Source organism: Rhinoderma darwinii, chromosome 2, assembly GCF_050947455.1.
Source record: "Rhinoderma darwinii isolate aRhiDar2 chromosome 2, aRhiDar2.hap1, whole genome shotgun sequence".
NCBI classification, from domain to species: Eukaryota; Metazoa; Chordata; class Amphibia; order Anura; family Rhinodermatidae; genus Rhinoderma; species Rhinoderma darwinii.
The window spans coordinates 403,695,983-404,272,698 of NC_134688.1; the positions used below are offsets into that span (position 1 = coordinate 403,695,983).

The window sequence follows — 576,716 nt, forward strand, 5'->3', positions numbered from 1 at the left end:
GGTATCCCCGTGCACGGGAGAAGTGGCAGAATGTGAACGGAGATTAATTTTGACCGTGGTCTATACCGTGTGTGAAAAATGCTGGTATAAACTGACGCATTTGCTAAAAAATTGCTCATTTTATTTTGTTCCATCTTATTCAAGAAACTTTCAGAAGAAAACTGGACTGTCTAAAAATATGATAAACCCCTTGAAGAAAACCTTGTGGGGTCTGCTTGCGTGAATGAAGTCATTTATGGGGTGATTCTAATCTTTCAGCAGCATTAGGCCCCCCAGAAAACAGTATGCGGCTATAAAATCAAATGCAAAATTCCTGGACCGAAAAGGCCAAAAAGCCTCCTTTTATGCCAAGCCCTGGCACATGCCCGCACAGTGAATAAGGCACACATATTTGGTATCCCCATGCACGGGAGAAGTGGAAGAACGTGAAAGGAGATGAATTTTGGCCGTGGTCCATACCGTGTGTGAAAAATACTAGCCTAAACTGACGCATTTGCTAAAAAAGTGCTGATTTTATTTTGTTCCATCTTATTCAAGAAACTTTCAGAAGAAAACTGGACTTGCTAAAAATATGATAAACCCCTTGAAGGAAACCTTGTGGGGTCTACTTGTGTGAACGAAGTCATTTATGGGGTGTTTCCAATGTTTCAGCAGCATTAGGCCCCCCAGAAAACAGTATGCGGCTATAAAATCAAATGCAAAATTCCTGGACCGAAAAGGCCAAAAAGCCTCTTTTTATGCCAAGCCCTGGCACATGCCCATGAATAAAGCACACATATTTGGTATCCCCATGCACGGGAGAAGAGGAAGAATGTGAAATGCGATGAATTTTGTCCGTGGTCCATTTTGTGTGTGAAAAAGCTAGCATAAACTGACGCATTTGTTAAAAAAAAAAGCTAATTTTATTTTGTTCCATCTTATTCAAGAAACTTTCAGAAGAAAACTGGACTGTCTAAAAATATGATAAACCCCTTGAAGGAAACCTTGTGGGGTCTACTTGTGTGAATGAAGTCATTTATAGGGTGTTTCTAATGTTTCAGCAGCGTTACGCCCCCCAGAAAACAGTATGCGGCTCTAAAATCAAATGCAGAATTCCTGGACCAAAAAGCCTCCTTTTATGCCAAGCCCTGGCACATGCCCGCACAGTGAATAAGGCACACATATTTGGTATCCCCATGCACGGGAGAAGTGGAAGAATGTGAAAGGAGATGAATTTTGACCGTGGTCTATACCGTGTGTGAAAAATGCTAGCCTAAACTGACGCATTTGCTAAAAAAGTGCTGATTTTATTTTGTTCCATCTTATTCAAGAAACTTTCAGAAGAAAACTGGACTTGCTAAAAATATGATAAACCCCTTGAAGGAAACCTTGTGGGGTCTACTTGTGTGAATGAAGTCATTTATGGGGTGTTTCTAATGTTTCAGCAGCATTAGGCCCCCCAGAAAACAGTATGCGGCTCTAAAATCAAATGCAAAATTCCTGGACCGAAAAGGCCAAAAAGCCTCCTTTTATGCCAAGCCCTGGCACATGCCCGCACAGCGAATAAGGCACACATATTTGGTATCCCCATGCACGGGAGAAGTGGAAGAATGTGAAAGGAGATGAATTTTGTCCGTGGTCTATACCGTGTGTGAAAAATACTAGCCTAAACTGACGCATTTGCTAAAAAAGTGCTGATTTTATTTTGTTCCATCTTATTCAAGAAACTTTCAGAAGAAAACTGGACTTGCTAAAAATATGATAAACCCCTTGAAGGAAACCTTGTGGGGTCTACTTGTGTGAATGAAGTCATTTATGGGGTGTTTCTAATGTTTCAGCAGCATTAGGCCCCCCAGAAAACAGTATACGGCTATAAAATCAAATGCAAAATTCCTGGACCGAAAAGGCCAAAAAGCCTCCTTTTATGCCAAGCCCTGGCACATGCCCGCACAGTGAATAAGGCTCACATATTTGGTATCCCCATGCACGGGAGAAGTGGAAGAATGTGAAAGGAGATTAATTTTGGCCGTGGTTCATACCGTGTGTGAAAAATGCTAGCATAAACTGGCGCAATTGCTAAATTCTTGCATTTTTTTCCAATTTTGCCCACTTTAGAGAAAAAAAAAAAAATTATATATACTGACAAATGCCACTAAAACAAAGCCCTATCTGTCCTTTAAAAAGAGTGTAAAATTCAAAGATGAACTTTATTCACCTGCTGAGTTATAGTCATCTAAAGAAGCGCATAGCAAAATTGTGAAATTTGCTCTGGTCATTTAGCTGTAAAACAGCCTAGTCCTTAACCGGTTAAGACAGCACATCGTGAACAACGCAGTGTCACTATGCGCTGACTAAATGAATGGAGAGAAGTGCATGACGCTGATTGGTCAGCGTCATACACTCCTCTGTACAACGCCCACTTGGCCTAAAGTAAAAACACGCCCACTTGGGCATTAAGAAACAAATTAGCATAAAGCTAAAATCGCTCCTATGGTGGTAAAAATAGACCGTTTTTTTAAATAAAAAGCACTGCTGTCACCTACATTACAGCGCCCATCTCCTTATGTAGGAGATAGGGCATTTATAATGTGGTGACAGTGCCTCTCTAAGCAAAAGAAAAACAACTTTTGCCTTTAATTTAACTGTGTGACTGGTGCCTTCTATATCCAATCAGGGGAAGGGGGAAGTATCTGATTAAAACACTAGAGCCTGGTACAGAATTTGATGGGAGTGCAGGAGCTGGGGGGCCACAGCTTCATCTTTATGGTAGGTGGGCAGCCCTGCATTTAAAGATATTTGTATAGAGGGATTGAGGGATTTGGGTATATTTACAGCTGGCTGATTTTTTTGTCTATATTCACATGCCATTTTTATAAAAAAATGTTATGCAATTTTCATCAAATGACATGTGTGAATGCAGACTTATTAATTAATTACTTACCCTGTGTCCCCCAAATTAATGAATAAAAGTAATACAAATATATAATTCAATGTCTCTTTCTCTCTTTAACCCCTTCCCTCTTTAGCCACTTTTGACCTTCCTGACAGAGCCTCATTTTACAAATTTGACTTGTTTCACTTAATGTGGAAATAACTTCGGCATGCTTTTACCTATCCAAGCGATTCTGAGATTGTTTTCTCGTGACACATTGGACTTTATGTTACTGGCAAAATTTGCTCGATACATTAAGTATTTAAATGTGAAAAACATCAAAATTTAGTGAAAAACTGCAAAAATTTGCATTTTTCTAAATTTAATTATATCTGCTTGTAAGACAGGTAGTTATACCACACAAAATAGTCACAAATTAATATCCCCCATATATCTACATTAGATTGACATCATTTTTTGAACATCCTTTTATATTTCTATGACGTTACAAGGCTTGGAACTTTAGCAGCAATTTCTCACATTTTCAAGAAAATTTCAAAAGGCTATTTTTACAGGGGCCAGTTCAGTTGTGAAGTGGCTTTTAGGACCTTATATATTAGAAACCTCCAAAAAGTCACCCCATTTTAAAAACTTCACCCCTCAAAGTATTCAAAACAGCATTTAGAAAGTTTCTTAACCCTTTAGACATTTCACAGGAATTAAACCAAAGTAGAGGTGACATTTACAAATTTAATTTTCTGTTGTTGCAGAAATTCATTTTTAATCAATTTTTTTTGTAACACAAAGTTTTACCAGAGAAACGCAACTCAATATTTATTGCCCAGGTTCTGCAGTTTTAGGAAATATCCCACAAGTGGTCCTAGTGTGCTAATGTACTGAGCAAAGGAGTACCTAGAGCATTTTGGGCCTCCTTTTTATTAGAATATATTTTAGGCCCCATGTCGGGTTTGAAGTACTCTTGCGGTGCCAAAACAGTGGAAATCCCCAAAAAGTACCCCATTTGGGAAACTTAAGCCCTTAAGGAAATTATCTAGGGGTACAGTGAGCATTTTGACCCTATAGGTTTATTGCAAAAATTATTGGAAGTAGGCCGTAAAAATGGAAATCTACATTCTTTCAAAAAAAATGTAGGATTAGCAAATTTTTTCTAATTTCCACAAGGACTAAAGGAGAAAAAGCACCACGAAATTTGTAAATCAATTTCTCCCGAGTAAAACAATACCCCATATTTGGTAATAAACGGCTGTTTGGACATACGGCAGGGCATAGAAGGGATAGACCGCCATTTGACTTTTGGAGCTCAAATTTAGCAGGAATGTTTTTTGGAGGCCATGTTGCATTTGCAAAGCCCCTAAGGGACCAAAACAGTGGATACCCCCCACAAGTGGCCCCATTTTGGAAACTACACCCCTTGAGGAAATTATCTAGGGGTATAGTTAGCATTTTGACGCTGCAGGTTTATTGCAGAAATTATTGGAGGTAGGCCGTGAAAATGGAAATCTACATTCTTTCAAAGAAAATGTAGATTTAGCTAATTTTTTCTCATTTCCACAAGGACTAAAGGAGAAAAAGCACTGCAAAATTTGTAAAGCAATTTCTCCCGAGTAAAACAGTACCCCATATGTTGTAATAAACAGCTGTTTGGACACACGGCAGGGCTTAGAAGGGAAAGAGCGCCATTTGGCTTTTGGAGCTCAAATTTAGTAGGAATGGTTTGCAGAGGCCATATCACATTTGCAGAGCCCCTGAGGGGACAACACAATGAAAACGCCCAAAAAGTGACTCAATTTAGGAAACTACACCCCTTGAGGAATTCATCTAGGGGTGTAGTGATCATTTTGACCCCACAGGTGTTTCATAGAAAATAAAAACAATCCTTTTTCTTCAATAAGACGTAGCTGTAGCTCAACATTTTTAATTTTCTCAACAAATAAAGGAAAAAATAACCCCAATATTTGTAAAACAACTTCTCTGAAGTACGGAAATACCCCATATGTGGTCATAAACTGCTTTTTGGGCACATGGCAAGGAACAGAAGAGAAGGAGTGGCATTTGGCTTTTGGAGCACAGATTTGCTGGATTGGTTTCTTGACACCATGTCGCTTTTGCAAAGCCCCTAAGGTACCTGGTACAGTGGAAACTACCAACAAGGGACTCCATTTGTGATACTACACCCCTTGAGGAATTAATCTAGGAGTGTAGTTTTGACCCCACAGCTGTTTCATAGATTTTATTTGAATTGGGCATGCGACTTTTTGATCACTTTTTATCCTATATTTTGAGAGGCAAGGTGACCAAAAAACAGCAATTCTGGCATAGTTTTTTGTAGGGTTTTTTTTATACAGCGTTCACCATGCATAAATTAAGTGTTACTTTTATTCTGCGGATCAGTACGATTTCGGCGATACCTAATTTATAGCACTTTTTTATGTTTTACAACTTTTTGCACAATAAAATTACTTTGAGAACCATAACTTTTTTAATTTTTTGTCGATGGAACTTTATGAGGGCTTGTTTGTTTGCGAGACGATCTTTAGTTTTTATAGGCACCATTTTTGGATATATGCAACTTTTTGATCACTTTTTATTTCAATTTTTGTAGGGTAAAGTGACCAAAAAACAGAGGTTCTGGCATTATTTTTTAAATTATTTTTTTTTACACCGTTCACCGTGTGGAATGAATAAAATAATATTTTTATAGTTTAGGCCGTTACGGCCGCGGCAATACCAAATATGTATGTTTTTTTTTTTTTTCAATAATAAAGGACTTGATTATGAAAAAAAGGCGATTGTGTTTTAATTTATTACTTAAAACTCTTATTATATTTTTTCCAACTATTTTTTTACATTTTTTTCACTTTTTTTTACACTTTACTTTAGTCCCACTAGGGGACTTGAAGGTCCAACTGTCAGATTATTTTTTTCTAATACATTGCACTACCTACGTAGTGCAATGTATTAGATCTGTCAGTCATTCACTGACAGCAAGCCGATTAGGCTTCGCCTCCGAGATGTCAAACAGGAGGCCATTGTTAGGTCTCCTGGTGTCATAATAGCAGTCGGCAGTCGTGCGATTTCAGGGCACAGCTGGCGATCTGCTGGCAACCACAAAGATGCAGCGATCGCATCCGATCGCTGCATCTGAGGGGTTAATGGCAGGGATCGGAGCTAGCTCCGGTTCCTGCCGTTACAGGTGGATGTCAGCTGTAACATACAGCTGATATCCACCGCTGATGACGCCGGCTCATCTCCTGAGCCGGCGCCATCTTGCCGGCGGCTACGGAAGCCTTTCAGGCCCCGCCTCCGGACGGGCAGAACCGTCTCCGGACGGGGACTGGAAGTTTTCCATGCTAGGCACACCGGGAGGCCAGTATTAGGCCTCCAGTTGCCATTGCAGCCACCAACACCCCAGGTATTTCATTGCTGGGCTGTCGATGAGCTGCAAACACCTTAAATACAGTGATCGCTTTTGACGGCTGCATTTATAGGGTTAATAGCGGAGATCTAAGCTAACTTAGGTCCCCGCCATTACAGCAGGATGTCAGCTCTCAAATACAGCTGACATCCGGGGATGATTGCACCGACTCAGCTTCTGAGACGGTGCCATGCATTTGTTGTAAGTATACTACATTTTGCGGGAAGCACTGGCTTTCCATGTCATATACTTACAACAAATGTCGGGAAGGGGTTAAAAAGACAGATACATAAATAGTTATATTTATCAATAAATTAATTACAGTTAATTAAATATAGTAGCATACAAATTTATAATTTTTTCAGCAGACCCTTTAAGTTCAATAAACTGTGAGGTGGGGTCTCCATGGATCAGACTTGTTCACATCACCGTTGCGGGGTTCACCCGACGGAAACCTCAGACGGAACCCCGGAACGGAAGCGAACGGTGATGTGAACAGGCCCTAACACAAAAGTTTTGTATTTTTTTAAGCTGGTTCACAAAAAAAAAAAAAATTCCAAATTCTACTGGACCAATTGCCTATTTAGAGACAGGCAGCAGCTCCAGGAGCGGCATCATAAGGGTAGGAACACACTAGGCGGATATGCTGAGTAAAACTACACAGCTTATCCGCCCCGGTAGCCGCAGGAAATTCTGCCAGCAAAACCGCACCAAATAGTGGCGCAGGTTTCGTGAGGCATGTCCGCTGCGGGAATCCTGCAGGGAATAAAAAGTTTAGACTTGCCCCGGACGTAGTTTAGGTGACGCATCTCTCTCTTCTGAACGTAGCCCCGCCTCCTGGGATGACGCTGTAGACCATGTGACCACTGCAGCAGTCACATGGGTTGAAACGTCATGACAGGAGGCCGAGCTGCGCTAAGAATAGAGGATCACGTCGCCTAAACTACGGCCGGGGTAAGTCTAAACTTTTTTATCAATTTAAAAAAGTGCCTTTTTTTTTTTTCTCTTTTGTGATTTTTGCGGCAGAACCGCAGCATTTCCGCAACAGAGGAGCAGCGATTCCACAGAATACATTGACATGCTGCGGCTTAAAAAGCCACACCGCAGGACAATTTTTTTTGCAGCGTGTGGGTGAGATTTGTTCAAACCTCATCCACTCTGCTGCGACTGTGATACGCTGCGGATTTTCCGCAATAAAATGTGTTGCATAAAATCCGCAGTGTTCATGCCTAGTGTGTTCCTACCCTAAGGCCGGATTTACACAAGCGTGTGCTTTTTGAGCGCGCAAAAAACGTGGCATTTTGCGCATGCAAAAGGTCCATAACAGCTCCGTGTGTCAGCAGCGTATGATGCGTGGCTGCGTGATTTTCGCGCAGCCGCCATCATTATGACACTCTGTTTGTAGCACGTGGTGCTTTTCTGTTTTCATTTATAGTTTATACGGCTGCGGAAGTGCTGGCCGTGATTTTCACGCACCCATTGACTTCAATGGGTGCGTGATGCGCGAACAATGCACAAATATAGGACATGTCGTGAGTTTTACGCAGCGGACACACGCTACGTGAAAATCACTGACAGTCTGCACGGCCCCTTAGAGTAACATAGGTCCGTGCGAGGCACGTGAAAATCCCGCGCGTTGCACGGACGTATTACACGTTCGTCTGAATAAGCCCTGACAATAAGGCCCAGTTCACAGAGTTTTTGACTCGGACACTGCGTCAGAATCAGCACCAAACAACTTCCAAAACCGCCTCCCATTGATTTAATCTGAAATCAATGGGAGCCAGTCGCGGAAAAAATAAAAAGCAGCACGTCCTTTCTTGCCGCGGTTCCGCCTCTGACCTCCCATCGAAATCAATGGGAGGCAGAAAATGAATTTTTCGCTGCGTTTTTTTGTCTGCTGTCCTCAATCGCCGCGGGCAAATAACGCAGCAAAAAAACGCGGCAATATAGTGTGGGCAGGTCAAAATCTGAATTTTGAGGCAGATTTTTTTTTTGCCTGCAAAATACTCTGTGTGAACAGGGCCATACATAAACAGCACTTTGAGATACTTTACTCACTGTGTCAGAAGAGCTGCTCCCACTCCAGTCCTCTTCAGGCGATGTCTTCCAGGAGATGTCTTCGGTCCAGACGTCCAGTCCTTCACCTCCAGCCAGGCTCCAGGTAAGTTGTGTCCGCGGCTGCGCATACTTCGTTCGCGAGTGCGCGCTCGGACGTTCGCGGGTGCGCGCGGGCTATCGCGGGTGCACGCTTCCGGGTGCGCGCTTCCGCGGGTGCTTGCGCGTGCTTTCGCGGGTGCGTGCGCGGGCATGCGCGGTTGCGCGCTCGCGGATGCTCGCGAGTGCGCACACGCGGGAGTTTCCTTGTGCGCGCGGGAGTTTCCTTGTTCGCGCGATCGGTAGCAGGTGTTAACTGCAAATGATCACATTTTCAAGCACCTAGCTCCAATCTGCGGCCTGTGGGCGGCGTATAAACGCCAGATTGAAAGAAAAGTTTTTTTTAGCCACATGAAATCTCAAAAATCGGATCAAGTGGTGGGGGATTCTTGTGCAATGCCTTCTGATTAGTCGACATGCCAGTTATCGCCACTTGTCGCCGACTGAGAGGGACAGAATCCTTGAACTGAGAGACCTTGGTTTATCACTTCAGCAGAACTCTACGCGCCTAGGCCGAGATGTCAGCACTATTCAACGTTGCGTGTCCCGGAGGTTGGGAGGACAACAACGAACGGGAGTGACAGCAAGAGGTGCACGGAAGCAAACCTCTTCACGGACAGATTGTCTGATTGGAAGAATGGCGCATAGTGACCCATTATGTATTGCATGTGAAATTGGACGTCACATCCCATGCCTAGTGCGCCAACCAGTGTGGACACAAACCATCAGAAGGCATTTGCACGAGATTGAGCTACGAGCTAGACGTCCAGCTACAAGTGTTCCATTGACCACATGTCACCGCTCTCAAAGGCTATCATGGTGCACAGCAAGGCGACAGTATTCCGGGAGCACGCAGAGTTCCTAAGGGTCTCTAAAACCAACCCATAGGCAGTCCATGTGTGAACAACCAGGGTCCTGCACATAGCATTGAGTAAGAGCCCTGAAGATGAGTCACCTCGCGATGCTGGTCTTCTCTTTGAAATGCTGTGCTCGTGTCTGAACTTCAGACACACCCACTGACTTAGTTGGCTTAGTTATCAATTATGTTAAAATGACCAGAAAACAGCTGGTTCCCTATATTTTTTTTTTTAATTAAGCAAAAATTTGCAGGGGTCATATTTTGAAGCCTTTGCCTTGGGCGCCAAAAGAGCTTGTCCCATCCCTTTTCCTGTGGATATTTTGGCACATATTGTGACACAAATCCTAAATCTATACATATATACAACTTAATTTGTGCTCCGAGCTTGAAGAAAAATCCTGTTTGGTCACTCACTTGGCTATGTTTTGGCTGTTCAGCTCATTGTCCTGACCAGTCCTTATTGTATCAATGTTGATATTGTTTTTATGTTATGTTGCAGTAGTGTATGCTCCTTAAAGGGAATATCTACCCCTGATCACTATTGTGTTCTGATTAATTTCTTAATATGTCTTTATAGCAGTTGGAACTCAGATTTTTTGATACAGAGCTCCAATCTCCTTGCATAGACATAGAGTTAAATATTAAATTTCTGACATCTTTTAGCTACCTCTAGGGGGAGCTTACTTACTATTTATTTATTAAATTCAGTAATAAAATAATATGCAGTTAGCTCATTAACTCCCTCTAGTGGTGGCATCAGACATTAAGAAAAACAGAGCTCCTACCATTACAATGATTTATTAAGAAATAAATCAGCCCAAAATTTGGATCTAAAAATCATATGGTGTCAAAAGGTAGACATTCACACGTTAAAGGCGTTACCCCAAGATTATCATTTATCACCTATTCACAGGATAGGTGATAAATATTTGATCGCTGGATGCCCCATCGCTGGGACCCTCAACGATCACTAGATCAGGGGTCCCGTTCCCCCCTTTCGCTCCTTCTCACTGTACTGTCCCAGTGTAGAGAAATTTAAATAGAGTGGCGGCCGAGCATGCGCAGTACTGCCCCATTTAGAGTTGATGGAGACAGTGTTTCTGTCAGCCGCATAGATGCTGAACAGAGCAGCAAGGCAGATGCTCAACTACTGCTCCATTAGAGCTCCTCCTTACTGCGGTGGGGGAGGGCTCACGATCCCCGTTCTAGTGATCAGTGAGGGTCCCAGCAGTGGGGCGTCTCGCGATCAAACATGCCCCAGTGGTCCCCCGTAGGTCTTTAGTGATTTGCAGGAGCTGTCACTTGATTCCATGACACGTCATCGCTGCAGGAAGATAAACTAAGACTGGTGGGGACCTCCAGAGCATCCACGCTGGAGCGGCAGTATTGTTTGTTTTTTTATTTTATAACATATACCGGACAACCCCTTTAAAGGATTAATAACTGATCATTACCGTAAGCCCCTGTTACACAGGCCAATGATCGGGCAAGTGTTCATCGGCTGATCGCATAGTTTTTGCAGCCTAAAATATTATCGTTGTTGGCAGCACATCTCCCTGTGTAAACAGGGAGATGTGCTGCAAACATGATAGAAATGTATGGAGACGAGCGATCGTAGTCCCCATACATATCTCCTTCTGAAAGGAGAAAACGAGCGCCGATCACGTCAGGCCGTGTAATAGGACCCTCAGCTCAAGGCATAGTTAAGGGCCTGTTCACATCAGCGTTGCCCTTCTGTTGAGGGGTTCCATCAACTGCGCTATTTGTTTCCGTCAAAAACTAAATGGAACACTGTCACAATGGTGACAAACGGAAACTTTTAGCAACATTTCCGTCACCATTGCTTAGGTTTCCATTTGCCTTCCGTTGAGGGGTTAACCTCACGGAAACCTCCGACGGAACCCCTCAACCAAAGGGCAATGGTGATGTGAACATGGCCTTAGGAAGATACAAAAATTTTCTTATTTGTATGCACAAACAAGTCATTAGTTGTTCAAGCAGCAGCCAAAGGTTAAGTGCCACTGTGTTACTCAGTTACAGATTTACTAAAGGTAGAGGCCAAATTCCCTCCTACATGTCACCTTTGTTCTGCAATAAACAATACTCACAACACTCATTGCCCTACAAAGGTTTTTTCCAATATTCAAAAACCACACCTTCCATTTTTAAACAAACAGTTTTGACAAATAACATTAAAAAGCTACTGATCCTCACCCACTGGCTATATAAATAGAGAAAAAAGCCCATAAAGTTCAAGGTTCTTCAGAATCCACTGATAAGGTGGATGTGTGAACAAAGAAAAGAAAAACATATACTATGTATGACGCAACCTGGCACAGTTGCTTGGGAACACAGAAGAGTACATGGAGATTTTTCATAGGCCTGTGTATTCCAGGGCACAATTTTGGTATCAGCCTGCTCCATACAAACCAATGTTACAATATATGTATTTTTACTTTTGGGTGTGAATACAGACGTATACCTTTGGCATAAAGCAAAAACGTCATGTGAATAACGCCTGAATTTTGAAAATAATGTCAAAGCAGACTTTTATTTTTTTAATTCATAATGTATAGAGTTCCTAGTTTGTGTATTTTGCCAAATTAGTCAAAGAATGATTACTGGATGTGGAGCGACTTACAAAGTCCTAGTGATATAGTACATGTCACGTGAGGCCTGGTGGGTTATTATTTAGTCATAACTTAGAATTAGTACTCCATGGAAACTTTAAAGAAAAGTTAGCTATTTGTAAAGGACTGGTGGTGTAGCTTGAATGTACAATGCTTAAAGAGGCTCTGTCACCACATTATAAGTGCTACATAATCTGATCGGCGCTGTAATGTAGATAACAACAGTAGTTTTTATTTTGAAAAACGATCATTTTTGAGCAAGTTATGAGCAATTTTAGATTTATGCTAATTCGTTTCTTAATAGACAACTGGGCGTTGTACAGAGAAGTGTATGACGCTGACCAATCAGTGACCAATGAGTGTCATACACTTCTCATTGTTCCAGCCCATTGTAAGGGGGGATTCACACGAGCGTGTATTCGGTCCGTGCGGGCCGCGTGGTTTTCACGCGGCACGCATGGACCAATACAAGTCTATGGGGCAGTACAGACAGTCCGTGCTTTTTGCGCAGCGTTTGTCTGCTGCGCAAAAAGCGCGACAGGTTCAATAACTCTGCGTATTTCGCGCATCACACACCCATTGAAGTCAAGGGGTGCGTGAAAACCACGCAGGTTGCACGGAAGCACTTCCGTGCGAACCGAATGAAACAGCGCACCAGCTGTCAAAAGGATGAATGTAAACAGAAAAGCACCACGTGCTTTTCTGTTTCCGAACATCCAAACGGAGTGTCTTTGCGATGAGCGAAGCCGGACAAGCGAACCGAACTTCACCGGGTTCGGCCGAACTCGTTTTGGCCGAACCCGGCAAAAAAATTATCGGTACGCGACGTCAGGAGATAGTCACTGTCCATGGTGCTGAAAGAGTTAAACTGTTTCAGCACCATGGACAGTGACTACCGATCCCAATAAACATGAACCTGTAAAAAAAAACGAAGTTCTGACTTACCGATAACTCCCGGCGTCTTCCTCCAGTCTGACCTCCCGGGATGACAATTCAGTCCAAGTGACAGCTCCAGCCAATCACAGGCCAAGCACAGGCTGCAGCGGTCACATGGACTGGCGCGTCATCCAGGGAGGTGGGGCCCGATGTCGAGAGGCGCGTCACCAAGGACGCGTCACCAAGGACACGTCACCAAGGCAACGGCCGGGAAGTTCTCGGTAAGTACGAACTTTTTCTTTTTTTTCAACAGGTTTTTCGATATTGTGTTCGGCATTCACTGTCGAGGGTGCTGAAAGAGTTAGCTCTTTCAGCACCTTGGACAGTGACGGGCGTCGACTAGCCTCATCTCTATGATGGCGGCTGCGCGAAAATCACGCAGCCGCGCATCATACACGGATGACACACGCAGCTGTCAAATGTTTTTTGCGCGCGCAAAACGCTGCGTTGTTTGCGCGCGCAAAAACGCAACGTTCGTCTGTATCTGCCCTTACAGTGTGATTGTGCAGTGAAAGAAGTGTATGTATAATTCCCAGTGTGTTCCAATTCACTCTTAGGATATGTTCACACGACAGCGTCCGTAACGGTTGAAATTACGGGGATGTTTCCGCTTGAAAACATCCCCGTAATTATGGACGTAATTGGCGCTGCTATTCATTGGAGTCAATGAGTAACGGCTCCAATTACTCCCAAAGAAGTGACAGGTCACTTCTTTGACGCGGGCGTCTATTTACGCGCCGTCATTTGATAGCGGCGCGTAAATATACACCTCGTGTGAACAGACAAACGTCTGCCCATTGCTTTCAATGGGCAGATGTTTGTCAACGCTATTGAGGCGCTATTTTCGGACGTAATTCGGGGCAAAAACGCCCGAATTACGTCCATAATTAGTGCGTGTGAACATACCCTAAGGGTATCTTCACACGGGCGTAAACGCCCCGAAAATGGTTAAAAATGCGGGGGTTGAACGCCTACAAACATCTGCCCATTGATTTCAATGGGAAAATCTGCGTTCCGTTCCCGTGTAAAAAACGCCTCATAAAAAGAAGTGCATGTCACTTCTTCAGCCATTTTTGGAGTCGTTTTTCATTGACTAAATAGAAAAACAGCTCCAAAAACGGGCGTAAAAAACGCAGCAAAAAATGCAAGTTGCTAAAAAAACATCTGAAAATAAGGGGCTGTTTACCCTTAAAAACGGCTCCATATTTTCAGCCATTTTTTGTTAAGTGTGTGAACATAGACGTATATAATGCATGACGGCTCAGAACTGACTTCAGCTGGCTGTTTTTGGTGTGGAAATGTCACACACTGTCTGCATGAGAATTAGGTTATGTTCACACGGCAGCGTCCATAACGGCTGAAATTACAGGGATGTTTTCAGGAGGAAACATCCCCGTAATTTCAGCCGTAACGGCATGTGCAGGCGCTTGAATGCCGCGTCCATTACGGACGTAATTGGCGCTGCTTTTCATTGGAGTCAATGAATAACGGCTCCAATTACGCCCAAAGAAGAATATACGCCTCGTGTGAACAGACAAACGTCAGCCCATTGCTTTCAGAGGGCAGATGTTTGTCAACGCTATCGAGGCGCATTTTTCGGACGTAATTCGGGGCAAAAACGCCCGAATTACGTCCGTAATTAGTGCGTGTGAACATACACTTAGGGTATGTTCACACGCAGTGTTTTCAGACGTAATTCTGGCATTTTACACTTCGAATTACGCCTGAAAAAAACGGCTCCATTGCACCTACAAACATCTGCCCATTGTTTGCAATGGGAATTACTGTGTTCTGTTCCCACAAGACTTAATCTTATGCGTCACTGTCAAAATACGGCGCTTAAAAAGACGCCCGCGAAAAAGTCACTTCTTGGGACGTTTTTGGAGGCGTTTTTCATTGACTCCATTGAAAAACAGCTCCAAAACCGGCCGTAAAATACACCGCGAAAAACGGGAGTTGCTACAAAAACGTCTGAAAATCAGGAGCTGTTTTCTCCTGAAAACAGCTCTGTATTTTCAGACGTTTTTGGTCACTGCGTGTGAACATACCCTAAGGGTATGTTCACACGCCCTATTTATGGACGTAATTTGGGCGTTTTACGCCTCGAATTACGTCTGAAAATACGGCTCCAAACCGCCGGCAAACATCTGCCCATTGAAATCAATGGGGTTACAATGTTCTGTGCACACAGGCTTTTTTTTACGCGCCACTGTCAAAAGACGGCGCGTAAAAAGACTCCCGCGTCAAAGAAGTGCATGTCACTTCTTGAGACGTAATTGGAGCCGTTTTTCATTGACTGCATTGAAAAACAGCTCCAATTACGTCCGTAATTGACTCCGCGAAAAACGCGAGTACGAGCAATTACGTCTGAAATTTATAAAGTACAGTGAAGTTTACCGCTCAGACGGCACTGGTAACAGTCCAATATCATTCAGTATAGACACTCTCTCCCAGAAAAATGCAGTGGACAGTCCGCAATCCAATGAGGGTGTGGATGGTAATTCTTATCCTTGTAGTTCCACCAAGCTCCTTATCGTCTCCCTCCACATTCAAAGAACTCCTGGTAGGAAAAGGATCTTATGTCTCTAATAGATGGAAAAAGGAAGACACATAGTGCAACACCCTCTGAAAAAGATTGCTCCACGCCAAGTTTAATCCATACTCACAGAAGTAACAAGAAATAAAAGCATTAAGGTAAGTAAAAATCTTAAAAATTCCTAGGCGGCACGCCAAACACTCTCGCCCGACCCTGGGTTTCGCCCTTCCGGCTTCCCAGAGGAAGCCGGAAGGGCGAAACCCAGGGTCGGGCGAGAGTGTTTGGCGTGCCGCCTAGGAATTTTTAAGATTTTTACTTACCTTGATGCTTTTATTTCTTGTTACTTCTGTGAGTATGGATTAAACTTGGCGTGGAGCAATCTTTTTCAGAGGGTGTTGCACTATGTGTCTTCCTTTTTCCATCTATTAGAGACATAAGATCCTTTTCCTACCAGGAGTTCTTTGAATGTGGAGGGAGACGATAAGGAGCTTGGTGGAACTACAAGGATAAGAATTACCATCCACACCCTCATTGGATTGCGGACTGTCCACTGCATTTTTCTGGGAGAGAGTGTCTATACTGAATGATATTGGACTGTTACCAGTGCCGTCTGAGCGGTAAACTTCACTGTACTTTATATATGCTATTTAGGGTATTTGTTGGATCATACCCAATTTAGTTTTGCCTGCTCCGGTCTGAGAGAGATTTTGTGGGTATTTGAGCCAAGAGAAACCACCATTATATTTACGTCTGAAATTTAGGAGCTGTTTTCGCCTGAAAACAGCTTTGTAATTTCAGGAGTATTGGACGCTGCCGTGTGAACATACCCTAACAGCTCCACCATTTTCAGCCAATGACACAAGCAGATAAGAAAAGTTCTGCACCAATTTTTGGAAATGACCCCCTGAGTGTTTTATGCAATAGAACATTAATATAAATTAGAGAGAACATTCTGTGGCACCAAGGCATTACTTGACGTGGAGGCTTTTCAGGCATACTCACCAAATTATACATTAACCAGTAACGTATTAGTAATGCAATAGCTTTTCCGTCTCAATTATGGCTAAAGCCTATTAAGATGATGTTGGTTACATGTATCACTAAGCTTTCCACTAGAATTATAATTAAAAAGGCAGTTTAGTAAAGTTAGTCCATTGTAAGCAGAAAGGTAACTATGGTGGTGCGTCTGTTCACACGTGTCGGATTTGCCTATGGACAGTCCAACATGTATTAATCATAGGATCCACAGCAGAAATCCACGGCTGACACTCGGATTTCTGCCGCAAATCCGCATTCACTGGGTCTAATCCGCCGGCTTTTCGATGCGGAATCTGCGGGAATAAGTAGCTCTACGGTGTTATTTTTTTTTTGTGCGTCTCGGCTAAACATCGTGCAATTTTTATTTTGCTGAATGTGAACGGGGTAACAAAAACCCCATTTGCACGCATTAAATGTGGATTGACATCGCATTTGACATGGATTTTGGTGCCGAGTCCGTACCGAAATCTGTGTCAAATCCTGAACTTGTGATCGGGGCCTTTAAATTCCAGACAGCACGTATATTGTACAAAGGTTTGTTCCTGTACAATAAAATAATTTTAAGGGAACAATTGCACCATCCAACATCTTATATTAGTTTATATGGTGATGAGGCTCTGGGTTTCCTGTTCCAGGTTTCCTCCTTTGCAGGAGGTTTTATTGTTTTCTTGTATGTGGCTCAGGTTCAGTTTGTCCATAAACAAACATAACTCAGGGCTGCATTATATGCAAACTAACAGACTGTCTCCTACTGTGTCTACTAATGTGACGTTCAATAGAGATTAAAATCTCCCTTTAAGGCGAAATTCACACGAACGTGTGTGTTTTGCACGCGCAAAAAACACAGCGTTTTTTGCGTGTTGCAGTTCCGTGTGTCATCAGTGTTTGGTGCGTGGCTGCGTGATTTTCGCGCATATGCCATCCTTATGAAACGCGGTTTTGAGGTTTAGAAAAAGAAATGAAGGAGGTGGTTTTATTTTTTCTTCATTTCTTGATCTACTGTTGCGCGAATCACGCGCACCACACGGAAGTGCATCCATGTAATGCGCGTGATTCTAACGCACCCATTGACTTCAATGGGTGCGTGATGCTCAAAAAATGCTCAAGTATAGGAGATGCAGTGAGTTTCACGCAGCAGACACGCGCTGCGTGAAAAACACGGAATGTCTGAATGTCCCCATTGCCTTAGGCCCCATGCACACGACAGCAAAAAACCTCAGTTTTTGCGGACCGCAATTGCGGTCCGCAAAAACGGAGCCATTCACTTTCATTGAACACTGACACCTTTCCGTAGCACTACGGAAGGGTGTCAGTGCCGTGGAAATGTTCCGGCAATTATGGAACATGTCCGTTCTTTCGCATTTTGCGGGCCGTGCTCCCATACTTTGTATGGGAGCACGGCCCGAAAATGCGGCTGTCAGTCAGCGGCCGGCCGTGCCCGCAATCGCGGGCCGTGATTGCGGGCACGGTCGTGTGCATGGGGCCTTAGCAACACATGTATTTGCGGATAGCTATCCGTATTTGCAGACGCACCTCCGTAGCCATCCGCAATTTTGTCTTCCATCATAGACTTCTATGGAAGAGTCCTTGCCACAATTGCGGACCAAGAACGGACATGCTCCATACTTCCCGACACAGTTCTGCGGAACGGACACTCATCCACAGCGATACGGAAAGGTGTCCACGTTCAATGGAAGTGAATGGGTCAGTTTTTGGGGACTGCAATTGCGGTCCGCAAAAACTGAGTTTTTTTTACGGTCGTGTTCATGGGGCCTTACATAGGTCCATGCGACGCGTGTGTGATTTAGACATAGGGTATGTTCACATAGTGCAGTTTTTTTAAGCAGCTTTTAAAGCCACAACCAGGAGTGAATTCAACAAAAGAGGAAAGTTAGGATTTTTTCTATATTCTCCCTTCCCTTTTTACGATCCACTCTTGTTGTGGCTTAAAAACTGCATTAGAAAAAACTGCAACAAGACTGCACTGTGTGAATAAGGTTTTACAAATCCAGTAGATAGCTGAAAATGATCAACATCACAGTCTTCCCTGTAGTCACTTCTAAGGTCGTAACCTGTTGCACCATCACATAGTCATTGCTCTTGTCACAGGGAAGGCCTGATGCCTACGAACCTATTGGTTTTGTGGCTAGGAAAACCATGGTCCATTGTGGTCCATTTGATCGCAAAAAACCTTTGCCGTGCATCCGTGTGTCATCAGGATTCACGGATGCACAACAAAAAAAATTATTTCAACCGCCACATGTTTTTGCGGTCCGGATCTGTGGCCCCAGCATGGATCTGTGAAAGCCACGGTCGTCTTCATGGGGCCATAGAAATTAATGGCTCCGCAATTTATCTGCTATTATTTTGAAACCAATGGTAATGCAAACGCAACCCATAAACGGAAACCGAACGCTGATGTAAATACACCCTAAGGCCTTATTCACACGAACGTGTAATACGTCAGTGTGACAGCCGTTAAAACAACGGCTGTCACACGGACTTATGCAATTCAATGGGGCCATTCAGACATTCAGTTTTTTTTCATGCAGCGTGTTTCCGTTGCGTGAAACTCCCTGCATGTCCTATTCTTGTGCGTTTTTAGCGCATCACGCACTCATTGAAGTCTATGGGTGCGTGAAAATCACAGACAGCACACGGACGCACATCCGTGTGCTGTCTGTGATTCACACACCAGTTCATAAGAAATGAAGAGAGAAAAAAAAAAAAAGAAATGTGCACAAAAAGACATCAACAACTGATGCCACACGGAACACACACGGAACTGCAACGCATGACAAATGTGTCTGTTTTTTGCGGAAGCCTTAGTTTTGTGTTAATTTACCAAATATAACTCTGTAGTCCAGAGTCCTGATTTTTTTTTGGTGCCAAATCTCAGTGACAAGATGGAGATGTCTGTAGAAAGCGGATGTCCCCAAACCACTATAAGAGCATGGGCAGACGTGGCGTGTTTCTGCCGCCACTGTCCGCATCAATGGCGCACATAATCTGCGTTTCCGCAGATTCTGTTGCGGCTTTGCCTAAAATGGGCAGGAAATTTATGCGGATTAGCCGTTGCGTCTTCAGGTGAAAGTACTTCCCTTCTCTCTATCAGTGCAGGATAGAGAGAAGGGACAGCCCTTTCCCTAGTAAAAGTAAAATAAATTCATACTTACCCGGCCGTTGTCTTGGTGACGCGTCCCTCTTTCGACATCCAGCTCGACCTCCCTGGATGACGCGGCAGTCCATGTGACCGCTGCAGCCTGTGATTGGCTGCAGCCGTCACTTGGACTGAAACGTCATCCCGGGAGGCCGGACTAGAGGAAGAAGCAGGGAGTTCTCGGTAAGTATAAACTTTTTTTTTTACACGTTGATCTATATTGTGATCGGTAGTCACTGTCCAGGGTGCTGAAACAGTTCCTGCCGATCGCTTAACTCTTTCAGCACCCTGGACAGTGACTATCTCTTGACGTCGCTTAGCAACGCTCCCGTAATTACGGGTGCACACACGTAGTCACCCGTAATTACGGGAGCCCCATTGACTTCTATGGGCCTGCCCATGCCGTATTAACGGCCCGTGATTACGGGCGTTTTTACGTTAGTGTGCAAGGGGCCTCAGTTTAGCTATAGACCTAGAAATACATAGGTCCAGCTAGAATGAAGAAATATCATGTTCTTAAAACCAATACGCTACACAACACACATAACATCTGCGGATTTCATTGCGGAATTTTGAATCTCCATTGAAGTCAATGGAGAAATTCCGCAATGAGTCCGTAACAAGTCCGCTACACGTCCGCAACAGCCAGTGTATGCTGCGGTCACCAAATTCCGCACCGCAGCCTATGGTCCGCAGCAGAGTTTTCCGCAACATGTGCACGAACCTAACTAAAAAGGTGTGGAAACCAATGGAGAAAATGTCCGCAGCGGAATTCCAGAGCAATTCCGCCACGTCTGGCCATGCCCTAAAGATAGACTGGTAAAGAAGATAATTTTCCTACATGTAGTATAATAGTGCTTACTTTTACATAATATTTTTCCTGTATCTACATCTCATAGGCATAGAAGATATATCTTAATAAGTCAAGGCATTCTGAGTGGGCAGCAGTATACCCGAGTGAATTTTCAGTACATACTATTAATTCCCCATTTATAGTGTGTTAGTGTTTTTCTTCATTTAATCTTTCTATATTTACATATATTTTAGTTTATTCTTTACTTTTTCTTTTTTTTATGCCTGTTGTTTTATATTTTTTAGTAGCCACATTCATTTGTGCTATTAGGAATATAATACAAATATTCAAGATTTGTAAATAAAGTTTTCCACAATTATACGTATATCTCCTTTTTAGTGCTTCATTTTTTGGTAGTGTCCTTTAAAGGGCTACATAATAAAGTGAATTCGATTTACATGGGATGAAACATGATTTAAAATAGTAAATTTCCTATTTGACTGCATTTCTCTCCTTACCAGTGGAGGGGATTTTGTTAGGAAAGTGTTGTCCTGGTACAATTTGTACAAAAATGTAAAGTAATGACACGGCACTCACACTTCGAAGATCAATTCAGCTCTTTATTCAAAATTGGGGCAGGTAAAAAGCGAGACATGCACATGACAGTTGGCTTACGGCCGTTTCGCATCCTCTAGATACTTTTTCAAGGCCTTGAGAAAGCGTCTGGAAAACGCGAAACGGACATAGGCCGACTGTCACGTGCATGTCTCCCTTTTCTACCTGCCCCATCTTCAAATAATTTTGTATATTTGGAGTTGACACTTTGCCCGCATAGGACACCGCCTTGTTAATCATCTGGAGTGCCACAGAGCCCATCAGTGGAGTATATAACAAAGTGAAGTAGTGCCAACCTGAACTTTCTTTGGTTCTGGTACAATTTGTGCGGCCTCGCTTCCAGGTAGTACTGTACTCCCTTCCTAGTCGCCAAATATTAGGGCCATTTCTTGAAATCCAGGAAGACATAGCATTGAACCGAGTTTCAAATGATCACCAACCATCTAAAATTTGAAAGACCCGTTAATACTGGCCAATGTGTGAATGCAGAGAAAGACCAACAATTTACAATAAGGCTGGGTTCACAGTCCCTCTCTGCAGGACAACTGTCCCGTACTGTAATCATGTTTTCAGTACGGGACAGTAGTTCCACGGAGAGGCAGGGACTCCTAGCATCGTACATAACTATGATGCTAGGAGCCCGGCTCCCTGCACTGAGTTCGGTCCTAGACTTCCGGCCGAAATACGTCCGTCCATTACGGACGTTAATGTGCTCGTGTGAACCCAGCCTTAAATTACTAACGCTTATTGCTGATTATTGAGCGTTATTGGGGGTACGATATGTAAATGGCGCACATAGGAACATTTCTAAGTACAATTATTGCTTATGCAACAATGATGCTCTGCACCGGGCCAGGAGGAAATTCATATATTTGTGCAGATGCTACTGATGTATTTAGCTCACAGAGCATTGTCTAAATTGGATACATTTGTATCCACTTCTCAACTTTGAACAGGACAAGGAATGTACAGATATTCAGCCTGAGCATCACCAAGAATGTTCTCATTCACTAACAGCAAACAAAAATCTTGAAAATGCTGAAGAACTAAAACACAATGAATATTAGAAAATTTGTAGAAGCTTTTCACTTATACAGTGATTAAGCATTATTTGCCAAAAATAGGAAAACCACTTTAATAAATCAGTTTATTTGATGAGGCGTATCTCAGAATATAGAAGTAATCTTATGCTGCCCCCAACTGAACCAATTTTCGGTTTAGAAATATAATTGATTTTATTGTTATGTAATTCTGAGTTCTATTTTGTGTTTTGACATGTACTACAACCACTCGTGAGGCTCAGGCATCAACTTGTTCTGGCTGGTGAGGCCTCTGTGGAGAAAGGTGTAGAAATCCTGGAGTAGACGCATGACTGATACTATTGTATCGGTGTCACAATAATAATTTACAATCTTTTTACTGCTGTTGAAATATGCCACGCATCGATTCTGAAGGTCTGATAAGTTACCTATTTACCTTTTCACCCATGTAATGATATCCTGTAGTTAAATTTCATGTCCTGATTGGGACTACTGCTCCATTGCTCTTTTGTAGTGCTACAGGCATAGAAATGTTTACAGTAAGGACGACTGCTATATTACACCATATGACTGATTCCCACAGAAAAGGCATTGGATTATGTGTCATGTCCCAAAGGCATGATTCAGTTTCAGTAGATCAAGGTCCGGGAGACTGGGGTTTTCCTGGTTACGTTGCTCTATTGTGTAGTATTGTGTTATATTTACAGTAATTTCTCCCATGCCAGATACCCCCTATTATTGCTTATTTAACCTATTATTGCTTATTTGTCACACTTAAAGAGACTCTGTCACCACATTATAAGTGTCCTATCTCCTATATAAGGAGATCGGCGCTGTAATGTAGGTGACAGTAATGCTTTTTATTTAAAAAAACGATCTTTTTTCACAACGTTAGGAGCGATTTTGGTTTATGCTAATGAGCTTTCTTAATGCCCAAGTGGGCGTACTTTTACTTTCGACCAAGTGGGCGTTGTACAGAGGAGTGCATGACGCTGACCAATCGGCATCATGCACTCCTCTCCATTCATTTACACTGCACTAGCGATATAGTAATATCACTATGTGCAGCCTCATACACAAACCCTAACATTACTACAGTGTCCTGATAATGAATACACATGAAATCCAGCCTGGACGTCATGTGTACTCAGAATCCTGACACTTCTGAATATTTTTTTGTGAGATTCCGGCAAGTGAAAACAAATCTCGTTTAGCTCCGTGATCTCGCGAGATTTGGTTTCACTTGCCGGAATCTCACAAAAAAAGAGTCAGAAGTGTCAGGATTCTGAGTACACATGACGTCCAGGCTGGATGGTCATGTGTATTCATTATCAGGACACTGTAGTAATGTTAGGGTTTGTGTATGAGGCTGCACATAGCGATATATCTATATCGCTAGTGCAGTGTAAATTAATGGAGAGGAGTGCATGATGCCGATTGGTCAGCGTCATGCACTCCTCTGTACAACGCCCACTTGGTCGAAAGTAAAAGTACGCCCACTTGGGCATTAAGAAAGCTCATTAGCATAAACCAAAATCGTTCCTAACGTTGTGAAAAAAGATCGTTTTTTAAATAAAAAGCATTACTGTCATCTACATTACAGCGCCCATCTCCTTATATAGGAGATAGGGCACTTATAATGTGGTGACAGAGTCTCTTTAATGGTTTGTAACATTTAAGCAGCTTTTTTTTTGGGAAAGAAGGTTTTGGTATGTTAAATTTCAACATGCACGATCCTTTTGTTTGTAAGGAGATAAGCCACTGCCAGAGTCGTCTGATAGCAGCTTTCTCCCTATTGAGAATACATGCACGCCCGGCCGAGTCAAGCGTGCATGTCTATGGGCGGTTGGGGGAATAGCTGTCGGCCAAATGAGCATTCGGCCAATATCTAAATATTCGGCCAATATGTGGATAATAAAAAAGTAAATATCCCCTTAAATATAATAACTGGTTTCACTACTTGCAGAAGCAGTAATTGCAACCAAACACTTACTATAATTTGATATCTATATTTGTCTTACACATAACTGTTGAGGAATTTTAACCCTAAACATACATATTCTTGATGAAGTTGGCGGTGCCATTAAATACTTAGCTAATTTACTTAATTAAATTACTGCTTGTCTTTAATTTTGGGATAGATTTTATATTGCAATCCCAACTGTGTCCTAAGAAAGACTGAAACTTGTACCCAATGCCAAATGTTTTAAAGGCAGTGTCCCAAATGGACTGTGGTCTTCTAGTTTGCACCACAGTCGATTCATCAATGTTTTCCACCACTTTTCTGAATTCTTTTACTCCCCAACAGGAATGCACCTTGTTGGAGGACATGGCATACATTACACTGCCATTCCGACTGGTGATCCTGTATTCAGGGACACTAGTGTTAGAAAAGCTTCCCTATTATAAATATTTCATATGTCTGTCTTATAGTTTTTAATTATTTTATTACTTTAATAGTACTTCGTTTTGTAGGCATGTTTTTCTATATAAAATATACCAGAGAAGGACATATGAATGGATATAATAGTCCATTTTTGTGTGGGGGCGGGGATAAGCAAAAAGAACTGGACTAACATTTATACCTGAAAAGTGTTTTCTCCTATTCTCCTGTCACCAGCATTTCACCTATTAAACCAGCAAAACCCGGTGGAAGTGGGTGAAAAATTATTTTTATGTAACCTATCATTATCTTCTAAGCAGGCTCTGTAGCTTTAGTATTCGGTTTTTTAGTGTTCCCACACCATAATCTAAAGACCATAAAAGAGTCATATCTTAGTTCGAAAAGAGTCATATCTTCATTCCTCAAGCCTTTCAGAGTTAACCCCGCCTCCTTACTTTTGATTGACAGCTCCGCACCTCCACCCAGCACACACGAAATACCGCGCTTGCGCATCGATGTCCTATTCTGGTGCGTGCGCACAACAGGACACCATAGCGGCGCATGCACAGTAACTAGATTTGAGGCCCGGACGAAGCAGGGAAGGGTGTCGGACCATACATGACGGGCGCATGCGTGCTATCTCAGACAAGATTTCGGTATTCAGGGCGGGCCAGTTCTCGGCAGCGGGCAGGCATGAGAAGAGGAACGAATGAGACTAATGAATTATTAACATTAAAGGCGTGAAATGTTTGCAGTCCGTTATTTACAGTCGGAGGAGGAGTTTAGGAGAGGGGATAATGGCAATGAACTTTTGACAGCAGCGGCCAGCACGGGGTGAGTAGAGTTCAATAGGTGAAATGCTGGTGACATGTTCCCTTTAAGCTCATATTAATCTTGTTTCAGAAAATACATTGAAGTCTTTTTACCTGTATGAACTACTGCACAGCAATGTGCAAAGTCCATGCCAGTTGGGTCAGCTCTTGCGTACAATTGTGCAGTTTTTATGTCCTATTATACATTCACCCTATAGTTTGTCAAGTTACCTCAAATGTGGACACATGATATCATAAAATGTAATTAGATCTGTGAGATTATATTTCCGTAGCTTGGTCAATGTCCTTTGTTCTCCCTCATAGTCCAAGGGGGAATGGAAACAAAAAGGTCTGTGTGTCACATAAAGCCAAACAAGGAGTACAGGAGCATATTTTATTTAAAAGTTGAACTTAAAACAAAAAGTCGTTTCACAATAAGATATACAAGGAAACGGTGATCCAATCTTCAACAGGTTACAATCTAAGCACTTACAAAAATGTATTAAATTCTAGTTTTTCCCGGTATTAGGTACAATTTATTCAGCTCCTGTATGAATAAATACAGTGGGGAGGTGTGATATGTCACACGGTGCTGGAGTTGAGCAACAGTCTGCTTCTTAGTATAATTAGTCATTTTTATTAATCCTTTCAGTGCCAAAACACAGGGCAATTTTGGTGTTGTGTTTTTGTTTCTAGCCAAAAACAGAGATGGAACCTAAAGGGAGGAGAAGTATAATAAAAGTTTTATACTTTTCCTTTAAATTGGATTCAATTCCAGTTTTATCTAAAAAAAATACTCATTAATAAAAAAGAAATAAAAAAGCACCAGCACAGCCTTATATGCATGTTGAAAAAACAATGCAGTAAAATGAGATATAAGTAAACCATTCTGCATTCAGGTGCAGACTATCTTTATTTTTCTGCCGCCACATATGAAGTGCTAGTTTAGGAGACCAGACTTTTATAACTTTCTTCCTACTATACACATGCACAACACTGAAATAAAAACACAATTTATGAAATGTTATCAAAACTGTTTTAATATTTACTAGAAGAGCAAAGATACATAAATAGGCAAAGCTCTGTACTGTATAAAGTTGCATGTTGGCGCATGTTTTTTTTAACTTAGCAACTTTGTAGCAGAGCATTGTTCACATCAAACTGTAGTACATTTCATTACATTATCAGTGAATTTACGTTTCTTTTCCATGTTTCCTGGGGTCATCACCTGCGGATCTCATATTTTATAGGTTTATTTTAAGTGTACATATTTGTTTACTACTCATAAGAATTTTAATGTTTTTCCATATATATATATATATTTGATAATATTTATTGTTGTATTGTTTGTGGGTGTGCATTAAGTATTGTGTGACACTATTTATATTCCTGGATGCTGTACATAAATTGTGGCCAATTTTTGCACCCCATTAAAACAGTGGTGCCCATTTGGTCCCTTATAATACATCACCCTTTAATTCGTTGGAATATTTGAATCTAATCTTTCTAGGTTTATAGTAGGTTTTGTGTCCTGTGCTGATAATACAAAGTAAATATAGGGTTAGTAAGGGTCCTCTAACACAGACTGACGTGGGCCGTGTAAACTCATTAATCGGCGCTTGTTTGCTCCTTTCATAAGGAGCTATGTATGGGGATGAGCGTTCGTTACTACGATTGCTCGTCCCCATACATTTCTATCATGTCGGCAGCGTGTCTCCCTGTTTTCATAGAGAGATGTGAGGTCGACAATGATAATATCGTCGGCTGCATAAATGATACAATCAGCCAATGAATGAGCGTTGAACGGATAAAAGAGCGACCTGTTTAGGGCAATGTTCAGGAATGAGCATTCTGTGAACACCGTTTACCTGATAATTGGCCTGTGTAAAAGGGCCTTAAGACGTGTACACATATCAGTCTGTCCATATCAAAAGAACAAAGGGGAAATGCAAATATATGAAATCCCTTTTGTTAACCAAATCCTACATTCAAATGATGTTAGTCGGCTTCCCCCTTACACCCCATTGGAACTTCCTAGTGCAGGTCTATTACAGTAGGGCATTGTCGACTTGTTAATTAATGTAACTTAATATAATAATTAGATGACCCTGCTCTTTTTTTGAGTAGCCAGTGATTCGCATGACTGCAGGTCACTCTGGCAGTGCCAATGCCTCATTTAGTGAAAGAGAATGCTTTATATGTTATATATTAACAAGAATCTTATTTATCTACCAAACTTAACTTCTATTTAATTCAGAAAGACTAAGCTGTAGAAAAACTTCCTGGGAAAAAAAAGAAAATAGAGTCAATTAACGACAGGCACGCTCATTCACACAATAAACAGTAACTAGAAGGGAATTAGAAACAAGATGAAAAGGGTCAAATTCCAGCCGAGCATTAATGTTTTAGAGAGTCTAAGGAGGAGGGAGGAGAAGGAAGTGGACAAAGGACAAGAGGAACCTGAAGCCAAGAAGTATTCACCGATAGTATCAGTAAAGTATTACATTTTTAATGAGATGCTTCTGTCAAACTTTGAAATTGTGCATCGGACCCATAATACTTCTAAAGAAGAAAGCTACAAGACTATATACTCAGCCCTACAACATGCATTTTCCATAAGCGTCTATTGTTCTCCTTTTCAAAAGCCCTTGAGATTTGTAACCACGTCTACATGTATTCTATGGCAAATTATAGATTTCTAACATTAGTGAATGTCAGCATGCAGAGGCTTGGTTTATTACCAGTTTAACTATGTACGAGATATAAAAATGATAGAAATTATATGTGCGGTTGGATAAATAAGATGCATTTTTATGGTATAAATCCCAAGCTGTTTAATAGAAATAATATCTATATATATATAACAAATAAAAAAAAACTATATACATTTTCTTCACTGACTATAAGACAAATACTTTCTCTGTCTACAGTTAACTAAGAAGCTGATGATAGTATGAGCAGGTGAGTTTTCCAGCTGACCCTGCAGCTGTAGCCCATTGACTTTCAGTATATAAAAAATGCATTAAGTAAATACAACAAGCATCTTAGTATAGAAAGCGTTACATGACATAGGCCACCTCATATCTGCCAGGAAAGAATGCCCCTCCCAGTTCAAGAATAATCTGCCAATGCCACGACAATGGAGAACGACCATTCATGGACCTTGTATATTCACGTACATGCACACAAATACAGTTAGAGCCAATGCTGTCTATAATAAACATATATGTTATATAAAACACTACAGCTTACAGAAGAAGCTTTGTACATTTTGGACTCAGTCAGTGATATTTAGTTTCATCGCCTGTGTATGTCAGTAGTCCATCTGCTCACATGATACATGAACGTTTTTGAGTCATTGGAAGAGTTGTTTTCCATTTAAACATAGTCTTTTCGATCATATCCAGGATTTGTGGACCTGGCTGCTGAATAAGCCACTCTTGACGCAGGGTATTTCTCCTGTTTCGGTGGGCAAGTGCAGCAAAGCATGGCACCTCCAAGCATTAGAAGGGCTGAAGCTGCCCACCCTATGTACATGGAGGCTCCCAACTCCCTCTTTTGAGCATCCACAACTAGAGGGTTATAAAAATCACGAATAATTGTATTTGCTGACCAGGAGACAGGGATGATAGTCATGAGTCCTGAGAGAATAAAGATAACCCCAGATACAATCATGATCTTGGCCTTTGCTGACTCATCTTGGACACAGTTGGTGCACTTGGCTCCAATGATGGAGATGAGGACTCCAAGTATAGCTATGACGATGGAGATGACAATCAAGGCTCGAGCAGCTTGTAGATCTTGAGGAAGGGCAAGCAGAGAGTCATAGACTTTACATTGCATTTGCCCCGTGCTCTGCACTACACAATTCATCCACAGTCCTTCCCAGATAATCTGGGCAACCACAATGCTGCTGCCGATGAAGGCAGTCACTTTCCACATAGGAAGAGCACAGCAAACAACAGCACCAAGCCAGCCGATAATGGACAGGGCAACACCTAGGATCTCAAGTCCCATAGACATGATGGCAGCCGAGAAGTTTCAAGTTTGAGGCAAAATAATTTTTCGGAGTGTGAGCACAAATTACTTTCTACACTCCTTTGGAAAAAGTTCCCTCTTACTTATTTCCCCTTTTGTTCAGATTAGCACTCACCGCCGAATAGGGTTCCGTAAAGGAAATAATTTTCTCTTGTTGAATGAGTTCCCTCTGTTTACTTCTTTCCAGTTCAGAGCTCTTTAGCTGTTGCTCCTACAATCTTTTAGTCTTCTTGAAGGATACGCCTTGGTATTGTTCAGTACCTCCTGGTGCTCTCTCTTGATCTGTCCCTGGCTGACTGTTCTCTCTGGACTACTGCCCAGGTTAGTCCAAATAAAATATCCTTGCGATAACAGATGGTAATTTTTGTACTTGTGCCTTCAGACTTGCTGTCTGATACTGGCTAGTGTGTAACGGATCCTTGCACCTGTCCTTTATATCTGCATCAGGTGCAAGTGATGTCACATCACTCAAAAGGAGGAGGGAGTCTTAAAGGAACACTCACACAATAAATAACATGAATCAGTTGCTAGTAACATATTTTTTTCTACATAGAATATATAAAAGGGTATAGAAATAACCCCACAAGTAAAACATTAAACTGATTGAATTTAAACCGTCTTCCTAAAATAGGACAAAAACTAAACAACCATTACACAAGTTTAGATTTGACCTGAAGCAACACACACAAATGATGTGTTGATTTTTGTTTATGTTAGTATAGACGCACTTACATGTACCTGTATTCATCAGCAGGGAACTTTTTTTTTTAAACATTAGATTTTCATTGTAAACAAAGTTTTGTGTGATTATACAGTACATGTCATATATATATATATATAAAAAGAAAATGAATATATGAAAGAATACAAGAGATAAATAAAATGGAATCCATATTTCTTTCGGTATGGACATTTAGGCTGCATGTAGCATAGCAATTACAGTCACATATGAGTGAAGTATAGAAGTACAAATAAGAAAAATTAAAAACAAAACAAAATATAACAAGAACTTGTGTTCCCTGGTATGACCAGGGGAACTTTAAACTTTAATGGAACCTGTAACTTTTTTAAATTAGTTTCCTAGCCTGAAATACTTTTTTTTCCAGTGTAATTACATAGTAAATGAATGCTTGACATGATATTTAAATGCTTTGACTTTCATATGACAACAAGATACAGATGAATGCTGTCATTGTTCTAAGCATCTTTTAAGAGACTATTGAAGGCTTATGGAATTTCACTTGTTTCATATTGTCTTGTGACTCAAACGTGTGGACCGTAAAAAAAAGTCTGTTCTCGCAAATTCAGCAACCATTTACCTAAAACCTTAGATAAGAGCAATTCATTATTTTAAGATTATCTAAAATCAGGGCTAGCACCAGCACGGGTCGAGCAGATGCCAAGGCCCATTGCAGGAGCGATGGCCCACTGATGTCTGTACGGCACTTACATCCTGTGTAGTTTCTCATATACAAAGTAGAAATTACACAGAAAGGCAATGAGAACATTCACTTCTCTCTTCTACGACATGTATCTGTCATTTGTGGAGGGGCCATCCAGTCACTCTCTTCTCAGTAGGTGCCAGGAGGACATCTCTATATATTTCATTATTTCTCATCCTCTCCTTATATCAATAAGGATTCACCTCTGCTGGGTCTCAAACTGGAGACCTGATGAATGGGAGGCAGATACACTAGCAGTGACCACAGGCTGCACTGTTATCTATGAGAGGATTTTCTCTGACTAAATACCTCAATAGTATTATTATCCATAGGAATAACGTACTGACATATAGAAACAAATAGAGATATACTACCGTGTTTCCCCGATAGTAAGACACCCCCGATTGTAAGACGTATCGGGGGTTTCAGGGGGGTCGGCTAATATAAGCCGTACCCCGAAAGTAAGACATATGTCTTACTTTCGGGGAAACACGGGGGGTATTGCCGCCTCCTGCCCACTTCCGCGCCGCCCCCCTCTCCATACGTCACCGCGCCGTCCCCTGCACTTGTCAATGCCGCCTTAACACCGAAGGACGGATATATCCGTCCTCAGCAGCTGCTAGTTCGCGCAGGAGGACGGATATATCCGTCCTGTGATGGCGCGGGTACTGAGACTGTACCCACGCGATCAGCGGCAGGAGCACGGCTGTTATACACAGCCTGGCTCCTGCTGCAACTGCCGGAATCGAAGCGCGCGCCGATTCCGGCAGTTTAACCCATTAAATGCCGCTGTCAATAGTGACAGCGGCATTTAATGTGTTTGACAGAGGGGGGAGCTCCCTCTGTCACCCGATCGGCGCCCCCGCAAACAAATCGCGGGTCGCCGTCGGGTTTCCATGACAGCCGGGGGTCTAACAAAGACCCCCAGGTCTGCCTTCAGCATCTGCCTGTTAGGCGATGCCGGAGGCATGACCTAATAGGTTGCCTGTCAGTTTTACACTGACAGGCAATAATGCTTCGGTATACTAAGTATACCAAAGCATTATATATGCGATCGGCACATCGCATAGTGAAGTCCCCTGGTGGGACAAAAAAAAAAAATGTAAAACAGTTAAATAAAGTTTGTGAAAAAAAAAATAAAAAAAAAATTTGACAATTTTTTCCCAATATAAGACATACCCCGAAAGTAAGACATAGTCGGGCTTTTGGGGATAAAAAGAAAGTAAGACACTGTCTTACTTTCGGGGAAACACGGTAGTACATTACAGAAAGAAAAAAAACATGTAAAGTAAAATGGCTTTTAAAATTTTTAAAATATTTTTCCAGTAAGCTAAGCATTTCTAAATAACGGCGCCAAAAAAGTAAAATCATTAAATTTTTTGTGATACAGTTTAACCCCTCATAAAAACATAACCTCATACAGTTATGTCGACATAAAAGTTATGGCTATTGAAATGTAGGAAAGCAAAAAAAAAGATCTTTCTGCGACCTGAACACATACAGCACCCAAATGTCCAACAGTTACAAATTACTGCCTCCCTCCCTTTTTCGTTTTGTTGTTTTTTCTCAAGGGTTTTCTACTGTAACTTTTGTATTTGCAGCAAAACTGTATTGGCAAAAAAACAAAACTAAAACGATTTTTAAATACAATGTTGGGGTAAGTTCACACGTAGCCTAAACACTGCAGATTTTCCGCAACGTATTTTGTTGTGGAAAATCTGCAGCATAAGGCCTTATTCACACGGACGTGTCAGTTTTGCGCGCACAATAAACGCTGCGTTTTGCGTGTGAAAAGCTCCGTGTGGCATCAGCATATGGGGCGTGGCTGCGTGATTTTCGCGCAGCCGGCATCATTATGACACTCTGTTTTTATGTTTACAAACAGAAAAGCACGAGGTGCTTTTCTGTTTTCATTCATTCTTTTTACTACTGTAGCGCGCAACACGCGCGGCACCCGGAAGTGCTTCCGTGTGCCGAGCACCATTTGCACGCACCCATTTACTTCAACTGGTGCGTGCTGCGCGTAACACGGGCAAATATAGGACATGTCGTGAGTTTTACGCAGCGCACATACGCTGCGTGAAATCCACTGACAATCTGAACGGCCCCATTCACTTACATAGGTCCGTGCAACGCGCGTGAAAATCACGCGCGTAGCACGGACGTATAACATATTTGTGTGAATAAGGCTTTTTAACAAATCTCATCTACAGGCTGCATAAATGATAAACTGAAAAAATTCTCAGAAATTGACCTGTGATGCAGCTTTTTAATCCGCAGCATGTGAATTGTATTTGCATAATCGCTCCTTTTTTGTTGCGGGTTATCCCCATTGAATTCAATGGGCGGTAAAGCCCACTACAAATAGCAGATGTCGCAATTTTTGCGGCAGAAAAGCTGCAAAAAATCGCAACTCAGAAAAAGAAAATATATTATACTTTTTCATTCAGGCTGGCCTCCTGGGATGATGTTTCATCCCATGTGACCGTGGTAGCCAATTACATGCTGCAGCTGTCACATGAGATGAAACGTCATCCCAGGAGGCTGGCCTGCAGGACGTAGGAAATATTGTTTTTTTTATGTGCAGTTTTCCAGCACGGACATTCCGGCTGCTAAACTGCACCACAATGCGGTGCGGTTTTTCGGCCATAATTTCCTGCAGCGCCCAGGGCGGATACGCTGTGTGCTTTTACGCAGTGTATCCGCCATGTGTGAACATAGCCTTAGGGTATAATCACATGCGGCAGATTTCTGCAACTGTCCTACTCATCTAAATGGGTCTTGCAGAAATCCATGCACCTGCTGCAGAAACAACGTCATTCATTTGTATCAAATGTATTTTCTGAATTAATTTGCCTATAACAAATATTTTGCATGTGTATGTAGCATTATGGTATGTTCACACGTCATGTTTTTCGTTGCTTTTATTGCCATTCTTTTGTAATCATAACAGTAAAATATATTCATGTAATTTTTCAAATTTAAACATGCTTGCAAAAGAAGCCATGTATGAACATAGCCTTAGTGCCACTGGGGCAGTGGCAGATCATCATTAGGGTGGTTCGAACGGCCACCCGAGGCTCAAGGCTCCCAGGGGGCCCATTGCTGCTCGAACCGCACATGACCGCATGGGCCCCCTCATGCCCGGTGGCGTCGCTAGCACTGGAGGGGCCCTCAGGATTCAGATACAAATTAATACTATAAGCTGCAGGCCACGTTAGGCCTGCAGCCTATAAGGCGCTGGGAAGACTCCCTGTGTAGGCCGGCGTGATGATGTCATTGCATCACGCTGATCTGTGCATGCTCCCCGCCCGGAGGATGTGCATCGCTCAGTTCGTCGCGGGAACAGGCAAGGTAAGTACAATATATTTTATTTTATTTGTTTTTTTTGAGGGTTGTACGGTGTAGCACTATATACAAGGGGGAAGCGCTGTGTGGCAATATATACAGTACAAGGGGGGCTCTGTGTAGCACTATATACAAGGGGGGAGCGCTGTGTAGCACTATGTACAAGGGGGGAGCGCTTTGTGACACTATACAAGGGTGGAGAGTGCTGTGTAGCACTATATACAAGGAGAGGAAGCTCTCTGTGGCACTATATGCAAGGGGTGGTCCGCTGTGTATCACTATATACAAGGGGGTAAAGCGCTGTGTAGCACTATATACAAAGGGGGGAAGCACTGTGTAGCACTATATACAAGCGGGGGAAAGCACTGTGTAGCACTATATACAAGGGGGGAGCGCTCTGGGGCACTCTATGCAAAGGCAGGGGGGGCTGTGTAGCTCTATGTACGAGGGGGAAGTGCTTTGTGGCACTATATACAAGGGGAGGGAAACACTGTAGCACTATATACAAGGGAGGGGAGCGCTGTGCAGCACTATATACAAGGGGCGGGGAAGCGCTGTGTATCACTATATACAAGGGGGAAGTGCTGTGTAGCACTATTTACAAGGGGGAAGCGCTGTGTGGCACTATATACAAGGGGGGAAGCGCTATGTAGCACTATAAACAAGGGGGAAGTGCTATGTTGCACTAAATACAAGGGGGAGCGCTGTGTGACACTATATACAAGGGGGGGTGGCGATGCGGGGCACTATATACAAGGGAGGAAAACGCTGTGTAGCACTGTTTACAAGGGGGCAAAGCGCTGTGTGACACTATATACAGGGGGGAAGCGCTGTGTAGCACTATATACAAGGGGGGAAGTATTGTTTTTCACTATACACAAGGGGGGAGCACTGTGTGACATTATCTATACAAGGGGGGAAGTGCGGAAGGTAAAACCCTCAACAATAGCAATTGTTGCAATTTATGTGACAGAAAAGCTGCGATCTCGCTGCAAAATCGCAACTCGCAAAAGAAAAAAAAAAGCTTTTTTTTGTTTAAAATGAAAAAAAAAAAAAAGGTTTATACTTACCACACGGGCATTGTCATAGCGACGCTTTTTTTGTTCTCCGCACAGGCCAAACTGCACGGACAACAGGGGGACGCGCCGCTATGACAACGGAGAACAGGGTAAGTATATACTCTTTTTTTCTTTCTCAACCACTGTTTTCTGCAGCAGACATTCAGCCCGAAAAACTGCACCACTATTTGGTGCAGTTTTTCTGGTGGAATTCCCGGCGGGTTCTAGGACTGATTCGCTGTGTACTTTTATGTAGCGTATCTCCCCTGTGTGAACATGGCCTAGCTTATAAAGTCTACATTGGACAGACTTTGCAGTTTATCAAACTGCGCCTTAATGAACATCGATCAGCTATTAGAACATTTGAGCAGAAAATGAAGGCAAACGTGAAGGAAGCGAAGAAAGTGCTATCTAAACACGATGATAAACGACAAAAAAAGTTTGCAAAGACCATAATCGCCGGGTATTTTTTTTAAAATGGGCAATAAAGTATCTGATCTGAGATGGTTAATATTATGAGTAGAAGGAAGTAATGATGAACAAATAAGAACGCGATTACTTCAAAGAGGGGTGAACTGTATTTTTACACTCGACTCTTGGAGTCCTAAAGGGTTAAATGAAAACTGCAGTTTCAATGTGTACTTATAGATTCATGCCCTGTGAACCGCATGGTAACATCCGGTACTGGACCGAACTTTGGTGGAAAGATGGAGGTACATTGTTCATTAATTGTTTAATAGAATGTCGCAATATGACTCTTAGAAAAATGGAACTATATTGAATAACCATTCCGATCTGCTCATCTTTCCCAATGGTGTATTTTAAACTTTGTATTTCAAATATGTTTTGAATTAATGAAATTATAGGTTCTGTTATATTGAAGGATATATTATCAGGTGATGGGATACACAACGCATGCTTGAGAAAGGGGCTGGTCCTCCAAATTGTCACTTTGGAGTTTCAAATATTTGTTTCCCTCCAGCAACGTCTCTCAGTTTGAATTATGGACTATGTTAGACAAAGGTGATACAAACCACTCCTGTGAATATTATAGGCCATGTTATCTATGTACTGGCAAGTTTTGCAAAAACTTTGCATTCATTTATCCTATGATTGCTATTGAGGGAGGAGAGACAATCACCTGCGCATATTACTAAGGGAATGGTGCCTATAAGGGGCATGGCCAGACATGGCGTATTTTTGCCGACACTGTCCGCATCAATGCCGCACATAATCTGCGTTGCAGATTCTGTTGTGGCTTGGCCTAAAATGAGCAGTAAATTGATGCGGATTAGCCGTTGCGTTTTCAGGTGAAGAGTACTTCCTGCTGTCTTTTCAAATATTTCATCTCAGTCTGGCTATAGACCTGGAAACACATAGGTCCAGCCAGAATGAAGAAATATCATGTTCGTAAAACCAATACGCAACGCAACACACATAACATCTGCGGATTTCATTGCGGAATTTTGAATCTCCATTGAAGTCAATGGAGAAATTCTGCAATAAGTCCGCAATAAGTCCGCTACACGTCCACAACAGCCAGTGTATACTGCGGACACCAAATTCCGCACCGCAGCCTATGGTCCGCAGCGGAGTTTTCCGCAACGTGTGCACGAACCTAACTAAAAAGGTGTGGAAACCAATGGAGAAAATGTCAGCTGCGGATTTCCGCAGCGGACTGGCCGCAGCGGAATTCCAGAGCAATTCCGCCACGTCTGGCCATGCCCTAAAGCTTCTGATTTGCATTACTATTTGGTCCCATCTGCAGGCAGCATGTAAGGGTAAGGCCACACGGAGCGGCACTGATACGATCACGACGCGGCCAACAACTGCGCTGGCACTATGTTGGGCGCGGCTGTCAAATACCTTGTTAAGGGGTATTCCGGTTACAACAAGTTACCCCCTGTCCGTAGGGTAAGGGGTAACTTGCTGATCGGTAGGTTTTTGACAGCTCGGACCCCCACCGTTTACGAGTTTACATAGCCCGAACCCCAAGTTTGAACCGAGCGGCAGGTCGCTCATGCGCATGTCTATTCATTCTCTATGGGAGCGCCGGAGATAGTCGAGTGCAGTGTTCGGCTTTTTCCGGCGCTGCCATAGCGAATGAATGGAGCGGCAGTGCGCATGAGCGACCTCCCACTCAGTTCAAACTTGGGGTTCGGGCTCCCCGTTGTCGTAAACGGAGGGGGTCCGAGCTGTCAGACACCTACCGATCAGCAAGTTACCCCTTACCCTACGGATAGGGGGTAACTTGTTTTAACCTGCAAAATCGTGCGGCCATAAAGGGTGTATTAATTCATGGCTGCACCATTTTGCAGATAAAGGGACGTTTTACCCGTATTAACGTGCGGCCACTAACAGGCTATTTGACAGCCGCACCGAACATGGTGCCGGCGCAGTTGTTGTCCGCGTTGCGACCGTGTCAGGGTTGCTCCATGTGGCCTTACCCTTATAGAGCAGGAGTGGATGAGAAGATTGATATATAGTTGTGTGAGAAAAGGTTCAGGGTAATCTGTCATTTATTGCTCTAAATCCCTTCTCACTGTGGGCTAAAGGGTCTAGTGGGTGGTCTCCTGGACTCTTCAGCCCACAGTGAGCAGAGATTAAAATCAATAAAATGACAGATTATCCTGAATCTTTTCCCCCAAAACGATATATCAATGTGCTCAGCTACTCCTGCTCTATAACATAAGGCCTGCAGATTGGACAGCTTGTTCTACTTGACATGTTCCCTTTAAACTCCTCAATCCTACGGGTAGCATTGTCAAAATTTGTTGATCTTGCCTGGCCATCTGCTTGTCCCAAGATGTAAAATGTCTATATTGAAGATGCAGTGTACCATAAATAAACTGTAGCAGAAACACCTACTGCCATTCTTTTTTTCATAGAAGTATTACTTTTTCATCCTCCAGACATTCCATTGCTCTTGTTTGCCATTTCCTTTCTTTATTTGTATTTTTGAATTTATTTGATATTACTCACTTTTCATCCAGATCCTCCTTACATACGGGGGCTGCTGGCATTTTTCACAACTAAGGAGATAACTGTTTTAGAAGTTCATGATACCTGGTCATTTAAGGTAAAGCTGTGTCCACGTGTATTTTATTTCCTTGCACATATTGTAGATTTATTTGTTAGCTGGCAACCTGGATAATATCATGATGTGAAACCGGTATGGCAACCAATACCAGTAGAATATATGTCATATTGCAGAATTTTAACTACTGTAATGTTTTATTACCTGGTGATATAAACCACACATGCACTTCAACACACTTACACGTTAAATCATTTCTTTGGGTCGGTATTCCAGTTCTAGGAAATAAATGTAATTGTTTGTATGATAAAAAGTTATGCAATTTTCCAATATACTTTCTGTATTAATCCCTCAAGGATTTCAAGATCTCTGTTTGCAGCCATTCAATAGGAACATACACTGGTTACTTTCAGTGGATAACAATCTGTCCTGGTCACGTGATGGACATATAGTTGCATGGCCCCGTTACCCTGATGGCTGATATCAGGGGAAAGAAGAATCAGACATGTTGGATCTCAACATGCCGAATCATATGTTTTTGCAGGAGATTTGCCGCCTCTAAAGGTGTCTATTAGTGGTTTATTCTCCTCTCCCCACTATATACACATACATGCTCTGCCGAGCATGTATGCGTATAGTATAGTCGGGAGGGATAGCTGTCATCCGACAGCTATCTTAAGTGTATGGACAACTTAAGAACACAGAGCTCTGTAAGGCTTCGTTCACATCTGCGTCCTCCGTTCCGTCGTTCCGTCTGAGCTTTCTGTAGGAATGGAGCCCTTACTGACACAAACGTAGGTTTCCGTTTCCATCACCATTGATTTCAATGGTGACGGATCCGGTGCCAATGGTTTCAGTTTGTCTCCATTGTGCAAGGGTTCCGTCGTTTTGACCAGATGAATACGGTATTCATCCGGTTCCATCAAGTCCAACCTATAATCCTACAGTGTTGATCAAGAAGAAGGCAAAAAACCCTGTGAGGCAGTTGCCAATTCCCTCATATTAGGGGGAAGAATTCTTTCCCGACTTCAAATATGTCAATCAGAATACATTTCTGGATCAATTACTCATCTCCTAAAAATCTAGTACATACAACTAGTGATATTCAGAAATCTTTGCAAATATGATTTATTGAGACATGTCAGAAGATGGTATCAGGTGGAAGTCAGTGCCTTCAATCGCTAGATCAAAGGGGCTGATGTTGGAGTTTCCGCGTTTTTTGTGGGTCTGAAAATTTTTATGACAGACTTGGGTTTACAAGGATGTGAAATAAAGGGGCATGGCGCGTGAAGAAGAATAGCAGCCCCTTTGATCTAGTGATCAATGGGGTCCCAGGAAAAAGATCGCCACCAATGACATCTCCTGACATGTCATGCCAACATGCTTCTAAACAGGGCTTTACTTTCAGTGACATAAAGTATGTAATAATTATAGTTTTTTTTAATGTATGTCTTGTCTGTAAGATTGTGACAGTAAAGTTATTTCCTTTTTTTCCTTTGAAATTTCTCTTGTAGAACTAGTTATATTTGAGAAACTTTGGAAATACTCTAATGGGTATTAGGGCAAAGTGTTGAAGGCTGTTTATGTAAGATACGACCTGTGTAGTTCTGATAATCAGGTGACATTTTATCTCATTCAGATAAAACTTGCTGTATTACTGGCACATACTAGTTTTTTTGTTCTGTTTCCATGTCAGTAAGTTTTGTAGCCTGCAGAATGCAACAGTGATCACAGCACAAAACTACATAAGTAGAGGTTGACTCACACCAACAGTATACGCAACACCAGTTTCAATTACAACGGATGTCCGTGTGTGACAAAGAAAGGAGAGTGATGCAGACATTGGGGTTATTTCTTGCATTAAAGAGGACCTGTCACTAGGTCATATAAGTTGACTTGGTTTACTGACCTGAAAAGCACTGCCTCCATGATTCCAGCGCTATTTTTTTCTGGGCCCTTCCATTCCAGAGATATGGCCCACTGTTGTGTTGGCTCTCTATATGTTAATTTGAATCAGTTAGCCAATGCGGTAGAGCTAGTTTCCTTGATTCTGATTCTGACCAATCATGTCGAGGCAGCTTGAGGTTAATTCAATCCCTGTTGGATAACTGCAGCAAATTAGTATATAGGGAGCCGACACAATAGCGCCATATCTCTGAAACGGAGGGGGGGGGGGGGGGAGGGTCCAGGAAAAAAAGAAAAACAGCGCTATAATCAGGGAGACAATCACTATTCAGGTCAGCAGTAGACCAGGTCAACTATTATGACCTAGTGACAGATTCTCTTTAATGGCAAAAAAATAATCCTTGTTTTATTAAATAAATAGCACTAAAGCATAATAATAATAATAATAATAATTATAATTGCTGGTAAATGAGGCTTTCTAGAGTGATCAGAGGTAATTATAGAATTCCGTAAATCAAATATGAAAAATGCTGAAAAATAATATCACATGCAGTTCATATTACAGTTTAAGGCCCCCTGCACATGGCCGTAGCCGTAATCCTGGTCCATCATTACGGCTACAGACGGCCGCGGATAGTCGTCTGCATTTGCGAGCCATGCTCCCATTATAAAGTATGGGAGCACGCTCTGTAAAATAAAAAACTAGGACATGTCCAATTTTTTACTAAAGCTTTCTATGGCCCGGTTCCTTTCTGTAAATATACGGGAAGGTGTCTGTCGGCCATAGAAATGAATGGGTCCGTAATTACAGATAAATTCTACGGTTGTGTGCATGGGGCCTAATGTAGCATTATTCTATACATCTACATCCTTTAGCAACGTTTCCGTCATCATTGATATCAATGGTGATGCAAACGGAAGCTTAGGTTTCCGTTTGCCTTTCCATTGAGTGGTCAACCTGACGGAAACCTCAGACGGAACCCCTCAACGGAAGAGCAACGGTGATGTGAACAGGCACTAAGATGTCTTAAAGGATTTATCTGTGTGGCACTATATACAAGGGGAGGGGTGTGTGGCACTATATACAAGGGGGTCTGTGTGGCCCTATATATAAGGGGGGCTGTGTGCCACTATTTTCAAGGGGGGGCTGTGGCACTATATACAAGGGGGGCTGTGTGGCTCTATTTATAAGAGGGGGAGGGCTGTGTGGCGCTATCTACAGGGGTCTGTGTGTGGCGCTATCTACAGGGGTCTGTGTGGTGCTATCTACATGGGGGCTGTGTGGCGCTATATACAAGGGGGCTGTGTGGCACTATCTATAGGGGGTGTGCGTGATGCTATCCACAGGGGGGAATGTGGCGCTATCTATAGGGGGTGTGTGTTGTGCTATCTACAGGGGCTGTGTGTGGCGCTATCTACAGGGACTGTGTGTGGAGCTATCTACAGGGGGCACTGTGTATGTGATGCTTTACTTTACGTTTACTTTACAATTATATTCAGGGGCACAGTGTTTGGTACTATCTACAGGGGCTGTGTGTGACGCTATCTACAGGGGCTGTGTTTGGCACAATCTACAGGGGCTGTGTGTGGCGCTATCTACAGGGGCTGTGTGTGGCGCTATCTACAGGGGCTGTGTGTGGCGCTATCTATAGGAGCTGTGTGTGGCGCTATCTACAGGGCTGTGTGTGGAGCTATCTACAGGGGGCACTGTGTATGTGATGCTTTAATTTACATTTACTATACAATTATATTCAGGGGCACAGTGTTTGGTACTATTTTATTCAGAGGCGCAGTGTATGGTGCTATTATATTTAGGGGCGCAGTGTGTGACACCATGATAATTGTATCTTCGTTTATAGGTGTGGAAATGTTGGAGAAGTGAGGAGCCGAAGACATCTGAGTGGCAAATTCTGCGGAAATGGGTCATGGCCTGGAGAAGTCGTCATGAGGTCTGGCCCAGATGGAGAATAAAGGAGAAAAAAAACCTACTAGAATCTGAGAAGTCGTCACCTGTGAGTCACTGGATTGATAGGGAATCTGTCACCTCTCCTGACATGTTTATTATGGAAAATCCTTGTATTTCACAAAAAGTCTTTGTGCAGTCCAGGACTGATAGACAAATGTGTGTTACCATTCCCCTTGTCAGGGGGATGTGTCCCTGCACAGTGTGATACTGTCAGCGATGGTTAGGGACAAAGTCCTGTGACATGGGTGACATTTGTTAATGCTTGCACAAAAAGGTAATGTTAACAATAGTTATGGCGTGGCCGGGCGGCGGTGGAGAAGGGGGGCCCAAGTTTGGGTAATAGTATGTAGGGACACAATCCTTTGACAAGGTGAATCATAACACCCATTTGTTAATGCTTGCACAAAAATGTAGTGATAGCAATAGTTAGAGAAGGGGGGCCAAGTTTGGGTTACAGCCCAGGGCTGTACTTAATTCTTAATGGTCTACTTAATTCGCCACTGGTCTCGTTGGTCTCGCACTTGTTTTCACGGCCCATATCGGGCCGTGTAATAAGACCTTTAGCCACTGCCAGATACCTCTGGCAGCAGCTTATCTCCTTACAAACAAAAGGATCAGACATGTTGAAATTTAAGGCTACATTCACAAGAGCGTGTCCGATTTGCATGCGCAAAAAACGGACTGTATTTTAGGTCCGTGAGCCTTCAGTGTGCGTTACATGTGGCATCAGTGTGCTTATCCTCGAGGATAAGCCCAGTGTGATTATCCTCGGCAAGCACTTTTAAAAATTTTATTTCTCTGCATTTCTTTAGCAACTGATGCGTGAAACACGGACAGCACGCGGATGTCGTCCGTGTGATGTCCGTGTTTTTCACGCACCCATAGACTTCAATGGGTGACAAGGTCTGCAAAAACGGACCAATATAGGATATGCAGTTAGATTAACGCAACGGATACACGCTGCATAAAACATCACGCATGTCTGAATAGCCCTATTAACTTGCATGGGTCCATGTGCTGTCCGTTATTTCAACGGACAGCACACGGATGCGGAACACGCTTCTCTGAATGAGCCCTAATAGCCCGATCCTTATCTCCCCCGAATCTGCCTTTGCGGGTGAGTCGAGACATTGTTATTCACAGATGCTCGGCCAGTCCTGCCGAAATCTGTGTGTTTGGCCAACATTTATCTAATGTGTAAGGCCACCTTAACACCCAGTTGTCAATTTATTTATATAAGAAAGAATAACAGAGGAACGATACAATGCAGAGTTCTAAGTAAAGATGCGCTAGCATTATTTCATGGGAAATATAAGAATTGACTAAAAAAAACATGTCAGGGGAGCTAACAGGTTTTCATTAATAACTTAGATCTTGTTAGAAACAGTTTCTATATTGAAGAAGTCTAAAGGTACTTTTCACCGGCCAATATGGGCCCTGAAAATGAGTGCCGATCAACGATACAGCTCGTTGATTGGCGCTCGTTTGCTCCTTTCATAAGGTGCAGTGATTGGTTATGTATGAGGACGAGCAATCGTTACTACGATCGCTCGTCCCCATGCATTTGCATCATTTCGTTAGCACATAGTTTACATAGGGAGATGTGCTGCCGACAATGATAAAATTTATTGCTGCATAAAAGATGCAATCAGCCGATGAACGAGCGTTTCCCCGTTCATCGGCTGATCGTTGCCCTGTTTACACAGGGCAATGATCGGGAAAGAGCATTCATATGATCGCTCGTTTGCCTGATAATTGGCCTTAAGGCTGTCCTGACACAGAAGGCCAAGATCACACACACTGTCTTGTTGCCGTTTTTGGCTCAGTTTTGTTCAGCCAAAGCCAGATGTGGATCCAAAAGGAAGGAAAGTTATAAAGAACAGACTGATGCAACTCCATTCCTTTGTGTCCACTTCTGTGTTTGGCTCAAAAAACTGAGCCAAGAAGTGCCACACTAACTGCATCAAAACTGTGTGTGATTCTCCTCTATGAGGCTCCATGCACATGACCGTAAAAAATCTCCGTAATTGTGGACCGTAATACGGTCCACAATTACAAACCCATTCAGTTCTATTTGCCGCAGACACCTTTCCGTATTGCTATGGATAGGTGTCAGTGCCGTTGAACTGTACCGAAGAAGATAGAACATGCCATTCACTCCTCCTGGAGCGAAATCTCCGGCCAAAGCATTGCCGATGCCCTGGCCGTGGATTCCACTCATAGACGGAGCCCCTGACTTCACTGTCCATATAAGGGCTGTGACGTCAGTCCAGGGCACCTCCTGCCGCGGAATCCCTGGCCAAAGCATTGCCGATGCTCTGGCCTCGGATTCCACTCATAGACGGAGCCCCTGACATCACTGTCCATATATGGACAGTGATGTCAGGAGCAGAGCAGGAGTCCCAGGCAGAGTGCTAGTAGAGCTTTGCTCCGGGACTCTGGCTGGGGAAGCCCCTGACATCACTGTCCAGCTAGTAGCGCTCTGTCCGGGACTCCTGCTCTGTAATTCAGGGTCACTGTGGCACTATCTACAGGGGGGCCATATGGCACTATCTACAGCAGGCATTGTGGAATTATCTACAGGGAGCAGTGTGTGGCAATATCTACAGAGAGCACTGTGTGTCAATATATACAGGGGGCAGTGTGGAGCACCATCTACAAGAGGCACTGAGTATGGCACTATCTACGCTGGTTTTTACGCTACCAGTAGTGGTTAGCACATATCGCCTAGTCCTAGTGATAAAGTCAGACATCACCTGCTAGTAAACAACCAGAGACATACTGGCCACCATAGTAGTTGCCAGCCGAACTAGTGCAGACATTTTTGTTTGTATATTTGTATACAGAAATTCTGGAAAACCACGCCCCTACCAGATAAGCCACGCCCATACAACACACCCACCAAAGACACCACACCCTAAGTGTCCCTGGAATAAAAAGTATTGGCAACTATGCATGATTACGGGCACAACCGTGTGCATGAGGCCTAAATATGTGCCATTTAGTAACTTCCAGAATACCCCTTACAGTGGGATATTGTTGGTTAAAACTGAGGTGACATGAATGTGAACACTACCAACAACACTGCAGCAACCAAAGCCAGGTAGCTGCTGCCAAAGTTAATAAAACATTATCTTAAATATTTGTAGCTTGATAACCTATTGGGAAATTTGTCCAGTATCACAGAGAGCACGGCCTGGAATGACCAAACAATCATTGCAGATATTTTGCAATGTATGCTCTTTAACAACTAGCGTCCATTAAGGCTTACTTTTCACAATATTCAGAAATCCAGATTCCTTGCTAAAATGACATAAGGAGCCAGTCATTTAAATATATGATGTCAAAACATTTTTCCTGATTGTCCTGGGGCCATGGGCAGAGCTACAGCTTCCGAGTCACAGGCAGGTAAACTTTAATGTCAAGCAAGTTCAGTCTTCCATGACAGTTTCCTTTTACCAAAGTCTGTTCATATTTGTCTATAGAATATCACGCACAGAACATTCTTTCACTGGAGCTATAAGTAAAGAGGGACGTAACACAACTGATTTTAAAAAGCTTTTGTAACTGAAACCTTTTCCGCTTGCACATTAGAAAATCTACACTGGTAAAATCGCACTTCAGACAATTTTTTTTTCTTAAAGGAGTTGTCCAATTTTTATTTCATTTTTTACTAAGGCCTGATTTACACGAGCGTGTGCGTTTTGCGCGCTCAAAAAATGCAGTGTTTTGCGAGCGCAAAAGGTACTTAACAGCTCCGTGTGTCACCCTCGTATGATGTGTGGCTGCGTGATTTTCACGCAGCCGCCATCATTATGACACTGTTTGTATGTTTGTAAACAGAAAAGCACGTGGTGCTTTTCTGTTTTCATTCATAGTTTTTACTGCTGTTGTGCGAATCACGCTCGTCACACGGAAGTGCTTCCGTGTGCTGCGCGTGATTTTCACGCACCCATTGACTTCAATGGGTGCGTGATGCGCGAACAACGCACAAATATAGGACGTGTGGTGAGTTTTACGCAGAGGAAACACGCTGCGTGAAACTCACGGACAGTCTGCACGGCCCCATAGACTAGCATAGGTCCGTGCGAGGCGTGTGAAAATCACGTGCGTTGCACGAACTTATTACACGTTCGTCTAAGTAAGCCCTTATTTATAGAATAGGAAATCATACAGTTTTCTTATATACATGTATTAGAAATTCTGCTCAGATACATTTCTTATAGAGCATGAGGCCCCTGTCACAGTAGGATGGTATAGCCCACAGATTACACACACACACACACACACACACACACACACACACACACATCCATGGGCTAAGTGAATAGGAGTACTAGTGGAATAATGATAAACAACAACTTCACCGTGCCTGTATTTATAAAATGGCTGCCTGTCTATATGAGATGTTGTTAATAAAGTTACATAAAAAAACACACGTAACAAAGAGGAGACAGGGAGGAGAATGTAAGAGCTGCTCCTCACAGACACTGACAGACATGACGATAAGATGTTGCTGTATGTGGAAATACTTTATAACTTCTGCTCCTCAATAACCTATTATTCACCTATTATATACCTGGACAGTGTTACCTGAATGCCAGTGGTCACATGATGTGGGTCACATGACTGCTGCCATCTTTAGTCCATTCAGTTATACTATGGGTGCATTACTGTGGACTAATCTGTGGACTATACCATTTTTTTCTTTTTTTAGACAGAGGCAACTGCACTGATATAAGATATGTATGTAAGCAGAATTTTAAATACATGTCTATTAGAAATCTGTATTATTTCCTATTATGTAAATCAATTAATAGAAAAAACATAAAGTGGACAACCCCTTTAAACAGTGATAACGCAATGTAAAAAACATTGTGAATAAATCTTAACAGCATCACACACACACACACACACACACACACACACACACACACACACACACACACACTGCAGTACAGTTCTATAAAATAAATAAATGTAAAAAAATGGGGTTGAACTCAGCAAGGATCAAGAGGCACATCTCCAGCCCAGGGTGGTCACTGACGTTGGTCTTAGCGGCCAACGACTATCCAGGACGGGAATTTATAGGTGTGTAGGCAGGACTATTGGGCTCTGCTGCAGACTAGAGTGGTTGACAACAGGCGTGCCCCAGCTCAATATGTTTCGTGATCAATTAGATCCCAACTTTTCTTTGTTATTGGTTAAAAAAAGGGTGGCGTGTGCCATACATTTTGATGACAATTTTTGGCATATGCAGTTGTCTGTGTTTATTAATGGGCATAGGGGTTTAACATGTGCACACCGTATTAATACGTACATAAAGATACACAATTTAGTCCTGTTTCCGGTGGACCTGCTGCCTCTCTGGTAGCAGATATCAGAAGTATATGTGTATGTTTGTTGCAGAAGTTTTTGTGACTGAAAAATCCATTTCATTCATCCGAATAATGTTGTTTCTGCAGCAGGTACATGGATTTCTGCAAGTTCCATTCAGATGAATGGGACAGTCTAGGTCTCCACAAGAGGGTGGCTACCTGGCATTGTCATCTGCCAGCCGCATACCTGTTGCTAAGGTGTGGCTTGAATATATTCGGCTGCTGCTTAGATATCAGCGTGGCTAAAAATTACTCATTAGAGAGTTTAAAAGAAGAACAAATACAGTGAAACCACTTTATTACTATACCTCTTTGAAAAGACCTATATACTGCATATAACCTATATAACTATTCTATGTATAGTGGTCTTCTTCTTTGAGACAACCACCCACCTAGAAGACTGTTTCACTACAATTGTAAGTGGTCTTACCAAAAAGGTTTCACTGTGATTAGATGGATACTCTTTTTAATGACCATGATCAAAAAAAGTGATCTACTACCTCTTGATGTCGTCCCTCATCACACCATTGTCATCCTTTGTTAACATATTTGTTTCTTGCATTAGTATATGTTGTATCATTCATACTTTTGTATTTACTTTGTATATACTTTTGTATTTATGGCTAACAATAGTGACTTTCATTTTATGACTAATGCTAGTACAGTAATGCAAGCGCAACGTAATTTCCCCCTGACCAAATATGTCCAGGCTGACAATATAGAAACGAATGGAAGCGGCGTAGCTCCTGCTTGGGGAGAGGGTGTGGAGGGATGACGCTACTGTCATGTGACACAGGTAGCGAGCAGATGAGAGAGGAAAGAATGCGACACCTGAGACTAGGGAGTGACAGAGAGATCATTGTGTCATCCTGTGTGTTTATGTGAAACAGAGCAATGGGGGAGGGGAGAAACTGCAACAAATCCAATGGAGAGAGATTACGTTAAGGGAGAAAGCAAAGTATACAAACAATGTCATGAAGTGAAGATACTGATACCTATTCACCCTAAAGGGGGTTTTACACAGGATGATTATCGGGCAGACAAGCGTTCATAGAACGCTCGTTGCCGATAATTGCCCTGTGTAAACAGGGGAACGTTCAACAGATGAACGAGCAAACGCTCCATCATCTGCTGGTCGTATCGTTTTAAAAAAGTGAAATATTATCGTTTTCAGCAGCACATCTCCCTGTGTAAATAGGAAGATACGCTGCCGACATGATAATAATGGATGGGAACGAGCGATCGGAATAACGACCGCTCGTCCCCATCCATAGCTCCGTGTGACAGGAGCAAACAAGTGCCGATCAATGATGTCTCGTTAATCGGCCGGTGTAAAAGGGCCTTAACTTAGTAATGGAAAAGGTTTTATCCTTTGAATATCCGTTCTCTATGAAAGAATTATTTAAGAAAAATGTCAATGTAAAAAGAGAAACTATTTTTAAAGTTTATTTAAGATACAATTGAACCCATGGTTGGTAAACTAGATCATTGATTCATCTCCCATGTTGATAACGTATGAGAGCTTATGGCATCCAATTTTCAGTTCAGCAAATGTTTCAGTAGTATTTTTGCACAAACTGATAACTTGTGATAGCTTATAACAGGCAGTTTCAGACTGGAGTTTCTTGGGCCCATCAGAGGAGATGATTCTGAGGGCCCACCCTCTATCTATAAAGAACATGTACATGTCCACTTTTCATTTCATCATAGTCCTTGTTGTTATCAATGTACACACATGCCATCAATAAGGTCTAATAGGTAATTTGGTAATCATTCCATAAGAAATAGATCCAGCAGCAAGTGACTGGCTCCAAAGAGCTCCAAATGGGGTTGTCTTATGCTGGACCTTTAATGCCCATTATTGTGTAGAGACTGGGCCCACCGGAGGATCTTTTGGTTCTTTGGTGGGCCAGTCCAACCCTAACCATAGGTCAACTATTGTTATATGCTATAGCCTGGGTAGGCAACCAGTAGATCAAGATCTACTGGTAGATCTTTGAAAGGTCATGAGTAGGTCAATGATGCCTTAGTTCAACAATTAGGGCACTTCAGAGCACAAGTTTTGGAGTAAAGCAGCATTGTTCTTACCATAGTACCGGGAACCTCTGCTTTTGCTTGTTACCATACTGACTGATTCATTCTTTCCTCCTCTACTCAAAATAATTTGTTCTTCTGGGGGAATATGCTGTTTCTGCACCATTTAAAAAAAAAAAATATTTTGTAGACTAAAGGGGGTTTTACAATGGGCGATTATCGGGCAGACGAGTGTTCATATAACGCTCGTTGCCCATAATTGCTTTGTGTAAAAAGGGCAGCGATCATCAAATGAACGAGCAAACGCTCGACCATCTGCTGGTTGTATCGTTTTAAAAAAGTAAAAGATTATCGATGCCAGCAGCACATCTCCCTGTGTAAACAGGGAGACGCGCTGCCCACATGATCATAATGTATGTGGACGAGCGATCGTCCCCATCCATAGCTCCGTGTGACAGGAGCAAACGAGCGCCGATCAACGATGTCTCGTTGATGGGCGCTCGCTGCATCAGCCGAGTGTCAGCCGGTTTAAAAGGGCCTTTACAATGTGATTGTAACATGTATGCTTGTGAAAAATCAAAATTATTATGTAATATGCACCTGGTAAAAGAACAGTAAAAAAAAAGACAATTATATCACAGTAGATCTTAAATAACTTCTGTATTATTACAGGTAGAAACCTCACCAAGGTTGCCTACACCTGTTCTATTTTAGTAAATACAGGTGGGTCTCAGCTTAAAAGGGTATTCACATCTAACACATTTATTCCATATCTACAGGATATGCCATAAATGTCTGATAGATACAGTCCGAGCTCCTGGACCTGCACCTATCTTGAGAACAGAGGTCCCTCGTCCCGCCGGGTGGGGTGGCCATTGGATGCTGCATCCAGACGGAGACTAAGTGGAGAGGTTGCCTTATGGGACTCTTCTGTTAACCCTCTACAACCACTTGTCTTATCTTTCAGGAGAGTCATAGAGTGAAGAACCCTGGCGGAAGCTTCAGTGGAAACCTGGGCAAAAGATGACCCCTAACATTTGGGTAGGAGACTCAAGGATTGGTTCCTTGACTTGCCGAACTTTCTCGTCATAGGAAATTGTTTATGCAATTTAAGCATTTAACTAATATCTTCAGATAAGTGCACCAAAGGTAGACCCACACGAACATGAATTTGTTAACATGACTGAATTACTAGGAATTATTAGGAATCTGGTTAAGTCATGTACGAGGTTTATGCTTTAGTAGATCATATTTGACATTCATATTTTCAGAGTCATAAACGGCAATTTGCTTGTGTTCTGTATTGCCCTCTTTAGACTAAATATGATACTGCAACATTCTTCTTTACATTCGGTTAGAGATGAGTAAAGCTCTGAAAATGCGCTTGTTTTGGTGAATCTGAGCGCACCCCACCAATCCAAACTTCTGACATGTCTCTATGACATGTCAGAAGCTACACTTAGGAACTTAGAAACGAAATGGAGTTTTCTGCCTTTAAACTGTTATGAAATGTCAGTTATTTCAGGATCTCTACAGGAAGAAAAACCCCTGGTGACTGACCTTTTTGTTGCAAGAAGGGGTCTATATTTTGGAATCCTTCTCATTCTTGTCTAGTTGTTCAATGGAGTAATGCAATGGAGAAACCAATGGGCATAGCTTGCATGCACAGTTCTCACACACGCTTACATTTGTAGATGGGGAACATTCAATTTATTCCCCACACAAGTATTAAAAAAAGTATTTACACAGTGAGCCCAACACACCACTAATGCGCACACCTGTGGTATACAAACGCTTAGATTTGTTGTTCACCAGAGAATGTAGCTTTTGTCCACAAAGGAATAAGAGATCAATATAATTTTCCTATTTATTTTTTTATTGAAAGCCCGAGCCGTGCTTTCTCTCACCCAGGTGCATTAAAAGTGCGGGAGGCCCACACAAAAAGTGCACAAGGATGCGGTCTATCACAGCCCTTCTCTTAAAAGAGAGAGGCCCCACATAAACATTCCCCGACCCTCCAAACCATCGGCCTAGAGGATCGAGGATCAATGATTCCCCCTCGCCGGTTTGCAGGGGAAAATGAGGGAGGCCGGTTTGCAGGGGAAAATGGAGCAAGATGGCCACATATAATTTCCCTATGCTCCACCCAACCTTACACCCATATCTACATTCAAGACATTCCTACAGCACAACATAAGGAGACTGCTACTGGCTGTTCATTACACTGGTCTTGCTGACTAAACCTCTCAACCACCCAAATTTCACAGTGAATCGAGATTGGCAAAAGAGTTCACTCTACATACAGTGCACCAGGGCATATTAATGTCATAAAATGCTTTTTCATGTCTATTGACTGGATTCCTATAACAAAAATCGTTTTTATGATGCCTTAAAGTGAACCCACAATATATTTTCAAAGAAATCAGCAGCATAAATTATTTGGACAGTGTAACACATATAAAGCAAGAAATACAGGATATAGACAGATGAACATTAGGAGTTAAAAAAGCAACAAACCAGTGTGTGTTGTAGTTTTCCAGTTAGCCAATGACTTCTACATTAAAACAACATTTATGACAATGAAATAACATTTACAATGGCAAGTAATAAATACACCATGTAGAGGTCAAGATGTAGGGGCAAAAGTAAAGTAAAACATTTTGTAAGAAAATGACTGGAATTTCTTACACACACTGAATACACTAAGAAAATAACTTAAAGGGTTCCTAAGTTTTTTTTATTAATAAAACAAGGTAGTCTGGAAATAAAAAATAAAAAAAAACATTTGATATTTGCTTTGCACTATGCACAAATTCATTGTGTTTTTCACATTATGCATTTTGTTGTATACCAACATTTGAACATCTATGTAATATTTCTCCTTCTTGGCGATACTTTTTCCATCTGTGCAGATTCATTTTTTAAACTTATATTGTATGTCATTTTTTAGAAGTAATGAAATAAAAATTTGTATTTTATATCTGACTTATAGACTCAGTGTTCTCTATTTTTGGTACTATATATAATGAGTATAGTCATGTTAACTTAGGGAATAATATTGCAAAATGGTATGCCTTGTGGATAGGTTGTAATACATATATATTCCGATCAGCCATAACATTAAAATCACCTGCCTAATACTACAAGGCTATGCTGCCCTATTTGCAGTAAGCTGTGATGCATTGTGAATTGTGACATCTTTCTGTCATAGCTAGCATTAAGTTTTTCAGCAATTTGTGTAAGGCCTTGTGCACACTTCCGACAGTGTTTTCACGGCCGTTTTTGACGGATACGTGTGCCCGCTTTACCGGCCGTGTGCACTTCCGTGTGAACTCCGTGTTTCCGTTTCTGAGCGCCGAGCATGGTACTGTACAGGGTGCTGAAAAAGTTCATGGGCTGCACTGATCGGCGGTAACTCTTTCAGCACCCTGGACAGTACCATGCTCAGCGCTCGGAAAATAAAATTTTAATGAAATAAAAAAAAAAATAAGTTCATACTTACTTTCCTCCTGTCCAGCCTCCAGCGATGACATTTCATCCATGTCACCGCTAAAGCCAATCACAGGCTGTAGTGGCGGTCACGCTCGTCAGGATGATGTCAGAAGGCCGGCCTCCAGGGATGACGCTTCATCCCACGTGACCGCCTCTGCAGCCAATCACAGGCTGCAGCGGCCTCTGCATCCAATCACAGGCTGCAGCGGCCTCTGCAGCCAATCATAGGCTGCTGCGTTAGAAAGGAAGGTCAGACTGGAGGAAGAAGAGGGACTCATCACCAAGACAACGACCGGGTATGTATGAACTGCTTTTTATTTTATTTTTAATCAGCAGCCTCTTTTCTCTGTCAGTGATTGATAGAGACAAGTGGCTGCCGATTAGTGTAATATTTCTGTAATGTATTTCTGCCCGGCCGTTGCTAGGCAACGGCTCCATCACACACGGACGGCACACGGATGCCTTCCGTGTGCCTTCAGTTTTTTTGACGACCCCATTGACTTGCATGGGCCTCACGGTCACCGAATCTCGGACCAAAGTAGGACATGCTCTACTTTGGATTGGAACGAAGCAACGGGACCGTCAAAAAACTGAAGTGTGCATGGCCCCATTGAAATGAATGGGTCAGGGTGCTAGCCGTCAGAAAAACGGCTAGCACCCTGAAGAAAAAGACTGAAGTGGGCATGAGGCCTTACAGTGGCTCTTTTGTGGGATAGGACGAGACGGACTAGTCTTCGCTCCCCACAGGTATCAATGAGCCTTGGGTGCCTCTGACCCTTTAGCTAGTTCACCGGTTGTTATCCCTTGCACCACTTTTGGTAGTTACTGACCACTGCATACTGGGAACACCCCACAAGACCTGCCGTTTTGGAGATGCTCTGACCCAGTTATCTAGCTATTACAATTTGGAACTTATCAAAGTCGCTCAGATCCTTAGGCTATGTTCACACGGAGTATTTTGGGGGAGGAATATCTGCCTCAAAGTTCCAAACGGAATTTTGAGGCAGATATTCCTCCCCCAAAATACTCCGTGTGAACAGCAATTATCGCGCCGTTTTTCGCCCGCGGCCATTGAGCGCCGCGGGCATAAAACACGCTTTCTCCTGCCTCCCATTGAAGTCAATGGGAGGTCGGAGGCGGAAGCGCCCGAAGATAGGGCATGTCGCTTCTTTTTCCCGCGAGGCAGTTTTACTGCTCGCGGGAAAAAGACGCCGACGCCTCCCATTGAAATCAATGGGAGGCGTTCTCGGGCCGTTTCTGCCGAGTTTTGCGACGCGGTTTCCGCGTCAAAAAACTCGGCAAAAGACCCCGTGTGAACATAGCCTAACACTTGCTCATTTTTCCTACTTCCATCACATCAACTTAAAGAACTGACTGTTCACTTACTGCCTAATATATCCCACCACTTGACAGGCACTATTGTAATGTGATAATCAACGTTATTCATGACAGTGGCTTTATTGTTATGGCAGAACAGTGTGTATATATATATATATATATATATATATATATATATATACACACACTACCGTTCAAAAGTTTGGGGTCACCCAGACAATTTTGTGTTTTCCATGAAAACTCACACTTATATTTATCAAACGAGTTGCAAAATGACTAGAAAATATAGTCAAGACATTGACAAGGTTAGAAATAATGATTTTTATTTTAAATAATAATTTTCTCCTTCAAACTTTGCTTTCGTCAAAGAATGCTCCATTTGCAGCAATTACAGCATTGCAGACCTTCGGCATTCTAGCTGTTAATTTGCTTAGGTAATCGGGAGAAATTTCACCCCATGCTTCCAGAAGCACCTCCCACAAGTTGGATTGGCTTGATGGGCACTTCTTGCGTACCATACGGTCAAGCTGCTCCCACAACAGCTCTATGGGGTTGAGATCTGGTGACTGCGCTGGCCACTCCATTACAGATAGAATACCAGCTGCCTGCTTCTTCCCTAAATAGTTATTGTATAATTTGGAGGTGTTCTTTGGGTCATTGTCCTGTTGTAGGATGAAATTGGCTCCAATCAAGCACTGTCCACAGGGTATGGCATGGCGTTGCAAAATGGAGTGATAGCCTTCCTTATTCAAAATCCCTTTTACCTTGTACAAATCTCCCACTTTACCAGCACCAAAGCAACCCCAGACCATCACATTACCTCCACCATGCTTGACAGATGGCGTCAGGCACTCTTCCAGCATCTTTTCAGTTGTTCTGCGTCTCACAAATGTTCTTCTGTGTGATCCAAACACCTCAAACTTCGATTTGTCTGTCCATAATACTTTTTTCCAATCTTCCTGTAATGACCGGGGGGTAGGGAAACGGACAAGTGAGCCCTAATCTACCCGCCACTCTGTCCCTGCCTACTTGCAACGACCCGCCCTAGGTGACGGGGTACAACTGGGCGGCGGTCCCTGCACTCAGTAAGTGCACGACAAACACGACAAACATACAAGGGAATACAAGCAAGGGAAAGTGGCAGTTGCCCACGGCAACACCGTGAGCAACCAGAGTGGTGAACGAGCCGAGTCAAGCAAGGAGTGTGCGAGGTACCAAACGAAGAGCAGAAGAGTAGTCAGTAAGCCAGGGTCTGTATGGAGCAGGAACAAAATAGAAGGAGCTTTAGCTGGGCCAGGAAACCACACGAAAAAGAATAACAAGCAAGGAGGAACAGGAAATGCAGGTATAAATAGACAGAGGGCGGGAGCTAGCTGAGTCTGGCCAGGCTGCGATAGGCTCTCCCACTCCTAAGCCTGCCAGCCTGAGTGGTGGAAGCTGGAGTCAGTCTCAGGGATGTAGATTCAGGTGCTGACTGATTAATTAAGGGAGTTAACCCCGAAGCTGTGCCTGGCAGATCCTTTACACTTCCACTATCCAATGTCTGTGTGCTTTTGCCCATATTAATCTTTTCCTTTTATTAGCCAGTCTCAGATATGGCTTTTTCTTTGCCACTCTGCCCTGAAGGCCAGCATCCTGGAGTCGCATCTTCACTGTAGACGTTGACACTGGCGTTTTGCGGGTACTATTTAATAAAGCTGCCAGTTGAGGACCTGTGAGGCGTCTATTTCTCAAACTAGAGACTCTAATGTACTTGTCTTGTTGCTCAGTTGTGCAGCGGGGCCTCCCACTTCTCTTTCTACTCTGGTTAGAGCCTGTGTGTGCTGTCCTCTGAAGGGAGTAGTATACACCGTTGTAGGAAATCTTCAGTTTTTTGGCAATATACACCTATGTAGATATTGCATTAAAAACCAGACGTTTGCAGCTAGAATAGTCATTTAGCACATTAACAATGTATAGAGTGTATTTCTGATTAATTTAATGTTATCTTCATTTAAAAAAACTGTGCTTTTCTTTCAAAAATAAGGAAATTTCTAAGTGACCCTAAACTTTTGAACGGTAGTGTATATATTTATATATATTATTTTTTTTCCCAGGATGTAACCACAGTAACCAAAAAGAAAAAGATCCAGTAGATTATTTCCTTTCTTGAGATAATTGTAATTATAGCTTTGCACTTTATGTAGTGGTTACATTATGCTATCATTTAAGTCATTGTGTATCGTCTTATGTTGTGCACAAAGGATCTGTTGTCTGCCTTATAGAAGCCAATTATTTCAGATACACATTTTGTACGGAGGTTTCTAAACATGTAACTTCCTTGAGTAGTAGTTTCCTTAAATTTCCAATGTATGTAACCAGTGTGAATGACGTACGTACCTTTATATTATAATTTAGGGGTATTCCATCCTTGATATCATCTAGAAATTGTGACAAATCATTGTTTAGTCATTCTAGTTGTGATTGTCCTGTTATATAGAGACTATTATTATTTAGATTTTAAATTCCATTTTGTCACATATGGACACCTGGCATAGCTAAAAAGGGTATTACAATCTTAGGCCCTGTTTACACTGAGTTTTTTTGCACGCAGAAAATTCTGCCTGGAAATATCAGCTCCATTTTTTGGTTTTGCACCACACGCTCTTTTTGGCACAATTTTTGACGCAGTGTTTTTCCGCGGTTTTTTTTAGGCTTTTTTTTTTCCTATTTCTTCCACAGACAGAGGGAATAACTGCGAGCTTTTTTTTTGCCAAAAAACGCGTCGTAAAACGCCTCTAGACAGGGCATGTCACTTCTTTTTCCCAATTGACTTTTATTTAATTTTTTTTTCAATTGTTCCGATACAGCTTCTATGATCAACTTAGATGCAATTGTTTATTGTTTTTATTGTGATCCTGTGTGTTAGAGACATACAGGACCCCTTCTCAGCCGAGCCGTCAGTTCAGCTGAACTGACGTAATCAGCTGATAGCGAGCGCTACAGCTTCTATGTATAGAGCATACATAGAAACTGTATCGTAAAAACTAAAAGTCAATTGAAAAAACATTTCTTATCACATAAAACTCACATTTACTTAAAAATAAAATGCCTACAAAGGTGTACATAGCTTTTAAGACCTTACAGCACAAACATATCTCCTGACCCTAGAAACAGCAGATTTTTTCTCTCTCATAGATTTCTATAAACCAAACTTATTCACAAGGTCAAATAGTACAGTGAGTTATTTGGTAGCCTGCCAGGTGTGTTCTTACAGCAAATGGCACAGTCTCGTACTGAACAAAAATCCCATTGTAAACTTTCTAAGGTAATGCTTGCAGAAGAATATTATCTTGTGTTCAGGTAACTGGCAAGAAAGGCTTCTTTACAAATGTGCTGACCCTTAGGGCTTATACGTCCGTGCAACGCGCGTGATTTTCACGCACGTCGCACGGACCTATGTTAGTCAATGGGGCCTTTCAGACAGTCCGTGATTTTCACGCAGCATGTGTCCGCTGCGTAAAACTCACGACATGTCCTATATTCGTGCGTTTCTCGCGCATCACGCACCCATTGAAGGCAATGACTTCCGTGTGACGCGCGTGATTCGCGCAACAGCAGTAAAAAGTATGAATGAAAACAGAAAAGCACCACGTGCTTTTCTGTTTACAAACATACAAACAGAGTGTCATAATGGCAGCCGCGCATCATATGGTGATGACACACGGAGCTGTTAAGTGCCTTTTGCGCGCGCAAAACGCACACGCTCGTGTGAATCCGGCCTTAGGAAGAAAAAGGGGCTACAACCATATTTTCAGCTTATAGACATAGCATTGACATAGGTTACGAGCCGAGACCGCCAATTGTTCCCAAAAAAGAGGGACTCTCCATTTTACTTATTTTTTGTCGTTCACCTTTGTCTTCACATTATTTATATTTATATATATTTATAAAAATGTTTATTCTTAAGGTTTGATGCACGTATAAAAACACTACTGAACAATATCAGACATGGGAAGTCCAAAAACTATAAGGCTGGGTTCACACGACCGGGTCACGCCCGAGCCCGAGTGTCGGCCGGTAAAATCGGCAATTTTGCCCGGCCTGGAATGCATAAAGTTTTGCATCCAGATCTGGACAGTGACATCAGCGGCAACTCCTGAAGGGGAATTCCCATGTGTTTGGGGATTCCGCTTCAGGAGTTTCCCCTCATGTCACTGCCCAGATATGGACAGAGATATCAAGCGCTCTGTCCAGGAGCGGAATCCCCGAAAACACGGGGATTCCGCTCCTTCAAGGAGCTAAAGTGGGGCTAGCACATAGCAGAGCGGGGAGATACCTCCCTGCTCTGCTATAGTGGCGTCGCTACAGTAGTAGCAGCCACAGCAGCAGCAGCTGCTAGCGGCGCCATGGAAGGTGTTGCCGGGCCAGGGCGCTTTTAAAACAAGCAGGGGAAGGGAGCCAGCGCAGCGCTCCCTTCCACCTGCTTTACACCCCGGCCCTGCCACACAGTGTACAGCGTACAGCCATTCGTCCGAATGGCATAAACTCGTCCTCCTCACATGCACTCTGCACTGTGAGGAGGAGGAGATAGAGCGCAAGCGACGGAAAACCCGGCCATCACTCGGAACACATTCCGGTGATGGCCGTGTATTACCCGGCCCCATAGACTTCTATGGGAGCCGGGCGGCCGGGTACCCGGCCGAAAATAGAGCATGTCCCATTTTTTGACGGCCGAAGTCACTTTTTGCTGCAATTACAGATGCACATCTCTTGGGGTATTTCTCTATTAGTTCAGCACATCTAGACACTGGGATTTTTGCCCATTCTTCCTGCCAAAAATGCTCCAACTACTTCAAGCTAGATGGTTTGCATTGGTGCACAGCAGTCTTCATGTCATGCCAAAGATTCTCAATTGGATTGAAGTCTGGGCTGTGACAAGGCCATTCCAAGACATTTAAATGTTTCCCCTTAAACCCATCCAGTGTAGCTTTAGCAGTATGTTTAAGGTCATTGTCCTGCTGGAAGGTGAACCTCCGTCCCAGTCTCAAATCTCAGGCAGACCGAAAAAGGTTTTCCTCAAGAATTGCCCTGTGTTTACTACCATCCATCTTTCATTCAATCCTGACCAGTTTTCTAGTCCCTGTCGATGAAATGCGTCCCCACAGCATGATGATACCACAACCATGCTTCACTGTGGGAATGATGTTCTTGGGGTGATGGGAAGTGTTGGGTTTGCACTACACATAGTAAGTTGCATGATGGGCAAAATGTTTAATTTTAGTTCCAGACACTTTTGCTTCCGTAAAAAAAACGGAAACCTAGCGGAACGCAGGCAAACGGAATCCAACTGAAACAAAGGAATTACCATTGAAATCAATAGTAATTCAAACGGAAGCAATGCTTTCCATTTGGATTTTCAGTCATCTCTTCCTTTGATGGAGGAGACCTAAACAGGAGAAAACGGTAGTGTGAACTTAGCGTCATCTGACTAGAGTACCTTCTTCCATGTGTTCGAGGAGTCTGCCACATGCTGTTCGGCAAACTCACAATGTATTTTCTTATATTTTTCGTTAAGCAATGGCTTTTTTTCTGCCCACTTTTCGATAAAGACCCACTTTGTGGACTGTACGGTTATAGTAGTCCCGCAGACAGATGCTTCCTGTGGATCTTTGGAGCTCCTTAAGTGTTATCGTTGGTGTCTTTGTTAAATCTCTGATTAATGCCTTCCTTGCCTACTTTATAAGTTTTGGTGGGAGGCATTTTCTGTCAGGGTTTGTAGTTCTATATTTTTTCCATGTTGTTATAATGGATTTATGGTGTTCCGTGGGATGTTCAAAGTTTGGGATATTTTTTAGAACCCAACCCTGATCTATACATCTCCACAACTTTGTCTCTGACCTGTTTGGAGAGCTCCTTGGTCTTCATGTTGCTTGCTTAGTGGTGGTGTAGACTTTCAGAACAGGTGTATTTATACTGACATCATGTGACAGATCATGTGACACTTTGATTGCACACAGGGGGACTTTATTCAACTAATTATGTGACTTCTGAAGTTAATTGGTTTGACCAGACTTTATTTAGGGGTTTCATAGAAAATGGGATGACCCATATATATTATCTGAATAATGGACCACATTTATTAATAATGGCATAATTGACAACCCTCTATTTTTAATAATAGATTTCACTATTTGCAACCAACTTATCTAAATGGTGCAGCTGACCAGCTGACCACTTTGTCAATCTTGGACTGACCACTTTGTCAATCTCGGACTGACCACGTTATCAATCTCGTACTGACCACGTTATCAATCTCGGACTGACCACGTTATCAATCTCGGACTGACCACGTTATCAATCTCGGACTGACCACGTTATCAATCTCGGACTGACCACTTTATCAATCTCGGACTGACCACGTTATCAATCTCGGACTGACCACGTTATCAATCTCGGACTGACCACTTTATCAATCTTGGACTGACCACTTTATCAATCTCGGACTGACCACTTTATCAATCTCGGACTGACCACTTTAATAATCTTTTTTTAAGCATTTACCTGTCTAATTGTCCCCCATTATAAAGTAAAAGGAACATGCCATTAAAAAATGCTCATAAAGTTCAGGAAGTCAAATAAAAAAAAACCTTCGGAACAACATTGTACAAAATGTACATTGAAAACTCTGTAACTTATTCGACAATAACCAGTACAAAGGGTTTTACCAGCATATAATAAAACATCATTGTATAAAAATCTCCTGTCCTGTACACATGCAATTGTCAGTGAGTCCACTACAGGAACGTCTGCAGACATTGTCGACGTCACTGTCCTATAACCAAGCTTGTCACGATATAGCCATATAAGGTGTGCAGAACAGCATGCCAGGAATAGGTCTTGCGATTGGTCCTTTTATAAACAAACAAGTATCTTCATTGGTTCATTTCAAAAGGAAACATTATGTAAATCTGACCACGTAGATAGCAGCACAGCAGTAACACCTGCTCTCAGCCGGTGCAGACTTTCCTGTTCTGCGAGGTACATGAAGTGCGTGTCAGCACAACTGTAAACCTAAGCCTAAAGCTTCCCTTATTAACCCTCCCAGTAAAAATACCTAGCACTAGAGGTGCAGTGGAAAAAAAACCACATTTCAAGGTGTTCTATAAAACAGAAACACATAATCATTCCCCAGGTGTCACCTACACCGAGTCATTCCCACAGCTCGGGATCATCAAAGTTCATGTAAGAAATGAGGGGGATTATATATGACTCATTATGACTTGTTATGTTTTGGTGTAGGACTTCCTTTTCTGCTCATCAAAGCTTCCAGTCTGTACAGCAGGGGGTGACAGGGATGAACCCGAGTATTCTTTACTGTCTATATACAGTATAACAAATTATTGTTGTTCTCAACTTTAAATATGGATGATCAAATGTGTAGGGGCAAACGGTGGATTTTGTCAAGGAAGAGGGTTCACAAATATGTATACACCAGTGCTAGCAACATTCAGTGCCCCTCTAACATTGTAAGCCACATTCAGGGCCCTCATAACATTGCCCTGCCACAGTAAGTACCATTAAAACATTACCAGCCACAGTCAGAGACTTCAACACATTGCTAACTATAGGCAGTGTCTTCATCAGTTTGCTAGCCATTGTTTATGCCCATGTGACATTGCAAGAAACATTTTTACTTACAATACCATTGCCAGTCTGTGGCACTCTTCTCCGCTATGTACACTTTTGAAATAGTTAAAAAAAAAAAAGTCTATCAGTGTGTTTGGTGCATCTTTCTAAATACTTTTTATGAAAAAATATTTTTACTTTTTGAGAAACAACTGCTTTGTATCCTGTATAGAGAGCAGCTGTATCTACGCTGAAACGTGTATCCGTCTGGTCAGCGGGACTGACGGGTTCAGTGTCAGCGGTCTCTGACGCGCTGGATCGAGCTGTTACTGATGACATCTAAGTTCATAACTTAGATGTGATCGATAACAGGTGGATACCCGAAATTGACCTGCGGTGCGTATTTTTCGTACCCATCGTGTCAATTCCTGCTGCGGAAAGTGGACTGAATTGCTGCGTTTTTCTGAGGAGATGTCACGATCTCCTAGCATTGAGAAAAACGCAGCAAAATCCGCACTATTTTCTGCAGTAAAAACACTGGAAATGGTGCGTTTTTCCGCAGCGGAATTTCTGCTACTTTCAACGGAATTGTTGCAGAAATTTTCTGCAGCAATTCCGTTATGTGTGGACAAGCCCTAATAATTTCACTGATCGCTTCTGCAGGCATTGTGTCTTTGGACAAACAGACAATGTTGAATTCACCACTGTTCTCCTATTTCAAGACACTAAGTCACTGAATAAAATGGAGATTTTTGTAGTGCTCTGTGGGAGACTACTAGTTCAAACAGGTTATGTTGTATGGCACCCTCTTCTCTCTCCACGATAGATAACTGACTGGATATCTGGCTGAGGAAAACAGCAAACGCAAATTGCAACTTTTGGGCCCTTTATCTTCTCGTGATCCCAATCTTACACAGTTCCAGATAATTGTTTACATGTCGGTTTGATCTGGACATTGCCACATTTTTTTTCTAGGATGGAAACAATTTTTTAAAAAGTGCTCTGATTATAGTAAATAATAAAATTGAAGTCCTGCTATTCCCCATAATGGAGTTTCCTGTTCCAATGATTGTTTGGGTATGTGCACACGACCTCTTTTCAGACGTAATGGAGTCGCTTTACGCCTCAAATTACGCCTGAAAAAGCGCCCCTAATATGCCTACAAACATCTGCCCATTGCTTTCAATGGGAATTACGATGTTCTGTTCCCAGGAGCCTTTATTTTACGCTTCGTGGTCAAAAAACGGAGCGCAAAAAGACGCTCCGTAAAAAGAAGTAGCATGTCACTTCTTGAGGCGTTTTTTGGAGCTGATTTTCCATTGCATACTATGAAAAACGCCTCAAAAAACATCTGAAAAGAAGCCTCAAAAGAAACTCCAAATTTCATTCTCAGCTTCAAAAACGCCTGAAAATCAGAGGCTGTTTTCTCTGAAATCAGCTCCGTATTTTTCAGACGTTTTTTGTTAAGCGTGTGAACATACCCTTTGTGTTATGATTAACAGTGATTACATTGGAAACATTTTTAGCAGGTTGGATAATGCCCACTTGCACCATTATGACTACGATCAGACACTTTTGGTAAGATCACATTGGAGATGGACAGCATTTTGGCTCAGTGGATAAACTTGTTAGGGCTTATTCACACAAATGGGTGTCAAATCAGCTGTGAAAAACGGCCGTTTTTCATGGCCGATTTGCATCCGTGCAGGACTTGATTTCACAGATCCCTCATAGACCTGAGCCGTTTACATGTATCGTTAAAAAAAAACTAACGGTCGTGTGAGTAGCCCCATAGAAGTACATTGATTTTAATAGAGCCGTGCGACAGTTGTTAGAAAAACGGCCTTCACACGGCTAATTATCTCATCCGTGTGAATAAACTTTTAGTGTGCAAGCATTAGGGTACTGGTCTCAAATGCAGCCAGCAGAATTTTTTCCCCAGTTATGATCTCAAAAGGAAAGAGAAGCAGCCTGAACCAATGATGTAGCTGGAGACGGACTGTAGCTAAACAGTAGTCACATATCACAGCTCTGCTGTAATGGAGATGACCTAAATACTGACTTACATATAATTTTTGAGATCAGAACTGGACATCCATTTTAATTGTATAACAACTTACTAAAGAATTCCTTTATCCACAATACTAAGTTGTAAAGAAATGTATAAATTCTGCAATTATTGAATCACCATTAATAAGGATAATAATGTGGTGGAATGAACATGTCCAATATTGGTCAGCATCATATAATCTTCTTAACAGTCTTTACTCATGGACTCTGATGATTGTAATTCATGACAGATGTCACACTGTGGAATTCAGTGCTTGCTGAATGAATGCATGATGCTCTAATGTCTCATGCACACGACTGTTGCACTCGGGCCGTTTTTGACAGCATCCGAGAGGTACCCGATAGTCTTCATGGACTCATTCACTTTAGCGGGTGAATCGGGTCCGTGAAAAATGGTCAGAGTTTCCGATCCGAGGAAAGATAGAACATGTCCTATCCAGTGGCGGATTAAGTAGACTATGGGCCCTGGGCTGTTACCCAAACTTGGGCCCCCCTTCTCCCCCGCCGAGCCGTAACACTACCTTTTTGTGCAAGCATTAACAAATGGGTGTTACGATTCGCCTTGTCAAAGGGCTGTGTCCCTACATACTGACAGTCTCCAACCATCGCTGACAGTATCACACTGTGCAGGGACACATCCTCCTAACAAGGGGAATGGTAACACGCATTTGTCTATCAGTCCTGGACTGCACAAAGACTTTTAGTGAAACACAAGGATTTCCTATAATAAACATGTCAGGAGAGGTGACAGATTCTCTATAAATCTAGTGACTCACATGTAACGACTCCTCAGATTCTGGTAACTTTTTTCCTCTTTTCTTCTCCATCCGGTCCAGACTTCATGACGACTTCTCCCGGCCATGACCCATTTCTGCAGAATTTGCCACTTAGATGTCTTCTGTTGCTCACTTTTCCTACACCTATAAACGAAAACAAAATGATCATGGTGCCACAGACTGTGTCTCTAACTATAATAGCACCAAACACTGCGCCCCTGAATATAATTGTGTCAAACACTGTATAGTAAAGCACCACGTGCACAAAGGCCCCTGTATATAGCGTCACACACATCCCCCTGTATATAGCGTCACACACACATCCCCCTGTATATAGCGTCGCACACACATCCCCCTGTATATAGCGTCACACACATCCCCCTGTATATAGCGTCACACACATCCCCCTGTATATAGCGTCACACACACACACACACAGCCCCTGTATATAGCATCACACACAGCCCCTGTATATAGCATCACACACACAGCCCCTGTATATAGCATCACACACACAGCCCCTGTATATAGCATCACACACACACAGCCCCTGTATATAGCATCACACACACAGCCCCTGTATATAGCATCACACACACAGCCCCTGTATATTGCATCACACACACAGCCCCTGTATATAGCATCACACACACAGCCCCTGTATATAGCATCACACACACAGCCCCTGTATATAGCATCACACACACAGCCCCTGTATATAGCATCACACACACAGCCCCTGTATATAGCATCACACACACAGCCCCTGTATATAGCATCACACACACACACAGCCCCTGTCTATAGCATCACACACACAGCCCCTGTATATAGCATCACACACACAGCCCCTGTATAGCACACAGCCCCTGTATATAGCATCACACACACAGCCCCTGTATATAGCATCACACACACAGCCCCTGTATATAGCATCACACACACAGCCCCTGTATATATCATCACACACACACACAGCCCCTGTATATAGCATCACACACACAGCCCCTGTATATAGCATCACACACACAGCCCCTGTATATAGCATCACACACAGCCCCTGTATATAGCATCACACACACAGCCCCTGTATATAGCATCACACACACAGCCCCTGTATATAGCATCACACACACAGCCCCTGTATATAGCATCACACACACAGCCCCTGTATATAGCATCACACACACAGCCCCTGTATATAGCATCACACACACAGCCCCTGTATATAGCATCACACACACAGCCCCTGTATATAGCATCACACACACAGCCCCTGTATATAGCGTCACACACACATCCCCCTGTATATAGCGTCGCACACACATCCCCCTGTATATAGCGTCACACACATCCCCCTGTATATAGCGTCACACACATCCCCCTGTATATAGCGTCACACACACACACACAGCCCCTGTATATAGCATCACACACAGCCCCTGTATATAGCATCACACACACAGCCCCTGTATATAGCATCACACACACAGCCCCTGTATATAGCATCACACACACACAGCCCCTGTATATAGCATCACACACACAGCCCCTGTATATAGCATCACACACACAGCCCCTGTATATTGCATCACACACACAGCCCCTGTATATAGCATCACACACACAGCCCCTGTATATAGCATCACACACACAGCCCCTGTATATAGCATCACACACACAGCCCCTGTATATAGCATCACACACACAGCCCCTGTATATAGCATCACACACACAGCCCCTGTATATAGCATCACACACACACACACACAGCCCCTGTCTATAGCATCACACACACAGCCCCTGTATATAGCATCACACACACAGCCCCTGTATAGCACACAGCCCCTGTATATAGCATCACACACACAGCCCCTGTATATAGCATCACACACACAGCCCCTGTATATAGCATCACACACACAGCCCCTGTATATATCATCACACACACACACAGCCCCTGTATATAGCATCACACACACAGCCCCTGTATATAGCATCACACACACAGCCCCTGTATATAGCATCACACACAGCCCCTGTATATAGCATCACACACACAGCCCCTGTATATAGCATCACACACACAGCCCCTGTATATAGCATCACACACACACACAGCCCCTGTCTATAGCATCACACACACAGCCCCTGTATATAGCATCACACACACAGCCCCTGTATAGCACACAGCCCCTGTATATAGCATCACACACACAGCCCCTGTATATAGCATCACACACACAGCCCCTGTATATAGCATCACACACACAGCCCCTGTATATATCATCACACACACACACAGCCCCTGTATATAGCATCACACACACAGCCCCTGTATATAGCATCACACACACAGCCCCTGTATATAGCATCACACACAGCCCCTGTATATAGCATCACACACACAGCCCCTGTATATAGCATCACACACACAGCCCCTGTATATAGCATCACACACACAGCCCCTGTATATAGCATCACACACACAGCCCCTGTATATAGCATCACACACACAGCCCCTGTATATAGCGTCACACACACATCCCCCTGTATATAGCGTCGCACACACATCCCCCTGTATATAGCGTCACACACATCCCCCTGTATATAGCGTCACACACATCCCCCTGTATATAGCGTCACACACACACACACAGCCCCTGTATATAGCATCACACACAGCCCCTGTATATAGCATCACACACACAGCCCCTGTATATAGCATCACACACACAGCCCCTGTATATAGCATCACACACACACAGCCCCTGTATATAGCATCACACACACAGCCCCTGTATATAGCATCACACACACAGCCCCTGTATATTGCATCACACACACAGCCCCTGTATATAGCATCACACACACAGCCCCTGTATATAGCATCACACACACAGCCCCTGTATATAGCATCACACACACAGCCCCTGTATATAGCATCACACACACAGCCCCTGTATATAGCATCACACACACAGCCCCTGTATATAGCATCACACACACACACACACACACAGCCCCTGTCTATAGCATCACACACACAGCCCCTGTATATAGCATCACACACACAGCCCCTGTATAGCACACAGCCCCTGTATATAGCATCACACACACAGCCCCTGTATATAGCATCACACACACAGCCCCTGTATATAGCATCACACACACAGCCCCTGTATATAGCATCACACACAGCCCCTGTATATAGCATCACACACACAGCCCCTGTATATAGCATCACACACAGCCCCTGTATATAGCATCACACACACAGCCCCTGTATATAGCATCACACACACAGCCCCTGTATATAGCATCACACACACACAGCCCCTGTATATAGCATCACACACACAGCCCCTGTATATAGCATCACACACACAGCCCCTGTATATAGCATCACACACACACACAGCCCCTGTATATAGCATCACACACACAGCCCCTGTATATAGCATCACACACACAGCCCCTGTATATAGCATCACACACAGCCCCTGTATATAGCATCACACACACAGCCCCTGTATATAGCATCACACACACAGCCCCTGTATATAGCATCACACACACAGCCCCTGTATATAGCATCACACACACAGCCCCTGTATATAGCATCACACACACAGCCCCTGTATATAGCATCACACACACAGCCCCTGTATATAGCATCACACACACACAGCCCCTGTATATAGCATCACACACACAGCCCCTGTATATAGCATCACACACACAGCCCCTGTATATAGCATCACACACACAGCCCCTGTATATAGCATCACACACACAGCCCCTGTATATAGCATCACACACACACAGCCCCTGTATATAGCATCACACACACAGCCCCTGTATATAGCATCACACACACAGCCCCTGTATATAGCATCACACACACAGCCCCTGTATATAGCATCACACACACAGCCCACACACACAGCCCCTGTATATAGCATCACACACACACAGCCCCTGTAGATAGCATCACACACACACAGCCCCTGTAGATAGCATCACACACACACAGCCCCTGTAGATAGCATCACACACAGCAGTGATGAAGGGAGGGAGTGAGTTATGGAAGAATGAAGGGAGGGAGGGAAGAACAGATGGAGTGAGTGAGTGAGTGAGTGAGTGAGTGAGTGAGTGAGTGATGAAGGGATGGGGGTTTGGAAATGCACTCACCAGCCTGGAGCGCTGTGTAAAAACTTGACTGGTGGGCGGGCCTTCTTCCCTGCAGATATTCTGCTCCTTCACTGTGATAGACGGACCTGATTGGTGGGTGGGGGTCACATGGGCACGACGTCATCAAAGGTCCTTTAGCCTTCAATTCGGAGCACATTTATGTAGAGGTAACGTTCACTATCCCGGCTAAGCCCGCCCCGAATTGTTCTGCCTGCACCTTCTCTCTGCAGTGACAGTTAGCGCTGCATAGTTTTTACGATTATGTGCAGTTCGGGAATCAATGGGCCCCCTGAGTGCCTCGGGCCCCGGGCGACCGCCCGAAACGCCCATATGATGATCCGCCATTGGTCCTATCTTTTATCGGATCACTGACGGGACTCAGACGGCACACACGGTCGTGTGCATGAGGCGTTATGGGGTGTCATAGCATTTGAACAGTGTTGAACTAGAATACGAAGAGTAAATTAACAAATCCAGTCTCATTACAAATGTAAAATGACATTGTATCTATACTGTAAATATTCTTAGGCCCAGGGGCGTAGCTAAAGGCTCATGGGCCCCGATGCAAGAATTCTTACTGGGCCCCCCCCCCGCAAACTTCTCATGGCGGACGGTCCGCAGCTTTCAGCTGCATCGCTGGGTCTCTTAAGTGACCCAACAATGCAGCACTAGCAGCCGGGGGCGTCACTATGGCTGGGTTCACACACCCTATTTACGGACGTAATACGGGCGTTTTAGCATTGAATTACGTCCGAAAATGCGGCTCAAAAGCGTTGGCAAACATCTGCCCATTCATTTGAATGGGTCTTACGATGTTCTGTGCCGACAGTCATTTTTTTTTACGCGCCGCTGTCAAAAGGCGGCGCGTAAAAAAGACGCCCGCGTCAAAGAAGTGCCTGTCACTTCTTCAGACATAAATGGAGCCATTTTCCATGGACTCCATAGAAAAACAGCTCCAATTACGTCCGGAATGGACGCAGCGAAAGACGCCTGCACATGCCATTACGGCTGAAATTACAGTGCTGTTTTCTCCTGAAAACAGCACCGTAATTTCAGCCGTAACAGACGCTGCCGTGTGAACATACCCTCAGGGCTTAAAATGTCAGGGAAATAGCCCCAATACATATGTGTCCGCCCAAAAAAATGTGTGTATAGGAGACAGCATAGCATTTCTATAACACTACGACCCTATAAACTATGGATAGCAGTGGCGTAACTACCGCCGTAGCAGCAGTAGCGGCTGCTACGGGGCCCGCGGCATGAGGGGGCCCGTGTCGCCCGCCGGCACGGGCCCCCACCATGGCCGGAGGCTCCGCTAGCAGCCGCTATGGCTGCTACAGCGGGACGCCACTGAACACTACGGCAGAGCAGGGAGGTATCTCCCCGCTCTGCCATTAACTGGTTCCCGACCGCCGGCTGTATTTTTACGGCCAGCGGTCAGGGTCCTTAAAACCCGAGCCATAGACTTTCTACGGCTCGGGTTTTAACTTGCTGCCCGCGCGATCTGGCAGCTGAATGTCGGGTCTCCGGCTGTCAGTGACTGCCGGTGACCCTGAGGAGAGGATAGAAGCAGCTTTCGCTGCTTCTGTCTTCTCCGATCACTTGTACACAGCGCTGAATGCGCGCTGTGTACAGGAATAGAGACAGCAGCAGCGGCGCTGTCTCTATTCCTCCCGGTGATCATGTGACTGGTCACATGATCGCCGGGTGCCGTTAGTGGCAGACTGTTGCTGGGTCTTACTAGACCCAGCACAGCCCTATTAGTGACAATCGTCACTATGAGAGGGCTGATTTCCCCTGTAACTGGGGCTGCTGTGCAGCTCCAGTTACAGTGAAAAAACATGGTGTAAAAGAAAGAAAAAAAATATATAAAGTTCCCCAAAGGTCTTCTTTGACCTTTGGGGGACAGACCATAGTAATAAAAAAATAGTAAAGTAAAGTGCAAAAAAATTTAAATAATAAATACACATAAAATACCCACCCCAAAAAAAAAACGTTCCCCCCCCCCGCCAATCATTGTTGTACCGCTAGCGCTGACCCAATTACCCTAATATAGACATGTAATATATAAAAATTTACGGTAGACAATGACTATCACAAATAAAAGGTCTATTTTAGGGTAAAACTATGTTATTACCAAAAAAAAATAGCTGAAACGTAAAAAAGCTTATTTTTTTACTATTATTTTCAAACTTTATGAATAAAAATTCTAAAATAGCAAAAAAGGTGTGTATAAAAACGATAAAAAATGAAACCTGCATTGTCTACGGAAAAAACGTCGCAAAAATCACGTCGTTAGCCCAACAAATAAAAAAGTTATAGCCATTTAACTAACACGTGCTAAAAATGGCTAAACGGTGTCTGGTCCTGAAGGCGCAAAATAGAGCAAAAGACATGTATCCCCTCTCCACAGGACACGTATCCCCTCTCCACAGGACACGTATCCCCTCTCCACAGGACACGTATCCCCTCTCCACAGGACACGTATCCCCTCTCCACAGGACACGTATCCCCTCTCCACAGGACACGTATCCCCTCTCCACAGGACACGTATCCTCTCCACAGGACACGTATCCCCTCTCCACAGGACACGTATCCCCTCTCCACAGGACACGTATCCCCTCTCCACAGGACACGTATCCCCTCTCCACAGGATATACACAGGACAGGGGATACATGTGTGATCACTGGCATTGATAGGGAGAACGGGGGACTGAAAGTCCCCTGAAGTTCTCCATCACAAACCTCTGACTTCCGGGGTCTGTGTCGGCAGCTCCGTAGAAATGAATGGAGCGCCGGTCGTGCTTGTGCGCATGCGTGACCAGCGCTCCTTTGATTTTTATTGAGCTGCGCAGACGCCGGAAGTCAGAGGTTTGTCATGGAGAAGTTCAGGGGACTGTAGGACACACTGTAGGTCGCATTTTTTTGGGAGGGGGGACGCTGTATGGCGTTCCCTACAGGGGGGGAACGCTGTATGGCGTTCCCAACAGGGGGGGGGTGGCTGTATGGCGTTCCCTACAGGGGGGGCTGTATGGCGTTCTCTACAGGGGGGGGCTGTATGGCGTTCCCTACAGGGGGGGCTGTATGGCGTTCTCTACAGGGGGGTGCTGTATGGCGTTCTCTGCAGGGGGGCTGTATGGCGTTATCTACAGGGGGGCTGTATGGCGTTATCTACAGGGGGCTGTATGGCGTTATCTACAGGGGGCTGTATGGCGTTATCTACAGGGGGGCTGTATGGCGTTCTCTACAGGGGGATGTATGGCGCTATCTACAAAGGGGGGCTGTATGGCGTTATCTACAGGGGGGGGGCTGTAAAAAAGGCACTATCTACAAGGGGGGGGGGGGTTGTGTGACACCCAGGGGAGGGGGGGCCCCACTCAAAAGTTTGCTATGGGGCCCAGTCTTTCCTAGTTACGCCCCTGATGGATAGGATTAGATACCGTGGCTCAGCAGACAGTATCACACATGATAGGATTAGATACAGTGGCTCAGATGGCAGTATCACACATGATAGGATTAGATACAGTGGCTCAGCAGACAGTACCACACATGATAGGATTAGATAAAGGGCCCAGCAGACAGTATCACACATGACAGGATTAGATACAGTGGCTCAGAAGGCAGTATCACACATGATAGGATTAGATACAGTGGCTCAGCAGACAGTACCACACATGATAGGATTAGATAAAGGGCCCAGCAGACATTATCACACATGATAGGATTAGATACAGTGGCTCAGAAGGCAGTATCACACATGATAGGATTAGATACAGTGGCTCAGCAGACAGTACCACACATGATAGGATTAGATAAAGGGCCCAGCAGACAGTATCACATATGATAGGATTAGATACAGTGGCTCAGCAGACAGTATCACACATGATAGGATTAGATACAGTGGCTCAGAAGGCAGTATCACACATGATAGGATTAGATACAGTGGCCCAGCAGACAGTATCACACATGATAGGATAAGATACAGTGGCTGAGCAGACAGTATCACACATGATAGGATTAGATACACAGCTCAGCAGACAGTATCACACATGATAGGATTAGATACAGTGGCTCAGCAGACAGTACCACACATGATAGGATTAGATACAGTGGCTCAGAAGGCAGTATCACACATGATAGGATTAGATACAGTGTCTCAGCAGACAGTATCACACATGATAGGATTAGATACACAGCTCAGCAGACAGTATCACACATGATTGGATTAGATACACAGCTCAGCAGACAGTATCACACATGATTGGATTAGATACAGGGCCCAGCTCGCTGACATTGCGGCTCCAGCGCTGGACCTAGGACAGGTAAGAATAATAATTTTGCTTCTTTATGTATTACTGATTATTTTTGTGTGTTTGTGTTTTTTTACAGGTTCGGTTGTTGGACTTCGGATACGAGGACTTCAATGACGACGTTTTTTTTATTCTCAATAAGATAGTTAATGAGGGTTGTGTTTTTTTATTTCAATAAAATATTTTTTCTGTGTGCTTGTATCTTTTTAAACGTTATTATCACCGCCTTAGTAATGGCCGCTGGCTGATTGACAACCTCCATTACTAAGGCGAAGCTTAATGTTAGCCGGTGCAGAGGCTACACTAACCCCCATTATTACCCCGGTACCCACCGCCACCAGGGGTACTGGGAAGAGCCGGGTACGGACCAGTACCCGACCATCTGTAGTGACGGGCATGCACCGGGGTGGCCGCAGGCTGGTAGTATTAGGCTGGGGAAGGCCAAAAACAGTGGCCCTTCCCACCCTGGTAATGCTGCCTGCTGCTGCTGTGTTGCATCTGCCTGGTTATGAAAATTGGGGGGGACCCCACATCGTTCTTTCCTTTTTTTTTTTTTTTAAATGACGTAGGGTCCCCCCCATTTTTCATAACCAGCCAGATACAATAAAGCAGCAGCAGCCTAGCATCACCAGGGTAGGAAGGGCCACTGTTTTTGGCCTTTCCCCTCCTGATAATACCAGCCTGCGGCCACCCCAGTGGCCGACCATCACTACAGATGGTCAGGTACTGGATCGTACCCGGCTCTTCCCAGCACCCCTGGTGGCGGTGGGTACCGGGGTAATAAAGGGGGTTAGTGTTCGCCTCTGCATCGGTTAACACTAAGCCCCGCCTTAGCAATGGATGCTGTCAATCAGCTGGCGGCCATTACTAAGGCGGTAGTAATATAGTTTAAAAAAAACCACAAAGACATAGAAAAAATATTTTATTGAAATAAAAAAAAAAAACACACAGCCCTCATTAACCATTTTATTGATAATAAAAAAAAAGCTGTCATCGAAGTAGTCCTGGAATCCGACGTAGTCCAATGACCGAACCTGTAAGAAAACACACAAAAAATTATTAGTAACACGTGTGTAATAATTTTAAACAGTGCATTTTGAGTTTTTTACTTCTAAAAAAAAATCTGTTATCATTAGGAGATTTGTTCAATAAAATTCGCATTATACTCCAACATTTGCATAATAATTTGGAATGCGGTGTATATGGACAGTGATGTCAGGGGAAACCCCAGAGCCGGAGTCCCACTAACTGGTATAGGCTCTGCTCCGAAACTCTGGGGAAGCCCCTGACATCACTGTCCATATATGGGGAAACTCAAGGGCCAGCATCCTGGGCAGAGCGCTCTGCTCCTGACATCACTGTCTATATAGGGACAATGAGGTCAGGGGAAACGCCAGAGTCCCAGAGCAGAGCGCTAGTATAAGCTCTGCTTCAGAACTCTGGGGAAGCCCCTGACATGATGTCAGGGACATGCCCAGAGCTGGAGTCCTGGAGCAGAGCCACTTCTAGCCCTCTGCCTGGGACTCCAGCTCTGCTCCTGACATCACTGTCCATATATGTAGTGCATGAGTGATGTCAGGGGCAACCCCAGGGTCGGAGACCCGGGCAGAGTGCTAGTAGTACATATACAATCTAGTATATATATATATATATATATATATATATATATATATATATATATATATATATATATATATAAAAGATTGTATATAGTGCATATATGGACAGTGATGTCAGGGGAAATGCCGGAGTCCCAGAGCAGAGTGCTAGTATAGGCTCAGCTCCGAAACTCCGGGAAAGCCCCTAACATTACTGTCCATATATAGATAGTGATGTTAGGGGCTTGCCCAGAGCCGTTGTCCCAGGTGGAGCGCCTTTATTTCATCCAAAATGAAAAGCAAGGCATTGTAGGAAACCATAGACTTTTGCCAAGATTGCTCTCATGGCTCCTGAAGGACATCTTTGGAGAATTTGCAAACTGATTCTCAAAATGGAATGATTCTAACAATACTGTTATACAGTATTAGGGAATTGTTAATAATGCAGTTCCCTTAAAGAGTCTTTACTACCATAGATATTTATTTTCACAGGATATTGCTAGACCTGGTGAGCCAGCCTCTGCATCCAGATGGAGATGTGCAAGGCTGTCTCTATTCAAGTGCATGGGAGCTACAGAAACAGCTGAGGTGGGACCCCCACCTATCAGATATTTATTGCAGATTCTGTGGATGTATGCCATAATATCAATGGTGAAACCATTTTAAATTGACTTCAAACTGTAACTATGATTTAATAGAAACTGATAGAAGATAAAAAAGGATGTGTGTTCATGTTTTGTAATCCAGAAAAGTACTCTTGCTAAAATTTGGGACCAAGATTGAGAACCACTACTTAGTTCTGTAACATTTCCCTGCTTGTATGATTCAACTGCAGTGTATTCATATAATGGGTAATGTAATATTTCATAAACTTTTCCTCTTCTCTGACAGCCTTTCATCAGACTTCAAGCTGTTTTATCGTAGCCTCTAGTCTGGAGTCCAGTCAAAAATGAAAAAAAAAAACAAAAACTACAAGCTGTGGTAAACACAGCAGTCGCTCCCTTTTCAAGTGGGAACATTCTGATACGAACCTGAATTCCTCTGACATCCCTGATGTATAATCTGATCACTCCTGCTTGTAAAGGGGGGTGAATAGTATATTACTATTGGTATGGAATTGTTATTCAGTTAAGCCATACTTAGTTTTAAGCAGTAGAGCTTTAGAGCAAAAAGCGCCAGATTTTTAAAGAGACACACTCCTTTTAAAAAAGCGCATCGTTGGCAGTTCTAAAGACATAGTTTGAAATCGATGCCGGCTCAGAGCAGAAGTAGATTTGCACTATAATTTATGCCAAATAATAGTAAATCTGTCAAACTGACGATGGCCCCACCCCTCTGCCTGACCCCACCCACATTCCTAAACACTTTAAAAAAGGGAAAGGAGTGAATAGTTTAAAACTTTTGAGCAAATATGATGTGCATCAATATTTATGACGTTTTTTTTAGTCAGAGAACTGGCGTAAATGGTTTTTTAAACATATACATTGAGAGGCATTTTGACAGTTTTGAAACCTGCAGCATGCCTTGTTTGTGTCTTTTTTGGGGCCTGTTTTTCGCTGTTGACTTTTGTGGAAACTGCAACCGCAATGAAAACTACCTGCAGCGGTACTTAAATACGGTTTTCCATAGAAAAATTTTAAGAACCTTTTCCTGGAACATTTAGTTTTCTAGTCTGCAAACACAATCATCGCAAAATCGAGGTAAAAAAAACAACAAATTTTTGTTTTTGCTGTGCAGAAATGTCACAGAGCTCTGCCGTACTAGTATCATTGTTTGCACATACCCATAGTGTTGCCACTTGCCATGATTAAGTTGGGCACAGTGCAGCTTCCAGGACTGTTAGCTGTTCACACACTTCGCAAAAAACATCTGAAAATACGGAGCTGTTTTCAAGGGAAAACAGCTCCTGATTTTCCGATTTTTTTTTAGCAACTCGCGTTTTTTACGGCCGTTTTTGGAGCTGTTTTTCTATAGAGTCAATGAAAAACGTCTCAAAAAACGTCTCAAGAAGTGACATGCACTTCTTTTTCGCAGGCATTTTTTTACGCGGCATCGGAACAGAACGCTGTATTTCCCATTGAAATCAACCGTTTACGGCCTGAAAAACGGCAGAAAATAAGTCGTGTGCACATACCCTAACTTGTATATGTCAGAAATAAAACCCTTCCTCTTATTGGGAAATTCCACCTGATGCATTCAAATGCCTGTCCATGTAGAGATTTGGCATTAAAGGAAATAAAAGGCAACAATGTGAAACATTTACTCAGACTGGCATGAATGCTAGCATGGGAATTAACAGAACAGCATGCTCAATATTCCACAACAGGTGCACGCCTTTTGAGAAATGGTTTATACTGCTGTAGAACACTGGTATTATTTAACCCCACTTCCTGATTCAGATGTGTCAGTGACAGTGGGCCTTCATATATAAGATGTTTGCCATGCTTTGGTAGTTTTGAACCAAAAGGTCCTTTACATAGTTCTTATTATAATTTGGAACTCCATATTGAATAAGTATAAGCGATAAGCGGCCAGTGCAGCGAGCGCCGATTAACGAGACATCATTGATCGGCACTCGCTTGCTCCTGTCACTCGGAGCTATGTATGGGGACGAGTGGTCGTTACTCCGATCGCTGGTCCCCATCCATTATTATCATGTTGGCAGCGCATCTCCCTGTTTACACAGGAAGTTGTGCTGCCGACAATGATAATCTTTAACTTTTTTTTTTAATCATTGAAATTTTTATTGAGCTTTTTCACCACATTACATAGGAAAAATACCTCCAAGCTTCAGCACCCAAGGTTCTCAACATGAGAAGTCCTACAAAGGAGTGCACAAAACAACATAACAGAAAATCAACTAAACAGAAAACAAAAAAAATTAAAATTAAAAAAAAGACATTCATATACATACTGTGACTCTGTTCAGACATATTCATGACTTATTTATAATATTTTGAGCTTTTCCATGAATCCCACGCCGCCACCTTAGTACGAGGTGTGTTAAAGTAATAGAGGAAGGACGTTTCATGTCTACAATCTATGTTAACTCTTCTAATTACCTCTAATATGGATGGAGGGACGGAAGACTTCCACAATTTAGCTATTGACATTCTTGCAGCTATGAGAATATGTTGAGAAATCAGTCGGACTTGGTGAGGTATATCTTCCAACCCCATGTCCAAAACGGCCAATTCTGGGGACCCTAAGATAAGTATACCTGAGATCTCAGAGATCAGTTCAAACACTTCTTTCCATAGAGAGCTAATAGAAGAACAGGTCCACCACATATGTAATGTGGAGCCTTTGTTTCCGCACCCTCTCCAACACATATTAGAGCTGCCCCCTCCAAAGTGGGAGAATCTGGAAGGCGTTAAGTACCACCTAAGATGTATTTTTTTAACTAACTCCATATGATTTATGCATCTAGAATGCTTGGAGATCCAATTAGCAGCTTTAATCCATTGTTCTGAGGAGAATGAAGTACCCAACTCTCCTTCCCATTTTAGCATATAAGGGTCTTTTCAATGGCAGGGTTTTCCGAAAGGCCTCACATTTAGTTATGATTTACTGCTTCAATCTTTTACTTTTTTAAAACGATACGACCAGCAGATGATCGAGCGTTTGCTCGTTCATCTGCCGATTGTTCCCCTGTTTATGCAGGGCAATTATCGGCAACGAGCGTTAAATGAATTCTCGTCTGCCTGATAATCATCCTGTGTAAAACCCCCTTAACAGTCCCGCTCTAGAACCCATGCTGGGAGAGCTTTATTCTCCTTAGGCCTTATTCACACGAGCGTTTAAACGTCCGTGGGACGGCCGTTGAAACAGCGTCCGTCCCACGGACGTATGTAATTCAATGTGGCCGCTCACACAGCCGTTGTTTTAACAGACCGTGTGAAGGGTCCGTGCGAAAATAGGACATGTCCGTTCTTTTCGCGCTTCACACATCCCTCCATAGACTCTCAACTATGGGGGATGCGTGACATCGTGTCCCACAGCGCTGAGCACGGATGCACCTCGGACGTGAAAAACTGCAGTTTTTCATGTCCGAGATGTGCAGCGCTCGTGTAAATAAGGCCTTAACTGCCGAGGGGGAAGGGAAGTGACAACTGCTCTGAGTGCAAAGAACTGGAGGAATTGTGTCTCTTTTAGGCTAGGATCAAGCCACGTTTGTGCCCAATGTCAGATGTATACTTTTAAAGTTATGTTTATATTTTTAATCTTTCTGATGCATCCATTGTACAGTGTGAAAATAAAAGCAACATGTTTGGATCCTCCTGCTATTTACCTTAATTTAAAAAAAGTACAATTTTTTTGTAGCATAAAACATATGCTCCATATACCTGATATATCATGTAGTGCACAAACATGGTCTAAATCAGGGGTCTCAAACTCGGCCGGGTAAGTGGGCCGCATATAGAAAAAATGGGAAGTTGACGGGCCGCATTACTTTCAAATTTGATACAATACAAAATTATTGTTAATCAATTAGTTATTTGAACTACTATAACACTATATTACTAGAATAATAATACTACATTACTATAATAATAGCGCTAGGTTTAAAATTTGAGATATTTCTCCACGTGCTTATTTCAACAATCCAGCTTTCCAGTTTAAGTGTCGCTAAATGCAGTCCGGCGGCTCAGTTAGCACACATGTCAAGATTGGGCAGCCCCTTTTTGGATAGTGCCGCAGTGCCCTCTGTGGATGCTGCCGCAGTGTCCTCTGTTGATGCTGCCGCAGTGCCCTCTGTGGATAATGCAACACATCCCTAGATAAGGCCACAGTGCCCTCTGTAGATAAGGCCACAGTGCTCTCTGTAGATAATGCAACACACCCCTAGATAATGCCAGTGTCCTCTTCAGATACTGTCACACACCCACTTGTAGATAACGCCACAGTGCCCTCTGTAGAGGCTGCCACAGTGCCCTCTGTAGAGGCTGCCACAGTGCCCTCTGTAGAGGCTGCCAAAGTGCCCTCTGTAGAGGCTGCCCCAGTGCCCTCTGTAGAGGCTGCCCCAGTGCCCTCTGTAGAGGCTGCCCCAGTGCCCTCTGTAGAGGCTGCCCCAGTGCCCTCTGTAGAGGCTGCCCCAGTGATGTCAGAGGCTTCCCCAGAGTCCCGGAGCAGAGCCGATACTAGCGCTCTGCCCAGGACTCCGCTCTGGGGAAGACCCTGACACACTGTCAACATATGGGCAGCGATGTCAGGGAATTCCACAGAGTCCCGGAGCAGAGCCTGTACTAGCGCTCTGCCCGGGACTCCGGCTCTGGGGAAGCCCCAGACATCGCTGTTCATATGTGGACAGCGATGTCAGGGAATTCCACAGAGTCCCGGAGCAGAGCCGACACCAGCGCTCTGCTCGGGACTCCGGCTCTGGGGAAGACCCAGGCCCCCAGACATCGCTGTTCATACGTGGACAGCAATGTCAGGGAATTCCACAGAGTCCTCCTGCTATTTACCTTAATTTAAAAAAAGTACTATTTTTTTGTAGCATAAAACATATGCTCCATATACCTGATATATCATGTAGTGCACAAACATGGTCTAAATCAGGGGTCTCAAACTCGGCCGGGTAAGTGGGCCGCATATAGAAAAAATGGGAAGTTGACGGGCCGCATTACTTTCAAATTTGATACAATACAAAATTATTGTTAATCAATTAGTTATTTGAACTACTATAACACTATATTACTAGAATAATAATACTACATTACTATAATAATAGCGCTAGGTTTAAAATTTGAGATATTTCTCCACGTGCTTATTTCAACAATCCAGCTTTCCAGTTTAAGTGTCGCTAAATGCAGTCCGGCGGCTCAGTTAGCACACATGTCAAGATTGGGCAGCCCCTTTTTGGATAGTGCCGCAGTGCCCTCTGTGGATGCTGCCGCAGTGCCCTCTGTGGATGCTGCCGCAGTGCCCTCTGTGGATAATGCAACACATCCCTAGATAAGGCCACAGTGCCCTCTGTAGATAAGGCCACAGTGCTCTCTGTAGATAATGCAACACACCCCTAGATAATGCCAGTGTCCTCTTCAGATACTGTCACACACCCACTTGTAGATAACGCCACAGTGCCCTCTGTAGAGGCTGCCACAGTGCCCTCTGTAGAGGCTGCCACAGTGCCCTCTGTAGAGGCTGCCACAGTGCCCTCTGTAGAGGCTGCCAAAGTGCCCTCTGTAGAGGCTGCCCCAGTGCCCTCTGTAGAGGCTGCCCCAGTGCCCTCTGTAGAGGCTGCCCCAGTGCCCTCTGTAGAGGCTGCCCCAGTGCCCTCTGTAGAGGCTGCCCCAGTGATGTCAGAGGCTTCCCCAGAGTCCCGGAGCAGAGCCGATACTAGCGCTCTGCCCGGGATTCCGCTCTGGGGAAGACCCTGACACACTGTCCACATATGGGCAGCGATGTCAGGGAATTCCACAGAGTCCCGGAGCAGAGCCTGTACTAGCGCTCTGCCCGGGACTCCGGCTCTGGGGAAGCCCCAGACATCGCTGTTCATATGTGGACAGCGATGTCAGGGAATTCCACAGAGTCCCGGAGCAGAGCTGACACCAGCGCTCTGCTCGGGACTCCGGCTCTGGGGAAGACCCAGGCCCCCAGACATCGCTGTTCATACGTGGACAGCAATGTCAGGGAATTCCACAGAGTCCTCCTGCTATTTACCTTAATTTAAAAAAAGTACTATTTTTTTGTAGCATAAAACATATGCTCCATATACCTGATATATCATGTAGTGCACAAACATGGTCTAAATCAGGGGTCTCAAACTCGGCCGGGTAAGTGGGCCGCATATAGAAAAAATGGGAAGTTGACGGGCCGCATTACTTTCAAATTTGATACAATACAAAATTATTGTTAATCAATTAGTTATTTGAACTACTATAACACTATATTACTAGAATAATAATACTACATTACTATAATAATAGCGCTAGGTTTAAAATTTGAGATATTTCTCCACGTGCTTATTTCAACAATCCAGCTTTCCAGTTTAAGTGTCGCTAAATGCAGTCCGGCGGCTCAGTTAGCACACATGTCAAGATTGGGCAGCCCCTTTTTGGATAGTGCCGCAGTGCCCTCTGTGGATGCTGCCGCAGTGTCCTCTGGGGATGCTGCCGCAGTGCCCTCTGTGGATAATGCAACACATCCCTAGATAAGGCCACAGTGCCCTCTGTAGATAAGGCCACAGTGCTCTCTGTAGATAATGCAACACACCCCTAGATAATGCCAGTGTCCTCTTCAGATACTGTCACACACCCACTTGTAGATAACGCCACAGTGCCCTCTGTAGAGGCTGCCACAGTGCCCTCTGTAGAGGCTGCCACAGTGCCCTCTGTAGAGGCTGCCACAGTGCCCTCTGTAGAGGCTGCCAAAGTGCCCTCTGTAGAGGCTGCCAAAGTGCCCTCTGTAGAGGCTGCCCCAGTGCCCTCTGTAGAGGCTGCCCCAGTGCCCTCTGAAGAGGCTGCCCAAGTGCCCTCTGTAGAGGCTGCCCCAGTGCCCTCTGTAGAGGCTGCCCCAGTGATGTCAGAGGCTTCCCCAGAGTCCCGGAGCAGAGCCGATAATAGCGCTCTGCCCGGGACTCCGCTCTGGGGAAGACCCTGACACACTGTCCATATATGGGCAGCGATGTCAGGGAATTCCACAGAGTCCCGGAGCAGAGCCAATACTAGCGCTCTGCCCGGGACTCCGCTCTGGGGAAGACCCTGACACACTGTCCACATATGGGCAGCGATGTCAGGGAATTCCACAGAGTCCCGGAGCAGAGCCTGTACTAGCGCTCTGCCCGGGACTCCGGCTCTGGGGAAGCCCCAGACATCGCTGTTCATATGTGGACAGCGAAGTCAGGGAATTCCACAGAGTCCCGGAGCAGAGCCGACACCAGCGCTCTGCTCGGGACTCCGGCTCTGGGGAAGACCCAGGCCCCCAGACATCGCTGTTCATACGTGGACAGCAATGTCAGGGAATTCCACAGAGTCCAGGAGCAGAGCCGACACCAGCGCTCTGCTCCGCTCTGGGCAAGACCCTGACACACTGTCCATATATGGGCAGCGATGTCAGGGAATTCCACAGAGTCCCGGAGCAGAGCCGACACCAGCGCTCTGCTCAGGACTCCGGCTCTGGGGAAGCCCCAGACATCGCTGTTCATATGTGGACAGCGATGTCAGGGAATTCCACAGAGTCCAGGAGCAGAGCCGACACCAGCGCTCTGCTCCGCTCTGGGCAAGACCCTGACACACTGTCCATATATGGGCAGCGATGTCAGGGAATTCCACAGAGTCCCGGAGCAGAGCCGACACCAGCGCTCTGCTCGGGACTCCGGCTCTGGGGAAGCCCCAGACATCGCTGTTTATATGTGGACAGCGATGTCAGGGAATTCCAGAGTCTCGGACTGTAGCATCGAAATCAGTTTATTGCTAGATTATGCAGAGTGAATTTCATATGCGGCTTTCTTTGTTATAAGTATAGCTACAGATAGTTATTACTGAGGTAGAACAATATGATACAACGTGATCAGAGGAATCAAAGTGAAGATTGACTAGATGACAGCATTACATACAAAACAGATATGTAAAATCAAAACACAGTAAAAGAAGGGAGTGGCTGCAAATTCTTAGAACAAATAGTCCTCACATTTATGCAGAAGCCTTATGATAATAACTCTTATTCTGTCAGCGGAAAATGATCACTCCCAAATGCCGTCATTATCTGCTTTCTACAGTATTGGGGAAAATAATTATATTTACCCCTTAGGGTGGGGAAGTCTACATCTTATACAAAAACAGCTGCTAATATTGTTCACATTATGTATGTACATATTCCTGGAGGTTTTCAGAACTGGAGATATATATCGATCAGACATAATATTAAAAACACTGACAGGGAAGTGAATAACATTAATTATCTTGTTACAGTGGCGCCTGTCAAGGGGTAGGATATAGAGTAGTGAACAATTATTTCTTAAAGTTTCTTTTTGGAAGCAGGAAATATGGTCAAGTGTAAGGATTTGAGCGACTTTGACAAGGGCTAGATGACTGGGTCAGAGCATCTTCAAAACGGCAGATATTTTTGGGTGTTCCCAGTATGCAGTTATAAGTACCTACCAAAAAGTGGTCCATGGAATGACAACTGGTGAACCGTCAACAGACTCATGGGTGACCAAGGCTCAGTGATGCTCGTGGGGATTAAAGGCTAGCCTGTCTGGTCCCAAACCAAAGAAGAGCTACTGAAGTACAAATTGCTGAAAAAGTTAATGTTAGCTATTATATTTGCTTACTGCAAATAGGGGTGCGGCTAATTGTGCCTTCAATGGGCACGTAAGCATCAGAACTGGACCATTGAGCAATGAAAAAAAATGGCCTGTTCTGATGAATCACGGTTTCTTTTATATCGTATAGAGGGCCTGTTTACTTGGGGAGGAGATGACAACAGGATGCACTACAGGAAGAAGACAAACTGGCGGAAAGATTGTGATGATCTGGGCAATGTTCTGCTGGGAAACCTTGCGTTTTGTCATTCACGTGGATGTTACTTTGACATGTACCACCTATATAAACATTGTTGCAGACCAAGCACGCCCCTTCATGGCAACAATATTCCCTAATAGCCTCTTTCAGCAGGATGACGCCTACTGCCACGCTGTGAAAATTGTTCAGGAATGGTTTGAGAAACATGACAAGGAGTTCCAAGGTGTTGACATGGCCTCCAAATTCCCCTGATCTTAACTTGTTCCCGACCGCTGGCTGTGTTTTTACGGCCAGCGGTCAGGGTCCATAAAACCCGAGCCATAGACTTTTTACGGCTCGGGTTTTAACTTGCTGCCCGAGCGATCGGGCAGCAAGTTAACCCTGAGGAGAGGATAGAAGCAGCTTTCATTGCTTCTGTCTTCTCTGATCTCTTTTACACAGCGCTCGATGAACGCTATGTATAGGAATAGAGGCAGCGGCCGCGCCGCTGTCTCTATTCCTCCTGGTGTTCATGTGACAAACTGCTGCTGGGTCTTACTAGACCCAGCACAGCCCTATTAGTGACAATCGTCACTATGAGAGGGCTGATTTCCCCTGTAACTGGGGCTGCTGTCCAGCTCCAGTTACAGTGGAAAAGCATGGTGTAAAAGAAAAGAAAAAAATATATATAAAGTTCCCAAAGGTCTTTTTTGACCTTTGAGGGACAGACCATAGTAATAAAAAAATAGTAAAGTAAAGTGCAACATTTTTTTAATAATAAATACACATAAAATACCCACGCCCAAAAAAAAACGTCCCCCCTCCCGCCAATCATTGTTGTAACGCTAGCGCTGACACAATTACCCTAATATAGACATGTAATATATTACAATTTACGGGAAAAACAATGACGATCACAAATAAAAGGTCTATTTTAGGGTAAAACTATGTTATTACCAAAAAAAAATAGCTGAAACGTAAAAAAGGTTATTTTTTTACTATTATTTTCAAACTTTATGAATAAAAATTCTAAAATAGCAAAAAGGATGTGTATAAAAACGATAAAACAAGACACCTGCATTGTCTACGGAAAAAACATCGCAAAAATCACGTCGTTAGCCCAACAAATAAAAAAGTTATAGCCATTTAACTAACAAGTTCTAAAAAGGGCTAAACAGTGTTTGGTCCTGAAGGCTCAAAATAGCCCGGTCCTGAACTGGTTAATATAATAAAACATCTGTGGGATGTGCTGAAAAAACAAGTCCAATTCATAGAGGCCCTGCTTCTCAATTTACAGAACATAAAGGATCTGCTTCTAATGTCTTGATGTCAGATACCACAGGGCACCTTTAGACACCTTGACAGGTCAGAGATGTTTGGTGGCCCGAAGAGTACCAACACAATATAAGGCCGGTGGTTTTTATGTTATGGCTGATTGGTGTATAGGATAAAGCAGTGATAATAGGAACATACATGTTCCTGGACTTTCTTCCAGTAATTCCATTGAAGAAGACTATAGCCTGGAATAGCTGCTTATAGGGAACAATACATTGTATTTAATAATAGAACATGGAGACAAAATGGAAATTTTGTTTAGTTAAAGCCAGTTTCCCAATGATGTCTTTGTCTTAAACGTACTTTAGGTCTCCTTAACACACACAACGACATTGAAAACTCAAGTAAACGCTGCATGTGAATCCATCCCTAGAGAACCATCACAGGATCTTCTGGTAACTTTACTGTCCAGTCAACAATGGTTAAGTAGATGGCAGTAAAAGCAGAGGCATTTCCAGGTTCTAAAAGAAAGAATCAGGAAGAATTTCATGCATTTCAATGGTCATTCAAATGGTAATGAAGGTGGCACAGCATTGTCAAAAACACTTTCCTTACAATAATAAGATCAAAAATCAAGGGGTTCTTGGGAACAAGGTCAATAAGGGCGAAATAAGGGCCCATTCGCACAAACGTGAATCTGGTACGTGTGCTGTGCATCGAAATCATGCACAGCACACGGACCCATTGATTTCAATGGGGCTATTCACACATGCAGGAGTTTTTACGCAGCAAGAGTCAATTGCGTGAAACTCACTACATGTCCTACATTGGTGCGTTTTCACGCACCTACACGCCCATTGAAGTCAATGGGTGCGTGAAAACCATGCACCGCATACGGATGCACATCCGTTTGCGGTGCGTGATTTGCCCATCAACTCCATTAAAAAAAAAAAAAAAAAGTGCTTTGGGAGTGCGTGAAAAATACATGCCACTCACAAAGCACACTGATGCATAACGCAACACACACGGACCAGATTTACGCAACACACACGAACCAGATTTACGCAGTATACAAAATTAGGCTCCATTCACATATTTTTTTCAAGCACGTCAAAGATATATGCCAGTAGCTTTTCCCGAAGTGTATACTGACGTTCTCATAGGCCCCATGCACCTTGCTTATGCCGAAAGAGTGTCCTTTTGGCATACGCTGGGCTGTTATGTATCAACATAGCTTTTTTCCACAAAACAAACACATAAAGCACTGTATATGTCAAAACGTTTTATTCAAAACACATATAAAGACAGTAAGGGAGTCCGACTAATTGCGACATCACACCCTCTGAACCAGGGCAGTTTTTGCTCTGTTGGCTCTTCGTGCAGGGCCATCTGGGCCCACCTGCAGCCAGCTGGCCTTTCCAGGTAGCTGTTGGCTACCTAAAGCAACCTTTATGACTAACCAGATCCACTGACAAGCAAATCCTGGGGAATGCCTGGGTGGCCCTTGAACCACCGTCTCTGAGTGGGTGTAGTATTTTAATCAGTTAAATATTCAAAAAGCAAACTTTTTTCTGAGGGATAGGAGTGTCGGAATGCCATTGTCTTGCTCTCAGGTATATTAAACTCCTACATCTAACCCCCCTATTAAAATTTGTTACCTGACTTCCCACTTTTCCTCTAACCAATCCCCCTTTTATTTTTCCCTGCTGAAGGAGTCCACAAGGTAAGAAAAGGTAAACCCATCAGAATTAGCGACCATTATGTTTTCCGTTTTTTATCGGTTAAAAATAGAAACATGACGCTAGTGCTGGTGGGAGGTTGCAGCAAACTTTTTAACAGGCAGGTATTAAGTTGGCAACAGTGCGTGCAATAGAGAGAGGTTTATTTACATGTAGCATATCCAAGGACAAGGAATACATACATAGATCCCTATGTACATATTGCTCAGTCAGACACACTGTATGCAAACAAACCAGTAGATCAGCAGTTGGTGGAGTGAATAGAAACCAAGTCTATATTAAATTATTAAATTTACCTCATTTGCCTAGGTCTAGAGATTCCCTTTAAATGCAACTCATATTTATTTTATCTTTTGAAAAATGCTGTATTCACACAGATTTCTCAATAATGTTATGAAATGCATCATTTTACACGATGGCTAAAATGGTGCAAATTGTGACAAATTGATCAAAATTGTGCACGTGGTATAATAAATTTGGGCAAAGTCGCTAGACGCTTACTTTGCTTGCGCCACCTCTTGGCTGGTTTACCTTAACCTTTTTAACAAGAAAATGTTGCAAAACATTAATAAATTTGGCGCATTTTACAACTTTTACCCATGCCATATTTTATTTTTTTAAAACATTAGTTTCTTACTCACTATTATTTCTAAACACTTTTTGTAACTATTGACTTATAAAGTAATAACTTTTGGTACCATATTGTTGAACAAAAACATTCACTAATTGTTTGACAAATATCAGTAGGAAGAATAAAGATAAAACTTTCCCGTATACTAAAAAAAAAGTTCAACTGATCATTCCTTATGTAGGGATGCCTCCACGCAATAATGAAAGATTACTTCTCTAAGAATAATTTGAGTGAAGGTGATGTGGGATGAACCCATGTTTGAAGCATGATAGGAAATTCTGCTGCAGCAATTCCTGTTAGTATTTTTAAACAAACCCTAGAGCCCTGTTGAATCCCCGTGTCTAACCAAAATTCGGTGTCACGTGGGACATAGGCAGTAAGATAAGTGGTGTAAATTAAATAATACGAACTCAGAACTGCATAATAACTAGGCAATCCTATAAGCAACGTTAGCGGTCTGTCTCAGGTGTGTCGCATCTCCAGCAGTTTGAAGATTCATATAGTCCCATATAATGTCCTCCATTAGGTGTTATGTAAGAAGGATGGAAGATTTTTAAGGTCATTTCCCTGAAACTGGCCCGAAGGGAGACATGTGGAAGAATAGGCGAGTACCTTAAGGATATGGGAGCGTGTAAAGCTAGTGTGACTGAGTTGCTATTTTGCTAGAGAAGTAGTAGTGTTTGGGTAGTTTAGAGGAGAATTGAATCATTTAGAATGAAAGGATATTTGGTGTCCTGTGTCATTTGGTCAAATGTACGGATTCCAATGAGAATTTGTAAGATTGGAGAGGAATAGACACACATAGCTTTTGGCTTGTAAAAAAGAAGATGGATAAATGAATATATTTGATCTGTAGTTCAGACAAAGTGAGAATATTATTTTTCTAAGGTAGATAACAACCCTTCAATGGAATAGATACCATAGAAGTCATGATGAGCATGACCGCCCTGGAAATGTGGACTATGTAAAAAAGTCATATAGGTGAGTATGAGGGAAAGGGCCTTAGCTGTTCCTTTAGTATTGACCATGCTTTCCAAGTCGATATAAGCAAGGGTTCAAGGTTAGATGTCTAAAGTTCTGGGCATTGACATTGGTTTAGAGGTGTTTCCGTGTATACATAGGTATTATGTAGCCAGGCTCTCACCACTCTCACCAAGGCAGCAAGATTACACTTATACATTTTTCGTAAGTTTATGCCACAATTTAATTTAGTCTGTTGCAGAATGTGAAATGCAATGCAGGGCCCCCCCTTCCATTATGCATCTATAAAGGCGTCTGTTAATTTGTTTTATTTCTGTTATAACTGCTGGTCTAAGATAAATTTGTAAGGACTGTAGTATATAAAGATTGTTGGGGAATTATGTAATTTAATGAGTTCAGCCCGTCCAAAAATATTATAGTGTGTAGTATTTCTATTTAATGATTGTGCGCTTTAGGGTTTCAATGTACGATGCAATGTTGTCGTGATATCGTTTCGTTGGATCCCTGGATAGTTGAATCCCCAGATACTTGAGAGATGTCTTACGCCACTGGAAAGAAAATTGCAATGTCCATGGTTCAATGGAAAAACTCGATAGGCATCCAACATATGTCAGTTTGTGTAGAAGAGATTGTCTTAAATTCTAAAACCATGAGTAGGATATCACTGGCAAAAGCCAATAATCTCAGTTCCCTTTGTCCTGACCTGATTCCCATAAAATATGTGGCGTGGGGCAAGTGATATAAAAGAGGTTCAGGCAGAGGTTGAAAAGGAGAGGAAAAAGTGGGCAACCTTCACGTTTTCTGTGGAAAATATCTAGATGGGGAGTATTTTTACCGTTGACAGTGATCGTTGTGTGCATGTCTGTGTTTAGTAACGTGATACAGTTTTGGAACGCCGGACCAAAACAATGTAGATAATTGGAAGGGCCAACAGACTGTTTTAAACGTCTTTTACGCATCAAGATAGGAATAGGTTTTGATGGATTCAATCCCAACAGGGTAGCTGATATGGCACTTCTAATATCTTTACTTGCATGTCGCCCTTAGGTAAACTCAGCCTGAGAAGGATTAGGTATGTGAGGTAAGATAGATTGTAGTTGGTTGATAATATTTTTAGGAGTAAAACTGGGCGATATGATTATGGAAGGTTGGGATTTCTGTTTGGTTTGGGTAGTAATATAACCCTAGATTCAGGCATCTGTGAGAATGCCATCATAGTAAGTAGTATTATAGAGGGTGGTTAATGTGGGTATAATCTCAGGGGCCAAGATTTTGTAATATTCTGCATTAAGCCATCTGGTCCTGGAGTTTTAAGGATGTGGGTCTTAGACCTAAGCTTGTCCTTGGTTATTGGAGCATCTAAGAAAGTATGTTGGTCACTTGTAAAGGAATGCATAGACAGAGAAGATAAAAAGGAATAAACTTTGTTCATGTTAGTAGGCTCAGCCTTATATAGGTCTTTGTAATAGGTACAGTGAAGGAAATAAGTATTTGATCCCTTGCTGATTTTGTAAGTTTGCCCACTGTCAAAGACATGAACAGTCTAGAATTTTTAGGCTAGGTTAGTTTTACCAGTGAGAGATAGATTTTATTAAAAAAAAAAAAAAAAAAAATCACATAGTCAAAATTATATATATTTATTTGCATGGAAGTTCTAAAAGGTTTGCCTTGGGAGGCCAAGAGACTGCCAGCCCTGTTACCCCACTGATAGAATTTTTTTTGTATTAATCTCGTCCACCAGTGGGCTTGACCCTGCAAGAAAGAGTCTAATAAATGCTTAGCATCTTTATATGACTGTAGTGTCTGACTAGTCAGAGATGTAGCATGAGCACATTGTGCCTTTAGCAAAGAAGAGTGTAGTTTGTGAAACTGTTTCTTAGCCTTTCGCATGTGGGAAATAAATGTAATAATTTGGCCTCTCATTACTGCTTTGAACATAGCCAAAATAAGGGAAATATTGTCCAAGTGGGAAATATCGTGATTGAGCTAAATAGGTAGGGAATTTTCAGATAACCGATTTGGTTTGGATGGATAAGGTATCTTATTGGGGCATGGTCAGACACTGTTAGCAGGTGCATGGAAATGTCTCTAAGGTATTCCATCAAGCAAGTCGGAGATTTAAGTTGACCCCTAAAAACAAGTAATGAGCTGAAGAATGAAAACCATATTCCTTAGCATTGCCATTTAATGTGTGCCATATGCATCACAAAGGGAAAACTGATCCATCATGTGCAATACTGCACGTGAGGCCTGGGAATGCCGTAAGTCTGATGTGGATCTATTGGTTTGTGGTTCCGTCACTGTGCTATAGTCTCCCTCAACAATTAGATGTTGGGTTTTATGAGCGAGAAGGGATTCCGCCAGTTTGGTGTAAAAGTTAGTATTGGGGTGGTTTGGAACATGTGTTAAATATGGTATAGGGAATATTGTTTATAACCAGTCTGACAACTTGTGTCTGTCACCATTTTTTGAATCCCATAAGGGAGACCTCTTTGAAATAATGCTCCTTGATTTAGTTGTGACTGTATAACATGGGGCGTTATATATGGACTGTGAGGACCTTTCCCAGTGTGTCTCCTGTAGATGTTTGATGTCTAGTTTAAATAATTTAAGATATTGTAGGTAATTTTTGTCTTTACTGGTGTGTTAAGACCTGCTACATTCCATGACAATTTATTTTTATGTGGTGTACTTGTCAGGAGTAAAATCAATGTTTTTGCTAATCTGATCGTAGGTAGATAATGAAATTGTGGTGAAGAACTTGGATGTTGTTGAACATCCCACCATGTCCCAGTCAGCAGGGAAGCATCCCATATGTCGGCCACAACTTTCTGAAAGTACACCCACGTGCTATAGTACAAATGAGCAGACATAAAGTATAACATTTTGAAAAACAAACCACATTGCATTACTTTGGAATCTTGATAAAACATTAAATTGAAACATTCTGTGCTAATATTTAATCATAAGCAGTTTTCATTCAATCAATGGGTCCCCTCCACTGTTGAGTAGTGGGTAAGCTCCATGATAATTTACGTACGATTTTCTGTTGTTGCAAATTTGAAAATGTCTTCTGGCCATTGTAGGGTCATCAAACAGGAGGGTTCTACCGCCATGATAAACTCGCAGTTTAGCTGGCTACTGGAGCTTAAATCTGGAGAAATCCACGACCCACAAAGACCTTGTGCTTCTGAGTCACCAGAGCTAGAAAATACTAGAATAAGGGAATCCTTTGTCCATTTACCAGCAGTTACTAGTGGCTTCTATAAGCTCTTAGGATTTTTTCTTTGATGGTCCAGTTCAAATACATGGCAATATCAGGACTGGGGTATTAATGTGATGAGCTCTCTTAAAGAGAACCTTTCACCTGCCCATACATGTGCAGCAGAGTGCAGCATGTAATGGGCAGGGCTTTCACAAACCCTCTCTAACGTAAAATTATATTTCTAACTTCCTCCGTTATTTACATATCGGTACCGTTATATTTGGCGCATGCGTAAGGGTGCGCGTGTACGCTCTCTCTAGAACCACCAGTCTGTGTGTGCTCTCGCGGGAGGAAACACAGCGCAAGCCGCCCTGACACTGTCCATAGCTGATTGGACAGTGTCAGAGCGAAGAGATCATGCCCCCTTACCATTTAGTTAGATAGAAATGCCCCATTGACAATTTAGGGGCTTATTTACATATCGGGGGCGCCAAATATAACGGCACCGATATCTAAATAACGGAGGAGGGTAGATTTTTTTTTTTAAAGTGCCCCAGGGTTTGTGCAGCCCTGCCCATTACATGCTGCACTCAGCTGCACATATATGGGCAGGTGAAGGGTTCTCTTAAAGTATAAGAGGATTGTTAAGGATATCCAGTTGAATGGCTTTTGGGAGGCTATTAGCAAGAAAAGTAATAAGAGCATCTGCCATCACAGATTCTGGTACTGTTTCTACAATCTTAATTTTCATAATCTTCTAGTTTTTCACTTATTGAGGTTTCCTTCACCGGTATTTGGTCAAATAAATGTATAAAATGACGTTTCTAGAGATTGAGGTTTCGCAGGAATTGACCCATGTCTCCAGTTTGGTGATCTTCTGTGCTTTTGCTGTTATTTGTGCTAATGCTGTGTTTATATATGTATGGAGCAGCTCCAGCCTCCTATTGAATAGAAGTAGAAAAACTCTGAACACCTCCTATGCCAATGTGGCCGCTTGATTGTTATCAGTCTCTGTAGAGGCAGGTAGGTTGGCAATGGATTACAGGTTTGCCAGGGTGTTTTGTCGTTGGATTTCATCATATTTTGTGAATGAGAATTGAAGAGCTTGTGAACCTGTGATGATCTTGACTTTTATTGTGGGTTAGTACTAATAAGATATTTTTCCATGTCCCAGTGTTTGGATTTTTGGAAAGAGCTGCTGTTAGTGTGCAGATAAGGTGGGAGCTTCCCTGTCTGGTGTTCGATCATAAAGAACATAGGGGACGTGTGTACATTAATCAAGGGGAAGAAACTAACCTTGACCTTGGAATCACATGATTAATGTTTCAGTAGACATATAGAGTTCACTGCAGTGTTTTACATTCGATAGTGTGCACCGGCTGGGTCCCGTCCATGATCCTTGGAAAGATGGGATATGTTCTATCTTTCCACGGATCTGAGAATCGGGTCAGTTTTCACGGACTTGATTCACCCGCTAAAGTGAATGGGTCTGTGAATACTATCGGGTGCCACTCGGATTCCGTGAAAAACGGCCCGAGTGGCTCTCGGTCGCTTGCAACTGCACTAAGACTGTAGGTAAATGTTAAAGGGGTTTTCCCATTAAGAACATTTATGATATATCCACAGGATATGTCATAAATGTCAGATAGATGCAGGTCCCACCTCTATCTCTAAAACTGGGCCCCCTAATCCCTGTTCTAGCTTTTTGCGCTCATGCTGACTCCCAGCCACTTTCACTTCCTGATTACATGATCAGGAGTTACGGAAACAGCGTAGCATGCGAGCTACATTGTTTCCATAACTACTATTTAGTTCTATGGGAGTTACGCTGTTTCCGTAACTCCTGACCATGTAATCAGTAAATGGCCGGGAGGCAGCGTGAGCACAAAAAGCTGGAGCGGGGTTTAGGGAGCCCCGTTCTAGAGATAGGTGCGGGTCCCAGATGTGGGACCCGCATCAATCTGACATTTATAACATATCCTGTGGATATGTCATAAATGTCCTTCATGGGAAAACCACTTTAAGTCTTTGTACCGGTCAAGGGATTAAAAAAATATCAGAATGAATCAATCCGCAATTGTTGTGCTGTGCAGTCAAGTATAAAGGGACACCCAAATATTAAAGTGGAAGAAGCAGTCCTGAAAATATATGTAAAGCCCTTTGCACCTCACGTTTCTGACGTTCGTATAGCGTGTATGTTAGTAATGCTCCAAATACACGTCAAACATGTCCATGGGGCTTCATTAGCCCCACGGAGGCCAAAAGAGTGTCCTTTTGGCCTTCGTCAGTCTGGCACATGTCAGTATACCATTTTTTCAAAGAATGGAATAGCGTAGTCCCGTTAAAAACATGTATACCGCGCGGTAAACGTTTTTTTTTAACATGGGAGCCTATGAGTCATATATGCCTCTGTATGACATACGTGACAGCTATACGTTTAACATATACTTCATAGGATTTTCAATAGCATAATATGTTCATTTAACGGATACGATTAAAGTCTGTGGTAACGTATACATTAAATGGATGCGTAATACTGGCATACCTCACCTATAGACTATAACTGATACGTCATGAACTCTCATGACCCCAGTTATCCATTAAAATATATGATGACAGATGCCACAGTTACATCAAACGTAGGCTAAAAGCGTGATGTGAACACAGTCTAACTCGAAATTGAAGATGAAAAGGGGTCTTTGTCTGTGAATTCCCCCTCCTATTGTTAATTGTAGAAGCATTGTGCAGTCTAATGCATATAAGTATGTGTAAATAAAGCTGATGAGATATCCCTGAATGAACAGGTTATCTGTAATTAAAGTTGTATCATTCACTTATTTGAAGGTTTTGGATACTCTGCGCTCTCTGAAGGCTGGTGCAGACGTTTACTTTTTGGGGGAGGGCTGCTCTCCACTGTTGGTCATTGAAAGGTTTGGCAGGGCTGATCCACTGTGATAGTAGTGAAAGAAGATTGTGTCCCTGGTTCTTTGATGATCAGAATGGTCCCCGCAAGTGCAGAGTGGTGGGAGGCTTTGATCACATTCCTGCGGCTTGTTGTTGGCAGCTCTAGAGGGGGATATAACAGGCTGGGGCAGGCTAGCAGTAATGTCGGCTGCTAGTGACCAGACTCCCATCGCAGTAGGAGCCCTGACTTTCCTAGCTCTCCAATTCTCAAATGGGCCCCCACATGTGTGAGGCCAAGGAGAACAGCAGCTTTAGTCCCCATACCTAGCCATCAGCTGCGTGAGCTAGAAAGGTGGTGTAGGCCGCAGCCAGAGCAGGCTGGTGTCAGTGTCAGCCGTGAGTGGTCAGGCTCCCGGGGCAGTACAAATTTGGGCTTCACGTAGATAGTATCGAGCCAATGATGTTCCCTGGTCATGTGGGCAGCCTGTATGCACATGAGTGCTAAGATTTTAGGCTGATTGTCGGTCGCCCAGCTGTAAGAAGCGGCCATTTCTAATGGCCTGCCCTCAAAAGTCCCCCGAGTGACCTTTTTTAGTGCGCAACTAGACATGCGTGAACGAGGCCTAAAGCAACATTTGCTAAAAGATGATACTGTAACTAATATTTTCTAAAGTTGAATAGAAAAGGCTTGGGCTAGACAGAAACTTCTGCTCTACCATGCTCTATGTTAGAGGATCGTCTTCTTTCAGTTGCAGAACGTGACTTTCATTCAACAGAATGTTAATTTCACATTACTTGTCATGTCTACACATGACTTACAGTGAATGGTGCGATGGTGTCATCTGTCTCACAAAAGATAAAGCCACCTGTAATTTTCAACAGCAGAGGCACTGCAGCCACGTTGGTTTGCACACAGTGGGCCATAAACTTATACTAGCATGCAGTCAAGCGGTACACCGGTATGTAATTCAAAGTGCCAGATTATATATTGAGTAAAAGGGTAAATTGCCCAGGGGCCTTCACCACCTATTTCCCCCCAGCCACTCTCAGCCACGATACAGTCTAGTCTGAAAAGATTAAAAGTGTACCTCTAACAATATATTATTCAGCTTTTATTATTAAGAGATCCGTACACGGTTGCCTTCACTGCTAATAACACGAAATCCAGATTTTTATTGCCAAGGGGAAGGAGGGAAAAGAGTGATAAGCAGCTGCCAGAATCCTCTCGCTCCATTTATCTTGCAGTTGAACAAAGAATTGAGATTGTTGTCCATCATTCCGGACTGGGTTTCAAACATGGGGGGGGGGGGGGGGGGTTGTCATTCATACACATTGTATTATTGTCAGATACTGTTGACTCCACAAATCTTGATCCGGCCCTGGTAAGTCCCCAACATGGCTCGTATCTATTGTGGAGTACATTGCTATACCTGCTAGAGTTCACAGCCACCTTTCCAAACAGAAAAGTTTCAGTATAGCTTTGTAAAACGTTCACTATTTAAGATAAATGGGATTTTTTGCTCTGTCACCAGATTATAAGTGCCCTATCTCCTACATAATGTGATCGGCGCTGTAATGTAGATAGCAACAGTGATTTTTATTTTGAAAAACGATAATTTTTGAGCAAGTTATGAGCAATTTTAGATTTATGCTAATTAGTTTCTTAATAGACAACTGGGCATGTTTTTACTTTTTACCAACTGGGCGTTGTACTGAGGAGTGTATGACGCTGACCAATCAGTGACCAATCAGCGTCCTACACTTCTCATTGTTCCAGCCCATTGTTAGAGTGATTGTGCAATGAAAGAACCTGGGCTGCAACAATGAGAAGTGTATGACGCTGATTGGTCACTGATTGGTCAGCATCATATACTCCTCTATACAACGCCCAGTTGGTAAAAAGTAAAAACACGCCCAGTTGGTCATTAAGAAAGTAATTCGCATAAATCTAAAATTGTTCATAACGTGCTAAAAATGATCGTTTTTCAAAATAAAAACTACAGTACTGTTGTTATCTACATTACAGCGCCGATCAGATTATGTAGGAGATAGGGCACTTATAATCTGGTGACAGAGATTCTTTAAAGATGTCCGATGGTGTAAGACGGCATGTAAGGTTGTAGGTATGTGAAAAATTAATGAGGGGGGTTGTGTGAAAAAAATGCAACACTATGAGCACAATGCGGGATATGTATCAATGCAATTACGTACATTTTCTGGTATAATTGCGCTGAGAAGAATGGCTTTAGCAAGAATGCCAACAACTCCACTTCAAATGTTCTGCTTTGAAGGGCCTGCCAGGAGCCATAAGGAGGGCCCCAAAGAACACTTTTGTTTGGTTTTGGAGGAGTGTAATGGAGAGAAGGCAGGAATGAGTGCAAGATGTCACAGGCTTCATGTGCAAAATAGAGGGAGAATAACGTTTTAGGACTGGCGGGGGAAGCAAGGTAGGGCAGAGCCAAGGGAGTTCATAAGAATCAGCATAGGAACTAACCACATATTACCCTATTTCACCTACAAAGAGAAGCAATCACAACCCACCCAGCCCTTGGTGTTTCTTATATTACTTGACACAAGACGGATATTTACAGAGTGTTCAGCAGATCCCTAGTCAGGTGGATCTTGGCAGTCATGCAGGATGTTGGGGTTTAAAAAAAGCGCCACAGGGGAGGCAGTGGAGGTACAGTTAGCATAGCATTCTCCTCTGATTGGGCAGTTGAGGCAGGCAAAAGGTGGGCAAAGCCAGAGGCAAGTATGGTCCGTGCAGCTTGTGGGGTGCCGCGTTCAGTCATGTCACCCAACTGCGTCCCAAATCCTGTGTGTTTATTCTATGTGGGATTGTGGCAAAATCTAGGACACACATGTGCACACCTTATCCTGAAATTCTCTTGAACTTGCACCTGCAAGTGTCAGTCATGTACCTATTTAATTGGTATAAATAAATTATATATTACTTTAATAAACCAAAATAAAATGACAGATATTCTAGAAAAATAATTTATAAAATGGTGTACATAAGATCACACTCTTTCCTGTGTCCTTTTATAGATGTAACACAATGGTACATGAGTCTCATTGTGTTATGTTGCTTTTCAAAAACTAATAGTAGTAGTAGTAGTAGTAGTAGTAGTAGTACTAGTAGTAGAAGTAGAAGTAGTGGTAGGATCTAGTAGGATCACAGCTCGAGCCACGTTCTAAATGAAAACTTGGATACCCTCATTCTGTGTATATATGCTCAGTTTAATGCCTGGTTGTTAGTACTTTGAAGATCAATATAACTTCTTATAGTGCTGATTTCATACAGTAAATGAAAATATATTTTTAGAAGATACTACACCGATAGGTGGTTTTGGGAATACATAGCATGTTACATACACGATTAGTCACAACATGTTCTATGTGACCCGTATGAGGTAACACATTTAGCTTTTTTTGAGCTTTATTACCTTATTTCCTGTGATTAATACATACTCTGTCCACAGACTTTCTATTTCCATGTTCGGTAATAGATATGATACTAAGAAACTGTCTTGGTCCTGGTGACACATACAGTCCAACACTTTTTGCCGAGAAGATGGGGGAGGTGAAGGGTGGGTGAAACCACTCATTGTTGTGACAAACACAGAATCCAGCTCAACTGGTTTCATGGCTCCTGATGAGTTTCTGTGAGATGGAGAACTGGATAAATGCAGACAAACTCCTCCCATGGGTGTCAGGGATATATCTACCCAACTTTGATCACACCTCACACTAACACTCCTTATCAGCCAAGATACAGCATCCTCTTCAATCTACAGCTCAGCAAGGAAAGAACAAGCGATGGCTTCCATGGGTCTTCAAGTCCTGGGCATTGCTCTTGCCCTCATAGGCTGGTTGGGCAGTGTGGTCTGCTGTGCTCTCCCCATGTGGAGAGTAACTGCCTTCATCGGTAATAGCATTGTGGTGGCTCAAATCATTTGGGAAGGACTATGGATGAACTGTGTGGTGCAAAGTACTGGCCAGATGCAATGCAAGGTATACGACTCTATGCTTGCCCTGCCCCAGGATCTCCAGGCAGCCAGAGCCCTGATTGTCATAGCCATAGTTGTGGCTATCCTCGGAATTATGTTGTCCATTATTGGAGGCAAGTGCACCAACTGCATTGAAGATGAGTCCCCAAAAGCCAAGATCATGATCGTCAGTGGAATTGTCTTCCTCCTAGCTGGAATCCTTACTTTGATCCCTGTCTCCTGGTCTGCAAACAACATCATCAGGGACTTCTACAACCCACTGGTCGTGGAGGCACAGAAGAGGGAGCTTGGAGCATCTCTGTACATTGGATGGGCATCAGCTGCCTTGCTTATCCTAGGTGGTGCCATGCTGTGCTGCAACTGTCCACCAAGGGATCAGAAACCCTACTCTGCCAAATATTCAGCTGCACGATCTGGACCAGCAAGCAACTATGTTTAATGAGTTATTACTAAGGACTAAAGGACATTGAACATTCATCCATCTTTTTTTTTCTTTCCCTGAAATATGGACACAGACTGTAGCTGCTTGGGTCATCCCAGAGAGTTCTGTCATGATTTTGGTCGTTTCTTCACTCTCAAATATGCTACAAATGCACAAGCCCATCAAAGAAACTCCTTATTGCCTCGCCCAGCAGAGGGCGCTATCACTCGCTAATCGGTTACTAAAAGAAGAGAGCAGTGAACTTTAACTTGGGTTGAGTTGCGCAACTGGGGTTTTAGGTGGGAAAGTGTTAATAGATCTGTACAAATATTGGGCTACATAGGTGCATGCAGGCTGTGTACTATACTTACCCTGTGGTCAGTAATATGCATTGCAAAAATCCAAGCCAGAAAGGCCAAGAACAGTGCAAAATCTGTGTGTCTTGTCAAGAAGAGGGAACTCAGGGAGTAGAAAATGTTCAGGTGAAATCTGTCAAGTCAAAAGAGAGAGGGGGTAGAAAATATGGGACCTACTTGAGATTTATGTTATAGTGATTTATACTTGTGAGCTCAAATGGACGTTGTAATATTTCAGTATTTCATGTTGCAAAACTATCTGTGTACTTCGCTGAAATGCAACTCCTAGTAGTGGCCTTCCCCGAAAGGAGTTGTAGTTCAGAGAGACACCTGTGCTTTTCTGCCAAATCAAAATGTGAGATGTACAGTAGAAACCAAATTTAAGAAGACATATACCACAATTGGTCTGTACATTACCTATAGTATAATATATTGATATTGATTCCTCTCTCATTCCTGTTCAGATTAAAAGTGATCAAAATTTACTGCGTGTGCACAATTTCCCTATACCTGTGCTTTTTCCACAACACCGCCTCATGTCAGTGAAGAAATATAAATGTATATTGTTGTTTTTTTAACCTGTTATTTTTATATGTTTTCATAAATGTTTATGCTATTTAGATTTTAAAAACTGTTTCTAAAATAAAAAAATATAAGTCTTAACCAAACTTGTACAAATTAATTTACTCATTTAAAATGTTAGGCAGTGCAATGCAAGTGTGCTTGGAAGTGTACATGGTACATGGTGGAGAGGTGTCTGCATTTGTGTAACAGTATTTGTATGAGATGTCTGCCTTTTTTTACTTCAAGGTTATGCAAGGTCATGAGACAGAGGCTATGCTATGAGGGCAAAGAGAAATCTCTCTATTTCCCCTGCGGTGACGCTGCTGTTATATTCCCCCACAGATTACATCAGCGGGACACCCTATGTTCAGCTTATCATTGGAGGACTCTTCTAACAAAAAGGGATTGTCCAAAGCGGGCAACCCCTTTAACCAATCTATGTGTTTGTATGTATGCAAAAATGGTGATTTACAATGCTGAAGGCTGTGTATAATGATATCTCAGCTCAGGACTATGACATAACATAACCTGTACCAAAATGAGAACAGAACCTGAATTTTTTTTTCCTACATGCGCAAATTCCTTTATTATATTTTAGTACGCCATAATATAAAAGTTTTTCTTTTATTTTATACTCCTGGAATATATATCAATTTCATCTATCAATTGTGCTACAAGTGTCAATATAAGGCCATAAAATCGCAAGTGCTATACAATTGGATGAATAACTTAACACCTCTTGCACACAAACGAGTTCGGGCCGTGAAAAACGGTCCGTGTGTCAGATGGATTTCCTGGCCTGACCGCTGTACAGGTGAACGGGACTCCTGGTATCCTAGCCATTTATGATGCTTAGGAGTCTTCACGGAACTGCTGTCTCGTACTGAACAAAATGATACAGTACGGAACAGCAGTTCCGTGGGGAGGCAGAGACTCCTAGCATCATAAATGTCTATGATGGCAGAAGTTCTGTTCATCTGTGCCGCGGTCGGGCTGGGAAATCCGGCAGACATACAGACCGTTTTTCACGGCCCGAACTCGGTTGTTTGCAAGAGGTGTCCGGCTCTGTTCACATCCCTACATTCTGAGTATTCATGGGGAAAACTCCCAGTCGCATACATTTAACATATCCATAGACCGATATTCACCCGGCATATGTAAAAAATGTGTCATAATGGTATACGTTGGGCAGGAATGCTTCAACATACTTCGTTTATTTTGTGGTATTGAATAGCATAGTAAACTATTTTTATTTCATACAAAGGTATACAGTAAAAAAATGTATACCATGTGGTATCCTATGGAATCTTATGAGGTATCAATAGGATCCTATGGGCAACGTATCCCACTGGATGCCTATATAGGATTCAGCCTTTCGTCGAAGCTGTACAAGAGATCCTCCCAACATATACCTCCGACATAGGGCTCTGATGTAATGGGAACAGAGCCTCATAGGAGTTTATGACATTAGATAAAAGGTCTGCAATTTTTTTTCTCCAGAAACAGCCCTATTCTTATCAATAGTCTGTATCTGGTATTACAGCGCAGCTCAGCACCATTCAAGTGAATGGATAGGAGCTGCAATATCATAGACATCCCATGGACAAGCGTGGCACAATTTTATAGTAAATTCAGCATTGTATGCACTGATTACTTTATCTACCGCCACTATGCACTTTCTCTAATGCACTATGAAGCAAAACATCTGCATATAGTGTTTAAGTGTAGGCAGAGTAGATAAGGTTAGAGGCTCTGTAAGTGATCAAGGGATGACGTGGGGTGAGCGCCCCATTGTGTGTGGGGGGGACTCATATGTCTTGCAATGTGCGATAATCATACGTAATTGCATGATTCTTTGTCATTTGAATGAAACAAGCTAGTTGGAAATTGACATAACCTATCAGTAATATAGCAATCTAAAGTAATGAAATCAAGTTATTCAGTGGCAGCACTTGCGGATTTTGGTGCAGAATTTCACATAGCATTGAAGTCTATGATGAAATTCCGCATTCAAAATCCGCAATACATACAGAAAAAGATGCGGAAAGTTTTGTTCTTACCCAATGAAACTAATGGTATAAATTTCCGCAGTGAATTTTTCCGCTACAAAATAGATGCTACATGTGACTACACCATTCTAGAAATCACCTGTCATCAGATATACGTCTTGCTCTTCTTGTGGGGGGAGGGGTTACCTCATTTACACTTTTAAATGTATGAAGGTATGGAAATGTTCCTAAATGAGAAGCCTACTGATGCAATCTTTGCCCTGGGCCTACCAATGTGTTAAGGTATGTACACAGTATTTCACAGTTCAGACATTCTGAGCAATTCCTAATATATCTTTGTTATATTTTTCTAAGACGAGGGTCACACACACAGTTATGATGCTGTTTTTGTGGCAGTTTTTGGTTTCGTTTTTTGAGCCAAATACAGAAGTGGACACAAAAAAAAGGAAATGCATCATTCTCTTCTTTATACTTTTCCTTCCTTTTGGATCCACTTTTGGCTTTGGTTTTAAAAAACGGAGCCAAAATCTTACACAAAAACTGCATCAAAACAGTGTGTATGTGATCCTGGCCTAATAGATCTAGATACCCTAGAATGTAAAATTGAGGACTATACAAATCCTTTGCCAGGGCTCAAAACCAAGAGCTATGTGTATCTAGGCCTGGTATCAGTAGTAGATTAAGTTATTGTTTGTTGCAATAATAATGACTAATACAGAGTGGATATTGAATTAAGGGTGTAGACATACTGAATCATAGGAATTATCAATGTATTACTGGAAGTAAATACTGATTATCAAAAATTATCTACAACTGTATATAATATATAATCAGAGCATATACTGTGGGCAGATTATGTAGATACAAACATGGACAACACATAAACTTACAACTAATAAGCTAAATACACACGCACTAACATCACGTGTGTCTACATTGGTTTGATTCGAGAAATTAAACAGAAGCTTTACAATACGGTTCTTGTTTTATGTTCTGTTGCTAATTTACGCTCCTTATTGATTTTGTTTACACAAAACATTTTGTTTTTGATTGAGCGGATATATGGAGCACCATTCACTTTTCGCCATACAAAGATATTGCCAGTGATACCAAATAATTAAAGGGGTATTCCCATCTCAGACATTTATGGCATTTCTATAGAATATCCCATAAATGTTTGATATATGTGGGTCTCGGCTTTGGGACCTGCACTTATCTCAGGATTAGGTATCCTCCGCTCTTGCCTGGTGAGCTGACTGGAATCGGTGCAAAGCTGGTCGGGTTCTAGACACAGCCTATTTCTTTAACTCCCATAGCAGTGAATGGGAGTTCTGGAAACAGCATAGCACAGCGAACTATGCTGTTTTCAGATCTTGGGAGTTATGGAAACATTATAGATTGCTGTTCTATGCAGTTTCCATAACTCCCATTCACTTCTATGGGAGTTACAGAAACATTGTTGCTCATCTCGGCTGTTTCTGTAGTAGCCACTATGCCAACGACCGCCTTACCAGGCGGGGACAGGGTTAGGAGATCCCTGATCTTGAGATAGGTGTGGGTCCCAAAGCTTATGGATATTCCATAAATTCCTGAGATGGGAATAACTCAGTCGCAAATTCCATACATGTGCTGTCGCGTTCACAGACAAGCTCTTAGATAGCTATCTCCCCGGATTTCCCCATAAGGCCAGGATCACACACACGCAGTTGTGATACAGAAGAGGTCATACTGCTGCCTAAAAGAAAGTAAGGGGAGGGCTCCATAACAGGTATAGAAGGGAGTAGGGTTAATAGAATAGTGCTGGGTTCACAGAGCTGTCAAGATGGTGGTGTAGGGGGTGGCTGTTGTTGGTTGAGATGTGGGGAGGAGTAAGGAGGAGGGACTTTACAGACGTTTGCCTTCCCGCTGTTTTTCTCATTGCGGTGGAAGCAGAGGGAAGAGCAACATCAAGTTAAGAATCAGTTCCCGCCCTCCTGCCCCTTTTTTATTGTGTTTTTTTATTTTGTATCAGGTGGTCGGTCGCTAGTGCTCCCTGGAGTGTGTTTGGTTTAGGTGGGGTGACTCCTGTGCGGTTGTTGGTCGTATGTTTTTCCGGTGTCATGGCAGCTGGCGGGTGTTGTCCTTGAAGTTGGTCTGTACAAAATGTTGGGGGGGTCGCATCAGGGGTATGTGTCCTCCAAAAAGGAATAATAGTTGGAAGACTTTTTAGGGTGTTATCCCTTTGAAGTGGGTTTCTGTTCAGAGCCATCTGCAGAGGTGAGCGGTGCCTCTGAGCCGGGTGACAGCTGGAGGTAAAAAGGTGGTGGCTCAATTAAACAAAAAAATAACTTCAAGGACTTCCCCTGTCTAAGGCCCCATGCACACGTCCAAAAAAAATCACTGTAATTGCGGACCATATTATGGTCCGCAATTACGGACTCATTCAGTTCTATTGGCCGTGGACACCTTACTGTTTTGCTACGGATAGGTGTCCGCGCCATAGAACTGTGCTGGGAATTATGGAGCATGTCCTATTTTTCATATTTTATGGGCCGTGCTCCCATACTTTGTATGGGAGAACGAGCCGAGAAAGCTGGCTGCGGCCTGCGACCATCGGTGGTCGGCCGTGCCCCCAGTCACGGACCATGATTAAGGACACGGCCGTGTGCATGTAGCCTTAGTTTATGTTACTCATGTTAATTTACGTCTGTTATTTATTATTTATGTTTATTGATGTACTGAACCAGATAGGGTCAGATGAATTTTTGGGAGGAATTCTATTGTGGAGAATTCCCTATGTTTTATATAAATGTTTTGGATAAACTTAGATTTTTCATGATATTTAAATAAATAAACGGCTGCTGTGGCCATTAGGATCCAACCTTGTTTCCTGTGTGTGTTTTCTTGGAATTGAGGCCCCATGCACATAGACGTATTTTTGCGGCCGCAAATCACCCGCAAATCTGCGGGTGAATTGCGGCCCCATTCATTTCAATAGTTTCCATGATCCGTGCATGGCCCAGGAGCCTGGACCGCAAAAAGATCTTATGTCTTATTACGGCCGTGTTTTGCAGTCCAGGCTCATAGAAATTAATGCACGCGGCCATGTGCATGGCCCGCGATTTGCGGGCGGCTCGCGGATGACACTCTGCGGCCATCCGAGCCGCAAAACATGGCTGTGCACACCACTAGGGTTGTGTGCTTGAGGCCTAAGGGGTTAGTAATTAGGTAGGTGGGACATCAACACACGACTCTAATTAATCAGGTCAAGATTTAGGGCGGGTTCACACATAGCGGAATTTCACTTAAATTCCGCTGCGGACACTCCGCAGCGTTAATCCGCAGCGGAGCCGTTTCTCCATTGACTTTCACTTTAATTTAGCAGTGTTCGTTTACACGATGCGTACAATTCCGCTGCGGAGCATAGGCTGCGGAGCGGAATTTGGTGTCCGCAGCATGCTCTGTCTGTTGCGGAGCAGTGGCGGACTCATGGCGGAATTTCTCCATTGACTTCAATGGAGATTCAAAGTTCCGCAATGAAGTCCGCAGCTGTCATGCACATGTCATGTGTGCTGCGGATGCGTCTTGCTTTTTTAACTTGACATTTCTTCATTCTGGCTGGACCTATGTATTTCTAGGTCTACAGCCAGACTGAGGAAGTCAATGGGGCTCCCGTAATGACGGGAGCGTTGCTAGGAGACGTCAGTAAATAGTCACTGTCCAGGGTGCTGAAAGAGTTAAGCGATCGGCAGTAACTGTTTCTGCACCCGGGACAGTGACTACCGATCTCAATATACATGTATCTGTAAAAAAACATATAAGTTCATACTTACCGAGAACTCCCTGGGTCTGTCTCCAGTCCGGCCTCCCAGGATGACGATTCAGTGTAAGTGACGGCTGCAGCCAATCACAGGCCAAGCACAGGCTGCAGCGGTCACATGGACTGGCGCGTCATCCAGGGAGGTCGGGCTGGATGCCGAAAGAGGGACGCGTCACCAAGACAACGGCCGGTAAGTATGAAAGTCGTTTACTTTCACTAGGGAAAGTGCTGTCCCTTCTCTCTATCCTGCACTGATAGGGAGAAGGGAAGCACTTTTCCCGCAGTCCGCAGCAGCTAGTCCGCATCAATGTACTGCACATTTTGTGCAGATCCGCAGCAGAATCTGCAACGCAGATTCTGTGCGGCATGGATGCGGACAGTTGCGGAGGAATTCCGCCATGTGTGGTCATGCCCTTAGGGAGAAGTGGATCCAAAAGCCAGAAGTGGATCCAAAAGAATGTAAAGGTATGAAGAAAAGACTGATGCATCTCCTATCTTTTGTGTACACTCCTGTGTTTGGCTCAAAATACAGCATCAAAACTGTGTGTGTGATCTTGGCCTAAGGGTCAGTTCACACGTCGCGTAAATACTGCTGATTTTCTGCAACGGAATTAGTTGCGGAAAATCCACAGCAAATACAGTAGCAGCAAAGTGGATCAGATTGAACAAATCTCATCCACACGCTGTGTAAATACTGAGCGGAAAAATGCTCAGAAATGGACCTGTGGTATTTGCGTAAACGCTGCTTATTTGTTGCAGGTTTTTCCCATTGAATTCAATGGGGAGGTAAAAACCGCAACAAATAAAAGTTGTTGCGCTTTTTGCGGCGGATTCGGAGTGATTCCACTGCAAAAAACGCAACTCAGAATTTTATTTAAAATCTTATACTTACCGGGCAGTCTGTGTTTCTTCCTCCAGGCCGGCTTCCAGGTATGACGTTTCATCCCATGTAACCACTGCAGCCAATCACAGGCTGTAGCAGCGGTCACATGGGATGAAACGTCATCCCAGGAGGCCGGCCTGGATGACATCAGAGGGCCGGCCTCATATGATGATGCTTCATCTCATGTGTCCGCCGTTGCAGCCAATCACAGGTTGCAGCTGTCTCCTGGGATGAAACATCATCCCAGGAGGCCGACCTGCTAGCAGGCTGGCTAAGTGCTGCACTTTTCCGCAGCGGATATTCAGTGCGAAAAACAGCACCAAGTTTGGTGCGGTTTTTCGGTCGGAATTCCCTGTGGCGCACAGGGCAGATGCGCTTCGTGCTTTTACGCAGCGTATCCGCCCCGTGTGAACTCCACCTAAGCTCTTATTCAGATGAACGGGACCTATATAGTCTATGGGGCACTGCAGACAGTTGCGTGATTTTTCCGCAGCGTGAGTCCGCTGCGAAAAAGTCACGACATGTCCGTTCTGTGGGCGTATTTCGCGCATCACGCACCCATTGAAGTCAATGGGTGTGTGAAAATCATGCATGCCACACGGAAGCACTTCCGTGGGACAAGCGTGATTCGCGCAACAGCTGTGAAAAGGATGAATGAAAACAGAAAAGCACCATGTGCTTTTCTGTTTACAAACATCCAAACGGAGTGTCATAATGATGGCGGCTGCGCGAAAAGCACGCAGCCACGCATCATACGGGGCTTACACACAGAGCTGTCAAGTGCCTTTTGCACGCGCAAAACGGCGCGTTTTTTGCGCGTGCAAAACGCACACGCTCGTGTGAATCCGGCCTAAGGCTGTAGTCACATCCAGCAGATTATGTTGCAGAAATTTGTATGACTGAAAATCAGTTCTATTCATCTGAATGGGGTTGTTTCTACAGCAGGTGCACTGACTTCAGCAAGTTCCATTCAGATAAATGGAACTGATTTTCAGTCACAGAAATTTTGATTAACAAAATCTTCCATGCATGACTGTACCCTAAAGATGCATGCCAAACTTTCCTGGAGCCACTTATCTACAGAGGGAACTTAGTGTCTGGTATGTTAGGGTAAAGTCACAAGTGACAGAATTTGTGAACATTTTGCAGAATCCACACCAAAAGTACAGGGATTTGCCAGAAAAAATAAAATATATTATTTTTCTAAAACCTACTCACATGGAGCGACAGTCAGTATCAGAAATATTGAGCATGCCCTATCAATAGCAGATTTCCTTGAGAAGTTCTTGCAAATATGACCATTTTTTCAAATCAAAAGCTTCTATTATGTTTACAAATAATGTAAACAAGAAATCGTAAAAAAGTAAAAATATAAATGTACATTATAAGAGACAACAATAAGGCACACAATGGTAGGTGGGGTGATATACACTACCATTCAAATTTTGGGGTCACCCAGACAATTTTGTGTTTTCCGTGAAAACTCACACTTATATTTATCAAATGAGTTGCAAAATGACTAGAAAATATAGTCAAGACATTGACAAGGTTAGAAATAATGATTTTTATTTGAAATAATAATTTTTCTCCTTCAAACTTTGCTTTCGTCAAAGAATGCTCCATTTGCAGCAATTACAGCATTGCAGACCTTTGGCATTCTGGCTGTTCATTTGCTGAGGTAATCGGGAGAAATTTTACCCCATGCTTCCAGAAGCCCCTCCCACAAGTTGTATTGGCTTGATGGGGACTTCTTGCGCACCATACGGTCAAGCTGCTCCCACAACTGCTCTATGGGGTTGAGATCTGGTGACTGCGCTGGCCACTCCATTACAGATAGAATACCAGCTGCCTGCTTCTTCCCTAAATAGTTCTTGCATAATTTGGAGGTGTGCTTTGGGTCATTGTCCTGTTGTAGGATGAAATTGGCTCCAATCAAGCGCTGTCCACAGGGTATGGCATGGCGTTGCAAAATGGAGTGATAGCCTTCCTTATTCAAAATCCCTTTTACCTTGTACAAATCTCCCACTTTACCAGAACCAAAGCAACCCCAGACCATCAGATGGACCTGACCATCAGATGGCGTCAGGTACTCTTCCAGCATCTTTTCAGTTGTTCTGCGTCTCACAAATGTTCTTCTGTGTGATCCAAACACCTCAAACTTCGATTTGTCTGTCCATAACACTTTTTTTCCAATCTTCCTCTGTCCAATGTCTGTGTGTTTTTGCCCATATTAATCTTTTCCTTTTATTAGCCAGTCTCAGATATGGCTTTTTCTTTGCCACTCTGCCCTGAAGGCCAGCATTCCGGAGTCGCCTCTTCACTGTAGACGTTGACACTGACATTTTGCGGGTACTATTTAATGAAGCTGCATGTTGAGGACCTGTGAGGCGTCTATTTCTCAAACTACAGACTCTAATGTACTTGTCTTGTTGCTCAGTTGTTCAGCGGGGCCTCCCACTTCTCTTTCTACTCTGGTTAGAGCCTGTTTGTGCTGTGCTCTGAAGGAAGTAGTACACACCGTTGTAGGAAATCTTCAGTTTCTTGGCAATTTCTCGCATGGAATAGCCTTAATTTCTAAGAACAAGAATAGACTGTCGAGTTTCACATGAAAGCTCTCTTTTTCTAGCCGTTTTGAGAGTTTAATCAAACCCACAAATGTAATGCTCCAGATTCTCAACTAGCTCAAAGGAAGGTCAGTTTTATAGCTCCTCTAAACAGCAAAACAGTTTACATAATTGCACAAGGGGTTTCAAGTGTTTTCTAATCATCCATTAGCCTTCTAACACAGTTAGCAAGCACAATGTACCATTAGAACACTAGAGTGATGGTTGCTGGAAATGGGCCTCTATACACCTATGTAGATATTGCATTACAAACCAGAAGTTTGCAGCTAGAATAGTCATTTAGCACATTAACAATGTATAGAGTGTATTTCTGATTAATTTAATGTTATCTTCATTGAAAAAAACTGTGCTTTTCTTTCAAAAATAAGGAAATTTCTAAGTGACCCTAAACTTCTGAACGGTAGTGTATGTACTATGGTTATAGGTGGCGGATACGCTGCAGATTTTCCATCTAGATTTGCTGGTGGATAATCCACAGCGTATTACAGTAGCAGCAAAGTGGATGAGATTTTAACAAGTCTCGTCCACACGGTGCGGAAAAGTTCCACACGAAAATTCACCTGCAGTGCAGATTTTTTAATCTGTAGCACGTCAATTACTGCTGCGGAATGGTTGCGGACTTGAATAGGATTTTCCTTATTCAGTTCACTGGAGAAGCCAGAATTCACAACAAATGCTAATTGTTGCAGATTTGCAAAATACGCAAGTCTAAAAAAACAAAGAAAAACCATTTTCCACATACTCACCTCCCGTGGCGCTTCTGTAGAAATGTGTCCCTGGTCCCCTGACTGGTCTCTGTACAGCCGGCCTCTTGTGATGACGTTACATGTGACAATCTATGACACTCATGTGACAGTCACATTTTCTGAAACCTCATCACAGGAGTCCGCTGCACAGAGACTAGCCGGGGGACAAGATGATATGTTGCTACGGGGCTGCCAGGAGAGGTGAGTATAGTCTTTATTTTTCTGTCAGCTGTTTTCTTCCGCTGACAGATTTCCTAGTAAATTCTGGGTCAGATTTGCTGCAGAATTTTCCACAGCAAATCCGAGTCCAGGAGGGACGATGCCACAGTTAGCCTTGTATGCTTGCAAGATATTGTTTGGGCACTACAATTCAACATGCCCAGGTTGTTCTCATACACATTAGATGGAAATCTATTATCTAAAGTGTGTGTGGTCAGATTTAAATAGTTACATAGTTTTTATATAGTGGTTTTACACGTAGTAATTATTTTAAAGATTCAATGTCCACAGAGTTGAGTTTACCGTTTCGTGTCTCTTAAAAATCTTCAAATGCTTTCCAAATTATTGATCTCAGCCAGAGGTAATATTTAATGTTAATGTTATAAACATACAATCCAACGAAAATCCAGAAAACGCACAAACATAGTAATGCAATTGCTTAACAGGCAATTCCTCTCAAACCTGGCTCCAATGCAATTGCCCATTTTTAACAGCAACAAGAATATCCAGGTCGGGTCCACTTAATAATAAAAAAATGTTTGGATCTTATCATCAGCATATAATATTTAGGATTTCTACTATATCAGAGATTCCTTTCCGGCCACTTCTTCCAATGCGGCTTCAGCAGGGCGTTTCCTGCCCCGTTTTTTCCCCCGTGTAATTTCCTGTCATCTTTCCCTACACTAGTAGTCAGAACTATCGATAATTCTCCCCCTGTGTGACCCTAATCCGTTCCTACGCATCTCATCTTGCTGATAAAGACTCGTCAGGCTTCATTAATTTAGCATTAGATTGTCAGTCAGGCTCTAGTCCGCTTGTTGCTGGACATATCCGTTTCAGAGTCGGGGACTACCTGTATGGCGCTACATTTCCGTTGTCCCACAGGTGGACTTAAAAACATAGCCTAGCCGCCCTTGGCTATGCCATATGCCAAATCTATTGCCATAACGATACATACAACAGTTGCTGGCTCAAAGCTTATAAGCCATACAGTTAACAGTTCGGAGGACCCTGGTTTCTCCCCCACTGCCATTACGGCCAGTTCTAATATCCTTTCTAACATACCACCAGGTTTCTTTTGACCCTCCCTATACTTCTTTTGGGAGTGCTTCATACAATTTGGGCTTTATCAGGGGCTAATTCCCTCCTTTCTATTAATAGAGAAGCTCGCCTAAGAATCCCCATTGTCAAAGGTTGCTATTATTCTCATTCCTTCAGGGTCCTGTTCATTCTTTTTTTTATTGTCAATAAGAAGGAACAGTTGGCCCCAAGTGCATTTTGATATGCAAGTCTTAAAGTCTTGTCGGAGTAACCCCTGCTGAGAAACCTGTCCCTCAGATCCTTTGCTTGTATCTCATATTCTCCTTTACAGGAAAAATTCTTCCCTAAACGAAGGTGTTGCCTCCTCGGGATATCTTTCTTTTAAGGAAACAGGTCGTTACTTTCCCATCTGTGTAGTGAGTTTGTTGCCTTTGTTTTTCTGAAGATTGTAGTTTGTAGGGACCCCCCTCCTTTCTTAGTTAGGACATCAAGGAAAGCCTAATGTAATTTATGTTTAACCAATTCACTAGCTGCACAAGCTCCTCCATGATCCCATTCCAAATTGCAAAGATATTGTGAAAGAAACTTGCGTAGACCTATTTTATCCACCAATTCCATACTTTCGTCTGTGAACACATATATGTTGTCTCCCACCAGTCCAGGAGTAGGTTTGCCTAAGTGAGGCCACAAGAGCACCCCATTGCAGTAACCCTGAGCTGGTGGTACAGTCTCCCATCAAAAAGGAGGTAATTTTTCATCAGAAAGGATTCAAGTACATTTAGTGTGAACTCATAATTGGTTTTGAAGTGGCACCCCATTGTTTGCAGAAAGAAGTTTACCTCAAACCGTATGTGTAATGTATCGAGGAGTATAAGGCCATTATTTAAATGTTGCATAAGTAGGCTACTACGACTTCCTCCAGTCTCCGTAGGAGGTCCATTGTGTCTCTTCTATATGACGACAAACCAGTGTCTTAAGATTTCATCTACACATATTCCTACATTTTGGGACAGTGAATCAATGCCTGACATAATAGGATGTTCCTTAAGAGGAGTTATCCCTTTGTAGACCTTTGGGAGACAGTAGAATGTCGAATTTTGTGGATATTTCTGTAGAAGAACTGATATTCTTTCTTATCAATGAATCTTAATGATATGGCTTCCTTAAAAATCACATCTAATTCCTTTATCTATACTGCAGTGGGATTGGTCTCCAGCACTTCATAGCATTTCGGATCCTATAGGAGAGTGAGACACATCTTCCTGTAAGGGTATGTGCACACACACTAATTACGTCCGTAATTGACGGACGTATTTCGGCCGCAAGTACTGGACCGAACACAGTGCAGGGAGCCGGGCTCCTAGCATCATACTTATGTACGATGCTAGGAGTCCCTGCCTCGCTGCAGGACAACTGTCACGTACTGTAATCATGTTTTCAGTACGGGACAGTAGTTCCACGGAGAGGCAGGGACTCCTAGCATCGTACATAAGTATGATGCTAGGAGCCCGGCTCCCTGCACTGTGTTCGGTCCGGGACTTGCGGCCGAAATACGTTCCGTCCATTACGGACGTAATTAGTGTGTGTGCACATACCCTAACTCTCAGAGTCTAGGAGTACTATGCCCCCATCCTTGTGTGCATGAGCCATAATAAAAAAAACTTTGAAAATACATGAATGCAACAGTCTTTAAATGTTGATAACAGAGGTTGGACTCATTATTTGTCCAATTGGGCACAGTGTGAGGGCTCAGGGCATTAGGGTTCCCACAGACCACCACCCATAAACTGTACCATATATTTTTCAAATTCTGGCCACATGCAGCCACCACTATTTGGCGTTTACTGCATACATAGTACATAATAAAATAACTAGGAGCGAAGTGTCAATCGGACCAAGAAAGAGACTGGTTATGATAAGTATATCAAGCGCTTTTGATAACCGCAATAATACAAATTGAGATTTTCTAGCATGTTTGAGAATGTCCTTGCACTTGAGCAATTCTGTAATATTGGGGTCAAAGAAAAGGAGATTGTCATGACTAAAGGTCCTATTACAACGGCCATTTTGGCCGGTGCAACGAGCGCTGATCAACAAGACAGCTCGTTGATCGGCACTCGTTTGCTCCTGTCACAAGGAGCTATGTATGAGGACGAGCAGTCGTTACTCCGATCGCTCATCCCCATACATTACACAGGAAGATTTCCTGCGTCAGCGATAATATTTCAATTTTTTAAAACGATACGATCAGCAGATGAACGAGCGTTTGCTCGTTCATCTGCTGATCGCTGCCCTGTTTACACAGGGCAATTATCGGGAATGAACGTTCTATGAATGCTTGTCTGCCCGATAATTGCCCAGTGTAAAACCCCCTTTAGAGCTACACGCTTGAAACATGTAGGCCAGTTTTTATTCCTGGATTGCTGTAACTATTTTAAGATGGCAAAATAAAACTTCAGATTTTACAACTGAGGAGTTGCTGGACTTTGCCCTATTCACAAATAAAGGGAAATATCTAGACAATCACAGGTGTCATCCAGATATCTCACCATATTTGGCCTTTTTTAGGTAAGAGTTAACTGTTTAGCCCATTTTTTTTGTAGTACTAGAAGATGGCAATATGCACAGACCAACAGAAATCATGGTCCATCATTTTTTGCCATGATATATGAAGCCCATGCACATCCAGGATTTTGACTGGTTTGGCCGATGTTCATGTGAAAATATTGTGTGGACCTCACCTAACAGATATATGCTGAAAAGGTGGTCGGTCATGTTGTAAGTTTTTGGCTTTTCATCTTCTGTAATGTTATGTGTATGACATTGTTGTCCGAGCTTGTCTGATCATTTGTTATGGCTTGTTTTCTGGGGGGGGGGGGGGGAGAATGTTATTATGAACAATCATAGCATATAACTGACTGGCCAAGTACTTTCTATCAATCACATGCATGATCAGTGCGGAGGAAGAAGGTGAGTTATTGTTGGAGACAAAGTATTAACTCCTCTACTACTGTTGACCACCTAGGAAGCGTGCCTTAACCCCTTTACTTCTCCAGACCACCAGGGAAGTTGATATCAACAACTCCACTACCCTAGACCACCCGGTAGCAGGCGTTATACTCTCCACTAGCCTAAACCACCAGGGAGGCTATCATTACCCAAGACCACCAGGGAAGCGGGCATTAAAGCTTTCACTACTCTAGACCACCAGGAATGTTAGTATTAACTCCTTCACACATAGGGCTTTCCTATTATTTAAAATTGGAGATTATATATTTTTTAGGGTTTAGGGAAAAAATTCTGTTGCAGAAATACAGCGTATTTCCCATACGGATTATACAGCAGATTTCTGCTAAAATCCGTGGTGGAAAATCTCTGCTATGTCTAGATGTACATTCACTCACTGACCGATACGGGAATAGATATAGTAAAATTAACCTTTTATTAATATGCATTATAATCTCTCTTCACTAAACTGTATTAATATAGACGACACAATAATTGCGGAAAGCAGACCCCTGCACCCTGGTGGTGTATACTGAGTCTTTGAAGAGAGTAGAGAGGGTTCAGGAAATCATCTATATTGCCTGTAGAGGAGATTAATCCTTTCACCGACTAGTAAAGAAAGAAAAACTATAGAGGACTCCTATCCCTCCATTCTTTCACCCACAGACTCATTTGCATTTACACTTCACTAGGCTAAAGGCGATTGTCATTTCTTATCAGGGGTCAGTTAGACAACATTAGCATCTGGTAGAAAGTTGCGTACATGACACTGATGTCAACTGATGGGTGCAGAGATTGAGGTCACACCCCTGCCCTGAAACCTGGGGGGACCCAAATGGTCTCTGCCCCATATGTAGAGACCAGTGCTATATATAATGCATGATACGTTGGGGGCCCTGTTACAGATTTTTCATTAGGGCCCAGGAGCCTCACATTACGCCTCTGGCTAACGTATATATTTAGCGAGATGCGTACATAATAATGCCTGAGCACCAGACCAAAGTGTGTTTGTGTCAAGCAGCATGTATAATACTGGTACATGTGATTTCGGAGTGCAAGTACGATAAAGGGCTTTTTTTTTTTTTTGACTGTTTTCGTTTTTTGATTATTTTTTTTCCCATTTCAGTTAAAAATGTACTCTTTGTTTATTAATTAATACGTTTTTTACTATTTGGACACAGTTTAGTAGGGAACACATGATATTTGTGTTCCTTGTTGTCCCCATATACAGATCACTGATAACAGATAACAGTGATCTAATGGTAATCTATATACAGAAACATGCAGATTACAATTTTTCTACATACCTCCAATCCCCCCCCCCTCCGCACGTGGAAGATCTGTACCCACCTCAATGCATAAGAAGCAGTTTCTGCACGATGGCACAATACACAATTCAAAAATATAACACCAATAATAAAATAAATAAATACACAAGACAGAAAGTGTGGATAAAAAAGGCTGCGATGCTTTATTAAGGAATACCAATAATAATAATAATAATAATAATAAATTCTCAAAAATATAAAATAACCATAAATATTTAAAACCAATAAAATATATCACATATAACAATAAATCAGACTTAATAAACCCGTCCTGGGAGACAAAAACCCCACTAATAAAATTTTGCAACAAAAGTATGAGTATATTTAAACAGGGAGGGAGGGGCGCTGGTCCTCAGGACAAGCTGCTACTGTCACTGGACCCACTGAAATGGGCTATTTTTAAATACAAATTTTCCTGCCGCTGAGGCCTGGTGGCCAATCAGGAAACAATTCCAGGTGCTGGGCAGAATATCAGAAGATTCTAGAAGCTGTTTTTTCCGCTACAGAGAGTAATTAACCAATCCAAAAAGGAATTCAGGTGCTGGGCAGGGGAGCAGAAAAATCTGGAATCCAAGGTAAGTACCACTGCAACAGAAAAAGGAGAGGGAGGAGAATATACCAAAAAACATAGCCAGAAATAACCTTAAAAAATGTAACAAAAATATTTTTTTTATGTGTCCGTGCCATCATGTGTCCCCCAAGCATTACTGCTCTAGGGGGCCCCTAGCATTCTGGCACACAGTGCTCAAGATGAGCGCTCTTCTTAGAGGTTCTTAGTCACAGTGAACTGATTATTTCAGTTCCCTGTCACAGAACAGGATCGGGCTGCCAGTGTGACTACCCGATCCTGCCAATAGTACTGCAAGCCGGAGAGCCCAGTACCATCAAAGGGATAATGCAAATTAATGGGCTAATGGCACACGAAAAGGAAATAGTCTGTTAATTTATGTGGGGCAGACAGCAAGAGGCTAAGGGTGTGTTCACATCAGCATTGAGCTTCAGAAACAGAAAGCCAAACGGAAACCATAGCTGCCGTTTGCATTACCATTGATTTCAATGGTAACCTTCCGTAGCAATTGGTTTTCATTTTTTTCCGTTCAATAAAGTTTCCATTTTTTTCGCAGAAACAATAGAGCAGTCGACTATGCTATTGTTTCCGTGAAAAAATGGACACCTTACAGAACGGAAACAAATGGAAACCAAATGCAATGGAAGCATTACAATTGAAATCAATGGTAATGCAAAAGGAATCTATGGTTTCGGTATGGCTTTCTGTTCATCAGTTTCTCTGACGGAAAGCTCCAACAAAACCAATGTACCCAAACCCAAGGCTGATGTAAACAGGCCCTAAGGTAATTCCTACAAAAATATTGCGGTTTATGTGAAACTACTGCAGAAACACAGTGTTTTTGCCAGCGTTTTGCATAACGGCAGCAGTTATTTTGCCATACTTTAACATTTTTCATCATTATCTGCAACATCAGGTATACTTGAGTGATTGTTTTGTATGTTTGCATAGACTTGTTGCTAAAGTGAGGGCTAAATCATTCCTGTGTATAAAATATTTAAAGGGTTGAATGTATTCCGTCATTGCTTTTATAAATGCAGTAATTGTTGCTCACAAATAAAAACGAGAAAAACTTGTTCCATCCCTGTTCCTGCCCTCACAGTCATAGATTCATTATATAATCTGTTTTTAAGTGAACCCAAAAAAATTATCTGCCAAGCTTGTGCATGGCTAGTTCTTACAAAAGTGTAATACGAAGAAACACGGCACCAAACAAACTTTAGTATGAGGGTATGTTCACACGGCTTATTTTCGGATGTTTTTTGAGTCGTAAACGGACGAAAAACTGACGAAAAATCTGAAGCAGAACGCCTCCAAACATCTGCCCATTGATTTCAATGGGAAAAATGGCGTTCTGTTCCGACATGGGCGTTTTTTTACACAACCGTTTTGAAAAACGGCCGTGTTAAAAAACGCCCGCGAAAGAGAAGTGGATGTCACTTCTTGAGCCGTTTTTGGAGCCGTTTTTCATTGACTCTATAGAAACACAGCTCCAAAAACGGCCGTAAAAAGCTCAAAACCCGAGTTTGAATAAAAAACAGCTGAAAATCAGGAGCTGTTTTCCCTTGAAAACCGCTCCGTATTTTCAGACGTTTTTTACTAAGCGTGTGAACATACCCTTATACTCCATCAGCACAGGGATTTTTGTCTTATTTTTATCAGATCTGTGTCAGTGTATCCTGAATGTATAATAATGACCGCATATAATGCTGTACGTTATGTATTCGGGTATTGGAGGATGATTTTTTTCAATAGCGGTCACATGAATTCTGACGTGTTTGGGTCTTATATTAATCGTGCCATACATTCTATGTTTTCTTCCTTTTGTATTTTAACGCGCATGCGCTGCATCTTGACCGCCCTCCCACTCACCCCTCCCTCCACTCTCGTGGTGGGGCGGCCATCTTGTCTGCGTTTCAGTGCGCTCCTTGGGCTAGTATGCACGCACTGGCAGCGTGCTTATGACTGGTGCCTCCTGAGCAGCTGACTGTGCTCCCACACGCCCACCCCTCCCTCATAGAGGGACGGGCTAGTGTGATTGTGGTTAGCTGCACCTGGGTTTTGTTCTGTTGAGTAAACTCACAGATCCACACCCTCTTGTTTCTACATGATGATACTTAGGAGGAATCTGCCAATGGGTTTATATCGTGTAGGACTTTGAAGGTAATTTGTTGCTTATGTTACCAGCTGTATGCTTTAGCCGCTCATTGGTGGGCTGTGCTTTATATACCCACACATTTGTGCTCTTTGGTATAGCCCCTGAAGAAGCTACGTGCAAAACACGTGTTGTGGTTGATCCCTCATAGCTCTCGTCTCAATTCCTCTTTAAAGTGCTGCTAAACGTTTGACATGTCATAGTGACATGTCAGAAGTTTGGATGGGTGGGGGTCAGAGCACTGAGACCCCCACCAATCGCTAGAACGAAGCAGCTGAAGCGCTTTCCGGAAAAAGCCGAACAGACACAAAGCGGCTGAGCGCTCACACGAGCGCTTCAGCTGCTCGGTTCTAGCGATTGATGGGGGTCTCAGTGCTCGGACCCCCACCAATCCAAACTTCTGACATGTCACTATGACATGTCAGAAGTTTCTCAAACGTTTAGCTACACTTTAAATTGTAGTTTTTTGCTGTCTGTTTATTTATTATACTATTTTGTCTTGGATGGATTCTATCCATATTCACTGTATGATTTATGTACCAGTTTCTGCATGCACTATTTGCACTTTATTATAGAGGCTGTGGGACCCGACCTATGTGGGGATCATTTTTCTATGGGTAATGTTACTGCCAATATACTTGTTTTTAACGATTTTGTCTTTCAATAAAATATTGTCTATTTTTTGCTGTGTGATTTCTTATATAGGTGTTCATATTCGTATGTCACACGGTTCACTTGGGTTGCTATATGCATGTATTAGCCCAACTATCTTACTAGACTTTGTAGGTTTTACAGGATTTTGCTACCTTTATATAACAGTTAAAACAGTGGTGTATCTATGTCATTGAAGGCCAATCCACGGATACTGAACACAGTAGGAATCCTGTTGGACTTGTAAAGTAAGGCCCCGTTTATATTTTTGGTCGTGTGCATGAAGCCTTATAACACCCAATCAGATTTCTGATTTAAAATGAACATTCACCGCCTTGCTTTGTATGAAAAAATACCCCAAAAATTGGAAGCTTTCCCACAGACAATAAAGCACTATCACATTACATCACCATGTTAAAGTAGTTATGTGGGGACTGAAAATTATTAGTAGTGAACTCACTGCAGTATGCGAGTACACTGCTAATATACATTCTGGTCCCCCGTCATGATGAGCATGATTTTTTTAATAGATTTTTATAGCACTGGCGGGAGACCGGAAGTCTAGTTGCACAGTCTAAATTCATGACAACATGATTTGTCGTCATGTGATTGGCCTCGCTGTACGCTATGTAGCAGTAGTACAGCGATTACATAGCCTACGGCGTGGTCCGTCACATGACAACGAGTCGTGTGCCACTAGACTTCCGGTCTCCCGTCAGCACTTTAAAAATCAATTAAAATCTCATAATCAACTCGATGGGGGACCGGAATGTATATTAGCATTGTACTCACATACTGCAGTGAGTACATTTCTAATACTTTTAGGTCCCCACATATCCCCTTTAATGTTAGAGTAAAAGTTTATAATGCGTTTGCCTACACAACATTTAATTAATAGTTAGAATCAGATTTCCTAATCTGAAGGACAAAAAAAAAAATTTTTCTTTCAAATCCAATGACATTCACTAAAACAAGTTTTTCACCTTCTTTATTTTTAGCTTTCTCTTTGGTCAATGAACAGCAATTCAATAAAGCAGCTGACGATGAGGATCATAGCTGCGTCATGGTTTCTTATCTGATCTAAAAAATTCCAGATGGGCTGGGAACATTGATCTGTATGTGGGCTGATGGTCCTCATACAGATCGAAGTAAAAAATTGATCTAAGGCCTCATTTACACGAGCGTATTATACGCGCGTGCGACGCGCGTGCTTTTCACGCGTGTCGTACGCACCTATAATAGTCTATGGGGCTGTTTAGACGATGCGTGAATTTTGCGCTGCGTGAGTGCGTTGCGTAAAACTCACGACATGTTCTATATTCTTGCGTTTTTCACGCAACACGCACCCATTGACTTCAATGGGTGCGTGAAAACAACGCATGCCACCCTGACGGTCCTGCGTTGCATGCGCGAAAATCACGCAAGAGCTGTCAAACTCCTGAATGTAAACAGAAAAGCACCACGTGCTTTTCTGGTTACAAACATCCAAACGGAGTGTCAAATTCGAGATGAGCGCACCGAACTTCACCGGGTTCGGCCAAACTCGTTTTGACCGAAACCGGTAAAAAATGTTCGGGTACGCGACGTCAGGAGACAGTCACTGTCCACGGTGCTGAAAGCGTTAAACTGGTTCAGCACCATGGACAGTGACTTCCGCTCCGAAAATCCATGAACCTGTAAAAAAAAAAAGACGTTCTGACTTACCGATAACTCCGGTCCGACCTCCCGGGATGACAGTTCAGTCAAAGAGACAGCTGCAGCCAATCACAGGCCAAGCACAGGCTGCAGCCAATCACAGGCCAAGCACAGGCTGCAGCCAATCACAGGCTGCAGCGGTCTCATGGCCTGCGGCGTCATCCTGGGAGGTGGGGCCGGATGACAAGAGAGGGACGCGTCACCAAGGCAACGGCCGGGAGACCGGACTGGAGGAAGCAGGCAGTTCATGGTAAGTTTGAACGTCTTTTTTTATTCACAGGTTGGTGTATATTGTGATCGGAACTCACTGTCGAGGGTGCTGAAAGAGTTACTGCCGATCAGTTAGCTCTTTCAGCACCTTGGACAGTGACGGGCGTCGACTAGCCTCATCTCTATGATGGCGGCTGCGCGAAAATCACGCAGCCGCGCATCATACACGGATGACACACGGAGCTGTCAAGTGCCTTTTGCGCGCGCAAAACGCAGCGTTTTTTGCGCGCGCAAAACGCACACGCTCGTGTAAATGAGGCCTAATACTGTCTCTCACCCACTCAAAGAAAGATAGTGTGGAAAGTCCTGCTGCAGGATCCATCATGGTGAACAGGAATACTGGGGGAACCACCAGAGACACAGGGAAAAATTATGTGACTCATGTTTTGGGCTGTGGAACTGTGTAGTTTTCTATCTCTGTTGCCTACTCCCCTATTGCCTCCTTCACATACACTTTTTTTTTCTGCATTTATAAATACATGTAAAAAATGATATGTTTTTGTCTCTTACATGCATTTTTGGCAGGGTTTATTTAGTGTCATCTTGTACAGTTTTTCCTGGCATTTTTAAAGTCTTATAGAGAAGTCTATGGAAAAACACCATACCCAGAGAAAGCTGCATTAAAAAAAAAAAAAAGCCACTAACCCCAAAAATACTACAAAAATTCCCCACACCAAAACGCTGTCTATGTAGGCTTTCTTATATTTAAGGTAAATTTGGCCACAGTTTCGTTGGGCAAAAAATAACACGCAAAAACCTGCAAAAAGTGAATAAAAAAAAATGTGTAGTACTCACACAGGCCTACATAATCCCTGGGCCTTGGCCTGTTGCCCTAAGGGGTTAATCAAGTTAATAGGCTAGAGTAAATTTGTTAAGTGTCATCACTGAGTTACACCTTATGTATTAAACTAATTCTCTGATTGGTTGTGGGTTGTGTTTTATTTAAATTTGGTGCACATTTAAGCTCTGGCTCTCCCACCCTCGGTTTCTTTTGGCCATGATTTTCTCATACCATGGACCGGCAAGAGCTTGCTGAATTTATCCATCAGAGAATGCAGGAAGAAAGGAGCACCTGGCTGCAATCTCTCCTCCATGACCTGCCTATGTAGAGTCGTGTGTTAACCTTAGACCATACTATCCCCCCACCCCCACTTAGTAAAGACACATGACACCGAGGTTGGATGTGAAATGGCCACAGCAGCCGTTTATTAATTTCACAGTTTTATAAAAACAATTTAAATCCGAAACATTCGGATAACTAGTTAGGAATCCACCAGAGAATTCCTCCTAATAATTCACATGACCCAACATGGGTCAGAATCATAAATAACAATTAAACGTTAACATTAACCCGAGCAGAGGAAGTCCTTGAAGCCCCTTCAGATGTTCCTTTCAAGAACACACCGAATTAGCCATCTGCAAACCACTAATTACCTCCAGCCGTAAACCAGCTCGGAAGCACCGTTCACCTCTGCAGATGGCTCCAACCACTAGAAGTCCACTTCAAGGGGATAACACCCGATGAAGCCCTCAAGTGATATACCGACCACTAGAAGTCCACTTCAAAGGGATAACACCCGATGAAGCCTTCAAGTGATATACCTTCTACCAGAAGACCACTTCAAAGGGATAACACCCGATGAAGTCTTCAACCATGTACCTTTTTTGGGGGACGCATACCCCCGATGCGACCCCCCCACCATTTTGTACTGACTGGCCTCAAGGACTCCCCCCGCCAGCTGCCATGACAACAGAACCTACTCCGGAAAAAAGAAAAACAAGTTAAATAAGCACACAAACTAAATCACAACGCTCCTAAACAGACGTACATAAGACCTAAGGAGTAACAAACCAAGGGTGGGAGGGTGGGAGCTTGCTTGTGCTATGTTACTCCTCCCGCTGCTTCCGGCTCAATGCCGAGAAACAGCGGTAAGCGCAGTAACGGCCCCCCGTCCCCCTTAACTCCTCCCCGCCCCTCCTTAGCTTCTTTCACCTCTCCCTCACCTCATTAACCCTTTCCCTACCAGGGCGGTCATGTCGGCTTCCCTTAAGCCTGCGGCTGCGTCCTGCCTCTTCTTGACCTGCCTATGTAGAGTCGTGTGTTAACCTTAGACCATACTATCCCCCCACCCCCACTTAGTAAAGACACATGACACCGAGGTTGGATGTGAAATGGCCACAGCAGCCGTTTATTAATTTCACAGTTTTATAAAAACAATTTAAATCCGAAACATTCGGATAACTAGTTAGGAATCCACCAGAGAATTCCTCCTAATAATTCACATGACCCAACATGGGTCAGAATCATAAATAACAATTAAACGTTAACATTAACCCGAGCAGAGGAAGTCCTTGAAGCCCCTTCAGATGTTCCTTTCAAGAACACACCGAATTAGCCATCTGCAAACCACTAATTACCTCCAGCCGTAAACCAGCTCGGAAGCACCGTTCACCTCTGCAGATGGCTCCAACCACTAGAAGTCCACTTCAAGGGGATAACACCCGATGAAGCCCTCAAGTGATATACCGACCACTAGAAGTCCACTTCAAAGGGATAACACCCGATGAAGCCTTCAAGTGATATACCTTCTACCAGAAGACCACTTCAAAGGGATAACACCCGATGAAGTCTTCAACCATGTACCTTTTTTGGGGGACGCATACCCCCGATGCGACCCCCCCACCATTTTGTACTGACTGGCCTCAAGGACTCCCCCCGCCACCGCGAAACAGGCCTTGACCACCTTAAGCCTGTGAGTTCCTCCACACCACCACCGCCCTTTCTATGCCTTCTGCTATAGCCAAGCTCCAAAGATCAATGCCAACCTCGGTCAGATGAACCCCGTCACTTCTCCAGAAATTCCCCACTCCTGACTCCAAATCCCTATGCCTCACGCAAATGCCCCCGTTCTTTGCCACAAAACGGGACACCGCCCGGTTAACTTTTATGCGAGCCTTATTGACTCTCTCCACCGATCTAGCTAACCGCCAATGCTTCCTTGGGACTATGTCCGACCACACTACCACCAACTTGGGATAAGATACCCACAAACACAACAAATCATGTTTGATATCCCGCACCAACTCACGAAAAGGGCGGACTCCTAAGTCATTCCCACCCACGTGCAACACTAAAACCTCCGGAACCCTATCAAGCCGCACATATGTCTGGAATTCCGCCAACACCCTGTTCCACGACATACCTCTAAACCCCAGCCAATGCACAACCGCATCCTGTCGCGGAATGCGCAACTGGCGACCATCCGGGCGGACGTCCGCCCTCAAAGCCCCCCAGTGCACGTACGAATGACCCATCAACCACACCAGACAAGGAGGCGAATCTGAAACGGAAAACACAGTTAGGCACCACCATATAACATTTGCAAGCATAAACAACAAAATTACAACATATGGGGGCGGACATAGGACTTAAACCTTTTAGACTCCCAACGACCAATACGCCTCACCCCCTCATCATCCAACCCCCAGCGCCCCGCTTCCGTTGCTGCGCCAATCCGGAAGGAGTGAGATGAATATGAGCCTGCCGCAACCCCAACCGCCGTCAAACATTTTTTAAAAACAGCTCCAAACTGAAACCTGGACAAAAACGACCCGTCCACATGACGTAACAAAGGCAAATCTGGAGACCCCCTGTTTTTCGTAAAACCCCGCATGCACTCTACTGGGCACATGACCGACCCCGGGAGAGCGAACAAAACTATCAGTTTTCCCTTCCCTAATTGGTCAGTTTTTGATCTACGCAACCACACCTCCAGCCGATCTGCAAAAAGGCTCACCTCCCCAGATCTCAGCCCCCCTGCCTGTTTAGTACTTGGCGACACCAACTCACCTATTCTAAATGCTCCGAAGAACGCCAACGAAAAAGCCAACCGAAACAAATCCATTTCATCTGAAGAACGACATACCGATGCTAATGAACCGCCCAACAAGCCAAGCAAAGCAAACGACACCGGCCTTCTACTATCCGCCTCCAACCTACCTCTGCGCAACCCCTTCAAAGCCTGCGATACCAGAAATTCCTTGGATACATCCCGCAAGCCCCTCAACTTAAGCCCAAACGCCACCGCGGATATGAACCGGTTCACCTTCGCTACTGAAAACCCCGACTCCCAGGCATCCCCTAACCAATACAAAAGTGCCACCAACCTGTCTCTATCCGTATTGACGTCACCCAACTCTCTTACCCACTCCTCCCACTGCCTCCAACAAGCAGCATAAGCACTCCACGTCGTGCGCGCCAAAGACCTTTGTAACAGCTGCTCTACGGGACCGATACCAGATCCCAAAGATGCTCCGGACAAGCCAAACCGAGACGTTCCGCTCCCGGGGCCAATTGCCGAAACCGGTCCCACTGCGAGCGAGAAAGAGCATCAGCAATACAATTCCGTACACCCGGGACATGCACCGCCACCACCCACGCGTTCAACGACAAACACACCAACACTAAATGTCGCAATAATTGAACTACCGGAGGAGAGGACGCCGTGATGTTATTAATGGCAAGCACCACCCCCATGTTGTCGCAGTAAAAACGGACCTTCTTATCCCTGAGCCTGTCCCCCCAAATGGTAGCCGCCACCACGATGGGAAACAGCTCGAGCAGGGCCAGATTCCGCGTCAGTCCACTGGACACCCAGCTAGCCGGCCATTGACCTGCGCACCACGGACCTCCCCCGTAAGCTCCAAAGCCACCCGCCCCAGCCGCATCCGTGAAAATATTCAGATCACTCGTATCCTGCGCTGGGGCCATCCATAGCGAGCGACCATTGTACTGGCCCAAGAAGTCATCCCAAACCTGAAGATCAGCTCGGTGCTCCTCCTTGAGCCGCACAAAATGATGCGGCGCCCGCACTCCCGCCGTTGCCGCCGCCAACCTTCTACCAAACACCCTCCCCATCGGCATAATCCGGCAGGCGAAATTCAACTTCCCCAGCAGCGACTGAAGCTCCCTCAGCGACATTTTCTTCCTTCTACAAGCCCGTCGCACCTCCAGCCTCAAAGCACCCAACTTATCCGCCGGGAGCCGACACTCCATTGCCACCGAGTCAATTTCGATTCCCAAGAAACAAATCGTCGCTACCGGGCCCTCCGTTTTTTCCGGCGCCAAAGGGATCCCAAAATCCCTCGCCACCTTCTGCAGGGCATGAAGCAAGTTACCGCAAACCGGCGAACCCCCCGGGCCAACGCACAAAAAATCATCTAAGTAATGGATCAACGAATCGACCCCGGATACTCCCCTCGTTACCCACTCCACGAAGCTACTAAACGCCTCGAAGTATGCACAAGAAAGAGAACACCCCATCGGAAGGCACCGATCCACGTAAAAGGCCCCATTCCAAAAACAACCCAACAGCCGTTGGCTTTCTGGATGGACCGGCAACAACCTGAACGCCGCCTCGATGTCGGTTTTTGCTAGCAGCGCCCCCGGACCCGCAGCCCGCACTAACCCCACCGCCTTATCGAATGAGGTATAAACTACGGAACACAACTCGTGATCAATCCCGTCATTTACCGACGAACCTTTGGGATACGATAAATGTTGAATCAAACGAAACTTTCCGGGCTCGCGTTTAGGGACAATACCCAAAGGGGACACAACTAAATCTTTCACCGGCGACTCCCCAAATGGCCCCGACATGCGCCCCAACGAAACTTCTTTTAACAACTTTTCCGACACGACTTCCGCATGCAAGTAAGCCGATTTTAAATTTCTCCGCGTAACCGGAACCTCATAAGGAGGCGGAGGAATAACAAAACCAACACTAAACCCTTCATAAAGCAACTTAGCTGCCGCCCTATCCGGATATTCACTTAGATAAGGGGCCATCCTTTCCACCCTCACCGGCGACACCCCCTTGACCAACCCCGTGCTGGTTCCCTGACCTCTTTTTTCGCAGACATTTTGCCGCCCCGTGTGATGCACCATTACACTCGGAGCACACGTGCTTGAACTTGCACGTGGCCCCGAACTTGCACTGGCCTTCATTGAATTGCCAGCAAAACCCCGCCTTTCCCCCGCCGCTTTGTCCACTCTGACTAGACTGGCCTCCCTGGCCACCGCTCCCGGGAAAGGGCTGCCTAACCGGAGCCGTAACTCGTAACCAGAGAGCAATATCCTTCTGGTCCCACCGAATCGCCGGCCGAACCGCCTTCCGCTGACGGAATTGCTCATCATATCGCAGCCACGCCTGACCCCCATACGCCCTATGAGCCTCCCCAATAGCATCAAAATAACAAAACAACGCCGAACAATTTTCCGGCGCCTTTTCCCCTATCACACTAGCCAATATGGCGAACGCCTGCGACCAATTAACGAACGTCTGCGGGATAAGCCTATACCGCCGCCGTTCCTCCTCGTCCTTTTTACTCTCATCCCGCTTGCTTTTATCCAAATTAAATTTAGCCAGCGGCAAGAGAGAAAAAATTTCAACATATTCGTCTTTCCAGATCCGATCACGCACCTCCTGCTTTAAATGCGCCCCCAACGGACCCTCAAAACAAACATACACCTCACCCCGAGCACGATCGTCCATACGCACTCGATCGCCGTCCTTCTGTGCCTCGGTCTGTACCGACACCGCGACCGCCTCTCTAACCGCCACCACAGGACGCGCCTGCAACGATCCCACGTCCCTGGGGCCTTCCCAAACTACCGCAGGAGACGCTTCCGTTACTACCGGCGCCGCGGCCCTATCCAGGCGCCCCACCAGCTCCCGTAAGCAACCCACTAAATCTGCCAAACCCGCTCCGTCGCGTCCGCCCGCGCCACTACCGGCCCCCGATGCAATGCTAGCAGCCCCCCCGCCGACACCCGACATAAAAATCGCTGGATAAGACAATGATGGAGTTATACACTCACCGGGCTGCACAGGCGCTGTGTTCCCGTCAGCCGGACCATCCTGACCGCGACGATACACGTCCAGTTCACCTTCCTCCAATTCCTCTCTCGCCGACGACTGTCCCTCCCAACGACATCTTCGGAAAGGGGATGAGGACGCGCTGACCGATGGGCCGGCAACCTGCCGCCCGACCGCCGGGACCCAGACTTCCGACCGGACCTGTTGCCTCGACGTCGCTGCAGATCTAGTCGTCCGTCTAGACGATCCTGACGAAGCCTGCCCCCTGGCCGGAACATCACCATGCGGGGCGGCCGTACCTTGTTCTCCACATCTTCCATCTGATGGGGGAGGGGTGACAGGGAGCCCAGCCTGCGACTCCCTGCTTACCGCCGGACCCCGTCGCGGCCTGGGATTCCTGCCAGGACGCAGGGCCTGGGAAGGGGCGGTCCTCCCAGCTGCCTGGCCTGCAGCGTCCGGGATCGGGCTCCCTCTGCGACGCCGTGTCCGCGGGACTACCTCCGGACTAAGGCGCTCTGGAGGTCGGGACCGCCGAGAGGGACGGGTCGACCCAGCCTGCATCGCCGTCACCCCTGGCACCGCTCTCTGCCTGCCGAGCGCAGGAGCGGTTGTTGCCGACTCCCCCCCCGCCGCCATAGCCATGCTCGTAAGGGGGCCGGGGGAGGGGAGCCTGTCCCTTTCAACAGACCCCGAACGCCGTGCCCGACGTGGCGAAACGGCGTCCGGGATCCTCGTTAATGCAGCCACGGTCTCCTCCAGCCATCCGGGACCGTGGTGCACAGCAGCGGCACGCAGCCGCTCTAAAATCAGGGCCTCTGCCATTTCTAAAAGCCGGGCAACGGGGAGCTTGCTTGTGCTATGTTACTCCTCCCGCTGCTTCCGGCTCAATGCCGAGAAACAGCGGTAAGCGCAGTAACGGCCCCCCGTCCCCCTTAACTCCTCCCCGCCCCTCCTTAGCTTCTTTCACCTCTCCCTCACCTCATTAACCCTTTCCCTACCAGGGCGGTCATGTCGGCTTCCCTTAAGCCTGCGGCTGCGTCCTGCCTCTTCTGGAGAGTACAGCAACAGGTTCCAATGTTATTGTGCCTACGCGGCGCTCTGATGAAACCTCCCGCCCGCCTATCCCTGTCTGAGGCAAAAACTATGCAATCTGCAGTTAGCTCCGCCCCCTTCCAGCCTCTTGCTGGCGTCCTCCCGACTCTGGCCTCCGCTATTTGTGCTGCACCGGAAGCCATTGTAAGGCAGGTGATACCCCCTTCCCCTTATGCCAATGCTCCCTCTGGTCTGGGGAGGGCTAGGCCTCGCCCAGGGACTGAGCGGAGGGCTGTGCTGCAAGCCGCATCCCGGCCTCCTTATTCACTGCCACCAAGGGGTTTATATGAAGCCTAAAGTCGCTAAAACGTTTGGTAACTGGATACAGGTTTCCGCTGTTTTAGGTTGTGTGTTAGGACAGAAATTACCTGAATGTTCTTATCAGTTGTTTGTTTATTTAGTTAGTTCTCATAAAACTCATGGTAGCTTAGCCTGGTGGCAGTATGACAAGGAGTTTAGGAGGAGGCTTGCTCAGAGACCTGAGGCTTGCTCAGATACAGAGGCTACTGACATTTGGTTGCGTTTGTGATGTCACAGCGCTCCTTTCAGCCGGCTGTCCCCTCCTCCTCGTCTTTCGCCGGAACAGGTACCGGGTGTGGGGGTGGTACAGTGCGACGATCAGATGCCTGCTGGCCTTTTAATGAAGGCCACTGCAAAAAATTTTGCCTCGTGTAAGTTCAAACACAAATATTCTAACTGCAGAGGAGGTAATTCCGCAGTTCGGTGCTCCCGCCGTTCCACGGTCCTGCCCCGCCCTCCAAATATGGGTAGCTGAGAGGACCCTGGTGTGCGTCCGTAAGATGCTCCCCTGGATGGACTGGTATCCCAAGATGGTGGAAGTCCTCCTACTTAGGTCTGGTTTTTGTTTCATTACGTTTTCTCTTCAGTCTGCTCCTGTTTTGCCGAGGAATTTGAAGTCTGCTTCAAAATTTCCGGCTGCTATTAGTGAGAAGGTTGAGAAGGAAGTAGCGCTTGGTAGTATAGCCGGCCCATTTATTGATTTGCCCTTCTGTAACCTTCGTGTTTCCCCCCTCGGTGTTGTCCCTAACAAAGAGCCCGGGAAGTTCTGTCTCATTCATCATCTTTCTTATCCCAATGGACGGTCTGTTAATCATGGCATCAGCAAGGATTTTGCTACGGTTTCTTATGTTTCGTTTGATTGTGTAATTGATCTGGTGTGTCATGCGGGTCAGGTGGGGGGGGGGTCTTATGGCTAAATCTGACATTGAATCCGCTTTTTGATTGTTACCGGTTCAAGCGGATTGTTTTAATTTATTGGGATGCCATCTTGAAGGTTTTTTCTATTATAACATGTGTTTGCCCATGGGTTGCTCTATCTTCCGTTTTTATTTCGAGGTATTTAGCTCTTTTCTTGAATGCGCTTTACGTGATGTTACCAGTTCTAGCGCTGTTACTCACTACTTAGATGATTTTTTATTTGTTGGGCCCGCGTCTTCATCACAGTGCTGTTTTTTGTTTCCTTTCGGTATATTTTCCAGCGTTTTGGGGTCCCTTTGTCTGAGGATAAGACCAAAGGCCATGCTACAGTGTTATGTTTTTTAGGCATTGAAATTGATTCTGCTATAATAGTCTTTTGTTTGCCTGTGGATAAGATTCTTAAAATGATTGGTTGGGGTGTGTGTTTTATGTAAATTTGGTGCACATTTAAGCTGGGGCTCTCACACTTTCTTTTGGCCATGATTTTCTCTCCCTCCCTCCCTGCTGGGGATTTCAATTTTGGAAAATAGTTTTTTGGACTTGGCGCCGGCTTCCTGCAAGTTGTAATTACGCCAGATACAGGCATTGTTGGGTTTGCTGTTTTTTGCCGGCAGGATAATGCCCATGGGCCGAATTTTTTCTCTACGCCTATCTTTGGCTACGGTTGGTGTTTCTGTTCCCACTCATTATGTGTGTATTACGTCCTCCATTAAGGCTGACTTACGTATCTGGCGTACCTATTTGGAAGATTATAATGGTCGCACTTGTTGGCGCTCTCCCCTGATATCTAGCTCAGATCGGGAATTGTTTACTGATGCCGCCTGACCGGTAGGCTATGGTGCTGTATTTGGTTCTTCTTGGAGTGCGGGTGTAATGACAGGGATAGGGAAACAGACAAGTGAGCCCTAATCTACCCGCCACTCAGTCCCTGCCTACTTGCAACGACCCGCACTAGGTGACGGGGTACAACTGGGCGACGGTCCCTACACTCAGTAAGTGCACGACAGACAAACAGACAAGGAAACACAGAACAAAGGGAAAGGGGGCAGTTGCCCACGGCAACACCGTGAGCAACAAGAGTAGAAAACGAGCCAAACCAGGAGAGTACGAGGTGCCAAACGCAGAGCAGGAGAGTAGTGAACAAGTTGAGTCAAACCAGGAGTGTACGAGGTACCAAACGCAGAGCAGAAGAGTAGTCAGTAAGCCAGGGTCAATATGAAGCAGGGACAAGTAGTTCAAGAAGCTGCAGCAGGGCCAGGAAACCAACAGAGAAGAATCACAAGCAAGGAGGAACAGGAAAGGCAGGTATAAATAGACAGAGGGCGGGAGCTAGATCCGTCTGGCCAGGCTGTCATAGGCTCTCCCACTCCTAAGTCTGCCATCCTGAGTGGTGGAAGATGGAGTCAGTCTCACAGACATAGAAGCAGGTGCAGACTGATTACCTATGGGCGTGGATACAGAAGCTGTGCCTGGCAGATCCTTAACAGCGGGTCCCTGGCCCGACTCTTGGATCTCGAGGGCTTGGTGTACAAATTTAACGTTACTGAAATTGTTTCCTTTTATTGTGGCTGTTGACATTTTGGGGGGACATGTCCGATCGATCCGTTGTTTTTTGGTCGGATAACCAGTGTTCTTTTAGCTGTTAACCATCTTACTTCCTTGTCAGGTCCTGTTGTGGTACTGCTTCGTCATCTGGTGTTGTGTTGTCGCTTGGGGGAACTGACTTCCCTGATTCATTCGGACCTGGGGAGATTTTCTTAGTTTTTTCCTCGGATGGTGCTAGTGTGGTCCGAGATTGTCCCGAGAGCGGTTTGGCAAGGTGCGAGGGACATTAATGCGATATAGAGGGGTAGACACCTTTTGATCACCTTGAAAAAGATGCTCTACCCTTCCTGGGCTATATCGTCTCTAATTGATGTCTCGAGATGGATCCTGAAAAGGTAAAGTCTGTCCTGGAATGGCCATGCCCTCAAGGCTTGAGGGCCATACAGCGCTTTCTGGGATTCGCCAATTTTTACAGACAGTTTATTCCAAACTTCTCCTCCTTGACTTCTCCTATTTCTAACATCACTAAGAAGGGCATGAATGCCAAGGCGTGGACTCCTGAGGCAGAGTCCGCATTCAATAGCCTGAAGAGTGCCTTCACCTCAGCCTCTATCCTCCATCATCCAGATGTCTCTCTACAGTTCTTGTTGGAGGTGGACGCATCCTCTGTCGGTGCTGGTGCACTCCTGTTCCAGAGAGGCTCCAAGGGCAAGTCAATGGTATGTGGATATTTTTCTAAGCTCTTCTCTTCTCTTCGCTTCTCTTCCTCGGTTGGGGATCGGGAGTTACTGGCCATCAAATTGGCTCTGGAAGAGTGGAGACATCTACTAGAGGGTGCAGCTTATCCCATCCTGATTTTTACGGACCATAAGAACCTCACCTACCTTCAGAGGCCCAATGGCTGAACCCTCGTCAGGCCAGGTGGTCACTGTTCTTTACCAGTTTGAGCTCCATTATCGCCCGGCCGACAAGAATGTGAGGGCCGATGCCTTGTTCAGGTCTTTCGAGACAGAAAACACCATGAAGATTCCACAGAACATCATTGATCCGTCTTTCCTTGTCTCTGTCAATCCCCTGCAAGTTAAGGACATTCCTCCAGGGAGGACCTTTGTGCGCCTGGCTGACCATGGAAGAATTCTCCGCTGGGGACACTTCTCTAGACTGGCAGGTCATGCGGGTACCCGTAAGACTCGGGATCTGATTGCTCATCATTTCTGGTGACCCACGCTGCCCAAGGACATTATGGACTTTGTTTCTTCCTGTTCAGTATGTGCAGCCAACAATGTCGCTCACTCCAGACCTGCTGGTCTGCTCCAGCCATTGCCTGTGCCCAATGCCCCCTGGCAGCATATAGCTATGGACTTTATTACGGACCTGCCTCTCGCTACCAGATGCAGTAGTGTCTGGGTGGTGGTGGATCGATTTTCAAAGATGGCCCACTTCATTCCTCTGACCGGTCTTCCTTCTGCTCCTCTGCTGGCCAAGCTGTTCATCCAACACATCTTCCGCCTGCAAGGCTTGCCGCAGCATATTGTGTCTGATCGGGGGGTTCAGTTCTCCTTGAAGTTCTGGAGAGCCCTCTGCGGACTCCTAGGTGTAAAGTTGGACTTTTCCTCGGCCCACCATCCTCAGTCCAATGGTCAGGTTGAGAGGATCAATCAGATCTTGGAGAACTACCTATGCCACTTCATCTCCAAGCAGCATGATGACTGGGTGCAGTTGCTTCCGTGGGCTGAGTTCTATTACAATAATCACACCAGCGAGTCCACACAGAAGACACCGTTCTTTATTGTCTATGGCCAGCACCCACGAATTCCTCTCCCGGTCCCTGTTACGTCCGAGGTGCCAGCTGCTGACATGGCTTTTGGGGACTTTCTGCAGATCTGGCAGCAGACTCGATCCTCCATCCTGCTGGCGGTCGACCGCATGAAGCGGAAGGCGGACACAAGGAGATGAGAACCTCCTCAGTTTCTTCCTGGCACGAAGGTCTGGCTGTCCTCCAGGAATATTCGACTGAGGATGCCGTCGTACAAATTTTCTCCCAGGTTCCTCGGTCCCTTCGAGATCCTGCAGCAGATCAACCATGTCGCCTACAAGCTTCGGCTGCCTCCTACCCTCAAGATCCCCAACTCCTTCCATGTTTCTCTCCTGAAACCAGTGGTTCTGAACCAGTTTACCAAGACTCCTAGCCCTGCGGTTGCCTCCAGCGGCCATTCAGACAACTTCGAGGTTAAGGAATCTTGAACACCAAGAGAGTGAGAGGAAAGACTTTTTATTTGGTGGATTGGAGGGGGTTTGGTCCAGAAGAGAGGTCCTGGGAGCCAGAGGAGAATCTCAAAGCTCCTACCCTCATTAAGAGGTTTCTCTCTCGTTCTGGTCCCAAGAGGAGGGGGCGTAAGAGGGGAATACTGTAACATCCGTGGTCGCTGACCACAAACTCTTTCCATCCAGTTGACGCCCTTCCCTCAAGAGATGTCTGCACATATGGCCGTCCTGCACCACAGTGACCACCAGGGTGCGCTCACAAGCTCAGTCCAGACTTAAGAAGCTAGAGCGCACGCATTTTGGAGATTGAGCTGATTGCTCCCAGAGTACCCTGGGCTATAAGAATGTCCCAGCCCTATCCTCCCACGCCTGAACGTTGTTGTCGTATTCCAAGTTTGTCTTGCAAATGGTTCCCTAGTGTTTCCTCCTCCCAGTGTTCCCTGTCCCTGTATCCCTTAACCTGTATCCTGATCTAGTGCCGTGCTGAGTTGTAGCCGTGCTGTTCTGTATGCCACGCCTGTCCTGCTTCTCCACGCCTGACGTCTACCTGCTGCCTAGTTTCAGCCAAGCCTGCCTTGCTACTGTCCTAGCTGCCACAGGTCCCCTATTTGAGCTATAGACTCTGACCTGTGCCCTGTTGTCCAGCTGCCATGCCACCAAGGCGGTACGACCCAGTGAGTCCACGAACCCTACGTGACACTAGTGGAGAAGAAAAGTGGAAGATAATAATAAAATAAATAAAATTGAAAATAATAATAAAAAATAATAATTAACGTTGACGTTACTTTTTGACTTTTATATTGTAGATTCTGTTGTATGAAGTCACAGCTGTTGGGTATTTTGGTGTTACTGGTTTTACCGACAAGATTTTAATCATAGGTTGGCATTCAAGTTATGTTGACCACGGTTAAGGTCAACTAGTTTATTGACAATATTTATTTTTAAGTATTTACTTAATTATTTTAAATAAAGCTGTGGCTGACCCCTGAGTCATCCCACTTTAAAATACCATTATGTGTTATGTGCTTTATTTGGTTAAGGGGTAAGTAATGTTTTAGTCTACGGGCTAGGTGAAATATGTTTATATGCATACAGTCTGTGAATCCAGCGCAAAAGGGATGCTCACACGTAGCGTAAACGGCAGAAATACTTACCAGATTTTCTTAGCGGAGAGTCTGCAGGTTATTGCAGTAGCAGCAAGGTGGGTGAGATTTGAACAAATCTCATCCACAAGTTGCGGAGAAAATAAGCAGAAAAGAAGTGCGGAAATTCACTTGTGGTGCAGATTTTCAACTTGCGGTGTGTCAATTTCTTTTGCGAAAACGCTGAAGATTTTCTGCACAGAAAAAACTGTCAGAAATTCTGCAGTGTTTACGTTACATGTGAACATAGCCCTTTTAGAACACCAGTTTCTCCACTTTTTTTTTTACCAGTCCAGTTAGGGTATGCTTATTTCACAGACCATACTTTAGACCCAGCTCTGTAAATTTATTCAGTCAAGACGGGTGCTACTTGAGAAGGGCTGGAGTAGTACTGAGTAAGTCAAAGGGGTTGTCCAGTTTCAGCAAATTAATGTTATACTATTTTGCAATATAATTTCTGTATTAATTCCTCACGGTTTTCAAGATTTCTGCTTTCTGTTATTTAGTAGAAACATTCATTGTTTACTTCCAGTGGATAAAATTCTGTTCATGGTTACGTGATGGACACACAGGTTCAGGAATCATTAGAAGACACTCAAGCTCTGATACACATACTGTTACTGTAACGAGCCATGCACCTCTGTGCCGATCACATGACCATGGACAGATTTAGATCCATTGAAAATAAACAATGAATGTTCATACTGAATAACAACAAGCAGAGATCTTAAAAACTGGGAGGAATTAATACAGAAAGTACACTCCAAACATCTTGATTTATTCAGTATCGTGTATGAGCGCCACACGCAGAAATACAGGCACTTACATGCCTTGGCATGCTATCAATGAGGTTATTAATGGTTGTCTGAGGAATTTGATACCACGCTGAATGTTCTTGGGCACACAAATCATCACGTTTGGCTGCTGAAAGGTCCCTTTTAATTGCTGAGATGTGCTAGATGGGGGACAAATCTGGAGATGCTGTGGAACATAGTAGCACGTTTAGGCCATGCAGACTGCTCAGCGTAGTATGAGCAACATGCAGCCTGGCATTGTTCTGTTGAAAAACAGCTTCTAGGACACTTTGAAGAAATGGCTATACCACTGGTTCCACGATCAAATCAATGTAACACCGAGCTGTTAGTGCACCTGAAATGAAGACTAGAGGTCCGGCTACCGTACAATATGCCACCTCACACCATAATCCCGGGAGCTGGACCGGTGTGACGTTTCCTTGTGAGGACCTCTTCATGGCGTTGCCCACGTGGTCTCCAGACCAATCTCCGGCTATCATTGCGTCTGAGACAAAAGCAGTACTCATCACTGAAGAGGATAGACCTCCATTCCAGCCTCCATTGCCGTCTTGCTGTGCATCTTGATAGCCTTTGAGAGCGGTGGCATGTTGGTAAAATTAACACTTGTAGCTGGACGTCTGGCTCGTAGCCCAATGTCATGCAAATGCCTTCTCATGGTTTGTGTCAACACTGGTTGCTGTCCTAGGCTTGGGATGTGACGTCTAATTGCACTTGCAGTACAGAATGGATCACTACACGCCATTATTCCAATCAGACAATTTGTTTGTGCAGAGGTTTGACTCTGCGCACCTTTTGCTGTCATTCCTGTTCATTGTTGTTCTCCCAACCTCTGAGACACTCAACATTTAACATTGCTGACATCTTGGACTAGGCACGTACCGATAAGCCAGAGTGATAAACCAAGTTCTCTCAGTTCAAAGATACTTTTTTGCTCAGTTTGCGACAAGTGGCGATAACTGGCACATTGACGAACAGGAGGCATCATACATTTATCCAACACCACTTGATCCAATTTTTGAGGTTTCATGTGGCTAAAAAACTTTGCTTTCAATCTGGCTTTTATACCCCTCCCACATGCCATAGGCTGGAGCTAGGTGCTTGAAAATTTGATCATTTGCAGATCTTAGCGACACCTACTACTTTCTCGATTTGTATAACCTTACGGCTTGCCCTTCTTGGTGTTGCAATTTCTATGTTGAGGAGTATATATTGGAAAATTATAGAACTTTTAATTATACAAAAAATAACATTAATCTGCTGAAACTGGACAACCCCTTTAACTTTGCAGAGTCCTGTTTAAGCTAGGGCTACATGGTGATTTATGTTCCGCAAGATAAATGTGCCATCGCAAGTAATGATTGTGAATGTGGTCGCAATATGACACGTGACTTAATGCAACTGAAAAAGTCGCAAAAAAGTCAAACTTGCTGGAATTTTGGTTGCATATCGCAAGTTCCACATGATTTTGCCTGCAAAGACTTGACCCTGGGATTGTAGAGTTCGTTCAGTCTATTGAAAAACAATGACATTCCTTTTTATCCCCAAAGTAGCCAGACCTTTTAATTTACCCAGCCCATAAAGCACAGGTTTGATAAATCTTGGCCACAGCAGCCATTTTATTGACAAACATAAATGACAATAAACAACAAATTACATCGAAAAATAATGGGGAATGGGGAGTCCTTGGAGCTACAAAAATCTGGCACTAAACTGCCCATCTGCATAATATTTTACCCCCAGCCATCTCCCCACAGGCTCAGGGGCACCGTCATAGACTGCAGTTGTCTGTCCTTAAGTGTAACCACTCCCCGGGACACCACCCAGCAGGAGCCCAACTTGGGCCAGACCACTGATCAATTATATAATTTGGGAGGGACCATAACCATGATGAATCCCCCCCAACACAATTTACCACCAACTCTAAGAACCCCCAATTTGCCACACAAACTTACTTAGAAAACCTTCAAGTATGAGTGCCCCCATCCATCAGTAAGGCATGATCTATTCCCTCCTGGATCCGATAGGCCCAAAGGTTGATGCCGACCACGTTAAGGTGGACGCCATCACCCAACAAAAATTCCCCTGGCTGTCTTCAAAGTCATAGTGACAGACAAAAATACCCCCATTCCTGACTGCAAACCCAGGAACCGCCCGATTAACCAGCCCTTTCCGCCCCCCAGTGCACATAAGAGTGTCTGAGTATCCACACCAATTGGAGGGGGGATCTATAATGACAAAAGAAGAGAGGAGAGGGGGGGGGGGATGGGTATATGGATGGATGGGTGGTTGTCACGAAAAAACACTTTACACCAAAACAAATGGCACAGATATATTATCACAAAAACTGAGGTCGCACGTAAGACTGAAACCTGCAAGAATCCCATTGGCCAATGCATTTCACCACTTCTAATCCTAACTCACAGGAGGCCGTCTCCGTTGCGGCCCCGATACGAAAGGAATGAGGAGCGAACAGCGACCCATTCAGACCCAAGACCTCTAAATATCGGTGTAGCACCCAAGTAAACTGATACCGCGACCAATAGGAACCCTCAGCATTGCATAAAAGTTGCCTACTGGCACTTCACTTAATCAGGCTGTAACGGGCGAAACAATCCAGTGGGCACATCCGAGCCCCATAGGCAGCCCATAACCCTACTTTCTTACCACGACCACCTTGATCTGTCTTGGAATGTCTAATCCAAAATACAACACTCCTGTCCAACAATAACACGTATTCTGCCTGCAACCCGCCAGCCCTGTTTAGTGCTAGACACTACCAATTCCCCTACCTGAAGGGCCCCAAAAAGCGCACACAGAAATACCAACCTGTACATGTTACTTCAAAAGCCGAGTAACAAATCCCCACCAACACTTCCCACAGGTGATCTAATGATGAAAAGGAGACCGGGCGACAACCATCAGGTAAGACACTACCTTTACGATAACCACTCAGGGCCCGGCCCACTAAGAAAGCCTTTGTGACATCCCTACAACCACGAAGTTTGAAACAAAAAGCTAGAGCTGCCACAAACAGATTGACCCTGGATACTGACCCACCCGCAAAAGAAGCCTGACCCAAGGAACACAGCAGTGCCACCCCCCGATCGCCATCTGTTCACACATCAGGTAAACCAGCTAGCCATACCTCCCATTCCGTCCACTCCATGTCATAAGCCGACCAAGTGCCAGACGCCAGAGAAGACCGGTGACACGTTATTAATGGCTGCTACCACCCCCATATTGTCACGATGAAAGCGCACTTTCCTGTCTCGGAACATAACGCTCCAAATCTCCACTGCAACCAAAAAAGGAAAAAGCTTTAGGAGAGCAAGGTTCTTTACCAATCCTAGGTTGACCCACTCCGTCAGCCATCATGATGCACACCATTGACCCTTACAATAAGCGCCAAACCCTATGCCCCCTGCTGCATTGGTAAAGAGCTCACAGTCAATACTATCGACCACGAGGGACATAATAAGCGACTATACAATTGTAGAACATCGGACCAAACCACCAAGTCAGCCATATGTTCCTTATTCACCCGATAGACGCCTGCAAAAGACCTGTCCCATGGGCATAAATCGACAGGCAAAGTTAAGCTTGCTCAAAAAGACTGCAACTCCCTAAGGGCAATTTTCCATTAATGTCGAGCCCGACTCACTTCCGCACCCAGAACCTCTAGTTTATCCCTCGGAAGGCGACACGCCATCTTAACGGAATCAATTGTGATTCAAAGAAAAACAATGCATGAGCGCGGCCCCTCCATCTTCTCAAACGGAATGCCAAACTGTTTTGCCATCCATTCAATCGAGTGCAGCAGAGTAGTGCACACAGGGGAACCCGCAGGACCAATGCACAAAAAATCATCAAGGCAGTGGATGAAAGATGAGACGCCCGCCACGTCACAAATCACCCACTTCAGGAAAGAGCTAAAAGCCTCGAAATAAGCACAGAAATTCGAGCAGCCTATTGGAAGGCATCGATCCACGAAATAAACCTCACCCCAATGACACACCAACAGCCGCAGGCTATCAGGATGCACCGGGAGAAGGCGAAAGGCAGACTCTATGTCAGTTTATGCCATTAATGCGCCCCCACCGTAATGTCGCACCCACTCCACCATTGCATCAAAAGATGTGTACACCACGGAGCAAAGTTCAGGAGCGATACCGTCGTTGACCGACAGCCCACGCGGGTGAGATAATTGGTGAATGAGCCAAAATTTATTTGGCTCCTTCTTGGGTACCATTTTGTGGTGCGGTGAGACCACCAAGTCGGGGAGAGGGATATCTACAAAGGGGCACGCCATCCTACCCAATGCTACCTCTTTACTTAACTTATCCCTAATCACATTAGAATATTGCAATGCCGAATGCAAATTGCGCAACGAAAATGGGACCTCATGGGGGGGGATCCGAAAACCAAAATGAAAACCATCTAACAACAGTAACGCACTTGTTCTATCAGAATATCTATTTAGGTAAGGTTCCATCTCTAACCACTTCCTTGGGGTCAGACCCTTGGTCTGTGCCACCCGATCCCCAACCTTTACTTTTTCGGAAACATTTAGCGGACCCGTGTGAAGTCCCGCCGCAGGAGGAGCAACAATGCTTGAACTTACACCCTGGTCCAAACTTGCAGTGGCCTTCATTAAATTGCCAACAAAGCCCCAATTTTTCTCCTGACACCTACGCACTTTGACCGAAGTGCGCAGAGGGGCCGGCCACACTGGCCCCGACGTAAAAGGACTGGCCGAAACTAACCGGGGCCATAACGCACAACCACAATCCTATGTCCTTATTGTCCCACCTGATGTTGGGACACACTGCCATTTGCTGCCGGAACTTCTCGTCATAGCGTAGCCACGTTTGCTCCCCGTAAAACCCGGTGCGCTTCACCGATGGCGTCTATGTAACAGAAGAGGGTAGAGCAATATTCCGGCGCCTTCTCCCCTATAACACTCGCCAAAATGGTGAATGCCTGAAGCCAGTTTGCAAAAGTTTGGGGGATCAACCCATAGTGATGTTTCTCCTCTTCCTCTTTTTGCTCTCTATCTGCTTTCCCTTATCCAAGTTACATTTTTCAAGGGGAAGTAGAGAGAATATCTCAACATATTTTATCCCTAAACCCTTGCTTCAAATGCGCACCTAACGTGCCCTCGAAGCAGACATACACGTCTCCTTTCACCTTATCATCCAATCGCACCCTGTCCACTTTCTTATCCTTCTCTGTCTGTACCGACACAGTTTCCCCTGCCTCCTTAGCTACTAAACCATCCCCCGCGGGCTAGTTGTTCACTACCACAGGCCTAACCGATGGCGGAACCCACGCAAGAACCGGGGAAGGGGAGCCCGCTGAACACCCCCTAAAATCTCCCAGACGCAACTAAGCAACTCATGAACCTCACCCCCCTACTACGCCCCACTAATGGAGGAGCGTTTTAACTACCTAAATCCACCGTCGACCCCTCCCTGTGAGCCACCCCCCACCCCAGGGGACCTAGATATAGCTGGTAAAAAAAATGTAGGTGAAATAATCTCTCCAGGCTGCGTAGGTGCTGTATCCCCACCAGCCAGGGCGAAGGAATCCTCCTGACGTCCATCTTCCTCACCGACTCCCAGTCGACCAGCAGGACCCAGACAGGCGCCACACAACCGACAGCCATGGCCCTCCACAGGTACTCCAGGGGCCATCGCACATGACATTGGCCTCTCCGCCTGACGGTTTGGGGCTGCCACCTCCACACTGCCAGCAGGACGCTGCCCACCAGTTCTGTGCTGTGTCACCGCCGACCGCGGCACACGTCTAGGACCAGGTACTCCATCCAGGTGGCTGGCGGTTCGTCCGACTGGAATATCGCCAGCACGGCCCACTGCAGACCCATGCCGTAGCAGAAGGCCCTAGCAACTAACCGCACCCGACGGCCACCGCTGCAACAGGGTCCATCTCCAGAGGGCTGGATAGTCCCAGCCATTCAGCCAGCCACACCATCCCCCGCTCAGGTATCGCTGCCCGGAGCTGCACCATTAAGGCCTACAATGTAAGTAGCAGACAGCGTTACACAACTCAGAATGCTGCCTGACCTATGTATTGGCGCTGAACGCCCCTGTCACTCCTTATATAACCTATGGCCTTGCCCTAGTATTCCTCCCCCCACACCGATCTCCTACTCCTCCCCTAGGATTCGTTAATACTTACCTACACCTCTGGTCACGCCGGCCTACCCCTACGTCATTTGGCCTGTGTCCGGCCTATACTTTAATGCAAGTTGCGTGCCACTGCAACTCACTTGTGACTGGTCAGCGATTTGTATTTTTTTTTTTATGTTGAAAAGACTAAATCGCATGCAACTCAACCAAATTGCATCCTAAAATAGTTGTGTGAAAGCAAGTCGCAGACAAATCGCAAACATTTTTTTCAATGATAAATATCTAACAGATCCGCATAGAGACAGGTACCATATGCCCTCTGCTGGAGGATTTTAGGAATTGTTCAAAATACCATTTATATCTTAGTACTTTTAATCAAAGGTTGCTTCATCTCTGAGACTCTAGTATATATTACATTTAAAGGATTTACTTGTATGCAGGCATTTTCCAGCATAATTTCATACAATTCTCGAGTTTTTTGACGCGGAAACTGTGCCAAAAAACTCGTCAAAAACGCCCGAAAATGCCTCCCATTGATTTCAACGGAAGGCGGAGGCGTCTTTTTCCCACGAGCGGTAAAACTGCCTCGTGGGAAAAAGAAGCGACATGCCCTATTTTCGGGCATTTACGCCTCTGACCTCCCATTGACTTCAAAAAAAGCGTATTTCGCAGCGTTTTATGCCCGCGGCGCTCAATGGCATGCAGGGAGAGGAAACTCTGTGTGAACATAGCCTAACAGAAAAACTGTCAATGTTGCCCATAGCAACCAATCACAGCACAGCTTTCATTTTCAAGGGCACTATTAGAAATGAAAGCTGTGTTGTGATTGGTTGCTATGGGTAACAAAGACAGTTTTAGGCAGATTTTATGATTCTCCCCTATTATGTCCCACTAGATGAGGTTCTACTATTTTTGTTGTCACTGTTATTTTGTCCTCAAATACTGCATGCAGTATAGTCAATGTCATAAAGATAACAATGGCAAAAAATGGTTTCGTTTTAATATGTTACTATTTTTAGTATATTTACTTACATGAGGGGCCCGTGCTGCCAGCTTTCATGAGTCTCCCATGCCAAGCTAGTAGCGACGCCACATTCAATACTATCTGCATCCTTAGGATGCAGATAGTATTGAACACTACAGCAGAGCAGGGAGGTAGCTCCCTACTCTGCCATTTACTAGCCTACAGGCCAAAGTTCATGATGACGTCACTGGATCATGCCGGCCTATGCAAAGAAACCATTGACGTTGATTTGCTACGTTTGTTGCGGGAATGGGGCCTAGGTGAGTATGACGTTTTTTGTTTTATTTGTTTGGGGGTCGCTATATGGCGCTATGTACAGGAGGGGAGGGGTCGCTATATGGTGCTATGTACATGGGTTGTATGGCGCTATCTACAGAAGGGGGGCTGTGTGGCACTATCTTCAGGGGAAGGTCTATGGCGCTATCTACAGGGGAAACTTTATGGCACTATCTACAGGTGGAGCTCTATGGCGCTATCTACAGGGGGGCTGTATGGTGCTATGTACAGGGGGACTGTATGGTTCTATCTACAGGGGGCTGTATGGCGCTATCTACAGGGGGCTGTATGGCGCTATCTACAGGGGGAGCTATATGGCGCTATCTACAGGAGGGCTGTATGGCGATATCTACAGGGGGGCTGTATGGTGCTATCTATAGGGGGGGCTGTATGGCACTATCTACAGGAGGCTGTATGGCGCTATCTACAGGGGGCTGTATGGCGATATCTACAGGGGGAGCTGTATGGCGCTATCTACAAGGGGCCTGTATGGCGCTATCTACAGGGGGGCTGTATGGCACTGTCTACAGGTTGCTGTATAGCACTGTCGACAGGGGGGCTGTAGGGCACAATATACACGGGGGCGGTAGGACTCAATCTACAGGGGGCACTATCTACAAGGGGGGCTGAGTGTGCCATCTATGGGAGGGGGTGCCCAGTCAAAAGTTTGCTATGGGGCCCAGTCTTTCCTAGTTACGCCCCTGATAACAGTTTTAGGTTCTGTTTGCAGCGGATTTAGCTGTTGATTTATCGTAGATTTTCTGTGTAGAATTTGTATGAATAAGACATACACATGCTGCATGTGGATTTGAATCTCACAGAAGAGACATGAGGTGAACAAGGGGAGCAGTGCACATTGCAAAAGAGAAGGATGAAGTTATAGATTTATTTTGAAATGTTAAATACTTTTGTGTCAAAAAAGACAAAAGTATAATAGGTATGATACCTTTATTGGCTAACCATAAAAGTTCTATATGCAAGCTTTCAGAGCACAGAGGCCCCTTCTTCAGGCAGTTTACAAATGAATGACTTAAATGGTGAGAGTTGTTCCATCAGACTAAGTCCGCAAAGCAAAGGCATGTGCGAGAGGCTGTACAATGGCACATGGAGGCCGTGTGGCTCTATAGTATGCCATACTGGCATTGGGCACATGGCTCGGTTATGTTCTGTATTTATGGCGGACATGTTAAAGCACTTTCTTCAGCTGATCACTGAAGGGTCTGTGAGGCACCAGTAGTATTCATTGTACAACTGATTGGGCACTGCATTGCGGTTTCTGTTGTAAATGGAAACTATGGTGCAGGTATGAACAGAGCTTTAAAGGGTTATTCCCACCTGAAAGATTTATGGCATATCCACTGAATATGCCATAAATGTCCGATAGATATTATTCACAAAGGGGGACCTCACGGGAGGCTTCCGGAACATGCAACAAAAGAATGAATGGAGAGCTATTTTCATCACTCCCAAAGAAGTAAACAGAGAGAGTTACTCATACTCGGCCACCTCTCCAATTACTCTCCAGGGTGGTCCTCGTTCTGATCATGCAATGTATAGTATTTATGTAGATTAATTCAGTATTAAAACACAATTTCCGTATATTCTATTCAGGGCCGCCCTTAGGTTGGATGGTGCCCTGTGCGGGACTCTCTATTGCCGCCCCCTACACAAACCAAAAATTAACCACATATATAGACACGCTGGAACATATATACTGTACATACATAAAGACAGACATTTAGACATACAGGCAAATATACATATACACATTCTGGAATATATACATACAGGTAAATATATAGATGTACAGACCCATATGTACACACACACACCGGCAGATAAATACACTGACAGGAACACATACAAATACATAAAAGGCACATATATACAAGCACAAAGACACATTCACAAACAGACCCATATATACCCACACAGGCACATATATACATAGTACAGATAACACACAGTAATAACTGAGTACAGATAATGTAGTAGATATTGCCTGCAGTCCTATGTAACACCGCTGATAACACAGTGATAACACTCAGAGTACAGATAATGTAGTAATGTCGTAGATGATAACTATACTCACAGACACATATAAACAAACACACACAGAGGCATATATATATAAGGGCAGCAGTGTATATAAGGGGCAGCATTGTATATAAGGGGCAGCAGGGTGTATTGGGGCAGCAGGGTATATAGGGGCAGCAGGATATATAGGGGGCAGCAGAGTATATAGGTGTAAAGGATCTGCCGGACACAGCTTCTGTGTCGACGCCCGTGGTTAATCAGTCTGCACCTGCTCCTAAGTCTGATAGAGTGACTCGATCTGCTACCACTCAGGCTGGTAGGCTCAGGAGTGGGAGAACCTATCACAGCCTGGCCAGACGGTTCTAGCTCCCGCCCTCGGTCTATTTATACCTTCATTTTCTGCTTGTCTCTGCCTGTGATTCTTTCTTGTTTCCTGGCTATGCTGCTCCTGCTATCATTATTGAACTTGCTTCTTTTTGACCCTGGCTTTACTGACTACGCTCCTGCTCTGCGATTGGCACCTCGTACACTCCTGGTTTGACTTGGCTCGTTCACTACTCTTGTTGCTGACGGTCTTGCCGTGGGCAACTGTCCCATTTCCCTTAGCTTCTGTGTACCTTTGTCTGTCGTGCACATATTGAGCGTAGGGACCGTCGCCTAGTTGTACGCCGTCGCCTAGGACGGGCCGTGCAAGTAGGCAGGGACTGAGTGGCGGGTAGATTAGGGCTCACCTGTCTGTCTCCCCACCCCGTCATTACAATAGGGGGCAGCAGGGTATATAAGAGATATCTTTGTTGTATCTGTTTATATTGAACACACACCTTTACAAAGAGGCATAAACACATGGACACACACACACACACACACACTGACACACAGACACACTGTAACATATACACATACAAACACAGACAAATAATGTATACACAGAGACACATACTGTACACACACACACACACACGCATACACACAATGTAACATATACACATACAAGCACAGAGACACATACTGTATACACAGGGACACATACTGTATACACAGAGACACATACTTCTATACACACAGAGACACACACACACACACACACACACACACACACACACACACACACACACACACACACACATGTAACATATACACATACAAACACAGAGACACATACTGTATACACACAGAGACACATACTGTATACACAGAGACACATACTGTACACACACACACACACACACACACACAGAAATACATAGAGACACACAGACACTTACCATCTCTCCATGCTGACAGGATCACAGGCTTCGTGCAGGATGGGCTGTGGGCAGAGCTTCCTCCTCTGCTCCTCGACTCTTATTTACTCCATGTGTGTAACTAAGAACAGATCACAGAGTAGAGGCAGAGCCCAGTGGCGCCACCTACATGCTTGGAGGAGGCAGCGCCCTGTGCTCGCACACCCCTAAGGCCGGCCCTGATTCTATTGTTCTTTATATGGAATAGAACATCCCAGAGAACACAGAACATTTATTTGTTCCTAGAAGACACCTGAATTTTAGCTGATATATCATGAATTAGAAGTCTGTTACAATAAGCTCCAATATATCCAGAAATTTTTGCCAAAGATCATGCCAAATAATCATGTGCGGTGCTTTATTCCCTGAATTAATGGTATGTATTGCTACAATTAAGCAAATTGACAGAATATCTAATGGGATGGTGCAATCCAGAGAGTACAGGACATTCCCTTCAGCCAGGGAACGCATAAAAAATGTTGTTTAGATTTATCAGGAACTTTAAAGAAAACCTTTCACCTCCCCAAACACGTGCAGCATGTTATAGGGAGGGCTTCAAAAGCACTGTCTCACGAAAAAAAGAAATCCTAACTATCTCGGTGCCGTTATATTTGGCGGCCGATATGTAAATAAGCCCCTGAACAGTCAATGGGGCGTTTCTAACTAACTGAAAGGCAAAGGGGCGTGATGTCTCTGCTCTGACACTGTCCAATCAGCTGTGGACAGTGTCAGGGCGGCTTGCGGTGAGTTCCCTCCCTCGAGAACACACACAGACTGTGTGTTCTTGCTGCAGATAGTGTGCGCGAGCCCGCGCCCACACGCATGCGCGCACATCGACGTCACCACTCCCGCCGCCACGGAACGAGGAGAAGTGATGAGGAGGAGAAGCAGAGATGGTGAGATACCGCAGAAGAGATAAGGAGGAGATCTACTGCGGCGGAAGTGGTGACGTCGATGTGCGCGCGAACGGCTATGCGCGCATTCGTGTGGGTGCGTGTGCGGGCTTGCGCACGCTATATGCAGCACGAACACACAGTCTGTGTGTGTTCTCGCGGGAGGGAACTTACCGCAAGCCGCCCTGACACTGTCCGCAGCTGATTGGACAGTGTCAGAGCAGAAACATCATGCCCCCTTGCCTTTTAGTTAGTTAGAAATGCCCCATTGACTGTTCAGGGGCTTATTTACATATCGGGCGCCAAATATAACGACACTGATATTTAAATAACGGAGATAGTTAGGATTTATTTTTTTTGTAAGACAGTTTTTGAAGCCCTCCCTATAACATGCTGCACTAAGCTGCACATGTTTGGGGAGGTGAAAGGTTCTCTTTAACTTCCAGTCTCAAACCAGCAAATTTCATGCAGGACAATAAAAATAACCCTATATGAGGACATTCTCTGCTAATAGCACCCAGGCAATGATAACATTTATGTGTCCTGGGAAAAGCAAGATAAGAGATAAGGAGACTTCCTTTTAGCCCTATTCCTGCTATAGTTGTAAAAAGCAAAAAAAAAAAAAATTATAACAGCACATATTGTTTATGATGTTATCTTATAGTGGTCATAAATATAGTATAATTATCAGGTGAACAATTGTTTGTCCAACAGTTATCAGCCCGATTTCTCCTTAAACATGCAAAATGTGCAGTTGCTACATCTCAATATTGCAGAGGAAAATAAATGGCTGCCGAACACATCTGACAGCGCTTATCTCTGGGGAAACAGAAGGATTAGGGCCTGTTCACATCAGTGTCGCTTTCCGTTGAGGGGTTTATGTCTGAGGTTTCCGTCGGGGGAACCCCTCAACGAAAGGCAACCGGAAACCTTAGCTTCCGTTTGTATCACCATTGATCTCAGTGGTGACGGAAACTTTGCTAATGGTTTCCGTTTGTCACCATTGTGACAGGGTTCCGTAGCGCTAAGGTTTCCGTTTGCCTTTCCGTTGAGGGGTTCCCCCGACGGAAACCTCCGACGGAACCCCTCAATGGAAAGCGACGCTGATGTGTACACAGCCTAAAGGGGGGTTTACACTGGGCGATTATCGGGGCAGACAAGCCTTCATAGAATGCTTGTTGCCGATAATTGCCCTGCGTAAACAGGGCAGCGATCAGCAAATGAACGAGCAAACACTCGATCATCTGCTGATCGTATAGTTTTAAGAAAGTGAAATATTATTGTTGTCGGCAGCACATCTCCCTGTGATGAGACGCGCTGCCGACATGATAATAATGTATGGGGACGAGCTATTGGAGTAACAACCACTCGTCCCCATCCATAGCTCCGTGTGACCGGAGCAAACGAGCGCCGATCAACGATGTCTCATTGATTGGCGCACGCTGCACCGGCCGTGTATCGGACGGTGTAAAAGGCCCTTTAGAGAGAAAAGCACATGCTGTCGCATTTTTGTTAAAGTTAAGTTCAGACACGGGAGATTTGTTGCAGAAATTTCTGCGACTGTCCCTTTCATCTGAATAGACCTTTGTCTTCCCCAAATGACTGACACAAGAGACTGAGTGTGGGTATAAACTGGGGGTAGGCCACAGCTTTTATTATAGCATGGAGGGAAAAAACCTGGTCCGAAGCTAACACCGGAAGATCTTAATCTCGTTGACAATAACCGTCACCTCGCGTGCCCCGTCACCTCGCGTGCCCCGCCACCGCTGGCGCGGTGGGCATGTCTTAGTTGGTACAGCAGGTGACTATTCTCCCATCGTCCCTAGCCTAAACGACAAGGCCCCTCCACACCGCCACAGGAGTACCCCTTCACCGAGCTCCTACCCCCCCCCAGCCAAAAGGAAATGCGCCCTATCAATTGCATCCTGTAGGCCTGACTGGAAGATGTACAGACCTATGTCATTTAGATGGACACCATCCTGTAACATCAAACCCCTGTTATCCCCTTCCAATTGGCGATGACGTATAACCACTCCTCCTATGGACCTAACATGCCGAGACACCCGCATGTTGACTATACGTCTCACCCATTCAATGGTCGAATGATTGCGAACACCATTCCACAGAACCCTGGGGACTATCTCAGACCACACTATGACCAATTCCGTAAAAAATGTGGCAACTTATCGAAATCAGCCCTTATGACAGAAATGAGTCCGCCACCCTAACAGAACATAGGTCATTCCCCCCGGCATGCACGACCACAACTGCAGGAACATTCGTGACCTTGCTTAAGGTGACCACCTTAGGGAGAACCTGGAGCCATTTAAGGCGCCTAAAACCTTTCCAATTTACATCCGCTTGCCGGATGCCGAGACTGGTACCCCCCGGCCGATAAGAAGTTCGTTGTGCAGCCCAATAAATGTATGAGTGGCCCAACAGCCACACCACAGGCCTCTTGAAACCTATAAGAAAGAAAAACAGAAATAAGTATCAAACCAACAAATGAGGGCGAACATAACGGTGGAACGCATCTGACTGCCAACGCCCCAATCTTTTAACCTCTGCTTCAGACATGCCCCCAGCCTCTGCCACTGTCGCAGCGCCAATGCGGAACGAGTGGGTACCGTATTCAGACGGCTTTACCCCCGCAACAGTCAAACAATGCTTGAATACCTTTGTAAATTGAAATTTTGTCAGGGGATGCTATCACCGTGGACCAAGAAACAAGGACCGGAGGGACGAACTGCAACATATCTAGTAATAACGTCCACCGGGCACAAGTATGAAGGGAGCCTAAAAATGGACAACCAAGATCCCTGCCCATATATGTCAGTTTTGGAACGACTAACCCTAACCCTGATTGAATGGGGCAGCAAAACCACATACTCTCTGAGGAGGCTGGCCACACGCATGCGCGAAGGGGAAACTAACTCACCTATACGCAAAGCGCCAAAAAATGCTAACATAAAAGCACACTGAAACAATAAACCCTCGTACGCGGACGCGCAGGTCTCCGCCATGCTATCCACTAGCCGCTGCAATAATGAGAAAGAAACAGGCCTACGCATATCAACCTTAGTAGCGTACAGCAAACCAACAACTTGAAAGCAAAGGCTATTCCAGACAAATGCTCTTGAGCCACCCTGGCAGACACCCCTTTTTTCCGCAACCAAAGCATGTAAGTAACAGTAATACCATGGCAATTCTGAGGAGAGAGGAACACATCCTCCTCCCCACAGGCTAACCACTCTCGCCACGCCTTACCATGACCGCTCCATGTAGTGGGAGCAACCGAGGACTGCACTAATGGTATTAGATGTTCCCCGGCAGATCCCAAATGAAAGAGGGGCATGGGTAACCCTCCTGTTCCGCTAGCGGGTGCAGGTCCCTGAAACAATGCCACTGGAAACGAGATAGAGAATCAGCTATCTCATTACATACACCAGGTATATGACGTGCCTTGACAACCATATTAAAAGACAAACATAAGAAAACAAGGTGACGTAACAAAGCCAGAACTGACGGAGAACTCGAAGTAAGTTTGTTAATAGCTATGACAGTGCTCTCATTATCGGACCAAAACAATATCCTCATATTGCGCATGTCACCTCCCCATATCTCTAAAGCAACGACGATCGGGAATAACTCCAGCAGTGTCAAATTCTTGGTGAGACCTGTGTTAAACCAATCCAGAGGCCACTGTTGAGCCGACCCTTTATTGCCAAAAATTGTGCCATAACCCAACGACCCCGCCGCATCAGTGAACAGTTCGAAATCAGCATTGCAACACTCCCGTTCAGGAAAACAGGAGAGACCGTCGTATTCCGAATGTTAACCACATACGCAGATCATCCTTCAAGGCTGCTGGCAGCTGGATGAAGTGATGAGGTTGTTTAACTCCCGCCGTAGCCAGTGATAGATGACGCAAAAAAACTCTACCCATGGGGAATATCCTACAAGCCAATTGACCCAAAAGGAATTGTAAGTCCTTCAGTGTCACTTTCTTTACTTCAAAGTAGCAGTGTCACGAAAAAAAAATTTTTGATATCAATTTGCATTTAGTGTTTTATTATAAAATCTTTTATTTATGTGTGTGTTTGTGTTTTACTTTTTTCTTTTTTCTAACTTTTACTTCTCTATGGGGGCTGCCATTTTGTTTTTCATCTCTGTATGTGTCGATTAACGACACATACAGAGATGGAATACGGCAGCTACAGTGTATAGGAGTCAATGAACGGGAGCCGTTCCATTGACTTTGCTCTATGGCTCTGTACTGCGCAGACGCAGGTCAGAGTCACACAGAGCAGAGCAGCTGTTTGCAGGGAGAGAGCAGACGCCATCTTGAAGACCAGCTGAATTGCAGGTAAGATGTGTGTCTCTGCATGTCCCACTCTCTACTTCACAGACCCCCGCTCTCGTGACCCCCGACGGCCCCCCCCTAACGCCCCCCCCCCCGAAACTCCCCCCCAAACTGCCCCCCCCGACGCCCCCCGTCCTCGATTTACGCCTGAAAAGACGGCTCCAATACATCGGCAAACATCTGCCCATTCATTTGAATGGGTTTGCCGATGTTCTGTGCCGACGACCTGTAATTTTACGCGTCGCTGTCAAAAGACGGCGCGTAAAATAACAGCCTCGGCAAAGAAGTGCAGGACACTTCTTGGGACGTAATTTGAGCCGTTTTTCATTGAATCTTGACTTTCATTGTTCTCAGCCTTTTGGTTTGTCCTGCAGCTGCTGCCGTCATGAGCAAATGTTATACCCAAGATAGGAAAAATAACATAAAGACGACATAACCGGATCCATAATATCTGTGATATCCAGACAGTCTAGAGATCCGCAGTGACAATGTGCGCTTGTTATTTGCAGGAGGATCTGGCCGTGATTTGATGTGTTTATGAGGGATAATGGGCGTGGTTAGGGGCGTGGCTTAAAATGTCCCTCTTTTCCGAATTCAAAAGTTGGGAGGTATGGTTAAAGGCCTGAGAGCCAAGCTCCTCTTGGGGAGCTACATCACTAGCATTTCTCCCCTGTTGAGCCTGCTGTCCAGCAGAACCGACACTAGGGGGCAGTGTTGCTGTGTTCACTGTGTGAGGATGTGGTGTTGGGGAGGAGGAGCTGGTATGGCTGCCCCACGGCCAAACCACCTAGCCAAACGACCTGGTGGCTAGGTGACTGGCTGTTCTGCAGCAGCCTCCAGAGCCACACCACTATCTGCAATCTGGAGACTAGCAGCAGGGGAAATCGCCCTAGCAATCCCCTGCAGGCCTGCACGCCGCTCTGCTGCTAATGCAGAGCGGTCATGTGTCGCGGCACCCCCAGCCGACGGAGCTGTATTAGGTAGCGCCCGGGGTTTTCTAGATGGAGCTCTGCCTCTCTGACGAGGCAGAGCCGGAGAGGGACTCAGGCAGAAGGGTGGATGGCAGCGCCGCGCAGGCCGCACCTGCCTACCCGTTGGACGCTCAGCCACATCAGACGGCTGTTCAGGGGGAGAATCGAGCAGAGAGGAGAGCCATCCAGCTCCCTCCATCTCAATCTTCTCTTTCCAAAGCGCCATCAACGCTGCGTCTGCCATGCTTCTACTCTACCAGGTAAGTAGGACAGTCTCTAAGGGTTCCTTCCACGATCCGAGGGGGAGACCAAGAGGAAGTAACTCCCCCGTGTACCCTCATTTAAATGGGTGGGAGGGCCCACCCAGGATCCTCAGAAAAAAACCCACCCTACCTAGGGGAAAAGCCTGCTGGGTAAATCCCTTAAGGGGACATACCCTATAGTCACCAGCTCTCAAGCCTAAACAGCATGGGAGCTGTGAAAACAACCCCATTCAGGTATATGGAATGATTTTCAGTTGCAGAAATTTCTGTAACAAATCTGCCATGTGTGAACTTAAAATATATAAGAATATAATAATTTTATTACACAAATACGACAAACACTGTATTAAAAAACATATAAAAACAAGACTATAGTACAGACAATGTGGTATAATGGAGTGAGACATAGAAAATGCTGGATAACATTTAAAAATAGAAAGGCTGTAATAAGTTTCAAGACCGAGCTCATTTTGGCCTTCATGACCAGCCCCATTTTCTCAAATCTAACATGTGTCAATTTATGTGTTAATAACTTTGGAATGCTTTTGCCTATCCAAGCGATTCTGAGCTTGTTTTCTCGTGACATATTGTACTTTATGTTAGTGGAAAAATTTGGTCAATAAATTCATTGCTTATTTGTAAAAAACACCATAATTTAGAGAAAATTTGCAAAAATTATGATTTTTCTCATTTTAAATGTATCTGCTTGTAAAACAGATAGTAATACCACACAAAATAGTTACTATTTTACATATTCCATATGTCTACTTTATATTTGCATTGTTTTTTGAACATTATTTTATTTTTCTAGGATGTTACACGGCTTAGAAATTTAGCAGCAATTTCTCACATTTTCAAGAAAATTTCAAAAGGCTATTTTTACAGGGACCAGTTCAGTTATGAAGTGGCTTTAAGGGCCTTATGTACTATATAGATGCCATAAATCGCCACATATTAAAAACTGCACCCCTCAAACTATTCAAAACAGCATTCAGAAAGTTTCTTAACCCTTTAGGCGCTTCACAGGAATTAAAGCAAAGTAGAGGTCAAATTTACAAATTTTATTTTTTTTGCTGAAATTCATTTGTAATACATTTTTTTCTGTAACACAGAAGGTTTTACCCGAGAAATGCAACTCAATATTTACTACCCAGATTCTGCAGTTTTTAGAAATATCCCACATGTGGCTCTAGTGTGATAATGGACTGAAACACCGGCCTCAGAATCCTAGTGGATTTTGGGGCCTCCTTTTTTTAGAATATATTTTAGGCACCATGTCAGGTTTGAAGAGGTCTTGTGGTGCCAAAAAGAGTTGAAATCCCCCAAAAGTGAGATGGTTTTGGAAACTACACACCTCAAGGAATTTATCTAGTGGTATAGTTAGCATCTTGACCCCACAGGTCTTTTGCTATATTTATTGGAGTTTGTCTGTGAAAGTGAAAATCTCCTTTTTTTCGGAAAAAATATAAAAAAAAATAATATTTGCAAGGAATAAAGATTAAAAAGCACCCCAAAACTTGTAAAGCTACTTCTCGCGATTACGCCAATACCCCATATGTGGTACTAAACTGCTGTTTGGACCCACGGCAGAGCTCAGAAGGGAAGGAGCGCCATTTGGATTTTGAAGCGCAGATTTTGCTGGATTGTTTTTCAGTGCCATGTCGCGTTTGCAACGCCCTGGAGTAAGCAAAACAGTGGAATCCCCCCAAAACTGACCCCATTTTGAAGACTATACCCCTCAAGGAATTTTTCTAGGGGTATAGTTAGTATTTTGACCCCACAGTTTTTTTGCTGAATTTAGTGGAATTAGGCTGTGAAAATTAAAATCTACTTTTTTCTGAAAAAACATAGAAATGTTTAATTTTTACAATGAATAAAGGAGAAAAATCACCCCACAATTTGTAAAGCAAGTTGTCCTGATTACAGCAATACACCATATGTGGTAATAAACTGCTGTTTGGACCCACGGCAGGACTCAGAAGGGAAGGAACAATATTTGGCTTTTGGAGCTCAAATTTAGCTGGAATGGTTTTCGGATGTCATGTCGCATTTACAAAGCCCCTGTGGTAACAAAACAGTGGAAACCTCCCAAAAGTCCCTTTAGGGGACTGTAACGAGCGATCATTAGGTCGCTGGTACAATAATATATTGCAGTATAATGTCATTTTACAGGCTCCTGTAACAGCGCGATCGCTGTTCCTGTCCGTTAGTCCCGGGTGTCAGCTGTAATACACAGCTGACACCTGCAGAATATGGAGCGGGCGCAGCGCGTGAGCCCGCTACATATATAACCCCTCGCACCACAACATGCTATTAAGTCGTGGTGCGCGAAGGAGTTAATGCGCAGCGGATGGTGCAAATTGAATATTATAATTTTCCACTGATATGCCATTTTAATGCACAATATATTGTGCCCAGTTTGTGCCACTGAACACAAATACCTCATACAATGTTGAGCGGGTTCTCCCGGATATAAAATATCATATATGTAGACGTAAGCTGGTGCTTGGGTACGCTGTGGGGCTCAGAAGGGAGGGAACGCCATTTTGCTTTTGGAGCGCAGATTTTGCTTGGTAACTGTTCTGTTTGGGGTTTTGCTGGTATTTCAGTTACGATGTGGGGGTATGTGTAAACTGGGCAGAGTACATCAGGACATAATAAGAGGGTATAATAATGGGGTAAAGAAATAATAATTCGCAGATATGTGGCCGGTGTCGCACTGATAAATGGTGCCCGATCTTATCCGCTTTTGGAACACTCTGCACATTTTGCATCGCCATATTCTGAGAGCCAGAACTTTTTTATTTTTTCTCCAATGGAGCTGTGTGGGGGCTTATTTGTTGCGGGACAATCTGTACTTTTCATTGGTACCATTTTATGGTACATGTGGGTTTTTTTTTTATCACTTTTTATTAGATTTTTTTGGCAAGCAAAGTGACAAAGAAACATAAATTCTGACAATGTTTTTTGTATTTTTTTTTTACAGTGTTCACCGTGCGCTATAAATGACATTTTACTTTATTCTGCAGGTCGGTACGATTACGGCGATACCATAAGTATATAGGTTTTTTATGTTTTGTGGCGATTGCGCAATAAAATCACTTTGATAAAATTATTTATTTTCTGTGTCCCCATATTCTGAGAGCCATAATTTTTTTATTTTTCAGTCAAAAAAGCGGTGTAAGGGCTTGTTTTTTGCGGGACGGGTTTTAGTTTTTATTGGTACTATTTAAGGGTACATGCGACTTTTTGATCACTTTTTATTCTATATTTTGGGAGGGTTGATGACCAAAAAATTATGATTCTGACATTGTGTTTTAATTTTTTTTTTGCGATGTTCACCGTGCGGGAAAACTAATATTATAGTTTTATAGTTTGGGTCGTTATGAACGCGGTGATACCAAATATGTGTACTTTTTTTTAACATTTTCATTTTTTTCCTATAATAAAAGACTTATTATAGGAAAAAAAGCATTTTTTATTTTTGTAACTTTTATAACTTGTTTTTACACTTTTATAAAACATTTTTATTACTTTATTTTTTACTTTTTACTTGTTTTACTTGAAGACCTGCAGCACTGATCTCTGCTATAATACATTACACTACCTAGGTAGTGTAACGTATTATAAACTGTCAGTGTGACGCTGAGAGTCACACTGACAGGAAGCTTATGAGGACCAGCCTCCGGCTGGTTCTCATAGGCTGTCGTGCATGGCAGACCCGGGGGCTCTTGTATAGCCTCCAGTTCTGCCTTATAACCGACTGCAGCACCCGCAATCGGTCCCCGGGAAAGTTTGTTGTAGCAACAAACTTTCCAGTTTGTTATAGCAACAAACTTTCCAGTTCGTTGCTACAACACACTTTCCCTGCGATCACATGACCGAGACCTGAACTAATCAGGTCCCGATCATATCTCCGGGACCAGAGGCAGGTGATAACAGCGCGATCCGGGTGTCAGCACTACTCTGAGACACCCGGATCGCGCTTTTAACACCCACCGTGAATTCACATTGGCGCTGCACAGAGCCCAGCAAGCGCCGACGTGAATATACAGTGGGCGGTCGGGAAGCGGTTAAGACCAAAAGGGGTTCCATACTGATTATTCAAATACCCTGTAAACATTTACGACTGGTGAAGGGGGAAAAGAGAAAGTGTCAGTGCATGGAAATCACAGTCAAAAGGCAGCCTTAGGGCTTATTTACACGAACGTGATATACGTCCGTGCAACGCGCGTGATTTTCCCGCGCGTCGCACGGACCTATGTTAGTCTATGGGGCCGTGCAGACAGTCAGTGATTTTTGCGCAGCGTGAGTCCGCTGCGTAAAACTCACGACAAGTCAATGGGTGCGTGAAAATCACGCACAGCACACGGAAGCACTTCCGTGTGAAGCGCGTGATTCACGCAAGAGCAGTAAAAAATATGAATGAAAACAGAAAAGCACCACGTGCTTTTCTGTTTACAAACATACAAACAGAGTGTCATAATGATGGCATGATTTTCGCGCAGCCGCGCATCATATGGTGATGACACACGGAGCTGTTAAGTACCTTTTGCGTGCGCAAAACACGTGTAAATGCTCGTGCACATGCTCGTGTAACTCCAGCCTTATTGTATGTTCACATGGCTTATTTTCGGCTGTTTTTCGGCCGTAAACAGCCGAAAAATCGGAAGCAGAACGCCTCCAAACATCTGCCCATTGATTTCAATGGGAAAAACGGCATTCTGTTCCGACGGGGCGTTTTTTTACGCGGCCATTTTGAAAAACGGCAGGGTAAAAAAACGCCCTTGAAAAAGAAGTGCATGTCACTTCTTCATCCATTCTTGGAGCCGTTTTTCATTGACTCTATAGAAAAACAGCTAAAAAATCGGCCGTAAAAAAACGCAGCGAAAAACGTGAGTTGCTAAAAAAACGCCTAAAAATCTGGAGTGGTTTTCCCTTGAAAACAGCTCTGTATTTTCAGACTTTTTTTGCTAAACGTGTGAACATACTCTTACCCATAGCAGCAAAATGATTAAAAAAATGTTCGCTCTCCCACAAAGACCCCAACGCGTGTTTCGCTGTGAGTGCTTCCTCAGGGGAAGTGTGGCAGCCATTTACAACACACACCCCCTGAGGAAGAACTCACAGCGAAACGCACGTTGGGGTCTTTGTGGGAGAGCGAATATTTTTTTAACCATTGTGCTGCTATGGGTAACGCTGCCTTTTAACTGTGATTTCCATGCACTGACACTTTCTCTTTTCCCCCTTCACCAGTCCTAAATGTTTACAGGGTATTTGAATTAATCAGTATGGAACCCCTTTGGGTCTAAAATAGATTTTGTAGTAACTTACTAAAGCCTTTCTATTTTTACATGTTATCAAGCATTTTCTATGTATTGCTCCATTATACAACATTGTTTGTACTAGAGTCTTGTCTTTATATGTTTTTTAATACAGTGTTTGTCGTATTTGTGCAATAAAATTGTTATATTCTTATATACTTTTGGCTACATGCTCCAGTTCTTTTGGTATGGTTCATATAGTTATGGAGTTGCCTGCAGGGCTAAATCATGGGGGGATGTTGTTATAAAAAGCATCACCCAGCCTCTAACAAAACTGCTTTTGGAGTTATCATATTGATCATGTGTGAACTTAGCCTTAGGCCGGATTCACACGAGTGTGTGCGTTTTGTGCGCGCAAAAAACACTGCGTTTTGCGCGCACAAAAGGTCCATAACAACTCCGTGTGTCAGCTGAGTATGATGCGCGGCTGCGTGATTTTCGCCCAGCCACCATCATTATGACACTCTGTTTGTATGTTTGTAAACAGAAAAGCTTTTCTGTTTTCATTCATAGTTTTTACTGCTGTTGCGCGAATCACGCGCGTCACACTGAAGTGCTTCAGTGTGCTGTGCGTGATTTTCACGCACCCATTGACTTCAATGGGTGCGTGATGCGCGAAAAACGCACAAATATAGGACATGTCGTGAATTTTACGCAGCGGACATACGCTGCGTGAAAATCACTGACAGTCTGAACGGCCCCCATTAACTAACATAGGACCGTGTGAGGCACGTGAAAATTACGCACGTTGCACGGACGTATTATACGTTCGTCTGAATAAGCCCTAACCCTGTCAGAATACACTAAGGCTCTCCTAGGGGTCTTTTACATGGACAGTAAATATGGGCAGTAAAAATGAGCGCTGATCAACAAGACAGCTCATTGATCGGCGCTCATTTGCTCCTTTCACAAGGAGCAATGATTGGTTATGGATGAGGACGAGCAATCGTTACTACTGTCAGGGATCATTACTATGTATATTGTTTGAAAAATATTATCCTCACACATATGTATATACATTTCAGTTCTTTGTGTAATATACTGATATATATAACAAGTTCTTTGTTCATGTCGGACACACCTATGGAAGACACCGCCCCCTGGAATGCAAGAAGAGTGAGTCTGAGAAGTTACAGCTGAGAAACTGGTGTGGGCTTGGGCACTCCCACATCTCTGGGGAGGAGGCATGTGTCTCTTTCTGTGTTTCTTTGTTCTGAATAAAAAGTTTTCAGTCTTCCTCCTGGCTGACAGAGGGAAGTTGTGTACCAAACATCTTTGGCTGGTTTACTTCTTTCCAGGCATGCCTTCAGCTTTCAATTTACAGAGGTGGTTATTCAGTGTGAAATACGGACCTGACATTACGATCGATCGGCCCCATACATTTCCATCATGTCATCAGCACATCTCCCTGTTTAACCCTTTCATGACCAAGGGTCATTGATACCCCTGTGTCCAGGTCAAATTTTCCATTTCCATTTCACTTCTTTAAAGATATCTTTGTAGATAGTGCCATACAGCTCCCCCTGTAGATAGTGCCATACAGCCCCCTGTAGATAGCGCCATATATCCCCCCTATAGATAGCGCCATACAGCCTCCCCTGCAGATAGTGCCATACAGCTCCCCTTGTAGATAGTGCCATACAGCTCCCCCTGTAGATAGGGCCATAAGGTCCCACTGTAGATAGCGCCATACAGCCCCCTGTAGATAGCGCCATACAGCCACCTGTAGATAGCGCCATATATCCCCCCTGTAGATAGCGCCATACAGCCCATTGTAGATAGCGCCATACAGCCACCTGTAGATAGCGCCATATATCCCCCCTATAGATAGCGCCATACAGCTCCCCCTGTAGATAGCACCATACAGCTCCCCCTCCCGTAGATAGTGCCATACAACCCCCCTTCTGTACATAGCAACGTATCAGATCTTTGCAACCGCTTTGAATATCACAACTATTTTTACTTTGTTTTTTACAAAACTTATGAGGCTTTCATTTTCTAGATTAGTTTAATTAATTCCATGGTTTTAATTTTTATTATGAGCAGATAAATCACTAAAAATGTAAAAAAAAAACACTTTTTGTAATTTCTTGTATATATTTCCCTATATATATATATATATATATATATATATATGTATATGTATGTATATATACACACATATATATATATATATATATATATATATATACACACTGTCACCCTGGATCGCTGTGAGCGGATAAGAGAGCCATAAGGCTATATTCACACAAAGTGAAAATAGACTGTAGATAATAACGGATCAACTGTCAGTTTTGTCATGGCTGTTTTGCATCAATGTTTCTCAAAATTTGAATCCATTTCCCGGCCGTCTGACCATTTTTCACCATCATTTGCCATCCATTTTTCATGGACGTTAAAAAAAATGGTTGAATTTTATTCGCTAGGGTTTTTTTGTCACAGCCACCTGACAACACTACAGTGCCCATGTAGATAGTGACGCAAGACCATTGTAGATCACTGGCGTAGCTATAGGGGTCGCAGCGGTAGCAATTGCGACCGGGCCCCGAAGCCAGGGGGGCCCACGGCCCCCCGCACCACATAAATAAAAAGTCACTATAGTAACTCGGGCCGCGGGCCCCTGTTACTATAGTAACATACTTTACTTACCTTCCTGGTTCCGGATCGCAGCGGAGGTCCTGACGTCAAGCGCTGTGCGCAGCGCATGACGTCACAGCGCTATGCGCCGCGCACGGCATCGAGACGACAGAACTCCCGCCGCGGCCGAAGAGGAAGGTAAGGTTAGCCCTGACTGGCGGGGTCCGACTCTCGGGACCCGCCAATCAGCTGTTTTGAAGGGGCCACAGCACTCGTACGAGAGCTGCTCTCCTTCATTCCTGTCACTTCATTCCGGTCACACTGTGAATCTGTGTCGGCGATTCACAGTGTGGGCGAGTAGTGAAATGAAGGGAAGCAGCTCTCGTACGAGTGCTGCGGACCCTTCAAAACAGCTGATTTGCGGGTCCCGGGAGACACATCAGCTATTGATGGCCTATCCTGAGGATAGGCAATCAATGTTTAGGGACTGCACAACCCCTAAGCCTACGATGTAGCAGGCTTAGGGGGCCCATGAGACAGGATCACAGATTGTGTGATCCTGTCTGCTGGGCCCTGTATCTAAGCCAATCACATGGTAGGCTTAGATACATGGCCCATGTGTGATCCTGTCTGCTGGGCACTGTATCTAAGCCAATCACATGGTAGGCTTAGATACATGGCCCATGTGTGATCCTGTCTGCTGGGCCCTGTATCTAAGCCAATCACATGGTAGGCTTAGATACATGGCCCATGTGTGATCCTGTCTGTGGGACCCTGTATCTAAGCCTACCACACTGTCGGTTTAGATATAGGGTCCAGCACACAGTAATCTTATACTGTATAAGATTACTGTCTGCTGGACCCTGTATCTAAGCCTACGTTGTGGTAGGCTTAGGTTCAGGGTCCCACAGACAGTATCACACATGGGCCCTGTATCTAAGCCTAACACGTGTTACTAATCATTTTTTGTGTGTTTTCTTACAGGTTCGGTCGTTGGACTACATCGGATTCCAGGACTACTTCGATGACAGCTTTTTTTTTATTATCAATAAAATGGTTAATGAGGGTTGTGTGTTTTTTTTTTTATTTCTATAAAATCTTTTTTCTATGTCTTTGTGTTTTTTTTTAAACTATATTACTACCGCCTTGGTAATGGCCGCCGGCTGATTGACAGCGTCCATTGCTAAGGCGGGGCTTAGTGTTAGCCGGTGCAGAGGCTAACACTAACCCCCTTTATTACCCCGGTACCCACCGCCACCAGGGGTGCTGGGAAGAGCCGGGTACGATCCAGTACCTGACCATCTGTAGTGATGGTCGGCCACTAGGGTGGCCGCAGGCTGGTATTATCAGGATGGGAAAGGCCAAAAACAGTGGCCCTTCCTACCCTGGTGATGCTAGGCTGCTGCTGCTGCTTTATTGTATCTGGCTGGTTATGAAAAATGGGGGGGACCCCACGTCATTTAAAAAAAAAATAAAAAAAAAATAATTGGAAAGAACGATGTGGGGTCCCCCCCAATTTTCATAACCAGTCAGATACAACACAGCAGCAGCAGGCAGCATTACAAGGGTGGGAAGGGCCACTGTTTTTGGCCTTCCCCAGCCTAATACTACCAGCCTGCGGCCACCCCGGTGCCTGCCCGTCACTACAGATGGTCGGGTACTGGTTCGTACACGGCTCTTCCCAGTACTCCTGGTGGCGGTGGGTACCGGGGTAATAATGGGGGTTAGTGTAGCCTCTGCATCGGCTAACATTAAGCCTCGCCTTAGTAATGGAGGTTGTCAATCAGCCGGCGGCCATTACTAAGGCGGTGATAATAGCGTATAGAAAAAATATTTTATTGAAATAAAAAAACACAACCCTCATTAACCATTTTATTGAGAATAAAAAAAACGCCGTCATTGAAGTCCTCGTATCCGAAGTTCAACAACCGAACCTGTAAAAAAAACACAAACACACAAAAATAATCCGTAACACATAAAGAAGCAAAATTATTATTCTTACGTATCCTGGGTCCAGCGCTGGAGCCGCAATGTCAGCGAGCTGGGCCCTGTATCTAATCCAATCATGTGTGATACTGTCTGCTGAGCTGTGTATCTAATCCGATCATGTGTGATACTGTCTGCTGGGCCCTGTATCTAATCCAATCATGTGTGATACTGTCTGCTGAGCTGTGTATCTAATCCTATCATGTGTGATACTGCCTTCTGAGCCACTGTATCTAATCCTATCACGTGTGGTACTGTCTGCTGAGCCACTGTATCTAATCCTATCATGTGTGGTACTGTCTGCTGAGCCACTGTATCTAATCCTATCATGTGTGATACTGTCTGCTGGGCCACTGCATCTAATCCTATCATGTGTGATACTGTCTGCTGGGCCACTGTATCTAATCCTATCATGTGTGATACTGTCTGCTGGGCCACTGTATCTAATCCTATCATGTGTGATACTGTCTGCTGGGCCACTGTATCTAATCCTATCATGTGTGATACTGTCTGCTGAGCGGTGTATCTAATCCTATCATGTGTGATACTGTCTGCTGAGCCAATGTATCTAATCCTATCATGTGTGATACTGTCTGCTGGGCCACTGTATCTAATCCTATCATGTGTGATACTGTCTGCTGGGCCACTGTATCTAATCCTATCATGTGTGATACTGTCTGCTGAGCCAATGTATCTAATCCTATCCATAGTTTATAGGGTCGTAGTGCTATAGATATGCTATGCTGTCTCATATACACACTTTTTTTTGGGCGGACACATATGTATTGGGGCTATTTCCCTGACATTTTAAGCCCTGAGGGTATGTTCACACGGCAGCGTCCGTTACGGCTGAAATTACGGTGCTGTTTACAGGAGAAAACAGCACCGTAATTTCAGCCGTAATGGCATGTGCAGGCGTCTTTCGCTACGTCCATTACGGACGTAATTGGAGCTGTTTTTCTATGGAGTCCGTGGAAAACGGCTCCATTTACGTCTGAAGAAGTGACAGGCACTTCTTTGACGCGGGCGTCTTTTTTAAGCGCCGCCTTTTGACAGCGGCGCGTAAAAAAAAATGACCGTCGGCACAGAACATCGTAAGACCCATTCAAATGAATGGGCAGATGTTTGCCAACGCTTTTGAGCCGCATTTTTGGACGTAATTCAATGCTAAAACGCCCGAATTACGTCCGTAAATAGAGTGTGTGAACCCAGCCTTAGTGACGCCCCGGCTGCTAGTGCTGCATTGTTGAGTCACTTAGGAGACTGTCGGCCATAAGAAGTTTGCGGGGGGGGGGGCCCAGTAAGAATTTTTGCATCGGGGCCCATGAGCCTTTAGCTACGCCCCTGTTGTAGATAGTACCACATTGCCCACTGTAGGTAGTGCCAAAGCCCACATAGATCATGCCCACTGTAAATAGTGCCAGTGGTTACAGTTCCCACTGTAGATAGTGCCCACATAGTGCCACACACAGTGCCCATGTAGATAGCGCCAAAGTGTCCCCTGTAAATAGTGCCCATATAATGCCACAGCGCCGCAAGTGGTCATGGTGTGGCCGAGATAGTCGAGCGTACAGGCCAGAGGCGTTCCACTTCAGTCGCATCAGCGGGGGATGTGATCCCTCCCTCTCCCCGTCCGACCCGTGCCTCCTACCTCCCGCCGCATGGGCCACGGAGATGTTCACCGCGTGTAGCCGCAAGTCGGCCGGCTGTTGCAGGTACCGCCGCTGCAGAGCAGTGGGTGGTGAGTAATGATGCTCCTCTACTTGCAGGCCAGGACACTGTTGAGGCGTTACCAGCATCTGAGGTGGCTGAAATGGTCTCCTACCGTGCGGCCTGTGTGCAGGAGCTGAGTCTTGCCGGAGTGTGGCAGGCGGCTCGCTTTGCGGCAGCTCCCAGCGTTGCTGCTCCCTTAAAGGGCCAGGCGACGGCTGTTAGAGGGAAAAGGCACAGACAAAAACGGCAAGTGTCTCCTAAGAATTCTCGGGTTACAGGTGAGCAGTTGGTGCGGCCGGTGGGATGGAACGAGCAAGCGGCTGTTAGGGCTGATGCTGGCCCACGGTTGCGCGATGCGCCTAGTTCCTCCTTTCTCAGGGGTTCTGAGCAGACACAAGGACAAAGTATGGGTGAAGTTAGGGAGTATGTTAATGCTGAAGACAATTTGTCTGCTGTGTCACTTTTTTCTTCCGCACGTGCTGTGACGGATAAGTCTCGGAGAGGGAGGAGACATTGCTCCAAGAGGCATTGCCGCCATAACCGTCACAGACGTCATAGATCCACGTCATCTTCCAGCGAGATACCCTCCCCTTCGTCTTCTTCAACGTCTTCAAGGTCTCCGCGGGAGTCGGCTAGGGATTGTTCAAAGAGGCGGAATTACAGTCGGCGTCAGGAAGCTCATTGCGTACTCGCACCGGTAGCACCACTGTCCCAGGAGTCTTCCATTGCCTGTCTGCCTGCTGGGAGTCAGCCTTTGGTTCCAGCAGGATTGCCAGCGAACATTATACCTTCAGGAGACGCTACGTCTTCTACCACCGGTGAGTATACATGTAATAACGCATAGCTTAATAAGACTGTTTTGTCTGGGAATTAATTAGTTTCTGTTTTAAAGGCTGGTGTAGCTGGTTTAAATGTAAATGAGGCAGCTACTGCTTTCTCGGTTCCGCCAGGGGGGCGAAGCTCCCGTCTCCGAAGGAATCGGAATTGAGTAGTTTGAAGTTTAGGGACTCGATATTTTGTGGTCTGGCTCCTCTCGGTACTCACCTGTCGGCAGAGATCAAGGAAAAAATATGGAAGAATGATTTTGTTGATATTTTGTCATTGGTTTCTGTTGAACAGGTGACTGTTGATAAGGAGCGCACATTTTAAAAGGGTTCAGATAAGAAAGTTAAAGTAGCAAAGTCATTTAATAATTGGCTTCAGGGTTATTCTACCCTGGCGCACATTATTTGTCAGCGCTTCCCAGAAAAAGGGGCTGAATTTTTTGTGTATTTTGATACGATATTTAGCGCCCACAGACTGCACGGAGGTGCAGCCTGGTGGCGCTATGACGAGGAATTCCATCGTCTTTTGGCTTTGTCGCCTGACATCAGTTGGGCGTCCAAGGCAACTGACATATGGTTGCAGCTCATTTTAGCCCAGACGGGGAAGCCCGCGCGCCCCTTTTCACATCTGGCTGCAGCTTCAGGGAATGCTCCTGCAGCCGGGGCCGCTCGGCCCACGGGGGCCTGCTGGTTGTACAACGAAGGTCACTGCTGTTTCTTTGCAAATTGCAGGTTTCGGCACGGTGGCTCCATCTGTGGGGGCGGGCACGCAGCGATTACATGTTTCCGGAAAGGTAAGCAGCCTTTCAAGGCGCCTCCTTCCAGCGCAGCAGGGAACACCGGTGAGCGTCCACGAGATGGGGCCTTGGCTAGACCGGTACCCCAGGAGGCGGGAGGCAGAGCTGCTCACTGAAGGTTTTAGTTTTGGTTTCGTAATTCCCTATAAGCATACGTCTACGTTGTTATTGTCGGAGAATTTAAAGTCGGTCAGGGAAAACGTTGACGTTGCACAAAAAAAGATTGCTAAAGAAGTGGAGTTGGGTAGGATGGCTGGCCCTTTTTCGGAACCCCTGTATTCTAGCCTGAGGGTATCTCCCCTTGGCTTGGTGCCCAAAAAAGAGCGAGGCAGTTTTAGACTTTTACATCATTTGTTCTTCATTTGTGGGGCATCTGTTAACGATGGTATCCTAGGGAAGATTCAATGGTTTCTTACACTTCATTTGATGTTGCAGTTCAACTGGTTCGGGTGGCAGGCCAGGGTGCATTGTTAGCGAAGTCTGATATTGAGGCTGCTTTTTGTTTGCTACCTGTTCATCCTGATTGTTTCCATTTGCTGGGTTGTTGTTTAGATAGCGACTGTTATGTTGATATATGTTTGCCTATGGGATGTTCTATTTCATGTAATTACTTTGAAATGTTTAGTTCCTTTTTAGAATGGGTAGTCCGTTTTGAGTCGGGTTTTTCTTCTGTCATTCATTATTTGGATGATTTTTTTTTTATCGGCCCTAAAGAGTGCGGTATGTGTGGATACTTGTTGTCGGTTTTTCGGAGGATGGCGGTGCGTTTCGGTGTGCCGATTTCTGAAGAAAGGACCGACGGCCCATCCATGGTTTTGTCATTTTTATGTATTGAAATTGACATGGTTAAGATGGTTTTTAAGTTGCCTGACGATAAGTTGACTAGGTTAGTGTCACAAATTGATCAGGTGGCGGGCTCAAGGAAGGTAACACTGCGACAATTGCAATCATTACTGGGAGCGTTGGTTTTTGCATGTCGTATAATCCGATGGGTAGCGTTTTTTCGAGGCATTTGTCGCTGGCCACTAAAGGTGTGCGACATCCTTAACACTTTATACGGGTTACTGCTAGTATGCGTAATGATTTATTTGTTTGGCAGGAATTTTTGGCTTCTTATAATGGGCGCACAGTCTGTCAGGAAATGGAAGTCACGAATGTGGATTTTCAGTTGTTTACGGATGCTGCGGGTAGTAACGGTTTTGGAGCGATATTTGGCCGTAGATGGTGCAGATCCCCTTGGCCGCTTTCTTAGTGTGACCTCGGGTTGACTAAGAATTTAACATTGTTGGAACTTTTTCCTATCATTGTAGCAGTTGAATTGTGGGCCCATGAGATGGCTAACAGACGGATTCGTTTTTTGACGGAAAATATGTCCGTGGTGCACGCTGTGAATGGCTTGTCGTCTGGTTCGTTGTCCGTTTTGACTTTGTTGCGTTGTTTGGTTTTGAGATGCTTGCATTTTAATGTATGGTTTCGAGCAAAACATGTGCCAGGAGTGTGTAATAAAATGGCTGACGCATTGTCTCATTCGCAGATGTCGTTGTTACGGGTCTTGCATCCTATGGCGGCTGGAGAGGGGGAGTCCCCCCCAGTCACTTATGGGTCCTGGTAGAGGAGAACTTGTAAGTCTTTTGATGGGGTCGGTTGTTCCGTCTACGTGGAAGAGTCATTGTAAGTAATGGTCCTTGTGGAAGCAGCAGTTAATGTTTTTCCGGTCAACGATGAACGGCATTTGGAGATTACTTTGGAATTTATGGTTCGCTTGCGCAGATTGGCTTGTAGCGCTGCTACAGTGGGCAGACACTTGGTAGGTGTGGCCTTTATGTTCAAGTTATGGGGGTTAATGATGCCACTAAATCATTTGTAGTACGGCAAGCGCTTAAAGGTTGGAAGAAGGAGAAAGTCAGGCGAGATATGAGACGTCCTGTTTCTTTTGTATTATTAGAAAAACTCTTGATGGCAGTGCTACAAGTATGTCGAGATCAGTATGAAGCTGCCCTGTTTCGTACAGCTTTTTCCTTGGCTTTCTTTGCGGCTTTGTGCATTAGCGAATTGGTCCCCCCTAGTGCGGTTAGGGCTGGGGGTTTGACATTTTCAGATGTATTAGTTAGTTCTGAATGTTTGAAAGTGTGTGTGCGTAGATCTAAGACTGACCAGTTGGGAAGAGGTTCTTGGGTATCAATCGGGCAAGTAGGTGGGAGCCATTGTCCACTGGCTGTGGTGTCTGAATTTGTGAAAGTACGTGCTCCAGGGCTGTAGTTCTTATTGCATGCCAATTCCTCTCCCCTTTGTCATTTTCAGTTCACGTCAGTATTTAAGTCATGCTTACGGCACATGGGTCTGCCGGCGCATGAATTTGGGACTCATTCCTTTGGGATAGGTTCGGCCACGGAAGCGGATGCACTGGGTCTGGGAGACGCCGCAATAATGCGGTTAGGCAGGTGGACTTCGGGGAGCTTTAAGTCTTATGTACACCCGGATTTAGTGGTCAAGGGGGTTTGAGAGTGCTAACGCTGGTTTTTTTGTTTTCTTGGTTTTTGTATTATATAATGACGTTGGTGTGTTGTCATACTGAGGTTCTCGTTTTCTTTACACGGCAGGAGCTGTGAGGCCCAAAGTTTGGATCATAGGGCACTCATACGTACATTGGGCTGCTATCCGTGCGGCTTGGTGGCCTCTGGGCGCCAATTTGGGTTTGGTTAACGCCTATTCCACCTGTGTTAATAGTACATGTTGGGGGAAACGATTTAGGTCAGGTAAAAGTAGGGGAGTTATTGTCCTTTATGCGCTTAGACCTGGGTCGTTTGCAACTCTTTCCCAAGTATATTTTAATATGGTCGGAAATAGTCGCCAGGTCAGTATGGCGCGGTGCCAGGGATAGCTCTGCAATAGAGAGAGAGCTAGGAGATTAGTGAATGTGCGCATCTCCAGATTTGTGCACGCAGCGGGGGGAATCGCTTTGTGGCATCGCTTATTGGCAGGTGATAATGAAGGACTTCTGGCTCTAGATCGCGCACATCCAAAAGATATAGGCCTAGAAATTTTTATTTTGGATCTGCTTGACGGGGCTAAGCGTAGTTTGGCGCTTCTTAGTGGGGTGGTCGGGTAACTGAGTATGTTTCTCAGTTTCCCTTCATGGCGGAGTTTAGCTAGGGAGCGGTTTAGTACCCTACATGCCCGCTGGAATAGCGGTTCGATGGCATCTCAGGCTTTGGAAGAAACAACAGTAAAGAGGATAAAGCCTTCAAGCTGAATTTAAGTGTTAAATTATTCAAACAAAGTGTTTTGAAAATAAAGCTGTGGCCACGCCACTTCCCAATAAGTTTTATGTCCTAGTTTTATTATAGAATAAAGAGTAATGGACCCTTTGCGGTGTGATGGTATGAAGGTGGATAGCCTTGCAGTCTTATGTCTATACACAAGGGATGTACAACGAATTTTTTAAAGAGGGGTTCACAGCCATAAACTTGCATAGTACATGCATACACACACACACACACACACACACACATACACACACACACACACACACACACACTCTTATATACATGCTATGGCACACATATATGCATTCATATACAAACATACAGGAGCAAATGCAGGATTTTTAATATACAGACTTTAAAGACTTTCTACATAAATTACATAATTCACTATTACTTGGGGTGGTATCGATGATAGTGATAGTATTCCTATCATACTCCTTGTGGTGTAGAGCATTTAGTGCTTACAGTGGTTGCCAGGCATACACAACTGATGACCTATCCACAGGATAGGTCAACAGTATATGATCGGTGGAGGTCTGACACCCGGACCCCACACCAATCAGCTTCTTTAGCTGCCTCTGGGCACCGGATGCCCATGCCGGAAGCAGATAGCGTCCAAGCTGAAGTACTGCAGCTCTACTCTTATTCAAGTGAATAGGAGCAGAGTTGCTATTCTTCAGCACGGCCACTATGCAGACGGCCCTGTCAGTCTTTGTTTACTAGGGGCAGACACAGACAGCAGAAGGTCTCAAGAACTGTTTATGGGCCCCTTATTCTCAAATAGTTCAGCATAGAACAACCCCTTTAAGGCTTCATTCAGATGGCCATAATGTGCCTACATTTACCAGTCTTCGATCACCATAGGATTCTGTGATGTTTTAAGTTAGGTTGACTAAAAACGTGGGGAGTCCGAGTCTTGGAGCCATAATATGAATGCGATGCATTACGACTGTTGAATGGGGCCTACAGTGAGTCTTTCTTAAAATCCACCAGTATTTGTTAGTCATGAAATTAATTTGTCTAGTCCCTAACATTTGATCTAATAAGACAATAAAAAACTGTTTCTAAGATGGCACTGGTCCCCCTTACCTACTGGGTTCCTGTGCAACTGCACTGCTTGCACATATGTTATGTCCGGCCCTGGTACTTCGCAAAATATAAAATATAAGTTCAAGAACTTTATTAACTGAAAGTTCATCAAAATATACCCAAAAAGGTAAAACAATGTGGTAGTACATTCGATCAACTAGCAATGGAAGGGGCTGACATTTTTCTATAAATGTATATGACACCGGGGATATAATCAGATTCTTGTGTAATCTCCCTTTCTGATGTAACTTTCATCCAGTGCTCCTCTTCTTGTACCAAGACTTGTTCCCAGAATCCTTTGTTCTGTAAAGAAGACATTTCTTCTTCAAGTTCAGCCTTGTATTGCAAGTTAGGGATGGAACTACGTGCGGTCATGCATACCAGGCCACCTAGACATGGGCAGAAAAAGGCTATTCAGTTCAAGGTGTGGAGATTGCGCCAAGTGTATATGATTTAAAATCCTATATAAATATACATTAATAAAAAAAAAATATATTTTTCAAGACAATCAAGCAACAAACAGAAAAAAAGACCGGAAAACCCTTTTATTAATTTTTCCTCCCCTTTCCTAAATTCTTCTGCTTATTAATTCCAACCAAGTTGCCTGTGGCTGTCACTCTATATAGGCTCTGTGGCTGGCCCTATGTGGGGTCTCTATGGCTGGCCCTATGTGGTTGTCCCTGTAATTACAGCTCTGAGGGATTATTATGAGGGCACTAACATTTGTACAATTATGCAGGGATATATGAGTGATTTTGTTAGTGGGGGTCAGCAACATACATGTGTATATGGACATATACAAAGACACACATGAGTTTATTTGCTATTTACATTCAGTATTTCTTAGAATTACCATAGTCCGTGTACCCATAAGAGACCCACACAAGTACAAGGTGCTGTGCCTCTCTAAGAGTGAGTCCATACAGGATAGAAATGCTGTGGATATTCTGTCCGGATTTGCGGATGGTGCTACGTTTCGGTGGTCCGCCCACTTCCTCAAGAAATGTTGCACCGGTGTAGCAAGATACAATTCCTTCCTCCTCATGGAGTCTCCACACAGGATCCAATATCCATCTAAAATCGTTATGGACTTTTGGCACTTTGGGTGAAGTTGAGTTATTCATATTTTATTGATGTAGATTGAATCTCTTTTGATACATTAAGAAAAGTATTTTTTTGCAAAAAATTTTTTAAGTGTTACGTGCTTCATTTCATTACATCGTTTGGCTTTAAAAATACACGCAAAATCTTTAGCAGAGCTGTACTATGTGAACAAGGCCTTATGGTTTTATTTCTTAAAGAGGCTCTATCACCAGATTATAAATGCCCTATCTCCTACATAATCTGATCGGCACTGTAATGTAGATAACAACAGTGGTTTTTATATTGAAAAACTATCATTTTTGAGTAAGTTATGAGCAATTTTAGATTTATGCTAATTCGTTTCTTAATAGGACATCTGGGCATTTCTATATCTTTTGACCAAGTGGGCTTTGTAAAGAGAAGTGTATGACGCTGACCAATCAGCGTCATACACGTCTCTCCATTCAGGTCCATTTGTACTCAGCACAGCGTGATCTCGCAAGACTGAAGTGTCTTGAGAGTGAATAGACATTGCCTCCAGCGAGGACGCGATGTCTGTTCACACTCCCGACACTTCGGTAAAGTTTGTGTGGGACTTAACCACAGCGCAGCGTGATCTTGCGAGAGAACGCTGTGAATGACAGCACAGCGTGATCTCGCAAGATCACTCTGTGCTGTGTGAGTAAGTCCCACAAAAACCTTACCGAAGTGTCAGGAGTGTAAATAGACATCGTGTCCTAGCTGGAGGCGATGTCTATTCACTCTCAAGACACTATGGTAAAGTTACTGTGGGTGTATGTGACTGCACAGGGTGATCTCGCGAGTACAAATGGACATGAATAGAGAGAAGTGTATGATGCTGATTGGTCAGCGTCATACACTTCTCTTTACAACTCCCACTTGGTCAAAAGTTAAAAAACGCCCAGTTGTCTATTAAGAAACCAATTAGCATAAATCTAAAATTGCTCAAAACGTGCGCAAAAATTATCGTTTTTAAAAACAAAAACCACTTATAATGTGGTGACAGAGCCTCTTTAACTATGGCTTGTGTGAATGCGCAGCGCAGTAACATACAGGGCCGGCGTCAGCAACCATCGAAACAGGGCAAGTGCCAGGAACCACTACACTTGGGGGGGGCCCACTCGGTCACCGGATACTGATGCTGCCGTCGTCACGGCATCACTGTCCATATATGGATAGTGATGTCAGGAGGAGAGGAGGAGTCCCATGCAGAGTGAAAGCGGCTCTGCTCCGGGACTCCGTCTCTGGGGAAGCCCCTGACATTACTGTCCATATATGGACAGTGTTGTCAGGAGCAGAGCAGTATCCCAGGCAGTGGCATAGCTATAGGGGTTGCAACGGTCACAACTGCGATTGGGCTCCCGTTGCCACACAGCGGTGACCACGTTGGTCCCGCTCCCAATTGAATCTACATCTGCAGAACGCACATTCAGTTGGGTTCAATGCTGGAGCCTTGCTCCAGAATTCACTGTGCCGCGAGCGGCTTGGCACAGGCAGGCGCGCTGTAGTGACGTCATCGTGCCTGTCTACGTCGAGTCACTCACAGCACAGTGCAGAGGAGGAGAAGGATCCTCCCCCGCCGTGGGAATGGGGATAGCTAAGTAATTATGTTATTATTTTTCTATTAGGTACATTGTTGGGGGCATTACACTGGGTATGGGTGGGGTGGCTCATATGGCAGCTGCTGAGGGGGCATTATACTGTATGGGGGGCATTATACTGTATGTGACAGATAAGGGGGGCATTATACTGTATGGGGGGCATTATACTATATGGGACAGCTATGGGGGGCATTATGCTGTATGGGGACATTATGCTGTATGGGACAGCTAAGGGGGACATTATACTGTATGGGACATTATACTGTATGGGGCAGCTATGTGGGGCATTATACTGTATTGGGCATTATAGTGTATGAGGCAGCTATGGGTGGAATTATATTGTATGGGGGCATTATACTGTATGTGGCAGCTATGGGGGGCATTATACTGTATGGGGGGATTATACTGTATGGTGCAGCCTATACTGTATGGTGCAGCTATGGGGGCATTATACTGTATGGGGGCATTATAATGTATGGGGCAGCTATGCGGGGGCATTATACTGTATGGGGCATTATAGTGTATGGGGCAGCTATGGGGGGCATTATACTGTATGTGGGGATTATACTGTATGGTGCAGCTTATACTGTATAGTGCAGCTATGGGGGCATTATACTGTATGGGGGCATTATAATGTATGGGGCAGCTATGCGAGTGCATTATACTGTATGGGGCATTATAGTGTATGGGGCAGCTATGGGTGGCAATATGCTGTGGTGGCAGCTATAGGGGCATTATACTGTGGGACAGCTATGGGGGCATTATACTGTAAGGGGGCAGCTGTGGGGGCATTTTACTGTAAGGGGGCAGCTGTGGGGGCATTATACTGTGGAGGCAGCTATTGGGGGGCATTATACTGTGGGGAGAAGCTATGGGGTGCATTATGCTGTGTGTGGGTCAGCTATGGGGGGCATTATACTGTGTGGGTGGCAGCTATGGGGGGCATTATACTGTGGTGGTCAGCTATAGGGGGCATTATACTGTGTGGGGGCAGTTATGGGGGGGCATTATATTGTGTGGTGGCATTATACTGTGGGGGCAGCTATGGGGGGCATTATACAGTGGGGGCATTCATGGGGTCTGTTGGGCAAGGCAGCTGGGCATAGGCGTTTGCAGGGGTCTTACACAAGGGCCCATGAGCCTTTAGCTACGCCCCTGGTCCCAGGCAGAGTGCTAGTAGTGATCTTCCCGGGACTATGGCTCTGGGGTTGCCCCTGACAACACTATCCATATATGGACAGTGACGTCAGGGGCTTCTCCTGAAGCGGAATCCCCAGCCAGAGCGTCGGCAATGCACTGGCTGTGGATTCCACTCCTAGAGGGAAACCTAAAGGTGCTACCTACAGGGAGGGAGGCTGTGCGGCACTATCATGGAGGGGGCTGTGTGGCACTATCTGGGAGGAGGGGGCTGTGTGGCACTACCTGGGAGGAGGGGGCTGTGTGGCACTACCTGGGAGGGGCTGTGTGGCACTATCTACAAAGGGCACTAAATTTATGGGGCTACAAACTTGGGACTTCTATATTGGGTCATAAACAAGGCCTAACGTCTATATGGGGGCACAAAGTGACATTTTCGGCCATTTTACTGCCGCCGTGAGTTCCCCCGCAAAGGGGCCTAGTAAGTCTGTGTTGCTCAAGGGCCCACATAAACCTGAAGCCGGCCCTGGTCAGATAACATGAATACATGATGCTCATTAACACATAAGTAGCTGAATAGCCTGAGTAACATATGACTTCCTTAAACTTGCAATGGGTATTTCATTTTTATGGTTTCAGTCGGTATTGAAGTGTTATAAACTCAATAAGATCCGCAGTCAAGTCACAGTTCTGTGCCAGCAGCTTGCTGACAGTTTCCTGTTAGCTACAGTGTTTCTTTTCGACTTATAAGTGAATCTAGTAAAAATGTCACGTAAGCAGACAAAGCAGAGGGATTCTCTGCGACCAGCACATTGTCAGAGGACCGCTGTGTGTGAAGGAATTGTCCAAACTAAACAACTGTTTTAGGTTATTTAGGCTGGGTTCACATGAACCTATTTTCAGGCGTAAACGAGGCATATTATGCCTCGATTTACGCCTGAAAATAATACGGCTACAATACGTCGGCAAACATCTGCCCATTCATTTGAATGGGTTTGCCGACGTACTGTGCCGACGACCTGTCATTTACGCGTCGTCGTGTGACAGCTGTCAAACGACAACGCGTAAAAGGACTGCCTCGTCAAAAAAGTGCAGGACACTATTTTGAAACGTAATTTGAGCTGTTTTTCATTGAAGTCAATGAAGAACAGCTCAAGATTACGGGTGTCAAAGGCGCCTCGCATAATGCGAGGAGGAGCTTTTACGTCTGAAACGACGCAGCTGTTTTCTCCTGAAAACAGTCTGTCTTTTCAGACGTAAAAGGAAGCTTGCGTGTGCACATACCCATAGAGTAAAATGTACTGTATTTTTTGATAATGGACATGAGCTCTTCTTACTTGAGGAGACTGTACACTAAAGGCATACAAGATGACTGCATCTCACCTGGTTTTGTGACACGGAGCAGTTCAGGAAGCACGGATACAGGGACATTTCCATCGCTGAGCGCTCCTACTATAATAACTGCATCATACTTTTCTAAAAACAGACAAGACAAAGTTATTTGTGCATTGTGTCATCTATCCTGTCATCACAATTTACCACAAGAGGTGATAGGAATAGTTGTCTATATAGTCATTAGGTTCTACTAAACATAGATATTTGGACCATTGAGCACAGCATTCTTGGTTTACAAATACTGTGAACTCCACCTTTGAACAACAATGGCTATATATGTAAAATCTAGCAGCTACATGGCTTTTTTTGCTCTTTTCATATCGCTTTTCTCTATGTAGGGCTGAAACCATCATATGAATACTTTTTTAATATTATTAGGATGTATTCTCACTCTGCAGCATGTGGACGAAACCATGCCTACATGCGGTGGCCAATGGCCGCATGATTCTGTTGGCAATACCACAGTGCTACTGGCAAAATCGCAAGGCCATTGGCCTATGTGGGCGTGGTGTACACTGCATGCAGCTGCCGCAGCGTGAGAATGCACCTAGGACTAGGTCCGCACATCGCAAATCGACCATGGAGTGAAAACCTAGCCTTAGGGTATGTTTACACCGTGCGGATACTTTTTCCTTCATTTTCTGCTCAAATGTTCTAATAGCTGATTGCACTTTATTAAACTGTGTCTTAATCAACATCGAAGTCTGTCCAATGTACACTTTATAAGTTAGGCCATGTTCACACAGGGCGGATATGCTGCGTAAAAGTACACAGTGTATCCGCCCTGGACGCCGCAGGGAATTCCTGCTGAAAAAACGCACCAAATTCTGGTGCAGTTTTTCGGGCTGAATGTCTGCTGCGGAGAACAGCAGTTAGAAAAAAAAAAAAGCTTCATACTTATCTGCAGCCATGGCGATGGGTCCCTCTGATGTCCTGCAGCACGGCCTCCTGGGATGACGTTTCATCCCATGTGACTGCTGCAGCCTGTGATTGGCTGCAGCAGTCACATGGGATGAAACGTCATCCCTGGAGGCCGGGCTGGACGCTGGAGAAGAGAGTTCTGTTAAGGCTGGATTCACACGGACGTGTATTGCGTCCGTGCGGGCCGTGTGGTTTTCACGCGCCACGCACAGATCAATATAAGTCTATGGGGCAGTACAGACAGTCCGTGCTTTTTGCGCAGTGTTTGTCCGCTGCGCAAAAAGCGCGATACAGTCAATATCTCCGCGTATTTTGCGCATCACGCACCCATTGAAGTCAATGGGTGCGTGAAAACCACGCAGGTCGCACAGAAGCACTTCCGTGCGCACTGCCTGTTTCGCGCACCATCTGTCAAAAGGATGAATGTAAACAGAAAAGCACCATGTGCTTTTCTGTTTACAAACATCCGAATGGCGTGTCATAATGATGGCGGCTGCGTGAAAAGCACGCAGCCGCGCATCATATGATGCTGCCTCACGGATCAGGTAAATGGCTTTTGCGCAGGTAAAACGCCGCGTGTTTTGCGTGCGCAAAAACACCACGCACGTCTGAATCAGCCCTAAGTATAACCTTTTTTTTTCTGAGTTCAGATTTTTGTGGCGGAATCGCATCTTTTCCGCTGCAAAAACTCTGCTTTTTGTTGCGGGTTATTCCTCTCTATTGAATTCAATGGGGAAAAGCCTTGACAGTAAAGCAGCAATTACGCAAATACAATTCACATGCTGCAGATTAAAAAAACGCAGGTTAATCTATGGATGGTTTTTCGGCAGTTTTTTTTACTCTGCTGATACTGTAAAAATGAAATCCATTGCGGAAAATCCGCAGTGTTCCCTGTTAGCCTGATAAACATTTGAATAACTAACCTATGTTGAAATTAATAGCTCATACTCATACTTTTCCTCTCTTCTCTGTCCACCACCCTGGCTTCAAACTGCATCAAAATCTGCACCAAAAACTTCAGCAAAACAGCATGTGTGAATGCAGCCTTAAACCTTGTTCACACAGTGTGATTTGCTGCAGATTTTGCATGTATTTTTTAATCTCAAAAAAGGAACAGAACCTAAAAAGAAGACATATTTAAAGGAAGGCCTAATAGGTCTGCTCTCCTGGATCCAATTCTGTTTTTGACAAAAAATGCATGCAAAATCTGAAGCAAATCTGTACGGTGTAAACAAGGTCTTATGGTGGTGGCAGCCTCCCTTGCCTATAGGACTTCTGTGCAGCTATACTGGCTGCATACATATTATGTGCTCTCCTATGTGGCAAGCTCACTGCCAAAAGAACACGATGAGTATTATGTGCAGCTTTGCCGCGGAGATTTTCGTGTGGCATATCCGCAGTGTAATACAGTGCCAGCAAAGTGAATGAGATTTCAAGAAATCTCATCTACACGTTGCAGATTTTTTCTGCGCGTAAATTGACCTGCGTTGCATATTTTAAGATCTGCAGCATGTCAAATTTTCTTGTGTTTCTGCCTGTGAATTGTTACCGGCCTGTGCCCAGACAGCACCTTTAAGGGTTGCGGATTTGTTGCAGAAATGTCTGCAGCTGGCCCATTCATCTAAACGGGGTTTGCAGAAATCCCTTTACTTGCTTCAAAAACAACCCCATAAACACGTATGGAACTGATTTTCAGTCGCAAAAATCACTGCAACAAATCTGCCATGTGTGAATATATGCTAATTCTATAACACAGCATCCGTTTTTTTTTTTTTACCAGAGTCACATGGTAATTGTTTTGGTCCCAGCAAGCTCTGCTTCAATTCCTGGTACAACTCTTTTTTCTTAGCAACTTCCAGCATTCCTGCACTGCCATCCAAACCATGAAACAAGTTAAAGCCACAGCGATGTAACTGGAAATAAAAGTAAAATAAAAGCTCAAGCTTAAAAGACAAAACATAATTTATCAATCATATGCTTCCAATAAATACATTGGACAGTCATTTTTAATATTCATTTTATCTGGAATCAAAAGTAAGGCTAAGTTCACACTACCGTTCTCTCCCGTTTAGGTCTCTTCCGTCAGAGGAAGAGATGACCGAAAGTCCAAGCGGAAAGCATCGCTTCCGTTTAAATTACCATTGATTTCATTGGTAATTCTTTTGTTTCAGTTGGATTCCGCTTGCCTCCATTCGCTAGGTTTCCGGTTTTTTTCATGGAAGCAAAAGTGCAGTCTGCAGAACTTTTACCATACGTTTACTTCTCTTCTGTCAGAGGAAGAGAGGATCAAAACAATAAACGGAATACAACGGTTCCGTTAGAATTACCATTGATTTCAATAGTAATTATTTTGTTTCAGTGGATTCCCGTTTGTCTCCGTTTGCTACGTTTCCGTCTTTTTTGAACGGAGAAAAAAATTCTGTGATTTTCTGTTTTTCTGTTTTTTTTTTTTTATATATAATCTATCTCTCACTGGTAAAATTAACCTAGCCTAAAAATTCTAGACTGTTCATGTCTTTGACAGTGGGCAAACTTGCAAACTCAGCAAGGGATCCAATTGTAAAGGATCTGCCAGACACAACTTCTGTGTCGACGTCCATAGGTAATCAGTCTGCACCTGCTTCTATGTCTGTGAGACTGACACCATCTTCCACCACCCAGGATGTCAGGCTTAGGAGTGGGAGAGCCTATCACAGCCTGGCCAGACGGAGCAAGCTCCCGCCCTCTGTCTATTTATACCTGCCTTTCCTGTTCCTCCTTTGCTTGTGATTCTTCTCTGTTGGTTTCCTGGCCCTGCTGCAGCTTCTTGAACTACTGATCCTCTGCTTGTGTTTGACCTTGGCTTTACTGACCACTCTTCTGCTCTGCGTTTTTGTACCTCGCTCATATCCTAGTTTGACTCGGCTCGTTCACTTCGCTTGTTGCTCACGGTGTCCCCGTGGGCAACTTCCCCATTTCCCTGTCTTCTTTGTACCCTTGTCTGTTTGTCTGTCGTGCACCTATTGAGTGTGGGGACCGTCGCCCAGTTGTACCCCGTCGCCTAGGGCGGGTCGTTGCAAGTAGGCAGGGACTGAGTGGCGAGTAGATTAGGGCTCACTTGTCTGTCTCCCTACCCCGACATTACACAAATACTTATTTCCTTCACTGTAATAATATCAATAAGGGAAGAAGTATGGCACCATAGAGCAATAAATTATACCTATAGACATGGTGGGAGGAGATGGACACGTCAAGCTAGATGTGGCACAGAAAAAAGAACGCCTCGACGCGCGTTTCGCCTGAGACCGGCAATTACATTGTGCACATATTTTTAAATAACCAAAAACAAGCGATAACACCCAAAAATTAGGCACGCTCTACTGTCATCTTCAGGGCATGTTCAGACGTGGCGGAATTCTGCAGACACTGTCTGCATCAATGCCGCACATAATCTGCGTTGCAGATTCTGTTGCGCCTTTGCCTAAAATGTGAAGTAAATTGTTGCGGATTAGTCGTTGCAGATTCAGGTGAAGAGTACATCATGCTCTCTTTTTTAAAATTCCATCTCAGTCTGGCTATAGACCTCGAAACACATAGGTCCAGCCAGAATGATGAAATATCCTGCTCGTTAAAGAAATCCGCAACGCAACACACATAACATCTGCGGATTTCATTGCGTAATTTTGCAATTCCATTGAAATCAATGGAGAAATTCCGCCACAAATACGTATCAAGTCCGCAACAGCCAGTGTATGCTGCGGACACCAAATTCCGCACCGCAGGCCATGGTCTGCAGTGGAGTTATATGCAACGTCTGCAGGAAGATAACTAAAAAGGTGTGGAAACCAATGGACAGACTGTCTGCTGCGGATTTCAAGTGCGGACTGTCCGCAGCGGAATTCCACAGCAATTCCACCACGTGTGAACATGCCCTCAGAAGGATCCTCAGGTTTTCCAGTTGGCAAGTTGGACACGTGGTATTTTTATATTTGAGAGATGCTTCAACATGTCAGCTTTTCCATGAAGTAATAGAGCTCATCCAAGGAAAGACAAGTGACATAAACGGTAAAACACAAGAACAAATGTTAAAACGATTTCTTCAACTTTCATTAGGTATGTTGCCCCCAGCTGTAAAAGAAATGCATGTCCCGGCCTGATCATAGATCTCCTGAAAGGGAAGGGAAATCTATTTCATGGATCATAAGGTTTACATTGGGGGATGACACTGAGACAACAGCTGTCAGCAATGTGGATTTATAGCAGAAAATAAAGTCATTGTAAACAAAAAGAAATTGTGCATAGTGGAGTGAAGCGTAGACGCCACATGCTTAATAATATGATTAGTGTCTTATCTGTAGGCCGGGGTCAATCCTAGGAGCTTGGGTTTGCCACCAGTTATATATTTGCATTCACCTGTTCTGGACCATGGCTATGTATAGACACATGACTCAAATAAGTTGAGTCGTGTACCCCCCTTTATGTTCCTTTTATAAAGCAGACACTGAAACAGAGTTGGATTATTTTTTTTTTTATATCAATCCAATTTGTATTGACAAGGACAACAAGACAATGACAGTCAGATAACAACTGTAGCAGCATCATATACAACATTTCCAGCCTGCCATAAAAACCCCCCCAACATTCCCCCCCCCCCTCAGCCCCTGCACATCCCCCATCCGCATCTCTAATAATGACGCTGGATACAGGAACAGTTTCATTAGCAGGACCCATCTTGTCCTCCCTTGCTTGCTCCCAGCATGGCAGCAAATGGTCCCTTATAACACTTGTGTCCTGATTCTACTCAGTTCAGACTATACCACCCCAGGGCAGGCCAACCATCTTCCCCACTGCTTATCAAATTTCTTCACATTGCCCCTTTTTGAAAATATTTTATACTCCATCATAATGTTATGATTTAGCATTCCCACAATTTCCCTCTGCACAGGAGGTTCCACATCCAACCAGTGTTTGGCGATACACTTCCTAGTCTGATATCAAATTTTTGCTATTGCCAGACACTCCAATCCGTTACTCCCCAGTTCTTCCACAAACCCAAACAGTAATGCCTTTGGATCTGCCGCCAATTCCCTACCATATACCTTTTTTATCAGGTCTATTACCTCCCCCCATAAGGTCTGCAAGGCCCCACATGTCCAGAACATATGATATATGTCCACCTTCTCCTCCGTACACCTAGGACATTGAGCATCCAACCTGAGCCCCATCTGTTTTAACACCCAAAGGGTTCTGTACACTCGATGTATCAAGAAGAGTTGTGATCTTCTCTGTGCCATACTAAGAGATAGATGGTACAATGACGCTAAAATCTCCTCCCACTCCTCTTTGGGCAAAGAACCTTTATCCCGCTCCCATTTCACTCTCACCAGCTCCATCGAAACTCCTAGGTGTTTGGATAACAAGCTCTTATAAGCCATCGAGATCAGACCTTTAGACGTGTCCGCCTTAACCACATATTCTAGGACCCCCATCCCACAGACCGTTAGGTTCATCACAGCCGCCTGCGTCTGCAGGGTATGACGTATCTGCAGATACTGGTAGAACATACTGTGTTCCAGTTGGAATTGGTCTTTCAGCTGCTGAAAGGACTGTAGTATGGCTTTATCATACAGGTGACTCAGTCGCATAACCCCTGCCATTTCCCATTTTTGCATGCCCTCCAATTGATACAATTCCCACAGAACCGGATTATGCCATATGGGAGTATATTTAGTGCACATTCCTATCCCCAAGATCTTTTGCTTACATTGGCACCAGAATTTATGTATCAAGATCAAAGTTGGTTTAGTACTTGCTAATCTCTTGTAGGTATGTGCTTCCAACCCCTCCAGTGGTTTAATCCCTCCCCCCATATACGACAATAAGCGTGCACTAGACCCCCAGTTCTCTTTGTCCTCCCACCCTTTAAAATGTTGGCTCTGAGCAGCCAAGTAGTATACCCAGGCATTCGGCAAAGCAAAACCCCCTTCGTCTTTTGGCAATTGTAATTTCTCAATTTTTATTCTAGGCACCCCCTTTTTCCAGACCAGATCCCGGAAGAGATTAAGCAGTCATCTAAACCAGTGTTTGGGTATCCATACCAGAGAGTTATGTAGAATGTACAGTACCTGGGGCATAAAACTCATCTTGATTAAGTTGGTCCTCCCCAGAGCAGAGAGAGGTAGTCTATTCCAGGTCTCCACCTTAGCTTTAACCTTGGGCAGCAGTGGCAAAACATTTAAAGTCATATAGTCTGTAACCAGAGACGTCACCTTGACCCTCAGGTACGTAAACTCTGATACTACAGGGACACAGGGTCCCACTCCATCGTTCAAAATATTAACCGGGTCAAGTGGCATAAGAGCTGACTTGTTCCAGTGAATACTTAAACCTGAGAATATGCCAAATCTAGTGATCGTGTCCAATACCACCGCCAGTGTGTTCTCAGTGTCTGTCAGGTATATCAAAATATCGTCCGCATATAAAGAGATTTTTTCCTCCAATTCCCCATATTTCAAACCCGTATGCACTCCTCCTGTTGTATGAGACAGGCTAATGGTTCCACCGCCAGAGCAAACAACAGAGGTGACAGAGGGCATCCCTGACGCGTTCCGCTTGCAAACTGAAACTTTTTAGACAGTGTTCCATTCACTCGTATTCTGGCCGTAGGAGCCACGTATAGCAACTGCACCCACTACACAAAATTAGGACCAAACCCCATCTTACCCAGAACCTTCCATAAATACCCCCATTCTACACAATCGAACGCTTTAGCAGCATCTAGTGTTAGCACAGCTCTCCCCACAGGGTCGTCCGGTACTGCCTGAAGATTGAGGAATAACCGCCTAAGATTTACAGCCGTTGATTTGGATGGCATGAACCCAGATTAGTCGTCATGCACAACCTGCTGTACCACCTTATTTAGCCGTAGCGCTAAAACCTTCGCCAGTATTTTAATGTCCGATGTCAGCAAAGATATCGGCCTATAGGATTCTGGTAATTGGCTATCTTTCCCCTCCTTAGGTAATACCACTATCGTTGCTTCATATAAAGAATCTGGTAATTTGCCTCTTTCAATACTATCCAGCAGAGTGTCTAAGAATTGCGGAGACAATTCCGTCCCATATTCCTTATAAATTTCCCCAGGCAAACCATCGGGGCCTGGAGCTTTCTTATTTGCCATTTCCCCTATCGCCCCTTCCAATTCCTCCAGGGAAATAGGTGCCTCCAAACTTTCTCTGGCCTCAGAACCCAGCGTAGGCTATTGAATATGTCCCAGATAATCCTCCAGTTGCTGTGTAGTGTAATGCGCTCTTGAAGTATAAAGGTCAGTATAAAACTGTTTGAATACTTGTAAAATTTGCCCCGTGTCCGTCTCCACCCTCCCCCCCTCCCCCTAAGGCCATGAAGTTATTACCCCTTTGTGGCTGTGCCATCCTAGCGAGCAACCTCCCAGCAGTCTCCCCTTCTTCATAATATTTCTGCTTAAGAAATAGTCGTTTATTATCAGCCGTTGCCAGTTGGTGATTTTTCAACAGCGTCTGAGCTTCAACCCAATGTCTAAGTGTATCTTCTGAACCCTCTTCCACGTGTCTCTCTTCTGTTTCAGCCACCCGGTCCATCAGACTGTCCCCCAATTGCAGAGACCTGGTTTTAATCTGCTTAATATTCTGAATGAACACTCCTCTCAGCCATGCCTTCATGGCGTCCCATAAGACCCCCTGTGGTACCGAGTCAACATTAAAAGTAAAATATTCCCTTATCAGGTCCCGTATCTCCTTGCCATCCATCAAATTCAACCAAAACGCATTTAGCTGCCAAGTTAAAAAAATCCGGACAGGCCGTTCACCCACTTCCACTGTTACCGCCACCGGGGAGTGGTCCGATAATGCCCTCTGTAAATATTCTATTTGTGCAACATGATACACAGCCGAAGCTGAACATACGATCAAATCAATACGAGAAAGGGACTGAAACGTGGATGATGCACACAAGTACTGGCGCAACCCTGGGTGTTTATCCCTCCAAATGTCCCGTAATCCCATTTCCACAATTAACCTCCCAAATGCGGTCATATCTAAGCCCTGTCCCCCCCACCCCTATGAAATCTATCCAACCCCTAATGCATCACCGCATTAAAGTCCCCAATCAGGAGTAGCGGTACCTCCGGCAACATTGAACGTTTTTCCAGAACTTTTTTAAGGACAGTGCTAGAATAAGGAGGAGGGATGTACAGTACCACTAAAATACATTCCCAATGATATATGGTGCAGTGCACCCCCACATACCTCTCCTCCCCATCAGAGAAAAAAGAGTGACAAACAAAAGGAAGACTCCTGTGTATCAGTAGACTTACCCCCCTAGAATAAGTCGTACGGAAGGAGTGAAACCCATGTGCGATCCATACTCTATGCAGGAAAGACACCGAATCCCTAGTCAAGTGCGTCTCTTGAAGCCCCACAATCAGGGCACTTTGTTGTTTAACACAGTCAAATATCGCCTGGCGTTTCCTAGGTTCCCTTATTCCCCGGACATTCCAGGATAGACATTTAACCGACCCCGTCTGGTATCATAGCATAAATAAATCTGACACTGTGCCAAGCTACTTTAGCCGCGATACTGAGCTGTGCATCCCCCCCTACCCCCCCAACAAAACCTCCCCTACGAAAAGGGTCAGAGCGACATATACTGTCCCTCCTATCCAACAGAAGCACACCTGTGTGTGAACATTGTACATGCCTTAAAGACACATCTAACCTGACCATGTAACGTTCTCACCACTCCCAGTAAGTGGTGGCTCCCACTGCTATGCATAGGTAATAAACAATCCCACACAATCAACAGATATTACAGTGACATTTGGTACCCAGTAGTTATCCCACAATATCGGTGTTATCAAGTACTATAGCTTTGTAAAGGATATCACACTGCTGAGCTCGAATTAAGGGTGCTCACACACATGAATCAGCATAGCATAGTATAGAATACTACAGTCCCGCAAAAAATAGCATGGCCTCCGAACTTCACCGCCAAAGCGGGCTTTCACGCTTCCTCAATTCCAGCAGGTCTCCGCAGTCGACTCACGTTGCAGTCCAGCCATCTGGCAGCCTCCCTAGGCGTCTCAAAAAAAGAAGCAGACCCAAACGCAACCACTCGCAGTTTAGCCTGATACATCATAGAATATTGAATGTCCAGGTCTAGCAGGCGTTTTTTTATGTCCCAGTATTGCAACCACTTTTTCTGCACCTCCGCAGAGAAATCCGGGAAAAAGGACACTTTAACACCATTGATGGAGATATCTTGCCGCTCCCTTGCCTTCCGCAGTATCCGATCTCTATCCTTATAATGCAGTAGCTTCACTAATACCGGTCTAGAGGAGATAATTCTTCTCGGCCAAACTGTTCCAGTAGCCATTTTTCAAAGAACTCGTCTGAGCTAGTGCCCTCCACTTTCTCCGGCACTCCAACCAAGCGCACGTTATTTAGGCGTAACCGATTCTCTAAATCATCTGCCTTAGCCTGAAGGGCCACCACCACCAGAGAATGTGATTGTACATCCCGTCGAAGCTCTGGAATAATATCTTCGACCTCAGACACTCTCCCCTCAATAACTGTTGTATGTTCTGCCACTTTCTGCAAATCATTCCTCAAGAGCAAAATGTCCTCCTTCAGGCCTCCCACCTGACCAGTCAGCATGGAGAGAATCGAGGAGTTCTGCTTCACTGCAGCAAGCATGTCTGTGAGGGACGGCTCCTGCATCTTATCTTGTCTGTGGTGCATTCTGCCCCCATCATTATGCTTTTCCCGCCACTGACCACCCAGCTCTTCCTCCTTTCACTCACCGTGTCCTCCTCCAGCACAGAGTAGTGTGAGCCATAAGCCGGGCTGCCTGCCTTTCCACTGCTAGCCCCAGGTGTCCTGCTTGCTGCTGAACTGCTCACACGAGGTGTTCGTGCAAACCTCTCCAGCCGGTCTGGTGCTTCAGAGCACATGTGTCTGCTCTGGCAGTCTTTCTCCTCAGCGCCATCTTGGATTCCGGGCCCCGGTCTCGCCGGTGGCATTTTTTGCTTTTTTTGAGCGGGTTATCACAGCCAGGCTGATCGGTACCGTCACCTCCAGCTTCACAGCTCCCAGTTCGGTAAGTATTACCCAGGTAGCTAAGGGATAATCTTGATTTACAGGATGGGCACAGCGGGAGCTCCAGCCACACACGTCCTCTTACATCTGCTGCTAGGCCACGCCCCAACAGAGTTGGATTTTAATGGCCACAGCAGCCGTTTATTATCTTAAATAACAATACATTTTTAAATAAACCATATAACATAACATTTTTAATCCCCCCCCTAGGAATTCAACATAACATAAATAACCATGTGACCCTCTCCAGGTCCAAACAAAAAGAATGACAGGGGCAAGTTCTTGAAGCCACCAATATTTGTATTTACAGGTCATCTGCCCACCAATACCTTACCCCCAGCCGTAACCCGGCTCGGGAGCACCGCTTACCTTTTGCAGATGACCTCCACCATATATGTCACAGCCTTAAAGCCGATTTCCAACAAAATCTGGGGGGTGCATCCCGTGATGTATTCCCCCCCACCACATTTTCCGACCTACTTAAAGGACTCCCCCCCGCAACTGCAATGACAAACCAGGATGAACACTTGAACTCCTTCACACCAGTGTGCATCCCACCATGCATAAAACTTTGTCCCCCCAGGCTGGAAACCGCCAGCCAGCAAAACACCGTCCAGCGACCTCGCTGAGACACTCCAATCCAAAGTAGGGTGGGCGGGGACATGCTCCTGCTTCAGCGTCCTGGCAAAGAGAGGGAGAGAAAGCACAGGGAAAGGTACATCCCCTTACTCCCCCACCCCTTTTCCTTACTAACACTCCTACTAGCTTATCCCAAATTCCCATAGGCCAAACCAACTCGTTACCCCTCCCATCTATTTCAGTCATGGAGGCCTCCCCTAATTCTGTTTTTTGTCTGCAGTACGGCCTCTTCTTGACTCAAATAAGTCGAGTCGTGTACCCCCCTTTATGTCCCTTTCATAAAGCAGACACTGAAACAGAGTTGGATTTTAATGGCCACAGCACCCATTTATTATCTTAAATAACAATACATTTTTAAATAAACCATATAACATAACATTTTGAATTCCCCCCCTAGGAATTCAACATAACATAAATAACCATAAATAACCATGTGACCCTCTCCGGGTCCAAACAAAAATAATGACAGGGGCAAGTCCTTGAAGCCACCAATATTTGTATTTACAGGTCATCTGCCCACCAATACCTTACCCCCAGCCCAGCTACGGTACCCGCGGCATGAGGGGGCCCGTGTCGCCCGCCGGCACGGGCCCCCACCATGGCCGGAGGCTCCGCTAGCAGCCGCTATGGCTGCTACAGCGTGACGCCACTGAACACGACTACGGCAGAGCAGGGAGGTATCTCCCCGCTCTGCCAATAAACAAAAGACATGTATCCCCTATCCACAGGATAGGGGATACATGTGTGATCGCTGGCATTGATAGGGAGAACGGGGGACTGAAAGTCCCCTGAAGTTCTCCATCACAAACCTCGGACTTCCGGGTTCTGCGTCGGCAACTCCGTAGAAATGAATGGAGCGCCGGTCGCGCTTGTGCGCATGCGTGACCAGCGCTCCTTTCATTTTTATTGAGCTGCGCAGATGCCGGAAGTCATGGAGGTTAGTCATGGAGAACTTCGGGGGACTTTCGGTCCCTATCGCTGCCAGCGATCAGACATGTATCCCCTCTCCTGTGGAGAGGGGATACATGTCTTTTGTAGGACACACTGTAGGTCGCATTTTTATGGGAGGGGGGACGCTGTATGGCGTTCCCTACAGGGGGGGGCTGTATGGCGTTCCCTACAGGGGGGCTGTACTGTATGGCGTTCCCTACAGGGGGGGCTGTACTGTATGGCGTTCCCTACAGGGGGGGGGGGGCTGTACTGTATGGCGTTCCCTGCTGTATGGCGTTCTCTACAGAGGGGCCTGTATAGCGTTCCCTACAAGGGGGGGGGCTGTATGGCATTCCCTACAGGGGGGGCTGTATGGCATTCTCTACAGGGGGGGCTGTATGGTGTTCCCTATGGGGGGCTGTACTGTATGGTGTTCCCTACAGGGGGGGGCTGTATGGCATTCCCTACAGGGGGGGGCTTTATGGCGTTCCCTACAGGGGGGGGGCTGTATGGCGTTCCCTACAGGGGGGGCCGTATGGCGTTCCCTACAGGGGGGCCGTATGGCATTAGCGCCATACAGCCCCCTCTGTAGAGAACGCCATACAGCCCCCCCTGTAGAGAACACCATACGGCCCCCCTGTAGATAACGCCATGCGGCTCCCTCTGTAGATAATGCCATACAGCCCCCCTGTAGGGAAAGCCATACAGCCCCCCCTGTAGGGAACAGCATACAGCCCCCCTTTAGGGAATGCCATACAGCCCCCCCTGTAGGGAACGGCATACAGCCCACCCCCTGTAGGGAACGCCATACAGCCCTCCCTGTAGGGAACGCCATACAGCCCCCCTGTAGATAACACCATACAGCCCCCTCTGTAGATAACGCCATACAGCCCCCCTGTAGATAACGCCATACGACCCCCCTGTAGATAAAGCCATACGGCCCCCTCTGTAGATAATGCCATACGGCCCCCTCTGTAGATAACGCCATACAGCCCCCTCTGTAGATAACGCCATACAACCCCCTCTGTAGATAACGCCATACAGCCCCCTCTGTAGATAACACCATACAGACCCCCCTGTAGATAACGCCATACACAGTCCCCCTGTAGATAACGCCATACAGAGTCCCCACTGTAGAGAACGCCATACAGCCCCCCCTGTAGGGAACGCCATACACAGTCCCCCTGTAGATAACGCCATACAGAGTCCCCACTGTAGAGAACGCCATACAGCCCCCCCTGTAGGGAACGCCATACAGCCCCCCCTGTAGGGAACGCCATACAGCCCCCCTGTAGGGAACGCCATACAGCCCCCCCTGTAGGGAACGCCATACAGTCTCCTCTGTAGATAACGCCATACAGCCCCCACTGTAGAGGACGCCATACAGCCCCCCCTGTAGGGAATGCCATACAGCCCCCTCTGTAAATAACGCCATACAGCCCCCCCTGTAGAGAACGCCATACGGCCCCCTCTGTAGATAACGCCAACAGCCCCCGCTGTAGAGAACGCCATACAGCCCCCCTGTAGATAACGCCATACGGCCCCCTCTGTAGATAATGCCATACAGCCCCGCTGTAGAGAACGCCAAACAGCCCCCCTGTAGATAACGCCATACAGCCCCCTCTGTAGATAACGCCATACAGCCCCCTCTGTAGATAACACCATGCAGACCCCCCTGTAGATAACGCCATACAGAGTCCCACCTGTAGATAACGCCATACAGAGACCCCACTGTAGAGAACGCCATACAGCCCCCCCTGTAGAGAACGCCATACAGCCCCCTCTGTAGATAACGCCATACAGCCCTGCTGTAGAGAACGTCATACAGCCCCCCTGTAGATAACGCCATACAGCCCCCTCTGTAGATAGCGCCATACAGCCCCCTCTGTAGATAACACCATACAGACCCCCTCTGTAGATAACGCCATCCAGCCCCCTCTGTAGATAACGCCATACAGCCCCCTCTGTAGATAACGCCATACAGCCCCCCCTGTAGAGAACGCCATACGGCCCCCTCTGTAGATAACGCCAACAGCCCCCGCTGTAGAGAACGCCATACAGCCCCCCTGTAGATAACGCCATACGGCCCCGCTGTAGAGAACGCCATACAGCCCCCTGTAGATAACACCATACAGCCCCCTCTGTAGATAACGCCATACAGCACCCTCTGTAGATAACGCCATACAGCCCCCTCTGTAGATAACACCATACAGACCCCCTCTGTAGATAACGCCATACAGCCCCCTCTGTAGATAACGCCATACAGCCCATTCTGTAGATAACGCCATACAGCCCCCTCTGTAGATAACGCCATACAGCCCCCACTGTAGAGGACGCCATACAGCCCCCCCCTGTAGGGAATGCCATACAGCCCCCTCTGTAAATAACGCCATACAGCCCCCCTGTAGAGAACGCCATACGGCCCCCTCTGTAGATAACGCCAACAGCCCCCGCTGTAGAGAACGCCATACAGCCCCCCTGTAGATAACGCCATACGGCCCCCTCTGTAGATAACGCCATACAGCCCTGCTGTAGAGAACGTCATACAGCCCCCCTGTAGATAACGCCATACAGCCCCCTCTGTAGATAGCGCCATACAGCCCCCTCTGTAGATAACACCATACAGACCCCCTCTGTAGATAACGCCATCCAGCCCCCTCTGTAGATAACGCCATACAGCCCCCTCTGTAGATAACGCCATACAGCCCCCTCTGTAGATAACGCCATACAGCCCCCACTGTAGAGGACGCCATACAGCCCCCCCTGTAGGGAATGCCATACAGCCCCCTCTGTAAATAACGCCATACAGCCCCCCCTGTAGAGAACGCCATACGGCCCCCTCTGTAGATAACGCCAACAGCCCCCTCTGTAGAGAACGCCATACAGTCCCCCTGTAGATAACGCCATACGGCCCCCTCTGTAGATAACGCCATACAGCCCCGCTGTAGAGAACGCCATACAGCCCCCCTGTAGATAACGCCATACGGCCCCCTCTGTAGATAACGCCATAAAGCCCCCTCTGTAGATAACGCCATACAGCCCCCTCTCTAGGTAACACCATACAGACCCCCCTGTAGATAACGCCATACAGAGTCCCACCTGTAGATAACGCCATACAGAGTCCCCACTGTAGAGAACGCCATACAGCCCCCCCCTGTAGAGAACGCCATACAGCCCCCTCTGTAGATAACGCCATACAGCCCCCTCTGTAGATAACGCCATACAGCCCCCTCTGTAGATAACGCCATACAGCCCCCTCTGTAGATAACGCCATACAGCCCCCTCTGTAGATAACGCCACGCAGCCCCCTCTGTAGATAACGCCGCACAGCCCCCTCTGTAGATAACGCCATACAGCCCCCACTGTAGAGGACGCCATACAGCCCCCCCTGTAGAGAACGCCATACAGCCCCCTCTGTAGATAATGCCATACAGCCCCCTCTGTAGATAATGCCATACAGCCCCCTCTGTAGATAACGCCATACAGCCCCCCCTTTAGAGAACGCCATACAGCCCCCCTGTAGATAACGCCATACAGCCCCCTCTGTAGATGATGCCATACAGCCCCCACTGTAGATGACGCCATACAGCCCCCCCTGTAGATGACGCCATACAGACCCCCTGTAGATAACACTATACAGAACCCCCCTGTAGATAACACCATACAGACCCCCCTGTAGATAACGCCATACAGACCCCCCCCTGTAGAGAACGCCATACAGCCCCCTGTGTAGATAACGCTATACAGCCTCCTCTGTAGATATCTACAAAGGGGGCTGTATGGTGTTATCTACAGGGGATGTATGGCATTATCTACAGGGGGATGTATGGCGTTATCTACAAGGGGAACTGTATGGCGTTATCTACAGGGGGGGCTGTATGGCGTTATCTACAGGGGGATGTATGGCATTATCTACAGGGGGCTGTATGGCGTTATCTACAGAGGGGGCTGTATGGCGTTATCTACAGGGGGATGTATGGCGTTATCTATAGGGGGCTGTATGCCGTTATCTACATGGGGGCTGTATGGCGTTATCTACAGGGGGATGTATGGCGTTATCTACAGCGGGATGTATGGCGTTATCTACAGGGGGATGTATGGCGTTATCTACAGGGGGGGCTTTATGGCAATATCTACAGGGGGGCTGTATGGCGTTATCTACAGGGGGGGCTGTAAAAAAGGCACTATCTACAAGGGGGGGTTGTGTGACACCCAGGGGAGGGGGGGCCCCAGTCAAAAGTTAGCTATGGGGCGCAGTCTTTCCTAGTTACGCCCCTGCCCCAGCCGTAACCCGGCTCGGGAGCACCGATTACCTTTTGCAGATGACCTCCACCATATATGTCACAGCCTTCAAAAGGGGTAACACCCTAAGAAGCCGATTTCCAACAAAATTGGGGGGTGCATCCCATGATGCATTCTCCCCCTCACCCCATTTTCCGACCTACTTCAGGGACTCCCCCCCCGCCAAAGCTTCATAGGCCTTGACCACCTCAAGCCTGTGAGCTCCTCCACATGCCCACTGCTCATTCAATCCCCTCAGACAGGGCAGACTCCACATATCCATTCCCACGTCATTCAAGTGCACTCCATCTTCCCTCCAATAATTTCCTGTCCCAGCCTCCAAATCCCAATGCCGTACAGCAACCCCCCCACTCCGCGCCACAAAACCAGATATGGCCCTGTTGGCCTTAATACGAGCCTTGTTGACCTTATGCATGGAGCGAGCCCACCGCCAACTCTTCCTCAGGACCATCTCCGACCACACGATCACCAGTTGGGGATGTGATGACCACAAGCACAACAGGTTATGTTTGATGTCCCTTACCAATTCCCGAAAAGGGCATAAGCCCAAATCATTCCCTCCCGCATGCAAAACCAGCACCCCCGGTACCCTGTCCAAAAGTACAAAGGTGTTAAACTCCGGTAAGATCCTGCCCCAAGTCATACCACGGAAACCCATCCATCGTAAGATCGCTGTGTCCCGCGGAATCCTGAGTTGTCTGCCGTCAGGCCGTACATCTGCCCGTATGGCACCCCAGTACACATATGAATGCCCCATAATCCACACCAAACAAGGAGGAGGGCCTGGAAGACAAAGGAAAACATACTCGCACACCACTCACACTTGCACACAACACCACATCACAGGCAGGAACGCACACACCCAGATCAGAAATGCAGAAATACACAAATCACAGCATATGAGGACGAACATACGAGCGAAAGCGCACTGATTCCAAGCGCCAGATACGATGCACCCCGGCGTCGTCCAAACCCCACCTTACAGCTTCCGTCGCTGCTCCGATCCGAAAGGAATGAGACGAGTACTGTTCCGCCCGCACCTGACACGCCACCAAGCACTTTCTAAACACTGCCACAAACTGAAAACGTGACAGGAAAGTACCGTCCGAATGCCGAAGTAACAGGGAATCCGAAATAACTGCGCCCGCCAAGAACTCCCTGAGGCAGGAAACTTGACATACCGCGTTACCTGGCAAAGCGAACAACACCAACCTCCGTCCCTTACCCATTTGATCAGTTTTGGAATGACGAAGAACTATCTCCACTCTATCCCCATACACATGCACATCATCCTGCCTCACACCCCTCGGAGTAGACACACTAGGTGACACCAGTTCCCCCACCCGGAAAGCCCCGGGTTGCTTACTCTCAGAAGGTGATCTACACACCTGCCACACCACCTCACCCAACTCACAAAGCAATTGAAATGACGCTGGACGCCTCCTATCCCGTAAAACCACACCCTTTCTCAAACCCCGCAACGTTTGGCTCACCAAGAAATGCTTTGTGATGTCCACCAATCCCCGGAGCTTAAAAACAAAAGCAATGGCCGCCACAAAGCAATTGACCTTGGCAACCGTGCAACCAGCAGAAAATGCCTCCCTCAGCCAAAACAGCAACGCAAGTATCCTGTCATTGTCAGACACTACATCCCCCAGGGACCTAATCCACTCTTCCCACTGACGCCATCCAGCGAAATATGCTGCCCACGTCGATCTGGCCAGGGATCGTTCTATCAAGGCACCGGCAGCCCGGACACCAGCTCCCAAAGATGACTGGGACAGTCCATCCCAGTCAAGTCCGCGTCCGGCACCAGCTGACGAAAGCGACCCCACTGTGAGTGAGAAAGTGTGTCAGCGATACAATTTTCCACCCCCGGTACATGCACCGCCACTACCCACGCATTCAACTGCAGACAAGTGAGCACCAACTGTCTTAACAAGCGAACAACCGGAGGAGACGACGCCGACACATTATATATCGCCATAACAACCCCCAGATTATCGCAATGGAAGCAAACTTTCTTGTCCCGGAACCTATCCCCCCAAATGACAACTACCACCATGATGGGAAATAGTTAGAGCAGGGCCAAGTTGCGCGTCAAACCCCCTTCCACCCACGAGGCCGGCCACGTGCCCGCACACCATTGACCTTTGCAGAACGCTCCGAAACCCACCGCCCCCGACGCATCAGTGAACAACCCCAGATCGAAACTACCCAAAGCCTGAGACATCCATAAGGAGCGGCCATTGTAGGTAGCCAGGAAATTAAGCCATACTCGCAAGTCCTCCCGGTAATCAGCAACCAACCTAATAATATGATGCGGCTTCTTAATCCCCGCCGTCGCAGCTGACAACAACCGGCAAAACACCCTACCCATCGGCATGATGCAGCAGGCAAAATTTTACTTCCCCAACAGCGACTGCAACTCCCGTAACGTGATCTTCTTAAGACAACACGCTCTGTCCACCTCCAACCGCAAAGCAACCAGCTTATCCTCCGGCAATCTACACTCCATTTCCACCGAATCTAGGGCAATCCCCAAAAAACAAATGGACGACGTCGGACCTTCTGTCTTTTCAGCCGCCAAAGGGACCCCAAACTCCCGGGACACCCACGTAACCGTCTCCAGCAAGTTTGCGCACATTCCCGAACCCGCCGGACCGACACACAAAAAATCGTCAAGATAGTGTATAACCGAATTCACCCCAGCAACACTTCTAACAACCCACTCCAAAAAGGAGCTAAAAATCTCGAAATACGCACACGACAGAGAACAGCCCATAGGCAGGCAACGATCAACAAAATATGCCCCCCTCCAGCAACACAACAAAAGCCGCTGGCTGTCAGGGTGCACCGGCAGCAAACGAAAAGCTGCCTCGATGTCAGTCTTTGCCATCAAAGCCCCTCGCCCATAACCACGGACCAGCGCTACGGCCGCATCGAATGACGTATAGACGACCGAACACAAGTCAGGATCTATACCATCATTAACCGACAACCCTTTGGGAAACGATAAGTGGTGTATGAGATGGAACTTGTTCGGTTCCCGTTTTGGCACCACGCCCAAGGGCGACACTACCAAATCCGGCACCGGAACCGACGTGAAAGGGCCCGCCATTCTGCCCAGTGTCACCTCCTTTTTAAGCTTTTCTGATACTACCCCCGCATGCTAATAAGCTGACCGCAGGTTGCACTGCGTAAAAGGGACCGCGTGAGGCGGCTGCGGAATAATAAAACCTGAACCAAAACCCGAACTAATCAGCAGCGCACGTTCCTTGTTGGGGTATCTACTTAGATAGGGGGCCATCTTTCGGACCATCACTGGCGTCACCCCCATGACCAGAGGAACCACTGACTCCCCCTTGTCGGCGCCCTTTCTTAAAGCATTTGGACGCCCCGTGGGACTGACCACTACAATGGGAATAGACATGCTTAAACTTACAGGTGGCTCCGAATTTACATTGGCCTTCATTGAATTGCCAACACGTTCCAAGCTTGGAGCCCGATGCCTGCCCCGCCTGAGTAGAGGTTCCCACCCCGCTCCCGCTCCAGGGAAAGGAGTGACCCTGCTTGTACAGCGCAGTTACCTTCAACCACAAGGCTATGTCCTTGTGGTCCCACCGAATGTTTGGCTGCACTGCTTTTCGCTGTTGAAATTGTTCGTCGTACCGGAGCCACGCCTGACCCCCATAAACCCTATGAGCCTCCCCCACCGCGTTCAAGTAACAAAACAGAGCCGAACAATTGTCCGGCGCCTTTTCCCCAATAACACTCGCCAAGATCGCGAAAGCCTGCAACCAATTGACGAACGTTTTTGTAATCAACCGATACTGTCTCTTCTCCTCCTCATCCTTCTTAGTTTCGTCGCGCTTAACCTTATCCAAATTAAACTTTTCCAAAGGCAGAAGGGAAAAAATTTCAACGTACTCATCTTTCCACATACGCTCTCTAACTTCCTGTTTTTGAAATGGGCCCCCAACGGGCCCTCATAACACACCCCGTGCGCGATCATCTAAACGCACCCTAGCCACCTCCTTTGGCAACTCCGTCTGCACCGAAACCGCTACTGCATCCACTACCTCCACAGGTAATATTACTCCCGTTGTAAAGGATCTGCCAGGCACAACTTCTGTGTATACGCCCATAGGTAATCAGTCTGCACCTGAGTCTATGTCTCTGAGACTGACTCCATCTTCCACCACTCAGGCTGGCAGGCTTAGGAGTGGGAGAGCCTATCGCAGCCTGGCCAGACTCAGCTAGCTCCCGCCCTCGGTCTATTTATACCTGCCTTTCCTGTTCCTCCTTTGCTTGTGATTCTTCTCGTGTGGTTTCCTGGCCCAGCTACAGCTTCTTACTATTTGATCCTGCTCCATACTGACCCTGGCTTACTGACTACTCTCCTGCTCTGCGTTTGGTACCTCGTTCTCTCCTGGTTTGACTCGGCTCGTTCACCACAGTAGGAGTCAACTCACCAGGCTGCCTAGGGGCTGTGTACCCGTCAGCCGACCCGCATGTCCACGTGTAGAGGCCCGCAGCTCACCATCATCCAATGCTCCGGTCCCGCTGTGGCATCGTCCGCATTGGCAATGTGTGCACGGGGAATTCCAGCTCCTGGAAGTGACTTGAGAAAGAGACATTGCATCATCCTTGGCGGCACTCGACTCCTCCTGGACGAAGGAGGAGGGGTGGCCGGAAGAGAAGGCCGCCATCTTGTGGACGTCGCCGCCGGGCGCCGCTGCATTCTGGGATGTCTACGCCGCAGCCCGGCCTGAAGGGTCCACAGAGGGGCTCCTCCTGCAGCGCCGTACCCGCGGGATCACCTCCGGACTCAGCCGCGCTGGAGGTCGCGAGCGCCTCGTGGTGCGCTTCGCACCGGAAGTGCCGGCTGCATCCGGCATCGCCGGGGAGACAGGCTCTCTTCGCCCGCTACCTGTCCCCTGCGAGCGATGCCCTCTCACCTCCGGCAGCTCCTGCACCGAAGGAGCCGACGCTGCGGGGGAGCGCTCCCGACCTGCGCCCTGAGCCTCCGATGACTCCCAGACATCAGCTGACGCCGGGCCCACGATCAGCGCCGCAATCTGCTTCAGGAGCCAACCCGGCACCCTGGAAGCAGCAGCGGCCAGCAGCTGCTGCAGCAGTTTAGAATCAGACGCCATAGAAGAAGAGGAGGGGAAGGACATGCTCCTGCTTCAGCGTCCTGGCGAAGAGAGGGAGAGAAAGCACAGGTACATCCCCTTACTCCCCCCACCCCTTTTCCTTACTAACCCTCCTACTAGCTTATCCCAAATTCCCATATGCCAAACCAACTCGTTACCCCTCCCATCTATTTAAGTCCCCTTATTCTGTTTTTTGTCTGCAGTACGGCCTCTTCTTGCAGCATACCGCCTAACTTTGAAGTAATGCCAAGAGGGACAACCAATGTGTCGCGAGTAATGCATTGCGGCAAATTTTTTGTTAAGCCACGTTACTATCTCCGCCCATACACACCCAGTTCAGCCCACACAGTATCATTCTCCCATAGTACCTCCCCACAGTATAATGCCCCTATAGAACCACCCACACAGTATAATTACCCCATAGCTACCCCCCACAGTAAAATTCCCAATAGTGCTCCACACAGTATCATGCTCCCATAGTGTCTACCCACAGTATAATGGCCCCATAGAACCACCACAAATTATAATGCCCTTATAAAGGCCCCGACACATAGTATAATACCTCATAGTGCCTACCGCACAGTATAATGCCACATAGCTGCCCCACACAGTATAATGCCCCTTTAGCTGTCCCCCTTACAGTATAATGCACACACAGATGCCCCCATCCAGTATAGCTGCCCCATTCAGTATAATGCCCCATTCAGTATAATGCCCCATATAGTATTATGCCCCATAGCTGCCCCTGTACATTAGAATTCTCCCTTAGCTGCCCCATAAAGTGTAATGCCCCATAGCTGCCCCATACATTATAGTGCCCCCATAGATGCTCCCATACAGTATAATGCCCCGTTAGCAGGTGCCCCTAAACAGTATGATGCCCACTTAGCAGGCGCCCCCATACTGTGTAATGCCCCCTTAGCAAGTGCCCCTATACTGTATAATTCCCCAATTAAAAATATAATAAAATAAATACTCAACTATCCCTGTTTTCATGACAATTGGAACAGATCCCTCTGCTCCTCCGCTATGTGCTATGAGTGGCTCTGTGCAGACAGGCACAATAACGTCACTGCATTGTGCCTGTCTGTGCCGAGCCGCTCATAGCTGCTTCACACAGTAAATGCTGAAGCATGGAGGAGCTGCCAATTCCATTCTTCAATATTGTATTCAACTGGATCTGCGTCCTGAGGACGCAGATACAGTTGAATCGGGGACATACCACTAGCCACCTTAGAACAGCGGGATACTGCCCGAAATCCGTGACTGTCCCGCTAAAGCCGGGACCGTTGGGAGGTATGCATGCAGTAAATGTGTCATAAATGTTGCAGTAGTCACAATGTTAATAGGCCCTTTAAATTGGTATTCTGTCTTCAATAAATAAACTTTATTCATTGTATAATGAAAAGTTATGCAGTTTTCTAATATACCTTCTGAATAAATGCCTCGATGCAACAAACACCGAGCCAACAAAATGTTTTACCGCTAACCAGTGCTGTTTTCAAACGATTGTCAATGTCCATATAAACAAAAATGTTAAAACTGCGCCAAATTCCAATAAAACCGTATGCCGTCTCGTTGTTTGACTATACCAGATCTCTATTGTTACGAGGCATCCACCTGTGTGATCACCATATGACCAGGACACATTTTAATTCTCTGGATGTAAACAATAAGGGTCAGTTTACCAGTTGCGTAAATACTGCAGAATTTCCGCAACGGAATTAGTTGCGGAAAATCCGCAGCAAATACAGTAGTAGGAATGTGGATGAAATAAAACAAATCTCATCCATGCGCTGCGTAAATACTGAGCGGAAAAAACGCTCAGAAATTGACCTGCTGTGCAGAATTTTATTCCACTGCTTGTCAATTGTTTTTTTGTAAACGCTGCTAATTTGTTTGGGTTTTCCCCATTAACCCCTTAAGTACGCAGCCTAGTTTTGGCCTTAAGGCTCAGAGCCCATTTTTCAAATATGACATATTTCACTTTATGTGGTAATAACGTCGGAATGCTTAAACCTACCCAAGCGATTCTGAGATTATTTTCTCGTGACACATTGGGCTTCATGTTCGTGGTAAAATTTGGTCGATATATTCAGTGTTTATTGGTGAAAAATTGCAAAATGTAGAGAAAATTTTGAAAAAATAGAATTTTTCAGAATTTAAATGCATCTGCTTGTAAAACAGACGGTTATACCACCCAAAATAGTTACTAGTTCACATTTCCCATATGTCTACTTTAGATTGGCATCGTTTTTTGAACATTCTTTTATTTTTCTTGGACGTTACAAGGCTTAGAACATAAACAGCAATTTCTCATATTTTTAAGAAAATTTCAAAAGCCTTGAGTTCTGAAGTGGCTTTGAGGGGCCTATGTATTAGAAACACTGATAAAACACCCCATTTTAAAAACTAGACCCCTCAAAGTATTCAAAACAGCATTTAGAAAGTTTTTTAACCCTTCAGGCATTTCACAGGAATTAAAGCAAAGTGTAGGTGAAATTTGCAAATTTAATTTTTCTTGCTGAATTTCAATTTTATTCATTTTTTTTTCTGTAACAAAGAAGCTTTTACCAGAGAAACACTACTAAATATGTATTGTCCAGATTCTGCAGTTTTTAGAAATGTCTCACATGTGGCTCTACTGCGCTCGTGGAATAAAACACAAGCCCCAGAAGCAAAGAAGCACCTAGTGCATTTTGAGTCCTCTTTTTTATTAGAATATATTTTAGGCAGCATGCCAGGTTTGAAGAGGTGTTGAGGTGCCAAAACAGTAGGAATCCCCCAATAGTGACCCCATTTTGGAAACTACACCCCTCAAGGAATTCATTTATGGTTGTTGTTACCATTTTGACCACACAGTTTTTTCACAGCACGTATTTGAATTGGGCTGTGAAATGAAAAAAATGAAATTTTTTCCAATAAAATGTCATTTGTGATCAAAATCTCTTATTTTCACAGGGAACAAAATACCCCATTTTGTTGCCCAATTTGTCCTTAGTGTGGCAATACCCCATTTGTGGTGATAAACTGCCGTTTGGGCTCATGGGAGGGCTCAGAAGGAAAGGAGCGCTATGTGTTTGTTGGAGTCCAGATTTTGCTGGATTGGTTTTCGGGTGCCATGTCGCATTTGCAGAGCCTCAGAGGTATCAAAGCAATGGAAACCCACCAGAAGTGACCACATTTTGGAAACTACACCCCTCAAGGAATTCATTTATGGTTGTTGTTAGCATTTTGACAGCACAGTTTCTTCACAACACCTATTTCAATTGTCATTTTTTCCAATAAGATGTAATTTTTTATGAAAAATTCTTATTTTCACAGGGAACAAAATACTCCATTTTGTTGCCCAATTTGTCCTTAGTGTGGCAATACCCCATTTGTGGTGATAAACTGCCGTTTGGGCTCATGGGAGGCCTCAGAAGGAAAGAAGCGCTGTGTGTTCTTTGGAGTGCAGATTTTGCTGGTTTGGTTTTTGGGTGCCATGTCACATTTGCAGAGCCCCAGAGGTATCAAAGCAATGGAAACCAACCAGAAGTGACCCCATTTTGGAAACTACACCCCTCAAGGAATTCGTTTATGGATAATGTGACCATTTAGACCCAATAGTTTCTTCATAGAACTTATTTGAATTGGGCTGGGAATGAAAAAAATATATATTTTTTCCAATTATATGTCATTTTAGCTCAAAATTCTTATTTTCACAAGAAATAAAATACTCCATTTTGTTGCCCAATTTGTCCTGAGTGCGGCAATACCCCATTTGTGGTGATAAACTGCTGTTTGGGCCCATGGAAGGGCTCAAAAGCAAAGGAGCGCTATTTGTTCTTTGGAGTCCAGATTTTGCTGGATTGGTTTTCGGGTGCCATGTCACATTTGCAGAGCCCCAGAGGTATCAAAGCAATAGAAACCCACCAGAAGTGACCCCATTTTGGAAACAACACCCCTCAAGGAATTCATTTATGGGTGTTGTGACCATTTTGACCCCATAGTTTTTTCACAGAACTTATTTGAATTGGGCTGGGAATGAAAGCAAAATTATTTTTGCAAATAATATGTCGTTTTGGCTGAAAATTTCTTATTTTCACAAGAAACAAAATACCCCATTCTGTTGCGCAATTTGTTCTGAGTGCAGCAATACCCCATTTGTGGTGATAAACTGCCGTTTGGGCCCATCGGAGGGCTCAGAAGGAAAGGACCACCATTTGGCCTACTGGGGATTTTCTAGTGCGAAGTCATGTATGCAGAAGCCCCTGAGGTACCAGTACAGTTGAAACCCGCAAGAAGTGACCCCGTTTTAAAAACAACACCCTTAAGGCATTAATCTGGAGGTGTAGTGAGCATTTTGACCTACACCCCATAAACTGTAATGTGGGTTCTCCTGGGTACGGCAATACCCTACATGTGGCTGTTATCAGCTGCCTGGGCACACAGCAGGGCTCAGAGGGGAAAGACGAGGGGGGATAAGCTGTGCGGGGGGCGTCAGGGTAAGTAAAATTGGGGTAAATTATAAACCAAGGGATGTATGATAAATTTTAAAACACTCTTTCATACAGAGCTCTGGTTATTCGGGACACGTGTCACATTGATATATTGTGTCATCCCTTATAGCAGACTTTGCACCTCTTTTGACTTTTTCCCTTCTTGCCAGTTTGGGGAACTTCTCCTGGAAAGTGTTGCCGCCCTGGTACGATGCGTGTGGCCCTCTTCCAGAAGTACTGGGTGCCCCCCCTTCTTGGTCCCTAAAGATTAGGTTCTTGATAATCACCTCTTGAAATTACAGGAAAGTTCCCGTCTGGCCTGCACATCGACGTAGCACGTACGCATTGTACAAAGCCATCTGCATGATGTGCCCGGCCAGCTTCTTATACCACACCGCATGGCGCTGTAGGGCTTCAGGATTTGATCTGACAAGTCCACCTCTCCCATGTACCTATTGTAGTCCAGGAAACAGTCTGGTTTGGGGGTGGCCTTTCCTTTATATATCCTAAATTTGTAGGTATACCATGATGCACTCTCGCAGCTTATATATCTTCACGCCATACCTTGCCCTCTTACCCGGCAGGTACTCGCGGAATTGAACCCTCCCTTTAAAATGTACCAGGGACTCATCAATAGAAATACACTTCTCGGGGGTTTATGCTTGGGAAAACCGGGCACTGAAACGGTCTAATAGGGGTCTCAGTTTATACAAACGGTCAAAACTAGGGTCACCTCAGGGTGGGCATGGCTCATTATCAGTATAATGTAAGAAGCGAAGTATTGCCTCATTTATTTATTTTTTTAGGTTCCAGTTCAGTTCTGAAGTTGCTTTGAGGGGCCTATATATTAGAAACCCCTATCAAACACCCCATTTTAGAAACTAGTATTCACAACAGCATTTAGAAAGTTTATGAACCCTTTAGGTGTTTCACAGAAATTTAGAGCAAAGTAGAGGTGAAATGTACATTTTTTTTTGTTGTCAGAAAATCCTCTTTATACCTTTTTTTTTACAACACAAAAGGATTTATCAGAGAAACGCAACTCAATACGTATTGCCCGGATTCTGCAGTTTAGAGAAATATCCCACATGTGGCCCTAGTGCGGTAATGGACTGAAGCACCGGCCTCCGAAGCAAAGGAGCACCTAGTGGATTTTGAGACCTCTTTTTTATTAGGCACCATGTCCGGTTTGAAGAGGTCTTGTGGTGCCAAAACATTGGAAACCCCCCAAAAGTGACCCCATTTTGGACACTAAACCCCTTGAGGAATCCATTGTAGTTTACTTGGGGTGCATGCGGCTTTTTGATCAGTTTTTATTCTATTTTTAGGTTGCGTGGTGACTAAAAAACAGCAATCCAACTATTGTTTTTTTATTCTATTTTTTTACAGCGTTCACCGTGCGCTATAAATTACATATTCACTTTATTCTGCGGGGCGATACGATTACGGCGATTCCAGATGTTTATAGTTTTTTTTAATGTCTTATGGCGTTTGCACAATAAAATACGTTTTGTAATAAATCACTCACTTTTGGTGTTACCTTATTCTAAGAGCCATAACGTTTTTATTTTTCCATCAATAAAGCCGTGCGAGGACTTATTTTTTGCGTAACGAACTGTAGTTTCGATCAGTTTCATTTTTCGGTACATGCGACTTTTTGATCTCTTTTTATTCCATTTTTTGCGAGGTGAAGTGACCAAACAATTGTGATTCTGGGACGGTTTATTATTATTTTCTTTTACGGCGTTCACCGCGCGGGATAAATAACGAAATAATTTTGTAGTTCAGGCCGTTCACGCGGCGATACCAATTATTTATAGTTTATTTGTTTGTTTATATATTTTTATTAATAATAAATGACAGATAAGGGAAAAGGGGGGATTTTTACTTTTAATACTTTTAAATCTTTTATTTTCTTATTTTTACACATCTTTTTTTAACTTTTTTTTAACTTTTTTACTTTGACCCACTAGGGGACTTGAGGACAAGAGGCCCTGATCGCTATTCTAATACACTGCACTACATGCGTAGTGCAGTGTATTAGAACTGTCAGCTACTCACTGACAGCAAGCATAGTGGGTCCTGACGTTGTCAGGACCCTCTAGGCTTCCGTCTATGGCATAGCCGGGTCGCCATTGTTTGGTGTCCGGTTGCCATAGTCACCATCGCCGGCCGCTATCGTGTAGCAGGCCGGCGATGGCAGCTTAACCCCTAAAAAGCCGCGATCTCTATAGAACGCGGCTTTTAAGGGGTTAATCAGCGGGGACAAAGCGATCGGTCCCCGCTGTAGGAGCTGTGACAGCTGCTGTACGAGACTGCCACACAGACCCCCCTTTGTATATACTGCCACACAGCCCCCCTTGTATATACTGCCACACAGCCCTCCTTGTATATACTGCCACACAGGCCCTTATATATCGCTTTTGACGGCTGCATTTAAGGGGTTAATGGCGGGGATCGAAGTTAACTTCGGTCCCCGCCATTACATCAGGGTGTCAGCTGTAAGATACAGCTGACATCTGGGGATGATGGCACCGACTCAGCCCATTGAATTCAATGGGAAAAATGGTATTTCGTTCAGATAGGGCGTATTTTTATGCCGCCGTTTTAAAAACGCTGCATAGAAAACTCTGCATAAAAAGAAGGCGCACGCAACCTCAATTTTGTCAATGGAAAAACAGCTCCAAAAAGTGTACAAAAAACAGTTTTCAGCTTAAAAAACGGCTGAAAATCAGAGGCTGTTTTCTCTGAAAACAGCTCCGAATTTTTTAGCCGTTTTTGATTTTGTGTGTGAACATGCCCTTACAAAGTTTATTGAAAACGAAACAGCAATACAAGCAGTTCAGCAGCACTACTACCCCCAGTGGCTGTAATTAGTATCGCAGACAACACATTTGTACCTCTTCAGCTGCACGTCCAGTACCACACGCTACATCCAGCACAAGCTTCGATTCTCGATTTAACTGACACACTGAGGCCAACGCCAGCGCAGCTAAATGTGGTGCTTTGTATTCCACGACTGAGACATCCTAAATGAAAAAACATACATGTACAAATTACTAAAGGTGAACTAATAACTGTAGTGTAAGGTCTTATTCACACGAACGTGTATTACGTCCGTGCTACGCGCGTGGAAATCACACACTTTGCACGGACTTATGTAAGTCAATGGGGCTGTTCTGACAGGTCATGATTTTCACGCAGCGTATGTCCGCTGCATAAAACTCACGACATGTCCTATGCTTGCCCGTGTTTCGCGCAGCACGCACCCATTGAAGTCAATGGGTGCGTGCAAATCGCACACGGCACACTGAAGCACTTCCGGGTGATCCACGTGATTCGCACTACAGTTGTTAAAGAAGTGAAGGGAAACATGAAAGCCCCTCCTTCTTTACTGTGTCTTAGCATAAAAACAGAGTGTCATAATGATGCCGGCTGTGCGAAAATCACGCAGCCACACACCATATACAGATGCCACACTGAGATTTTGCGCGCGCAAAACGCAGCACGCTCGTGTGAATCCGGCCTAAGACTGGTTTTTAGTTGTTAATATAAAAAGCCATTAAACATTATGCTGCACATATTCTAGGCCTATGGGTTGGATAATATCTCATATTATGCACTCTCTATCAACAGCCGTTTTAATACTAATAAAAAAAATAGAAACAGTGAAAAGAAAATACATACAAATGCATGTTTTTTACAATAAATAAACGGTCAAATATAAAGTCCCCAAACATCTAATAATATACCGTACATATATTTGGTATCATCATGACCATAACAACCTGCGCAATAAATGTATAGCATGATTTATGATCATCAGTGTATGCTGTAAATAAAATAAATAAAAACTGCAGAACTGTTTTTTTTCTGCATGTTAAAATAAAAATTTATAAAAAATTAAACGCTGATGTATATGTACCAAAAAAAAGGCACCTACATAAAATACAACTTGTCCTGCAAAAAACAAAGCCTCATACAGCTACGTCAATTTAAAAATAAAAATGTTATGACCACTAGGATGCAAAGAGGAAAAATCTAAAAATTGTTTTGGTCATCAAGGCCAAAATTAGCCCCGTCCTTAAGGGGATAAGCATGAGCCTTTAGATTAAAATATATCTTAAAGATCATGAAAATCTACTTTTAGTCAGGTGTCTCCAAATTTTTGGCTAGTGATAGGTTACAGATTTTAAGGGAATCCTCTATATGCAAGCAACATCTTTTATTTTTTTCAAGTTCTTGTCCCCTGAATCCGGTGTTTAGTTTGCCGGCTATACTACTGTGACTGTAGTTAGGGCCCTATAACCCATAGTGTCTGGAGGACAGGATCTTTGTTACATTTGGTCACTGGAATATATAAACTAACACACACTCTTACCTCTTCATACTGTGTAGCCCAATTGTCATAAAATTGTAGCTTTTCCGAGAGGGAGCAGTCTTTGCGAGCTGCTGCAATTATATCCCTGACTTGTTGTAGCCCTTTTCCGCAGTCTGCCATGTTTTTAGATTTTCAGATGATGCCTTTCTCTTGTCCTTATAGAGTTCTGGCAAAAAAAAAATAACAATATAAAAAAAAGATACGTTTTAATGCAAAAAATTTAGTAAATAGAGTAAATAATAATTGCGCCTTACGTAAAATAGAGGCTGTATACATGGTCACTATTCTCTACAGTAAATTGGAGATACAGAAACAGCTGAGTTTGCTCACTCGTGTAGTGTCTAGGGCTAACTTAAAAGGGTTCTGACATAAAGGAGTGCTATTCCATTTGGTTTGAAGATCCCTTTTCTATATACGGTTTTAAGACGTCATAGAGGAATTGTACCCCATTTCGAACCGCCTCTATTGGCCAGAGTGAGGAACCTCTAACAAAGTGTGGCCCTCACTTTGACAGACCTGGCCTATATATGAATTACATCATTTGAATTGCGACATGTCTTACTACATTACTCTGCAGGGGAAATCCATAACAGCATGGCAAAAACTCCTATAAGTCGGTTGTCAATCACCTCATATTAGAGGGAAAATTTCTTCCCAACTCCAATTATAGCAATCTGAATAAATCCCTGTATGAATCCCCCATCTCCAGAAATCTAATATCCATAAGTTGTGATATTATATCTTTCAAGAAAGGCATCCAGGCCCCTCTTAAACGCCTTCAATAAATCAACCATCACATCATCTTGTAAAAGCTAGTTCCATAGTCTCACTGCTCTTACATTAAAGCGGTTATGTGGGGAGCGAAAAGTATTAGCAGTTAAGTCACTACAGTATGAGAATACACAAAGGGCGTAGCTAAAGGCTCATGGGCCCTGGTGCAAGAATTCAGCTTGGGCCCCCCGTGCCGCGCCTATGGCCAGCCGCCTTGCCCAACAGCCCCCCAGTATACTTCCCCCATAGCCGCCCCCACACAGTATAATGCCCCCCATAGCTGCCCCATACAGTATAATGCTCCCTGTAACTGTCCCCATACAGTATAATACTCCCCATAACTGCCCCTATACAGTATAATACTCCCCATAACTGCCCCTATACAGTATAATGCTCCCTGTAGCTGCCCCCACACAGTATAATGCTCCCATAGCTACCCCCCCATACAGTATAATGCCTCCATAGCAGCCCCATATAGTATAATGCCCCCATAGCAGCCTCATACAGTATAATTCCCCCATAGCAGCCCCATACAGTATAATGCCTCCATAGCTGCCCCATACAGTATAATGCCCTCCTTAGCTGCCCCACACAGTATAGTGCCCCATACAGTATAATGCCCCCTTTAGCTGCCCCCACACAGTATAAAGCCCCCATAGCTGTCTCCCTACTGTGTAAAGCCCCCATAGATGCCACCATATCAGCCCCCCGACAGTATAATGCCCCCATACGGTATAATGTCCCTCATAGCTGCCACCATATCAGCCCCCCATACAGTAATGCCCCTCATAGCTGCCACCATATCAGCCCCCCATACATTTATGCCCCTCATAGCTGCCACCATATCAACCCTCTCCTTATACAGTATAATACCTCCATATGTGCATAATAGAAAAATAATAAAGTTACTTACCTATCCCCGTTCCCACGACGGGTGGAGGAGAAGATCCTTCTCCTCCTTTGCCCTGTGTTATGAGTGACTCGGCACAGACAGGCACGATGACGTCACTAAATCGCACCTGTCTGCGCCGAGCCGCTAATAGCTCACGGCAGTGAATGCTGGAGGAAGGAGCCGTCAGCTCCTTGCTCCAGGATTAAATTCAACTGGATTTGCGTCCTGAGGACGCGAATACAGTTGGAAGCAGGATCTCGGTGAGTGGTTTGTGACCCCCCGGAGGTCTTCACACGACCCCCCCAGGGGGAGTGCGACCCACAGTTTGTAATGTATTGTGTCGTGCAGTTTGTGTTTGAGAGGAGAGGAAGGCCTGTAATTTAAAGCCCCTCTCTCCACCGCAAACACAGACAGTACAATACAACAGGCAGTACAATACAATACAACCCACATACATTACGGGCCCCCTCTGCATTTCACCTGCAGTTTTCCATGCTCTCCTGCATTCCACAGTGGCTGGAACGCATCACGGCACATACAAACTTTGTATTAGCGCACTGCGTAGCAACGGGGGCCCTGCGAGCCCCCCAGGCTTCTGGGCCCGGTCGCATCTGCGACCACTGTGACCCCTATAGCTACACCACTGGAGTACACTCTATTATTCATTCTGGTCCGCCATTGCGCTGATTATGAGATTTGAATAGATTTTTATAGCGCTGGCGGGGGACCGGAAGTCTAGTTGCACAGTCTTCCTTCTTGACAACACGACTCTTCGTCATGTGACCGGCCCGCTGTACTTTATGTATAATAAGTACTAGTAGTTACTGCTTGCGCATAGATTAGAGCGAGGCCGATCACATGACAAAAAGTTGTGTCATCCCTGTCTGTAATTATGGTAAAACCTTTCCTCTAGGCGTAGTGGATGCTCTCCTGTCATGGTTACAGGGCAAGGTATAAAAACCATTGTTAGACAGATCTCTGTACTGTTCGTTCATATATTTGTACGTAGTAATTAGATTCCCCCAAGGCATCTATTTTTTCCTAATCTGAACCCCAAGTTTGATCATTTTTCTAGGTACTGCAATCCACCCATTCCCTTAATTACCTTGGTCACCTTTATTTGCACCTCCACGTCAAACTGTCCTTCCTATACAGGTGCCCAAAATTGTACACAATATTCCATGTGTGATCCTACCAGTGATTTGTATATTGGCAAAACTATATTCTTCTGATGCACCCCATGATTTTATTTGCCTTTGCAGCAGATAAAGTCCTAATACATTAAAACAAAATAAAAATGTCCCTTAAAGAGGCTCTGTCACCAGATTTTGCAACCCCTATCTGCTATTGCAGCAGATAGGCGCTGCAATGTAGATTACAGTAACGTTTTTATTTTTAAAAAACGAGCATTTTTGGCCAAGTTATGACCATTTTCGTATTTATGCAAATGAGGCTTGCAAAAGTACAACTGGGCGTGTATTATGTGCGTACATCGGGGCGTGTTTACTACTTTTACTAGCTGGGCGTTGTGTATAGAAGTGTCATCCACTTCTCTTCACAACGCCCAGCTTCTGGCAGTGCAGCACTGTGACGTCACTCACAGGTCCTGCATCGTGTCGGCACCAGAGGCTACAGATGATTCTGCAGCAGCATCGGCGTTTGCAGGTAAGTCGATGTAGCTACTTACCTGCAAATGCTGATGCTGCTGCAGAATCAAGTGTAGCCTCTGGTGCCGACACGATGCAGGACCTGTGAGTGACGTCACAGTGCTGCACTGCCAGAAGCTGGGCGTTGTGAAGAGAAGTGGATGATACTTCTATACACAACGCCCAGCTAGTAAAAGTAGTAAACACGCCCCGATGTACGCACATAATACACGCCCAGTTGTACTTTTACTTTTCAACACGCCCAGTTGTACTTTTGCAAGCCTCATTTGCATAAATACGAAAATGGTCATAACTTGGCCAAAAATGCTCGTTTTTTAAAAATAAAAACGTTACTGTAATCTACATTGCAGCGCCTATCTGCTGCAATAGCAGATAGGGGTTGCACAATCTGGTGACAGAGCCTCTTTAAAGACGACTGCTGCACCCCATGATTAAGTCTCTATATTGTCTACGTCTTACAACTTTGCTGTGGGGATCACTTATTAGATCAGATGACACATACTAAATATTCCAGAAGTTACAAATTGAAGTGCTTGTTGTTTATTTTTCTAGAAGCCAAGATCTCTCTGCACCGCTTTACACATGTGTGTGATTGGAAGTCTAGAGGCCCGCATGAAGTTATGCAATGCATTAAGTTAATGGTTCCAGTATGGTCCTATTCATCAACTGAGGAATCAGAATTATTAGATAGGAACATGAATTCCTTATACTCGCTGTACAGTGTCATGTGGAGGCATTCAAAACAGCACTAAGTCGAATAGTTTTCAATTATTAAGTGAAAAGTCTATTTTATTCACATGCATTATGAGTTTCTCACTGTACCTCAGTCTATTTGACAAGATCAGTGCATACGTATTAGGTTGCTCCTATTTTTGTTCCTAGTTTTAGACTGGAGTGTATTTTGCAGATGCTAGGTTATTCTACTCTTTGCTGCTGTTCTTTCCACTTGTCTCTGACTGAACATACCACCTCTACAATCCTAGCCAGGCCTATCTAAACTATAAGTTTGCTGGTCTATTGTGGTCAGACTGTCCCATACTGTATGCTTTCCTCTTGTGTTTCTGTTCCTATGTGACTTTTTCTTCCAGTTCTCTTGGTGTCAATAGCTAATTCCTACACTGCTTGCATAGGTAATGTTCCTCATCCACCGAAGATCCGGGGAGATCTGAGAGGTAGTCCTAAGGAAAGTCCAAGGGTGGCCAGCTTCCTGCCTTTTGATAGCCACAAGCAAGGAACCATGTTAACATATTTGCAACCCCACTAAAAATGTATTCATACAGACCAAAGACTCATACGGTCCATTACTCACCCCTACCTCCTCCTTGATAGTGCAACTGCGGGTCTTGCGAGATGACATGGCCAGTAGAGGAAGGGGTGGAACCAGGTGGGTACTTGTACTCCTGGGCCTTGTCATCTCTCTTTAAGAAGTGTCTTCTACACCCCAGAAGTAGGTGGTTTAGTGTGTGATACTGTCACGCTTCTGGGGTAGGTGGACCCACTAGGCCGCGCCGCCGAAGCGGAGCGGCATCTGTCCAAACAACAGTCAATGAAGGTCTAGCAGATGACACTTAGCGAGGCAGATGACACTGGACGTGGCAGATGGAACAACACGACTCCAACACTAGACTTCAGATCAGGAACAAACACAGCTACAGGATACAGGAAGCAGGATACGGGAGCACTGGGAACATGATACAACTAAGTGACCATTTGCTTATCTAACATGGGAAGACAACAACAACGCGAAGGAGAAGAAGGGCAGAGCCCTTTTCAAAGTCCAGGATGTAAAGGGATTGGCTGGGGAACTTTGCACAGGTGCGCGCTCTGGCCCTTTAAGGCCGGGAGTGAGCGTGCGCACCCTAAAGGAGACAGAGGGGAGCTGCAGCCACGTGTGCCGGTGTCTCTGGGGAGGGAGACGCCGGCATGAAGAAAGTGTCCAGCGACCACGGGCACAACACATACAAATGACCTCCCTGCCTTTCTCCATCTTTGAGTCTCTGATTCTGTGCCTTAGCTGTATATGACTGCTTGCTCTTTTAAGCCCCTAGCCCTCCTAGGCTAGGCTCTAAATACTAGTCTAGAAGGGACAGTATTATTTCCTTCTTCTAATTACGTTAACTTGACAATAAATGCATTCATATTGTAATTACTCAGTATTTTTCAGATATTTTATATGAAAATGTATTACATTTCTATTAGATTTAAATGATTAGAGTAGGTATAAATTCCCAGCAAAATAGAATACAGTATATTCCTTTAATCTGGTGTTCAATATCTAAGCAGACCCTTTTTTTTTGCAAAACTCTAATTCAATTTAGAATCCTACCCTGAATGAAAATATAGCAACAGAAGAATAATTTATTTTTGCAACAATTTTTTTTTAACATTATAACTTACCACCTTTTAGGACCCGGAGACGATGGTTTTAAAACATTTTACTTAGCTTAAAGGCTATGTAAACCTTTGACGGGCATTTTTTTTTTTTTTAATAAACAGGTCAATCAATGTGTTTGGTCTAAATTTTTAATTAGTCTGTATTAAAAAATGTGTTTTACTTTTTTAGATACAGCTTCTCTGTATCCTGTATAACTTAGATGTTAACGATTACAGGTGGATCCTGCGTGTCATAGACATGCAGAACTCGCTGTCACTGAACCCGTCAGGTCCGCAGAACTGACGGATACTGGTCAAAACTAAAGATACAGCCGCTCTGTATGGGGAATACAGAGCGGCTGTATCTCAAAAAGTAAAACAAATATGTAATAAAGATTAATTATGAAGTTACACCAAACACACTGACTGACCTGTTTATTAAAAAAAAACAAAACATGCCCCTCACAAGTGTACATAGCCTTTGAACTATGTGTTTACCTATCAATATCATTTACAGTTTACATATAAAAATATTCTATATAAAAATTTGGGTAAGTTTGGAAATTCTTTGCATTTTTATACAGCCTGTATAATAGTTTAGAGCTGTATTTACAATTCTACAGGCTTCAGGGCTGAAATCTACCAGAATTCCTTGACTGCACAAAACTTGAGCTGGCGATTTGCATTCTGGGATGTGTAGTATTTATCCCAGATACTATAGACTACTCTAAAAATCTAATTGTAATACAACACAGGGTGTAACTCAGGATCAGTATAAGAAAATGAAAGCAATATATTAACAAAGTTGTTTAATTTTTTATGTATATTATATCAATACTAAGAACTGTAAAATGCTGTCAAAGCTAAAACTATACAGGGCGATTCAAAAAGGAGGGTGCCAGCGTAAAGGCCTGTAGTTAAAGTAACATCAGTGGTGAATGGCCAGTGACTGAAAATCCAAGAGAAACTGGTTTAGTGCCCATAGCAACCAATCACAGCACAGTTTTCATTTTCAAGAGCCAAATTTAAAATGTGCTTACATGATGTGAAATAAGATGGTGACATCGAAGCAAGAAAAAGCTTTTTGCATGTTGGAATTTGCAAGAACTGGGTCTGTTGTGAGAGTAAAGCAAAACTTTCAGAATAAATTAGGTAAATGTGCACCACATGGAAACTGCATTTTGCATTGGGTGAAGCAATTCAAAACCACTGGGTGTTATGTCATGGGAATAGTCCGGCCAACCAAAGACTTCGTAAGAGACAGTTAACAGGATTCAAGCCGTATACGAGTGTAGTCCTAGAAAGTCAATCATACTGACTAGTATGGAACAACAGGTGCTGCAAACCACGGTATGGCGTATCTTACGAAAACGTCTGCGTTGTAAGACATACAGGTTAGATCTTCTTCAGGAGAGAAACAAGACAACAAACCGAAATGCTGTGACTTTTGCATTGACTTGCAGGGCCGATTGGAAGAGGACGAAGACGTTGACAGGCTGGTGTTCAGCGATGAGGCTACCATGGAAGGTCAATCACCACAATGTTAGAATTTTGGGCTCAGAAAAACCATGTGCCCTTATCGAGCATGAGTGGCTCACCCAAATTAAACGTGTTCTGTGCAAGGAGCAGGCACAAAGTCTATCTTCTCTTCTTTTTTGCTGAGGATAGTGTCACTGGACACTCCTACCTAGACATGTTAAAGGAATGGCTTATGCCACAGATGGAGGAAGTTCTTCTAAACAAGCTCTATCAGCAGGATGGTGCAGCTCCACATTTCCATTTGGATGTTCGCCGATACCTGAATAAAACTCTACTAGGATGTTCGATCGGCAGCGCCGGAAACAATGATTCACCAATGTTGCACTGGCCTCCACGATTGCCAGATCTAACGCCCTGCGACTTCTTTCTCTGAGGCTACATCAAGGACTCAATGTATCTGCCCAGGATCTGAACAACCTGAGACAATGCGTCACTGAAACAGTGAAGTCCAGATTTGAGCAACTGGACAGAACTGGACTACCTGCTAGACATCTGCCGTGTCAACAATGAAAATCACCATGAACACTTGTAGTGCATAGATAAAACTTCTATTGATAGTGTCATTTCATGTTAATAAATTTGTGTTTTATTCTCTCGGTTATGAATACTGAGGCTATAATTAAGCAGCATCCTTTTTGAATCACCCTGTACTTAAGGAGGCTCTGTCACCACATTATAAGTGGCCTATCTTGTACATAATGTTATCGGCGCTATAATGTAGATTACAGAAGTGTTTTTTATTTAGAAAAACGATAATTTTTGACGGAGATATGACCTATTTTAGCTTTATGCTAATGACTTTCTTAATAGACAACTGGGCGTGTTTTACTTTTTGACCAAGTGGGCGTTGTGGAGGGAAGTGTATGACGCTGACCAATCAGTGACCAATCAGCACTTCTCTCCATTCATTTACACAGCACATAGTGATCTTGCTAGTGTGCAGTCACATACTCACACACTAAAGTTACTTAAAGGGAATGTGTTGCCAGAAAAACATGTTTTGTTTTTTTTTAATTAAACATTTAGTGTGTGGGTGATTAAACATTGTTCAAATTTTTTTTATTTTTTTCACGAGTCAGGAAATATTATAAATTAATTCTAATTTATAATATTTCCCATTTCTGGTCACTAGATGGAGCTATTCCCAAAATTGCAGCATTGCAAAATTGGGTAAAAAGCCCTCGCTCTAGTGAGCTCTCAGCATCCCCCCCCTCCTTTATCCTGGCTAGTGCCGGGATAAACGAGGGGTTTGAACGGTGTAACCTCCTACACTGTGTGTCGCCATTTTTTGAGCTAACACACAGTGTAGTAGGTTTACATACAGTAGTAAACACACACAAACACGAATATACATTGAAATCTCTTACCTGCTCCTGCCGCCGCGGCTCCCTCCGGCCCGTCCGCTCCGTCTGCTGCCGCTGGTCCAAGTGCACAAGTCCGGAAGCCGCGACCGGAAGTAGTAATATTACTGTCCGGCTGCGACTTCCGGTCCACAGGAAAATGGCGCCGGACGGCGCCAATTTCAAATTGGACTGTGTGGGAGCGGCGCATGCGCAGTTCCCACACAGACGCCGTACACAGAAGTGAATGGGACGGGACCCGTTCGCAGTCCCTATGGGACTGTGGCTGCCGTATTCCATGTCTGTATGTGTCGTTAATCGACACATACAGAAATGGAACAAAAAATGGCAGCCCCCATAGGGAAGAAAAAGTGTAAAAATAAGAAAAAGTAAAACACATTCACACAAATAAATATAAACGTTTTTAATAAAGCACTAACATCTTTAACATATAAAAAAATAATTTGTGATGACACTGTTCCTTTAAGTGTCTTGAGACTTAATAGACATCGCGTCCAACCGTTTGTATGGAATTTGCAGCACAGGAAGCGTAATCTCGCGAGATCACGCTGTAAATCAGGCTTGCTATCATTAACTCCCACACTAAGATTAGCGAAGTGTCGGCAGTGATGAATAGACATCCCTTCCTGGTTGGACGCCATGTCTATTAAGTTGCAATTGCAACTGTGCCAATATACCTGGGTGGTCGATCGGGCTCCCTGCTACATAAAAGTAAAGACGTTCTGAAAGTGGGCAGATAATAATAACACACTGGGATGCTTGTCCACATTGTCGCTAATGGTATCTCATTACATAATATCTTGTTTGATAATCAATATAACTTATACTTGTCAAGTTTTGAGAAAGGAAATCAAGTAGATTCCAAAATATGGCGTATGAAGCACATTATGCCCCACCCACTTATATAGACCCCAGACCAGAACCCCTGAACTCATAAAGACCCCAGACCAGACCAGACCCCTTAAAAAATACAAACAATCAGACCCGAAAGAAATACAAACACCAGACCAGACCCCCTAAACTGATAAAGATCCCAGACTAGACTAAACGCCTAAACTAAAACAGACCCCAAAACAGCTAAACTAATACAACCCCCTGTAATGGCTGCCACGCCGTTCCCCACTGCTTCCATGGCCTTTGCTACGGTTCATGCACCCTCCATTCCCTCATGCTCGTCCCGAGCTTCACTCACCCGATCCAGACGCTCTGCAGACTCTGGGCGTTGTCACGTAACTGCATCTCTCACCTCCCTTAACGGCCATCATTCACTATGTGCGGCTGTAGCCACTAGAGGGCGCACGCGCTGACTCTTCCCTTCTTAAATTTGTGTCAAAATCCTAAGACTTCCTATTTAAGGACCCGCCTCTCTCAGATATTTGCTTGTTCAACCAAGTTATCCCTGTGAGCTTCCCTGTACCCAGTTTTCCCTGTTACCTTGCCTTCTGCCTCTGCCTGAACTTGTACTATCCTTGCCTGCCGCCTGCCTTGACCTATTGCTATCCATACCCGTAACGACGTCTGCTGCCTGTCCTGACTTCTGGCCTATTCATCTGACTGCCTCTAAACCTGCAGTGCCAAGCTTTGCCCTGGGTTACAAGCACCATCTCCCAGACGACACAGAGGATCCACAAACAAACCAGTGAGAACCGTGATAGTTTAAACAAGCCATGGATCCCCTTGACACAACCCTGCCTGATGCAGCTGATATGGCTCAGGAACTTTCAAGACAATGAGTTCGTCAAGACCAGCTTTTCCAGCTTCTGCAAAATGTGTCCACTCGTTTGAACGAACTCGCTCCTCCGGTGCCTCCGATACAGCCACCACCACCGCAAGCTCCTGTCTACAGTCCAGGACTACATTTACCTACGCCTGCCCGCTATGAGGGTAACCCCAAAACCTGCAGGGGATTTGTTAATCTATGCACCATCCATTTTGAGGTCATGGCGCATCATTTTTCCTCAGACCGGGCTAAGGTGGCCTACATCCTGTCTCTGCTTTCTGGCGAAGCGCTGGTTTGGGCATCACTCTTGTGGGAGAGAAACGACCCCATAATGTATGATATTCAGAACTTTCTCTCCACATTTAAATAGGTGTTTGAAGAATCGGGTCGAGCGTCTTCAGCAGCTTCCTCTCTTCTCAAGCTCCAGCAAGGAAACTCCACTGTAGGCCAATACGCCATTCAATTTTGCACCCTGGCTACGGAACACCAGTGGAATTACGAGGCTTTAGTATCTACCTTCTGGGAGGGTCTGGCGGGCCGAATCAAGGATGAACTTGATAGCCGAGACTTTCCACCATCCTTGGATGACTTGATCACTCTTGCCAATCGGATTGATATACGTTTCCGCGAGAGACAACAAGAATCTGCTCGGGGCAATCGGACATCACGGTTGGCACCAACCTTCCAAAGGCCTCTTCTTGCCTCATCTTCCTCTCGGTCGGATGAACCCATGCAGGTGGAGAGAACAAGATTCACGCATGAGGAGCGCCAGAAAAGACGCAAGTTGAATTTATGTCTATATTGTGGTGGTAAAACGCACTTCCTCAAGGACTGTCCAGTGAGGCTCGAAAACTCCAACTCCTAGGGCAAGTAGGAGAGGCTACCCTAGGTGGAGTACCACCCTCTCAAAATATGACCATACCGGCAAAACTGTCCTTTGCAGGAGCCACTTTCTGCGTTCAAGCCTTTCTAGATTCCGGATCCGCTGGGAATTTTCTGTGCCAGTCCCTGGTTAATTGCTGCAAAATCCCAGTTCAAGAACTAACCCAACCTTTGTCCATTGCTTCTGGGGATGGGAGGCTTCTACAGGAGACTATCTATCTTGTCACTGAGCCAATTTTCATGTTAACAGGGGCGCTGCACCAGGAACGTATCTCCTTCTACGTTTTAAAGAACACTCTGAACCCTTTGCTACTGGGTCTACCATGGTTTCAGAAGCACTCACCTGTTATTGACTGGACTTGAGGTCAAATTACCCGCTGGAGTGACTTCTGTCACCAACATTGTCTACAAACTATTCGTCCACCCATGCCTCAGCCTACAGTACCTAACTCAGGAGGACTTCCTACTCCATATAAAAGCTTCTCTGATGTTTTCTGTAAACAACAAGCTGAATCGCTGCCACCTCACAGGCCATACGACTGTGCCATAGACCCGATCCCCAACACGCCTCCCAGAGGTAGTCTACCCCCTGTCTTTGCCCGAGACGGAGGCCATGTCTCGGTATATCCAAGAGAATCTGGAGAGAGGATTCATCCGTAAGTCCTCCTCTCCTGCTGGCGCAGGGTTTTTTTTTGTGGGGAAAAAAAGATGGCTCCCTGGGTCATTGCATTGAGTACCGTGGGTTGAATAATATCACGTTAAAAAACAAGTATCCATTACCGTTGATCTCTGAACTCTTGAACCGCTTACAGGGGGCGAGAATTTTCACCAAACTAGACCTTTGTGGAGCTTATAACCTGATTCGTATCCGCGAAGGAGACGAATGGAAAACCGCGTTCAACACTCGTGATGGGCATTTTGAATACCTCGTCATGCCCTTTGGACTTTGTAATGCTCCTGCGGTTTTCCAGGCCTTTGTTAATAAAATTTTTCGAGATCTGTTGTACTGCTGTGTGGTGGTAGATGACATACATAGATGACATTTTAATCTTTTCTCCTAATATTCAAACCCATCGTGTGCATGTGCGCCAAGTGTTACAGCGTTTTGCGACAGAACTCTCTGTTTGCTAAACTGGAGAAATGCCTCTTCGAGAAAACCAGCCTGCCTTTCCTGGGGTATGTCATTTCCGACCAAGGGCTTCAAATGGATCCAGCCAAGCTGTCCTCAATTCTCAACTGGCCTCGTCCGCAAGGACTCAAAGCTGTCCAACGCCTGCTGGGATTCGCAAATTATTACCGCCAGTTTATTCCTCACTTCTCCTCTATGACAGCTCCTATTTCTGCACTGACCAAAAAGGGGGTTAATGCGAAAGACTAGACTACAGAGGCCGAAGCCGCATTCCAAGCTCTTAAAATTGCCGTCTCTTATGCTTCAGTCCTACATAGACCGGATTCCACCCAACCCTTTGTTCTGGAGGTCGATGCTTCATCTGTGGGAGTCAGACTTATTCTTTCACAAAAGAGTTGTAGAGGAAAACATGTGGCCTGTGGCTTTTTCTCCAAATCATTTACACCTGCGGAAAAAAATTATGGTATTGGAGATAAAGAACTTTTGGCTATTAAATTGGCCCCAGGAGGAGTGGAGACATTTGCTAGAGGGTGCACGGCATCCCATCATCATCTACACAGATCATAAAAACCACCTTTACCTGCAATCTGCTCAACGCCTAAATCCTCGCCAAGCACGGTGGGAATTATTCTTCTCCAGATTTGATTTCCATCTTCACTACAGACCCGCTGGAAAGAATACCAAGGCTGACGCCTTATCTCGCTCTTTTGACCCCACAGATCAAGAGCCCAGTCCCCAGTTCATTATAGATCCAGAACGCATTATGATAGCTGCCCCGGCTGAAGTAGTACACATTCCCCGAGGGAAGACCTACGTACCCCCTAAACAAAGGGATTGTGTTCTTTGCTGGGGTCATGCCTCCAGGGTTTCTGGGCACCCTGGCATCAAAAAGACTCTCAATTTGATTAGCCGTCAGTACTGGTGGCCTTCCATGTTCCAAGATACTAAAGACTTTGTTTCAGCATGCTCCATCTGCTCTTAGAATAAAGTCTCCCATTTAAGACCTGCAGGTCTTTTGCATCCTCTACCCGTGCCTGACCCTCCCTGGTCGCACATTGCCATGGACTTCATTACTGATCTGCCAAGTTCTGCTGGGTGTACCGTGATCTGGGTAGTCGTGGATCGCTTTTCCAAAATGGTGCATTTTGTACCCCTTTCAGGCCTTCCGTCATCTTCCCGACTGGCAACGCTGTTTGTCAAGCACATCTTTCGCCTTCATTGTCTTCCTAAACATATTGTTTCTGACAGAGGAGTACAGTTCACATCCAAGTTCTGGAGAGCCTTGTGCAAAATGCTGGAAGTCAAACTTGACTTCTCTTCCGCTTACCATCCTCAATCCAATGGTCAAGTAGAGCAGATAAATCAAATACTTGAAAGTTTCCTCAGGAATTTTGTGTCTCCACGACAAGACGACTGGGCAAGTCTACTTCCATGGGCCGAATTTGCCTACAACAACCATACGGGGAAATCTACCCGCTCTTCTCCTTTCTTCTTGGTGTATGGCCAGCACCCAGGAATACCTCTACCAGTTTCTGTACCTTCTGTGGTTCCAGCTACTAACATGGTCCATCGTGACTTTGTACATATATGGCAGGAGGCCAAGGACTCCATCCACAAAGCCGTAGCCAGGTTCAAGAGAAACGCTGATAAAAAACGCAGGATACCGTCGCAGCTCTTTCCTGGGGATAAAGTCTGGCTGTCCACCCGGTACATACGACTGAAGACCCCTTGTTACAAACTCGCTCCTCGTTTTCTGGGTCATTATGAGATAACAGAACAGATTAATCCAGTAACTTTCAGACTTCGCCTTCCCCAGTCTCTCTGAAAATCTCTAATTCCTTCCACATTTCTCTGCTGAAACCTACAATATTCAACCAATTTTCCCAAAAAGTTCCTGTCCATCCTGCTCCTGCAGTTGATGCTGAGTTTGAGATTAAAGAGATCCTTGATGTCAAAAGCACACGGGGGAGATTGTGGTACCTGGTGAACTGCAAGGATTATGGTCCTGAGGAGAGATCATGGGAACCCGTGGAGAATGTCAACGCCCCAGATCTCATCAAGGACTTTGAACGAAGGTTCCCAAGCAAGCCAAATTAGAGGGGGCATAAAAGGGGGGTACTGTAACGACTGCCATGCCGTTCCCCGCTGCTTCCATGGCCTCTGCTCCGGTCCCTGCACCCTCCATTCCCTCATGCTCGTTCCGAGCTCCACTCACCCGATCCAGACGCTCTGCAGGCTCTGGGCGTCATCAGGTAACTGCATCTCTCACCTCCCTCCACGGCCATCATCCACTATGTCGGCTGCAGCCACTAGAGGGCGCACGCGCTGACTCTTCCCTTCTTAAAGGGCCGGCATGTGTCAAAATCCTAAGACTTCCTATTAAGGACCCACCTACATCAGATCTTTGCTTGTTCAACCAAGATATCCCTGTGAGCTTCCCTGTACCCAGTTTTCCCTGTTACCTTGTCTTCTGCCTTTGTCTGGATTTTTTACATAGTTACATAGTTACATAGTTTGTACGGTTGAAAAAAGACACATGTCCATCAAGTTCAACCAAGGGATGGGAAAGGGGAAGTAAAAAATTTCTACACATAGGAGCGAATATTTTTTTGTTCTAGGAAATTATCTAAGCCTTTTTTGAAGCCATCTACTGTCCCTGCTGTGACCAGCTCCTGCGGTAGGCTATTCCATAAATTCACTGTTCTCACAGTAAAGAAGGCTTGTCGCCTCTGCAGGTTGAACCTTTCTTTTTCCAGACGAAGGGAGTGCCCCCTTGTTTTTTGAGGGGGTTTTACATGGAACAGGATTTCACCATATTTTTTGTATGTGCCATTCATATATTTATATAAGTTAATCATGTCCCCCCTTAGTCGTCTTTTCTCAAGGCTAAATAGGTTCAGTTCTTTTAATCTTTCCTCATAACTTAGATTCTCCATGTCCCTTATTAGCTTCGTTGCTCTTCTTTGTATTTTTTCCAACTCTGCCTGAACTTGTACTATCCTTGCTGCCGCCTGCCTTGACCTATTGATATCTATACCTGTAACTATGTCTGCTGCCTGTCCTGACATCTGGCCTATTCATCTGACTGCCGCCAAACCTGCTGTGCCAAGCGTTGCCCTGGGTTACAAGCACCATCTCCCAGACGACACAGGGGATCCACAAACAAACCGGTGAGAACCGTGATACCCCCAAACCAGACCTCCTAAACTAATACAGACCTCAGAATAAACCTGATCCCTAAACAAATACAGATCTCAGACCATACCCTCTAAACTAGACCCAAGAATAAATACAGACCCCTAAACTAAATACAGACCCAGACCAGGCCTTTAAAAAAAATATAGACTCCAAACTAAGACAGACCCCAGACCAAATGTTCTAAAAAAAAATACAGACAGTCAAACTAATGCAGACCCTACGATACAGACCCCAGATCAGACACCCTAAACATGCTGGGAATTGTAGTTTTACCACAGCTAGAGAGACACAGGTTGCAGACCACTGTTGTACAGTATGGCAATATCACTGGCGTACAGATGGGCCTATGTACAATATAGATCAGGGCTTTGGAGTTTCAAAGTTACAGAAACAATCTTCTAACCGGTAGATACAAAGACTAAAGATAAACAATGGGTAAAGAAGTACTTGTGGTGTAGATACCGTGGCACGTTGGCAGCTTGTCATCATCTATTTCAACATGACTCCACAAAGCTGATGACAACCATGTTGTTCTATATTGTACTAAATGCTATGTTAAACATCCATATGGATTATTTCCAATTGAAATGAATAGTCTGCATTTATATACATTCCAAAAACTTTACATCTTCCAGATATGACTAAAATATTGGAACAAAGCCTTTAAGTCAACGTTTAGTTTCTGGAAGACTATTGATGTGGCTTTTTCAAGTTCAGATCTTCTAGAGAGCTTTAATAGAGAACTGATCTGTCGTAAATGTTCTGGCTCTGCACAGTGCAAGTCATTTCTAAGAATTGAGTGATTTCTTTAACCTTGTAAAGAACTTACATTTTTACTAGAAAATAATTCTCATATTTGGCCAGTAAGTACAGACAAGCACTGGCGTAGCTATAGGGGTCGCAGCGGTCGCAATTGCGACCGGGCCCCGAAGCCAGGGGGGCCCACGGCCCCCCCGCACCACATCAATAAAAAGTTACTATAGTAACTCGGGCCGCGGGCCCCTGTTACTATAGTAACATACTTTACTTACCTTCCTGGTTCCGGATCGCAGCGGAGGTCCTGACGGCAAGCGCTGTGCGCAGCGCATGACGTCACAGCGCTATGCCGCCGCGCACAGCATCGAGACTACAGAACTCCCGCCGCGGTCGAAGAGGAAGGTAAGCTTAGCCCTGACTGGCGGGGTCTGACTCCGGGACCCGCCAATCAGCTGTTTTGAAGGGGCCGCAGCACTCGTACGAGGGCTGCTCCCCTTCATTCCTGTCACTTCATTCCGGTCACACTGTGAATCGGTGTCGGCGATTCACAGTGTGAGCGAGTAGTGAAATGAAGGGGAAGCGGCTCTCGTACGAGTGCTGCGGCCCCTTCAAAACAGCTGATTTGCGGGTCCCGGGAGACACATCAGCTATTGATGGCCTATCCTGTGGATAGGCCATCAATGTTTAGGGACTGCACAACCCCTAAGCCTACGATGTAGCAGGCTTAGGGGGCCCATGAGACAGGATCACAGATTGTGTGATCCTGTCTGCTGGGCCCTGTATCTAAGCCAATCACATGGTAGGCTTAGATACATGGCCCATGCGTGATCCTGTCTGCTGGGCCCTGTATCTAAGCCTACCACACTGTAGGTTTAGATACAGGGCCCCAGCACACAGTAATCTTATACTGTATAAGATTACTGTCTGCTGGACCCTGTATCTAAGCCTACCTTGTGGTAGGCTTAGATACAGGGTCCCACAGACAGTATCACACATGGGCCCTGTATCTAAGCCTTAGGGTATGTGCACAGACACTAATTACGTCCGTAATTGACGGACGTATTTCGGCCGCAAGTACCGGACCGAACACACTGCAGGGAGTCGGGCTCCTAGGATCATAGTTATGTACGATGCTAGGAGTCCCTGCCTCGCTGCAGGACAACTGTCCCGTAGTGTAATCATGTTTTCAGTACGGGACAGTTGTCCGGCAGCGAGGCAGGGACTCCTAGCATCGTACATAACTATGATGCTAGGAGCCCGGCTCCCTGCACTGTGTTCGGTCCGGGACTTGCGGCCGAAATACGTCGTCAATTACGGACGTAATTAGTGTGTGTGCACATACCCGAACACATGTGTTACTAATCATTTTTTGTGTGTTTTCTTACAGGTTCGGTCGTTGGACTACGGCGGATTCCAGGACTACTTCGATGACAGCTTTTTTTTTATTAATAAAATGGTTAATGAGGGTTGTGTGGGTTTTTTTTTTATTTCAATAAAATATTTTTTCTTTGTCTTTGTGGTTTTTTTTTTTAAACTATATTACTACCGCCTTAGTAATGCCCGCCGGCTGATTGACAGCATCCATTGCTAAGACGGGGCTTAGTGTTAGCGGATGCAGAGGCTAACACTAACCCCCTTTATTACCCCGGTACCCACCGCCACCAGGGGTGCTGGGAAGAGCCGGGTACGATCCAGTACCTGACCATCTGTAGTGATGGTCGGCTACAGGGGTGGTGGCAGGCTGGTATTATCAGGAGGGGAAAGGCCAAAAACAGTGGTCCTTCCCATCCTGGTAATGCTGCCTGCTGCTGCTTTATTGTATCTGGCTGGTTATGAAAATGGGGGGGACCCCACGTCATTTAAAAAAAAAAAAAATAATTGGAAAGAACGATGTCGGGTCCCCCCCAATTTTCATAACCAGCCAGATACAACACAGCAGCAGCAGGCAGCATTACAAGGGTGGGAAGGGCCACTGTTTTTGGCCTTCCCCAGCCTAATACTACCAGCCTGCGGCCACCCCGGTGCCTGCCCGTCACTACAGATGGTCGGGTACTGGTTTGTACCCGGCTCTTCCCAGTACCCCTGGTGGCGGTGGGTACCGGGGTAATAATGGGGGTTAGTGTTTGCCTCTGCACCGGCTAACATTAAGCCCCGCCTTAGTAATGGAGGTTGTTAATCAGCCAGCGGCCATTATTAAGGCGGTGATAATAAAGTTTAAAAAGATACAAGCACATAGAAAAAATATTTTATTGAAATAAAAAAACACAACCCCCATTAACCATTTTATTGAGAATAAAAAAAACGCCGTCATTGAAGTCCTCGAATCCGAAGTCCAACAACCGAACCTGTAAAAAAAAACACAAACACACAAAAATAATCAGTAACACATAAAGAAGCAAAATTATTATTCTTACCTATCCTGGGTCCAGCGCTGCATCCGCAATGTCAGCGAGCTGGGCCCTGTATCTAATCCTATCATGTGTGATACAGTCTGCTGAGCTGTGTATCTAATCCAATCATGTATGATACTGTCTGCTGGGCCCTATATCTAATCCGATCATGTGTGATACTGTCTGCTGAGCCACTGTATCTAATCCTATCATGTGTGATAGTCTTCTGAGCCACTGTATCTAATCCTATCATGTGTGGTACTGTCTGCTGAGCCACTGTATCTAATCCTATCATGTGTGGTACTGTCTGCTGAGCCACTGTATCTAATCCTATCATGTGTGATACTGTCTGCTGAGCCACTGTATCTAATCCTATCATGTGGTACTGTCTGCTGAGCCACTGTATCTAATCCTATCATGTGTGATACTGTCTGCTGAGCTGTGTATCTAATCCTATCATGTGTGATACTGCCTTCTGAGCCACTGTATCTAATCCTATCATGTGTGATACTGTCTGCTGAGCCACTGTATCTAATCCTATCATGTGTGATACTGTCTGCTGAGCCACTGTATCTAATCCTATCATGTGTGGTACTGTCTGCTGAGCCACTGTATCTAATCCTATCATGTGTGATACTGTCTGCTGAGCCACTGTATCTAATCCTATCATGTGTGGTACTGTCTGCTGAGCCACTGTATCTAATCCTATCATGTGTGGTACTGTCTGCTGAGCCACTGTATCTAATCCTATCATGTGTGATACTGTCTGCTGGGCCACTGTATCTAATCCTATCATGTGTGATACTGTCTGCTGAGCCACTGTATCTAATCCTATCATGTGTGATACTGTCTGCTGAGCCACTGTATCTAATCCTATCATGTGTGGTACTGTCTGCTGAGCCACTGTATCTAATCCTATCATGTGTGGTACTGTCTGCTGAGCCACTGTATCTAATCCTATCATGTGTGATACTGTCTGCTGGGCCACTGTATCTAATCCTATCATGTGTGATACTGTCTGCTGAGCTGTGTATCTAATCCTATCATGTGTGATACTGCCTTCTGAGCCACTGTATCTAAGCCTATCATGTGTGATACTGTCTGCTCAGCCACTGTATCTAATCCTATCCATAGTTTATAGGGTCGTAGTGCTATAGATATGCTATGCTGTCTCATATACACACTTTTTTTTGGGGCGGACACATATGTATTGGGGCTATTTCTCCTGACATTTTAAGCCCTGAGGGTATGTTCACACGGCAGCGTCTGTTACGGCTGAAATTACTGTGCTGTTTTCAGGAGAAAACAGCACCGTAATTTCAGCCGTAATGGCATGTGCAGGCGTCTTTCGCTGCGTCCATTACGGACGTAATTGAAGCTGGTTTTCCATGGAGTCCATGGAAAACGGCTCCATTTACGTCTGAAGAAGTGACAGGCACTTTTTTACGCGCCGCCTTTTGACAGCGGCGCGTAAAAAAAAATGACCGTCGGCACAGAACATCGTTAGACCCATTCAAATGAATGGGCAGATGTTTGCCGACGCTTTTGAGCCGCATTTTCGGACGTAATTCAATGCTAAAACGCCCGAATAACGTCCATAAAAAGTGTGTGTGAACCCAGCCTTAGTGACGCCCCGGCTGCTAGTGCTGCATTGTTGGGTCACTTAGGCCATGAGAAGTTTGCGGGGGGGGGGGGGGGGGCCCAGTAAGAATTTTTGCATCGGGGCCCATGAGCCTCTAGCTACGCCCCTGCAGACAAGTGAATTGTTATTATGGGCACATGGGCGATTATCTCATCAGGTTGGATCATTACAGTCAAATCTCCTAGGCCTCAAGGGAAAGTCATGTATGCAGAGCTTGTCTAGCAGGACCCATAGTCCATGCAGTTACATATTACATTGAAGGAGGCCCTTTGTGCCACCATATGTTGCTTCTGTACAGCAACATAATCTAACCCAGAAGCAAATGCTTCTTGAGGGGGACCCCTGACTTCCACAGTATGTAAACATACCATAATGGTGTCAAGACCCCGACTTTCATACGGTATGTTTACACATTTTGTTCTTTTAGCCACTGTAGTAATATACCAAAATGTCCAGATGGTACATAGTAGTGGATGGGATACAACACTCTTCAACATTGAAATTGCAACACAGAGAAGTAAGCGTTTTGGAATTGTGGAAATCACAGGATCGATAGACATGTTAATCATATGAAAACGATAAAAAAAATGGAAACAAAATATTCCAAACATCTTGATTTATTTAGTATGGAGTATGAGCACCTCGCGCAGAAATACACGCACTTACACGCCTTGGCATGCTATCAATGAGGTTATTAATGGTTGTCTGAGGAATGTTATACCATTATACCACGCTGAATGCACTTGGGCATGCAAATCATCAAGATTGTCTGCTGGCAGCTCTCTTCGCAATTGCCAACCAATGACGTCCCAGTTGTGCTTGATGGGAGACAAGTCCAGAGACGCTGCAGGCCATGTGTAAAGGATCTGCCAGGCACAGCAGGGTTAACTCCCAGAACTAATCAGTCAGCACCTGAGAATACATCCCTGAGACTGACTCCTGCTTCCACCATTCAGGCTGGCAGGCTTAGGAGTGGGAGAGCCTATCGTAACCTGGCCAGACTCAGCTAGCTCCCGCCCTCGGTCTATTTAAGCCTGCACTTCCTGTCCCTCTGTGCTTGTTATTGCTTTTGTTTCTTTCCTTGTGGTTTCCTGGCCCAGCTACAGCTCCTGCTATTTTTGATCCTGCTCCATACCGACCCTGGCTTACCGACTACTCTTCTGCTTTTCGTTTTGTACCTCGCACACTCCTGGCTTGACTCGGCTCGTTCACCACTCTGGTTGCTCACGGTGTTGCCGTGGGCAACGGCCCCTTTTCCTTGCTTGTGTTCCTTGTATGTTTGTCGTGTTTGTCGTGCACTTACTGAGCGCAGGGACTGCCGCCCAGTTGTACCCCGTCGCCTAGGGCGGGTCGTTGCAAGTAGGCAGGGTCAGAGTGGCGGGTAGATTAGGGCTCACTTGTCCGTCTCCCTACCCCCTGCCATTACATAACAACAAGCCCATACCTAGTCTACCCCTGGTCCCTGACACCACTATGGATCCCCGTGAGACCCTGGCTCAGCAAATGCAGGGTCTCTCCCTACAGGTCCAGGCCCTGGCTCAGAGGGTCAACCAGCCTGATGCTACCCTGGTAGTTCCCCTCACCGCACCTCTTGAACCCCACCTCAAGTTGCCCGACCGGTTCTCAGGGGACCGGAGGACTTTTCTCTCCTTTCGGGAGAGTTGTAGGCTTTACTTTCGTTTAAAGCCTCATTCCTCAGGTTCTGAGAGCCAGCGGGTGGGTATAATTATGTCCCGGCTCCAGGAAGGGCCCCAAGAGTGGGCCTTCTCCTTGGCTCCTGACGCCCCTGAACTTTCCTCCGTTGATTGTTTCTTTTCTGCTCTCGGACTTATTTATGACGAGACTGACAGGACTGCCTTTGCCGAGAGTCAGCTGGTGACCTTAAGTCAGGGTAAGAGACCTGTTGAGGAGTATTGCTCTTACTTTCGGAAGTGGTGCGTAGCTTCTCGGTGGAATGACCCTGCCTTAAGGTGCCAGTTTAGGTTGGGTCTCTCGAATGCCCTGAAAGACCTGCTAGTTAGCTATCCCTCTTCTGACTCCCTAGACCAGGTTATGGCTTTAGCGATACGACTTGACCGACGTCTCAGGGAACGACAACGTGAACGTTTATGTGCTTTCTCCTCCGACTCCCCCATGATGCCTCCCGAAGCTCCGTTGCTTCGTTCCACCCCGAAAGATTCAGAGATACCTATGCAACTCGGGGCCTCCGTGTCCCCCCAACAACGTAGAGAATTCCGCAGGAAGAATGGTCTCTGCTTCTACTGTGGGGACGACAAGCATCAAGTGAACAACTGTCCTAAGCGTAAGGTTGCAGCCAGAGAACTTCCGCGTCTAAGTGATCATCGGGGAGGTCACTTGGGCGCACAGGTATTTCCCGTAAATATGAAACGTACTAAGATCTTGCTTCCCTTTCAGGTCTCTTTTGGTGGTAGGTCTGCTACCGGCAGTGCTTTCGTGGATTCAGGGTCCTCTACTAATATCATGTCTGTGGAATTTGCTATGTCCCTTGCTATGCCTCTTATTGATTTGCCTAAACCTGTCCCGGTAGTGGGTATCGATGCCACTCCTCTTGCTAATGGTTATTTTACACAGCATACCCCTGTTTTTGAACTCCTTGTTGGCTCCATGCATTTGGAGCAATGCTCTGTACTGTTGATGCAGGGATTATCGTACGATTTGGTTCTAGGTCTTCCCTGGTTGCAGTTGCATAATCCTACGTTTGACTGGAATACTGGGGAGCTAACCAAATGGGGTAATGAATGTTGTACGTCATGTTTTTCTGTTAATTCTATTTCTCCCCCTAAGGAGGCGAATACGCTACCTGAGTTTGTTCAGGACTTCGCTGATGTTTTCTCTAGGGAGGCCTCCGAAGTGTTACCTCCTCATAGAGAATACGATTGCGCTATCGAATTGGTACCAGGAGCTAAGCTTCCTAAGGGTAGGATATTTAATCTTTCTTGTCCCGAACGTGAAGCTATGAGAGTGTATATCCAGGAATCCCTGGCCAAGGGTTACATTCGTCCCTCTTCTTCTCCGGTAGGTGCTGGCTTCTTCTTTGTGGGGAAGAAGGATGGTGGTCTTAGGCCATGCATTGACTACCGTAGCCTGAATAAGGTCACGGTAAGGAACCAGTATCCCCTTCCTTTGATTCCTGATCTCTTTAATCAGGTTCAGGGGGCCCAATGGTTTTCTAAATTGGATCTACGGGGGGCGTATAACCTTATTCGCATCAAAGAGGGGGATGAGTGGAAGACTGCGTTTAACACGCCCGAAGGCCATTTCGAATACCTCGTCATGCCCTTTGGGTTGTGTAATGCCCCTGCGGTCTTCCAGAATTTCATAAATGAGATTTTGAGAAATTACCTGGGGATTTTTCTGGTAGTGTACCTTGATGACATACTGGTGTTTTCCAAGGACTGGTCCTCCCACGTGGAGCATGTCAGGAAGGTGCTCCAGGTCCTTCGGGAAAATAAACTGTTTGCCAAAACCGAAAAATGTGTGTTTGGGGTACAGGAGATTCCATTTTTGGGTCAAATCCTCACTCCTCATGAATTCCGCATGGACCCCGCCAAGGTTCAGGCTGTGGCGGAATGGGTCCAACCTGCCTCCCTGAAGGCGTTACAGTGTTTTTTGGGGTTTGCTAATTACTACAGGAGATTTATTGCTAACTTCTCGGTCATCGCTAAGCCCCTTACGGACCTCACTCGCAAAGGTGCTGATCTCCTCCACTGGCCTCCTGAGGCTGTCCAGGCTTTTGAGGTCCTTAAGAAGTGCTTTGTCTCGGCCCCGGTGCTGGTTCAGCCCAACCAAATGGAGCCATTTATCGTGGAAGTTGACGCATCTGAGGTGGGAGTGGGGGCTGTCTTGTCCCAGGGTACCAGGTCCCTCACCCATCTCCGCCCCTGTGCCTACTTCTCCAGGAAGTTTTCGCCAACTGAAAGTAACTATGATATTGGCAACCGCGAACTCTTAGCCATTAAATGGGCATTTGAAGAGTGGCGCCACTTCCTGGAGGGGGCTAGGCACCAGGTAACGGTCCTTACCGACCACAAGAATCTGGTTTTCCTAGAATCTGCCCGGAGGCTAAACCCGAGACAAGCTCGATGGGCGTTATTTTTTACCAGATTCAATTTTTTGGTTACCTATAGGGCTGGGTCTAAAAATATTAAGGCTGATGCACTGTCGCGTAGCTTCATGGCCAGCCCTCCTTCGGAGGAAGATCCTGCTTGTATTTTGCCTCCAGGTATAATCATTTCCTCGATCGATTCTGATTTAGTCTCTGAAATTGCTGCTGATCAAGGTGCAGCTCCCGGGAACCTTCCTGAGAACAAGCTGTTTGTTCCCCTGCAATTCCGGCTAAGGGTACTTAGGGAAAATCATGACTCCGCACTATCTGGCCATCCAGGCATCCTGGGTACCAAACACCTCATTACCAGAAATTACTGGTGGCCTGGGTTGCCTAAAGACGTTAAGGCCTACGTCGCCGCTTGTGAGGTTTGTGCTAGGTCCAAGACTCCCAGGTCCCGACCAGCGGGCTTACTGCGTTCGTTGCCCATTCCCCAGAGACCTTGGACACATATCTCCATGGATTTTATCACCGATTTGCCTCCATCCCAAGGCAAGTCGGTGGTGTGGGTGGTGGTGGACCGTTTCAGTAAGATGTGCCACTTTGTGCCCCTCAAGAAACTACCCAACGCCAAAACGTTGGCTACCTTGTTTGTCAAACACATCCTGCGTCTCCATGGGGTCCCTGTCAATATTGTTTCGGACAGAGGGGTACAATTTGTTTCATTGTTTTGGAGAGCCTTCTGTATGAAGTTGGGGATTGATCTGTCCTTCTCCTCTGCCTTCCATCCTGAAACCAATGGCCAAACGGAGAGGACTAATCAATCTCTAGAACAATACTTAAGGTGTTTTGTCTCTGACTGTCAATTTGATTGGGTCTCTTTCATTCCCCTCGCCGAATTTTCCCTTAATAACCGGGTCAGTAACTCGTCAGGGGTCTCTCCTTTTTTTTGTAATTTTGGGTTTAATCCACGGTTCTCCTCCGTTTCACCTGGTAGTTCCAACAATCCTGAGGTAGAGGTCGTTCATCGGGAACTGTGCACTGTCTGGGCCCAGGTTCAGAAAAATCTAGAGGTGTCCCAGAGCGTACAAAAAACTCAGGCTGATAAAAAACGTTCTGCTAACCCCCTGTTTATGGTCGGGGATCTGGTGTGGTTGTCGTCTAGGAACTTGCGTCTCAAGGTTCCGTCCAAGAAGTTTGCTCCCCGGTTTATTGGGCCGTATAAGGTCATTGAGGTCCTCAATCCTGTCTCCTTCCGGCTGGAGTTACCCCCGTCTTTTCGGATACACGACGTGTTTCATGCCTCCCTCCTCAAACGCTGCTCCCCGTCCTTGGCTCCCTCGAGGAGACCTCCTGTTCCCATCCTCACCCCGGAGGGGGTGGAATTCGAGGTGGCCAGGATTGTGGACAGCAAGATGGTCCAAGGCTCCCTCCAGTACCTGGTCCATTGGAGAGGATACGGGCCCGAGGAGAGGACTTGGGTACCCGCCCGGGATGTTCACGCTGGGGTATTGGTCAGGAGGTTCCACCTGCGTTTCCCCAGTAAGCCAGGTCCACTTAGAAAGGGTCCGGTGGCCCCTCATAAAAGGGGGGGTACTGTAAAGGATCTGCCAGGCACAGCGGGGTTAACTCCCAGAACTAATCAGTCAGCACCTGAGAATACATCCCTGAGACTGACTCCTGCTTCCACCATTCAGGCTGGCAGGCTTAGGAGTGGGAGAGCCTATCGTAACCTGGCCAGACTCAGCTAGCTCCCGCCCTCGGTCTATTTAAGCCTGCACTTCCTGTCCCTCTGTGCTTGTTATTGCTTTTGTTTCTTTCCTTGTGGTTTCCTGGCCCAGCTACAGCTCCTGCTATTTTTGATCCTGCTCCATACCGACCCTGGCTTACCGACTACTCTTCTGCTTTTCGTTTTGTACCTCGCACACTCCTGGCTTGACTCGGCTCGTTCACCACTCTGGTTGCTCACGGTGTTGCCGTGGGCAACGGCCCCTTTTCCTTGCTTGTGTTCCTTGTATGTTTGTCGTGTTTGTCGTGCACTTACTGAGCGCAGGGACTGCCGCCCAGTTGTACCCCGTCGCCTAGGGCGGGTCGTTGCAAGTAGGCAGGGTCAGAGTGGCGGGTAGATTAGGGCTCACTTGTCCGTCTCCCTACCCCCTGCCATTACACCATGGTAGCATGTTTAGGCCATACAGGCTGCTCACTGTAGCACGAGCAACATGCGCCTTGGCGTTGTCCAGTTTAAAACCGGCTTCTGGGACACTTTGGCGAAATGGTCGTACCACTGTATCCACGACCAAATCAATGTAACGCCGAGCTGTAAGTGTACTTGAAATAAAGACTAGAGGGGTCCGGCTCGCGTACATTAGGCCACCCCACACCATAATCCCGGGAGTAGGACAGGTGTGACGTTCCTTTGTGGAGGCCTCTTCATGGCGTTGCCCATGTCGTCTCCAGACCAGTCTCTGGCTATTATTGTGTCCGAGACAAAAGCGGGACTTATCGTTGAAGAGGATAGACCTCCATTCCAGCCTCCATTGCCATCTTGCTGTGCACCATGATAGCGGTGGCGTGTGGTCAATGGAACACCTGTAGCTGGACTTATGGCTCATAGCCCAATGTCATGCAAATGCCTGCTGATGATTTGTGTCGAAACTGGTTGCCGCCCTAGGCTTGGGATGTGACGTCCAATTTCCCTTTCAGTACAGAGTGGATCACTAAGCCCAATTCTTCCAATCAGATGATCCGTCCCTGCATAGGTTCAAATCTGCGCATCTTTTGCTGTCACTCCTGTTCATTGTCGTACTTGCAACCTCCGGGCCACGCAACGTTGAATAGTGCTGACATCTCAGCCTAGGCGTATAGCGATCTGCCAGAGTGATGAACCAAGGTCTCTCAGTTCAGGGATTTTGTCCCACTCAGTTTGTGACAAGTGGCGATAACTGGCACGTCAACAAACAGGAGGCATCGCACATTCATCCCACACCACTTGATCCAATTTTTGAGGTTTCATGTGGCTTAAAAACGTTGCTTTCAATCTGGCTTTTATGCCCCGACCACATGCCGCAGATTGGAGCTAGGTGCTTGAAAATTTGATCATTTGCAGATCTTAGCGACACCTGCTATTTCCTTGATTTGCATAACCTTATGGCTTGTCCTTCTTGGTGTTGCAATTTCAATGTTAACCCCTTCCCGCAAAATCACGTACAGTTACGTGATGGGAACTGGTGTTTTAATGCAATTCCACGTAACTGTATGTGAAGGAGATGGAGCTGGCTCAGGAGCTGATCGTAGCATGTGAGGAGTTTTTAGCCACCGGCACCCCAGCAAGGTGATCGCTGGGTTGCCGGTGGCTGCAAAGGTGATCGGAGGCCTAATACTTACCTCCCGGTCTGCCAGCAACTAAAGCCTCTTATGCCCCGCTTGGTGGCGGGGCCTAAAAGGCTTCCTGTACCATTGGCAAGATGGCGCCAGCTCAGCTTCCGGCTCAGAAGCTGAGCCGGCGTCATCAGCAGTGGTGGTCCGCTGCATGTTACAGCGGACACCCCGATGTATCAGCAGGAACCGGTGCTAGCTCCGATTCCTGCCATTAACCCCTTCAATGCAGCGATCCTATGCGATCGCTGCATCTTAGCGGTATGTAGCAAATTGGCAGCCTGCCATGAGATTGCAAGGCTGGCGACTGCTACTACGGCAACAGGAGGCTTAACAATGGCTTCCTGTCTGCCATTACGGAAGCCAATTATGCCCCATCCGGAGGCAGAGCCTGATCGGCTTGCTGTCAGTGAACAACTGACAGTTATAATACGTTGCACTGCATAGGTGGTGCAGTGTATTAGAACATCAAACAAACAGTTGGAGCTTCAAGTTCCCTAGTGGGACTAAAGAAAAGTGTAAAAAAAAGTGTGAAAAAATAAAAAGTTGTAAAAAATACAATAAAAGTTTCAAGTAATAACATAAAACACAATCGCCCTTTTTCCATTATCAAGTCATTTATTATTGAAAAAAATAATAGAGCCATACATATTTGGTATCGCTGTGACCGTAACGACCTGAACTATAAAAATATTATGTTATTTATCCCGCACAGTGAACGCCATAAAAAATAAAATAAAAAATACTGCCGTAATTGCTGTTATCTATAAAAACTATAGCTTGTCTCGCAAGAAACAAGCCCTCATAGAGCTTAGTCGACTACAAAATTAAAAAGTTATGGCTCTCACAACTTCGCTACAGAAAAAATAAATTCTCTTTACAAAAGTAATTTTATTGTGCAAAAAGTTGTAAAACATAAAACAGTTCTATAAATTTGGTATCGCCGGAATCGTACTGACCCATAGAATAAAGTTAACATGTAATTTATGATGCATGGTGAACGCTATATAAAAATAACTAAAAAAAATTGCCAGAATTGCTGTTTTTTATGTCACTTGGCCTCCAAAAAAAAAAAAGGATAACAAGTGATCAAAAAGTCGCATGTACCCCAAAATGGTACCAATAAAAACTACACCTTGTCTCACAAAAATACAGCCCTAATGTTACTACGTCTATGAAAAAAAAATTTTTAAGGCTCCAATAAGTCAGGAAAGAAAAAATATGCAGTTCTGCAGGTCCCATTTGAACATTTCTTCTGTTTCAAGTGACGAATTAACAAGGCCCCTAAAATTAGGGAACCAGGAAGGGGATTGCCCAAACATATCTGCTGGAAGCGAGGGTGCCCGTATTATACCAGGACAACACTGCCCAGCAAAATTCCCCAAACTGCAAAGGTGCGGAGTGTGGACCAAAAGGGGGATAAGAAAGGACATTTATCAGTGCGACACTGGCCTGTGCAGAAAGGATTGCTTCACAGCGTAACACACATCTATGGATTATTTTATTCTTTTTTTTTACCCCATTATTATACCACCTGACTATGCCACTGATGTACTCTGCCCAGCTTACATGTACCCCCACATTATAAATGGAAACACCAGCAATACTCAAACAAATCTACTACCAAGCAAAATCCACACTCCAAAAGCCAAATGGCGCTACCTCCCTTCTGAGCCCTACAGAGTGACCAAACAGCAGTTTATGACCACATATGGGGTATTGCTGTACTCGGGAGAAATTGTTTTACAAGTCTTGGGGTTAATTTTTTCCTTTATTTGTTGAGAAAATGAAAAATTTTGAGCTAAAACGACGTCTTATTGAAGAAAAAGGATTGTTTTTTATTTTCACTGCCCAATTCTAATAAAATCTATGAAACACCTGTGGGGTCAAAATGCTCACTACACGCCTAGATGAATTCTTCAAGGGGTGTAGTTTCGTGAATGCAGTCACTTTTGGGAAGTTTCCACTTTACTGGTACCTTAGGGGCTTTGCAAAAGCGATGGTGTCAAGAAACCAATCCAGCAAAATCTGTGCTCCAAAAGCTAAATGCCGCTCCTTCCCTTTTGATCCTTGCCATGTGCCCAAACAGCACTTTATGACCACATATGGGGTATTTCCGTACTCCAGAGAAGTTGCTTTACAAATGTTGGGGGGTTCTTATTTTCCTTTATTTGTTGAGAAAGTAAAAAATTTGGAGCTAAAGCTACGTCTTATTGGAAAAGATTTTTTTTTATCTTCACTGCCCAATTATAATACAGTCTATGAAACCCCTGTAGGGTCAAAATGCTCACTACACCCCTTTAATCCTTGTGGAAATGAGAATTTTTTTTCTAAACCTACATTATCTTTGAAATAATGTCGATTTTAATTTTCACGGCCTACTTCCAATCATTTCTGCAAAAACTCTGCGGGGTCAAAATGCTCACTATACCCCTAGATAATTTCCTCAAGCGCTGTAGTTTCCAAAATGGTCACTTTTGGGGGATTTCCACTATTTTGGCACCGCAAGAGCCTTTCAAACCTGACATGATGCCTAAAAAGGAGGCCCCAAAATCCACTAGGTGCTCCTTTACTTCTGAGGCCGGTGCTTCAGTCTATTAGCAAGCTAGGGCCACATGTGGGATATTTCTAAAAACTGCAGAATCTGGGCAATAGATATTGAGTTGCATTTCTCTGGTAAAATCTTCTGTGTTACAAAAATAAAATAGATTAAAAATGAATTTCTGCCAAAAAAAAATATGGAATTTGTAAATTTCACCTCTACTTTGCCTTAATTCCTGTGAAACGTCTAAAGGGTTAACAAACTTTCTAAATGCTGTTTTGAATACTTTGAGGAGTGAAGTTTTTAAAATGGGGTGACTTATTGGGGGTTTCTAATATATAAGGCCCTCAAAGCCACTTCACAACTGCACTGGCCCCTGTAAAAATAGCCTTTTGACATTTTCTTGAAAATGTGAGAAATTGCTGCTAAAGTTCTGAGCCTTGTAACATCGTGGAAAAAAAAAAAGGATGTTCAAAAAAGTTTGTCAATTTAATGTAGACATATGTGGGCTGTTAATTAGCAATAATTTTGTGTGGTATTTCTATCTGTCTTACAAGCAGATACATAAAAATGTAGAAAAATGCAAATTTTTGCAATTTTTCGCAAAATTTTGGTGTTTTTCCACAATTAAATACTGTATATATCGAGCAAATTGTGACAGTAACATAAAGTCCAAAGTGTCACGAGAAAACAATCTCAGAATCGCTTGGATACATTAAAAGCATTCCAGAGTTATTACCACATAAAGTGACACGTCAGATTTGAAAAAAGGCTGTGTCCTTAAGGGGTTAAGGAGTGTATATAATAATGACGGTACTATGCATGTTTTTTTTTTTTTCGGGGGGGGGGGATGCTGCACTAGATATATATGATGTTGCGACACATTTTCCATTGCATGCCTTTCTAGGGAGACATTCTCCCCTTGACGCATTGCCTACAGCTACGTAATATGTGCGCATGGGTCTTAAAGTATATTATTTATTTATTATATTACAATAATCTAGGCAACGTCAAACGCCTGGATGGCCGCTTACGAGGTTCATTCTGTAAAAAGGCTAATCCAATTTTCATTACATATATTAAAAAACATGGATCGAGAGCTTTGGAAAAGAACTTCCACAATTTCATAAGACACGTCTTAATTTATATTTCGCCCATGTGCGCTTGAATTTATGGACTGACAGCTGCTGGTCTTCCATAACAAATAGATACATACGACAATGAAAAGGTTAATGGAATATATGTGTCCTGTCCTGAACGCAGGTCTAAAGCTCCTGATAGCTGAGGTGAGCGTCACACCCAGGAAACAATATGCTGAAACAATGGACGTCAGCGTTTGTCAGTACAATACCTTAGCAGCAGGACGTCAGGCTTGTATGTAATGTATACACTCCAGCTCCCAGAATGCACTGGGAGCAAGGAAGTCCTGCCTCGCACAGCAGCAGACTTATAAACTATGTGACTGGGTATATTCATGTTCCCTCTCAGCTGTGCACTCTGGAAAGGAAAGGGTAAAAGGGACATTCTAATGCGCACTCCGCCCTTAATAGCTGCGTTCACAGTCTACAGGATTTTTGCAATTATTTTTTAACACGTTCTTTTCCGAAGAGCACAGCTTTGAAGGATCAGTGGGAAATTGATCACCATGCCCTGCTGATGGTGGCATGGAGGGATATTTCAATATTTAGGAGAAGTGGAGGTAAACATACCAGTCTGGCCTGGCACAGATTTATCCTGTTGTCATGTTCTGCTGTAGCTCAACCCCAAACACTTTTTGGTGCTTTGGTATCCCAGATGTAGACTAAATGATCTTCATCCAGTGGAAGTATTGCTGTGGACCTATTATATACCACATTGGTACTTTAAACTTCACCTAATTATTGAGCAGTTGATTATGTGTTAGTTACTTCTTTACCTTACACAAAATAGAAGGTCCTTTAGGGCTTATTCAGACAAACGTATAATACGTCTGTGCAACGAGCGTGATTTTCACGCGCTTCGCATGGACCTATGTTAGTCAATGGGGCCGTTCAGACTGTCCGTGATTTTCACGCAGCATATGTCCGCTGCGTAAAACTCACAACATGTCCTATATTTGCCAGTTTTTCATGCATCACGCACCCATTGAAGTCAATGGGTGCGTGAAAACCGCGCACGGCACATGGAAACACTTCCGTGTGCCGCGCGCGATGCGCGATATAGTAGTCAAGACTATGAATGAAAACAGAAAAGCAACACGTGCTTTTTTGTTTACAAACATACAAACAGAGTGTCATAATTGTGGCGGCTGCGTGAAAATCACGGCTGCGTGAAAATCACGCAGCCACCCACGCATCATATGCTAACACACGGTTGCTGTTATGGACCTTTTGCGCGTGCAAAACGCCTCGTTTTTTTTGCGCACACAAAACACAAACACTCATGTGAATCCGGCCTTATACTCGCTTTACTAGGAAGAGAGCATTTTTGGATATTAATTCCTCTGTTTGCGTTAGCTCCAAACTAACTTTTTTTTAAGTTAAAGGGTTTTAAAGTTCTATGTAAATACAATAACTTTATAATATACTTTGCTAATAAGTTCCACGCAGTTTTCAAAATCTATGTCAGTGAATTGGAACATTGTTTACATTCAGAAGCTAAAACTCAGTACAAAAAAAATAAAACTTTACATTTTTAGAGTTCAAAAACCTAATTTTCCCCCTAAAGCATTGTAAAAAAAATTAATAAACATAATTATCACCGCGTCTGTAATAGTCTGAACTATTACAATATAACATTAATTAATGCAGTAAAAAATATAAAAATGTAAAACTCCAGAATCGCTTTATTTTGGTCACCTCATCTCCAACAAAAAAATGGAATAAAACGTTATCCAAAAGTCACGTGTACCCAAAATGGTGTCATTAAAAACTACAGCTTGTCCTGCAAAAAATAAGCCCTCACACCGCTCAATCTACGGACATATAAAAAAAAAAGTTATGGCTTTCAGAATGATGACACAAAATACATTTTATATTTAACAATTAGTTTTTTTCTTGTAAAAAGTAGTAAAACATAAAAAAAATATATAAATTTGGTATGCAGATCCAGCACTATGGGGGACATTGAAAGATTGTCCTAGTAAGTTACACGTTATCTCTTCCCGACAGTTGCCATATTTATACAGCGGAGGTAGGGTGGGGGACTCACGAGCTAAGCCTGCTCCATAGAACGAGCGTGTCTGCTGTGTATTACAGCCAGCACTTCAGTGTAACCAGTGGGATCCCGCTCAATCAACACCTTAGATTCTGCGATCATAAAGCCGTTAGAATGAGGGGGGCGGACCCCTCTGATGTTCCATCGCAGCGTAATCGCTGGTCGTCACGGCAGTCTGGGGGCCTAATAAAGGCCCTCAGGTCTGCCATCTTAGTACACCTATGAAGCCCTGCTGGGGCAGGGCTTAACAGATGCCTGCCAGAACCACGATATACTGCAATACATTAGTATTGCAGTATATTGTGTAAGCGATCCAACGATTGCTGGTTCAAGTCCCCTAGTAAAAAAAAAACAAAAAACAGTTAAATAAAGTTTTTTTTCCTACGTATATAAAAAAAATATATTAAAAAAACACCCCTTTTCCCATTTCCCCCAAAAGCAATGTAAAAAATATTTTTTTACATAACTGGTATTGCGCGTCCGTAAACGTCCAAAATATAACAATGGAACATCCTTTAACCCCCACACTGAACGCCATAAAAAAATATTAAAACCCCAAAATCGCTGTTTTTTGGTCACCTTATCTCCCACAAAAAATAGAATAAAAAGTAATCAAAAAGTTGAATGTACCCCAAAATGGTACAGAGACTACAGCTTGCCCCACAAAAAAGAAGTCCTCATACCGCTCAATCGACGAAAAAATAAAAAAAGTTATGGCTCACAGAATATTGCAACACAAAACAAATTTTATTTTCAACAATTAGTTTTTTCAGTGTAAAAGTAGTAAAACATAAAAAACGATATAAATTTGGTATCGCCTTAATCGTATTAACCCGTAAAATAAAATGAACATGTTGTTTTTACCGCACAGTAAACACGGTAAAAACGAAACCCCCAAAAAATAGAGGAATCACAGTTTTTTCCCCCACAGTACGAGCAGGTAAGGAATGAAGGTGAAGCAGCGCTCATATGAGTGCAGCAGGCCCTTCAAAACTGCTGATCGGTGGGGGGGGGGGCAGAAGTTGGACCCCCACTGTTCAGGTATTTATGGCCTATCCTGAGTATAGGTCATCAATTTCTTAGGACTGGAAAACCCCTTTAATAGCGTTTTCTGTGGCTTTTTTGTGTATTTGTTTGGGGGCTAAAACTTAGCTAAATGTTATTTAAAAGTCTATAGTAAAATGTCTACATTCACAGTGTTTTGGTTAGTGGAGTTTTAGTAGCATTTTGGGGGTCAGTGTCATTTTTCTCAATAGACTTCTTGTGGAACGCTAGTGCAAAAACCCCCCTCCAATCGCATGAAAAAAAAAAAAAACGCTTTAAGCTGCAGATGTCCTACATGGTGTGAAAAGAACAAAAACCCTGTGAAGAAGTCCTAATTATGATCTAGATGCTACACCAGAATTTAGCAGCATCAGCTGTAAAACCTGGGACAAACCAATTCGATCTTACCACATCGATCCTTGCAGTCTTGGGGCATATGTGAGGCCATACACCGTGAATGCAAGTACCATCAAGAGTGCCTTGGGTGCTACCGGTTTACCTTCCTTTAACCGTCGACATTCTGTTAGAATCTGGTTCTCACGCCTTCCGCTCCCAATTGGACTCTTCCTGTGGAGAATAATCTTTTCATCGCATAATCAGTAATTGATCTTAATTCCTTAACGCCGAAGGATGGATATATCCGTCCTCAGCAGCTGCTAGTTCGCACAGGAGGACTGATATATCCGTCCTATGATGGCGCGGGTACTGACGCTGTACCCACGCGATCAGCGGCAGGAGCACGGCTGTTATACACAGCCTGACTCCTGCTGCAACTGCCGGAATCGAAGCGTGCTCCAATTCTGGCAGTTTAACCCATTAAATTCCGCTGTCAATAGTGACAGCGGCATCTAATGTGTTTGACAGAGGGAGGGAGCTCCCTCTGTCAGCCGATCGGCGCCCCCGGCAAACAAATCGCGGGTCGCCATCAGGTTTCCATGACAGCCGGGGGCCTAACAAAGACCCCTAGGTCTGTCTTCAGCAAATGCCTGTTAGGCGATGCCGGAGGCATGACCTAACAGGTTGCCTGTCAGTTTTACACTGACAGGCAATAATGCTTTGGTATACTAAGTATATCAAAGCATTATATATGCGATCAGCCGATCGCATAGTGAAGTCCCCTGGTGGGACTAAAAAAAAAAATGTCAATGAGTTAAATAAAGTTTGTGAAAAAAAGAAAAAAAAGAAAAGGACAGTCAAAATCAAATAAAACTATTGCCCAAAAGGTGGTTTTATTTAGTAAAAGTGTCAAAACAAAAAACACATACACATATATGATATCCCTGCGATCGTAACAACTTGACGAATAAAATTAACACATTAATAATTAAACCGCCAGATGAGCAGCGTCCAAAAGAAACGCAAAAAACAACGGCAAAATTCTCTTTTCTCCCATTCCCCCCATAAAAAATAAAATAAAAGTTAATCTATAAGTCCTATGTACCCCAAAATAGTACTAATGAAAACTACACATTGGCCCGCAAAAATCAAGCCCACATATGGCCACATCGACGGAAAAATAAAAAAATTACGGCTTTTGGAATGCGGTGATGCAAAAAGAAGTAATTTTTTTCTAAAAGGGTTTTTATTGTGCAAACGTAGGAAAACATAGAAAACCTTTACATATTTAGTATCCCCGTAATCATGCCGACCAATAGAATAAAGTTAACATGTTATTTACGCTGCATAGTAAACGGCGTAAATTTATAACGTGAAAATTAATGCTGGTATAGCTGCTTATTTTCAATTCTCTCCTAAAATAAAGTTAATAAAAGTTAATCAATATATTGTAAGCATCTACAAATGGTACAATTACAAAATACAACTCGTCCCGCATAAAATAAGCCCTTATACGGCTATGTTGACGGAATAAAAAAAAAGTTACGACTCTTGGAATGCGACCGTGAAAAAACAAATAATAATCCTTGGTCATTAACGAGCAAAATGGCCCGGTCATTAAGGGGTTAATCGGATAATTGAGTTGAAGAAAAACATTAACAATGGCAGATTTATGTTAACATTCACACTGGGCAGTTACTAAAACTGATACATACAAACTGATTCTTCTTCTCTTTATATATGTCTATACATACACATATACACTGCACAGAATTCTCGGCTCTAAAATTTTCCTTTCACAACAAAAATATTTGGAAATGGGAATCTACTTGCACCAAGAAGTTATCATTTACACAAATATAATACTGACGCATGCCTCCAATAGTCCAATGCTAAGGCTGATCCAGAACTTTACATAAAACTTAACCTCAGTATTTAATATTCCCACAACACTTTTTGAATATCGTTATTAAACAAACTAACTTTGGAATAACGTCTGGAGAACTGCTGACATCTTATCATTGTACAAACACCAGTTCAATACTTGGGATAAGCACTGTTCCCATGTCACTACACACAACGTCTGCAGTGGGGAAGATATCGGCTGGGCTTCAGGCCCCCCTCAGAACAGGTCTACACATACGATCACATTGTCATACACTTCTACCTCGGGTAGTTGTATGTTCTGCAGTCGCTGGGACGTGTAATCTGGCCGGGTTGCACTTTTCATAGGTACCTTTGCTGTTTTACCTATGTCATGCAGTGCGCACACCATGCAGGCTGCTACAAACCTAGTGGTGGCATTATTGTATCCAGGGACAAGCCAATTTACTGATACCTGGCTGCACATACTTTTGTTGTCAGGTCTGTCAGCTCTTATGCTCTCAATTGGCTTACCCAATGATCCAATAAAGTTCCTACTACCAATGGGCCCATAATTTTGGGCGATGCCAAAAGCGTACCTAGAGTCAGTGTAAATGTCAGCCATCCTACCTTCTCCCAGGTTACAGCCTCAGCAAGCACCTCCAGCTCTGCTCCTTGAGATAAACAAGAAGGTGAGAGTGGTTTCGGGATGATTTACCTTGTGCCTCGTATCCTGTCTTGCACATACTGTATGAAATATTTCTACATTACAAATTTACATTAAAAACCCATGTCACATACAGATATAACATTTCAAAGGGGTGGCGTCTTCATTCTCTAAAATAAAACAAATGTTATACACTTCTCCACACTCACCTGATAATCCAGAACACTTTGAGAATCTCACTTTTATCAGGTTCTGTAAATACTTGATTAATACAAAAACAAATAAAAATTACTAAAATCTTTACATAAAATTAACAATGTTCAGATAATTTTCACCTCCTTCCCTACTAAATCTGTAAAGACTCATCTGTGAGTGACCTCGGGCTCTTGTGTAAATTTGCTGGAGGGGGATGGTCTCTTACACATTTGCCAAAAGCGTACCTAGAGTCAGTGTAAATATCAGCTGTCTTACCTTCTGCCAGGTTACAGCCTCAGCGAGCACCTCCAGCTCTGCGCCTTGAGATAAACAAGAAGGTGAGAGTGGTTTCTGCATGATTTACCTTGTGCCTCGTATCCTGTCTTGCACATACTGTATGAAATATTTCTACATTACAAATTCACATTTAAAACCCATGTCACATATAGATAGAACATTTCAATGGGGTGGCGTCTTCATTCTCTAAAATAAAAACAAATGTTATACACTTCTCCACACTCATCTGATAATCCAGAACACTTTGAGAATCTCACTTTTATCAGGTTCTGTAAATACTTGATTAATACAAAAACAAATAAAAATGTGCTAAAATCTTTACATAAAATTAACAATGTTCAGATAATTTTCACCTCCTTCCCTACTAAATCTGTAAAGACTCATCTGTGAGTGACCTCGGCCTCTTGTGTAAATTTGCTGGAGGGGGATGGTCTCTTACACATTTTGTAGATCTCAAATTCATTAATTCAAAGCAAACCAAAATTGTACCTGATCAGTCCCTTCACCATTCCCTCCTTTTTGGACTCTGCGAATGTAATGTAGCATAGTTCAAAACTACCTCTCAACATAATAAGGACAGGCACTCTATCTGGGGGCCACTAGTTTAACCCCCTGTAATACACAACAGCCTGGAACAAAAATGACTTTGTCCTGACAAAAATAAATTTTATCTTTAAAATGACTTGCAACCATTTACCTGTAAAACATCTCACATTTTCCAAAATAACATTTAGGTCGCACTATAGCACGCGCCTCATGTGTGAAAACAAAAACAAAACAATTGTAATTATTTATTCAATTAAACAGAAAATAATATATCTGGTAATATTAATTACTGCAAACCAATAAACTATATATAAAAATAGGGAACAGTGGGGGTACATACATTTTCAAGACCCTGTGTCTCACAATATCTGTATTTTAAGTCATTTGAATTAACATCAATACATTCCAACATTAAATCTTGTCACATCATAACACATAAATATGCAACGTAACTTTGATCGTTTTGCAGACATATCCAGCGGTCTGTAATATTTTCCTCGCTTGGTGTAGTTATGGACAACAGCGCATGCCCAAAGATAAGAAACTTTCCTTTACCCAGAAAAAAGAAACTGATTTTAACCCCATACACGAAACACTAAGAATTGTTTTTAGACATTACTGCAGTTAAAAATAAGAGCATACAATATAGATGTAAAATCAGTGCAATATTGTAATCCCTTGTCTCATCAGTCCATGCTCTTTATATAAGCTTATACCAGTCTGCTTTTCAGACTTCAGACGTTCTATCACACACATGTTACATCACACAGCCCCCCTCCCCCACACAATCGATATCAGTCATCACATTCTACAGGAGGGGGTCACACACTCACTCCTCACAGCTTCTGTTCTCACAATCTTAACAATTTCAATGCCGGCAAAAATTCTCCCATACAATGAACCTCCAAGAGTCACACATCTGTACAACAACTCAAGATAACGTACGTATCTGCAATCATTCATCACACTATTGTATAGGAATTATCTACGTTCAAAACATCAACCACATATTCTGTAACTGTGTCCAATCTGTCGGCCACTATCTCTATACTATGATGACGTGCCTTTTCAACAGCACACAGCGTCCTGCACCCCTGGGACGGAATCTAGAATAGAAGAAAACACTGCAGCATGTGTTACTGTCAACTCTTTACTGAAGGAAATGACAAAATTAACAAGGCTATCATTTCATACTGATTTGGTTGGGCCGGGCGTGACCTCATCAGGGGGTGGGGGGCGGCCTCTCCCACAGGAAACACATTGCTTAGCTGTGAGGGGGTTGTGCTGCCCACAATGAGGACACACCCAACATGAGGGACTTCCGCCATTATAGGGCGGTGGCTGGTCCTGTGGTTTCTAATACATATAACATAATACAATGCCTTTCTTATTTCCAACTTCCCTTTGTTCTCTCGAATACCTTTTGCCCATGTTTCGGCTTGTAGCCGCACTCCCCTATGCATCCCGCACACTTCGATCAATTTCTTTGTTTTACTCACAGCTTATCACACGACTTATCAGTGCTTTATACACCCCGCGTGCACCTGTCCCACGACTTATCACACAACTTATCAGTGTTTATACACCTCGCATGCGCTTGTCCCAAAACTTATCACACGACTTATCACACATCGTATCGTGCCTGCATGCCCGCGTATAAGACAGGTTATAATACTACCCACGACTTATCACACATCTTATGTGCCCGCGTGCCCCTGTATAAGACAGGTTATATTTTCTATCTAGTCCCTAATTACCCAGAGGATGGTTAGTTGGGCGCGACTAATTTCTTACGGGTTCGTGACCACACAGCGGGGATGTCGCTCCTGTCGCATGAGCTAATCCAGCCAACCGACAAGGGTTATACAGATTCCCACAAGACCGTCCACTAACATAGATAAGTCGAAGATTTATAAAATCAACTGACTTACCGTGTTATTGTGGAGGTGATCAGGCTCTGTCAGTGGGCAGTCCTGGGTCATCTGCTTCACCCTGTGATGGTCGGTTGTCCGGATTCTGAGATCCCCTCGAGTGTAGCTCCATGCTGGGTGCCAATTGTCAGGGTAACTTCCTTTTCCCTGTTATTTCACACTGAATAACCACCTCTGTAAGTTGGAAACTGAGGGCATGCATGGAAGAGATATACCAGACAGAAATGGTGGTAGACATCCTCCCTCAGTGAAGCAGGAAGTACAATTAAACTTTATTGAACAAAGAATTTACAAATCTCCTCCCTAGAGATGTAGGACGTGCTTAAGCCCTATTGGCTCCATTCAACTGTGAGTTCATCTGTACACTCCTATTGCATTCCAGGGGCAGTGTCTCCATAGGCGTGTTCCTGATGCAGCCTCCATCTTGTTACATAGATTCAAGTTCTTTGTATAATATACTGATATATATATATATATATAAATATGTATGTAAGGATAATATTTTTGCAAACAATATACGTGCTAATGATCCCTGACACTGCCACAGTGCCCTCTGTAGATGCTGCCACAGAGTCCTCTGTAGATGCTGCCAGTGTCCTCTGTAGATGCTGCCACAGTGCCCTCTGTAGATAATGCAACACACCCCTAGATAAGGCCACAGTGCCCTCTGTAGATAATGCCACAGTGCCCTCTGTAGATAATGCCACAGTGCCCTCTGTAGATAATGTAACACACCCCTAGATAATGCCACAGTGTCCTCTGCAAATACTGCCACACACCCACTTGTAGATGCTGCCACAGTGCCCTCTGTAGATGCTGCCACAGTGCCCTCTCTAGATAATGCCACAGTGCTCACTGAGTTACAGCCCATGTATTAAAATAATTCTCTGATTGCTTGGGTTGTGTGTTTTATTTAAATTTGGTGCACATTTAAGCATTCACACCCTGGATGGATTTCAATTCTGGAAAATTGGTTTTTGGAATTGGGGTTTTGTTTCTTGGTTAATTTTGTTTTGCTCCACTGGGTGGAGGTTGATGTGAATTTACAGATTGTATTAAGAGTCATAATATATATATATATATATATATATATATATATATATATTATACATAAAAGGAAAACTAGTGGAGAATAAAAGTGGAAGATAATAAAATAAATAAAATGTAACATAATACTAATAAAAAAATTAACGTTGACGTTACTTTTTTACTTTTGTATTGTACTGTAGATTCTGTTGTATGAAGTCACAGCTGGTGGGTATTTTGGTGTTACTGGTTTTACCGACAAGCTTTTAATCATAGGTCGGCATTCAGGTTATGTTTACCACGGTTAAGGTCAACTAGTTTATTGACAATATTTATTTTTAAATATTTACTTAATTATTTTAAATAAAGCTGTGGCTGACCCCTCAGTCATCCCACTTTAAAATACCATTATGTGTTATGTGCTTTATTTGGTTAAGGGGTAAGTAATGTTTTAGTCTACGGGCTAGGTGAAATATGTTTATATGCATACAGTCTGTGAATCCAGCCCAAGAGGGAAGCTCACACGTAGCGTAAACTGCAGAAATACTTACCAGATTTTCTGAGCGGAGACTCTGCAGGTTATTGCAGTAGCAGCAAGGTGGGTGAGATTTGAACAAATCTCATCAACACGTAAGAGAAAAAGACCCCAGCAGTTGGTAGGAATCAAGGACAATATATATACAAAAAACTGCTACCAGCAGAATAATTCCTTTAATTCCAACTGCGAATAACTAGGTAAATGAACAAAAAAATAATAAATAAATTTTATTGTGCTACTTTAGAGCAAAAAGACTGACTACACTGATTGATTAAAATGAATAACATCACCTCCGTTTGGGTTAGAACTAACTGTGCATATTGAACCACGTGTGTATATTGTATTCAGTGTTGCTCGTGGCTGCAGACCAGCGAGTCAAACACCTAGCAAATGTGGAGAGCAACGGAGGCACACATTAAAAATGTATAGATATCAGAGCCCTCCCGACATGTTTCGCTGTGCTATACAGCGTCCTCAGGGGTTCAGGGGCTTACTGGCTGTGCTCGGGGAAGCCATTGACAGTACTAACCATATATGGACAGTGACGTCAGTGGCTAATCCTTGAGCGGAATCCCCGTTGCCGACTCTGGCCGGGGATTCCGCTCATAAATGGACAGTACCGTCAAGGGCTTCCCCGAGCACAGCGCTTAAAGTAGCACTGTGCCCGGGGAGCCCTAGGCCAGTGGAGGAGCTCCCTCTGCTCCTCCGCTATGAACCAATTCAGAAGCAGGGAGCTGATGGTTCCCTGCTTCAGAATTAGTTTGACAGCGGGACATACCCCCGGCCGCCCGGGACAGCAGGACAGCGCCCGGAATCCGTGACTGCCCCGCTGAATCTGGGACGGTTGGGAGGTATGCCTTAAGGCCTCCATGATGTAAGTAGCAGACAGCGTTACACAACTCAGAATGCTGCAATACCTATTGTGAGGGTTTAGCATCAGGAGAGGTTGGTACAGCGGTTTCTTGGTAGCCAGAGACAGGGACACCGTGCATTAAAAGTCATAACAGGGCTTTGCCTGTGTTTTTTTATTCTTGTCAAAGAAACAGCCTCTTGTACAACAAGGCAAAATACAAAATAAATCCTGCTCGTCTGAGCACTAACTAAACAAGATATTATCTAACTATACCGAGTGCCTTCCTACCAGGCACTGGACACAAAGTAACACAGGTCTTTACTCACATAGAATACAGGCTACTCCAGCCTTAGTAGTCTCCAGTCTGAGTCAGGGGTGAGACTCACACACACTGTGTCTGCACCTTTTTATACACAGGCTACAGGTGCAGCTAATTGAGCAGCAGCCTTGTCCTACAAACAGAGATGGACTAGGGATTGGGGAACCCGCCCTGCTCTTCTCCAATCCAACTCCAGGCCCTTTTTCCGGCTTTTGCTTAAGCCGAGATTGGAAAGCTAGAGCTTTCTATTGCAAGAACTACTCATTCCCTGGAGCCTAGGATACATATGACAGGATTCTAGGGGAAATGTACCTTCCCTCAATGACTTTACCTGTCACTGTCTCACACTATGTATTAGCTCTGAACGTCCCTGTCACTCCTTATATAACCTATGGCCTTGCCCTAGTATTCCCCCCCCCACACCTCTCTCCTACTCCTCCCCTAGGATTCGTTAATACTTACCTACACCTCTGGTCACGCCGGCCTACCCCTACGTCGTTTGGCCTGTGTCCGGCCTTTACCTTAATGTAAGTTGTGTGCCACTGCAACTCACTTGTGACTGGTCAGCGATTTGTCTTTTTTTTTTAATGTTGAAAAGACTAAATTGCATTCAACTCTTAACCAATTGCATCCTAAAATAGTTGCGTGAAAGCAAGTCGCAGACAAATCGTAAACATTTTTTTAAATGATAAATATCTAACAGATCCGCATAGAAACAGATACCATGTGCCCTCTGCTGGAGGATTTTAGGAATTGTTCAAAATACCTTTTATATCTTAGTACTTTTAATCAAAGGTTGCTTCATCCCTGAGACTCTAGTATATATTACATTTCAAGGATTTACTTATGTGCAGGCATTATCCAGCATAATTTCATACAATTCTCAATTTTGGTACTATCTTTATTTTTCTTAATAGTTAACCCGTGCTCTCCATGGTAAACAGACAGTTTGGTGAATTAGCCATAACATTATTCGGGAAGATTAATAAAAACTGTCTAACAGAAAAACTGTCAATGTTGTCCATAGCAACCAATCACAGCACAGCTTTCAGCTCCAAGGGCACTATTAGAAATGAAAGCTGTGCTGTGATTGGTTGCTATGGGTCCCACTAGATGAGGTTCTACTATTTTTGTTGTCACTGTTATTTTGTCCTCAAATACTGCATGCAGTATAGTCAATGTCATAAAGATAACAATGGCAAAAAATGGTTTCGTTTTAATATGTTACTATTTTTAGTATATTTACTTACATGAGGGGCCCGTGCTTCCAGCCATCATGGGTCCCCCATGCCCAGTGGCACCGCTAGCAGCCGCTATGGGTGCTACAGCGGTAGCGACGCCAAATTCAATACTATCTGCATTCTTAGGATGCAGATAGATTTGAACACTACGGCAGAGCAGGGAGGTAGCTCCCTACTCTGCCATGTACTAGGCTACAGGCCAAAGTTTGTGATGACGTCATTGGATCATGCTGGCCTATGCAAAGAAACCATTGATTTGCTCCGTTTGTCTCGGGAATGGGGCCTAGGTGAGTATGACGTTTTTTGTTTTATTTGTTTGGGGGTCGCTATATGGCGCTATGTACAGGAGGGGAGGGGTCGCTATATGGTGCTATGTACAGGAGGGGGGGTTGTATGGTGCTATCTACAGGATGGGGGCTATATGACACTATCTTTAGGGGGAGCTCTATGGCGCTATTCACAGGGGGAGCTGTTGGGCACTATCTACAGGTGGAGCTGTATGGCGCTATCTACAGGGGCGTTGTATGGCGCTATCTACAGGGGGCTGTATGGCGCTATCTACAGGGGGGCTGTATGGCACTATCTACAGGGGGAGCTATATGGCGCTATCTACAGGAGGGCTGTATGGCGATATCTACAGGAGAGCTGTATGGCGCTATCTACAGGGGGGATGTATGGCGCTATCTACAGGAGGGCTGTATGGCGATATCTACAGGGGGAGCTGTATGGTGCTATCTACAGGGGCCTGTATGGCGCTATCTACATGGGGGGCTGTATGCCGCTGTCTATAGGGGGCACTATCTACAGGGGGCACTATCTACAATGGGACTGTGTGTGGCATCTAGGGGAGGGGGTGCCCAGTCAAAAGTTTGCCAAGGAGTCCAGTCTTTCCTAGTTACGCCCCTGATAACAGTTTTAGGTTCTGTTTGCAGCGGATTTAGCTGTTGATTTATCATTGATTTTCTGTGTAGAATTTGTATGAATAAGACATACACATGCTGCATGTGGATTTGAATCTCACTGAAGAGACATGAGGTGAACAAGGGGAGCAGTGCACATAGCAAAAGAGAAGGATGAAGTTACAGATTTATTTTCAATTAAATGGCGAGAGGTGTTCCATCAGACTATCTCTGCAAAGCAAAGGCATGTGCAAGAGGCTGTACAATGGCACCTGGAGGCCGTGTGGCTCTATAGTATGCCTGTAGGTGGGTGCTGTAATAGTGGACAATGACTACTTTTTTTTACTGTAGACAATTAGAATCGGATCTCTTCCTTGGGATAAAACATTGACTTCAGATAACCCATATCTTCATAAATGGGTGCCGGAACCCGGGCATGAAGTAGCCACGGCGGGAGGTTGGGACGTAAACATGCGCGGCTCAATGTCTGTTTCGTCTTCCCCATATGGAAAAGTCTCTGGTGCACGACTAAGCGTCGTCTCCCTCGTCCTTGGGGCTGCTTCCAGGTCTGGCTGCTGCACCTCTGCACGGCTGGACCTCTGCACACCCGGACCTCTGGACACCGCACGGCTGGACCTCTGCACGGCTGGACCTCTGGACACCGCACGGCTGGACCTCTGCACGGCTGAAACTCTGCCCGGCTGGACCTCTGGACACCGCACGGCTGGACCTCTGCACGGCTGGACCTCTGCACGGCTGGACCTCTGGGCACCGCACGGCTGGGCCCCTGCACGGCTGGACCTCTGGACAACACACAGCTGGACCACTGCACGGCTGGACCTCTGCACTGTTGGACCTCTGCACGGCTGGACCTCTGCACGGCTGGACCTCTGGGCACCGCACAGCTGGGCCCCTGCACGGCTGGACCTCTGGACAACGCACGGCTGGACCTCTGCACGGCTGGACCTCTGCACGGCTGGACCACCGCACGGCTGGACCTCTGCACGGCTGGACCTCTGGACACCGCACGGCTGGACCTCTGCACGGCTGGACCTCTGCACGGCTGGACCTCTGGACACCGCACGGCTGGACCTCTGCACGGCTGGACTTCTGCACGGCTGGACCACTGGGCACCACACGGCTGGACCTCTGCATGGCTGGTGGCCGCAGGGCGGCTAGTGCTGATGGCTGCGTGGTTGGGGGTGTTTTGGGTACTCACTGCGACCTCTTCCTTGGACAACTCGTCTGGCAAGGGTTGTCTCTTTCCTCACTGTCTCTCCAAGGCTGCCTTCCTTGGTTCCTCCTCATACCCGCACACACACTCGCCTCTCCCTTTGCTCTTTCTTGTGCCGCTTCTCCCTTTCGCCGCTTCTCTCCTCCGCCGCTTCTCCCTCCACCCTTCTCTCTTCTCCCCTCTTCCACTTTCCTCGCGCCCTTCTGACCACTTCCGGGTCGCGCGTCACTTCCGTCTTCCTCCTGGAGGCTTCACTCTCCTCCCGGCGCATGCGCGAGCGCCTGACAGCTGACCCAGCCGTTGCCAACGACTGCCCGTGTTCCTGCGCGACTCCGGACAGGTAAGTACACAAAGGGTGTTGACCACCCTTACATGCCATACTGGCATTGGGCACATGGTTCGGTTATGTTCTATCTTTATGGTGGACATGTTAAAGCACTTTCTTCAGCTGATCATAGAAGAGTCTATGAGGCGCCAGTAAGTATTCATTGTACAACTGATTGGGCACTGCATTGTGGTTTCTGTTATAAATGGAAACTATTGCGCAGATATGAACAGAGCTTTAAAGGGTTATTCCCACCTGAAAGATTTATGGCATATCCACTGAATATGCCATAAATGTCCGATAGATGTGGGTCCCAGCTCTTATCTTCACAACGGGGGACCTCACGGGAGTCTTCCGGAACATGCAACAAGAGAATAAATGAAGAGCTATTTTCATCACTACCAAAGAAGTAAACGGAGAGAGTTACTCATACTCGTCCACCTCTCCAATTACTTGCCAGGGTGGTCCTCGTTCTGATCATGCAATGTATAGTATTTATGTAGATTAATTCAGTATTAAAACACAATTTTTGTATATTCTATTGTTCTATATATGGAACACAGAATATTTATTTGTCACTAGAAGACATCTGAATTTTAGCTGATATATCATGAATTAGAAGCACCAATATATCCAGAAATTTTTCCAAACATCATGCCAAATAATCATGTGCGATTCTTTATTCCCTGAATTAATGGCATGAATTACTACGATTAAGCAGATTGACAGAATATCTAATGGGATGGTGCAATCCAGAGAGTACAGGACATTCCCTTCAGCCAGGGAACTCATATAAAATGTTGTTTAGATTTACCAGGGACTTTAACTTCCAGCCTGGAACCAGCAAATTTCATGCAGGACAATAAAATAACCCTATATGAGGACATTCTCTGCTAATAGCACCCAGGCAATGATAACATTTATGTGTCCTGGGAAAACCAAGATAAGAGATAAGGAGACTTCCTTTTAGCCCTATTCCTGCTATAGTTGTAAAAAGCAAAAAATGTTATTATAACTGCACATATTGTTTACGATGTTATCTGATAGTGGTCATAAATATAGTATAATTATCAGGTGAACAATTGTTTGTCCAACAGTTATCAGCCCGATTTCTCCTTAAACATGCAAAATGTGCAGTTGCTACATCTCACTAGGGCAGAGGAAAATATATGGCTGCCAAACACATCTCACAGCGCTTATCTCTGGGGAAACAGAAGGATTAGGGCCTGTTCACATTAGCGTCGATTTCCGTTGAAGGGTTCCGTCTGAGGTTTCCGTCGGGGGAACCCCTCAACGGAAAGGCAACCGGAAAACCTTATCTTACTTTTGTATCACCATTGATCTAAGTGATGACGGAAACTTTGCTAATGGTTTCCATTTGTCACTGTTGTGACAGGGTTTAGTTGTGCAAAGATTTCCTTTTGCCTTTCCGTTGAAAAGTTCCTCAATGGAAAGCGACGCTGAGTTGAACACAGCCTAAGGGGGTTTTACACTGGGCGATCAGCGAGGCAGACAAACGTTCATAGAACGCTCGTTGCTGATAATTGCCCTGTGTAAACAGGGCAGCGCTCAGCAGATGAACGAGCAAACGCTCCATCATCTGCTGATTGTATCATTTTAAGAAAGTAAAATATTATCGTTATCGGCAGCACATCTCCCTGTGATGAGACGCGCTGCCGACATGATAGTAATGTATGGGGATGAGCGATCGGAGTAACGACCGATCGTCTCCATCCATAGCTCCGTGTGACAGGAGCAAACGAGCGCCGATCAACGATGTCTCATTGTTTGGCGCTCGCTGCACCGGCTGCGACTGTTCCTTTCATCTGAATAGACCTTGAATAAATCCTTTCTGCCAAAACAATTCCCATTCAGGTATATGGAACTGATTTTCAGTTGCAGAAATTTCTGTAACAAATCTGCCATGTGTGAACTTAGCCTTACCCTGTCAGAATACACTAAGGCTCTCCTAGGGGTTTTTTACATGGGCCAATATGGGCCGTAAAAACGAGCGCTGATCAACAAGACAGCTCATTGATCGGCGCTCGTTTGCTCCTTTCACAAGGAGCAATTATTGGTTATGTATCAGGACGATTTCTGTCCACGATCGCTCGGCCCCATACATTTCCATCATGTCGGCAGCACATCTCCCTGTTTAACCCTTTCATGACCAAGGGTCATTGATACCCCTGTGTCCAGGTCAAGTTTTTCATTTCTGATATGCACTTCTTTAAAGATACAGTTGTAGATAGCGCCATACAGCTGCCCCTGTAGATAGTGCCATACAACCCCCCTGTAGATAGAGCCATACAGCCCCCCTGTAGGTAGCGCCATACAGCCCCCTGTAGATAGCGCCATACAGCCCCCTGTAGATAGCGCCATACAGCCCCCTGTAGATAGCGCCATACAGCCCCCTGTAGATAGCGCCATACAGCTCCACCTGTAGATGGCTCCATATAGCTCCACCTGTAGATGGCTCCATACAGCTCCCCCTGTAGATAGCGTCATACAGCCCCCTGTAGATAGCGTCATACAGCCCCCTGTAGATAGCGCCATACAGCCCCCTGTAGATAGCGACATACAACCCCCCTGTAGATAGCGCCATACAGCCCACTGTAGATAGCACCATACAGCTCCACCTGTAGATAGTGCCATACAGCTCCCCCTGTGAATAGCGCCATACAGCTCCCCCTGTAGATAGCACCATACAGCTCCCTTCCTGTAGATCGCACCATACAACCTCGCAACTGCTTTGAATATCACAACTATTTTTACTGTGTTTTTTTTACAAAACTTATGAGGCTTTCATTTTCTAGATTAGTTTAATTAATTCCATATTTTTAATTTTTATGAGCAGACAAATCACTAAAAATGTGAAAAAAACTGTTTTTGTAATTTGTTATATATATTTCTCTCTCTCTCTCTCTCTATATATATATATATATATATATACACACACACACACACACACACACACACACACACACACACACACACACACAATCACCCTGGATCGCTGTGAGCGGATAAGAGGGAAATAAGGCTATATTCACACGACGTGAAAAAAAACGGCATTTCACAACGGATCAACTGTCAGTTTTTCATGGCTGTTTTAAATCAATGTGTCTCAAAATTTAAATCCATTTCCCGGCCGTCTGACTGTTTTTCACCGACATTTGCCTCCCATTTTTCATTGACGATAAAAAAATGGATAACCTTTATTCGTGCCCATGTAGATAGTGACGCAATACCATTGTAGATAGTGCCACATTGCCCACTGTAGATAGTGCCAAAGCCTACATAGATAGTGCCCACTGTAAATAGTGCCACAGTGCCCACATAGTGCCAAAGTTCCCACTGTAGATAGTGCCCACATAGTGCCACACACAGTACCCATGTAGATAGCGCCAAATTGTCCCCTGTAAGTAGTGCCCATATACTGCGACAGTGCCCATGTAAGTGCCACACCTCCTGTATATAGCACCCCTGTAGACAGCACCACACCCCCTGTAGATAGTGCCACCCCCTGCAGATAGCACCATCCCCTCTGCAGATAGTGCCAGCCCCCTGCAGATAGCGCCAGCCCCCTGCAGATAGCGCCAGCCCACTGCAGATTGCACCATCCCCTCTGTACATAGCACCACCCCCTGCAGATAGCGCCACTTCCCCTGTAGATAGTGTCAATCCCCCTGTATGTATCGGCACACCCCCCCCTATAATTGGCACCCCCTTCCTGTAAATAGCACCACTGTAGCTCCCATATATGGACAGTGACATTAGGGGCTAACTCTAAAAGCAGAATCCACTGCCTCAGCGTCGGCAGTGCTGTGGCCGTGGATTTCGCTCCAGGAGTAACCCCTGATGTCACTGTCCATAAATGGATAGTGACGCCAGGGGCTTCTCCAGTAGCGGTACAGATCTCATCATCCCATTGAAGTTGTCAATCAGCTTTCCACAGAGCCCGAATAGGATATAAACGGTATTGTTATACAGTAAGCAGCTGTACTTTATAAAGCCTCCTGGAATAACTTAAATGTATTTTCAATATCATTATACAAATTATACTTATCTCACACCATTTTTATTTTAAGATGTTGCCATTATATTGGACCAGAATTATGAATCTTGTTTCTAGCAGCGTCCCACCGTCCCTCAGTTTTTTTCTAAAGATTATCGAAAACTTAACTGGAGAGGGAAAACAGATTTTTTGTGTAAGGAATCTCTTTAAGCGATAACCATTTAAATGTGTGTGATCAGGCATTTCAAGAATGTTGGAATAAAACATAGGGGATCTTGCGCCGTGTGCAGCCATAATCAAAGATCTGCAGTCTCGTTGTGAAAGTAGAAGGACTAGTTTGATAAGATAGGAACAATCTTGGATAATTGCTCTGAAGGGAGGAAAATGAAAACAGGGTTATCACAGGGAAGACAGTTTATTACACTCAAGAGTGTAAAATAAGAATGTTTGAACAAACGCTCGATCCTGATCATTGCCATGTGTAAACAGGGAAAATGCTCGTTCATCGGCCCCAAAAAATGGTCGCTAGTCAGCAGGACATGTATCTGTGTAAACAGTGGATGTGCTGCCAACATGAGGCAAATGCATGGGGACAAACAATTGTAGCAACGATCGTCGATATGCGCTCATTTAAAGGTGGTAAACACAAGAGAATATCTGCACGTGTAAAATCAATTTAAGATTAATTCTGTCCTGAGACTTTAGAAAATTGTTGGTGGCTCTGGACAATTTTATCAGGGGAATCCATGAGTGAACGGGTTGGATTTGTACCTATTCAATTATTCCCCAGAGAAAATAGTCAGTAAAATGTTACGCTAATGTGAATGGGCATGGTATGGGGGAGTCAGGGAAGATAGCTGTCACCAGATATATTATGTCTATACGCAAGGGACATACACAGAATTTTGTAAAGAGGGGTTCACAGCCATAAACTTGCATAGAACATGCATATACACACACACACACACACACACACACACACACACACACACACACACACACACTTATATACATACATTTATACACACTATGGCGCACATGCATACATACATGCACACATATATACATGCACTCCTATACACACAAACAGGAGCAAGTGCAGGATTTTTAAATGGGGGATGGGGGGGGGGGGGGGGGGGGGGTTTCCAAGATCAGTTTCCAAGATACAGACTTTAAAGACTTTCTACATAAATTACATCATTCACTATTACTTGGGGTGGTATCGATGATAGTGATAGTATTCCTATCATACTCCTTGTGGTCTAGAGCATTTAGTGCTTAAAGCGATTGCCAGGCATGGACAACTAATGACCTATGCACAGGATAGGTCATCAGTATATGATCGGTGGAGGTCTGACACCTGGATGCCACACCGATGAGCTGGTCTGGCTGCCTCCGGGCACCGGATGTCCATGCCGGAAGCAGATAGCGGCCAAGCTGAAGTACTGCAGTTCTACTCTTATTCAAGTGAATAGGAGCAAAGTTGCTGTTCTTCAGCACGGCCATTATGCAGACGGACCTGTCAGTCTTTGTTTACTAGGGGCAGACACAGACAGCAGAGGGTCTCAAGAACTGTTTATGGGCCCCTTATTCTCAAATAGTTCAGCATAGAACAACCTCCTTAAGGCTTTATTCAGATGGCCATAATGTGCCTACATTTACCAGTCTTCGATCACCATAGGATTCTGTGATGTTTTAAGTTTGGTTGACTAAAAACGTTGAGAGTCCGAGTCTTGTAGCCATAATACGGATGCTAAAATGCAATACATTACGACCGTTGAATGGGGCCTACAGTGAGTCTTCCTTACAATCCACCAGTATTTGTTAGTCATGAAATTCATTTGCTTAGTCCTTTACATGTAATCTAATAAGACAATAAAAAACAGGTTTCTAAGATGGCACTGGTCCCCCTTACCTACTGGGTTCCTGTGCAACTGCACTGCTTGCACATATGTTATGTCCGGCCCTGGTACTTTGCAATATAAAATATAAGTTCAAGAACTTTATTGAATGAAAGTTCATCAAAATATACCCAAAAAGGTAAAACAATGTGGTAGTACATTCAATCAACAAGCAATGGAAGGGGCTGACATTTTTCTATAAATGTATATGACACCGGGGATATAATCAGATTCTTGTGTATTCTCCCTTTCCGATGTAGCTTTCTCCCACTGCTCCACTTCTTGTACCAAGACTTGTTCCCAGAATCCTTTGTTCTGTAAAGAAGACATTTCTTCTTCAAGTTCAGCCTTGTATTGCAAGTTAGAGATGTTACTACGTGTGGTCATGCATACCAGGCCACCTAGACATGGGCAGAAAAAGGCTATTCAGTTCAAGGTGTGGAGATTGCGCCAAGTGTATATGATTTAAAATCCTATATAAATATACATTAATACATTTTTGTTTTATTTTGCAAGACAATCAAGTAACAAACAAAAAAAAAGATCGGAAAACCCTTCTATTAATTTTTCCTCCCCTTTCCTAAATTATTTTTCTTATTAATTCTAACCAAGGTGCCTGTGGCTGTCACTCTATATGGGCTCTGTCGCTGGCACTATATGGGTCTCTATGGCTGGCACTATGTGGTTGTCCCTGTAATTACAGCTCTGAGGGATTATTATGAGGGCACTATCGTTTGTACAATTATGCAGGGATATGAGGGATTTTGTTAGTGGGGGTCATCAACACACATGCGTGCATGGACATATACAAAGACACACATGAGTTTATTTGCTAGTGACATTCAGCATTATGTAAAATTACCATAGTCCATGTACCCATAAGAGACAAACACAAGTGCAAGATGCTGTGCCCCACTAAGAGTGAGCCCATACAGGATAGAAATGCTGTTGAATTTCTGTCCGGATTTGCGGATGGTGCTACGTTTCGGGGGTCCACCCACTTTCTCAAGAAATGTTGCATCGGCGTAGCAAGACGCAATTCCTTCCTCCTCATGGAGTCTCCACACAGGATCCATAATCCATGGAAAAATATCCATCTAGAATCGTTATGGACTTTTGGCACTTAGGGTGAAGTAAAATTATTCATATTTTATTGATGTAGATTGAATCCCTTTTGATGCCCTAAGAAATTTATTTTTTTGCAAAAAAAATTGAAAGTGTTACGTGCTTCATTTCATTGCATCACTGAAAAAATACACGCAAAATCTGCAGCAGAGCTGCACTGTGTGAACAAGGCCTTATGGTTTTGTGAAGGATGGAGTGGACAGAAGTTAATGTTTATAATAATTTTCTTTCTTTAATAAAATATAGACTATAGAGTTGTGTACATAATTGTGATGAAGCAATAGTAGGATTAGATAAGTATACGTGGCAAGATGGCCCCTGAACAGGGACTACGCACTAATAAAATAACAAGTCACTTCCTGGTATGAACGAACTATGAACTATGAAGACATATCTAAAGGACCAGATAAGGGTGAACCTATCCAAGGATGACACAAGTATCAAGAGGCTTACAGTGATACGTGCTTTTATAAAAGTGTGATAACATGTACCCACCCCCAGGAGAAAGGGGATATAGAACAAATGTGTCTAATAAAGCAGTGACGCCTCTCCTGATGCTGAGTGAGGAGCTTTATACCAGACTTTGTGTGGTGTGATTCCTTTCGTACGAACTCAGCGTATTATCCCTGCCGGTTGAGACTGATTAGTACCCGAACATTTTGGCGCTCAGCGTGGGGCCACACTCGAGGGATAAGCCGTGTCCATGATCGACGACCCCCAGACGCCTCAACATCGAATCGCCAGCCACGCTCCCAGGAAGTCTGATCAGCTTCAAATAAAACACGGTAAGGTTAAGTTCATGTTTATGAATATTGGCTCTTATCCGTGTGGGAGAGTGAGCAGGTGATAAGATACCGAGGTATTTGGAGTCGATCCCGGCCACACTCTCAGCGACAGAGAGTTAACCCGCTGTGTGGCTCCAAGAATCATAGTATAGATAGTCGCGTCTCGCCGGCATAGGTGATAAGTATAAGTGTAATAATTTAATTAGTCGCAGGGTATAGTTTGATACCATTAAGACGACAGAGTTTTGTGTTCAGAAACATCGAGAATAAGGTTTCATTCTCAGGACGGTGTTAAATATAGAACAGTATGTTTAATGTGTTTAAAAAAAAAAAAAAAAAAAAAAAGACAGGCAAAGGAATGTGGTTCATTAACCGCAAAAGAGATAGTAGAAAAAAGAGAAGGCAAGAAGAATGTAGAAAATAGTAAGAAAGTTATGCACATATGTGGCATATTTATAGATGGAAGAATGGGCTGCAGCTCTTAGGGAAAACAAGGGAAGATTAAGTGACGAAGGAAAGTTAGATGAAGCATTAGCTTGGAAAAGAACAGCCATAGCCATAACTAAAGACAAGTTTACTGAGCAAGAAATACGAGACAGAAAGGGTAAAATCATCAAATATGTGTATTACAAAGAACGTGTCCAGCCACCGCCCTATAATGGCGACGGTGGAATTCTAACTTCGTGGGAGTGTCCCAGTTGTGGTCAACAGAACCCGCCCCAAGTTGAATATTGTGTATCATGTCACTTTCCACGCCCCGATCCTCCCATATATGCCACGCCTTCGGCACCACTCCCCGCCCCAGGAGGCCATCTTGGTACACCTAAACCTGTTGTTCCGTTATATCTGGTACTCACACAAGAAGGTGGATTTTATAAGCCCCCTCCGGAGGATGTGGCCACGCCCGGCCCAACCAAATCAGTATGAAATAATCACCTTGTTAATTTTGTCATTTGTAGTGTTTTTTCTATTTACAGAAGTTCCAGTCTAGTTCACTGATGAAACAACACGTCATCATAATATAGAGATGGTGGCCGTCATATTGTACTGTTAAACATTAACGTAGATAATTCCTGTACAATGGTGTGATAAATGATTGCAGATACGTATGTTGTTTTGCCGGCATTGAAAGTGTTAAGATTGTGAGAAGTTGTGAGAAATGAGTGTGTGACCTCCCTCCCTCCCTCCCCCCTAAAGTGTGCTGTGTTTGGGAGGAGGAGGAGGGGGGCTGACTGGGTGCAGTCTGCAGGGCTGATGAGACAAAGGGATTTCAATATGCACTGCTGAGATATATATATATCAGTAATGTCTACAAACCTAAATACATTTCTTCTCTTTTGCGCATGCGCTGTTGGTTATAAAAGTTCCGATATTTATGTGTTATGATGTGATCAGATTTCATGTGTTTTGATGTTAATTCAGATGTATTAAACTACAGATACGGTGAGACACGGGGGTTTGAAAATGTATGTGCCCCCCACCGTTCCCTATTTTTATATACTGTTTATTGGTTTGCAGTAATTAATGTGATCAGAGATAATATTTTCTGTTTTATTGAATAACTAACTACAATTGTTTTATTTTTGATTTCACACATGAGTTATGTCATTGTAAAGATCAAATGTATTTTGTCAGGAAAAAGTCATTTTTGTTTCAGGCTGTTGTACATTACAGGGGGTTAAATTAGTGTTATGTTGAGATGTAGTTTTGAACTCTGCTACATCACTCTCGCAGAGTCCACAAAGGGGGGAAGGTTGAAGGAACTGATCAGGTACAATTTTGGTTTATGTGTAAGAGACCATCCCCCTCCAGCAAAGTTACACAGGAGGCGAGGTGACATCACTCACACGAGTCTTTATGGATTTAGATGAGGGAGAAGGCAAAACAAAACTTGTCTGGACATTGTTAATTTGATGTAAAGTTTTTAGGAATGTTTTATTTTTATTTGTTTTTGTATTAATCAAGTATTTGCAGAACCTGATAAAAGTGAGATTCTCAAAGTATTCTGGATTATCAGCTGAATGAGGAGGAGTTGTGTTTGGTAGCGGCTTGTGACACCAATCCATGGAGTACCTCTACGCAAGCATATACTTTGTACTGTACTGAACAAAATGGACATGCCACTGCAGTTCTCACACAAAGTCATGGACCACAGCAGCGCCCGGTAGCATATTATTCAGCTAGACTAGACCCTGTGGCCCGAGGTTCCCCATCATGTGTGAAAGCTATTATTGCTGTAAATTCAATGTTAAACAAGGCCTCAGATTTGGTCCTGGCATTTCCACCACATGATATTACTGCTATTCTAACTCAAGTACAACCGAAGCATTTGTCCACTGCAAGACATTTGAGATTAATCTGTGCGCTTCTTCTCCCTGAGCAGGTTACTTTACACCGCTGTACTACATTGAACCCAGCTACCTTACTGCCTTTGGAGCAAGGGGGAGAAGACGTAGGTAAAGTATGGTCACAATTTTTGTCTGAAACTGATGAACATGATTGTATGGCCCTTATGGCCCAGGAAACAGTGGGGTTCGCACATGTAAAAGATACCCCACTCCAAAACCCAGACCTAAATACTCTTTGTGGATGGTTCAAGGTATTTTGTAGAAGGATCTTTTCTTACAGGATATGCAGTAACCACCGAAGATGTAGTCCTAGAAGCAGCCTCCTTACCAGCGTCCCACTCAGCACAAGAAGCGGAGCTTAAGGCCCTGGCAGCAGCATACCAACATGCAGAAGGAAAGACAGCAAATATATACACTGACTCTCGAAGTAGCAGTAGTAAACATTAAAAGCTCACACCAAGGTGAGTTCACCAGAGACAAAAGGAAATGCTTTGGCAGACCAAGCCGCAAAAGCAAGCAGCACAGAAGCTACCCGTGTTAGCAGCCGTATGTCAGATAAAAGATCCAGAGGAAACAAGACCAGCTGTAAGCCCGGAACTACGGCAAAAACTTCAAGGACAAGCATCAAAAGAAGAAAAAGACAAGTGGACGGCCCAAGGAGCAACGCTACGAAAAGATGGCCTCTGGCAATGCCAGAATAAACTGTGCCTGCCTAAGACAATGTTCCCAATGATGGCCGAAATAACACATGGAGCGACTCACCAATCAAAAACGGCAATAATGGACTTGGTAAACAAGGTGTGGTATGCCCCAGGGTTTAGTGTGATGGCCAGCAGTTTTACACAAGGATGCATGATCTGTGCAACACATAATATTGGAAGAACTGTAAAAGTACCACAGAAGCACACACCCAGACCTATATATCCGTTCCAGAGACTGCAGATAGACTATATTCAACTACCCAAAGTTGGTACCTAGGAGTATGTGCTTGTTTGTATTGATCTCTTTTCAGGATGGCCAGAAGCTTTTCCAGTAACCAAAGCTACAGCCGTAGCCCCAGCAAAGAAACTGATCAACGAGGTGGTGTGCAGATATGGAGTTCCAGAGATGATCGAGAGAGACAGAGGAACTCATTTTACGGGTGAAATCATGAACCATGTGTTGTCAGCTCTAGGCATAAGTCAAGCCCTACATACACCATACCATCCACAAAGCAGTGGGAAGGTTGAGAGACTAAATGGGACTCTCAAATTGAAAATCCAAAAAGCAATGGTAGAAAACGGGAAACCATGGACCGAGTGTCTACCATTAGCCTTGTTCTCAGTAAGATACACGCCCACAAAAAGAACAGGTCTCAGCCCATATGAGATCTTATTTGGGTCGGCTCCCAGATTAGGATGTTATTTTCCACAGGTGCTCCAAATGCAGTATGGTAGACTAACAGATTATGTATCAACACTGAACAAACAATTGACCAAGGTGCATGCACAAGTCTTTGCTTCCATTCCAGGTCCTGATTCAGTTGAAGGGACGTATAAGCTAGAACCAGGAGATTGGGTCGTTGTCAAAAGACACGTGAGGAAGAGCCTTGAGCCACGGTTTGATGGTCCTTTTCAAGTTTTGCTCGTTACAAGCACCTCAGTGAAGCTCGAAGGAAAGGCAAGCTGGATTCACGCCAGTCTTCAGCCAGAAGAATGAAGATCTTTGCGGTTGTTGCAGCGGTTGTTGCGTGTGCTCTTATACAAAAAGGCAGAACTGCTACTCCTGTACACGTAATCAGTACAGAATCACTGGAACAGTTCAGGACAGGGTGGGCGAATGCCACAGTGATAGAAAGCAGGGTAACTACACCTGTAAGGCCAATGCCCCGTGTTATACTACAAATGTGACTACAACCGAAGGGACTTGGAAAAAAGGACCACATGGAGGGACTGTGTACCTTCACATAGACAAAACAGCCAACATTAGCATACAAGAAGAGACGCCGGGGCTGTTGCTTTGTTGTTATGAACCAGATTTACAGTATCTACAGAAATATACAACCAGTAAAAATAGAAACAAAATGATAAATAAGACTTACGAAAGATGCAACAAGGAGAGGCTCAACTCTACGATTGTAATAAAAGAAACTGATGGGATGATATTATGTATGAATAATAGCCAAATAAGAAATAGAAGATATTTTGTATTCTTGATAACAATTTTAAGAGATAGTTTTAAGCCACATATAACAGTACAAAGTCTGGAAAGAATCCCACACACTTGTAAGAGCGCTGTAACCCAACAGCAGAAAAAGAATGTACACTTCAATATTTCCTTCCCTGAATCCCCCAGCTGTCATAGACAAAAAAGAGAATGGTATGACCCGCTATTAGGAGGGGTAGGAACGGGATTAGGAGTATTGAATGGTATACAGTTAGAAACAGTTATGAACAAATTAAACTCAGTGGGAGACGACACATCTACTGCATTAAGGATAGGTGCGTCATGGTTACCTACTACCTTTGACTTACAGCAAAAAGGGTTAGCTATAGATGAACTGTTTCTAAATGTTTTTAATGAAAGTATGCTAACCGAATATAGAACATTACAGAATGTATCAACTTTTGTAAAATGGACAGTATTGGCTGTCGTCTTATACAGGGAATCTCGGCTATGTGGGACCTGAGGGTCCATTTAGAATTATGGATATGGTAAATTCCACAGAATGGGAAAAATTGATTATTGAACAGCCAAACCCCGTTGCCCCTAGGATCCGAACCATCTCACAAATAGTTGCAATCGCGAACCCAGGATTCGAAGACACTATGGCTATGGAAACTGGATTTGGGGATACAAATCTATGGTTGGAATGGATGAAATATTCCGCCACTAAAGTAAACAAAAAAATTTAAGGACTTTTACCAACTCCATCCATGTAAACAACCACCCTTTATCGAGACTATTGTTCTGAAGATGAATAGATAGTGTAGGGTGTGCACCGACTCTTTAAGTCCAGCTACAAAGGGGGGTCTCCTAATAGGGGAGGCTCGTCTCAAACTGGTGAAAAAATCCTTTTACTCCCCTTTCCCAGAGCACGGACACACTTAGGTTAAGAAATGAAGAAAATAATGATAAAAGGGGGGACTGTGAAGGATGGAGTGGACAGAAGTTAATGTTTATAATAATTTTCTTTCTTTAATAAAATATAGACTATAGAGTTGTGTACATAATTGTGATGAAGCAATAGTAGGATTAGATAAGTATACGTGGCAAGATGGCCCCTGAACAGGGACTACGCACTAATAAAATAACAAGTCACTTCCTGGTATGAACGAACTATGAACTATGAAGACATATCTAAAGGACCAGATAAGGGTGAACCTATCCAAGGATGACACAAGTATCAAGAGGCTTACAGTGATACGTGCTTTTATAAAAGTGTGATAACATGTACCCACCCCCAGGAGAAAGGGGATATAGAACAAATGTGTCTAATAAAGCAGTGACGCCTCTCCTGATGCTGAGTGAGGAGCTTTATACCAGACTTTGTGTGGTGTGATTCCTTTCGTACGAACTCAGCGTATTATCCCTGCCGGTTGAGACTGATTAGTACCCGAACAGTTTTATTTCTGAACTATGGCTTGTGTGAATACGCTGGGCAGTCGCATGCAGGGCCGGCGTCAGCAACCGGCGAACCCGGGCCAGTGCCGGGGCCCACTACACTGCCGCCGGGTGCTGACGCATATATGGACAGTGATGTCAGGAGGAGAGGAGTCCCAGGCAGAGTGCTAGCGGCTGTGCTTCGGGACTCCGTCTCTAGGGAAGCCCCTGACATCACTTTCCATATATGGACAGTGTTGTCAGGAGCAGAGCAGTGTCCCAGGCAGTGGCGCAGCCATAGGGGTCGCAGCGGTCACAACTGTGATCCGGCCCTGCAGGGCCCCCGTTGCCACACAGTGCTGACCGCGGTGGTCCCGCTTCCAACTGAATCTACGTCCGTGGGATGCACATTCAGTTGGGTTCAATGCTGGAGCCTTGCTCCAGCATTCAATGTGCCGCAAGCGGTTCGGCGCAGGCAGGCACGATGTAGTGACATAATCGTGCCTGTCTGCGCCTAGTCATTCAGTGCAGAGGAGGAGAAGGATCCTCCCCCCGTCATGGGAACGGGGATAGGTAAGTAATTATGTTATTATTTTTCTATTAGGAACATTATACTGTATGGAGGGCATTATACTGTATGGCACAGCTAAGGGAGGCATTATACTGTATGGGGGCATTATATTGTATGGGGCAGCTATGGGTGGGGGCATTATACTGTATGGGGCAGCTATGTGGGGCATTATACTGTATGGGGCATTATAGTTTATGGGGCAGCTATGGCAGGCATTATAATGCATGTGGCAGCTATGGGGGGCTATATACTGTATGGGGGCATTACACTGTATGGTGCAGCTATGGGAGGCATTATACTGTATGGGGCAGCTATGGGAGGCATTATACTGTATGGGGGATTACAGTGTATGGGGCAGCTATGGGTGGCAATATACTGTGGTGGTAGCTATAGGGGCATTATACTGTGGGGGTAGCTATAGGGGGTATTATACTGTTGGGGGGCAGCTATCGGGGCATAATACTGTGGTGGTTAGCTATTTGGAGAATTATCAGCATTGTGAGAAACCAGACATGGACCGCACAATCCACAGTATATACGTTGATCTGAGCCGCTAGGCATAATTTAGAAACATGAACATGAGGTTCTTTGTAAACATTTTGATCAAACTGTATAAGCCCACTTGCCACTTCACGGCGACCTCTTTAAAGTGGGTCCCTACTCTAGCGGTTGCAGCACCGCATGGCAGCTACCGCCACCACAGCACCGCTCCTGCAGAGGGAGCAACCCAGGGGCCCAAAAGCACCCATACCTTCAGACCGTGCCAAGCCTCCTTGGCTCTGGGCCACGTCCCCCCACAAGTGCAGCACTACAGCAACAGACACCACCATACAGCACCACAACATGTGAACAGATGGAAAGAGCTCACCTTGCCATGCGCCCCCAGTGGCCAAACTGAGAGCACAAGCAAGAGCAGGAACACTTATGAGGTCATTCTGGAATTAAAATCAGCTGGGTATTTTTTCAAATGCGTGGAGTGCTGGGACCAAGTAAAACAAAGGAAATGAGGAGGATAGACTATACAATATCAGCATTGTGAGAAACCAGACATGGACCGCACAATCCACAGTATATACGTTGATCTGAGCCGCTAGGCATAATTTAGAAACATGAAGTTCTTTGTAAACATTTTGATCAAACTGTATAAGCCCACTTGCCACTTCACGGCGACCTCTTTAAAGTGGGTCCCTACTCTAGCGGTTGCAGCATGGGGCAGCTATGGGTGGGGGCATTATACTGTATGGGGCAGCTATGTGGGGCATTATACTGTATGGGTCATTATAGTTTATGGGGCAGCTATGGCAGGCATTATAATGTATGTGGCAGCTATGGGGGGCTATATACTGTATGGGGGGCATTACACTGTATGGTGCAGCTATGGGAGGCATTATACTGTATGGGGGCATTATACTGTATGGGGCAGCTATGGGGGGCATTACACTGTATGGGGGATTACAGTGTATGGGGCAGCTATGGGTGGCAATATACTGTGGTGGTAGCTATAGGGTCATTATACTGTGGGGGTAGCTATAGGGGGTATTATACTGTTGGGGGACAGCTATCGGGGCATAATACTGTGGTGGTTAGCTATTTGGAGAATTATACTGTGTGGGGGAAGCTATCGGGGCATTATACTGTTTGGAAGGCAGATATTGGGGGCATTTTACTGTGTGGGGGAGCAGCTATGGGGTGCATTATTCTGTGTGTGGGGCAGCTATGGGGGGCATTATACTGTGTGGGGGCAGATATGGGGGGCATTATACTGTGGCGGTCAGCTATGGGGGGCATTATACTGTGTGTGGGCAGTAATGGGGGGCATTATACTGTGTGGGGGCCGCTATGGGGGCATTATACTGTGTGGTAGCATTATATTGTGGGGGGAGCTATGGGGGGGCATTATACTGTGGGGGCAGCTTTGGGGGGTATTATACTGTGGGGGGCATCTATAGGGGCATAATACTGTGGTGGTCAGCTATGGGGAGGCATTATACTGTGTGGGGGAAGCTATGGGGAGCATTATACTGTGTGGGGGCAGCTATAGGGGCATTATACTGTGTGTGGGGCAACTATGGGGGCATTATACTGTGTGGGGGAAGCTATGGGGGGCATTATACTGTGGTGGTCAGCTATGGGGGGTATTATACTGTGTGGGGGCAGATATGGGGGGCATTATATTGTGTGGGGCAGCTATGAGGGGCATTATACTGTTTGGTGGCATTATACTGTGGGGGCAGCTATGGGGGCATTATACTGTGGGGGCATTCATGGGGTCTGTCAGGCAAGGCACCTGGGCATAGGCATGCGCAGGGGTCTGGGGGTGTTGGGGAGGGCCCATGAGCCTTTAGCTATGCCCCTGCTCCCAGGCAGAGTGCTAGTAGTGCTCTGCCAGGCACTATGGCTCTGGGGTTGCCTCTGACAACACTATCCATATATGGACAGTGACGTCAGGGGCTTCTCCTGAAGCGGAATCCCCAGCTAGAGCGTCGGCAATGCTCTGGCTGGGGATTCCACTCCTAGAGTGAAGCTGTGTGGCACTATCTACATAGGGCACTAAATTTATTGTGGTACAAACTGGGGGCTTCTATATGGGGGCATAAACAGGGCCTAACATCTATATGGGGGCACAAAGTGACGTTTTCTGCCATTTTACTGCCGCCGTGAGTTCCTCCACAAAGGGGACTACTAGGTCTGTGTCGCCCAAGGGCTCACATAAACCTGGAGCCGGCCCTGGTCACATTACATGAATACATGATGCTCATTAACACATAAGTAGCTGAATAGCCTGAATAACATAGGACTTCCTAAAACTTGCAATGGATATTTCATTTTTATGGTTTTAGTCGGTATTGAGGTGTTATAAACTCAATAAGATCCGCGGTCAAGTCACAGTTCTGTGCCAGCAACTTGCTGACCGTTTCCTGTTAGCTACAGTGTTTCTTTTTGACTTTGAAAAATAAGTGAATCTAGTAAAAATGGCACGTAAGCAGACAAAGCGGAGGTATTCTCTGCGACCAGCACATTGTCAGAGGACCGCTGTGTGTGAAGGAATTGTCCAAACTAAACAACTGTTTTAGGTTATATTGCTAGAGTAAAATGTACTGTATTTTTTGATAATGGACATGAGCTCTTCTTACTTGAGGAGACTGTACACTAAAGGCATACAAGATGACTGCATCTCACCTGGTTTTGTGACACGGAGCAGTTCAGGAAGCACGGATACAGGGACCTGTCCATCGCTGAGCGCTCCTACTATAATAACTGCATCATACTTTTCTAAAAACAGACAAGACAAAGTTATTTGTTTAATAAACTCCAAAGTCTGTCCAATGTACATTTTATAAATTAGGCCATGTTCACAAAGGGCGGGTATGCTGCGTAAAAGTACATAGTGTATCCGCCCTGGACACCGCAGGGAATTCCAGCTGAAAGACGCTGGATGCTAGAGAAGAGAGCTCTGGGTAAGTATCATTTTTTTTTTCCTGAGTTGAGATTTTTGCGGTGGAATCGCAGCTTTTCCGCTGCAAAAATCACAACATCTGCTATTTGTTGCAGGTTATACCTCCCTATTGAATTCAATGGGGAAGACCTGCGACAGTAAAGCAGTGATTACGCAAATATAATGCTGCGGTTTAAAAAGGTTAATCTATGGATGGTATTTCAGCTGTATTATTACTCTGCTGATACTGTAATACGCTGCAGATTTTACGCAATGAAATCCGTTGCGGAAAATCCGCAGTGTTAGGGCATGCCCCCACGTGGCGGATTTCCTCCGCAACTGTCCGCATCAATGCCGCACCTAATCCGGGTTGCGGATTACGGCTGCGGATCTGCCCAAAATGTGCAGTAAATTGATGCGGACTAGCTGCTGCGGACTGCGGGAAAAGTGCTTCCCTTCTCTCTATCAGTGCAGGATAGAGAGAAGGGACAGCACTTTCCCTAGTGAAAATAAACTAATTTCATACTTACCGGCCGTTGTCTTGGTGACGCGTCCCTCTTTCGGCATCCAGCCCGACCTCCCTGGATGACGCGGCAGTCCATGTGACCACTGCAGCCTGTGATTGGCTGCAGCCGTCACTTAGACAGAAACGTCATCCTGGGAAGCCGGACTGGAGACAGAAGCAGGGAGTTCTCGGTAAGTATGAACTTCTATTTTTTTACAGGTTGATGTATATTGGGATCGGTAGTCACTGTCCAGGGGGCAGAAACAGTTACTGCCGATCGCTTAACTCTTTCAGCACCCTGGACAGTGACTATTTACTGACGTCGCCTAGCAACGCTCCCGTAATTACGGGAGCCCCATTGACTTCCTCAGTCTGGCTGTAGACCTAGAAATACATAGGTCCAGCCAGAATGAAGAAATGTCATGGCAAAAAAGCAAGACGCATCCGCAGCACACATAACATGTGCATGACAGCTGCGGACTTCATTGCGGAACTTAGAATCTCCATTGAAGTCAATGGATAAATTCCGCCATGAGTCCGCAACCAGTCCGCCACTGCTCCGCAACAGACAGAGCATGCTGCGGACACCAAATTCCGCTCCGCAGCCTATGCTCCGCAGCGGAATTTTACGCATCGTCTAAACGAACACTTCTAAATAGAAGTGGAAGTCAATGCAGAAACGGCTCCGCTGCGGATTAACGCTGCGGAGTGTCCGCAGCGGAATTCAAGTGAAATTCCGCCACGTGTGAACCCAGCCTTTGCGCTACGTGTGAACCCGGCCATCAAGTTAGCCTGATAAACATTTGAATAACTAACATTTGTTGAAATTAAAGGGGTTTTTCCACAAGGGACATTTATGTATAAATGTCAGATAGATGGGAGTCCCACTTCTGGGACCCGCAACTATCTCTAGAACGGGGCCCCCTAAACTCCATTCTAGCTTTGTCTGCTATTGCGGACTCCCGGCCACTTCCTGACTTTATGGTCGGGAGTTACGAAAACAGCGTAGCTCACTGAGCTACGCTGTTTCCGTAACTACCATTCTGTTCTATGGGGCTTACGAAAACAGCGTTGCTCAGTGAGCTACGCTGTTTTCACCTTCATGGTCGGAAATCAGCCAACACACAAAGAGGTAAAACAGGGTTTAGGGGCCCTGTTCTAGAGATAGGTGTGGGTCCCAGAGGTGGTACCCGCATCTATCTGACATTTATGACATATCTTGTGGATATGTCATAAATGTCCCTCGTGGGAAAACCCCTTTGATAGCTCATACTAAATTTGCTGCAGATTTTGCATATATTTTTTAAGCCCAAACCAGGAACAGAAACTGAAGAGAAGAAATATTTAAAGGAAGGCCTTATAGGTCTGCTCCTCTGGATCCAATTCTGGTTTTGACTTAAAAAATGCATGCAAAATCTGAAGCAAATCTGCACTGTGTGAACAAGGTCTTATGGTGGGGGTGGCCTCCTTTGCCTATAGGACTCCTGTGCAGCTACACTGGCTGCATACATATTATGTGCTCTCCTATGTGGCAAGCTTATTGACAAAGGCACACGATGCGTATTAGATTTACTGTGAGGATTTGCCGCGCAGATTTTCGTGTGGCAAATCCACAGTCTAAGGGCTTATTCAGTGAAAAACGCACACGCTCGTGTGAATCCGGCCTAATACAGTGCTAGCAAAGTAAATGAGATTTTTTCTGCACATAAATTGACCTGCGTTGCATATTTTTAAATCTGCAGCATGTCAATTTATCTTGTGTTTACGCCTTGCGAATTGTAACCGGCCTGTGCCCAGACAGCCCTTTTAAGGGTGGCGGATTTGTTGCAGAAATGTCTGCAGCTGGCCCATTCATCTAAACGGGGTTTGCAGAAATCCCTGTTCTTACTACAAAAACAACCTCATAAACACGTATGGAACTGATTTTCAGTCGCAAAAATCACTGCAACAAATCTGCCATGTGTGAAAATATGCTAATTCTATAACACAGCATCCGTTTTTTTTTACCAGAGTCACATGGTAATTGTTTTGGTCCCAGCATGCTCTGCTTCAATTCCTGGTACAACTCTTTTTTCTTAGCAACTTCCAGCATTCCTGCACTGCCATCCAAACCATGAAACAAGTTAAAGCCACAGCGCTGTAACTGGAAATAAAAGTAAAATAAAATCTCAAGCTTAAAAGACAAAACATAATTTATCAATCATAAGCTTCCAATAAATACATTGGACAGTCATTTTTAATATTCATTTTATCTGGAATCAAAAGTAAGGCTAAGTTCACACTACCGTTCTCTCCCGTTTAGGTCTCTTCCGTCAGAGGAAGAGATAACCGAAAGTCCAAGCGGAAAGCATCGCTTCCGTTTAAATTACCATTGATTTCATTGGTAATTCTTTTGTTTCAGTTGGATTTCGTTTGCCTCCATTCGCTAGGTTTCCGTTTTTTTACATGGAAGCAAAAGTGCAGTCTGCAGAACTTTTACCATACGTTTACCTCTCTTCCGTCAGAGGAAGAGAGGATCAAAACATTAAACGGAATGCAACGGTTCCGTTAGAATTACCATTGATTTCAATAGTAATTATTTTGTTTAGGTGGATTCCCGTTTGTCTCCGTTTGCTACGTTTCCGTCTTTTTGAACGGAAAAAAAATTTCTGCAGACTGCACTTTTGTTTCCGTTCAAAAAAATGGAAACCTAGCGAACGGAGACAAACGGAAAGCAACTGAAACACAAGAATTAACGTTAAAAATCAATGGTAATTCTAACGGAACCGTTGCTTTCCGTTTAATGTTTAGATTCTCTCTTCCTCTGAAAGAAGAGAGGTAAACGTATACTAACGCTAGTGTGAACTTAGCCTAACACCCCTAGCACATGACGGAGTTCGGGCCGTGAAAAATGGTCCGAGTGTCGGTCGCATTTCCCAGCCCGACCGTGGTACAGGTGAATGGGACTCCTGCCATCAGAGACATTTATGTTGCTAGGAGTCCCGGCCTCCCCACGGAACTGCTATTCCGTACTGAACAGAATGATAAAGTACGGAACAGCAGTTCTGCGGGGAGGCAGAGACTCCCAGCATCATAAATGTCTATGATGCCAGGAGTCCCGTTCAACTGTACCGTACTGTAAATGCGGCCGACACGCGAACTCGGTCATGTGCAAGAGGTGTAAGAAGTGTAGGTCAGAAGGGGCTATCAGCCTCTGAATGTTTCCATCCACTGACAGTGAGCAGAGATCTGAGTAGTGAATAATTGAAACACAAAGTATATTATAAAGTTGCAGCACTTTCCATTATACAACTTATTGAACTTTACTTACACAGAACCATGCATACCACAGCGTATATATTTATTTTGTTATGGGTCGAAATAGCATAGCAGTTATCTTGACATACGTGTGTTTTATAGAAACCAATGGGTGCATTACTGTATATGTTTGATTTTTCAAACTTTTTTGCCATTTAAACAAATCCTTTTGATGGAGCGCACAATCGAGATGTAAAAATGGCCTTAAATTGGCTCAATTGACTAAAAAAAACAAGGTCAAACACAGTAGGTAGGGTATTGGAAGATACAGTATGCAAACACTACCTATGTGGTGTCCTACAATGCACAGTGAAGTCCTGATTCTGAAGAAATTAGGTCTCACTGGTTGATCCCATAGGATCCGATTACAAAAATGTGCCAGGAGAATGCCTTGTATCTCCAAGTAAGATTTCTTTTTTTTGTTTGGGAGATATTAGATCTCTCTTTGGTGCTTCTCTTAAAGTGTAATTTCATAATCGAAATAGGTCCACAATGCTGTACCGATTTATTTTATTTTATATTATATATATATATATATATATACAGTGAAGGAAATCAGTATTTGATCCCTTGCTGATTTAGTAAGTTTGCCCACTGTCAAAGACATGAACAGTCTAGAATTTTTAGGCTAGGTTAATTTTACCAGTGAGATAGATTATATAATAAAAAAAAAAAAAACAGAAAATCACATTGTCAAAATTATATATATTTATTTGCATTGGAGCACTGTTGTGCTGATACAAGGCCACATATCCCATGTATAGATACAGAATTTAATAATAAGATTCTGTCTGCCTACAGCTACCACTAGGTGGAGCTTGCTGAAAATAGATTTATACAGCTCTCGTTGAACATACTGTAATAATAATAGTAGTAATAATAGTAATAAGAGTAGTAATAATAATAATAATAATAATAATAAGTCTTCAGTCTACGCTCCCCCTTGTGGTGACTGTGTGAGGGGGAGCAGGGAATTTGTAGCTCTGTATCAGAAAAACAGAGCACCAACCTTTATAAAAATATAATAACACTATTAACCCCCATAAAACAAAAAAACAAAACCATGGTACACATTAAAGTACAGATAAACAGATCATAAAGCAATAGAGCGTCATGGTATCAGATGTAGTGCGAATATCAAACCTATGTTCAGGAAAAGGAATATTTTTAACGCATTCCATCAAGTATATGTATGTATACATTAACATGGTAGTAATTCTTTTCTGACCTCATAGCCGATGTGAGGTGCATTAGTTATTACTTTACAAAGGATACATTAAAAATAAGCAGATGTATATTGTAGAACCCATGTTGAACGCATCAAAGCACGGCAAGATACTTCTAGATTACAGCACTGGGATGCACTGTATGGTAACTGCACTTAAGTTTACAAATAAGATGCTTGGACATTGGCAATTATTACATCTATTTTTTCATGCATGTGACTTATATTAAAAATACATTGCAATCTAATAAAATGCAGTGCATAGAAGTACAGATGATGCAGTGCCGAGTTTGTCATTTGGCACAACTCAATATGAAGAGGTTTTATATAGGACTAGAGGAAAACCTACTGCAGCTCTGCTTCATACACATCCCATCAGCAACAAATAGTGTGTAATCGAAAATGTGACACAAGACAAACTTCGATCGAAGAACAAAAATTATGAGAATTTACAAAAAACATGAAAAAAATTGTACAGCAAAATATAAATTCTTGTTATGATTGCTGATTATAAACACAACTTGTATTTATCTACAGTTTGAGAAAAAAAAGGTTTATTTATTGTGTACTGAAATGTTATAAAAACTGTCCAAATTCCTCACATCTCTTCTTGCTGTCATTGAATGGGAATCTTCATTGTTTATTTCCAAAGGGATGAAAATCTATCCCGGTCATGTCTTTTAGCGGGCTTTGCACTTATCATATGACCAGGTAAGATTTTTATTGGAAAATCATATTCATTACATGATCAAAAGTTATAGGCTTCCTTTTGACTATTCATCATTGTACTAAAAATATTACTCCAGCGCCTCCCCTCTTCTTTGTTTGTAGAGCCCAGCAGATAATCTCACTTTTCCCACAGATATTACCATACAAAGTTTCTACTTCAGTGACCATCCTCAGTGTTGGAGACCTCTGGACGGTGATCTGTGTGGGCTATTATTTTTAGAAAAAATAATTATTAGACCAGGAATGGTCCCAGTAAATTTAAAACCCAAAGTTTGGGAACTGTGAGCAGAGAGGTTTCAGAAGGGTAGAGGATAGAGGTCTGGTTGAGTAACTTTCTGCTGATACAAAGGATCTGTGGCTAAGAAAGCTTGAAGCATTATCTAAATGTAAACTAGGTTGGCATAATCTGTAACAAACTGGCAAATAATGCTAAATATTTATTTTAAGTGCACTCCTTGTCTAGTGCGGGAGATCCCATTGTTGAACTTCTATGGCAATCGGGTATAATAACCATGGCAACCATTTGTCAAGTGTATATTTTCCTTGTAGCATTAGGATTACATGGTGCCTAATGAAATTGTAGGGTAAACATGTCCTTTATGGATGCCGATGTTCCTACCAGTACCTTCTCTAGGACGCCTGCCATTTTAATGGGTATGGGGTGTACCTGAACAGGTTTCTTTAGTGATCAGACAAAGTGATTGATCAGATCGCCCTGCCAGATCACAGAGAGAACTGTGCGGCTGTTCTCTTTATTGCAGCCTGCACTGATCTGTGTGAGCACATCACGTTCAGCTTTCTTTTATAAAGGCAGGACACAGCCGACATCGCTGCAGCCGGGAAGGTGAGTAAACCAATAGAGAGGGCGTCTTCTGTTCTGGATCCTCATCTATGGGGCAAAGTGGAGAGAAGCTACAAATGATGGCTCTTTCCCTAGCAGACCCAGCATGTTTGTGTATTACATGGACAACCCATTGTTTTAATGGTAATATTGTAATACTAATTTTCATCTGTGGTGGCGCTGCAGGGAAATTAAACATTTTCTCCCAAGTTCCCCCACAGACTGCAGCTTATTGCTGAAGGTCACAGAAGGGGGACATCCTGTAATAAATGTTTTCTTCAGGGGATCCCTGCTTTCAAAAACGGCTTTACTCAGGGGCGTAGCTAGGGGGGGCAGGCGGGGCATGTGCTCCGGGTGCAACTTAGAGGGGTGCGCCAGCGCCACCCCCTGCTGCACTATAATTGTACCTGTGTCTATTTGACACTGGTACAATTAGAAGCAATGAATGGCCATGCCCGGCCATTCAGCGCCTTTCTACAAGTGGAGTGGCGCGATACTTTGCGCCGCTTTCGTCATTGAAAGGCGCTGAATGACAGGGAAAATCATTCTGCCCAGCCAACCAGCGCCTTTCATAGATGCTTCGTTCAACCGCAGGAGACCTGCGCAGAAGAGAGCAGGTCTCCATTGCTGCCAGACGGGATTAAGGTGAGTTTAAATAGTTTGTTATTTTATTTTAATAAAAAAGTGTGTGGCTTTATCCACGGGGGTGACTTTATCTACAGAGGGGCTTTATTTATGGGGGCGCTTTATCTACAGGGGGGGCTTTATCTATGGGGGGGCTTTATCTATGGGGGGCTTTATTTACGGGGGGGTTCTAACTACAGGGGGCTATATACTGGGGTGGGCTATCTATGGAGCACTATATACAGGGGTGGGTGATATCTACAGGGGGGCTATATACAGGGGTGGGCTATATGTGGAGCACTATATACAGGGGTGGGTGATATCTACAGGGGGCTATATACAGGGGTGGGCTATTTGTGGAGCACTATATACAGGGGTGGACTATATGTGGGGCACTATATACAGGGGTGGACTATATGTGGAGCACTATATACAAGTATGGGATATATCTACAGGGGGGCTATATACAGGGGTTGGCTATCTGTGGAGCACTATAGGGGGAGCTATTTGTGGGACACTATATACAGGGGTGGGCTATATGGGGGCACTATCTACAGGGGGCTCTATGGGGGCACTATCTACAGGGGGCTCTATGGCAGGCACTATCTACAAGGGGCACGGTGTGTGTGTGTGTGTGTGTGTGTGTGTGTGTGTGTGTGTGTGTGTGGGACACAGTGTATGGTGTATGGTAGTGTACTGTAGTCACTGTATGATCTGCAGCGAGATGATGGGTGGTATGATTATGATATGATTTCTTTTTTGTGAAACAGCATATCCTTACCATTGTACGGGCCATGCTGGGAGCTGGAAACAAATTAGTGCAAACCTATACGGCAGGGGTTTTATTAAATAGAGCTGTATTTGTGCTGGTGCTGTATATATGTACTGAGCTTTGTTCTGGTGCTGTATATATGTACTGAGCTTGGTTCTGGTGTTGTATATAGAACTATCTTGCTTGTAAAATGTACAAATGTTTTTATGCTCGAGTTACATAAAAAAAAATGTGGAAAAGAAATGACACATCATTGATTGGTAGAGAAAACAAACATGGCGAGGGGGACAGAGATGTCGGGAAAGAGGTTGGGGGGGGGGGGGTGTCAAACTGAATCTTTGCCCCGGGTGCTGGAGAACCTAGCTACGCCTCTGCTTTACCAACCCCTTTAATATGGCATCTAGAAAGGATTTGCCCAAAGAGGAAAACTCTATTAATAAGAGAGCGGCAGTTTGTCATCAGTTACTGAGAAGCTCCTCCAAAAGCGGCAACAAATATGGCGGCAGATCCGATTGTTATTATTACAAAAGTGACAGCATCAATGGAACAGCAAAATGTTAACATCTCTACAATCAAAATACAACATTATTGTCAACGTTTTACTACTGCTCTATCATCTGCGTTACTAATAACAGATTGGGGGAATTATACTCCGGTCTTAATATACAAGTGCATATGCATCTATTTCTAAGTGTTTATGCGCTGCATATGCATTACTAGACCCGTGGATCCCCTTGTTTTGACATAATCCAGCATACACCCCTGATTTTGTGTATCGGTATATTGGCAGTTGCAGACTTTCAGTAAGGTGCTGGAGATTCCCCAACAAAGTACAGTACTATATAAGTGCAATGCGATGGGTGAAATCTGCAGCGAAATTCGCAACAAAATCTGCAATTCAACAATCTGATTCCACAACATATATTTTAGGCTGAGTGTAAACTTAGCCTTCAACCTCATAAATGCAATTTTGGACTGAGAAACATTGAGCTTGCAGAGGAAAGTATTGTGTGGGTAACACTACAGTTATATAGATTATTTACCTTTAATTACATTGTGCACATATTTTTAAATAACCAAAAACAAGCGATAACCCACAACAGTTAGGGACCCTCTACTGTCGGCTTCAGAAGGATACTCAGGTTTTCCGGTTGGCAATTTGGACAAGTGTTATTTTTATATTTGAGAGATGCTTCAACATGTCAGCTTTTCCATGAAGTAATAGAGCTCATCCAAGGAAAGACAAGTGACATAAACGGTAAAACACAAGAACAAATGTTAAAACGATTTCTTCAACTTTCATTAGGTATGTTGCCCCCAGCTGTAAAAGAAATGCATGTCCCGACCTGATCATAGATCTCCTGAAAGGGAAGGAAAATCTATTTCATGGATCATAAGGTTTACATTGGGGAATGACACTGAGACAACAGCTGTCAGCAATGTGGATTTATAGCAGAAAATAAAGTCATTGTAAACAAAAAGAAATTGTGCATAGTGGAGTGAAGCGTAGACGCCACATGCTTAATAATATGATTAGTGTCTTATCTGTAGGCCGGGGGTCAATCCTAGGAGCTTGGGTTTGCCACCAGTTATATATGTACATTCACCTGTTCTGGACCATGGCTATGTATAGACACATGCAACATACCTCCCAACTTTCAAATAATGGCAAGAGGGACAACCAATGTGGCGCGCGTAATGCATTGCGGCAAATTTTTTGTTAAGCCATCGCTATCTCCGCCCATACACACCCAGTTCAGCGCACACAGTATCATTCTCCCATAGTACCTCCCCACAGTATAATGCCCCTATAGAATAACCCACACAATTTAATCACCCCATAGCTACCCCCCCCACAGTATAATTCCTAATAGTGCCCTAAACGGTATCATGCTCCCATAGTGTCTACCCACAGTATAATGGCCCCATAGAACCCCCACAAATTATAATGCCCTTATAAAGGCCCCGACACACAGTATAATACCTCATAGTGCCTCCCGCACAGTATAATGCCAAATAGATACCCACACAGTATAATGGCCCTATAGCTGCCCCCCTTACAGTATAATGCCCACAGATGCCACCATACAGTATAATGACCACACGGATGCCCCTATACAGTATAATGCACCCATAGCTGCCCCCTTATAGCTGCCCCAAACAGTATAATGCCCCATAGCTGTCCCCATCCAGTATAAGTCTCCCTTAGCTGCCCCATATAGTATAATGCCCCTATAGCTGCCCCATACAGTATAATGCCCCCATAGATGCTCCCATACAGTATAATGGCCACACAGATGCCCCCGTGCAGTGTAATGCCCTCATAGCTGCCCCCATACAGTATAATTCCGCCTTTGCAGGTGCCCCTAAACAGTATAATGCCCGCTTAGCAGGTTCCCCCATACAGTGTAATACCCCCTTAGCAAGTGCCCCTATACTGTATAATTCCCCATAGTTCCCAATTCAAAATATAATAAAATAAATACTCAACTATCCCTGTTCCCACGACGATTGGAACAGATCCCTCTGCTCCTCCGCTCTGTGCTATGAGTGGCTCTGTGCAGACAGGCACAATGACGTCACTGCATTGTGCCTGTCTGTGCCGAGCCGCTCATGGCTGCCTCACACAGTAAATGCTGAAGCATGGAGCTGACAATTCCATTCTTCAACATTGTATTCAACTGTATCTGCGTCCTGAGGACGCAGATACAGTTGAATCCAGGACAAACCACTAGCCACCTTAGAACAGTGGGATACTGCCCGAAATCCGTGACTGTCCCGCTAAAGCCGGGACGGTTGGGAGGTATGCATGCAGTAAATGTGTCATAAATACTGTAAGTCACAATGTTAATAAGCCCTTTAAATTGGTATTCTGTCTTCAATAAATAAACTTTATTCATTGTATAATGAAAAGTTATGCAGTTTTCTAATATACCTTCTGAATAAATGTATTGAGCTTGCGGCTTATAAATGATACAATGAAAAAAAATATGTTTGTAGTCAGTGAATGGGAACCTTTATTGATTACATCCAAAGGATAAAAACATGTCCTGGTCATGCATGACTCGTTACAGTTCAGTCAGGGGAGGACACACGTAGGGGCCACGATGCAATCAAACACCGAGCCAACAAAATGTTTTACCACTAACCAGTGCTGTTTTCAAACGATTTTCAATGTCCACATAAACAAAAATGTTAAAACTGTGCCAAATTCCAATAAAACCGCATGTCGTCTCGTTGTTTGACTTTACCAGATCTCTATTGTTACGAAGGCATCCACCTGTGTGATCACCACATGACCAGGACAAATTTTAATTCTCTGGATGTAAACAATAAGGCCCCATGCACACGACTGTATTTTTTCCCTCCCGTAAATACTGGCGTAAATACGGGTCCTTTGTCACACGGTTTTAACCCGTATTCCACCCGTATTTACGGACCCGTTTTCTCTGCTTCTCTTTAAACGTAGAGAGCGATATTGCACTGCACTAATCGGCAGCCTCTTCTCTCTATCCAGCACTGATCGGCAGCCTCTTCCCTCTATCAGTGTTGGATAGAGAGAAGGGGCAGCCCTTTCGGGCAGAGTTTCTGCAGCGGAACTCAGTGATAGAAAGAAAAAGAAGTTCATACTTACCCCGGGCCGTTGTCTTGGTGACGCGTCCCTCTTTTGACATTCAGTCCGACCTCCTTGGATGATGCGGAAGTCCATGTGACAGCTGCAGCCTGTGATTGGCTGCAGCGGTCACATGGGATGAAACATTATCCCAGGAGGACGAACTGGAGGAAGAAGCAGGGAGTTCTGGGAAAGTATAAACTTTTTTTGTTGCAGGTTTTTGAAGGAAACGTTAGAAATCTATATTGTGAGCGCCGCGCATGGTACTCACTGTCCAGCGGTAGTCACTGTCCAGGGTGCTGAAAGAGTTACTGCCCCTTCAGTGCAGCCCTTTCTTTCTATCCAGCACTGATCGTTTAACTCTTTCAGCACCCTGGACAGTGACTACCACTGGACAGTGAGTACCATGCACAGCGCTCACAATATAGATTTCTAATGTTTCTAATTATTAAAAAATTAAAATCAGGCATAAGCCTGCAGACAGGGGAATCCCCTTACGTCGCCTAGCAACGCTCCCGTAATTACGGGTGCACACACGTAGCCACCCGTAATTACGGGAGCCCCATAGACTTCTATGGGCCTGCCCGTGCCGTAATTACGGCCTGAAATAGGACATGTTATATATTTTTCAACGGCCCGGGCACCTTCCCGTAAGCAATAGAAGTCCATGGGCCCGTAATTACAGCCCGTAATTACGGGCGTTTTTACGGTCGTGTGCATGGGGCCTAAGGGTCAGTTCACACGTTGCTTAAATACTGCAGAATTCCTGCAACGGAATCAGTTGCGGAAAATCCGCAGCAAATACAGTAGCAGCAATGTGGATGAGATAAAACAAATCCCATCCACACGCTACGTAAATACTGAGCGGAAAAAACGCTCAGAAATTGACCTGCTGTGCGGAAATTTATTTCGCAGCATGTCAATTGTTTTTTTGTAAATGCTGCATATTTGCTGCGGGTTTTCCCCATTGAATTCAATGGGGAGGTAAAACCCGCAACAAATAGCAGAAGTTGTGTTTTTTTTAGGCAGGTTCGCAGCGATTCCGCTGCAAAAAACGCAACTCAGAAAAAAAATAAAAATCTTATACTTTCTTCCTCCAGGCCAGCCTCCTGGGATGACTTTCATCCCATGTGACCGCTGCAGCCAATCACAGGCTGTAGCGCCGGTCACATGTCATCCCAAGAGGCCGGCCTGGATGACATCAGAGGGCCGGCCTCCTGGGCTAATGCTTCATCCCATGTGACCGCCGCTGCAGTCAATCACATTCATCCCAGGAGGTCAGCCTGCTAGCAGGCCGGCTAAGTGCTAGTTTTCCTCAGCGGGCATTCCAGGTGAAAAACTGCACCACAGTTTGGTGCGGTTTTTCGCCCGGAATTCCTTGCGGTGCACAGGGCGGATACGCTACCTGCTTTTATGCAGTATATCCGCCACGCGTGAACTCAGCCTAAAGGTTCCGTTTCATGACTACCAGAAGAGATTTTTTCATGTATTTTCCTTATACAATGAATAAACTTTGTTTTCTGCTACCAGAATATCCCTTTAAAGGGATATTCCAGCTTACAACATTTTTCACATATCTACTGAAAAGGTGACAAAATGCTAGATCGGTGGAGGTCTGACCATTGGGACCCCCACTGATTGCCCCGGTACCCAATTCCCTCCAGCCACAAGATGGCGACTAGGAGGAGTACGAATGAGGTGGAGACTGGGTGGTCAGACCCTATGGCCTGGAAATAATAACACCCATGAAGTGGATAGGTGTAAAATGCTGAAAGCTGGTATACTCCTTCAAGCCTGGTGGGCCCACAAGCAATGTTCCCTCTAGGGTATGTTCACATGCAAACACAAAATACGTCTGAAATTACGGAGCTGTTTTCAGGTGAATTTCAGACGCAATTGCAAGTACTCGTGTTTTTCGCGGCATCCATTACGGCCGTTTTTGGAGCTGTTTTTCAATGGAGTCAATGAAAAACGGCTCCAAAAACGTCCAAAGAAGTGGCATGCACCACTTCTTTGACGCGGGCGTATTTTTACGCTCCGTCTTTTGACAGCGACGCGTAAAATTACACTTCGTCTGAACAGAACATCGTAAAACTCATTGCAAGCAATGGGCAAGCAATGGGCAGATGTTTTCAGACGTAATGGAGCCGTCTTTTCAGGCTTAATTCGAGGCGTAAAATGCCTGAATTACGTCTGAAAATAGGCCATGTGAACATACCCTAAGTCTTGGCAGCTCCTGAGTGGGGCAGTTAGGGAGCAGGGCAGGTCTCCATCAATGGTGGGCGATCTGATGACCAAAAGTAATACCCTAGTAAACGTTAATATATCATACTACATAAGAGAATAAGAAAACTTATTTTAAATTAGTTTTAATTACTTTTTTAAATACTATAATATTACAACACCACCAGTGAAATAGACAGTTATAAACACCAATTATAGGCATCAATGAAAGAATCCCTCATTACACCACTGCCCCTATAGATCGCGCCACACAGCCCCCTGTAGATAGCCCCCCACAGACCCCCTGTAGATAGCGCCACACAGACCCCCCAGTAGATAGCGCCACACAGCCCCATGTAGATACTACCCCATGTTTATACTGTATATACTGCCACACTGAACCCCCCCTTGTATATACTACCACACAGCCCCCTTTTATATATTGCCACACAGCCCCCCTTTTATATACTGCTAAATAGCCCCCCTTGTATATACTGCCACACAGACCCCACCCTTGTATATAGTGCCACACAGCCCCCCTTGTATATACTGCCACACAGTGCCCCTTGTATATACTGCCACACAGCCCCCCTTGTATATACTGCCACATAGCCCCCTTTGTATATTCTGCCACACAGCCCCCCTTGTATATACTGCCCCACAGCCCCCCTTGTATATACTGCCACACAGCCCCCCTTGTATATACTGCCACACAACCCCCTTGTATACTGCCACACAGACCCTTGTATATACTGCCACACAGCGCCCCTTGTATATACTGCCACACAGCCCCCCTTGTATATACTGCCACACAGCCCCCCTTGTATATTCTGCCACACAGACCCCCGTATATACTGCCACACAGGCCCTTATATATATATTGCCACACAGTGCCCCTTGTAGATAGCCACACACAAGCCCCCCCTTGTAGTTAGCCACACACAGTCCCCCCTTGTAGATAGCCACACACAGTCCCCCCTTGTAGATAGCCACACACAGCCCCCCTTATAGATAGCTACACCCCCCCTTGTAGATAGCTACACACAGCCCCCCTTGTAGATAGCCGCACACAGCCCCCTTGTAGATAGCTACACACAGCCCCCTTGTAGATAGCCACACACTGCCCCCCTTCTAGATAGCGACGCACAGCCTCCCCCCTTCCCTTGTACTTAGTGCAAACAGAGCAGAGAGTGGTAGCCTACCGCTACAACTCTCCGCTCTGCCTGACACGACTCACCGTCAGGAAGAGGAGGAGGTGGGCATGTGGCGAAGATCGGATCACTTTTGTCTGGGGTCGGTGACGGCACAGGACTGGACCAGTTCAGTTACCTGACCTCATGTCGGGTGACTGGATTGCTCCACTCCCGGCACACTTATGAGCGGCCAGCCTGCAGATTTTCAATTGTCATCGGATGGCCTGCAGGCCGTCTCTGATACTCTGGGCTATCTCCTCCCTCTCTCACCTTTCCGGAAGTTCTCATTGGGTGGCCGCTCCGTGAAGGTGAGTGAGGGAGAAGATTGAGAAACATCCGCCCGCCGCACTGACAGTGCGCGGGCTTTAAAGTTCAGTGGGCGGGGGGGGGGGGGGCTTAGAAGGTGCGCAGCCACGCACCTTATAGGGAACATTGCCCACAAGCTCCCCCTTCCACAGTGACATGAATTGTACTACAAAAAGCTGTAAAAATCTACTGTTTGTGCGTGCAGTGCCAGTTACCCCCTTCCTTAAGCATTGAGAGACCAGAGTCGGTACCCTGGATCACAATGTGTCCGCAAACAATGACAGCAGTCAGTGGCACGCGGCTGGCACTATATTGGGGCATTGGGGTTAGCACTTATGTGGGGGGCCTTGTAGCGGACACAGTTGTGGAGACATAATTTGCACTTCTGTGTAGATCAATTTATAAAAAGAAAAGCATTGTCTAGGAGTCCTGTACACTGCTATCTTTGTATATTATAGATGAAAAGTGGTGACAAGACCTCTACACCGTGTTCCAAATTATTATGCACATTGGATTTAAGTGTCATAAACATTTAATTAGTAGTTTTTCAATTAAACTCATGGATGGTATTGTGTCTTAGGGCTCTTTGGATCATTGTAATCAATCTCAGACACCTGTGATAATTAGTTTACCAGGTGTGCCCAATCAAAGGAAAACTACTTAAAAAGGACTTTCCACATTATTAAGTAGGCCACAGGTTTCAAGCAATATGGGAAAGAAAAAGGATTTCTCTGCTGCCGAAAAGCATGAAATAGGCAATACCTTGGACAAGGTATGAAAACATTGGATATTTCAAGAAAACTTAAGTGTGATCATCGTACTGTGAAAAGATTTGTGGCTGATTCAGAGCACAGACGGGTTCGTTCAGATAAAGGCATAATGAGGAAGGTATCTGCCAGACAAATTAATAGGATTAGGAGAGCAGCTGCTAAAATGCCATTGCAAAGCAGCAAACAGGTATTTGAAGCCGCTGGTGCCTCTGGAGTCCCGCGAAACTCAAGGTGTAGGATCCTCCAGAGGTTTGCAAGTGTGCATAAAGCTATTATTCTGCCACCCCTAAACAATGCTCATAAGCAGAAACGGTTGCAGTGGGCTCAGAAATACATGAAGACTAATTTTCAAACCGTGTTGTTTACTGATGATTGCCGTGCAACCCTGGATGGTCCAGATGGATGGAGTAGTGGATGGTTGGTGAATGGCCACCATGTCCCAACAAGGCTGCGACGTCAGCAAGGAGGTGGCGGAGTTATGTTTTGGGCTGGAATCATGGGGGGAGAGCTGGTAGGCCCCTTTAGGGTTCCTGACGGTGTGAAAATGACCTCTGCAAAGTACGTAGAGTTTATGACTCACCACTTTCTTCCGTGGTACAAAAAGAAGAACCGTGCCTTCTGTAGCAAAATTATCTTCATGCATGACAATGCACCATCTCATGCTGCAAAGAATACCTCTGTGTCATTGGCTGCTATGGGCATAAAAGGAGAGAAACTCATGGTTTGGCCCCCATGTTCCTCTGACCTCAACCCTATTGAGAACCTTTGGAGCATCCTCAAGCAAAATATCTATGAGGGTGGGAGGCAGCTCACATCAAAACAGAAGCTCTGGGAGGCTATTTTGACATCCTGCAAAGATATTCAAGCAGAAACTGTCCAAATACTCACAAATTCAATGGATGTACGAATTGTGAAGGTGATATCAAAGAAGGGGTCCTATGTTAACATGTAACTTGGCCTGTTAAGTTTTTTTTGATTGAAAGAGCTATTGATTTCTGTAAATATGACCTCCTGATGCTGCAAATTCAACAAATTACCATTATAGTTTTCTTTACAACCTTTAAAACCTCTGTTGTGCATAATAATTTGAAACAGTGCATTTTTAGTTTTTTACTTCTAAAAAAAAACGTGTTATCATTAGGAGATTTGTTCAATAAAATTTGCATTATACTCCAACGGTTGATGGCTTGAAGATTATACTGACTGTCATTTGCATCGACTATTTAGGAAAATCAGCGAAAAGTAGCATTTGCATAATAATTTGTAATGCGGTGTATAAAAGTGTCAAATGTGAAGTACCTGAGATGTAATCTTCTATCAATATTGCAGACAGAATGGAGCTAGAAAGATCACTGAGAAATAGAGGGCACGTAGTGAAGTTATATATGATCATTATGATTGTGCAAATTAATGATCACTCATTTTTAATTAATATTTCACTGATACATTAAATAATTTACCACCTTCTTTACTAATTTATTAGCTGCACAGTTTTGCACAGACCCAGGGCCACCATTAGGGGGGTATTAGGGGTACTTCTGTAAGGGGCCCGGCCAGTGTCCCGCGGCATGAGGGGGCCCGTGTCGCCCGCCGGCACGGGCCCCCACCATCAGGGCCGCCATTAGGGGGGTATTAGGGATACTTCTGTAAGGGGCCCGGCCAGTGGCCCGCGGCATGAGGGGGCCTGTGTCGCCCGCCGGCACGGGCCCCCACCATGGCCGGAGACTCCACTAGCAGCCGCTATGGCTGCTACAGCGCGACGCCACTGAACACGACTACGGCAGAGCAGGGAAGTATCTCCCCGCTCTGCCATTAAACAAAAGACATGTATCCCCTATCCACAGGATAGGGGATACATGTGTGATCGCTGGCATTGATAGGGAGAACGGGGGACTGAAAGTCCCCTGAAGTTCTCCATCACAAACCTCGAACTTTCAGGGTCTGTGTCGGCAGCTCCGTAGAAATGAATGGAGCGCCGGTCGTGCTTGTGCGCATGCGTGACCAGCACTCCTTTCATTTTTATTGAGCTGCGCAGACTCCGAAAGTCAGAGGTTAGTCATGGAGAACTTCGGGGGACTGACCCTATCGCTGCCAGCGATCACACATGTATCCCCTATCCTGTGGATAGGGGATACATGTCTTTTGTAGGACACACTGTAGGTCAGATGTTTTTGGGGGGGTTGGGGCTGCATGACGTTAACTACAGGGGGGCTGCATAGCGTTACCTACAGGGGGGGCTGTATAGCATTACCTACAGGGGGCTGTATAGCGTTACCTTCAGGGGGGCTGTATAGCGTTACCTACAGAGGGGCTGTATAGCGTTACCTGCAGGGGGGGCTGTATAGCGTTACCTACAGGGGGGGCTGTATGGCGTTAGCGCCAAACAGCCCCCTCTGTAGATAACACCATACAGCCCCCACTGTAGAGAACGCCATACGGCCCCCTCTGTAGGTAACGCTATACAGCTCCCCTGTAGGTAACGCTATACAGCCCCCCCTGTAGGTAACGCTATGCAGCCCCCCTGTAGATAACGCCATACAGCCCCCTTTGTAGATAACGTATACAGCCCCCCCTGTGGGTAACGCTATACAGCCCCCCCCTGTGCCTGTGGGTAACGCTATACAGCCCCCCTGTAGATAACGCCATACACCCCCCCGTAGAGAACGCCATACACCCCCCCGTAGAGAACGCCATACACCCCACCGTAGAGAACGCCATACAGCCCCCCCTGTAGAGAACGCCATACAGCCCCCCCCCTGTAGAGAACTCCATAGAGCCCCCTCTGTAGAGAACTCCATACAGCCCCCTCTGTAGAGAACTCCATACAGCCCCCTCTGTAGAGAACTCCATACAGCCCCCTCTGTAGAGAACTCCATACAGCCCCCTCTGTAGAGAACTCCATACAGCCCCCCTTGTAGAGAACGCCATACAGCCCCCACTGTAGAGAACGCCATACAGACCCCCTTGTAGAGAACGCCATTCAGACCCCTGTAGATAACGCCATACAGCCCCCTTTGTAGATATCTACAGAGGGGGCTGTATGGCGTTATCTACAGAGGGGGCTGTATGGCGTTATCTACAGAGGGGGCTGTATGGCGTTATCTACAGAGGAGTCTGTATGGCTAGCAGATAGGGAGAAAAGTTGGATCCAGCGTGAATGTATAAAATGGAAAATCGTTCCAAGTTTAATTTATTTAAAGTCTAAAAATAGGACTTAGTTGAATTATAAAATCCTATGGTATGAGGAGAGATATCGTAAGTAAAGTGCGCCATGATTAAGGACGCAAGAAGCGTCTGAAACGCGTAGGCGCACTTTACTTACGATATCTCTCCTCATACCATAGGATTTTATAATTCAACTAAGTCCTATTTTTAGACTTTAAACAAATTAAACTTGGAACGATTTTCGATTTTATACCTTCACGCTGGATCCAACTTTTCTCCCTATCTGCTATCCATTTACCGTGTGCCGACACGAGGATCCGTGCGGGCTCATTTGAGCAAAATCACAACAAAGGTGAGCTGGAGGTTTTCTCTTTCTATATTGTGCGAGTCTGTATGGCGTTATCTACAGGGGGGACTCTGTATGGCGTTATCTACAGAGGGGGCTGTATGGCGTTCTCTACAAGGGGGGCTGTATGGAGTTCTCTACAGAGGGGGCTGTATGGCGTTAAAGTTGTATATAAGAAAGTTTGTTACAATGTATCAGTCAATCATCTGTGAGCTAAACGCAGCAACAGCACAAACCCCTCTCCTGTGCTGGACTCCAGGCAGATGGCTCTTATCTACACTGATACATTGTAACAAGACCATCAGCTGTGAAAGTAATAAGCCAGGACTGGTTTTAATGTTCTCATTCACAGACAGCAGGCAGAGATCTTGAAAATCATGAGGAACTGAAGTAGGAAGACAGAAAGCTGCAGAATGTCATTATACAGTAGGCTGGGATGCTGCACCACTCGCAGGGAATTTATACGTGTAAGGTTATGTTCACACTGAGTATTTTGACGAGTTTTTTGACGCGGAAACCGCGTCGCAAAACTCGTCAAAAACGGCCCGAAAATGCCTCCCATTGATTTCAATGGGAGGCGTCGGCGTCTTTTTCCCGCGAGCAGTAAAAGGGGGGCCCAGAAAATTTAGCTGTATGGGGCCCTGAAATTCCTGATGGCGGCCCTACACAGACCTCCAAACAATGATTTCCATGTTGTACACAAGCTCCCATAATTATATACCTAATTATGGGAGCAGAAAGGCAAGAAGGTTCAAGCATCAAAATCTTGAACAAGTTGCAGCTTTTATTGAGGTTCCATAAAATCAGGGACAACACATAGAACAGAAGCTGACCGGTTTCAGGCCCAGTGGCCCTTAGGCCTTATTCACACGAACGTGTCTGTTTTGCACGCGCAAAAAATGCTGCATTTTGCGCGCGAAAAAATTCAGTGAGGCATCTGTATATGGTGCGTGGCGGCGTGATTTTCACGCAGCCGGAATCATTAAGACAATCTGTTTTTATGTTTACAAACATAAAGGCAGGAGGTGCTTTTCTGTTTTCATTCATTTCTTTTACTACTGTAGCGCGAATCAGAAGTGCTTCCGTGTGCCGAGCGCGATTTGCACGCACTCATTCACTTCAATGGTTGCGTGCTGCGCGAAACACGGGCAAGTATAGGACATGTCGTGAGTTTTACGCAGCGGACATATGCTGCTTGAAAATCACGACCTGTCAGAACGGCCCCAATCACTTACATAAGTCCATGCGACGCGCGTGATTTCCACGCGCGTAGCATGGACGTAAAACACGTTTATGTGAATAAGGCCTCGGTCATAGCAATTAACTGTTTTTGCTTTAATTATGGGAGTGCCCCGAAATACACCTGTAAAAATGTTAGCTAAATGCCTACAAACATCTGCCCATTGAATTCAATGGGAAAAACTGTGTTTTTTGTTCAGATGGGGTTTAAATTATGTCAATGGAAAAACAGCTCCAAAAAAGTATACAAAAAACGCCTCAAAAAAAGTTTTCAGCTTCAAAAACGGCTGAAAATCAGAGGCTGTTTTCTCTGAAAAAAAAGCTCTGTATTTGTAAGCCGTTTTTGATTTTGTGTGTGAATATACCCTTACAAAGTTTATTGAAAACTAAACAGCAAAACCAGCAGTTCAGCAGCACTACTACCCCCAGTGGCTGTAATATGTATTGCAGGAAACACATTTGTACCTCTTCAGCTGCACGTCCAGTACCACACGCTACATCCAGCACAAGCTTCGATTCTCGATTTAACTGACACACTGAGGCCAACGCCAGCGCAGCTAAATGTGGTGCTTTGTATTCCAGGACTGAGACATCCTAAATAAAAAAACATACAAATATATGTACAAATGACTAAAGGTGAACTAATAACTGTATTGTAAGACTGGTTTTTAGTTGTTAATATAGAAAGCCATTAAACATTATGCTTCACATATTCTAGGCCTATGGGTTGGATAATATCTCATATTATGCACGCTCTATCAACAGCCATTTTAATACTAATAAAAAAAAGAAACAGTAATAAGAAAATACCTACCAATGCATGTTTTTTACAATAAATAAACTGTCAAATATAAAGTCCCAAAACATATAATAATATACCGTACATATATTTGGTATCGTCATGACCATAACAACCTGCACAATAAATGTATAGAATGATTTATGATGATCAGTGTATGCTGTAAATAAAATAAATAAAAACAGCAGAACTGCTTTTTTTCTGCATGTTGTTAAAATAAAAATGTATAAAAAATTCAACGCTGATGTATACGTACCAAAAAAAGGAACCTACATAAAATACAACTCGCCCTGCAAAAAACAAAGCCTCATACAGCTACGTCAATTGAAAAATAAAAATGTTATGACCACTAGGATGCAAAGAGGAAAAATCTAAAAATTGTTTTCGTCATCAAGGCCAAAATTAGCCCGGTCCTAAAGGGGAGAAGCATGAGCCTTTAGATTAAAATATCTTAAAGATCGTGAAAATCTACTTTTAGTCAGGTGTCTCCAAACTTTTGGCTAGTGATTGTAGCGTCCATGGCCGCGGGCCGTCGGGTTTACTCACCTGCCGACACCCGCAGCCATGGATCCGTAAGCGATGGTCCCCATCTCCTTCCTAGGAGACGCCAGCGTTCACTTCCGTTCTGCTGTGTCCCGCACAAAGGAAATAGTCATCATCATCAACTACCATGATTTCCTGGTCTATAAGAAGGCCTGAGCGTTGTTAGTCTATCCCAGTCTGGCTTGCAAATGGTCCCTTAGTGTTTCCTCGTTCTAGTTGTTACCCGTGCCCTGTTACCCGCTCCTGTATCCCGTATTGTTCTTGTTCCTGTGCCTACCAGTGTTGGAGTCGTGTCTACTGCACCTGCTGTCGTTTGCCACGCCCAGTGTCGTTTGCCACGTCCAGTGTCGTTTGCCACGTCCAGTGTCTTCTGCTACATCGGATACTGCCCGCCACGTCTGCCGCTACCTACCGCACCGGCCTCCATCCGTGCTGAAGCCACAGCCACCGTCTGGACTAGTTCAGGTACCAAAGCATTGCTATCTGCTATTGACTTTCGTGTAGACTGTGACCTGGTCAGCTGCCTCCCCGCTACGGCGAAGCGGCCTAGCGGGTCCACATACCTATTGACAGTGACAGTACGCTCAGGCGATGGAACCCGCTGGCCAGCCCAAGACCGCAGTCCAGAAGATACAGACAGAGATGCATGACCTACGCACATGTCAGGATCAACTCCTTGAGGCTGTGAATTCTATCCTGGTCCGCCTGGATCTACTCACTGTTCCACCCCCGGTTCTTCCTCCTGAAGCTGTTGCTGTGCCACTGCCCCTTGCTCCTCCTGTTTGTTCCGGATCCACAGTTCCTCTGCCTCTTCCTCCTCTCTATGACGGGGATCCCAGAGCATGTAGAGGATTTCTTAATCAATGCACGGTTCATTTTAGGCTGCGGCCTCATCTTTTCCCCTCCGAGGAGGCCAAAGTGGCATTTATTATCTCCCTCCTTGCTGGCAAGGCCCTCGCATGGGTGAACCCAACCTTGGAGCAACAAGGACCTGTATCCTCGGACCTAGCCTTGTTCTTGCAGTCCTTTCATTCCGTGTTCGAGGAGCCGGGTCGAACATCCTCTGCCGCAGCCACTCTGTTGACCCTCAAGCAAGAGGGCTTCACAGTAGGGGAGTATGCTATCTCCTTCCGTACCCTAGCAGCCGAGCTGACATGGAACAATGAGGCACTGGTGGCGACCTTCTGGCAGGGACTGTCCTCTCACATCAAGGACGAATTGGCAACGCGCAACCTTCCTTCTACCTTGGATGCCCTTATCCTGATAGCCACCCGGGTTGATATGAGAATCCGGGAGCGCACTCAAGAGGTTCGACAGGAGAGCCGGGCCCACAGACCAGCACCCTCTGCCCAGAGACCACTATTGTCTTCCCCTAGTGTGCTACCTGAAGAACCCATGCAGGTAGACAGAGTCCGGTTATCTAAACAGGAGAAGCAGCGCAGACGCTCCTCTGGACTATGTATGTATTGTGGCCTTAAGGGTCATTTTGTGTCCGCCAATGCCCACAGAAACCGGGAAACTCCAGTACCTAGGGTTGGTTGGAGAAGCAACTTTAGGTGGAACGTCTCCAAACGTTAAAACCTCTTCCAGATTATCGATTCCTGTGGCCATCGTCTCCGGAGAAACGTCACATCCTTCCTCTGCCTATCTTGTCTCTGGAGGGGCTGCTAATTTCATCCAGCAGGATCTAGTGGATCGTTTACGCCTTCCCACTGTCCATCTGGAGAGACCCCTGGCTGTTGCCTCTGTGAATGGTCTACCACTGTCCGATCCCATTATGCTCATCATGGAGCCGTTGACACTACGTGTCGGAGCTCTTCACTCAGAACAGATCACCTTCCTGGTACTACCTAAGGCTATAAATCCTATCCTGCTGGGTCTGCCATGGCTCCGCCTACACGCCCCGGTCCTTAACTGGAATTCCGAAGAGGTTATTCAATGGGGTTCCAGGTGCCATAGCCATTGCCTGTCACAAGTCCGTCCTGTTATGCCCCCTCTGCCTCAATCACTCTCCAGTCTACAATCTCAGTATGCCAGTTTTGCGGATGTCTTCTGCAAACGAGAGGCTGAGACGTTGCCTCCACATCGGAATTATGACTGTCTCATTGAACTGGTTCCTAATGCTTCTCTTCCCCGTGGACGAGTATATCCTCTCTCCTTGCCAGAGACTTTAACTATGTCAGCCTATATCAAGGAGAACTTGGAGAGGGGTTTTATTCGAAAATCTTCCTCCCCGGCTGGGGCAGGCTTCTTCTTCGTTAAGAAGAGAGATGGATGTCTTCGACCCTGCATTGACTACCGTGGTCTCAACCAGATTACGGTCAAGAACAAATACCCGTTGCCACTTATATCCAAGCTGTTTGATCGCATACGAGGAGCCAAAAAAATTTCCAAGCTAGATCTGCGGGTGGTTTATAATCTAATCCGGATTCGCCAGGGTGACGAATGGAAGACGCCATTTAACTCCCACGATGGGCACTACGAATACCTGGTGATGCCCTTCGGACTGTGTAACGCTCCCGCAGCATTTCAGGAATTCGTCATTGATATTTTCCGAGATCTCCTCTATATGTGTGTTGTAGTTTATCTCGAGGATATTTTGATTTTCTCCCCAGATCCGATGACCCATCGGAGGCATGTCCATCAAGTTCTTCTGCGACTAAGAGAGAATGGCTTATATGCCAAGTTGGAGAAGTGCGTCTTTGAAAAGAAGTCTTTGCCCTTTCTGGGCTAAGTCATCTTTGATCAAGGTCTTAAGATGAACCCTAAGAAACGAAAGTCTGTCCTGAAGTGGCCACGTCCTCAAGGCCTAAGGGCCATACAACGGTTCCTGGGATTCGCCAATTTCTACCTGCAGTTTATTCCGAACTTTTCATCTCTGATGGCTCCCATCTCTACCCTTACCAAGAAGGGTGTGAACGCCAAGGTGTGGACTCCAGAGGCAGAGTCCGCATTCATTAGCCTCAAGAAAGCCTTCACTGCAGCTTCGATCCTCCATCACCCTGACGTATCTCAACAGTTCTCATTGGAAGTGGACGCTTCCTCTGTTGGTGCAGGTGCACTTCTGTTCCAGAGGAGCTCCAAAGGAAAGGCAGTAGTATGTGGCTACTACTCAAGATTTTTCTTCTGCTGAGCGCAATTACTCTATTGGAGATTGGGAGCTATTGGCCATCAAATTGGCTCTGGAGGAGTGGAGCCATCTTCTAGAAGGCGCAGCTCACCCCATTTTGATCTACACCGACCACAAGAACCTTACCTACCTTCAGTCCGCTCAAATACTGAATCCTCGTCAAGCCAGGTGGTCGCTGTTCTTCACCCGTTTCCAGTTTCTGCTCCACTACCGTCCCGCTGACAAGAATGTGAGGGGCGATGCCCTGTCCAGATCGTTTGAGACGGAGGACACGGTGGAGTCCCTTCAAACTATCATAGAGCCGTCCTGCGTTGTCACCACTAATCCTCTACAGATTAGAGACATCCCTCCGGGGAGCACTTTTCTTTGGTTGGCAGACAGGTGAAGAATTCTCCGCTGGGGACACAGTTCTAAACTGGCTGGGCACGCTGGTATCTGTAAAACCCAAGACCTCATTGCTCGTCACTTCTGGTGGCCCACGCTACCTAAAGATGTTCTGGATTTTGTCTCTTCTTGCACGGTGTGTGCCTCTAACAAAGTTTCTCACTCCAAGCCTGACGGCCTGCTTCAACCTCTGCCTGTACCCAATGCCCTCTGGCAGCACATTGCGGTGGACTTTGTCACAGACCTTCCTCCCTCAGCAGGATGCAACTGTGAAGGATTTGCCTGACACAGCTTCTGTGTCGACGCCCGTGGTTAATCAGTCTGCATCTGTTCCTAGGTCTACTAGAGTGACTCGATCTGCTACCACTCAGGCTGGTAGGTTTTGGAGTGGGAGAGCCTATTGCAGCCTGGCCAGACAGTTCTAGCTCCCGCCCTTGGTCCACTTATACCTTAATTTGCTGCTTGTCCTTTGCCTGTGATTCTCCTGTTTCTTGGCTATGCTGTTCCTGCTCTTACCATTGACCTCTGCTTCATATTGACCCTGGCTTGACTGACTATTCTCCTGCTCTGCATTTGTTACCACGTAGACTCCTGGTTTGACTCGGCTCGTCCACTTCTCTGTTTCTCACAGTGTTGCCGTGGGCAACTGCCCCACATTCCTTGCTTTTGTTTTCCCTTACCTTGTTTGTCTGTCGTGCACATATTGAGCGTAGGGACCGTCGCCCAGTTGTACGCCGTCGCCTAGGACGTGCTGTGCAAGTAGGCAGGGACTGAGTGGCGGGTAGATTAGGGCTCACCTGTCTGTCTCCCTATCCTGACATTACAGCTACACCATCTGGGTGGTGGTGGACCGGTTCTCTAAGATGTCACATTTTATCCCGCTGACCGGCCTAACTTCTGCTCCCCGACTGGCGAGTCTCTTCATTCAACACATCTTTCGCTTGCATGGCTTGCCTCTTCACATTGTGTCCGACCCGGGGGTTCAGTTTACCTCAAAGTTCTGGAGAGCCCTCTGTAAACTCCTGGAGGTGAGTTTGGACTTTTCCTCAGCCTATCACCCCCAGTCCAATTGGCAAGTTGAGAGGATCAACCAGATCATGGAGAATTATCTCCGCCACTTCATCTCTTCACAGCACAATAACTGGGTACAGCTTCTTCCATGTGCCGAGTTCTCATACAACAACCACACAAGTGAGTCCAACACTTCCACTCCATTTCACATTTTATACAGTCAACGTCCTAGAGTCCCTCTTCCTGTGCTGACTTCATCTCAGGTACCCGCTGCTGACTCTGCATATGGGGACTTCCTGCAAATCTGGCAACAGACCCGGTCCTCTATTTTGCTGGCAGTAGATCGCATGAAGCGAAAGGCAGATACTAGGAGAAGAGAGCCGCCTCAGTATCTTCCGGGGACTAAAGTCTAGCTGTCCTCTCGAAACATTCGCTTGAAGGTGCCCTGATACAAGTTTGCTCCAAGTTTCCTTGGTCCTTTCGAGATTCTGCAACAAATCAACCCTGTCTCCTATAAGCTGCGGCTGCCTCCTACCCTCAGAATCCCCAACTCCTTCCATGTGTCCCTCCTGATCCAGTGGTCCTGAACCGCTTCAGCAAGACTTCTAGTTCCATAGTTGCTCCACGCGGGCCTTCTGATGTATTTGAGGTAAAGGAGATCCTGGACTGCAAAAGGGTAGGAGAAAGGACAATCTATTTGGTGGACTGGAGAGGGTTTGGTCCTGAGGAGAGGTCCTGGGAGCCAGAAGGGAACCTCAGTGCTCCTGCTCTTATTAAAAAGTTCCTTTCTCGCTCTGGCCCCAAGAAGAGGGTGCGTAAGAGGGGGGATACTCACCTCCCGACAGCAGCCATGGATCCGTGAGCGCTGGTCCCGATCTCCTTCCTAGGAGACGCCAGCGCTCACTTCCGCTCCGTTCTGCTGTGTCCCGTAGGAAATCGTCATCATCATCAACTGCCATGATTTCCTGGTCTATAAGAAGGCCCCAGGCCTTCTGATCCTTGCCTGAGCGTTGTTAGTCTATCCCAGTCTGTCTTGCAAATGGCCCCTTAGTGTTTCCCCATTCCAGTTGTTACCCGTGCCCTATTACCCATTCCTGTATCCCGTATTGTTCTTGTTCCTGTGCCTACCAGTGTTGGAGTCGTGTCTACTGCACCTGCTGTCGTTTGCCACGTCCAGTGTCGTTTGCCACGTCCAGTGTCGTTTGCCACGTCCAGTGTCGTCTGCCACGTCCAGTGTCTTCTGCCACGTCCTGTGTCTTGTGCTACATCGGATACTGCCCGCCACGTCTGGTGCTACCTGTCGCACCGGCCTCCATCCGTGCTGAAGCCACAGCCACCGTCTGGACTAGTTCAGGTACCCAAGCATTGCTATCTGCTATTGACTTTCGTGTAGACTGTGACCTGGTCAGCTGCCTCGCCGCTACGGCGGATCGGCCTAGTGGGTCCACATACCCTGTGACCGTGACAGTGATATGTTACAGATTTTAGGGGAATCCTCTATATGCAAGCAACATTTTTTATTTTTTTCAAGTTTTTGCCCCCTGAATCCGGTGTTTAATTTGCCTATACTACTGTGACTGTAGTTAGGGCCCTATAACCCATAGTTTCTGGAGGACAGGATCTTTGTTACATTTGGTCACTGGAATATGTAAACTAACACACACTCTTACCTCTTCATACTGTGTAGCCCACTTGTCATAAAATTGTAGCTTTTCCGAGAGGGAGCAGTCTTTGTGAGCTGATGCAATTATATCCCTGACTTGTTGTAGTCCTTTTCCGCAGTCTGCCATGTTTTTAGATTTTCAGATGATGCATTTCTCTTGTACTTATAAAGTTCTGGAAAAAAAAAACCAATATAAAAAAAAGATAAGTTTTAATGCAAACTTTTTTGTAAATAGAGTAAATAATAATTGCACCTTACGTAAAATGGAGGCTGTATACATGGTCACTATCCTCTACAGTAAATTGGAGATACAGAAACAGCTGAGTGTGCTCACTCGTGTAGTGTCTAGGGCTAACTTAAAAGGGTTCTGACATAAAGGAGTGCTATTCCATTTTGTTTGAAGAGCCCTTTTCTATATACGGTTTTAAGATATCATAGGGGAATTGTCCCCCATTTGGAACCCCCTTCTATTAGCCAGAACGAGGAACCTCTAACAAAGTGTGGCCCTCACTTTGACAGACCTGGCCTATATATGAATTACATCATTTGAATTGCGACATGTCTTACTACATTACTCTGCAGGGGAAATCCATAACAGCATGGCAAAAACTCCTATAAGTTGGTTGTCAATCACCTCATATTAGAGGGAAAATTTCTTCCCAACTCCAATTATGGCAATGTGAATAAATTCCTGGATGAATCACCCATCTCCAGAAATCTAATATCCATAAGTTGTGATATTATATCTTTCAAGAAAGGCATCCAGGCCCCTCTTGAACGCCTTCAATAAATCAACCATCACATCATCTTGTAAAAGCTAGTTCCATAGTCTCACTGCTCTTACATTAAAGCGGTTATGAGGGGAGCGAAAAGTATTAGCAGCGTAGACACTACAGTATGTGAGTACACTCTATTATTCATTCTGGTCCGTCGTTGCGCTGATTATGAGATTTGAAAAGATTTTTATAGCGCTGGCAGGGGACCGGAAGTCTAGTTGCACAGTCTTGCTTCATGACAACACGACTCTTCGTCATGTGACCGGCCCCGCTGTACTTTATGTGCAATAAGTAGTAGTACTTACTGCTTGCGCATAGATTAGAGCGGGGCTGATCACATGATGAAAAGTTGTGTCATCATGAAGGAATCCCTGTCTGTAATTATGGTAAAACCTTTCCTCTAGGCGTAGTGGATGCTCTCCTGTCATGGTTACAGGGCTAGGTATAAAAACCATTATTAGACAGATCTCTGTACTGTTCATTCATATATTTGTACGTAGTAATTAGATTCCCCCAAGGCATCTATTTTTTTCTAATCTGAACCCCAAGTTTGATCATTTTTCTAGGTACTGCAATCCACCCATTCCCTTAATTACCTTGGTCACCTTTATTTGCACCTCCACGTCAAACTGTCCTTCCTATACAGGTGCCCAAAATTGTACACAATATTCCATGTGTGATCCTACCAGTGATTTGTAAATTGGCAAAACTATATTTTTCTTATGTACAGCTCTGCCTCTTCTGATGCACCCCATGATTTTATTTGCCTTGGCAGCAGCTAAAGTCCTAATACATTAAAACAAAATAAAAATGTCCCTTAAGACGACTGCTGCACCCCATGATTAAGTCTCTATATTGTCTACGTCTTACAACTTGCCTGTGGGGATCACTTATTAGATCAGATGACACATACTAAATATTCCAGAAGTTACAAATTGAAGTGCTTGTTGTTTATTTTTCTAGAAGCCAAGATCTCTCCGCACCGCTTTACACATGTGTGTGATTGGAAGTCTAGAGGCCCGCATGAAGTTATGCAATGCATTAGGTTAATGGTTCCAGTATGGTCCTATTCATCAACTGAGGAATCAGAGCTATCAGATAGGAACATGAATTCCTTATACTCGCTGTACAGTGTCATGTGGAGGCATTCAAAACAGCACTAAGTCGAATAGTTTTAAATTATTAGGTGAAAAGTCTATTTTATTCACATGCATTATGAGTTTCTCAATGTACCTCAGTTTATTTGATAAGATCAGTGCATACGTATTAGGTTGCTCCTATTTTTGTTCCTAGTTTTAGACTGGAGTGTATTTTGCAGATGCTAGGTTATTCTACTCCTTGCTACTGTTCTTTCCACTTTGTCTCTGACTGAACATACCACCTCTACAATCCTAGCCAGGCCTATCTAAACCATAAGGTTGCTGGTCTATTGTGGTCAGACTGTCCCATACTGTATTCTTTCCTCTTGTGTTTCTGTTCCTATGTGACTCATTCTTCCAGTTCTCTTGGTGCCAATAGCTAATTCCTACATTGCTTGCATAGGTAATGTTCCTCATCCACCGAAGATCCAGGGAGATCTGAGAGGTAGTTCTGAGGAAAATCCAGGGGTAGCCAGCTTCCTGCCTCTTTAAGCCACAAACATGACAGACTGCCTTTTGATAGCCACAAGCAAGGAACCATGCTAACATATTTGCAACCCCACTAAAAATGTATTCATACAGACCAAAGACTCATACGGTCCATTACTCACCCCTACCTATTCCTTGATAGTGCAACTGCGGGTCTTGCAAGGTGACATGGCCAGTAGAGGAAGGGGTGGAACCAGGTGGGTACTTCTACTTCTGGGCCTTGTCATCTCTTTTCAAGAAGTGTCTTCTACACCCAAGAGTAGGTGGTTTAGTGTGTGATACTGTCATGGTTCTGGGGTAGGTGGACCCACTAAGCCGCTCCGCCGTAGCGGAGTGGCAGCTGGCCAAACAATAGTCATTGAAGGTCTAGCAGATGACACTTAGCGAGGCAGATGACACTGTACGTGGCAGATGGAACAACACGACTCCAACACTAGACTTCAGCTCAGGAACAAACACAGTTACAGGATACAGGAAGCAGGATACGGGAGCACTGGGAAAATGATACAACTAAGGGACTATTTGCTTATCTAACATGGGAAAACAACAACAACGCTAAGGAGAAGAAGGGCAGACCCCTTTTCAAAGTCCAGGATGTAAAGGGATTGGCTGGGGAAATTTGCACAAGCATGCTCGCTAACCCTTTAGGGCCGGGAGTGAGCGTGCGCGCACCCTACAGGAGACGGAGGGGAGCTGCAGCCGCGTGTGCAGGTGTCTCTGGGGAGGGAGACGCCGGCTTGAAGAAAGTGTCCAGCGACCGCGGGCACAACAGATACTAATGACCTCCCTGCCTTTCTCCATCTTTGAGCAGCCTGATTTTGTGCCCTAGCTGTATATGACCGCTTTCTCTTTTAAGCCCCTAGCCCTCCTAGGCTAGGCTCTAAATACTAGTCTAGTAGGGCTAGTATTAACTTGACAATAAATGCAGAAGTCATTCATATAGTTATTCTTACTCAGTATTTTTCAGATATTTTATATGAAAATGTATTACATTTCTATTAGATTTCTTATATTTAAATGATTAGATTAGGTATAAATTCCCAGCAAAATAGAATACGGTATATTCCTTTATGTAGCGTCCATGGCCACGGGCCGTCGGGTTTACTCACCTCCCGACGCCCGCAGCCATGGATCACTTCCGCTCCGTACTGCTGTGTCCCGTAGGGTGCGCGCGCACGTTTGTGCCCGGCCTTAAAGGGCCAGCAAGCACACATCAGGAAACAATCATCATTATCAACCACATGATTTCCTGGTCTATAAGAAGGCCCCAGCCCTTTTGATCCTTGCCTGAGCGTTGTTAGTTTATCCCAGCCTGTCTTGCAAATGGTCCCTTAGTGCTTCCCGTTCCAGTTGTTACCGGTGCCCTGTTACCTGTTCCTGTATCTCGTATTGTTCTTGTTCCTGTGCCTACCAGTGTTGGAGTCGTGTCTACTGCACCTGCTGTTATTTGCCACGTCCTGTGTCTTCTGCCACGTCCAGTGTCTTCTGCCACGTCCAATGTCTTCTGCCACGTCCAATGTCTTCTGCCACGTCCAGTTTCTTCAGCCACATCGGATACTGCCCGCCACATCTGGCGCTGCCTGCTGCACCGGCCTCCATCCGTGCTGAAGCCTCAGCCACTGTCTGGACTAGTTCAGGTACCCAAGCGTTACTATCTACTATTGACTTTCATATAGACTATGACCTGGTCAGCTGCCTCTCCGCTACGGCAGAGCAGCCCAGTGGGTCCACATACCCTGTGACCGTGACAGTACGCTCAGGCCATGGAACCCGCTGGCAAGCCCATGACTGCAGTCCAGAAGATTCAGACGGAGATGCATGACCTATGCACACGTCAGGATCAACTCCTTGAGGCTGTCAATTCTATCCTGGTCCGTTTGGATCTACTCACTGTTCCACCTCCGGTTCTTCCTCCTGAAGCTATTGTTGTGCCACTGCCCGTTGCTCCTCTTGTTTGTTCCGGATCCACAGCTCCTCTACCTCTTCCTCCTTGCTACAACGGTTATCCCAGAGCATGTAAAGGATTTATTAACCAATGCACGGTTCATTTTAAAATAAAATAAAAAAGGAAAAAAAACAATACATACGTACTTGTAATGAAACTCCCACAACGAACTCTAACCTTGATAGTTTGACCTGGGCATGAACCACATGACATGGTTATTTAAGATGATGCTTGTTTTAAATATTAGATGCCTAACGAAGACCGTGCGAGGTTGAAATGCGTTGCAGCAAATCTTTTTATTGTTTTTATAACATATTCTCCAATAAACCCTTTTAATCCATATCAATGACTCCGTGGAATCAGTGAGCTACTCACACTAAAGCGCCCGTTGTAAGGAGCATTTTTCTTCCCAAGTTTCTTCATACCCTGTGACCGTGACACTTTAATCTGGTGTTCAATAGCCAAGCACACCCTTTTTTGCAGGACTCTAATTCAAATTTGAATCCTACCCTGAATGAAAATATAGCAACAGAAGAATAATTAATTTAGCAATTTTTTTTTATATTACAATTTGCCACCTTTTAGGACCTGGAGACGATGGTTTTAAAACATTTTACTTAGTTTAAAGGCTATGTAAACCCCTGATGGGATGTTTTTTTTTAATAAACAGGTGAGTCAATGTGTTTGGTGTAACTTTTTAATTAGTCTTTATTAAAAAATGTGTTTTACTTTTTTAGATACACAATTACAGGTGGATTCTGCGTGTCAGAGACATGCAGGACTCGCTGTCACTGAACCTGTCAGGTCCGCAGAACTGACAGATTCGGGTCAAAACTAAAGATACAACTGCTCTGTATAGGGAATACAGAGCAGCTGTATCTCAAAAAGTAAAACACATTTTTAATAAAGATTAATTTTGAAGTTATACCAAACGGACTGACTGACCTGTTTATTTAAAAAATAACATGCCCCTCAAAAGTGTACATAGCCTTAGAACTATTTGTTTACCTATCGATATCATTTACAGTTTACATATAAAAATAATTCTGTATAAAAAGGTTGGGTACGTTTGGAAATATATTGCATTATTATACAGCCTGTATAATAGTTTAGAGGTGTATTTACAATTCTACAGGCTTCAGGGCTGAAATCTACCGGAATTCCTTGACTGCACAAAACTTGAACTGGCGATTTGCATTCTGGGATGTGTAGTATTTATCCCAGATACTATAAACTACTCTAAAAATCTAATTGTAATGCAACACAGGGTGTAACTCAGGATCAGTATAAGAAAATGAAAGCAATATATTAACAAAATTGCTTAATTTTTTATGTATATTATATCAATATAAGAACTGTAAAATGCTGTCAAATCTAAATCTATACAGGGCGATTCAAAAAGGAGGGTGCAAAAGTAAAGGCCTGATGTTAAAGTAACACCAGTGGTGAATGGCCAGTGACTGAAAATCAAAGAAAAACTGGCTTAGTGCCCATAGTAACCAATCACAGCACATCTTTCATTTTCAAGAGCCAAATTTGAAATGTGCTTACATCGTGTGACATAAGATGGTGACATCGAAGCAAGAGAAAGCTTTTTGCATGTTGGAATTTGCAAGAACCTGGTTCTGTTGTGAGAGTAAAGCAAAACTTTCAGAATAATTTAGGTAAATGTGCTCCACATAGAAACTGCATTTTGCATTGGGTGAAGCAATTCAAAACCACTGGGTGTTATGTCATGGGAATAGTCCGGCCACCCTAAAACTTTGTAAGAGACAGTGAACAGGATTGAAGCCGTGTATGAGTGTAGTCCTAGAAAGTCAACCATACTGAATAGTATGGAACAACAGGTGCTGCAAACCACGGTATGGCGTATCTTACGAAAACGTCTGCGTTGTAAGCCATACAGGTTACATCTTCTTCAGGAGATAAAACCAGACAACAAACCGAAACGCTGTGACTTTTGCATTGACTTGCAGGGCCGATTGGAATAGGACGAAGACGCTGATAGGCTGCTGTTCAGCGATGAAGCTACCTTACACCTCAGTGGTAAGGTCAACCACCACAATGTTAGAATTTGGGGCTCAGAAAAACCATGTGCCCTTATCGAGCATGAGTGGCTCACCCAAAGTAAACGTGTTCTGTGCAATGAGCAGGCACAAAGTCTATCTTCTCTTCTTTTTTGCTGAGGATAGTGTCACTGGACACTCCTACCTGGACATGTTAAACAAATGGCTTATGCCACAGATGGAGGAAGTTCTTCTAAACAAGCTCTGTCAGCAGGATGGTGCAGCTCCACATTTCCATTTGGATGTTCGCCGATACCTGAATGAAACTCTACTAGGATGTTGGATCGGCCGCACCGGAAACAACGATTCACCAATGTTGCACTGGCCTCCACGATTGCCAGATCTAACGCCCTGCGACTTCTTTCTATGGGGCTACATCAAGGACTCAATGTATCTGCCCAGGATCTGAACAACCTGAGACAATGCATCACTGAAACAGTGGAGTCCATATCTGAGGAACTGGACAGAACGGGACTACCTGCTAGACATCTGCCGTGTCAACAATGGAAATCACTTTGAACACTTGTAGTGCATACATAAAACTTCTATAGATAGTGTATTTTCATGTTAATACATTTGTGTTATGTTCTCTCGGTTATGAATAGTGAGGCTATAATTTTGCAGCATCCTTTTTGAATCACCCCGTACTTAAAAAAAATTGTCTCATCTGGACAAGACCTTTCTATATGCTGTATTAGGGCAAATTGACATCCCTTTATGTGACTTTTAGCCAGGGCAGAGAGCAGCCTCTATGCAACCATGTATTATAATATTATTATGTGCATTGCAATGATTTATTTAGTTATAGAATAAGCAACTGTGCATTAGAAGAGATAGTAGGCTGAGTAACCTATCATCGTTATATAAATGCCAGTCATTAAACCAGGTCCATTGGACAACCTCATAGACATAACTTGGCTTTAAGCACTCAGTATACTCCTTCTTGAGCTGTATAGCAAGATATCACCATTACACATTTACAACCTGTACTCTCGCCATGTAGCTAGGATCTGTATATGTATATGTATCTGTTTACTTTCCAGTTATGAATCTGGATAAACCGGACATGGATTATAATATTCACATTTTCCTGAAACCATGAGCAAACATTCTTATATTAAAGCAATGTCCATGAATAACTCCTTCATCCCAGCCCCTTCGTGTCAGCTGCAATAATGTAGAACATTCTCTTCATTTAAAATGTAATTTGGATATTTTCACTACAACAAAAATGTGAAAAGCCTTCAAAGTGACTGTTGGTGGCTGCAGTGGAGTCCTGGCTACGTTGCTGTATTTGCATATTTGCCAAAGGTGCGGTCTCTTAAACGAAAAAAAGAAAGATAAAAAATACGACTTTCTCTAAAAATGTTCTCTTGAAATGTCCTTAGAAATTATTAAATAAGCATTCAATCACTCACAGCTCATGTATAGTAAAAGTGTATTATAAACTGACCGAGTAATCCGCGTATTAAATAATCCTATGGCTGTGCTTTAATATTTAACACCACCAGCTGTTGTGTCTGCATGGCAAGGAACGTACGATTACTCCCTCTGGTGGAGAACAGGTGCAAATGTTACAGTGCTAAAATCTGTAGAAGCTCCAGTTTGGAACGCCTTTTAATTTTATAATAGGGAACTGGATTATTATCAGCAGTTACCTAGTTTACTTCCCATTCATTTATACTTGTAATTTATTAATGTACATGAAACAAAGAGATTAAAATATGTATGAAAAATCAATGGCGCAAGAAAAAAAAAGCAAAATATACTCTTATCATCAATTAGTGAGATAGCAATAAGTTGCGATTAATAGCAGTGGTTGCAATTGCAACTGTGCCAATATACCTGGGTGGTCGATCAGGCTCCCTGCTACATAAAAGTAAAGACGTTCTGAAAGTGGGCAGATAATAATAACACACTGTGATGCTTGTCCACATTGTCGCTAATGGTATCACATTACATAATATCTTGTTTGATAATCAATATAACCCATACTCAGGGCTGGCATTAGGATAATCTTTCGGCGCCCCACCACCATCATTAAAAAAAAATGTCCCATGAAAAATTATAATGCCCCTTTAGTGCCCCCATACAGTATAATAATAATATTTAATAATATATTACAACCCCTTCAAGAACACAGTATTTTGTCTTCTAATTGTGCCCACAGTATTATGCCCCCTGCAGTACCCCTACACAGTTTAATGCCCGCTTAGTGGCTCCCGCACAGTATAGTGCCCCCCTGTAGATTTTGCCATACAGCCTCGTACTCACCTAGGCCCCGTTCCCACGGCGAACTGAGCTGCTCCATGACGAGATCCTTGCATAGGCCGGCGTAATCCTGTAGCGGATCCTTTTCGGACTCGAGGCAGCACTGGAAAAATATAATTTCCTCAGGGCACCCCTACCAAAAATTGTTTCGAGAAAGACAGAAACCAGCACTACACTAGTAGGGTATGTTCACACATATTTTTTGTAAGGCAAAAAAAATCAGCCTCAAAATTCCTTCAGGAATTTTAAAGCAGATTTTGTATTGACAGCGTTGTTTGACCTTTTTTTTTTTTGCGTTTTTTCTTAAGCTGTTGAAGCTAATTCAAAAGACGCAGGCAAAAAAGCTCCAAACGGGCGCCGCATGTATTTTCTGCCTCCTATTAATTTCAATTGGAGGTCAGAGGTAGAAACCACTTGAAGACCATCAGCCCCTGCTCACAGTAAAATGACCATCAGCCGACCATTTACAGTAAAATGACCATCAGCCCGTCACCCACAGTAAAATTACCGTCAGAACCCCACTCACAGTAAAATGACCATTAGCCCACCACTCACAGATTCCCCCTGTAGGTAGCGCCACACAGCCCCATGTAGATAGCACCACACATCCCCTTGTAGGTAGCGCCACACAGCCCCTTGTAGGTAGCGCCACACAGCCCCTTGTAGGTAGAACCACACAGCCCCCTTGTAGGTAGCGCCACACAGTCCCCTTGTAGTTAGCACCCCCCCTTCCTGTAGATAGCGCCACGGTAGCTTCCTGAAGGAGCGGAAACCCTGTGTGGCCGGGGATTCTGCTCCTGGAGCGCTCCACTTGATTTCCCTGTCCATATATGGACAGTGACATCAGGGGAAACTCCTGAAGTGGAATCCTCGTTCACAGTGTTTTCCGATGCTGTGACCGGGGATTCCACTCCAGGAGAAGCTCCTGTAGTCTGTGTCCATTTATGGACAGTGACGTCATTGGCTTCTCCTGGAGTGGAATCTCTGGTCACAGCATCTGCAACGCTGTGGACCGGGAATCCGCTTCAGGAGTTTCCCCTGATGTCACTGTCCATATATGGACAGAAACATCAAGAGGAGCGCTCCAGGAGCGGGATCCCCAGCCACGCGGGGATTCTGCTCCTTCAGGGAGCTACAGTGACGCTAGTAGATAGCAGAGCAGGGAGATACCTTTCTGCTCTGCTATAGAGCCGTCGCCACCGCTGTAGCAGCCGCAGCAGCTGCTAGTGGCGTCCCCACCCTCATGCCCGGTGTCGCCTCTAGTAGCCGCTATGGCTGCTACAGCGGTAGCGACGGCACTGAGTGAAGAAGCGCCCGGACGGAAAGGCGACTGCTGAGTTGCCGGGCCTGGGCGCTTCTGAAAACAAGCAGGGGAAGGGAGCCAGCGCAACACCCCCTTCCACCTGCTGGAGTGATGCGCCCTGTCTCGCACACCCCTAAGTCCGGCCGGCCCTGCCCATACTTGTCAAGTTTTGAGAAAGGAAATCAGGGAGATTCCAAAGTATGGCGTATTAAGTGCATTATGCCTCACCCACTTATACAGAACCTGCCACCAATCAACGGCATTTGAATAACAAGTAGAGCAATTGTCCTCCTTCATCACACCCAAAATGAATATAGACCCCAGATCAGAACCCCTTTAATAAATACAAACCCAGACCAGACCCCCTGAACTTATAAAGACCCCAGACTAGACCCAACCCCTAAACTAATACACACCCCAGACCAGACCCCTTAAACAAATACAAACCCTCAGACCCCCTAAAGAAATACAAAGCCCAGACCAGACCCCCTAAACTAATAAAGACCCCAGACTAGACTAAACCCCTAAACTAAAACAGACCCCAGAACACCTAAACTAATAAAAACCCCATACCAGACCTCATAACTAATACAGACCTCAGAATAAACCTGACCCCTAAACAAATACAGACCTCAGACTAGACTTTTAAAAAAATTATAGACTCCAAACTAAGACAGACCCCAGACCAAATTTTCGAAATAAAAATACAGACCGTCAAACTAATGCAGACCCTAGGATACAGACCCCAGACCAGACCCCCTAAACAAGCATGCTGGGAATTGGAGTTTTATCACAGCTAGAGAGACACAGGTTGCAGACCACTGTTGGGCTTTGGAGTTTCAAAGTTACAGAAACAATCTTCTAACCAGTACATACAAAGGCAAAATATAAACAATAGGTATAGAAAAAGTTGTGTTGTAGATACCGTGGCACGTTGGCAGCTTGTCATCATCTATTTCAACATGACTCCACAAAGCTGATGACAACCATGTTGTTCTATATTAAACATATGTACTAAATGCTATGTTACACATCCATATGGATTATTTCCAATTGAAATGAATAGTCTACATTTATATACATTCCAGAAACTTTACATCTTCCAGATATGACTAAAATATTGGAACAAAGCCTTTAAGTCAACGTTTAGTTTCTGGAAGACTATTGATGTGGTTTTCCCAAGTTCAGATCTTCTAGAGAGCTTTAATAGAGAACTGATCTGTCGTAAATGTTCTGGCTCTGCACAGTGCAAGAAGTCATTTCTAAGAATTGAGTGATTTCTTTAACCTTGTAAAGAACTTGCATTGCATTCTTTGGCTTTTTAGACAATATATTCACATTCTCCAGATACAATGCTGAAAATGTTACAATTAAGAAACATTTTTACTAGAAAATAATTCTCATATTTGGCCAGTAAGGACAGACAAGTGAATTGTTATTATGGGCACATGGGCGGTTATCTCATCAGGTTGGATCATTACAGTCAAATCTCCTAGGCCTCAAGGGAAAGTCATGTATGCAGAGCTTGTCTAGCAGGACCCAGAGTCCATGCAGTTACATATTACACGGAAGGAGGCACTTTGTGCCACCATATGTTGCTTCTGTACAGCAACATAGTCTAACCTAGAAGCAAATGCTTCTTGAGGGGGACCCCTGACACACACAGTATGTAAACATATTATAATGGTGTCGGAACCCGACTTTCATACGGTATGTTTACACATTTTGTTTTTTTAGCCGCTGTAGCTGAAATTGCAACACCGAGAAGGAAAAGTTTTGGAATTGTGGAAATCACAGGATCGATAGATATGTTAATGATATGCAAATGATAAAAAAAATGGAAACAAAATATTCCAAACATCTTGATTTATTCAGTATTGAGTATGAGCACCACGGGCAGAAATACACGCACTTACACGACTTGGCATGCTATCAATGAGGTTATTAATGGTCTGAGGAATGATATGCCACACTGAATGTACTTGGGCACGCAAATAATCAAGATTGGTTCGCAATTGCCAACCAATGACGTCCCAATTGTGCTTGACGGGAGACAAGTCCAGAGATGCTGCAGGCCATGGTAGCATGTTTAGGCCATGCAGGCTTTTCACAGTAGCATGAGCAACATGCGCTTTAGCGTTGTCCTGTTGAAAAACGGCTTCTGGGACACTTTGGAGAAATGGTTCTACCACTGTATCCACGACCAAATCAATGTAACGCTGAGTCTTAAGTGTACTTGAAATAAAGACTAGATGGGTCCGGCTCGCGTACATTAGGCCGCCCCACACCATAATCCCGGGAGTAGGACAGGTGTGACGTTCCCTTGTGAAGGCCTCTTCATGGCATTGCCCATGTCGTCTCCAGACCAGTCTCCGGCTATCATTGAGTCCGAGACAAAAGCGGGACTCATCGTTGAAGATGATAGACCTCCATTCCAGCCTCCATTGCCATTTTGCTGTGCACCATCATAGCCTTTGAGAGGAGTGGTAGCGTGTGGTCAATGGAACACCTGTAGCTGGACTTATGGCTCATAGCCCAAAGTCATGCGAACGCCTGCTGATGATTTGTGTCGAAACTGGTTTGCGCCCTAGGCTTGGGATGTGACGTCCAATTTTACTTGCAGTACAGAATGTATCACTACGCCCCATTCCTCCAATCAGATGATCCATCCCTGCAGAGGTTCACCTCTTCACACCTCTTGCTGTCATTCCTGTTTGTTGTCGTACTTGCAACCTCCGGGACATGCAACGTTGAATAGTGCTGACATCTCGGCCTAGGCGTATAGCGATCTGCCAGAGTAATGAACCGAGGTCTCTCAGTTCAAGGATTTTATCCCGCTCAGTTTGTGACAAGTGGCGATAACTGGCACGTCGACAAACAGGAGGCATCGCACATTCATCCCACACTACTTGATCCGATTTTTGAGGTTTCATGTGGTTTAAAAACTTTGCTTACAATCTGTCTTTTAGGCCCGTCCCACATGTCACAGATTGGAGCTAGGTGCTTGAAAATGTGATCATTTGCAGATCTTAGCGACACCTGCTACGGCCTCGATTTGCATAACCTTACGGCTTGTCCTTCTTGGGGTTGCAATTTCAATGTTAAGGAGTGTATATAATAATGACTGTACTATGCATGTTTTTTTTTTTTGTGGGGGGGACATGCTGCACTAGATACATATGATATTGCGACATATTTTCCATTGCATGCCTTTCTAGGGAGGCATTCTCTCCTTGACGCATTGCCTACAGCTACGTAATAAGTGTGCATGGGTCCTAAAGTATATTATTTATTTATTATATTACAATATTCTAGGCAACGTCAAACGCCTGAATTTCTGTTCTGCTATATTACCCTGCACTACTGATAAATGAGGGGTGATAGTTTTCACGCTGGAGCAACTAGAGTCTTAACTATGGCGCCATATTCCAAAACGCTTCCATAGTTTGCATCATAATTACGGTACATTTCATCTATGCCAAGCAAAGTCCTGTACACACCATTAACCTTAATACCATGTCTAAAAAAGATGGAGACCTCCTTTATTGTGTGACAGGAAAAGTGAGTGGTTTTGGCAGAGACGCGTGGCTGCTTTATTATCCAATAGACAAAACATGAGATTTTTTTTCTGCATGTTTGGCCACAGCACATTTTTCAAGGCTGTTATGTAGAATATCAATTTATATAATAAAAAACAGACAAGAAATATGCGCCTTGGCGTAAACTGAAACGCCCATGCCAGAAAAGACACATAGATTGTGCCTGTTTTCATATATCATAAAACAATGGAGCAAGTGAAAAATAGACACAAACTATTTAGGCTAGAAAAAGCTTTTGGAGAATATACAGCGCTGGCTAGCAACGCACAGCTTTGCCAATCTTTTTGCTATGTTTTCTGGCATTCGAAAAAAAAATAACGTTAAAATTATGTCCCATTTTTTAGCCAAAAATGGCTGTTTACGAGGTTCATTCTGTAAAAAGGCTAATCCAATTTTCATTACATATATTAAAAAACATGGATCGAGAGCTTTGTAAAAGAACTTCCACAATTTCATAAGACACGTCTTAATTTATATTTCGACCATGTGCGCTTGAATTTATGGACTGACAGCTGCTGGTCTTCCATAACAAATAGATACATATGACAATGAAAAGGTTAATGGAATTTATGTGTCCTGTCCTGAACGCAGGTCTAAAGCTCCTGATAGCTGAGGTGAGCGTCACACCCAGGAAACAATATGCTGACACAATGGACGTCAGCGTTTGTCAGTACAATACCTTAGCAGCAGGACGTCAGGCTTGTATGTAATGTATACACTCCAGCTCCCAGAATGCACTGGGAGCAAGGAAGTCCTGCCTCGCACAGCAGCAGACTTGTAAACTATGTGACTGGGTATATTCATGTTCCCTCTCAGCTGTGCACTCTGGAAAGGAAAGGGTAAAAGGGACATTCTAATGCGCACTCCGCCCTTAATAGCTGCGTTTACAGTCTATAGGATTTTTGCACATTTTCTTAACACTTTCTTTTCCGAAGAGTACAGCGTTGAAGGATCAGTGGGAGATTGATCACCATGCCCTGCTGATGGTGGCATGGAGGGATAGTCCAATATTTAGGAGAAGTGGAGGAAAACATCCCAGTCTGGCCTGGCACAGATTTATCCTGTTCTCATGTTCTGCTGTAGCTCATCCCGAAACACTTTTTGGAGCTTTGGCATCCCAGATGTAGACTAAATGATCTTCATCCAGTGGAAGTATTGCTGTGGACCTATTATACACCACATTGGTACTTTAAACTTCACCTAATTATTGAGCAGTTGATTATGTGTTAGTTACTTCTTTGCCTTACACAGAATAGAAGGTCCTTTATACTCGCTTTACTAGGAAGAGAGCATTTTTGGATATTAATTCCTCTGTTTGCGTTAGCTCCAAACTGACTTTTTTTTTTTGTTAAATGGTTTTAAAGTTCTATGTAAATACAATAACTTTCTAATAAACTTTGCTAATTAGTTCCGCGCAGTTTTCAAAATCTATGTCAGTGAATTGGAACATTATTGTTTACATTCAGAAGATAAAACCCAGTACAAAAATATAAAACTTTAAAATTTTAGAGTTCAACAACCTCATTTTCCCCCTAAAGCATTGTAAAAAAAATTGAATAAACATAATAAACAACAACAACACACCATGCTCTCCCAGCATCAAAGACCCGGCTGTGTCCAAAAGAAGCAAATGTAAGTAATAATGAAAAATACCTGGGGTATTAGTGATCATTTTGGCCAAAAGGACGCCAGCTCGCAATCCACAACAAGGATCCCCAGACTTGCGAGTCCCTAACTCCCTAACTGGAACAAAAAGCTCCTGATGCACAGACAAAACAGATAAAAACAAGGGGACATATATACAAAAACAGCAAAAAAGGCCATACTTACAAATGGACACAGCCAGGTCAGAAACGCTGATGAAGTAGAGTGAGCAGGTGCTTTAAATAATAGCCACTCCCACTAGTCTTGAGGGGAGTGGTGCGTGGTGCATGGGATGTGTAATAAAAAATAATAATGGTACCATTAGAGACTACAGCTCGCCCCACAAAAAAGAAGTCCTCATACCGCACAATCGACGAAAAAATAAAAACGTTATGGCTCGCAGAATATTGCAACATAAAACAAATTTTATTTTCAACAATAAGTTTTTTCAGTGTAAAAGTAGTAAAACATAAAAAACAATATAAATTTGGTATTGCCTTAATCGTATTAACCCGTAGAATAAAGTTAACATGTTGTTTTTACCGCACAGTGAACACGGTAAAAACGAAACCACCAAAAAATAGAGGAATCACAGTTTTTATCCACACAGTACAAGGGATACAAAATACAAAGTACGAGCAGGTAAGGAATGAAGGTTAAGCAGCGCTCATATGAGTGCAGCAGGCCCTTCTACATTCACAGTGTTTTGGTTAGTGGAGTTTTAGTAGCATTTTGGGGGTCCGTGTCATTTTTCTCAATAGGCTTCTTGTAGAACGCTAGTACAAAAACCCCACTCCAAGCGCATGAAAAAAAAAAAAAAACGCTTTAAACTGCAGATGTCCTACATGGTGTGAAAAGAACAAAAACTCTGTGAAGAAGTCCTTATTATAGTCTGTAATCTATAATGCTAGACCAAGATTTTTTTCTTAGACCTCACATTGTGAAGATTTTCCCAGTATGCAGAGCATTGTGGTTTAATGAACATTTGAAATCAAAAAGTTTAACTTGCCATATATAAGTAAATCAGAATTTAGGCGCTGTTGACTGTAACGTCTAGGGCCGGGGGTCGTCGTCCTGACTTACCTCTTGACGATCCCGGCCCCTCTTCACGGCGTCAGCTCCCTCCAGGGAGGCGCCGGTACTGTCTTCCGGGTCCTCGGACTGATTCCCGCAGGGCGCGCGCGTCTGCGCGTGGCTGCGCGTGCACGGCCTTAGAGGGCCAGTACAGGTCCAGCTGTCACCTATCAATTATCAGCCCAAATGGATGCTGGACTATAATTAGGGGCTCTGCCTACTGGTTCCTTGCCTGAGCATTGTTGTATACCATAGTTTGTCTTGCTAAAGGTCTCCCAGTGTTTTCCAGTTCCCAGTGTTACCCGTTCCTGCTGCCTGTACCCTGTATCCTGTGCTATCGTATCTACAGTGAAAGTCAAGTCGTGCCTTCCGCTGCATCTGCGGCGTCACCTGCTGTGAAAGTCAAGTCGTGCTCCCGCTACTGTCTACATTGCCTCAGGTACCCGTTCAGAACTATAGACATTGTTTTGTACCTTGTTAGCCAGCTGCTACTCTGCTACACGGTACGGCCCACTGGGTCCACACCCTGCGCCGTGACATTGACAACACGTTTAGTGTGTGCGTCTGACGGGTACAGCGGATTAATCTCCTCACGTATAACCTTCTATGGACCAGGCTTATAATAAAACCGTATCCTTTTGACATACGTACATCTGGGTGGTATGCATCTGCATACCTTTGTTTCAACTGTATTGGAAAGTGTTCAACAATGGTTTTTAATACAAGGGTATCCACGTGGTATATAATTACTATTAAAATTGGAGTCAATGGCAGACTTATGCAACGGTATGGCATATATAAGCAACTGTTTGTCATACAGTTGCATACATCCGGCGTATACATCATTAGATTTTCCCAGCGTAAATGGCGGACATGCATACCAAACGTGATGTGATCAGAGCCCTAGAGCAGTAATCATAATTTGGTAGTTCGATTTTTTTTTGCACAGAGTTATTGCCATTTTTCAATTGAGCTGTGACGGCCATATTGGCTGTCACTTTGACTTAGTTTCTCAGCAAGTTATGGTAATCTGTTATTTTGTTATTAATAGAACATTCAGGCATTGCTTCCTGTTGCCACTTTTGCAAAAATGGCCACTACAATTGAAAATAAAAATTCCAATATTTCTGTAAGTAAAAAATACATAATTATTAAACTGTGACTGCTGCTCTAACTTCCAATTTACTAAAATATGTGCAATTTTCTGTAGAAATCTAGATTCCCCATCTAGAGAGTAGTGACTAGTAGTATTTCACCCAGAGGCAGCAGTCTTGGTGGCCTGTGAAGAATAGGATATAGTATTAAATAATATACAGACATTTATTGCCGCAAAGTAAAATTTATGGTTTTAGGCTTGTTTTCTTAACTCCTAATTGGGCCAAGTAATGGTAAAAATTGCCCTAATGTATTCAGCGTTCCCCATGCAAATCATTCTAGGTGAAATGGGGGATTGTGCTCTGTCAACACATGCCTCAGGCCGCAAGTTAACTAGATACAGGGTTTGTTTTAAAAGGGACCAGTCTTATTATTTAATTTAGTGAGAAACCCATATAAAAAAGCAAAAGAAAATAAGAACATTTGGAGTGAAGTCCCAGTTATCAGTTGCATAATCTGCACATACGGTTTAATAGCGATTTTATGCCTTCCTCATATTATATACTCATACAGAGAGAAGAAAATAACAGCTGATATTAATTTCCTCGTATTTAGATGTATATTACCCACAGATCTACATTATGAATGAAATAGGAAGCCAAGAAAAATCTCATACAGTCCAAAACAAATATCTTTGGTAAAACGTGAACAAACACTAATAAAAATATTTCTGCAGAAAAAAAAAAGAATTACACATAGATGTTTATTGAATTTAGAGGTTGGAAACGAAAACTATTTTCTCATCGTGACCATTTGGTTTTGGTCAGTTGAAAGACAGCACGCTATAATTTTTCTAACAATTTTTTTTCACATCTCTCACCATCTGAAGAATTTAAATGGGCTAACTAACACATGCTGAAATTAACATCTATTTGCTATCATTACATCATCTAAGGTGGTAAGGACAGATTTGTAATTTTTTTTCTTATGCTCATGAACCTAATGTAAATTTACTGTTGATTATATTAATTGAAGGCATGAACAAAAGTGAAGGTTCAGAAATCCCACTCTATACTGTCTGTACTGGCCACAATTCAGTTCAGTAAATGTGCATTACAATGTAACTCTACTTGGTTTTCAATCTACAGATATGTATAGTTTATAAGAAAATAAATTGCCGGCCTCATATTGTAAGGTCATCGACATGAGGATGTAAAAATATCCATAGTTTACTGATATTAACTGTTGTACACGTGGATGTTGTATCGGGGGCATCCGGAATTAGAGTATGTGATTTGTCTAATGAAGACTGAGACCCATGTCAAAGGTAATGCCTACGTGATGCCCCTTATCAATTCTTCCAGGTACACTAGACAGCAGAAGGGTCCTTTGTAAAAACTGTACCTGAACCCCTTGCTCTCCAATAGCACATCATAGAGCACCCCTATTATGTCTCTTGCAATACACCTGCAATTGTAAACCATCAAATTCATTAGCTCAGTCCGTTACATGCAATCTAGATAGTAGATAGCTGCTTTTAAAAGGTAACTTAACTTTTTTTTAAAGTATGACATGTCATGACAGAATTTTGATTGGTGGGGATCCGAGCACTGAGACCCCCCACCAATTGCTAAAATGAAGCGTGAGGGTGAGCCGCTTCGTTTGTAATCGTCTTTCTTTGGAAAGCCAAGCAAGTGGTGTATGGGCTCAATAAAAAGTCTATGAGACATGTCAATATGAAATGTCAAAAGTTTTTTAAAGTTTAGTTACCCTTTAAGGTAACATAGAGTCCCCCATACCTACTGGGCTCCTGTACAGCTGCACAGGTTGCAGACATTGTTTGCCACTTCTGAATTCTACCAAATAATAAAGATGGGTACCAAAAAAAAAACATTGCCTGATCTGACAAATCCTGGTTTCTAATGTTGTAAACTAATAAGATGGCTGGATGATTGATAAACCACAAAGTACATACATCTATTATGCCATGTATCAACAGTACAGGTTGATGGAGGAGGTAATTGTATTCAGTTTTATTCATGGCATATGATGAACCTTTGTTAAAGCCAATCAAACTTTATTATGCCTACTAGGGCATATGGGATACATAGAGGGGAACCTTCTGCTCGGGCTCAATTTTTATTAGCCCCAGGCGGAGGAGAGACGCTGCAAAAGAGCAGATCCTGATCGCCCATTCATTTCAATGTGTGCTATGCAATACCACACTTCTTCAACAGCAGCTTACCCCCAGCTGACGTGGCCATCCACAGCTCTCCGTGGCGGTAACAGAAGATCAACCTGGTTTCTTAGCTGTTGGTCCGGCACTGATAAGCTGATCGCCTGCGAGACTTCCTTTAGAGAAGGGATTGTCCAGATAATGCGCATCCATTAGGTAAAGGCTCATGGACCACGATGCAAAGGTTCTTCTTGGACTCCCCCCCTAAACTTCTCATGGCCGATGGCCAGCAGCTTTCAGCTGCATCGCTGGGTCTCCTAAGTGAGCCAACGATGCAACACTAGCAGCCAGGGGTGTCACTAAGGACTTAAAACATCAGGGGAAAAAGCCCCAGTACATATACTTCCCCACAAAAAAATGTGTGCGTGTATGTATATGTGTATATAGGAGACAGCATATCTATAGTACTACGACCCTATAGCTATGGATAGGATTAGATACAGTGGCTCAGCAGACGGTATTACACATGATAGGATTATATATAGGGCCCAGCTTGCTGACACTGCGGCTCCAGCGCTGGACCCAGGAAAGGTAAGTATAAGAATTGTTTTGCTTTTTTATGTGTTACTAATTATTTTTGTGTTTGTGTTTTTTTACACGTTTGGTTGTTGGACTACATCGGATTCGAGGACTGCTTCGATAACAGTGTTTTTTTTTATTCTCAATAACATGGTTAATGGGGGTTGTGTGTGGGATTTTTATTTCAATAAAATATTTATTCTATGTCTTTGTAATTTTTTAAACTTTATTACTACCGCCTTAGTAATGGCCACTGACTGATTGACAACGTCCATTACTAAGGTGGGCTTAGTGTTAGACATGAAGAGGCTAACACTAACCCCCATTATTATAGTGCAGTCGACTGCGCTATTGGTTCCGTCAAAACAACGGAACCCTGTCACAACGGTGACTAATGGAAACCATTAACAGCGTTTCCGTCACCATTGAGATCAATGGTGAGGGGAACGCAAGCTAAGGTTTCCGTTTGCCTTTCCGTTGAAGGGTTAACCTGACGGAAACCTCAGAAGGAACCCCTCAATGGAAGGGCAACGCTGATGTGAACAGGGCCTTAGATACAGGGCCTTTGTGCATGTGTGATACTGTTTGTTGGACCCTGTATCTTAGCCTAAGGTAGGTTTAGATACAGGGTCCAGCAGACAGTAACACATGGTAGGCTTAAAAGGGGTTGTCCAGTCCCTAAACATTGATGGCCTATCCTCAGGATAGGCCATCAATAGCTGATGGGTTGGGGTCCGACTCCTGGGGCCCCCACAAATCAGCTGTTTTGAAGTGGGTGCAGCGCTCGTACGAGAGCTGCTTCCCCTTAATTTTCCTCACTTGCACACACTGTGAATTGTTGACACGTCTGTGTTGGCGATTCACAGGTTGAGACAGTGATCGGAATGAAGGGGAAGTAGCGCTCGTACGAGCGATGGACCCCCTTCAAAACAGCTGATTGGCGGGGGCCCCCGAGAGTTGGACCCAGACCCATCCGCTTCAGAAGACAGTAATATTAAATTTACCCTACTCTTCGGCCGCAGCGGAGGTCCTCGTTCCATCCAGGGTCAGGATGTTGTGCGCAGCGTATAGCGGTGTGACATCATGCGCTGCGCACATCGCTGTGACGTCAGGACCTCCGCTGCGCTCCGGAAAGAGGGGGTAAGTACTGTCAGTCACTATAGTAACAGGGGCCCGTGTAGCCTATGTACCCCAGTTACTATAGTAACATTTCATTGATGTGGTGCGGGGGGCTGCGGGCCCCCCTGGCTTTGGGGTCCTGTCGCAATTGCGACCGCTGAGACCCCTATAATTACGCCACTGGTATCTGACAATCATTGTTAATTAGGTTTATATTTTTTGTTAATCGTCCAAAATCCAAGTTTGTCTAGGTATTGGTATAAGACTATAACCTACAAGTAGTCTGTTCACTAGGTCTCAAACCGACTAAATGTTTGTGTGATGGACACTTTAGAGATGTATGTTTTTAGCACCTAACTCAACACAACTTTGAGGATATAACTATGGAATTCCTTATAAACCACTTTGTTTCCTTTTTTAGCTCATATACCAACCAATATTGGTTGTTTTGTTAGCAAATGGACATGTAACATGACCTTGGAAAAAGTAACTGATGGCTTATACAACCTATGTAATTCATGCTTATAGACGTTTTTTAGATGGTGCTTATATTACAGTTTCCATATGAGAACGCAAAATATATTTTTATATTTTGTGTTAAATTGTGATCAATAACTATTCACTGGGGTATGTAATTGTAAAACAGAAGGGATTGTTTAGAAATGGCAAGGTACATGCAGAAACATATTGGTCTACAAGGTATGGGAGCATCAGTCATATGTTGTGCAGACTTATAGCAGGTCAGGAGTCACCCACATTTCTTTCGCCATCAGGTGCCAATAACAGTAATTTATATTAAGTTCACAGGAAACTATATACTTAGATACTGTTAGGAGTCTTCTAGTCAGCTAAATCAGTCTTTCTGCACTTGGCTTTCAATGTATTATTTCACACCTCATTGCATAAATCTTACTATATTCCTATCCATAAATATGTGTTTGATTATTGTGCTTTACTAGGTTCTAACTTGTATTTAATTTACGGTGCTAGATGGTATGAGATCAGAGAAGAACACAGCATAGTTAGTAAACATGGATTAATGAAATGTTTTTCACAAAAACACAAAAAAGTTGGTCAGCACAGGTGCACGTTCGCTATGACTGTAAATAATATATATAAAAATAACTTTGCAACAGCACTCGGTGAGTGATAAGACCACCAAATGCACTGGACTTAGATTATTTTGCATTACTTCTACCTTTACCTACAAATAGGAGGTTCTTAGGGCCCATGTGGGGGTGGTGACTTCCTCTATTTTAATTGTGCACTCCTCCTAGTCTACCCAAGGTTTTTTTAAATTAGGGTAAAGCTGGTTCCTACCTACCCTGAATTCATTCCGCAGGCTTAGGCCCAAGAGAGAGAGAGGTGTCTTTTTAGGTTAGGTATCTACTTAAAAGAGGTTGCCTTGTCATGGCAGCTGGGCTGACACAATTTGATCAAAATGTCTGCTAAGAACCTCACATTTGTGAATAAACGTATCAATAATTTAAAATAATCTAAATATAATGCATTTGGTTGTCTCCCAGTCTGGGGCATGCAAAGAGGGAAGGGGGTCCCCATAGAAGTGATTAAAATGGAGCCCACACACACACACACACTTATGCATATTGGACAGGAGAAATTGCTGGTTGTCTGCTCCAATGTAATTTTTTTTATAATCATTGGGATGATTCCCCACACTTATTTGCTAACCTTGTACACCATGTGGCGGGGGAATCTGTGCAGAAGTTCTCACCACCCTTTAAAATAATTGATGTGACCAACCAGTGCTGGGCTCCCTCTCTCCAGGTTGGGTTTCCTCTCTCCAGGCTGGACACCCTCTCTTTAGGATGGGCTCCCTCTCTCAAGGCTGGGTTCCCTCTTTCTTTGATCCCGACTGTTTAACCACTTAAATACCACAGTCAATAGCCACCGCGGCATCTAAATCATTACATAGAGGGGAGGTGCACTGTGTCACTCCATCTACCCCATCAACGCGATCATGGGGTCTCAATGGTTATCATAGCAGCCTGGGGGCCTAATGAAGGACCCCAGGTCTGTCATCTTTGTGCACCTATTAAGCCCTGCCAGAGGAAGGGCTTAATAGGTGCCAGTAAAAATCACAAAATACTACAATACAGGAGTACTGCAGTATATTGTACCAGTGATCAAACAATCGCTTGTTCAAGTCCCCTAGAGGGACGCAAAAAAATCTAAAAACAACAGTTAATTAAGAATTTTTTGTTATATTCAAAATAAATATTAAAAGTTTTAAAAAAAACTTTTCCCATTTTTCCCCTAAAGTTATGTAAAAATAAAAAAATAAACATAATTGGTATTGTCTGTCATCCGTAAAAGTCCAGACTATTGTAATATAAATTTATTTAACCTAGTGAGTGAACGCAGTGAACAAAAAAAATGCTTGAATTTCTGTTTGTTGGTGACCTCAGTTCTCATAAAAAATGGAATAAAACGTGATAGTCATAAGTAACCCAAAATTATACCAATGAAAACTACAGCGCGCCTGGCAAAAAATAAAAAATAAGGCCTTTCTATTTTATGCTCCATCAACGGAAAGAAAAAAGTCACGGCTCTCAGAACATGGCGGCACAAACCAATTTTTTTTCTTTGTAAAAGTAGTAAAACATATAAAATTTATATAAATTTGGTATCGCTGTAATCGTATTGACCCACAGAATAAAGTTAACATGTAATTTTTACCACATAGTGAACAAACTGAAAACTAAAACCAAAACACAATGGAGGAGTCCCATTTTTTTCTGTTCCACACCACAATGATTTTTTTCGCAGTTTTTTTTGTATATTTTATGGTATAATAAATGCCATTAAAAACAACAACTCATCCCGCAAAAACAAGCTACATTGACAAAAAAATAAAAAAGGTATGGCTTTTGGAAGGTGGGTAGGAAATAACGAAAATGAAAAGAAACGGAAAATGGCTGTGGCAGCAAGGGGTTTCCTTTCATTAGTGGAAATTGCAAAGTATTCTTCAAAAACCTGTTCTTGGAAACTGATTTAGATTACTTTTAATGAAGTATAGTTAAAAACATGTGGTACATTGCACCAAACCAATGTTACAGACCAGATACATTTTCATTCGGATAGAGGGCAGTAAAATTGAAGGAAGCATAAAGTAAGGATAAACTGTCCCATTAATAAAGGTAAATGATATCCGTGTTCTATAATACGTCACCAATTTACAACTAAAGAGCAGAGGAGTAGCTTGAGGTTGATGGGCTTTTGTATGAATGCTATACATGGGCTCATCACATAATATTTGTGATCACGTGTTAAGTATTAACTTGCATAGCATAACTATATCCCAATACATGTGCAATAAGCATGATAAGTTATTGTGCCTCCTACTCAATTTACATGCAGTGCCACGATAGACTTCCCAAGAATGCAACTGCTACCTCTGCACCCTATAAATCTGCACAACTGTAAAAGAATTGCAGTAAACCTAAAGGTAGTACTTTTGAATATGGAGTTATTATAGATTCAATATTATATATCGCTGTGTTTAGCTGGGATCAAATCCATAACAATGCACTTTATAGAGAATTTGCCAATATTTGCATTTGAGAGGGCGCAACTCCTGATATATATTTCATTATTACACACAAGGGGCTTATACATTTTCTTTTTCAAAGTACAACCAGTCCTCTACATAAAAGTGTATACACATTATCACAATTGTAAATGGATGATCTAGTACTAGTGGCATGTTTGAATCACGTCACTATCCCTCTAGAGAAACAAATTAAATGGCTACCAGACACATCAATGTTACAAGAACCTGCCATTGACAGCATGCTTGTAGCCTCTGCTGGTATTATAATGGTATGTATCAATCAAAAATAATCAAAATGCCATGGCCATGAAATATATGTATACTGATATCTCTTGATAGATAGATAGATAGATAGATAGATAGATAGATAGATAGATAGACATACACTACCGTTCAAAAGTTTAGGGTCACTTAGAAATGTCCTTACTTTTGCAAGAAAAGCACAGTTTTTTTTCAATGAAGATAACATTAAATTAATCAGAAATACACTCTATACATTGTTAATGTGCAAAATGACTATTTTAGCTGCAAACGTCTGGTTTTTAATGCAATATCTACATAGGTGTATAGAGGCCCATTTCCAGCAACCATCACTCCAGTGTTCTAATGGTACATTGTGTTTGCTAATTGTGTTAGAAGGCTAATGGATGATTAGAAAACACTTGAAAACCCTTGTGCAATTATGTTAGCACCGCTGTAAACAGTTTTGCTGTTTAGAGGAGCTATAAAACTGACCTTCCTTTGAGCTAGTTGAGAATCTGGAGCATTACATTTGTGGGTTCGATTAAACTCTCAAAATGGCTATAAAAAGAGAGCTTTCATGTGAAACTCGACAGTCTATTCTTGTTCTTAGAAATGAAGGCTATTCCATGCGAGAAATTGCCAAGAAACTGAAGATTTCCTACAACGGTGTGTACTACTCCCTTCAGAGGACAGCACAAACAGGCTCTAACCAGAGTAGAAAGAGAAGTGGGAGGCCCCGCTGCACAACTGAACAACAAGACAAGTACTTTAGAGTCTCTAGTTTGAGAAATAGACGACTCAACTGGCAGCTTCATTAAATAGTACCCGCAAAACGCCATTGTCAACGTCTACTGTGAAGAGGCGACTCCGGGATGCTGGCCTTCAGGGCAGAGTGGCAAAGAAAAAGCTATATCTGAGACTGGCTAATAAAAGGAAAAGATTAATATGGGCAAAAGCACACAGACATTGGACAGAGGAAGATTGGAAAAAAGTGTTATGGACAGACGAATCGAAGTTTGAGGTGTTTGGATCACACAGAAGAACATTTGTGAGACGCAGAACAACTGAAAAGATGCTGGAAGAGTGCCTGATGCCATCTGTCAAGCATGGTGGAGGTAATGTGATGGTCTGGGGTTGCTTTGGTGCTGGTAAAGTGGGAGATTTGTACAAGGTAAAAGGGATTTGGAATAAGGAAGGCTATCACTCCATTTTGCAACGCCATGCCATACCCTGTGGACAGCGCTTGATTGGAGCCAATTTCATCCTACAACAGGACAATGACCCAAAGCACACCTCCAAATTATGCAAGAACTATTTAGGGAAGAAGCAGGCAGCTGGTATTCTATCTGTAATGGAGTGGCCAGCGCAGTCACCAGATCTCAACCCCATAGAGCTGTTGTGGGAGCAGCTTGACCGTATGGTACGCAAGAAGTGCCCATCAAGCCAATCCAACTTGTGGGAGGGCCTTCTGGAAGCATGGGGTGAAATTTCTCCCGATTACCTCAGCAAATTAACAGCTAGAATGGCAAAGGTCTGCAATGCTGTAATTGCTGCAAATGGAGCATTCTTTGACGAATTCAAAGTTTGAAGGAGAAAATTATTATTTGAAATAAAAATCATTATTTCTAACCTTGTCAATGTCTTGACTATATTTTCTAGTCATTTTGCAACTCATTTGATAAATATAAGTGTGAGTTTTCATGGAAAACACAAAATTGTCTGGGTGACCCGAAACTTTTGAACGGTAGTGTATATATATTACGTAAGATATTTAAAAATGCTGGCTAAAAAAATGAGATTTCCATTTGGATAGCTAACTATGTTGTAGAACACATTAGTTATTTCCATTAAGCCTTGTGTATCTATGTGTATTTACAGAATAGTATAGGAGGCACGTTCTGTGCACACAATGAAGTATACCCATGTGTCTTATGGCCTATTTGGAGAAAAATAAACTTTAAGTTACAACTTTAATAACCGAGGCATTTCATGACAATGAAACATTTGAAAACTCTGTTAATGATTTACATTATAAGAGTATTACATAGACAGAAAAGAACTGGTACTAATTAAAGACATTTCCTTCCTTAGAATAATTTGTGGATTCCATATGTAAAAGCCATGTGTCAGATTGCTCAATGATATTCCTGACACTAAGTACACTGAGATCTAAGGACTAAGAAATGTCACTGAATGTTCATTTGTGATCTCATTCATTCTTTGCTCAAGAAACAGAAATGAACGTATTAACCATGTAATGGTATACATATTGTGAAGTTTGGAAATAATGGTTGAATAGTCATACTCTGAACCATCTTACTGCGCCATTTTCATATAGCAATCATATTTTAAACTTCTTGATCAGGGGCAACTGGGCAAATGGCTTAAAATTGTTTTCCCAAAATCATAAATTATCACCGAACCACAGGATAGGTGATAATTTCTGATCGCTGGGGGCCCCACTGCTAAAACCCTCACCGATCGTGAGAACGGGGGTCCCAAATCCCCAGATCCTCCTCAAGGCACAACCTGCAGTGAGGAGGAGTTTGAATAGAGCGGCAGTCTAGCATTCGCATTTCATAGACATTGACACCTGCTTGACTGCCACTCCATTCAATGTCATCCTCACTGCAGTCGAACAGTGTGGAGGAGCAGGAGGTTTGGGACCCCCCATTCTTATGATCGTTGGGGGTCCCAGCTGTGGGGCCCCCAACAATGCAAAAATTATTACCTAGCCTGTGGAAGGTAAGAATTTATTATTTTGGGAATACCCATTAAGGCCAGGATCACACATCCAGATTTGATGCAGTTTTTTTTGCCAATTATTGTCTCAGTTTTTTGAGCCAAACACATAAGTGGACTCAAAAAAAGGAGATGCATCCGTATTTTCTATATACCTTTCATTCCTCTTGGATTCACTACTGGCTTTGGCTCAAAAACTGAGCCAAAAACTGCCACAAAACTGCTTCAAAACGTTGTTTGTGATCCTGGCGTTAAAGTCTATGTAAACCTTTGAAATGCTTTTTTTTAAAAAATAAATAAAAAGGTCGATCAGTGTAAGAGGTGGAACTTTATTAAGTTCATAACTTAGATGCAGCTGTATCTCAAAAAGTAAAACACATTTTTAATTATTATTTATAATGTTGCACCAATCGCACTGATTGACCTTTTTATTAAAAAAAAAAAAAATGCTTTACATAGACTTTTCTGTTTTTGCCTCTCTGCCTTTCAACAGCCATAATTATTTTATTTTTTAATTGACGTGGCTGTACGAGGCCTTGTTTTATGCGACAGAAATAGTATTTTTTTCCCCACAGTTTGGGGTTAAATTTTTATTTTTTACGGCGTGAATATAGGAAAAAGCGATTCTTCATTGTTTTTCTTGTTTATTTTTTATCCTGTTCATGTTTCACGCTAAATAACCCATTTGATTAATTTGTCAGGTTATTATGGTCATATAGATATCTAATATGTGTAGGTTTTTGTTTTTATTTACTGTAGGGGCAACAAAATATATTTTATGCAAAATAATGACTTTTTTTGGGCCATTTTTTTATTTCGTTATTTCCTTTGTTACTTTTTCTTTTAAACCCATACTCCTGTGTGCTAATACATTACACTGTGTCACTATGACACAGGCTGCTGATCGGGCGGCACATAGTGTGCCCGAACAGCAGGCAAACGGAACAGACAGCTCTGGGGTCCTTTCTAGGTCCCCAGGGCTGACTGCAGAGGGATTCCCCGGTGTTTGAATGCATCACCGGAATCCCGGAGATGCGATCAAAGAGGGGAATTCCCTTTGATCATGCCGCGGTCACGGACCGCGGCAATCAAAGAGTTAAACAGCTGGGGTCCGAATGTTTTCTGTCCGACCCCAGCTGTGTTCCGGAAGCTTCTCTAGGATCAGGAGCTGTAAGTTACAGCTCCTGCTTAGAGGATGAGCGCTCACACGAGCGCTCATCAGCCTCCCCTACAGCGACGCCAAAAGACATCGTTGTAGACTGGGGACCTGCACCGCCTGACGTCAAAAGACAGTGGGCGGTCGGGAAGGGGTTAAAGGTATTTTACAAGTATGTGGACACCCCTTCTAATAATTCAAGTGTTTCTGCCACACCCATTGAAAAAAGGTACATAAAGTCAAGCACACAGCCATGCAATCTACACAGACAAACATTGGTAAGTCGTATGGGTTGTACTGAAGAGCTCCTTGACTTTAAACATGACACTGTCGTAGGATGCCACAAGTCAATTTTTGCAATTTCTGATTCACTGTAAGTGCTATTATAGTGAAGTAGAAGCGTCTAGGAGTAACAAACAGTCATGAAGTGGTAGACCATGTTAACTGAGAGAGTGGGGCCGCTCATAAATCTACTATCCTCTGTTGCATCACTCGGTACAGAGTTCCAAACTGTTTTTGAAAGTGACATCAGCATAAGAACTGTGTTGAGAGGTTCATGAAATTGGTTTCATGGTTGAGCAGCTGCACAAAAGCCTAAAATCACCATGCGCAATGCCAAGCATCATCCGGAGCGGTGTAAAGCCACCACCACTGGACTCTGGAACAGTGAAAATGTGTTCTCTGGAGTGATGAATCCCATTTCACTGGCAGTATGATGGATGAATCTAGGTTTTGGTGGATACCTGGAGAATGATACCTAGAATGCAGAGTGCCTTATGTAAAATTTAGTGGAGAAGGGATTATGGTCCCTCAATTCTAGTGAGCTGACATGAGATTGATTAACAGGACGTGCAGCTGAATCTGCGCATGTGTGGCCATCCGATTCAGCCACATTAGATAGATGTGCAAAATTTATACTGGTTCAAATTGTGGGTACCATGTACTGGTATCTCATGCCTGGACACCATGCTGGTTGGTCTCCGGGGCATTCCCTGTGATTGCAACAGTCTGAATACGCCATGTTAGTTAAAGGCAGACGGCTGCAACATATATAGATATTGGTCCTCAAGAGGTCAAATCTAATCTTTATAAATGATTATTTTTTATTGAAAATGCCTCGTATAGTTGTTAATGAATAGAGTATAGAGTTCAACTTAGACTGAAGACGCAATTATTCATAAGTGGAACTGTTGTTCTAAGCAATTGACATCACAGTCTGGAAACTCAATAAGTTATTGAAAGCGACTAGTGGAATATTACAAAACTCATGAAAGCACACATTGTAATACAGAGAATTCTCTATGATTTCATGATTGAGTAAAAAAATAAATGTAACTCTGTATTATGTTTGCCAGATAAATATCTTGATAGAAGAAAAATAATGCCCTAACTATATTATCATATGTAATAGAATCAGATGAAGCAGAAAGTAAAAGCAGAGACCATACAATAAACTACATGCAGTGAAAACTTCATATATATTCCATAGTTACCAAATTTTTTCAAGGAATACTTAGGGTGTGGCTTCTTTGGTGGTTGTGTCTTATGGGGGTGTGACTTATCTGGTGGGTGTGACTAATGGGGCGTGGCTTTCTTCCCAGAATTTCTGCATACACATAAACAAACAAAAATGTCTGCACTAGTTTGGCTGACAACTACTATGGTAGCCAGTATCTCTCTCTGTTTATCTGGTTGTATACAGGCAGGTGATGTCTCACTTTATCACTAGGGCTAGACAATATGGTCTGACCACTACTGGTAGCGTTAAAAACTAGCCTAGATAGTGCACACTCAGTGCCCCTTGTAGATGGTGCCCCACAATGCACCCAGTAGGTAGTGCCACACACTGCTCCCTGTAGATATTGCCAAACACTGCTTTCTGTAGATAATGCCACACACATCCCCCTGTAGATAGTGCTACAGTGCCCTCTGTAGATAGGGCCACACCCTCCCTGTAGATAGAACCATACATACCCCTGTAGATAGTGCCACACAGCCCCTCTGGGCCAGTTTTTCTGTTACACAGTTTTGAAAATGGAGCCCATTATTTCTTATGGTTATACCCACCTTAGATATTTATGACATATCCACGAGATGTGTAATAAATCTCTGATAGATGCAAGTCCCAGCTCTGCGACCCGCACCTATCTCGAGAACGCTCGGCTGTTTCTGTAACTCCCACAGTAATTAATGTAAAGAGATGCACACATGTAAGTCCACCTCATTAATTCCCCACCTGAATGCAGCAGCCACTTCACCAGGTGGGATGGGGTCTGTGACCCAGGTGCTCGTCCCAGAGCTGGCACCCAAATTTATCAGACATTTATGGCATATCCCATGAAATTATAACATACCGTCCCCTATACATCAGCAAAGGGGCACAGTCTCAATCCTGGAGTTTATGAGTTTGGTGCATTGCCACTTACCATCTCAAGCCCATATGAAAGGACCATAAAATTAGACAATTATGTGCCCTTTTTATTTTTAAAGAGGTTTTTCCAGCCCTGTAATAGGTTTAATTTTATTTCTTAAATAAACTTTAAATATCACAAAATAACAAAAGACAATGTAATTACCTTTAAAATCCCCCACACCCCCGCATAGATGTCTCCCTGGTCTTGCACCACTCTTTCGTTATGCTTCAATTCCGTGTTGTCTAGACATGTGACTGTGGTAGCCAATCACTGGTCGCATCAGAGATGTCGTCATGTAGATACGTCACTACTGAGGCCAGTGATTGGCTACCATTGTCATATTTTGGGTTGACAATACATGGTTGCAGCACGCATAAACAATGGCGGCGGATTTTAAAGGTAAGTTCATACGGGCAGATTTATTAATATTGGGGTAAAGATAGGATAAAACCAGAGTAGACAGGCAAAAACGTTGTCAAATTTGTCTAAAGGGTGCATGCAGAATGATAAATTTGGCGCAAGTCACGGATGTTAGACACTTTTCCCTTTTTTTGAGCCTAAAAAAATGGGGCACGCTATATAATAAATTGGGCAAATTTTTTACTCCTCTTAGCCATGCCTCCTTTTCTAGTAAATTCAGGACAGTATTAGGAAATCACAGTATTAAATGCATTTACTAAGATAGGAGAACTTTCTATATTCATCAAGGGTAAGATAGAGAGTTCGATTGTGTTTATTCTTGCAAATCTCAGAGAGAATGTTTCTTTTAATGTATGAAGGGAGACCTGTCAAAGACCCATTAGTGTAAATTAAGGTGTTAATGTGAAAATCTATTTTTAACAACTGACTATGATCACTTAGAACTGATAGAAGCTAATAAAAATACACTCTTTAACCACTATATGAATGGCCTGCTTCAGTCTGGAATTACACCTGCAGTTTTTGATGCAGTTTTTTGAGGCAAAGCCAGAAGGAAATGTATGTCTTTCCTTTTATACAGGGTGGGCCATTTATATGGATACACCTAAATAAAATGGGAATGGTTGGTGATATTAACTTCCTGTTTGTGGCACATTAGTATATGGGAGGGGGGAACTTTTCAAGCTGGGTGTTGACCATGGAGGCCATTTTGAAGTCGGCCATTTTGTATCCAACTTTAGTTTTTTCAATGGGAAGAGGGTCATGTGACACATCAAACTTATCGAGAATTTCACAAGATAAACAATGGTGTGCTTGGTTTTAATGTTACTTTATTATTTCAGGAAGTTAATATCACCAACCATTCCCATTTTATTTAGGTGTATCCATATAAATGGCCCACCCTGTACTTCTTTTCCCTTTTGGATTTACTACTCGCTTTAAAAACCGCGTCAAAAAACTTCACCAGAAACTAGTTCAAAAACTGCATATGTGATTACAGCCTAAATGCTTATCCATCAGATGGTCACATGCCACAAGTCCCACATTTTTGGGCAACAAACATGGAATGTTCTGAACCTATAATGTTGGCATGTGTAAAATAGTAGAGTTGGCTATTTTCTTTTAACCAATATTTTTACTTATGAAATAAATTATAGTCCAACTTTGCATTTAAGGAAGATTAGGAAATGAAATGATGGACCTATTAGGTTGTGAAAAGTCGCCCCACTGTTTTCATCTGCGCCCGTTGTTATACATGCCTCGCAGGATTCTGTGACTTAATCTCAGAACTGTAACTAAAGATACCCTGCCTGCTCTGCTAACATTTCTATGAATCAGACATTTCGCATAACACCTATTTTAATATATGAAATCTCACCTTTTGTTGGCAGTGGAGTTTTCAAGCACTTGGGCATTCCTTACAAGTATTTTTCCATAAATGCATGAATATGCCCCTGTAGACATTTAATAACTAGAAAATACAGTTTACTATACACAGCAAAACACTAAAGCACATAGTGCTATACAAAGTGAATATTATTATAAGTGTTGATGCCAAGTAGGCTTTATGCTGTTAATAGAAAAGTTTATCCAGCGAGTCATTCCTATTAGGCCTTATTCACATGCACGTATTTCACGTACGTGTTACGCGCGTTAAAACAACGGACGTCACACTGACCTATACAATTCAATGGGGCCATTCAGACATTCAGTCTTTTTCACGCGGCGTGTGTCCGTTGTGTGAAACTCACTGCATGTCCTATACTTGGTCGTTTTTTGCGCATCACGCACCCATTGAAGTCAATGGGTGCGTGAAAATCACGGACAGCATACGGACGCACATCCGTGTGCTGTCCGTGTTTTTCATGCAACAGCTGCTGAAGAAATGATGAGAAATAGAAAAAGACCTTCAGTTTATTTTGCTGACGTAAAAAACGTGTGACATACGGATGAGTAAAAAACGCAGACACGAACTGTACACGGATGTCACACGGAACTGCAACGCAAGAAAAATGCTGCATTTTTTACACGTGCAAAACGGACACATTCGTGTGAATAAGGCCTTAGAGTGAATAGAGGAATATCTGAGAAGACATAGAGAATTTGAAGAAAAAACGAACACCGAAATTGTCCATTCTTCCGTAAAAAAAAAAAAAGCTTAATCATTGTACACTGAAAAGTTATCTAACTTTCTGGTATATTTTCTGATTCAATTCCGCACCATTTTCAAGATCTCTGCTCAATGTAAGTAAATCGATTTTTTTTTAAAGCGGTTTTCACATCTTAGACATTTATGGCGTATCCACAGGATACGCCATAAATGTCTGAAATAAATATCAGGTAAGCATTACCTATAGGGACTGACTTAGATATTATTTTTGAACTTATGACTAAGGTTAAAGCAAATGTCCAAAGGGGTATTCCCAACTTACACATTTACGGTATATCCATAGGATTTGCCATAAATGTCTGATAGATGCAGGTCCTAGTTCTGGGACCCACACATATATCGAGAAACGCACATATATCCCGACCCCTCCGCCTTCTCTGGTTAGACAGGGGCTGGCCGCAGAATCCAGACGTAAACTAGTGGAGAGAGGGTGGCGCTTGCGCGCGGCTCTCTTCTCCCTTTTCAATGGGAGTTACGGTGCTTTTGTAACCCCCATTGAACAGAATGGTTGTTATGGAAACAGCCGAGCAGCGCTTGCTCGGCTGTTTCTGTACCTCCCATTCAACAGAATAGAGTGAGCCGCGCACGCGCACGCGCGCGACCCCCTGTCCACTAGAGTCCGCCGCACAAGGAGAAACTGGGGTTGGTAGAGCCGGAGTTGGGACCCGCATCTATCAAACATTTATGGCATATCCTGTGGATATGCAGTAAATGTCTAAGATGGGAAAACCCCTTTAACTTCAACTATTAGCAATAGGTAATGGTCCAATAGTATTTAATTGTCCTTTTGTGTAGAAGGAGAAAAACGAGGAAGGGGAAGAGGAAGGGGAAAGACCTCCCAGGCTTCGTGGCAATATAGGATACAAAAAAGACTATGTCTTGCTTCTCATACGTAGGATATCGGTAACAATAGAATATCAGATTTGAAATTGGCGGATGATTTGAATAAAGCTCCCCAGATTTTGTTTAACAAATATGCTCTTTGTATAATTTGGATATGCTGAATATTGTATTTTTTGGATATTGTATCACTTGGATCGGAGATCATAAGTGAAATAATGTATAATCACATATAGATATAAGGCTAGCCATACAATTTAGATTGCTGTCTGCTGAACAATCGTTCGGCCAAACGCTATTCCTCCCAACTCCCCCATTCACATCCATGCTCGGCCGAGTATGCATGTCTTTTCAATAGGGGAAAGGGAGAAAGCCATTGCCAGACTCCTCTGGCAGCGACTGGTATACTAATGAACAAAAGGATCAGGCATATTGAAATTTAACATACCCGCCCCTTCTCTCCCCTGATGGCAGAGTCGGGACGCAGCCATACACATTAGATGCTCGAGTAGTTCCGCTGAAACCGATGGCTTTGGTCGACATACATGTTGATGTGATGGCCAGTTTAAGTCTAATTTCTTTTGTCTCCTAATCCCTGAGAAAGAGGAAGCAGTAAATGGCACAATAGTGGATCGATGGAGATGTATGGGAAAACAGAATATCCCTGTTTTGTACTACAAAATATTACTACATGAGCTATGTTCTTTGCATATATGATAAAAGTAATTGGGGCTTGATCATGGTTGTGGCTAATGAAATTTAGAAAGATATCGTCATCATTTCTGGTATAAGAAGGTCGATAAATCTTATCAAATCACAAAATCATAGGAGATTCTTAGATTTGTCCATTGCTGCTGTGGTGATTGGTATAGCTGTATACATGTTTTTAACTGAGTGCAGTTGTATTAAAGGGTCATCCCCAAGTAAGACATTTATGGTATATCCTCAGGATATGCCACAAATCTCTTATAGATGTGGGACCTGCACCTTTCAGACATTTATGGCATATACGGAGCCATAACATTGAAACCATTGACAAGTGAAGTGAATAACATTGATTATCTTCTTGCCAAGAGGTGGGATATATTAAGCAACAAGTGAACAGTCAGGGCAGGTGTAAGGATCTGCGCAACTTGGACAAGGGCAACATTTTGATTGCTAAACGACTGAGTCAGAGCATCTTCAAAATGGCAGTCTTGTCTGGGGTTGCCGGTATGCAGTAGTTAGTACCAACCAAAAGCTGTCCGGTGAAGGACACCTGATGAACTAGCGACAAGGTCATGAGCACCAAAGGCTTGTTGATGCGTGTAGGGAGCAAAGGCTAGCCCATCTGGTCCGATCCAACAGAAGAGCCACCGTAATACAAATTGCTAAGAAATGTTATGCTGGCTATGATAGAAAGGTGTCAGAGCACACAGTGCCTCACAATTTGCTGCGTTTGGGACTGCTTAGCCGCAGACTGGTCAGAGTTTCCATACTGACCCCTGTCCACCACCGAAAGCGCCTACAATAGGCACGTGAGTATCAAAACTGGACCGTGGAGCAATAAAAAAAAGAAGGCGGGTCTGATGTATCACGTTTTCTTTTACTTTATGTGGTTCGCCAGTTGCATGTGTGTCTCTTACCTGGGGAAGAGATGCCACCAGGATGCGCTATGGGAAGAAGGCATGCCATCGCAGGCAGTATGAGGCTCTAGGAAATGTTTTGCTGGGAAACCTTGGGTCCTGGCATTGATGTGGATGTTACTTTGACACATAACACCTACCTAAAGATTGTTACAGACCAAGTACATCCCTTCATGGTGATGGTATTCCCTAAGGCCAGTTGCCTCTTTCCACAGAATAATGGTCCCTGCCACACTGCAAAAATTGTTTGAGACTGTTTTGAGGGACATGACAAAGAGTTACTTTGGCCTTTAAATTCCCCAGATCTCAATCAATGTCGGATGTGCTGTAAAAAGAAGTCCGATCCATGGAGGCCTCACCTCACAACTTACAGGACATAAAGGGCCTGCTGCTAACGTCTTGGTGTCAGATACAACAGGACACTTTCAGAGGTCTTGTGAAGTCCACGCCTTGACCGGTCAGAGCTGTTTTGGTGGCATGAGGGGGATTTACACAATATTAGACAGGTTGTTTTTTTAATGGTATGGCTGATCGGTGTAGGGCTACAATTGTTGGGGGTATTTTGTAATCCTGGTTTAGAGCTGCCATTGGTTATAGGATTCTGGGAGGATAGGGTTCTTTTTTTGGTTTTGGTAGTAATATAGTTCTGGTCTGTGATATAGTTTAAGAGTCAGATGTACTAATAGTGGCGTTTCATACCTCAGTCTTAGTAATAATCCTGTAAGATAAGTAGGAGAAAGACTTTCTGTTGAGCCCGTACACCACTGATTCAGCTTTTCGAGGAAAGCTCATCAGAAACTAAGTGTCACGGTCTGTGGGTATGTGGACCCACTAGGCCGCACCGCTGTAGCGGGGTGGCAGCTGGACAAACAACAGAGCACCCCAGCAATACAAAGTCCCGCACTAGGGTACCTGAAAAGTCCAGACAGTGGCCGAGGCTTTAGCATGGATGGAGGTAGGTGCAGCAGGTTATGCCAGACGTGGCGGATGACAGCAGGTGCAGCAAGTTGCACCAGACGTGGCGGATCACACTGGATGTGGAAGATGCCACTGGACGTGGCAGACTACAGCAGATGCAGTGGGACGTGACTCCAACACTAACAGGCTCAGGAACAAGAACACAGCATGGGATACAGGTAACAGGGCACGGGTGACAACAGGAACAGGATAACACTAAGGGACCATTTGCAAGACTGACATGGGAATACTAACAACGCTCAGGCAAGGATCAGATGGGCAGGGCCCTTTTTATAGTCGAGGGATTCACGGGTAGTTGATGATGATGATGATGATTCCATTTGTGCGGGACACAGGGGACCGGAGTGGAAGTGAGCTCTGGCGTCTCCTGGGAAGGAGATGCGACCCAGCGCTCACAGATCCATGGCTGCAGCCACCGTGGAATGAGTAATGTAGGTGACAGTAATGCTTTTTATTTAAAAAAACGATCTGTTTTAAACCACTTTATGAGCGATTTTAGATTTATGCTAATGAGTTGCTTAATGCCCAAGTGGGCGTTTTTTTACTTTAGACCAAGTGGGCGTTGTACAGAGGAGTGTATGATGCTTACCAATCAGCGTCATGCACTCCTCTCCATTCATTTAGGCAGCGCATAGGGATCCTTTTAGATCGCTGTGTGCTGTCTTATACTAACACATTAACGTTACTGAAGTGTTTAGACAGTGAATAGACATTCCACAGGATGTCTATTCACAATCTGTGCACTTCGTTACTCTGTCTGTGGTAGTTACAGCAGAGGAAGCGTAATCTCGCGAGATTACGCTGTAGATGACAGGTTACAACGAGATTACACTTCCTCTGCTGTAACTACCACAGACAGAGTAACGAAGTGCAGAGATTGTGAATAGACATCCCGTGGAATGTCTATTCACTGTCTAAACACTTCAGTATTGTTAATGTGTTAGTATAAGACAGCACATAGCGATCTAAAAGGATCCCTATGCGCTGCCTAAATGAATGGAGAGGAGTGCATGACGCTGATTGGTCAGCGTCATACACTCCTCTGTACAACGCCCACTTGGTCTAAAACACGCCCACTTGGGCATTAAGCAACTAATTAGCATAAATCTAAAATCGCTAATAAAGTGGTGAAAACAGATCGTTTTTTTTAAAAATAAAAAGCATTACTGTCACCTACATTATAGCGCCCATCTCCTTATGTAGGAGATAGGGCACTTATAATGTGGTGACAGAGCCTCTTTAATTAGCCCATGATCACCCTGGACTCCTTGCCTGAGCGTTGTTGTGTTTTCCTATGTTTGTCTTGCAAATGGTCTCTTAGTGTTATCCTGTTCCCATTTTTCCTGTGCCCTGCTACCTGTACCCTGTATCCCGTGTTTTTTGTTCCTGTGCCTTAAAACTGTTGTCATGTTGTGCCACCGGTTCCGCCTCATGTGTTACACGACATCTGGTGTCTGCTGCCAAGGTCCCATCTTTGCCTAGCCGTTGCTACTGTCTGAACCACTACAGATACCCTTGTGCTTGGACTATTTATATATTGACTTGGTACTCTGTTAGCCAGCTGCTATCCCGCTACGGCAGTACGGCCCAGTGGGTCCACATACCCACAGATAGTGACAGCTATCTCTACATGAAAAATAGTATACTGATGTACACTAGCCCGATGGGCTAGTTCTTAAAAATGAATGTCACAGGGTTTAACTAGAGAACCTGCACTCAAATCCTGTCTTTATTTCTAGGCTCGTAATTCCTGAAATACTTGATATTTATGACACATGCAGAATCCAAACACAAGGTGGGAGTGTATTCATGGGAAATCATGTGCATGTAAAGTTATTTACTTCTCCAGTTTTATTAGTCAAAAGGCATAAACGTGGTGGTAGTTTTTCTCTTGTACCTTCTGCTTCAGCATCTTTTTATAATTTAAAATGTTTCACATGTTTAGAGATTGAAAGCTTTTTATATATGTATAGGAGGCAGTGGAAACTGGTGGGGATTATAATGATCCTCATTTAAACAAGTGTTCCTTATCCTATCTTACTTTTCAATGTGTGGAAATGCATGGATTTTATCATATACCCCTGTTTATAATGCTTCCTCCATAGTTTTGGCATGTATTTTACACCAATATTACAATAAGGAACAAAGATATACTGTAAAGTATACAATAATGAAATGCATAATACTGAAGTGTTTGAACATAATGTTTGTATTTAGTGTTGCAGCTGCTTGTTAAGATGCCCTAAATCATTGAGAATAAACGCTTCCTAAACAAACCTGCCAGATCATATGGTTCCATTATATAATAAATTTATAGAAAAGCCTCTTCGCCAAAATAATAAAATGTACATGTGCTAATAAATGCTTCACTTCTCTTAGTTTGCTGATTTTTTAGTTTGTTAGAGTAGCAGTTTGTGCTCCAGAGCTGTTCCTCCTACTTAGACTGCATGATCAATCATTTTCAGCCATTCATTTACTTGAATAAGTATACACCACTTATTCATGTCTGTTAGTCTTGTCCCTTGTGTAAACCTATAGGTCACATGCAGCCTAGGTGTAACGATGCTGGTTCTCAGGTATAGAATCCAATAGGCGAAACAACAACACAGTTTACAATTATAGTCAGTAGTAATGGAGAGTTCATAGCACTTTTAGGATTTACACTTCAAAGAGTTGTACTTCAAGGAGTTTCAGTGCAGCAAGCTGGAATAAGGAATAGTAGTAATTGGATTGGCACAGGCTAACCTGGGTTCTGGAGTCTAAGGAATCTCCTGCTCTTTACCCTAAACCACCGCAAAAGGTTGTGGACTTCGCTGCAAGCGGATTCGCAGGTCGCGTTCCCCTGGTTAGTCCTCAAATGATGGCTGGGCTGAAGGTGAAGGAGTACAATGGGGAGAGGGATCAGCTTTTGTCAAACATATGCATAGTTTGGTACACAGGAGAGAGAGATCATCCATGGTCAGACATATGCAGAGTTCGGTACACAGAAGAGCAGTAGTGGTTAAGCACAGGGCAGACGGATGACTGACAAGTCAGAATAAACAGACACAGGAAGTACAAAACTGGTGGTCACTGGCGTAGCTATAGGGGTCGCAGCGGTCGCAATTGCGACCGGGCCCCGAAGCCAGGGGGGCCCACGGCCCCCCGCACCACATCAATAAAAAGTTACTATAGTAACTCGGGCCGCGGGCCCCTGTTACTATAGTAACATACTTTACTTACCTTCCTGGTTCCGGATCGCAGCGGAGGTCCTGACGTCAAGCGCTGTGCGCAGCGCATGACGTCACAGCGCTATGCCGCCGCGCACAGCATCGAGACTACAGAACTCCCGCCGCGGCCGAAGAGGAAGGTAAGGTTATCCCTGACTCCCGGGACCCGCCAATCAGCTGTTTTGAAGGGGCCGCAGCACTCATACGAGAGCTGCTCCCCTTCATTCCTGTCACTTCATTCCGGTCACACTGTGAATCGGTGTCGGCGATTCAGTGTGGGCGAGTAGTGAAATGAAGGGGAAGCAGCTCTCGTACGAGTACTGCGGCCCCTTCAAAACAGCTGATTTGCGGGTCCCGGGCAAAACAACAGCTATTGATGGCCTATCCTGTGTATAGGCCATCAATGTTTAGGGACTGCACAACCCCTAAGCCTACGATGTAGCAGGCTTAGGGGGCCCATGAGACAGGATCACAGATTGTGTGATCCTGTCTGCTGGGCCCTGTATCTAAGCCAATCACAAGGTAGGCTTAGATACAGGGTCCCACAGACAGTATCACACATGGGCCCTGTATCTAAGCCTTAGAGTATGTGCACAGACACTAATTACGTCCGTAATTGACGGACGTATTTCGGCCGCAAGTACCGGACCGAACACAGTGCAGGGAGCCGGGCTCCTAGCATTATACTTATGTATGATGCTAGGAGTCCCTGCCTCGCTGCAGGACAACTGTCCCATACTGTAAACATGTTTTCAGTACGGGACAGTTGCCCGGCAGCGAGGCAGGGACTCCTAGCGTTGTACATAAGTACGACGCTAGGAGCCCGGCTCCCTGCACTGTGTTCGGTCCGGTACTTGCGGCCGAAATACGTCCGTCAATTACGGACGTAATTAGTGTGTGTGCACATACCCTAACACATGTGTTACTAATCATTTTTTGTGTGTTTTCTTACAGGTTCGGTCGTTGGACTACGGCGGATTCCAGGACTACTTCGATGACAGCTTTTTTTTTTATTAATAAAATGGTTAATGAGGGTTGTGTGGGTTTTTTTTTTATTTCAATAAAATATTTTTTCTATGTCTTTGTGGTTTTTTTTAAACTATATTACTACCGCCTTAGTAATGGCCGCCGGCTGATTGACAGCATTCATTGCTAAGGCGGGGCTTAGTGTTAGCGGATGCAGAGGCTAACACTAACCCCCTTTATTACCCCGGTACCCACCGCCACCAGGGGTGCTGGGAAGAGCCGGGTACGATCCAGTACCTGACCATCTGTAGTGATAGTCGGCCACTGGGGTGGCCGCAGGCTGGTATTATCAGGAGGGGAAAGGCCAAAAACAGTGGCCACTTCCCATCCTGGTAATGCTGCCTGCTGCTGCTTTATTGTATCTGGTTGGTTATGAAAATGGGGGGGACCCCACGTCATTTAAAAAATAATTGGAAAGAACGATGTCGGGTCCCCCTCAATTTTCATAACCAGCCAGATACAACACAGCAGCAGCAGGCAGCATTACAAGGGTGGGAAGGGCCACTGTTTTTGGCCTTCCCCAGCCTAATACTACCAGCCTGCGGCCACCCCGGTGCCTGCCCGTCACTACAGATGGTCGGGTACTGGTTTGTACCCGGCTCTTCCCAGTACCCCTGGTGGCGGTGGGTATCGGGGTAATAATGGGGGTTAGTGTAGCCTCTGCACCGGCTAACATTAAGCTTCGCCTTAGTGATGGAGATTGTCAATCAGCCAGCGGCCATTACTAAGGCGGTGATAATAAAGTTTAAAAAGATACAAGCAATAGAAAAAATATTTTATTGAAATAAAAAAACACAACCCTCATTAACCATTTTATTGAGAATAAAAAAAACGCCGTCATTGAAGTCCTCGTATCCGAAGTCCAACAACCGAACCTGTAAAAAAAACACAAACACAAAAATAATCAGTAACACATAAAGAAGCAAAATTATTATTCTTACCTATCCTGGGTCCAGCGCTGGAGCCGCAATGTCAGCGAGCTGGGCCCTGTATCTAATCCTATCATGTGTGATACAGTCTGCTGAGCTGTGTATCTAATCCAATCATGTATGATACTGTCTGCTGGGCCCTATATCTAATCCGATCATGTGTGATACTGTCTGCTGAGCCACTGTATCTAATCCTATCATGTGTGATACTGTCTGCTGAGCCACTGTATCTAATCCTATCATGTGTGGTACTGTCTGCTGAGCCACTGTATCTAATCCTATCATGTGTGGTACTGTCTGCTGAGCCACTGTATCTAATCCTATCATGTGTGATACTGTCTGCTGGGCCACTGTATCTAATCCTATCATGTGTGATACTGTCTGCTGAGCTGTGTATCTAATCCGATCATGTGTGATACTGCCTTCTGAGCCACTGTATCTAATCCTATCATGTGTGATACTGTCTGCTCAGCCACTGTATCTAATCCTATCCATAGTTTATAGGGTCGTAGTGCTATAGATATGCTATGCTGTCTCATATACACACTTTTTTTTGGGGCGGACACATATGTATTGGGGCTATTTCCCGGACATTTTAAGCCCTGAGGGTATGTTCACACGGCAGCTTCTGTTACGGCTGAAATTACTGTGCTGTTTTCAGGAGAAAACAGCACCGTAATTTCAGCCGTAATGGCTTGTACTGGCGTCTTTTGCTGCGTCCATTACGGAAGTAATTGAAGCTGGTTTTCCATGGAGTCCATGGAAAACGGCTCCATTTACGTCTGAAGAAGTGACAGGCACTTTTTTACGCGCCGCCTTTTGACAGCGGCGCGTAAAAAAAAATGACCATCGGCACAGAACATCGTAAGACCCATTCAAATGAATGGGCAGATGTTTTCCGACGCTTTTGAGCCGCATTTTCGGACGTAATTCAATGCTAAAACGCCCGAATTACGTCCGTAAATAGTGTGTGTGTGAACCCAGCCTTAGTGACGCCCCGGCTGCTAGTGCTGCATTGTTGGGTCACTTAGGAGACCCAGCGATGCAGCTGAAAGCGGACCGTCGGCCATGAGAAGTTTGCGGGGGGGGGGGCCCAGTAAGAATTTTTGCATCGGGGCCCATGAGCCTCTAGCTACGCCCCTGCTGGTGGTAAATATAGGACAGCAATTACTGTGATTGGCCACAGAACAGATGCAATCCGTAACCAATCACCAAGAGCAGCAAACACATGACTGGGACATAGCTAGAAAAAGCAACGTTCTCTGTAGCAGAGTGGTCAAGGCTGAAAAGCAAGTCTGGAGACCCCAGAGTTCAAGTCTAGGAAGTTCAGTTTCTGACAAATGCCTTTCATGGGATTTCCAATAATTTCAGTGGATGAAACAGTGAGAGAAAAACAAGATTTAATTTTCTACCGTTAACACTTCATAGGTAATAATAAAATCAGACTTTTTTTTATACAGTTTAGATAGGGTGAAAGTTTTTAGTGCAGAGGTGGCTGTGCATGACTTGCTAAGTCTCCATTCATTTAAATGGGAATTACAGGTACGAGCACTTTGGCTCACATGACGTGTATGATTCTTATTTAAAGCTATGTAATTAGAACCAAAATATTTATAAAGGGTAAATGTTGACCTATGAGTACTCTGATGTGGTTCAAGGTAGAATATGAAGAGAACACAATTATATGGTGACAGCTTTGCCAATTCTCATAGGAAAATATGCAATGCTGTATACATACCAGTAAATAAACAGAAAGGCTCCGCTGTTCTTTTATTTGACATCCAATAGACACAGAAGATGGAATTAGGACACTTCATATTTCTATCATGAAATTGAGGAATGGGCTTATATTTTTCAGATGTTTTATTGTTGCATTCTGTATGGCATAGCTGTTTCATGAGAAAAGGAATGGGAACATTCTTGAAGCAGTGTAATGCATGGGCGCATTGTGGTAACTGGTTGCCCATATTAAGCAATCAAAGAGCCCTTACTGGTCTTCCTAAATGGGCTCTCTTTTTTACTACATGCCACATATATCTGGTTTACCACCTGCTGTGTTTGGTATTGCAACTCAGCTCAATTCGCTTCAATGGGGCAGAACTGCAATATCACACAGTCCATGGACAAAAGGGGTGCTCTTTCTGGCAAAAAGGCAGACATTTTAATGCGCTACACCATTATATTAGGAGCAGCTGAACTGTAAGGTCATGTTCACATGTTCAGGATTTGATAAGGATTTAGGTGCAAATTCGTATTTAAATCCTCACCAAATTAGTTGATGTTTCGCATCCTATGCAAGTGAATGTTTTTTGTTTTTTTGTGTCAATTCTCTTTTTGTTCACATCAATTTTCTGATTATACAAAGAAAATAAAGTATGGCCATCAAGAAATATTCAATTCCATCTGAGGACACGAATGACCTCTGATTGACATTGAGATAACTAATGGTAGGCACATGATGTTTGTGTTAATGGGCTTTTTGTAACCCCAATCAAATGCAGGAGAAAATATATGTGCATAATAATGAAGATGCTGTGAATTCACAGCATGTCCATTATTTGCGCAAATCCAGCACGGGAAAGCCGCGGATTAGCCCCATTGAATTACAATGGCGCCTATCTGTGTGAGGGTCCACTGGCACATCTGTGTTAGAAATTGAACTTTTAGGATTTTGGCCTCGGATTCTTAAAAAATCCAGTTGAAACTGGCGGTTGAGGAGAGATCTGGGCGATCGGTGCTATCGATGCCCCCTATTATAGTAACCCCTAGTGACTTATATGAAGAGTGTAGAGAATATTATAGTACTAATATTCAATTCATGGAGTGCTCTAGTGAGCTTTGTACATGATCAAGAGCATTATAGAGACTCACACGTCATATAATGAGGAGTCTACACAGAGAAGTACTGATGGAGGACTTCTATGATATGAACCAGTGACTGTATTTTATTTTAAAAATGAAGAAAACTTTTTTGTGGTTCTGTGTTCAGAGGGCATTTTAGGGACTGGTACATTAGAGTTGTTCTGATGAGAGCAACATTATACCAGTGGGGGCGCCACAGCAAATGAATTCTTCCTACGTTGATTTCTCACAGAAGAGATTCAGCTCCACTAGGCATTGTTAGACAGTCAGCATGATGGGAGCTACCTACACCTATATTGTAAATGGTTGGAGCTATCTCGTTAGTCAGGGTTCTGAGGCATCTTTTGGGTTTGATGGTTTTCCTGGATCAGTCACTAGTATAAATGTGTCCCCTCTTCTATAGATATTGTGTGGACTAAAAGACAGGAGTTCAAGTGCAAGAAACACCCCCTAAGTGCAGGACGTTCAGCAAGCTTGTAACTGTTTTTACTCGCTACATTTTTTCAGAAGTATAAAATAGCTTTACAACTTGGAGACAAGTCATCACATCAGCTTTGGGTCATCAAAGGCTAAAGCTGTAGAAGTGATGATAGTTAGTATTTATAACCAGTGAATAGAGTCTGGGTAGAACGTTTTGTTTTCGCTTTTATTATAAATTTTCACTGTGTGTTCATCCACCACAGGCAGCAATGCATCTACAGTAATGTAACGTCTTCCTTAAAGGGGTTTTCCACCTTCTGACAACTAATGACCTATCCACCGGATAGGTCATCAGTATATCAACGGTGCAGGTCCAACACCCGGACCCTGCACCGATCAGCCGCTCCGGTGGCCTGTGAGCACTGGATGTTATGGCACATAATGCTATGTATGGAGCCGGAAGCAGTTGCCTCCATACATAGCATAGCATCCGTACTGCTTGAATAGGAGCAGAGCTGCAGTGCTGCAGCTCGGCCGCTATTCCGTGGCCGGAGCCAACTGCTTCCGGTATGTACGTCCAGTGCACGGAGGCACCGGACCAGCTGATCTGTGCGGGGTCCGGGTGTTGGACCCCTGCCGATCGTATACTTATGACCTATCTGGTGGATAGGTCATTAGTTGTCATAAGGTGGAAAACCCCTTTAATTATAATACTGACACCTCCATAGTGCATTTATAATACTATATTTTCCAGAGCACACGTTACTTCTGTGATCAAGTCTGTTTAATCTGAAGCCTACCCTTTATAGTCCGTATTACCAAATTATTATTATGTGAGTGATCGATGTGTGTTACTTGTATTCACTGTGGTATAAATAGCTGCTAAAATTTCCAACTCTAAAGCTCGCTTAAAGCAACATTCCCTCCTGCTGCTTTTTTATTTTATAATAAATCACAATAAATCTGTCTCTTCACAAGGTACTGTTCCTTCTTATCTTAATCCCTTAACTGTTAGAGTTGTAATTCATAGCATTTATGGGATGCAGAGACTAGACAGTGGAGAAAAGCTAGAATCTTTTTACTGATGCAAACGGGAGATATTTCTGTATTCATATGCCCATATCCATTGCTTGAATAGAATTCAAACAGACTCTCTTCTATTTCTAAGGTAAGTGCTACTTTTAAACACGCAGGGATTAATTTATTAATGGCGTTTAAAACGAGCAAATTATGATGCATGGCATATTTGTGCAATAATTTGCAACTTTTTTTGCCATTTTACGCTGCCTGTGGCCCGACAAATTTGCTATTTTTTAAATTATAGCAGGAATGATAGTGTAAATTGTAGCAGAAATCTCTTTCTGGCGCACGGATAGCAAGAGATGTGCCTAATTTATTTAAGGGCATGCGCTTCTTAATAAATTAGGCGCATCTAACTCCAGTGCTATTTAGATAAAGACTGGTGTATGAAACGCCAGTCTTAATAAATTCTTACTATAGTCCTTCATGGATAAAAATAGTTCAAACAAAAAGTATCTATGTTGCAAATGGCAACCAATTAGATGCACACCTCTTACTAAATTTGGTGGATTTTGACCTCTCAATCAGGCAAAGAATACTTCTATGCATGCCATGAACAGATGTACCTTTGCGTTTTAAATTTGCGCCATTACTTCTTACCTCAATTTATAAATTTGGCCTAAATTAAAGTCCCGATGCAACTTTTTGTTGCATTTATGCCAAAAACTACTACCAAACACTTTTATAAATGTGGGCATAAATGAGTTTATATGTTTTATTTCAGTTATTAATTATTGGGTCGCATAACTGTTTAAAACAGATGTATCGGCAGAAGAAAAAGACAAAAAAAGAGGCAAAATAAAATAAGGAATTAATTTTAAAACTGACCATGGTGAACGATTAGGTTTCCACAGCTCGTTGCCTAGTGGACTGGTGTGTAGATCTGCTCAATCCATCCCAGAAAAGAGGTGATGAGCACCACACTTATCAGGTATGTGAGATAAAAAAAATTTTTTTTATCATGCTCACAAGTTTGTTTTTATCTTGTGCAAATAAAACCAGAATCAGAATTTCTCCACTGCCGAACCAAGCCTTTCAACATAAAGTTAAAGCGGTATTCCCAAATTAGACATTTATGGCATATCGACAGGATTTTCCATAAATGTCTGATAAATGTCTGAAAGATCCTCTCTCCACTAGTTCCCGCCCGGAATCTGCGGCCAGCGGCCGCCACACCAGGTGAAACGGAGGTCAGGAGACCCCCGTTATTGATATAGGTGCGGGTCCCAGAGCTGGGACCCGCATCTATCAGACATTTATGGCAAATCCTATGGATACCATATGGGAATACCCCTTTATGGTTAAAGCAAATGTCCAGTCATAAGTTCAAAAATAATATGTAAGTCAGTCACTATAGGTCATGCTTACCTGAACGCTATCTACCAGAATGCGTAGTGCCTACTGTAAAATTTGAGTGTGAAGGGATGATGGTCTGGGGCTGTTTTCCAGGGTTTGGGCTAAATCTCTCATTTCCAGTGAATGGTAATGGTAATTCTACAGCCTACAGAGACATTTTAGACAATCCTATGCTGTTAACTTTGTTTGAGGAAGACCCTTTACTGTGCAAACGGGGCATAGTTCCATATTACCACCCATGGTTTTGGAATAAAGTGTCCAACAAGCTTATATAGGTGTAATGGTCAGCTGTCCACATTCTTTTCGCCATATAGTATATTTCACAGCACTATACAGAAATAATGTTTTTGGAGTGTAGGAGGAAACCCAAGCAGACATGAGAAGGACATACAAACTCTATGCAGATGTTGCCCTTGGTTGGAGTCGCCAGTGATGGAAGGCAATAATGCTAACCTCTGATCCAACATGCTGCCATGTAAAATGCTTATAGTTACTGTAACACGAATATTATGTCAATCTCTTTATTTTCCTGTTAATATTTATTCTCTGGAGTGTTGTAGAAGAATATTGCTAAATGAAAAACCATCAACAAGCTAGGTAACTGCTGTTGATGGATCTTATCATGGCTTAATTTTTATTCTGCTTTTTATAAAGTTTGTGAATACAAAGAGCAGATGATGTTTACTAACCCATGAGAAACCAAATACTGTGTTTGACTTATGAATATTCAATGCTTTTATTGTGTAATTGTGTGCTAAAAAGTAGGACTGCAAGGAGGGTATAAAGCTGTTAGGGTCAGTTCACATGGTGGATTTTGCGTAGCGGGTCCCGCCACAAAGTCCGCCACAGAATTATTCCTCCTCCCATTAACTTCAATGGGAGGTTCGGGCGGAATGTTGTGGTGGAATCCGCGGCGAGTCACACCCAAAAATTCTGCCGTTTGAACAGGGCCTTATGAGCCAGTCAGATAAAGCTGGTAATGGTAATTCAGTGTACCATTATGCACGCACACAAAGATATAAAATGAGAGTAACAGATTTGTTAACAGTATCTTGTTGACCGCTTCCAGGAGGAAACTGAATATTTTTGTCTTCATCCTGCAAACTAAAGTGAAAATAGAAATAAAGTAAACAAATATATTTAAAAAAATTATGTGGTGGAACTTCACTTTGGTATACTATAAATGTAAATTGTTGAGAAAGACATAAACCATGGTGGCAATGGACCCTATGGGTCTAACATAATTATCATACTGGCTTTCACAATTTTTCCTGAAGACCTGGCGCTCTTACATATGAATCTGTATCTTGTTAGTTTTTTATTCCATCGCCAATTTTAACTATCCAACCGAGAAAATCTTGTCTGCTTGGTAATGATTACATTATCTGCTTTGTTGCATGTGTGAAATGTATGAAGGAATTTAGCATTTTCCAAAAGTTTAACTTGAAGTGTCTTGAATTAATTTCTCAATACAGCTTGACTTTCCCAATTCCACAAAGTACTCCAATAATCCAAGAATATGGATTTGTAAGTACTTTAATAGGGTGAATGATAGGAACCCCCTTTGATCAGCGGTTATCCCTGGGGAAATATGCCAGAGCCTACGCTTTACCTGGTGACCATCAAATTAATACATTGTCATGCTTAGTCCTTCAGAGAAAGCAGAATTCTGGCAAAATTTAGCAGGCAATAAATATGAGTTTAGGGCAGTAAATTTATGAAGCAACATCAAAAGAAGTGCAATATCTAGTACCAAGTACAGAGACTACATAAAATATGATATTTGGTTTCTATCAGTATTGACCGGTGTAACGTCTGTGGTCGCTGACCACGAACTCCTTCCATCCAGTCGACGCCCTTCTCTCCAGAGATGTCTGCACATACGGCCGTCCTGTTCCACAGTGACCATCAGGGTGTGCTCGCGAGCTCAGTCCAGACTTAAGAAGCCAAAGCGCACACATGTTGGAGATTGAGCTGATTGCTCACAGAGCACCCTGGGCTATAAGAAGGGCTGTGCCCCTCCCTGCAATGCCTGAGCATTGTTTGTCGTATCCAAAGTTTGTCTATGCAAATGGTCTCCTACTGTTTTCCAGTTCCCAGTGTTCCCCGTACCTGTATCCTGTGCTATCCTGGTCAAGTGCCATGCTGAGCTGTAGTCGTGCTGTGCTGTATTCCACGCCTGTCCTGCTACTCTATGCCTGACGTCTACCTGCTGCCTAGTCCCAGCCGAGCTTGCCATGCTACTTTCCGAGCTGCCACAGCTACACTATACGAACTATAGACTGTGACCTGCGCCCTGTTGGCCAGCTGCCATACCATCAAGTCGGTACGGCCCAGTGGGTCCACGAACCCTACGTGACAGTACGCTCAGGCCATGGACCCCGCTTGTCGATCCAAGACCAAGATGACGTCACAAGAGATGCGGATGGATATGCTAGACATACGGTCTCGAAAGGACCAACTCCTCCAGGCCTTGAACATTATCGCACATCGGCAGGAGGTGCTAGCTGCCGTTCCTCCTACTACACCTCCTGGCAGTGTTGATCCGCAGACTACACCTTCTGGCAGTGTTGATCCCCGTTTTTCTTTGCCACTTCCTGACTGCTATGATGGAGACGCAGGGACCTGTCGTGGATTTTTGAACCAGTGCCAGATCCACTTCAGCCTGTATGCAAGGGCATTTTCGTCTGATGGCGCAAGGATTGCTTTCATCATCTCTCTCCTCACTGGCAAGGCCCTTGCATGGGCGAATCCTATCTGGGAGAGACAAGGACCAGAGACCCGTGACTTCCAGGGCTGTGGGACAATGAGGCCCTCGTGGCTGCATTCTGGCAGGGACTGTCTCCTAAGATTAAGGATGAACTTGCCGCTCGAGATCTACTGTCTACCCTGGATGACCTCATCCTTCTAGCCACCCGGATTGGTATAAGAATCCGAGAACGGCTCCAGGAAGCTCGTCGGGAGGTAGGCCTTCCTAGTCCGGTCTCTACCTTGCAGCGACCCCTGCTGTCCTCTTATGCCGACCCTCCTAAGGAGTCTGTGAGAATGGACCAGTGTAAGCTTTCTACCAAGGAGTGACAACGCAGACGCACTTCGGGACTGTCTATATTGCGGCCCCGGAGGTCATCTTGTGCGTCTGTGTCCCCAAAAGCCCCAAAGCCTAGGGTTGGTAGGAGAGACAACCTTAGGTAAGAAAGGACTTCTGTCGAAATTATCCATCCCCGTGACCATAGTGTCCGGCGAGAAAACGCATCGGGTCTCTGCATATCTGGACTCTGGATCCGCTACTAATTTCATTCGTAGAGACCTGGTGGATCATCTCCAATTGCCCACTACCCCTCTGGAGAGGCCATTGGTGGTTGCATCTGTGAATGGACTACCTCTGCCAGACCCAGTTATTGCTGTGACCATGCCAATGCGGCTACAAGTAGGAGCTCTCCACTCCGAGCTCCTCTCGTTCTTTGTCTTGTCCAAAGCTGTTAACCCCGTGCTGCTGGGCCTGCCTTGGCTCTGACTACATGCCCCAGTCCTGGACTGGAACTCTCGATAGGTTCTCCAGTGGGGTCCCGAGTGTCACAACCGTTGCCTGGTACAGATTCGTTTTAGCTCATTGGCAGGATTACCTGGTCATTATGCTGCATTTTCGGACGTCTTCAGCAAGAGGGAGTCGGAGACGCTGCCCCCACTTCGGGCGTATGACTGTCCTATCGAGCTGATTCCTGGTGCATCCCACCCCCATGGTAGGGTATATCCTTTCTCCTTGCCAGAGACTCTGTCCATGTCCGCCTATGTTAAAGAGAACTTGGAGAGGGGCTTCATACGGAAGTCTTCCTCCACGGCAGGAGCCGGGTTCTTGTTCATCAGGAAAAAGGATGGTTCCCTGCGTCCTTGTATCGACTACCGGGGTCTCAACCAGATCACGGGGAAAAATAAGTATCCGTTGCCATTATTCCCAGAACTGTTTGATCGTATACGTTGTGCCAAGACTTTTTCCAAACTAGACCTGCGTGGGGCTTACAACCTAATCCAGATTTGCTGGGGTGACGAATGGAAGACCACATTTAACACCCGTGATGGATACTATGAATATCTAGTAATGCCCTTCGGCCTGTGTAATGCTCCCGCGGTCTTCAGGAGTTCGTTAATGACATCTTCCTCTATGTTTGTGTAGTAGTCTATCTTGATGACATCTTGATTTTTTCTCCAGATCCTATGACTCATCAGAGACATGTCCGTCAAGTTTTGCTGCGGTTAAGGGAGAATCGTCTGTACGCCAAGTTGGAGAAGTGTGTGTTTGAGAAAGATGCTCTACCCTTCCTGGGCTACATCGTCTCAAATTGAGGTCTCGAGATGGATCCTGAAAAGGTAAAATCCGTCCTGGAATGGCCACGCCCTCAAGGCTTGAGGGCCATACAGCGCTTTCCGGGATTCGCCAATTTTTACAGACAGTTCATCCCAAACTTCACATCACTGACTTCTCCTATCTCTAACCTCACCAAGAAGGGCATGAATGCCAAGGTGTGGACTCCTGAGGCAGAGTCCGCATTCAAAAGCCTGAAGAGTGCCTTCACGTATACTTCTATCCTCCATCATCCAGATGTGTCTCTACAGTTCTCGTTGGAGGTGGACACCTCCTCTGTCGGTGCTGGTGCACTCCTCTTCCAGAGAGGTTCCAAGGGCAAGTCAATGGTATGTGGATATTTCTTTAAGCTCTTCTCTTCCGCAAAACACAACTACTCGATTGGGGATCGGGAGTTACTGGCCATCAAATTGGCCCTGGAGGAGTGGAGACATCTGCAGCTCATCCCATCTTGATTTTTACAGACCACAAGAACCTCACCTATGTTCAGACGGCCCAATGGCTGAACCCTCATCAGGCCAGGTGGTCACTGTTCTTTACCAGGTTCCAGTTTGAGCTCCATTATGGCCCGGCTGATAAGTATGTGATGGCTGATGCCTTGTCCAGGTTATTAGAAACAGAAGAAACCATGGAAATTCCACAGAAAATTATTGATCCGTCTTGCATTGTCTCAATCCCCTGCAAGTTGGGGACATTCCTCCAGGGAGGACTTTTGTGCGCCTGGCTGACCGAGGAAGAATCCTCCACTGGGGACACTCCTCTAGACTGGCAGGTCATGCGGGGACCCGTAAGACCCGGGATCTGATTGCCCATCATTCAGGCGGCCCACGCTACCCAAGGACATTTTGGACTTTGTTTCTTCCTGCTCAGTGTGTGCAGCTAACAAGGTCGCTCACTCCAGACCTGCTGGCCTGCTCTAGCCATTGCCTGTGCCTGATGCTCCCTGGAAGCATATAGCTATGGACTTTATCACTGACCTGCCTCTCTCTGCTGGATGCAGTACTGTCTGGGTGGTGGTGGATCGATTTTCGAAGATGGCCCACTTTGTTCCTCTGACCGGTCTTCCTTCTGCTCCTCAACTGGCCAAGCTGTTCGTCCAATCACATCTTCCACCTGCACGGCTTGCCGCAGCATATTGTCTGATGGGGGGGGGGGATTCAGTTCACCTCGAAGTTCTGGAGAGCCCTCTGCGGACTCCTAGGTGTAAAGTTGGACTTTTCCTCGGCCTACCATCCTCAGTCCAATGGTCAGGTCGAGAGGATCAATCAGATCTTGGAAAACTAATTACACCACTTCATCTCAAAGTAGCATGATAACTGGATGCAGTTGCTCCCATGGGCTGAATTCTCTTACAATAATCACACTAGCGAGTCCACAAGGAATACACCGTTCTTCATTGTCTACGGCCAACACCCACGAATTCCTCTCCCAGTGCTTGATACGTCCGAGGTATCAGCTGCTGACACGGCTTTTAGGGAATTTCTGCAGATCTGGCAGCAGACTCGATCCTCCATCCTGCTGACGGTCGACCGCATGAAACAGAAGGTGGACACAAGGACAAGAGAACCTCCTCAGTTCCTTCCTGGAACGAAGGTCTGGCTGTCCTCCAGGAATATTCGACTGAGGGTGCCGTTGTACACCGATGTAGTAGAAAGAGGGAGATGTTGTTCCCACTGTATAGAGCTCTAGAGATACTAAATTTTATAAACTGTGCTCAGTTCTGGGAACGGGACCTACAAGAAGACATTGATAAGGCCCCTTTCACATTACATTTTTTCCCCTTCTGTTGGAGGTATACATCGGGGACTCCCGACGTGTACCTCTGGCTGAAGTTTGCAACATATCCCACTGTAAAGGCATACAGTGGTATACATTGCCTGAACCCCATTGCGCTACGTGAAGCACTGTGCTCGGGTAACTCCTGAAGTCACTGTCCAAATATAAGCAGTGATGTCGGGAGCTTTCAACAATGGAATCCTCAACCAGAGCGTCGGAAGCACTCTGGCCGTGGACTCCGGCTTTGGGGAAGCTCCTGATATCACTGTCCATATATGGACAGCAATGTCTGGAAATTTCAATTGCGGAGACCCTGGCTAGAGATGAGCGAACCGGGAAAACCGAACCCGGTTTCGGTCCGAACATCGGGAAAAGTTTGGTTCGCAGCGAATCCGAACTTCACCGGGTTTGGCCGAATTTGTTTTGACCGAACCCGGCGGAGATAGTCACTGTCCAGGGTGCTGAAAGAGTTAAACGATCAGCAGTAACTGTTTCAGCACCCTGGACAGTGACTTCCGATCACAATATACATCAACGTGTAAAAAAAATATAAGTTCCTACTTACCGATAACTCCCTGCTTCTTCCTCCAGTCCGACCTCCCGGGATGACGATTCAGTCCAAGTGACCGCTGCAGCCAATCACAGGCCAATCCCAGGCTGCAGCGGTCACATGGACTCATGCGTCATCCAGGGAGGTCGGGCTGGATGTCAAGAGAGGGACGCGTCACCGTTGCCTTGGTGACGCGTCCCTCTCTTGACATCCAGCCCGACCTCCCTGGATGACGCGGCAGTCCATGTGACCGCTGCAGCCTGTGATTGACCTGTGATTGGCTGCAGCGGTCACATGGGCAGAAACGTCATCCAGGGATGTCGGGCCGGATGTCGAGAGGGAAGCGTCACCAAGGCAACGGCCGGGAGACCGGACTGGAGGAAGCAGGAAGTTCTCGGTAAGTATGAACGTCTTTTATTTTATTTTTTTACAGGTTGCTCTATATTCTGATCGGAATTCACTGTCCAGGGTACTGAAAGAATTACTGCCGATCAGTTAACTCTTTCAGCACCCTGGACAGTGACTATTTACTGACGTCGCCTAGCAACGCTGCCGTAATGACAGGTGCACACACGTAGTCACCCGTCATTACGGGAGCTCCATAGACTTCTATGGGCTGTCCGTGCTGTTATTACGGCCTGAAATAGGACATGTTCTATCTTTTTCAACGGCACGGGCACCTTCTCGTAAGAAAACGGGAAGGTACCCGTGGCCAATAGAAGTCTATGAGCCCGTTATTACGGGTCGTAAATACGACCCGTAATAATGGGAGTTTTTACGGTCGTGTGCATATATGCAAATGAGCTTTGAAATGGACAACTGGGCGTTTTTTTTTTTTGTTATGTCCAACTGGGCGTGTATTGTGTTTTTAACTGGGCGTGTTTATGTGTATGACGCTGACCAATCAGTGACCAGTCAGCGTCATACACTCCTCAACATCTGCATGCTCCTCTCCTGAAATATTCTGTGCTGCTGTGAACTCTGCTCTTACCATTACGTAGCTCTCAGTCTGTTACCTCTCCTCCACTCCTGTCCTCAATAACACCTTCACATGATTGGCAAGTCACCACCCCGCACAAGATCCGCACGCTCATCTCCTGAAATACTCTGTGCTGCCTTAAACTCTGTGGACAGGTCAGGATCCTGTTTCTTTTAAATGCTGCTGGGGAACCCGCTCGATCCACTATATAAGGCTGTGCCTTCATCCTCTTCTGCCCCAGTCACTTATTCCCAAGCACTGTAAACTTTCAGATTGGTTGCGCTGTGAATATTCGGAGAACGTGATTGGTTTATGTGCAGGGTAATGATGAACATACAGACAAGCAGTAGAAGACTGAATTCAATGAAATGCTCAGCCCTTAGTCAGTCTTCTACTGCTTGTCTGTATGTTCATTACCCTGCACATAAAGCAATCACGTTCTCCGGATGCCATATAGTACTGCTCGGTATACATTTGCGGGAATCCAGCGGTATGGAAAGACATAGTCTACTACGCTATTCCATCCTACAAAATAGGGTATACTGGAGTATACCAGTCCGACAGAGGTCAAAAGGACACTGTTTTGGCTTCCATCTGGCTAATGAAGCTCCATGAACACATTTAACGTGTACGTCGAGAACTTTCTCCACACGCGCGTTAAAGGTAGGGCTAAAACGCAATGTGAAAGGAGCCTAAAATAAGTACAAAGATGGGCTTCAAAAACAGTCAAAGGTCTTAAGTAGAGATGAGCGAACTTATCAAAAGTTCGGTTCGGCTAGTTCGCCGAATTTCACAAAAAAGTTCGGTTCGGACCGAACTAGTTCTGACCGAACCTGTCACTTACGTGCGCCGAGCATGCTACTGTCCGGGGTGCTGATAGAGTTAATGGGCTGCACTAACTCTTTCAGCAACCTTCACAGTACATGTCGGCGCGCGGAAAATACAATTTTAATAAATGTAATAAAAAAATAAAAATTATACGTTCGTACTTACTTTCCTCCTGTCCGGCCACCAGCGATGACGTTTCATCCCTTTCGCCGCTGCAGCCAATCACAGGCTGTAGTGGCGGTCACGCACGCCAGGATGACGCTTCATCCCACGTGACCGCCTCTGCAGCCAATCACAGGCTGCAGCGGCGACATGGATGAAACGTCATCGCTGGAGGCCGGACAGGAGGAAAGTAAGTATGAACGTATTATTATTTTTTTGGGCATGTATGTATGTATGTATGTTGGCATGTATGTATATCTGTGCATGTATGTTGGCATGTATGTATATATGTGCATGTTTGTATGTATATTTGCATGTATATATTTGCATGTATGTATGTTTGCATGTATGTATTTTTGCATGTATGTTGTCATGTATGTATGTATGTATGTTGTCATGTATGTATGTATGTATATATGTGCATGTGTGTATGTATATTTGTATGTATGTTTGCATGAATGTATGTATGTTTGCATGAATGTATGTATGTTTGCATGTATGTGTGTGTTTGCATGAATGTATGTTTGCATGTATGTATGTATGCATGTTTGTATGTATATTTGCATGTGTGTATATATATATATGTATGTTGTCATGTATGTATGTATGTATGTATGTTGTCATGTATGTATATATGTGCATGTATGTTGGCATGTATGTATATATGTGCATGTGTGTATGTATGTATATTTGCATGTATATATTTGCATGTATGTATGTTGTCATGTATGTATGTATGTATATATGTGCATGTATGTTTGCATGTATGTTGGCATGTATGTATACATGTGCATGTTTGTATGTATATTTGCATGTATATATGTTTGCATGTGTGTATGTATGTTTGCATGTATGTTTGCATGTATGTATGTTGTCATGTATGTTTGTATGTATGTTGTCATGTATGTATGTATATATGTGCATGTATGTATGTTTGCATGTTTTTATTTTTGCATGTATGTTTATATATATGTGCATGTATGTAATTATGTTTGCATGTATATTTGTGCATGCTTGTATATATGTATGTATGTATCTTTGCATGTTTGTTTGTATGTATGTTTTCATGTGTGTGTGTGTATGCATGTATGTATGATAGTTTGCATGTATATATGTGTGTATGTTTGCATGTATGTATATTTGCATGTATATATGTGCATGCTTGTATGTATGTTTGTATATATGTATGTATGGCCATGTATGATACTGTCTGCTGGCGCCCTGTATCTAAGTCAACTTCACGGCAGGCTTCTATACATGGTATAACAGTCAGTATCACACATTAAACTGAATCTAAGCCTACGACATGTTTTATTAAAAAAAATTTTTTCACAGGTTTGGTGTTTGGACTACGTCGGTTTCGAGGACTACTTAGATGACGTGTTTTTTTTCTACAATAAAATGTTTAATGAGGGTTGTGTTGGGGGTGCTTTATTTCAATAAAATATTTTATCTATATCTTTGTCTTTTTCTTTTCAAATTTTATTACTACCACTTTAGTAATGGCCGCTGTCTGAGTGACAACATCCATTACTAAGGCGATGCTTAGTGTTAGCCGGTGCAGAGGCTAACACTAACCACCATTATTACCCCGGTACCCACCACCACCAGGGGTGCCGGGAAGAGCCAGGTACGATCCAGTACCCGACCATCTGTTGGGATGGTCGGGCTCTGGGGCGGCCGCAGGCTGGTATTATGAGGCTGGGAAGGGCCAAAAACAGTGGACCTTCCCACCCTTGTAATGCTAGGCTGCTGCTGCTGTGTTGTATCTGGCTGGTTATAAAAGTGGGGGGACCCCACGTCATTTTTTTTAATTATTTATTTAAATTTTTTCTTTTTAAAAGACATGGGGTTCCACCCAATTTATCATAACCAGCCACATACAACACAGTGTTATTAGCCTGGGAATGAACAAAACCAGTGGCCCTTCCCACCAATGTAATGCCAGACTGCTGCGGCCTTGTATATGGCTGGTTATTAAAAATGTGGGGGACCCGTCTATTGCTAAATTTGTTAAATTAAAAAAAAAAAAACGACGTGGGGGTCCCCCCCATTTTTATAACCAGCCCGATACAACACAGCAGCAGCAGCCTAGCATTACAAGGGTGGGAAGGTCCACTGATTTTGGCCCTTCCCAGCCTCATAATACCAGCCTACGGCCGCCCCAGTACCCGACCATCACAACAGATGGTCGGGTACTGGATCGTACCAAGCTCTTCCCGGCACCCCTGGTGGTGGTGGGTACCGGGGAAATAATGGGTGGTTAGTGCTAGCCTCTGCACCGGCTAACACTAAGTACCGCCTTAATAATGGACGCTGTCAATCAGCCAACTGCCATTATCTAGGCACTAATAAAGTTTAAAAAAAAACACAAAGACAATTCTTTTTTATTGAAATAAGAAATCCCCAACAAAACCCTCGTTAACCATTTTATTAACATTTGAAAAAACTTAGATCTACGCAGTAGTCCAACGAATCGAAGATGTAGTCCAATCGGTACATCAAAATCTGCAACAACATAAAAAAACAGTTATCAATGTGAACAATAACAATACTTCTACTCACCTACACACATATATACACGCACGCACACACAAACAAACATACACAAACACACATATATACACAAACACAACAAGATATACAAACACACACACACACACACACACATAAACAGACAAACACACACACACATATACACAAACTCACACATATACAAACAAAAACACACATATCCAAACACACACACACACAGTTATACACACACATACACGAACACATATACACAAACACATATACAAATAAAAACACACATACCCAAACACACATATACACAAACACATATACACAAACACACCCATATATACACACAAACACACACCCATATACACAAACACACACACATATACAAAAACACACACAAACATCTACACACAAACATATACACAAATACACCCATATATACACAAACATATACACAAACGCATATACACAAACACACCCATATATTCACACACACACATATACACAAACACACATATAAAAACAAAAACAGACAAAGTCACATACCCAAACACACATATATACACAAACACACACATACACAAACACGGTTTCTTTTAAATGCTGCTGGGGAACCCGCTCGATCCACTATATAAGGCTGCGCTACAGTGCAGCATTTAAAAGAAACAGGATCCTGACCTGTCCATAGAGTTTAAGGCAGCACAGAGTATTTCAGGAGATGAGCATGCAGATTCAGTGCTGCTGTGAACTCTGCTCTTACCATTACGTGGCTCTCAGTCTGTTACTTCTCCTCCACTCCTGTCCTCCAGAACACCTTCACATGATTGGCAAGTCACCACGTAATGGTAAGAGCAGAGTTCACAGCAGCACAGAGTATTTCAGGAGATGAGCGTGCAGATCTTGTGTGGGGTGGTGACTTGCCAATCATGTGAAGGTGTTATTGAGGACAGGAGTGGAGGAGAGGTAACAGACTGAGCTACGTAATGGTAAGAGCATAGTTCACAGCAGCACTGAATCTGCAAGCTCCTCTCCTGAAATACTCTGTGCTGCTGTGAACTCTGTTCTTACCATTACGTAGCTCAGTCTGTTACATCTCCTCCACTCCTGTCCTCTATAACACGTTCACATGATTGGCAAGTCACCACCACGTACAAGATCCGCATGCTCATCTCCTGAAATACTCTGTGCTGCTGTGAACTCTGCTCTTACCATTACGTGGTGACTTGCCAATCATGTGAAGGTGTTCTTGAGGACAGGAGTGGAGGAGAGGTAACAGACTGAGAGCTACGTAATGGTAAGAGCAGAGTTCACAGCAGCACTGAATCTGCACGCTCATCTCCTGAAATACTCTGTGCTGCCTTAAACTCTGTGGACAGGTCAGGATCCTGTTTCTTTTAAAAGCTATCAATATATAGACTCCAAACTAATTTGTAACAAGGGCTGAGAACTGTTTAAGCCACAACTGTCCCCCCATATCATCTAGGCAGCTCCATGATAATACATATACCACTAAGAGAAAAATAAGAGCCTTTAACGCCAATGTATATAATATAAAAAGTTAAATCTTTATTATACAGACAATGTACATACTAAAATAGCACAAAGAGAACTCTAGTATAAAAGCGGAGACCGCACCAAGTGTTATAGCCACCAATTAACCAAGGGTAGCTGCATACATGTTAGACTGAGTACCAGATTCACAATTAAGTATACAATCAATACACCATTTAGCTCAAGAGTAAGAAAGGGAGAACAATGTCTCCATAAATAACTAGTTTGAGTGGAAGAGGGGTGCAGTGTATATCGTACTGGATGGTAGTTGAATCAAACAAAAAATGACTAAGATGCAGACTTACCCATAGATGGGATGAAGTGGTATGAAGTGAGAGGTGTCCGCTCCGTAACATAGACCCCGACGCGCGTTTCGCCACGTAGTGCTTCCTCAGGGGGATGTAACTTCATACCACTTCATCCCATCTATGGGTAAGTCTGCATCTTAGTCATTTTTTGTTTGATTCAACTACCATCCAGTACGATATACACTGCACCCCTCTTCCACTCAAACTAGTTATTTATGGAGACATTGTTCTCCCTTTCTTACTCTTGAGCTAAATGGTGTATTGATTGTATACTTAATTGTGAATCTGGTACTCAGTCTAACATGTATGCAGCTACCCTTGGTTAATTGGTGGCTATAACACTTGGTGCGGTCTCCGCTTTTATACTAGAGTTCTCTTTGTGCTATTTTAGTATGTACATTGTCTGTATAATAAAGATTTAACTTTTTATATTATATACATTGGCGTTAAAGGCTCTTATTTTTCTCTTAGTGGTATATTTCTTTTAAAAGCTGCACTGTAGCGTAGCCTTATATAGTGGATCGAGCGGGTTCCCTAGCAGCATTTAAAATAAACAGGATCCTGACCTGTCCACAGAGTTTAAGGCAGCACAGAGTATTTCAGGAGATGAGCACGGGCAGCCGTTCGTTTTTCCGAGCCGTGCTCCCATTATGCACACGACCGTAAAAACACCCGTTATTGCGGGTCGGAATTACGACCCGCAATAACGGGCTCATAGACTTCTGTTACCCACGGGTACCTTTCCGTTTTCTCACGGGAAGGTGCCCGTGCCGTTAAAAAAATAGAACATGTTCTATTTTTCTATTTTACGGGCCGTGCTGCTATAATTATAATGACAGCACGGTTCGCAAAAGCGGCCGGCTGCCCGTGGCCGGCCGGCCGTGCTCGTAGTTACGAGTCGTAATTACGAGCACGGCCCGTAAAATAAAAAAATAGAACATGTTCTATCTTTTTAACGGCACGGGCACCTTCCCGTGAGAAAACGGGAAGGTACCCGTGGCTAACAGAAGTCTATGGGCCCGCTATTTCGGGTCGTAATTACGACCCGTGATAACGGGTGTTTTTATGGTCGTGTGCATGAGGCCCCGTAATGACGGGTGGCTACATGTGTGCACCCGTCATTACGGCAGCGTTGCTAGGCGACGTCAGTAAGGGTATGTGCACACACACTAATTACGTCCGTAACTGACGGACGTATTTCGGCCGCAAGTACCGGACCGAACACACTGCAGGGAGCCGGGCTCCTAGCATCATACTTATGTACGATGCTAGGAGTCCCTGCCTCTCCGTGGAACTACTGTCCCGTGCTGAAAACATGATTACAGTACGGGACAGTTGTCCTGCAGAGAGGCAGGGACTCCTAGCATCGTACATAACTATGATGCTAGGAGCCCGGCTCCCTGCACCCTGTTCGGTCCGGTACTTGCGGCCGAAATACGTCCGTCAATTACGGACGTAATTAGTGTGTGTGCACATACCCTAAATAGTCACTGTTCAGGGTGCTGAAAGAGTTAACTGATCGGCAGTAACTGTTTCAGTACCCTGGACAGTGACTACCGATCACAGTACCTGTAAAAAAAAAGACGTTCATACTTACCGGGAACTCCCTGCTTCCTCCAGTCCGGTCTCCTGGCCGTTGCCTTGGTGACGCGTCCCTCTCGACATTCCTTGATGACGATGCAGCCCATGTGAGCGCTGCAGCCAATCACAGGCTGCCGCGGCCTCTGCAGCCAATCACAGGCTGCAGAGGCCTCTGCAGCCAATCACAGGCTGCCGCGTCAGAAAAGGTCGGACTGGAGGAAGAAGAGGGACTCGTCACCAAGACGACCGGGTACGTATGAAATGCTTTTTATTTTATTTTTAATCAGCAGCCTCTTTTCTCTATCAGTGATTGATAGAGACAAGTGGCTGCCGATTTGTATAATGTTTTTGACCGGGTTCGGTCAAAACGGGTTCGGCCGAACCCGGTGAAGTTCGGATTCGCTGCGAACCGAACTTTTCCGGAAGTTCGGACCGAAACCGGGTTCGGTTGTCCCGGTTCGCTCATCTCTAGTCTTAAGCATAAAACCAGAGAGCCTTAAAGAATTTAATTTGTATATCTTGGAGGAAAGAAGGGAAATGGGGGAAATGACTGAAACCTTTAATCATGTTAAAGGTTTAAATAAGGTTCAGGAGGGAAGTGTTTTTAATAGGAAACTAAACACAGGAACAAGAGGGCAATGTCACAAATATTTTTTTACTGAAATAGTAATAGATGCTTGGAACCAACTTTATGTAGATGTGGTTAGAAAATCAACAGTAAGTGAATTTAAACACAATATACTAAGATAAAAAGGAAATAATATAAGGGCAGACTAGATGGACCCTGTGGTGTTTTTCTGCCATAAATATATGTTTAATCTCCTTCTATGTTTTGCATTGCATTTTGTATTTTCAATGCTGTTGCCTCTTGTAGCTTATTTCTTTAATATTAATTATATAATCTTTTCTAAAGCATATGTATGGGTTAAGCTTACATAGTGCAAGTCACTGTAAATTCCTTTAGACAGAAAATATAAACTGCAGGTGCGTTGTTCCCAACATGGAACAATCATTGGTCATAACCTTTATTTGCATAAATATTCCCTGTTCATTCTCTCTTCAACCAGAGGTCAGAGAATTCTTGTTGTCTTGAATATAAAATAATCTGAATCAAGTAGAACCCGGACAGACATCAAACCAGCTCAGGGCTGGGGGAGCATAGAGGTGCGGAACAGGGCACATCTTATTTATTACTTTGCAGCTGCAATCACAAATCTCTATTCATTTTCCAAATACTCTTCTTTCCTTCTGGAAAGAACTAGGAGAGCTTATGCAAAGTAGCCTCTCAGCAGGTGATCACTCCTGCAGTTAGTCTATAGACATAACTAGAGTTTCAAAAAGTCAAGAAGTGAAATAATCAGGCGCTTCAAAATCACCATAAACAGATTGATCTCAGGGGTTGACTTTTTACCCTCTTCATTTACATCATGTACGTCATTGTTATTCAATAGTCATTCCCATTACAGATAAGCTCATGCACAGCTATATTTATGGGGAATGTTAAAAATGTTCATCATAGTATATTTTCTAAGCAAATCTGTTACCGCTATGCCATTTCCTTTTAATTGGGTCTGATCCTCTAATTAGATCTTAATCAAACCAACATGTTTTGTATATTTGGCACCGATGACTAATTTGTTTGACTTTAAATGGAATTTAACCCCCTCAAAGTAATGTAATAGTACTCGATTTAAAATGTCAAACCATTTAATTGTATTTGTGTCATGTTTTTTCCTTTCTGCTGCACATGAACTGACAGAAAATTTCCTTTAAAAAAGTGTAATAGAAAGTGGAAATTTAAATAAGTTTATGGATTGGATGTTAGAGGGTAGTTGCCCCATGCCACATGTAGCTCTTAATAAGAGAAGTCTATGGAGAGGGTAGGAGGGAGCAGGAGCAGCGTGAGAGAGTGGCAGAAAGACACAGACACAGAGATGCTCTTGCAGCTTCTAGTAAGTGTTATATCTCACCCCAGGGCATTATTCACAGCTACACTGCTCATTACTGCTGTATAATCTCTATGTTGCTGCTGCTTCTATATATGTGACAGATCGGGATAGGAGAGCAGGATTCTGCTTTTCTATGTGTGCAGTTTATAGAAGACATGATAGCAGTTAGGCTTCATCCAGGGAAAACTGAGAATTAGAGATAATTAGGCATAGAGTCTACAGAAGGGTAAACTGCTAAGGAATGCAGGATACAAATCATTCAGTGGTCAGAAATAGTGTTATACCGCCCTGAATGGACGTGTGCTGCTGAGCTCCGTAACTACCGACAGCTCATTTCTTGCATAAGATAGCGTGTTACAGCCAGCCATGGTCAAGATCGGCGGCAGTAAGTCCAGAGACGACCAGGATTCCCCTAGAACACTTGGGGCCCAAGGAAACATGGAGAAGTTCGTGAAAAGGGGGCCGTTGGGTGCAGGCGGACATGAGGCCAAGATGGCGCCGTCCTCCTCTCGCTCCCGGGAAGAAGAAGTTGCAGGAGCAGCAAATGATAGCAGCGATGCAGGCAGCACTTCGACCGACTTGCCACTCACTAGAGACTTCTTCACAAAGGTACTTAATAAGGCTCTGGAGCCTCTGGTTAGAGATTTGGCAGACATTAAGCAAGATATGAGGCAAGTGGGACAACGGGTAGAGAAGTTGGAGGCTACTCAGGCGGCAATGCTTGATTTTAACACGGCAGTCACACAATGCTTCTCCTCGTGTCAAAAGCACTTTAATTCAGTATTCCGGGCCCTAGAAGACCAGGAGAATAGGAACCGCAGGAACAACCTGCGTTTTAGAGGTGTGCCAGAATCCATCTCTGCTGATGCTCTGATGGAAACTATCAAGGGACTTTGCCGCTCGCTGATCGGCCCTAATACACATGCAGACATTATTTTGGAGAGGGCTCACAGAGCTTTGCGCCCTAAACCAACTGCCTCAGACCCCCCGCGGGATGTAATATGCCGATTTCTGAACTACACGGATAAGGACGCTGTGCTGACTAAAGCAAGAAACACGGATGCCCTTACTTTACAAGGTTCTGTTATCTCTATATATCAAGATCTGGCATCTAGTACCCTTCAAAAACGTCGTCATCTGAAGCCACTTACTGATCATTTGAGGAATAAGAATATCATGTATCGCTGGACATTCCCGTTTGGATTATCATTCTTCTATGAAGGTCGTCGCATGCTGGTCTCATCCGTGACGGATCTGGAGTCCGTATATGCGCACTTGGATATAGAGCCACTGGATATAGAAGACTGGGACCCGGTCCTGGATTTGACGTCTCTCCCTGCTACAGCCCACTTGACACCATGGGAAGATGTTCCAGCTCCTAAACGTCAACGTAGCAAGAAGAAATCGGGACGATTGGGCTCACGTAGATTAGCAGGGGAAAGAGAGGAACTGCCTTGAATAGAGACGTGCTAACTCACGCTTTATCTCACTATATTCTTTATTTTGGCCATGGCGTGGACTGCTATGGCTAGATGAGCTGATTGTGTTGATACATGGTTAACTTACCAGATTCCCCCCGGTGGAAGTTTCTGTGTGAACCGTTATTGTTCTTATTCTCAGTTTTGGGGTACTGTCCCCCATCTTTGTTATCTTTGTTTGGTCTCCCCCTTCCCGTCCTGTCATTAGTACTTTATGTCCTACCCGCGTGCCTTATCTATGGTCCTGCAGTACTATGGAAAATGTGTGATATATCTCTCGGCTCGCCTTCATATGGTAGCAGAAAGATCATATGTTGGGTACTTGCCTGTCTGATTTGGGGATGCGATAATGTAACCTACCTCTGCACTGTAATATGGCTGCTCTGAAGATAGTGTCATATAATGTGAAGGGCTGCAACTCCCCCTCAAAGCGATGCCAAATTTTATCTTTTATGAAGAAAGCAAAATGTGATGTCCTTATGCTGCAGGAAACACACTTTAAGAAGGATCATTATCCAAATCTTTCCTTTTCTCACTTTCCAGTATGGTTTCATTGTGGCAGCAATAGTGGGGCCTCCAGGGGGGTGAGTGTGGGTTTTGGAAAAACTGTAACATTTGTCTGTTTATCTACCACTCTGGATCCAGAGGGCAGATACATTATATTGAAAGGTAAGATAGGCACTCAATTTGTCACTTTTGTAAATTTATATGCTCCTAATGTTGGACAGGTATTGTGGTTGAGTAAGGTACTACTGGTAGTAGATTCCGTGGCAGAAGGTATGGCTATTATAGGAGGGGACATCAACCTGGTTATGGATCCTTTAATGGATTCATCCATTAAGAAATCGGCTTTATCATACAGAGCTCTGAGGAGGGTTAAAACTTCTTTGGAGGATCGTGGCCTGGTTGATGTCTGGCGATGTTTTCATCCAACGGAGGTGGATTACTCCTTTTATTCTCATGTGCATAATTCCTATCAAAGATTAGACCACTTTTTTCTGCACAAAACTAACCTTCAATACTGTAGAAACACAAATATAGGTTCCAGAGTGCATTCAGATCACGCACCGGTTTTTCTGTCATTACAGTTAGCTAACACACAAAGCAGATCGCCAAGGTGGAGGCTTAATGACTCGGTATTAGGGTGAGGAGACGTAAAGGAGAATATCAAACGAAAGTTGGAAGAGTATTTTAGACTAAATGCTTTACCAGACACTTCCCCCCAGGTAGTTTGGGATGCTCACAAAGCTGTTGTAAGAGGGCACCTGATCAGCATATGTTCTCATATAAAAAAGGAAAGAGATAGAGATGTAGAGGTACTTCTGTCCCAGATCCAGAAATTGGAAAAAATCCATAAACAGTCCCTGGCTAGCCGACATTTGACTGAACTAAATGACCTTAGATCCCAGCTTAAAAACTTACTTAACGCCTCGTCGGCTAAATACTTTGAGAGGTCCCGACAAAATTTTTACGCTCATGGCAACAAAGCCTCTAAATTCATATCCAAAAGGGTCAAACAACGGCAGGTTAACAATCACGTCCATATGTTAAAGTCACCAGATGGCAGTTTGACTTACTCGGCCCCTAAAATAGCTTCTCTGTTTAGGGACTTTTATCATAATCTTTATAATCTGGAGAAATCACTACCCTTGGAGTGTCTGGCAGAGAGACCTGGGCTCATATCCTCATTTTTAGACTCTCTCTCTCTTCCGGTCATCTCCGAGATGCAGGGGGCAGTGTTAGCAGAACCATTTACTTTGGCAGAATTGGAGATAGCAGTAAAGCAGTCCCCAGTGGGAAAGTGCCCGGGGCCAGATGGTTTATCTATAGATTATTATAGATCCTTTGGAGAGATTCTCCTCCCTCGCTTATTATGCATTGCAAATCTTACCACTGAAGGAGTACCTCTATCTGTAGATATGTCAAGAGCATATATTTCCCTCATTCCCAAAGAGGGGAAGGACCATACGATTTGTGCTAACTTCAGACCCATCTCACTTTTGAACACGGATCTGAAGCTGATAGCAAAGATGCTGGCATCTCGTTTAAAACAGATCCTCCCAGACATTATTTCGCCAGATCAGGTCGGATTTGTAATGCAGAGAGAGGGAAAGAACAACTCTACGAGAGTACTACACATATTACATCACGCACAAAAAAATAGGGTTCCAACAGTCCTACTCAGCACGGATGCGGAGAAGGCCTTTGATAGGGTTAGCTGGAATTTTATGAGACAGATTATGCTGCCATTCCACCTCCCTAACCCATTCATTAATGCAGTCTTTTCAATGTATGCATCCCCCTCGGCGGTTATTACTGTGAATGGGGCCCTGTCCTCCCCTTTTGAAATTAGCAATGGCACCCGGCAGGGGTGTCCTCTTTCCCCCCTGCTGTTTGTCATGGTGATGGAGACTCTGATGCAGTCTATACGTTTAAAGTCAGATATAGCGGGTATGTGGGTAGGGGGGGTGGAACACAAAGTAGCAGCCTACGCAGATGATCTACTACTGATTGTCACGAACCCTATCACTGCACTCCCAAAAGTAAAAGAAGTACTGGACTCCTTTGGGTACGTTTCCAATTTCTTGATTAACGCGAGTAAATCAAAAGCGATGGGGATAGCGGTGTCGCCGGAGTGTAGAGAAAAATTGAGGGCCAATTCGGCCTTTGACTGGTCGTCACCCCATATATCCTATCTAGGGATAAAGATGTGTGCAAATTGTGATGAGTTGTTCTCCTTGAACTTCTTACCGCTACTGGCCTCTTTACCTGACTTGTTACAACGATTAGATCTGCCTTATCTGTCGTGGTTTGGTAGAAAGAACATTGTCATGTCCTATGTCCTGCCTAAGCTTACTTATTTGATGCAGACATTGCCAGTAGCTATTCCTCGGCTATATTTCTCACGTATAATCAGTCTATTTGCTAAGTTTATCTGGAAGGGGAAAAGGGCACGTATTGCTAGAGCCATTCTGACTCGGCAAAAAAGAACAGGGGGTATTGGTTTTCCAGACCCAGAACAATATTATAGAGCAATACATTTAGCTAGGGTGTTAGATTGGGCGCGAACACCTGGACATAAACTATGGGTGTCGTTGGAAAACGCACTCTCCCCGTCACCGCTCAGGACTCTAATATTTATGGACCCCTCTCTGCTTTCGGATAACGGCCCCTCGAATCCCTTTACACGGGCAACACTCTCAGTCTGGAAAGGGTTTGTAGCTAGCTTAGGGGGACAACAGCTGCCATCTCCTCTGATAGAGGTAAGAGATATTATAGGGGCAGCCACAAAAGCAGTAAGGGATAGTGCCCCGTTACATGTCAGTAGCTCTCAGATACCGCTGGCTCAACTGTTAGATGACGAGGGTTGTCTAATTCTCCATTCTGCTCTACTGTCTAAATTATCGATTAACGAGGGCAATTTTTTACTTCTTGCATATGTAAAATCTATTACTCTGTTATGTTGTAGGTCCACCTCGTTTCACAGAGAAGCTAATTGGTTTGAAACGCTATGTTCCCAGAATCGCACGCCAGTTAAGAGTATCTCTCAGATTTATAGAAGGATTTCTGTCCCTCTTGCAACTAGACCTCCATACTAAATAGGATTGTGGGAAAGAGATTTGGGAAGGAAATTTACTGAGGCTGAAATATCCCGGATATTGATCGCCCCACATAAAGTGTCCAGATGCATTAAGATTCAGGAGAACAGTTATAAAATACTATCCCGTTGGTATAGGACACCAGATAAGACCTGCATGTATAGCTCCACGCATCCAGATACGTGCTGGCGTTGCAGGAGGGACAGAGGCACTTTTTATCATGTGTGGTGGGAATGTGTCCCGCTGAAAGAATGGTGGGGGAAAATTTTCTCAATATGTAATTCCGTGTGCAAGGGAACAATTCCGGTATCACCGGAAATTGCGTTACTTTCTATTGCAGATTCTTCAGTCCCGGTAGTCCCATCTGCTTTATTCAAATTGCTGATAGTGGCGGCTCGTCTGTTAATACCCCTACATTGGCTAACGGATTCAGTTCCATCCTTAGATCATTGGATTGCGAGGGTAGATCAGATCTATAGGTTCGAGGAGTTATCTCATTGGAACTCGCAGTCGAGAGATAAATTTCTCAAGATATGGCATCCATGGAAAAAGTACCGTAAATTTGTGTGACGGGATTTATTGTGAATTAAGAGGTTAAAGTTATACCTTCGTATGTGGACTGTAATGCTTGTCACGGATGTACCAATGTTATTCCTCCTTTTTCCCCCTCCCTTGGGTTTTTACCCGGTTCAATATCCTCTTCCCTGTTTTCCCCCCCCCCTTATGGTCTGTAAAGTACTTATAATATGGCATGGGATGTAATGCTTACCTGTTAAGACGTATATCCTCTGTATTGTTGAAAAATTCAATAAAAAAATTTAAATATATAAAAAAAAAAAAGAAATAGTGTTATACCACATGTACACACACGACAGCTTAATCTGAAAAATGACCTGAAAGGTTAGGTACGCCTTAACAAAGTAATTAATTTCTTATTTTACATTAATTAAAATAGGAGATTATTCAAGGAAATCAAGACAACTCCTTTTTAAATTGAAGCTGGCCCAGCTCTGAAATTCTTGGCGATGTTGGGGGATTTGAGCACGCGTGATTTTTTGTTTCCGAAGGAGATAAGCCGCTGCCAGAGGTGACTGGCAGCGACTTATTACATCTTCCCTATTGAAAAAAACATGCAAGCTCCGTCGAGCATGCATGTTTATGGAGGAGTCGGGATAAATAACTGCGGCCCGAACAAGCATGGCAGGCAGAGGGGCCCTTGTTACAGGTTTTGCATTGGACCCTTATATCTTCAAATTATGCAGTATGGTTTCTACCATGTGCATGTGGACTAACCATTCAGATATAGATATTGGTCTTAATTCCGTATTGGACATTGGTTTCATATGCAACATAACAGAATAAAAATACGATTACACAATATATAATTTGTTCATTGTGGCAAGGTGAAGAATTTAAGAACATCAATCAGGGAAAGCTAGTGTTTGTTGACTAATTCTTAATTGTTGCTATAACAACCTTCTCTTGAGTACAATTGTTTGGAAGTAATTCAGTCCATGTGTACCAGCCTACAATATGCTGTATTTGTCAGATCTGCCTTACATGGGTAGTGTGATTTCTCTAACCTCACTATACTTTGTAACAAAAAAAATTTTTATTGCAGGATTTCCAAATTGTTTCCAATGTCTAAGACTAGAGATTTAGCTACATTACGTAAATGTGCTTTGGGTGTTCTAGAAATAGATTATATTCTGCAGAGCAGCAATACTGACCCAGGATTCTCAGGGTAAGCTTTATTTGTTATTTTACAAATCAGCAGGACCAGAATCCAAAACAAAAATCCTTGGTACGTAACAAAATATATATTCATATATGGCTGCTTGAACGAATTAAGATCTAATAACGCTCTTTCTTACATAAGCATGTCATATTCTTGTATCTAATATGTAAAGGTACCCATATATTGTTGCAATATCTCATTATCTTTTCTGAAGAGATTGGGAAAATGCCAATGCAACCAGCAAAATATTTACAGCAAATGAAAAATGATGATATTTTGTGTATCTGTAAGTAGATGAAACATAAAATGTACAACAAAGTCTTCTGCAGCTTTACAAATAATCTCATTGATGCTTCTATGAGCCTGAAAGCAATATTCATTATTGTTTTCATTGTGTGGAGGTTTATTAAAATCAAATCTTTTTGGTTTTCTGTTTTTTTTTTTAATATTGTTCTACTGTAAAAGGTACCTCTTATTTAGATGTACTGGAGGCAGAGGTTTTGGACTGATCTGTTAGTCAAGAGCATATAACTCAAGAGTTAGGGAACACATTAAATGTCCCAGCTCTCTCAGCTCTTCCCTAACACGAGAGCAGTATAGGATAGTGAGGGAATGATTGGGCCATTAACACCTTCCCGACATACAATGTAGAGCTACGTCATAACCAGGAAGGATGAGTATGGAGCGGGCCCCTGGTGCTGAGCCCGCTTCATACTCAGCAGGTCATAGATGTATGTTACAGCCGACACCTAAATGCAGCAGCCGGGATGGGTCAATATTGACCATGGAATCTAAGCCGTTAGAAAAAGAAGGGCGGCCCCCTCCAACAGCCCATCGCTGCCCTCCCCATGATCATGGGGTGCCGATGGTTGCAAAGGCAGCCTGTTGGCATAATGAAGAACCCCAGGTCTGTCATATTTGTGCTTTAATCCGGTAAAAAAAAAACAATATACTGCAATACTGATTGCTAATCCATGTTCCTTAGGAATACTAATAAAAAAGTAAAAAACTGTCATTTTATACACAAAAAATATTAAAAGTTAAAAAAAACTTTTCCCATTTTTGACCAAAAGTAATGTAAAAAAATAAATATAATTGGTATTGTCAGGTCCGTAAAAGTCCAACCTACTATAGTATAACAGTACTTAACCCCGACAGTGAAAGCCGTAAAAAATAAATAATTAAAATTAAAAACGCTAGAATGTCTGTTTTTTTTTAACACATCGCCTCCCACAGAAAGAATGGAATAAAAAGTGGACAAAAAGTCTACAGTTTGCGCCGCAAAGAACAAGTCCTCTCACACTCAATCGATGGAAAAATAAAAAAAATGATGGGTCTGGAAATATAGCTTCACAATTTTTTTTTTAACAATTAGTTTTTCCTTTTTAAAAGTAATAAAACATGAAAAAAAGATATACATTTGGTATCAATGTAATGATATTGAGCCACAGAATAAAGTTGACAGCACTACGTGTATACAAACGCATATCGGGAATAGCTGTCAATCCTCTCTGTGGGTGTGAAGCAGGACAGGCTTTCTTCGTGAGTCTTGGCAGCATTTAAACAGCTTTTTACATGAAAATATTGAATCATATATACTGCATGTAAAAACGATATATCTCTGAGCTCCGCATCTCCCCTTTATATTATGCTGTCCTGGAATGAGAGAGCTGACAGATCTGCTCTAAAGCCTTAGTTCAGTTAAAAATCAAAGTGAGACAGATATAGCATGCCATGTAACATGGTTGTAGTTTTTTATTCCTGTGTGATGCCCCCTTCTACTCCAAATAATATCCACCTGTCTACATCTGTCAATCAAATTACCCCCACTTCCTGTCTAGGTGACCACAGATTCCTGTCTCCTAACATAGGTAACGGTTGCGGTCACAGACAAAAATTTTTAAATATTGGCCTGGAAGAGAACTGGGCAGAATGGGTCCACCCATGAAGCCAGTTTTGAAAGATAGCTCCCAGTTATGGGCTAGGATGGGAGGAAGTGTGATCGAACTAAAGGTTGCACATAAGTAGAAAATAAAGGTGGTAATGTGCATAGAGCAAGGGGATTGTGTTGGAATTAGTGTTGTTACAACTAGAGAAATTAAGAATATCCCATTCAATATGAATGCAGAAGAGGACATGATGTAAATCAAGATTAACCGTTACAGAAGACATGCAAAGGTGGTTTTACACGGGCAGATATTCACAGTGTTTACCAACTTTGACAAGCGCCGATCGACACTACAGCTTGTCGATCGTCGCTTGTTTGCTCCATTCAAACGGAGCAATGAGTGTAAAGTATGAAGCCAAATGATCGTTACTACTATCGTATGTCCCCATGTCGGAAGTACATCTCCCTGTTAATACAAGGAGTTGTAGTGCCGACTAGCGACCATCTTTAAAGTAAAGTAAGACACTTTTTTAATGGCTCCACTTCTCTACTGTGAGAACACTTTCAATTCTATCGGACAGTCCAGATAGCTGTGCGTATTTGTCTTTGGACTGAGTTAAGGCCCTCTTACATGGCCAAATTATCGGCTAAATGAGCATTCGTACAAACGCTCGTTCCCGATCATTGCCCTGCGCAACAGGGCAAACTTCCGTTCATCGGCTGATTGAAGCTTTTATGTGGCCAAAAAAATGGTGGCTAGTAAACTGGGAGAGGTTCTGCCAATATGATGAAAATGCATGGTGCCAAACGATCGTAGTAACATGTATTGCTGCACGTTATTGCTGCACATTAACAAGGTGGCTCTCGTATAAAGAACATATTATGTACAAGTAGGATTAGCCTGAGTTGTCATTTATTATGGTGCACTTAAGAAGGAATTTGTTTTCAGCTTCCCGAGTGCTGGAACTGAAATATTTTTGTTCTCAGTTCACAGCTATCTGTCCGTTCCTCAGTTCTATCTCTCACCTGACACAGCTGTGGTCCTTTGCTTCCCCCCCCCCTACTTTAGCACAGCTGTTCCCCCTCTCTCTCATGTGCTGTGTTTCAGCATTAGGAATTCTGTGTCCAGGGAATTTGAGCTGGGAGCCAACAGCAATATGTGTCTTGGCCAGTGAGTGCGTCTCTGCAGCCAGGTGAGGCACTGCTCCAGTCCCAGCTGCCAGGAGAAGCCTGAAAGTGCAGCCTTTGGTATAAGTATCAGCAGAACATAAACAGGAAGGCTGGAGTCACAGACAGACCCTGTCTGCCAGGGATACAGGACAGTCACCTCCATGTCCATTGGTCATCTTGATAGATCTTGGTCCCCCTTAACAAATGAATTGTGTTCTTGTAAGTGTATAAGGTCAGGTACTTTAATCAATGTGATTTGTATGGAGCATTTTGCCAGGTATTTGCGGCGGCACTAAAGTTCTCTTGTCTATTTGTCCGTCTGCCTTGTTTTTATAGAAATAAACTGCAGCTCCCAGTCTTCTCTATTATGTGATTTTTGAAAAAGTAAGCTAATGAAGGTAATGAAGGCGCAGACGCAGTGGCGTAGCTATAGGGGTCGCAGCGGTCGCAGTTGCGACCAGGCCCTAAGCCTGGGGGGCACCGCTGCCATACAGCATGGTGATTAAATAAATTGTCTGTGTCGTGAAGCCGGCACTTCCTGGTTACGGTCACATGGTACACGTAGTGTACCATATGAACGTAGCGTCACGTGTGGAGCGTTCCAGCCAGCATGGAAGAGCCGATGCAGAGGACTCCAGGTGAGCTGCAGAGTCTGTAATGTATTGTGTTGTCTTGTAATGTATTGTGTTGTGTTGTGCTGTCTGTGTTTGCGGTGGAGAGGGGGGGCCGATAAATTACAACCCCAACCTTCCTCTCTCCACTGCAAACTGCACAATACAACACAATACATTATAAACTGTGGGTCGCGTCCCCCAGGGGGGTCGCGAGTCACTCACTGAGGTCCCGGTTCCATTCAATGCTGGAGCAAGGAGCTGAGGGCTCCTTGTTCCAGCATTCACTGTGCCCTGAGGGCTAGAGGCGCAGGCAGGCGCGATGTAGCGACATCATCTCGCCTGTCTGCGCCGAGTCCCTCATAGCACACACCGGAGAAGGATCCTTCACCCGGCGTGGGAACGGGGATAGGTAAGTAATTATGTTATTTTTCTATTCTGCACATGTGGGGGCATTATACTGTATGGGGGCTGATATGGTGAGGGTTATTATACTGTATGGAGGGCTGATATAGCATGGGGGCTAAGGGGGGGGCATTATACTGCATGGGGGACTGATATGGGGGAATTATACTGTATGACGGCTATTATTGGGGGCATTATACTGTATGGGGAGCGGATATGGGGGGAATTATACTGTATAGGGAGCTGATATTGGGGTATTATACTGTATGGGGAGCAGATATGGGGGCATTATACTGTATGGGGAGCTCATATGGGGGCATTATACTGTATGGGGGCTGATATGGAGGGGCATTATACCATATGGGGAGCTGATATGGAGGGGCATTATACTGTATGGGGAGCTGATATGGAGGGACATTATACTGTATGGGGAGCTGATATGGGGGGCATTATACTGTATGGGGAGCTCATATGGGGGGCATTATATTGTATGGGAATCTCATATGGGGGGCATTATACTGTATGGGGAGCTGATATGGGGGCATTATACTGTATTGGGAGCTGATATGGGGGCCATTATACTGTATGGGGAGCTGATATGGAGGGCATTATACTGTATAAGGTCTGATATGGGGGCACTATACTGTATGGGGGCTGATATGGGGAGCATTATACGGTATGGGGCAGTTATGGGGGGCATTATACTGTATGGGGCAGCTATGGGAGCATTATACTGTGTGGGGGCATTATACTATGGTGGCTGTTGGGAAAGGCGGCTGGGCAAAAGCGTGCGCAGGGGTCTGGTGATGGTAGTGCTGGGGAGGGGTAGGGGGGTCCAAGCTGAATTCTTGCACCCAGGCCCATGAGACTTTAGTTACGCCCCTGCGCAGACGTAATGGAGAGAGCGCATGACAAGGTGGTTTGAGCATAGCTATAGCTAGATGCTAGTTCAGAGGGGGGTTAAAGGGTTAAGCAGAAGGGATTTGGCCTAGGGGTGGATCTTGTAGTTAAGGAAGGAGTATGGTGCATATAAGCCCTCGTGGGATAGAGGCAGCCCTCTTTCCCGCCGGACAACAGGAGAAGGAATTTTCCTGTCTGCCCGCCCTTCTTTTCTTCATTGTGTTGCAGCATTTTGGTTTGCGAGTTGGCACAATAGCGTTTACGGTAGGAGGAGGGGTCTTTGAAGACACGTAATGGGAAGAAGGAGAACAACATAAAAGATTGTTGTAAAAGAACATTGGGGCATTTAACTCTGGGTAGTATTCTAGGGGCTGGGAGTGGTTACCCAGCTTGTTTTATACATTCCTGATGGGCAGGGTCCCCAGAAAGGGTAATTTCTTGGAGATCGTTGGTGCCCTCAGGTCAGGTGCAGTACGGCTGTAGGACAATAAGTTCCAGACCTGACAAGAAAAGGAAGTCAAAATAATAATGCTTGAAGTGCCTTCAAGGATCATTTAACAAGGGAATGTTTGCAAAATTGCCAAGTTGGGTGATGATGCAAGGGTGTCAGTCTCAGAAATGGCAGCCCTAGTGGATACTGATCTCCCTAACAGCCGGGAGAACAGCCCAGCTAGTAGTCGGCGGGATGGTAATGCAGGTAAGCCAAGACAATTGATAGTCGTAGGGGATTCTATAATCAGGAAGACGGATAGAATTATTTGTCGCCAAGACCACCTCAACCGAATGGTTTTCTGTCTCCCTGGTGCCAGGGTTCGGCATGTGGTGGAACGGGTGGACAAATTGCTGGGAGGGGCTGGTGATGATCCAGCTGTCGTGGTCCATGTCGGTACCAACGACAGAATAAATGGTAGGTGGAGGAGCCTTAAGAATAATTTTAAAGAACTAGGCTACAAGCTGAAGGGAAGGACCTCCAAGGTTGTATTCTCAGGAATACTGCCTGTGCCATGCGCATCACAGGAAAGACAGCGGGAGCTTAGGGAGTTAAATGCATGGCTGAAGTCTTGGTGTAGAGGAGAAGGATTTGGGTTCCTAGAGCACTGGGCTGACTTTTCATTGGGGTACAAACTGTATTCTGCAGATGATTTGCACCTAAATGGAAGGGGGTCCGCTGTGCTGGGGGAGAGAATTCTAGCTGGGGTGGCGGAGTATTTAAACTAGGGCTGAGGAGGGAGGTCAATGTAGAAAAAAAAGGGGTAGCCAGGTTAGAGAGGGGTCAGACTATATTGGTGGGGGGAGAAACAGAATGTGGGGAGAGGACTAGACAACAAGATAAGGAGATCCTTTCGTTACAAAACATCAGTGTAAATAAAAAGGACCGATTAATGTCAAATCACATTTCTGATAATAAAAGTGAAAAACTGACAGGCAAGTTAAAGTGTATGTTCACAAATGCCAGAAGTCTAGCAAGCAAAATGGGGGAGCTGGAGGCCTTGATACTGGAAGAAAATATAGATATAGTTGGTGTTGCTGAAACATGGCTGGACTCTTCACATGACTGGGCTGTAAATCTACAGGGTTTTACACTTTTTCGTAAAGACAGGACAAATAGGAAAGGTGGTGGTGTATGTCTGTATGTGAGAAGTGATATGAAGGCGAGTGTGAAAGAGACTATAGTGGGTGAAGACTGTGAGGAGGTTGAAACCTTGTGGGTGGAACTAGAAAGGGAGGTAAACACTGAAAAAATTACTTTTGGTGTAATCTATAGACCCCCCAATATAACTGAGGAGATGGAAGGTCAGATATATAAACAGATGGAGCGGGCTGCACAGGCGGGTACTGTAGTGATAATGGGAGATTTTAATTTCCGGGATATTAATTGGTGTCATGGTTCGGCTTCAACTGCAAAGGGGAGACATTTCCTCAACCTGTTGCAGGAAAATTTTATGGGCCAGTTTGTGGAAGACCCGACTAGAGGTGAAGCTCTGTTGGATCTGGTCATTTCTAATAATGCAGATCTTGTTGGGAATGTCAATGTTCGTGAAAACCTCGGTAACAGTGATCACAATATAGTTACATTTTACCTATACTGTAAAAAACAAACGCAGGCTGGGAGGGCAAAAACATTTAATTTTAAGAAAGCCAATTTCCCCAGGATGAGGGCTGCAATTCAGGATATAGACTGGGAAGAACTAATGTCAAATAATGGAACAAATGATAAATGGGAGATTTTCAAATCTACTTTGAGTTATTATAGTGCAAAATTTATTCCTACAGGTAATAAGTATAAACGACTCAAATTAAACCCCACATGGCTTACACCTTCTGTGAAAGGGGCAATACATGACAAAAAAAGGGCATTTAAAAAATACAAATCTGAGGGTACAGCTGTAGCCTTTGTAAAATATAAAGAGCTTAATAAAATCTGTAAAAATGTAATAAAATTAGCAAAAATACAAAATGAAAGGCAGGTGGCCAAGGATAGTAAAACAAATCCTAAAAAATTCTTCAAGCATATAAATGCAAAAAAGCCAAGGTCTGAACATGTAGGACCCCTAGATAATGGTAATGGGGAGTTGATCACAGGGGATCAAGAGAAGGCAGAGTTACTAAATGGGTTCTTTAGCTCTGTATATACAACAGAAGAAAGAGCAGCTGATGTAGCCGGTGCCAGTGCTGTTAATATATCAGTTGATATACTGAATTGGATGAATGTAGAGATGGTCCAAGCTAAATTAAATAAAATAAATGTGCACAAGGCTCCGGGACCAGATGGGTTACACCCTAGAATTCTTAAAGAGCTTAGTTCAGTTATTTCTGTCCCCCTTTTCATAATATTCAGAGAATCTCTAGTGACTGGTATAGTGCCAAGGGACTGGCGCAGGGCAAATGTGGTGCCTATTTTCAAAAAGGGCTCTAGGTCTTCCCCGGGTAATTATAGACCAGTAAGCTTAACATCCATCGTGGGGAAAATGTTTGAGGGGCTATTGAGGGACTATATACAGGATTATGTGACAATAAATAGCATTATAAGTGACAGCCAGCACGGTTTTACTAAGGACAGAAGTTGTCAAACTAACCTAATCTGTTTTTATGAAGAGGTGAGCAGAAGTCTAGACAGAGGGGCCGCTGTGGATTTAGTGTTTTTGGACTTTGCAAAGGCATTTGACACTGTCCCCCATAGACGCCTAATGGGTAAATTAAGGACTATAGGTTTAGAAAATATAGTTTGTAATTGGATTGAGAATTGGCTCAAGGACCGTATCCAGAGAGTTGTGGTCAATGATTCCTTCTCTGAATGGTCACCGGTTATAAGTGGTGTACCCCAGGGTTCAGTGCTGGGACGACTATTATTCAACTTATTTATTAATGATATAGAGGAAGGGATTAATAGCACTATTTCTATTTTTGCAGATGACACCAAGCTATGTAATATAGTTCAGACTATGGAAGATGTTCATGAATTACAGGCAGATTTAAACAAACTAAGTGTTTGGGCGTCCACTTGGCAAATGAAGTTTAATGTAGATAAATGTAAAGTTATGCATCTGGGTACCAACAACCTGCATGCATCATATGTCCTAGGGGGCGCTACACTGGCGGATTCACTTGTCGAGAAGGATCTGGGTGTACTTGTAAATCATAAACTCAATAACAGCATGCAGTGTCAATCAGCTGCTTCAAAGGCCAGCAGGATATTGTCGTGTATTAAAAGAGGCATGGACTCGCGGGACAGGGATGTAATAATGCCACTTTACAAAGCATTAGTGAGGCCTCATCTAGAATATGCAGTTCAGTTCTGGGCTCCAGTTCATAGAAAGGATGCCCTGGAGTTGGAAAAAATACAAAGAAGAGCAACGAAGCTAATAAGGGGCATGGAGAATTTAAGTTATGAGGAAAGATTGAAAGAATTAAACCTATTTAGCCTTGAAAAAAGACGACTAAGGGGGGACATGATTAACTTATATAAATATATTAATGGCACATACAAAAAATATGGTGATATCCTGTTCCATGTAAAACCCCCTCAAAAAACAAGGGGGCACTCCCTCCGTCTGGAGAAAAAAAGGTTTAAGCTGCAGAGGCGACAAGGCTTCTTTACAGTAAGAACGGTGAATTTATGGAATAGCCTACCGCAGGAGCTGGTCACAGCAGGGACAGTAGATGGCTTTAAAAAAGGGTTAGATAATTTCCTAGAACAAAAAAATATTAGCTCCTATGTGTAGAAATTTTTCCTTCCCTTTTCCCTTCCCTTGGTTGAACTTGATGGACATGTGTCTTTTTTCAGCCGTACTAACTATGTAACTATGTAACTATGTAATAGTGCAGGATGTTAAGTTATAAAATGTTTTTTTATATTATGGTTATGCTATTTGATTGCATTTGAATATTTTGTGTATTTAATAAATGGCTGCTGTGACCTTAACAACAATTTCAAGTTGTGGTCCCTTATTTGGGTTACTGGTGGGAGGTCATAAATAGCAAAACATCAAACATACCTTAGTCATGTGTCAGTCTGTTAGATTAAAAATATGACTGCACTGTCACATACTCTGTACTTAGTGCACAAAACTGCAATATGTGTAGCATCAGATTCTGGGGCGATGCTATAGGTGGTACAGAGATAAAAGTCGTAACAGGGTCCTGGAACCTTAGGGTGTCCAAATGCCACATAGTATTACCAATGGTATATGGTAGCGTACGTGGAGCACTGTTGCAGACTTTGCATTGGGCCCCAGAAGCTTTAAATTACGCCTCTGATCAAATACACAGAAAGTAGTTCTACAAGCAAGTGGCTTATTGCAAAGGTACAGTATTATCAAGAATTATCTAAAGCTGGATATAAACATTAACAAGTGTACCAATAATCTTGTTTTTTTGGTCTGGCGATAATAATGCTATAATTTTACCTTCAATAGGTTAATGAGAAAATGAACATTGTGTTAGATGAAAACTATGGCACTGTTATTTGCATTTAGGTTACATATGTAGGTCAATGTCAACCTTAAAGGATATTTAAACTTTCAAGAAACTTCTGACATGTTATAGTGACATGTCAGAAATTTTGATCAGTGGGGGTCTTGAGCACTGAGACTCCCACCGATCACTAAAACAAAGCGACAGAAGCACTTGGTCTCAGTGCTTGGACCCCCACTGATAAAAACTTCTGACATGTCACTATGGCATATAAACTTACATAAAACCTCAACAAGCCATAGAGAAAAGGGTTCCCCACATTACAAGTAGACAACCTACAAGCAAAAAGCACAGGGAACATAGCACCCAAAGAAATATATATAGCCCCCAAATATTGTAAAAAATATAGAAATCTTTATTACATGATAAATATTAACAATACACGGTATCAAAATATATATATATATATATATATATATATATATATATATATATATATAAAACTGATAAAAAAGGTCATATACAGAGAAAATATCAGTTAGGTAAGATATTGACATACCTAAGGATTAACAGAACAACCCATCTCAAAATAGCGTAAACACCCCATACAAGACCCCACCAGGCTCCTGATGAAGCCGGTCTCAGGCGAAACGCGCGTCGAGGCGTTATTTTGCTACATCTCATATGGCCATTCCCCCCTTTCTCAACCGTAACTTCGGGTAAGTTTCTCTAATATCCCTCTGGTTGTCTGCCCTGCCATTATTTGGTTAGGTGTCAGATTCTTTTCTATATAGTATTTGTGATGATGAATACATACTACTAGTTGGAATTCATTTATATGTAACTATATTCATGCATTGATATTATATGGTAACTGTGCGATTTACATTGTAGTAGTTTTGCTCTTTTGATACATTAGTGGTGGGGTCTTGTATGGGGTGTTTACGCTATTTTGAGATGGGTTGTTCTGTTAACCCTTAGGTATTTCAATATCTTACCTAGCTGATATTTTCTCCGTATATGACCTTTTTTATCAGTTTTTTCTATATATATATATATATATATATATATATATATATATATTTTTTTTTTTTTAAACCATGTATTGTTAATATTTTTCATGTAATAAAGATTTCTATATTTTTTACAATACTTATATAGATATATATTTCTTTGGGTGTTATGTCACTATGACATGTCAGAAGTTTGTTGAAAGTTTAGTTACACTTTAACCCCTTAACGCCCTGTGACGTACTATTACGTCACAGGCGGTGGACTGTTAACGCGAACTGACGTACTGTTACGTCATCGCGTTAACAGGGTACTGTGTCTGCAGACACGTCTGCAGACACAGTTTTAAAGCAGTGATAGCTTAACGTTATCACTGCTTCAAGGTCAGGACCGGAGCTAGCCTCAGATCCAGCCGACTAACCCCTTAGATGCAGCCCTCAAAACTGAGCGCTGCATCTATGGTGTTCACAAGCAGATCGGAACTCTGCAATGAAATTGCGGGGTTCCGATGACTGTTCCGGCAGACCGGAAGCCTAACAATAGCCTCCTGTCTGCCTAGAACGGATACCTGCTAGGTCCCGCCCAGAGGCAGGGCCTAAAAGGCATCCGAACGCAGTAACAAGATGGCGCATGCTCAGAAGATGAGCCTGCGACATCAGCCGCTGCTGTCAGCTATATGTTACAGCTGACACCGTGTTGTAACAGCAGGGAATGGAGCTAGATCAAAAGAAATCGCGGCATCTTAGTGGTTTGTAGCGATCGACATCGATGCGACGTGATCGTGATGATGCCGATCCTTGCTATGGCAACCAGAGGCCTAATAATGGCGTCCTGGTCTGCCACGTACAATAGTCTATTAGGCCCCGCCCACAGACGGGACCTAATAGGCTTGTTGTCAGTGAATGACTGACAGCTCTAATGCATTGCACTACGTGGGTAGTGCAATGCATACGAGTAAAGATTAGAGATGCAGGCCCTCAAGTTCCCTAGTGGGACAAAAAAAAAGTTGACAAAAGTTGAATATAAGTGTATGTATAACTGACGTTTTTTCCTATAATAAGCCTTTTATTATAGGGAAAAAAATTAAAACATTAAAAAAGTACACATATTTGGTATCACCGCGTCCGTAACGACCCAATTTATAAAACTGTAATATTTTTGTTATGTTATTTTTCCCGCATGGTGAACACCGCAAAAAACAACAATAAAAAACAATGCCATAATCGCTATTTTTTTTTACCACCCCTCACAAAACATGGAATAAAAAGTGATCATAAAGTCGCATGTACCCCAAAATAGTACCAATAAAAACTACAACCCGTCCTGCAATAAACAAGCCCTTACATAGCTTTTTTGATGAAAAATAAAAAAGTTCTGCCTCTCAGAATATGGTGACACAAAATGTGCAGAGTGTCCAAAAGCGGATAAGATGGGCACCATTTATCAGTGCGACACTGGCTACATATCTCTGAAATATTATTTATTTACTGCATTATTATACCCTCTTATTATGCCATGATGTACCCCTCACAGATTACATATGCCTCTACATTATAAACTGAAATACCAGCAAAACCCCAAACAGAACAACTACCAAGCTAAATCTGCGCTCCAAAAGTTAATGTCGCTCCCTCCCTTCTGAACCCTACAGCATGCACAAACAGCAGTTTACGTCCAGATATATGGCATCAGCATACAAGGAAGAACCAGCCTAGCAGTTTACGAGGTATTAGTCTTCAGTGGCACATACTGGGCACAACATATTGGCATATCTACTGAAAATTGCAATTTTCACTTTGCACCATCTGCTACGCATGAATTATTAATGGCAGAACACCTGTGGGGAAAAATGCTCACTACACCCCTTAAAATGCCTCAAGGGGTCTAGATTCCAAAATGGGGGTCACTACTTGGGGGTTTGTTTTACTATTTGGCCTCAGAGCCCTGCAATTGTGGCCCAATGCTGTGAAAATCACCAAAATAGACCTCAAATGCGCATGTTGCTCTTCACTTCTGAGCCCTGTCATATGTGGAGGCAAATGATAAATGCCTTGAGAGGTGTAGTTTCCAAAATGGGGTCGCTTCTTGGGGGCTTCCACTGTACTCTGGTACCTTTAGGGTTTTGCAAATGCAACATGGCGCCCAAAAACCAATCCAGCAAAATCTGCATGCCAAATAGTGCCCCTGCCTTTCTGAGCCCTGCAGTTTGTCCAAACAGCAATTTATGACCACATGTGGGGTATTTCTGTACTCTGACACAATTGCTTTACAAATGTAGGGGTGCTTTTTCTCCTTTTATAAAATATTCAACTTTTTAGTGGCAAAAATGTTGATATTAATTTTTACGGCCTAATTCCAATAAATTCTGCAAATGCTTACTATACCCCTAGATAGATTCCTTAAGGGGTGTAGTTTCCCAAAATTTGTCCCTTTTGGGGTTTCCTACTATTTTGGTCTTGCAGGCACTTTGCAAATGTGACATGTCACCCGAAAACCATTCCAGCTAAATTTGATCTCCAAATGCTGATCCTTCCCTTTTGACCCCTGCCATGTGACCCAACAGCAGTTTATGGCCACTTATGGAATATTGGTGTAATCGAGATAAATTGCTTTTTAAATATTGGGGTGCTTTTTCTCATTAATGCCTTGTAAAAATTAAAAATGTTGATATTTTATTAGAAAAAATTTCGATTTTCATTTTCCCGGCCTAATTCCACTAAAGTTAGCAGAAAACCTGTGGGGTAAAAATACTCACTATACACCTCGATAAATTTCTTGAGTGGTGTAGTTTCCCAAATGGGGATCACTTTTTTGGGGTTTCTACTGATTTGGTCTCTCAGAGGCTTTGCTAATGCGACATGGCACCCGAAAATCATTGCATCAAAACTTGAGCTCAAAAAGCAAAATGGTGCTCCTTCCTTTCTATGGGGTATTGCCGTAATTGGGAGAAATTTATTTTCAAATGCTGGGCAGTTTTTTCTCCTTTATGCCTTGTAAAAATTAAACATTTCTACGTTTTATTGGAAAAAATGTAGATTTTCATTTTCACGGCTTCATTCCACTAAATTCAGCAGAAAACTGTGGGGTAAAAATGTTCACTATACCCCTTGATAAATTCCTTGAGGGGTGTAGTTTGCCAAATGGTGTCTTTTCGGGGGGTTTCCACTGATTTGGTATCACAAGATCTCTTCAAACCGGACATGGTGCCTAAAATATATTCAAGTAAAAAGAAGGCCCCAAACTCTTCTAGGTGCTCCTTTGCGTCGGAGGTCTGTGTTTCAGTGAATTACACACTAGGGCCACATGTGGGATATTTCTAAAAACTGCAGAATGTGGGCAATAAATATTGAGCTGCGTTTCTCTGGTAAAACCTTCTGTGTTACAGAAAAAAAAGGATTAAAAATTAATTTCTGCAAAAAAAATGAAATTTGTAAATTTCATCCCTACTTTGCTGTAATTCTTGTGAAATGCCTAAAGGGTTAATTAATGTCCTGAATGCTGTTTTAAATACTTTGAGGGGTTCCGTTTTTAAAATGGGGTGATTTATGGGGATTTGCATTGTATGGGCACCTCAAAACCACTTCACAACTGAACTCATCCCTGTAAAAATAGCGTTTTGAAATTTTCTTGAAAATGTGAGAAATTTCTGCTAAAGTTCTAAGCCTTGTAACGTCCTAGAAAAATGAAAGGATGTTCAAAAAATGATGACAATTTAAAGTAGACATATGGGAAATGTTAATTAGCATTTATTTTGTGCGTTATTACTATCTGTCATTATTACTACTCTGTAATACTACTCTGCCAATTTTTGCACTTTTTTACAAAATTTGGGTGTTTTTCACAATAAAATACTGAAAGTATCAACAAAATTTTACCACTAACTTAAAGTATAATGTGTCACGAGAAAATAATCTCAGAATCGCTTGGATAGGTATAAGCATTCCAGAGTTATTACCACATAAAGTGACACATTTCAGATTTGAAAAATGAGGCTGCGTCCTGAACGTGCCAACTAGTCCATGTCCTTAAGGGGTTAAAGAGGCTTCATTCTGTTCCTACAATACTAGAGTGAAAACTAAAAACTACAAAGAAATTAAAATGCATCCCTAACACTCATGACATATAAATTACACCAGTGGAAGATATTGGTAGATTTTACATTAAATGCTAGTCTTAGTACCGTATCTTTGAAATATGTTCACATTTGCAATATAGAAAAATATAAAAAAGCACAAAACAATAGGGAGAATTTATTAAAAATGGTGTTCCATACGTCATTCTTAATAGAGTGAAAATTTGGCATATTTATTAAGAGGCAAAAGCCTCTGTAAAGGATCGGCCAGACACAGCTTCTGTGTCGACGCCCGTGGTTAATCAGTCTGCATCTGCTCCTAGGAGTGACTCGATCTGCTACCACTCAGGCTGGTAGGCTCAGGAGTGGGAGAACCTATCACAGCCTGGCCAGACAGTTCTAGCTCCCACCCTCGGTCTATTTATACCTTCATTTCCTGCTTGTCTCTGCCTGTGATTCTTTCCTGTTTCCTGGCTCTGCTGCTCCTGCTATTATTATTGACCTTGCTTCATTTTGACCCTGGCTTTACTGACTACGCTCCTGCTCTGCGTTTGGTACCTCGTACACTCCTGGTTTGACTCGGCTCGTTCTCTACGCCTGTTGCTCAAGGTGTTGCCGTGGGCAATTGCCCCATTTCCCTTAGCTTCTGTGTATCCTTGTCTGTTTGTCTGTCGTGCACATATTGAGCGTAGGGACCGTCGCCCAGTTGTACGCCGTCGCCTAGGACAGGCCGTGCAAGTAGGCAGCTACTGAGTGGCGGGTAGATTAGGGTTCACCCGTCTGTCTCCCTACCCCGTCATTACATAATCACAGGCCCATATACCTTTTCTACCCTGGTCCCTGACACAACTATGGACCCCCTTGAGACCCTGGCTCAGCAAATGCAGGGCCTCTCCCTACAGGTCCAAGCCCTGGCTCAGAGGGGCAACCAGCGTGATGCCACCCTGGTAGTGCCCCCACCTAACCTCTTGAACCACACCTCAAGTTGCCTGACCGATTCTCAGGGTACCAGAAGACTTTTTCTCCTTTCGGGAGAGTTGTAGGCTCTATTTCCATCTAAGGCCCCACTCCTCAGGTTATGAGAGCCAGCGAGTGGGTATAATTATGTCCCGGCTCCAGGACGGGCCCCAAGAATGGGCCTTCTCCTTGGCTCCTGACGCCCCTGAACTTTCCTCTGTTGATCTTTTTTTTTCTGCTCTCGCGCTCATATATGACGAGACTGACAAGACTGCCTTTGCCGAGAGTCAGCTGGTGACCTTACGTTACTATCGCTGGCGATGAGGCCAGAGTTACCAAGATACGGACCCCTGAGGATGAGTATCTGAAACGCGTAGGGTCGTCTATTGTTTATGGAATGTCTGCATTGGGGACAGTCATATTGTGTTACACCCAGCGCTAGGAGATCCGATTTTCTCGGGCACCTGTGCTTTATTTTGGGGATTGTACTACTGTTGTGCCCTGGTTATATGCTGATTCTAGACAAATATCGTTATAAACACTGAGATATATGTATCATAATGACTCAGTGTTTTTTGTTTAATACATTTTTTAATTTTCACGGTGGGGCTTATGTCACAGTGGTGTGTTACCCCTGTTTTTAAAACAAGTTACTATTAAAAGGTATATTTTACTCAGTTGTCACTTCAGTGAACCTTATAATTAATTTTTTCATATTGTGGGAGCACAATCAGATTTTTTATCAAACTATACAGTGAATTGACCTTACGTCAGGGTAAGAGACCCGTTGAGAAGTACTGTTCTGACTTTAGGAAGTGGTGTGTAGCTTCTCGGTGGAATGACCCTGCCTTGAGGTGCCAGTTTATATTGGGTCTGTCGAACGCCCTGAAAGACCTGTTAGTTAGCTATCCCTCTTCAGACTCTCTAGATCAGGTTATGGCTTTAGCGGTACGTCTTGACCGACGTCTCAGGGAACGACGACTTGAACGTTTTTGTGCCTTCTCCTCTGGCTCCCCCATGATGGCTCCCGAGGTTCCGTTGCTTCATTCTTCCACGGAAAACTCGGATGAAGTAATGCAACTCGGGGCCTCTGTGTCTCCCCAACAACGTAGGGAGCTCCGCAGGAAGAATGGTTTCTGCTTCTACTGTGGGGATGACAAGCATCAAGTGAAGAACTGTCCTAGGCGTAAGAATAAGCAGCCGGAAGAACTTCCGCGCCTAAGTGACCATCGGGGAGGTCACTTGGGCGCACAGGTATTTGCCGTAAATATGAAACCTAATAAGATCTTGCTTCCCTTTCAGGTCTCTTTTGAGGCTAGGTCTGCTATCAGCAGTACCTTCGTGGATTCAGGGTCTTCTGCTAATATTATGTCTGTGGAATTTGCTATGTCTCTAGCTATGCCATTGATTGATTTGCCTAAACCTGTCCCGGTAGTGGGTATCGACTCCACTCCTCTTGCTAATGGTTATTTTACGCAGCATACCCCTGTTTTCGAACTCATTGTTGGCTCCATGCATTTGGAGCAGTGCTCTGTACTGGTGATGCAGGGATTATTGTTCGATTTGGTTTTAGGCCTTCCCTGGTTGCAGATGCATAATCCCACATTTAACTGGAATACTGGGGATCATACCAAATGGGGTAATGAATGCATGACGTCATGTTTTTCTGTTAATTTTATTTCTCTCCCTGAGGAGGTCAACACTCTACCTGAGTTTGTTCAGGACTTCGCTGATGTTTTTTCTAAAAAGGCCTCCGAAGTGTTACCTCCTCATAGAGAATACGATTGCGCAATCGATTTGGTACCAGGAGCTAAGCTCCCTAAGGGTAGGATATTTAATCTCTCTTGTCCCGAACATGAAGCCATGAGAGAGTATATCCAGGTATGCCTGGCCAAGGGTTACATTCGCCCCTCTACTTCTCCGGTAGGTGCTGGCTTCTTCTTTGTAGGGAAGAAGGATGGTGGTCTTAGGCTGTGCATCGATTACCGAAACTTAAATAAGGTCACTGTAAGGAACCAGTATCCCCTTCCTTTGATTCCTGATCTATTCAATCAGGTTCAGGGGGCCCAATGGTTCTCTAAGTTTGATCTTCGGGGGGCTTATAACCTTATCCGCATCAGAGAGGGGGATGAGTGGAAGACTGCATTTAACACGCACGAAGGTCATTTCGAATACCTCGTCATGCCCTTTGGGTTGTGTAATGCTCCCGCGGTCTTCCAGAATTTTATAAATGAGTGGCGGGTAGATTAGGGCTCACCTGTCTGTCTCCCTACCCTGTCATTACAGCCTCTTAATAAATGGGTCACGTCCTTCGGCCAGGCCATGCACCACAATTGTGGTGCAAAGACCGTGGCCATACTCCAAACATTCCCCCCGTTCGGCCAAAAAAGAACCCACACATACTCACCTCATCGCTTCTCTTCTCGCCTCTCTGGCTCCTTCATCCCTCTAGCGCCACTCATACCAGGACCTGACACAGAGCAGCATCAGGAACTTCACGAGTGCTGCGTCTCATACAACGTCCTGCAGCTGCCTGCTGCCGTCATTTCATTGTATGAGCTGCGTCAGAGTGATGAGGGAGCCGGAGGAGAGGAGCACTAAGGTCATTTTTTTTTACCTGTCTAATGGAAGGAGGTTGGTGTCTGGTCAAAGGATGGCAGGTGTAGATTTCCACTATAATTTACGACAGTTTTCTGGCATAAATTTGAATACATTTATGGTGCCACACTGGCCATGAATCCTTTCCCTGAGGCCACTACCATTTCCACAAATGTGGCAAGGGAGGGGTGCAAAAAGGCATAAAGTTGCAATCTGCACCTGAAATTGCGACATTTTGGCAATTACCCCCAATGAATTTACAATGTACAGTGAAGGAAATAAGTATTTGATCCCCTGCTGATTTTGTAAGTTTGCCCACTGTCAAAGTCATGAACAGTCTAGAATTTTTAGGCTAGGTTAATTTTACCAGTGAGAGATAGATTATATAATAAAAAACAAAACAGAAAATCACATAGTCAAAATTATATATATTTATTTGCATTTTGCACAGAGAAATAAGTATTTGATCCCCTACCAACCATTAAGAGTTCAGCCTCCTCCAGACCAGTTACACGCTCCAAATCAACTTGGTGCCTGCATTAACCCCATAACGCTCAGTGACGTACTATTACGTCATGGAAAGCGCCCTGTTCGCGCTCCATGAAGGAATAGTACGTCTCGGGAGTAACGGCCGTTTCGGCCGTCCTCCCGACACATACAGGAGCTGTGACAGCTGCTGTCTCGTACAGCAGCTGTCACAGCTCCTACAGCGGGGACCGATCGCTGTGTCCCCGCTGATTAACCCCTGAAAAGCTGTGTTCAATAGCGATCACGGCTTTTTAGGGGTTAAGCTGCCATCGCCGGCCTGCTACACGATAGCGGCCGGCGATGGTGACTATGGCAACCGGACACCAAACAATGGCGTCTGGCTATGCCATCGACGGAAGCCTAGTGGGTCCTGACAACGTCAGGACCCACTATGCTTGCTGTCAGTGAGTAGCTGACAGTTCTAATACACTGCACTACGCATGTAGTGCAGTGTATTAGAATAGCGATCAGGGCCTCCTGCCCTCAAGTCCCCTAGTGGCACAAAGTAAAAAAGTTTAAAAAAAGTTAAAAAAAGATGTGTAAAAATAAGAAAATAAAAGATTTAAAAGTAATAAAAGTAAAAATCCCCCTTTTTCCCTTATCAGTCCTTTATTATTAATAAAAATATATAAACAAACAAATAAACTATACATAATTGGTATCGGCGCGTCCGTAACGGCCTGAACTACAAGATTATTTTATTATTTATCCCGCGCGGTGAACGCCGAAAGCGAAAATAATAATAAACCGTCCCAGAATCACAATTGTTTGGTCACTTCACCTCCCAAAAAATGGAATAAAAAGAGATCAAAAAGTCGCATGTACCTAAGAATGGTATTGATGGAAACTACAGTTCGTTACGCAAAAAATAAGTCCTCGCACGGCTTTATTGATGGAAAAATAAAAACGTTATGGCTCTTAGAATAAGGTGACACAAAAAGTGAATGATTGTTTACAAAACGCATTTTATTGTGCAAACGCCATAAGACAGAAAAAAAAAAATAGAAACATCTGGTATCGCCGTAATCGTATCGCCCCGCAGAATAAAGTGAATGAGTCATTTATAGCGCACGGTGAACGCTGTAAAAAAAATAGAATAAAAAAACAATAGTAGAATTGCGGTTTTTTAGTCACCGCGCCACTTAAAAATAGAATAAAAACTGATCTAAAAGTCGCATGCACCCCAAGAAAACTACAATGAATTCCTCAAGGGGTCTAGTTTCCAAAATGCTGTCACTTTTGGGGGTTTTCCACTGTTTTGGTACCACAAGACCTCTTCAAACCGGACATGGTGCCTAATAAAAATGAGGGCTCAAAATCCACTAGGTGTTCCTTTGCTTCGGAGGCCGGTGCTTCAGTCCATTACCGCCCGAGGGCCACATGTGGGATATTTCTCAAAACTACAAAATCTGGGCAATAAGTATTGAGTTGCGTTTCTCTGGTAAAACCTTTTGTGTTATAAAAAAAATGGTATAAAAAGGATTTTCTGACAAAAATAAATATGTAAATTTCACCTCTACTTTGCTCTAAATTCCTGTGAAACACGTCCTAAAGGGTTCATAAACTTTCTAAATGCTGTTGTGAATACTTTGAGGGGTCTAGTTTCTAAAATGGGGTGTTTGATAGGGGTTTCTAATATATGGGCCCCTCAAGGCAACTTCAGAACTGAACTGTAACCTAAAAAAATAAATAAATGAGGCAATACTTTGCTTCTTACATTATACTGATAATGAGCCGTGCCCACCCCGAGATGACCCCAGTTTTGACCGTTTGTATAAATGGAGACCCCTATTAGACCGTTTCAGTGCCCGGTTTTCCCAAGCATACACCCCCGAGAAGTATATTTCTATTGATGAGTCCTTAGTACATTTTAAAGGGAGGGTTCATTTCCGCCAGTACCTGCCGTGTAAGAGGGCAAGGTATGGCGTAAAGATGTATAAGCTGTGCGAGAGTGCATCAGGGTATACCTACAGATTTAGGATATATGAAGGGAAGGACAGCAGTATTCAGCCCCCAGAATGCCCCCCCCCCCTTACTGGGAGTTAATGCAAAAATTGTGTGGGATTTGGTGCACCCACTGCTGGATAATTTTTATACCAGCGTCCCACTCTTCAACTGCCTCACTCCCAGAAGTCCTGCGGCATGCGGCACTGCTAGAAGAAATCTGAGAGGCCTCCCTAAGACTCTGCAGGGCAAACGCTCAAAAGGGGTGAGAGCAGGGCACAATCTAGCAGCAACATATTGTGTGTCAAGTACAAGGACAGGTGAGATGCCACACCAGTACCCATGTACCTGTTCGAGGTACCAGTACAGAGACCCCCAAACCAGACTGCATCCTGGGCTACAATAGGTACATGGGAGGGGTGGACTTGTCAGATCAAGTCCTGAAGCCCTACAGTGCCACGCGGTGTGGTATAAGAAGCTGGCCGGGCACATCATAGAGATGGCATTGTACAACGCGTACGTGCTACATCGATGTACAGGCCAGAGGGGAACTTTCCTGGAATTTCAATAGGTGGTTATCAAGAAACTAATTTTTATGGACCAAGAAGGGGGGGGGGGCACCCAGTACTTCTGGAGGCGAGGCCACACGCATCGTACCAGGGCAACACTTTCCAGGAGAAGTTCCCCAAACTGGCAAGAAAGGAAAAAGTCAAAAGAGGTACAAAGTCTGCTATAAGAGGGGGATAAGGAAGGACACAATATATCAATGTGACACGTGTCCCGAAAAACGAAGGCTCCGTATGAAAGAGTGCTTCAAAATGTATCATACATCCCATGATTTTTAATCTACCCCAGTTTTACTTACCCTGATGCACTCTGCACAGCTTATCCCCCCTAGTCTTTCCCCTCTGAGCCCTGCTGCGTGCCCAGGCAGCTGATAACAGCCACATTGAGGGTATTGCCATACCCGTGAGTACCCACATTACAGTTTATGGGGTGTATGTCTCCGGTCAAAATGCTCACTACACCTCTAGATGAATTACTCAAGGGTGTAGTTTTTAAAACGGGGTCACTTCTTGGGGGTTTCAACTGTACTGGTACCTCAGGGGCTTCTGCATACATGACTTTGCACCAAAAAATCCCCAGTAGGCCAAATGGTGGTCCTTTCCTTCTGAGCCCTCCCATGGGCCCAAACGGCAGTTTATCACCACAAATGGGGTACTGCCGCACTCAGGACAAATTGGGCAACAGAATGGGGTATTTTATTTCTTGTGAAAATTAGAAATTTTCTGCCAAAACTACATATTATTGGAAAAAATAATTTTGTTTTAATTCCCAGCCCAATTCAAATAAGTTCTGTGAAAAAACTGTGGGGTCAAAATGGTCACAACACCCATAAATGAATTCCTTGAGGGGTGTACTTTCCAAAATGGGGTCACTTCTGGTGGGTTTCCATTGCTTTGATACCTCTGGGGCTCTGCAAATGCGACATGGCACCTGAAAACCAATCCAGCAAAATCTGGACTCCAACAAACACATAGCGCTCCTTTCCTTCTGAGCCCTCCCATGGGCCCAAACGGCAGTTTATCACCACAAATGGGGTATTGCCACACTCAAGACAAATTGGGCAACAAAATGGGGAATTTTGTCCCCTGTGAAAATAAGACATTTTGATAAAAAATGCCATCTTATTGGAAACAATGTCATTTTTTTAATTTCACAGCCCAATTAAAATAGGTGCTGTGAAAAAACTGTGTGGTCAAAATGATAACAACAGCCATAAATGAATTCCTTGAGGGGTGTAGTTTCCAAAATGGGGTCACTATTGGGGGATTCCTACTGTTTTGGCACCTCAACACCTCTTCAAACCTGGCATGCTGCCTAAAATATATTCTAATAAAAAAGAGGCCTCAAAATGCACTAGGTGCTCCTTTGCTTCTGGGGCTTGTGTTTTAGTCCACAAGAACACTAGAGCCACATGTGGGACATTTCTAAAAACTGCAGAATCTGGACAATACATATTTAGTAGTGTTTCTCTGGTAAAACCTTCCGTGTTACACAAAAAAAATTGAATAAAATTGAAATTCAGCAAGAAAAATGAAATTTGCAAATTTCACCTCCACTTTGCTTTAATTCCTGTGAAATGCCTGAAGGGTTAAAAAACTTTCTAAATGCTGTTTTGAATACTTTGATACTAGTTTTTAAAATGGGGTGTTTTATGGGGGTTTCTAATACATAGGCCCCTCAAAGCCACTTCAGAACTGAAGAGGTACCTTAAAAAAAAGGCTTTTGAAATTTTCTTAAAAAAAAGAGAAATTACTGTTTATGTTCTAAGCGTTGTAACGTCCAAGAAAAATAAAATAATGTTCAAAAAACGATGCCAATCTAAAGTAGACATATGGGAAATGTGAACTAGTAACTATTTTGGGTGGTATAACCGTCTGTTTTACAAGCAGATGCATTTAAATTCTGAAAAATTCTATTTTTTATAAATTTTCCCTAAATTTTGCAAATTTTCACCAATAAGCACTGAATATATCGTCCAAATTTTACCACTAACATAAAGCCCAATGTGTCACGAGAAAGCAATCTCAGAATCGCTTGGATAGGTTTAAGCATTCCGACGTTATTACCACATAAAGTGAAATATGTCAGATTTGAAAAATGGGCTCTGAGCCTTAAGGCCAAAACAAGGCTGCGTCCTTAAGGGGTTAAAGACAGCTGTCTTAAATGGTCACCTGTATAAAAGACTCCTCTCCACAGACTCAATTAATCAGTCTGACTCTAACCTCTACAACATGGGCAAGACCAAAGAGCTTTCTAAGGATGTCAGGGACAAGATCATAGACCTGCACAAGGCTGGAATGGGCTACAAAACCATAAGTAAGACGCTGGGTGAGAAGGAGACAACTGTTGGTGCAATAGTAAGAAAATGGAAGACATACAAAATGACTGTCAATCGACATCGATCTGGGGCTCCATGCAAAATCTCACCTCGTGGGGTATCCTTGATCCTGAGGAAGGTGAGAGCTCAGCCGAAAACTATACGGGGGGAACTTGTTAATGATCTCAAGGCAGCTGGGACCACAGTCACCAAGAAAACCATTGTTAACACATTACGCCGTAACGGATTAAAATCCTGCAGTCCCCGCAAGGTCCCCCTGCTCAAGAAGGCACATGTACAGGCCAGTCTGAAGTTTGCAAATGAACATCTGGATGATTCTGAGAGTGATTGGGAGAAGGTGGTGTGGTCAGATGAGACTAAAATTGAGCTCTTTGGCATTAACTCAACTCGCCGTGTTTGGAGGAAGAGAAATGTCAAGCATGGAAGTGGAAACATTATGTTTTTGGGGTCTTTCTCTGCTAAGGGCACAGGACTACTTCACCGCATCAATGGGAGAATGGATGGAGCCATGTACCGTCAAATCCTGAGTGACAACCTCCTTCCCTCCACCAGGACATTAAAAATGGCTCGTGGCTGGGTCTTCCAGCACGACAATGACCCGAAACATACAGCCAAGGCAACAAAGGAGTGGCTCAAAAAGAAGCACATTAAGGTCATGGAGTGGCCTAGCCAGTCTCCAGACCTTAATTCCATCGAAAACTTATGGAGGGAGCTGAAGATCAGAGTTGCCAAGCGACAGCCTCAAAATCTTAATGATTTACAGATGATCTGCAAAGAGGAGTGTGACAAAATGTCATCTAACGTGTGCAAACCTCATCATCAACTACACAAAACGTCTGACTGCTGTGCTTGCCAACAAGGGTTTTGCCACCAAGTATTAAGTCTTGTTTGCCAAAGGGATCAAATACTTATTTCTCTGTGCACAATGCAAATAAATATATATAATTTTGACTATGTGATTTTCTGTTGTGTTGTTTTTATATAATCTATCTCTCACTGGTAAAATTAACCTAGCCTAAAAATTCTAGACTGTTCATGTCTTTCACTGTGGGCAAACATACAAAATCAGCAAGGGATCAAATACTTATTTCCTTCACTGTATATCTATCAATTTTCTGACAAAAATGAACGGTGGGAGCAGACCAAGCAGAAGTTAGGAGGAGACGAGCTTGGTGCTCAGCAAAAGTCAAGAATCATGAAAATACAATTTAGGAGTGACAATTCCAAATCAGCCCTAATAATGTATTTATGTAGACTATAAGATTATATAGAATCCCACTATAGAAAAACTTTTGGGTGGAAGTACATTTTAACCCCTTCACTGCCTTGATTTTTTTGGAACAATATTCATACTTTTGAAGTATACAAATAAAACCTAAATTACGAAAAATATTATTTTACCCCCATAACCATATATTTTCTGAAAGTAGACAAACTAGCACATTGTAAAAATACCACTTAGCACTCATGGGCATATTTATGCAATTTTGCCATAAATTGTAACATTTTGTAAAAAATAAAAAATATGAATGCGTGTGGTTACAATTCTGACCCAAGCAGAACCGTATACGCACAATACCTCCTAAAAATAAAAATTACATATGTGCAAAGTTCTTACAGGCCAATTATGCCTATGTCTACACGCATATACTGTATCTTCACATTACGACCAGAACTGAAATCTCTGCGATCCAAATGTCAGTAGTAAGGCCCCATGCACATGACCGTATTTTTTCCCTCCCGTAAATACTGCCCGTAAATACGGGTCCGTTGTCACAAGTTTTTAGCCCGTATTTACGAACCTGTGCCCGTAAATACGGGTCTGTTGTCATCCACATTCCACCCGTATTTACGAACCCATAAAAAAAGGGGTCTGGAAATGATGTCACATGATCGCTCAGACGCCATTTTCTCTGCTCTCTTTATTCAAAAATCTAAATTCCCTGACGTCACCTAGCAACGCTCCCATAATTATGGGTGCACACAAGTAGCCACCCGTAATTACGGGAGTCCCATAGACTTCTTTGGGCCTGCCTGTGCAGTAATTACGGCCTGAAACAGGACATATTCTATATTTTTCAATGGCCCGGGCACCTTCCCGTACGCAAACGGGAAAGTACCCGTGGCCAATAGTAGCCTATGGGCCCGTAATTATGGCCCGTAATTACAGGCGTTTTTACGGTTGTGTGCATGGGGCCTAAAGCCTCATGCACACGAATGTATTTTTTTCCTCCCGTAAATACTGGCGTAAATACGGGTCCTTTGTCACACGTATTCGATCCATATTCCACCAGTATTTACAGACCCGGACCCGTGCCCGTAAATACGGGTCCGGTGTCACCAGTATTCCACCCGTATTTACGAACCCGTTTTCTCTGCACTAATCGGCAGCCCCTTCTCTCTATCAGTGCTCTATTAGTTTCCGCAGCGATTGAAAGTAAAAGAAGTTCATATGTACTGTTATCTTGGTGACGCGTCCCTCTTTTGACATCCAGTCCGACCTCCCTGGATGATGCGGCAGCCCATGTGACCACTGCAGCCTGTGATCGGCCTGTGATTGGCTGCAGCGGTCAAATGGGATGAAACGTCATCCTGGGAGGCCGGACTGGAGGAAGAAGCAGGTAAGTTAACTTTTAATACTATTAACTCCAGCGGTAGTCACTGTCCCGTGTGCTGAAAGAGTTACTGCCGATCAGTTAACTCTTTCAGCCCCCTAGACAGTGACTATCCCCTGACGTTGCCTAGCAACGCTCCCGTAATTACGTGTGCACACACGTAGCCACCCGTAATTACGGGAGCCCCATAGAGTTCTATGGGCCTGTCCGTGCCGTTATTACGGCCTGAGATAGGACATGTTCTATATTTTTCAACGGCACGGACACCTTCCCGTAAGCATACGGGAAGGTACCCGTGGCCAATAGAAGTCTATGGGACCGTAATTACGGCTCGTAATTACAGGCGTTTTTACGTTCGTGTGCATGAGGCCTGAGGGAGTGTTTAGATTAGCAACATCTTATTTTGTATCCCCTAATTTGACAATTAGACAGCACATATTTTCTATAATTGGTAAGTTGGGGGGCGGTGAGAACATGAATAAAAGTGCACACAGGGAGGATACTCTGCGTAAAAGCACACAGTGTATCCATCCTGATTGCCACAGGGAATTCCGGCCGAAAAAACTGCACAAGATTGTGGTGCAGTTTTCTGGCCGGAATGTCCATTGTGGAAAACTGCACGTTAAAAGTCTCATACTTACCCATATCCATAGCGATGAGTCCTTCTGCCGTTATGCACCCCGGCCTCCTGGGATGACTTTTCATCCCATGTGACTGGTCAAATGGGATGAAACGTCATTCCAGGAGGCCAGCCTGGACGAAGAAGCACAAAATTCTGGGTAAGTATAAGATTTATTTTTTTCTGAGTTGCGATTCTTGCAGCAGAATTGCAGCTTTTCCGCCGCAAAAATCACGACAACTGCTATTTGTTGTGGTTTTTACCTCCCCATTGAATTCAATAGGTTTTGTTGCCAAAACCTGCAACACAAAAGCAGCGATTACACAAATACAATTAACATGTTGCGTATTAAAAAATGTGAGCGTTTTTTCCGCTTATCATTTACGCAGAGTGTGGATGAGATTTGCTGCTACTGTATTATGCTGCGGATTTTCCGAAACTAAATCTGTTGTGGAAAATCTGCAGTATTTCTGGTACGTGTGAACCCAGCCTAAGAGGCTGTGATCTTTTTTTCTGCTCTAATTTTCAGCTCCCTTTTCCCTTACACAGACACAGAACCAGGGCCGGCCTTAGGGGTGTGCGACCTGTGCGAGTGCACAGGGCACTGCACCCTCCCAGAATGTGGGCTCTGCTCTGTCCTCTGCTCTTATTTACACACACGAAGTAAACATGAGCCGAGGAGAAAGAGCAGAGGAGGAAGGTCCGCCCACAGCCCGTCCTGCAAGAAGCCTGTGATCCTGTCAGCAAGGAGGGATGGTAAGTGTCCATGTGTTTGTGTGTGTATATATTCCAGTGTGTGTGTGTGTGTGTGTGTGTGTGTGTGTGTGTGTGTGTATGTGTGTGTGTCTATATATGTATCTGCATGTGTTTATGTCTCTTTGTAAGTGTATGTGTTAAAGAAGAACAGATAAAATGAAGATATCTGTGCTGCCACTATATACTCTGCTGCCCCTATATACTGTGATGTCCCCTATATACTTTGCTGGTCCCCATATATGCTATGCAGCCCCTACATACTCTGATGCCCCTATATGCACTGCTGCCCCTATATACTCTGCTGCCCCTATATACTATGCTGCCCCTATATACTATGTTGCCCCTATATACTCTGCTGGTCCCTATATACTCTGCTGACCCCTATATACTCTGCTGGCCCCTATACACTCTGCTGCCCCTATATACTCTGCTGCCCCCTATATACTCTGCTGCCCCCTATATACTCTGCTAGCCATTTATACTCTACTGGCCCTATATACTCTACTGACCCTATATACTCTGCTTCCCCCTATATACTCTGCTGCCCCCTATATACTCTGCTGCCCCCTATATACCCTGCTACCCCTTATATGCCCTACTGCCCACAATATACTCTGCTGCCCCAATATACTCTGCTGGCCCTTATAAACTCTACTGGCCCTATATACTCTGCTGGTCCCTATATACTCTGTTGCCCTTATATACTCTACTGCCCCTATAGACTCTGCTGCCCCTATATACTCTGCTGTCCCTTAGATACTCTGCTGGCCCTTAGATACTTTGTTGGCCCTTATATAGTCTACCCTATATATATATATATATATATATATATATGTGTGTGTGTGTGTCTCTGTATTTATATGTGCCTGTGTGGGTATAGTTATCAGATTGTGTTATCTGTGGTGTTACACAGGACTGCAGGTACCGTCTACTATATTATCTGTACTCAGAGAGTTATCACTGTGGGTTATCTGTGGTGTTAAATAGGACTGCAGGTAACATCTACATCTGTAATCAGAGTTATCACTGTGTGTTATCAGCGGTTTTACATAGGACTGCAGGTAACATCTACTACATTACCTGTACTCAGAGAGTTATCACTGTGTGGGTATATGTGGGTCTGTATGTGAATGTGTCTTTGTGCTTGTATATATGTGCCTTTTATGTATTTGTATATGTTCCTGTCTGTATTTATGTGCCTCTGTATGTGTATATAAATATATATGTATATATATATACACACATATATATATATATATATATATATATATATATATATATATATATATATATATATATATATGTGTGTGTGTGTGTGTGTGTGTGTGTGTGTGTCTGTATGTCTATATATTTACCTTTATGTATGGATATATTCCAGAATGTGTGTATATATTTGCCTGTTTGTCTAAATATCTGCCTTTATGTATGTACAGTATATATGTACCAGTATGTGTGTGTCCATATATGCGATTAATTTTTGGTTTGTGGAGGGCAGCAATAGAGAGCCATGCACAGGGCACCATCCGGCCTAAGGCCGTCCCTGCACTGTTTTTAGTTTTTGTGTAGAGTATATGTGTATGAGTATTGTAAGTAGTGTAGTATCTGTGTGTGAGGTGTGTGAATGGTAAATAGAGGGGGTTTGATTTCTGGTCTAAGTTTATTTATTTTTGATCTGAGGTCTGTGACATGAACTAATTTTTGGGTATGGAGTTTAATTAATTAAGAAGTCTGGTCTGGTGTATGAATTTATATAGGGGTGTGTTCAGACATTTGAATTAATTTCGGGGTCTTGTTTGGGGTCTGTATTTAGGGGCATGATTTGGAATCTGCGTTTGGCATCTCTCCCCCTCATCTTGCACATCTCATTAGAAAAGAGGAGAAGGATGGACAAGGGCTACCGGCACAGGCCACCGATTTGAACACAGAGGGACTGAGAATCGGATGGGCGTTTGGGGGACGCAGGAGCAGGCAGCTCAGTAATCCCCCCGAAGTAAAATTTCTGGATGCGCCCCTGCTTATAGGGCTAGATATATTTGAGAAACTTTTATGGACGCAAAGTGTTGGAGGCTGTTTATATAAGATACGACCTGTGTAAAGGGGGTTTTACACTGGGCGATTATCATGCAGACGAGCGTTCATAGAACGCTCATTGCCGATAATTGCCCTGTGTAAACAGGGCAGCGATCAGCTGATGAACGCGCAATTGTTGGTCATATAGTTTTAAAAAAGTGAAATATTATCCTCGGCAGCACATCTTCCTGTGTAAACAGGGAGACACGCTGCCGACATGATATTAACGTATGGGGATGAGTGATCAGAGTAACGACCGCTCGTCCCCATCCATAGTTCCGTGTGACCGGAGCAAACGAGCGCTGATCAAAGATGTCTCGTTGATCGGCGCTCGCTGCACTGGCCGATTATCGGCCGGTGTAAAAGGGCCTTAACTCTGATTATCTGGTGAAATTTTATCCAATTCAGATAACACTTTCAGCATTATTATTGGCACATATCAGTTTTTCTGTGTTTCTGTTTTGTAGCCTGCAGAATGCAACAGTGATCTCAGCACAACACTACATAAGTAGAGTCTGACTCACACCAACAGTATATGCAACACCAGTTTTACAGTACATGCAACACAGTTTCAATTACAACACAGTTTCTATTGCAACAATGGATTTCCTTGTGTGACAAGTAAAGGAGAGTAATGCAGCACAGGCCAGGAGAGTCCTAAACCACTGAATGCAGCGATAAATGGGCAGAGCACTTACTATATATGGTGTTATTTTTGGGACTAACTATATGTATGCCACTATGTTAGGGGGTACCATGTATAGCACTGTTATCGGGCACACTACTTGTGGTAATATTTTAGGTGCACAATATGTGGCACTATCATTTTTGGGAGCACTATCTGTGTGAAACTATTATCTTTGGGTACTCTAAGGGTATACTATTAAAAATAAACAGGTATTATTGTAGAGGTGACAGCAGCATAATACGGTAATAGCAGACACAATACTGGGACAGCAGGCTAGCTCTATTTACGTTGGTGACTGTTTAGCAGGATAAGGAGTTTATGTTGTTAGAAAGTGCAAAGAGAAAGAGGGGTTCGAGATATCTGGGTGGCACGCTTTGCGGAGATGAATCGTGGCCGGAAGAAGCGGTAAGAGCGGACTGGGCCGGACGAAGAAGAAAAGAGAACTACTCCAATCAGAGAAGACGTTGTCACGATCTGTGGGTGTGTGGACCCACTGGGCCACAACGCCGTAGCGGGATGGCAGCAGGCCAAACTACAGTGTACCAAGTCAATATATATATAGTCCAAGCACAAGGGTACCTGTCATAGTCCAGACAGTAGCAACGGCTAGGCACAGATGGGATATCAATGACAGGTGATGCAGACGGGACAGAGGACACCAGACGTGGTGTAACACAGCAGACGTGGCCGATTGCAGAAATCAACTTCAACACTATAGCAGGCACAGGAACAACTACAACATGGGATACAGGATACAGGTAGCAGGGCACAGGAACAACGGGAACAGCAGAGTGGAGTGGAAGAGAGCGTTGAAGTATCCTGGGGAGGAGATGCAGGCCAGCACTCACCAGACCATGGCTGTGGCCGTCGAGGGGTGAGTAATCCCGGTCTGATGCCATGGATGTTACAGACATCACCCAGGGGCGTAGCTACAGGCTCATGGGCCCCGATGCAAAAGTTCTTATTGTGCCCCCCCCCCGCGCAAACTCCTCATGACCGACGGTCCGCAGCTTTCAGCTGCATCGCTGGGTCTCCTAAGTGACCCAACAATGCAGCACTAGAAGCTGGGGCGTCACTAAGGCTGGGTTCACACACCCTATTTACGGACGTAATTCGGGCGTTTTAGCATTGAATTACGTCCGAAAATGCGGCTCAAAAGCGTTGGCAAACATCTGCCCATTCATTTGAATGGGTTTTACGATGTTCTGTGCCGACGGTCATTTTTTTTACGCACCGCTGTCAAAAGGCGGTGCGTAAAAAAGACGCCCGCATCAAAGAAGTACCTGTCACTTCTTCAGATGTAAATGGAGCCGTTTTCCATGGAAAAACAGCTCCAATTACGTCCGTAATGGACGCAGCGAAAGACGCCTGCACATGCCTTTATGGCTGAAATTACGGTGCTGTTTTCTCCTGAACATACCCTCAGGGCTTAAAATGTCAGGGGAAATAGCCCCAATACATATGTGTCCACCCCCAAAAAATGTGTGTATAGGAGACAGCATAGCATATCTATAGCACTACGACCCTATAAACTATGGATAGGATTATATACAGTGGCTCAGCAGACAGTATCACACATGATAGGATTAGATACAGTGGCACAGCAGACAGTATCACACATGATAGGATTAGATACAGTGGCTCAGAAGGCAGTATCACACATGATAGGATTAAAATAGAATAAAAAAAGGAACACGGCACCACATAGTGCAAAATAAAAGCAAGGTAGAGCAAGGGAGCACAGTTGATGTGACAATTACGCTCACCTTGAGTAATGGACACCGGTAGGTGTCATACAGGCATGAAAAGCTGCAGCCAGGTCCCAAACACAGCCAAACAAAGTTTGTTGTCAGTTGAGGGAATGGTTAAAGTGGAAAAAAATAGGACCACCGGCGCTGCTATATGGATCAGTGAGCAATATGGAGACTTAGGCAGGCATCAAGGTAAAGGACTTTATTGTCAAACAGGCTACGCATTTCAACACCGAACTGGTGTCTTCATCAGGCCAGTATAGACTGTGCGGTTCCAGCAAATGGACACAGCCAGGTCAGAAACGCGGTGACGACACCGGCTCGGTGTTGAAACACGTAGTCCTTTACCTTGATGCCTGCCTAAGTCTCCATATTGCTCACTGATCCATATAGCAGCGCCGGTGGTCCTATTTTTTTCCACTTTAACCATTCCCACATGATAGGATTAGATACAGTGGCCCAGCAGACAGTATCACACATGATAAGATTAGATACAGTGGCTCAGCAGACAGTACCACACATGATAGGATTAGATATAGGGCCCAGCAGACAGTATCACACATGATGCGATTAGATACAGGGCCCAGCAGACAGTATCACACATGATTGGATTAGATACAGGGCTCAGCTCGCTGACATTGCGGCTCCAGCGCTGGACCCAGGAAAGGTAAGAATAATAATTTGGCTTCTTTATGTGTTACTGATTATTTTTGTGTGTTTGTGTTTTTTTACAGGTTCGGTTGTTGAACTTCGGATACGAGGACTTCAATGACGGCATTTTTTTTATTCTCAATAAAATGGTTAATGGGGGTTGTGTTTTTTGATAAAATATTTTTTCTATGTGCTTGTATCTTTTTAAACTTTATTATCACCGCCTTAGTAATGGCCGCTGGCTGATTGACAACCTCCATTACTAAGGCGGGGCTTAATGTTAGCAGGCGCAAAGGCCAACACTAACTCCCATTATTACCCCGGTACCCACCGCCACCAGGGATGCTGGGAAGAGCCGGGTACGAACCAGTACCCGACCATCTGTAGTGACGGTCAGGCACCGGGGTGGCCGCAGGCTGGTAGTATTAGGTTGGGGAAGGCCAAAAACAGTGGCCCTTCCCACCCTGGTAATGCTGCCTGCTGCTGCTGTGTTGTATCTGGCTGGTTATGAAAATTGGGGGGGACCCCACATCGTTCTTTACAATTATTATTTTTTTTTTTTTTTAAATGACGTGGGGTTCCCCCCATTTTTCATAACCAGCCAGATACAATAAAGCAGCAGCAGCCTAGCATTACCAGGGTGGGAAGGGCCACTGTTTTTGGCCTTTCCCCTCCTGATAATACCAGCCTGCGGCCACCCCAGTGGCCGACCATCACTACAGATGGTCAGGTACTGGATGGTACCCAGCTCTTCTCAGCACCCCTGGTGGCGGTGGGTACCGGGGTAATAAAGGGGGTTAGTGTTGGCCTTTGCGCCTGCTAACATTAAGCCCCGCCTTAGCAACGGATGCTGTCAATCAGCCGGCGGCCATTACTAAGGCGGTAGTAATATAGTTTAAAAAAAAAACACAGACATAGAAAAAATATTTTATTGAAATAAAAAAAAAACCCACACAGCCCTCATGAACCATTTTATTGATAATAAAAAAAAAAAGCCGTCATCGAAGTAATCCTGGAATCCGACGTAGTCCAACGACCGAACCTGTAAGAAAACATACAAAAAAAACGATTAGTAACACATGTGTTAGGCTTAGATACAGGGCCCATGTGTGAAACTGTCTGTGGGACCCTGTATCTAAGCCTACCACAACGTAGGCTTAGATACAGGGTCCATCAGACAGTAATCTTATACAGTATAAGATTACAGTCTGCTGGGGCCCTGTATCTAAACCTACAGTGTGGTAGGCTTATATACAGGGCCCAGCAGACAGGATCACGCATGGGCCATGTATCTAAACCTACCATGTGATTGGCTTAGATACAGGGCCCAGCAGACAGGATCACACATGGGCCATGTATCTAAGCCTACCATGTGATTGGCTTAGATACAGGGCCCAGCAGACAGGATCACACAATCTGTGATCCTGTCTCATGGGCCTCTTAAGCCTGCTACATCGTAGGCTTAGGGGTTGTGCAGTCCCTAAACATTGATGGCCTATCCACAGGATAGGCCATCAATAGCTGATGTGTCTCCCGGGACGCGCAAATCAGCTGTTTTGAAGGGGCCGCAGCACTCGTACGAGAGCTGCTTCCCTTCATTTCACTACTCGCTCACACTGTGAATCGCCGACACCGATTCACAGTGTGACCGGAATGAAGGGGAGCAGCTCTCGTACGAGTGCTGCAGCCCCTTCAAAACAGCTGATTGGCGGGTCCAGGGAGTCGGACCCCGCCAGTCAGGGCTAATCTTACCTTCCTCTTCAGCCGCGGCGGCAGTTCTGTCGTCTCGATGCTGTGCGCGGCGCATAGTGCTGTGACGTCATGCGCTGCGCACAGCGCTTGACGTCAGGACCTCCGCTGCGATCCGGAACCAGGAAGGTAAGTAAAGTCTGTTACTATAGTAACAGGGGCCCGCGGCCCGAGTTACTGTAGTAACTTTTTATTGATGTGGTGCGGGGGGCTGTGGGCCCCCCTGGCTTTTGGGCCCGGTCGCAATTGCGACCGCTGCGACCCCTATAGCTACGCCAGTGACATCACCTATCAGTCACTGAATGTAAATGTTTATTCTTTTTCTGAAATGTGTCTGATCAGTACTGGATTCACTGTATGTTCTGCAGCAAGACGATACATGGTACCATTTTTAGAAACAACAACTCCCAGCATCCTTACCCTTGTTCAGGCCATACTGGGAGCAGTAGTTTGATATGATACAAACTATGAGTGTTACAGAGTGGAAGTTACACTGATTTAATAATTTATCTCTCTATATTTTACTATGCTTGGTACTGTATTTCTAAACTGAGCTATGTTCTGGTACCGTATTTATTTACTATGCTTGGTTCTAATACTTAATTTATGAATTGAGCTTGGTTCTGGTATCGTATTTATTTACTGAGCTTATTTCTGGTACAGTAATTACTAACTTATAAGTATGTAGGTGTGTAATTTATCTGCAGGTTCATAATACACTGTAGATTTTACGCAGCATATGATCAGGACTTTGATAAATTCTGTACGTTTCTATTGAACAGATTTCCACAATGTATGAGCATAAAGTTTTTGCTATCTTTGGATGCCCTCTACCCCCAATGCCCACTATGGGTGTAAACGATCTGCCAGACACAGCTTCTGTGTCGACGCCCGTGGTTAATCAGTCTGCTTCTGCTCCTAGGTCTGCTAGAGTGACTCGATCTGCTAGCACTCAGGTTGGTTGGCTGAGGAGTGGGAGAACCTATCACAGACCATTTTTGGGTCAAATCCTCACTCCTAATGAATTCCGCATGGACCCTGCCAAGGTTCAGGCTGTGGCTGAATGGGTCCAACCTGCCTCCCTGAAGGCGTTACAATACTTCCTGGGGTTTGCTAATTATTACAGGAGATTCATTGCTAACTTCTCGGTCATCGCTAAGCCTCTTACAGATCTTACTCGCAAAGGTGCTGATCTCCTCCACTGGCCTTCGGAGGCGGTCCAGGCTTTTGAGATCCTTAAGAAGTGCATTATCTCTGCCCCAGTGTAATGATGGGGGTAGGGAAACGGACAAGTGAGCCCTAATCTACCCGCCACTCTGTCCCTGCCTACTTGCAACGACCCGCCCTAGGCGACGGGGTGCAACTGGGCGGCGGTCCCTACGCTCAGTAAGTGCACGAGACAAACAGACAAGGGTACACAAAGCTAAGGGAAATGGGGCAGTTGCCCACGGCAACACCGTGAGCAACAAGAGTGGTGAACGAGCCGAGTCAAACCAGGAGTGTACGAGGTACCAAACGCAGAGCAGGAGAGTAGTCAGTAAGCCAGGGTCAGTATGGAGCAGGATAAAATAGTTAGAAGCTGTAGCTGGGCCAGGAAACCACACGAGAAGAATCACAAGCAAAGGAGGAACAGGAAAGGCAGGTATAAATAGACAGAGGGCCAGGCTGCGATAGGCTCTCCCACTCCTAAGCCTGCCAGCCTGAGTAGTGGAAGCTGGAGTCAGTTTCAGAGACATAGACTCAGGTGCAGACTGATTACCTATGGGCGTATACACAGAAGTTGTGCCTGGCAGATCCTTTACAGTACCCCCCTTTTATGAGGGGCCACCGGACCCTTTCTAAGTGGACCTGGTTTATTGGGGAAACGAAGGTGGAACTTCCTGACCAATACCCCAGCGTGGGTACCCAAGTCCTCTCCTCAGGCCCGTATCCTCTCCAATGGACCAGGTACTGGAGGGAGCCTTGGACCATCTTGCTGTCCACAATCTTGGCCACCTCGAATTCCACCCCCTCAGGGGTGAGAACGGGAACAGGAGGTTTCCTCGAGGGAGCCAAGGATGGGGAGCAGCGTTTAAGGAGGGAGGCATGAAACACGTCGTGTATTCGAAAAGATGGGGGCAGCTCCAGTCGGAAGGAGACAGGATTAAGGACTTCAATGACCTTATACGGCCCAATAAATCGGGGAGCAAACTTCTTGGATGGGACCCTAAGGCGCAAGTTCCTAGACGATAACCACACCAGATCCCCGACCATAAACAAGGGGTTAGCAGAACGTCTTCTATCAGCCTGAGTTTTTTGTACGCTCTGGGACGCCTCTAAGTTCTTCTGAACCTGGGCCCAGACTGTGCACAGTTCCCGATGAACGACCTCTACCTCGGGATTGTTGGAACTACCAGGTGAAACGGAGGAGAACCGTGGATTAAACCCAAAATTACAGAAAAAGGGGGAGACCCCTGACGAGTTACTGACCCAGTTATTAAGGGAAAATTCGGCGAGGGGAATGAATGAGACCCAATCATATTGACAGTCAGAGATAAAACACCTTAAATATTGTTCTAGAGATTGATTAGTCCTCTCAGTTTGGCCATTAGTTTCAGGATGGAAGGCAGAGGAGAAGGACAGATCAATCTACAACTTTTTACAGAAGGCTCTCCAAAACAATGAAACAAATTGTACCCCTCTTTCAGAAACAATATTGACAGGGACCCCATGGAGATGCAGGATGTGTTTGACAAACAAGGTAGCTAACGTCTTGGCATTGGGTAGTTTCTTGAGGGGCACAAAGTGGCACATCTTACTGAAGCGGTCTACTACAACCCACACCACCGACTTGCCTTGAGATGGAAGCAAATCGGTGATAAAATCCATGGAGATATGGGTCCAAGGTCTCTGGGGAATGGGCAAAGAATGTAGTAAGCCCGCTGGTCGGGACCTGGGAGTCTTGGACCTAGCACAAACCTCACAAGCGGCGACGTAGGCCTTAACGTCTTTAGGCAACCCAGGCCACCAATAGTTTCTGGCAATGAGGTGTTTGGTACCCAGGACGCCTGGATGACCAGATAGTGCGGAGTCATGATTTTCCCTAAGTACCCTTAGCCAGAATTGCAGGGGAACAAACAGCTTGTCCTCAGGAAGGTTCCCGGGAGCTGAACCTTGATCAGCTGCAATTTCAGAGACTAAATCAGCATCAATAGAAGAAATGATTATACCAGGAGGCAAAATACAAGCAGGATCTTCCTCCGAAGGAGGGCTGGCCATGAAGCTACGCGACAGTGCATCGGCCTTAATATTTTTAGACCCAGCCCTATAGGTAACCAAAAAGTTGAATCTGGTAAAAAATAGCGCCCATCGAGCTTGTCTCGGGTTTAGCCTCCGGGCAGATTCTAGGAAAACCAGATTCTTGTGGTCGGTAAGGGCCGTTACCTGGTGCCTAGCCCCCTCCAGGAAGTGGCGCCACTCTTCAAATGCCCATTTAATGGCTAAGAGTTCGCGGTTGCCAATATCATAGTTACTCTCAGTGGGCAAAAACTTCCTGGAGAAGTAGGCACAGGGACGGAGATGGGTGAGGGACCTGGTACCCTGGGACAAGACAGCCCCCACTCCCACCTCGGATGCGTCAACTTCCACGATAAATGGCTCCATTTGGTTGGGCTGAACCAGCACCGGGGCCGAGATAAAGCACTTCTTAAGGACCTCAAAAGCCTGGACAGCCTCAGGAGGCCAGTGGAGGAGATCAGCACCTTTGCGAGTGATGTCCGTAAGAGGCTTAGCGATGACCGAGAAGTTAGCAATAAATCTCCTGTAATAATTAGCGAACCCCAAGAAACACTGTAACGCCTTCAGGGAGGCAGGTTGGACCCATTCCGCCACAGCCTGGACCTTGGCGGGGTCCATGCGGAATTCATGAGGAGTGAGGATTTGTCTCAAAAATGGTATCTCCTGTACCCCAAACACATATTTTTAGGTTTTCGCAAACAGTTTATTTTCCCGAAGGACCTGGAGTACCTTCCTGACATGCTCAATGTGGGAGGACAAGTCCTTGGAAAACACCAGTATGTCATCAAGGTACACTACAAGAAATATCCCCAGGTAATCTCTTAAAATCTCATTTATGAAATTCTGGAAGACCACAGGAGCATTACGCAACCCAAAGGGCATGACGAGGTATTCGAAATGTCCTTCGGGCGTGTTAAACGCAGTCTTCCACTCATCCCCCTCTTTGATGCGGATAAAGTTATACGCCCCCCGTAGATCAAACTTAGAGAACCATTGGGCCCCCTGAACCTGATTAAAGAGATCAGGAATCAAAGGAAGGGGATACTGGTTCCTTACAGTGACCTTATTCAAGTTACGGTAGTCAATGCATGGCCTAAGACCACCATCCTTCTTCCCTACGAAGAAGAAGCCAGCACCTACCGGAGAAGTAAAGGGGCGAATGTAACCCTTGGCCAGGCATTCCTGGATATACACTCTCATGGCTTCACGTTCGGGACAAGAAAGATTAAATATCCTACCCTTAGAGAGCTTAGCTCCTGGTACCAATTCGATAGCGCAATCGTATTCTCTATGTGGAGGTAATACTTCGGAGGCCTCCTTAGAGAAAACATCAGCGAAGTCCTGAACAAACTCAGGTAGCGTGTTCACCTCCTCAGGGGGAGAAATAGAATTGACAGCAAAACATGACGTCAAGCATTTATTACCCCAATTTGTAAGCTCCCCAGTATTCCAGTCAAACGTGGGATTATGCAACTGCAACCAGGGAAGGCCTAAAACCAAATCGGACAATAATCCCTGCATCAACAGTACAGAGCACTGCTCCAAATGCATGGAGCCAACAAGGAGTTCAAAAACAGGGGTATGCTGTGTAAAATAACCATTAGCAAGAGGAGTGGAGTCTAAACCCACTACTGGGACAGGTTTAGGCAAATCAAACAAAGGCATAGCTAGAGACATAGCAAATTCCACAGACATGATATTAGCAGAAGACCCTGAATCCACGAAGGCACTGCCGGTAGCAGACCTACCACCAAAAGAGACCTGAAACGGAAGCAAGATTTTATTACGTTTCATATTTACGGGAAATACCTGTGCGCCCAAGTGACCTCCCCGATGATCACTTAGGCGCGGAAGTCTTTCCGGCTGCTTATTCTTACGCCTAGGACAGGTGTTCACTTAATGCTTGTCATCCCCACAATAGAAGCAGAGACCATTCTTCCTGCGGAACTCTCTACGTTGTCGGGGGGGACACGGAGGCCCCGAGTTGCATAGGTACCTCCGAGTCTTCCGTGGAAGAGCGAAGCAACGGGACCTCGGGAGGCATCATGGGGGAGTCAGAGGGGAAAACAGAAAAACGTTCAAGTTGTTGTTCCCTGAGACGTCGGTGAAGTCGTACCGCTAAAGCCATAACCTGGTCTAGGGAGTCAGAAGAGGGATAGCTAACTAGCAGGTCTTTCAGGGCGTTCGACAGACCCACCCTAAACTGGCACCTTAAGGCAGGGTCATTCCACCGAGAAGCTACGCACCACTTCCTAAAGTCAGAACAATACTCCTCAACAGGTCTCTTACCCTGACGTAAGGTCACCAGCTGACTCTCGGCCAAGGTAGTCTTGTCAGTCTCGTCATAAATGAGTCCGAGAGCAGAAAAGAAACGATCAACGGAGGAAAGTTCAGGGGCGTCAGGAGCCAAGGAGAAGGCCCACTCTTGGGGCCCTTCCTGGAGCCGGGACATAATTATACCCACCCGCTGGCTCTCAGAACCTGAGGAGTGAGGCTTTAAGCGAAAGTAGAGCCTACAACTCTCCCGAAAGGAGAGAAAAGTCCTCCGGTCCCCTGAGAACCGGTCAGGCAACTTAAGGTGGGGTTCAAGAGGTGAGGTGAGGGGCACTACCATGGTAGCGTCAGGCTGGTTGACCCTCTGAGCCAGGGCCTGGACCTGTAGGGAGAGACCCTGCATTTGCTGGGCCAGGGTTTCAAGGGGGTCCATAGTAGAGTCAGGGACCAGGGTAGACGAGGTATATGGGCTTGTGATTATGTAATGATGGGGGTAGGGAAACGGACAAGTGAGCCCTAATCTACCCGCCACTCTGTCCCTGCCTACTTGCAACGACCCGCCCTAGGCGACGGGGTGCAACTGGGCGTCGGTCCCTACGCTCAGTAAGTGCACGAGACAAACAGACAAGGGTACACAAAGCTAAGGGAAATGGGGCAGTTGCCCACGGCAACACCGTGAGCAACAAGAGTGGTGAACGAGCAGAGTCAAACCAGGAGTGTACGAGGTACCAAACGCAGAGCAGGAGAGTAGTCAGTAAGCCAGGGTCAGTATGGAGCAGGATCAAATAGTTAGAAGCTATAGCTGGGCCAGGAAACCACACGAGAAGAATCACAAGCAAAAGGAGGAACAGGAAAGGCAGGTATAAATAGACAGAGGGCGGGAGCTAGCTCCGTCTGGCCAGGCTGCGATAGGCTCTCCCACTCCTAAGCCTGCCAGCCTGAGTGGTGGAAGCTGGAGTCAGTCTCAGAGACATAGACTCAGGTGCAGACTGATTACCTATGGGCGTATACACAGAAGTTGTGCCTGGCAGATTCTTTACACCCAGTGCTGATTCAGCCTAACCAAATGGAGCCATTCATCGTGGAGGTTGACGCCTCCGAGGTGGGAGCGGGTGCTGTCTTGTCCCAGGGTACCAGGTCCCTCACCCATCTCTGTCCCTGTGCCTACTTCTCCAGGAAGTTCTCGCCCACTGAGAGTAACTATGACGTGGGCAACCGCGAAATCTTAGCCATTAAATGGGCATTTGAAGAGTGGCGCCACTTCTTGGAGGGGGCTAGGCACCAGGTAACGGCCCTTACCGACCACAAGAATCTGGTCTTCCTAGAATCTGCCCGGAGGCTAAACCCGTACAAGCTCGATGGGCGTTGTTTTTTACTAGATTCAACTTTGTGGTCGCCTATAGAGCTGGGTCTAAAAATATTAAAGCTGATGCACTGTCGCGTAGCTTCATGGCCAGCCTTCCTTCGGAGGAAGATCCTGCTTGTGTTTTGCCCCAGGTATAATTATATCTTCTCTTGATTCTGACTTAGTCTCCGAAATTGCGGCTGATCAAGGTTCAGCTCCCGGGAACCTTCCTGAGATCAAGTTGATTGTTCCCCTGCAATTCCGGTTAAGGGTACTCAGGGAAAATCATGACTCTGCACTATCTGGCCATCCTGGCATCCTGGGTATCAAGCACCTCATTGCTAGAAACTATTGGTGGCCTGGGTTGCCTAAAGACGTTAAGGCCTACGGCGCGGCTTGTGAAATTTGTGTTAGGTCTAAGACTCCCTGGTCCCGACCAGCGGGCTTACTATGTTCTTTGCCCATTCCCCAGAGACCTTGGACCCATAGCTCCATGGATTTTATCACCGATCTGCCTCCAACTCAAGGCAAGTCGGTGATGTCGGTTTAGGTAGACCGCTTTAGTAAGATGTGCCACTTTGTGCCCCTCAAGAAACTACCCAATGTCAAGACGTTAGCTACCTTGTTTGTCAAACACATCCTGCGTCTCCATGGGGTTCCTGTCAATATTGTTTCTGACAGAGGGGTACAATTTGTTTCATTGTTTGGAGAGCTTTCTCTAAAAAGTTGGAGATTGATCTGTCCTTCTCCTCGGCCTTCCATCCTGAAACTAATGGCCAAACGGAGAGGACTAATCAGTCTCTAGAACAATATTTAAGGTGTTTTATCTCTGACTGTCAATATGATTGGGTCTCCATTCCCCTCGCCGAATTTTCCTTTAATAACCGGGTCAGTCACTCGTCAGCAGTCTCTCCCTTTTCCTGTAATTTTGGGTTTAATCCACGGTTCTCCTCCGTTCCAACAATCCCGAGGTAGATGTCTTTCATCGAGAACTGTGCACAGTCTGGGCCCAGGTTCAGAAGAACCTAGAGGCGTCCCAGAGCATACAAAAGACTCAGGCAGATAGAAGACGTTCTGCTAACCCCTTGTTTGTGTTGGGGTATCTGGTGTGGCTGCCTTCAAAAAATTTGCGCCTTAAGGTTCCGTCCAAAAAATTTGCTCCCCGGTTTATAGGGCCGTACAAGGTCATTGAGGTCCTTAACCCTGTCTCCTTGCGGCTGGAGTTACACCCGTCTTTTCAAATACACGACGTGTTTCATGCCTCCCTCCTGAAACGCTGCTCCCCGTCCTTGGTTACCTCGAGGAAACCTCCGGTCCCTGTTCTCACCCCTGAAGGGGTAGAATTCGAGGTGGCCAAGATTGTGGACAGCAGGATGGTACAAGGTTCCCTCCAGTACCTGGTCCATTGTAGAGGATACGGGCCTGAGGAGAGGACTTGGGTACCTGCCCGGGATGTTCACGCTGGGGTATTGCTCCGGGGGTTCCATCTTCGGTTCCCCAATAAGCCAGGTCCACCTAGGAAGGGTCCAGTGGCCCCTCATAAAAGGGGGGGGGGAACTGTAAAGCATCTGCCAGACACAGCTTCTGTGTCGACGCCCGTGGTTAATCAGTCTGCATCTGCTCCTAGGTCTGTTAGAGTGACTCGATCTGCTACCACTCGGGTTGGTAGGCTGAGGAGTGGGAGAACCTAATCACAGCCTGGCCAGACGAGTCTAGCTCCTGCCCTCGGTCTATGTATACTTTCATTTGCTTCTTGTCTTTGCCTGTGATTCTCTCTCTTGTTTCCTGGCTCTGCTGTTCCAGCTATTACTATTGACCTCAGCTTCATTTTGACCCTGGCTTTACTGACTACGCTCCTGCTCTGCGTTTGGTACCTCGTACACTCCTGGTTTGACTCGGCTCGTTCACTACTCTTGTTGCTCACGGTGTTGCCGTGGGAAACTACCCATTTCCCTTAGCTTCTGTGTACCCTTGTCTGTTTGTCTCTCGTGCACGTATTGAGCATAGGGACCGTCGCCCAGTTGTACGCCGTCGCCTAGGATGGGTCGTGCAAGTAGGCAGGCACTGAGTGGTGGGTAGATTAGGGCTCACCTGTCTGTCTCCTTACCCCATCATTACAATGGGGGTTCCATTTTACTCTATGACTTTAGAAAGTCTAGGTGCACCTGTAAGGGGATAAACCTACACTCCCTCCTTACGTAAAAGTGACTTTCCTCCTGACTGTGTACAGAAAGCTATGCTGAGTGGGTGAAGCTGAGAATAATTGTTTGTGTAGGTAAGGGAGGGTTTTGTGTGAAGGGAACACTGCCCAGCAATCTCTGTCAAGCTATCAGAGGCCTGTGGGGCGTGAAAGTTGGTTTGTGTGACAGTTCTTCGTATGGCATGAAAGGATTTATGTATGTATGTATGTATGTATGTATGTATTAGGTTCCAGAATTTTCCAACGCCTTTGCCCTCCAGAGTGACCAGCAGCCTACAAACAACAGTGCTACCTGGAGTTAACCACAGCCATCAAGCTTATTGTGCCCTTTGTAAAGTAAACTGTAACCGCTACGTTTTTGTGCCACTGTAATTGCAGTTGTGCTCAGTAAAGACGTTTGTTGAACTGTTCCGGTCTGCGATTCATTCCTAAAGGGAAAACCCAATCTACCCTTGGTACCATCTCTGACACACCTGTGGATTCCAGGCACTAGGAAGCACCCCTAAGTGGGTCTCTGGACCTTCACTTAAACTGTATGAATGGCACAACTGGCATCATTGGTATGTGTCTGACTTACCAAAAAAGAAGTGGGACAGCGCTTTCCTAATGCAGCTGTTATTATGTTCTAGCAGATGGCTGGGGTGACAGCAGTAAGACTCCCATCAATCAGACATTAATGGCATATCCTAGCGATATGTCATTACTGTTTGTACTAAGAGAACCTTTTTAGCCCCTTCAGGACTGAGCCTGTTTTGGCCTTGAGGACAAAGCCGATTTTCTCAAATCTGACATGTGTTACCTTATGTAGTAATAACTTGGGAATGCTTTTACCTATCCAAGTGATTCGGAGATTGTTTTCTCATGACATATTGTACTTTATGTTAGTAACAAAAATTTGGTCAATAAATGTAATATTTATGTGTGAAAAACACCAAAATTTTGGGCAAATTTGCAAAAATTTGCATTTTTCTTAAATTAAATGTATCTGCTTGTAAGACAGACAGTAATACCACACAAAATAGTTACTATTTCATATATTCCATATGTCTACTTTAGATTTACATCATTTTTTGAACATTCTTTTATTTTTCTAGGACGTTACAAGGCCTAGCACTTTAGCAGTAATTTCTCATATTTTCAAGAAAATTTCAAAAGCCCTTTTTTCAGGGACCAGTTTAGTTCTGAAGCGGCTTTGAGAGCCTTATATATTAGACAGACCCCATAACTCACCCCATTTTGAAAACTGCACCTTTCAAAGTATCCAAAACAGCATTCAGAAAGTGTTTTAACCCCATAGGTGTTTCTCAGGAATTAAAGCAAAGGTGAAATTTCATTTCTTTTTGCCAAAATTCAGTAGTAATACAGCTTTTTCTGTAACACAGAAGGTTTTACACGAGAAATGCAAGTCAATATATATTGCCCAGATTGTGCAGTTTTTAGAAATATCCCACATGTGGCCCTAGTGTGCTTATGGACTGAAGCACCGGCCTCAGAAGCAAAGGAGCGCCTAGAAGATTTTGGGGCCTCCTTTGTTTTTTAATATATTTTATTTATGTCAGGTTTGAAGAGGTCTTGTGGTGCCAAAACAGTGGAATCTCCCCAAAAAAGACATTATTTGGCAAACTACACCCCTCAATGAATTTATCTAGCAGTATAGTTAGCATTTTGACCCCACAGTTTTTATGCAAAATGTATTTGAAGTAGACTGTGAAGATGAAAATCTACTTTTTTTCTGAAAAAATATAGAAATGTTTAATTTTCACAAGGCATAAAGGAGAAATAACACCCCAGCATTTGTAAAGCAATTTCTCCCGATTACGGCAATACCCCAAATGTGGTAATAAACTGCTGTTTGGACCCACAGCAGGGCTCAGAAGAGAAGTGTCATTTGGATTTTGGAGCGCTGATTTTGCTGGATTCGTTTTCAGTGCCGTATCACGTTTGCAATGAACTGGAGGGACCAAAACCGCAAAAGTGACCCCGTTTTAAAAACTACACCCCTCACTGAATTTATCTAGGGGTATAGTTAGCATTTTGACCCTACAGTTTTTATGCTAAATGTATTTGAATTAGTCTGTGAAGATGAGAATCAACTTTTCTTCTGAAAAAACGTAGACATTTTTAATTTTTACAAGGAATAAAGGAGAAAAAACACCCCAACATTTGTAAAGCAATTTTTCCTGATTAGGTAAATACCCCATATGTGGTAATAAACTGCTGTTTGAACCCACAGTGGGGCTTAGAAGTGAAGGCGCACTATTTGGCTTTTGGAGCTAAGATTTAGCTGAAATGTTTTTTGGGTGTCATGTCGCATTTGCAAAACCCCTGAGAGACCAAAACAGAGAAAATACCCCAAAAGTGACCCCATTTAGAAAACTACACCACTTAAGGAATCTATCTAGGGGTATAGTTAGCATTTAGACCCCACAGGTCTTTTTCAGAATTTATTACAGTTAGGCCGTGAAAATGAATATCAACATTATTCCCACTAAAATGTTGAATTTTTACAAAGTATAAAGGAGGAAAAAGCCGCCCAACATTTGTAAAGCAATTTCTCCCGAGTACGGCTATACCCCACATGTGGTCACAAATGTTTTTTTATTAGAAATTAATTAACCCTTTCCGGACTGATCCATTTTTTGCTTTTTTATTTTCGTTTTATACTCCCTGCATTCCAAGAGCCATAACGTTTTTATTTTTCCGTCAATAAAGTGGTGTGAGGACTCATTTCTTGTGGGACCTACTGTAGTTTTTATTGGTACCATTTTTTGTTACGAACAACTTTATGAGCACTTTTTATTATAAACGTTTTTAGAGCGGAGGTGACCAAAAAACAGCAATTTTGGAGTTTTAAATTCTTTATTATTTACAGCGTTCACCGTGTGAGTTAAATAATTGTATATTGTAATAGTTTGGACTTTTACGAAGCAGCGATACCAATTTTGTCTATTTTATTTTTTTTACATTGCTTTAGTGAAAGAATTGGGAAAAGGGTTTTCTTTTGGACTTTAAATATTAATTAAATTTTTTTCACGAATAACTTTTACTTTTCTTTTTTTTTACACATTTTTTTAGTCCCCCTAATACTAATGTGTTGCAGTATATTGAAATTTTTACAAGCTCCTGTAACAGCGCGACCGCTGTTCCTGTCCGTTAGTCTTGGGTGTCAGCTGTAATACACAGCTGACACCCGCAACGTATGGCACGGGCTCAGCACGTGAGCCCGCTCCATACATATCCACCCCGCACACCACGACATGTTATTAAGTCGTGGTGCACGAAGGGGTTAATGTGCAACGGGTGGTGCAGAGTGAAAATTTACATTTTCCGCCGATATGCCATTTTAGTGCACAATATGTTGTGCCCAGTTTGTGTCACTGAAGACAAATACCTCATAAAATATTAATCGGGTTTTCCCGGGTATGGTAATGCCAGATCTGTGGGTGTAAACTGCTGTTTTGGCACGCTGCAGGGCTCAGAAGGGAGGGACGCCATTTGGCTTTTGGAGCGTAGATTTTGCTTGGTAGTACTTCTGTTTGGCGTTTTGCTGGTATTTCAGTTTATAATGTGGGGGCATATGTGAGCTGTGCGGGGTACATCAGGGATATAATAAGAGGGTATAATAATGGGGTAAATAAATAATAATCCGCAGATATGTGCCCGGTGTCGCACTGATAAATGGCACCCGATCTTATCCGCTTTTTGAACACACTGCACATTTTGCATTGCCATATTCTGAGAGCTGTCTGAGGGCTTATTCGTTGTGGGACAATCTGTAGTTTTCATTGTTACCATTTTGGGGTACATGCGTTTTTTTTATCACTTTTCATTCCATTTTTTGGCAAACAAGGTGACCAAAAACCAGCAATTCTGACAATGGTTTTTCTTCTTTTTTTTTTATGGCGTTCACCCTGCGCTATAAATTACAATTTTACTTTATGCTGCAGGTCGATACTATTACGGCGATACCATATGTATATCGTTTTTTTTTTTTACGTTTTGCAGCGTTTGCACGATTACAATCACTTTTTTTTATAAAATAATTTCTTTTTTGTCACCATATTCTGAAAGCCCTAAATTTTTTTATTTTTCAGTCAAGAAAGCTGTGTAAGGGCTAAGCTGTGTAAAGGCTTGTTTTTTGCGGGATGGATTGTAGTTTTTATTGGTACTATTTTGGCGTGCATGCGACTTTTTGATCAATTTTTACTCTATATTTTGGGAGGGGGATGGGTGGTGACCAAAAAATAGTGATTCTGGCATTGTTTTTTACTTATTTTTTTTGTGGTGTTCACCGTGCAGGAAAAATAACATTATAGTTTTATAGTTGGGGTCGTTACGAACGCGGTGATACCAAATATGTGTACTTTTAATGTGTTCATTTTTTTCCTATAATAAAAGAATTATTATAGAGAAAAAAAGCATTTTTTTTGGTGATGTAACTTAGAACTTTTATTTTTCAACTTTTATAAAACATTTTTATAATCTTTTTTTTTACTTGTCCCACTAGGGGACACTTAGACTTGCAGCTCTGATCGCTGCTGGGACACATTACACTGCCTACGTAGTGTAATGCATTCCAACTGTCATTGTGACGTGACAGTCACTCTGACAGGAAGCCTACGACGACCAGCCTCCGGCTGGTCCTCATAGGCTTCTGTACATGGCAGCCTGGAAGCCATTGTCTGGCATCCGGTTGCCATGGGTACCATCACCAGCCCCCGTGATTTCACGTGGGGGCTGCTGATCTCCGCTAAACTCCTTAAATGCAGCGATTGCAATCGACCGGCGCATCGAAGTGGTTAACTGCCGAAATCAGTGGCGATGGGCCGCTGATCGGCAACAGGGAATGCAGGGCAGACACCCTGCACAGATAACCGCCGCTGCGGTGTAGCGCTGCGTAGCAGTTAACTGTCAAAGTACAGACGTAACAGCACGTCGAGATGCGCGAAGTTACTGCTCATCTTGACGTGCAGTTACGTCAAGGTGCGGGAAGGGGTTAATGAGAATGGAACTATTTGTGGGTTGTGCACTAAACATCTCTTGTTACATTGATGTCACTGTGCATGTGTGTGTCTTGGTCAACAAACTCAATATGAGCAGAAGCATTTTCTTTCGAGTGGAGATGTCATGGAAACCTAATGGTATCATAATGACTTCCTCTTTGCCACTAAAGCATATATCGAAATGGAAAACTAATGGAAAACAGAACCATATACAGCGCTGCTAACATCAAAGGCAAATCCACGAAAAAGATGTATATAATAAATGGTTTATTAGAAATGCATAAGGCTACGCATTTGGACACTGTACCAGCGTCTTCCTCAGGCCATTAGACATAAAGAAATAAAAACACACCTTATATACTCACAAATCATATAAAGTAAGTTCAAAAACAGAAAAAAAACCTCCAGAAAGACTAACTGCTGTGACGTCAGAGGGTAGTAAATGTTAACAAACCCTCAGTATTCCTATATGTTTAAAAAAGAGAGAAATATAAATACAGATAATGGAGCTCTATCTAAAATGTATATATATTAGTATAATCTAACAACAAGTAAAATTAGTAAGCAGTTATACATTGACAGCGGTGGGTACATTAGATATCTTTGACATGCGGACAATATAAAGTGAAATAAAATAGGATATAGGGAGAACAAATACATCCAAATTGATAAAAATACATAGTAGATGAAAATCTAAGGGTACCAACGTGAATAAAGTTGAATACTCAAGTTATCCATTCCGAATAGCATCAGAAAAGAAAGCCGAGCGGGTAAAGGCGTCCCCGTAGTCATAGCGACGCAAGTGCAGAGGCAATACTATGGCAAGCGAAGCAGGTCATAAAGAAGCTAAAAGACCCAGTGATATAAGGGTTGTATTAGATTGCCACTGTTACCCTATGTCATTACAAAAGCAAGAACAGGGATTCTTCAGTATGGGACTTGCTAGGATGACTTATGATTCCTTAGTTGGTTTCTGTTACTTGCCTATCTCTCAGATGACCAGATGTGCTTGATTTTCTTGCAAAAAGATAGATACATTACAGTATACATAGCTAGGATAAAATCCAATGGGCGGCCACGTTGACCAAAATATTTTTATGACTTTAAGGGTCCCCAAGAACTTTACAGCTTATTCTGCATGACATCAATATTTTTAATTGGTGTCCAAGTCACCAGACTGTGTTACATTTTATATGTCCCATCCCATGAAATATTGGAGCACTTTGTCCTTGGTGGTAATTCAAAATCTAACGTCATGCTGTTATAGACAATTGCTGGGGAGAAAGAATTTATCTCTACATTTTTTATACTTATGATAAAGAGTACCAATTAATAAAAGTGAAAACCAGACAGTGACTCTATTTATTATGAGCAGCTTGTTTTGTGAGGTCGGATGTCTATGCTCCAGATTTATCCTGACTGCAGTTTTTGAGACAGAAAGCAGCTGCTTGAAATGTAAAATTGTCAACCTTTCCTCTCTCAACTCTTCCTGGCAATCAATAACAGTGAGAGAACACATCCCCTTCCATCCCTCTCCGCGTGATTGATTGCATTTATAGTTAGAAACATAGTTTGTGATCAAATGTCTCTCCGAGATGTGTCAGATACTGCCCTCATTTGTTGCCTATAAAGTTATGGGGTCGTTTTTTGTTTTTTTTTAATCAAGTTTGAAAACATAGAAAGCTGATATCAGTGAAATAAGAAATAATTTGTTTCTCGTACCTGGGTTTCATCTTGTAGATTCAAGGTAATATGTTTCTTTTATATGGTCATCGTCATCATTGTCTAGGTACCAAGTTGATCCCTCGGTCCAGTGATTAAACTAATACCTCTACATCTTTCAACATTTTCTACAACATTTTGCTGTACCATTGCGCTTCTTCATTACGACCTCTCACACCCATCTCCAGGACTTCTTTTGTGCTGCACCAATACTCTATGATGCTTTGTTTCAGACTATTAAACTACTAACATTCACAGTTTAGGCATGACATAAAAACCCATCTTTTTAAGGAGGCTTTTAGTAGATGTATCATCTAGACAAATCCTTCCCTTGGAACCTCGAACCCCTGGCGATTAGATGTTACCGCTGGGGGAAATTTTGTCCAGCCATACATTTTCACCTGCAACAGCCAATTTAATGTTCAATCATGTAATACAAGGATGGTCCGGGTCCAACAGAATGGGAGCAGCTGTTACTTAGGCTATGTTCACACTACGTTTGCGGTTTCCGTTCCGCACATGCGTAAGGAGTTAATAACGGCACACATGCTGAATCAGTCCACAGATCCCTGGCATTCGCCAGACAGTTATACGCTGTTATACCTTTTTTTTTAACTGTATTGTAAAATGAGCCTCCTGTATTTCCTATACAGTTGACAACCACCAGAAAAAGTATACCAAGCGGCTTAAGAATTTTTTGCATGGGGACCTATGTATAACGTATGCTACTTTATGAATGTGGCCCCACAATGTGATGTGAACAGAGCCTTAGTAATTTTCCAATCTGGCTCATAGGGTGGAGTCCTGAGATTTAAGTTTTCATAATTGTGTTGCCGTTTTGACTACCGCACATGACCTATTAATGACTTTAATGTTGCATTCATAGGGTCAAATACCATCTGAAAGGAATAGGAAGGAAAGAGCAGGGGTGCGTAGCTAGGGCTGGTATAGCATATGCCCCAGGTGCAGTATGTCAGGGGGATGCCAACAATCCGCTCTGCCTTGTCCAAGGACTAGGAATCTTTAGGCTAGGTAAAGAAAATCTCGCAAAGCTGCTGGAGTACCATTGACATTTGACTTGGATTTAATTGTGCTCTTACAGAAAAAAGTGCATACAAAGTAAAAACTTGTGGTTGTTTTTGAGCACACAGTGTTTTGAATGGTATTGCATAAGAAATTAGTAACACAGCTTGTTAATGGTTGTAATATGGTTGCTAAGTACAATCCCAAAAGATGATTTTCTTTAAGTACTTAATAAGCTATAGATAGCAGATGCATAAAATAATAATAGACTGACATTTGCTCCGAAAGTTAGTGTTGCGGTCTCACACTGTTACACATTAAACAGCTGCGATTGGCTAAAATCCAGAAATAGTTATATTTAATGTACGTGGGGATTTTATTGTACTCCAGCCAAAATAAAGAAGAGAAAAATCCACAACTTTAGCATCAGCACAGAATTAAAAAGAGACAATCAAAATTCTTTACTAATGTCCACTGTAACTAATTAAAATAAATATTGCATGTTTTTTTTTAGATAATGTAAATTGTTTATATATGCTTGTAAATTCAACTTTCCAGAACAAATTTGAAAAAGCTAAATAAAAAGTAAGCAGATCCTTACGTGTATATACTTGGAGCAATAACCTCACCGCCTTTACGGTTTCAGTGTCTTATTTGAAATTTGCCTAAACATCTACATACACAAACTGGTATCAGCGTTTAGACTAAGGAACCAATCATAAGTCCTATATTAACTGATAGCTTAATAGTATGGGAACATTCTTAGTTAAGTCCCATTTCTCAGAGCTAAATAACAAATAAAAGGAATCATTCTCTAAAAACGACTCCAATTAGTCATTGGTTTTCATATCTCTTCCTCTTACCTCAAATTGGCCATATTTAGGAATAAACACTCCATACCCCATTACAAACCAAAACTAAGTGCATTTTCATGTTTGTTTGCTGACTACAAAAATAAAAGTGCTGAATATTTTGGGAAAGTACTTGGGTCAATTCCAAAAATCCTTTCTTTGCATGGATTTAATCCAGACCGGATGGCTTAGAACATACAGAGCCTAATACAATTGGGGCAGTTTTAAAGCCTCTAGCGGAGATCTAAAGCCTATCAAAAGTGGTAGATATGAGATTGTAGTGCAGATACTCCTTTGATTTTCAAGAGCCAAATGCCCTTTAGTCACACAGTATAACACACTGGTGATGAAATGCAAAGTAAAGGAAAGCTCAGGAACAAGAATGTGCCTTGTCAAGTTAATGAAGAGAAGATGCAAAGGATGCTCGTAATAAAGCTATAAATCGCAAGTGCAGGGGCGACACGTTACATGTGTATCATATTACTGGATCTATCCAGAGGTGGACATATACAGCAGAGAGCCCCGTGCAGAAGTGTCTCCAATATTACTGGATCTATCCAGAGGTGGACATATACAGCAGAGAGCCCCCGTGCAGAAGTGTCTCCAATATTATTGGATCTAACCAGAGGTGGACATATACAGCAGAGAGCCCCGTGCAGAAGTGTCTCCAATATTATTGGATCTAACCAGAGGTGGACATATACAGCAGAGAGCCCCGTGCAGAAGTGTCTCCAATATTATTGGATCTATCCAGAGGTGGACATATACAGCAGAGAGCCCCCGTGCAGAAGTGTCTCCAATATTATTGGATCTATCCAGAGATGGGCAAATACAGCAGAAAGCTCACATGCAGAAGTGTCTCCAATATTACTGGATCTATCCAGAGGTGGACATATGCAGCAGAGAGCCCCCGTGCAGAAATGTCTCCAATATTACTGGATCTATCCAGAGGTGGACACAGTGGCGGACACAGACTGCAAAAGGCCCCTGTGCAGATAATGTGCCAGGGCCCCCCCCCCCCCCACCCCGCAAACTTCTCATGGCCGACGGTCCGCTTTCAGCTGCATCGCTGGGTCTCCTAAGTGACCCAACAATGCAGCACTAGCAGCCGGGGCGTCACTAAGGCTGGGTTCACACACACACTATTTACGGACGTAATTTGGGCGTTTTAGCATTGAATTACATCCGAAAATGCGGCTCAAAAGCGTCGGAAAACATCTGCCCATTCATTTGAATGGGTCTTACGATGTTCTGTGCCGATGGTCATTTTTTTTTACGCGCCGCTGTCGAAAGGCGGCGCGTAAAAAACTGCCTGTCACTTCTTCAGATGTAAATGGAGCCGTTTTCCATGGACTCCATGGAAAACCAGCTTCAATTACTTCCGTAGTGGACGCAGCAAAAGACGCCTGCACATGCCATTACGGCTGAAATTACGGTGCTGTTTTCTCCTGAAAACAGCACAGTAATTTCAGCCGTAACAGACGCTGCCGTGTGAACATACCCTCAGGGCTTAAAATGTCCGGGAAATAGCCCCAATACATATGTGTCCGCCCCAAAAAAAAAGTGTGTGTATAGGAGACAGCATAGCATATCTATAGCACTACGACCCTATAAACTATGGATAGGATTAGATACAGTGGCTGAGCAGACAGTATCACACATGATAGGATTAGATACAGTGGCTCAGAAGGCAGTATCACACATGATAGGATTAGATACACAGCTCAGCAGACAGTATCACACATGATAGGATTAGATACAGTGGCCCAGCAGACAGTATCACACATGATAGGATTAGATACAGTGGCTCAGCAGACAGTACCACACATGATAGGATTAGATACAGTGGCTCAGCAGACAGTACCACACATGATAGGATTAGATACAGTGGCTCAGCAGACAGTATCACACATGATAGGATTAGATACAGTGGCTCAGCAGACAGTACCACACATTATAGGATTAGATACAGTGGCTCAGCAGACAGTATCACACATGATAGGATTAGATACAGTGGCTCAGCAGACAGTATCACACATGATCGGATTAGATATAGGGCCCAGCACAGTATCATACATGATTGGATTAGATACACAGCTCAGCAGACTGTATCACACATGATAGGATTAGATACAGGGCCCAGCTCGCTGACATTGCGGCTCCAGCGCTGGACCCAGGAAAGGTAAGAATAATAATTTTGCTTCTTTATGTGTTACTGATTATTTTTGTGTGTTTGTGTTTTTTTTACAGGTTCGGTTGTTGGACTTCGGATACGAGGACTTCAATGACGGCGTTTTTTTTATTCTCAATAAAATGGTTAATGAGGGTTGTGTTTTTATTTCAATAAAAAAAATTTCTATGTGCTTGTATCTTTTTAAACTTTATTATCACCGCCTTAGTAATGGCCGCTGGCTGATTGACAACCTCCATTACTAAGGCGAGGCTTAATGTTAGCCGGTGCAGAGTCTACACTAACCCCCATTATTACCCCGGTACCCACCGCCACCAGGGGTACTGGGAAGAGCCGGGTACAAACCAGTACCCGACCAGCTGTAGTGACGGGCAGGCACCGGGGTGGCCGCAGGCTGGTAGTATTAGGCTGGGGAAGGCCAAAAACAGTGGCCCTTCCCACCCTTGTAATGCTGCCTGCTGCTGCTGTGTTGTATCTGGCTGGTTATGAAAATTGGGGGGGACCCGACATCGTTCTTTCCAATTATTTTTTAAATGACGTGGCGTCCCCCCCATTTTCATAACCAGCCAGATACAATAAAGCAGCAGCAGCCTAGCATCACCAGGGTAGGAAGGGCCACTGTATCTGGCCTTTCCCCTCCTGATAATACCAGCCTGCGGCCACCCCAGTGGCCGACCATCACTACAGATGGTCAGGTACTGGATCGTACCCGGCTCTTCCCAGCACCCCTGGTGGCGGTGGGTACCGGGGTAATAAAGGGGGTTAGTGTTAGCCTCTGCACCGGCTAACACTAAGCCCTGCCTTAGCAATGGATGCTGTCAATCAGCCGGCGGCCATTACTAAGGCGGTAGTAATATAGTTTAAAAAAAACCACAAAGACATAGAAAAAATATTTTATTGAAATAAAAAAAAAAAACACAACCCTCATTAACCATTTTATTAATAAAAAAAAAAGCTGTCATCGAAGTAGTCCTGGAATCCGCCGTAGTCCAACGACCGAACCTGTAAGAAAACACACAAAAAATGATTAGTAACACATGTGTTAGGGTATGTGCACACACACTAATTACGTCCGGAATTGACGGACGTATTTCGGCCGCAAGTACCGGACCGAACACACTGCAGGGAGCCGGGCTCCTAGCATCATAGTTATGTACGACGCTAGGAGTCCCTGCCTCGCTGCCGGACAACTGTCCGGTACTGAAAACATGATTACAGTACAGGACAGTTGTCCCACAGCGAGGCAGGGACTCCTAGCGTCGTACATAAGTACGACGCTAGGAGCCCGGCTCCCTGCAGTGTGTTCGGTCCGGTACTTGCGGCCGAAATACATCCGTCACTTACGGACGTAATTAGTGTCTGTGCACATACCCTAAGGCTTAGATACAGGGCCCATGTGTGATACTGTCTGTGGGACCCTGTATCTAAGCCTACCACAAGGTAGGCTTAGATACAGGGTCCAGCAGACAGTAATCTTATACAGTATAAGATTACTGTGTGCTGGGGCCCTGTATCTAAACCTACAGTGTGGTAGGCTTAGATACAGGGCCCAGCAGACAGGATCACGCATGGGCCATGTATCTAAGCCTACCATGTGATTGGCTTAGATACAGGGCCCAGCAGACAGCATCACACAATCTGTGATCCTGTCTCATGGGCCCCCTAAGCCTGCTACATCGTAGGCTTAGGGGTTGTGCAGTCCCTAAACATTGATGGCCTATCCTCAGGATAGGCCATCAATAGCTGATGTGTCGCCCGGGACCCGCAAATCAGCTGTTTTGAAGGGGCCGCAGCACTCGTACGAGAGCTGCTTCCCCTTCATTTCACTACTCGCCCACACTGTGAATCGCCGAAACCGATTCACAGTGTGACCGGAATGAAGTGACAGGAATGAAGGGGAGCAGCTCTCGTACGAGTGCTGCGGCCCCTTCAAAACAGCTGATTGGCGGGTCCCAGGAGTCGGACCCCGCCAGTCAGGGCTATCTTACCTTCCTCTTCGGCCGCGGCGGGAGTTCTGTAGTCTCGATGCTGTGCGCGGCGGCATAGCGCTGTGACGTCATGCGCTGCGCACAGCGCCTGACGTCAGGACCTCCGCTGCGATCCGGAACCAGGAAGGTAAGTAAAGTATGTTACTATAGTAACAGGGGCCCGCGGCCCGAGTTACTATAGTAACTTTTTATTGATGTGGTGCGGGGGGCCGTGGGCCCCCCTGGCTTCGGGGCCCGGTCGCAATTGCGACCGCTGCGACCCCTATAGCTACGCCAGTGGTCCACGGGCCTCTGTCTCAGTCCTCAGCATCGCGCAGCTGAGAACTGAGTCGGCCAGCAGAGGAACGGGCCCCCTTCCCACGCGGGGCCCTTGTGCAGCTGCACCGGCTGCACATGCGGTATGTCCGCCCCTGGGTGGACATATACAGCAGAAAGCCTGCGTGCAGAAGTGTATCCAATATTACTGGATCCATCCAGGGGTGGTCATATACAGCAGAGATCCCCCATGCAGAAGTGTCTCCAATATTATTGGATCTATCCAGAGGTGGACATATACAGCAGAAAGCCCCCGTGCAGCAGTGTTTCCAATATTACTGGATCTATCCAGAGCTGGACATATACAGCAGAGATCCCCCATGCAGAAGTGTCTCCAATATTATTGGATCTATCCAGAGGTGGACATATACAGCAGAGAGCCCCCCGTGCAGAAGTGTCTCCAATATTACTGGATCTATCCAGAGGTGGACATATACAGCATGGAGCCCCCGTGCAGAAGTGTCTCCAATATTATTGGATCTATCTAGAGGTGGACATAGACAGCAGAGAGCCCCCCGTGCAGAAGTGTCTCCAATATTACTGGATCTATCCAGAGGTGGACATATACAGCAGAGAACCACCGTGCAGAAGTTTCTCCAATATTATTGGATCTATCCAGAGGTGGACATAGACAGCAGAGAGCCCCCCGTGCAGAAGTGTCTCCAATATTATTGGATCTATCCAGAGGTGGTCATATACAGCAGAGATCCCCCATGCAGAAGTGTCTCCAATATTATTGGATCTATCCAGAGGTGGACATATACAGCAGAGAACCCCCCGTGCAGAAGTGTCTCCAATATTACTGGATCTATCCAGAGGTGGACATATACAGCAGGGAGCCCCCGTGCAGAAGTGTCTCCAATATTACTGGATCTATCCAGAGGTGGACATATACAGCAGGGAACCCCCGTGCAGAAGTGTCTCCAATATTATTGGATCTATCCAGAGGTGGACATATACAGCAGAGATCCCCCATGCAGAAGTGTCTCCAATATTATTGGATCTATCCAGAGGTGGACATATACAGCAGATATCCCCCATGCAGAAGTGTCTACAATATTATTGGATCTATCCAGAGGTGGACATATACAGCAGAGAACCCCCGCGCAGAAGTGTCTCCAATAGCCAATTGACAAAGAGTGAAGTGCTCTGTCAATCACTTCTCTGTTGGCTTACTTGCAAAACCTGGAAAACCATAAGCAAGCCATGGAAATAATGAAGTTGAGCAGTCCTTTTTTAATAATCCTTATTTATATAGCGCCAACATATTCCGCAGCACTGTAGAATTCATAGGGAACATATACAGACAATATCAAACATTACATAGTGATAAAACTAATTAACAATTTATACAAGAGGAGTGATGGCCCTGCTCACAAGAGCTTACAATCTATGTTGAATTAGGGGAGAAGCAACATTTAAAAAGTGCATGTTTTGTTCAATGGTCCAGCCATCTTTTATAAAATAGGGAGGTACACCTAAAGCTACATAAGCCGATTACCAGCCAGTATCTGTGTGCGATAGATATGAAGTGCATTAGGGTGCAAGGAGTGTGGGGGGATACTGCTGAAGAGGTCAGGTTCTCATGACTAATTTAATAGGGGGAGAAGGAAAGGATTCAGGATTCAGATTAGGGAATGTTATAGGCCTGTCTAAAAAGATGTGTTTTCAGGGCACGTTTAAAACTGTGGATATTGGGAATTAATCTGATTGTCTGGGGTAGCACATTCCAGATGACTGGTGCAGCACGAGAAAAATCCTGGAGACGGGAGTGGGGGGTCCGGATTATGGAGGATTTTAATCTAAGGTCATTGGCAGAACGTAGAGCCCGAGTAGGGTCGTAGACAGAGATGAGGGAGGAGATGTAAGGAGGTGCAGCGCTGTGGAGAGCTTTGCGGGTGAGAGTAATAAGTTTAATTTGTATTCTAAAGTGAATAGGCAACCAGTATAGTGAAAGGCACAGGGTTGAGGCATTGGTGTAGAGGTTGGTCAGAAAGATGAGCCTGGCTGCTGCATTCAGGATAGATTCGAGAGGGGAGAGTTTAGTGAGTGGAAGACCGACTAGTAATGCGTTACAGTAATCAAGAGCTTTGGATGTTTCCACAGTAAGAAAAGGGCGTATTTTGGAGATGTTTTTTGGTGAAGGTGACGGGAGTGTGCATTGATTGAATATAAGGCGTAAAGGAAAGGCTCCAATGAAACCTCAAGACAGGTGGCGTGCTGTCTAGGAGTTATGGTAGTACCACACACTTAGATGGAGACATCAGGTTTAGGTAGGTTAGTAGATGGTGGAAACACAAGTAGCTCAGTTTAAGGCTGCACGTACACTTCCGTTGGTCGTTGTACGGCCGACAATGATGGTTACGTGATACACGGGCCGCAAGTGGATGGCTTCCGTGTGCAGTCCGTTGTTTCACAGACCAAATCAATGAAAAGGCCGAGACTTCTGTCAAAAACGGGCAGGAGTAGGACCAGTCCTATTTTTGACGGAACGGCTGCACGGTTTCGTTAAAACAACGGAAGTGTGCATGGCCCCATTGAAATGAATGTGTCAGGGTGCTATCAGTTAAAACAATGGATAGCACTCTGACAAAAAAAACTGAAGTGGGCATGAGGCCTTAGGCCTTATTCAAAGGAGCGTGTCCATTTTGCTTCCGCAAAAAACAGACCATATTTCATGCATTTCAGTTCCGTGTGGCATCTGTGGTTTCCGTGTTGCCTCAGTGTGCTTTCCGTGTGGCATCAGTTTTTTTCATGTCTGTTTTTCTCTTCTGCAAGCACTTCCTGTTTTTTTCAACATTTTTTTAGCAACTGATTTGTGAAACACGTACAGCATACGGATGTCGTCCGTGTGCTGTCCGTGATCTTGACGCACCCATAGACTTCAATGGGCGACGTGGTCCACAAAAATGGACCAAAATAGGAGATGCAGTGAGTTTCACGCAACGGACACACGGTGAATGAAAATACATGCATGTGTGAATAGCCCCATTGATTTGCATTGGTCAGTATGCTGTCAATTATTTCAACGGACAACACACGAACATAAAATACGGTCATCTGAATAAGGCCTTAAAGATTCAGTTTCAGAGAGAGATAGAAGACATGATGTTAGAGACAGCTGACAGACAATCACTACGCTTTTACATGCAAAGTAATAGGAAATACTGTAATCTTGTTTTGTTTTTTTTTTGTGTTTTTTTGCGATTTCTTTTTAGGGCCCCCGCACAGGCTGCTTCTGGATATATCTATGTTTCCAAGAAAAGACTTGTCAGAAAAGATGAGAAGGCAGAATAACATGGAGTGGGCGAAAAACAAACTTACAGATGTAGCCAAATGTTGGAATCGGTGGTCAGCAGCTGAACTGTCACAACCAGTGAGAGGCACAGAAAACATAAAATAGGAATGGGGCAAAGGGTCAGGGTCAGGAGCAACCAGGAATATCAGGAATCAGAGCTATAAAAAGACATAAGGCACAAAGATAACTAGGCAGTGAATGTCATAACAAGTGGGGTTTAAATCCCCCACCTGAGTGACATTATCAGTGAGCACCATTTGTCTATTCATGTAAAAATAAATCTTCAAATATAGAAGAGGCTGGACGCAGCCCGCAGGGATTAAGGGAGGCCGACATGACCGTCCTGGTAGGGAAAGGGTTACTTAGGTGAGGGAGAGTTGGTAGGAGCTGGAGGAGGGACGGGGAGGAGTTAAGGGGGACGGGGGGGCTGTTCTGCGCTTCCCGCTGTTTCTCGGCATTGAGCCGGAAGCAGCGGGAGGAGTAACACAAGAACAGTAAGCTCCCCCGTTGCCCGTGCTTTTAGTGATGGCAGAGGCCTTAATGTTGGAGCGGCTGCGTGCCGCTGCTGTGCACCACGGTCCCGGATGGCTAGAGGAGACCGTGGCTGCCATAACGAGGATCCCGGACGCCGTTTCGCCACGTCGGGCACGGCGTTCGGGGTCTGTTGCAAAGGACAGGCTCCCCTCCCCCGGCCCCCTCACGAGCATGGCTATGGCGGCGGGGGGGAAGTCGGCAACAACCGCTCCTGCGCTGGGCGGGCAGAGAGCGTTGCCAGGGGTGACGGCGACGCAGGCCGGGTCGACCCGTCCCTCTCGGCGGTCCCGACCTCCAGAGCGCCTCAGCCCGGAGGCAGTCCCGCGGACACGGCGTCGCAGGGGGAGCCCGATCCCGGACGCTGCAGGCCAGGCAGCTGGGAGGACCGCCCCTTCCCAGGCCCTGCGTCCTGGCAGGAATCCCAGGCCGCGACGGGGTCCGGCGGTAAGCAGGGAGTCGCAGGCTGGGCTCCCTGTCACCCCTCCCCCATCAGATGGAAGATGTGGAGTACAAGGTACGGCCGCCCCGCATGGTGATGTTCCGGCCAGGGGGCTGGCTTCGTCAGGATCGTCTAGACGGACGCCTAGATCTGCAGCGACGTCGAGGCAACAGGTCCGGTCGGAAGTCTGGGTCCCGGCGGTCAGGCGGCAGGTTGCCGGCCCATCGGTCAGCGCGTCCTCATCCCCGTTCCGAAGATGTCGTTGGGATGGACAGTCGTCGGCGAGAGAAGAATTGGAGGAAGGTGAACTGGACGCGTATCGTCGAGGTCAGGATGGTCCGGCTGACGGGAACACAGCGCCTGTGCAGCCCGGTGAGTGTATAACTCCATCATTGTCTTATCCAGCGATTTTTATGTCGGGTGTCGGCGGGGGGGCTGCTAGCATTGCATCGGGGGCCGGTAGTGGCGTGGGCGGACGCGACGGAGCGGGTTTGGCAGACTTAGTGGGTTGCTTACGGGAGCTGGTGGGGCGCCTGGACAGGGCCGCGGCGCCGGTAGTAGCGGAAGTGTCCCCTGCGGTAGTTTGGGAAGGCCCCAGGGACGTGGGATCGTTACAGGCGCGTCCGGTGGCGGCGGTTAGAGAGGCGGTCGCGGTGTCGGTACAGACCGAGGCGCAGAAGGACGGCGATCGAGTGCGTATTGATGATCGTGCTCGGGGGGAGGTGTACGTTTGTTTTGAAGGTCCGTTGGGGGCGCATTTAAAGCAGGAGGTGCGCGAGCGGATCTGGAAGGACGAGTATGTTGAAATTTTTTCTCTCTTGCCGCTCGCTAAATTTAATTTGGATAAGAGCAAGCGGGATGAGAGTAAAAAGGACGAGGAGGAACGGCGGCGGTATAGGCTTATCCCGCAGACGTTCGTTAATTGGTCGCAGGCGTTCGCCATATTGGCTAGTGTGATAGGGGAAAAGGCGCCGGAAAATTGTTCGGCGTTGTTTTGTTATTTTGATGCTATTGGGGAGGCTCATAGGGCGTATGGGGGGCAAGCGTGGCTGCGATACGATGAGCAATTCCGTCAGCGGAAGGCGGTTCGGCCGGCGATTCGGTGGGACCAGAAGGATATTGCTCTCTGGTTACGGGTTACGGCCCCGGTTAGGCAGTCCTTTCCCGGGAGCGCCGGCCAGGGAGGCCAGTCTAGTCAGGTTGGACAAAGCGGCGGGGGAAAGGCGGGGTTTTGCTGGCAATTTAATGAAGGTCAGTGCAAGTTCGGGGCCACGTGCAAGTTCAAGCACGTGTGTTCCGAGTGTAATGGTGCATCACACGGGGCGGAAAAATGTCTGCGAAAAAAGAGGTCAGGTAACCAGCACGCGGCTGGTCAAGGGGGTGTCGCCGGTGAGGGTGGAAAAGATGGCCCCTTATCTAAATGAGTATCCGGATAGGGCGGCGGCTAAGTTGCTTTATGAAGGGTTTTGTGTTGGTTTTGTTATTCCTCCGCCTCCTTATGAGGTTCCGGTTACGCGGAGGAATTTAAAATCGGCTTACTTGCATGCAAAAGTCGTGTCGGAAAAGTTGTTAAAAGAAGTTTCGTTGGGCCGCATGTCGGGGCCGTTTGTTGAGTCGCCGGTAAAAGATTTAGTTGTGTCCCCTTTGGGTATTGTCCCTAAACGCGAGCCCGGAAAATTTCGTTTGATTCAACATTTATCGTATCCCAAGGGTTCGTCGGTAAATGACGGGATTGATCACGAGTTGTGCTCCGTAGTTTATACCTCATTCGATAAGGCGGTGGGGTTAGTGCGGGCTGCGGGTCCTGGGGCGCTGCTGGCAAAAACTGACATCGAGGCGGCGTTCAGGTTGTTGCCGGTCCATCCAGAAAGCCAACGGCTGTTGGGTTGTTTTTGGAATGGGGCTTTTTACGTGGATCGGTGCCTTCCGATGGGGTGTTCCCTTTCTTGTGCATACTTCGAGGCGTTTAGTAGCTTCGTGGAGTGGGTAACGAGGGGAGTATCCGGGGTCGATTCGTTGATCCATTACTTGGATGATTTTTTGTGCGTTGGCCCGGGGGGTTCGCCGGTTTGCGGTAATTTGCTTCATGCTCTACAGAAGGTGGCGAGGGAGTTTGGGATTCCTTTGGCGCCGGAAAAAACGGAGGGCCCGGTAGCGACGATTTGTTTTTTGGGCATCGAAATAGACTCGGTGGCAATGGAGTGTCGTCTCCCGGCGGATAAGTTGGGTGCGTTGAGGCTGGAGGTTCGACGGGCTTGTAGAATGAAGAAAATGGCGCTGAGGGAGCTTCAGTCGCTGCTGGGGAAGTTGAATTTCGCCTGCCGGATTATGCCGATGGGGAGGGTGTTTGGTAGGAGGTTGGCGGCGGCAACGGCGGGAGTGCGTGCGCCGCATCATTTTGTGCGGCTCAAGGAGGAGCACCGAGCTGATCTTCAGGTTTGGGATGACTTCTTGGGCCAGTACAATGGTCGCTCGCTATGGATGGCCCCAGCGCAGGATACGAGTGATTTGAATATTTTCACGGATGCGGCTGGGGCGGGTGGTTTTGGAGCTTACGGGGGAGGTCCGTGGTGCGCAGGTCAATGGCCGGCTAGCTGGGTGTCCAGTGGACTCACGCGGAATCTGGCCCTGCTCGAGCTGTTTCCCATCGTGGTGGCGGCTACCATTTGGGGGGACAGGCTCAGGGATAAGAAGGTCCATTTTTACTGCGACAACATGGGGGTGGTGCTTGCCATTAATAACATCACGGCGTCCTCTCCTCCGGTAGTTCAATTGTTGCGACATTTAGTGTTGGTGTGTTTGTCGTTGAACGCGTGGGTGGTGGCGGTGCATGTCCCGGGTGTACGGAATTGTATCGCTGATGCTCTTTCTCGCTCGCAGTGGGACCGGTTTCGGCAATTGGCACCGGGAGCGGAACGTCTCGGTTTGGCTTGTCCGGAGCATCTTTGGGATCTGGTCTCGGTCCCGTAGAACAATTGGTACAAAGGTCTTTGGCGCGCACGACGTGGAGTGCTTATGCTGCTTGTTGGAGGCAGTGGGAGGAGTGGGTAAGAGAGTTGGGTGACGTCAATACGGATAGAGACAGGTTGGTGGCACTTTTGTACTGGTTAGGGGACGCCTGGGAGGCGGGGTTGTCAGTGGCGAAGGTGAACCGGTTCATATCTGCGGTGGCGTTTGGGTTTAAGTTGCGGGGCTTTCAGGATGTATCGAAGGAATTTCTGGTATCGCAGGCTTTGAAGGGGTTGCGCCCCGGGGTCGGTTATGTGCCCAGTAGAGTGCATGCGGGGTTTTACGCCAAACAGGGGGTCTCCAGATTTGCCTTTGTTACGTCATGTGGACGGGTCGTTTTTGTCCAGGTTTCAGTTTGGAGCTGTATTTAAAAAATGTTTGATGGCGGTTGGTGTCGCGGCAGGCTCATATTCATCTCATTCCTTCAGGATTGGCGCAGCAACAGAAGCGGGGCGCTGGGGGTTGGATGATGAGGGGGTGAGGCGTAATGGTCGTTGGGAGTCCAACAGGTTTAAGTCCTATGTCCGCCCCCATATGTTATGAATTTTGCTGTTAACGCTATACAAATGTTATATAGTGGTGCCTAATTGTTTTTTCCGTTTCAGATTCGCCTCCGTGTTTGGTGTGGTTGATGGGTCATTCTTACGTGCACTGGGGGGCTTTGAGGGCGGACGTCCGCCCGAATGGTCGCCAGTTGCGCATTCCGCGACAGGATGCGGTTGTGCATTGGCTGGGTTTTAGAGGTATGTCGTGGAGCAGGGTGTTGGCGGAATTCCAGACATATGCTCGGCTTGATAGGGTTCCGGAGGTCTTAGTGTTGCACGTGGGTGGGAATGACTTAGGAGTCCGCCCCTTTCGTGAGTTGGTGCGGGATATCAAACATGATATGTTGTGTTTGTGGGTATCTTATCCCAAGTTGGTGATAGTGTGGTCGGACATAGTCCCAAGAAAGCATTGGCGGTTAGCTAGATCTGTGGAGAGAGTCAATAAGGCTCGCATTAAAGTTAATCGGGCGGTGTCCCGTTTTGTGGCAAAAAACGGGGGCATTTGCGTGAGGCATAGGGATTTGGAGTCAGGAGTGGGGAATTTCTGGAGGAGTGACGGGGTTCATCTGACCGAGGTTGGCATTGATCTTTGGAGCTTGGCGATAGCAGAAGGAATAGAAAGGGCGGTGGTGGTGTGGAGGAACTCACAGGCTTAAGGTGGTCAAGGCCTGTTTCGCTGTGGCGGGGGGAGTCCTTGAGGCCAGTCAGTACAAAATGGTGGGGGGGTCGCATCGGGGGTATGCGTCCCCCAAAAAAGGTACATGGTTGAAGACTTCATCGGGTGGTATCCCTTTGAAGTGGTCTTCTGGTAGAAGGTATATCACTTGAAGGCTTCATCGGGTGTTATCCCTTTGAAGTGGACTTCTAGTGGTCGGTATATCACTTGAGGGCTTCATCGGGTGTTATCCCCTTGAAGTGGACTTCTGGTGGTCGGTATATCACTTGAGGGCTTCATCGGGTGTTATCCCCTTGAAGTGGACTTCTAGTGGTTGGAGCCATCTGCAGAGGTGAACGGTGCTTCCGAGCTGGTTTACGGCTGGAGGTAATTGGTGGTTTGCAGATGGCTAATTCGGTGTGTTCTTAAAAAGGAACATCTGAAGGGGCTTCAAGGACTTCCTCTGCTCGGGTTAATGTTAACGTTAAATTGTTATTTACGATTCTGACCCATGTTGGGTCATGTGAATTATTAGGAGGAATTCTATGGCGGATTCCTAACTAGTTATCCGAATGTTTCGGATTTAAATTGTTTTTATAAAACTGTGAAATTAATAAACGGCTGCTGTGGCCATTTCACATCCAACCTCGGTGTCACGTGTCTTTACTAAAATGGGGGTGGGGGGATAGGATGATCTAAGGTTAACGCACGACTCTACCTAGGCAGGTCAAGAAGAGGCTGGACGCAGCCCGCAGGGATTAAGGGAGGCCGACATGACCGTCCTGGTAGGGAAAGGGTTACTTAGGTGAGGGAGAGTTGGTAGGAGCTGGAGGAGGGACGGGGAGGAGTTAAGGGGGACGGGGGGGGCTGTTCTGCGCTTCCCGCTGTTTCTCGGCATTGAGCCGGAAGCAGCGGGAGGAGTAACACAAGAACAGTAAGCTCCCACCCTCCCGCCCTTGGTTTTGTTACTCCTTAGGTCTTATGTACGTCCGTCTATGAGCGTTGTGTTTTATTTGTGTGCTTATTTAACATGTTTTTCTTTTTTCCGGAGTAGGTTCTGTTGTCATGGCAGCTGGCGGGGGGAGTCCTTGAGGCCAGTCAGTACAAAATGGTGGGGGGGTCGCATCGGGGGTATGCGTCCCCCAAAAAAGGTACATGGTTGAAGACTTCATCGGGTGGTATCCCTTTGAAGTGGTCTTCTGGTAGAAGGTATATCACTTGAAGGCTTCATCGGGTGTTATCCCTTTGAAGTGGACTTCTAGTGGTCGGTATATCACTTGAGGGCTTCATCGGGTGTTATCCCCTTGAAGTGGACTTCTGGTGGTCGGTATATCACTTGAGGGCTTCATCGGGTGTTATCCCCTTGAAGTGGACTTCTAGTGGTTGGAGCCATCTGCAGAGGTGAACGGTGCTTCCGAGCTGGTTTACGGCTGGAGGTAATTGGTGGTTTGCAGATGGCTAATTCGGTGTGTTCTTAAAAAGGAACATCTGAAGGGGCTTCAAGGACTTCCTCTGCTCGGGTTAATGTTAACGTTAAATTGTTATTTACGATTCTGACCCATGTTGGGTCATGTGAATTATTAGGAGGAATTCTATGGCGGATTCCTAACTAGTTATCCGAATGTTTCGGATTTAAATTGTTTTTATAAAACTGTGAAATTAATAAACGGCTGCTGTGGCCATTTCACATCCAACCTCGGTGTCACGTGTCTTTACTAAAATGGGGGTGGGGGGATAGGATGATCTAAGGTTAACGCACGACTCTACCTAGGCAGGTCATGTGGTTTTAACATGTGCTGCCATCTAGTGGTTAAACAGATTTCAAGCAATCTCTATAATGGAGGAGCAGCTCATTTTACAGCCTACATCCTAGCAGATTAATGACAAAATGACAAATGAATTGTATTACAGATACAAAAGGAAGAGTACAGACTTAGAGCTGTTTGAGAGGACAGGGTTTTCTGGGGAGGCCTGGTGATGTCCCTGCACGATTTAAGTTCCGGATTCCGTTGGATCCACTGTAAAACATACCTTCATGCTTATGACATCACTGGTGAGGTGCCTCCCAGTTGTTGATGAGGCGCAGCAGAAGAGGCAGTGTTGACGGAGGTGCTGCAAAGGCCTTTCTCCAGGTTCACAAATTAAGGTAGTGTCCAGCACCCACCCAAAGATAAGAACATATTGATTATTTAGAGTCATCTCAGGGAATCCATCTTACATGTTGTAAACCGAACTGGTTCTTAATCATAGCACAAAAATGTATAGGGCGCGCCTCCTTAAATTAGTCAGTTTGAACATGTGACACAATGTAATAAATATTCATGAACATGCTAATTAAATTCAGTAAGAGGAGGGGGAGGGTGAATGAAACGAACACCAATACAAAGTATAGTACAATTAATAGGTATACATTAGATCAGTCCTAAAATTCAAACCTTTTGGCAACTGGATATCCAAGCTCAATATCTACAGTAGTATACCAAACACCCCCCTCTTTGAGGTTTCTATAGCTCTGCAGAGTTTTCTCTCATTTCAACATTCTCAGGTCTTGCAACACTTCTTTTGTGCTTATTCTACTGGGTCCAGGAGATGAATTTTAAGATAAATTCAGGATTTTTTTTAAACATTTTTTGGCATGGACTACAACCAATGATGAGGCACAGATTTCACCATGTTTTGGCTGGTTGGGCCCAAGTACAAAAATATTAAGAAATCATGTATTCTACGATAGTGGTGTACCATGCATACACCTCCTGCCAATGTGCCCATCTGCAGCAGCAAGGCATAAAACAGAGTGGCCCTATAAGAGCTGTTCTACCATGGCAACAGGGGCGTAACTAGGAAAGACTGGGCCCCATAGCAAACTTTTGACTGGGGCCCCCCCCCCTCCCCTGGGTGTCACACAACCCCCCTTGTAGATAGTGGTTTTTTTACAGTCCCCACTGTAGATAACGCCATACAGCCCCCCAGTAGATAACGCCATACAGCCCCATGTAGATAACGCCATACAGCCCCCCTGTAGATAACGCCATACAGCCCCCTGTAGATAACGCCATACAGACCCCCCTGTAGATAGTGTCATACAGCCCCCTCTGTAGATAACGCCATACAGACCCCTTTGTAAATAGCGCCATACAGCCCCCTCTGTAGATAACGCTATACAGCCCCCCTGTAGATAACGCCATACAGCCACCCCTGTAGATAACGCCATACAGCCCCCTGTAGGTAACGCCATACAGCCCCCTCTGTAGATAACGCCATACAGACCCGTCTGTAGATAACGCCATACAACCCCCCTGTAGATAACGCCATACAGCCCACCCTGTAGATAACGCCATACAGCCTCCTCTGTAAATAACGCCATACAGCCCACCCTGTAGATAACGCCATACAGCCCCCTGTAGATAACGCCATACAGCCCCCTGTAGATAGCGCCATACAGCACGCCATGTAGGTAACGCCATACAGCCACCCCTGTAGACAACGCCATACAGCCACCCCTGTAGACAACGCCATACAGAACCAACCCCCCCTGTAGATAACGCCATACAATCCCCCCCTGTAGATAACGCCATACAACCCCCCCTGTAGATAACGCCATACAACCCCCTGTAGATAACACCATACAGCCCTCCTGTAGGTAACGCCATACAGCCCCCCTTGTAGGTAATGCTATACAGCCCCCCTTGTAGGTAACGCCATACAGCCCCCCCTGTAGGTAACGCTATACAGCCCCCATGTAGGTAACGCCATGCAGCCCCAACCCCCCAAAAAAATCCGACCTATAGTGTGTCCTACAAAAGACATGTATCCCCTATCCACAGGATAGGGGATACATGTGTGATCGCTGGCAGCGATAAGGAGGACGGGGGACCGAAAGTCCCCTAATGTTCTCCATGACTAACCTCTGACTTCCGGAGTCTGCGCAGATCAATAAAAATGAAAGGAGCGCTGGTCACGCATCCGCACAAGCTCGACCGGCGCTCCATTCATATCTACGGAGCTGCCGACACAGACCCCCGGAAGTCAGAGGTTTCTCATGGAAAACTTCAGGGGACTTTCGGTCCCCCGTTCTCCCTATCGCTGCCAGCGATCACACATGTATTCCCTATCCTGTGGATAGGGGATACATGTCTTATGTAGGAACAACCCCTTTAATGGCAGAGCGGGGAGATACCTCCCTGCTCTGCCGTAGTGTTCAGTGGCGTTGCGCTGTAGCAGCCATAGCGGCAGCTAGCGGAGCCTCCGGCCATGGTGGGGGCCCGTGCCGGCGGGCGACACGGGCCCCCTCATGCCACGGGCCCCGTAGCAGCCGCTACAGCTGCTATAGCGGTAGTTACGCCACTGCATGGCAAGCTATATTCTTTACAGACATTATTGTTTATTTGATTGATTGATTTCTGCTATCAATTTATTCCACAATGGTCTTCCATTCTTCAAGTAAAGTCGATAGGAAGCGTCTTCAAAATTGTCCATAGAAAACGGTAAAACTGTGTGTTCAAGTTAAAAAAACGATGGAAGAAACATTCAGGCTATGTAAGAACACACATGTTTTACTACTCCCCTCATGCTGTGCAATAAAGTTTATATATTATGAAGTCTATGCCAAGAACTAGACTATTTCTGCATTTTGGGGCATCCACTGTAAATTCTGACCTCAGACTTACCCACTAACCCTCACCTATCTAAATAATCCTTAATCAATGATGCAATGTGAACATGGGATCCCAAGAGTGAAAAGACACGGGAATGCTAGCAGGATTAAGTACCACAGTCTATAGTAAAGAACTCCTTGGAATAACACAAACTGTGTGACTGGCTGTGAATAGCTTTGCCTTGACATAATGTGGAGTTACAGGTCCCAAGTGAAAACTGTTGGCTCGGCATGAAAAAGGGCTAATACTGCACATCTTGATAGAGAACAGAATGTAGAGGCTTGTCTGTCTGAGCTGGGAAAAAGCTCAATGTCAAGAGTAGAGATGAGCGAACCGGGACAACCGAACCCGGTTTCGGTCCGAACTTCCAGTAAAGTTCGGTTCGCAGCGAATCCGAACTTCACCGGGTTCGGCCGAACCCGTTTTGACCGAACCCGGTCAAAAACATTATACAAATCGGCAGCCACTTATCTCTATCAATCACTGATAGAGAAAAGAGGCTGCTGATTAAAAATAAAATAAAAAGCATTTCATACGTACCCGGTCGTTGTCTTGTTGACGAGTCCCTCTTCTTCCTCCAGTCCGACCTTTTCTGACGCGGCAGCCTGTGATTGGCTGCAGAGGCCTCTGCAGCCTGTGATTGGCTGCAGAGGCCGCGGCAGCCTGTGATTGGCTGCAGCGCTCACAAGGCTGCATCGTCATCAAGGAATGTCGGGCCGGATGTCGAGAGGGACGCGTCACCAAGGCAACGGCCAGGAGACCGGACTGGAGGAAGCAGAAAGTTCTCAGTAAGTATGAACGTCTTTTTTTTTACAGGTACTGTGATCGGTAGTCACTGTCCAGGGTACTGAAACAGTTACTGCCGATCAGTTAACTCTTTCAGCACCCTGAACAGTGACTATTTAGTGTATGTGCACACACACTAATTACGTCCGTAAATGACGGACGTATTTCGGCCGCAAGTACCGGACCGAACACAGTGCAGGGAGCCGGGCTCCTAGCATCATACTTATGTACGATGCTAGGAGTCCCTGCCTCTCTGCAGGACAACTGTCCCGTACTGTAATCATGTTTTCAGTACGGGACAGTAGTTCCACGGAGAGGCAGGGACTCCTAGCATCGTATATAAATATGATGCTAGGAGCCCGGCTCCCTGCAGGGTGTTCGGTCCGGTACTTGCGGCCGAAATACGTCCGTCAATTACGGACGTAATTAGTGTGTGTGCACATACCCTTACTGACGTCGCCTAGCAACGCTGCCGTAATGACGGGTGCACACATGTAGCCACCCGTCATTACGGGGCCTCATGCACACGACCATAAAAACACCCGTTATCACGGGTCGTAATTACGACCCGAAATAGCGGGCCCATAGACTTCTGTTAGCCACGGGTACCTTCCCGTTTTCTCACGGGAAGGTGCCCGTGCCGTTAAAAAGATAGAACATGTTCTATTTTTTTATTTTACGGGCCGTGCTCGTAATTACGACTCGTAACTACGAGCACGGCCGGCCGGCCACGGGCAGCCGGCCGCTTTTGCGAACCGTGCTGTCATTATAATTATAGCAGCACGGCCCGTAAAATAGAAAAATAGAACATGTTCTATTTTTTTAACGGCACGGGCACCTTCCCGTGAGAAAACGGAAAGGTACCCGTGGGTAACAGAAGTCTATGAGCCCGTTATTGCGGGTCGTAATTACGACCCGCAATAACGGGTGTTTTTACGGTCGTGTGCATGATGGGAGCACGGCTCGGAAAAACGAACGGCTGCCCGTGCTCATCTCCTGAAATAATCTGTGCTGCCTTAAACTCTGTGGACAGGTCAGGATCCTGTTTCTTTTAAATGCTGCTAGGGAACCTGCTCGATCCACTATATAAGGCTACGCTACAGTGCAGCATTTAAAAGAAACAGAATCCTGACCTGTCCACAGAGTTTAAGGCAGCACAGAGTATTTCAGGAGATGAGCGTGCAGATTCAGTGCTGTTGTGAACTCTGCTCTTACCATTACGTAGCTCTCAGTCTGTTATCTCTCCTCCACTCCTGTCCTCAAGAACACCTTCACATGATTGGCAAGTCACCACGTAATGGTAAGAGCAGAGTTCACAGCAGCACAGAGTATTTCAGGAGATGAGCGTGCGGATCTTGTGCGTGGTGGTGACTTGCCAATCATGTGAACGTGTTATAGAGGACAGGAGTGGAGGAGATGTAACAGACTGAGCTACGTAATGGTAAGAACAGAGTTCACAGCAGCACAGAGTATTTCAGGAGAGGAGCGTGCAGATTCAGTGCTGCTGTGAACTCTGCTCTTACCATTACGTAGCTCAGTCTGTTACCTCTCCTCCACTCCTGTCCTCAATAACACCTTCACATGATTGGCAAGTCACCACCCCGCACAAGATCCGCACGCTCATCTCCTGAAATACTCTGTGCTGCTGTGAACTCTGCTCTTACCATTACGTGGTGACTTGCCAATCATGTGAAGGTGTTCTGGAGGACAGGAGTGGAGGAGAGGTAACAGACTGAGAGCTACGTAATGGTAAGAGCAGAGTTCGCAGCAGCACTGAATCTGCACGCTCATCTCCTGAAATACTCTGTGCTGCCTTAAACTCTATGGACAGGTCAGGATCCTGTTTCTTTTAAATGCTGCACTGTAGCGCAGCCTTATATAGTGGATCGAGCGGGTTCCCCAGCAGCATTTAAAAGAAACCGTGTTTGTGTATGTGTGTGTTTGTGTATATATGTGTGTTTGGGTATGTGACTTTGTCTGTTTTTGTTTTTATATGTGTGTGTGTATATATGGGTGTGTTTGTGTATATGTGTTTTGTGTATATGTTTGTGTATATATGGGTGTATTTGTGTATATGTTTGTGTGTAGATGTTTGTGTGTGTTTTTGTATATGTGTATATGTGTGTATATGGGTGTGTGTTTGTGTGTATATATGGGTGTGTTTGTGTATATGTGTTTGTGTATATGTGTGTTTGGGTATGTGTGTTTTTGTTTGTATATGTGTTTGTGTATATGTGTTCGTGTATGTGTGTATAACTGTGTGTGTGTGTGTTTGGATATGTGTGTTTTTGTTTGTATATGTGTGAGTTCGTGTATATGTGTGTGTTTGTCTGTTTATGTGTGTGTGTATATCTTGTTGTGTTTGTGTACATATGTGTGTGTCTGTGTATGGTTGTTTGTTTGTTTGTGTGTGCGTGTATATATGTGTGTAGGTGAGTAGAAGTATTGGTATTGTTCACATTGATAACTGTTTTTTTATGTTGTTGCAGATTTTGATGTACCGATTGGACTACATCTACGATTCGTTGGACTACTGCGTAGATCTGCGTTTTTTCAAATTTTAATAAAATGGTTAACGAGGGTTTTGTTGGGGATTTCTTATTTCAATAAAAAAGAATTGTCTTTGTGTTTTTTTTTCAAACTTTATTAGTGCCTAGATAATGGCAGTTGGCTGATTGACAGCGTCCATTATTAAGGCGGTACTTAGTGTTAGCCGGTGCAGAGGCTAGCACTAACCACCCATTATTACCCCGGTACCCACCACCACCAGGGGTGCCGGGAAGAGCTTGGTACGATCCAGTACCCGACCATCTGTTGTGATGGTCGGGTACTGGGGCGGCCGTAGGCTGGTATTATGAGGCTGGGAAGGGCCAAAATCAGTGGACCTTCCCACCCTTGTAATGCTAGGCTGCTGCTGCTGTGTTGTATCGGGCTGGTTATAAAAATGGGGGGGACCCCCACGTCGTTTTTTTTTTGGAATTTAACAAATTTAGCAATAGACGGGTCCCCCACATTTTTAATAACCAGCCATATACAAGGCCGCAGCAGTCTGGCATTACATGGGTGGGAAGGGCCACTGGTTTTGTCCATTCCCAGGCTAATAACACTGTGTTGTATGTGGCTGGTTATGATAAATTGGGTGGAACCCCATGTCTTTTTAAAAAAAAAAATGTAAATAAATAAATAATTTAAAAAAATGACGTGGGGTCCCCCCCACTTTTATAACCAGCCAGATACAACACAGCAGCAGCAGCCTAGCATTACAAGGGTGGGAAGGTCCACTGTTTTTGGCCCTTCCCAGCCTCATAATACCAGCCTGCGGCCGCCCCAGGGCCCGACCATCACAACAGATGGTCGGGTACTGGATCGTACCTGGCTCTTCCCGGCACCCCTGGTGGTTTTGGGTACCGGGGTAATAATGGTGGTTAGTGTTAGCCTCTGCACCGGCTAACACTAAGCCCCGCATTAGTAATGGATGTTGTCACTCAGACAGCGGCCATTACTAAAGTGGTAATAATAAAATTTGAAAAGAAAAAGACAAAGATATAGATAAAATATTTTATTGAAATAAAGCACCCCCAACACAACCCTCATTAACCATTTTATTGTAGAAAAAAAACGTCATCTAAGTAGTCCTCGAAACCGACGTAGTCCAAACACCAAACCTGTAAAAAAAAAAAATAATGAAATAAAACATGTCGTAGGCTTAGATTCAGTTTAATGTGTGATACTGACTGTTATACCATGTATAGAAGCCTGCCGTGAAGTTGACTTAGATACAGGGCGCCAGCAGACAGTATCATACATGGCCATACATACATATATACAAATATACATACATATATACAAACATACATACATATATACAAGCATGCACATATATACATGCAAATATACATACATGCAAACATACACACATATATACGTGCAAACTATCATACATACATGCATACACACACACATGAAAACATACATACATACAAACAAACATGCAAAGATACATACATACATATATACAAGCATGCACAAATATAAATGCAAACATAAATACATGCAAACATAATTACAAACATGCACATATATATATAAACATACATGCAAACATACATGCAAAAATAAAAACATGCAAACATACATACATGCACATATATACATACATACATGACAACATACATACAAACATACATGACAACATACATACATGCAAACATACATACATGCAAACATACATACACACATGCAAACATATATACATGCAAATATACATACAAACATGCACATGTATACATACATGCCAACATACATGCAAACATACATGCACATATATACATACATACATGACAACATACATACATGCAAATATACATACATACACACATGCACATATATACATACATGCCAACATACATGCACATATATACATACATGACAACATACATACATACATACATACATGACAACATACATACATATATATATATATACACACATGCAAATATACATACAAACATGCAAACATACATGCAAACATACATACATACATACAAATATACATACACACATGCACATATATACATACATGACAACATACATACATACATGACAACATACATGCAAAAATACATACATGCAAACATACATGCAAATATACATACAAACATGCACATATATACATACATGCCAACATACATGCAAACATACATGCACAGATATACATACATACATACATGCCAACATACATACATGCCAAAAAATAATAATAATACGTTCATACTTACTTTCCTCCTGTCCGGCCTCCAGCGATGACGTTTCATTCATGTCGCCGCTGCAGCCTGTGATTGGCTGCAGAGGCGGTCACGTGGGATGAAGCGTCATCCTGACGTGCGTGACCGCCACTACAGCCTGTGATTGGCTGCAGCGGCGAAAGGGATGAAACGTCATCGCTGGAGGCCGGACAGGAGGAAAGTAAGTACGAACGTATAATTTTTATTTTTTTATTACATTTAAATGGTATTTTCCGCGCGCCGAGCATGTACTGTGAAGGTTGCTGAAAGAGTTAGTGCAGCCCATTAACTCTATCAGCACCCTGGACAGTACTATGCTCGGTGCACGTAAGTGACAGGTTCGGTCAGAACTAGTTCGGTCCGAACCGAACTTTTTTGTGAAATTCGGCGAACTAGCCGAACCGAACTTTTGATAAGTTCGCTCATCTCTAGTCAAGAGGATGTACAACTATATGTATACCAGGTACAGAGGAATTCCCAGCCATTAGTGCAAAGACGAATATGGATCTTACAAACTGCTTTCTGTAAGCCGTAGATCAGCTGTGATCTCTTACTAAGCAGCATGGTATGCTGAAAACAATGAATTTTGCAATTAATGGAATACATTACTAGGGAACTTTTACAATCTTTTTTCACATCTGCATGTACAGTAGAATAATGTGACTATACAACGTTAGACTATAAGTATCATCATGAGCAGCTCCTTTTCACAGAACTGCATCACTGTGAGTCCCAACACACATAGTTACATAGTTGATAAGGTTGAAAAAAAGACACCGGTCCATCAAGTTCAACCTATAATCCTACCGTGCTAATCTAGAGGTAGGCAAAAACGCCCATGAGGTTGATGCCAGTTGCCCCATTAGGGGAAAAAATTACTTTAGTACTCCAATTTGGCAATCAGAATAAATCCCTGGCTCAACCACCCATCTCCAGAGTCTAGTACTCACAACCTGTAATATTATATATTTTCAAGAAAGGCATCAAGACCCTCCTTAAACTTGCTCAATGAACAAACCATAGTTCCATAGTCTCACTGCTCTCACAGTAAAGAATCCCTATCTGTGATGATGGTGAAACCTTTTTTTCCAGAAAGAGACTGAATACAATTATGAGTAGTTCCAGGAAAGAAAAATTGTAGGTGTTCAATTAGGCGAAATTCACACGAACGTGTGCATTTTGCGTGCGCAAAAAATGCTGAGTTTTTTGCGCGTTGCAGTTCCGTGCGTCATCAGTGTTTGCGTGGCTGCGTGATTTTCGCGCTTTTATTTTTGCCTTCATTTCTTTAACAACTGTTGCGCGAATCACGCGCAGCACACGGAAGTGCGTCCGTGTGCCGCACGTGATTTTCACGCACCCATTGACTTCAATGGGTGCGCGATGCGCGAAAACCGCTCAAGTATAAGACATGTCGTGAGTTTTACGCAGCGGACACACGCTGCGTGAAAATCATGGACTGTCTGAACGGCCCCATTGAGTTACATAGGTCCGTGCGACGTGCGTGATTTTCACGCGCGTATCACAGACGTGAACTACGCTCGTGTAAATAAGACCTTATAGATATACTCCTACACTGATGCCTGTAGGCATCCCCTGCTGTCACAAAAAAGTGCTCCTAACTTGTCCTCTACCTGCTTTCATACTGCTACATCTCCAAGCTAATCAGAGTTGCTAGATCCTCCGACTTAGCCTCTTGCCTACCTTTGTCTATTGAATAATAAAACACCTGTATTTCTCTACACCTTCCTTTATGTGTTAAAAAGATTAGCTACAGTATGTTGACTTTGTTTCTCCGTTGATGGAGCGGTGCGAGGGCTTGCTTTTTGTGGGGCGAGCTGTAGTTTGTGTTGGTACCATTCTGGGGAGCAATGCAATTTTTGACCACTTTTTATTCCATTTATTTGGCAGCTAAGGTGACCTCTGGCGTTTCTTGAATTAATTTTTTCTACTGATGTCACTGTGCGTAATAAATAATGTTAAATTGTAATAATTTGTGTTGGATTGTCAATGCAACCCTCTTCTCCCACTCTTCACACACTGATAGCAACACCGCAGAAGAAATCCCTCCCGATCTGACTCCCTTAGACGTTTATCTTTGGGGTCATCGGAAGGCAATGGTCTATGCTGTGAAGATACGAGATGTGCAGCAACTGAAACTACGGATACTGGAAGCCTGTGCTAGCATTTCTTCTGCGGTGTTGCTATCAGTGTGTGAAGAGTGGGAGAAGAGGGTTGCATTGACAATCCAACACAATGGGCAGCACTTTGAACACAATTTATAAGTGGTCAGAAACTTGTAAATAACTCATGAAAGAATAAAGTAACATTAAAACCAAGCACACCATTGTTTTTCTTGTGAAATTCTCGATAAGTTTGATGTGTCACATGACCCTCTTCCCATTTACAAAACTAAAGTTGGATACAAAATGGCAGACTTCAAAATGGCCGCCATGGTCAACACCCAGCTTGAAAAGTTTCCCCTCTCCCATATACTAATGTACCACAAACAGGAAGTTAATATCACCAACCATTCCCATTTTATTTAGGTGTATCCATATAAATGGCCCACCCTGTAGTATTGTAGTATTGTTATAGTAGTTCAAATAACTATTTGATTAACAATAATTTTGTATTGTATCAATTTTAAAAGTAATGCGGCCCATCAACTTCACATTTTTTCTATGTGCGGCCCATTTACCCGGCCGAGTTTGAGACCCCAGCTCTATATGGTGGAGCTGGAAGGTTTCTAGAGACACTGGTACTAGAAGGTACTAGAGACACTGGTAAGAGAGAAGCAGCCCGGGCTGGGGAAGGGGAATATCACATATATGATGAGAATGATGATTAGTTCCCCCTCCCTGTATGTGGAGGCTAGTGATCTGCACATGACCTCCATCTCAGTGCTGTATACTAAAACCTTTTTGTATATATGGCAGCCTTCAGTCATCTTATACATGCTGGCCTGCCTGATATATCCATTCTGGTGCTGCTGCTTTCTGTATAATGTCCCCTCATAGCTGGATGTATACCTTCCATGTGTCCATTTCATATATTACCTAGTATGGTTGATGGTAAAAGGACAGTGAAATACATGGATCCTCATTCTATATGCTTTCTGTGTATGCTCAGTGTTACTGAAGAACCTGCTCAATATTTGCAATACATATTTAACCATGAAATAAATTTATTAGAGAATTAGCTCAGCACATGGACAGGGGAGTGACAACACCTTTAAAGGGAACCTGTCACCAGCATTTCACCTATTGAACTTTATATATCCCTCACTGGCCGCTGCTATAAAAAGTTCATTGCCGTTATCCCCTCTCCTAAACTCCTCATCCGACTGTAAATAACAGTCTGCAAACATTTTGCGCCTTTTATCGTAATAATCCGGTGTCCCTTTGTGCGCACACACCAGAAGAGGACATCGGTGCACAAGCGTGGGATATTGTGTGCTGGGGATAGGCGAGGAGCTGTCAATCAGAAGTAAGGAGGCCGGTAAACTCGGAAAGACGTGAGGAATGAAGATATGACTCTTTTCAAACGAAGATTTGACTCTTTTCTGCTCATTAGCATACGGTGTGGGAACACTAAAAACTGAATACTAAAGCTACAGAGCCGACTAAGAAGACAATTATAGGTTATATAGAAATGATTTTTCACCCACTACCACCAGGCAGTGCTGGGTTAATAGGTGAAATGCTGGTGACAGGTTCCCTTTAAGACTCCAAAATAGCCATTTCACTGATCTACATGACTTAAAGAGGACCTGTCACTAGGTCATATATGTTGAACTGTTTTACTGACCTGAATAGTGCTGTGTCCTGGTTTACTGACCTGACTCCAGTGTCGGTTTTTATTCTCCTGAACCCCTCCACCATTCCAGAGATATGGCACACTGTTGTGTTGGCTCCCTATATGCTGATTTGCTGTAGTTAGCCAATGGGCTGAAGCTAGCTTACATGCTGACCAATCAGCACAAGGCAGCTTGAGTGTAGTTCATGCCCCGTTGGCTAACGTGTTAGGAAAGTTTTACATTTATGATTACTTTATCTAATGAAGCCTAAAAATGTGTATGCAAGCTTATCTGTAAAAGCCTTGACTAACAAAATGTCTAATATGTTTTATTGTCAAGATAACTGATATTATATATGAGGAGGAGGTAGCTGAATCCTAAAAAGGGAGATTAGAATTTCCAGACACAGGTTTAACTTCTACTTAGTTTAATCTTTAGATGTAATTTGTGATATATAAATCAAAATGTATTAAGAACTAGTCCAGACATGTTATTCTCAGAATATGTATAAAAACTCAGTCATTCAGGATAGAGGAAGACATTTTGCCATACTGTCTCCTTATCGATAAGAATAAAAGACACGCATCTCTATTCAGATGACTCCTTGAATCTCTTTGATAAGAACATAAATTCTTTTATCATTTGGTTCTTTGATCCGGGAATCCAACATCTCCTGACCCCTCATCTACCCGAGGACTGCATACCATGCACGGGGTGAGTTATTCAATGAACTCACTAAATCTAAAGACCCCCGGCTGAATTGCCATCAAACTGAGGCCAGTCTGATGGGATGGGCGGGGTGGAGTGAAGGATTCTAAAAGAACGTATAGAGAAGAATTGAGGATTCGAGTTTTCATCTGAATAAAGGTAATATAATTTTGTTTATATATGTTTTTATTATTTTTCGTGTTTAGATGTTATAAGGTTATGTGATAAAAACCTAAGTCGGATCTTAGTCTATTCAGATGACTCCTTGAATCTCTTTGATAAGAACATAAATTCTTCTATCATAACGACAGCAAATTAGCATATAGGGAGCCATCACAACAGTGGGCTATATCTCTAGAATAAATACGACACTATAATCAGGAAGGCAGCGTTATTCATGTCAGTTAACCAGTTCGACATATATGACCTAGTGACAGGTCCTTGAACTACATGTTAAGCCTGGCACCACATTCACGTTAAATATAAGGTTTACCTTTATATTTTGAGAGAAGATAGGGTTGGTGAACTACGACCCAAGCCTATCCCTAAAAAGAAGCGTCTGTGCCACTTTGACATAATTCAGAGATTGCAATATCTCTGAGCTATGTTAAAGGCACTCCCATATGCATTTGGTAGTCTTACATCTTACATCTCCACTGTTCCTGTATTAATCTTCATGACTCTAATTGTCCTAGATCTGTTCTCCTCTACCTAGTAAACTAACATATTGAAGGCTGCCAAAAGTTGCTCCGCCTGATCTGATGTGACTTGACCTGTTTGGGTTTCCAATAAACAATATTTGTGCTTAACAATCAAATAACATGAACAGATCAATATAATAATACCATATAATACCATATAATAATTATGCAGTATTTTTATGCAGATATTCTGTAGATTAATTGTTGCAGAGCACAGATGGTTTGTAACATACATTCTTGTCTGAGTGGAAGACCTTTCCAAGATATGGGATGTTTGTATTTTGAGATTGCATCATGGTCCAAGATTTGGACCCAAGTCATGATCAGAAAAATGTTTTAAGGTTTAGACTTTGTTTTTGTATTCTGATATGGGCATGTATTGTGGACATAAAACTACACATCTAAGGCGGAATTGTTCTTTTAAATAAGCAAGGAATAATTAAACGCCTCATGTTATAAATGTCTTAGACTTTTAGAGATTACACTTGAGGTCAATAGTGGGTCACTGCAGATGTATTATGTTACCTGTAATGGAGTTATGGGCAATGGGATTTTTCTAAAATGTAATCACAAAAATAACGTGATTGTTTTACTTTTCTTTAACAAAATTCCAAATGTTTGCTTAGGACAAAGAAAAACATTTTAGAAGACAAAGTCTTACCAGAGAAACATTAGTTAAAATTATGCTATTTAATCAGTCTTTTTTGCCCAGTCCCACCCAAAAGTTTCTTTGGGATTCTGCAGACTGTTTATTGCGTGGGACTATGAACGTGTCATAAAAACAATATGATCAAAAAGCTCAAGCCTTCCAATTGTCTCTGTTACAAAAAAAAATGAAGGGACTGAAAAATTGTTGTGCTATCAGGCAAAATAAAGTATTTCAACAGCTATAGATAGGTAATCTCATACTCCAGGACTGTATTATGTTAAATGAACACAGAAGACATAGAATGTTTTCATTTCATTCAAAAGTTAGGGTAGGCCTCCCTATCTACTTTTTGCCTAATTTATGACCTCAGCTTGTAAGTGTTCTGAGTGAAAAAAAGGTGAAGTAAAATTAAGTCTACTCAAGACTTAAAGAGTAAAGGTCATCTTACACGATATGGGCCATGAAAATGAGCGTCGATTAACGAGACAGCTCATTGATCGGCATTGCTCCTTTCAAAATGAGCAATAATTAGTAATGTATGGGGACAAGCGATCATTGCTATGATCACTCGTCCCCATATATTCCCATCATGTCGTCAGCACAACTCCCTGTTTACACAGGGAGATGTTCTGCCAACAACGATAATATTTCTTGCAGCCTAAAAAATACAATCACCTGATGAACATACGTTTGCGCGTTTATCAGCTCATCATTGCCCTGATTACACAAAGCAATGATTGGGAACAAGCGTTCATATAAATGCTCGTTCGCCCAATCATTGGCCTGTGTAAAAAGGCCCTAACTGCACTCTCAAAAAATATTTAATATGTCATAGAGACATATCAGAAGTTTTGATCGATGGGGATCCGGGTGCTCAGATCCCCAATGTCTCTTAATAGAGGGCGCTGAAGCGTTCAGCTCAGCACCTTGCATCTTCGACTGTGATTGGGACCCACGGTTGCAGGTGGCATACTGATCAAGTCTGGTGTGCAACCAAATAGTCTACAATAGGAGACAATCTTGAGCGGAGCATGCTGATCACTAAGCAAGCAGATAGTGGGGTAGACCTGGAGGGTGAAGACATGGGTCAGCAGGACCGGGCAAGTAGCTGGGTTAAGGTAGTTAGGGGCAGTAGAAAGGGGTCCCAGAAAAGGAAGGCCTGTCCTGTTTCTGTTATTCCAAGCAAAATTGCCAAGTTGGGTGATGATGCGAGGGTGTCAGTCTCAGAAATGGCAGCCCTAGTGGATACTGATCTCCCTTACTGCCGGGAGAACAGCCCAGCTAGTAGTCAGTGAATGGTAATGCAGGTAGAGCTAGACAATTAGTATTTGTAGGGTATTCTATAATCAGGAAGACAGATAGAATTATTTATCGCCAAGACCGCCTCAACCGAATGGTTTGCTGTCTCCCAGATGCCAGGGCTCGGCATGAGGTGGAATGGGTGGATAAATTACTGGCAGGGGCTGGTGATAATCCAGCTGTCATTGTCCATGTCGGTACCAACAACCGTATACATGGTAGGTGGAGGAGCCTTAAGAATAATTTTAAAGAAATAGGCTACAAGCTGAAGGGAAGGACCTCCAAGGTAGTATTCTCGGGAATACGGCCCGTGCCATGCACATCACAGGAAAGACAGCAAGAGCTCAGGCCCCATGCACACGACCGTGCCCGCAATCACGGCCCGCGATTGCGTGCACGGCCGGCCGCTGACTGACAGCCGCATTTTCGGGCCGTGCAAAGTATGGGAGCACGGCCCGCAAAATGCGAAAGAACGGACATGTTCCATAATTCCCGGAACATTTCCACGGCACGGACACCCTTCCGTAGTGCTACGGAAAGGTGTCAGTGTTCAATGAAAGTGAATGGCTCCGTTTTTGGAGGTTTTTTACGGTCGTGTGCATGGGGCCTCAGGGAGTTAAATGCATGGTTTAAGTCTTGGTGTAGAGGAGAAGGCTTTGGGTTCCTAGAGAACTGGGCTGACTTTTCATTGGGGTACAAACTGTATTTTGCAGATGATTTGCACCTAAATGGAAGGGGGTCCGCTGGGGGAGAGAATACTAGCTAGGGTGGCGGAGTATTTAAACTAGGGCTCAGGAGGGAAGTCAATGTAGAAAATAAAGGGGTAGTTAGGTTAGAGAGGGGTCAGACTATATTGGTGGGGGAAGAAATAGACTGTGAGAAGAGGACTAAGCAGCTGGATAAGGAGATCCTTTTGTTACAAAACCGCAATGAAAATTAAAATGCCCAAATAATGTCAAATAATCAAATTTCTGATACCAAACGTGACAATTTGAAATGCAAGTTAAAGTGCATGTTCACAAATGCCAGAAGTCTAACAAGTAAAATGGGGGAGCTGGAAGCCTTGGTAATGGAGGAACATATAGATATAGTTGGTGCTACTGAAACATAGCCAGACTCTTCAGATGACTGGACTGTAAATCTACAGGGTTTTACACTGTTTTGGAAAGACAGGACATATAGGAAAGGCGGTGGTGTACGTCTGTATGTGAGAAGTGATATGAAGGTGAGTGGGAAAGAGACAATAGTGGGTGAGGATTGTGAGGAGATTGAAACTTTTCACGTGCAATTACAAAGGGAGGTAAACACTGAAAAAAATTACTTTTGATGTAATCTAAAGACCCCCAATATAACTGAGGAGATGGATGATCAGCTATATAAACAGATGAAGTGGGCTGCACAGGGGGTACTGTAGTTTTAATGGGAGATTTTAATTACCCAGATATTAATTGGTGTCATGGTTCGGCTTCAACTGCGAAAGGGAGACATTTCCTCAACCTGTTGCAGGAAAATTTTATGGCCCAGTTTGTGGAAGACCCGACTAGAGGTGAAGCTCTTTTGGTTCCGGTCTTTTCTAATAATGATGGGAATGTCAATGTTCATGAAAACCTTGGTAACAGTGATCACAATATAGTGTAGCTCCTGATTTTTAGACGTTTTATCGCTGCGTATTTTACGGCCGTTATTGGAGCTGGTTTTCATTGGAGTCAATGAAAATCGGCTCCAAAAACATCCCAAGAAGTGACATGCACTTCTTTGACGCGGACGTCTTTTTACGCGCCGTCTTTTGACAGCGACAAGTAAAAATACACCTTGTGGGAACAGAACATCGTAAAACCCATTGCAAGCAATGGGCAGATGTTTGTAGGCGTATTAGAGACGTTTTTTCAGGCGTAATTCGAGTTGTAAAACGCCTGAATTACATCTGAAAATAGGCAGTGTGAACATGCCCTTACTGTAAAAAACAAACACAGGCTGGGAGGGCAAAAACACTTAATTTTAAGAAGGCCAATTTCCCCAGGATGAGGGCTGCAATTCAGGATACAGACTGGGAAGAAATAATGTCAAATAATGGTACAAATAATAAATGGGAGATCTTAAAATCCACTTTGTATAATTATAGTGAAAAATTTATTCCTATAGGTAACAAGTATAAACGACTAAAATCAAACCCCACATGGCTTACACCTTCTGTAAAAAGGGCAATACATGACAAAAAAAAGTGCATTTGAAAAATACAGATCTGAGGGTACAGCTCTAACCTTTGTAAATTAAAAAGAGCTTAATAAAATCTGCAAAAAAGTTATTAAATCAGCAAAAATACAAAATGAAAGGCAGACGACCAAGGATAGTAAAACAAATCCCAAAAAATTCTTCAAGTAAATAAATGCAAAAAAGCCTAGGTCTGAACATGTAGGACCCCTAGATAGTGGTAATGGGGAATAGGTCACACGGGAGCAAGAGAAAGCAGAGTTACTAAATGGATTCTTTAGCTCTGTATATACAACAGAAGAAAGAGAAGCTAAGAAAATAGTGTGTGGCAACTTTTTATTAGCCTAAAAGGGTCCACTTTGTGACACATGGTTGGAGGTAGAACCACTGGGCTTGGAATACATTCTTCAGAAGTTTGTACCCACAGAGCTGTTTTCTATCTGCTGCATCTACTCCGTCGAGGCAAACGTTGTCCACTTTCCCCATATGCACACGGACCCATCTGTATCTCATGTCCAGAGAGCATCTAAGCGGTGAAGTATATATGTATATGGACTAATTTCTTAAAGTTGTGAGGACTCAACTTTTTAACTTTCACCTGATCTGTTCATCTACTCTTGATCTTAGTATTTATCATATCCGGGGAGAATTATTAGGCAAGCTGTCACGAACACCACTCCTGACACACGTGACTTGGATGCTACTGTAAAGGGGAACTCCGCTTTTCCACTCTCACTATTACACACACCTATCGCAACAGGCTAACAATGAGTTAAAACGCACCCCAAAACCAGTTCACACATCCATACAAAATGCTGCCACCACTTGCCGTATTAGGCCGACAAGAGCCTCCTCCTGGTAACGCACACGTTCACACAGGCACACACTAAATCTAAATAGCATTCAACAGGTTATGCTTTTCCTCTTCGAGGTTGTGGGTAGGTTTAGAGCAGCAAGGAACAAACTTATCAATTTTAAGGTTTAATATACGAAAGTACAGGGCTTACAAAAAAGGTTACAAAAATTATGTAAATAAAAACGACATACATATAAGCAAAACAGTTACAAAATACATGGGAATAAAGCAAAGAAGAACAGACCTCTTACGTATTGGATAGGTTAGAGATCCTGCTGAGGAGAACAGCTTGAAGGTGGACAGAACTGCAATGTGGTCGCATCTCCTGTGGTCTGACACTGTGTATTTCTTGGTATGCCACTATAAAGGGTCCAAACAAGACCCCTCACCCCTCCTCCTGGTCAGGTGGAAGGAGGATGGCTACTTACATGCAAAACAGGGAAAGTTGCCGGACACAATTCTAATCGGTCATAACTCCTTATATGAATCTCATAGCGAGATACTATGTCCGACAAGTTCCCGGGCATATATTAACCAACCTTGGCATAATAAACATGACAATGAAATATTAATAATTGTAACCAACATGCAGTTCTGGTGTTTCTCATGGCAGAGAATCCCTGCTTTTGAGACCCAAGGAGCGTCTGAGTTCCTGGATCATATACACCTAGCTGGGTTATATACAATATGAATTATGACCGGGGGGGCTTTGAAGGATTATATTTCTTTTGTCCCATACAGCCATTTCTGGGTACTGGAGTCCTAGCTGTCTGGCTTCCAAAGTATTGATTATGTCTGGCTTCCAAAGTATTGATTATATTAGCACCCAGCTGTGATGAGAGCCCCACGGAGACAAAGTTGGTCCTTGTTTTGACATGCAAACTAATTTGATTATCCCCCACAGTCAGGGACATTTACCTGATGCATGGGCTTTAAAACTCATGACACCTCTCCCTTTTATAGATGGCATGGGAGATTGATTCACAACCTGAAAATTAAGAATATTACATCCCCCAAAGACTGGTTTATCACACAAGCACTAATGAGAGTATCATGTAAGATGTTCAGCTTATCCATTTTATTATAGCCCCTTAGTTTTTTCCTATTTGGTAAGATGAATATACACTCCAAAAGAAATAACAAATGAACTTTGCCATCCTAAGAGAATGATGCATAAGATGGAATTCCCCTTGTGAAAATCCCCTACAGTACTTGTCTCTGAATAGATTCTCCCAATAAAGCCAAAAATAGAGTAAAATTAATTTCAATAAAATTATTCCACAATATGTGTCTTGACATATGTGGTTAGTCCTTAACCCCTTAGTGACCAACAGTACGCCTTTTTACGTTCCTCACTAATGGGCTTTAGGCTAATGCGACGCCTTTTAACGTGATCGCATTAGCCTAAAGTAGCGCCGAAATTAAAGATCGGGGCTCCGTTCTCTCAGCTACCGGAGGTAGCTGAGAGTTCGGGGCAACGACCAGAGACCATAACGAGTGGTCTCTGGTCACGTGATCGCCGTGAATCGCTATTTCACGGCGTTCACGCTAAACCGGCAGATAATCGCCATTTCTCTCTCCTCTCATGGAATAACTCCTTAGAGAGGAGAGAGAACGGGTAAATAGTGCGTCCCCCCCCTCCCACGTCCGATCCTCCCCCGTCCGATTCCCCTTCATGTCCGATTCCCCCCCCCCCGGTCCGATCCCCCCCCCACGGTCCGATTCCCCCCCCCCCAAATGGCGCCCGAGTGCGCTTTGCATGTCTTACCTGTGTCGTCATCTGGCACAGCAACAATCAGGGACCGTTGTGACTGGTCCCTGATCAGGTAATCTCTGTGATAAAACCTATCACAGAGATCACTGACAGTTATTTTCAAAACACAGCCAGGACATGGGCTGTGTTTCTCTCTCCTCCCATTGTAGTTGTTCTGAGAGGAGAGAGAAATCAGTCTAAGTCCTGTGCTGTGAAGAAAGAAAGTGATAAAAAATCATAGTTCTTATACACACATATATATATATATATATAATATATCAAATCTATATTAGCGTCAGCGCTAGATTAGCGTCAGCGCTAGTTTAGCGTTAGTGCTAGTTTACCGTTAGTTCTAGTTTAGCGTTAGTTCTAGTTTACCGTTAGTTCTAGTTTAGCGTTAGTGCTAGTTTAGCGTTAGTTTAGCGTTACTTTAGGGTTAGGGCTAGTTTAGCGTTCGTGTTTAGGGCCGTTTAGAATTAATTTTACGTCTGTTATATAAAAAAAAAAATATATATAAAAAAAATATATATAAAAAAAAATATATATATATATATATATATATACATACATACACATCTATAAATATGTCTCAGCGTATGTACAGCGCGGAGCAAGCCTACGCCTTGCTATGTTCCAACACTTCTGAAAGCGAAACAGACACCGCTTCAGAATTTGTTCCAGACAGTGACAGTGACGATTCTAATTCCACCGCTGAACCCCATAGTCCTATGGTGGTGGATACGTCAGTCGCTGTAGGGTGTCAGGTGTCAAGTGCAGGGCCGAGTGTTGCAGTCCCTCCCGTGATGTGGGATCCTGCACTATCATTTTCCCCCCAAGTACCCCAATTTGAAGCGACCCCAGGAATTAGTGTCGACGTCCAAAATTTTACCCCCTATAATTTTTTTAATTTATTTATATGTGATACGGTCCTAGACTTGATAGTCCAGCAGACTAATCTGTATGCTAGGCAGTTTGTTCTACAAAAGCCTGCGTCTATGTACTCCAGAATGTGGAGCCCCACAAGTGTCCCAGAAATAAAAAAAATTTGAGGCATTACCCTCAATATGGGTTTGGTTAACCCCTTCCCGCTCCTTGACGTACTATTACGTCATGGCAGCTCTATCGTTCGCGCTCCATGCCGTAATAGTACGTCTTGCAGTTAGAACAGCGGTGCGCGCGCCCGGCGCGTTCATGCGCTGTGATAGCTGCTGTTTCTGACAGCAGGCTATCACGGCATAATGGGACGGGACCATTTACTATGGTCCCGCCTCGCCGATCGCCGCTATTGGCTAGTCAGTGAGTAACTAGCCAATAGCAGCGATCGGTCTCATTCAGCACAGCAGTGCTCGAGCCCGGCGTTCCTGAGCTGTGAAAGCTGCTGTTTCTGACAGCATGCTATCACAGCATAATGTGCCGGGACCATTTACTATGGTCCCGCCTCGCCGATCGCCGCTATTGGCTAGTCAGTGAGTAACTAGCCAATATCAGCGATCGGTCTCATTGAGCACAGCGGTGCGCGCGCTCGGCGCGTTCATGAGCTGTGATAGCTGCTGTTTCTGACAGCAGGCTATCACAGCATAATGGGCCGGGACCATTTACTATGGTCCCGCCTCGCCGATCGCCGCTATTGGCTAGTCAGTGAGTAACTAGCCAATAGCAGCGATCATTCTCGTCACTTCCTCTCTCTGACCTCACATCCTGCTGCAACCGCCCTGAACGCCCTGTTGGAGTTAGCGAGGCGTTGAGATCGGTTGTGAGCAGAGAGTCAGAGAGAAAAGAAGTGAAAAAAAGTGAAAAAAAGTTTCTAAAACAACGTTTTTTTTGCTTCCCACCACCCCATCCACTACCCACTCCTGTTCCCTTCCTCTTTGAGTTCTACCCACGTTTTTTGGTCAGTGATCTCCTATCACTGACCACTTTTCAGTCTTCAGGACCACATTTCTTGGTCCCTGGGGATTTTTTTTTCATTTTTTTCTATATAAAACATAAAACAAAAAAAAAAATATAAAAAGAAAAAAAAGAAACAAAAAAAAATAGTTAGTTTAGCCAATTTTGAAAATTTAACTGGTTAGTTTAGTATTAGGGTTAGTTAGTGTCAGGGAACCGTCAAAAAGCGTAGTTAGGTATAGTGTCAGGGAATTTAGCGTCAGGAATCGGTCACCGTAGATAGGCTTAGCGTTAGGGATCCATCACCGTAGTTAGGTTTAGCGTCAGGGAAGCTCGGAATAATTAGATAGGTTTAGTGTCAGGCACCCGTCACCGTAGTTAGGTTTAGTGTCAGGGAAGCTTGAAATAATCTAGATAGGTTTAGTGTCAGGGAATCGTCGCCGTAGTTAGGTTTAGCGTTAGGGAAGTCCACATAAAATTTAGTTAGGTTTAGTGTTAGGAACCCTCGCCCTAGTTAGCTTTAGTGTCAGGGAAGTCCACTTGCTCTCTAAAAACAAAACACACATTTGTGCTATCCTATTGCTCCCAGTTAGTGATTTATTTTTTTGCTGTATATAAATTTTGTCTTAGCACAACAAGCATGTCCCAACGGACATTTACTGCTGAAGAGGCGTATGCATTTCTGGCCTCCGACACAGACTCGTCGGATGGCGATACACTATTTTATTTGTCTACCTCCTCATCCAGCGATGAAGAGGAGGGACCCCCTAGGAGACGCCCCAGGACCACCACCATAGTAGAAATCCCTGAGAGAAGTGACCCCACAACAAGTGATACCCCTGAGCGAAGTGACCCCATTTGGACGCCCACACCAGACCATTATGAACCCCAAATCCCTGAGTACACGGGCAGCCCAGGGATCAAATTTAACACGGCAGGGTTCAGTGAGATGGACTTTTTCAAGTTCTTCTTCACTGATAACTTTATAGAGCTAATGGTCACCCAGACTAATTTATATGCCCAACAGTATATCACCAAGAACCCCAACTCATTTTATGCCCAATCCCAGAGGTGGACTCCTGTAGACGCAGCAGAGTTGGGCAAGTTCTGGGGACTGCTCTTGAACATGGGGCTTCTAAAAAAGCCATCCATTAGGACCTACTGGAGCACGGACATCCTATACCACACCCCGATGTACCGTATGGCCATGTCCAGGATGCGTTATGAGGCAATACTTCGCTTCCTACATTATGCCGATAATGAGCAGTGCCCACCCCGAGATGACCCCAGTTTTGACCGTTTATATAAACTGAGACCCTTATTAGACCATATCAGTGCCCGGTTTGCCCAAGCATACACCCCCGAGAAGTGTATTTCCATTGATGAGTCCCTGGTACATTTTAAAGGGAGGCTTCAATTCCGCCAGTACCTGCCAAGTAAGAGGGCAAGGTATGGCGTGAAGTTGTATAAGCTGTGCGAGAGTGCATCAGGGTATACATATAAATTCAGGATATATGAAGGGAAGGACAGCAGTATTCAGCCCCCAGAATGCCCCCCCTTACTGGGAATTAACGCAAAAATTGTGTGGGATTTGGTGCACCCACTGCTGGACCAGGGTTACCACCTCTACCTGGATAATTTTTATACCAGCGTCCCGCTCTTCAAGTGCCTCGCTTCCAGAAGGACTGCGGCATGCGGCACTGCTAGAAAAAATCTTAGAGGCCTCCCTAAAACACTGCTTGGGCAAACACTCAGAAGGGGTGAGAGCAGGGCACATTCTAGTAGCAACATATTGTGTGTCAAGTACAAGGACAAGAGAGATGTCCTTGTATTGACAACAATACACGGCCACACCAGTACCCATGTACCTGTACGAGGTACCAGTACAGAGACCCCCAAACCAGATTGCATCCTGGACTACAATAGGTACATGGGAGGGGTGGACTTGTCAGATCAAGTCCTGAAGCCCTACAGCGCTACGCGGAAATCGAGGGTGTGGTATAAGAAGCTGGCCGTGCACATCATACAGATGGCATTGTACAATGCGTACGTGCTACGTCGATGTGCAGGCCAGAGGGGAACTTTCCTGGAATTTCAAGAGGTGGTTATAAAGAACCTAATTTTTGGCGACCAGGAAGGAGGGGCACCCAGTACTTCTGGAAGCGGGGCCACACGCATCGTACCAGGGCAACACTTTCCAGGAGAAGTTCCCCAAACTGGCAAGAAGGGAAAAAGTCAAAAGAGGTGCAAAGTGTGCTATAAGAGGGGGATAAGGAAGGACACAACATACCAATGCGACACGTGTCCCGAAAAACCAGGGCTCTGTATGAAAGATTGTTTTAAAATTTACCATACATCCCTTGATTTTTAATTTACCCTGATGCACTCCGCACAGCTTATCCCCCTCATCTTTCCCTTTTGAGCCCTGCCATGTGCCCAAGCAGCAAATAACAGCCACATGTAGGGTATTGCCGTACCCGGGAGAACCCACATTACAATTTATGGGGTGTATGTCTCCAGTGGCAGATGCTGGGCACAATATATCAGACACTGAAATGGCATATATGTATAGGAAATTGCAAATCTCACTTTGCACCATCTGCTGCGCATTACCTTTTACACAATAACTGTGGGGTCAAAATGCTCACTACACCACTAGATGAATGTCTTAAGGGGTGTAGTTTTTAAAATGGGGTCACTTCTCGGGGGTTTCAACTGTACTGGTACCTCAGGGGTTCTGCCTACATGACTTAGCACCAGAAAAGCTCCAGTAGGCTAAATGGTGGTCCTTCCCTTCTGAGCCCTGTCGTGTGCCCAGGCAGCTAATAACAGCCACATGTAGGGTATTGCCGTACCCGGGAGAACCCACATTACAATTTATGGGGTGTATGTCTCCAGTGGCACATGCTGGGCACAATATATCAGACACTGAAATGGCATATATGCATAGGAAATTGCAAATCTCACTTTGCACCATCTGCTGCGCATTACCTTTTACACAATAACTGTGGGGTCAAAATGCTCACTACACCACTAGATGAATGTCTTAAGGGGTGTAGTTTTTAAAATGGGGTCACTTCTCGGGGGTTTCAACTGTACTGGTACCTCAGGGGTTCTGCCTACATGACTTAGCACCAGAAAAGCTCCAGTAGGCTAAATGGTGGTCCTTCCCTTCTGAGCCCTGTCGTGTGCCCAGGCAGCTAATAACAGCCACATGTAGGGTATTGCCGTACCCGGGAGAACCCACATTACAATTTATGGGGTGTATGTCTCCAGTGGCACATGCTGGGCACAATATATCAGACACTGAAATGGCATATATGTATAGGAAATTGCAAATCTCACTTTGCACCATCTGCTGCGCATTACCTTTTACACAATAACTGTGGGGTCAAAATGCTCACTACACCACTAGATGAATGTCTTAAGGGGTGTAGTTTTTAAAATGGGGTCACTTCTCGGGGGTTTCAACTGTACTGGTACCTCAGGGGCTTCTGCATACATGACTTAGCACAAGAAAAGCTCCAGTAGGCCAAATGGTGGTCCTTTCCTTCTGAGTCCTGCCATGGGCCCAAACATCAGTTTATCACCACAAATGGGGTATTGCCGCACTCAGGACAAATTGGGCAACAAAATGGGGTGTTTTATTCCTTGTGAAAATAAGAAATTTTGAACAAAAATTACATCTTAATGGAAAAAATATCATTTTTTTAATTCACAGCCCAATTCAAATAGGTGCGGTGAAAAAACGGTGTGGTCAAAATGATAACAACAACCATAAATGAATTCCTTGAGGGGTCTAGTTTCCAAAATGGGGTCACTTCTGGTGGGTTTCCATTGCTTTCATACCTCTGGGGCTCTGCAAATGCGACATGGAACCCGAAAACCAATCCAGCAAAATCTGGACTCCAACAAACACATAGCGCTCCTTTCCTTCTGAGTCCTCCCATGGGCCCAAACGGCAGTTTATCACCACAAATGGGGTATTGCCGCACTAAGGACAAATTGGGCAACAAAATGGGGTGTTTTATTCCTTGTGAAAATAAGAAATTTTGAACAAAAATTACATCTTAATGGAAAAAATATCATTTTTTTAATTTCACAGCCCAATTCAAATAGGTGCTGTGAAAAAACGGTGTGGTCAAAATGATAACAACAACCATAAATGAATTCCTTGAGGGGTCTAGTTTCCAAAATGGGGTCACTTTTGGTGGGTTTCCATTGCTTTCATACCTCTGGGGCTCTGCAAATGCGACATGGAACCCGAAAACCAATCCAGCAAAATTTGGACTCCAACAAACACATAGCGCTCCTTTCCTTCTGAGTCCTCCCATGGGCCCAAACGGCAGTTTATCACCACAAATGGGGTATTGCCGCACTAAGGACAAATTGGGCAACAAAATGGGGTGTTTTATTCCTTGTGAAAATAAGAAATTTTGAACAAAAATTACATCTTAATGGAAAAAATATCATTTTTTTAATTTCACAGCCCAATTCAAATAGGTGCTGTGAAAAAACGGTGTGGTCAAAATGATAACAACAACCATAAATGAATTCCTTGAGGGGTCTAGTTTCCAAAATGGGGTCACTTTTGGTGGGTTTCCATTGCTTTCATACCTCTGGGGCTCTGCAAATGCGACATGGAACCCGAAAACCAATCCAGCAAAATTTGGACTCCAACAAACACATAGCGCTCCTTTCCTTCTGAGTCCTCCCATGGGCCCAAACGGCAGTTTATCACCACAAATGGGGTATTGCCGCACTAAGGACAAATTGGGCAACAAAATGGGGTGTTTTATTCCTTGTGAAAATAAGAAATTTTGAACAAAAATTACATCTTAATGGAAAAAATATCATTTTTTTAATTTCACAGCCCAATTCAAATAGGTGCTGTGAAAAAACGGTGTGGTCAAAATGATAACAACAACCATAAATGAATTCCTTGAGGGGTCTAGTTTCCAAAATGGGGTCACTTTTGGTGGGTTTCCATTGCTTTCATACCTCTGGGGCTCTGCAAATGCGACATGGAACCCGAAAACCAATCCAGCAAAATCTGGACTCCAACAAACACATAGCGCTCCTTTCCTTCTGAGTCCTCCCATGGGCCCAAACGGCAGTTTATCACCACAAATGGGGTATTGCCGCACTAAGGACAAATTGGGCAACAAAATGGGGTGTTTTATTCCTTGTGAAAATAAGAAATTTTGAACAAAAATTACATCTTAATGGAAAAAATATCATTTTTTTAATTTCACAGCCCAATTCAAATAGGTGCTGTGAAAAAACGGTGTGGTCAAAATGATAACAACAACCATAAATGAATTCCTTGAGGGGTCTAGTTTCCAAAATGGGGTCACTTTTGGTGGGTTTCCATTGCTTTCATACCTCTGGGGCTCTGCAAATGCGACATGGAACCCGAAAACCAATCCAGCAAAATCTGGACTCCAACAAACACATAGCGCTCCTTTCCTTCTGAGTCCTCCCATGGGCCCAAACGGCAGTTTATCACCACAAATGGGGTATTGCCGCACTAAGGACAAATTGGGCAACAAAATGGGGTGTTTTATTCCTTGTGAAAATAAGAAATTTTGAACAAAAATTACATCTTAATGGAAAAAATATAATTTTTTTAATTTCACAGCCCAATTCAAATAGGTGCGGTGAAAAAACGGTGTGGTCAAAATGATAACAACAACCATAAATGAATTCCTTGAGGGGTCTAGTTTCCAAAATGGGGTCACTTCTGGTGGGTTTCCATTGCTTTCATACCTCAACACCTCTTCAAACCTGGCATGCTGCCTAAAATATATTCTAATAAAAAAGAGGCCTCAAAATGCACTAGGTGCTTCTTTGCTTCTGGGGCTTGTGTTTTATTCCACGAGCGCACTAGAGCCACATGTGGGACATTTCTAAAAACTGCAGAATCTGGACAATACATATTTAGTAGTATTTCTCTGGTAAAACCTTCTGTGTTACAGAAAAAAATGGAATAATATTGAAATTCAGCAAGAAAAATGAAATTTTCAAATTTCACCTCCACTTTGCTTTAATTCCTGTGAAATGCCTGAAGGGTTAAAAAACTTTCTAAATGCTGTTTTGAATACTTTGAGGGGTCTAGTTTTTAAAATGGGGTGTTTTATGGGGGTTTCTAATACATAGGCCCCTCAAAGCCACTTCAGAACTCAAGAGGTACCTTAAAAAAAAGGCTTTTGAAATTTTCTTAAAAATATGAGAAATTGCTGTTTATGTTCTAAGCCTTGCAACGTCCAAGAAAAATAAAAGAATGTTCAAAAAACGATGCCAATCTAAAGTAGACATATGGGAAATGTGAACTAGTAACTATTTTGGGTGGTATAACCGTCTGTTTTACAAGCAGATGCATTTAAATTCTGAAAAATGCAATTTTTTCTAAATTTTCTCTAAATTTTGCAATTTTTCACCAATAAACACTGAATATATCGACCAAATTTTACCACGAACATGAAGCCCAAAGTGTCACGAGAAAACAATCTCAGAATCGCTTGGATAGGTTTAAGCATTCCGACGTTATTACCACATAAAGTGAAATATGTCAGATTTTAAAAATGGGCTCTGAGCCTTAAGGCCAAAACTAGGCTGCGTCCTTAAGGGGTTAAAAAACCCTCTGTCCGGTCCTACTGGACTTGTAATGCTGTCCACGCTACCCCTGTATTTGCAGCAGTGATGTCCAGAAACCGCTATGAGGCCCTAATGCGATTCATGCATTTTACTGATAATTCCCAAGTCCCCCCAAGAAGTGACCCAGCTTATGAACGGCTTAATAAATTAAGGCCATTAATCACGATTCTAAGTGATTTATTTCTAAAGTTGTACACCCCTGACAAAAATTTGTCAGTAGATGAATCGCTCATGAGCTTCAAAGGGCGTCTTTCCTTTCGTCAATTCATCCCTTCCAAACGAGCCAGATATGGGGTGAAATTGTACAAAGTGTGCGAGAGCACAACGGGTTACACCTGCGGTTTCAAAATCTATGAAGGCAGGGACTGCCAAATTTATACCCCAGGCTGCCCAGAAACTATTGGCACCTCTGGCAAAATTGTGTGGAACCTAATGGAGCCATTTCTGCACAAGGGGTACCACGTCTATACAGACAATTTTTATACCAGCGTTGCCCTTTATAAAGCCCTCCATGCTGCAAATACAGGGGCCTGTGGGACAGTACGGAAGAACAGAGTGGGACTCCCACAACAGTTGGTGTCCAGGCGTTTGGGAAAAGGAACATCCATGGCCCTTGCAAGTCAGGAATTGCTTGCAGTGAAGTGGGCCGACAAGAAGGATGTCTACATGCTGTCCACCGTACACACGGACACCACTGTGGCAATTACGGAGAGGGGGGCTACCACTGCAAAGCAGAAACCTGTCTGTGTAACAGACTACAACAAATTTATGGGGGGTGTAGACCTTTCCGACCAGGTGCTTCAGCCTTACTTGGTGAAGCGCAAAAATAAGGCCTGGTACAAAAAGGTAGCAATCTACGTCATCCAGGTTGCTACCTATAACAGTTTTGTTATTTTCAAAAAAGCCCAAGGAACGCTCACTTTCCTTCAATTTCAGGAGAAGGTCATTGAGCATCTCCTTTTTGAGTCCACTATACCGGCACAATACTGCGAATCTGAGGATGTGCGCAGGCTTTCAGAGCGCCACTTTTTACACCCTATTCCCTCCACTGAGACCCAAAAATATCCCCAAAAAAGGTGTCGGGTATGTAGCAAGCATGGCAGGAGGAGGGATACCTGCTTTTATTGCCCCATGTGTCCATCAAAACCAGCCCTTTGTAACTACCCCTGTTTCGAAACCTTTCACACGGTTGCAAATTACTAGAATTTAACACAAAAAAAAAATGGGTTGGGGGCCTTTTTAGGGAGTCAATTTCTTTATATTTTCTTTTTAGTTCGTGGGCTTTCCAAGTAGGGATTATTTCTTGTGGGAGAGGTTGTAGAGCACATTTTTTTCAGACCGTGAAACTAATTTTACCCCTTATGATTTTTTTTATTTATTTGTGGGTGATCAAGTGCTGGAATTAATTGTCCAGTACAAAATCCCACATCCACAATTTTTTTATTTTGACTGTTCTTATGACTATGTCCTGCCACATACAGCTGGTACATTCCTAATTCTGTACCGTGATACGGGCATGATCTTTTTTTTTATTTGGAGGATCTCTAATAATTGAGCTGTTCCTTATCAATACACCATGGGCTTTGTTACGGTTCTTCTGGAAATACTGACATCATTTTGGGGATTAGTGATCCTTTACTGTTCCTATAGATGGTTTTGGACACTGTCCTTTTATATATTCTGTAGGTGATTGGTTGTTTTGTGCACATAGCGGTTCCTACCTTGCCGGGCAGGGGCCTGTTATGGTGTACCGCGTCACTTGGCACATTCGTCCCTCATAAGGATTGATGGAGCTAAAGAGACGTTGTACAACCAGTCACTGAAAAAAAAAAACCTTGTCTTGACAGCCCTGCAGGTGTTCTTCTATCTAGTGAACAGACTCGAGTTTGCAACATAGTTGGATACATTTTCCTCCATTTGTTTGAAGATATTGCCCGTCACTCCAGTACAGTTTATTTTTTCCTCTCTGACTGATTTTATATTAGGACAGAATTCTGTCCACAATGACATCATAATGGCACCAACTGCTTCTTCAGCAAGACATAGTCATAAGTACAGGCAAATACGTCTATAGCGACATGTATCCGTTATGAATACACGGCTTCACTTCTATTCTGTGCCGCACAAATTTATTAATGTGGTGTATTTCTAACAAAATAACCTTCTACCATGTCTCCTCTATTTCATGTGGAAACGTAATAAAAGCTTGAAGAAAACATTATATACCCATAGTGTCTGAAATGATACCCATTATTTCCTCCTTTAAAAAATTTTTGGTCCGCATGCCCACTACACCACTAGATGAATACCTTTAGGGGTTTAGTTTTTAAAATGGGGTCATTTCTGCGTGTTTTTTTTTTTTGTTCAGGCAGCTCAATGCCTCTAAATGCATGATATGGGGCCTAGAATTTGGGTGCTCCCTCTCTTTTTGGCCCAGCCACACGTCTAATAAGCAGATTGGGGCAACAATGAGAGTATTTTTGAAAACAGGAGAAACGGGGTGATAGATTTTGGGGTGTGTTTCTTCATTTTCATGTTCGCTTTACAAAGAAATCGGTCTTCAAAGTGATACTTTTATATAAAAAGTGTTTGTTTTTTTTAATTTCACCAGCTATGCATTAAATTTAGCAAAAAACTGTGGGGTCAAAATACTCACTACACCCCTAGATAAATACCTTAAGGGGTCTAGTTTTCTAAATGGGGTCGTTTATGGGGAGTTTCTATCGTTCTGGTAGTTCAAAACCTCTCCAAAAGTACAGTGGGGCCTAAAACATTTTCAAGCAAAATAGGAGTCCTGAAAGCCTCCGGGTGCTCCCTTTCTTTCGGGCCCTGCTGTGTGTCCAGGCAACACATTAGGGTCACAATGGGGGCATTTTTGAAAACAGGAGAAACAGGGTGATAGATTTTGGGGTGTGTTTCTTCATTCTTATGGTCGCTTTACACAGAAATCGGTCTTCAAAGTGATACTTTTATGAAAAAAGTGATTTTTTATTTTTTTTCACCTGCTAAGCATTAAATTTAGCAAAAAACTGTGAAGTCAAAATACTCACTACCCCCCTAGATAAATACCTTAAGGGGTCTAGTTTTCTAAATGGGGTCGTTTATGGGGAGCTTCTATCGTTCTGGTAGTTCAAAACCTCTCCAAATGTACAGTGGGGCCTAAAACATTTTCAAGCAAAATAGGAGTCCTGAAAGCCTCCGTGTGCTCCCTTTCTTTCGGGCCCTGCTGTGTGTCCAGGCAACACATTAGGGTCACAATGGGGGCATTTTTGAAAACAGGAGAAACAGGGTGATAGATTTTGGCGTGTGTTTCTTCATTCTTATGGTCGCTTTACACAGAAATCGGTCTTCAAAGTGATACTTTTATGAAAAAAGTGATTTTTTATTTTTTTTCACCTGCTATGCATTAAATTTAGCAAAAAACTGTGGGGTCAAAATACTCACTACACCCCTAGATAAATAACTTAAGGGGTCTAGTTTTCTAAATGGGGTCGTTTATGGGGAGTTTCTATCGTTCTGGTAGTTCAAAACCTCTCCAAATATACAGTGGGGCCTAAAACATTTTCAAGCAAAATATGAGTCCTGAAAGCCTCTGGGTGCTCCCTTCCTTTCAAGCCCTGCTGTGTGTCCAGGCAATGCATTAGAGTCACAATGGGGGCATTTTTGAAAACAGGAGCAACAGGGTGATGGATTTTGGGGTGTGTTTCTTCATTCTTATGGTCGCTTTACACAGAAATCGTTCTTCAAAGTGATACTTTTATGAAAAAAGTGATTTTTTTATTTTTTTTCACCTGCTATGCATTAAATTTAGCAAAAAACTGTGGGGTCAAAATACTCACTACACCCCTAGATAAATACCTTACGGGGTCTAGTTTTCTAAATGGGGTCGTTTATGGGGAGTTTCTATCGTTCTGGTAGTTCAAAACCTCTCCAAATGTACAGTGGGGCCCAAAACATTTTCAAGCAAAATATGAGTCCTGAAAGCCTCCGGGTGCTCCCTCCCTTTCGGGCCCTGTCGTGTGTCCAGGCAACGCATTAGGGTCACAATAGGGGCATTTTTGAAAACAGGAGAAACAGGGTGATAGATTTTTGGGTGTGTTTCTTCATTCTCATGGTCGCTTTACAAAGAAATCGGTCTTCAAAGTGATACTTTTATGAAAAAAGTTAAATTATATTTTTTTATGCCTGCTTTGCATGAATTCTTACAAAAAAACTGTGGGGTTAAAATACTTACAACACCCCTTAATAAATACCATAAGGGGTCTAGTTTTCAAAATGGGGTCACTTGTGGGGTTTCCACCATTCTGACACCTATGAGCCTATGAAAACCTGGCTTGGTGCAGGAAAACAAAATGTACTACAAAATTTATAAAATTATTACTTAACTTGTAAGTCTTCTAAATTGCTCAAAAATTTATTTTTTTTTCAAAAGTGCTGCCAAAATAGAGTAAAGAGATGGAAATATATATTTAATAAAAAAAATTGTACAGTATGTGTGTACATATGTGACATATTGCAGTTAAAAATAGGGAAAAATGATAATTTTTACAAAATTTCTTCAATTTTTCTATTTTTTTAAGTTATTTCCGCAAATCGTATCAGTCTACTTTTACCACTAAAATAAAGTACAACATGTGACGAAAAAACAATGTCAGAATTACTTGGATATTCAAAACTTTCACAGAGTTATTCTCTGATAAAGTCACACATACCAGATTTGACAAATTTGGCTTGGTCATTAAGGTCCAAACAAGCTTGGTCACTAAGGGGTTAATAGACAGTCAAAAACCAAAACAAGCGAAAAAAACAAACAAACATAGGCTCCAGTACAGAATCACAGGGTGAATGCATAGACAGGAAATATTATGTGGTGAGGTGTCTTATTTCAAAGTTGCACATAGATAATTTGTGGGCGCTTTATTGCCACCTCCTTCCAGTCCTTGCACAATATATTTTTAAAATGCACAACACTCTTCTTTCTCTTTGTCCTTATATTTCCCATTTTATACTATAGAGGGCCTATGTGAACTGAAGGCGTTTTGAAGGTAATCAATATATATTTAGAGACTCTGGATATAGGTAGACCAAAGATTTGTTCTGCATTCATAGCCAGCAGCACATACTTATCTCGCTTTCCTGTATTAAAAATGTATAAGGCCATACAGTGCCTAAATAATACTGCCAAAGAATTCTCAAAGCAGTACTGCCCCATTGACCTGGAAATCTCAGACATGGACATCAATCTCACAATGGATACAGAATGAGGATCACATCATCAGAATTATAGAAAAGTTAACCCACATGGAAATGAGGCGATACCAGTTCTTTCTAAAAACCTGGTCTCCATGGGTTACACACCAGACCTAATGACCTCCATATCAATTTCTAGAGTCCATATGGAGAGGCGTAGCTAGGTTCTCCACCACCTGGGGCAAAGATTCAGTTTGAACCCCCCCCCCCCAACCATTTTCCCGAAAATCACCTTCCCCCTCGCCAGGTTTGCTTTCTCAACCAATCACTGACATGTAATTTTTTTTTCATCTTTTTTTTATGTAACTCGAGCATAAAACCATTTGTACTTTTTATAAGCGATATAGTTATATAAAAAAGTTAACATAACAATAAATTAAAAGAAAATAAATAAAGATGTCAGTGCCGGACTAAACAGATTGTATAACAGGCTAATGAGAATATATATGGTGAAATAATGAAGTCTCCTCTTGTAGATAGTGCCATACACCCACTTATAGATAGTGCCACACCTTCCCTTGTAGATAGTGCCACACACCCCCCATATAAAGACAGTCACAGTGACCCCCCATATAAAGACAGTCACAGTGACCCCCCCCATATAGACAGTCACAGTGACCCCCCCATAAAGACAGTCACAGGGACCCCCCCCCCCATATAGACAGTCTCAGTTCTCACCCATATTAAAACACAGAAACATCGCACATAAAACGCAGAGAGACGACACTACATCCCTGTCACAGTAGATTCCCATCAGTTGTTAATACTTGTCAGTAATGTCTCTCACTGTACAACCTGTAGTGCGTTTTCTCTCGGCAGGGAAGAGAGGCCTGTGCTATGGCTGCAGCTCCTGACAGGATTCTGTGTGGTAATGAGAGGAAGTCTGCACCTGTGCCGCTGATGGGAAACACCGTTCATGTCTGCCACAGCCTCAATCCTGTCATAGAACCGGCCTCCTCCTGTACAGAAACCACAGCAGATATGAGGCAGTTATCCAGAGCATCTAATCAGATCACGGCTTTCATCTTTCCAATGCAAGTTGAGAAATAAAAGCTGAGCTCTGATTGGTTGCTATGGGTAACTGATCCTTTGTCCAATCAAAAATAGCTGTTCCCCGATTTTAAACCAATGAAAAATCGGGCTTCAAACAAACTTTCTAAAATACATATAAGATAGCAGAATTTTTGGTTTGGACGGAAATCCTCTTAATGGATATTACAGGCTTAGAACACATTTAGTTCTCAGTGAAATGAATATCATTGAACTTCACATGGTGGATGTGTGTATTATATTGATGACACTAAACATGAAAGTAACAAAAAGTTCTATGAATATGGTAGATCTACCTCACCATCATAACCTGGATTGCAAGCATCACACGTCGTGTGATGACATAATCTAGAATCTGGGTGTGGTCAATTTGTACATACAGTACTTCTTGTGATGTCATATTAATCTAGAATCTTGGCCTTGTCCATTTACACATACTTCCATTTATGTCATGATATAGGCATAACATATCATGACATCCTCACATTAGGCATCTAAGAATGGCTCACACCTTGACAAATGTGTCAGTTTGAGGCCCCATGCACACGAACATAAAAACGCCTGTAATCATGGGCCGTAATCACGTCCCATAATTACGGGCCCATAGACTTCTATTGGCAACGGGTACCTCCCGGGCCGTTACAAAATATAGAACATGTCCTATTTTAGGCCGTAATTACGTCACGGGCAGGCCCACCGCAGTCTATGGGGCTCCCGTAATTACGGGTGACTACGTGTGTGCACCCGTAATTACGGGAGCGTTGCTAGGCGACGTCAGTAAATAGTTACTGTCTAGGGTGCTGAAAGAGTTAAACGATCGGCAGTAACTGTTTCAGCACCCTGGACAGAAACTACCGATCACAATATAGATCAACCTGTAAAAAAAAAAGACGTTCATACTTACCCAGAACTCCCTGCTTCTTCCCCCAGTCCGGCCTCCTGGGATGACGTTTCAGTCCATGTGACCACTGCAGCCAATCACAGGCTGCAGCGGTCACATGGACTGCCGCGTCATCCAGGGAGGTCGGGCTGGATGTCAAGAGAGGGACGCGTAACCAAGGCAACGGCCGGGTAAGTATGAATTTCTTTTACTTTTACCTCGGAAAGGGCTGCCCCTTCTCTCTATCCCGCACTGATAGAGAGAAGGGGCTGCCGATTAGTGCAGTGCAATTTAGCAGCGAAAACGTGCCCGTAAATACGGGTGGAATACTGGTGACACCGGACCCGTATTTACGGGCACGGGTCCGTAAATACTGGTGCAATACGGGTCGAATACGTGTGACCAAGGACCCGTATTTACGCCAGTATTTACGGAAGGGGAAAAAAATAAGTTTGTGTGCATGAGGCCTTATTCGGGCTCTTATTATATCAACATGCAAAAGGAAGAATCTATCTATCTATCTATCTATCTATCTATCTATCTATCTATCTATCTATCTATCTATCTATCTATCTATCTATCTATCTATCTATCTATCTATCTATCTATCTCTCGTCTCTGTACAATTTTCTATTCCTAGATCATTGGTTATATTTGCTGCCCAAGGCCCTGCACCATCTATAGAGGGAAGTAATATGCATTATCTTCCGGACCTCCATCAATCCTTCCAATAAAGAGGATATCTCCAGATGTACTACAATGATCATCAGGCTAAATGCCTCATCTCTAGTATTATTTCATCATTCTTTGGGGAACACACCTCTAGGGATACACCCACAGCAGAAGGTAAAAACACACATGTATAAAGGTGGCATTATGTGATACTGATGTTTAATGATTTTTATGTACACTAAGTACTATTATGGCTAGTCACAGTTTAAAGTCATTTCCACACAATTTTGATATTTTTTAAATGTAGACATAAAATGGATTTATTACTACAGGGGAGCTATTAGTTGATAGCAGTGGGCACTCTATTGGTAATATGTTCCTCATCAGTAACTTACAAGAGAACTTTTGGATCTCCTTGCCAACATTCTGGGAGATTCTGCCAAGCACCCAAAGAAGACTGAGAAGACTGAATATTCATGTTTGCCTTATTAAATTAAAAGGTTTTCACTTGACATATTCCAGGTTGCATACCAATGATCCCATTCCTTGACCCAGTAAATCAAGTTGTTTAACAAACATGAGGACATTGCTGTGAAGCTTTCATCTGTCTTTATTTAAATAAATGTTACAATATGAAGGTGAATATCAATTTTACAGGATCACTTTTGGCTTTTTATCCCTTCTATTGGTTTTGCTTCTTTTTATTGTGCGTGAAGAATATTTTCTGGTGGTTGTATATTTTTGGTCAATGTGTATTACCAATGTTTAACCCCTTCAGGACTGAGCCTGTTTTGGCCTTCAGGACGAAGCCGATTTTTAAAATCTGACATGTGTCACTTTATGTGGTAATAACTCCGGAATGCTTTTACCTATCCAAGCGATTCTGAGATTGTTTTCTCGTGACACATTGGACTTTATGTTACTGGCAAAATTTGCCCGATAGATTCAGTATTTAATTGTGAAAAACACCAAAATTTAGCGAAAAATTGCAAAAATTTGCATTTTTCTAAATTTAAATGTATCTGCTTGTAAAACCGATAGTAATACCACACAAAATAGTTACTAGTTACCATCCCCCACATGTCTACTTTAGTTTGGCATCGTTTTTTGAACATTATTTTATTTTTCTAGGACGTTACAAGGCTTAGAACTTTAGCAGCGATTTCTCATATTTTCAAGAAAATTTCAAAAGGCGATTTTTACAAGGACAAGTTCAGTTCTGAAGTGGCTTTGAGAGTCTTATATATTAGAAAGTCCCCATAAATCACCCCATTTTGAAAACTGCACCCCTCAAAGTATTCAAAACAGCAATCAGAAAGTGTATTAACCCTTTAGGCGTTTCACAGGAATTAAAGCAAAGTAGAGGTGAAAGTTACAAATTTCATTTTTTTTATACAAAATTCATTTGTAATACATTTTTTTCTATACCACAGAAGGTTTTTTCCCAAAAATGTAACTTATTATTTATTGCCCAGATTCTGCAGTTTTTAGAAATACCCCACATGTGGCCCTAGTTCGGTCATGGACTGAAACACAGGCCTCAGAAGCAAAGGAGCACCTAGTGGATTTTGGGGCCTTCTTTTTTTAGCATATATTTTAGGTACCATGTCAGGTTTGAAGAGGTCTTGTGGGGCCAAAACAATAAAGACCCCCAAAAGTGACCTCATTTTGGAAACTACACCCCTCAGGGAATTTATCTAGGGGTATAGTTAGCATTTTGAACCCACAGTTTTTTTGCTAAATTTATTTGAATTAGTATGTGAAGATAAAAATCTACTTTTTTCTGAAAAAACGTAGAAATTTTTAATTTTTTCAAGGTATAAAAGAGAAAAAACACCCCAACATATGTAAAGCAATTTCTCCTGATTATAGCAATACCCCATATGTGGTAATAAACTGCTGTTTGGACCCACAGCAGGACTCAGAAGGGAAGGAGCACCATTTGGATTTTGAAATTCTGATTTTGCTGGAATGGTTTTCAGTGCCATGTCGCGTTTGAAATGCACTGGAGAGAACAAAATAGTGGAAACCCCCGGAAAGTGACCCCATTTTGGAAACTACACCCCTCAAGGAATTTTTCTAGGGGTAAAGTTAGCATTTTGACCCCACGGTTGTTTTGCTGAATTCATTGAAATTATTCTGTAAAGGTAAAAATCGACTTTTTTTCTGAAAAAAGGTAGCCATTTTTTATTTTTACAAGGAATAAAGGAGAAAAAGCACCCCAACATTTGTAAAACAATTTCTCCCGATTATGGAAATATGCCATATGTGGTAATAAACTGCTGTTTGGACCCACAGCAAGGCTTAGAAGGGAAGGAACGCTATTTGGCTTTTGGAGCTCAAATTTAGCTGAAATGGCTTTTGGGTTCCATGTCGCATTTGCAAAGCCCCTGAGAGGCCAAAACAGGGGAAACCCCCCAAAAGTGGAAATTACACCACTTAAAGAATCTATCTAGGGATATAGTGGGCATTTAGACCCCACAAGTCTTTTGCAGGTTTTATTAGAATTAGGCCGTGAAAATGAATATCGACATTTCTTCCACTAAAATGTTGCATTTTTTTCAATTTCACAAAGGATAAAGGGGGTAAAAGCACCCCAACATTTGTAAAGCAATTTCTCCCGAGTCCGGCAATACCCCACGTGTGGTCATAAATGGTTTTTCATTAGAAAGTAATTAACCCTTTCTGCAGTGATCCATTTTTTTCTTTTCCTTTTTAGTTTTTTCCTCCCCGCGTTCCAAGACCCACAACTTTTTTATTTTTCAGTCAATAGAGCGGTATGAGGGCTTATTTATTGAGGGACGAGCGGTCGTTTTTATTGGTGCAACTTTTTGGTACATACAACTTTTTGAGCACTTTTTATTACATTTTTAGATAGAGCCAAGGTGACCAAAAAAACAGCGATTTTGCCGTTCTAAATTCTTTATTTTTTATGTGAGACGCTCCATACATCACCCCCCACACTAAGACATGCTATGTCATGGTGCGCGCAGGGGTTAATGCGCAGCGCATGGTGCGGAGTGAAAATTACAATTTTCCACTCATATGCCATTTTAGTGCACTATATGTTATGCCCAGTTTGTGCCACTGAAGACAAATAACTCAAAATATTAACCGGGTTCTCCCGGGTATGGCGATGCCATATCTGTGGACGTAAATTGGTGTTTGGGCACGCTGCAGGGCTCAGAAGGGAGGGACGCCATTTGGCTTTTGGGGCACAGAGTTTTCTTGGTAGTTGTTCTGTTTGGGGTTTTACTGGTGTTTCAGTTTATAATGTGGGGGCATATGTAATCTGTGCGGGGTACATCTGGGTACATGTTATCTGTGCGGAGTACATCAGGGTACATGTTATCTGTGCGGGGTACATCAGGGCATAATAAGAGGGTATAATAATGCAGTAAATAAATAATAATCCGCAGATGTGTGGCCGGTGTCGCACTGATAAATGGTGCCCGATCTTATCTGCTTTTGGAACACTCTGCACATTTTGCATCGCCATATTCTGAGAGCCAGAACTGTTTTATTTTTTCTCCACCGGAGCCGTGTGAGGGTTTATTCTTTGCGGGACAATCTGTAGTTTTCATTGGTACCATTTTAGGGTACCAGAAATTTTTTTGATCACGTTTTATTCCATTTTTTGGCAAGCAAGGTGACCAAAAACCATCAATTCTGACAATGTTTTTTATTTGTTTTTTTTATGGCCTTCACCCTGGGCTATAAATGACCATTATACTTTATTCTGCGGGTCGATACGATTATGGCGATACCAGATGTATATCATTTTTTTATGTTTTGCAGCGTTTGTGCAATAAAATCACTTATTTATAAAATAAATTAATTTTTGTGTCACCATATTCTTAGAGCCATAACGTTTTTATTTTTCAGTCAAAAAAGCGGTGTAAGGGCTTGTTTTTTGCGGGACGGGATGTAGTTTGTATTGGTACCATTTTGGCGTACATGCGACTTTTTGATCACTTTTTATTGTATATTTTGGGAGGGTTGGTAACCAAAAAATTGTGATTCGGGCACTGTTTTTCGTTTATTTTTTTCGCGGTGTTCACCGTGCGGGAAAAATAATATTACAGTTTTAGTTGGGGTCGTTACGAACGCGGCGATACCAAATATGTGTACTTTTTTTAACGTGTTAATTTTTTTCCTATAATAAAAGTCTTATTATAGGAAAAAAAGCATTCTTTGTTTATGTCACTTCTAACTTTGATTTTTACACTTTTTCAAAAAATTTTTATTATCTTTTTTTAACTTTTTTTACTTGTCCCACTAGGGGACACTTAGACTGGCAGCTCTGATCGCTGCTGGAACACATTACACTACACACGTAGTGTAATGTGTTCTAACTGTCATTGTGACGTAACTGTCACACTGACAGGAAGCAGAGGAGGAACGGCCGGAGGCTGATCCTCCGAGGCTTCCGTACATGGCAACCCGGAGGTCATTGTCTGGCCTCTGGTTGCCATGATAAGGATCGCCAGCCCCCGCAAATACATGTGGGGGGCTGCCGATCCGCTGTAAACCTCTTCGATGTGGTGATCGCAATCGACCACCGCATCGAAGGGGTTAATTGCCGATTTCAGCGGCGACAGGCCGCTGATCGGCAACGGGGAGAGCAGGGCTGACACCCTGCACAGTTAACCGCCGCTGCGGTGTAGCGCCGCGTGGCGGTTAACTTTTAAAGCGCGGACGTAACTGTACGCCCAGGTGCGCGAAGTTACTGCTTATCTGGACGTACAGTTACGCCAAGGTGCGGGAAAGGGGTTAAAACTTTCCAAAGGTGAATCCCAAACCATTGTTCTGTAACAGATACCTGATAGCACTGTTTTGCAAGCAATGGGTAATCATATTATATATTAGAGCTGCCTATTTAGCGGATCCATTCTGTCAATTTATTAATCATTTGTGAAAATATAAAGAATCCAATTTCTCATTATGTAGGACAGTGGCAGAAGGATCTACACATTATGCGTATAGATTGCCCTGTATATAGATGTAGGATCATAGTTATAGGGGGTGTAGAGGTAGAAGTAGCACCTGGACCCTGGTGCCTGAGGGGATCAAAGACCCCACTGCCACATAATAAGACACCAGTATTATAAATGGCACATGGTATACTAAATTGGGGCCCGGGAGCTACATTGGTACAAGAAGCATCGTAGATGGCCCTGTATTCTTAACCCCTTCACGACCACCCCACGTAGATTAACGGGTTGCAAAGCTGGTCGTTGTGCCTGCAGCCCGTTAATCCACGTGTGCTCCTAACAGAGCACACAGACGCTCCCCGCAGCCCGGCATCTCCCAGTACAGGCTGCTACTAGCAGCCTTAGTACTGGGGGAAAACATCGGGTCGGATCACAGCGGTGATCCGAACCGATTAACCCCTTAATTGCGGCAGTCAATAGTGACCGCCGCATTTAAGTTCTTATAGCAACATTGGCACCCCGCTACGCGATTGCGGGGGCCGATTGTTGCGGGGGGCGATTGCTATGGCAAATGGAAGCCTAACAAAGGCTTCCTATCTGCCATTACGTTAGCCGATTAGGCCCCGCCCGGAGGCGGAGCCTGATCGGCTTGCTGTCAGTGAACAACTGACAGTTCTAATACATTGCACTACATGGGTAGTGCAATGTATTAGAACATCAAACAAACAGTTGGACCTTCAAGTCCCCTAGTGGGACTAAAGAAAAGTGTAAAAAAAGTAAAAATAAAAGTTGTAAAAATACAATAAAAGTTTCAAATAATAACACAAAACACAATCGCCCTTTTTCCTTTATCAAGTCATTCATTATTGAAAAAAATAATAAAGCCATACATATTTGGTATCGCTGCGACCGTAACGACCGTAACTATAAAAATATTATGTTATTTATTCCGCACAGTGAACACCGTAAAAAAAACTCTAAAAAATACTGACATAATTGCTATTTTTTGGTCACTTTGTCTTCCAAAAATGGAAATAAAAAGTGATAAAAAAGTCGCATGTACCCAAAAATGGTACCTATAAAATCTATAACTCGTCTCGCTAAAAATAAGCCCTCATACAGCTCCGTCAACGAAAAAATTAAAACCGTTATGGCTCTCACAACTTGGCGACAGAAAAAATCCATTCTCTTTACAAAGGTTATTTTATTGTGCAAAAAGTTGTAAAACATAAAAAAGTTCTATAAATTAGGTATCACCGGAATCGGACTGACCCGCAGAATAAAGGTAACATGTAATTTATAATGCGTGGTGAATGCTGTATAAAAAGAATTAAAAAAATAATGTCAGAATTGCTGTTTTTTGGTCACCTTGCCTCCCAAAAAAAAAAGGATAACATGTGATCAAAAAGTTGCATGTACCCCAAAATGGTACCAATAAAAGCTACAGCTCGTCCCGCAAAAAAAACAGCCCTCATACCACTACGTCTATGAAAAAATAAAATTAGTTAAGGCTCCAATAAGCCAGGAAATAAAAATATGCAGTTGTGCCGGCCCGAGGGAAACATTTCTTCTGTTTCAAGTGGCGAATTATCAAGGCCCCTAAAATTAGGGAACCAGGAAGGGGAGGGCCCAAACATATCTGCTGAAAGCGAGGGTGCCCGTATTATACCAGGACAACACTTCTCAGCAAAATTCCTCAAACTGTAAAGGTGCGGAGTGTGGACCAAAAGGGGGATAAGAAAGGACACAGTTTATCAGTGCGACACCGGCCTGTGCAGAAAGGATTGTGTCACAGCGTAACACACATCTATGGATTATTTTATTGTTTTTGTTTACCCCATTATTATACCACCTGACTGTGCCCCTTATATACTCCGCCCGGCTTACATGTACCCCCACATTATAAACGGAAACACCAGTAAGACTCAATACAAGACTACTACAAGCAAAATCCACACTCCAAAAGCCAAATTGCGCTACCTCCCTTCTGAACCCTACTGTGTGCCCAAACAGCAGTTTATGACCACATATGTGGTATTTTGCTGTACACAGGAGAAGTTGCTTTACAAGTGTTGTGGTGCTTTTATTCATTTATTTGTTGAGAAAATGAAACATATTCAGCTAAAACTACGTCTTATTGAAGAAAAAGGATTTTTTTTAATTTTCACTGCCCAATTCTAATAAAATCTATGAAACACCTGTGGGGTCAACATGCTCACTACACCCCTAGATGAATTCCTCAAGGGGTGTAGTTTTGTGAATGGAATCACTTTTGGGGAGTTTCCACTGTACTGACACCTTAGGAGCTTTGCAATAGTGACATGGTGTCAAGAAACCAATCCAGCAAAATCTGTGCTCCAAAAGCCAAATGGCGCTCCTTATCTTCAGATCCTTGCCATGTGCCCAAACAGCAGTTTATGACCACAAATGGGGTATTGCCGTACTCCAGAGAAGTTGCTTTACAAATGTTGTTTTTTTTTAATTCCTTTATTTGTTGAGAAAATGAAAAATTTTGAGCTATAGCTACGTCTTATTGGAAAAAAAGTATTTTTTTTATCTTCACTGCCCAATTCTAATAGAATCTATGAAACCCCTGTGGGTTCAAAATGCTCACTACACCCCTAGATGGATTCTTCAAGGGGTGTAGTTTCTTAAATGGAGTCACTTTTTTGGTGTTTTCACTGTTTTGGTCCCTTAGGGGCTTTGCAAATGCGACGTGGTCTCCGCAAACCATTCCTGCTAAATTTGAGCTGCAAAAACCAAATGTCGCTCTTTCCCTTCTAAGCCCTGCCGTGTGTCCAAACAACCGTTTATTACCACATGTGGGGTACTGTTTTACTCGGGAGAAATTGCTTTACAAACGTAGTGGTGCATTTTCTCCTTTTAGCCCTTGTGGAAATTAGAAAAAATTAGCTAAACCTACATTTTCTTTGAAAGAATGTAGATTTTCATTTTCACGGCCTACTTCCAATAATTTCTCCAAAAAACCTGCGGGGTCAAAATGCTCACTATACCCCTAGATAATTTCCTCAAGGGGTATAGTTTCCGAAATGGGGTCACTTTTGGGGGATTTCCACTGTTTTGGCACCGCAAGAGCCTTTCAGACCCGACATGGAGCCTAAAATATTTTCTAATAAAAAAGGAGGCCCCAAAATCCTCTAGGTGCTCCTTTGCTTCTGAGGCTGGTGCTGCAGTGAATAAGTGCACTAGGGCCACATGTGGGGTATTTCTAAAAACTGCAGAATCTGGGCAATAGATATTGAGTTGCGTTTCTCTGGTAAAACTTTCTGTGTTACAAAAAAAATAGATGAAAAATTAATTTCTGCAAAAAAAAAAAAAAATTTGAACATTTCACATCTACTTTGCCTTAATTCCTGTGAAACATCTAAAGGGTTAAGAAACTTTCTAAATGCTGTTTTGAATACTTTGAGGGGTGACGTTTTTAAAATGGGGTGACTTATCGAGGGTTTCTAATATATAAGGCCCTAAAATCCACTTCACAATTTGACACAAAAGTATTTAACATTTCATATTGTCTCTGGCTAACACGGTACTACACAATTTTTTACTGTACTTCGTGAAATTTTCTTGAAAATGTGAGAAATTGCTGCTAAAGTTCTAAGCCTTGTGATGTCATAGAAAAATAAAAGGATGTTCAAAAAACAATGCCAATCTAAAGTAGACATGTGGGGGATGTTAATTAGCAACAATTTTGTGTGGTATTACCATCTGTCTTACAAGCAGATACATATAAATTTAGAAAAATGCTAATTTTTGCAATTTTTCGCTAAATTTTGGTGTTTTTCACAATTAAATACTTAATGTATCGAGCAAATTTTGCCAGTAACATAAAGTCCAATCTGTCAAGAGAAAACAATCTCAGAATCGCTTAGATAGGTAAAAGCATTCCGAAGTTATTACCACATAAAGTGAAACATGTCAGATTTGAAGAAATTGGCTGCGTCCTGAAGGCCAAAACAGGCTGTGTCCTGAAGGGGTTAAAGAAGATCCAGTCAGATGACACTAACCACTCATATTGTCTTGAGACTGCACAAAGTTCATTGGGGGCCCCTGCTGGTGTATGCTGAGTGATGAGAAGCAGATAATAAAGACTTACCATGTAAATAAGAGTATTCCAGATGTGTTGACATCGCACTTCTTTAGAGTCTAAGCTACTCAACCTCTAGAGGCTGCAGGGGCTGACAGTAAAGGTCATTTACTATCTCCCGTAAATGTAATTATATAAATAACTTTCAAGTGGAAAGAAGCTTAAACTGAAATATTTCCTTACCCGTCCCATTCATTATTAGTTATTTTTCCTGTTTTATATCTTTCAGTTTTGTGACTGATTTATTTCTTAAAACATATTACTAGTCTATCCTGTGACTTCCTTGGCTATCTGCTAACCTAAATGTGCAGGCTATTTAATTGATGCAATGTAATCCCTTTGTTTGAACAAAATCAGTTTCAACAAATTGATATTTGGTGCGTTTATAAGAGAACGTTTCAGACATTTTAGGACATTTTCAGATGGCCATTATTTTTTACATGACCGTCCCCACCGGGCATATACAGAACCTTCCTATAGTAGTCACAAAATAGTATGCAATCACATGTAATAGATTTAGCCCAGGCTCTGTTGGTCGGAGCAGTCATGTGGTCTATGTAGGGAGAATCCCTCACCTATACACCTATTAAAAATTAGTCAAATTTTGCTGACAGACTTGTCGCGTGTTGGTTGCACTTAAAACATCAATAAAGGTGAATTTAAGAGTAATTAATAGTCACAGATCAATTAAATATGCTGTCAGCTGAGCACTTTTGTTCAAAATAATGTCTCATAGTAGCCTGAGTGGTACTTGGCTTACCATCCCTTTTGACTAGGGGGTACTTGGCTAAGAGAAGATTCAGAAACACTGTTCTAGGGAAACATTAATGGAATATTTATATATTTAATACACTGACCATTAAACTATCCTTCATTCTCCTTACTACATCGTCCTGAATTTGTTTCTTATTTAGGTATACGTAACCAGTTCCAGCCCCGCTAAGAATTTAAAGGGGTTGTCCAACTTCTGATAACTGATGACCTATCCACCGGATAGGTCATCAATAATATCATCGGTGCGGGTACGACACCCGGACCCCGCACCGATAAGCCATGTTGTGGCACATAATGCTATGTACGGAGCCTGGAAGCAGTTGGCTCTGTACATAGCATAGCGGCCGTGCTGCAGAACTGCAGGTCTGCTCCTATTCACTTGAATAGGAGCAGAGCTGCAGTACAGCAGCTCGGCCGCTATGCCGTGGCCGGAGCCAACTGCTTCCGGCTTGTACGTCCGGTGCCCGAAGGCACCGGACGGGCTGATCTGTGCGCGGTCCGGGGGTCGGACCCCCACAGATCATGCACTGATCTGTGGATAGGACTATCAGGTGGATAGGTCATCAGTTGTCAGAAGCTGGAAAACCCCTTTAACAAAGGATAGTAACACTAATACATAAATGCATTTGTCTTTAGTTCAATAATGCATTTTCCCATGTGCCTTCACCTTGTTCCCTGCTCTTTCAGTTATTGGTACACTGAGGTGAGATTAAGTACTGTTCCACTCTCACAGACTGCAGATTACTAAAGGAACATCTGTAAACTAGGAGTATAGTGGTGTCTATTAGTGGCGATTCGCCAGATGTAAAATGGACATGGATTTATAAAAGAAACACAAGATCAGTTCTATCATGTAGATATTAAAAAGTTACATTTACATTTTTTGTCATGGTGTAAAACGAAATCTGCATTTGTTAATAAGGACTATTTTACCATATGCAAGTATAATCTAAGTTCAGCCCATTTATGTAAAGGATTTCATTAAACTTGACAAATATAATCATCTTCTATGTTCAACATAACATTTTATATATATATATATATATATATATATATATATATATATATATATATATATATATATATACATATATATATATATATATATATATATATATATATATATATATATATATATACATATATATATAATGTATATCTAAAACATTTGTCATGATCATACAAGTCACTTCTTTTTAAAAAGGTCCTATAAGCAGGTCCTCTACTCGATTTGACTTTGTCTGTATGCAAATAATTATTTCCTGTACGCAAATGAAAAAGTTAAAATAAATAATAAGAGGACAGTTGATAATTTATAAAGCTTGCTTATCAATATGTCCCTTGATATATTTAAGTTGTATACAGAGCAGTATGTACCGAGAAAACATGCAGGAAAGCAATTGTCCCAGATAGAGTGAAAACTGTAATAGCCACTTAACTAAGGCCCCATGCACACGACTGTATATTTAATCCGTAATTACGGACCGTAATTACGGACAGTAATTACGGACCCATTCATTTCTATTGACCACGGACACCTTTCAGTATTTTTACTGATGGGTGTCCGTTCTTAAAAAATTATAGAACCTGCCCTAATCTTGTCCATAATTACGCCTATTGGCGCTTCCGTAAATACAGACGGCTATGGATGTGCATAAACCGTGAATATTACGGAAGCGATGCTATGCAACATGTTGGTGACACCATTGGGAGCTTCCCTTTTTTTACGGATCCGTTTATACGGATTAAATACGGATGCACTATGGACCATATTTACGGACACACCTCCGTATATACGGATGACTACTCATCCTTATTTAGGTACAGTATTTACGGATAGATGAAAATACAGTGGTGTGCATTGGGCCTTAGTGAGTCTATGTGATTCAGGAATTCCTCCCATATCTAGCACCTACTGTATTAGGCCTCATGCACACAGCCGTGCCCATAATCACGGCCCGTGATTGAGTGCACGGCCGGCCACCGACACAAAGTATGGGAGCATGGCCTGCAAAATTGATGTAGGACATGCTCCATATTTCCTGGCACGGTTCTACAGCATGGACACCTTTCCGTAGCGCTATGGAAAGGTGTCCGCGGCCAATGGAACTGGGCAGGTCCATAATTGTGGACCGTATTGTGGTCCGCAATTACGGAGTTTTTTTACGGTCATGTGCATGGGGCCTTACTGTTATACTCTATCCCAGGCAGACACTTCCCCACTTGTTCTTACAGTGGAACCATCCACCTATCCAGGTAATAGTATGTTCAACATGTTTTGCTGTGTCCTGGAGATTGGGGTTCCATATTACTAATAAGTCTCTTTTTAAAATTCAGTAAACTTGTTTAAATACTTTTCTGATGTGATAAACATTCTGAAATTTGGAACGACTAAAAAAACTGGAAACATCAGTGACTATAATGATATTAAGCCTGATATCATTAAATTTAAAAATTGACTCTAGTCAAATCACTTGTAACAATAAAAGTATGTTTTGTATGGAGACATTTTCTCATGAACGTCAGTTGAGCAAAACATAATTTGTCTTTCGTTATTACCATAAGGGTATGTTCACACGGCGGGGGTCCGTAACGGCTGAAATTACGGGGATGTTTCAGCCTGTAAACATCCCCGTAATTTCAGCCGGACCGGCATGTGCAGGCGCTTGAACGCCGCGTCAATTACGGCCGTAATTAGCGCTGCTATTCATTAGAGTCAATGAATAGCGGCTCCAATTACGGCCAAAGAAGTGACAGGTCACTTCTTCTACGCGGGTGTCAATTTACGCGCCGTCATTTGACAGCGGTGCGTAAATATACGCCTCGTGTGAACAGACAAACGTCTGCCCATTGCTTTCAATGGGCAGATGTTTGTCAGCGCTATTGAGGCGCTATTTTCAGACGTAATTCGGGGCAAAAACGCCCGAATTACGTCCGTAAATAGGCCGTGTGAACATACCCTTATTCTTGAGAAGTCACCTGACTCTGCTGGACAGCTCCTTTTCTGATTCTTAGGTCTTGCTTTACCTCTACATATTTCCTGCTTTCTAGCTCTTCTGCTTCCTATATAAAAGATTTTGTTCTTGCAGATTAATAAACTTCTAGTATCTAATGAACGTCATTAACAGTGCTTTGCTTTTTGATATCTCTTCCTGCCTATTTTTATTCTAAACTAGGACTCTCTTTGAGCCTTGCTTCTTATATTTACTACTAATTGTGTACTGATGGAATTGTTAATCCTGTCTTAATATTAAAAGGAGGATGTCACATCTCCTGACATGTCTATTGTAGTAAATCCTTGTATTCCCCATTAAACAACAATTGTGGAACATATTTTCTTAGAACTCTACGTTGTGCTGTTCCTCTAAAACTCCTCCTAAATATTTATGAATAAATTGACAACTGGGTGTCCCATTCCCCTTGTCAAAGGGGCGTGCCCCTACACAGTCTAAGGGGGGATTCACACGAGCGTGTATTCGGTCCGTGCGGGCCGTGTGGTTTTCACGCAGCACGCATGGACGAATACAAGTCTATGGGGCAGTACAGACAGTCCGTGCTTTTTGCGCAGCGTTTGTCTGCTGCGCAAAAAGCGCGACAGGTTCAATAACTCTGCGTATTTCACGCATCACGCACCCATTGAAGTCAATGGGTGCGTGAAAACCACGCGCACCACACGGAAGCACTTCCGTGGGACGAGTGTGATTCGCGCAACAGCAGTGAAAAGGATGAATGAAAACAGAAAAGCACCACGTGCTTTTCTGTTTCCGAACATCCAAACGGAGTGTCTTTGCGATGAGCGAAGCCGGACAAGCGAACCGAACTTCACCGGGTTCGGCCGAACTAGTTTTGGCCGAACCCGGCAAAAAAATTATCGGTACGCAACGTCAGGAGATAGTCACTGTCCATGGTGCTGAAAGAGTTAAACTGTTTCAGCACCATGGACCGTGACTTCCGATCCCAATATACATGAACCTGTAGAAAAAAAAACAAAGTTCTGACTTACCGCTAACTCCTGGCTTCTTCCTCCAGTCTGACCTCCCGGGATGACAATTAAGTCCAAGTGACAGCTCCAGCCAATCACAGGCCAAGCACAGGCTGCAGCGGTCACATGGACTGGCGCGTCATCCAGGGAGGTGGGGCCCGATGTCAAGAGAGGCGCGTCACCAAGGACGCGTCACCAAGGCAACGGCCGGGAAGTTCTCGGTAAGTACGAACTTTTTCTTTTTTTTTCTACAGGTTTTGCGATATTGTGTTCGGCATTCACTGTCGAGGGTGCTGAAAGAGTTAGCTCTTTCAGCACCTTGGACAGTGACGGCCGTCGACTAGCCTCATCTCTATGATGGCGGCTGCGCGGAAATCACGCAGCCGCGCATCAGACACGGATGACACACGCAGCTGTCAAATGGTTTATGCGCGCGCAAAACGCCGCATTGTTTGCGCGCGCAAAAACGCAACGCTCGTGTGAATCTGCCCTAATACTGTCAGCACTGATTGGAAGTTTTTAGTCTGTTTACACCCAGTTGTCAATTTACACCCAGTTTTCAAAATACGGCGCGTAAAAAGACGCTGCGTAAAAAGAAGTGCAGGTCATTTCTTGGGACGTTTTTGGAGCCGTTTTTCATTGACTCCATTGAAAAACAGCTCCAAAAACGGCTGTAAAATACACCGCGAAAAACGTGAGTTGCTACAAAAGCGTCTGAAAATCAGGAGCAGTTTTCGTTTGAAAACAGCGCCGTATTTTCAGACGTATTTTGCTAAGCTGTGTGAACATACCCTAACATATATAAAAAATGTTGCATCATTGCGTAATACAGGGGTGGCCGGTTATTCATGAGCCACAATTATGGAACCATGTTTTTTAAGAGTTTTCTTGCTCAAAAAAAGCTGCAGTTTCACAAAACGTGGCAAAAACACAGCACACAATTGGGCACTGCTATTTTTTAACCTGTTAGTATCTGCCCCATCTTTATTTCCTTCTCTTCCGCATACGGAATAATCACGAACTAACCCAGACTCAGACTCCCAAAATTAATTCAGACTGCGACTCAGACCCTCAAAATTAAACCAGACCACAGACTGCAACACCAAAATTAATTCAGACCCTAGACTTAATTCACTGAAAGAAAGTGGAATGGATATAAGTAAATTAAGATATAACTTATCTGTTAAAGCTCTATAGCGGCAGTTTTTACTGCTACAAATCCAATATTGTATAACCCTCCTGATGATCCCCCGCTTGTGTAGCAAATGGGAGAAACGCGTAGAGTTAGCCTTGCAATTGGAGTTTTATTATCTATCGGAGTTTACCTTAATTGAGAAAATATAGCACTACAGCAATTGTCTCAGTGTTCAGTTCAATTCAATTGTGTTCAGCTCATTTGCTTTCAACCACTGTAGTGTATAATCAATAATTAGCACAAATTGTGCTAGTAGATATTTATTTACTTGATTTAGTTACTTATGCAGCAAGATTAACACACCCTTGTCCCTGGTTGCCTGACCATACTGCATATTATTATCTCTTGGTTGCAAACATATCAAGACACTGGGTGTTCTAGTGTCAAATTATTGCACTAAGTTACTAAACAAGTAATATCTATCGGAATGTACTTGAAAGCCACTATATTTTAAATGTACTTATTAAAAGTTATATCTTAATTTACTTATATCCATTCCACTTTCTTTCAGTGAATTATTTTTGACACAGTGGACACGTATTTATCCACTACTCAGTGATCAATAAGACCCTAGACTTAGAACCCTTATGCATGTAGGTCTGGAGGAGAAGAAAGACTAGCTAGTGTTGATGCCAGAGGTAATTAACACTGCCATCCGCCGTCCTCCTTCACGTACATGTATTAGCTGCTTTACTGAGAGGCCGCACCGCACTTGGGTTTGCCAGGTTCTATGCTGAAGCTGACACTTATTGAAGCTAACTGGCTGGGAATTCCTCTGCTCCGACGTGGGGAGCAGACAAACGCATAAACAGACCCCTGGCATAATATAGTAAAAGAAGAAATAGTGTCCCTATGATGTTACTAATACTCTCTTATTTTCTACTGGGTGGAACCGCTGACTTGTGATTTACAACTTTGGTCTAACTTGTTACATAGTCCTGTTCTATCAATATGATAAAATTAGTAGACCTTTAGCAATAAAAACTTTCCCTACTGCTTATCTTCTGAAACAGTACCAGAGTGCAGGTTCTGAACACAATAGAGGGAATATATCAAGAGGATTATGCCAGTTTGGTGGCGTAAAAAAGTCCCACATTTTGGCGCACACATAGTTGTGTTTAAATTTGCAACTTTTTAATTTTCCACTTTCTGAAAGTGGTGAGAAAAGAGGGCATGGTTTAGACACAGGGGACTCTAATGACAGGTTTGAGCGGGCGTAGACTTTCCATGTGGTCTCAAGGACAGGCAAAAATATACCAAATATATTAAAAGGGTTTCACCTCTTAATAAATTTGGCACATTTACCACCAACGTAAATTATTTTAAGACTGCGATTTAAATGGCAGTCTTGATATATTCCCTCCATTATACTGTATATTAGGAAGTTGTATCTTGATGACCGATGTCTGCTGAATTTTATTTACTAGAACCTTAACAACCCCTTTAACTTGCCCTCCCTTTTCAACGTCAGGACAACAATCATTTTTACTAATGAATCACATGCAGACCTGTAGATCTCTATGGATCCTGCAGATGGAATCTGCAAGTGGCCATACCTTTCCCCTGCAGCGGCTTTTCAGTAGCGCAGTCTTTATGTAAAAAAAAAAAAAGGACTTAGGCTTCTCAGTCATACAGGATCTCCCGAAAGCAAAAAAGGAAAACTGTGTGATTGTAGATTATACTTTGAAACTTTATACAAACAATAACTTTAAAGCAGAACATTTGGACAGAAGAAGATCATATGGAGATTCCCGGGTGTAGTGTAATATTGTTTTTGTAAATTACCAACTGTGCTGAACATTGTAAACCTTGTTAGTATCACTTTATGGTCGGTTACTCATTTCTGAGTTTTCTGTCTGCAAATATAAACAGGGCACAAGATATGAGCTCATTTTTGGTGACCTGTATCCCCCACAATGCTATTCATGATGGAGTGAGTCAAACAATATCAAAATGAACAATACATGTAAATTGTGTAATGAAGGAAAGAGGAAAAAAAACACATTTATTTGGAAGCCAATATGATTCTGCCAAAACTAGGATAATAGCCTTCTCTGTGTTTTCCATTGCACTACAAATCTTAGGGATTAGTTGATGTAGAAGAATTGCTTTTTACTGAAGTCATCACAAACACAATTATAGACAATATTTACATATTTACATTTTGAAAGTTTTGGGCAAAAAAATAAAAATAAAGTGTAAGAACAATAACATTTTAAGTGCTGATGTGTAAGGGCCTATTCGCATCAGCGTTGTCTTTTTGTTCATCTGTTCCGTTCAACCTTTCCGTCAGAGGAACAACGGAATGGTAAACCAAATGGAAACTATCGCTTCCGTTTTTATTACCATTGATTTCAATGGTATTATTTTCTTTTAGTTGGTTTCAGTTTGCTACCGTTCCACTAGGTTTCCCTTTGATTCACGGAAACAATAGCGTAGCTAAAAGCGTTAGTTTCCATTTGGCTTTCCGTTCCACTATTCTTCTGACGGAAAGGTTGAATGGAACAGATGAACGGAAAGATAAAGCTGATGTGAATGGGCCCTAACCTGACCATGTTCTTACTGGACAAGAAACAATGAGAAGTGAGATATGGAAATGTGCATGGTTTTTAGGCTTTGCTTAGTACTAAATGGCAATGAACAACTTCAGGTACAACTTGGCATTGTTAGGGAGCTGTGCCATATTCCTGAATAGGCGTGTATCAGCTTGGGGTATGCTTCTGAGAATTGGGGACAATTGTCTTGCCTTGTCGTTGCCCCTCACCTTGTATGACAAACACCTACTATTTCATGTGTAGTGGTTCAGATCGTACTAGACTTATCTGGTGCACAAATAGGGTCCAAACCCAATTGTGATGAACAAAAGTATTCGGCACATAATGTTGTAGATTGAAAAAATCTTGTTTTTATTAGAAATATGCCAATGACTTAGTGCGACGTTTCGGTCATTATGACCTTCATCAGGCAATGTGTCGTTCGGGCAGTGGGTTTATCCTGAAGTTGACGCTTGTGTTTCTAATTGCGGCTGGCTGCTAGTAATGGCAGTAAGAGATTAAAAGAGCCATTACTAGCGGCCAGCTGCAATTAGAAACACAAGTGTCAACTTCAGGATAAACCCACTGCCCGAACGACACAGTGCCTGATGAAGGTCATAATGACCGAAACGTCGCACTAAGTCATTGGTATATTTCTAATAAAAACAAGATTTTTTCAATCGACAACATTGTGTGCCGAATACTTTTGTTCACCTACTATTTCCTCTCACTAGTGTAAAGGATCTGCCAGACACAGCTTCTGTGTCGACGCCCGTGGTTAATCAGTCTGCACCTGCTCCTAAGTCTGATAGAGTGACTCGATCTGCTACCAGTCAGGCTGGTAGGTTCAGGAGTGGGAGAACCTATCACAGCCTGGCCAGATGGTTCTAGCTCCCGCCCTCGGTCTATTTATACCTTCATTTCCTGCTTGTCTCTGCCTGTGATTCTTTCCGGTTTCCTGTCTCTGTTGCTCCAGCTATTATGATTGACCTTGCTTCATTTTGACCCTGGCTTTACTGACTACGCTCCTGCTCTGCATTTGGTACCTCGTACACTCCTGGTTTGACTTGGCTCGTTCACTACTCCTGTTGCTCACGGTGTTGCCGTGGGCAACTGCCCCATTTCCCTTAGCTTCTGTGTACCCTTGTCTGTTTGTCTGTCGTGCACATATTGAGCGTAGGGACCGTCGCCCAGTTGTACGCCGTCACCTAGGACGGGCCGTGCAAGTAGGCAGGGACTGAGTGGCAGGTAGATTAGGGCTCACCTGTCTGTCTCCCTACCCCGTCATTACAACTAGTTATTTTCTGCACTCCATGTAGGATGTATTGTTTTGCTACACTAGGGGTGGGGTTGGCAAGAGAGTTTAGAAGAGATGAAATAGAGTTTATTTCAGGGGATTTTGGCTTTCTCGCTCTATTCATAGGTCAGGGATAAATGCTGCTGTGTGAATTGTGGGTGAACAGTTCTTTCTGTGCTCCCTGTAAGTAAAAAGTTGTACTAATAGACCTTTATGGATACCCTGTGCCCACAGTGGCACAAGGTAACAGACAAGGTCAGCCAGGCAGAAACACAGCCACCCTCAGATATCAGTGCTCTGACACGTCACTCGACCACCGACCGATCTATGAAAGTGCGCAGTCCAACAGATTACCAGTACATGCTGAAATTAGGTCCTACTCCACAGTACATATACTGCTGACCTACATAGTGGGGTTGTGTCATGCGTCACATGATTTCTTATTTATTTATTTATTTATTTATTTATTTTTTTCAAATCTGTGTTTTATTTTCAAAAATAAACAATACATACAGTAAGAACAAGAAAAATAACTGTGCCCATGTGCAACATGGGTATTACATATTTCTTAAGATTAATTATTTTAAACATCTGTACATTGTCTCGTAACACCTTTTTCTAACATATGTCAGTACATATTCATGCCATAGTCATATGAAAACCATGTGAGGGCACATTATGAAGAGGGTAATACAGGGAAACAAGGGCGGGAAGCGATGATGGGTTGTAAGGTTGTGTGTTATGCAGTCTGTATTCCAGTGTACCATTTCCAATTTAATGAAGATTAGAGTCTTTGTTAGGGTAACCATTAGGATATTCACTAGGAGCTCTCTTTTTTCAGGAGAAAAAAATGTGCGTGCCAATATCAATGTGCACCAGTTTTGGATCTTATCCAAGGATTCCAAATGTTTAAAAATTGTGTGTGAGTGTGATCTTGCCAGCTGGTCAGTTCCTCCAGAGTACATATTTGGTGTATTCTTTCCAGCCATTGGGCTTTGGTTGGAGGTGCCATTTGTAGCCAGCAGAGGGAGATTAAATATTTAGCCGCTGCTATTAAGTGGGTTGCTATTTGCGTTTTGGTGGGTTTAAAGGACTGTGATGGCAGCGCCAGAGCTATAAGTTCTATGGAAAGGTGAATCTTAGAATCACAAATCCTGTTTATCTCTAGGGATACTTCTTTCCAGAATTCTGTGACCAGCGGGCAATACCACCAAATGTGGGACAGTGTTCCTATCTCTCCCTGACATCGCCAGCACATTCTAGAGGGTGATAGGCCTAGATGGTACATGCGTTCCGGCGTCCTGTACCACCTTGTTAGCAATTTATAGTGGTTCTCCTGGAGTTTGACACACCTAGAGAATCCATGCAAGTTTCTCAGAATCCATTTCTGCTCCTGATCTGTGAATTTCTTGTGTAATTCCATTTCCCAGGACATTATAAAGGTGGGGGTCTCAGGTGAGACCATATTCAACAGTATCGGATATAATTTAGATAGCTTGCATTTAGTCACTGACTTAGTGAGGAGTAGTTTCTCGAAGTCACCTAGGTCCCTGTTGCTTTTGTGAGAAGAGAGGAATTTCGTGGAAATATGTTGTATGTGGGTCAATTGGAGGAAGTTGGGTGAGTTTGGCGATACCATTGATCTAATTTTAGCCGGTGAGGGGACCATGTTGGTTTCTAATAAATCTGAGATGGTGATTTCATGTAGTAAACCCCATATATCCTCTGGTGGGTGGTCTCCATGTTCTATAGTGTAAGGCACCAGGGAGGCAGGCATAATCGGCGAGGATGTCAAGGGGGGTGTGCTCCTATTTCTGTGTGTTCTCCAAACCGAAAGTGTTCCCTTCAACAATGGGTTACTAAGTGATTTTAAATCCCCTTGACCCGCTAGCCACAACACTCGCATGGATTCCCTTTCCAAAGGTGCTGTCTTAGGCGCTACACACCAGGCCATCTCTCCAGGCGAGACCAGGTCTAACCATCTCTGCAGATGAATTGCCCTATAATACACCTCCACGTCCGGTAAACCCAGGCCGCCTCTATTTTTTTTTTGCGACAATAATTTGTAAGACAAGCGGGGCCTGCGTTGGTTCCATAGGAAGGAGGAAAACATCCGCCTTACTAGTGTAAAGAAAGACTTAGGCAAGTAAATAGGTACCATGGTCATTACATACAAGAGTATAGGAAGTATGTACATCTGCAAGAGGTTTTTCCGTCCCATCCATGAAAGGAAGGGAATGTGATAAGCAGTGAGTTGCGTAGATAATTTCTTTAACATCGGTTGGTAGTTAAGCTTATATAGATCTTGCAGTTGACTTGGAATTTGGATACCTAGATATGTGATATGATGGGAGGGCCATAGGAAGGGTGAGTCTCGTTGCAGTTCCTGTGCCAGAGATGGTTTAAGGGAGATGTTGAGTATTTCAGACTTGTTATAATTAATCTTGAAATTGGAGACCCCCCATACTCTGCAAAGATATGTTGTAGCCGTGGCAGCGCTTGTTGCGGGTTAGTGACCATAAGTAGAATATCATCTGCGAACGCTGCCACTAAGTGTGTATGGTTGCCTATTTTTATCCCTCTTATGAGAGAGTCAGATCTAATTTTTTGCAGCAGGGTCTCCAAGGTCAAGACAAAAAGAGTGGGGGACAGCGGACATCCCTGTCTAGTACCATTCGTGATAGAGAAGGACGGAGACAAGACTCCATTGACCCGTACCCTTGCATGTGGTTCTGTATAAAGTGAGAAAATTGCCGTTATGAATTGAGGTGGAAATAGGAATTTTGCTAGCACATGTTTCATGAAATCCCAATCCACCCTATCGAACGCTTTCTCAGCATCAGTACCCAAAAGTATCAAAGGCAGTTTAGAATGTTTGGTGTAGTGTATCAAATTTATCAGTCTCATTGCATTATGTCTTCCCTCTCTTCCCTTCACAAACCCCATCTGGTCAGGACTAACAAGTTTGGGTATCAGATCCCTCACACGCAACGCCAAGATTTTGGCCCATATCTTCAGGTCGACATTCAATAGGGATATCGGCCTGTAGCTAGTACATAGGGAGACATTCTTCCCCTCCTTCGGTATAATAGTTATAAATGCTTCCAAGGATTGTCTTGAAAAGGGGGTGCCTTCTAAAAGTGCGTTGCACATGTGAGTTAAGTGTGGCAGCAAGAGGTCTAGAAATTTTTTGTAGTAGATGAGAGGGAAGCCATCCGGTCCCGGACTTTTGCCTGGTGGAAAGGAGGAGATTACATTCCTCACTTCCTCTACCGTTACAGGGCGTAGGAGTGTGTCGGCCTCTTCAGTAGAGAGGGTAGGTAGCTGCAAAGATTCCATGAAGTTTAGTATTCGTGCTCTCTCCTGATCAGGTTGATCAGGTTGGGGTCTAGTTCCATCCACCTTGATATTATAGAGGGAGGAGTAGAAGGACCTAAATTCTTTGGCTATATCGGACGTGGAGGTGTGTATTGCTTCATCTGCTCCCCTGATTTTTGTAATAAAAGATTTTTCTTTTCGTTTTTTAATGAGAGCCGTCATGAGTCTACCTCCTTTGTCTCCATGTGCATATATTTTCTGTCTATAGTGCATCAAGTTTTTGGCAAGTTTCAGGTTGAGTAAATCTTTTAGTTGCACTCTCAGAGTATGCAATTCCATCTGAATGCCCTGGCCTGCTGATTTTTTGTGAATTGTTTCCAGTGCAGCAATTCTGGTCAATAAGGAACTAATTTGTTTTGATCTTTCTTTTTTGACCCTAGAGCCCATGGAGATTAAGAGACCCCTCATGTAGGCTTTGTGAGCTTCCCATATATATGTAGCTTTGACATCCGGAGATGTGTTAGTATCGAAATAAAATTTTAATTGTTCTGTTAAGTAAGATACATGTGTTTCTCCATCTAGGAGAGTGTCGTTCAGCCGCCATGACCATTCTCTAATGGGTATACCCGCTAGAGGCAAAGTTATGCTAACTGGTGAATGATCCGAAACCGTCATTGGACCTATCTGCGCTGATTTTAGAGCTGGAATTAAACTCTCATGAAGGAAAAGATAGTCGAGTCTCTGGTGAGACCTATGCGATAAAGAGTAAAATGCAAAGTCACGAGTCGAGGGGTGCAACGCTCTCCAGCCATCTATCAACTGAAGGCCCTGAAATTTCCTCTTAATTCTCCCTAGTGCAGCAAACGTTAAGGCAGATCTATTAGTTGAGGAGTCCTGAAGAGGGTTTAAAGTAACATTCAGGTCCCCACCTAGAATTATAGGTCCCTCCGCAAAAACAGTTAGAGTGTCTAATATCTTATCATACCATCCCGTCTGTGATTTATTCAGAGCGTATAAATTTGCAAATGTGTACATAGTGTTACATATATATCCCTTTAAGAACAATGCTCTGCCATCAGCAGTGTTGTGTTGTGCTGCTAATGTAAATGGAAGGTCTTTATGAAACACAATAGATACCCCTCTTGCTGCTGAGCTATTTGATCCAGAATGGTACCACTTATTAAAATATTGTGTTGGTAATCTAGGTATCTTTCCCTCTTTAAAATGGGTTTCTTGTAAGAAAACTATAGAAGCTTTCTCCCTTTTAAGTAGCGTCAAGACCTGATTTCGTTTGTTAGGGGCGTTCAGGCCCCTAACGTTATAGGTGAGTATATTAGTTACAGCCATGGAGTGTTAGTGTGCATGGCACCCTAGTGAACCTTGGTAACCTTTCATCTGTCTTGTGGGGTTCAGGGTGGGAGGTAGAAGTAACATAGGGGACATATAAACAAGGAAAACATCTAGTCAACAATGAAAGGAGGTGCAGCCAGAGACCAAGGATCAATCCCCCTTGGGGGAGTACCTGACCCTTAGACCCTGGGGCCTCCAAATGTACATATCTCGTAGAAGGCATAGCACCTAGTATCATAATGCAACACAAATCCCGTATAACATTAAAGGTGCCATGTCTCTTCCCAGAGTCGGGGGTACAGAGAATCATAAATCCTGAACCGATACCTGGTCCAGGACCACTACATCAAGATACATATTCTCAGTATTACTTGATAAGGCACTATGCAATAAATGAAAATATAAACATATCGCATCGCATTATATTAAGGGAACTCTATATATTCAGTTATGACATACTCACTGTTCCCATGCCTAATATACAAAGAGCAAATAGCTTATATCAGGCCCATGTGGGGCAGGAATGGAAGTCCATATTCAGGCGATGTCTCCGTCTTCATTTCTCCCTTGCCCCTTCTTAGGTCTAGGTGATCTCGTCTTTCCAGCTGTTGCCCACGGTGTTATCTGCGGTAGGTTCGGCAAATGAAGGTCCGTGTGAGCCGGCATCCAGGACGGTATCTCTATAGGAGCAATTCCCAGCTTGTCCCAAGCTTCTTGTAAGTCCTCTGGCGTGTGAATGATGAGTCGCTTACCATTTTTCAGTATGGCTAAGCCAAAGGGGTACATCCAATTATATGTGAGTCGCATGTCCTGTAATTTTAGAAGAAGAGGTCGCATCATTCTGCGTTTTGCTAGTGTAGATGCTGCGATGTCTTGATAGAGCTGGATTTTCGCGCCATCTAGTACCACGTCCGCCCGTGTTGTTTGCCTGTAAAATGGCCGAGGCATCCACAAAGCTCAGTAAACCACATATCACATCTCTTGGTGGTTCGGCCGCTCTCGGTATAGGGCGGAGTGCCCTGTGGATCCGTTCAATTACAATTGTGGAAGCACGTTCCTGCCCCAGCAGCTCTGCAAATATTTTCTTGGCCATTGCCTGAAGTGCCTCTGAAGCCACTGATTCAAGTATGCCTTTGAGTCTCACGTTTTTCCTCCTGCTCCTGTTTTCTTGATCCTCCAGAAGCGTCATTACTTTATTAAGTTGGGCTTCTTGATGTTGTATTTTATGTCCTAGTGAGTCACAGAAGCTGACCGAGTCTGTGACCACATTTTCTAGGTGTTCCACCAGATTTCCAATATGGCGGACGTCCGCCTTGATATCAGCCAGCTCCTTCATCATGGGCGTTAAAGCTTGTAGGATAGTTTTCTTTAAGTATTGTCTTGATATCGGAGCCCTCTCCTGGCGTGAGGAGGAGGAGGCAGCGACGGATTCCCTGTCACTGTCGTCGTCTGAGTCGTCTTCTTGTCTGGGCTCTATGGCCGCGGGCGGCGCCATTTTGGTTTTCTGGCCCGGCTTCATTCTTAAAAATTTGTCCAAATCTGCTTGTCCTTTGGGAGTTTTCTGCGTCCCTGGATGCTCTCTGCTATCAGGCTTGCCGATTTTTAACATTTTCTAAGTCGTGCCTCGTTGTCTCAGTGGTCCCGGACCATGTGTGTGAGGAGCTGAAAGATTATGCTGCCATCACTCTCCGCGGTCAGGCTCCGCCCCCCCCCCCCGTCACATGATTTCTAACAACACTCCTGATTGGTTGTAGAGCTTTACGACTTTTCATGGTTCGAATTTGAACATGTACTACTTTCACCAAACCATTTGAATAGTCTAATTTTGCTGCTAATCTTAAATCCAATAAAAAATGTCACTAATCTCTATTTATGGTGATTTTAACATAAACTGTTGGCCAAATGACATTAATCTCATGTTTATGGCCATCTTCAGAATTCTATGAGAAATTGAGGAAGTCATGAAGAATATGTGAATTATAGCTGTTTAAAGGGGTTGTCCAGGATTAGAAAAACACAGGTGCTATTTGTTTAAGGGGTTGTTTGCTTTGTATAATCCCTACTTTTTAGAAAAGTATTTTGACAATAAACTGATCGCAAGTGTCCCCCTGTTAGGACCTCCAAGGATCAGATGTAATCTGTGAAACCTGGCCATAATATGTTCATTTTCCCTACAGCGCCAACACAGGGGAAATTAAGTGTTACACAGTGCCCATTCAAATCAATGTGTTGTCTGTGTAATGCAGGACATGACTTGTCCTCCAGAGTGAGAGACGCTCTTTGCAGCTGCTTTCCTGAATAGGGGACCCCCTCTGTCAACTCAGAAAATAAAGCAGCTTAATACACATTGCTGGTGACTGCCTCGGAACTTCATCTTTCAGCCATCCTGTTTTATACTCCTCAGAAGCTTTCTTTTTCATCTATAAATCCCTCTGCAGCAGGTGATGCCCATTTTAGAAAATGAAGTCATAGGCCTAGGAAAGTACTTTTAATAATGATTATTTGGAACAAACCTTTAACACTCTATTACGCTACTGGAACATGCAGTTTTTTTTTTTTTTCATTTTTGTTCATTATTAAAAAATTGCTTTAGTCAGGGTTGAAATAGCAATTTTTATGTCATATACGACATAAATACAACAATTGAATACATGTAACTTAATTTACCTTGTTTTTAACCAGCATATTGTCAACATAGAATATGCTTAAAAAAGCACAGTCCACTAGGAAGCTGTTAGATTGACCTTTCAAGTTCTTTTAAACACTATTTGCTCCCTACATTCCTACATTTTATGATTAGCATCAATTACACATTTCCATGGGACTGCAGCCAACCACATCTGAGATGACCGCAGGGGATCTGCTTGTAGGGAATCTATGAGTGTTGGACTTTGAAAAATGAAATCTGTTCCTTAGCTGTAGAGGAACATGCCAGTCCAAACTATCTGCTGTTTTTTCTTTGTCCAGCTCTATTGCTCTATCCTGGAGAGAGATCAACTATCAGCCTCAATGCCAGCACTCAACAGGGACTGGCAACTTTAAACTGCTCTTGCTGATGCCAAATTTTCGGATTCATGTGCATGTCCTAAGTGACTATAAGTACATATATATATTAACTGCAGTATGAAACCACAGCTACTATATCTATATATGCCGGCAAGAGAAAGTACAATAGAATTCTCTGTTCATTAGGCAGTGTCTAAATATTTTCAGGCTTTGGCCTAACAACATTTGTAACATGAAGAGGAAGATGGCACTGAAGACCCATGACCATACCTAGCCAACCGTTCAGGATTCAGGGGGACAGTCCCGGATTCCGGGCGGTGTCCCGCTGTGCCGGGTCAATATATGGACAGTGACAACAGGGGCTCTTCCTGAAGCGGAATCCCCGGCCAGAGCATTGCCGACGCTCTTGTGACCTTATGGCACCACCATACAGTGACTCAATAATATCATCATACAGGAATGGCGGGCAGCGTGATTTAGCGACAGGTGCCCTGATTCCATTAAACTGTTGTACTCTAAAGAACTGCAGTGTTTTAAATAAATCATAATTTTACTAGGCTTTGAGTAAAGAGTCCACTGGGCAGCTCCTCTCTGGCTTCTCCCTGCTCGACTTGATTGGTTGGTCTCTCCCTATACACAAGTAGAGAGACCTGTCAATCAAGCAGAGTTGAATGGAGAAAAGCTGGAGGGGAGACACACAGTGGACCCTTCTCACCGAGCCTGTGACTAGTTACTAGAAGAAATATACATTTATTTAGGCCTCATGTACACATCGTGCGTTTGTGTCTGCAATTTATTTGTATTTTTGTGGACTGTGGATAAATTGTGGACTCATTCACTTCTATGGCCTCATGCACAGGACCGTGGTTTTTACGAATGCGTGCTGGAGTTCACAATACTGGTCAAATGATTTGAAATTTTTTTTGTCGTGAATTCTGATGACACACAAGAACGTTTTTTGTGGACCTCAGCCGATGCGCGGTTTTGCAGCCCGCAAAATCATTACTGTCATGTGCGGTTTTGCAGCCCGCAAAATCATTACTGTCATGTGCATAAGGCTTTACTGTATATTAATACATACATATATATATATATATATATATATACACACACACACACACACACACACACACACACACACACACACACACACACACACACACACACACACACACACACACACACACACACAGTATACACTTTAACCAACTTTTGTGGATTTCTGACAAGTACTTGACGATTTCTTCCGCATACTTTTGGACATCACGTCACTGCTGTACAGAGTTGAAGGTGAAGTATAAAGGGTCTATTCTATGATCACTTTTCTCCAGTTGATAGTAACTTGGATACAATTTTCACTTCAGACAGGTTTTGGCTGTTCCTATTGTTACATCAAATCTCGTTGCTTAGTTTCTGACATTCCCTGTCTTATAAAAATGCTATTTTTCCCCCCAGATTTTTTAGGTACATTAAGATAAATTAGAAACAACTGTATTTTTTTTTACTATATTCAACTGACAGAGATAATTTAAGGTAAAAGCATCGACTTGGACAGTGTTTAAAATGTCTTCAGTTTGCCTTCTAAGGATACGGGATATTGTTTTTATCAGTTCACAGTTCACCTAATGCCCTTTGATAATTACACACTAGACAATATGTTTTTTTCTTTCTTTCTAGATTAACCCCTTACAGTCCAAGCCATTTATTTTTTTACATTTTTGTTTTACACTCCCTGCTTTCCATGAGCAATAACTTTTTTATTTTTCCGTCAATAGAGTGGTGTAAAGGCTTGTTTTTTGCGGGAGTAATTGTAGTTTCTATTGGCATCATTTAAAGTACAATACAGTATACTGGGAAACTGAAAAGAAATTCTATGTGCGGTGGAAATGGAAAAAACGGATTCCTCCATTTTCTTTTGGGTGTCGTTTTTCCGTCTTTCACTGTGTGGCAAAAATGTCACATTTACTTTATTCTGCTGGTCAATACGATTATGGCAACACCAGATTTGTATCGTTTTTTTATGTTTTACTCCTTTTACAAAGAAAAACTATTTTTTTTAAAAAAAAATGTTTTTTGTTTCCATATTCTGAAAGCCATAACTTTTGTATTTTTTCGTTGATTGAGTGGTGTGAGCGATTATTTTTAGCGGGATGAGCTGCGGTTTTTATTGGTAGCATTTTTTTAGTACGTACGGCTTTTTGATCACATTTTATAGAAAAAATTTTCATCGATAAGTTGACCAAAAAACAACGATTCTGGCGTTTAATATGATTTCTTTTTTGCGGCGTTCACTGTGCGCATTAAATATAGCTATCTTGTAATGCTTCGGACTTGTACGGATGCAGTGATACTACTTTTGTTTATTTTTTTATTTTTTCACATTACTTCAGAAGAAAATGGGAAAAGGGGGGTTTCTTGAACTTTTAATTTTACATTTTTTTCACTACTAAAAACTTTATTTAACTTTTTTTTTTTTACACAATCTATTAGTACCACTAGGGGACCTGAATTAGCGATGGTTGGATTTCTGGTACAATACACTGCAATACTATTGTGTTGCAGTATATAGTCATTTCTACCAGCTTCTGTTAACTTAATTAAGCCCCTGTGTTGCCATGATAACCATTGGCACCCCACGATGGTATTGTGGGGGCGCTGATGAGCTGTCAGAGGGGGCCGCCCCCTCTCTATAACGCCTCAGATACTGTGGTCGTGATTGACTGCAGCATTTGAGGAGTTAAACGCAATTGCTGTTCCTGGCCGTTAGTGCGTGAGTACGCTCCATACTTCTCCCCCTGCACCTTCATGTGCACTTACGTCAAGGTGCGTTAAGGGGTTATAGATAGACTTACTTCCACACTGGCTCTTAAACTGGCCATACACATTAGATGTGTATCAGCCGAATCTGCCAATTTTGGCAGGACCAGCCAACCATCTAATGTGTAAGGCGGCGTCCCGGCTTTCCCCCGGGATATGTTGGGTTAGAGAAAGTTCGGGCTGTTTCATTTTTTTTATTTGTTAGTAGATAAGTCTGGCAGTGGCTTTCTCCCTTCTCCCTATAAGAAAAAACTAACCAGGTATGTATGTGGAAGTCAGGAGGAATAGTTGTCGGAAAAAAAATTGTTTGGCTGACAGCTATCTAAAGTGAATGGCAAGCTTTAGGCCAGCATCACATTTATCTAATAAGCAAACCAGTTTTATGAGCTGGTAGGTGGAGAAGAGACACCTTTCTGCTTTTTTTGCTTCGTTCACATCTGCGTCAGGGCTCCTTGCCGACATTCCGTCGGAGCTTTCTGTCCGAACGGAGCCCTGACTGAGACAAACGGAAACCACAGGTCTCACACGAGCACTTCAGGTGCTTCGTTCTAGCGATTGGTGGGGGTCTCAGTGCTTGGACACCCACCAATCCAAACTTCTGACATGTCTCTATGACATGTCAGAAGTTTGTCAAACGTTTAGCTACACTTTAAGCAAATCCTGGATTGTAAGAAGGTTCATGGGAAACTCTATTACCGTATGTAATTGAATGTAAGAGATAAAGTTCTAAGGGGAGAACCTAGATTTGCAAGCAAAATGCTCATGCTCCACATTTGGTTAAGAAATTCTATTTGATGTATCCCCTCAAACCTATTAGAACCCCTTCAGGGAGGGGCCCTTAAAAGGGGGCAGGGAAATATAACCAAGCTCTACGAGCAGTTGCGCACCAGCCTATGGCCGCATGTGGTTGCTTGGAAACCGGACGCCTTCTCTTCTGCACAAGTCTTCAAATGTGGCCCACGTTCTCTGCACGGCTGGCCATGTCGTGTTTCTGTGGCAACCGGCTCTCCTAGATGATGTCTATCCTGGCAGCCTATTTTTAGGACACTACAGCTTTCACTACTCACCTGCAGATCAAGGTACATCCTTTGTTTGGTTATTGTTTCTATTGCAATTTGACTCTGTTCCTGACCCTGAAATTGACTTTGGCCTTATTCCTGGATTACGCTACGGTCTCGCCCTTTGGATTTGTTGTTTGGTTCCTGTGATTTTATGGTTCTGTCTCATCCTCTGGCTTGTTACTTACTGTCTACTTATCCGTTGACGACCCCTGAATATGTTCCTGACTCCACTACAGTGCAACCACCACCAATTGGTGACTATTCTGGAGACCACAACCAGGGAATCCAACTGGAAAACTCCATACCTCCTTACGGGAGAGTGGGAGATTCTTTAGACTCTACATCCCAGTTTTGTCCAGTGAGACTCATAACAGCTTCACATCCAACCTCAAAAAGCTTGAGAGAATCTAGAAAGAATTAATAAAAATCCCCAAATACAAGTGTAGCAAGTGTTTAGAGTCATCCGAGAAGACTTGAAGACGTAATAGCTGCAAAAGAAGTAAAGTGTCTGAATAATTACGCAAATTGTGTTTTTTTTATTATTTTAACTTTTTATACATTTGCCTGAATATCTACAAACCTAATTTTACTTATGCCGTTAAGTTTGTAGATTAATGGGAAAAAAAATAATATTACCCGTTTTGGAATAATGTGACAAGGCGTCTGAATTCACTTTATACATCTGCTTTAAAATATTTGTACCGCTTCATCAAATGCAGTTCCTAAACCTGCTTGCATAATTTTAAAGCACACTTTCTGTAGAATGCATGGAGGACAAATAAAAAAATACCTGATTGTATATATTAAAGCTGCCTATCATAAGGTAAGATTTCATAATGTAAATATATGACAACTCTCCAAGAAATTTACAGCAGAAATGTTTACATTTCCTGCATTGCACATAAGGAAGTTATGTGGAGAGTCATTATTCATTCACAAAGATTACATAAAGAACATGACTGAGGTGAAATCTTATGAAAGTCTGCAGTGTAGCCTAGCCATTAGCTAAAGGGCCAGGAATGACAACCTTGTGATAGACTACCAAGCAATGCTATGGCATAAGAGACACTTAATGAAGGTCATGAACTAATAGTTAACATGGATTCATTAGTAATACTTATTATACTGAATTTTTATAGCTTCAAGCAGGGGCGTAGCTAGGTTCTCCTGCACCCGGAGCAAAGATTCAGATTGGCGCCCCCAATTTTGTTTTCTCTACAAATCAATAAGGTGTCATTTATTTATTTTTTTAATGTAATAAGCATAAAAGCATTTCAACATTTTACAGTCGATATAGTCATATAAGGGAGTTATCATAACAATAAATTAAAAGAAAATAATTTAAAGAGGACACACAAAGACCCCTGTAGATAGCGCCACACACAGCCCCCCCTCTTGTATATAACGCCACACAGCTCCCTGTAGATAGCTCCACACACATCCCCCCTTGTAGATAGTTCCACATAGCCCCCCTTGTAGATAGCACCACACAGCCCCCCTTATAGATAGCGCCACACAACCCCCCTACTAGATAGTGCCACACACATCCCTTCTTGTAAATAGCGCCACACACAGCCCCCCTTGTAAATAGCACCACACACAGCCCCCCTTGTAGATAGTGCCACAAACATCCCCCTTGTAAATAGCGCCAAACACAGTCACCCTTGTAAATAGCGCCACACCCCCCTTGTAGATACTGCCACACACAGCCCTTCTCTTGTTGACAGTGCTACACACATCCCCCTTGTAAATAGCGCCACACACAGCCCCCCTTGTAAATTGCACCACACACAGCCCCCCTTGTAGATAGTGCCACACATAGCGCCGCTTGTAAATAGCACCACACACATCCCTTTGTAAATAGCGCCAAACATAGCCACCCTTGTAGATAGTGCCACACCCCCTTGTAGAAACTGCCACACGCAGCCCCTCACTTGTAGATAGTGCCACACACATTCCCCTTGTAAATAGCACCACACACAGCCCCCCTTGTAGTTAGTGCCACACAAAGTCCCGCTTGTAAATAGTGCAACACCCCCCCTTGTAGTTAGTGCCACACACACCCCTCTTGTAGATAGACACACACAGCCCCCTGTTGTAGATAGCGCCACACAGCCCCTCTGTTGTAGATAGTACCACACACTGCCCCCTGTTGTAAATTGCGCCACACACAGCCCCTCTTGTAGATAGCGCCACACCCCCCTTGTAAATAGCACCACACACAACCCCCTCTTGTAGATAGCACCCCACACATCCCCCTTGTAAATAGCGCCACACACCCCCCTTGTAGACATTGCCACACAGCCCCCTGTTGTAGATAGCGCTGCACAAAGCCCCATGTTGTAGATAGTGCCACACACAGCCCACTGCCCCCTTGTAAATAGCGCCACACACCCCCTTATAAATAGCACCACACTCCCCCCTTGTAAATAGCGCCACACTGTAAACAGAACGAAGAGTGGTAGTCTCCGCTACTACTCTCTGTTCTGAGTGACGTGACTCACTGGAGGAGCCGAGGAGGTCATGTGGTGCAGGCAGCGGTGGAGTTCCTTCTGACTAGGGTCGGTGACCTGACCTGAGTCATCTGACCTCATGTCACTGACGTGAGGTCTGGTGACATGTCAGGTGACTGGACTGGTCCACTCCCGTGCCGTCACAGACCACAGTCAGAACGCTGCCGCATGAACTCCTGGCTCTTCCTAACGCTGATCGCTGCTGCAGGTGGCCAACATACAGGGCCTACCTACCACCTAGTTGCACCCAGGGCACATGCCCTGCCGGCCACCCCCTAGCTACGCTCCTGCTTCAACAACGTTTATTAATTCTGTATCCAAAAGACTGGTCACTAGTGCAAGGAGTATGTTTTCAGGAGATGACGCAGGACCAGTCAAGCAAAAGTTAGTTACAATCTTTATATAAACCTCAGCTTGACTTCGAAATTATAGCCATTAATCAAGGTACAATTGGGTGATCCACTGAGAGCAATTCACTAGCTGAGCTTTAGACATTTCACCACATTTCACGCCGACATTTCAATAATTACATTAACAAATTAGCCCAATGTATTGTTCCATGAGTTTTTTTTCAGTCACATAGTATAATGAAAAGAAGTAAATTTCTGGGTCATTTCACTCATCACATGTTTACAATTAAAACCATTTAGAAATCCTAAAAACTTCCTAGAAACAGCAATTTAAGATAGCTGTGACGTGGCTGCATTTTAATGTTCGTATTAAAGTCTCAAGACCCGGATTCTACTAAATCAAAGAGCACCATAAGGTTCTATGTTATTTGGGACAGATTTGCCTACAGGCACAGTAGACCTGTGCCTATAGGCCACCTTAGGCCCAGTTCTCATAGTACTTTTTGACGCTGATTTTGATGTGAAAACCATATCGGAATCAGCGCCAACATGCGACCCGAATTTCCCTCCATTGATTTTAATGGGTGATATAAGCGTTTTGTCCCACTGTGTGTTTTTGACCGCTCGCAGAAAAAAAGCGTCATGCCCTATCTTGTAGCAGTTTCCGCTTCTCAACCGCCTTCAGGAGAGTTTTTTTTAATGCATTTTTTGCATTTGCTCAATAAAATAAATCCCCCCCCCCCCGCAAAAAAAAAAAATATGCATCGAGTAAACGGTCAAAAAGTGTCCAAAAACCTTTGAATTGTAAAAGTCTGCCTCAAAAATCTGGAAGGAATTTTGTGGCAATTTTTTTTTGCTTGGTGTTGTTAGCACACCACATTATTTTGCATATTTGTGAGGTGTGGTCTACTTGATGGGCGGTGTCTAGCATTACAGTTTAACCATATACAAATAAAAGGGACTTAGCTGCAATACCAGATACAGCGTATGGACAAGGGTGGGGCTGTATCTGGGAAAAAAGAAGACCTTTTTCTAAACTCATACAACCCGTGACATCTGATCACATATCTAACCTATCACTATGTAGGCTACCTATTCTTTCAGGCACTGACATACAAGATAACCAAAGACTTTATGTTTGCCAGCCCATGGTTTCACTGTTTCAATTATTTATATTTATATTTTAATTGTTACTGAATGACACCATTTTTCTGGGTATCTTCATTTACAGGGGCCTGCATGTCTCTTTTTATACCAACATACATGTCATTCAAACAAAACAATCAAAATATACATATAGGCCTTATTTACGCATGGCAGTTGGGTGAAGTTTCTTTTATTCAATTTAGCATTTTTACTGTGTGAACAAGGACTTAGAAGTTAGTGGCTTAAAGAGAATGTAGTTGATTTTAGTTGAATTAATTAGATCTAAGTCTGTAGAAGAGAAATGATGGGGCAAATTTACTAATACTGTATAAAATTCAGACAGCTTAGAATTAGACATGCCAAATTTATCACTGTGGCTCATGCTGGATGATAAATTTGGTCCATATTAAGACACTTCTGTCTAACTTTATACCACCTATTGGTTGGCTTACTTTAGACCAAAATTTGGCGCTTCTTAATCTGTGTCCCCTTTCCCGATAGGCCGTGTCCCCTTGTCAGAAGAGTAGGAAAAAAAGGTGCAACTTAGGCCAGAATACTGGTGCAACACCAATAGTAAATCTGCGCATATGTGTTAGTTCTATGTTGAAAAAGTTGTAGCTATTTATTTTTAAAAACATTATTGGGGGTGGATATATTTAGACACACGCTTCCTTCCTGTATTATCTGCATTGACAGTACAGCAGGTAATGCTGTTCCTTTAAATATGTGCCAATTTCTGTGTTTGTCCTCCCCTCCCCCATACTTGTCTGTTTGCGTGGTCCTTTCCCCTTGTGTAACATCTTCTGTATATTTCCTGTGTGTTTGCACCTGGCTCTAGGAAAAAGTCATTGACGTGCAGGTGGGAGGAACTTGCGCAACAGAAGGAGACAAGTGGACGCAAATAAGAGGGGACAGGGGGATATATGTTTAGGCAGAGGAGGAGAAGCAGGGTCAGTAGTCTGCACTTTGTCCATGAGTAAGGACCATTAGGCTGCAAAACACACTGAAGTAATGTCTGTATAGTGTATAGAGTTGCTATCCTACCTTATGTGGGCAGTACAATAGAGCGCTCCAGAAGGGTCCTTTTACACTGGCAGATAATAATTTTCATTTACGTGGAGCAATGATCGCATGTATGGGGACAAACAATTGTTAATGCGACCGTTCGTCCCCATACATTTTTCATCTTGCCGGCAGCACATCTCCTGTTTACACGGGGAGACGTGCTGCCGTCAAGCAACCATTGCTATTTCATCGAGTGTTCGCTGTCCACAAACGATCATTCACCAGATCATTGCTCCTTGTAAATAGGATAACTCAACCCAAAACATTTTTTAAAAATATATTTATAATAAAAACCTGATTTAAATATATAATTTCCTGATGATACATATCCTTAAATGTTAGTGACCATTATACTCCTTTTTTCTTAGATTTCCATATTTAACATAGACACATTTGTTTCTTCTACATATATTATCCAAACTCCTATTTCTCCTTGAATGCCTTCTCTTTGTCTGACTCTCAGCCTCCTATATTTACTGTGTATGAAATTAGAAATGTACCATTTAAATTGCTGAGTAAACTACACCAAGACATGTCCATATTAAGTAAGATCATGCCCACTTTCTGGCAAGCAATATCTCTTTTTGTGTCTGAGAACTGGGACTTTCTAGGTAAAATTAAAACTATTGAAATGTGCAAGGATTTTTTGCAATGTACAAAACCTTTGTGAAATATTGTAAACCCATGGGATTGTATACACCATTCAACCATAATATTTAAACTACCTACCTAATATTGTGTACGTCCCCATTTTGCCGCTAAAACAGCTCGGTCAAGGCATAGACTCCACAAGACGTCTGAAGTAGGGCTGGACAATTATGCTCTAAATCAAAATCACGATTAATTGCACATGTCACTTCGATTACGATTATTTAGGTCACGCCCCCTTTTACAAAATACGCCCCATTTTTACATGCCACACCCCCCATTTTGCATACCACGCCATTGATTTTTGGTATTTTTCGATTAATTGCCCAGTCCTACTCTGACGGTATCCTGTGGTGTCTGGCACCAAGACGTTAGCAGCAGATACTTTAAGTCCTGTAAGTTGCGAGGTGGAGCCCCCATGGATTTGACTTGTTTTTCCAGCACATCCCACAAATTCAGGATTGAAATCTGGTGAATTTGAAGGCCAAGTCAAAAGCTTGAACTCTGTCCTATTCCTCAAACCATTCCTGAACAATTTTTGAAATGTGGCAGGGTGCATTATCCTGTTGAAAGAGGCCACTGCCATTAGGGAATACCATTGCCATAAAAGGTGTATACTTGGTCTGCAACAATTTTTACGTAGGCGGTACGTGTCAAAGTAACATCCACACGAATGCCAGGACCCAAGGTTTCCTAGCAGGGCATTGCCCAGAGCATCTAACTGCCTCCGTTGGCTTGCCTTCTTCCCAAAGTGCATCCTAGTGCCTTCTCTTCCCCACGTAAGCGACACACATGGACTCGACCGTCCACATGATGTAAAAGAAAACGTTATTCATTAGACTAGGACACCTTCTTCCCTTGCCCGATTGTTCAGTCTTGATTCTCACGTGCCCATTGTGGACACTTTTAGTGGTGACCAGCGGTCAGAATGTGCACTCTGACCGGTCAGAGTTGCGCAACCCAAAATCCAGTAACCTGCGATGCTCTGTGTGTTCTGACAAATTTCTATAATAGCCAGAATTTTCATCAATATGTACTACAGTAGCTCTTCTGTGGGAAGGGGTCAGATGGGCTAGATTTACGCGAATTAATGAGCCTTGTGTTCCAATGACCGTGTCGCCAATTCACTGGTAATCCTACCTTGGAAGAACTTTTGGTAGGTACTAGCAACTACATGCCGGGAACACCCAACCACTACTTGAGTTTTGTGTTGTACATGTGGGGGTGGTGACTGCCTCCATTTTGGTCATGGGTTAGGGAACCATTTAAAAGAGGTCACCTTAACATGGCAGGTGGGCAAACACAATTTGATCAAAACGTTCACTAAGAACCTCACATATGTATGTATAGTAAACATAGCAGTAGTGCAACATAATCTATAATCCATTTGGTGTACTTGGCGCTCTCAATTATATTTTTGTTATGCATTGTTTGCAGTCACAGCGTACGTGCACCTGTTCTGACCAACATTTTGTATTTTTTTGGGAAACCCCACAAGACTTGTCGTTATGGAGATGCACTGACCCAGTCGTCTAGCTGTCACAATTTGACGCTTGTCAAAATCGCTCAGATCTACGCTTGCCCAACTCATCAACTTCAAGAACTACTGTAGTTACTTACTGGGTAATATTTCTTCCCCCGTGACAGGCCCCATTGTAATGAAAAAAAATCACGTCAGGAGTTTTAATGTTATGGCTGATAGGTGTACATTCATACATTAAGGCTGAGTTCACATTGTGTGATTTGTTGCGTTTTTGTTGCGTTTTCAAATGCAGCCCCAAGAAAGACATCTGAATAAATGCATGCATTTCTGGAGAAACTTCTAAGTTTTTTAAAATGTTTTAGTTGAAATGCTGTTTTGAATGTAATGGTTATAGGCTTACACCTGAAACACTTTGAAAACGCATGGCAATTTAAAAAAATGCATGTATTTTGTTTGTTACGTTTCTTTAGACTCCGTTTAAAAACGCAACAGAAACGTACAATGTAAACTCAGACTAAGGGCTTATTCACACGAACGTATATTAAGTCTGTGATTTTCACACGCGTCGCACGGACCTATGTAAGTGAATGGGGCCATTCAGACAGTCCGTAAAACTCACGACATGGCCTATACTTGGCCTTTTTTCGCGCATCATGCACCCATTGAAGTCAATGGGTGCGTGATAATTGCGTATGGCACACGGAAGCACTTCCGTGTGTCGCGCGTGATTCGCGCAACAGTAGATAAAGATATGAAGGAAAAAATAAAAGCACTTCCTTCATTTCTTTTTCTAAACTTCAAAACCGCGTATCATAAGCATGGCATATGCGTGAAAATCACGCAGCCACGCAGCACATACTGATGGCACACGCAACTGCAACGCGCAAAAAACGCTGCGTTTTTTCCGCACGCAAAACGCACACGTTCGTGTGAATAAGGCCTTAGACAGCGTGTAGTGCAGTATTTAAAAAGAAAGGACAAAATATTTTGATTGAAATGTTTTATTCATTAAATCGTTTTTGCAAACTGTTTGTACTACAGTCTTAGGATATATAATTTGTATTGAATGGCACTGCTCATTCTGACAGGCTGTTAGTGAAAGTGTTAGTGAAATGTAGAGGAAAATGTGAGGCGATCCAGCACTCAGTCAACAGAATATGTCATCAAGGGTGTAACTACCAGGGTAGCAGGCATGAACCTAATTGGTGAGTGGTAGTTTGTGATTATTGTACATGGTCGGGAGAGAAAGACTGAGTGTTTCCCTAGAGGATACACAGTCAAACCATAGTAAACACAACTTTTCCTTTGCCTGAACTCGCTTGCTGTTGATGGTGACCATGGTGGAGCGCGTCTCTGTGCCAAGTTCTACAATGGGGCCCCATGGCTACTACTTATGTCCCTGTACATCATCCAATGTATATGTGTTCCAAAGTACAAAACATCATTCACTGCTGGGATAGAATATTTGCCCAATTACATTTATTGTAGACAGGGCCAGCCTTAGGGGTGTGCGAACTGTGCCATGGCACAGGGCGCATCACTCCAGCAGGTGGAAGGGGCCCTGCGCTGGCTCACTTCTCCTGCTTGTTTCAAAAGCGCCCGGGCCCGGAGACTCAGCAGTCGCCTTTCCACCCGGGCACTTCTTCACTCAGTGGCATCGCTACCGCTATAGCAGCCATAGCGGCTGTTAGCGGCGACATCGGGCATGAGGACGCCTGGGCGCCACTATAGGAGAGCAGGGAGGTATCTTCCTGCTCTGCTAACTACTAGCACCACTGTAGCTCCTTGAAGGAGCGGAAACCCCGTGTGGCCGGGGATTCTGCTCCTGGACAAAGCGCTTGATGTCTCTGTCCATAAATGGACACAGACAACAGGGGCGTCTCCTGGAGTGGAATCCCTGGTCACTGCTTTGGCAAATCTGTGGGTGGGGATTCTGCTTCAGGATTTGCCCTTGATGTCACTGTCCATATATGGACAGAGACATTAAGCAGAGTGCTCCAGGAGCGGAAACCCCGGCCACAGGAGGATTCCGCTCCTTAGGGGAGCTACAGTAGCGCTTTCTACTGGAAGGGGGAGGCTATCTACAAGGGGGCTGTGGGCTGTGTGGCACTACCTACAAGGGGACTGTGTGGCACTACCTACAACCTACAAGAGGGCTGTGTGGCACTACCTACAAGGGGGCTGTGTGGCACTACCTAAAAGGGGGCTGTGTGGCATTACATACAAGGGGGCTGTGTGACACTACCTTCAGGGTGCTGTGTGTCATTATCTACAAGGGGGCTGTATGGCACTACCTACAGGGGGCTGTGTGGCACTACCTGCAAGGGGCAGTGTGGCACTACCTACAAGGGGCTGTGTGGCACTACCTACAAGGGGGATGTGTGGCACTACCTACAAGGGGCTGTCTGACACTAACTACAGGGGACTGTTTGGCACTACCTACAAGGGGTCTGTGTGGCACTACCTACAAGAGGGCTCTGTGGCACTACCTACCAGGGGACTGTGTTGCACTACCTACAGGGGGCTGTGTGGCACTGCATACAGCGGGCTTATTTTACTGTGAGTGGGGGGCTTATGGTCATTTTACTGTGAGTGCTGGGCTGATGGTCATTTTACTGTGAGTGGGGGGCTAATGGCCATTTTACTGTGAGTGGTGGGCTGATGGTTATTTTACTGTGAGTGGGGGGCTGATGGTCATTTTACTGTGAGTGGGGGGCTGATAGACTTCAAGTGGTTTCCATCTCTGAGCTCGAATTGAAATTAATAGGAGGCAGAAAATACCTGCGGCACCTATTCTGAGTACTTTTTTGTCTGCGTCTTTTGCATTAGCTTCAACGGCTTAAAAAAAAATCAAAAAAAAGAAAGGTCAAACAACGCTGTCAATTCAAAATCTGCTTCAAATTTCAGGAAGGAATTTTGAGGCAGATTATTTTTTGCCTTACAAAAAACGCTGTGTGAACATGCCCTTCGAGTGTAGTGCTTGTTTTTAGCCATTCTCTGTCTTTCTCTAAACAATTTTTGGTAGGAGGGCCCTGAGGAAATTTTATTTTTCCAGTGTGTAGTGGTACTACAGGGGGCAATATACTGTGTGTGGCACTTAGGGGGCATAATACTGTGTGGGCACAATTAGAGGACAAAATACTGTGTCCTTGAAGGGGTTATAATATATTATATTATAAAATGCTATTATTATACTGTATGGGGGGCACTAAAGGGGCATTATACGGTGTGGGGGCACTATATAGGGCATTATACTGTGCGGGACATTATACTTTTTATATGGGGCTTTTTTTATAATGGGCTGGGCGCCAAAAGATAATTTCGCACGGGGCGCCAACTATCCTAAGGCCGGCCCTGATTGTAGCTTCAATATAACCTCATATTGAAAAATGTCAAATTGATAGGCATTGCTGTATTTGACCTGAAGAGCCGTTGAAGGGACCACATGAAGCGGAGTTCCCACGTAGCGTAACCACTGCAAAATTTCTGTACGGAATTCTGTGCGGAAATACTGCAGCATTTACAGTAGTAGCAAAGTGTATGAGATTTATAAAATCGCATGCCCAAGCTGCGGATAAAAACTGAAACAAAAACGTTCATAAATAGACCTGCGGTGCGGATTTTAAATCCGCAGCATGTCAATTTACTCTGCGTTTTCGTTGCTTTTCTGTTGCAGGTTTTTCCCATTGAATTCAATGGGGATGTAAAACCTGCATCAAATAGCCAAGTGTTGTGACTTTTGCGGCAGAATCGCAGTGATTCCATTGCAAAAATCACAAAAATCACAAAAATAATCTTATACGTACAACCTGGGCATTGTCATAGTGATGATATCTTCTGTTCTTCTTCCAGGCCGGCCTCCTAGGATGATGTTTCATCCCATGTGACAGCTGCAGCGAATCACAGGCTGCAGCAGTGACATAAGCTGCAGCGTCATCCCAGGTGGCCGGACTACTCGTTTACAGAGGCCTTGACTATGGCCGGGGTAAGTATGATTTTTTTTTTCTAGCGCTTCTTTCCGTGGCGGAAATTCCGCCTGACAAACTGCACATAATGTGGTGCGGTTTTTCGCAGGGAATGTGCTGCGGGTTTTAAGTCGGATGCGCTGCGTAGTTTTATGCAGCGTATCCGACCCATGGAAACCCTTTCCTAAGGGTTCCTTTTCTTGGAGCTCTTTCTTAAGGTGATAATGTAGAGTTGATAGAACAGTGATGCCATCAACTTTGACTTTTCTTATTCACTTATTCTGATAACATATGGAAATGCACATATGTACATATGGAAAAAAGATCCCTTATTATTATGCATATTATGTAAGCCTAAATAGGTACATTTGGTGTATAAGTCAGACCTATACAGAAAATGACGTCTAAATAATATGATCTTCAATGTGGCAGTAAAGATCAATAATTAAAAATAATGATGAGTCTCAAAAGAATAATTTGGCAATGTCACAGGAGCACGTTAATGTAACATACAATATATACCAAATTCATAAATACCAGAGGATATTATGGCACAGTGTATATACCAATAGAGGGTAGCAGTGCAAACAGGAGCCCGCCAGGATGACGCCCACACCAACACGCGTTTTGGCAAAAGCCTTTGTTTGGAGGAGGCCCCCAGTCTATTTAAAGGGGGTTTCCAGCCAGTAAAGATTGATGATGGGTCGGGGTCCGACTCCCGGGAGCCCCGCTGATCAGCTGTTTTGAAGGCGGTGCAGAGCTCGTATAATTCACTTCACTTCAATGGGAGAAAAGGCTGCAATACCTGCAAATCGCCACAATACCTGTGTCGAAGATTCACAGTGAGCAAGTAGAAAAGAAGGGGAACCAGCGCTCGTACGAGCACTGCGGCCCCTTCAAACAGCTGATCAGCGGGGGTCCCAGGAGTACTGAGGATAGGCCATCAAATCTTACTGGTTGGAAAACCCATTTAAAGTCTATGAGTCTGACAGAAACAGCTGATCACTGTCTTTAACAGTCCCCTACCATTTGAATGAAGCAGCAGGACACATGCTCGACCTCTGCTTCATTCAAACTCCTTCTCCCCCCACCGCAGTGAGGAAGAATGGGGCACACGGGAAAATTGTTGTAGTGATCAGTGGGGTCCCAACAGGAGGACTGTCCTGTTCTATAGATGTGTCCTCCCTTACTTTTTCTCTAAATCCGACATAACCCGAGCTTTATGGTGCAAGATGTTAAACAAATATGTCATAAAAAATGTATACTTCTGACGGATCCCTCTAATAGAGGCCATTCATTGCCCATAGACTCCCCTGTTCAAAAAACATATATGTAACAGCCATCCAGTAAAAAAACATATACGCTAAACATATACATTTTTTAAATATGGGAGACAATGAATGATGGAAGGCCGACAAATGGCATCCATCAGAGGTATCCGTCAGCCATCCATTGCCCAGGACATGGATGGCTGTGACGAATGCTTTTGACGGATCCATCCAACGTATCGGCCATCCAACGCCCATAGTATCCCATGTTTTAAAAAAAGTATTTGTTTAACGTATGAGGTTTTTTGTTACTGGATGTCCATGGAATGTATTGAATTAGAATCATGACAAATTGTATAACAACGCAAGTCAAGAAAAATTAAGGGAGGACACGTGTGTATATTACACGGACCATCCATTTCCTTGAATGGCCACTGTGCAATGATTAATTGCCCCTATGGTGGCGCTGAAGGGAAAATGAACACTTGCTTCCAGGTTTTTTCAAAAATTACATCAGATAGCTTTGTAAGTTTGGGAGAAACTTTGTAATCAGTTAAGGAGATCAGTCCTGTGTCCCTATCTGTTTTTACTCAAATCTGACTAAAAAGCCATTTGATGTTAACCTGTCACAATGGTTTCCTCTATTGTGCTTATATTTAAATATTTAAATATAGTTGCCTATGCCGGTCAAACCCATTATCTCTGTGTACTTGACATCACTTCCAGTAAGAAGAATGCTGTTATTTCAGGGATTTTCCAAGATTTAAAGCCTAAGAACATGTTTGAAGAAGATTTTACACAGATTTTTGAACTTGTTCAATACAATATCGTGACATGATAGCAAAAACCTTGACAGCCTGCAATTCACAACACAACCACAGGGTGGCCAAACATAAACACATGTAGCGTAGACATCTTGTGACAGAGCATTGCGAAATAATGTTTTTTTTCAAAGCATCGATCGCGACACATCTCAAAATATGTTGAGATAAGAGAAAATGTAAGGAAGACACAACGGTATATAACCTAAATAAGTTGACTAAATTAATTTAATTACTTATCTTGTACTGGTCCTGATTTAGTTTTAACATAGTTACAAAGTTTGTAAGGCTGAAAAAAGACATAAATTCATCCAGTTCAGCCTATTATTCTGCAATGTTTATCCAGAGGAAGGCAAAAAACCCTCATGAGGCAAAAGACAATTTTCCTTAACTTAGGGAAATATTCCTTCCGGACTCCAAATATGGAAATCCTGATAAATCCCTGGATGACCCATCTCCAGTAATTTAACTTGTAATAAGACATCCGGTTAACTATTTTATTGAATTCATCATGAAGTCTCATTGCTCTTACAGTAAAGAATCCCTTTCTATGTATGTGTTGAAACTTTATTTCCTCTAGATGTAGTGGATCTCCCTTGTTATAGTTACAGTCCTGGGTATAAATATATCATTAGACAGATCTCTGTACTGACCTATGATATAATTACAATGTCTTCGGAAAGTCTTCAACCCTCTAAATTTTTTCACATTTTATAGTTGAGGCCCTGTGTTAAAATGAATTAAAAAATCAAGTTTTCCCCATCATTCTGCAGTTAATACCCCACAATGACAAAGTGAAAACAGAATGTTAGTAATCTTTGCTAATTTATTGAAAAGGGAAAACTAAAATATTGCATTGACATAAGTATTCAGACCCTTTACTCAGTACTTAGTTGAAGCACTTTTGGCAGTGATAACAGCCTCCAGTCTTCTTGGGTATGATGCCACAAGGTTTGCACACATGGATTTGGGGATTTTCTGCCATTCTTGTCTGCAGATCCTCTCAAGCTCTGCCAGGTTGAATGGGAACCATCGGTGGATGGACATTTTCAGGTTTTTACAGAAATGTTTGATTGGGTTCAAGTCAGGGTTCTGGCTGGGCCACTCAACGACATTTACAGAGTTATTTATAAACCACTCCTGTGTGGACTTGGCTGTGTGCTAAGGGTCATTGTCTTATTGGAAGTTGAACCTTCAGCCCAGTCTAAGGTCCAGAGCATTCTGGATCAGGTTTTCATCTCTGTACCTTGCTCCATTCATCCTTCCCTCAACCCTGACCAGTCTCTCTGTCCCAGCAGCTGTAAAACACCCAACAGCATGATGCATCATGCTTCACTGTAGGGATGGTATTGGGCAGGTGATGAGCAGTGCCAGATTTCCTCCAGACATGATGCTTAGAATTGATGCCAAAAAGTTCAATCTTGGTTTTATCAGACCACAGAATCTTGTTTCTCACAGTCTGAGAGTCCTTTAGGTGCTTTTTTGCAAAATCCAGATGGGCCTTCATGTGTTTTATACTGAGGAGAGGCTTCTTTTTGGCCACTCTGCCATAAAGCCCAGATTGGTGGAGTGCTGCAGTGATGGTTGACCTTCTGAAAGTTTCTCCTATCTGCACTCAGGATCTTTGGAGCTCAGCCAGAGTGACCATTGGGTTCCTGGTCACCTCTATTACCAAGGACCTTCTCCCCAGATTATTTAGATTGGTGGGGTGGCCAACTCTAGGAAGAGTCCTGGTTGTTCGAAACTTCCTCCATTTAAGAATCATGGAGGCCACTGTGCTCTCGGGAAATTTTAGTGCAGCAGAATTTTTTTATACCCTTCTCCAGATCTGTGCCTCCAAACTATCCTGCCTCTGAGCTCTACAGGCAGTTCTTTCCTCCTCGTGGCTTGGTTTTTGCTTTGATATGCATTGTCAGCGGTGAGACCTTATATAGACAGGGGTGTGTCTTCTTAACCCCTTCCCGCAATTTCACGTACAGTTACGTGATGGGAGCTGGTGTTTTCCCGCAATTCCACGTAACTGTACGTGAAAGCGATGGAGCTGGCTCAGGAGCTGAGCCAGCGACATCACCGCCGGGTGACAGCTGTATGTTACAGCTGGCACCCTGAGGTATCGGCCAGGACCGGAGCTATCCTCCGATCCGACCGATTAACCCCTCACATGCTGCGTTCAATAGAGATCGCACCATGTGAGGAGTTTATAGCCACCAGCACCCCAGCAAAGGCGATCGGAGGCCTAATACTTACTTCCCGGTCTGCCAGTAACGAAATACTCCTATGCCCCGTCGTCGGCGGGGCCCAAGAGGCTTTCCGGTACCATCGGCAAGATAGCGCTGGCTCAGCTTCCGGCTCAGAAGCGGAAGCGGACATCCCACTGTAAAGGCAGGAACCGGAGCCAGCTCCGATTCCTGCCATTAACCCCTTCAATGCAGCGATTCAATGCAATCGCTGCATCAAAGTGGTTTGTATGAAATCGGCAGCCTGCCATGCGATGGCAAGGCCGGCGACTGCTACCATGGCAACAGGAGGCCTAACAATGGCTTCCTATCTGCCATTACGGAAGCCGATTAGGCCCCGCCCGGAGGTGGAGCCTGATTGGCTTGCTGTCAGTGAACAACTGACAGTCCTAATACATTGCACTACATAGGTAGTGCAATGTATTAGAACATCAAACAAACAGTTGGAGCTTCAAGTCCTCTAATGGGACTGAAGAATAGTGTAAAACAATAATAAAAGTTGTAAAAAATACAATAAAAATTTCAAGTAATAAAATAAAACACAAATCGCCCTTTTTCCCTTATAAGTCATTTATTATTGAAAAAAATAATAAAGCCATACATATTTGGTATCGCTGCGACCGTAACGACCTGAACTATAAAAATATTATGTTATTTATTCTGCACAGTGAACGCCGTAAAAAAAAACGAAAAAATACTGACATAATTGCTATTTTTTGGTCACTTTGTCTTCCAAAAATTGAAATAAAACGAGATCAAAAAGTCGCATGTACCCAAAAATGGAACCTATAAAAACTATAACTCGTCTCGCATAAAACAAGCCCTCATACAGCTCCGTCGACGAAAAAATTAAAACCGTTATGGCTCTCACAACTTGGCGACAGAAAAAATCCATTCTCTTTACAAAAAGTTGTAAAACATAAGAATATAATTATAATTATAAATTAGGTATCACCGGAATCGGACTGACCCGCAGAGTAAAGGTAACATGTAATTTATAACGCGTGGTGAACGCTGTATAAAAAGAACTAAAAATATATGCCAGAATTTCTGTTTTTTGGTCACCTTGCCTCCCAAAAAATAAAGGATAACAAGTGATCAAAAAGTCGTATGTACCCCAAAATGGTACCAATAAAAACTACAGCTCGTCCCGCAAAAAAAAAAAAAAAAAAACAGCCCTCATACCACTACGTCTATGAAAAAATAAAATTAGTTAAGGCTCCAATAAGTCAGGAAAGAAAAAATATGCAGTTGTGCCGACCCTAGAGGAACATTTCTTCTGTTTCAAGTGGCGAATTATCAAGGCCCCTAAAATTAGGGAACCAGGAAGTGGAGGGCCCAAACATATCTGCTGGAAGCGAGGGTGCCCGTATTATACCAGGACAGCACTTTCCCAGCAAAATTCCTCAAACTGCAAAGATGCCAAGTGTGGGCCAATAGGGGGATAAGAAAGGACCATTTATTAGTGCGACACCGGTCTGTGCAGAAAGGATTGTGTCGCAGCGTAACGCACATCTATGGATCATTTTATTGTTTACCCCATTATTATACCACCTGACTATGCCCCTGATATACTCTGCCCAGCTTACATGTACCCCCATATTATAAACGGAAACACCAGTAAGACTCCAAACAAAACTACTACCAAGCAAAATCCACGCTACAAAAGCCAACTGGCGCTACCTCCGTTCTGAACCCTACAGTGTGCCCAAACAGCAGTTTACTTCCACATAAATGGCATCTCCATACCCGGGAGAACCCTTTTAACAATTTTTGGGGTGTGTGTCTCCAGTGGCATAAGCTGGGCATGACATATTTCCCACTAAAATGGCATATCTAGGGAAAAATTGCAATTTTTACTTTGCACCTTCCGCAGCGCAATCATTCAAAGGCTTGTGGGAATGCTCACTACACCCCTTAATAAATGCCTTGAGGGGTGCAGTTTCCAAAATGGGGTCACTTCTCAGCAGTTTCTTTTATTATACACATCAGAGCCTCTGCAATTGTGATCCAATACTTTGTAAATTGCCAAATTAGGCCTTAATTTTACATGGTACACTTTCACTCCTGAGCCTGGTCGAATGTCCAGGCAACAGATTAGGGCCACACGTAGGGTGTTTCTAAAACTGGGAAACACAGCATAATAATTAGAGAGCTGTCTTGTTATGGTTGCACAAGCTGGGCACCACATATTGGCATATCTATGGAAAAAAATCCAATTTTCACTCTGCAACATCGGGTGCACACCAATTTCTGCCATTCACCTCTGGGGTTAATATGCTCACTACACCCCTAGGTCAATACCTTGAGGGGTGTAGTTTCCAAAATGCGGTCACTTCTGGGTGGAATCCACTGTTTTGGTCCCACAGGGACTTTGCAAATGCGACATAGCTCCCAGAAACCAATCCAGCAAAATCTGTACTCCAAAAGCCAAATGGCGCTCCTTCCCTTCTAAGCACTACTCTGTGCCCAAACAGCAGTTTATGACCACATATGTGGTATTGCCGTACACAAGAGAAGTTGCTTTACAAGTGTTGGGGTGCTTTTTTTCATTTATTTGTTGAGAAAATGAAAAATTTTCAGCTAAAACTACGTCTTATTGAAGAAAAAGGATTTTTTTTATTTTCACTGCCCAGTTCTAATAAAATCTATGAAACACCTGTAGGGTCAAAATGCTTTCTACACCCCTAGATCAATTCCTCAAGGGGTGTAGTTTTGTGAATCGAGTCACTTTTGGGGAATTTCAACTGTACTGGTACATTAGGAGATTTGCAAAAGTGACATGGTGTCAAGAAACCAATCCAGCAAAATCTGTGCTCCAAAAGCTAAATGGCGCTCCTTCTATTCTGATCCTTGCCGTGTGCCCAAACAGAAGTTTATGACCACAAATGGGGTATTGCCGTACTCCAGAGAAGTTGCTTTACAAATGTTGTGGTTCTTTTATTCCTTTATTTGTTGAGAAAATGAAAAATTTTGAGCTAAAGCTACGTCTTATTGGAAAAAAAGGATTTTTTAAATTTTCACTGCCCAATTCTAATAAAATCTATGAAAACCCTGTGGGTTCAAAATGCTCACTACACCCCTAGAAGGATTCTTCAAGGAGTAAAGTTTCCTAAATGGAGCCACTTTTTTTGTATTTTCACTGTTTTGGTCCCTTAGGGGCTTTGCAAATGCGACATGGCCTCCGCAAACCATTCCTGCTAAATTTGAGCTCCAAAAGCCAAATGGCGCTCTTTCCCTTCTAAGCCCTGCCGTGTGTCCAAACAGCCGTTTATTACCACATATGGGGTATTGTTTTACTCAGGAGAAATTGCTTTACAAATGTAGTGGTGCAATTTCTCATTTTAGTCCTTGTGGAAATTAGAAAAAAATAGCTAAACCTACATTTTCTTTGAAAGAATGAAGATTTTCATTTTCACGGCCTACTTCCAATAATTTCTGCAAAAAAACTGCAGTGTCAAAATGCTCACTATACCCCTAGATAATTTCCACAAGGGTATAGTTTCCAAAATGGGGTCACTTTTGGGGGATCTCCACTGTTTTGGCACCGCAAGAGCCTTTCAAACCTGACATGGTGCCTAAAATATTTTCTAATAAAAAGGAGTCCCCAAAATCCTCTAGGTGTTCCTTTGCTTCTGAGGCCTGTGCTTCAGTCAATAAGCACACTAGAGCCACATGTGGGGTTTTTCTAAAAACTGCAGAATCTGGGCAATAGATATCGAGTTGCGTTTCTCTGGTAAAACTTTCTGTGTTACAAAAAAAATAGATGAAAAATGAATTTCTGCAAAAAAAAAAAAAAAAATTTGTACATTTCACATCTACTTTGCCTTAATTTCTGTGAAACATCTAAAGGGTTAAGAAACTTTCTAAATGCTGTTTTGAATACTTTGAGGGGTAAAATTTTTAAAATGGGGTGACTTATCGAGGGTTTCTAATATATAAGGCCCTAAAATCCACTCCACAACTGAACTGGTCCCTGTAAAAATAGCCTTTTGAAATTTTCTTGAAAATGTGAGAAATTGCTGCTAAAGTTCTAAGCCTTGTGATGTCATAGAAAAATAAAAGGATGTTCAAAAAACAATGCCAATCTAAAGTAGACATATGGGGGATGTTAATTAGTAACAATTTTGTGTGGTATTACTATCTGTCTTACAAGCAGATACATATAAATTTAGAAAAATGCAAATTTTTGCAATTTTTTGCAACATTTTTGTGTTTTTCACAATTAAATACTGACTGTATCGAGCAAATTTTGCCAGTAACATAAAGTCCAATGTGTCACAAGAAAACAAACTCAGAATCGCTTGGATAGGTAAAAGCATTCCGAAGTTATTACCACATAAAGTGAAACATGTCAGATTTGAAAAAATTGGCTGCGTCCTGATGGCCAAAACAGGCTGCGTCCTGAAGGGGTTAAATAATGTCCAATCAAATGAATTTACCACAGGTGGACTCCAATCAAGGTGTAGAAACATTTCAAAGATGATCTGGAGAAAAAGGGAGGCCCCCCAGAGCTAAATTTAAAGTGTCAAAGCAAAAGCTCTGAATACTTGTGTCGATGCGGAATTTGAGTTTTTCATTTTTAATAAATTTGCAAACATTTCTAAAATTCTGTTACTACTTTGTCATTATAGAGTACTGAGTGCAGAATGATGGGGAAAAACGTGATTTTTTTTTTATTTTATTTTAGCACAAGGCCTCAACATAAGAAAATGTGTAAAAAGTAAAAGGGTCTGAAGTCTTTCCGAATGAACTGTATACATAATTATTAGGTCAATTCAAAGACCTCTCTGGAATTTGAGTTAAAGAGGCTCTGTCACCAGATTCTCTAACCCCTATCTCCTATTGCATGTGATCGGCGCTGCAATGTAGAGAACAGTAACGTTTTTTTTGTTTTTTTTTTAAACGTTCATTTTTGGCCAAGTTATGAGCTATTTTATATATATGCAAATGAGCTTTGAAATGGACAACTGGGCGTTTTTTATTTCGTTATGTCCAACTGGGCGTGTTTATGTGTATGACGCTGACCAATACGTGACCAGTCAGCATCATACACTCATCTCCATTCATTTACAAGCAGCACAACGGTCTTACTAGAACTATGTGCAGCCACATACACAAGTGTCCTGATAATGAATACACATGAAATCCAGCCTGGACGTCATGTGTACTCAGAATCCTGACACTTCTGAATCTTTTCTTTGTGAAAATGAAAGGGACAATGTCATTTGTTTCGTCTTGATAAATAATAATGTCTTTCTACAGAAACTGAATTTATGCAACTTTGCACTTTATTTGTAAACTTGTGGAATAAGTAATCTTACTATAGGTAAACTTATGTAATTATTTATTCATCCTTAATATAAATATATATTGTTTTTCATTGCATTTTATCTGTTACATTATCCTACCACATGTTTTATATTCTATATATATATATATATATATATATATACACACACACATACAGTATATATATATATATATATATATATATACATATATATACTTATGTGTTCTAAATTTCTCATTATTATTTACTTATGATCTCATGCCAAGACATCTCAGAAGCAAATTAATCCTTTTACCAATGCCTACTTCACTGCATTCATAGCATCCATGTTATACTTTATGCACATGTTTATATATGAGTATTGCTTTTGCATAGCCTGTCATCTTTTTCTTGTCCATTAGATCTATAGTACTGGTTCAAACTGCACGTCGCCTGTATCCAATACATGTAAGCAATGCATTTGATATGCAGGGTCTGACCATGCTTGCAGACAGAATACTGTCAGTTTGGCTCCGTTTTCTGCATCAGACCTAAAAATGCCAAACATGTCATTCCAAGAAGTCCATAAAAGGCTAAAGAGAAGTGAAAGACTTCAGAGCCCAGCCATGCTCTCCCACGCAGGGAATGTGAGAGCCATTCAGCCCTTTCACTCTCAATCACTCTGGACTAACTATATTAACTCATTCCCAGAGATACAGTACACATAGCTCACATTTGTACATCAAGTACAGAATTGTAGACTTCATGGTCAGCCAGGTGCACAGAAAATGTTATTTTCAATGAACCAAACGCACATATAAAGCTGTTCTAATGTTCTGTGTTGCTTACTCCATGTCGCAAGTTGGATTTAGATTGGCAACTACTGGACACACATCTGCTCGGTCTACTCCCAGAACACTTCTTTGGGTGTAGCACCGGCTAATTTTAGATTTACCTGATCTAGTGGTCTAGCCAGTTCTAGTCTCAACACATTTTCTCACGTTCTGTCAGGTTTAACACTGCTTATGACAAATGAGTCTTTGATAAGCAGGAGCCCAGAATAACCAGGCAGTCTGGTTATTTTGTTGGGAAGGTTGTGAATTGGGCTTGGGACATAATGGGACTGTGACTGATGTCACCTTCATGATCTTAGATAATCAGTAATGTCACAGTCATTGGCAGCATGACTTTATGTCCATAATGTATAGCTAGATTATCTAGGAAAACAAATTTATCTAAATTAACATTGAATTAAGTGGCTTTGCATTCAACTACTTCAAGTCAGGCTTCCTCTGCTGAAATCTATTAACAATTCACTTTTTCCCAGGGATCTTTGCCTTAAAAACTCCATACCAGCTTGATTTCTGCAAGGAGAATCGGTACATTCAAGGATTCCAAACATCTGAAAGCAAAATTATATTTTAAAAGGAATAATTAGACCCGGGTGGTCGGTATGTGTTTCTTAAACTGTCCATTCGGAATAAGCTGTTCACCTTGGCTAATGTGTACCTCCCCAATCAGGATCAGGCGTGAGTGTGCTGCGGGTATTTGCGGAAATTGGAGGAGTTCACGGAGGGAGTTTTGATTGTGGGCGGTGATTTTAACCTGACGTTCGATTCCAGGCTTGACATCTCCTTGGGCAGGTCTGCGGTTCCGAAGTCCCACTTGGGAACCTTGAAAACTGTGATGCATTCCATGCAACTGATTGACGTGTGGAGGATTCTGCATCCTCAGGTAAGAGAATATACTTACTTCTCCCCGCTACACAATATGTACAGTAGGCTGGACGCCTTTCTTATTAGCCACCATTTGCTTACCTGGCATCCTACCTTTGAAGTGGGCTCTATGGTTTGGTCGGATCATGCCCCTGTATTTCTGACACTCACGTTTCCTAGTTCGGTACCCAATTTCCAATCTTGGAAACGTAACGATAATTTATTGCGTGACTCAGTGTGTGTGTCAGCCCTTAAGGACTCGCTAACCGGCTTTTTTGAGGTACATACACATGACACCACCCCATTACCATTACAGTGGGAGGCGCTAAAGTGTGTAGTAAGGGGAGTCCTGATCCAACATGGGGCACGTTTGAAGTGGGAAAAAGGGGTAGCTATTGCGCAGCTCCTTACTCAGATACGGGACCTTGAATCCCGTCATAAGCGTGTTCTTTCCTCACAGATATTTGCGGAACTTACTACAGCGAGAGAATCCTTGCGTTCTCTGATAGACCAGTCACACGCTCGATTCAGGGACCGGATGCGAAAACATTCCTACGAATTTGCAGACAAATGTGGCAGGTCTCTGGCACGGATACTACATCCTCGCACCCAGGCGTCGTATATCCCTAAAATTATTTCTCCCTCGGGTGTTGAGGTTCATGATCCGGCGGGCATCACTGATTGCTTCAGACAGTATTACTCGGCATTATATAATCTTAAAGGCCATTTTCAGGATATGCAGGCGGATGCGTTGTGGGATAAAATAGACAGTTATGTTCACGACACTGCGTTGCCGTCATTGGGGGACGGGGAGGCCTTGGGACTGGAGGAAGATTTTTTGGAAACGGAAGTGGAGCGCGCTATTGGAGACTCCCCCTTGGGCAAAAGTCCGGGACCCGATGGGTTTAATAATAAATTCTACAAGACATTTAAGGATCAATTGGCTCCGTTCTTGACGAAAGTTTTTAATTCCGTGTCTTCCTCGTGTCCCTTTGCACCTCAGTCCCTTGAGGCTCATATTACCCTTTTACCAAAACCGGGCAAGGATCCGACGTCGTGCGCAAATTTCCGACCAATATCATTGATAAATGAAGACGTTAAGATTTTCGCGAAGTTGCTGGCCTCTCGACTCTCCCCTTTCTTACATGATCTGGTCACAGATGACCAGGTGGGGTTTGTACGTGGTAGGGAAGCGCGGGACAACACTAACAAGACCCTCCTTTTAACATCATACTGCCAATCCCATAAGATACCGATGTGTTTACTCTCGGTCGATGCTGAAAAAGCTTTTGACAGGGTACATTGGGTGTTTCTCTGCAGTGTCCTGACACAGGTTGGCCTTGGCGCCACTATGGTGGATAGGATTATGCCATTATATCATGAGCCTACGGTCCGGGTTCGAGTTAATGGCTTGTTATCTGACTCTTTGTCTATTACTAATGGCACGAGACAGGGGTGCCCACTCTCACCTTTACTCTATGTTTTGGTCATGGAACACCTGGCCGTGGCACTGCGGAGCAACCCTAATGTTAATGGCGTCTGTGTTGGCGCGGAACATCACAAACTGGCATTGTATGCCGATGATCTCCTTGTGTACATTACGACTCCCATGGTTTCCTTGCCATCTTTGACCGGGGAATTTGAGCGATTTGGTCATTTGAGTAATTTTAAAGTCAACTATTCTAAATCGGAGGCATTGAATATATCTCTCGATACTGCTCTAGCCACCCATCTCACTCGTGTTTTCCCGTTCAAATAGCAATCTAAATCCCTAAAATATTTGGGGGTGCATATTCCCACACAACAGTCGGATTTGTTCGCTTTGAATTACACACCCATTCTGCAGCGCACCTTGAAGGATTTAATGTCATATGGTGGGAACCGCATATCGTGGTTTGGGCGCATTAACGCGGTTAAAATGGATATTCTGCCCAAATTCCTATACATATTCCAAACCGTCCCTATCATAATTCCAACGAGCTTCTTCCAAACCTTACATAGGGCCATAACTAAATTTGTTTGGGGCTCCTCTAAGCCTCGTGTTCGTTTTGCTGTCCTTAGTCGGCCGAAAGTGGAAGGGGGGCCAGGCTTGCCGGATTTTAAACGCTACCACCAAGCTGCGGTCCTCATGCGATTGGTAGACTGGTTCCGCTCAGGTGCGGGTAAGCAATGGGTGCGCATTGAGAAGGCTATGTCTCCCCTAGCACTGTCGTCTCTGCCTTGGTTGTCTGCTCTCCAGCGACCTTCATCTTCTCTGCCTTCCCTCACACGTCAGTTTCTTGTAGTCTGGGAGCGGATCATTGCTACGGTGGACCTTGTTCACCGTCCAGGTCCTCTAACTCCTCTTTTTGATGATCCTTCCTTCCCTCCGGCGGTGGGTGTGGACACATTCCTCTGTTGGGAGAGACAGGACGGTGGTTTTTTGGCTAAGACTCTTACACCTGAGGGTACAATCTTGTCACAGACTGTTGTCTCTGAGGCCTGCCCGGGGGGACGTCCGGTTTGGTGGTCCTATTTTCAGTTGCGCTCCTATCTTTCTTCCATGGGCGACCGTCTTGTATTGCTGCAGGATAAGACTCCTCTGGAGCACTATTTGTTGTTGACTACTGCCCCCTCTCATGTGTTGTCCTATTTACACGGGATCCTTCTACCTAAATACGATTACTCTCAGCTGACATTCACTACCGCATGGGATGAGGAACTGGGGACTCGACACTCTGCTGAGGAGTGGGGCACATCTTTCTTCCTGGCGCATAAGCTACCGACCTCGTGCTTCGCCCAGGAAAAAAATTATAAGATTCTCACCAGATGGTACCGCTGTCCTTCTTTGCTGCATAGGATATTCCCTAATGTATCTGATGAGTGCTGGAGGTGTGGGGAGGCTCCTGGAACCATGCTTCGTCCCTTTTGGGGAAAAATTTTTGATCTTGGTAACAAACTTTTTCATACTGAGGTTCAGACTTCGGCCTCCATTGGCTTACTTTCCATGGTTCCTGGATCACTCCCACACCTCAAAAAGAGTGACTTTCGGCATTTTTTGACCGCAGCAAGAACAGTGATTCCTCGTCATTGGAAGTCCAGCACTGTACCTTACAACCTATAAATTGGAGTCTAGCACAAAAACATTGAGTAAAACAATGAAAGTTTAATGGATCAATTAAAATGAACAGACATGAATGACAACATAGAGATGATTACCACATGAAAAAAAGGGGACAACCAGAAATAAATAAATAAGTAGAAAGCGGCACGGTGTACATAGGCTAAGGCACAGCTATGATACTATGTATTGATAATGATCAATGTACAAACAGCCAAATATCGAACACTAAAAAACCGCTGGGTAATGTATACAGTAGTGAGGAGTATGCTGAGAAATGTCTCAATGTAAGTAGCTGGGACAAAAACCCAGAAGTAATGCAATTACGAGACTACAGCTCCATACAGTGTCATAATACAACAATAGATGCATATCTCTTACCCATAATGGCGTGACTGGTGTCCTCCCCGACGCGCGTTTCGGCCCGGAAGCCTTCGTCTGGGGGTAGTGTCATGATGTGACCTACGGCCTTATAACTAACCCCCCACCAATCCCCAAAGGGGAAAGCCATCCAATTACCGAGCGACTGTGCACTCAATCTCACGGTCCGGCACAAGAGCATCCGGGTCACAGACCCGGAAGCCGACAGCATGGAATCCACGTGTCAGGCGTCCGGGTCAGGAACAGGAGGCCCAGGGCCGAAAACCGGAGCGCGAAATCGCGCATGCGCACAGTAGGGCTAGTTGTAAGCCAGAAGATACTGGCACCAACATGAAGCGCACACTAGGGGCGCACATTGAGGACCGAACCCGAGATTTAAGGCATAAGACCCACAGATGATAATTAAATAAGAATAGCTGTCCCTATCCTTTCCCTAACTAATAGAATCCAAGAGGGAAAGGGCATGAAAGAATTCATCCACCTGTACCGAAAGATGATATTAAGGAGTCAAAAGATATATATATATATATATATGAACAAATAAATAAATACTAAATGAAAAGAGAGAATATGCATGAGTGTAAAGATAATGCACAATGCAATTAAATACTATATAGGATGGCTAAAAAGCCATGATATTGAGTGTTACGCATCACTACTGCATGCATGACCCATGCCAAAGACCAAATTACACACGCTACGGTGCCAAATGCATCCCAGCGTCCGCTGCCAGATGGCACATATTTTATATGAATATATCAATGTGCCCATAATGCAGCATACTATAATGACCGTGTAGTAGAGATATACACATATTATTGATGAACAATTATGCAAAGTGTATTTATCTATATGTTTAAAATGTACAATCAAATACATAAGTAAAATGAATATAAAACATGTGAAAAAAGCCGCATCGATATCAGTATTAAGCCAATATATATATATATAAATCACCTTAGTGCTGATACATATACGTGTATATGTGTTACATAGCTTGCCATATCATGGCTAGTAATTGATGACAGCATTATAAACGGACTGCAAAAGCAGCCCGTATATTGTAATAAACTAATGAATGTGAGGCATGTGCGCGTGCGAAAAACAAACAACGACCAGGGGATATACAAACTAAGACCATGATCACTAAACACTGAACAAGTGACATACCAGACTAGGTAACTAAAATAAAACAGATATGGGTGTGAAATATTAAAAGTGAAATATAAGTACATATTAGTGAGTGATGCGATAAAAATATCAGGACCAATGATAATGAGTGATAAGTACCCATGAATATAAAACAATAGTAATACTGTGCCGTGACCAATGCTTTAATAAAAAACATGACAAAATGTGACAAAAAAAGTGAAATATATAATATTCAATAGATGTCCAAAACATCATCAAAAATGAGGTTGCCATCAATACAACAGACGTAGGTGATATAATTAGTGCAAGTTTTATCTATCACAGATTATTACATACATACAAAAACTAGCACTTGATGGATTAACATCACTAAATATAACAGAAAATGTAGAACATATTAAAATACCAATTAATAAAGTTGGTGAGGTGAATATATCATAGAATGTCTATCAGACATGAAACATTGACAACCAACAGTCAAACCACACCCGTGGTGGTGTAATAGGAAGAAGATCACAATAACAACTGTATAGTGTATACCCACGTAGGGGGAAACAGCATAATGTTATCTACTCAAACCCAAAAATGTGAAACTAAGTAAAATAAAAAAGCGTACAGGCTGGAACAGATGCAGAGTGGGTATATTCCAAGTGTTGGGCCAGAATGAACATCCATGCTGCCAGGATGCGTCGTCCACAGAGCATATATCGGCCTGTTACACACCCATTGGATGGAGGAGGAAGAGAAGTCGTCAAAGGCGCAGAAGGTCAGTAGAATGTCATATCGCAGCACGTGCACCATATACAAATGGTAATCTAGGACAACTAAAAGCAGTCATATGTTAAAAAATGGCTATTAATATACACATAACACATTAGTTAAAAACAAAACGACACCATGAGAGATCCCCACACCCCTATAGGAAAGCTGCAAACCCAAGGGTTTCATTCAAACCCTTTGGTTGTAGTGTTTTGAGTTTCCAAATCCACTTGGATTCTACTCGCAATAGTTTTTGCATTAACGAACCACCTCTCAAATTAAGCTCCACATGGTCAATGCCTTTGATTTTCAGGTCCTTGGATGCACAGTTGTGATACAGGAAGAAATGTCGTGGCAAAGTTTTCAGAAGGTCAATATTGTCAGGAGACGTCCCCCTGGCTGCCTCAATGCTATTGACATGTTCCCTCGTTCTTAATTTGAGTTCTCTTGTTGTGAGGCCTATATAAATTTTTGGACAGGGGCAGCATGCATAATAAATTACTCCCTTTGTGTTGCAGTTGATAGGCCAGGTGATCTTATACGTTTTATCACCCAAAGAGTCCACAAAATCATCTCCACTAACAATGTTTGGACACGCTATGCATCGACCACATGGGCGACAACCCCATCGTGGTTTAGATGCCCCAAAAATTGGTTTGGGCAATTGTGGTTGATGGTGACTGTGAACTAGTGTGTCCCGGAGATTTCTTGCTCTCCTTGATGCTACTGCAGGTCTCGGGGGCAAAATTTCTGATAGGATGCCGTCCGTTTGTAGGACAGACCAGTGTTTGGACAAACACTTACGCATCTCCCCCCATCTATCGTGGTATGTAGTTACATACCTGATTTGAAGATCATCTGATTTCTTAGTGGCAGGGTGGAGTAATTGAATCCGCGTGGACCTACATGCCCTTTCGTATGCCTTATTGATGCATCTTTTATTATAGCCTCTATCCAGAAACCGTTGTTTAAGGTCAGATGCCTGTTTCTCAAAATCATCTCTGGAAGAACATAATCTCCTGATTCTTAGGAATTGGCCGATCGGGATCGAGTTGATCATGTGTCTAGGATGTGACGAGGAAGCATGTAGGTATGAGTTGACCGATGTATCCTTTCGGTGTACATCAGTCTGAACAAAACCGACATCATCACGCTTAATCAATATATCCAGAAAATCAATGGCATCACGATTGACCTTCCACGTTAAGCGTATGTTGGAATCATTAACGTTCAGTTCACCCATAAATCCATCGAATTCATCTTGAGTACCCTGCCAGATGATGAAAATATCATCAATGAATCTGGTCCAAAGGACAACTTGACTCATTGATGATATCCGGTCCGATAGGAACAGATCCCTCTCCCACAGCCCCAGGAAAAGATTGGCATATGAGGGTGCGCAGGCCGCCCCCATCGCCGTTCCCTGGAGCTGTAGATAGAAGGATCCATTAAAGGTAAAGAAGTTGTGGGTGAGCACAAACTCCATAAGGGTGAGAATGAATTGAGCCATCGTCGAATCAGTATCAGACATACTCAGAAAATACGCCACTGCCTGTAGACCATCTTGATGCCTGATATTCGTATATAACGATTCGACATCACAAGTAGCAAGCAACATATTGGATTCTAATTGGACCCCCTCCAGTTTTTTAAGCAGATCCGCCGAATCTCTCAAATAGGATGGCAATGTCTCCACTATAGGTTTCAAGTTTGCATCAATGTACTTACAGACATTGTCGCAGATGTTCTTTCTCCCAGAAATAATGGGGCGACCCGGAGGTAGTTTCGGATTTTTATGAACCTTCGGCAAAAGGTATAGAGTTGCTGCCACCGGGTCCTGTACCATGAGACATTCTAATAGGGCAGTGGAGATAGTACCAGCATTTGCGGCCTCCCTCAAAATGCTAGAAAGGGAGGCGCTGAAGGAAGAAAGAGGATTGTAAGTCAATTTCTTATAACAAGTAGCATTCCTTAATTGCCGAAGCGCCTCCCTTTCATACATTTCCCTCGGCCATATCACTATATTGCCCCCCTTATCGGCCGGCTTGTACACTATGTCTTTGAGCGATTTCAATCTTTTCAGACTGCTTCGCTCAACCGCAGTCAAATTGTCATGACTAATACCGGTAGATAACTTCTCCAGATCTTTAGAGACAAGTTTAACGAATAAATCGACTGCCGGGCATATGGTGAATGGGGGAAATTTTTTGGATCTTTTCCTAATTACCTGCGGGATCAAACTTGGGGATGGGTTCTCTTGTTCGTTGAGTAATTGTTGTAGCGCTTGAAGTGCATCTCTTTCCTCTGATGTATTAAAGATGTTGTCATCCTTCCTGTGGAACCATCGCTTAAAGATCAGACCTCTGGCAAAAAGGTGCAGATCCTTCACCGCTGTAAAAGTATCAAAATGGTTTGATGGTGCAAATGTCAGCCCCCTGGATAATACCCCAATATCTACAGACGATAATTGATGACTAGAGAGGTTGATTACCTTCATACGTTGGTTATCCGGTATTTGGTTTCGCCTGATTTCACCTCTTTGTCTCATCATGGGGTCAAAGTCATAGGGTTGCATGCGCCGCTCATCTGTACGGAACCTCTGCCGTCCCCTTTTATTTGATGTATATTGTCTTCTGTAGTCAATACCACTTCTTGTTCTGCCTCTCAGGTTGTCGTCCTCGGGCTCCGATATGGAACTCGCTGAGGAAACTGAGGGGGATCTACTAGTAGCACCCCTATTCTGTTTGGCATATTGCCACTTATACATTCGGTTAGTGGTCTTGTCATTGAGGTCTCGCTGGAATTTCCGACTCTTCATTTCTTGTATATTTTTCTCCCATTTGTCCATTTCCGAGTCAAGATGTTGGAGGGTGTTGTTCCACTCATCATCACTCAGTTTGGATTGTAATTGGGCCTGTACTCTTGCAATTTCACTATCCAAGGATTCCAGCGACTGCTTATCTAGACCTATTAGTAACTCCATAAAGGTCTGAGATGATAGCCTACAATTCTCCTCCCATCGACTCATGAAACTGTCATCTAATGTATTAAGGGATGGGAATACTTGAATCCGTAACCCCCTGGGTATAAGACCCCTTTGTATATATTTTTCTAGGAACGCTTTGTTCCACCATGTTTTGGTACGTTTATGGAGCAGTGATTTTAAGCTATTTTTAACGGCAGCTGAATTTCCACGGGTGTCAGGATCTCCCATTGTGGGTTCATCTCTAAAAACCGTATCTAGTTTGGTCAACCAGGATTTTTCCCTGGCCTTAAAGTCCATACTGGTGGACCTCCCAGAATCTGCAAAAGAAACAGAAAAATTGCCAATACTATACCTAAATGGAGGACACCAAAGGGCTCCCTAGAAGATACGTGGAGTATACCCTTTAAATAATGAATGTGTGGACTCTCCAGGGAGCCGGGCCACAGGCCCGTGGAAGGACATGGTAATAACGTGCACCCGCTGAATGAACAATACAACCTATAAATTGGAGTCTAGCACAAAAACATTGAGTAAAACAATGAAAGTTTAATGGATCAATTAAAATGAACAGACATGAATGACAACATAGAGATGATTACCACATGAAAAAAAGGGGACAACCAGAAATAAATAAATAAGTAGAAAGCGGCACGGTGTACATAGGCTAAGGCACAGCTATGATACTATGTATTGATAATGATCAATGTACAAACAGCCAAATATCGAACACTAAAAAACCGCTGGGTAATGTATACAGTAGTGAGGAGTATGCTGAGAAATGTCTCAATGTAAGTAGCTGGGACAAAAACCCAGAAGTAATGCAATTACGAGACTACAGCTCCATACAGTGTCATAATACAACAATAGATGCATATCTCTTACCCATAATGGCGTGACTGGTGTCCTCCCCGACGCGCGTTTCGGCCCGGAAGCCTTCGTCTGGGGGTAGTGTCATGATGTGACCTACGGCCTTATAACTAACCCCCCACCAATCCCCAAAGGGGAAAGCCATCCAATTACCGAGCGACTGTGCACTCAATCTCACGGTCCGGCACAAGAGCATCCGGGTCACAGACCCGGAAGCCGACAGCATGGAATCCACGTGTCAGGCGTCCGGGTCAGGAACAGGAGGCCCAGGGCCGAAAACCGGAGCGCGAAATCGCGCATGCGCACAGTAGGGCTAGTTGTAAGCCAGAAGATACTGGCACCAACATGAAGCGCACACTAGGGGCGCACATTGAGGACCGAACCCGAGATTTAAGGCATAAGACCCACAGATGATAATTAAATAAGAATAGCTGTCCCTATCCTTTCCCTAACTAATAGAATCCAAGAGGGAAAGGGCATGAAAGAATTCATCCACCTGTACCGAAAGATGATATTAAGGAGTCAAAAGATATATATATATATATATATGAACAAATAAATAAATACTAAATGAAAAGAGAGAATATGCATGAGTGTAAAGATAATGCACAATGCAATTAAATACTATATAGGATGGCTAAAAAGCCATGATATTGAGTGTTACGCATCACTACTGCATGCATGACCCATGCCAAAGACCAAATTACACACGCTACGGTGCCAAATGCATCCCAGCGTCCGCTGCCAGATGGCACATATTTTATATGAATATATCAATGTGCCCATAATGCAGCATACTATAATGACCGTGTAGTAGAGATATACACATATTATTGATGAACAATTATGCAAAGTGTATTTATCTATATGTTTAAAATGTACAATCAAATACATAAGTAAAATGAATATAAAACATGTGAAAAAAGCCGCATCGATATCAGTATTAAGCCAATATATATATATATAAATCACCTTAGTGCTGATACATATACGTGTATATGTGTTACATAGCTTGCCATATCATGGCTAGTAATTGATGACAGCATTATAAACGGACTGCAAAAGCAGCCCGTATATTGTAATAAACTAATGAATGTGAGGCATGTGCGCGTGCGAAAAACAAACAACGACCAGGGGATATACAAACTAAGACCATGATCACTAAACACTGAACAAGTGACATACCAGACTAGGTAACTAAAATAAAACAGATATGGGTGTGAAATATTAAAAGTGAAATATAAGTACATATTAGTGAGTGATGCGATAAAAATATCAGGACCAATGATAATGAGTGATAAGTACCCATGAATATAAAACAATAGTAATACTGTGCCGTGACCAATGCTTTAATAAAAAACATGACAAAATGTGACAAAAAAAGTGAAATATATAATATTCAATAGATGTCCAAAACATCATCAAAAATGAGGTTGCCATCAATACAACAGACGTAGGTGATATAATTAGTGCAAGTTTTATCTATCACAGATTATTACATACATACAAAAACTAGCACTTGATGGATTAACATCACTAAATATAACAGAAAATGTAGAACATATTAAAATACCAATTAATAAAGTTGGTGAGGTGAATATATCATAGAATGTCTATCAGACATGAAACATTGACAACCAACAGTCAAACCACACCCGTGGTGGTGTAATAGGAAGAAGATCACAATAACAACTGTATAGTGTATACCCACGTAGGGGGAAACAGCATAATGTTATCTACTCAAACCCAAAAATGTGAAACTAAGTAAAATAAAAAAGCGTACAGGCTGGAACAGATGCAGAGTGGGTATATTCCAAGTGTTGGGCCAGAATGAACATCCATGCTGCCAGGATGCGTCGTCCACAGAGCATATATCGGCCTGTTACACACCCATTGGATGGAGGAGGAAGAGAAGTCGTCAAAGGCGCAGAAGGTCAGTAGAATGTCATATCGCAGCACGTGCACCATATACAAATGGTAATCTAGGACAACTAAAAGCAGTCATATGTTAAAAAATGGCTATTAATATACACATAACACATTAGTTAAAAACAAAACGACACCATGAGAGATCCCCACACCCCTATAGGAAAGCTGCAAACCCAAGGGTTTCATTCAAACCCTTTGGTTGTAGTGTTTTGAGTTTCCAAATCCACTTGGATTCTACTCGCAATAGTTTTTGCATTAACGAACCACCTCTCAAATTAAGCTCCACATGGTCAATGCCTTTGATTTTCAGGTCCTTGGATGCACAGTTGTGATACAGGAAGAAATGTCGTGGCAAAGTTTTCAGAAGGTCAATATTGTCAGGAGACGTCCCCCTGGCTGCCTCAATGCTATTGACATGTTCCCTCGTTCTTAATTTGAGTTCTCTTGTTGTGAGGCCTATATAAATTTTTGGACAGGGGCAGCATGCATAATAAATTACTCCCTTTGTGTTGCAGTTGATAGGCCAGGTGATCTTATACGTTTTATCACCCAAAGAGTCCACAAAATCATCTCCACTAACAATGTTTGGACACGCTATGCATCGACCACATGGGCGACAACCCCATCGTGGTTTAGATGCCCCAAAAATTGGTTTGGGCAATTGTGGTTGATGGTGACTGTGAACTAGTGTGTCCCGGAGATTTCTTGCTCTCCTTGATGCTACTGCAGGTCTCGGGGGCAAAATTTCTGATAGGATGCCGTCCGTTTGTAGGACAGACCAGTGTTTGGACAAACACTTACGCATCTCCCCCCATCTATCGTGGTATGTAGTTACATACCTGATTTGAAGATCATCTGATTTCTTAGTGGCAGGGTGGAGTAATTGAATCCGCGTGGACCTACATGCCCTTTCGTATGCCTTATTGATGCATCTTTTATTATAGCCTCTATCCAGAAACCGTTGTTTAAGGTCAGATGCCTGTTTCTCAAAATCATCTCTGGAAGAACATAATCTCCTGATTCTTAGGAATTGGCCGATCGGGATCGAGTTGATCATGTGTCTAGGATGTGACGAGGAAGCATGTAGGTATGAGTTGACCGATGTATCCTTTCGGTGTACATCAGTCTGAACAAAACCGACATCATCACGCTTAATCAATATATCCAGAAAATCAATGGCATCACGATTGACCTTCCACGTTAAGCGTATGTTGGAATCATTAACGTTCAGTTCACCCATAAATCCATCGAATTCATCTTGAGTACCCTGCCAGATGATGAAAATATCATCAATGAATCTGGTCCAAAGGACAACTTGACTCATTGATGATATCCGGTCCGATAGGAACAGATCCCTCTCCCACAGCCCCAGGAAAAGATTGGCATATGAGGGTGCGCAGGCCGCCCCCATCGCCGTTCCCTGGAGCTGTAGATAGAAGGATCCATTAAAGGTAAAGAAGTTGTGGGTGAGCACAAACTCCATAAGGGTGAGAATGAATTGAGCCATCGTCGAATCAGTATCAGACATACTCAGAAAATACGCCACTGCCTGTAGACCATCTTGATGCCTGATATTCGTATATAACGATTCGACATCACAAGTAGCAAGCAACATATTGGATTCTAATTGGACCCCCTCCAGTTTTTTAAGCAGATCCGCCGAATCTCTCAAATAGGATGGCAATGTCTCCACTATAGGTTTCAAGTTTGCGTCAATGTACTTACAGACATTGTCGCAGATGTTCTTTCTCCCAGAAATAATGGGGCGACCCGGAGGTAGTTTCGGATTTTTATGAACCTTCGGCAAAAGGTATAGAGTTGCTGCCACCGGGTCCTGTACCATGAGACATTCTAATAGGGCAGTGGAGATAGTACCAGCATTTGCGGCCTCCCTCAAAATGCTAGAAAGGGAGGCGCTGAAGGAAGAAAGAGGATTGTAAGTCAATTTCTTATAACAAGTAGCATTCCTTAATTGCCGAAGCGCCTCCCTTTCATACATTTCCCTCGGCCATATCACTATATTGCCCCCCTTATCGGCCGGCTTGTACACTATGTCTTTGAGCGATTTCAATCTTTTCAGACTGCTTCGCTCAACCGCAGTCAAATTGTCATGACTAATACCGGTAGATAACTTCTCCAGATCTTTAGAGACAAGTTTAACGAATAAATCGACTGCCGGGCATATGGTGAATGGGGGAAATTTTTTGGATCTTTTCCTAATTACCTGCGGGATCAAACTTGGGGATGGGTTCTCTTGTTCGTTGAGTAATTGTTGTAGCGCTTGAAGTGCATCTCTTTCCTCTGATGTATTAAAGATGTTGTCATCCTTCCTGTGGAACCATCGCTTAAAGATCAGACCTCTGGCAAAAAGGTGCAGATCCTTCACCGCTGTAAAAGTATCAAAATGGTTTGATGGTGCAAATGTCAGCCCCCTGGATAATACCCCAATATCTACAGACGATAATTGATGACTAGAGAGGTTGATTACCTTCATACGTTGGTTATCCGGTATTTGGTTTCGCCTGATTTCACCTCTTTGTCTCATCATGGGGTCAAAGTCATAGGGTTGCATGCGCCGCTCATCTGTACGGAACCTCTGCCGTCCCCTTTTATTTGATGTATATTGTCTTCTGTAGTCAATACCACTTCTTGTTCTGCCTCTCAGGTTGTCGTCCTCGGGCTCCGATATGGAACTCGCTGAGGAAACTGAGGGGGATCTACTAGTAGCACCCCTATTCTGTTTGGCATATTGCCACTTATACATTCGGTTAGTGGTCTTGTCATTGAGGTCTCGCTGGAATTTCCGACTCTTCATTTCTTGTATATTTTTCTCCCATTTGTCCATTTCCGAGTCAAGATGTTGGAGGGTGTTGTTCCACTCATCATCACTCAGTTTGGATTGTAATTGGGCCTGTACTCTTGCAATTTCACTATCCAAGGATTCCAGCGACTGCTTATCTAGACCTATTAGTAACTCCATAAAGGTCTGAGATGATAGCCTACAATTCTCCTCCCATCGACTCATGAAACTGTCATCTAATGTATTAAGGGATGGGAATACTTGAATCCGTAACCCCCTGGGTATAAGACCCCTTTGTATATATTTTTCTAGGAACGCTTTGTTCCACCATGTTTTGGTACGTTTATGGAGCAGTGATTTTAAGCTATTTTTAACGGCAGCTGAATTTCCACGGGTGTCAGGATCTCCCATTGTGGGTTCATCTCTAAAAACCGTATCTAGTTTGGTCAACCAGGATTTTTCCCTGGCCTTAAAGTCCATACTGGTGGACCTCCCAGAATCTGCAAAAGAAACAGAAAAATTGCCAATACTATACCTAAATGGAGGACACCAAAGGGCTCCCTAGAAGATACGTGGAGTATACCCTTTAAATAATGAATGTGTGGACTCTCCAGGGAGCCGGGCCACAGGCCCGTGGAAGGACATGGTAATAACGTGCACCCGCTGAATGAACAATACAACCTATAAATTGGAGTCTAGCACAAAAACATTGAGTAAAACAATGAAAGTTTAATGGATCAATTAAAATGAACAGACATGAATGACAACATAGAGATGATTACCACATGAAAAAAAGGGGACAACCAGAAATAAATAAATAAGTAGAAAGCGGCACGGTGTACATAGGCTAAGGCACAGCTATGATACTATGTATTGATAATGATCAATGTACAAACAGCCAAATATCGAACACTAAAAAACCGCTGGGTAATGTATACAGTAGTGAGGAGTATGCTGAGAAATGTCTCAATGTAAGTAGCTGGGACAAAAACCCAGAAGTAATGCAATTACGAGACTACAGCTCCATACAGTGTCATAATACAACAATAGATGCATATCTCTTACCCATAATGGCGTGACTGGTGTCCTCCCCGACGCGCGTTTCGGCCCGGAAGCCTTCGTCTGGGGGTAGTGTCATGATGTGACCTACGGCCTTATAACTAACCCCCCACCAATCCCCAAAGGGGAAAGCCATCCAATTACCGAGCGACTGTGCACTCAATCTCACGGTCCGGCACAAGAGCATCCGGGTCACAGACCCGGAAGCCGACAGCATGGAATCCACGTGTCAGGCGTCCGGGTCAGGAACAGGAGGCCCAGGGCCGAAAACCGGAGCGCGAAATCGCGCATGCGCACAGTAGGGCTAGTTGTAAGCCAGAAGATACTGGCACCAACATGAAGCGCACACTAGGGGCGCACATTGAGGACCGAACCCGAGATTTAAGGCATAAGACCCACAGATGATAATTAAATAAGAATAGCTGTCCCTATCCTTTCCCTAACTAATAGAATCCAAGAGGGAAAGGGCATGAAAGAATTCATCCACCTGTACCGAAAGATGATATTAAGGAGTCAAAAGATATATATATATATATATATGAACAAATAAATAAATACTAAATGAAAAGAGAGAATATGCATGAGTGTAAAGATAATGCACAATGCAATTAAATACTATATAGGATGGCTAAAAAGCCATGATATTGAGTGTTACGCATCACTACTGCATGCATGACCCATGCCAAAGACCAAATTACACACGCTACGGTGCCAAATGCATCCCAGCGTCCGCTGCCAGATGGCACATATTTTATATGAATATATCAATGTGCCCATAATGCAGCATACTATAATGACCGTGTAGTAGAGATATACACATATTATTGATGAACAATTATGCAAAGTGTATTTATCTATATGTTTAAAATGTACAATCAAATACATAAGTAAAATGAATATAAAACATGTGAAAAAAGCCGCATCGATATCAGTATTAAGCCAATATATATATATATAAATCACCTTAGTGCTGATACATATACGTGTATATGTGTTACATAGCTTGCCATATCATGGCTAGTAATTGATGACAGCATTATAAACGGACTGCAAAAGCAGCCCGTATATTGTAATAAACTAATGAATGTGAGGCATGTGCGCGTGCGAAAAACAAACAACGACCAGGGGATATACAAACTAAGACCATGATCACTAAACACTGAACAAGTGACATACCAGACTAGGTAACTAAAATAAAACAGATATGGGTGTGAAATATTAAAAGTGAAATATAAGTACATATTAGTGAGTGATGCGATAAAAATATCAGGACCAATGATAATGAGTGATAAGTACCCATGAATATAAAACAATAGTAATACTGTGCCGTGACCAATGCTTTAATAAAAAACATGACAAAATGTGACAAAAAAAGTGAAATATATAATATTCAATAGATGTCCAAAACATCATCAAAAATGAGGTTGCCATCAATACAACAGACGTAGGTGATATAATTAGTGCAAGTTTTATCTATCACAGATTATTACATACATACAAAAACTAGCACTTGATGGATTAACATCACTAAATATAACAGAAAATGTAGAACATATTAAAATACCAATTAATAAAGTTGGTGAGGTGAATATATCATAGAATGTCTATCAGACATGAAACATTGACAACCAACAGTCAAACCACACCCGTGGTGGTGTAATAGGAAGAAGATCACAATAACAACTGTATAGTGTATACCCACGTAGGGGGAAACAGCATAATGTTATCTACTCAAACCCAAAAATGTGAAACTAAGTAAAATAAAAAAGCGTACAGGCTGGAACAGATGCAGAGTGGGTATATTCCAAGTGTTGGGCCAGAATGAACATCCATGCTGCCAGGATGCGTCGTCCACAGAGCATATATCGGCCTGTTACACACCCATTGGATGGAGGAGGAAGAGAAGTCGTCAAAGGCGCAGAAGGTCAGTAGAATGTCATATCGCAGCACGTGCACCATATACAAATGGTAATCTAGGACAACTAAAAGCAGTCATATGTTAAAAAATGGCTATTAATATACACATAACACATTAGTTAAAAACAAAACGACACCATGAGAGATCCCCACACCCCTATAGGAAAGCTGCAAACCCAAGGGTTTCATTCAAACCCTTTGGTTGTAGTGTTTTGAGTTTCCAAATCCACTTGGATTCTACTCGCAATAGTTTTTGCATTAACGAACCACCTCTCAAATTAAGCTCCACATGGTCAATGCCTTTGATTTTCAGGTCCTTGGATGCACAGTTGTGATACAGGAAGAAATGTCGTGGCAAAGTTTTCAGAAGGTCAATATTGTCAGGAGACGTCCCCCTGGCTGCCTCAATGCTATTGACATGTTCCCTCGTTCTTAATTTGAGTTCTCTTGTTGTGAGGCCTATATAAATTTTTGGACAGGGGCAGCATGCATAATAAATTACTCCCTTTGTGTTGCAGTTGATAGGCCAGGTGATCTTATACGTTTTATCACCCAAAGAGTCCACAAAATCATCTCCACTAACAATGTTTGGACACGCTATGCATCGACCACATGGGCGACAACCCCATCGTGGTTTAGATGCCCCAAAAATTGGTTTGGGCAATTGTGGTTGATGGTGACTGTGAACTAGTGTGTCCCGGAGATTTCTTGCTCTCCTTGATGCTACTGCAGGTCTCGGGGGCAAAATTTCTGATAGGATGCCGTCCGTTTGTAGGACAGACCAGTGTTTGGACAAACACTTACGCATCTCCCCCCATCTATCGTGGTATGTAGTTACATACCTGATTTGAAGATCATCTGATTTCTTAGTGGCAGGGTGGAGTAATTGAATCCGCGTGGACCTACATGCCCTTTCGTATGCCTTATTGATGCATCTTTTATTATAGCCTCTATCCAGAAACCGTTGTTTAAGGTCAGATGCCTGTTTCTCAAAATCATCTCTGGAAGAACATAATCTCCTGATTCTTAGGAATTGGCCGATCGGGATCGAGTTGATCATGTGTCTAGGATGTGACGAGGAAGCATGTAGGTATGAGTTGACCGATGTATCCTTTCGGTGTACATCAGTCTGAACAAAACCGACATCATCACGCTTAATCAATATATCCAGAAAATCAATGGCATCACGATTGACCTTCCACGTTAAGCGTATGTTGGAATCATTAACGTTCAGTTCACCCATAAATCCATCGAATTCATCTTGAGTACCCTGCCAGATGATGAAAATATCATCAATGAATCTGGTCCAAAGGACAACTTGACTCATTGATGATATCCGGTCCGATAGGAACAGATCCCTCTCCCACAGCCCCAGGAAAAGATTGGCATATGAGGGTGCGCAGGCCGCCCCCATCGCCGTTCCCAGCACTGTACCTTCCCTGAAGGAATGGGTAACGGAGGTGAACGGAATTATGAGGATGGAGGAATTGATGTCTGCTGATCAGGGTAAATCTGAGCTCTTTGTCCGCACTTGGGCAGTGTGGTCTGGATTCCAGGGTAGTAATGATCTACCTCTCTGGCTGGATGGCCTCTTTTGAACACCTATATAAGCCTACCTTTTGCGTGCTAGGTCTGTATGTGTTTCCCCTTGTTGTCTTGTGTCTGTGTTAGTCTAAAGTATAATGTGCACTTATATGCGACAATTCTTATCCAATTGTGGGGACTGGCTTCCCTAAATAATGCACTATCTTTGCTGCACTTAGGGTACTGTTATTCTCATTGCATTCTTATTTAGTTTTTGCTTACTGATTAGGAGGTTACCTCCTACTGTTGTTTCTATGTCTTTGTATATTTTATGCGATATTGAAGTAGTTATATTGCACTGCGTGTGAATTTTGCAAATTTATGAAACCATGTGTATGCTGTTATGTTTTTTATATTTTCAAAAGAAAAATCTTTGATAAAGAAAAAATAAAAGGAATAATTACAAATGGATCACATGCTTATTTCCCAATATTCAACTTAACATACCTAAAAAAAATTCTGAAAGAAAAAATATCACTGCATTTTTGGAACTCAGGGAGGTGCAGCAGGGGCAGGACGTAGTAGCTTGTACCTTGTGTGACATGCCATACCCCTGTAATATTTTTGTCACATCACCAAAATTATACCTATTTCCTTTCTAAAAATAACTGAGACATACAGAGCAATAATATGGCCACACATAGCGATGCGCTGCACTAGCTTTACAAAATAATATATAAACAAGAGAAGCAAGAAGTCCATAAATATCAAAAGAAAGTTGAAAATAGAAAATCTTTATTACAAATCAAAAAACATGAGAATCTAAAACAGGTCTTTATAACTGGATCACAATATGACACAGTAAATCACAGATATAGGTAAACAAAATAGAGTATACCAAAGAACACATCTATCTTTTGTCCTAAGCCAGCAAGGTATGCACAGATAGAAAGTATGTGCCAGGTGAAACAAGCAGTAAGGTTAGATTCTACACCAAATAGGCGTAAACAGTGTAAACAAAGTCTGAATGACCTAACATAACCTCCATATTATGCTTACCCATATTTCCGTAGTGTAGTGGTATGACCCAGCGGATAAGGTAGCGCCCCGACGCGCGTTTCGCGTGTAGCTTTCTCCCTTGAGAAGACAAACCTCATGTATGGGTGGACATGATCTGCAACGATGAATTCATACCAAAATCGGTTCAGGGTGCCTTCCACATGGATGAGTGGGCCCAGAGAATGGCATGAAAAAATTCCCCAGACCATAACGCTGCCGTCACCAGCTTGTGTTCTTTCGCCAATGGTTGCAGGGTGTTTGTTCTCTGATGTTTCTCGCCTGACATGCCAAAGTCCATCCGTGACTCATTGCAGGATGCAACCCGTTGCCAATTACTGGTGGTCCAATTCCGATACTACCGTGCAAATTGAAGCCTATATTTCCGATGCACCATTGTTAGCATAGTAGCCGTAACCATCCGTCTGCTTCGGAGCCCCATATGCAGTAGGGTTTGCTGAACTATTGTTTTAGACACACGGTTGATTTTCATGGGGAGTTGCTCCAGTGTAGCGTGTCGTTCGGCCCTCGCGCACCTTCGTAACTGATGTTCACCTCTCACATCAATGGAACATGGTGCTCTACGGTTTCCACGTCGGTTATTCCCAATGGTGCCATTTGTCCACTCACGATACACTTTAACCACAATAGCACGCGAACAGTTCACAAACTGCGCTGTTCCAGAAATACTGCCACCCTTGGCCTGAAAGCCAACAATCATCCCTTTTTGCAACTCTGATAAATCGCCCCTTTAACCCATGGCAACAACAAGTGATATGTGTTCAGACAGCCTATGGCACACCTTATATACCCACTAAGCCAGCCCACGACACATCACTTCCTTCATGGGCTACGGGCTGCCGACGTCGAAAGTAGGAGATGGTCATAATAATGTGACTCGACCGTGTATATCCACCTATTAAAGAGCCTCTTTTACAAGAGAAATGGGGAGTTATTTCATCACTGACTGACATAAAGCTCTCTTCTTGTAAGATGAACAGCTGCAGCATGTATTTTATGATGTTGTGCCCAAGCTGCTGCAGACCATCTTTATGAAGAAAAAGGGGGTGCTTTATAAATTGCTTCAGAAGCTGCTTAGTGTATACCATAAAGACAATGTACACTGTAGCATAAATTACTAAGCATATAGTCGCTTTTTGCTTTAATATTGTCACAGACCTCTTTGATGTTCATAAATCATAGTATTCACATATACTTTAATATTCTTAGAGGAGTTCAGGTCACATGCTTCTGATCACACAGCTCAGTGCTGCTGTACGTAGCATTAACCTCTGAAAACCAATTAGTCAATTAGTTCTGTTCTTTCCTGGTAAACCCTTGATCACCAATAATGGGGCAGATGTACTAATACTGCCTTAAATTCAGAAAGCCTAGAGTCAGACTAGATGTGGCAAATTTATTGCAGTGGCTCATGCTGGATAATAAGTTTGGTGCATCTTTAGTCACTTCTGTTTAACTTTATACCACTTCTTGGTTGGCTTATTTTAGCCCAAATCTGGTGCAATTTGGCACATCTAAAGCCATGCCCCCTTTCTGCTGAGTCATATCTCATTGTCGGGCAAGTCGGAAACATCAGTCCTTTTTGCCGCATTTCATTGATAAAATTGTCTAAAATGATTTGCACCAATAAGAAGGTGCAACTTAAAGAGGCTCTGTCACCAGATTCTCAAATCCCTATCTCCTATTGCATGTGATCGGCGCTGCAATGTAGATAACAGTAACGCTTTTTTTTAAAAAAAAAAACGTTCATTTTTGGCCAAGTTATGAGCTATTTTATATATTTATATCTGCAAATGAGCTTTGAAATGGGCAATTGGGCGTTTTTTTTTCGTTATGTCCAATTGGGCGTATATTGTGTTTTTAACTGGGCGTATTAAGTGTATGACGCTGACAAATCAGTGACCAGTCAGCGTCATACATTCCTCTCCATTTATTTACACAGCAGCGATGTGCAGCCACATACACAGAGATTAACGTTAATCAAGTGTCCTGATAATGAATACACATGAAATCCAGCCTGGACGTCATGTGTATTCAGAATCCTGACACTTCTGACTCTTTTCTTTGAGATTTCCAGCAAGGGAAACGAAATCTCGTTTACCTCCGTAATCTCGCGAGATTACGCGTGGCCAGCTGGAATCTCACAGAAAAGATTCAGAAGTGTCAGGATTCTGAATACACATGACGTCCAGGCTGGAAGTCATGTGTATTCATTATCAGAACACTTGATTAACGTTAATCTCTGTGTATGTGGCTGCACATCGCTGCTGTGTAAATGAATGGAGAGGAGTGTATGACGCTGACTGGTCACTGATTGGTCAACGTCATACATGTAAACACGCCCAGTTAAAAACACAATACACGCCCAGTTGCACATAACGAAAAAAAAACGCCCAATTGTCCATTTCAACGCTCATTTGCATATATATAAAATAGCTCATAACTTAAAAAATAAAACGTTACTGTTATCTACATTGCAGCGCCGATCACATGCAATAGGAGATAGGGATTTGAGAATCTGGTGACAGAGCCTCTTTAAGTCCCTATTACACCGGCCAATTTTGGTCGGTGCAAGGAGCGCCGATCAATGAGACATCATCGATCGGCGCTCATTTGCTCCTGTCACTCGGAGCTATGTATGGGGACGAGCTGTCGTTACTCCGATCGCTCGTCCCCATACATTATTATCATGTTGGCAGCGCGTCTACCTGTTTACACAGGGAGATGTGCTGTCGACAACAACAATATTTAAGTTTTTAAAAACTATACGATCAGCTGATCGCTGCCCTGTTTACACAGGGCAATTTTCGTCAACCAGCGTTCTATGAACGATTGTTTGCCCAATAATTGCCCAGTGTAAAACCCCCTTTAGGACACAAATCTGGCGCAACCCTAATAGTAAATATGCTCCAATGTGTTTACCTATGTGCTTTGTACATGCTGTTGTCCTCACGCAGACTCCTGCAGCTAGGCACAGATAACATCCTAACATAACAGAAGCTGTTATCTGTGCCTAGCTGATGGTGCCTGTGTGAGGACACTCATCACTTGGATAGGCTCCCCCTAGGAAACTAGCAGCAGTTTTATAGTACTACAAATTCATTACAATGGGCAGGATGAGGCTGGATTGTTTAGTAAGAACACAGCTAAAACAGTAAAACAAATATATTAGAAAGTTTATTATTTTTGCACAAACAGGCCAATTAGCTGAACTTTTAGGGTATGTTCACACGGCAGCGTCCGTTACGGCTGAATTTCAGACGTAATGGCATGTGCAGGCGCTTTTCGCTGCGTCCATTACGGACGTAATTGGAGCTGTTTTTCCATGGAGTCAATGGAAAACGGCTCCAATTACGTCTCAAGAAGTGACAGGCACTTCTTTGATGCGGGCACAGAACATCGTAAGACCCATTCAAATGAATGGGCAGATGTTTGCTGCCGCTTTGGAGCCGTATTTTCGGACGTAATCCGGGGCTAAAACGCCCTAATTGCGGCCGGAAATAGGGTGTGTGTACCCAGCATTAGGCCTGATTTACACGAGCGTGATATACGTGCGTGCGACGCGCATGCTTTTCACGCGTGTCGTACGCACCTATATTAGTCTATGGGGGCATGCAGACATTCCGTGAGCTTTGCTCAGCGTGAGTCCGCTGAAAAAAACTCACGACATGTCCTTTCTTTGTGCGCTGTTCACGCATCACGCACCCATTGAAGTCAATGGGTGCGTGAAAACCACGCATGCCGCACGGAAGCACTTCCGTGCGAACTGCGTGATTCGCGCAACAGCTGTCAAACTCTGAATGCAAACAGAAAAGCACCACGTGCTTTTCTGTTTACAAACATCCAAACGGAGTGTCATAATGATGATACGCTGATGACACACGGAGCTGTTAAGTGCCTTTTGTGCACGCAAAACGCCGCATTTTTTGCGTGCGCAAAACGCACACACTCGTGTCAACCAGGCCTTAGAAAGATGGAGCTTCCCTAATACAAAAAGTCCAACTTTCATAACCGTCTCTTGCCACTATGTTGGTACATTGGAATGCAGCCGTTACATTTATGGGCCAGACGGCACCCTGTGCTAGTGACAACACATTCACTTGTATCTGCATCCTCAGGACGCAGATACAAATGAATACTATAGGCTGCAGGCCGTGTTAGGCATGCAGCCTATAGCACGCTGGTACAAGACCGGCATGATGACGTAACTTCAATCACGCTGGTCTGCGCATGCGTCTCGCCCTGAGGCAGTGTAGCACTCCGTCCGTCGCGGGAACGGGGAAAGGAAAGTACAATATATTTTTTTTGGGGGGGGGGGGCTGTGTGGCAATATACAGGGGGGAGAGCAGGGTAGCACTATATACAAGGGGGGAGCAGGGTGGCAATATATACAAGGGGGGGGTAGGGTGGCACTATATACAAGGATGGGGAGCAGGGTGGCACTATATACATGGGGGGAGAAGGGTGGCACTATATACATGGGGAGCAGGGTGGCACTATATACAAAGCGTGGGGAGCAAGGTGGCACTATATACACGGGGGGAGCAGGGTGGCACTATATACAAGGAGGAGCAGGGTGGCACTATATACAAGGGGGGAGCAGGGTGGCACTATACACCAGGGAGGAGCAGGGTGGCACTATATACAAGGGTGGGGATCAGGGTGGCACTATATACAAGGGGGAGCAGGGTGGCACTATATACAAGAGGGGAGTAGGGTGGCAATATATACAAGGGGGTCTGTGTGGCTCTATCTATTAGGGGGACTGTATGGCACTATTTACAATGGGGGAGGTCTGTGTGGCGCTATCTACAGCGGGGCTGTGTGTGGCGCTATCTACAGGGGTTCTGTGTATGGTGCTATCTACAGGGGGCTGTGTGTGGCGCTATCTACCCTGGGCTGTGTCTGGCAGTATCTACAGGGGGCTGTGTGGCACTATCTACATTGGAGAGGTCTGTGTGGCACTATATACAAGGGGGGCTATGTGGCACTATGTACAAGGGGGAGCAGGGTGGCGCTATATACAAGGGGGGGAAAGCAGGGTGGCACTATATACAAGGAGGTGAGCAGGGTGGCACTATATACAAGGGGGAGAAGGACGGCACTATATACAAGGGGGGTGCAGGGTGGCACTATATACAAGGGGGAGCAGGGTGGCACTATACACAAGGGGGAGCAGGGGGGCACTATACACAAGGGGGAGCAGGGTGGCACTATATTCAAGTGGGGAAGCAGGGTGGCACTATACACAAGGGGGTGCAGGGTGGCACTATGTACAATGGGGGAGCAGGGTGGCACTATGTACAATGGGGGAACAGGGTGGCACTATATACAAGGCAGGGGCTGTGTGGCACTCTATACAAGGGGGAGCAGGATGGCACTATATACAATGGGGGAGCAGGGAGACACTATATACAAGGGGGAGCAGGGTGGCACTATATACAAGGGGGAGCAGGATGGCACTATATACAATGGGGGAGCAGGGAGACACTATATACAAGGGGGAGCAGGGTGGCACTATATACAAGGGGGAGCAGGGTGGCACTATATAGAAGGGGGATCAGGGTGGCACTATGTACAAGGGGGAGCAGGGTGGCACTATATACAAGTGGTGGAGCAGGGTGGCACTATATACAAGGGGGCGCAGGGTGCCACTTTATACAAGTGGGGGAACAGGATGGCACTATATACAAGGGGGAGCAGGGTGGCACTATATCGAAGGGGGGGCAGTCTGGCACTATATACAGGGGGGGGCTGTGTGGCACTATAAGCAAGGGGGAGCAGGGTGGCACTATATACAAGGGTGGGGAGCAGGGTGGCACTATATACAAGGGAGGAGCAGGGTGGCACTATATAGAAGGGGGGAGCAGGGTGGCAATATACAAGGGAGGCTGTGTGTCTGTATCTACTAGGGGGACTGTATGGCACTATTTAAAATGGGGAGATCTGTGTGGTGCTATCTACAGCGGGGCTGTGTGTGGCGCTATCTACAGGGGGTCTGTCTGTGGCACTATCTACAGAGGGCTGAGTGTGGAGCTATCTACCCTGGGCCGTGTCTGGCACTATCTACAGGGGGCTGTGTGGCTCTATCTACAAGGAAGGGGGCTGTGTGGCTCTATCTACAAGGGAGGGGGCTGTGTGGCACTATATACAAGGTGGGCTATGTGGCACTATATACAAGGGGGGCTGTGTGACACTATATACAAGAGGAGGCTGTATGGCACTATACACAAGGGGGGAGCTGTGTGGCACTATATACAAGGGGGGCTGGGTGGCACTATATACAAGGGGAAATGTGTTGCACTATCTTCTAGGGGGGCTGTGTGTGGCAGAATCTACAGGAGTCTGTATGTGGCGCTATCTACAGGGGGCTGTGTGGCACTATCTACTAAGGGAGGCTGTGTGGCACTATATTCAAGGGAGCGGGCTGTGTGGCACTTTATACAAGGGAGGGGGGCTGTGTGGGGTGCTGTATGGCACTATATACAGGGGGGGTTTATGGTGATATCTACAGGGGGGCTGTATGCCACTATCTACAAGGGGGAGGTGGGGGACGCTATCTACAAGTGGGGTGTGACACTGTCTACAGAGGGGGCAGTATAGCACTGTCTACAGGGGGGCTGTATGGCACAATCTACAGGGGGCAGTATGTATAGGAGGCACTATCTGTAAGGGGGCACCTGGGGGGCCCAGTCCAAAGTTTGCTATGGGGCTCAGTCTTTCCTAGTTATGCCCTTGGCCAGCTCAATGGGGCACTCATATGCCAAACCAAGTGTTCCAAGATAGTTGAGATCAGCCCCTCTGCACAGATCCTTCAAATCAGAGAGAATATTCTGAAGGATTTGAACCACAGGGAGGCAGATTTCCCAGAGTGACACACCCCAGATCAAGCAGTATGGTGTCCGGCTCAAATAGTTTTTTTGTAGAAAATGATCCCAGGAGTGCGGTGTTCCCCGGATAGATTTATTTGCCACGAGAAACGACTGGCGAGTGGTAAAATCCTTCTCACTAAATCCAATATACTTTCTCATAGCTGTGGATGCATTCTCACATACATGGGAATTTTATCTGGCATATGATTTGCCTCCTCTTACATTGCTGCCCAGAGTACTAAAAAAGATTCCTGACGACTCAGCCAAAATAATTTTAAGTGCACAATTCTGGCTCAATATAACTTGATGTACATGGATGAGAAGTTATCAATAGTAGAACCTTTGATCCTGAACAAATTATGAATCTCCTGATCCACGGTCTAATTCTCCATCCACAGACACAATGTTTCAATTTAACAGCATGGTTCTTGAGAAACAGGTCCAAGAATGTTATCACTTCTCTTCAAAGGTGTGGGAAATCTATACCCTCTAGAATCTGTTGTAGGATTTGGAGATTGGATAAGCAGATTTATCAAGTTGGACTCCAGAATTATCCCCTTAGTTAGTAGCAAGGTCCCTAAATGGAATCTGTATACAAACTTAGGGGTCCTAGTATTTTCCCCATTTGAAACCCATAAAGATCTGTCCATCAAAAACCTGACTTTGAAAACTGTTTTCTCGATAGCAATCAACTCAGCCAGGAGAGTAGGGGAAATGCAGGACAATTCCTCATACTAAGATCTTACGTGACGTGGTAGTCATTATCCTAGCACTACGAAACACTACCTACGGCAGGCACTGCTCTAGTATTGCCACATACCCTAAGAAAATATGAACACTACAAATTGGGTATGTATATTGGTACAATGAGAAATACTATGAAAAATGTTTATTCACATAAACTCCAGTTACATCCATTTAAAATGGAATAGAGATTCTATGTATATGCTAAAAGATGTACAGTAAGTATAGGTTATTGAACATGTATAAAAAAATAGACTTTTCTGTCTTTTGTTCAGTCTTCAATTCAATATGTGCATGTTTTTTTTCATCTGTCATCTTTATTCTTGTTTGCTTATTTTCTTGCTTCGGAAAATGATAATCTTATGTATAGTAATGACGTTGAACTTATATCCCTAGATGCGCTATTAAAATAGACATTGCTTATAATTTCGTGATTGCCCTATGAGCTATTTCCTTTGTTTTTCTCCTTCCCAATGTTCATTCAATTCCTACTAACCTTATGCATAAAGATGACATTAAATGTATATTCCTATGTGCGCTATTAAGATAGACATTGTCTATGATCTTGTGATTGCCCTTTAACCCCTTCAGGACACAGCCTGTTTTGACCTTAAAGACGAAGCTGATTTTTTTCAAATCTGACATGTGTCACTTTATGTGGTAATAACTCCAGAATGCTTTTGCCTATCCAAGCGATTCTGAGATTGTTTTCTCGTGACATATTGTACTTTATGTGTATAGGTTCAGACAGCACCAGATATATATATGAGTATAATAGAGTATCCCTCATTTCGATACTCTTTTATACTCATATTGTACTTTATGTTAGTGAAAAAATTTGGTCGATAAATTCAATATTTATTTGTGAAAAACACCAACATTTTTAGAAAATGTGCAAAAATTAGTGCTTTTCTAAATCTAAATGTATCTGCTTGTAAAACATATAGCAAAACCACACAGAATAGTTACTATTTCACATATCCCATATGTCTACTTTATGCTTGCATCATTTTTTGAACGTTCTTTTTTCTTTTTTTAGGACATTACAAGACTCAGAACTTTAGCAGCAAGTTCTCACATATTCAAGAAGATTTCAAAAGGCTATTTTTTCAGGGACCAGTTCAGTTGTAAAGTGGCTTTGAGGGGTCCGTACAATACAAACCCCCATAAATCACCCCATTTTAAAAACTGCACCCCTCAAAGTATTCAAAACAGCATTAAGAAAGTTTCTTAACCCTTTGGGTATGTGCACACACACTAATTACGTCCGTAATTGACGGACGTATTTCGGCCGCAAGTCCCGGACCGAACACAGTGCGGGGAGCCGGGCTCCTAGCATCATACATATGTACGATGCTAGGAGTCCCTGCCTCGCTGCAGGACAACTGTCCCGTAGTGTAATCATGTTTACAGTACGGGACAGTTGTCCTGCAGCGAGGCAGGGACTTCTAGCATCGTACATAAGTATGATGCTAGGAGCCCGGCTCCTTGCACTGTGTTCGGTCCGGGACTTGCGGCCGAAGTACGTCCGTCAATTACGGACGTAATTAGTGTGTGTGCACATACCCTTTAGGTGTTTCACAAGAATTAAAGCAAAGTAGAGATTGTAAACTTTCAGATTGGTTGCGCTGTGAATATTCGGAGAACGTGATTGGTTTATGTGCAGGGTAATGAACATACAGACAAGAAGTGGAAGACTGAATTCAATGAAATGCTCAGCCCTTAGTCAGTCTTCTACTGCTTGTCTGTATGTTCATTACCCTGCACATAAACCAATCACGTTCTCCGAATATTCACAGCGCAACCAATCTGAAAGTTTACAGTGCTTGGGAATAAGTGACTGGGGCAGAAGAGGATGGAGGCGCAGCCTTATATAGTGGATCGAGCGGGTTCCCCAGCAGCATTTAAAAAAACAGGATCCTGACCTGTCCACAGAGTTTAAGGCAGCACAGAGTATTTCAGGAGATGAGCGTGCGGATCTTGTGCGGGGTGGTGACTTGCCAGTCATGTGAAGGTGTTATTGAGGACAGGAGTGGAGGAGAGGTAACAGACTGAGAGCTACGTAATGGTAAGAGCAGAGTTCACAGCAGCACAGAATATTTCAGGAGAGGAGCGTGCAGATGTTGAGGAGTGTATGATGCTGACTGGTCACTGATTGGTCAGCGTCATACACATAAACACGCCCAGTTAAAAACACAATACACGCCCAGTTGGACATAACGAAAAGAAAACGCCCAGTTGTCCATTTCAAAGCTCATTTGCATATATATAAAATAGCTCATAACTTGGCCAAAGATGAACGTTTTTAAAAAAACAAAACGTTACTGTTATCTACCTTGCAGCGCCGATCACATGCAATAGGAGATAGGGGTTTGAGAATCTGGTGACAGAGCCTCTTTAAGCAATTTCCTTCAAAGAACATTCTACATATTTGTTGGGCACATGTGTCCTTTGGCCCCCTTCTCTGCTTTAGTCGGGTGCACTTCAGATGCTCAGGTATCAATAACTGGAAGAGTACCTATCCTTTTTAATATTGGTATTAGCACCTTTTCTAATTCATATTATTTCATTTTTTAGGTTATGTGTATCTAAATCCTATACATATTATTCTAAATATTAAGCACAGGTCACACTGTGGATCACAACCCAGTGTTTCAACCTCCTGCCATAAATTGTGGTTCTTATGGATTTAATACTATGGAACGGATACATTAATCTCCATCCCAAATAGTGGTGTATTAGGTTGGTACCAACAGGAGACAGGCATGTGCACAAAATAACAACATAATAACTGAAATACAATTGGTTATGTGTATATGGATTGTGTGGATGTATGGACGATATTATGGTAGTAAGCGATATGCTTTAGCACTATAACAGTGTTCAGGATCTAACCAAAATGACTGGCTAAGTACTCAGAACCAAACAAGAGTTTGTTATGGTGACATCAAGTGGTCTATAAGATAACAGGGCTCTTCCTGACTATGATGTCTGGGCACTGAGATGTGTATACGGAGCATGCGCCGGAGGGGCGCGTCACACAAACGTTGCGTCTTTTTCGGCGCATGCTCAGTGACTGAGCATACAAACAAATAGATATCATCGTAAGCATTGTGATGACGCCTGCCGGCTTGGGGGAAGGTAATTGAGCACATGGCTGCATTCAGCTTTAACCAATTAAACATAGATGTATTAAGGTATATATTAACATTGTACCATTGTACCAGTACCCCTGAGGAAGCCACATTGGTGGCGATACGCGTGTGGCCGTTTTTCTTCATTATCCCCAAACATTGGTATATTTTGCTTTGCATACTTACTACTTTATTGATGCAACATTTTTTGTATTGTCTTACATTTTCAGCATATAGATCACAGAATTGCATTGCAAAGCAGCCATTTGTAATGAGGGGAATAGGGTTTGTACAAGGGCTTATGTTATCCACGTATCATGGTGGTAGTCCCTAAGATTGTTGAATAAAGTATCTCTATTCCATTTTAAATGTTTTTAATGATGTAAATGGAGCTTATGTCAATAAATATTTTTTATATTTTTGTAACTTATCATAGTATTTCTCATTGTGCCAATATACATACCCAATTTGTGGTTTCCATAGCCATTATCATAGAGCCAGCCTAAAGCAGTATCCCAATTTCCCCAGTCTCAGGAGTCTATAAAAGTCAAGTCAAGAAATTGAACTCTTTGTCCAGTTCCAAGGCCTCAATATGGCAGTGGTGCTAGTAAAGGAATGCTTGCCAGGTGGATCAAATGAGAAATCACTTTGGCTTTTTATTCGCCTTTGTTTTCAACGTCTGTGGACCTAAAAGCACTCTCTACAGTAGTGACTATATGTTTGGTGATGCATATCTTGAACAAATCTGTAAGGTGGCCACTTGGTCCCCACCTACTTCACAAATTATAGACAGATTTGTGGTCACTCCATGATCTATCTTTCTTAGGTATATGTTTCTCAGAGTTGAATGAGTGGGAAAAAGAAGATTTCTCCTACTGGTAATTGGAATTTCACAACACATGACAACACTCACTTTTACATCCTTTCTGGCCATTCTTTCTAGTATTCCCTTTGGCATGCGGGAGGGGAGATGTATGGTCACGGTTATCACCAGGTCCGATTCTAGCTTTTCTGCTGCCAAAAAGGCGAAACTTGAAATGGTGCCCCCCCCCCCCAGATATTGATTGACATCCCCTTGACTGTTCTTCATCATTAGCAGCCCCACTAAAAAAAAATAATCATACCATCTATTATCTCACTGCAGATCATACAGTGAATACAGTACTGATTAGAGGCAGAATAAACATTTACAATAAGTGACTCACAGGTGACGTCTCCAATAGGTCCAGACCTCTATGATGACTTCTGCTGGCCATGGCCCATTTCCGCAGTTTTCCGCTCAGATGTCTTCAGCTTCTCACTTTTCAAATACTTTTGCACCTGTAAACGAAGATAAAATTCCTATGGTGCCACACACAACGCCTCCAAATATAATAGAGCCATACACTGCATCCCTAATTCTAATAAAACCATACACTGTGTCACGCACGCACGCACACACACACACACACACACACACACAGTGCCCACTGTAGATAGTGCCCCGGTATATAGTGCCCCCCATAGAGCCCCCTGTAGACAGTGCCCTGCATAGAGCCCCCTGTAGACAGTGCCCCGCATAGAGATCCTGTAGACCGTGCCCCACATACATAGTGCCCCCTATAGAGCCTCCTGTAGGTACTGCCCTTATAGAGCCCCTGTAGATAATGCCCCCCCTGTAGATAGGGCCCTACATAGATCCCCCTGTCGATAGCAGTCCCTGAAGATAGTGCCCCACATACAGCCCCCTGTAGGTAGTGCCCCACATATAGCCCCCTGTAGATAGTGCCCCACATATGGCCTTCCCTGTAGATAGTGCCTCACATATGGCCACCCCTGTAAATAGTGCTCCACGTATAGCCTCCACCTCCTGTAGATAGTGCTCCACATATAGCCCTCACATATAGCCCCCCTGTAGATAGTGTTCAACATATAGCCCCCACATACAGCCCCCCCTGTAGATAATGCACCACATATAGCACCCACGTACAGCCCCCCTGAAGATAGTGCTCCAAATATACCACCCACATACAGCCCCCCCTGTAAGTAGTGCTCCACATATAGGCCCTCATACTTTTAACACAAAAAAAACTTTACATACACATCTAAACCCGTTCCCGTGCCGTCCTCTTGCATTGCAGGCCTGCCCTCATCTGAGCAGGTCTGCTGTGGCTGAACAACGCAAGGAGTGCTGAGTGGCAGGGCAAATAATTCTGCCCGGCCAATCAGCGCCTTTCAACGTTGCGTTGTTGAAAGGCACTGATTGGCAGGCTACCTTGCCCTGTCATAAAACGGCGCAAGTGGCGCGATGACGTAATCGCGCCGCTTGCGTCGTTAAAAGGCGATGAGTGGCAGAGCAAGTCATTCTGCCCGGCCAATCAGTGCCTTTCAACTTGGCAGGCTGCCTTTCTCTGTCAACCAACGACGCAAGCGGCCCGATGATAACATCGCGACGCTTAGGTCTTTGAAAGGCATTCCGTGCCTCGCCATTCAGCGCTTATGCATGTAATTGTATCTGCGTCCTATAGATGCAGGTACAATTATAGTGAAGGAGGGGGGCGGCGGCAGATGGTTTCAGTGGCACCTCATCTCGCCTCATGGATGGTGCGGCCCTGGTTATCACTTGTAAAAATATGTATAATTATAGAAACCTACACTTAAAAAGAATCTCTGCAGGTGTTCCCTGAAATCTGTGTATCCACTAAAAGGGGAAGATCTTTTGCTCACACAGGCTTTCTGTCTATAGGTAGGATATCCTCGCCTCTGCTGCTATTATGGTTTTAAGGTAATCCAACTACCAGTATAAGTAACCCTAATTTCCCTGACAGATAGAACGATGTGCGTCTATGTGATGTAATCTGCCGGAGACATTTCTAATATGTAAATTTGTATATAAATATATGTAGTGCCTTTATCATACATTGTTACCTAAATTATTTCACATGTTATTATGGGAAAAATAATAGTTAAAATAACATGACCTTCCACTAGATGACATTGTGTCTGCCTTTTCTGCAGCCAGAACACAATGAATAAGAAACAGCACATGAAATGCACTCGGAGAAAAAGGAAAACAAAGAACAAGCACCCATTCTTACGGAACACTTATTGTAAGAAGAAACAGGATTGCCTGCCATATTATTTTAAGGGAATGTCGCAAATGATAACAGGAGATCTAAAGATCACCCATGTTGATAAAAACAACGCACTAAGGACAAAAGCATTAATAATTTAATATGTAAATGACTAAAGTTTAGACATAAGACAGCGCTTGGTGACATCTTTGTCTGGAACTGAATGTGACTCAATAAAATCTAAAAGCTGTAAAGACTTAGACTGTAAAGACTTAGACTGTAAAGAGAACTATCAACTGATCCAGAGATCAAAGATGTTCGTTCTTGTTTGTTATTTGATGGAACTATGGTTACTGATTAACTGATGAAGAAAGAGATGTCACTGAACACGTCAAAGTGGTCTGTGCCACAGTCTCTTACTAGTGGACTATATGATAGGAGCATACGTACTCCGTTACTAGACATTACATCCTAGCAGGTGTGCTGTCACACTTAGATATCCTTTATTTTATAGACAACACAACTAAAGAGCTGAAAGTTACATCAACAAACAGCACATTCCAAGGATCTCCGATGTTATGTTCAATACTTGTCTTCATAGCTTTTTTTACGCCTACCAGACCCCTTGCATTTCACTTTTTGTTTACCTTAAAAAAAAGTTGGCATTTGCTACAGATTCGAGTGAACAGCTGTTAACTGACTTGCATGGGAAGAAATTGATGTTTTACACTGCATGCCACAAAATACATATGTATTCAGGATTCTTATTTTTTTTTAACTATTTGCTTCCAAACAAACAACGTCACGCAGGGCGGATAACAAAGTACTTGTATTTTAATAATGTTGTTGTTTGTATGTCGACCAGTCGGGGTATTTACAGGTATTACGTTAGACAGTGTCTCAAGCCTTAAATTATGAAGGTGGTGTATAGGGGAGGATAGGGTGATGGGGGCATAATCTGTTCCATAATACTATAACACTGTAGTAGTTGTGGTGTGAAATAAAATGCTTAGGGGGTACAGCACTAACCACTGGAGCTCTGCTGTTCTAGAAAGTTCAGGGGTCCTACTTGCCACTCCAAGTGGCAAGTAGTACTACTAGCACGCCGTAAGGGGAATAGGCACTTCATGGTGTAGTTATGGTGTAGAGTTGTTAGGAGTTCTTCCATGATATGGTCAGAGGGAGTTCTCCTGAGCCTGGTTATAATATGGTTGGTGAGTATGCGCCATTTGTGGGGAATAGAGGCTGTATTTAGAACACATAAAGCCATAGCAATGTGTGGAAGCACTGGCATGTTAAGGAGGGGTGAAATAGACTGGAATACTATAGACAAAAATGATCGAGTCCTAGGGCATTGCCACTACATGTGGTATAAGATGCTTCTTTCATCACAATTTCTCTAGCAAGTGTCTAGGTACGAAGGGTCAGGTTTATGCAAGGTTAATAGGTTTAGATACTAGCAAAGTCATAGGTTGTTTTTTTTTGCAGTTTCCCAAATAGCCACCCCTCTGGAGAACTTTTAAGGCCATTGTATAGCCTGTTGCTAGTTTTTAGGTGTGGGAGACTTTTGAGTCTATTTCCCATTTTTCTATGTGGGTTGACTTAGTAAAGGGAAAGGGCTGTAGCGCTACATGGTTGAAAAAAAAAATCCAGGGTATGTTTTTTATGACGTCTCAACAACAATTTCTAATAGCTTGAGTTTGCATGATTATTCTCACTCTCTAGGAATTTAGTTGTACTCCCTAGCTGACTTCTAGTCATCCTTACGATTGACTGCGATTACAGACAGAACTGTATGTTCACCATTGAGTATAATTATGTTCTGAAAGTAAAAGGACAAGATCAATAAAAAGATTATGCTGATGTTATATACCATTTTCCAAAGTTGAGTTTGATGGATATTTCTCATTGTAAGGTGTACATTTCGTTTTAGGGTGCATAAACAAAAAACATTAGGGTGTTGCATAAAGTCACGAGCAGAATCACTCTTGCTTTAAGAAGGAACAATGGTGTTCCTCCATCTTATCAGTAAACTACACATTATGTTTTATGATGGTCTGCATATTTTGTGTCTCACAGACAAGTTACAAACTGTCATCCAGGGCAGTGTCGTGGAAGTCAATGGCACAAAATATATTAGACTGAAATTTAGACGAGTGTTCCAACAGACACACGCCAGGAACTTTATCCAGCATCCTAATCAGGAGATTTCATACCGATATATATCGAGAGATTTTCTCAAAATACTACTCTGGAGGTTTATTGCCAAACTCAATTATAATAATATCATTCAAAATGGGTGTAGACTTGAGGTTAACCAATCAGGGGCAATGTGACAATATTTCTTATTTAACCAATAGCAGACGATAAGAATATTTCAAGTACATAATTATAATTCTTCATTAAAATGCTGACATCAGGTAACACCTGGAGACAAGTATATAATGGGGTATTGTTAGTGGTTCTTTCTCATGGGGGGAATTTGTTTTGATAATGAGAAATAGTTGCACTTTATGTCTGGGTGTTCAGCCAACCCGCTACAATGGGGTATGAAGACCATGCAAAGAACACTAAAAGATAAGACATTTCTTTGAGACGTCTCTAGAATTGTATAGAGGAAACGTCATTACAAAATGAAGAATACATATCTTAGTAATTCGGCATCCTGCTTGATAATTCATAATACTTGGTAGTTCAGAAATGAGCCCCATCCCATAGATAAAAAAAGATTTGTTCTTAAAGACCAAGATCCTAGAGCAATGACTTGAATAATGTGTGTATTGAACAAAAGGCATGTGAGGTTTGCTGACATAGACCTATTATGACAAATGCCCAACTATACTAAATTCTAAGGTCTATTGTTACAGTATTAAAGCAGATCTTTCATCATAATATACCGCCCGGATTAAGGTCCTCTGTTATCCCAAAGGTAGAAAATACACTACCATTCAAAAGTTTGGGGTCACCCAGACAATTTTGTGTTTTCCATGAAAACTCACACTTATATTTATCAAATGAGTTGCAAAATGACTAGAAAACATAGTCAAGACATTGACAAGGTTAGAAATAATGATTTTTATTTGAAATAATAATTTTCTCCTTCAAACTTTGCTTTCGTCAAAGAATGCTCCATTTGCAGCAATTACAGTATTGCAGACCTTTGGCATTCTAGCTGTTTATTTGCTGAAGTAATCTGGAGAAATTTCACCCCAATGCTTCCAGAAGGCCCTCCCACAATTTGGATTGGCTTGATGGGCACTTCTTGCGTACCATACGGTCAAGCTGCTCCCACAACAGCTGTATGGGGTTGAGATCTGGTGACTGCCCTGGACACTCCATTACAGATAGAATACCAGCTGTCTGCTTCTTCCCTAAATAGTTCTTGCATAATTTGGACGTGTGCTTTGGGTCATTGTCCTGTTGTAGGATGAAATTGGCTCCAATCAAGCGCTGTCCACAGGGTATGGCATGGCGTCGCAAAATGGAGTGATAGCCTTCCTTATTCAAAATCCCTTTTACCTTGTACAAATCTCCCACTTTACCAGCACCAAAGCAACCCCAGACCATCACATTACCTCCACCATGCTTGAAAGATGGCGTCAGGCACTCTTCCAGCATCTTTTGAGTTGTTCTGCATCTCACAAATGTTCTTCTGTGTGATCCAAACACCTCAAACTTCGATTCGTCTGTCCATAACACTTTTTTTCCAATCTTCCTCTGTCCAATGTCTGTGTGCTTTTGCACATATTAATCTTTTCCTTTTATTAGCCAGTCTCAGATATGGCTTTTTATTTGCCACTCTGCCCTGAAGGCCAGCATCCCAGAGTCGCCTCTTCACTGTAGACGTTGACACTGGCGTTTTGCGGGTACTATTTAATGAAGCTTACAGTTGAGGACCTGTGAGGCGTCTATTTTCTCAAACTAGAGACTCTAATTTACTTGTCTTGTTGCTCAGTTGTGCAGCGGGGCCTCCCACTTCTCTTTCTACTCTGGTTAGAGCCTGTTTTTGCTGTCCTCTGAAGGGAGTAGTTCACACCGTTGTAGGAAATCTTCAGTTTTTTGGCAATTGCTCGCATGGAATAGCCTTCATTTCTGAGAACAAGAATAGACTGTCGAGTTTCACATGAAAGCTCTCTTTTTCTAGCCATTTTGAGAGTTTAATCGAACCCACAAATGTAATGCTCCAGATCCTCAACTAGCTCAAAGGAAGGTCAGTTTTATAGCTCCTCTAAACAGCAAAACTGTTTACAGCGGTGCTAACATAATTGCACAAGGGTTTTCAAGTGTTTTCTAATCATCCATTAGCCTTCTAACACAGTTAGCAAACACAATGTACCATTAGAACACTGGAGAGATGGTTGCTGGAAATGGGCCTCTATACACCTATGTAGATATTGCATTAAAAACCAGACGTTTGCAGCTAGAATAGTCATTTAGCACATTAACAATGTATAGAGTGTATTTCTGATTAATTTAATGTTATCTTCATTGAAAAAAAACTGTGCTTTTCTTTAAAAAATAAGGAAATTTCTAAGTGACCCTAAACTTTTGAACGGTAGTGTATATTGTGCCATTTGGCTAATAGTAGTGAGCAAAGAATACAGCTGTCTCATAGTTATCAAACTTCTGTATTTATGACGGTAGCACTACACCCACCTCCACTGCCCCTCTCAGCTGTGATTGATTCTGCCATATATACAGCCAGATACACCGCAGAGCATTAGTCACTTCTGTGTAGGCCAGGAGGGAGGGGTCCTCCCCTCATGAATATAGTACAATTATAACTATGAGTCTGCTGTATTCTTTGATAGCTACTATTAGCCAAATGGCACAATATTTTTTTGTGCCGTTTGGGCTAAAAGTGCAGTGGACCTGTCTTCATATTATAATGTATGATGACAAATCTGCTTTAATGCACATCATTTTTTATTTTCTTATCACTTCTGTTATACTCTTATAACTTAGTTCTGACATCAAGAATGGGAGACACGAAGCTTGCACATTCACATCTGTTACTTCCTTTATTATATCCAACGTTTATATATATATATATATATATAATGTATAAATATATACTGTATATGTGTATATATATATATATATATATATATATATATATATATGATTCTTATTTCTTTATTCTGTTTATATAGTGTTTATTATTTTTCTCTATGGCATTAAGTTCCCATTGCAAGGGAGTGTTTTCAATTAAATGTATGTTCTTGCAACTCTTAAGATGCTATCATAATAAACCAATGTGTTATTTATTGGTCGTCTGTATTCTAGTAGAATATACAGTGTGGAGGTTTGAATCAGCACAAGCTGATAAATAGACCAGGATTCTATTATTTGTTTCCACAATGAAAATACTATCCTGGTTGATGCTTTTACAGAATTTCTTGTATAGGATATTATTTTGAATGTTAGAATTATAATTAGAATATTCAGGGAAACCTGTCCAGAAGATCACCTTTGGGAGAACCACCCCATCTTTAAGAGGACCACTCCCATAGGGACCATCATTTTCAGTAACCAATTTACGATTACACTATAGTCTATGTACAGTAGACCTCCTTAGAAAGTCCATCCTCTGTGAACAGAATTTTTGTGGGACCCCTTTGTAAAGACTACATACATTACTTACTTGACCCTTCTCTGTTGTTGAAGAAGTCTTTATTTAGAGAAAAACAGATTAGCCGTGTGGTGTAAAATGAGAGATAAAGCTATGCTAGGGGCTGAGAAAATGAAAGTCATGCTAAGGACTAACAAGGAAAGGTGAGCTATACTGGAGACTGACAAGAAGACAAAGTTATTATGGGGACTGAGAAGAGAGGAGCCATTCTAGTGAAGTGCACAGTAAAGCAAAGGCGTAGCTACAGGCTCATGGTTTATGGTGCAAAAGTTCAGCTTAGGCCCCCCACTTAGGACAAAGCCAAAATCTAATTTTGTTTACATCTTAATCCTACAACTACCGTAATAATAGGGCTAACACTTAACACAATGGTCTAGAGTGCCTGCTGTTCACAAGGCTGTGGGTCACAGAGGTGGGACCCGCATCTATCAGACATTTATGGCTTATACTGTGTATGTAATGACAGGGTAGGGAGACAGATAGGTGAGCCCTAATCTACCCACCACTCAGTCCCTGCCTACTTGCAACGACCCGTCCTAAGTGACGGGGTACAACTGGGAGACTGTCCCTACGCTCAGTAAGTGCAAGACAGACAAAACAGACAGGGGTACACAGAAGCAGGGAAACGGGGCAGCTGCCCACGGAGACACCGTGAGCAACAAGAGTGGTGAACGAGCCGAGTCAAACCAGGAGAGAGCGAGGTACAAAACGCTGAGCAGAAGAGTGGTCAGAAAGCCAAGGTCAATAACAAGCAGAGGATCAGTAGTACAAGCAGCAGCAGCAGCAAGCCAGGAAACAAGCATAGAAGAATCACAGGCAAAGGAGGAACAGGAAAGGCAGGTAAAAATAGACAGTGGGCGGGAACTAGCTCCATCTGGCCAGGCTGTGATAGGCTCTCCCACTCCTAAGCCTGCCAACCTGAGTGGTGGAAGATGGAGTCAGTCTCACAGACATAGGAGTAGGTGCAGACTGATTGCCCACGGGCGTCGACACAGAACCTGTGTCTGGCAAATCCTTTACAGTACCTCCCCTTTTATGAGGGGCCACCGGACCCTTTCTAGGTGGACCTGGTTTATTGGGGAAACGAAGGTGGAACCTCCTGAGCAATACCCCAGCGTGAACATCCCGGGCGGGTACCCAAGTCCTCTCCTCAGGCCTGTATCCTCTCCAATGGACCAGGTACTGGAGGGAGCCTTGGACCATCCTGCTGTCCACAATCTTGGCCACCTCGAATTCTACCCCCTCAGGGGTGAGAACAGGTACCGGAGGTTTCCTCGAGGGAGCCAAGGACGGGAAGCAGCGTTTAAGGAGGGAGGCATGAAAGACGTCGTGTACTCGAAAAGACGGGGCAACTCCAGTCGGAAGGAGACAGGGTTAAGGACTTCAATGACCTTGTACGGCCCAATAAACCAGGGAGCAAATTTCTTAGATGGGACTTTAAGGTGCAAATTTTTAGAAGATAGCCACACCAGATCCCTGACCACAAACAAGGGGTTAGCAGAACGTCTTCTATCTTCCTGAGTCTTTTGTATGCTCTGGGATGCCTCTAGGTTCTTCTGAACCTGGGCCCAGACTGTGCACAGTTCCTGATGAACGACATCTACCTCGGGATTGTTTGAACTACCAGGTGAAATGGAGGAGAACCGTGGATTAAACCCAAAATTACAGAAAAAGGGGGAGACCCCTGACGAGTTACTGACCCGGTTATTAAGGGAAAATTCGGCGAGGGGAATGAATGAGACCCAATCATGTTGACAGTCAGAGATAAAACACCTTAGATATTGTTCTAGAGACTCATTAGTCCTCTCCGTTTGGCCATTAGTTTCAGGATGGAAAACCGAGGAGAAGGACAGATCAATCTCCAACTTTTTACAGAAGGCTCTCCAAAACAATGAAACAAATTGTACCCCTCTGTCAGAAACAATATTGACAGGAACCCCATGGAGACGCAGGATGTGTTTGATAAACAAGGTAGCTAACGTCTTAGCATTGGGTAGTTTCTTGAGGGGCACAAAGTGGCACATCTTACTAAAGCGGTCTACTACAACCCGCACCACCGACTTGCCTTGAGCTGGAGGCAAATCGGTGATAAAATCCATGGAGATATGGGTCCAAGGTCTCTGGGGTATTGGCAAAGAACATAGTAAACCCGCTGGTCGGGACCTGGGAGTCTTGGACCTAGCACAAACCTCACAAGCGGCGACGTAGGCCTTAACGTCTTTAAGCAACCCAGGCCACCAGTAGTTTCTGGCAATGAGGTGCTTGCTACCCAGGACACCTGGATGGCCAGATAGTGCTGAGTCATGATTTTCCCTAAGTACCCTTAGCCGGAGTTGCAGGGGAACAAACAGCTTGTTCTCAGGAAGGTTCCCGGGAGCTGAACCTTGATCAGCCGCAATTTCGGAGACTAAATCAGAATCAATAGAGGAAATGATTATACCTGGAGGCAAAACACAAGCAGGATCCTCCTCTGAAGGACGTCTGGCCATGAAGCTACGCGACAGTGCGTCAGCCTTAATATTTTTAGACCCAGCCCTATAGGTGACCAAAAAGTTGAATCAGGTAAAAAATAACGCCCATCGAGCTTGTCTCGGGTTTAGCCTCCAGGCAGATTCGAAGAAAACCAGATTCTTGTGGTCGGTAAGGACCGTTACCTGGTGCCTAGCCCCCTCCAGGAAGTGGCGCCACTCTTCAAATGCCCATTTAATGGCTAAAAGTTCGCGGTTGCTAATATCATAGTTACTCTCAGTGGGCGAAAACTTCCTGGAGAAGTAGGCACAGGGACGGAGATGGGTGAGGGACCTGGTACCCTGGGACAAGACAGCACCCACTCCCACCTCGGAGGCGTCAACCTCCACGATGAATGGCTCCATTTGGTTGGGCTGAACCAGCACTGGGGCCGAGATAAAGCACTTCTTAAGGACCTCAAAAGCCTGGACAGCCTCAGGAGGCCAGTGGAGGAGATCAGCACCATTGCGAGTGAGATCCGTTAGAGGCTTAGCGATGACCGAGAAGTTAGCAATAAATCTCCTGTAATAATTAGCGAATCCCAATAAGCACTGTAACACCTTCAGGGAGGCAGGTTGTACCCATTCCGCCACAGCCTGGACCTTGGCGGGGTCCATGCGGAATTCATGAGGAGTGAGGATTTGACCCAAAAATTGTATCTCTTGCACCCCAAACACACATTTTTCGGTCTTAGCAAACAGTTTGTTTTCCCGAAGGACCTGGAGCACCTTCCTGACATGCTCAATGTGGGAGGACCAGTCCTTGGAAAACACAAGTATGTCATCAAGGTACACTACAAGAAATACCCCCAGATAGTCTCTTAAAATCTCATTTATGAAATTCTGGAAGACCGCGGGAGCATTGCACAACCCAAAGGGCATGACGAGGTATTCGAAATGACCTTCGGGCGTGTTAAACGCAGTCTTCCACTCATCCCCCTCTTTGATGCGGATAAGGTTATAAGCCCCCCGTAGATCAAACTTAGAGAACCATTGGGCCCCCTGCACCTGATTGAAGAGATCAGGAATCAAAGGAAGGGGGTACTGGTTCCTTACAGTGACCTTATTCAAGTTCCGGTAGTCGATGCACGGCCTAAGACCACCATCCTTCTTCCCTACGAAGAAGAAGCCAGCACCTACCGGAGAAGTAGAGGGGCGAATGTAACCCTTGGCCAGGCATTCCTGGATATACTCTCTCATGGCTTCACGTTCGGGACAACAGAGATTGAATATCCTACCCTTAGGGAGCTTAGCTCCTGGTACCAAATCGATTGCACAATCGTATTCTCTATGAGGAGGTAACACTTCGGAGGCCTTTTTAGAGAAAACATCAGCGAAGTCCTGAACAAACTCAGGTAGAGTGTTCAGCTCCTCAGGGAGAGAAATAGAATTAACAGAAAAACATGACGTCATGCATTCATCACCCCATTTGGTAAGATCCCCAGTATTCCAGTTAAACGTGGGACTATGCAACTGCAACCAGGGAAGGCCTAAAACCAAATCGGACGATAATCCCTGCATCACCAGTGCAGAGCACTGCTCCAAATGCATGGAGCCAACAAGGAGTTCGAAAACAGGGGTATGCTGTGTAAAATAACCATTAGCAAGAGGAGTGGAGTCGATACCCACTACCGGGACAGGTTTAGGCAAATCAATCAATGGCATAGCTAGAGACATAGCAAATTCCACAGACATAATATTAGCAGAAGACCCTGAATCCACGAAGGCACTGCCGGTAGCAGGCCTACCACCAAAAGAGACCTGAAAGGAAAGCAAGATTTTATTAGGTTTCATCTTTACGGGAAATACCTGTGTGCCCAAGTGACCTCCCAGATGATCACTTAGGTGCGGAAGTTCTTCCGGCTGCTTATTCTTACGCCCAGGACAGTTGTTCACTTGATGCTTGTCATCCCCACAGTAGAAGCAGAGACCATTCTTCCTGCGGAACTCTCTACGTTGTTGGGGGGACACGGAGGCCTCGAGTTGCATAGGTTCATCCGAGTTTTCCGTGGAAGAATGAAGCAACGGAACCTCGGGAGCCATCATGGGGGAGTCAGAGGAGAAGGCACAAAAACTTTTGAGTCGTCGTTCCCTGAGACGTCGGTCAAGTCGTACCGCTAAAGCCATAACCTGATCTAGGGAGTCAGCAGAGGGATAGCTAACTAGCAGGTCTCTCAGAGCGTTTGACAGACCCAATCTAAACTGGCACCTCAAGGCAGGGTTATTCCACTGAGAAGCTACACACCACTTCCTAAAGTCAGAACAATACTCCTCTACAGGTCTCTTACCCTAAGGTAAGGTCACCAGCTGAATCTCGGCAAAGGCAGTCTTGTCAGTCTCGTCATAAATGAGCCCGAGAGCAGAAAAGAAAAGATCAACGGAGGAAAGTTCAGGGGCGTCAGGAGCCAAGGAGAAGGCCCATTCTTGGGGCCCGTCCTGGAGCCGGGACATAATTATACCCACCCGCTGGCTCACAGAACCAGAGGAGTGGGGCTTTAAGCGAAAATAGAGTCTACAACTCTCCCGAAAGGAGAAAAAAGTCTTCCGATCCCCTGAGAACCAGTCAGGCAACTTGAGGTGGGGTTCAAGAGGTGAGGTGGGGGGCACTACCAGGGAAGCATCACGCAGATTGTCCCTCTGAGCCAGGGCCTGGACCTGTAGGGAGAGGCCCTGCATCTGCTGAGCCAGGGTCTCCAGGCGGTCCATAGATGTGTTAGGGACCAGGGTAGACTAGGTATATGGGACTGTGATTATGTAATGACAGGGTAGGGAGACAGACAGGTGAGCCCTAATCTACCCGCCACTCAGTCCCTGCCTACTTGCAACGACCCATCCTAAGCGACGGGGTACAACTGGGCGACGGTCCCTACGCTCAGTAAGTGCAAGACAGACAAATTAGACAGGGGTACACAGAAGCAGGGAAACGTGGCAGCTGCCCACGGAGACACCGTGACCAACAAGAGTGGTGAACGAGCCGAGTCAAACCAGGAGAGAGCGAGGTACAAAACGCTGAGCAGGAGAGTGGTCAGAAAGCCAAGGTCAATAACAAGCAGAGGATCAGTAGTACAAGCAGCAGCAAGCCAGGAAACAAGCATAGAAGAATCACAGGCAAAGGAGGTACAGGAAAGGCAGGTAAAAATAGACAGTGTGCGGGAACTAGCTCCGTCTGGCCAGGCTGTGATAGGCTCTCCCACTCCTAAGCCTGCCATCCTGAGTGGTGGAAGATGGAGTCAGTCTCACAGACATAGGAGCAGGTGCAGACTGATTGCACACTGGCGTCGACACAGAACCTGTGTCTGGCAAATCCTTTACAGTGTATATGCCATACATGTGTGAGTTGGGAACCCCCTTTTAAAGGGGGTGTCAAGCTTTTAAAAAAAATTCTGGCAGCTGAGTGTAATGAAGGGGGTAGGGAAACGGACAAGTGAGCCCTAATCTACCCGCCACTCTGTCCCTGCCTACTTGCAATGACCCGCCCTAGGCGACGGGGTACAACTGGGCGGCGGTCCCTACGCTCAGTAAGTGCACGAGACAAACAGACAAGGGTACACAAAGCTAAGGGAAATGGGGCAGTTGCCCATGGCAACACCGTGAGCAACAAGAGTGGTGAACGAGCCGAGTCAAACCAGGAGGGAACGAGGTACCAAACGCAGAGCAGGAGAGTAGTCAGTAAGCCAGGGTCAGTATGGAGCAGGATCAAATAGTTAGAAGCTGTAGCTGGGCCAGGAAACCACACGAGAAGAATCACAAGCAAAGGAGGAACAGGAAAGGCAGGTATAAATAGACAGAGGGCGGGAGCTAGCTCCGTCTGGCCAGGCTGTGATAGGCTCTCCCGCTCCTAAGCCTGCCATCCTGAGTGGTGGAAGATGGAGTCAGTCTCAGAGACATAGACTCAGGTGCAGACTGATTACCTATGGGCGTATACACAGAAGTTGTGCCTGGCAGATCCTTTACACTGAGTACATTAAAAAACCAAGGGATGATACTCACTTGTTAAATACCTGCCACTCCAGCACCAATTCTCTTGTGGTCCCTGCCGGACTCTGCTTCCAGGCAGTAGAGATGACATGCCAAAAAGGCATGTAACCACTACAGCCAATCACTGTGGACAGCAGTGATGCCAGTAAGTACAGCATGTTACCGCTGAAGGCATCGCTGGTACAATGTTTACATAGAACTGCGACGGACCCCAGGGCGGGGGGTTAAACAGATGCATATAATCTGTTTTGTTATTATTAATCAGCATGCCAGATGTATTTAGCAGTCAGATTAAGGGCCTGTTCACATCACCGTTCGATTTCCGTTACGGGGTTCCGTCGGAGGTTTCCGTCGGGTGAACCCCGCAACGAAAGTGAAACTGAAACCACAGCTTCCGTTTCAGTCACCATTGATAGCAATGGTGACGGAAACATCGCTAATGGTTTCCGTTCGTCACAATTCTGAGGGAATCAATAGTGCAGTCGACTCCGCTATTGATTCCATCGGAAAACCGGAAACCTGCCGGAATGGTGACGAACGGAAACCATTAGCGATGTGTCCGTCAGCATTGATATCAATGGTGACTGAAACGGAAGCTGTGGTTTCACTTTCACTTTCCGTTGCGGGGTTCACCCGACGGAAACCTCAGACGGAAACCCTGGAACGGAAAGCGAACGGTGATGTGAACAGGCCCTAACCTACATTTAAATATAAGGAGTTATCACTCAGCTTTCCTATAGACTGGATTGCAAAACTTACAATTGGCATTTTTGGGGATGCATTTTATATATTTTTGGTGAAAAACTTGGACATATACTGTTAGGAGAAAGTTGACGTACTAATACAGCGCTATACCAATATGGAGGAAAACCAAAATCTCCCTCCACATCATATAGATAAACTCATAACTGTAGCATACATCACATATGAGGGGAGGACATATATGCCCGATATACACATGATGTCAGTGGTGAAAACTCACTACATGAAAATTATAACTTAACCCCTTGAGTACCCAGCTCATTTTGGCCTTGAGGACCAGACCCATTTTTTCAAATCTGACATGTGTCAATTTATGTGGTAATAACTCCGGAATGCTTTTACCTATCCAATTGATTCTGAGATTGTTTTCTTGTGACATATTGTACTTTAGGTTAGTGAAAACATTTTGTCGATAAATTTATTGCTTATTTGTGAAAAACACCAAAATGTAGAGAAAATATGAAGAAATTATGATTTTTCACATTTTAAATCTATCTGCTTTTAAAACAGATAGTAATACCACACAAAATAGTTACTATTTCACATTTCCCATATGTCTACTTTATGTTTGCATAGTTTTTTGAACATCTTTTTATTTTTATTTTTCTACGACGTTACAAGGCTTAGAACTTTCAAGAAAATTTAAAAAGGCTATTTTTACAGGGGCCAGTTCAGTTCTGAAGTGGTTTTGAGTGCCCTATATATTAGAAACCCCCATAAAAAACCCCATTTTGAAAACTGCACCCCTCAAAGTATTCAAAACAGCATTCAGAAAGTGTTTGAACCCTTTAGGCGTCTTACAGGAATTGAAGGAAAGTAGAGCTGAAATTTGAAAATTTCATTTTTTTTTACAAAATTCATTTGTAATACATTTTTTTCTGTACCACAGAAAGTTTTACCTGAGAAACGCATCTCAATATTTATTGCCCAGATTCTGCAGTTTTTAGAAATATCCCACATGTGGCCCTAGTGTGATAATGGACCTCAGAAGCAAAGGAGCACCTAGTGGATTTTGGGGCCTGCTTTTTTTAGAATATATTTTAGGCACTATGTCAGGTTTGAAAAGGTCTTGTGGTGTCAAAACAGTGGAAACACCCAAAAGTGAACCTATTTTTTAAACTACACCCCTCAGGGAATTTATCTAGGGGTATAGTTAGCATTTTGACCCCACAGGTATTTTGCTATGTTTATTGGAGTTTGTCTGTGAAAATGAAAATCTACTTTTTTTCTGGAAAAACGTAGAAATTTCGAATTTTTGCAAGGAATAAAGGACAAAAAGCACCCCAACATTTGTAAAGCAATTTCTCCCGATTACGGCAATACCCCATATGTGGTAATAAACTGTTGTTTGGACCCACAGCAGGGCTCAGAAGGGAAGGAACGCCATTTGGATTTTGGAGTGCTGATTTTACTGGAATTGTTTTCGGTGCCGTGTTATGTTTGCAATGCCCTGGAGGGACCTAAACAGTGGAAACCGCCCAAAAGTGACCCCATTTTGGAAACTATACCCCTCAAGGAATTTTTCTAGCGGTATAGTTAGCATTTTGACCCCACAGGTTTTTCGCTGCATTTATTGAAATTAGTCTGTGA

At 43.9% G+C, this 576,716-nt stretch overlaps 4 protein-coding genes and 1 long non-coding RNA gene across 9 annotated transcripts; 1 reads left to right on the forward strand and 4 right to left on the reverse strand.

Annotated features, from left to right (window-relative positions):
- Positions 1-25,626: 25,626 nt before the first annotated feature.
- LOC142743379 (uncharacterized) lies at positions 25,627-38,216 on the reverse strand. The gene is made up of 2 exons (XR_012881553.1): positions 38,115-38,216; positions 25,627-25,961 (listed from the first exon to the last, which is right to left on the reverse strand). It is a non-coding gene; the product is annotated as an uncharacterized LOC142743379 (long non-coding RNA).
- LOC142743378 (claudin-4-like) lies at positions 26,260-29,708 on the reverse strand. Its single transcript, XM_075854101.1, is given in 2 exon segments — positions 26,260-28,665; positions 28,667-29,708. Coding segments are annotated over 2 exon segments (693 nt in total). The 5' UTR covers positions 29,270-29,708; the 3' UTR covers positions 26,260-28,575.
- Positions 38,217-98,729: 60,513 nt separating the features above from the next.
- On the forward strand, positions 98,730-100,059 carry CLDN4 (claudin 4). Its single transcript, XM_075850797.1, has one exon. It carries the CDS (start codon positions 98,836-98,838, stop codon positions 99,463-99,465), a length of 630 nt encoding a protein of 209 aa, XP_075706912.1. The 5' UTR covers positions 98,730-98,835; the 3' UTR covers positions 99,466-100,059.
- A 71,168-nt stretch (positions 100,060-171,227) lies between these two features.
- LOC142743380 (methyltransferase-like protein 27) lies at positions 171,228-239,049 on the reverse strand. Of its 4 annotated transcripts, none has more exons than XM_075854103.1 (7): positions 238,968-239,049; positions 207,314-207,479; positions 205,833-205,961; positions 179,087-179,222; positions 176,377-176,469; positions 172,005-172,250; positions 171,228-171,540 (listed from the first exon to the last, which is right to left on the reverse strand). In XM_075854103.1, the coding sequence occupies exons 2-7, from the start codon at positions 207,431-207,433 to the stop codon at positions 171,305-171,307; spliced, it is 960 nt and encodes a 319-aa protein (XP_075710218.1). In that variant the 5' UTR covers positions 207,434-207,479; positions 238,968-239,049; the 3' UTR covers positions 171,228-171,304. The 4 variants fall into 4 exon arrangements, with proteins under 4 accessions (XP_075710218.1, XP_075710220.1, XP_075710219.1 ...); XM_075854105.1 differs by lacking the exon at positions 238,968-239,049 and adding an exon at positions 210,664-210,748; XM_075854104.1 differs by lacking the exon at positions 238,968-239,049 and adding an exon at positions 210,082-210,300.
- A 21,083-nt stretch (positions 239,050-260,132) lies between these two features.
- LOC142743381 (methyltransferase-like protein 27) lies at positions 260,133-474,379 on the reverse strand. Of its 2 annotated transcripts, none has more exons than XM_075854108.1 (6): positions 474,228-474,379; positions 300,277-300,442; positions 293,205-293,333; positions 274,404-274,539; positions 271,636-271,728; positions 260,133-260,445 (listed from the first exon to the last, which is right to left on the reverse strand). In XM_075854108.1, exons 2-6 carry the CDS (start codon positions 300,394-300,396, stop codon positions 260,210-260,212), a joined length of 714 nt encoding a protein of 237 aa, XP_075710223.1. In that variant the 5' UTR covers positions 300,397-300,442; positions 474,228-474,379; the 3' UTR covers positions 260,133-260,209. The 2 variants fall into 2 exon arrangements, with proteins under 2 accessions (XP_075710223.1, XP_075710222.1); XM_075854107.1 differs by lacking the exon at positions 474,228-474,379 and adding an exon at positions 314,537-314,616.
- Positions 474,380-576,716: the final 102,337 nt, after the last annotated feature.

Excerpts from the sequence above, each read along its gene's own strand:
- LOC142743380 (XM_075854103.1), bottom strand. The coding sequence starts at position 207,433 with ATGGCAGACTGCGGAAAAGGGCTACAACAAGTCAGGGATATAATTGCA. Across the intron at positions 179,223-205,832 it reads CTGGACGTGCAGCTGAAGAG|TTACATCGCTGTGGCTTTAA; the intron begins GTACAAATGTGT and ends TTTTATTTCCAG. Across the intron at positions 171,541-172,004 it reads TTATGGGTACACGGACTATG|GTGGCCTGGTATGCATGACC; the intron begins GTAATTCTAAGA and ends GCCCATGTCTAG.
- LOC142743381 (XM_075854108.1), bottom strand. The coding sequence starts at position 300,396 with ATGGCAGACTGCGGAAAAGGACTACAACAAGTCAGGGATATAATTGCA. Across the intron at positions 293,334-300,276 it reads GGGCTACACAGTATGAAGAG|GATGTCTCAGTCCTGGAATA; the intron begins GTAAGAGTGTGT and ends TTTTTTATTTAG. Across the intron at positions 260,446-271,635 it reads GCTCCGTGTCACAAAACCAG|GTGGCCTGGTATGCATGACC; the intron begins GTGAGATGCAGT and ends GCCCATGTCTAG.
- CLDN4 (XM_075850797.1), top strand. The coding sequence starts at position 98,836 with ATGGCTTCCATGGGTCTTCAAGTCCTGGGCATTGCTCTTGCCCTCATA.